This window comes from Camponotus vicinus, unplaced genomic scaffold (assembly GCF_025532165.1).
Source record: "Camponotus vicinus isolate PSW18456_S1 unplaced genomic scaffold, iyCamVici1.0 SCAF_13, whole genome shotgun sequence".
NCBI lineage: Eukaryota > Metazoa > Arthropoda > Insecta > Hymenoptera > Formicidae > Camponotus > Camponotus vicinus.
In genome coordinates, this window is record NW_028141949.1 from 3,392,177 (window position 1) to 3,824,353 (window position 432,177).

Genomic DNA, 432,177 nt, shown 5'->3' on the forward strand with positions numbered 1-432,177 from the left:
AGATTTACTTAATATAGATTTATGAATATATATTTTTTTGCAATTTTATGATTAACAAGTTTAATGGCTTAATGTTTTTGCAAACAAATGGTTGTCAAAAAGCGGTTTCGGATGCACAGTTATGAAATTAAACCACTACGACGAAAAAGCCATGGTTCTTGATACAATTGCTTATACAGCAATTGGTATTATCGACTTGCTTTTATGGTGTGCATTTCACCAAACGATTCTCATCTTTCGCCGAACATCATAAAATTCGAGGATCTTTTAAACGTGACGTGTCTCTTGAAAAGAATGTTTTCCGTAAAAAATAACGGAGTGCTACAGCTATTCTCTGTAATTTTGTTACATAATTTTTATAATTTTGTTTTAGTTTTTTTATTTTAAATTAAAATAAATTTAAAATTAAAATAATACTTGTGTTCGAATATACACAAATCTATATTTTCTGTTTTATTTTAACACGAAAAAGTTAGATAAGAAATAGTTTTAATTTATCGTGTTAAAAATTTCAAACAATCATTCTTACTTCAGATAATTTAGATAATTTATATTTCTTTTATATTAACTATCGACATTAGAAGAGTATATTATCGCCAATATTTTAGATTATAAAATATTTGTTTTATAAATATATTTGTGTGTAAAAATAAAATTAATAATTTTTTTTACATTTTTTAAATATTCTTTTATACTATTTTTGTTACGAAATAATATTGTTGAATCACATGAATCACTCAAAATTGGTCTTTTAAAATGAAAAGAAAGATAAGCAGCAGAGACAGGAAAAAGGCACCTGATTATCTGGAGACGATCGATTGTTGATTTACTTGGTTGACTTGGAAATACGGTTTACCAGCTGCCGTGGACAGAAAGATGGGCGAGAATGACGGTGGGTGAAGTGGGAGGAGAGGGGAGGGACAGCCATACCTTGGAATGGTAATGGTAATGGTAATGGTACCGGTGCAGAACGTCGGAAATGCGGATTATACGAGCGTTCGTTTCTTGCCCGATACTTTCTTCAACGTCGTCTTCGCCGACTTCGAGTTCTTCTCCGTCCGTTTACAGTTAAGGATACGATGCCGGGATGAAATTAAGCGCCGGGCTTTTGTCTCTTACGATCATTGACATTTAATATCCGAAATTGGCAATCCGCCGATACTCTCGTTAGCCAAACGATTTTGTAGTCGACCGTCATAACCCGATCAATCAGCGATGATATCAGTATTTTTCTGCTTACAATACATATTTATATTTGCCATCAAAATGACATATCGTATTTAACTCTTTTTTAAAGTATATATATATTTTTTTTATTATTGTATATAGAGATATATCGTATGTGGAAATATATTATTTATAACTTGATTATTGTATATTTTCAGTATAAATATATTAAAAGAAGATTTTTTAGGACATATAAGAATATTTTTTAAATAATTTTATTTCATTTAAAAAATTTTTTAATAACATTTAAATGAAAATATATTTTCTCTTACGTATATTATTAAAAAACCACATACTCTCCTGTAATAAAGTAAATATTATTTTTCTGTTATTTTTTTGTATTATTTTTCTAAAATATAAAAATATAATTTTATTTAAAAATATACGCGTTAATTAATAACTTTTACACTCTATTTAATAACATTTTTGATACGTTAAAATTATTATACATTAAGGTATATTACGATGGCATGCAGCATTAAAAATATTGAAAAAAATATGGAATACGATGTTAAATTAAAATTAAAACATGAATATGTATTTAGGCCTAATATAAATTCGATGCTCAAATTGAAAAATGCCTTGCATCATTTACACATCGATGCAAAGTCTTTTTATTAACACGCGTTAATAAAGACTTATTTGAAACGGTTGCTTCATTAAACAGTTATGAGAAATTTATGGGGACTTTCGCGTAGAATTTTTTTATTTAACAATATTCAATGATCTTTGCGTTCTTTCTCAAAAGAGCAAAGAACGACTTTGTTGCTTTCGATGAGTATATATGTATATATACACATTCATATGTACTTATTTTATGATCTGAATCTAAAGCAAAAATTAATGTGTGTTATTTTATTATATATACTTTTGCTTTTTTGAAATTTTAATTCTATACTCTTTCTCTCATTATCTTCCCCCCTCTCTCTCTCAATCATAGAATATATTATTTTAATATTTATAAAACACAGTTATATATGTTTAAATTTGTGTTATAATTTCTAACATTCTCGTATGTATATGAAACTAATCCTCTAAATTTTTTTATTTTAAAACATTTTCTTTGAAATATTAAAAAATGTTTAATACATATTATGTGACCAATAAACATAGGTTGTCAAAATATATAGAACGTAAAGTCAATATGTTTCTCTTTACATATACTATATTTTGATCAAGTTAGACATTTATTGCATATTATTTATATTACCATTTTAATGAAATTTCCTCGTACTGCCATTCACGACGATTTTTGTCATTTTAACATTCCTCATTCTCGAAGAAGTTTACCTTCATTCCGTGACAAGCTCGCAACGCGTGCACATAGTATACCGCTTTCTGCAATTCTCGGAAAGTATCAAATCTCAAAGCTCGTAGGCGCGCGGCAAACAGCTATATTACTGTATTTTTCAGCGGCCCTTCTCGCGTGCATGTCGGAAAATAATACTACGAGGAATTCTCATTGAGATAACGATATGGACCGTCGTGTAAGAGGGTTGTACGTGCATATATTGCGAGAGAGAGATAGGGGGAGAGAGGGGAAGAGAAAGAGAAAGAGAGGCGAGATAGAAAAGTTCCACGCGCGATTTCGCTGTATGTTTTTCTTTTTTTTCTTTTTTTTTTTCAAGTGAAACGTTCACACTCACAGTTGTACTACCCTACGCTCATCCGCGCGTAGCGAGCACGCGCCGATCGAAATTTGACGTTTGTAGCGGCGTGCGAGCTTCGGTCGGCTTCCGCGAGCGGCGTCGCCGTCGAGATCTCCCGACTCGCGTCGCGTGCGCTCAGTCGCGAGCGCGAGTTCAGTGCGATAGGACGCGTTGTCCGTCGCCGATTCGCGGCGTCGTCGTCCCAACATCTCACGTTTTCCATTTCGTTTCAGTAACGTCAAACGCAAGCGCGCGCGCATCACATCGCATCACATCACGATTCGCCGCAGATCGAGGTGTCATCCGCTCGTGATAAAGTGCCTGCGGTATCTGTGTATTGTGTTCACCAGCCACTCGAGATAAAGTGTCGCCAGACTTAACGGAGCCCAGAGTCTTTTCTCACGTGAGGGAGGAATCGAACAGCGGAGGAGAGGTGCCGTCCACCGTGTCAACCCTTCCAAACTTCTTCGAGACACGATCGATTTTCCATCATTTCTGGTGAGTACCTAGCAATTGTTGCCGTTGATTCCTCGGCGTTGTCGCCGTGTACGGACAAGAGCGCGTCTCTCACAGCTGTCACGCACTCCGCGAGAACGACTGTCGGCCTGTGGCTCTTATCGAGCCGACGTCCGTGCACGACGGCGCGACGAAATTGATTTTGAGCGCGCGCACTGCGGGCGATCCTTGATGTACTCTTTCAAGTACTCGGCCATAACGCAGGATTGTATTCGAAGAAAATGTACGCTTGAATGTGACACGAGTTCGCGACGCGATGTAAAGCATCGCGATAGAATCGTTGGCTTCTGTTTACTTCATCGTTTTACAAACGTAAATAAATCGAAGATTACTTGTAGGTTTTTTGCGATCAAATCACTTTTAATGTTAATGTATACATTCTTACTTGTACGCGTTTATCTATCTTCGTACTCGTGATAATGTTTATACACATACCTCTCTCTTTTTTTCTCTCGGACAACACGATTACAAAAATATATGTATCGAGTTCAAGAGCTTAAAGAAAAAAAACTTGAATGCAATAATATATAACAGAATAATCATTAGATTTCTGAAGGTATAATATTCTAACAAGGTAAGTCCAGCGTAAATCTTCGTAAGCCTTGTATACTTAAAGTCTAAGACATTCCCTTTATCATATCATTTATTCGAGGCTTAATATCGTAATTCAGATCGAGGATTAAACTCGGAATGTTGTTAGGATTAGAGTCTCTCCTAACCTAACCTGCTATTTATTTCGGAGAAATCGAGATTTATCACCATAAGATTACGTGCGGTACAAGCCGCTCGTTCCGCGGGATAATTCCTCGTCGTCGCGCTTACATTGTAAAACGCGAATTTCTCGGCGGTACGCTGCGTTGTGGCCGCGTTTTCTAGAAAGGCAACACACACGTGCAATGTTTTTCCCTGAACGCGCGTTCGACAACAGGTTTTCGCGCACGTAAGCGTCGCATCTCGCTTACGTAACGCGCGTCGAAGGTTGCTTGATCGCGCAGTGATTCCCGGGGGAGTATCCTTACATTCTCACCCCTGTCGAGAATATCTCGCCGACCTAAAATTCTTCGTGAATATTTAAAGATCGCTTTTTAAAGGACGTCTTTTAGTTCTGTCTACTTTACAATGGTATTGTATTATTTTTTTATGGTCTTCCATTTCGATAAGTGACCCTTTGTAAAACTTGAATCGAATCAAAGAACAGGAAAGACCTTTCGATTCTTTTCTTCTTTTCAGCTCAATTTTTTTCTCTAAATGGCAGTGGTACTTTATTTTATTTTAATTTTAAAAATTTCTAGTTAGCAGTTGCAATTTAAATATTTAAATTTAATATTATTGATTTTTCATTGTTGATTTAATGATATAATAATGAGATTATTGATTTTACTATTTTAATGATGCGATAATGAGATAAATAGTAACAAAATTCACAAATTTCACTTTAAAATAATATTTTTAGAGAGCGATCTTTTAAATATTAATTAATAACAATTTCGATTGGATGCATTAATGGGTATTAAAAATCTTTGTATACGCGTATCAAAATTTAATGCAATATGTATTCGGTCAATTTACTGTGATTTTATTATTTTATTCGAATTAATGAGAATTTAATTTCCGGATTCTTAATTATTTTAAAATATTACGAATTGTCCAAAGCCCACTCTGTAACTTTTATAATTACGCATGCATTAAAAGTTACGGAATAGATCTCATACTTATGTAAAAAAATGCATTACAATTATAACACGCATGCGTTAAAAGTTATGGAATAGACCTGCAGATATTACTTCGCGATGTAGATATTAAAATTTTTTTTCTACTTTCTCTCTTTTAAAAATATACTTGAGAATATTCGTGATAATAAAGATAGAATTGTGTTCGATACCATTCGGGATTTTAAAAGATGTAAGGACATGAAATCTATAATATATTGATTATAGCCTTGCGACAGGCGTAATTATGATACAATCGTCTTTGGCGGTACAGGTGTTAACAAACGTGAGTAATTTGCCGCGTTTGCAGAAACGACACGAGCATCGACGCAAATAATCAATAATGACTCTTGCCTTAACAAACACATGTACATACGATGCCGTCTCTTCATGTCGCCGCGTTAAAACATTCCGCGTGAGCGTGATTTCGCCGGCGTTTTCTGTATGTTTTCTCTGTGACGGTTATTCCACGAGACACGCTGCTAATTGGCAGCGTGGAGAAAATACGATTCACGCCATTCAGTGTTTCCACGCGAAACGGATATAACGTAATCGTACACCGCAGGACTCCATTATCTCGTGTCCAAGGACGCGAATTCCTCCATTGTTTCGTGCGGTCGATGTAAATAGGATCGAGAATCCAAATATGCTTCGTCGTCGTCGTCATCATCTTCATTTTGCATGGTGTCTTTTAATGCATGAGTAAATAAGATTTCCATCTAGTATCTCGCAAAGATCTTTATTATATCGCGAACAATTAAAACGTTAACTCGTACGCATGTATTCAGAGTTATTGTATGTTGTTATGAGAAAAAGATAATGGAAAGAATCCGGGTCATTAGGGAAGAGCAAAAGTAGATCTTGTATTTCCGAGCGGTTGCTATCTCTAATTTGAATTTCTCTATTTAAAATCAATTAACTCAATTATTAAATATTTTCTATGCATGTTTTTGTGCTTATATCGAAGTTACAACATACATTTCTAATAGCCAAAAGATTATATATATATATATATATATATATATATATATATATATATATATATATAGCATTTATTGGTTTTTAATTGTTTTTGGAAATTCTCACGTATCTCAAGGGAGAGAGTGCAGTTATGAAATCACATCATATATAAAATTATCTATTTTTACATTCCTAATTCTTAAATTATCTAAAATTATCTATTTTTACATTCCTAATTCTTCATCGTTAAATTAACATATAATTTTTCAAATAATTTTTCAAATAATTTTTTTTCCACTTTTTTCATATATTTAGTTATATTTTGATCGGTACTTTTTCTCGAGTAAATTCTTTTGGAATTTTTATTATAATTTGAATAAAGTCAAATTTTTCTAACAATAAGATTTTTTTAATTATTGGTAATTTATAATAAAATTACAATTTCTTTAAATCAAACAATCATAATTTACTTTTCTGAATAGAATAAAAAAATGATAACTCGGGCCAGTGATTTCTGAGAAATAATACATAATGGTCAAAAATTTGATTTTATGAAAAAGTGTCTCAAAGATTTTAACACTATTCTTATATATACAATATTCTTTTTTGTAAATGGATATATTCAGAAATCATTTTCTATAGCTTAAAATGTTCAAAAAATTATCTATTTCTCTTTAAATAACAAAATAACATTTTAATCATTTTGCATTCTCTCACCTTGCATAATGCATTCTCTCTCCTAATTACATCTCGTCACAAGTGTTCTGAATTAGTGTCTATGAAGTGTCTATGAAGTTGCGTATTGAAGTTTGTTGTATATTTACGCAAGTACATATATATATCGTGCATACATATGACAGGTGGATATATGCCATTTGAATATATCGTGACATAAGATCGTTGATAATGTACTTGCACAAACATGCAACCCATTATCGTTGTATTGTAGGGCGACATTGTGCAAATATCTGGTGAATCATGCCGTTTCCGTCGAATTATATCTACTGATAGCCCATTAAAGGATTTTCTTTCGTCATATCCGATTATTTTATCTTTACCTTATCAATACTCATTGGAAATGACCGATTCAAGTGACCGTTATACGATTATAATTAATTTTATACTTGTTTCTTTTATATAATATTTTATTGTCACTTTATTGATTTTCTATAAATTATTTATTTATGCCGCTTCATTCTTAGTAAGAAATCTGTTGTAAAGGCTACTGTTAAACGTTATTACGCGAAGAGTTTTAACTTTCCATTTGTGTACAATTGCTATGTTTCTTCTACGAAATGATATTTTTCGCAGCACAATTCGATAAAAATTATATAGTAGCCGTATGTAGTGCAAAAAGTAAACAACATAATAACAAGATGTTTGTGTAAAGAAACTTGTTATTTGCAATACGCGGCAAGGAATAATCACGTGATAATTAATTCATAATTGACATTTATTGCGATAAAATATAAAGAAATATAAAATATATCTCGTGCACACATGAATCAGTCAGTATCAAAGCTATACATACAATATTTACAACATCGTGTTACCTTGACTTGTGATCGCGTTTAAACGCAATTTATTAATGCAGATAAGCAAAAACAAACGCGTACATTTCCTCCTCGTTTGAATTATTGAGGACGCGCAAAGCTCCGGTGAACTTTTATACTTCAATAAATCACAAAGCTTCTCGGAAAAGGATAAATCTATAGATGTTCAATAAAAACGAGATTCCTCGATATTGCCACTGACTGCATAACGAGTTCTTCATTATCTTTTTCTCCTCTTTGTATTTCTCATAGAAACACTTTTTTCCCTTCCGATAATCATACAGCTTCGTCGCGCTCCCGCAAGCAAATATTACGTACGACTAATTTCCTGAGTGGCGCGCGCCGAGTTAATGGAGTTTGGTTTTTTTTTTTAATCCGCATACGTGAAGTTCTTTGATTACGTTAGGTAAACCGGATCTTTTAATATGTTAGGAAATGATTAGCTTGTTTAGAGGTCCCAAGTGTGTCACTCGTATAAATAATAAGCTTTATGATGGTTATGTATTTAAAATATGTATTAATTATATAATATACTTCTCATTTTTATTCATATAATTATTTTATTTATTTTTATTATTAATTTTTTATTTTTTATTTATTATATATATTTTTTTAATAACATAACATTCAAGAAATTACATATTTGTTATTATTATTTATACGTATGTATCTCTAAAAAGAGAATTATAAGGAGGCGGAAATAAATTATTAATCAATTTTCGCGTAGACAAATTGATAATTTTACGCTGTCATTTTCGGAAAATACTTTATTCATACCGTAGACATAAAAAGCGTAATCCTCTTGATTTTCGGGTCACAGTTTCACATGAATATGCAAGTAAAGGGATTTTGCTAGCGGTAGATTGGCTTCTTGGCGATTGGTAATACATGCCTAACATCACATCACCGCGGGATTTAAATCTTTAATCGCTCACGGTTAACGCCCGACAGCGGTTGCGGCACATGCCGCAAGCTATTAAAGCCGCATTTAGACGACGCCGCACCGCGTCCATGAAATGCATCGTTCTCACAATACGTACCGCGCGCTTTCCACGCTACATATTCGGTTATCCTTGTCGGTATCCCACCAGAGAATCGTTCGCTACTCCCCTCCGCCTCGTTTCCACCGCCCCACACGCTTTCCTCGGTCCCAAAATCAATATAGGCGTCGCCGCCGCCGTTGACGCCGTCGACGACGACGACGACGCGATCGACGCCGTACTGGTCAGGATTCTCCATCCTTTCCGCCGCATCTCCCTTGACGAGGGACGAGAATTTCCGCTACGTCTCTAACGAACCACGACAATCGTGTTGTCAATTTCTCGAAAGTTACTGACGATAATTAGATGCTGCGGTCGTGTCGTCTCGATTTCTCCAAAGTTCCATGATTAAATTATATATCTTAATCGGAAGTCAAAATTAAGCTCATATTTCAATGTTATAGATAATTATAAATATTTTACATTTTAAAATTTTTTATAATTTTTTTTATTAAATAATATATTTGCTTTCTCTCTCTTTCAGTCTATCTTCTCTTCTCTTCTTTTCCTCCCTTCTCTCTTTACACACACATATACACAATTAAATTCAAGTTTTGACACGAGTAGTCTATAGTTGAGTTGTTGCGAATATTAAAACGTCAGTTTCTTGTCGTAAGAGAGATTCGCAGATAAACCATAGAACAATCCTATATTAATAGTCGCGTGCCCATCGATCCGCCTTTGTTATCCTTCGGGGGTTGAATCGGGTCTCTGAAGCCCCGTGCATATTCGAAAGATGTAAAAGTCGATAGTGGCCGACCCTGGGGAAGCCTATTGCATTCAATGCCCTATTCCTCCTCGCGTTCGTATATTCTATCTGATATTGGCGATAGGCTCGCGCAAGCCAAGCAAGCTTGTCGCGTACATCCCACTCGATTCGTGATTGTCGCTTTTCCACTATACCCCGTTAAAATTAATTGACCGAGTAACGGTCGTGAACGGAAATTTATCAGTCAAAATGTGAGAAATTTCTATATTCCCACGTTGCTGTTCCATCTTTACCGGTTATAGGACGTTATTATCGTTATTAATCGAGTCCACCATCTCTCGTCTCGAGATTTATCGCGCCGCTATCAATATCTCGTGGGCGTGCGTAACGATCGATATAAATATCGGACGACAACTTCATTCGTTACTTCTCTATTCTTAACACTATCGCACTTCATTGATTTATGTCAAAAGCTTTATCGGCATCAAAAGTCTATCGCCACGCGATTTTATACGACAACTCGTAAATTTCGGCCGCCGCTTCGCGCCGATTACTTATATATTTCAATGTAATTTACACTCACTTATCTTTCGAACGCGAATGATAGAATGAATGATTTAAAATCGAAAGCTTTCACATTTTTATTTTCGTTTTGAAAATTTCTCTTTCTATTCATCTGATTGAAAAACTTGATTTCGTGCATTTATAATGAGAGAACGTAGTAACTTACACCGAGGCATGTTTTGCATCGAGACATGTTTTGAATTATTTATGCGTTACACTGACGGACATTAAAATTTTGTTTATCTTGCTTTGGAAAAACATATTAACTCTATTATCATTTAAAAATTATGCAGATTCTGGTTATATAAAGTCAAAGTTTATACATAATTATACGTGATATGTACGAGTAATGACTATAATATTGCAAACATCTTTGCGGATATGTAATTAATGATATTGAATCATGTAAAAACATGACAGTCTGTCTCTCATGGCGTGTCATATAGATCGCGTTCGAGTACAGTAATGGGCTAATAACGATGCTGCGTTGATCGGTAATAATAATAATTGAGAAGAGAATGGCGTCGAGAGGCGTTCCTATGTCCAGAGTACTAAAACGAGTATCTCGATTGAAATGCCCGATTGTCATGTTGAATAACTGGTTATAATTGAAGTATTTATTTTCCGTTTAAAGAATCACAAATAAATATATTTTGAATTATTTATATAATTCAATGATCACATACTTCCTCCTAGTTATCCATATCAATAATGATAATATCGATACAGTAAAATTAAATAATTACATAATTGATTATCAATAATGATATTTATCAACCTATCACCAATGATATCAATCATAGTCGACTGTTAATAAGATGCACACATATCTGGGATAATAAAAGAATTGCACTCAAAACACAAAATACATGTTATCAATTTATTTATGTAAAGTACCACTTCAAATACCGAGATAATGTCATTGAATTTAAATTGCAAGTGAAAATATTCGTGTATACAACTTTTTCTAACATGTTTTTTTATTTATCCGTTTTGTAATCGAGATTTCGATAACAAATCAAAAATTTCCGTCGCGGAAATTGATTACCGATCGACAACATAACTTCTTGTCAGTCTTAACTTGGCAATCTTATATGGCATGTTAAATGGCAAGCATCAGTGTTCAGGATGCGATAATCGCTTAGCCTAATCGTTGCTTAAGTTAATTAACGGAGATGAGATCATCAAGGTCTTGATAGATTGCAGTCACCGTTGTTCCAGAGCTCTTGATCAAGAGTATCAGCACTATTCTTTTTAAATGAGGCATAAAATTTTACAAGGAAAATTTCTTAATTATCGATACAAATTTTAAATTTTATAAAAATAGTAATATTTTTTATAAATAATTAAATAATTTTATAAATTTTATAGATTATTTTTGTTTTGATATCGATAGTGTAGCTAAAAAATAATTACTCTTTTTATTATCTTATGAACGCAAGACGACTACGTATCGATGCCGATATTTCCAAAAGTAACCGCCATAAAGGTCAAGTTGCATTATCGTCATTTCATTGGCATTTCTTACGAGCGTTGTTTTATACAAGTCGTGTACCGGTTAACGGTTCGCTCGGAATTCGTAATACCGTCACACCCGGTATGTGCCGGGTTCGTTAGAAAAAAGTGCACAGGAGAGCCAGAGTCCGAGAGAGTAATGTCGTATACGCGTGGAGTGGCCCAAGTGCGTTCTTGCCGTTTCGGATGCATCGTCGTGTCGGGTCCACATCCGTTGCGCCGCTGCACCGCTGCAGTTCCCGGGACAAAAACCCCGTGCAGGACAATAACCCTGAATAAATCACTGCACCCGATAGCCATTCGGCGCGGGTCCTTCGCTGGTTGTTTATACCGGTGCTGCTGTCTAAACAAGATCAAAACGACCGCCGCCACTGTCTCGTCCGGCCGTTGTCAGGAATTCATCGCCCGAGGCGATGCTCTCCTCGATTATTGAAAATTTCAAAGGCGATCCAATTGTCTCGGTCGGTGAAATGACACGACTCGCAGCGACTAACAATCGAGACCCGACGCCTAATGGCATTTATGGAAAAAAAATTATACTGGGAGCCAATAATCTTCTTTACTGTGTGATTTTATATTATGCATTTTATACTATGCGTTCTGTTCTACGTGAAAATTCAAAATTATTATACATTATTGTATATATAATGCTTTGCAATGATATTTATATGATACATTAAAATTTGTTTCAGAAAAAATACATTGCTCATATTGCTTGTATATTGACAAAGAGAGAAAGAGAAATAGATTTAAATTAATTTTTTTTTGCATTATAATGTTAATTTATTTGAGTTATAAAGTTATAAGAGTGTTTTAAAAATATGTTAGCGTGAAAGTTATGTATTCTTTGCGATTTAAAATATTTACACCCATAATGTATATAGGGTGACGTTCATCTTCTCAAGCGCTGAAGATCGTAACAATTAATAAACGTTCCGGTATTCGGTTGAGACTCGCTATTGATTTATCGTTGTTGAACGCGATGGGCAATTTTCCCACCGTGCCAAAGATTTAGATGCCGTTTAAATGTAAATCTTTGCTAATCTCTACGCACTTAGCGCAGAGACTCGGTACCGGTGGAACTCGAGTTTTATAGCTAATTTTGCGAAACGTGCAGCTACTGTAAACTGCACTTTAAACAAGTTTTAAGCCGCGGTTAGGTCTCTCAACTTTTGAATCTGTGGAAAATTAAGTTTTGCAACCTACTCTCTTAAATGGAATCGGTGTAGCATCAAAAAGCAGTGAAAAATCATTCATGATCTTAATTACATATAAATATATAGTAAATAAAGTCTTACTAAACGAATTAATTATAATAGTAGTTGTTTTAATCAGTGATATTTTAAAATCTAAACATATATTTTGTATCATAATATGTATAAAATATCATTATATATATTTTTTAAGAAATATCTGAATTTGATCAAAAATCTTTCTCTATTTTGATCAAAGTCTTTTAAAAGTTTCTTTATTTTTTATAAATTTATTATATCTTATATATATATATATATATATATATATATATATATATATATATATATATATATATAGAGAGAGAGAGAGAGAGAGAGAGAGAGAAATATAATATATATAAAATTCTGAATTTTTAAATACGTGCTAGTTATAGAGATTTTATTTTAGATATATATGTATGAAGAATTTCTCTCAAAAAAATACAATCGAAAATAAATAGAAAAAATTTTAAAAGCTACATTTTACAAATATGCACTATATTATTGATTTTTCAATTAAATTTTATTATCGTAATCAGTAGGATAAGATGGAGAAGAGAAGTGTGAGTACTTTCATTGAAGATTAATGAAATTACTCACACTGATCTCTGGTAAAATCTTGTGTTACTGCTTTAATTAATTTTCACTGATTGTTTGAGAGAGTATGCATCACTTAAACCGCATTCATAATCTTTTATTATTACTGTAATTTCATGATAATTTCTTAAATTTAACACAATACGTATTTTGTGAAAATATAATATTTTGTACAAAGAAGAAATAAATTAAAAAATATAGCAATGTCTGAAAGCAACACCATTCATCAAAATACATATTTTGCATATCGATTTTTATTCGAAACATTCGGAGCTAATCTGCGATCTGTTGAGAAGAAAGCATTTGCGCAAAAATTCTCTTGCACCCATAGTGAGTACATCACCATACGTCGAGCGGACTTGTAACATTGTCCGCGTGCGTAATTGGAATATATTAATTTTTGTCGGTCGTTTGTCGAGCTATGCACACCGTTAAAATCTCTTATGTGGGTGGGACCGGTTTTAAGCTTCGTTCACACGTGAGAACTGCTGTCGCATACGAGATCGGAACTAGTTCATTTCAGCCGATCTAAATAAAAGACAAGATAACGCGTGTTAGTGCGTCATTTTTATTTTGCATAAGAAACGATCATATATGCGAAACGATATATATATATATATATATATATATATATATATATATATATATATGCATGCAAAGCCAAAGAACAATTATCTACACAATTTTTGTAAAATTCATGCAATTGTAAAGCTTTTAAATTTGAATTTATATGTTTTAAAAATGTACAAATTGTTCTATCATTTTACTCGTTATTTCCAACAATCGATTTTTCAAAATTTTAATTGTTATTCAACACAAAAAAAATCTGAGATAATCCTGGTGAAATGTGTTTCCTGAAAATTTTTAATTTTATAATTTTTAATTGTGTAGTTGTGCAATCCTCAATTTTTTTCTATTATACCTTACAAAAGCAAACGGCAATTATGTGAAATTGCTTTGAGCGCCATGTGCCCAATTTTGTACATACTATTCTTGATCCTGCGCTTGCATATGTGCTTATTTCACGCAGTCATGCGTGCACATGTGCAAATGTGTGTTTCGCGTAAAATACACATTGCGGATTATCCTCCGGCAGATTATATTAATTAAACGTAATGCTAGAAGCCACGAAAAATTAATTGTTCTTCGTCGCTATCTCAATCTTGTGTTAATAGCGCCGTTATTCCTCAATTATTTCCTTTCATCTTATTTCCTTATTGCGCGTATCTTTTTATTCTTTTATGATCAGGAACGGTAAGAGTGTAATGGAAATTTTATTTTGTATGATGATTATCTCCATCGTATTTGATCTTTCAGGTCACAGTAGCTTATAAATATTTTATATGACAGTAGCTTATAAATATCTCATATAAAAAATGAGTTTAAGTGTAAAAGTCATGTTTACAGTGAAACGTAAACATTATATATATATGTTATTTAATTTTAAATATATTTTTTTTATAAAACTATTAACGAAATGATGCTTTTGTTTGGATCGATATGGAAAAGCACTTTATATTATGCATACAAAAGACATGAACGCAAAGTTAGCATAATTTTCAACGTAATCGAACAGAGAATATTTTTTTTCCAATTTTCGTTCTATTGTCTTCCAACGGTGATGGCGGGAGTGGGGGCGGAGGGGTTATGAAGGGTGCGCGAAGCGTACAACGCGATCCTTTGGCAAGCGTTCGCGGATCCGATCATTGATTCTCCCGATTCCCATTCTGCTGTCAACCAGCGACATTCTTGTTCGTTCGCTAACCTTCGAAAACGAATCCCTTTCATGAATGGACGCCGCAGCCATCAGCAGCTTCTCCCGTGACTGTCTTCGTCTTCAACGTTTTCCTTTTTTTCCATATTGCGTATTCACTTTCATTTCGTCGATTCTCAATTTTACGCTCGACTTGGTGTCGTCGCGCATAATATATCAAAAATATAAGGGACAGGTAAATATATACGCGCGTATCGTACATAATAAGACACATGCCTCAGCAATAAAATCAATATGAAATTCATGCGGCATTTCTGGAATAAAAAAAGGGACGCGCAAGAAATCACTCGTCGGCATTAGTTAAAACGGAGTGGACGCGTCGAGAGGATTTCTTATCTTTTAGGGAAAATACGCGACAATAATGAAGCAACGGAGCGTGTCGAGAATGCGGATGTGCATTTGGGATTCGATTCGCTTGATTTATCGATCATTGCCAAATTGGCAACGCTCGTTCCTACGGTTCGTTAGGCGGTCGATCGACCATCGAAGAATCCTCGCGATCAAGATTTTCGGTGATTCGGCTCTCGGCGAACGTGAAATTGTTTGAAATTTCGCAAACGTGTAATAATATAACGTGTAATATATTTCGTTTTTTATTATAAAGTATTTTTTTATTGTAATACATTTCTTATATAAAAAAGAATATATATTATTTATCAAATGATGAAATAGTTAAAAAATTAGTAATAAATTTTTTTCTTTTGTATAATATAATAAAATTTTTTATGATTTATTATTAATTTTTTATCTTATTATTAAATATTATTTATATGTGGGATAAAAGCAAGTTTAAAGATTTGGAAAAAAATGTTTTAATATTAAACCTTGATAGTACGATGAGTTATTTTTTACACAAAAGGATGTTAGATATTTTTAGTTTCTGCGTTAAAATATATCGCGGACAATGTGCTGAGTATTGCTATATATTTGTCTCTTTAATAAGTGCATATACTATAGCGCAGTGACGTAATGGGGACGAGTTACAGCTTCCGCGGCAATGTTCCCCATAGATCCGTTTAACTTCACACCGGAAGTTGTAATAATTCCGATGATGGCACGTTCCCTCTCTCGGATGGCTGAGCGAGCAATTGCAAGATGTAAACGAGATCGTTGAAAAGCATATCGACGTACGCGCAAAAAATTGATTTACATTTTATGTAATATCTTAATAAGTTATATAATTAATTGTTGATTTTCGCCAGTAAGAGAAAACTTCCGGTCAGTCGGGGATTACAAAAAAATTGGCTCGTTACTTGATTCATCGCTCTAGTTTTTGCTTGTCGACGTCGGTAAAAAGATTTTTCAACCTGATTTAAAGGCTCTCTTTTATCCCGAGTGGTCGCACGAGGTGCGAGCGAGGTGTCGAGCGAGAATCACGTACTCCGATAAGTGGCGGATGTTAGATATAGCTAGAGTCTCTATCATGATCAATGATTTTATATATGTCGGTCCGCATTCTCACCGCACTTGAGAGTTAAATATGCCATTTGTGATACCGATCCTTAATAAATCGCATACATCCGACATGCATTAAATATTACAGACCTGTTTATCAGTGTTAATACGATTGTTGAACTTAAATTAAAATTTAAACGCCGAAATTAACGAAGCGAAAAATAAACCAGAATAATATTATCATTACTTTACTTTCCTCCATAAAGCAAAGAGAGAAAGAAAATTTTCTATAAATCTTACAAAATACATTATCTGATTGATTCGAGTCTGCAAATCTTCGTGAGTGCTTTACTTGTGCGCGGAGAGATAAAAATTTTCGAATCGTGATGAGGAAGCTGCGAAAGTACATGCACTTCTCTAGATATTGATTGACCGGGAGGGAGAGCTTCGAATCAGCGAGCAAGCTGTAAAACGCGTTGTGACGAGAGCACTTAAGGAGTTGAGGGAAGAATGGAACGAAGGACTGTTTGGACAAGAAGTAAGAACGTTGATAAAAACGTAACGCTTCATTGGAAGTACTTACTTTTGACGTGGAGTAGAAACTTGTGTAATAAATGTAATATAGGTCGTGTTATCGATTATCCGTCCAACATCTATTAATAGACACCTTGCAGAATAGGGCGCGATAGCTATCGATCGCAGCGCACGATAAAAGTTTGCCCCATTTCTTCATCCGCCACATATATCCCTCCCGTATGTGACGCTTAGCTCTGACATTAATCTAATTTAATTTGATTTTCGATATAACTTTTCTACTTATAGCGTTCTAGGTTTTTTTTTATTTCTAATCCATTCGCGTATTTCCCAATCTCTTGAGATTTGAAATTCAAATTTTACATAAAATTCTCTTCTACGGATTTAATTTAAATTGATTCTCATCGAGTTTAAAATATTTCGTTTTATTTATAATGTTTTGAAAATTGATCGTTTCTCTCCAGGCGATATCTATTCGCGTGTATGTTTTACCGCGTTTATGCAAGGGCCAGTGACACTCGCCGCAAGTTCTCGTGCACGCGCAAACGGGTTGTATCGCTCATCGTCCACTTTGCCGGAGCGAAATGCACCGGGCAGATGCGTCAAACGCGTGTACGCATCCGCCCGTCCGTTCCGTCATTATACTATCAGACGATGCAATTGCCAATTGGTAGTGCCGGGAGCGAATTTTCTCGTCGCGCGTCCCTTCAGCGCGCTCTCCGCTCCAGCGTCAGCGTTTTTTTCGAAACGTCGATCTGGTCTGACGCCTTTCGGAGAGTGACAAGGAGAGGAACTCGTTCCTCTTGAATATGATAAAAGGGGTGGATGACCGTTTTTTTTGTCGCTATACTTGTGACCGCACAAGGCGACTTATCACGTACCAATCTGTATATTTTATGCGTAAAATTAATGCTAATATCTCGTGTTAACATTTCCATTTGAAAGCATACGATTTGCGCGCGTACAAACATCCGATTTTATTATTTCCAGCTATAATAGATGCGCAATGATTTTTTCTACGTGTCGAGGGATTTTCTGAATAAAAATCGTCCAAACTATAGTCTTTAAAAGAATCGTCCAAACTATAGTCTTTAAAAGAATAAAAGTCTAATTTAACAAAAATAAAACTTGAAACCCTATGAAACGCGGGATGTATTTTTAAAGCACGTCGTTTATATCGCGTACCGAATCGTTTCAATTCCAGACGTCATCCGTCATTCTTTGTCATCGCGCAGACGTTCGTGAACGAGTTATGTAACGCCGTCGCGTCGTCTATTTATTGTTTGATCTTCAGCAGCGGTGCTAACTCGTTGGGTCGTTGCTATCGACAGTCGTCTTTACTCGAGCTTCGTTTCGCCGATGTGACGCACGTCAAACGGAGCAACGCACGCGCGCACGCACGCACTCATGCACGCATGCACGCGTGCGTGCTGATGTTTACGCTCGTAGATACAGGCGACTCCACGTGCGCGCCGATGTATATACAATGTTGGGAATCGAGACCTCCCTCCCGAAGACGCGCGGGAATGCGACCGAGGGAATAGAAGATGGGGTGCGAGCACTAGGGGGTGAGCTTTGAGTCGCGTTAAACGTGTCGAGGGGAATGGCAACATCGATCCGACAGAAAATTAAGGGCGCGCGTGCATGCAATGGCGACAAAGGAAAAACACGGCATTCGCGTTCTTGTCTCAAAGGCCAATCAAAATTATATGTCACCATCTCAGTAATTACACATCAAGTAAATCAATATACTCGAATCGATGCAGATAGAGTAATTTCTAAGTAATTTATAGAATAATTTATTTTATTTAATAAAAAACTATGACTTATTTAAATAAATTTAAAAAATACTTGACGAGATCGAATTATCGATTGCTTGATTTGCAACACGTCTCGCAGAGATTTTCAGGTTTTAAATTTTCTTGTGGATAATTTGAAATAAATTCTTCAAAGATATATATTCTAACGCGATCAGAGAAAATTCCGCAGACACGAGTTGTCTGTCTGCATGACTAGCGAAATTATGATGACCGCCGCGCAACACGCCTCTGCGGAAAGGATGTGATCAAATGGTTTGCCTCTCTCGCGGTACAGGAAATTGGATCTGACAGTCCCTGAAAGCTCGTTTGGTCTTTCACCGGGTTTGTTTCGATGGTAACGGCAAAGCAAATTACATTTAAACCGCGCATCCGTCTTTTCCACGTCGCGCTTACTCGCGTAATCCCCGTTTAATCCCTTCCCCCCCCGATCGAAATGCGCTTCTTTGCGGTTACTATCGAAAAGTAATCGACCTATTACTTGGGGCCGGTAAATGCACGTGGTTCGCATAACGGCATGGATTCTGCGATCCATTCAGAAGAAGATCATGGTCGATGCGAGAAGGATCGGAGTCTCCGCGAAAGGAAGAAAGAATGCACCGCGTCATAATTATTGTCTCTCGCGTTACATGCACGAGGAATAACGACAGCTGCACGAATCCTTCCGGCGATCCGTTCCCTCGATCGCGTGATCCTCGACGACGTATTCATTCGCACTTGCGGCTCATCCGCAAACGCGTTTATCCCTTTCTTTTTTCCCTTAAATGGAGGCAAATGGAAGGGAAAGCTTCGCAAATTGCGTCGAGAAAAATGCTGAAATATTCGAGAAACGATGAGCGAGATATATTACTATCGTTATTACGTACTATCCGAGGATGTTACGTGCGAGGGGAAAGAGTAAACGCGTGTTTTATCACGACGTCGCTTTGCAAGCGTACACTTGGCGCATCGTAACTGCAAATTAATACCGTTCGCGGTACGATCCGAGCGATTCCGCGTGCCGAGTTTCGCGCTAATTATAAGCGAAGCCGTGCAAGTTCACGGTAACGTAACGCGAGAAGGTTACTGTTACTTTTCCCGGTCTCTCTTCTACGCGCCTGTCTCCCTCTCCCTTCATCCGGTGTCTCTGTCCTCTTCCCCCTTTCGATGAAACGCGGCTCAAAGATAGAGGCTGCGGAAAAAGAAGCAGAGGAAAACGACCGAGGAGAAAAGAGTTGGCCCTCTCTCGAACTGACTCGGGATCGTTTCTCGCGATACTCTCTCGTACACATAACAGCAATTCTCTCTTCATCCTTTTCTCTCCCGTTGCCTCTCTTCCCTCCTCATCGTCTCCCTGAACTTCTCGCTGAAACAGAGAGAAGAACAGCAGCAGCGGCGGCGGTAGAAACATCGACTCTTCTGGGTTGCAGGAGTTGCGGTACTGGTCTAAGGGAATTACCGTTAGAAGAGCTGCACTCGCCTTGCGTACTTCCTAGACTCCATGTTACACATATATACCTGCGCCTCTCTATGCCCCTTCTACACGGCCGGAGTCTCCGTGTGTGTATCGACGTACATACACACACGTATACACATGCCTAGATGCACGAACAAACTTACAGGTGTGCGACTACATGCGCGTATAATATCGTGTATAATGTATGCGCCGATATACGTAGTGCTTCCAGTTCCCGGCTGGGACGGTTCGCTTTTGCCAATGGAACTGGTAGCCGATACGGATGAAACCGTCGAACGCGAACATTCGGTCCATTCGGACACCCGATCGTCTTGCTATTCATCGTAGAATTTCAAGAGCGTCGTGGGACTGAAACTTGCCGGCGTTTCTGTGTCAAATCCGCGGACACGAGCCGAGAATCCGCGCTCTGCGGACAGAGTTCAGCGAACTGCATCGCGCGCGATATTGTTGCGAGAAAGGTATATTACGCTGTTCGCGGCAGCGATGGAGAGAACACACAGTAGCCGTAATATTCGCGCACGTGATTCCGAACAATAATTATAGAGACGTAATTATCGGGAGATACACACTCGAAGAGGCGAATATGAAAAGGAAATGATGCCATATTATTTCCTTTTTATGTTTAATCTATTTTTTTTTTATTATTAGAACGCAATGTTGTTCGCAAATTTATGAGTCACAAGACTATCTCTGATAAACTTACTTTCGTAATTCTCAGCGTTATCGCGAATCTCAAACGGATACGGGTTTGCGAGCCATCCGTTCATTCAGCTATTGTTGAACGAAGTCCCGATGTGGGAAGGAGATAGAAGATGCCGGGGAAAGGAAATATGGAGCAAACGGTCGCTCATTCGCGGGAAATGGTATGCGAGAGATTAATAATCGCGCGGGCACGCGAGAACAGAGGTAAAATAAAAAGTTATCGCGATGTGTTCGCTACTTTGTTACACGTCTGCCTGGAGAGTCAGTTTCCACTTCTTTTTCTTCTTCCCTCTCTCCCTGCGTCCCTGAACCTCACACTTGGCCACTCGGTCATTGTTCGGCTCACAATGAACCGTTTCGATATATACCCCACACGTGCGCTTAAGTGCCCACACATATATGGTCGGTGCACTTTCCTTGTAGATGTGCATGTGCGCGCGCGCGCGCCTTCGAGACGGAGACAGACTTATGTGCGCGCCTTTATACATTACCTTCTGTCGGTCGGCGCCTTAATTAGTACCATGGCTCTTATATGCGACCAGTCGAAATCGACGTGACCTACCGCGAGACGCTATGACATTGTTGTAGAGGAGAGATACTGAAGATTGAAAAAAATTGTGATACTTCGTCTCGCCAGAAATCGACATAAAAGAAGAAGATTAAGAAACGATCTGCCGTTATCTGTCGCGCATTATCCGTTCGTGCCGGCCACACGGAAACGCATCGCGGTCTCGTTAATTCGCGGCTTGATTATAGAATTAATAGCTCGCTCTCTACCGGTGGAATTAGTATCGTGAGTCTACAATCGAGATCTTCTTTCTTTCTCTCTCTTTCTCTCTCTCGATGCAGCGAAGTTATCTTTAATAATGAGTTATTGCATTTTAATGATCTCAAGTAAAATATTTTTGCTTATATTTTGATCTTGAATTGTGAAAGTAATCCTCGATTTACACGAAAAACATTAAAATTGTGCCCTTTGCATAAAATGTAATTTTATTTAAATTGCTAATGTTATTCTTAATTTAAATACTATTTGTCGAACAGAGAGAGAGAGAGAGACAGTTATTTTTATATTATGTAATAATACTGTATTATGTAATAATTACTTTTATTATTTTCCAGTTATTGCTTTTATAGATGATGGACGTATTAATTAAAATTAATTTGCTCCAATTTATTCAATTATTTGTACAGGAACTGTGAGGACTCACGTTCGATATAGTTGTCAATTGTGTTTAGTTGAGAATCAAAACGCAGACCAAAAATCTTGACCTCTTTAATAAAGAGCAAATGGAATCGATAAATCGAGGCAAGCAATGGCTGTAATTTCTTCCACGCGATAACGGCAATAATACTTGAGCTCATTTACCGTAATTTACAGTACATACTCTCAACACGTTTCAATATTTATATTATTTCTTATGTTAAAATTGGAGCGAAGTTTGTGAGCTCGTTTAAAATTGGAAACAATTTATAATACAGATTGTTTACATTGTTATGAAATTATGTTAATAAGAAATATATAACATTTAATAGGACATTGCTGTTGAATAATTTATTTTGTTCGAGAAAATTAAACTCGAGATTTTAATTATCGTACTTGATTACTAGATTTAATTCAGAGGAAGGAAGCTTATGGAAAATAATTGATTAAAAATTTAAAATTAGAATTACAACTTTTTCAAGGCACATAACTGAATTTAAACACTCGTCAGAAATTGAAGATTCGATTACAGTTAAGACGCATGCAGAGCCATACAAATTATCGAGGTTATCAAACATTCTGTAAATTTATACTCATCTTGCTATTTTCATTCGTCTCAAGCCAACCGTGAACCGCACATCAAATTAGCGTACTACTAATGTCCGACCGTTATGTTAACGTAACGAATCGCGAGCGTATTCAGGGAAATACCTTGGTCGACCCTGACATAACGGAAACATACATCAAGGATATCCTCTTGGCCATCGTAGCATTTTGTTGATAAAGCACGAAAAGACACTCGTAAATGGAACGCGCACTCGTAGATTATGCGCAACGTGAGATTAACGAGAGAACGTATGCGAGAGTGAATTATTCGCGCGTCGATTTCGCAATATCCGATATTAATTAACGAGCATTAAGCGAGTCGATTTCGAGCTGTTCTCCCACCGTTCCACACGAGCTGGAATGCTTTTCAGCGAACGTTACCGCGGTCGCTTTGCCCGATCAGCGAAATCGTCATTATGCTCATACATATTGAACCATAAGCCGCATGGACGCGAGCCGGATTAATTAGCGTGCACCGCTAATTATCGCCGTTACGGAACGTTCAACGGCCGTGAAAGTGTTTGGGCGATCGTGCCGGATTTCTTTACTGCGCTGAAAAAGAGCGTCGCTTTAACGTCGCGTGCGCATCCGCGATCGCGATCGCACTCTTATTAGAGTGGAAGAGAATGTGAAATTACGGTTGAACTCGGTCTTAATTGTCTTCATCGTAATCTACATCTATAATCAAGATCGAAAAATTGCCACTCCGAAAGATATCTCCATCCCCTGCGCATCTGAAATTATAATTAAACTGTATTTAAAGAGACTGCGATTCCAGTCGCAGATTATAAGTATTTACGTGAAAGAAAAATTGCTATTTCGAGAGGTATCGAGCGGAAGACGTGAAATTGTAATTAAAATTGTAATTAGATAACGCAATCGCTTTTGATAAATTCGAACGATTATTCTCTTCGGAAGATCTATCTCTCTTTCAAGCGATTTTCCACCATGCGCTTTTTTTCCACCTGCCCTTTTAGGGATCAGGTGTTAAGGTGTCAAACGCTCGCTGTGGATTCCTACGATGCGAAACGGGACTCGTAATGATCACATAGCATCGCGAAACTTTGCTCGGCCACGTGCTCGTTAGGGGCTACATCCCGCGTACCTTAGATGCGCGTGTTACACGCGCGAACATCACATCCTTATTACACGAACATCATAACTGAAAATGGATATACGCTTATTCGTCTAACGCGTATATACGCCGGCATCTGTGAACGCTTGTAAGTCGGTGGCTGACCACGAGGGCACACCACTCGTTTGTAATTACGTGTACATTCTATAATTCATGCGCGGTACCAGAGAACGTTCGTTGCCACACGACTCCTTAACTCTCTTTCAAAGGTATACGAGACATCTTAGTTCGGATGTTATTTAATTATCGGTAATATCCTCTCTTAATTAGTGGTTGCAAGGTTCACGATATAATCACAGTAGTCTGATCAAGTTTAATCAATATTCCTATAAATTAGCTTCTCCCAGTGTATTAAATTATTTTATTATATATCTTTAATTATATTATATTCGCTTTATATAATTATTAAATATATACAATTTTATGCAGATTACGAAATTAAATGAAAATAAATATAATTTCTTTGGTCGAAAAATTAATTTAAATACAATTTTAAATCATTTTTGGGGAAAGAAGAAATATTAATTCTCTATTCTAAAATTAATTTTTTACAAACTTAATATTTTAATTACAAAATTATTAATAATTATAAATGCTACAAAATTATATCCAAAAACCAATCGATTTTAGATTGATACAAAAGCTTTGTAGCTTGTCTAAATTATATTCCTTAATTTCTAAATTTATTTTTTATTCTCTTTCCCTTCATCAATGTACTTTAACATATTTTAACGTATTCCAATCGAAGTAATCCAACATCGAGTACAATTGCATCGATTGCCATTCTCTGCCTTGGCATACCTTAATTCAGTCTGACTTATCTCGTCTATAATTCTGTAATCCAAATTCTCGAGGCATACACTCGCGGCACGGAACTCTGAGAACGCGCGAGCACGTAACGAAATCTCGTGCGAATTTATGCACGTCCGGAGAGAGCGGGCAGAGGAGCGGAGCGAAAACACGACGGTTGTGTATATAAATTTACGCATGACGCGCGCGCGCGTCGTATGCGTGCATCGTGTGCGTGCATTACGTGTGCATCCACCGGTTGGTGGATGCCACGCCCCTGGTTACAGGACCCTCGTAACCTACCCGGGGTTGCGACGGTCTAGTACGGTTATCATCGCGTAACGCGCGCGCGCGCACACACACACACGCACACGCACATACACTCGCAATAAAGCCTCCGTAACACATGGCTGCGACCGACCACGGAACGATGGAGATCGAGCCGCGTATATCGTTTGTAATTAGCGTCCGGAACACATCGAGCGAGCGCGACATATGCGTGTGTGCGCGCGTATTAAACGCGCATGTAGCATAATGCGGTAATATCTGTGCCCTTCGGCGCAATTAAGCGATCGTGCGGTTCGATTCTCACGACTGCCTTCCCTCTTTCGCGCGATATTCGATCGGCGGAAACGAAATGTCGAGCGAAATGATTCTTGAAATCCTACTTTTAATTTCTGACCGAGTGTCGATTATTACCAAGGAAAGGTTCCAACCTTCGGTTTGCGGAATTCGCGGGTATTCGTGAAAGAGGACGATATACAACGCTCTCTCAAAGAGACTGCGGGTAATTTCGACGTTTTTGTCTTGAAGATTTATCGGGGTATAATTTTTGCTTTTCTGCTTCTTTTTTCATTAGCATAATGACGCGTAATTTCCTGTTTTGTTCGCGCATATTTTAAAAAAATCCTCTCAACGATGATCCTTGAATAACAGAAGACTCGAAGAAACTCTTATCGATTTTCTGGGAATGTCGAATCGTAAAATATACTTTTCTCCGACCTTTCCGTATGGATTATATTTATGAATAATTTTATTGTATCTAAACCTTGGCCGTGCTATACTAAGTATTTGAAACGCAAACATTTTCTCCCGTCTTCGTTTCCTTTCTTCCTCTCGATCCCCCTCTGTTAATCTACAAACGTGCTTACGCTCGCTTCTACGAGGACGAATATCGCGTTGCCGGTTTTGTTCTCGCTTCCTCTCGTTTATTCTATCGCTGCTCGTGTTCTTTTTCTATCCGCGGTGGTATGTAAAGGCCAATTTACATGGTCTTTTTACGGTACCGTTCCATTGTATTCGTACTTTACACAGATATTATCGACTTTCGCGATATCTTTCGAACACAAATTAATACACATGTTATCGTAAAATCATGAAAATTTTAATCTGCTATTATAAAATTTATGTAATGATTTTTAATTCGGAGAAACGTAAAATATCACATACATATAGATTATTAAGATAAAAAATTGGAGTTACTTTACGAGTCGTACATAAATTATTCTTATAAGAATTATTCTTAACTATATCCGCTGATTCGAACGTCCGTTCTAAATGTGCCTTAAGAGAGACACGTTGTCGCATTACTCTTATCGGATTGCTGACGACGCTGACGACGCTCGCAACAATGTTGACCGTTGCGACTTGAAACCAAAGACGATCTCGAAACGCGACTCAACGCGAACGAAAACTGCATACGTCTTGCCGCCTCTCAGTTCGTCTTCTCGTTTCGAGTGAAGTGGTTCGTTCCTTTGGTTCGCACAAAGCGAACTCTCGCATTGATAATTGCGACTGGCGCATCCTTTATCTCGTGAATTAACGCGCGATACGATATTATTGTCTCTTCAAAGAGAGAGATCTCAGGTATCCGTTATTTCTATTCAGTTGAAGTAATTTCATTATCGAATCTAAAGTCGAGATCGTAAAATTACTGATTAGATTTTTCTCCTTCTTAATTAATCGTCGACAGGCTTCGTTCCTAACGATCACCTGAGCAGCTGAAGTGACAAGAAAGTGTCAATTCCATAGTTTCCACATCCCTACAGGTGTCGTGTCTCCTGTCGTCATGCTTATTATCAGACGAACATCGTCGTTGCTGCAATCAATCTAATTTAAAATGAAAAGGAATCATTCGTCACGATGACTGGAGCGTGGCATATTTGCGTGGTTCTTTGGAAATACGTGGAGGCATTGTTAGAAAATATTCTATGTCGGTAAAATCTTACAAGTCACACAATTAAGATTTTTTTACAAATTAATTAATTAAGGTAAAAAGAATATAAATTAATAATATATATTTATTTATATCTAGAATCGGTAACTATACCTTTCTTTCATTTCTGTGCGTTTTTAATAATTATTTATTATGTTTTCTCTTGTTCTTTTTAAATTTGCTCATTTAATCTTTTTCATTTAATTGCTCGCGGAATGTTAATCATCTTGTACAAATCTTTACCAATCTTTACACTAATAATACTTTGGATATCCTCACTCTTTTACTTCGTCATGCTATCATTGGAAAAATTAGCTCTGATCTTGGGATCTTGCATGACTCTTGAAACTAACGAAGCAACGTAGAATAATTACTTGTCGGAATTCATCAACTAGAGCGGTTTATCTCCAGTCGAGTGATAATTACGCGTTCATAAATAATCATACTTTTATTTATACGTTATTAAAATTTTGATGTACATAGATACATGACAAAAACATAGCTAGTTTACTGTTTTACTGAAAGTAACATCTATAACATTCTTTTCGCGTGAGAGATTTAAGAGTATAAAATGTGTTTTTCTCTTTGAAAAACATCGCAATCGATATTACGATCGACATTATTATACGAAGAAGCGATAGAGGGGGTGGTCTCGGAGTAAATTGTCTATGCACATTGTATCTAAAAGATAATACGCGCGCGCTCAGCCATATTTAATGGCGATAACGGCTTCGCTAACTATCGATCCGGTGATTCTACTTCCTTCGGTTCTACTTCGGATAAACGCGGTGAAATGATCCATAGATCGAATCGCAGTATCGGTAGTCTCCACTTCCATGTTCTGAAATCTTCCAAATTAATTGTTTGTAAAACTTACATACTGGTTGTGAACTTATTAGTCTTATGTTTGTCCAATTCGAATTCAAAAATGATATTTCGTTGCCTGCATATAATTTTTAATACTTAATAATACACATGATTATACAATAAATTTAAATTAAATTTTGTTATTGGAAAATATTCTCTAACGAGTCTTTTAATATAATTTAATTATAATTATTAATGAAAATAATGATGAAATTTATAGCAAGTATCTTACATGTTTACATATATTAAATATTTTACACAAATAACGCGGGCATGCATCAATATTCTCTTTCCTCGCTTATTGTCGCAAGGTGAACGGACGAGATGGCTTCTAAAAAGCTGGATCGAGCTTGTTCGTGATTGAATGTCGGATTGTAAGAAACGATTGTATTGTGAATCGCGCGGCGCGATGGTACTGAAGAAAAATATCAGGATGAAAAGCCGAGAAGCGGAACAATGTCATTTATAAATCATTCGAGAGCACGGTCCTTTTCGCCGAGATTGTTTCGCGTCTCTTGGGGATTTTACCAACTTCCATAGGTTTTACTCTCCGTCTCGCAACTCTCGCCAAGTAACCTTTCTTTATTACACTTTAATCTAGTTTTTGGAGCGATCTTTTAAAGATAAATATAAATCATTGTTGTTAATATCGCTTTTAACACACAAGTGACATAGGTTAACACGAATACGTTCCAAGTTCACTCGTGTATTCACATGACAAACATCAAGTCAGTTTTATAAGATATACAAGTAAGGTACGGACTGGTATTTCTTGTAAAAAGTAAACATCTTTTTTCTTTGACAAAGTTCCCAGAAATGCATAATTTTTCAGTATCTCAATTTTTAATATACCAATACAGTGAACTTACAATTAGTTTCTTTATTTTTTGTGTAAGTTATTCTTGTGTAAAAATTTTGGCAATTGTGTTACAATTAAAAATTTTACATTTTTATAATGCAATACTTTAAAGATATCTTGAAAACATTGCATTTACGGAAAAATTGTGCAAAAAATACTTATTTTTTTTTACAAGGAACATGATAGTACGACTATATTCTTTGAGACATCCTGTAAATTTTTTTCTCATGTACGCGAGCAATGTATACGGGCGATATTTTTATGACGGCTATGTCGGTGTGTTCCGTGCTCGATAGGAGATGGTCTTATCTCCGCGTATATATGCGATTTGTTGTGTCAGGAAGGAAATTGCATCACGCACGTGTGCATCTGCGGCGCGAGAGACGCGACAAATTTCAAAGGCTGTCATTGCTGCGGAAGATCGCATCGTAAAAAAAAAAATGCGGATTTTCGCAACGTGAGTTGCGCAAGCTGCCTTCAGCAGTAATAATAAAAACGCGGTAAATTATGATCGACTTTTGTCGCGTCGGTTTTTCGGAGAGGAACTCTTCTCGTGTTGTGTTTTCCGTCGATATATAAGAGATTTCCACTCTTTCTTAATTTATGACCGTCAAGTGGCACGTTACTTTTAACGAGGGCGAAGCCACGAGTCGCTTTTAGAACACTAGACTTTTGACACTCGAGCTATTTTAATATTCTTTTACGATCGCTTACAAATTTCCTCGCATCTACGAAATTGCATCTTTGAATCGCATACGCATGATTTCCACCGAAAAGAAAGTGATTCCGTCATCGAACGCGACTCCACAACGACGTAACGTTTTCCTTTCTTCTGGCCGGAAAGGAAAGAGAGAAGGTCGATTACTATTTTATGAAAATTCACTCTTACATCGCTTCTACCTGTCAGATAATAATCATCCCAAGTTTTTGTTGCGTGTCGTGAAAGAAACCTCTTCGAGGCTTCCCTCCTTCTATCTTTTTCAGTTTTCACCGACGCGACATACGAAATTCTCTTAAGCGCATACAAATGACCTCGCCCCTATGAATATTCATGCTCCCCGCGGACGCGCGGACCTACTGATGCTGTGAAATAATTACTTTGTCTACAGCGCGTCGGGCCTTTATCTGTCGACGTGATCGCAATGCAAGTTCCGTTGACGCGAATTCTTAACGCACGTTCATCTTTGTATGTCCGAGGACTGTAAAATATTGGAATGGCTAGTTGTAGGAAGCGAGAACGTAACGTAACGTTCTCACGAAAGCCGAGTCAGATCTCATAGATATATTATTTTCCATTCTATTGCATCGTTCAGTGCCGTCGATATCCCGAGTCTCATGTAGATAAGATACTATCGTATTCCTTGTAAAAAAATAAGCATCCTTTTCCTTTGGTAAAATTTCCAGAAATGCATCATCTCCGAGATCTTTTATTTTTTGAGTACATCAATGCATACTTGCTGTTTCTTGATTCTCTTTATATAAGTGATTCTAAAAAATTTATGGTAATTCTGTTATAATTAAGACTAATATATTTATATTTTTATATAATGAGATGCTTGAGGAAATTTTATTCCACATAAAACAAGTTTCTTTGTGGTAATGAAATGTGTTTTATTATTAAAATGTAGACTTAATAATATTAGACTTAAACTAATTATTAAATGTTTATATGAAAAATAAAAAAACAGCAAATATATATAAATACATAAAATACATATTAGCATATTAAAAAACGAGATATTTCATAAACGATGCGTTTTCTGAAATTCTGTCAAAGGGAAAAAAATATAAAATTTACTTTTTTATAAAAAATATATGTGTCTAGTACCTATCTTTATTTATTTAGAACATCCTGTATTTCTCGTTCGAAATTATTTAAATATCATAAACGATATTAAACCGCTCTATCACATCCAAATTAAATTTTAAATCGGATAATCTTAAGATGTCATATATAAATACAATAAAGATTTCTCGTTCGCTTGAATACTCTTTCACTGTCACGATAGGTATACATCAAGCATGACGATTCCATGTCGATCGAACGATGCAAGTTCGCGCGTACGTGTGTTTGCATACCAGGCCAGACAACGGCTGCGCTTATTACCGTAGATTGCATACGTTACCTCTTGTTGCATCTTACATGGTAGTGCATACATCGACACGCGTACATGGAGTTATCTAAGGGCACCGCGATACGACTGCGCGGGAATCTAATTAGTTGCACTTTCGAATTCCATCGATTATACATTTTCCCGTAGCCCAGCTCGAATCGTTCGCTCGCGTTACGTAGCCTTGTAACGTTTTTCTTTTGCATACGTTTTGTTCCATCGACGGTAAATGGCGAGTGACGAGCGGAGATTGATCGCCGTCGTAAAAATCGAAGGCGAAGTTCAACCGGTCACATTCGATTATAAGTTGGAATTTTATTCGCGTGTCAACGGTTACATAAAGCAAGGTAAAAGTACCGCGTATTGAGTTTTCACATCACGTAGAACTTTGATAAATAACTCGCGTAGGTGTCTACCGTGCTGCCTGTCCGTTTGAATTTATCCCCAAGTTTTTCGAGGACATCGTTTCGCCCACGCCACCTTTTTTTCCCCTTTTTTTACGCCTCTCGAAAGTTTCTCGCATTAAACAAATTTGTTCATCTCCCTCTCCTTCTGCCCCTTCGCACTGCGATTAAGTCTCGCTCCGCTCTTGTTCAGAGGAACTCGTATCGTCACGTGTATCATTTGATTCTATTTTGCTTTCTCCCTTTTTGTACTCCGGTTTCATCTCGTGTCGGCGTTGCGTCTCACTTTTATCACACTTTTATCATTAGCTTGTCTTATCGCTAACGATTTCTCGCCATCAAGCGTTGCACTAACAATCCCTTGCGATTCTAAGGCGCGTTTAAATATTCTTTGCTCTTATCTGTTACCTTCGCTCCTTTCTTGTTAAATTTCTCTCCGAACGACATTTACGCAAAACTTCCGCTTTCTACCTTTTCTCTCCACGCTACGTATTTCCTGTTTTTTCTTTCTCGCTATTTTCCTCTCGATACAAATTGACCAAAGCAACTTTATCTGTAATTTCGTAGAATGCTCTAAAAGAGAAAGGCATTTTTAGGAAATGGCTGTCGATTGACACTTTGTTTTTTTTTTTCTTTTCATTATCTCGGACGAGGGGACATCTTCGAAGCTGCGGAAGGTGCGTCCCAGATGTGCGTCCCCCACGTTTCCTCGCTGCGAAATATTTTTTTTTTCGACGTAGGAATCACCACGACGGCGCATATCACCCGTTTTATCGCGATCCAGGAACGTGCGGAGGTTTCCCCTCTCTCGAGGAGAATCCTTCGTTTCTTCGACGTTTCTGATCTGGTGTGATGTGCCGTAGTGGTTTTTCCTGCATCGTCTATCCGTCATTCGTCACGATACGAGAGAAGAAATTTCCCGCGTCCAAGATTGCGATATCATAAAGATGTTAGCGGCGGCAATGCATCGCTTCAAGATAGCCATTAAGAAATATTGAAAGGCGTCTTTAAAGCGTTAGTTAATAATCCATTCTGCATTCGAGGAATAAAGCTTAGCATAGAGCGTCGTAAGCGAGATGAAGCGATAAGTTACATCATATATTTTCTGTTCGTGTCAATATAGTTATATACTCGTATGAATAACACGTATTCATTGTATTAATTCTCGATGGAATAATATTTTCCTACTCGTACAATATAACTTTTAATTTTTAATAGAGAACTGTATTTTACATGATTTACTCTCGGCACAATTATTTATACTAATTAATTTTCTTCATTTTTCTAATAATTATACCGATATAATATTTTTGTTAATAATATTATTCAGAGAATAATATGTTATATAGTAATATATATATGCGGCTTATAACATGTTTATCTTTTGCGGGAATAAAAAATGTAAAATCCGACACTGTACACATGTGTATAAATGATTGTAATAACCTTATCGGCCGTGACCGACTTACATACGAGGTGATTTTGATTAAATCGCTCGGGTCCCCAGCAGACTTAAATAAACTTGTTCCAAGCGTGGAATCCGCTTATGTCTTATTTCGTCCCCGGTTTCGTCCCCGCGTCCCTCGTTTATTTCTCGGAGATACCATTACGCGTGCGACGGCTCGCGTGACTTCCGGCGCGTGTACCCGATCGTGTAATCCATGAAAGATAATTAACACGCCCGTTACGTCTTCTTTCTCTCTCTCTCCCTTTCTCTCCCTTCCGATTTGCGCCGTCAAAGAAGCGCGGAGCGCACGTTCGGTCCGTTTGGTGCGTAATAAATGATCACGCGGAACACCATGAGGCATGCTTTTCCGATATAGTAGCCCTTCGCCGACGCAAGCGTGCTTTAATAACGCAATATCGTTCCTCGGAATTTTTCGATTATCATCGTGAGGTGGGACGAGTTTATTAATGGCACGGTTGCGAAACGAATTATTTTTTTTTTTTACTTATTGTTGATTGATGACGAGAATTAGAACAAAAAATACGCATATGTGTCATATTTTATTTATCGATGTATTGCGTGTCTCTTTTGAAAAAATGTGTTGAAAAAAAAAGAGAAGAAACGAATGAGCGAAATGTATACTTTATTTATTCCGCTTTTATCTTCCGCGGATTGAATGAATTTGTTCTAAAAGTGTAAATTGTGTGTGTTTTAACATATTTTTTAGGATCAATGAATTATCAATTTATTTTTATTAATTATTAATTTATTTTTTAGAATCGTTTATTATAATATTGTACAAGTAATCAAATAAATCACATTTGACAAAAAGCATCGTGATGAAGGTAAATTACCTCGGATTGGAGGAAATCGACATCCTGCATTAAAACCGAATTAATTCCAAGAACGGATATGCCAGATATTCGTCCTCGAGGGTTGAAACGTCTAATTATTTTCACGCGCAGCCGCAAAAAACAGTCCATATCTCCGATTGCCACGGAAACGTATATTTTATCGATGAAAGTCGATTATTATGACTGCGTTTATTCTATCTAAAGCAAGTCGATCAACATTAGATACGCTTCGAGATTCGTAATTATTAACGCGTTGACGGATAAATGAACTGTATCATTTAGTACGCGTCGTTTAACTTTTATTGCGGAAAATTTGTTACGCGATAAATACTCGATGATATGCATCAGACTTTCTTTTTAAAAGTCCATCTTAACATTTTTAATTAAGAAAATAATAATTAATAAGCAATATGATAATAGATACATAATATTCATAAGTAAAAAATACGATAATTTTAATTAATTTAATTATTGTAATATAAAATTATCATACATTTATACATTTTATTATTAAAATTATTGACGATTATTGTTAATTATTAATATTTATTTAAATTATCAATATCAATATAACAATATTATTAATAACAATATTTTATTAATAATAATTATAATATTAATTATATTAATTTATTAATTATATTAATTATATTAATTATATTATTTTATTAGAATTTTATTTGTCATATAAATGTATTCAGAGATCAAAATTATCTTTGAAATATACATATATCAATATATCGTGTAAACAAACGAAAAGTACACATTTCCGGTCGCATTTATCCGTACTTTTTTCTTTTCGTTCCGCGAGTAACACACGTGTGGAGGAAGGAAAAAAGTGAGATTCCGGTGAGTCTGCTCGTGCAGGAATATACACACAGGGTGACTCGGTGATTTACGATCGGTGATTTCTCATGCTCGGCCTCCTCTCTCGCGTCCTGTCGATCCGTCCGATAGATTCGAGTCCGGAACAAGGGAGAGTATTCGATAGATCGAGGCGCGATTAACGCGACGGCGAAGTCAATTTCGATCCGCGAGAGAGTATCCAGACTGATTGCAAAAATCTTCATTGCGCGCGCACGCGCACGCACGAATGTATCCTCCTTGTATATGTAATGTCGGAGTATCTTATTTCATTACACATCATGTTCGGTATTGAATTATCTCTCGAACAATCGCGCATATATCATGTGGCCGAATGTAGGTGTTGTCGAATAATATGCAATAATCTCATGGAGGATATACAATTTTTCCCAATATTAAAATTCCAATGTAAAAATTCCCAATACACGCGGCCATTTACATTATACAATTTTGAATTTTATACATCTACTCAAGATTACGTTTAACGTGAGACGTTGGTGCGCGTATAAAGATCGGAGATTATTGTCCATATTTGGCGTTAGACACGTAATAAGAATATAGATCGAAGAATTTGTTAGTAAAATATATGTAAATATCGGCGATGTCTGCGTACACCGGTGTATAAGCGGGAGCAAAAGATTTTACGATACGGATTTGCAACATGTCGCACTAGCTAGCAAACGACGAGCTTCGTTTTACGGATAAACGTACATACGTTGCGATCGCGTCGACAACAGCATCGGGAAACCGGGGCCATCGTACGCGTTAAAAGTAGCATTTCGATCGGTCGTTACAAGAGGACGATTTTCACTCGCGTACGTGGCCAGAGCCGACTATCGCACGACGTGAAAATCGGCGCGATGTTGTCGGCATGGCCGTAAAACTTTAATCGCCCAAGTGCATCCTTCCATTTGACGAAAGTCAAACACTTTTATTTACCGGCCAATTCGCCGGTTTTTACGCTCGTCTGAGGAAGCTGCAAACCTTGTGACCTCGTTAGAGAGCGAATTTCTCTCCGTGTTTCAGGTCTCGGGGCTCTTTCGATCGAAAAGTAACACCGGCAATTTCGTTTTTCTTATTATTATTAAAGATCGGCAAGATCGCGCTCCTGTGTCGATCGACCATCGACGAAACCGTTTTGACGATATCATAAAGACGACAACGTACGACGGCGGCTTCCAGGCTACCTTTAGTTTACTTCTCCGAGATGAGACTTTTCTCCTGTTCCACGCTCATTACGCGAAATTGGCTTGTTTGTAAGCCAATCGCATAGGTGGTGGTGTGCGATGGGTCGACACGTTTGGCAGAAAAACGTAGCGAGTTGCGAATTACGCCAATTAGCCGAGTCTGGTGCGAGCAAAAAGTTTCTCAGCGTGTTTTGTCGAGTTATTATTTCGTAATTTATGCGCGTTTATTCGCCAACCACGAGAGTGTCGACGAAATACTTGCGTCTCTTATTATTTCGATTCAATATAGTATACGAATAAACGATATTTATTCTCTCTTTTTAAAATTGCATAAGTTCCCTAAAGTAATTATCGTAAAGATGAAGAAAAATTCTCGCATTATGTGCGAGATCGCAGCATTAATAAAACATGTAAGCCGTATTGCATTTCGAAAGAGACAAAACGCGATACGTCCATTATTGTGTGTCTCGTTATCTGCAGGTATAGTATTCTTAACTATAGTTGTGCTACATTGCGAAGATAAGAATTGGCTCTTTTTGCCCGTCTTTCTGGGTTACCGGTTGTTTGTTATTGCTCGCGGTTGGCGATAGTTGTTGGAGCGCCGAGAGCGATTTACTAAGCTACTTGGCAACACGCGACTAGAAAGTTGCTCGCCTAACATATAAATCGAGCATTGTTCGTATAACTGCCTGTCCGCCCGCCCGCCGCGCCTTTTTTCCCTCTAATTGCATTCGAATTCCATATTCAAGAGAGAGAGAAAGGAAGAGAGAGAATACTTAGATGCGATACATTTAGCGCGATAGATCGCTCGAGCGTGTGGAATACGTTGTAATACGCGAACGTGAACTTGCAAAGTTACAAATTGTGCGCGTGCACTGTTCCATTCGCGATTTAGCGTGCGATCGGTCGTGCATTATACAGCGCGGCTGTTATAGACAAGTCGCACTTTCGACAAACAATTTGCGCAAATGGAAATTCGCTGGCACGATAGATTTTTCAATTGCATTTTGCGCTGCATAAAATTGAGAGAGAGAGAGAGAGGGGTGAAATATTCGTCATTTAATCCCCATCGAGAGATAAAAGCGTGAGATAAAAACGGCAGGACTAAAACTTGAGCAGCAACGCACTCGGTATCGTGCATATCAGAATGTAATTTAAACTTTTAATCGTATCGCGTTTTAACTTTGAAATTGCATGCGTATGAATATTCGAGAGTCGACAAACTCTCGTAGAAATTAAACGAGAAATAATTATTTCTAATTGTCCATATGTACTTTCGTTTTTTAGCCAAGTGGAAAGTGAAAATGAACGATATGAAAACAAGAAATTAGCTTTAATCTCCATTCTTGAACACTGAGTAACGCTGAGAGTTAATTGGCTCGCGATAAAATTTTAGGAGCGAAAAGAGAAAAAAGAATTATAGTCGCGTTTGTGAGAGTCGTGTCTTCCGTATCGATTTGTATTGCTAAATCGCAGAGCGAATACATGCAGAGCGATAATAATGGTCCACGTCGGCAGGATGAATATAGAGAAGCGAGAGATCTGATTTCTCCCTCTTCGATTCGATATGAGAGAGAGAGGGAGAGACAGAAAGAGAGGCGAAAAGGAAAGGCAAGAGAACGGGAGATATGTAGAAGATGAAACGGGCACGTAAAGACTTTTGCCCTGCCTAAGGGGCTGGGATATAAAAGACAGAGTCATATTAGAGACTGATGGACGGACGGTGGAGTTATTAATTCTGCCTTTAATGAATTCCCGTGTCGTTTCGCGCATTTAGCCCCTGGTCTTAAATGGCGTCAGGTCCTTTAAATGCTAATCCGACTGGATCCAATACCGATTAATTGCCCTCGCTTATACCGATTCCGCGTGATTTTTTCGCAACGCCAGCTCTCGCTTTTCGTCGATTTACCTGTCTCTCTCGCTCTCGCTCACCTTAATTGAATCTCTCTCAATTATATTTATTTCGGAAAGCAAGCTGTACGCTTTCGCCTCGATGTATGCGTTAATTATTACGCACACGTCTGCGATCGCGATTATATTGTCGTCTTGAAATAGCTCACGATTTAAATAAGATCGATGAATGAGAGACCGTGACTGATCGTTGCTTTGAAAAAAAAAATAATAATAATAAAGAAAAAAAAACCGGTATTACGTAGAAATTCGTTTTCATCGTCGTGTCGATAAATGGCATTACGCAGAAATGGCGTATATAATCGCGGAATGCTGCGTCTGTTGCACGCTGCTGTGTGCTTCGTAAGACCGATTAATCGCCACAGAAACGCACGCGCGCCCGTCATTACGAGCATTTAATTATTAATCGATCGCGCGCAAAGCTGCCGGCATGACTCGCGCTTATTCAGCGCTTATTGTAGCCGATACATTTGTCGGTTAATAATATTATACGAAGAATATCTCGAGAATTATCTGTCTTGCGAGAAATATCAATTCAATTTATTCAAACATACACATTGAAACGTGCGATCGTAATATATTAATACGCCTCGCTGTAAAGATATAAAAATTTACATTTTTCAATTTAAATATTCAATGTGTGAGATCGCAAAATAAATAGTGATAATTTCGAGTTTGAGTTAGAGACAACAAAATTAATCTAAATATATCTAACGGTTCTAAGTATCTCGGGAAGCTGATGTACGTCACGGGAGTAAATTATTTCAGAATATCGGAGAGCCTTGCGAACGGGTTCTCGATCACCCCGTGTGACAGACAGACGCAGGAGAAACAAATACGCGCGTCCGGTAGACGCAATGAAACGCGCATCAATATCTCGATAACCGACAGCTGGGATTTTCCAGGGCGGTTAATCGCCCGGGCTTACATCTTCGTTAGGTCCGCTTTATCATCCGCGGGCTTGATTAAGATTCTTTATCAAGCAACGTCATTACTCCGTTTACTAGATCGGCGGTCGAAGAAAACGGCCTCGCACGGTGTGTATTTAGCGCGGAATATAAATTACCTTATCGGCGTCGCCCTCCCCCCCCCCCTCTACCCCCTTTAACTTTGAATAAACAGGCGCGTACACATGCGAGAGCGCATTCAGCGATACGCGAGCAACTTGTTATCTCGCGAATAGGATGAGCGCGAGCTCCGAGGATCCGTGACCGTGATCCCGTGGCGATTATCCGTAGGATCCACCGTGGATATCTCTCGTAGCGAGACGTAGAGAGGAAGAGGAGAGAACATCGATCGTAGATCACCGGATCACCTGCGTTCGCGGTCATTAGGCTAATGCGAGGTTATATGGGCTCCTCGGTGCTTATTTCCGCCTAATCAATCGTCACCGCTGACGTCATCCGCGCCGATGCAGCAGCACTTGGCTTCTTTTTGCCGCCGCATCACATACGAACGCGATGAATCGATTTATTTCTGCATACCGACGATTTGTCATGCGCGGCTAGCTAAATATCGGCGCACCTCACGGCGTGTACGCTTGTGTACTCGAAGAGTGATTATTTTTAAACCTGCAATTAAGTACAATGTGCGAGGATATTATTATAATTTATACATGGTGCGTTTATATTTGAAAAATATATGTCGACACAATTTTGGCGAGTAGCTCTTTAAAATTGTTTCCGATAGATTTAATCGTTAGAATTAAATATTAAACGAATTTTATCGTGCATATAAAAAAATTTGTATTTTTAATTTATCAATTTTATTGTTATTATCAATTTTATTGTTATCAATTTTATTGTTATTTATATCTTTCTTGTACTGTAAATTATCAGATACAGCAATCCGCTGATTTACATGGATATTTATTTGCAAAATGACAACTTGAGCTATTATGTCGTTGTTCGTAGCTAATCGGCGGAAGCACAATGCAGGACGTTAGGGATGCACGAAATAGGAAGACTTCTTGGTCGTTAAGGCCGCACGAGGAAGAGAGAGTCTACCATTATCCGTCCGTTCCTTCCTCGAGTGTGTGTATGGCCAGAAAGAATACCAATGCACTCTTCTAATGAATGTCGATTCACTGCGAAGATATTAAAGATACGCATACATGCGCGGTCCTCTCGATATGGCTTCGATCCGAAAGTCAATAGCGTAAGTAAAAGCCTGGAAATTAATCTAGAAATCTTGTTTGTACTTTCAATTATCGCTAAAAACTGCGAAAATTATTGATATCGAAAGTAGAGGTTGATCGCAGTTTAAATAAAATTTAATTTGTTTTCCAAATAAAAAAGAGTAATCGTTTTTTTATAATTTTTTTGACGCTAAATACGATTCTGATTTTCAAATTTTTTTATCGCATCATAATTTTGCGATTAAAGTTCCAAAAAGCAGTAATAATTTTATTTTATTATGTTGTAGCTAAATAAAATGTAGACATAAATTTTTATCATGTAAATTTTTGCAAAAATTTGACCACCTTAACTTGACATGTTTATTTCACCATTTTTAATTTGTCAATATTTTCCACGTTAGATTTGTATTTGACAATTTGAAAAATTCTCAAGTTTGGATGAACATAATAGAAAATTATTCGGTGGATTTAATTCGTAACTTTTCCTTTGGCAATAATCCTTATATTTAGTATAATGACTATTTTATTGATCGTAATCGACATGTTTTTTTTTAGGCTTGAAAACCTTAATAACATATTTAACTGTGATTGCAATAAAATTTCAACACATATCATAACTATTACATCATAAATCCATTCTTACAACTTTAACCACAAATTACTCAAAATGATGATGTGATGAAGCAATTTCAAAATCGTATTTAGCATTAAAAATTGTCATTTCTTTTCTTGTATTTTTTTTGTTGAATTTTTTTTATCACGTTATAATATGAACAGTATAATTGACTCATAAAGATGCCAAATTACATTTCTTTATGAGAGTTCTGAAATCTCAGAAAATCATGGTAATTATCGCAATAATTCAATTTCAAAAGATATATTCTTATCTTTCTTTTTATCAGCCTACGGAGATATGAAGATGTAAGTTAATTTACACACATTAAGCCGACCATTATTCGGGGTAGAAGTTTTCCTCCGTCTCTCTACGCCATTGACCCTGAAAGAGCCGCGCGCGTGTCAAAGGAAGCTCCCGTGTGCAAAGTATACACGCAGGGTGCGCCAAACGGTACCGCAGGAATTCGCGGAATTCCAAGGTTCTTGCGCAGGCCGCGGCGATGCCGCGACGGCGGTATCGATCGATTGATCGATCGATCGAACCAACGAACGAACAAACGAACCTCTCGCAAATTTCCCAATTACGCGACGTGGAAGCGTCGCTCGCGTTCGGGGAAAAGCACTGAGTGCACAACCGGAAATACGTGGCATACTCGTCAGCGTTGAGATTTATACGCTCCCTCTGACATGTCTGACATTCGTCGCGCCCAAGTTTTTAACGCGCTTTTTATATGCGACGAGAGCTTTGCATCTCTACTTATACTTCTATGAAAAAGCATTTTACTGTAAAACTTTTTTTTTAATTAACTTATATTTTTTATCTTTTTAAAAAGCAATTTTTTAGCTCTCCATTTATTGCCTATTTTGCCTGAAACGTTTGCGTTGAAATAAATCTATTAATAAATTAAAAGTTAAAATCGCTTTTGCCGATACGCTTTATTTACTCTGCATAAATGTTTCGATCAAACTTGCTTTGAGGCAGAATTAATTAATTTCACTAATGTTTCATTTTCAACTGTATTACTTTGTCACTGTAGCAGACTTAAAATTAAGGGAGGATAAAAAGCGGTACGCCTTCTGGCGAAGTTTCACTTTGCGCGATTAACATATAGGCGGTTCGTACGTACATTTGCAATTCGCATCGACAAACTCGAGCATCTAATAAACAAATCATACGTGTATTCAATGAGACATTACATACTTAATAACAAGGTCTTTATTTATGCGATATCGATGCCTACAATTGAATACGATCTTTCTATAGGACAAAAGAAATTTATGAGCGTGAGTAGTCAAATTTTGGCAGTGTGGGAAGAAACGAGGAGGAATACAGATGGATTATTCCAAATCGTATATGTGCACAGGATCCTGTTCGGATGACGTTCGTCCACCGGGCGTCGCCGTCTTTTCGAAGGCTAAAACTCGCTCCTTACTTGAGGCTGAGCTTGTATTACGTAAAAGTGCGAGCGGCATCATGCGAGATTTCGTCGGCATAAAGTAGCGCGCATACCCGACTTTATAACGCTGTTCTCTCCGAGTGTCGATCCCCTCTCCCCCCGTCATCGTTCTCACTCTCTTTCTCCGCGCCGGCTCTGCCTCTCGTTGAATCTCGATGAACAAAGTGTGCGATGTAACCCACTCAAACTTTACGTGCCGCATAAAGTGTGGGCAGAGCGATCCGATAGCCTACACATTCTATCAACGATTGATACGCGAGATCAGAAATCGATTTGCGTCGAACCGATTTAAATCCTTTGCTTCAGCCGTATCTTATTAAGCAACACGCGTAATATAAGTTTCTCGTGTAGACATTATTTTATTATGTAATAATGACATAATAATTTACATTATTTACATTTCGAGTTTCGGGAAAAAGATAATCTTTTTAATATACGTATCACAATAATTTTCAAATTTAATTTTTCAATTTGCTAAATTATATTTCTGACAGGAGAGAATTAATTTATTAATAATGTGTTTAACAGAATACAATTTGATAGGACGATTTTCGAGAAACATATCATCGATTTTTATAACAAGCATTAAGACTGTTAATTTCTGGAAATTCCAATTTTCGACATTTTTGATAAAAAGATATATATATATCTATATATCTGTTTGTCTCTCTCTTATTGTTAAATATCGAATCCGGATGGAGGGATTTAAAACAAGTACATTTTTGATTGTAAGATAATTGATTATTATTGGTACGCATTAAAGCGCAATGTCAAACAGATTCAAAATAGCATACTACGACAATAAATCGAGATAGTTTCTCTTACGTTAAAGTGTAGCTAAAGTATAGCTCCGACTTGTAAAGATAACGACGATAAAGTAGTACGCTTCGGGCGATGGTTTCTCGTTATAATCTCATCGATCAGCGTGAAATCGAGGAGAAATCTGCGATATTTTACGGGGAGGATCCGCAAAACCGACGAGACCCGTCGAGAGAATTAGGAGATTGCGTGCAAAACGCGCGCGTAAGCGCGTGGGATCCTCGTAAAATAGACGGTAAGAGAAGAAGAAAGGTTTCTCTCTCCGCCCCTCCCTCCCTCTCTCTCTTGCATCTCCCTCTCGGAAATGGTCCCGCGAACCTTTTCTCTCTTTCCCCGCCGCTATTGTCTCTCGCGCGAGAGAATCCGTGATTTAGCGTTCCCATAAAAGAAACGTCCCGCGCACTAATCTACGCGTTGTTTTTTTCCGCGACGCCCGTTAACATTTCGAGAACCTGTTTGCAAAAAACCTCGCCGGCGGCCCACGAGGCGAGAATCCATCAGACTATAATTACGTCTCCCATTTATCAATCAGTTGTGCGTTTGCATCTCGCGCATTACACAACTATGGATGTCAAAAGAGTACGATATTATTTTACGCCCTACTCCGTTATCCTCGATATCCCCGTGAAAGTGATAAATTTTTGAGCCGTTCCTTTTAAATATACTCTTTATTGCGATCGCAAGACTTTCCGTCTCGGACACAATAGGACAATGAACTTAACGCGGCGAGATAAGATTCCGCTGACGTCAGATGAGGGAAAACACCTATAACCAATAATACGCGCGATCGTGTTGGCGCAATCGCGATGAAATATCGGAAGACATTACGAAAGACCGCGGCAGCTTGTTTACTCGAGGTATACCCGAGATGAATCTTCGCGGAAGACGCTCCGACGCGCGCGCAAAAGTGTTATTCGCGCCTTTCCTGCCGCGATCGCAGGAATTTCCGTCTTCCTGCCGCCTTGTACGCGACGCGGATTAATTAAAATTACGAGAAGCAATTAGCGGCCGTTACGTGTCGACGTATTATTCGGTGAAAGTGTTGAGAACCTCGATGGACTATCGCGCCAACGGTCGGCTTCATTAATCTCGCGCACTCGAGCTATTTTCTTTTTCTCTCTCATCTCCTTCTCTATCCATCTCGGCCGGCTTATCTCGCGCGGATCTATCTTCCGATACGCGCACGCGTAATAATGCGGATGCGAACTGTGAAACTATCGACAGATATCGTAAACGCCTCTCTTGCTCTCCGCGCTCCCCCCTCTCCCCCTGTGCCACGGGATGCGCCGCTGAAACGCCGTGTATAAATTATTAATAGATGAAAATATCGCGCGCGAGTCAAAGTCAAAGGTGTTCGACGGGGTAATGAGTTGCGCGTTTGCGATTAACATAGAGAACGTTCGTGTTATAAAGGCAATAATAATATTAATTAATTATCTCGCGCCACGTAACTGTTCATTAATTGTTCCGTGTTGAACAAAGGATTTTATTTATTAAACGATTGGAAGCTTTAGCGCAACGATAATAAATAGACGTACAATATAACGTTTACTTTTTACAAACTGAGATTGAGAAAATTGGAATTATTTCCGCAAATTTTGAGAAAAAGTGGAGCTGCATTAAAGTATTTGATATTTTTATTATTTCCGAGAAATCTCTATGCTTAAAAAATTTATGGAAAATTATTATACTTCTCGAAACGTACCTCTTAATTTACGATGCCAACCAGACGACCTTCTTTGTTTAAGCTCGTTGCGGGCTGACGGCAAACTGCACCATCGTTAACTTGGAAATCGTATATTATACTTAATATCGCATTATAATATTACCATTCGCGATTTAAATGGCGGTCTCTGCGCACTCAACAACAGGTTAAAATTATCAGCGAAATAATGTGACCGGTCCCCTTTCACAATTCAACTCGAAATTTACAAGACATGTCGCGATTATCGTTCATTCCGTTTACGAATGACTTATGAGACGCGGTGAATTTTCTGTTTCCGGGCCGGAATGAAATTTTAATATTAAATTTTGTCAACATCTCTGCGACTTGGAAGGTTCATTTCGATTTTGCGCAGCCATAATAAATCCTGTTCGGGAATCCGGCGAATTTTTACGGAAAAATCGATGCTCGCGGTTTGATCTTACAATCAGTTTCGAAGCATCGTCTCTTCGAAGAAGTAGATGTTTCGATCTTGACGACGCACGCATACGCATTGCGCGATAATCTCGCGATAATTAGGATACTTGTGGGAACCTCTTCATTAAAAGCGTATTAAAAGACGCACCTTTGGAAACGCGTTGCAGCACCGGAACCGGTCTCGAAGCCGCGCAATTTCTCCGGATTAAGGGGAAATAGCGCGCGCTTGTACTCCTATTTATAGCCAGTTCCGAGCCGCAGCGACGCGCGCACCCCCGTGTTTTTCCTTCGTGGCCTTCCGATGCATGTGTGGAGGCGCCTTTAAAAGGACACGTACGAGAGACCCGCGATGCGGTGCAACGGCGTAGAAAGAACTTTGCGAGGAGGCGAAAACTACACGAGATGCGTAAAATCCGGGCCGTTGTAAAACGAGTCGAGATTATTCTCGCGCGTCCCATCTCTCGTTTTGCCATCGAGACGACATTTATATGTCGCGGCTGTTACACTTTGAGGCCTCGCTTTTCTGAGATTTCAAAAGGCAATTTCGATAAGTATACGCATTAATCAGAGACGGAGAGAGAGGCTAATCATCAGCTGATCTCGCAAACTGCGAAACGCGCGATGAGAGATATCATCGTACGAGTAGGGACGACGGTGAGAGGCACCACATATAAACAATTTTCCCATGAGAATTACAGGGAACACCGGCTCTCTCATTTCATGCGCTTCGTCTTTCGATCTGTATAATCGCGGCGGAATCTCTCGCGTTGCCGATCGAAGGACGATCCGCGTACGGACAGAACACGGGTAGTCATTACGCCCGTGTACACGATAACTAGATGATTAATTTATTATCGCCTTGCTACTGGGTTCACCCAGTTACCCGATGCGCCCGATAGGTCAGTGCGAGGGCCGCGCTCGGCTGGGGAAAGTATCGATTTTGCATCGCACGAGCAACGCGGTTGCACGCTCCAACGTCTCTATTCGCTCGCTCTTGTAAGCAACGCGCGCTCGCTTGCGAACGTTATTGTACATCGTACGTATATAATAGCCGATCAGATTAAGCCCCTCTCCCCGCGCGCGCGGATAAGCATGCCCGCGTTTTACACGCTACCGTCGTTGTCGTTGTACGTAGTCGTAGTCGTTGTCGTTGTCGTTTATCGTCAAAGATGCGCGATGTACCGTGATGATGAACGACGCGGGGTTGCAAGTTTATATTATCTAGTTATCGTTCTGCTCAGCGCTATTACGATATTAAAATATTTAGAAGACTATGTGAGGAATATTGTATTTATATTATATTATATGTATTATATTATATGTATAACATATGAAAAATAAATCACGCGAGAGAGAGAACAGCGTCCTCGATATTGAATATATTATAATCTAGGTCAAAATTCGCTTGTGCAATAACGACGTTTAATGCCACGATGCCAATTATTGTCCCGCATGTCATTCATTAATTATTGAAACACTTGCGAGGGATTATTGACTCGTTATATTAACTGCAACAGAGAATTTCACGAACGGTCATTATCCGTGGCGAAATTATTTCGACAGAGTTTTAATAAAGATGTCATGTCGAGCGACGCGTTATCGTAAACTCTGTAAGCGGATTGATGCACTCACCGGTCGTGCGTGTATGCTAATTTAAAATTGAAGTTATTATACGAGAGAGAAACCTTCGCCTTATATGTACGTACGAAAGAGACTATTGTCATGCGGCGCGCACTCGTATCTGGCACCGCAATAATAACAACGGCGATAATAACGATTTGCATGCGCGTCGGGAATAACGGGTACTCTCTGCGGACCCACATTGCACATCCGAATGCATCTGCGAGAAAGGGCCAACCCCTCATTGTGTCCCCGCAATAAAGACTAGGAATATATGTCGGAATGTATGTCAGAAATATATATCTTGTCCTTTTTTAAAACGCGAGGAATAATCGTCCACCATTTTTCAAAATAAAGTTTTCTCTCCACGTGAGTTATACGATTGTAATTTTTTAATTTTTCGTACAACTTAATTCTGTGAATTTTTTAGACCATTTTTATTCTTCAACTTTTCGTCTTTATAAATTTTTTTTAATATTCCTCGTTGAAGTCTCTCCAAATAAGTAGAATCAACAATTTTTTACCGTCGTAATAAAATCTTTTTTTTTTCATTATACAGGCGAAAGATGATTCGGAAGAATTTCACGAGGCATGAAAAGTATCGATTCTCAAAATATGCTCTGGCATTTCTTCGCCAAGTGTGTTCTCCGTTGCGTGCGCGTTTAATTCTATCGCGAGAAAGCGAGTCCGTAGATTCCCATAAGTATCGTTAGCCGTAATCCAAGACTACCCACGACAAAAAGGTATGCGATACGAAAAACTTGACACTCGGTGTGCGTGTCTCTAAGGCGTTCTTATCTTCTTATCACCCGATGCTATTATAAACGTCGCCCATCCCGCGCTCTCGCGGCTCTTTATCTCCCTTTGATTTTATAACGTTACGTCTCGCGCGCGTTTAGTTTACTGCTCTTAAAAGTCCACCACGATAATGATCGTATCGTGTAACGCGCGTACTCGGGCGAACTAAATCGTAATTTCCTCGAGGATGTCTCTTTGTCACCCATCTCCAGCGTGATATAACTTTCGCTCTTCTAAGTACGTTAATTTCGAGAGAAGATGGTAAAAATCCTGGATCGCGAAATCCGCCGTGCAAAGTGTTCCAAGAGACTGATTGTTTAACGATCGTGCGAATGGAAGTCTAAATTAGTACGTGTCGAAAGAAATAATGAAGCGGAATTGACAAGTGCATCGGGAAGGAGGATATCGAGTATTGTTCACATTCCATTGTGTTTCGGAGAAGAAATTGTTTAATGATATGAATATACATTCACGCGATATATTATGGTAACGTATTTTATGGCAAGCTCCGATTGGTTTATTTCCTTGTCGAGCGATAAGAAAATCAATTTGCCGCGGCCAAATTATAGCGTGCTAATTCGCGACTGCGAAGGCCGCGATAGAGGCCGTGTGCAAGCCTGCGGACTTGAGATTTTCGAGACTGAAAATAGAAATAAACGACGTTAATTCCGGTCGCTCGCATACGGGATGCTAGACTCTTTCCTACGAGAGAACTACGATTTCCTGCACGATTCCGGAACACGGTTCCCGGAAAAAAGTCGGCGACTAGATCTCGTTCGACACGCACCGCGGCCTATAAAGAAAGACGAGAGATTTTGAAAACGCAAGAGAAATAACGTTCCCTCTTTCGTACGTGACCCTTTCTATGTAATAATTGTGTAATATTATTCAATTAATAATAATTTATTAATAATTATTAATTATAATAATTTATTAGGTATTACTAATTATAATAATTTATTAATATCTTATTAGCTCTCTCTCTATTAGTATTATACATATATAAATAATAGATTTATTAATATCAGAGAGATTACTTATTAATATCTCTTCTGACAAACCTCAGGTAGGAGGTATCGTTGTTAATTAAAATAAATCTCTTTTTAACAAATATGTTGGGATATTAATATTTTAAGATTAATATCGTAAAAACTGTATCTCTTTTACCTTACGTTTGTAAAACGAGAAAAATTTTCCGAGATACGTGTTTCATATTCTTTTCGAAATACATTGAAATCTGGATTCCGTCCGGATCTCATTCGACCCTCTTTACGATTTTTCCTTTTATCCCTCTCCCTCCCCTTTGTCAACTGGCGAGTGCAACGCGCTCCTTGAATTGCGCTTTATTTATGCGATTCTCAATGACCTCGAGGTTGAGATAATCTCGCGGGAAGGCACGCTGCGAGACCATTTCCCGACGAGAACATCTATACGACTCGGCAAGGAAGGAAGGGGGGGAGAATAGCGTAGAGTCTCGAATCCGCGGGGAATCGTCGTCTCTCCGCGTCGCGCGGAGGTCAACGTCGTCCTTTCTGCGATTTTATTGACGTAGGCGAGGCGCGGAGTAGACGCGTTTCCCTCGTGATGAGGAATTCCAGTTTCACGTTCTCACCGTCAAAAATTTATACATATTTATGACGTTTCTCTCTCTCCTCTTTCTTTCGTTTTTTTTTCCTTTTCGCTCGCGACGATCGCCTCGGTGCCTTATGCCGGAAGCGTATCGCGCCGATAGATGTAACGGTGAATTAGCACGGCTGTGAAAGAGATTTTTCTCTCTTCTCGTTGCAGATGCTGCGGTCGGCGGATCACCTTCTTCTGCATCCGAGCGGCGAGATCGCGCTCCGATTATGGTGAGTAAATTCCCCTCCTGCCTCTTTAACGCTAGCTCTTGCGAGATAAATTATTTATGACGCGCGCTGCGCGCGTCGTCGATGATAGCATTCATTCCATTTATCATAAGGATCGATCGTTTTTCTGCGACGACGAAAACGTAACGGTGGAATCGCCAATTCGTGTTTTCTTCGCGCGCGTTGATTTTAGTCTCTTGCAAATTTATTATCGAATACATTTGTAAATTTAAACTCGGTTTTTAAGCTGAATATATCAGCGCGTGTTGGAAAGATTTGCACACAATCGAGTCTAAGAAAGTGAAAAATAACGTTACACAAATTTATTTCTAATTTTATTCAATTTTGTACGAAAAAAATATGTAATCTTGGGAAAAAGAATGAGCCTGTTTCTCGGACTTTCTCTCAGATTATTCTTCCTCTACTCGACTTTGAGTTTGTTTTCATTTTTATGAAAGATATAACGTAGCGTGTGAAATTGCGCGAGAGGCTCATCGACGATCGATATATGATGGAAATCGCATCTCATAGTTATTACAGAGTATCGCCACCCACCTAGAACCGGTCCGACACGCGTTTATCCGACATGCGTGCCCTGGTGTCTCTTTGTAACAGATGGTAACGCAACTGTTTCTGTCTTTCGCGCCAGAAACTAGGACAGCCCACGGTTATGTTATATCATTGCCTCGGATTACGCGATTGCTTGTTAACGCGCGTTCGCATTGAACACACCTTCACCCACACGAGAAACTGTTCAATATTAATTATGGCCCGCGCGCGCGCGGGCGTGCGTTATGCACGCAATCGTGCGTAATTTTGCGTCTAATATGCTACTACATCCACTCCATTAGCCGACTTGTGTAAATTAGGGCCGTCCACATCGGATTGCGAATTACAATCGGAGAAATTTTGCCGTATCTACGCGAAATGACAATTTATCGCGCGGTTGAGGGTAACCGCTGCCGCTAAATGTAAATGCGGAGAATGTCGACGGAGAGATACCCGCAAACAGCTCGTTCTACTCGTTCGGAGGGTGACTGATCTCGATTTTACCGTTACTACTTGGCTAGAGAGAGAGAAGGGGGGGGGGGAGATTACTCGCGGCCGCGTCGCTCTAATCTTCCGGTACGCTAATTAGTCCTCTTGCCGCGAAGGGCGTGGATAACTCCTTTATAGAGAATAACGACGTAAATGACTAGCCGCCTTTCATAATTCTCTTCTCCGCGTCTTTCTTTCTCTCCCTTTTTTTTAAAGATATTGCGTAAAGACGAACTAGAGTTTCGTGTAAATTAAGTTTAAAGGAGTTTACAGGTGAACGATGCACGTACACGTTGGCGTATTTTTTAATTTTTACCGAGTTAACTCGATATTCTACGTAACGTTGTTGGTTTAAAAGGCAAACGTTATGCGAATATATCGAGCAACGTTTCATAGGATCATAACCGCCGCTTTATCGCGCGATTATCCTCCCTGCTGACATGAGAAACGTTTTAATGGGGAGTAAACGCTTCGACGCGGATGGGACATAAGCGTGTTATTTTCCGACTTTTTCGCGATATACATTACTAGCCTCTTAAACACGAGAGACCGCTCGATTGCGTATGTAGCCGATCGGAACTCGTTTGTACATTGTATGTACCTAGTGCCTACACGCAAGTGGATACTGCGTACATAAAAAAAATATGTATGTAAATGGAAATGTGTTTATGGAAAGGTATACGTCGCGATTCTTCGAAGAGCATTACACACGCTTCCGCGGTTAATGTATCGATTATCCTTCCGGCCATCCGGCTTTTATCGAGAAATTAAGATTAAGCCTCTCCTCTGTACCATCCGCATATATTTTGCCTATGAAAAATGCCGCTTCGTGATAAAGAGTGATATGCCCACCAAGTATGGTCGACGAGCGTGTAATCGTGAAAAGCGGCCGCGTTCCACAGTGAAATATTAAGCATTACGCGGCACTCACGTGAGTGGAAAGCACGCGAACGTAACTCGTACACGGCCTGTCTCGAGAAGGAACAGTACCACGACGTCGGTATAAGGGTACGTTCACCTCCTTCCGCTCTCGCGTTCCGAGGCACGTGTTTAAGATCACGCGCCGGATTCTATTAAGCCGGTCAATCATTACCGCTTGTTGATTGCAATGATTGCTTTTCGGTCGACAGGGCCTCTTCCAGAGACCCCGTTCCGCCAGGCAGCGTTACGAAAATTATAGTTTATATCGCGGCGTTTATTAATTAGAAGGATTAAAGATTTAACCCTCTTAGCTCGCGCGAAACATCTTTGAAATCCAACGGTAATTTGTGAACCGTTCAATTATGCGATATAATTGCATGTTTTTCCTTATAAATTGCAAATTAAATAGCAAGAATATTTTGCTATATAAGAATAGAAGGAATTTGAACTAGGGCAGGTTTTTAAAGCTTTAAATAAATTGTAAATAAGCTCAATATCAATGATTATAATTATAAATATCAATTATTTACTAATTATTTTAATAGAATAGATTATAAAAATATTTTATTAATAATGGATTGTTAAAACCAAGTATGATTTATATATATTTATGTTGACACTAATTTTTAAATATAACACACAATCAGTGAATTTCATTATACATATGTACATTTATATTGATTGTTTTAATGATAGTTGAATTAATAATTATATTTCATCATTTTCATATTTTTATTATTTAAAGTAAATAACCTAAAATTTTTTATGATTTATTATTTAGTTACATTTACATATTAAAGAATTTTAAGGTTCATTGTGAATTTTTTTAATTCTTTGATATTAAAATTAAAAACTATATAAGCTGAAAACTGTCAGATTACTTTTGTATTTCCATGGGTTAGAAATATTAAATTTTGCATTCGAGATTATCCGAGAGTTCAATGGTGCGAGATTCTAATCGTCGTCAACACGCCGCCGCGATGCGTAGAATAAGAGATCGCGGATGATAAACGCATGCGTGTTTCCACGCGGACACGCGCGCGCATATTAACGATATGCGCATTCTCTCGCGGCTGAGTCAGACAAATGGAATTTCGTGACACGCGATATCGAACCGCGGCGGTTTATTAACACCCAGGGGACCCAGGTGAGGTCTCCTTGTAACGTACGCCGCCGCCGAGAGGTCTCTTCGGCGTTTCAAATGCACGCATCCATGCGTGGAAAGGTGCACGCCAGAGCTCGGAGCGACAAGGAACGACGGAGAGACGATTCATTTTCCGCGATGCCGATGGTCGGCGGCTGCGTGTGCTCTACATGAATATCGGAGCGGAAAGAAATCCGAGAAGCAGGCACGTGGAATATGATTGAGCTCGTAGTCGCGTATAGATTTGATAAATTTAATAACCGTTTCCGTCTCGTGCCGCAAACGAGAAGAATGATAGAGGTAATTCTGGGATGATCGCGACAATAGGAATAATGATGAATATGAAATTACATCGCTTGTGAAAAATGATAACGATTCATATAATATTCATTATTTTAAAAAAATCGATTACTTATTCCATTGGAGAATATCGTAGAATTAATTTCGGTTTTATAATTATTGAAATATTACAAAGCGTTACAATCTCTGCAGTAATAGCCGTCTAACATTTTGTAAACTTGAGAAGACATTACGATTTTATGTGTTTTATAATTTTCCTCTCCTTTCAAAAGTACATTAAACTCGCATAAAACGAATAAAATCACGCACATTGCTTTACTAATTCTCTGAATTTAAAACACGCGATTAGTGATGACAGACTGCTCACGAAGTAAACACATCACAGAAAACAGCTTTCATAATTTCGACTAATCAATTTTTTAAAGAATGTTATTTCAATTCTATTTTTTCATGTTAATTTTTTTTCGATAGTCATTAATTTTTCATTGAATTCGATGCATTTGTAAATATCTAATTGTTTTAAAGTTATCTTTCGCCTTACAAGTGTGATGGCTAAATATTAAAGATCTACCATACGTGTGCGTGAAAAATCGGAGTTGATATTGAAATATTTTGCGAGCAAAGTATATCGGATCTAACAATAGCGCTCGGAGGAATCCGAGATATAAAAAAAAAAGCGAAATACTATAGAAAGAGAGAGAATTCCCACCAGTGGCCGTGACAGGGACGTGCTTCGTGCACGACTTCAATCTGCTGCCGTTGGGCTGCCCCAGGAACATTCTGTCGTGACCTGTCAGGTTTGCATGCCGATGTTCTCGCTTCTGGCAAGAGCCGTAACGTTGTATAACATAGTATCGGGTGCACACCAAGATCTCTCGCGCGTCATTTTAAATGTCATTATTAAATGAAAATTCTACACGGAACCTCTTTGATCATATTTTATATCAATTGTAAAATAATTATAATTATGAATTTATAAAGAGAAACAAATTAACATGTAGAGTTAATTATAATTAATTTTAAAAAAGAATATTATAAAATATACGTTTCTCTGGCAGTGTCTATTAATAATATTAAATTAATCTTTGTGCATCTCTGTATTTTTTGCAAAAATGTTTGTAATGGCACAAAGTCAAGTTTTTATTTTCAATTTTTAATTTTTGTATAAAGATATCTTTTTGAAAATGGGCAAAATTTTAAAAATTACTCGCGAGTGACGAGATGAGAGAAAAGAGGAATACGAACAGACAGAGTGAAAGAGGGATGAAATAAGGGGGGGGAGGGAATGGAGAGAAAAAAACGGGAGGGCGATGCGGGGGGCATGTCCGCCGCCGGCGTCGTGGCGTGTATCGCATTTAATTAGCCACCATATGCTGCAATTAATTAAGAATTTCTCGCGTTATTGATGGTTTCACCTGGGGTGTCCATTAGTCGCTCCAACGACGCGCCGCCGCTGCACCGTTCGCCGTTTTCGAACCGAGAGCCTACATTCGTCCGTTTGCGCAGCCATGCGCATCCTGCGCGCACGCTTTTCCACTAATCTATCCCCAGGATGATATACGAGCCCGGCCGTAACGCCGGCAATTAACGTTTTCGCCCTCCGCACGCTTTTGTTCTCCGATAACGATTCTTTTCCCAGGAGGATATTTTTATTAAATCGCGAGAGAGAGCCAAAGAATGTAACAAATACACGTCTAGCTAGGAATTACGTTAATCATTATGTCCTTTATTACGCTAATTATCGCGCCTAATTGTTACACATCGCACATCGTAGAAATCTTCCTTCACTTTCACCGATGTAGAAATTGATGGGAAAGAAATGCGCCGACACTCTTGCGAGAAAGCTTCTCAAAATTCAATTTCTTTCAATGAAATAAAATGCGCGAATACGTCACAATAAGACACATATAATAAGGACATGATATATGATGCAATTGGTAAAATTATGGGAGAGAGTAAAAGAATCCTTGGTATAGAAAATTTTAATCATCTGCCGAAACCTTTCAGTTCGTCGGTTCTCGCGCTTCCTTTTCAAAATATAACACAAGAGCGACGTGCTTCCGACAATAACTTCCTACAATATTGCGAAAAACTGAATAAACACACAGGTGTAACGCGTGAAAACAAACTTTTTCAGCGATATGTGCCTGCTCGCGATATTCGTAGAATATTATCTCACTTTCGAAGCGGATTTTCAAAGCGGTTATTAATTTATTCCGTTAAATATTTCGTAATAATTATATGCAGAATATTATAGCGATTCCGGCGCGAATAATTTATTCTCGTTTCGCAATGTTTAATAAGGAGGCGAAAAAGATACATTAGAGCGAAACGCGCATAATGTTCAAATATATTAAAAAGTAAAACGCGCACACGTATTGTATGCACGCCGAGCGATCTCACGTCGAGCAGATTTCCGTTCTCTCGATACGGAAGACTTTCATCCGTTGTTTCATCGGCTCACGATTCTTCAACGAGTATTTTTATTTCGTAATCCCGGATAATCTATTATTGCCGAGAAAGCGAGACGCGTTATAAATGGGCGCGCGTTACAATTTCGATACCTTTCGTCCGGATTTCCGTCCCGCCGGCTTCCTCCTTCTCACGTTTGAATGCCGCTACTTTTTTCGACACTTCTGGGGAAGCGCTGCCACGGAAACGTTGCATCTCTCGCGGCCTGAAACCGGCGGCGCGCGGGGGGGACGGCGCTTTTGTTTGTATGCATTCCGCGCGTTGCAATACGTGACATAATCGGCACGACACGCGTGCACAATGGATGCCATTATTCGCGAACAATAGGACGGAGGGGATGCTCGCGACTGGAAAATCGCGTGTCCACCGGTCAGTCGTGGTCCTGATACTTGACAGTTTGTTAAATCCGATTCGAGAGAAGAATCATCCCATCGGGATATCTATGAATTCTTCGACGGATAATGATGGATAATAGGATGAGTCTCTCGGATATAAAATTATGACAAATAATTTCTCTCTTGCTCTTTACACTTAAATTGAGGCAATTTTTGACATTCAATTTGTATCGTCCTTGCATATAATTTAACTAATGATATTTTTATATCGTGTATTATATTTGAATTTATTTAGATTATTAATTATCTTCAGAAAAAATATTCAGATTAACGAAATTAGATTTATTCGTGTATAAATAAAAAACCTGTATTCAAATGCTTTTCCGCTCTTTTTCGAGATATGATTCCACTGACCTAGATACCGATAAAAGCTTCTTTGCCTGAGCTTTGCTTAAGATCCAAGGTAAATCGATATACGTAAGATTTTCCAGCAAACAATTTGGCGCAATTGCACTGAAATCCACGCTCCTTGCGAGATATCGATTCATCTTTTGATATGTGGAAAGTGGGTCAGATATTGGAAGTTGGTTCGCCGATGCAATATGTGCTCGCGCGTTATAAATCGATCGCTTTACTTTCGCTAAACATCGACGAGGTAAATAGTCTATGGAAAAGGAAAAGAGCGGTCCTTACACCTTCGTGAATCGATCCCCTTGATTGCACCGATCGGCTTCTCTCGTGCGTCGCTGTCGGATCAACCTGAGGCGACCGTCGAGCATAGTCGTTTGAAATAGATGACTGCGCTCTCGAGTAAGAGGACGAGAGAGAGAGAGAGAGAGAGAGAGAGAGAGAGAGAGAGAGAGAGAGAGAAAGAAAGAAAGAGAGAAGGCAAGAGAGGAGAGAGGAAAAGGAAAGGACCAACCTGAAGCGATCGTAGGGCCGAGGCGGAATGATAGAGCGAGAGAAAGAGAAAAAGAGAGAAATACGCGAGGCTGTGGCGTGACACGTCGTGATCGGTAGAAAGAATCTCGTCCTGCAACCCGGAAACGCCGTGACTAACAACTCGGTATCACGAAGGTGGAAGGAAAAGCCTGGAGACCCGTTCGTTCGCGGGGTAGTCGTGATGGTGGTGGTGCGTATCTCTCCTCTCCTGGGGTCCAGGGGGGTCATCAACCATCGGCCGTCATGGCGGGCCGGGGGATCGCGCATTATTATGACCACATCTAATTGAAACTCTACGGCTCTCGGCTTGAACTCGACTACGGCTCGCTCGGCAACTCTCCAGCGCGTATTAAGGCGGGAAGAATAAACTCATTAATAAATCTCGCGGCATCGAGGTGTTCTTAATGAGAATACAGTTTGGATCGGCCGAACTCCAGGTGGATCGGACAAGTCTCGATTTCATTTCTCGTCCTATCGAATGACCTTGACGTCGCTTTCTTTATTCGACGCGGCGACGTAAAGTGATCTTAATAATCGAAACATTATAAAACGAAGGAATGAGACATCGTCAGAATAAAAATGCCGCAATTAAAATGTCTTTAATAAGAAATGTATTAGCGAAAAGATTATAAAAAGATGCGAACTCGCCTGTAACTTAATATTTTTTCAAATTTCTAATTTAAATACTTCCGAAAAGTTTAAAGTTTGTAATAATATTGACACGCGATCTAGTAGTAGAAACGAATATTAGAATTCAAATTCAAATATGTACGATATATACATATTTTATTTCTATTAATTACATTTATATGATGAATGCGTATCGCGAGAAGCTAATTTAGTGATCTCGATTAAATAGTTTCAGATTAAATTAAAAATCATCAACTATGCAAGAAATTATCTTCTAAAAATATAAATTCGTTTGATCTAAGACGTTCGAGATATTCTTCCAGTTAGATAATAGTTCAATTTTACCATATTTTCTTCATCGTGCTATTTCAAAATGTAACTCGAATACGTCAGTTGTGTATTAGAAAGATGTAACGTTATTACGATTTCCATTTTTGCACGTAAAATTGGCGCCACTTTTACCATCTTGCCAATAAAATTGAAAAAATAAGATTATGATTATAAAATTAGAACAAAAATTTTATAAGATCTCGACATATCTTTTCGTGACATAAATATTACATCTTTCAATAACGTCAGTCGCCGAATAATTATGATCGATTTTGCTTTTTTTCTAGGAAACCTAACAAAGTTAATCGCGACGACGTTTCACGCGAGCAGAAAATTAAGTCTATCGATCACGTATATTGCGGCCGTGCACTAAAATCCGACACGACAAGTAGTGTGTCCCCCTCTGTCCTAAGTCAGGATCTATCCTTTACGGTGCGTTGAGCACAAAGATACACGCTGTCCGAAAAAGGTTTGCCGCTCCTTAATTTTTTGCTCTTGCCAATCCCATACTTAATCTTCTTTTTTTTCTACATGTCCGAGATTTCTCCGTTACATCTCTGTCAAATAGATATATACGCAGTTATTAATAATAATTGATTATGATTGCTGATAGTGCTCGTCATAATGATGATATTGTAAGAAGTCTGACGCCCAAGCGCGTAAAAAAGTCAGATTTTTTTCGAATTCTTGCGTAATCGAATGCGATACGACCTGTCTCGCGACAACAGGATTAGCTCCTTCGTCAACGCTCAGGATTTACGAATCTCTCGCGTCCCCCCAGCATCCAGAATCCATCAGCTCGACGAAAAGCCGTTTTGCCATTCGCGCACTCGGAACATGGGGGAGAAGCTCGTCCTGCGCGTAAATGGAATGCCACGAAATTTATATGACGGAGACGAGTTCACGACGGGTTAATAATAATATGGCCTGGCACCCCTTACGTCTGTCTGCCTCTTTCTTCGTATTTTCTCACTCCGTGTCATCTCCCTCGTCCTCGGTAGGATCAATAGTCTGGTCCGTCCGAACAGGGCCGTCCGTAAAGAGCGCGTTGTCGGGCGACGAGAACACAGTTTCCAATCTTCATCTGTCTGCTCTATCTCCCCTGTCTTTCTGACATCTTAACGCCTTGAAATAAGAACGATCGATGTTCTGTTCTCTTGCATCTTGGAAGGAGAAACCGGGAAAGATTGCCGAGAGAGTTCTCTACAACGGCGTGCGATTTAACCTACTTTTTCGAGAACTTGAGAAAATTAATCTAGATTTAATTTCCTCGACTTTAAAACTAATTTTCTCCCAAGTTTTCGAAAAAGTCAGTTGGAACGGTATTGTAATTAATGCTTCAAATTTTTTATGTTTGACATGTACTTTCCTTCCTTTGACACATCGATTATCCTAATTCCAAAGTGTCGTATATAAATATGAATGCATTTTTTAGAATACTTTTTTTATTCAAAATCGAGTAGTACACATATATTCGTTTTTTAAAAATTAAGTTTTTAAACGTATAATTATTCTTGTATACCCGACATCGAGAACTATGCTCAATAAATTTGCGACTCTAAGAGAAGCAGGTGACTCGTGTGCACGGACCATCGGAGAGCCACAGTATTACATATCGCGCAGAACAATCCAAAGGTGAACGGCTGAGATTGAACCCGGGTCGCTGAGAGCCAGTGCACTTGCCAGATACTCTTACCGGATCATGCGAGCCCACTATGCATTAATCCATTTTATGCTAATTCATTACATGTTCTTGTGTAATTTGCAATATTTTCGCTGTCCATCTTATTAGGAGAAAAGCTCATTTCGTATCAGCTCGATCGTCGCGCCTATCTGCACACCGCGATGACTGTTAATTAGTAACGCGGAAACGAGCTACTGAGTTAAATGTAATTGCATCAAGCGCTTCATGCGTGGAAATATAATGCCCGTGCTCTTATTTCACATGTGCGCGTTTTTATACCAACGCACGTATACGTGAATACTTGGCTAATAGCTAACTTGTATTAAGGAAATTCGGTGCACAATATCGCGAAGACCATGTATGGTATCAGACATGGTAGCAATTAACCGTACGTATATGCAATCTTACGTGATTGAAAAAATTTTTTTCTTCTAAATTATAAAAGAGAATTAAGGAATCTTTCGTTGCACGTTACTTTCGATAATCGTTGTATTAAAAAAACTGTTAAAAAATATTTATTAATAATCTTTAAATTTAAAAAGTAAAATTAAAATAATGTGCGAGGAATAAAATAATAATATATAATAAACAGTACAAATATAATTTCTGTACACAAAATATGTATAATATTTAGATTTTACGGAGTAAAATTTACATCGTTGCTTCTACTTTTGTTTATTCTACTCCGTTTGCGTTCGTGAAACATTTATTTAAATAAATTCTTTTATAAAAATACGAGAAAGAAAAAAAATTCTTAATATTCCATAACGAAGAGACTCGTCTCTTGTTCGCTTCTATTTCTGCAGAGTTCGTTTCGCTAAGCATTTTTTCAGTCATGACTGTACAGTTTTGCCACATCCGTCGTAATATTACCACCGAGACGCGACTGCAGAAATAGGATCGCGTTCAGCCCCCGAACTTCCGTCGCGCCGACACGCTTCCGGCTTCTCTGTCGCAGTAACTCCAGCGGCTGGTGGGAAAGGCGCGGTCCGTTTCGCTCATATACATACAAGATGTCGTCTGAAAGATAAATGGTAGAGCTGTGTTTTTATGTAAAAAACTTTGAGCAATCATAGTTTCAACTAGTAATTATAAAAATGGATTTTAATTACTTACGTTATCTCGATCTTTATTAATATGTTTTGAAAAAGATGTATCGCACGAGGAGAAATCGAGAAAAAAAAGATGCCTCTCGAAATTGCTCGAGAGAGCTTCACGAGCAATTTACTTTCTTTTTTCTTAAGTCGAGTATATTGGCAATAAAGCCCTTTCCATCAAAAATCGTCCATTCTGCATCGATTCCGTTACCGCCACTTACCGTCCTTCTCAATCATCTTACGATCATCGTACGGCGGCGGTCTTTCTTTTTCCCTATCTTGGGCCGAACGTTCGTGAAGGAAACTCGATACCACGAAGCCCGCGTCTCGGGGACTCGAGTGCAATGATACGGAAGATCGACCGAAGAGAGTAGGATGAGACCATCTCTTTCTGTCGGCGGTGGTCTCATGCCAAGCGAAGTTGCCGGGCATGTGACACACTATTGGAGTGCACGTATATATATGTATATCGGCCACCTCGTTTCTCTCTTTTTTTTTAAAATTTTTCCGTGGGGTTATAATTGTTTTCTGAAGTTTAACGAACTGTGCAGGGTTGCCAAAGGGGCGTGCATACATTTACGAGATCATTGTTAACATTGTGTGAATTTTCGAGAGGATAATTTATGCAGAAACTTCTCTCTCCGCATACGGTAAAATTTACACTCGAGAAAAATTCACTAATTCCGAAATTAATGGAAATATGCGAAGGAAATTAATTTGTTTTAATTCTAATAATTTTTTCATTGAAGAGCGAAGATTAAATAATTATATTCTTTATTACATTTTATTGCTCTGTTAAAAATTGTCATTTTTATTTTATTATTATAGAGATTATAGAGAATCATTAGAAAAGCGCTGTATGCATTTTGATTGAAATATTTTTGAATTGAGATATTTTTGATATTTTTGTACGATAAAATAGCAAAGTGCAGAGATCTCAGGGGAAAAGCGTTTTGACGAAGAGCGGTACGATGCGCGGATGAAAGAGATGAAGGATCAAAGTGAGATTGGTCGAAAACCGCGAAATAAAACCATCACGATCAAACGAGACCCATCGAATAGGCCGAAAAAGGGGAGAGCGAACGAGTGAAAAAGGTTGTGAAAACGCGCGCGCACGAGGAGAACTGACAGGATAAGGTGGCGAAGAAGGATGAGATTCTGGATGGCGGTCCAACAGGATGGAGGAAGGACCGCTCGTTCCTGTATAAGTGGGTCTATAACGTCGGACGCGATGCAAAAAGTGGTGTAGCTGATACCTTATTTTTTCCTTTTATCCCGGTCACGACATAAATGCGAAATTAAAATCTTAGCGAGGCGATGAACATCAATTTATCACGAGGATCGCAGCGTATCCTTCGCGAGGCTCGCGCGTTCGCATTTTTTGCACGCTCACATTGTGCGTGTTGCGCTCTTTCATCGCTATGATGGATCGACCGGGCGATGAGGCGACGACACTTAAAATTTCTGGCCAAACCACTCTCCCCTTCTCGCATGCTTGGCTCCTCTGAATCTCAAGGTCGATTCAACGAGATCCTGCGGTCTCGCGCCTATCAATGGAATCGATAGCCGTTACCTCTTTGGTCGGGCTTACATTGCATCAATATAAGCTCTGGATTAGCAAGGCATGGTTGTGTGAACAAATATCTTAATAATTTATTTATTCATTCCAGGCATTTATTTATTCCAGGTTTTGTATTAAAATTTAAATAATTCCATGAATTTTATAAAAAAATTAAATCTTATGAGGAAACACGAATATGACTCAATGTTTGAATAAAAAATGTCACACCGCATTTTTCTATTTCAACGTTTTATTTATGAATTATTCTAATCGCCTTATTGATATTAATGGATATAAAAATCGAAAATCGATTTGCTCTTTTTTTAGAACGAGATTATATTTCAGGATGCGAATACGCAATATGTCTGCGTCTTTTTTCCGTCCTTTTTTCTAATTTGAACTTTTTTTAGCTTTTCGCCATATGGGTAAGGTAGTTAGGATGACTCCAATAACGAGATGGTGTTATCCCCGAGATTCGGCCGGCTAGGTCAGACGGGGTCGCAGTTCCATTGTATCGGCGAACGCTTCTAACTCGGTGCACTGAACTCAGGGCCGTATCGATACTCGGGACATGTTGTCGGGGATTCTTTCCTGATCAATGTAGACAATTAATTGTTATCTCTAATGCAAATACTTTAGATATATTTTATCTGACAATAATCAACGTTAGATGATTTTATTTTGTCGTGTGTAAAACGAGAGAATTGACGATACACCAAAAAGCCTCTTGTTCGATTAATCGTGAAAGAGGGTGATTCGATCCGAGCGATAAGTCAGCTGCGACGTCCTTGTCGAACATAAATTTACTCTCGTTCGGCCGGCGGTTCGGCCTATTTCGTGCAATTTTTTTTCCAGGGCTACCTTTTTCGATCTGTAGAGCGAAACGTAACGTGTGTGCGGTGGCAGCCCCGGTAACGGTCGATACATACCTGATCGAAGCGGAGGAACGGGATGTAACGACGATGGGGCGACGCTGCAACGGCAGCAGCGGCGACCGCAACCAGCGTTTCTTTCGCTTCTCCCTCTCTTTCTCTCTCTTTCTCTCCCTGCCTCTCTTTCTTTCTCTCCTATCTCTTTATCTTTCTCTCTGGCCTCTCCTCAGCGTCTCCCTGCGATGCGCGCAGCATCGAGAGTGGCTGTATCGGGCACCCCCCCCGCTGCCACACTGACTCTGATATACTCGCGAGATATCCGGGCAAGATTTAGTGCATCCTTTTGCTAGCTGCCCCGCAGAAAATCTTGGCCGGGAATCTCCCTTACAACCGATCGAAATGTTTCTCCTGTCCTTGAAATGAATACCACGGGTGGGAAAACAAGGTGAGCACCGAGCAAACGATAGAGGCAAACCTCCCCCTCCCCGCCTTTCTTACCATTGCCTCGTTGCTACGCTTCTCTTCCATTTAGTCTTGTTTTCCTCTCTTGGTCGTCGTCGCGGCCGCGCAGCCGTTCCGAGGACGCGCCAGGACATTGTTCCTCTTATCGGCTCGTGCAGCATCCTCCGAAACCTCCATCCAATCTTACCTGATCCTTTAAACGTGTCACGCGAACCTTATTAGGAAGCGGTGAACAAGACTCGATTAAAAATGTAAAACACGATTATATTTTGACGATATCATCGTATGTACAATTAAACTTTTGCCTAAGGATAATGATGCAACTCTTTCATTTGAATTGTAATTAATTAATCTGTGAGTTTTAAAGTTCTTTCAGACATTTTTCAATTCTGTAATCAAAGCTACACATAAATGTATTCGAGAGGAGTCGAGAAATCAAATCCTGTCGTGCATTTCATATTAATCTCATTTAACAAGACGTCTCGCTCGTTCCTCCAGTTTCTTGCGATCCATTCGAGTCGCGTGTAAAAACAAAGAGAGAGAGAGAGGAAGAGAGAGGAAAGAGAGGAGAGGATGATCGGAGGTAGACAAGAGTTAGAGAGAAATTTCGGTTTTTCATCGCAAGTAGAACCACCTGCCAGTGCGAATCTCCGCATAAATTCTCGGCTCTCTGGCCAATAAATCGCGCGCAGGTCCTTCTTCTCGGTTGTAAGACGTCGCGATGCTGGCTCGGCATTGCTAGTGTTATATCCCGGCTCTCCGCCGGAACTTGTGTTTTCTCTCTTTCGTCGTCTCTCTCCTTCCGTTCGTTACCCGTCCTCTTCTCTTCCAAGACACCAACGGTGCCAGACGTCGGTCCCATCCCTGCGTTTTGTTTTTCACGAAAGTACGTGGTCGCCTTTTCCTGTCACGTTCTCGCTTCCCCTCGTTCCCCTCAGTCTCCTTTCGCGCGCGCGCTCCATCCTTTCCTTCTCCTAAAATAATCAACCGAGCTGGTGAATCCCGGAAATGAAATTGCGTCGGAGCACATGGGTTGTTCCGTCCGAGAAGACATCGAGAAAAATTTATTTCATATTGTAACAAATTGTACGAAACGCATTTGTAACATAATTATGTTTTTGTCGATTTTTAAAGACTCGGGCATATAAAATTGTGATGAAAGCACACGCGAAAGATTGTGTATAACGTTAGATTAATTCTCTTTTTCAAGAACCTAACACAATCTGAATGTAAGAAAATTCAATTTAAATTAATTTTTAAATTTATATTTAATTAAAAAAATTTTTAAACACTGAGAAATTATATATCTCTCGGGAAATTATAATAATTCTAATAATTACAAAATTATAATTAGTAATATTGCATCGCTAAAAATTATTGCTCTTATGAATTGAATCCCTATTTTGTATATTATTTAAAAACGAGCGAAAAGTAAGGCAAATGTGATTTTGCAAATGTTTCCATTAGGGATGCATCTCAATGATACAAATCGAAAATCATTTTTCCTGCATACGGTGCTTTAATCTCCCCGGAGAACTATATCGGATTGTATGAGTTTAAAGTTTCGAAGACAGCCCGTTGTTTCTTTATCCCGTCGGTGCATCGACAGCACGGGGGACCGGGTTCGGTCTTTTCTTTTTCTCACGTCGCCGAATCGCGCGATTCTTTTTTGCCTGGCGCGTCTGCGCTCGTCAAGCCGCGAGAAGCCGCCTTTTTCATTTTGGCGCCCGCTAGCTATGGTTTTAAATGCAAATTTCGAGTCTGCCGGACGCGATCGGCGAGCGTTGACCATCCGAGGATTTTGCTGGGCTCGGATTTGCGTAAGAATAGCGCAGACGGACGGCCAGATCGAATGATTCGCATGGTTGCATGGGCTCGCTCCTGTAAATGAATCCTGGTTGCAATTACGAGATGCGTACTCGAAAGGCGCGTAATGACGATCGCACTTAACAATGAGCATTCGCATCTCTCATCGGCGTTACAATATAAGCGATACGCGATTCCCTCAATTATTTTTATGCGTCTCTCTCTTTCTTAGTTAGTTACGGATTATTCGAATGCATTAAAATACGTGATATTTCATATATACAAGGTCGAGTGTTTCAATTTCAATCAAAGTACAAGGTCAACGTAATTTTGTGGCATTCACGAAACTGAATTAAATTTCTCTTATTAGAAGAATTTATTAATCAAGCGCATATATGTACATATGGTTGAGTAATGACGAGTTTTTTAAATAATATTTAAGCATATTATCTAAATCCGGTCGTTGACCGACGCGTGCGCGCTATCGTCTCACCTTCGTACAATATATCACGTTCGCGAAGAGGGTGTCCCGGTGAGCCATCACAACACCCGTTACAAGTATTATAAAGAATCACGGCGAGCCGACATCACGGGGTGGTCCCGATACGCGGCTGTTTGTGCCCGGGTCCGAAAAGGGCCGCGCCATTATAATGATGTGGAGAAAAAAAAACAAGAGGTGGACTGGGGTGAGTACTAAAAAAAGAGCAAGACGTAGGAGAGAGAGAGAGAAGTTAGTGGAGAGAGGAGAGAGGCGAGGAGGAGGCGGACGAGAGCGAGAGTGAGTGTTTGTGCGTGTCGTGTAAAATAGAAAGGCTGGGAGTTCGGCAAAAGACGAGAGGAAAGCGAAAGAAAAAAAGAGAAAGAGAAAGGGAGAGAAAGAGAGGCAGAGCGGGAGGAACCGGAGGAGCGAGGAGATAAAAGGAGGACGAAGACCGGACTGAAAGCGAGCCGCTGACACCGCGAAATGATGAATGCATTTGGGAAAGGAGCCGCATAAATCCCCGAGAATAATGCCGCGATCCGAACTAGCGCATTTTGTTCGAACTTAGCCTTGAATCTATGCGGACCTTGATAAGAAAATTGTTGCTCGCGGATCCGAAAATAATCGGTCTTTTTTAAAAACATTGTTATTTGTGAATTATTAATTTACTAGCGTAATAAAATATTTAGAGAGATTTCAGGAAAAGTCTACTTGTAATATATCAATTTAAATTAAGTACCTATATTTTAAAAATGCACTATTAATCTTCTGAGATATCATTTTATATACTAGATATAATAATCTAGAGCGAAAGTATTTAAATTGAATTCTGCAGATTAAACTGAAAAGCTCTTTATCATTTTTTTATTGAAGCTACAATTATATGACGAATTAAAAGTGTTAAAAAGAAAGTGTTTCTGAAATTGGTAATTTTTATTAGAAAGTTTTGAAGTTATATATAAAATGTAACTTTCTTATTCTTTTTTTCATACTATGTCTTGATGTTTTCACATACAATATATAAAGTTTCTCATGTCAAACGTTGAAACAATGGGAAAAAAGTTACGACATTTCACATATAACTTCAAAACTTCTGGTGAAAATTTAATTACAGATTTTAAGAACATAAATACAACATTCTTGCTGACATTTTTAACTCGTTATATCGCGATAGCTTGAATAAAAAATGATAAGAATCTTTTTACTTTGATCTCCAGAATTGAAATACTTCTTCCCCGCATGAATGTTACATCGTGTATATGGAAGCTTTCGTGGAGCTTCCATAAAGAATTTTTAAAAATTATTATCCCTTTTTATTAAAACATTTTTCAGCAAGAGACAAATTCGCCGACTAGTATACTTGATGCAATGCAGCAGTCTCGCCGACGGATAGAGCCGTTCGAGAACCTACCTAGGCTGATCGATCTGCCTAAATGAGCGAGAGAGCGAAATGTACGTTCGCTCGGCTGGATGTATTTCGTTTGCCGGTGGTCAAGGCGGGCGCGGGCGAGACACGCTCGTCGAGGCGTGGGAAGCGACGGCGAAAGGTTATGGCTATCGCGGAAATATTTCACCGTCTTAAGAGAGCCGGTCTCTCCCGCGCCGCTCGATCTCTCGTCGGATCGCGCGCGCCGGGTATTTATCGTAATAGGTAGCCGCTCTCTCGCTCGTCGCGTAATGTAGCCGGAACGGCGGGATAATAAAGTAGCGCGAACGATGGTGAGTCGGAAGGAGGAAAGGGTGAGTATTTTCGAGGGCTACTCTCCGAAAAACGCGGCCCACATCTGTCTAACGGAGATCGCCTCGAGAGAACTTAATGCACGTAACGGCTCGTAAGCGATGTATAAATTTAGAATAATATATATATTATCTGTTATACCTTAGAATATATATTTGGCGGAAAAGTTATACAATAATTAATATAATTTTTTAAATCTTGGCATTTATGTGTATATAAGAGTTGGCGCTGTCTGTCAAATGATATTTTTAAAGAAATATTAATAAAAATCGTTTGAAGAACGCTTTTAGACGAAGAAATGCACTCATAGAACGGAGACGACGAGCGTCTTTGGAAGCCAAGACGGCAGAGAACGGATGCCCGACATTTAAAATGATCCTTATTCCTTGGTTAAGGATAGTCGGGCAGGCTTTGGGCGGCTGCCAAGTACGTGATAGGAATAAGGTCGAAGCTCCCTCGACTTTTGTGCTTGCGCCTCTGTTCACCGTTGCCAAAAACTCGCTAACAATTGAAGCGTTTCGAAAAGTTCCGCTAATTTCGCGACACAATCAATTTCAAAGAAAGGGTTTAAATGAGCGCGAGAATCTCGATCGTCGTGATATGTAAATTACACAGATTTTTCTTCGACAGAATCCGTATCTTTCCGCGCATAGATAGACAGAATTTCTAGCTATCTGTGCAAATGCTCGAACAGTTTGTACGTTCGTTGCGTTTAATGATGCGGATTCGTAGCACGAATGACGCAATGCGCGCAGTCTCGACCTAGACACGTGGGCGCGTGACTTAATAGAACTGTCTCATAGTCTCATTGAGGAAATTGCGCTTGAAGTTACCAAGTTGAGAGTGCCCTAAAATAGCGAGATTTATTATATCCTAAACTTCACACTTTCAATATTAAATGTAAATCGAGAGATATCAATGCATAATAAATTAATAGAAATAGAGAAATAGAAAAAAAAAACACATGGCCTTTTCATGCACATTTTTCGACATAATATACATATAAACAAGTTTATATTTAATTTTTTATTAACGCTAATAGAAAAACTAACAATGTATTAAAATATATATTAAATTTCCGAGGATCTCTTATGAGAGGAAAGATTTGATTTCTTCAGGGAAAAGGCTCGTGTTTCTGTGGAGTTTTGCCGCAATGAATCCCGCGCGTTTTGCGCGAGACTCGGAAAAGAGACGCACAGAAAACAAATGGAATTGCATACATGGCGCGAGCGAAGGCTTATTGCGTAAAATGAATCACAAGTGGTCAGGCAAGCTCGCGCGCGAACGTGCAACCGGTCAAAGGAACCCCCCGATTCTATTGCGAGTCCCGACCGGTTGACGATGGAATTTCTGTACGGTCGTTGCGTTCTGCCTTTTTGTTCGTACCGCGCCTTGTCGCTTTTGCCGATTGTGTTTCTAATTTTCTATTTTCCACGCGATTTTCTCGTGGTTTGCACGCGTTCTATAATTTAGATAAAAACTCTGATCGATGTCAGAATTATTATCCAAGTGCGAGTTTTTCAAAAGACGCAAGAAGTAGAAAACTATTCAAATATATCAATGGAACGAGATATCGATTGATACAAAATATTTATTCGCATTTCAATCTCATACACAGTTATTTTACATAAAATTTATATGTATGGCAAATTTTATTGCTCGAAAATTGCTTAAAAATCATGGATTGAGCATTACGCGCCATAGAAAATATTGGAGATGACGTGTAACTTCTTACCTTACAGATCCCTGCAAACTGAAATATCTTACATGTCAGACTTACTCTATAGGCGGACTGCGAATATATTTTCCACTTTGGTTAAATTGAATTTTAAGCGAGGCGAGGTAACTTTGCCAGACGTCGGGACGGCTAGGACGAGGAGCGAAATATGAGGGCATTCGTGAGGATATTTCCTCGAGATTCCACGTTGTGCTCTGGAACTTCGGTGAGAGAAAGTGCCGCGCCCCCTCCGGGAACGTCGATCCGAGTTCCTCGGATCGGGGGCCTCGAATTGCCTCGAAGTCGATTCTCGGCCGATGTGTGACGCAACATCTTACATTGTTCGTGTCGCAAGAGAGCGCACTTTTGGCCGGTAACTGTTGTAAATCTCGATTTGCACGCCCATCTCGCGGGGGATTCGTCTTAACGACAAATAGCAAAGAAGCTTCTCGATCGCGATTTAACGATCACTCGGCCCGAGATTTATCGTATATCCGTAATTGGCGATTGCAAATACTAACTGTTAAAAGGTTGAAGTATTTTCTGTTTTTGAGCGTGATTTATTTCAAGTACTTGAAATAATGTTTCTAGATTCTTGTATAGGTTTCGATATATTTATAATTATCCTTTTATCAAAATGATAAAAGCTACTTGAATCAGACCTAACGACGTTTATCTAAATTTAGCTACTTAAATCTGATATATAAGTCTCTCTGATTTCTTTTACGTCCGTTCGCAAAAGGACTCTGTATCGACGTCGTAAATTTCTCCGATTTCGTTTGCAATAGCGCTATTATTGATAGTTGACCGGAATACGGCTACCTAAATCGGGGCCCCAGCTGTCTCTCTCGCCACTTCGGTGGAAGCACGGACCCCGCATCTGGCTGATTTAAAGCGGCCATAATTTATCAATTTAGTGAGGCATTTTTCACCCGACGGTCCGTCTGTCCGGTCTTCATACGTACCACCATGATAGGACGAGTGGCGCGCATAAGGCGATATACCATATATACCGGACGTGCCTCCCCGTTGCGCGCGAGGTAGGCAGCACAGAGCGAGATATTTACAGTCCCCGCTTATACCCACATCCACACAACGCGGTTTTGCTCCCCTCCTCCCCCTGCCCCTCCTTCCCTACCTTCCTTTCCGCTTTAAACACCCACGCACGAATACATGGCGAGGAGATACAGGGACGGGTGTAAACGTTACCGCACCGAGCTGCTGCCGCAGCTGCTCCACCTTTCTTCACCGGAGAGGGTACCCGGAGGATTTCGTGATTCAGATTTTCCTCCGGGACACGATAGATACACGGCGACGACGGCAGATAGTCGAGAATGTATATGCGCGCGGAAAGTGCAAACGTTTGCATCATCGTCTAGAGTAGACAACGGATATTGGAATAACTGACGGAGATATATATTAACGCTGAAAGGGCCGGTAGACAGACCGTATATATATTGCAATGGTCCTCTTAAGACCCGTTTACATAAATCGCTATTCGCGAAACGGCAGATACAGGATGACATGTCATCGTACGCAAACGTAAATCAGCGACAAGCTGAATTAATTTCAACTTTTCGCGTTTGCGGCGATTGCGTTGACCATAGAACTGCAATGATTTTGAATTGTCAATGATTACTTAAGTAATCTATCAGTGCCAGGTTATCTTCCTTCCAAATAAGAGATTTAAAAAATTGTTTTTAATATAAATATATTTAATATAAATATATTTAATAAATATATTTAATAAAATATAATTAATATATATAATAATATATAATTAATATATTTAATAAAAATATATTTATTACAACTAATTATGTAGCGGTTTTATTTATTTTTTTTATATAATTAAATAAATTAAAGCTTAGGTCTTTTGGAAAGTCGTATAATTGAGTAATAAATATAATGTATAAAATATACGTTTTCCCCGAAAAGAAATAAAGTAGCTGATTTTTTTATAGCTTTCTTATTTATGCGAGCAAAAAAAGAAGATATGACGTGAAAAAGCGCGGAATCAACTTGACCGTAAATTGAACGACGCTTCGACCTTCCCCGCGTGTCAATTGACGGGACAGTATCGCGATCCGAGTTTCCAGGATTATCATTGAAAGGGTCTCACCGGCACGTACACCGGACACCACCTCCGCATACGGAGGTTGTTAACGACTCCTCACGGGCCTCGCGGCAGATAAAGGGGCGGAGTTGTAGGTGGAAAAGTGTAGGTAGGTAGGTAGATAGGTAGCCGCGCGGTAGGTGACTAAACACACTCTCTAAACTTAGATGGTACGACCTTCCTGTCTCACGGTTGACTTCCTGGCTCTTTCTTTCCCGCGAAGCAAACGTAGACTTGGGCCGAGACGGCGAAGAATCGTGAGATTATTTATTCGTTTAAACAGATGCAAATGACAGAGGTGAAAAGCCTCGCGTAACGGTAGAATGCAATCATCGATATTTACAAGTAATGAACGGCAATTATGTCGAAATGCGCCGAAATGCGTTATCAAATAACAGATGTTATATTAATGTATTATTTTTATACAATGTAAATATTATTTTTCGTTATATTATTTATTAAAATATAGTGTAAATTATCACGTTTTTATTAAGCGATATTATTGATGAAGTGTCAAATGATACAAATAGTATTTTAATATTGTTTACTTTTTTATTCATCGCATTAATATTAATAATTCTTTTGGCACGTATATGATGGGAAAAGATCGAAAAGTTTAACGATACAGTCAAAAGGGTTCTATATTCGCTGACAAGCGGAGATGCTGAGAGAGTATAGAGGTTGCGATAGAAACATTGCGATCAATCGATCAAACGTCAAATATATGTCGGAAAGCTGTCTTTCATCTATACCTAAACCTCAAGTCTACGGAGCCTCACGTCTCACCTATCTACCTACCTACCCTTTTAAATTAATGGACCGACGATGCTCGGAAAGCGGAAATAGGTCAACTTTGGATGACCTTTCGAACTCTCTTCCTATATTAATTTCTAAAGACTGCAAAGAGTTGAGCATGTATGTGTACATGTATTTTCATTCTCTCTCGATACCATATCTTGCGATAATGAAAAAAATATTTTCAGTAGTCAGAGAAGAATATAATTTCTTACAAAAATTACATTTTACGTTTTTCTTAAAAAAATTGCATGTACATAATTATACAACATATTTTTAGATCTCTTTTATGTAAGGTTTTTTTTACCCAGGGGAAATTATTATCAGATAACTCGCGTCAAACAAAATGTTTCTACTTTTTAATTATACACCTAACCATAAAGAATCTCAGTTTGCAATTTCTCAACATTCAACTGATAGATTATAAAAAAATGCTTCGTTCCTGAACTTTCTATCCCCATGTCGAGCTACAATTAAATTTATAATGTGAAGTGTCGATGAAAATGGGGAGAAGGGATGGCCGTTCTCGATATTAAATTGTTCCGGTTTAACGTCGAGAGGGACGACCGATAAAATTCACGAAAGGGGAACGTCACATCCTCCGCAAATTAAAAGCCAGATAGAAGAGACAGAAAGAGAGAGAGCGGCCTCGCTGTCGATTTGGAATGGAGGTCAAACGACGAGCGAACTAAATTGAAGTTGATCTAATCTTTGTAAACCTTGTGCTTGTTAGTTTTTTCATTCCCTTCTGTTGCGGCGAAAGAAATCATCGATCACAGAATCTGCATTCGCGCGACGATGTTTCAAAAGTAACGTCACGTGAAATCTCTGTGAAACCATTTTTCCATGAAAGATCCGATTTGCTACCTCAAAATCTTAGCTATTAACAAGCTTAATGGCCATTTAATGTGTTTATTGATAGATTATTATATTGATAAATTGATAAATGGTTATAAATTAAACAGTTATATATAATGTATATATTTATATTTATAAATGATATTATTCATTTATATTTATTATAAATTATATCATTCAGTGGAATATTTATATTACAAATTCGTATTTTATTTATTAATTGCAATTACGTAATAGTCGTGATAATCGGAAATCACAACTCAATTATGTTTTTTCCCATGATAATTGTACATATCTCATAAACGATGAAAGCACGTTTCATCGTACACAATTATCAGATAACAATTATCGCGCGATTACGCGACAGTCACGCGTGAATCATGTCCTCATATCCTTGTGGCACTTGTGGCGGTCGCAATCGCGAGGAAAACAACAGTCGGACGCGCCTCCCCTTCTTATCCTTATCGGACAAAACGTTATCGCAGCGCTTTGACGGCGCGATTGAGTCGCGATAAATCACTGGACGTCTATCGACGACAATTCTCCTTCCCTTCTTTTCTTTTTTTTTTCTTCTTTTATGTCCGCGAACGATTCATTACTCTCGGCTTCCATAGGGATGTTGCGAGGACTTTTAAGGCGGCGGCGATCCGTCTTGCAACCGTCCCTCGGAAAATGAAATCGCGGCCAGGAAAGGCCGCTATTACCGTTCCTAATGAGAATCGTTATGTTGTAAAACGACCTCGTCGAAAGTTTTCATCTGGCTGGACTTTGAAAGCACAGCATCCTGTTCCTCGTTCGCAACGCGAGCGTTTATTTATACGCGTCGCGATACGCAACAATGTGGTGGGTGTGTACCGATATGGCGATGAAAGTATCGATCGAGTTGTCTTAAAACAACAATGTGAAATACCCTACGCCATTTTCGGTATATTTGCGAGAACGAAAGGTCGACCAATCTCCCTCTATTATTCCTCATCCTCCGTTCACGAAATTATCGATATATCGAGAATATCGAAGGTATCATGTCGTAGTACTTGTCATCCTTCTATATTTATATTTTTATTTTATATATTAGAGAATATATAAAATATATATAAAGGAAATAAAATATATAACAGGATGTATAGATTTATTATTGTTTTATATCGCGATCAGTTTATAGTAATTTCAATCGAGCAATAAATCTGTAAGAGATATATAACGTAAAATAAATATTTAAAACGAATAAACAATAAGTATTTTACGTGGTATAATTTAATTTATACCGTTATATCAACGTCACGCTTTGTAATCATGTCTCAACCATGTTTAATAAGGAACATAATTTATATGCACCCTCTTTCCTTTCGTCTATATCCTCTCTATCGGTATTGATATTCGATGTCCCGGTTTTGTGACTTTAAGGGCCCAACCTTCACGACCGAGATGTATTTATACTACATCATTGGCATGTCCTTCAAGGCGTTCGTGTCCTCCTCTTGACCTTCCACCCTCGATATCCCATTCCCGAAAGCGACTAATCGTTCCCACTCGTGACTCCTGATATGTATTCGCGTTCGCAGACAACGCTGGCACCGTCACTACCACCAGCACGAATGGCGGAAACAACAACGAGCGAGGGTGGTGTCCGACCCTCTCGGTGGCCGCCAAGGCGGGGTAACGAGAGGAAGGAGGGGGCAGAGAGAGCACTCGGTCGATCTCTCGTCGTTGCCAGGCGACCAACATCCACCACCAGGCTCTCTCCCTCTCTCTCCTTCTCTTTCTCTCTCACCCTCGCGACTAACCCTGGAGCGTAACTCCTGAAAACCGGCACCGGCGCCGTGGCGCCATCTACGCCACCCTCGCGGGGGACTTTACCCCTCTTGGGGAGATGCCCCCTCGCGATGCACCCCGCGACGCTCGGTCCCGCACTCGGAGGCGCCGCCGGTCGTCGTACGTTTCGCTTTCGTCGAGCGTTGTCCTATCGCGATGGTGCGTTCGGCGGTTGGCGGAGAGTGGCGGTGAATCCCGGCGGTGAGAAGCACCCTCCCTGCCGAGGATCTCGTCCCGGCGACGACGCTCGCGAGACGGCACCCCCGGACGGTAGTACGCGGCGAGCGATATCGGGGGTCGAATCGGCGTCGCCATATTGCCGAGACACGACTCCCCCGGAGCGCGTTTACGCGGCGCGTTGACGCTACGATACGCGTTGGTGATATGGTGGTGGATGCTTCGCACGTCCCGGGGTTGTTTTTTCGACAATGGCCGCCGGTGGCGAGATCGCGCGATAGCTCCGGCGCCGCGAAGGATCGCTCTCTCTCGCTCTCTCGCTCGCTCGTTGTGCTCGTGGCTGCGAGGGTCGTTGAACCAGGGGTAAGTCGCCAGACGTATCGGTATCGACACGTGCTTTCGCAGAATTTCGTGTAGTCAGATTCGCAATTTTAAATTTAACTACAGACTTGAGACGATCAAGTGTTGCGGATCTATCTTTCTAGTACTTGGAATGTTAAAAAAAGATGTAAAGATTTTCACTTCTTTCGGTATGCCACTTGGGATGTGTATTATGATTGTGATTAGTGATTTATTGAACATTTTATTTATTTAAATATACAAGATTTTTTGAAAATATTTGCAAAGTATTTTTGTTGAAAAATATTTACACTATATATAATTATTTTTGTAAATTTTAGTGGATGTTTCATTTGATTTCTCAGTAATGTACAATAATGAGAAAATGGACTTATTCTTTTCAATGATGTAGTCATTTTTGAATAATTTTATCGTTATCATTTTATGTAGCGACGATAAAAGTCAGATAGGAAATAATGATTGCTCTTATCTTGATAACACTGTTTAAATCATACTTGATTATATTTGATGCAATGATATGCGAATATTTTTGCGATATAAATCAATACTCCACATTATTCGAAACGCTTTATGATAAAACCGCTTCATGAAAAAATAGTAACGTGTGTAGGATGGACATATATACGTGTAACAACAACATGTGGGATTTCTCTCGCGTGGGTTAATAATAAAAGAATCGAAAGCTCAATAATGTTGGTGTCTCTCACTTCGATGTCATGTTTTTAACTTTAATTTATGCAACCTTTTAAGCTCGACATTGCCGTTCTCTTAACCTTTCGACCGCCCAATAAATAATGAAATTATTTCCCGCTATTTCTGTCCTTATCTACTTGCACCATCATGTTTCTCCCTAATGCATCGTCATCTTCCAGACACTGATAACAAGCAATGGCCTTCGACATTTTTAGCAATTAGTCAACTTTGCAGAAAAATGTCTGGTAGAATCTTAAAGATAAAACAAGGGCGCGTATATTTACTTTAGATAAATTACGAGATGCGTACATCGATCAATTAATACTGACATACTTTGGAACTAATACATCCATATTTCTTAATTATTTTTTAATTCCTTTTAATTTTTTACTCTCGACTATACTTTTATCTATATATTTTTATAAATAATTATTCTCATTGAAACTTTTGTCATAAATAATTATATAATAATGAGAATCTTTACAAGATTTAACACGAGTCTGTTTTGTAGCAAAGCATATTAAAATGTAAAATACTATCAATCTTCAAGTCAACGAAAACAAATATAAATCGAAAGTATTACTCATGTAATCCCCGTTGTGTCAAATTTCCGCGATTTCCTGACGTGAGTACGTGAATAAATTGCGGCGACGAAACTTCCCGTCTGGGCATACTGGAACGAGAAAGGCTATTTGTACCGACGAATTCCCGCGAGGGCGGGCGTTTTTCAGTCGAGGGAGCGAAGGGGAGAAGAAAGAGAGAGGGCTGTGTGTTCGGGGTCTTTCAGTTTCGCGAGGAAGAGGAAGGCATAGCTCGAGTCTCTCTTTCTCTCTCTCTTTTTTTTTATCGCGCCACACATTCTTCTCTCTTCCGCGATTCTATTACTCGCGAATGCAACGCGATTCGTTATGCGCCCACGGGCCGATCGTGTCCGACAAACTTCTCTTCGATATCATTGCATTATCTTATTGCCGCCCCCGCAGACCTCGCGAGGATATTATCCTTATGCTCGACTATTGAAAATTCTCTGCGAACTTCGTACGAGTTATAATAAGCAAGATCTCGTTGAGAAAACTTTTTCGATCTTAAAGTTCTATATTTGGATTTTCGTTTATCATAAAATGACGTTTTTATTGGCAGCGAGACTTTCAACTTCACATTTATTCTTATACGATTAGAGTTCTTTGCAATAAATTTATCGAAATTGAATTTCAAAACTAATTTCGATAAAAAAGTTAATTCTAATTATGTAGAGATTGATTTCTATCTCTTTTTACGCTTTATTTCTTCGGTAGAAATAATTTCTCTGCGATTATTGAAATTCTGACCGAGCTCGGGTCTGTAATAAAAACGAGTGTTTTATTCCGCGGAATATTATTTATGTATGCTTTATTTTGCTCGTGTATATGATCTTATATAAATTTCTTCGGGTACCAATAACGAGGGAATCGTCGAATAAGTGGTGGGTGTCGAAACTGCCCGTACGCGCGAATTACTGTCCGCAGGAAATATCCTTTATTGCGGCAGCAAAGGGGACGATCAGGAAAGTTTTCAGAAGAAACAATATCGTGATCGATCGGAAGTGCGAGATATATGTAACATCATGTTGATATCATATATAAACTTGATATACTTATCCCCGACATCAACGTTTCATGATTACTTATAGACACAGATGTGTCTCTAATCCTTTACGTTATATAAATATAATTACAAGTAAAATATAAAACATGCATGAAAAAAGCTCGAAATGCTAATTTTTCGTTTGATAAAATTGAAACCGTAGAATTAAAAAGGTGAGCCATTCTATTGGTTAAATTAATAATATCGAGATCGAAATGTCTCTTATTGTTTTTTCTTCTTAGCATATGGTAGATATAATATTTTTCATTTCCTATTATTTTATTAAATACGATCTTTGCATAAATCAGATTCAGCATTTTTCGAATGGCCACGTATTAAATTCGAGCATGTGCTTTCAATGATTTACGAGATAATATCATCCAAATCGAGCGACGATGGTGATGTCATAAACGGCGAACATGTCAAAAAAAAATCTCGAAGCTTTATTCGAAGATAAAATTTAGGCATCACGGCAAACGATCTTCGCGGAGATTATTAATGTCGCGATAAACGCGTAATGGGACACGACAGACTCACGAGTTGCAAGAAACAAAGATATAACGAGACTATTGTGTGCTAGACGGAGACGATTAGCGAGACAACCCGTGCATGTGGTTAGGCGAATGCTTATAATAGTGTCTTTCGCGTGAGAAGATAACCGGAACTATAACTGTGCAGTTGTCATGTGCACGACATGCGAGCGGATGAACTCTGACATAAGAGCCTCTCTCGCTTATTATTAAAGATAGTAATTTATTAGAGAGAGAAATTGGGATAATTATCAAATTACGTTTAATTACGTAATAATTTTATGTATAATTTTATTGTATATATGTACATATATGTAAGAGTACGAACGTATAAAAACATATTTTTATAAAAATATTCATTTAATGAAGCTAGCCTCAATATTAATAAAACAATGGTAGTTTCACAAACAACCATCAGAAGAAAATTATAACAATTATGATGATTGTGTTTAAATAAATATGTACTGAAATTCCGCTATAAACAACATGTTCTTTAAAAAACCACACAAATCTCCGAAATATTCTCATCTAAAAGCACTTTGTTTCATCAATTTTACATCCCCTTTAAAATCAACTTTATTCATTTTTCTCTACTCTAACAATTGACGTAAAATGATAGTTTCAAAAGAGTGTCTCGCTCTGTGTGTATAGTATATATCATATAAACATATACACTTTTAACTGTTTCAATATTTATAGATGTCATCGTGATTTCCATTTATTCGACGTTGTTATGTCGCGATATATTGTGAATTTCACGTTTTTAGTATATCTCATCACCTCCGGAGGCACGATAACATTGCAAGAGTCGGCTGCGCCGGTCACTATTTTTGCGCGCTGGATCGGGAGATGAGATATTAATTTCGCCGGCATATTTCACGTGTCCGCGCGCGCGGCACGATTGCTCGACGATTCGCCACCGCGGGGCAAGATTAAAATTGGGATTAATCAAGCGAGATTACCGGCGACGGCCGCCGGCCTGCCCGGTGCTTTTCCCGCGGAATCGGGCGCGATAAAGGGATAAGAGCTGCAAAGGGAGGCGCGATTGTCGAGTTATACTATTTGGCGCGATTCACTTTCCGCGGCGTCGTAGCGTATATGTGTTGAAAAATAACCCTCGTCGTCGTGCACCTCTCTCTCTCTCTCCCCCTCCCTCTCTCTCGCTCTCTCTCTTTCCGCTCCAAGGTCTCCGCCGTTCTCTTTATGCGAGCGCGAGCGCGCATAATGTGGCCGAGCTGCGCTCGCGGAGCAACGCGGAGAGAGAGGGAGGAAGATGCTCTCGAAAAAGTGCAGCAACAAAGTTGCGCGGTGCGCACACCCACGTCCGCGAGATCCAGAATGTCAGGGTCGTACCTTAACCCCGCGTTGTCCTTCGCTGCCTTCGTGTGTACCCATCCTCTTTTTCCCCTCCCTTTTTTGTCGCAGGGTTATATTTCCACCGCGGTGCAGTTCCCGGATTTTTTAAAATTGTTAATTCCCCCTCTCTCCGTCTCTCTCTCCCTCTCTCGTTGCTGCCTCTCCTCTCTTCTCGGGATCACCGTTAAGCACGACACACTGTTAACCGCCGTGCGAATTAAGGTACGGTCACTTGAAAGCAAACCCGTAAACCGACGCCCACGCAGTCGGTACCTGTTATATACGCACTTATACGTTCCCAGGGACGGAGCCAAGAGCGGATCAAAGTTTGATATCTTTGTGCGTGTAAATTTTGCCGAAATCTCGTTTCGAAACGCTATAATTGCTTGTGTTGATGTGAAATGAGGAAAGTAAGAGCGAATGTGTCATCTCTAAAAAGTCCCGATATTTAAATTCCAAGAACAAAAGAACTTAATTCGAATCGTCCTTTCATGTTCTCATGATTTCTCACACTCATGTCGCGTGCGAGAAAAACAAGAATTTGTAATTTATTGCGTTGCAATTAAGTTAAATGCCGTCGTTGATTTCACATGTGCGCCACGTAGGAGACCGTGTACACGAACATTGTTGATATATAACATTCATTTTCAAGAAACATCAAGGATGCTGTACGACATTATTTCACCGTTGGCAATAAATTAAAATAATTAAAGTAAGATTAAAGTAAGATTCCATTAATTCCCTTATAAAGGATCATTTTCTGAAAAGCACAAAATGATCCTCTTGCACGATCGATGGTAATCGATACGGCCCTGGACATACAAGTACAGGGTGGCCAGACAGAAAAATCCGAAAGGCTCTCTTGCACCGATGAGTGCCACGAATAAGGGCCACATAAAGACGGGTCATAAAACTATGATTTACGTCTTGTCATTGATGCGTTTGCTGTCCGTCCGTCGGTCAGTCCATCCGCGTCCACTACGCGTTCATCTATACTGCATCCATAAGCCCACCCTCCCTCCCCTCCTCGGTTCATCATCGTCTCTCTTCGCGTTCCCTCTTATTATCTTTCTTATAGCCTCCCTTCTTGTTCTTCTTCTATTTCTTCTTCTTCTTCTGTATCGTCCTCCTCTTCTCTACCGGTTTCGCCGGATAGCCCCATCGGGCCGGCGATGATCGATTCGTCACTTGGAAAAAGTAGCAAATGTGTGTGTGCTTGTGTGTGTATATATGTGTCGCAACTATTATAATCTACTGTGAAATATCGCATGCGTAACTTGCAAACAATGCGATGAAAACTGTGAAAACTGCATCACGCGCTGCATCCCTTTTCTCTCCGTTGATTGGGTAATTAAATAACATTTAATAATAATACGAATTTACGTAAAATAACAAAAATATAGTTATACATAACTTTTCCAAATTTTTAAATTATATATATCATGGAAAAGAATACTATACATGAGAATAGTATATATAAAAAAAATTTATTTCGCGGTAAATTTTCTCTGAAATTTCTACGAAAACTTGAGAAAGGATGAAAAAATATCGAAACGTGTGGAATGAATTTATGACTTAATAGTTAAAATCTCGCGTTGATTTGACGGATGCGACCTTCGGATTTCTTTCCAGCGCATTGTCCTCGAAACATAAGTTATATACACACGTGTACAGTGTGGTCAGTGGGTTATTTAAAGTTTTAACGTAGTCCGCGGACTCCCCCGACAAGACGGTTACGTTTAATGGCGTCTGCGGTTTCCATCAAACTTCTCCTCACATAGCACCTAACGTCTCGCACTTGTACCCTCCAGAATTCCATCTTTCCTCCTTCCATTCGTTTCCATGGAATCCTTTTACTCCAATTTTCTCCCTCGCTTATGCATAAAGAAACATTCGTAAGATATATATAATCTCGTTCTGAGGAATCTGTAAAATCATTTTCTCGCAACGAAATGTACACACTTTAAATCGCGCAAATCCTTTGAATCAAATAAGTATATCAAGAGAGAGAGAAGAAGAAGAAGAAAAATAAATAATGAAATTCTATTCTTATAAATAATTTTAATTAAATTTTTTTACCATAATCTTTCAGTTTTATTTTTTAAAGTATTTAATAATAGACGAGCAATTTTATTCAAGAGAAAACTTTACATTCGCCGAGGAAAAATGAAGAAATGGAGCAATTTCTCAGACACCCTGTGTATGTCGGTGTATCGTAAAGTTCCCATGTCACTCCATTACCGAAGATGACGCAAGTACTGCGCCTTAATCGCAGGATTACACGGTTCACGGTGCAAAAGCTCCGTGTGTAGGACAACGCGAGTTGCGAAATAAAAGTCGGCGACGACGACTTTCGTCGGGTTGAAGACTTTCGAGTGAAAGCGATCACGCGCGCGGCGCTTGTTAAGACGTCAGTTATCGTCGGTGATTAATCCGACAGGTTGGAGGAGGAATTATAAAACGGCGAAACGCGCGTTATCGCATGGCGGTGAACGCGCTTGGCCTGCTCGTCCGCTACGCGACGAGACGTATATCATGCCAGACCACTGCCTGTACATCACGATGATGAGGAAGGACAGAAGTCCATTTATCAGAGGCTCGTTCATGGAAATCTTTCCGAACGATGATGATTCGAAAGGATACTCCGAGATTATCAAACATCGTTCATCTTGTCTTTCGAGAGCTTATGGATATCATAGATTCTTCAGATTCGGAGGCTCTCGAGCCTGCAGTTTAAGAGCGCCGAATGTAACGCACGATGGATACACAATTGGGAGTTAATTAATTAATTGAAACGCTTAATTATTAATTATATTTAAATATTATATTAATTATATTAATATTATAAATATTATATTAATTAATTTAAACGCATGTCATTATAATAGACGCGGCTTGAAAATGCATAGCAGGAATCTTTGGAGGACAGATTTTTCTTTTTCTTCCTCGTAATGTTGCTTTATAACTATATATATCCAGAATCAAGATACTTTTAAAAATATTGTCAGGATATAGATTTTTTTAACAGAAGAAGAGAGTATCACGTTTTATTATATTCAATGTACATATTACAATACTCACAGCGTATACATTATTCTATCATATAAATTGTTTCTGTAATAAATTTCTACATTTATTCTCTTATTTAAATATCGGAATATAATTGATACGTGCATAGATTAACTTTACGCAGGTAAAGGCGAGATTAATTCTCTCAGCACGTATTTTTCTCATTCTCAGCGTTACAGAGACACGAGAAGGGAGAAGGGGAGGCGGGGAGTGTTACGTCCTGTACGGAGGGCCCGGCCCTGCGCACGTACGTCGAGTCGCGAAGGTGAGCGCGCGGTTAATTTGCATAATCAATTCAAAACGATGAGTCTCGCGCCTCGAACGGATCGGTCATTCTTTTCCCCACGGCCCCCGGTATGGAAGAAAAGTCATTCCTGGCGTTATATAAATTACGGTCGTCTCTCTACCCGAGCGAGGCGCGCTCTTGTACGATTGTCGGGACGTACGCTTGTTGCGGTAGCGAGCGGGGCTCTTAAAACTTCGCTCCTCGATTCGGATCTCCGATTACGCATCGCGAAACAAGAAAAGAGAAGAAGAAGGAATAAATAAATGAAAATGCGAAGAAAAAAATAGACGAGTGACAGGGAGGAAGGGAAAACCGCGCGAGGCGCATAAAACGCCTTTTACGAGCGTTAAAAATCGCCAGCACGGCGTCTCGGCGCCGTTTCTTTATTTCCATTGCGGTAATCCTGTCCGTCCTTTACCGTTATATTTCGTCGTGGTCATAAACAGCGAATCCTTCGCCGTTTTAATTTCCTCTCCTCGAGTCTTTTTTCCCCGATCGAAGCGCATTATCTTCTTTTCTCGCGCGACCATCGTCGTGTCTTTTGCATACAGTACGTTTACGGCACTTACACGCTCGTTAACAAATCCATATTTCTGCCGGAAGACAATCCCGAAAGATGATTATTTATTTATCTCCTTCCGCCGTCGCGATTGCGTCGGAAAAGAAATTTTATTTTTTTGCGGGTCGCTCGAAAGAATTCGACGATGCGAGGATCGTGGGAATAAATGAGAATAAAAAATGATTGACGATTAAATCGTTTTGGTTTTGACCGCTCGGCGTCTTTTGAAGAAGCAAAAAGTTGAACGGTGAAAAAAATTCGAGGTCCCTCGATTACATCAACTAAGAAATCGGAAGACGATAAAATATCGCGTCATCAGATTTTTCTGCCAACTTCCACAAACTGATGATTGCATAACTTTTTAACACTTTGTCGACTTCGAAAAGGTCTTAACGCGATAATGAAAGTGTAAAAGAACATGTAAATTTCTAGGAACTGATTACATAATCTTTTAGCATTTGGACGAGATGGGAGTAAATTAAAAAAAATATATATTTTCTCTAGGTGTTAACATTTTGTTAAAAATTCTTATTTATTTATTAAATTATTAAAATGCTATTTATTTCTCTCTTTTCTCTAGTAAAAAAATGCTGAATTATTTAAACATTTATCAATGATTGCAACGCGGCCTCTCGTTTCAGATGTGAGCTACTGAAGGTGGAATCCTCAGGAACCGCGAGGAACTCCTCGCAATGGAGGCGGGACCAAAGCAGCAGCAGCAGCAGCAGCAGCAGTCGCCGCAGCAGCAACAGTCCCAGCAGCAGTCGCCTCAACAACAACAGCAGCAAAACTCACCCGGCAGCGCGACTCAGGCAACCATCGGTCCTCAGGGTGGCTCGACGCCGCAGGCCCAGCAAAATGCGGAGGACGCGCTCGCAGCGGCGGAAAACACCCCCGTCAACGAGGGTATGCTCCTCGCTCGAATCCACGTGCCCGAACTCTACGTCAGCAAGTGTCTGCAGTTCCCGAAGGATCAGCTAGTCTGGGACGTGAAGCAGCAATGTCTGGCGTCCTTGCCCAAGGTACGAGCGACGACGGTTCCTCGTACAAGTAACGGAGGAACTGTTCTCGTCGATATACTCTGAATATATCCCGAGGGAAACAGCCTTGAAAATAGCCTGTTGAGCTTGGTGGGAAGGGTTTACCATCGACGTGCTCTTAACGACGATCGAACGATTCACTCCCAGACTAAAATTTATCTCCCGGCTGCTCGATAGCGCGTAAGACAGACGGACGGACGGACGGATAGACAGGCAGGTTGCGCGCACGTTGGAAGAGATGAGGGGGAGAAATTGAAAACGGAACGCATTATTCTCTTTCGCGGCAATAAATCCCGCGCGCCGCGTACCTTCACCCGCGTGTTATTTCTGGCCGGACGATCCTTACGTCGGAAATTTATGAAGCCCGTGGCGGATTCTCGTTTTGCCGTCTCCATCGTGGACGTGCGCTCGCGCCGGAGTCCTTCGCACGATAATTACACGTATTTCGTTGAGAAATTCTCCCGCGATCGAAAGCGCGCCGGTAAATGTAATTCGTAACCCCGATTTAGCGCGAGTTGTGTGGCGCGCGTGAGAGAGAAAGAAGGAGAAAAAGATTCCGCAAAGCGGAGTCGGGGTCTCTCTCGTACATACTCTCGCGCGTTCCCTCGAGCCGGCCGCGTTTCGTTGAGAAATTCGCCCGCGATCTCTCGGAGGAGAGCGAGCGTGGTATAATATAATTCGTACCTGCGCCACCCGGGGCGATTTGTTCCCGCTGGAAATTGCGGTCGCGTGTATATTTCACCGAGGATCGCCGAGTATCGATTAATCGCCGATTACGGTCGAACCCCATCGGATCTGTCATTTATCACCGTGCATCCGCTTCTCGCGCACGCGCACCGACCACGTCGGACCCCAAGGACTCTATCAGGCTTTTTTCGAAGGACGCTCCCTCCGCCCGTCCTCTTTCTCTCTTTCTCTCTCTCTCCTTCTCTCCTTTTCTCTGTCTCTCTCTTTCTCTCTCTATCTCTGACTCTCCGCTCCTCTCCTCCCATTCGCCCGTCCTCTTCGTCGTCGCGAAACCGCTCATAGTTCCTCGGGCGGCAAAAAGTACAACGCACAATGTTGCGCACTGAGAGCGGAGTTAGCAGCGCGCTTTACATGCCGATTTCGCTAGATTGCAGACAGCGCGAAATTAAGAGCCGCCAGAGCGAGTAATGACGAATTCTCGAGGCGAGGAGAGAGCGAGATTCCAGTCTCTCTTCTGCTGCTTTCTGCTGGCGAATCGTCCCACGGGACCGCCGAGAGTCACGAGTATACGCCGGATTCAAAGACGATAATCGGACCGAGCCTTTCCTCTTCTTTTCCTTTTTATTTTAAAATATCGAAGCTTTTTCTTTGTAATAAGACGGCTATCGGAACATGCTCCATTGATCCACACACGATGCAATCAAGCGCTATATTTTATACATATATATGAAAAATTAACGTAAAATAATTGTATTTTTTTAAATTTAATTAATCAATTTTAAAGTCGTGCGATTTATATTTAGATTGTTTCTCGTATTTCTCTTAAAAAGTAGGTTACATCATCGTTGCAGTAAACTCTCCAACTGTAATTTTACTTTTCCATTGATTACTGAATTTTCTTTTATTCGACTTCAAAGAAATTTCGTTCGGTTCGGTCGACAATATTGCACGATCCGATAGCCATCGCCTTTGAATCTCGAGTACTCGCTTTCGTCGTGCTCTCATTCGACTCTCGAGAACTTTAACGACCGCACAAGAGCACGTGTTAGATGCACTTTGTTGCCGAGGCGTGCCGAGAATGGACACGCACACAGTGTTCTTGTTTAGAGCGAAATAGAGACTAGAATATCGATAATATGTGTGTGGCTTTTCGCTTTCTGTGAAGCCGTCACGCTCTGTCTTCCATCCTCCTTCTCTCTCTTTCCTTCTCTTCCTCCCTCTTTCTTTCTCTTTCTCTTCTGCTCTCTGTCACGCAAGAATTTTCACGCGTGTCTTTCTGCCCCACATGCTTGCCTTCCGGGACACAGGAGGTACAGCACAGAAACCCCGATATATGTCCCCGTTTAAATCCTCTTTCGCCAAAAACGAACCAGCTGCTCATTCAATATTTTCGTTTCTTTTTCCGCTTCACTATGTTTTTTTCTAGTTTCCCTCGTAGAGTTGGATTGTCGACTCTGCGAATTATTTCTTTATTTCTCTCATGTTCCGCCAAATTGATTTATAGATTTCTTTGTAACAGCAAAAGTATGTGTATATCATCCACGATCTTGGTATCAGATACGTGTGAAGAAAATTTAAAATGATTTAAAACCGCGATACTCTAGTGTACGGTCCATCGATTGGATTATACGTGAGGGTTACGTGTTTTTGTTTGTATGAAAATATAAAAAGGTAAAACGTGTACTCTGATACCAGTTCGATCTAGTGTTTTATTCTCTTTTTTTTCTTTGATTTCTATCCAATATTTTGTACTTTTAGTTATATTTACTCGTCAAATATTTATGGTTTGCACTCAGAATGAATTCGATGATCATTTTTAAACATTTATGCAAATAATTAAATACTAGCGCGATATATACGAGATATTCTGTTATAAATTATTGTAAATTAAAAAAAATTAATATGTCAAATAATTGCTCCTCCAATTCATCCTGAGACGACATCTCATATATGATATGTATCTGCATTCGTATTATTCATACATTTATTATACATGTGTATAGAGATTTATATACATATATTTTTGTCTCGCGTAATCGCCGATAACCGTGTATCTTCTGACCTGTGGTGTTGTTGTTGTTGTTGTTTTTGCTTTTGCCTCACCCTGCACGGGGGCGAAATACACTCCACACCCGCCACCAACCACCACCAACCGCCACACCTGTGCCGCTACTATCGTCTCGTGTGTTGTGTGGGGCCCTATCTACGAACGCGCGTACACCTCCCCTTCGTACGAATACCGCAAATACCGCGCGCAAAAAAAAACGCGCCTCTCCCGGGCCCTCCACCACCCTCCACATCTTCGGTTCGTGTTACGGATAAACCACACCGCTTCTCCACCCCTTCCGAGCGCCTCGCAGGTGGCCACTTGGTACAGGGTACGTCTTCACTATTACTAATAGCATGCGACCACGCCTTTCGTTCCTCGTCGATCGGTCGTTCTCCCTCCCCCTTTTGTATTTGTCGTTTTGCGTCCATTTGCATAGCGACGAGAGACGATCCAGCTACGATTCTAAAAGGAATGACGGCCGGAGTGTTTTTTTTTCTATGATACATTTGTCACTGTTAACGTACAGTGTATTTTTTCAGCTTTAATAGTCACGTGTAAGATTTCTATATAGAACGGATTTAATTAATAGCGGTATTTAATTTCTACATGTAAATTATCAATTTTTCTCAGCGACATGTTGATATTGTTTTACAAATCGAATTGTATTTTTTCATACACATATGTGACGTCGCTTTATTAACTTTTGATTCAGTGACTTTGCAGAGAAAGTTGCTGTCACGTTGCACATTTGTTATACAATCTGGTTATGGTAGTAGAGTTACGTAAAGTGATTTTTTTTTATGCATTTTGCTAACAAGCCACAGTTACGTAGCAACGGTTAATCAACAATTTTTCCCTGTCTGTTTCTTTTTTTCGTATAATAATTCACTGAATATTTATAAACTAAATAACAAAACAAGCACTCGGCCCGTTTGAAGTTGAAGGATTGTTGGGGAAATGGAAATATGTATTGAATTTTACAGCCTCTTATGTCATTCCTCGCAACTCGTAGATCTCTCTCGTAGCGAATATATTACGATTTATTTGTAATACAGAATGGGGAGACTGGCGGCGCATAGTTTTAGATTTCCTCGTTGTACGCGATATATCTCGGCGAAGTATCGACTAGCATGCATGTACATAGTTCGTCGAGGCACATTAGCAACGTAATTGTCCTTAAATATTGATTTCTGCAATGATAATAGTTGGTAGTTCTGCACGATATATTAGCATGTGATTGTGTTGCTTTGATGATATATAGAACGCAATTGAAGTTAAATGTTAGATATCGAGCGGACGCGAGAGAAGACAAAACTGCGATAGAAATTGTGAGTTTGATTTATAAACTGGTATACATGTGTATTTTGCAAAATTTCTCTTTGCGATTTTTCGCGATCCATTTCTCGGTGTCTTTTTTTATTCGATTTCTGAATGCACGTGTCAAGATTTGACTGAAAACTTCGATCGAGAAACAATCGTGATGGATGAACGTACGCTCGATCTGTGACTTAAATCGTGCAGCTAAGCACCGTTGGATGCAAGACCCGCAATTTTTAATATTTTTTATGACTCGGGCTTACTAAACCCGTATTTTCGACGATTTAGGTGAAATATCGGAGATTGCGGGTTACGTTACTTGCGACATTTATAACCGTTCGACTCGTAAATCACGTCTGTGATTCACTCGAGTGTGACATTTCAGTAAGAGCTTTGCCAGCGAAGATACATCTACTTGTGCCAATAGAGCGTAAGAAAAGATGAATTTTGACGTGTCGTGACTTGAGTCGAGAAATTTTTCTCACACTTTCGATCTCAATTTCCAACCCGACTTTGATACTTGAAACAGTAATATTACTTTTGTTCGAAAGTATTTAACTTATAATTTCGCTGGAAGTTTTTCTTTTAAACTTCTAAGAAAAATTGTACACTGTTTATTTGAGATACCAAATAAAGAGAGGAGGATTCCCATTATAAATTAAATTTATCAAAATCCTTAAATGTAAAAAAAATTGAGATGGAAAATGGGAGGAAAGTTTTAATCTGGACGAATATCCGTAGCCGAAAATACGCGCTTTTCGGCAGACGCGGCGTTACGTCACGCGTTTTGCATCATAATGCGCGATTGATGTAACGCGAAAGCTCGAAAGGACATCCGCGATTCTCTCACCGGGCGAGTGTCCTCGATCGAGGTCGTCCGCCACGAACCTCCTCCGGCGAGAGAGCATCCCGAGGATCACCGCTCGCTAATGTTGCCGCTGTGTCTCTCTCGGACTTGCTGCACATGGTGACTTTCGTTTTCGCCGGGAGGTTAACAAAACCGTTGAACTCACATCGATTGCCGCGTTGCCTTCCGCAGAGAATGCCTCTCGAGCGCATAATTCCGAGAAAATGCACTTGGGTACTCGAATCTATTCATGTTATCTTTCTTAAAATGAGAAATATTCCAGACACAAGATTTTTAACTTTCTTTGAAGAGTCTACATTTGTTCTGTTTAAATAGCGTACATATAATATAAAATTCTTCCTTTGTAAGGTGGACAAAAATTGCACTTTCTTCAATTTCTTCCCATCATTTTCATAGTTTACGTTCTGCGAAAGAAATGCGTAGGATCTTTTTTACATCTTTCGCGATTCTATGAAAGTAATATCCCAGAGGCCTTGTATTCACGAGTTATATAAGAGAATCTCTCTCTCTCTCTCTTTATTTCTCGAAATTATCTCCAATGAAAGTGTCGATATGTCTAGGTGATGTGCCGCGTGCCTTTTAAATTTCAAAGCGAGACAATCGGCCAGGGAATTTATTATCCTCTTTATTGTCAGACATTCTAAATACACCGTGTGCTGTTAACCGACTCGTTATTCTTTTCGTGTATATCGCTTTCGATCACCTTGGCCTAAGGAGCTTATTCTCGCGTTAAAATTCTTCCACCTTTACCTTTTTCTTCTTCCCTTCGGTTCACTCGCGTCTTACGAGTATCCTCTCGCTTTTGCCGATCGAGAATAGGATACGGAAACCCTTAACATGCCGAGACTCGTCTAAAAGGAACAGTTGTTCATAATACAAACAGAATAAACATAATTTATATTCGATGTGTAGATGCAGTGAATTGCTAATAATTTAATAAGAAAAATATTTCTATTTATTCATTAAAGTTCATATCACGCGTAACTCTATTATTCTACATGATTGATCATCCTTTTTCCACGCTTAATTGTTTCCGACATTTAAATAATTTTTCTCGTAAATCCAATGATGCAAGGGTTCACGAAGCTAGTTTATATTTCAATGTAATGTAACGTTGATGATATATACGTTACTTGGATCTTACGTCCTAAGCTATCAATGTACCCCGCGATAAAATCTTATTATTAAGCGACGATAGTTAGCTCCTGGAAGCAATTGCCTCGAGATCGCGATCGGCCGATTTGCTTATCGCCGCAAATGTGCACGATCCGCGGCGATATCACTGTACCGGAACAGACCGAATATTACCGGCGCGGCGATAGTATATCGTTGCGCATATCCGGCAGGAGGATCTCGGCGCGGATAAATTCAGTCCGGCCAGCGCCAGAGGATCCGTGGCAGGAGATCGAGAAGGCAGGACTTCGTAGGCGTAGACGCGATCACCGTGATCCACGATTGTGTGAACCAGGATCATCCTTTACTTCCGATAGGATCACGTCCCCCCCCTCTCTCCTCTTCCGTTCTCCTCTCTTTCTTTATCTCCCTCGCGGCGGCTTCGGGCTATCTGCGCGTCGTCACTTTGCAACGCATATTTTTCTCGCGCCTGCACCGTGTAATAATGTTCCCTTTACGTTTATCGGAAGATAATTCGCGTACTGGGGAACGTTGCTAAATTGTAATATACGCGGGATAAAAATTTCTCGAAATATAAAATCAGGAGGGGAATTGTTTGATGGTGTTTATGTAAATATTTTGGCACGTCAAAATTTATTTTCGACATCAATCTTCAGATTATTTGACTGTTGAACGATAATATTGAGCGAGAAAATGGCACATAAAATTATGATATTCGTTTTCGTTTATAGATTAATTTCAAATTAGATCTCTATTAGAAAAAAGAAGATCGATTTAATATTGCATCTTGTTTCTTAAAATATCGTGGAATGTTGATGATAAAGGTCTTTATACGCACGCTTTCGACGATAAACGAGGATATTATAGAATGCTCGGGAATGGCGATAGAACCATTAGATCGATTTTTTAACGACCGGTATAGTTGTCCTCGTATGTCCATGGATTATTATCGAACGTGTATTTCACATACAAGTTCAAACCGCAGCACGTGGGCGGATTACGTTCGCATACGTATCGCGAATAAAATGACATGACGCGGAAATGAATGGTCTCACGTTCAAAAGATGCCGATGTACGTACAATATATGTCTGACGGGAGAACGTAGGATCCTACTGTCAAGATCGACAAATCTCACATCCAGCTCCGCACGTCGGATACGGAACAAACACGCGCGCGAGTCGTTGAACGAGTACATAAGCTACGTCGATCTATTTATATATCGATCGTATACCGTGAACTGGTCCGAGAATAGATCGAATGGAGATCGATGGCCAGGTTCCTGCAGCATGCGGGACAACCTCGTCGAGGACAACCACGTCGCAACGGACGCGGAGAGCGGTATGCGTTTTTTTTTGCGCGGGTGACCGAATGGAGATCGATAGTCGTGTTTTTGCATAATGCGAGACGCGCATGTTTGTAAAAATGACTAAATGGAGATCGATGCTCGATCAATTTCCGCGAGGCAACTTCGAACTCGCTTAACTCGAATGCGATGAAAATGGACGGTTGTATCTTTACGGTCGATGAACGTGCGTCTTTTCGAAAACGGTTTTAAAATTTATTCAACGATGTTATATTCTTAGCTATCGTACAATTAGGGTAGAGAGAAAATCTTGTTTTTTTATTTTTATGTAATACAATAATAAGTCTTAGATGGATTATATATACGTGAAAGAATATTAACGAAAATAAATAATGCAATGGAAAAATCTATTTAATTAAATAATTAAAATACATGTATCGATATATATACGAAAAAGACATATAACAGGAATAAAGAAATATATACACAATTTACGCTGAAGAATACGAAATTATCGAAATTGTGAAATAAATAAGAGATAGGAGAGAGGAAGAAAATTAAGGGAGATTTTGCTCTCGAGTAAAGAGTTTGGGAAAGAAGCGCGATTTTCGGATGGACGGATAGAACAAACCGGAGTCAATTACGCGACCGATCGAGACTTCCTCGGGTCGAGAAACCGGATGTGCGAGCAGGTAAGGGGAGAAGGACGGGAATATCCGCGGGGACACGCAAACTTCCTCGAAAATTGTTGGCCACGTTTCAGCCCTTCGGCCAGCCTGTCGCTGGAATAAGCCGGTGGAATCCGAAATGTCGTTGCTGCTCATTTCGCGAAATCACTAGCTCGTTCCTGGCGGGCAAATCCTCTTCTCGAGGATACGATATGCGATTCGCGCGCATCGGATCGGACGCGAGACTCGATCGCGCCAGCGGCGCGAATCGTCCTCATCCCTGATGAAACATTTTTGCCGCTCATTCAATTTAGCGACGAGTATTTACCACTCCCGCTGGAAGAGCGCCGATAGCGACTTGCTTAAAGAGGAAAGAAACGGCGCGTACTTATATATTAAATATTTATTAAATATACATTTTGCCTGATGACAACCTTGCTGGCGAAATAATCTTGGAGAACTTTCATTTTAATTAACATGTATGATAATGTATGATTCACCTAAACGACTTTTTCTTAATAAAAGACAAAGAGAGTTTAATGTCTTTTTCTACATTCTTGTTAAAATATATATAAAATAAAAATTAGCAAATTCTCTAAATATATTTTAAGCATGCTTTGCTTGATTAATGCGAAATAAAACGAGCAGAGATCTGTATCACAGATTCTTCTCTGTCACAGATTTAAACGAAATCTCTTGTTATGTCAAAAAGATTTCTTCTTCAGAGCGAACGATTAGCGTTTACGTTAAAAAATACGCGCAGCTTTTTTCAATGCTATTTTTCATTCGTAGCAGTAGGTACGTCCAAAGTCGCGTTCTTTGACAGAAAAAAGAGGAAAGAGTGAAAAAGTTTCGCGTCCATCGTATCGTTCTGTATATAACGTCGCTTCTCTCAGTCTCGACGCAATCTAACCGTGCGGCTGTAGTTGGTAACTGCAGCAGCCTTTTACCCGGGGCTCCTCGAGTGCAATCTCGTATTCATGAATTCCTTGTACGTACACCTCCCCTACGTTCCTTCTTCACCTACGTCTCCACCTCCGCCTCCGTCCTTTCCTTCCCGTCCCGCCGCGTTGCCCGGTTTCCCGTCCCCTCTGTGTGTACGGTGTGTGCACGGAGAATATATCTCGCATCGAGTGCGCGGAGAACGGTAAAGAAATCGCGCGACGTCAATCGGGATACGCGATTATCGAAAATGCAAAGTATAGGGGCTCTTATGCCATTTCGCCCCCTACCCGCCTCCTCGCCCCTCGGCGAATCGTTATTCGCATTGCTTATAGACGCAACATCGCAAAATCGAACTCGTGTATCGCCCTCCTGACTAAAATAGCTCTGGTATTTTCCTCTCCGCCTCTGTTTTTTCACAATATGCAGACGCGATGCGTTTATTTACCGACGCGTAATTATTTTTCCGATACGAAGTAACAGATAGTTTAGTGACTAAAATTGAAATTCGAGAGGGAAATTTTAGAAGATAAAAGATTTGCTTCTGAAAATAAAATAAAACCCATCTTTACGTGGAGTTAAAGTTTGTTATTTAGTTGTATTTTCGGAAAGTTAGTTTGCCGAAAGCTTCTTTACCGTTTGTAAACTTGATCCATCATATTTTAATTAAATAAAGATTAATTACATGTTAAAGATTCCATCATTCATATTACATTTTGTTAATCTTTTGTTTGGCAAAGGATAATCTACACAAGTTTTGGACGATGGTAATTAATTAACAATAAAGATTTTCTTTTAATTAAATTTTAACATCGAGCTAATCGATATAAACATCTTTTATAATTATATCATTTGAAGTTATATATAATATTGTATTATTTTCTCGTTGCACTTTCATTTTGATTATGTGAATTAACTTATGATACTGATATCCAGTTGTATCATATTTTATTTGCTATCTCTCTCGTATAAGGATGACGCATCACGCAATTCCGATATTTCTGCGAGGTGAAATATTGATTTTAGTCTATTTTTATATTGTATGAGATTAAATTGACTGCAAACGCGTATAGAACAACAAGCTTGTGAGAGCATAATTATCATGTGAAACCGAAAAGAAGCTTGTTCAAGTTGAATACATCAATGTTATTTTCCCCTATAAATACTTATTACTATGAATTAGATTAATGATTAATTTGCATTGTACTCGAGACAATTTAAAAAACTCGCATATATACATATTAATATTTCAATTATTACCACAATGAAAGAAAAGAGAAATAACGAATAGTATCTCTCTCTCTACCTGCAATTCAAGAAAGCTTAAAATCAATATCAATAACTTTTATATAACTTTTATTTGATGTCACAGTTTTCAGATCACGATGATACACTTTGAAATTCTTTGAAATTCAATTACTTCGAAACCATGATTCGCGCACATAAATATGTTGCGTGATCGAAGGCTCCGTTGCAAGATTGATCCGTTGCGTCGCATCAGACTTCTATCGAGACAAATACTTGGTCGCTATAAATAGTCGATACAAATGCGATTCTCCGGATGCCGCAGCGACATCGAGTTGTATTACAGAAATAAATCTTCTGTCGTCAGACCTCGTTCCTCAGCACTCTCCCCTCGCCCTCTCCTCTTCGTTCTAAGTCGCGACAAGAGTCGTTACTCGTCATAAACTTGCCATAATTAATTACAGCGAAGAGCGATCGATACGTTGCGCTTATATGTTTTCCGTACCGTTATCTCGTATCGTTCCGTTGAAAAAAAAATAATCAAAGGAATTCCAAGGCGGATGACTTTGCGTTAACAAATTGCTTCTTCGATAAGAACGTACGTCGCGCGGTTTTCGTCTTTATTGTACATGAGGCGGTACATTATACAGAAGAGGAATGTTAAATTTTTTAATCATCTTTATGCTTTATCGCATTCTTATTCTAATTGAAAATTTTATTTCTCATCGATAAAGAGCATATTTTAGTTGTCTATGTAATAATCTTGCTTTAATCAAGTTTGTAGAATTTACATTTCATATAAGTCTACATGCAACATACGACTTCATTTGCATTTTCATCTTTGAAAGGTTGCGCGAGATAAATTCGCGATACGATTTTTGTGGAACAATGTAGGTGAACCTGTCGTGTTCCACTACGAGTAACGAACTTTCCGTTAATTGGCAAAAATTCTCTGCCAAACGTTTCGCGCCGGCTGCCAATATCCGCCAATTTACGAGTCGCCCGGACTCTGACTTTCCGCATTCAGAGGAGACCAGGAGCGTGAAGAGAGCGACTCTCGCGCGCAGTTTGCCGGTGTAATTTCCAGTTCGATTAGCCGACACCTCGTCGCGTACCGTGTAACGCGCGCGCGTTTCCAAGTTGTAGGAATTGCCGCTAACGACGTAGTTAACGGTTGATTAAAATCGGGATCCATCCATTTCCGCGGAGGCGACGGGAGAATTTCGGTCCCTTTACCAGCCGGGAGCACGGAAACGCACCCGCGGCACGAAACGAGTCCGATAATCGCTCTATAATTCAATCTGAATCGCGCCGAATCGAGTAGCTACACGGTGCTACAAAAAAGGTTATCGTACGTGGCAATTTGTCGGGATCTTTATTTCTCTTTTGCCCCGTTACTACCTGTACAAAAGGTCCAATTAAGATTAAGAAACAGGAATCTTTTGTTCTTCGCGTGTATGAATGTCTAAAATTTCACTCACGAATATTCGTCATTTACGAAGCGGTAATTACGTTTTTTGTTCTCTCTTGATGAAAATGAATCGGTGAAAATGTCACTGATTAAAGCGGTTGAGAAGATTTCACAGAAAATCAGGAGTATTTTAGTAAACATTTACACTTTATTCTTCACTGATTACTCTTCTGTCTTTAATCTCACTAATTTAGTAACAATATTTCACTAAAAATTACTAATAATTATACATATTTGCAGGATGCTTTCAGAGATTTTTCCATTTATTTTAGATTGTTATTTTTTTAGAAGAAATACACACATATTTAGAATGAAATATATATAACTAGTATTCAAAATTTCGAATTATACATATATGTTATACTTATTTACCCTTAAAATATGATGATAAATCCAGAAACAAAATATGTCGCTATAAATTTCATATATAATATCCATTTTAAAATATCACTGATTGAAACAGCCACTATCACTGACTGATATTTCTTTTCTTCATTCTTTCAATAAAATTTCAATCGTAATATATTGATTCCATCCCAGAGAGTGTCTTCATTTTCATGCAGAAAAGGACAGTTATATTTGCGAGAAAGGAGAATGGGTACTTTCGCATATTTTATTCATGCACCGCTTGAATAATCATTTCGCGATTAATTTGTCCCGCTGTTACGCAACGCGATAACGTTATGACTTGCTGAAAGTGTAATTTGCTTAATAAAACATGCCTCATAGTCGGTGCTAGTGATCGAAATATCGTCGTCGCCACGTGGAGCCTCGTCGGAATTGATTGCCAATTACCGGTGGAACGACGTTGACTCGATTCTGCGATCTAGAAAATTGAGTTACTTGACGAAATTTGATTCGACGACGAATATGGCGGCGGTCTCGAGACGAAAATGCGATGTTGTGTTAATCAAGCCGGATAGATATATTTTTCCCGTTTTCCTCTTTACGCCGTGATACACGAACGAGAAGTCGAACGCGTTATCTTAAACGGATTAAAAAATCATTCTCGGAACGACGAAGTTGCCGTCGTAACTCGAAGCTAACGAACGCTAATTATCGAGCGTTTGATGAATTAATGAATACGATAAAGTATAAAAGTACATCACGTCGTAAGGATTTTTTTTAGAGTCTCTACTCGAACCAGCGAAAGTGTGCGGCTGATTGACTGCGTCTCAAAGTGCTTATATAGAACCATTAATGACACATGTATATCATAATTAATATATATAATAGTCATCATGTACCAATATTATTATTATTACCATTAATTGTGTAAATAATCTGATTTTTTACATTTATTCAACTCTTGCTATTCTTAAATTATATGATTGACGTAATTATATTTATTGGTTTAAAATGTTTATTCATTAATAAATACTAAAGGATTATTTTTCTATTATGATCAAGAATTAAAAAATTAAAGAGATCTAAATTGCAAATAATGCATTGTAAATTGCATATCATATGGCAAAAAGCATAATATGATTATTTTATTAAAGATTTCAGCGCTAGGATTAATTTACCGCTCAAATAATAAAGGAATGATTTTTAGTAGTTAAGAAAAATTAAAGCACTTTTTTTTATGTCGTGATTCACTGAAAGAACGGTGCTAATCCCCGTTAAGCGCCTATAATAGCAGTCGATGACGAAACCGGAACCAGTTTTAATAACCAGTTTGACGTGAAAGAAAAAGCAACGAACTTAAGAATCAATAAAGGACCTAAAGGATCCTTCTTGTCGGCACTTGGATCTTCCCGGAAGAATAGATCTTCCCTTTTCGCCTCTTCCGTTCACTCTCGCAGTCGAACGAGTTGCTCGTTTCTTCGTCTTCTTCATTTTCCGGTAATAAATCCGGTAATAAATCGAATCGATGTATCGAAAGCTCTTTATATATCATCATAGTTCTTACTGGTTTCTCTCGATTGAACAATGAAATATTTCATTTATTCGACTTTTCCAAGTCAAAGTTTCAAGTTTATTAGATATGTATTTTGAAAATTATGTGTATATGGGAAAATAAACTTTTTTACAATTCTGTTAATATTTTTAAACAGTGCTTTTCGTCGTTATATAACGAATTAGCATACAAAGTTATGCACATTATTCAGTTTTCGACTAGGAACACTTAAAGAACGCTCTATAAAATTCCTTTATGAAATGGATCGTAAAAGTGTGTGTATGTTAATGCGTTTTCAAGGTAGAAACGATCAACCAAGATATTCAATTAAGAGCCCAGATAATGCGTTACATCGCTAATCGTTAAGAAATCCCTTGTTATATTTTCTCGAAGGAGAACGGGGAAAGGGGAAGACGGTAAATCATTTATCTTATCGAGATTAGTCATTAACCTTTGTTCAATCATGAAGTCCATGTGACTTATGCGTTCGGTATCGCGGAATCTTGATGACACCGATGATAATGGTGTGAGTCAGCTTGATGGATGCGGGGGAGAAGAAACGCTTGAATAAACTTAGATAAATATTTACGCTTCGCAAAAAATCCTTGTATTGTCGTACATCGTAATGTTATTTTGCCGTTAAACGATAATCTTATCGCGCATTGTTAGTTCGATCGGCGATCTTAATAGTCAACGGTTATATCAAGTTTTCCGTTTAGATCCGAGATAATTTATATCGAAATATTATGTCCAAAACTATGGCTATATATTTTAAAATAAATCAATCGATTCCAATGATACAATCCATGAGATTATCACCGGTTTAGAAATATCTGATCGATCATACGTCGATCTTTCTTAATCGAGACGTGGCGGTTCGAAGGTTTATTCGAGTCTTTAGGAGGAGCAAGGTTTACTCCAAGTACTTTTGTGGCGCATATAAACGACATAAGCCAACAGACGCGAGTCCAAAGAACCGCCGTTAAACTTTCGATGGCTGCTTTTTTCGATGCACCTCGGTAATTTGATTTCGTATTCCGCTACGGCGATCCTGCCCTTTTCCCTTTCTCTTTGTCTCTTCGGAGCGTAAATCGAAATTTTATGGGTCGTATTCTTCTCGTTTAACGCCGATGCTATGTCCAATACGACGTCTGATTCCATCTCGCCTTTGTGCCGGTCATCCACCCTCTCCTGTCCACTGTCCCTCTGTCTATCTTTGCCTCCGTCTTTCGCCGCCTACCGCTTTTTTGCGCCATACGTGCGCGATCGTAAGTCGTCGTGTTGTCGTCGCGTCGTACGAACCAGAGATTAGTGAAAAGCACGGTAAAGTCTCTACTAGCTGGATCAATTTATCAGACATTTTTATCGTCTAAATTACAATTTAATTTTATAAGAAATAGAGATAATAAAAACAAAGAAGGAAAGAGAAGTTGGCTAACTAAATTTTCAGACCGAACGCCTTTTAATTTTTTTTCTCGGGGAAACATAAGATACTTTTCTCTGAAACAGGATGTATCTCGAACTCGATCGTTCGGTTTTATCTTACTTTCCCGCGATTCTCGTGATTAGAGTTTCCGCAAACACGTTTGATTAAGAATGTCGCGAGAGGGGCAAAATTCGCGTGGAATCGACGACGAGACAATGACGATCGGCCGCACGATGATGCTGCGCGGCGCCGAGCGAGGACGAAAACTCGTTTCGTGCTTCGTTGCGAAGGTTAAAACCGTAACGCTCCTATCCGCCTTGCTCGTATGCGAGCGCGGGCGCTGGCCGGACCGAGCTTAAACATCGGCGTGGCCGGTCCCCCCTCGCCAGACCGCAATTACATCCCATAAAGCACGATTGAGACACGGTTCGGCCATTATTCTCCCATATACAGGGCCGTACAAAAGGTTCTCGCCGTTTAACGCGGCGACCCTCTTCTCGGTCGCAGCATGAAAAGCGGAAAAATGCGCCCGTGCTTTTATCGAATGCATTTTCGCGGACGCTCGATAAGTTTTCCGCAAAGATTTGTAAGAGCTACGTGAAACAGTTATATCTCTGAGGTCGAAGAATCTGGAGAAAGAGCTTATATGTCTCTTGTCAGAAATTTATGGTGAAAAGAATCTCGGAAAAATCTGCTTGAAGGAAATGCAAGAGAGATTGCGGGGGAATTTATTCGACGGAATGAGAATCGAGTCCTCGAGACTTACGCCCTTCGAAGGAACCGAAGGATTCTTTATGACTCGCGAAAAAGGTTACGAGCGAGGCAAGATGATAATGGTAATCAATTCTACTCGATTCTACTTTAATCGTTGATCATTGACTTTTTCCACGCTCTCGGTCCCTATACGACCTTGCCTCTCGTCCGTTCCCCTGGTAATCGAAGAAACTCGAAGCACGTTTCGCTATGGTGCGATTATGCCGCCTCTTGGGACTTTATGAAGCAATTACCGCGGCACTAATTAGAGTAGGAGCGCCGGTTTGGCAGGACTGCTTCATTTTTGTCCGGGATGACGTGAGTGACGGGGACGAGCGAGATCAGAGAATGAACATCTTTCAGTAAATTTTCTTTCGGTTTTACCGCGCGAAATTATGGTTTCGTCTTACTCAATTTATGTCGATTAGAGAAGTTATGGTTAGAGGATTATACTCGTGATCTCGATAAATCAAAGGGGAAGGCGCGATCCTCGGTTTCTACAAAAATCAAGCGTTTCTTTTGATTTAATTTATTTGCCTCGTGCTATTCTTTCATATGCGAATACAACGTTATGTTTCATAATCATTGTGAGAAATAGGATATTTTTTTTCGAAAAAAGCAATTTTATTCCAACATAGATGAAAATAGAAGAAACTAATTTATCCTATAAAAGCGAGTAGATGGACGCTCGTTAAAATAGATGAACTTCGCTGACGCAAGGCCTCTTCATTTCCATCTCTTTATTCATATGCGTTGCAAATCTCAATTTTAACGACACGCGACGAAGCTTTGCATAACGAAGAAAACCACTAGCGAGCGTGTCACGGACATGTCATTGAATCGGCTTAGCGAACGAGGAGCGAAATGAGGACGTTATATCACTCGTAAATACGAGCCTTGAGAAAAGCGCGCCGAATGCGGTCAGACGAAACCTTTAAAAGCGACGGAAGTACCAACCGCCTTTTATAATCTGTCCTAGAATGCCCTAGAAATCCCGTTGCGCCGCTTATCCTAGACACAAACATACATTATCCACTTAAAATTTCAAACAAGCGTGTATGTGTTTACGGAATAAATGCGTATAAATGATAGATTACATTTTTAGATATATATCTTTCGATAATATAGTTTTTCATTCGTAAAACCGCTTACCGAAGGCACTTTTAGATCGATGTTTTTTGTGACGTAAGAAAAAAACGTTGAGGCACATCTGCCGCTAAACGTTCACGTCCGTTTTCGACGACATGTCAGCTGTTTTCTTTTTTTTCGCGGCTTTCCCATGGTCGACCGCATCTTTCCGCCCATCGATATAAGACGAGATACGGAGACCCACAATTTTTTTCTCTTTTTTTCCTTGTACGAAGCCTTTAATTTGGCACGTGTTGCACTCTTGGCTATTGTTGCCATGATTGTCGGGTTGGCGCGGCTGTCTTCTTTCGCATCGTCGCCGATCTTTCGCATGGCATAAGCGGAGTATATGGTGATAATGCGCGGTTCTCGAGTGTACTTGGCACGCGTTGTTACTCCTCGCCGTCGCTCTTTTTGCCTATCTCGAGTCGTTACCCGCTAAATATTATAATATCGCGAGAGAGAGAGTGCTCTCCGCCGGTGCCGTCGATCGTCGCGAATATTGTTAACGCAATCGGGAATTGATTTTCCTCGGTCCTCGTTTGGTATTCATAGACAAAGTGTAGTTCGTTTATTATTCGTACTGCCTATGAATACCAAAGACATTGATCTAACAACAGCAATTTGTAGAAAAGATCCAAAATGATTCGCAGTCTTCAGATGCTATTAAAAGATCTCAATGTTTTTAGAAAAAATATTTCTTTAAAGTAGGTACATATTAAATATGTATAAATTTATATATATATATAAAATTAATATGTGTGTATATATATATCTAAAATTATTTTTTATGATCTTGTATGATTATTTAAAAAAAATGTATATATATGTAATTATTTTATATAATTATTAAAAAAAGAAAAAATTATGCACTACAGGATTAAATAGAATGGTAAGTTTAATATTATTAATTCTCGCAAAATCCAAATAAATTTCAAGCTCATTAATAGCGTCTTTATCTTAATTTACGTTTCGTGAAGCAAAGATTAGCGACGTTAATTATATTAACATTTTGCGTCATGTGCATATTATGAGTGCGCGACGTGTAATATAAGTATTATGCAATTGTATCAAGTCCCTCCAATTATCAAATATGAGCATGACGATAATTGGAAAAGAATGGCTTTTCCTTGCGAATCGACTTAGAAATCCTAGGCTTGAAGCTTACTCCGGAACGATCCCCGATACAGCGTGCGTTATTGTTGCATGTATCGTACGGAAAAGTGGAGGTGGCGGGTCGCTTTGATCCTTTTTCGCGCGATTCACCCTTGCTTTAATATTAAAATTTCATGCCTTGCAGGAGCTGAAGGAGAGCTTCAATTACGGCCTCTTCTGTCCGCCGGTGAATGGAAAAGCCGGGAAATTCCTGGACGAGGAACGCCGCCTCGGCGATTATCCATTCAATGGACCTGTCGGGTACTTGGAGGTATGGAAAGACGCTCTTCTTATTTTCCTTATTTCTGTAAAGTCCTTTCAATCCTCACAATCGGAATCATTTTCACATTCGATCATGCTAATTTCGTTCGTTATTATAACAATACAGGGATGTTTATTCCATTCGCACGGCTATATTGTCGGTTTTAACGCATGGCAAAGGCTTCCCGTTTTAGTAGCGGAAGGGTTAAGTAGCTTCCTCGCGTGTACATTAAAGCTGTCAGCAGACCCACTTTACGCCTGATAGGATTTAGTTACGTCATACGTTTCTGAGTTATTCAATTATATTTCTCAGTTGAATAGAGAAGATGTTATATTGTACAGAAGATGCTATTTGTCATTTAATTGTCAAAAATATTACAAATAATATTTTAGAAAGAATATGAAAACAATACTTTTACAGTATTTTTTACTTATTTCTTTTTTTAAGAAGCAAAGACACTTCCATAAATGATACTGGCAATTTCCTACGACAATATATTATTGGCTTTGACAGAATTTTATTCAATATTACGCGCGCGCGATGTTTTCAGGAAGATGTATGTAGCAGTTCTCTTCTTTATGTTATCTTCAATTTCGAGTCGAAACGATATACGTAACGCAACGAGAAGAGAAGGTCGCGGTAGTACGTATTACGTAATTAATCATCGCGATGATCCTCGCTATCCCTACTGCACATAAATCACTCCGTAGTGTAGCGAATCGCGCATCTCGGGTCGCGCGATGACTGTTAAAACGGGGATTCGCGAAAAACAAATAATTCGGTCCCGGGTTAACGAGATCTGGATCCTGTCCCGCGGTTTTCTTGCGTAACCAGTGATAGTTCTCATCGCCCATCCACCTCGTCGCCTTCGTCTTTCTCCTTCTTTTCTTCTTCTTCTTCTTCTTCTTCCTCGGCCGGTCTCCCGATCCCGGTTGGTTCCACCCTGCCAGCTGCACGTCTCCGCTTCGTTGCGGGAGATTCACTTTCAGGGACGGCTGACTCATACACAGCTTCTTTGAATCGTCTTTAAGCCGCATTCACCTCGCACGAGTTACAAATTATATGGGGCTCCGTCGACGAAAAACTTGCGTTTAACAAACGCCTGTCAGCGGGATCCCTCGTCGGACAATGGGGCCTCGTGGTTTTGAAAACTCTGCGGAGAGATGTGTCGCAAAAGCCTGAGCACACATAATATCCTCCTTACGAGACTTTTATTCTCTTCGCAAACATAGAGACGGGGACATAGAGACGGTTTCTTATGGGATATCACGTTTCGCAAATTTGCTTGTTATTAATATCGGCATTTCTGAAATGACAAGGTATGATATAATTTAATAAAATAATCAATGATAACAAACTTCTTGTAATATATAAATATTTTATAACACGACTCTCTTTTAATATTACATGGCAACCTGATTAAATTAAGTAAGGCATTTAAAGTTGAGAATTAAATATATGTAAATGTAGAGTATAGTAGAAAAACAGGTTCTTTAAAGATATAAGCTGAGCGAAAACTAAGATTATATTTTATTTTAGTTTTCCTTATTTATAATACGCGATGGGAATAAAATTATTCGGAGAAGATTTCTTTACCGAGTAAACGAGAACGATATCCAATAAGAGGCTACTCATACATTAAGACGCGCCGGGACATTATTATCGGGGATGAATACGAAATGAACTTCGCGTCTAAATCGCTGGTATTTCGCCGGTAATATCAGGCTTCTGCCAACAAAGCTTTCTTATTACAATAATCGAATCCCCCTTCCCTGTCAATCTCAGACCCGCTTTCGTCACGAAAGCGCCGTAGTCGGACGAGGTCGATTTCAGGGTCGCTTCGATTCAGTTTCTTTGATCACCTGACGAGCCATTCATTTTGCACGAGTTACGTATCGTCGAACAATCCGGGACAGGAGGCGAGACGAACCACTTTGGCGAATACGAGAATACATGAATGAAAAGTGAAAATTGACAGTTGCCTGTCGGCGATGGCTGTCAGTCGCGAGAGCGCGCGGTGGAGAATAATTAATTGTCAAACACGCTCGTCGCGATCCATTCAAGATCAGCGTTATGCGTAATCCCCCGTTTTCATCCAGCTGAGAGATAGAATTCGCTCGATACAAAAGAAGAGAAAAGACTTGCGTTGAAGCTTCCCTGTAATTGTTTTTTTTTTATCTACTCCATATATATTGACATTCCGTCGTTTCTCTTTAAAGGGTAAACAAGAATCTTTGTGATAAAATTTAATAACGCCCTCGCGTTTTCCCAATTTTCATTTTTCACCCGCAAAATTCGCTCGATAACCCTCTTCCTTCGTATAAGCAACACCGTTAGATCGTGTTCGCAACGCGATAAAGCCTAATCTGATGATGGCAGCGCGATGCACTTAAGCATCCAGCATTATCGTGCGCATCGGCATAGTAGTCTTTATATCGCGCTATTATTATTTATTGCTTGTAACGCGGCCACGCGGTCATCTTGGAAAAGAAATCGCGCGACGGGACGTAATTCCTTCCGCGACATCTTTTTTACAGTGCAATTCCAACGAAAGAGAGTCCGCGGTTAAATGGAAGCTGAAAATTTAGCCTTCAACTTGTAGCTTGTATATAAATTAAATTAAATATTAAATTGAAATTTTCATGGATATTTCACAGAGGAGAGAAAATCTCGGGAAATTAAACGTCAGAAACGCGAATAAATAAAAAGAGAATCGTGCTTCATTATTAATTTCCGGATATAGCTTTTGTCTAATAAAAATTTTATTACAATCTGCGAAAGATGTATAATATAAGAAAGATGGGGGGAGATGAGAGGATGGCTTCAGATTGAATTTTCGATGAAAGAAAAAGCGGAGGGTAGTCGGATTCAATTTCCTGAAGGCGGAGCCTCTTCAGTGCTTTACGCATCTTATGTCACGTCCGGTTTATTGCGTATTCATCGATAACGGAGAAATGCGCGTGACGAACGTATTCGTGTGCAGTAGATTATAAGAAACGGCAATTATATAGCCGTCGAGGTGAGACGATCTCCGTCGATGAGATATACTTAACGATAACGATAGCCACGCTTGGCGCTCTCTCGCGATGTATTTGCATAAGTACTGTACGGAGCTACTGCAAATCTATACCGCGACAAATTGCACGCGACGATCAGAGTCGGAGCTAAATATCTCTGTGGATATATCTTACTTCGCCGCATAATTTATGATTTTATTCAAGCCGCTACATCGCCGTATAATATGGAAATAATTAGCTCGCCGAAGGATGAATTTCATGCTTTTACATGATGGAAAGCGAAGCGCCGTTCTGTAATAATAATCGTAACGACGCGTCTCGAGAGTACACAAGTGTCATTATTCTCAAATAAATTCCAGCTCAAATATAAGAGGCGGGTGTACAAGATGCTGCATTTGGATGAGAAACAGCTCAAGGCTATGCATACCAGGACGAATTTGCGGAGGTTACTGGATTATGTGCAGAGCAGTCAGGTCGAGAAGATCGCGAAGATGTGCAGCAAGGGATTGGATCCTAACTTCCACTGTCAGGAAACGGGAGGTAATTCGCGTACGCAATTGCAGCTGCATGAAAATTGCTAAAACAACCCAACTCGTATAGTCGCGCAGCGTGATTTTCATCAACTGCCGACTCATTCTAAAATATTTAAAACAATTAATTTATTTTAAATAATTCAATTTTAAATATTCAATTTTAAAAATTCAATTTTTTTTATTTTAAAATAAATTTGTGTAATCATTTTATCGCACGGGAGTTGGTAACATTTTACGAATCCCAAAGTTTGGTATATTTTCAATATACAAAAATAATATAAATTACAAAAGAGCAATATTTTTTTTGTCTCTTGATGCTGAAGAAAAATATTGCGAATTTATTTTCGCGGTTATGAAAATAAAAAAATTTTTTTTATTCTCTTTTCAGAGACGCCGTTGACATTGGCAACTACCTTGAAAAAACCGTCGAAAGTTATAATTGCGTTAGTCAATGGAGGCGCTTTATTGGACTATCGAACGAAGGAGGGTCTAACGGCGATGCATCGTGCCGTCGAACGAAACAGTCTGGAAGCGGTGAAAACTCTATTGGAGTTGGGCGCCAGCCCGAACTACAAGGATACGAAGGGCCTGACGCCGCTCTACTATAGCGTTATTCACAAGACCGATCCGATGCTCTGCGAGACGTTGCTTCACGATCACGCGACAATAGGAGCGCAGGACCTCCAGGGCTGGCAGGAAGTTCATCAGGTTCTTATTTGTTTTTTTCACAGATTTTCTGTGTTATAGAAATAATGAAAAATTAAGAAAAATTAAGAGTATAAAAAAATCATGTCGCGAATATTTTTATAAAGCATGAATCTCTTGATGAAAAAAAGACTTGGTCTTCATTTCCTTATTTTTTAATGAAAGTTAAACAACCAGTATATATTTTTTAATTCTATTTTAAAAATATCAGAATTCGTATATATTTTCTTTCTAAACTCGTTATTTCTTGATAAAGCGAAATTTTGCTATTTCATTCACAAATTCCCTCATAAAAAAATATTCGAATGTTTGGATTAATTGCGAAGAATGCAATTGAACGATACGTTGAATGATTTCTGCGACTAATATCCGCCTACTCGCGTCGTATGCCCGCAGGCGTGTCGCAACAATCTCGTACAGCATCTGGACCACCTGCTTTTCTACGGCGCTGACATGAATGCGCGCAACGCGTCCGGTAACACGCCGTTGCACGTGTGCGCGGTGAATAACACGGACGCCTCGTGCATACGTCAGCTACTCTTCAGGGGCGCGCAGAAGGACGCGCTCAACTATGCGAACCAAACGCCGTACCAAGTCGCCGTGATCGCCGGCAACATGGAACTCGCCGAAGTCATCAAGAACTATCAACCGGAGGAAGTCGGTGAGTTATGAACGTCGCACGAAATGTCAAAAATCATAAAACTCGCGGACTTCGCGATGAGGAAGGGGGGAAGAGATGGGGAGAGGAACGCGGGGGCGCGAGGATCCGGGCGCAGGAAACTCGCTTGGAGAGGCATGATGTTGCAAGAATAAACGACAGACGTTGACGATCTTCTTCCTCTCGTTTCCCTCCCCCTCGCGCCCCCCGTTTCTGCGTTCTTGCTTCTCTCTCCGGACATTGTTCCGTCGCTCTCGACGACCCTTGCTCGCGCAACGATGATAACGCGGCGCCGGTCGATCGGTCCTTCCGGGATCACGAATGGGACGAACGGGCTCGGAAGACGGATAACCGTAATCTCATTACTCTCGTCGAGGTTTCTCCATATTCATTCGCCACACCCGCGACGGCTGATCAACGTGACTGTCCGATTCTAATCCTCTATTTGCGAACGTGTCTGCTGTTTATTAAATAAGTTAAAGATCGCTAATCAGACGGAAGGACATCAAGATTCAGCGGCAAAGGTTTCGCGATCTTTCTCGTATAATATTCTGATATAAAAATCGAGAAATCAAAGTTGAAATAACTTATCGAGAGCTTTTAATAATCGCTGTTTATCGGCGATATCTCGTCCCATATTCCGAGTCTAATATCTACGATATCTCATTTGGTATCGTTTGTTAAATAAAAAAATCGCACGTGGCCGCGATGGTGTGTGACGTAACAAAGTTAACAGAGTTTATCTCTGATAACGAACGAGATCGTGGCTTAGAAATTACGATGTAGGCATTTTATATTGCATGATTGTAGAGCCGAGCATGGCATGAGCATGTTGCACGCTGTTCTTCTCGTATATAATATAGAAGTAGACGTTAGATAGGTAGCTCCTTTCTCGTACGTAGTTACTTATAGAGGGTACCTCTCTGGAATTGTGTATATATAACTCAAGATGGGTTGTGAGTGTGACGTACGTATGTCAATGTACCTATCTATCTACTTGTGTCTGTACTGTGCGAGTAACGTAAAGGAATTTTACAATCATGTCATGGGAATTTTTGGTGGTGATGGTCGTGTATATGACGTCGAGTACATTTGTGATACCGAGGAGAAGTAAGGACACTACCTCTTGATAGATTGTGCTTTCCAGTAACTAATGGTACTGTATCTTTGATTCACTGTCGAATGGATCAGTGCTGCCAGATTCGCGTTACAAGATGTCATCGAGTCTCGATTTCTCGAATAAATAAATTTCAGACTTAAAAATTCATTGTATATAAATAAAATTTCAATTTCAAAAAATTAAAAGTCACATATGGACTTGCCTCTGATTTCTATATCTTCTTTTTATTTATAATTGCGCGTTAAAAATAAGTTGACTTTTGACAGAAGAAAGTTCTTGCTTATTAATAAGTGAAAAATATCTTCACGCGACATTGATATTTATTCTCTGGCAGTATTGAATTTGTGCAAGAATGTCTTGACTAGTAAAATGTTTGGTAGTTCGAGATACGTTGTGAATCCACGTGGCCTCACGGATCGTCGGAGTCTGTGGAGGCTGAGGGAGAATCCGAAGAAACACATGTTCCGACGATCTAGTGACGGCGACGTCGATCGTTTGTGCACATGACGTATTCCGACGAGACTTACCCGTATAATCTCGAGCACATTGTATCGCACAAAACGGATACAACGGAACGAGGATGAAGTCGTTATCCTTGCGTGTGTGGCTTTCTACCGCTTTTCCGTCTGTACAGAATGTCCCGGAATTGGCGAAACTGCACACCTAGCGCGTTATTTCCGGTGAAAAATTTCATTTCACGTTCCCTTAACAAACTTCCAAATTTCAAATATACACGTGACATTTCTGACAATTGAATCACGAAAATTAAAATCCCATTCGAACAAAATTGCCACCTCGAATTAAACTTTGAATTAAACAATAATGTTTATCGATATTTATTTTCAACTCCAAATCTCACAACGGATAACGCCGTACATCCGCTTTCCGTCGATTCTGAGACGACCTGTACACGCCGGCACGATAAAACGACGAGAGCAATACCTGGTTGTTCGGGGTTACCCGGGGAGAGAGAGCCAATAATCATCATCGTGAAGTAACATTGTGCGCGCGCGCGTGCCTGCGTGCGTGCGTGCTTGTGTGCAACACAGCGACCGCTTGTAAATCCGCTTTGCAAAAATCCCGCACGACGATCTTTCGTGACACCGGAAGATCGATCGTGGAGAACGGAGCTCCGAGAGAGAGCCCGAACGTAAAACTCTTCGCTTCAGCAAACATAATGTACACGATGTGTAACCACGCGACTAACACACCCGCGCGTTCGATAGAAGGCGGATAATAATGACGATCGATAATAAACGGTCGTCGTGATACTTAACACGCGCAACGCCAATTAAGTGATTTGTTCGATATCCGTTTCAATCACGAAAACATTGTCCCGGTGTTCCACCACGCGACACTTACATGTGTAATCATTTTTAACCCTAGACAGTACAAGCGGTATCCGATGTGACCTTTTTCTGCGAAATTATTATTAGATTTCAAAACAAGAATTTAATCAATTATACTTAAAATCTTTTTTTTTTTACTGAAATGAAAAAATTTGATTGAATTATTATTACATTTCAAATGTAAATTTTATTTTAAATTATTTTAATATATCTTTAAAATTTTTTTTCAAAGTGAATTATATGCACACTGTTTAGGGTTCAGTATAAATTGCGATCAGACTATTGCATTTTGATTTTAACGAGCAAGCTCGACACAATTTTACGTTTCATCTTTGAAGAGTCGCGTCGACGTTCGTCTGAGAAGACAACGAATAGTCTCTTTCTCTCTCTTTATTTCTTTCTCTTTCTTTCTCTCTCTCTCTCTCTCTCTCTTTCTCTCTTGTAAGGCTAAGTAATCCTTTCTTTACTTAACCTTGCAACCCTTGCGATTTTCCAGTACCGTTTAAAGGGCCGCCACGTTACAACCCGAAGCGGCGCTCGGTGGCCTTCGGTGGCACTTCCACAATGATGACGACCAGCTGCTCAGCGAGTAATCTGGGCACCCTCACCAGGATACCGTCCACCGAACAACACGCGGCGGCGTCGTCTAGCGCCGGTGGTGGTACCGCTGGTGGTACTCTCACCAGAACCATCTCTGTGGAACAGTACTCGAGTATAACGCGAGTACCGTCCGCCGAGCAATACGCTACCGCCGCGAGCCTGAATCGAGTACCGTCCACGGAGCAACCGTACTCTCCGCCTCCACCGTCATCCGGCACGCTTGTCCGGGTTGCGTCCGAGGAAAAATACGCGTCGCCGTCCGGCATCGTGTTGAGCAGAGCCTCGTCTAGCGAACGATACGACGCCACTCTGATCAGAATACCATCCTCCGAGCAGTACCCGACTGTTAGTACGCTGACCAGAGTACCGTCCACGGAGCAATACCCGACCGCCGCGGCGGGCATGAGCAGAGTACCGTCCACGGAACAGTATCCCTCCACCGGTGGAATCGCGATCGTTGGTCAATCGACCGAATCGATCCATCACGGAAGCCTCGGCAGAGTACCGTCCGTAGAGTCGAGCAGAAACGACTTACCGAACCGAATACCGTCCGAACAGAACAGCCACCGACTAACGTCGGAGTACCAGAGTCCAAATCCCTTGAGAGAGCCTAACGCGAGGTAAGCATTAGATGAAGAATCGCGCGTGCGTCGCCGATCACTGGATCACTGTGGCAAAATAAAATAAAATGAAACGACGCCTCGAGTTATGTCATCACGAGCGATGACAATTGACGCGGTACGTTCGCGATTGCCGATGCTTCACTCTGATCAGAATCTGACCATCGCATTTGTTGGATAACTAATAAAAAATACACGTGCCACCACGTGTCTTGGTTAGCGTTTTGATCAGCGCGAAGCACCGATCGCCGATGTACCCTAAAAGTTGTACGCACCGTTTCAAGATTGCCGAGTGGCGCGGAGAATTATACAAACTTGAGAATGGAGGGTCTGACGAGGCTGCAAGAGCACCGGCTCGAACTGCAGCACCGCCTCGATATGCACAGAACGCAGATGGAGATGCCGCCGTCACCGTCGCCCAGCAGCAGGAGCTTAGCGCCTTTCAGCTCGGCCAGTTCGAGCTTGTCCGAAGGCAGCAATCAACCGTCCGGCGAGGATTCGGCCAGCATCGTCACAGGTACACTAATTCTTTTCTCTTTCTATCCCCTTCAATTTCCCTCACTGTTCGATGGTAAGGAAAGTCTGTTCCTTGATGATTCACAAGCTGCAGAAATCAACTCAAATATGCGTAGATACTCTGGATACTCTCTGAGAGGTAATCGAATCAACTACCCTCAAAGGTATGAGGAAGCGGACCTCTGAGCGAAAGTTTGTCGCGTGTGAAGCAATTAAACAATTATTAAATGCAACATCATCATGTGTATATGTAGTACCATCACCACCAAAAACCGACGGCGCGCAAAGGTGGTCGAACGACACGATGAGAGTTAGTCGGACGTTGGCTTTGATGGTTCGTGCATGCTTCCGTTTTGATGTCCCCGAGGATATTAGAGATCCCGAATTTAGTGGCTCCTCTTCACGTGCGAGCTGAGTGAAGTCTTCTCGCTCGAGAAGAGGGACACGCTGCGCTTAACATTCATTAGAGGCCGCCTCTTACGATGTGACAAATACAATGCGGCTGGCAATGTTTAGAACTCTTATTGCCGTCGTAGAGCATATTTTAGGCGAATCAAATTGAATTAATTTTTTTTTCTTCTTTTTTTTGAGGCCAAGAGTGCGCTAAAGTTTTTATTTAGCGTTATGAGGTAGCTATTCTTCCTCTCTCTTTTTCTTTCTCTGTCTTTTCTAAGAGATTTCGATCTCTTGCATGACATTTATTGCTCGGTAAGGCGATGCGGATCCATGAGGCATCATCATGTTGAGTATATCCGACCGTTGTCGATTTTTAGACAAGAGCCTCGGTGACACAGCATCCGACGTAATCAGCGACAGTTCCGGGGTAGGAACCTCGCAGTCCGACACGACCAATTCATTATCCATTCCCGGTACGACGGTTGTCTGCGTGGAGAGCTACAACAGCGGAATCACCGGCCATCTGACTATCAATCAAGGAGACATCCTTGAAGGTACACCAGGCAATTCAACAAATGTATTCCTCTCTCTTCTTCTTTCTCGTCTAACTTCGTTGACTTTGATTTGACAGCGACGAGCGATGTTTTGTGATTTTCCATGTGTTTTCCGTAATTATCCTCGTGTTCTGTGATTTGGAATGACAACCATCTCACTCTATCTCTCTCGATTTCTGTTTTGTAGGTAACGTCCAGAAATATTATTCTGATAGCAAGCGTGTTTTTGTTTCTTTATTTTTAACAGTCACCGGTGCTACCGATTGCGGCCTCCTAGAAGGGGTCCTACGTGGACAAGGTACTGGTCTATTCCCCGCGCATTGCGTTCAGGAAGTCAGGCTGCGTCACACAAACATACCTCTAGGCCCGCAGCCCGCCAGAGACGGACGAAATCGTGTTCTAGGTCGCAGGGAGTCGCAGCATAAATACTTTGCTACCGCGCCTAGACTAAAGAAGCCGTAAGTTCAACGCTCGATAACATTCTTATTCTACGTATACCACGATATCCAATATCGTTCTTTGTATTTTTAGCGTCACGTCGGAACCTCGCACTGTTGTTCTTCACCGTTCGAGAAAAGGCTTCGGGTTCGTGTTGCGCGGCGCTAAAGCCACTTCGCCGTTGATGGAGCTAACACCGTCTGCCAGGTATCCGGCGCTACAATATCTGGACGATGTCGATCAAGGAGGTGTGGCCGATCTAGCGGGTCTCCGAAAAGGAGATTTTCTTATTCAAGTAAGATTATTCGCGGATATTGATTTAATCTTAAATAAGAATTATCTAAACAAAAATTATATCTGATATATTGTTTATTTAAGTAAAGTGATAACCAAAATTCAACCCCGATAAATCATTGAAAAAAAAATTAAAAAATATATTTATATGTTATCTTTACACTTATTATAGCTCCTTTTAATTTTGTAAATCTAATAAGCTTAATAATTTTATATAATAACATTTTATATTGTTTAGGATAATTCGCGAAATAATTCTTTTATGAATATTTCAGATTAATGGCGAGGACGTGACGACGGCCTCCCATGAACACGTAGTCGACTTGATCAGAAAATCGGGAGAGTTGGTGCGAATGACAGTGGTTTCGCCGGTGATTAGTCTTCCGAATTCTCAATCTGCGGCCGCGTTGCCAACTAGTCAACCTATCCAGAGACAGTATGCGACTTTACCGCGTAAAGGTAACAACAATGTAGTGATCGGTGGTACGCTCGGTAGATCTCCGGCTCCCGCACCACCACGAAGAGATCCGAAGACGACACTGAGTGTAGGTCGGGCGAGGGCGCGATCGATGGTCGCGGGATTAGGTAATAAATTAAAGTCCGTTTTCTTGTGTACGAGATTACGGAGAATGAATATCCACCATACATTCGTGTTTCTCTTGCAGAAGGAGGTGGCGAAAGGGACGATCGCGATGAAATCGCATCGACTGGTGCAAAGTCGAGCAGCGCGGAATCGATTCATATGCCGCAGCAGCCCTCAACTGGATCGAATACCGGTCAAAATACCCCGGTGCAACCGAGAACGGCCAGCATTCGATCGCGTCCAACGTCCAGCAGGATTACCGCTGCGGAACTCGAAGTAACTATCTTTCGCCCCTCGCGGGCCGTATGCGCGTTGCAACGTGCTCCCTCTATCTCTCTCTTGCTCGATCACACTGAATCTATTCGTGCGCTCGTTGTCTCCGAATTGAATGGCATTTTGTGCACGAGACGAAACCGAGGCTTTAGCTTCGTCCTTTAATTTATCTTCCAGGAACTATTTCAGCGGCAGCAGGGTAGCGCCGGTGGTCAGTACAGCTCGTCCATGATGAGCTCATCTCACTTTCAGACTACTGGTCAGTCAACCAAGTCGCATCCGTCGTCGCCCGCCAAGACCGGCAGGGTGTACGCGAGCGTAGCGGAAATGAAGCGCAAGGGCAAAGTAAGGATGACTCGCCACACTCTCAAAGTTACAAAGAGCGCTCGCGTTTCTCTTTTTAACATTTTTCTTATATGTTGATAATAAGCCCCCTTGATGAGAGCTGCCCTAGTGGATGTTCTTAATGGACGTTAACATGTTTGTTCATCTCATCCAGTAGTTTGATTGAATTCTCCGACGTCCCTTTAGACAACTACTTTTTGATGATTCCCTAATCTCTAAATAGATAATTTCTCTTTTCTCTACTCATTTTTCTCGTATGGTATCCACGTCGAATAGTAATTTATTAATATGCCGATTAAGGACCCTTAAAAAAAATGTCTACCAGTGTTTGAAAGAGTCGTCCGGCGTTCGGTGAATCCTCTTCTCTTCTCTCTGGGCAATGGTAATGGTGGTTCTTTTCTTTTGCATGTATGTTATAGTTTGCGCGCAAGCCGGTGCGAGTGCACAGCAAGGGACGGTCCTGGTGCGGGCGAGATGACGAGGACCACTACTTATATTACTGATCCAAAATACTTTGTTTCTAGCTCGTCCGTGGCTTGCATGATTTCAGGTGACTAAGCCATTTGCTAAATGAAAAAGAAATCTGACGTCCGCGAGGGCGTTAGGTGCCACCTACGTGCTTCGTGTTCACGCCTCAAGTATGAATAACCAGTTGCGCATTTGCATTTTAATCAAGTTTTGCGATTTCCTTCAGTTCCTTATGTCGCTCTTCGGGATTGGTTCTATAAGCATGGAAGACTGACGATACGTCATTATCTTACTACGTGTTCTTCGCAGCATACGACAGTATTAACACTTAGATAACTTTTCGCAAGCAAGCAATGGTAATGGTAGTAGTGGGTTAGTGTTAGTTACGGTAGTTTGGAGTTCACGCTTAGCAGGAGTATGCTTCATTCTCATATCACATTTCTCCAATATTCCTTTCTGTGCCTTTCTGTATTATTCTATCCTTTGTCCTTTCATTGATCCAGTTGTAAATTGCAATTCCTTAAACGAAAAAAAATTACGCTCCAAATTTTTTCGAATTATCAAGGCGATGACGCCGATCATTCGCGAGTCGCAGCCTATACGAACCACTTATCCTTCCATTTACAGTCGCAATCAAAAGTGCGCTTCTTTGGCGGCTTGGGCGGAGGTTCCGATCTCCACAGAGACTTCCATAGCACGCCGGATCTCAACGTGCAGGTGCAGCCCTCGTCCCTTCTGGCGCCCAAGTGCCACAGAAGCCAGGAAGATGTGAATGCCTTGAGCGGTAGAAACGGACTTCCACCGCCGAATCATCCGCCACCACCTCCGCCGGTCGGACAAGTCGTCAAAGTGAATGTTGGCGCCAACGTGCCAGATGTCGTTACTCCAGCCTCGGTTTACGACAACATGGCGCACATCCAGCAAGTCAAAGGTAAGAAACAAGGTACAACAACCATCTTGCTTATAGCTTCACTTTCCTATGTCAAAGTGATTAATCGTAACAAATTAACTTAACATATTTGTATAATAATCCTTATTGCATGAAGACAAATATTGATATATTTGTTCTCATAGAACTCGCGGCGGCCACGGTCGAAGGTGGTTACGGAGTGATGTCGAGCTTCCGACCCTCTAATAGTGCAAAGTTATACGCCTCGCCGGAAGATATGAAGACTGTCGGTTATCGTTCGCGTAGTCTACCGGCTAACCGCCCGCATCTTAGGAAATCTCACAGTCTACGCAATCCGCCGAACAGCTCAATGTTCAAGTCAACTGGTAGTCAGCAAGCACTGAATAACAATGTTGGTAACATGAACAGCAATGGGAATGGTAACAATCAGTATGCACAACCGCTGAAGACTACCAGGAGTCACAGCACGGCCGGTATCCGCGAGCGGAAGAAGAAAACTGTTATCTTGAATGCTAGCTCATCCGTCACGAATCTCTCATCGATTGCGTCCGGCGCGAACGGAACGACCGTGCCGGCTAACTCGGCGCCACCAATTCCCGAGCCAGATTACAGTCTGTCAGAGTCGGAAAATGATGAAGGCGAGGACGACGAGACGGATGAGGATGGTGAGTCGGAGATTGCGAAGGAACTCGAGAAAGCGGCGGCGCGGGAAAAGCTGGAGGCGACGCGAGAAACATCCGGTAATTCCAACACGTCCGGCTCAAGCTCGTCGGGCAGCGGCTCGTTGCCACATTCGTTCAGCGTCGAGGAGATCCAGAAGGTGCGCACGCAGCTCAAGTCATCCAAGAGCCACCCGAATGACTTTCTTCTACAGACGCAGCAGTCGCTCGTCGAGGACGGCGACAACAGCTCGAGCGGCGTTAGTTCGGATCAGGACGTGCCAGTGGGTCCGCCGATGGGCTTCGACGATACCGCCGTGAGGAATCTGGCCAATCAGGAGAACAATCAGCACTTGGGAGGCACGGCTCTACTAACCGGTGTCAATCCGATTGACAAGGAGAGCAATCAGACCAAACGACCGGGCTATGGCGGCAGCGGTTTATTGACCAGGCACGCGGTCAGTCTAGCACAGTTGCCACCGCCGATTGAGGCAGATGCCGAGGAGCAGAACAACGATTTGTTTGTACCACCGCCGCCGGAATTCAACGCTGGTCCATCTGCCGGCGGCCAGGATCAGGAGGTGATGGTATTTGCACCGCCGCCGCAATTCTGCGATAACAAGCAACATCAACAGCAGCAACAACAGCAGACCGCTTCGCAGAATCGGGTTAAGATAATCGGCGCGATTCCCAAGGTTGGCGGAAATCAGGTGAAGGCGTCAGGCGGAAGGGCGTTGCCGTAAGAGAAGAATCCGCCATAGATTATAGCACGGATGTCTTCGCGTATGTCTTTGCTGCGAGAATAGAAGAGAGTTTGCAACGTAATCGGTAGATCGCGATTTTAAAGTCAATATATTTAGAGGTTTTTCTGCCTTTTCGGTAGTGTAATCGCCGCGCGACGAGCATATTAAACTTGAACTATATCGCTGAAAAGCGATGGATAGTCCATGCGGGCGTGCTGTCATATATAAAAGCGTGGTCGGTTTGGACGACTTTTTGCCAAGAGTAAATTCGTATTCTAATCGAGCGTCTAGAAGTCGTAGGATATAAACGCGAGGAGATAATCGCGAGCGCATTTTTACCAAGTAAGTTTACGAGTGTGAGCATACGTCCGATTGCACTGCAATGAAGGATTGGTTTGTCGCATACGATCGATCAAAATCGTTTAATTGTCCTGTTTGTGGGCGAAGATCCAACAGATCCGAAATCCGATTCGCTATATCATAGAAAAAGAGAAAGAAATATCTAAGGGCAGAAAAGAGCGAAAATCCGCACATTGAAGAAGAAAAGAAAAGGACGACCAAGTCAGAAAAAAGGGAAATGCGTGTACGCGTGCATGAATCGTGACGCGTGAATGTGCGATGCATATCGATTTGTTTTTCATGTTTCTATCGAACTACGAGGTATGTTTTAATACTTTTACACATGACACTCTTTGTCTCTCCGAACGCGGATAACAAGGAATATAGATGGAGACAAGTTTTTTGCAAATCGCTCTTGAACCAATTTTAAGCAAAAGTATATCGCGACAGTCTCGCTCACTCTCGATCCACCGGCGAAAACTGATATGGCCGGCCCATGATGGATCGATATAACGATAATGCATAAATCACATAATTGATTAGTTGTTAATATCGAACACGCGCGGGTTTTTTTTAGTTTCGACTAGCATTTTCTCTCATGTCTAAGACACTGCTCAAACGCCTAATCACAAACTCTACTCGCGAAGTCATTAGAGATTCTGACTAGTTTGTAATTGCAAATGTTATTATTATTATTAATATTAGTATTATTATTATATTATTATATTAATATTATTATATATTAGCATCGTTATATTGTAATCATACGGCGACTATGGCGTTTCACTAACGAGCCCCTCTCGATAAAACATAGTCGCATCATGCGCAGAGATGCGCAGCACTATACTTCGTTATACTATCGCACCATCACTATTCCAGCCTGTGTAAAGTAAAACCCCATACTCCTTCCATTCGTGTCAGAAACTTCCCTTGAGCCAGGAGACTTTGAATCCTTTTTTTGCATCTGTGCGTTTTTTCTCGAACTAGTTCGAGGATCGAGTTTGTGGGCGGAAAACTGGCGGAATTTTATTCGACGACTCGAATCAAATTCTCGAATTCTCGTGCAAGTTCGTGAATCGAAATCTTCCGTTTGCGAATTAATCGACCTCTTGATGTACATACGCGTTACGACTCGCAACGCTATTCGCAGATGCAACTGCGACTCGTCGCGAGTTTGTAGGGTCTTGCGGCTCTTGGGGTGACAGTGCTACATATTGTATATATATATATTATATATTGAGTAATGCGCGTTGTGTATCCTCGAGTATCTCTATAATTACAAGTGATCATCACATTACGTTTCATCGCATTTTCGCTATGTTAGATCTATAAGCGATCGAATACCTTCCTTCCCCCCTTCCCTTTTCTCCCGGATCATTTCTATGCGCCTTTGCGAACCTTGAGAAAAAGAGAGAAAAGAAAACTCGCGCTTCATGCGAGCGCACGTGAGTCGCCGCGTGGTTTTTGGAAAAAGCCGAATTGTATGGTTTCAAATGTTCCTCCAATAATATTTTATTTCGTCGTCGTCTTTTGATACAAACGCCAACAGGACTCGACACAGCGTAAGAGTATTGAGTATATACTCTTGGATATTCTTTGAATATTTGGTGATTTCAATGTGTGATGATTTGAATATTTATTAACCCCCTATGCATGAAGATATGTTTCATATGTATCATTTATATTTATAAACGATTTATGTAAAAAATGCAAGAGAGAAATATCCAAACAAAATTAAAAAGTAGGGAAGTTATAAATATATGCCTAGCGTGCCCAGTTCATTCATCTCGCATATTTAGTTTTCAGAAATTCTGTTTTTTAATAAGTGATAGTAATCCGTGACTGATTTATTAAAGTTGTATTTTTTAATAAATCGTTAAAAAATATTTAAATTAATAACTTCCATAAACTACTTATCCAGGAATAAATAATGTAATATCCGGTAATGAAAAAAAAAACTGAAATATCGTAAAATATTCAATGAATATCCATTAATTGTATATACATCTGGATATATGCTATTGCGAGATTATCAACACTCGCAGATTGGTGCGAAAAAAAGCAGTACACGTGTGTATCACGACGCACTCGGCGCGATACAGCGAAGATCAACGGAGAGGATTGATCGAGAGGCGAGGCTTTACTTTTCTTTGCCGTGCACCGAATGCGCGCGCGATGCACGGTTCACGGCCGAGATATTATTATATAATTACGACATTCCTGCCAAAAGTAATATATATAGAGAGTAGTCTTATATATTATATATATATAAATATATAATATATCAAAATTTACGAAGAAACAGAGAAGAGTTAATATTGCGTACGTCTCTCTTGCGTGAGAGGACATTTACTTTCTAATCTATAGTTCCAATTCTCCACCCCCTTTCCCTCCTTTCTTTCTCCGGTGTACCCTCGTTTTTTTTTCCGCGTCGTACGATCGATCGTCGTGTCGAAATAGATCGCATCGTTGCGATGTCATCCCGACGAAGAGTCCGGAAATTGTCGCATGACGTACCCAATTTTTGTTAAAATCTGTCAGTAAAGTATTTATATATGTATAGTATATGTATATATATACAGACTTTCTGTTTTCCGCATGAACGGGAATTAATCGGTCACGGAAAATTCAAGACAAGAAAGAAAAACACGCGGCTTTGAAATTTCATGATTTCTAATAAGTCCACCGAATTAATCGATTCCTTCGAAAATCTGCGTGCGGGGTAGTTCCCGTTCACGATTAATTTTCATCCCTCGCGGGAAACGTGGCACGTATACAGAGTGTACCGAAAAAGACGTATATTTCTTCTCCCTCCATTTTCCAAGGTCCTCATTCGCGATTTTCTCTCGGTTATGATTTTATTCGAATTATTCATCTGTTGTAAATTTTTATGTTGAATGTTGAGTATCGTAGAATAATGAGTGATCGAGTGCGAACGAACGAGAAATTCACGTCGTCTTTACATCTCGATTCACTTGAAGGCATTTTGAGTATTCGTTTGGCTCGATGATTAAATCTTCCGTTGGAATCAGTTTTCGAGAAAGAATCGAGTGCGCCAATTTGACAGGGAGAAATAAAGGACTTGTTATGCGTTCTTCGAGACACCCTGTACACCGCGCCTCGATGAGAGTGCTAAGAAGAGCCATCGAGAACCGTGATTCGATGATCGTATACCGCGACCGACTGAACTTTTCGGAACCTCTCTTCATTATTTCCGACCACTCTCCTGATTATCTTGATTCTTCATCCATCCACCCTCTCCCTGCCTTCCTCGTCTCTCCCCTCGTCATTCTTCATATTTAGTTATCACTATCATTAATCTTATTATCAGGCAATTATACTATTAGTATTTTGTATTATAAGTATTGTATTGTAAATTGCAAAAGTACGTGCAATGTTTCGACGATGAATAATAATCGATCATGTTCAATTAATGCGGCTGAAATTTAATCTTTCTCTTTACCTTCGCTCCTTTGCGTTAGAAAATAATGTATATAATTTCATACATATATATATTTATCCTTACTTTTTTCTCTTCTTTTTTTACAAAAATGTTGAATACTTATTACAAATGAGATCCAATCCATTTTTCTATCTCCAAATCGCCAAAAGTCTTAAAACTTATAATGTTAACGCCGCAAATAAATTATCTTGCAACTTATAATTAAATCGCAAATAAGTTTTATGGGTCCAAACAGGATATATAATAGCAACATGAATATTACCTCATTTATGCGAAGATTATATATATATCTGGCACTCTTTTTTTTTTCCTTTAAAATATCTAGAGAACAGAAGGTATTAAAAAGTAAAAGAACAACGAAGTACGATATCGTAACCGTGAAATTATTATTATTTTCTTACAATATCTATCTCTTTAATGTTCTGTTCTTGAGCTATAAACCGTCATTCGTGTTTGTGTACATGAAAGTATCCAAAAAGACAAAGCACTGTTCGACGCTCAGATATTCCTCTCTCGTTCACCTCTCATTTTCACTCGGGCTTCGAAAAAAATTTCCGCTCCCGCGCTCCTCTCTCTCTCTCTCTCTCTTATTATTAGCTCTATTACTCGGCTTTATCTTCTTTCTTTTTCTCGTAGAACCACTATGTGGATTATAATGAACACCGGCGGTGCTTTCAACGATCGGTCGATCCACACAATGAACGCTTGTGGTTGTCTTTTCTTTTATTATTATTTGGCAGTGCGAAACAACCGTGCTAATTATCACGTTTTTCTCTTCGCTACGCGATGTCGAGTCTTGTCGATATGAGAAAAGCATATCAAGCCTGCGTATCGATTTCGACGAGGCGGCGAGAGAAATCATACGAGATCCGTTTCCGGGGCAGATTCCAGACTGACAATGAGAATATTTCACACGATTATTTGCGGTCGATTCTCGCCGCTTCGTCCACGTAGCGAGAGAAAAAAATCGCATCCTTCTTCTCAAGACTTCAAGAATCTATAGGGCTCTCGAGATAATTGGAAATTAGATCGACAAGAGTCGACTCACCAGCTTTTCATCGTCCCGCGCGTATTCGTCGAGTTTCTCTCTCTCTTTCTCTCTCTCTCACTCTTTCACACACACACTTTTCTCTTTTTCTACACGCTATAAACCATATTAGTTTAAACTATGCAATATATTTTTCTACTTTTATACATGTACAAGCACTTTTCTAACCGAAGCGATCTCGCGAGGCCTTAATTATATTAATTAATTAAAAAAAGAGTTCGATATATCATAATAAGCACAATGAGAATGATTATCTCTAAAGATATTAGATATTAGGTATCTTTAGTAGCTTTCGTTATACGCTATCAAAAGAAAATAAAAAAAAAACATATAAATATGTATAATTAAACAAAATTGATGCACTTTGAATAATGATAATTGAAATGTGCAGCGAAAGTTTATCAAAATTTCTTGGGAATAACTAACGTGTAGAAAGACATTGATAATACTGATAATATAAACAAAATCACGATATTTCGTTAAGAGAATTTTACAAGCGGCCTTCGTCGCGATCGCTCGACTCCCTCTCTTTCTCGCGTCACGCTTTTACATAGAATTTATAATAAATGCAAACACTATATCTGTAATAAGCTATACTTATGCACATATCTCGGGGAGTCTTTGTGTATGTCGCGTTACATTCAATTATTTACAATTCCAAGACAATTCGGAGACTCGGCTGGAGAGAGAAACCCGTGGAAAATTATATTTTCGCTGGGTTCACTCAAAATAATATCCAACGCGACCGTTTCCATTTAGCTGATTTTTTTCTGTTTATACATTTACAAGCCTTGTAATTTTTCAATCGACAAACTACATCCTCGAAACCGACGATCGGGATCGACGAAACTGGCAAGTCGTTCCGAGACCGAGCCTTTGCACGTTTGTAAAGTGTAAATCTTATTCATTCTCTCGTTTATCAACGCCGTGTGAGATCCTCAAATTTGTATATGTGTATGTTTGTAGAAATATCCGTTCTCTCTCTTTCTCTCGATCTATCCAAGATGCTTCGAAATCCCACGCGAAAGTGTATGCGGAGCTTTCATTCGCTCTTATGCGAGTATTATTGATTAATTGTACAATGCATTTACGAATATCTTTGTGTAATCAATATTTTGTATTTTTTTTTAATTTCTTACGACAAATATATAAACGAAATTTGAATTTATTGTGCAAAACGATACAATCAATGTCGTTGAAACGTTTCAATTTTAATTTTTGCCGTTTTTGGCGAGATACTTGTATGATTACATATTATAAGTTTTCGTGTGGATCTATTGGAGAAAGAGACATGAGATATACTTCTTTGTGAAAAAGGTACTTTCTGTATATGACGTTAATACGATTATATTAGTGAAATGTAGAGTGAAATTGCGATCAAGTGGATTAAAGAGAATCTCACAGGTGAAATTTTTTTTCATATTTCAATCGTCTCTGCGCGTTTTCTCCTAATTTTTGCAAAAATACGTTGCCCGTATCTCTCCCTGTCTCTCTTGCATTCTTTCTTACACATATATATTCACATCATTCTTTCTCTTTCTCTTCCTCTCTAGCGCTCTCATCACTTCTTTGTTAATTACGGCTAATGATTTTTTTCTCTCTCTCTCTCATGTTCTCCCACGCACCGTCAAAAAGAAGATGTAAGTCTATCGGCGTACATATATTTAGCGTGTGCATGTATACATGTATGTGTGTTCAGTAAAGTTCTTTTCAAAATCGCGATAAGAAGAAAAAAGGAATGGGTGTCCACGTATTTCGCTTCGCTATATTTTTTTTCATTCTCCTTTATATGTATATAACGCTAATACAAACTTAATTATATCTTACCGAACACTTTATAGCGTTTCTAAACGTACGTCCATATTATTTAGTGCATTGCGTGGATTAAGATTTAATTCTATAAAAAAAACGCACGAGCATACATATAAAAAACAGAACCAGAAATCATAGAAACGAGACGATTTCCGTTTCGAGTCAGACTTTGTGCACTAGAAAAATGTATACAAATCGTTTATACGTTGCTTTTATACTCCCCTCCCTTATTTCGTTTTCAGCCTTCCGTCTCTTTTTCACATTATTATTATTATTATTATTATTCTTATTTAAAGAGGATCTATATCGATAATTTAGAATTATCAGCAGGCCGATGTGAAGAATGATGATAAATACACGAGACGTTACATTTACGCGTGTATGACTGAGCCACACACATATATTTTCTTTGAATATTTTTCACATGTTTACATAGAAAGTAATTTGTTCGCTGCAGACTTTCAAGCGCGCCAAAATCGCGACAAACGAGACCGCCATGTGTGTTGAAGCATTAAAAAAAAATCTTTCAATTAAATGCAGTCGGTTCGTTTTTCTTGGCAATGAAACAACGCGTATAAATCTTAATTATGATTAATTACAAATGAAAAATACAATAACATACAATACTTAAAATGTCGGAATTAGATTCGCCAATCGTATAATTATACAATGCAAGCGACCTATACAAACGTATTTATTCGCAACTCTCGAATAAACTTATCATATAAGATCATACCGAAGCTCGTCGAAAAATGAATCGTGAAACTTAATTCCATTTTTTTTTGTACCTTTCCGTGACTTTTGTATTGCCGATTCGTTCAAAGTTAATTTTATACATTGCGAGAAATAATTAATCATAATTGGAAGGAAATGTCTCTCTCTCTCTCTCTTTACGATTTGTTGCGATTCTTCCATTTCGTGAGATCAAGCACGATCGAGTAGCCGAAAGCTCCTTTCTGTCATCTCACCTTTACGCTTATAAGGAATATTACCAAAAAATTAAAAAAAATGCACCTTACTTAACAACTAATGGAACCTCCCTGCTCAGTTCTTTTTCTCTCTTTAATAAACTACATCTAAAAACTCGCGCGTATAAACTAAAAAAGAGTTTTGAAACATGCACGATCGATATAATTAATTGTATTTTTCAATTATAATCGTAAATATGTCTTTAAAGAAAACAAGGATTCTTTCTATATCGATAGAAAATAGCATATGTCTAAAAAGTGGCGGACAAGTTTCCACTTGCGTAAAAAATTGGTCCCTTACTCGATCGATATTAATTTCGACTGATAGCGACAATTCGTTTTACACGAGCAGAGAAAACTTGTGACAAAAAATTGAAAAAGGTGAGAGAACAGAAATAACGATCGGGACAATGATCGCGCCACGAAAGAATAAAAATAGGCGATGAACATGATTGAATGAGATGCGAGAAAATATAAGACAAAGATACAAGAAGCAAGATGTAAATATAAGAATGCAATTAATTCTCAACACATAGATATGATGTAGATAAAGTACACCGTAAAAAGATACAAGGATACATCGTTTAAATGCTTCAAATATTGTTCGGACATTTAAGAAATTTCTTTGGACTGTTCTGTCATTTACATCGTATCTCGTGTTTTAAGATGCATCAATACTATTATATTTAATTTTGCTTCTCAAATCTTATTTTTATATCTCATCGTGTCTCAGTCCGATAATGTCAATCACATAAAATGCATGATTATTTCTCACGAGACCTCATATGGCATTGTCTCGGTGAAAAAAATCGGATCGGTTTAAAAATGCGAACAGAATTCGTATGTATATTTGTCTCTTGTCCTGTTCTATATGTCCCGCTGGCAGTGCTCGAAAAAATTTGGCAGTTATGCGATACGTGAGCTCTCGGGGATTACCGCTGGTCTTAAAGAGAAAATTTAAAAGAATCTGTAAAAGAATATTAAATTTTCCAAAATATTAAAAATGAATGAATCGAATTAGAACGAAGCGCAAATTTAGGAGATATGAATTATTAATCTTTCTAAATCTATACGAATTAACGAATACAATATATAGATGAGAAAAATAAATTTTAGCTTGTAATTAGATTTTTCAAAATTAGTCTACCTACTAAATTATTTTATGATGAATTTTTTTTTGAAAACGATGATATATGCCCGAAGGATATAAATCTGGAAAATGAACAGTGGCTAGCGACTAGGCCGTGGGTGTGTAAGTATATATAAGAGAAAAGGACCGCGATGAACGAGTTTGTTAGAAGCACGACGCAACGAACGTGCGACAGAGAGAGATTCTACGTTAGTAGAGGCGCGTCGTTAAGAACAACGGAGCTGGCAGTGCGTGAATTTTGGCAGTGACGCGTTTTTTCTTTTGCATTTTCCGGTGTCGATCTTTCGATTCCCTCAAAAAGGAAGGAGCGATCCTCGATGTCGTCCTCGGAGGGAAGATTAGCCGAAGATCAGCCAAAGATCAGCGGATATAGAGAGATTATACCGTTTTTTTTCTCTTTAGATAATTGTCGAGTACTCGCCAAGTACGACGAGCCGCGTGACTTGCGAGTACAGGATTCGCATAGTGTAATATACCGTTTCATTACGATAATTTCAACTAAGTATTTACATTTACAACACACGCATTCGCGACGCGCAGCTCGGAAAAATTAATCGTAAATCCATTAAAACACGTGCCTCGCGGAGTGAACGCAACAACGACGCTGTTCTCGAAACAGCTGTCTTACGATGCATTGTCCACTCACGCGCGTCAGCTAGAGATCTATTCGGTTATACACTTATACAATCATACCTTTTTTTAATAATAGTAAGAATAATTATATAATCGATTAATTACCGTAGAGCTCTTAATTACAATCGTATTGGCAGTGTTTCTTAGCTGGTGTGTATGTAATGACGTACCGTCTGTCTGTGTGTGCCTCATGCGGTCTCCATTTCTCTCAGTCGCTCGATTATTCTCACTCATATATTTTGTCTCTTTCATTCTATCCATGTTTTTGTATCAATCTTTCACTCTCATTCAACACACACACGACACGATACATATCCGTCTCCTTAATTTAACGAGCCTAATTTACATCAATCTTTATTCGCTACACATTCGCTACATATTCGCGCGCGGACGTTGCTTCGCTTCACGATGGTGCGAGAAACAGTTGCAGTCACGAAAAGAATTGCTTCTTTCTCGCAATTGCGACGGCTAACTACGCGAATCGCGAACACGATGCAAGTCGCATTCTTTGTTCATGTTCCCTTCCACATTCTTTTCTTAACAGCTCCATGGGAAATGTAACACAGCCTTCGTAATTTACCCTTTTGAGGATAACAGCTCAATTGCGATCGCGCTGCATGTTTAGCTACTTTCGTCTCTCTTCATTAGATTGGCAGTAGATTGATAAAAATCTCGCGAGAATAAACTTTTGAGTCGCGACGAGCGTATGCCAACATGCCGCGCGAGACTCAGCAGAAAGATAAAAATAACGCGACGATGTAGTACATGAAAAATCGAACACGTCTCGGGTGCAGAAACGAGGCAAGCTCGACATCCTCTTTGCGAGAACTCGCTTGCCTCAAAACCCTGAGAAATAACTACCTCTTTTCCTAAATTTTTTAGTTTTGTACATCGCGTCCCGTTTCTAGGAAGAAGAGTAATTCTCGAGAAAAATCTCGGTGGCGTAAGTGTCGTCCGATTATTCCGCAATCTTTCAACTTCATGCCGAGCTTTCAAGCTTGAAGACTGTCAGCCCCATTCAGGGAAAAAACGGCGGGTTCGAAGCAATATCATTCAGTCTCTCTCTCTCTTTCTCTCTTTCATTCTCTCATTTTTTCATTCATACTATCGCATTCTCATCTAACAGCCTAAGCCTCCTTCGCGATTTTTTCTCGTTCCTCGATACAATCTTCTGTGTCACAAGCTTCACGCTGTCCACGATCCTCTTCTCCGTATCTTCCTCTCATGTCCTTCTTCATATCATTGTACGACGACAGCCGACGCGAGTTTCTACCGAGTTGTAAATCGAAGTAGAAGTAGCTTCTTTTTTTTTCTCGAGGCATCGTAAAGGTACTATCAGTTCTCGGAAATACCAAGGGGCCAATGTTAGATATTAATTGAATCCTAAGGCCACCAGAGTGATTATCTCCTTATAAATTGTAACTACCGCTTAAACATTTTGTCTGTGCACTCCCTCGGTTTCCTTTGGCAAAACCAAATTACAAGAACTTCTCCTTTACTGCTTCCTTTCTTTATTTTTCGCTTTTTTGTCTTTGACTATCGATACTACCATTTCTACCGCACATCCTTGGGATCTTGATCGGCGATAGAAAACGGTACAAAACGTATCCACGATGAGGCACTTTTGAGGCCCAGACTTGGCACTTCCGAGGCCGACGAACTTCGAAATATGCGAGGTACTTGTGATCATAGAATTTATCGCATTAATTAGATGTATCCTTCAATGAACGATGACGAAGAGTATGCTCGTTACAATAACCTCGTTAAAGCAATGGCTCTCGTCTGACTCAAACAGGGGACGGATGATCATATCCCTCTTTGTCTCCTTCCTCTAGTTGTATTATATCCTCCTTTTTTCTTATCGCTAGTTACACTGTACGCTATCCGATTCATTCTGAACTTATTATCTTTCACGTGACTTTCTCCTTTCTTCGCTTCTTATCTTCTAATCGATCTGGATTCGCAGAATTGGTCGTTCTCCTAGATTAGATATCTTCTAAACGTGCGCTCCGCTTCTCGATACATTCGGGTATTTTCAGGTCGCATTGGCGGCGGCCTTCGTCTTCACCGACCAGGAAGAGCTTACATTGTGTCCTGCTCGTGTCAATCAGCAGCACTCTGTTCTTCCTCTCTGGTTCAAGTGTAAGCGCTCAGGTTAGGTCAGTTCTGGTATCCGGTCGATTGGCCGACATTATCACGAATTTTTCACTGGTTTCCGACGTTGCTTCACTCGCGTCGTCGGTGGCGCGTGAGCACTTACCGCTGGATAGAGAGCCAAACTCACCTCTTCCGAATGACTGGTGGCCACCTTGCGAATATCTACATGCTTCGTGCTTTGTACTTCGGATTCTAGTACCCATTCGTCCGGTTCTCTGTAGAAAAAACACATGAAAACGAGGAAATTAATAAGTCACATGGCACGCAATTAAAGTTTTTAATTATTATTAGATTGCGAGGAACTTACATATCTTGGGGATGCCATCGCAGCAGTACTTTTGTCTTTCCGTCCGACTCAACTCTCCTCGCTAAAACCTGGAAGAGAAATTTTTCTTAAAGCGAATCTTAATCGACAAATTTAACTGTGCATTGCAATGGTTACATTCGCAACTTACTTGACTAGTTAGTGCCATCGAGTTTCCTGGCGTTTCAGCTAGTCGCCCCTGCGTTCTCGATGCCGCTAGTTCCTGTAGTCTATGCTGAAGACCTTCCATCACTCCCGAGTCAAAATAATCAAAAAATCTCGCTGTAAAAACATTATGATATTCAACAATGTGCATCAAACATTTTTCACACTATCAATTTTCTTGCAGTATATTTATTACTTTAAAAAGAATAACTAAAACTCGCGAAAATAGTGCTGATGTTAATATTCCAAGCGAGTTTAAAAAATTAGAATGTTTATGTGTATTGAAGAGATATTATAAAGTGACACATACCAGACCAAGGTTGTCGCCTATATCTAAGCTTCTTGCCATTCCTCCTAACGAGTTTGCCGCCATTCTCGCAACTGCGTCTTCCGTTGCTACTACTTGTTTCCGGTTGATTAAAGTGACCATTTACGTGCCTCTCGAGTGCGGTCTACAAAAATAAATGTATATTTTATCTCTGAAAATCTATCTCCCCGAACGAAAATCGACATCGCACGAAGAGACTGCGTGCTTACCTGAGAACTGAATCTGCAACCACAACCGTCGACGATACATCGGAAGGGTTTATTGCCACCGTGAGACAAAACGTGTCTCTCTAGCCATCGGCGGGAACAGGAGGTTCTTCCTTGCACCTTACAACCCTGCCACTGGCAAACGAAATTATCACCACCGGTTTGCGTGTTGATGTGCGCAGCCTGTAAAAGATAATGAATACAGAATTGTGAAGTAAATTGTAAATTTACCAGACATAAATTTACCTGTAAATGTTCCAGAAGACCGCCCACAGATTCGAAGCTGACTTCGCACTTATCCCAGCGGCAGATCCCGCTGTCGGTAGCCTGCGGTCTATCCTTCTCAGGTGCTTGCGCCGGAAACCGAATAGTAGTGGGTGCCGAGAGGATGGGAGACAATGACGGTTTCGATTCGCTGCTTCGGGAATCTTCCTCATCCACGTCGTCTTCGTCGACCGGCGTTGGTTGTGCGCCCTTGTCCTTGATGTCTTCCTTCGTTGGTGAGGATAGCCTCGAAATAGGTGAATCGCGACCGCCCTGTGACCTTAACGCACCTAAGATACCATTACAGCTGCTCGTCAAGTTGTTGTTCTCGTTTACGTGCGGTTTCGACAGGATGCAACCTTTGAAGTCCAGTGGCATAGGTTCCCCTAGTAGCGACGGGGCAGCGGTAGCAGGTGGAGAGCTGCATTTGGCCGTGTTGATACTCGCATCCGAAGTTAACCTGTTTCAAAAAGAAGAAACTAGCCATTGATCTGAAAATAGACCTACTTACCATTGTTCCCCTATTCCAAAAATGTTCCTTTTAAAAATATTAAAACCTCACTCTTGTGGTGAATTAGTATTAGTATAAATTCCAGCTGTACACACATCAATAATAAAAGGCCTGGAGAATAATATCCTTGGGATGTGCAAGATTATGTGTGCACCGTGCATTTCTCATAGAATCTTAAGATATCAAAGGGGGACTGTATCAGAAAAACAAAATTTCGACAAGATACACAGAAAAAAATAAGTGTCAAATCAAAACTTATATACTTAAACTAACGCGTTCATTGTTTCGTATATTCGCAACAATTTATAATCTTCTTAGAAGAATTTAATAATTTTAAATTTCAACAATATTATAGTCTTATTTTAATATTGTAATTGTCACTTCAAGAATATATAATTGTTTAATTCTACTTTAAGAAAATTATAATCCTTGATTTAAAAATGTTATCTAACATTATTTCTTTTCCATTCAGAAAATTAAATCTTAAATCATAAGAATATATTTTTCTTGATCGAACTATATAAAATGGCTTCATTCAAATAAACAATTATTCAAGCAATTATATTTTTCTTTAATTAACGCAATATAATCTCATTTCAAGATTTCCATGTTAAAACTAAATATATTTTCAAAATAAGAATGTCCTTTTTTTCTGTGTAATGTGCGACATATTTTCTTGACAGAAATATAAGCGCACCTTAAGATAAAATAATCCAAACTTCTTAGTCAATGTATGCGTCTAATAGCGAACGAATTAGTGCAGCACTTTGGCGAACATTTTGAAAATTGGAAGTCTGTAATAACTGTACCTAAGGGATGAGATCTTGGACAGATTCTTTAGTACGTCGTTCGAGATTGGCAAACTTGGCAGCGGCTTCGGCAGTTTTTTGTCCAATTTACTATTGGCCCTCGGCGCGACAACCAGCGGCGGCTTTTTCGCGGTCGCCGACGGCGATAACGTTCTCATTTCCCAGTCGTTAGTCGAGGTGCCGCGATTAGATGATATGGCATTGCCCAGATATTTAGCAAGGCCACCCTTGTTCCTCTGCACCGTAGGTGGCCTCCGAAATTCCGATGAACTCTTCGCTACTAGCACTGACATCTCGCTCGTTTTCTTGACCTGTCAACAAAAATGTGATTGTGATGATAACAATGAAACCATTATTTTCTATTTTTACCATTTAAAGTATTATCTTAAAGTTAAATCAAGGATAATTAAATAATAAATTGTTTACGTCTTCCCGTGAAAAAGCAATTAAGGTAATAACGTTCATATTAATTTCGCAATAATGTTTATATTAAAAGAATAATGAAAGAAAGAAACAAATATGGATTAATGTTAAATAAGAATTTCATGATAACAAGCAATATTCATTAGGCAAATGTTTATATTTGACGTGTTCAATATTCCCTGGTAAACATTTCGGTAATATTGAAAATAACTTTGTTTTTGCTGAACCAAACTCTGTATTGTTTGGATCGCAACATTGAAATAGTCTATCAGTTAGAACAAAACAATTCGATTATTCGATTAAGCAGACTGTAAAAATTTAAAAGATTGTTTATCTAGATTTTTATTTGCGTCTCTTTACTTGTTTCTTTCGTAATAATAACATAATTAATAATCTCCCCTTCTTTGCTCCGTCTATAATATTAATTTTACCTTTGTTTATCTTTTTTTACTACAAATAAGTGAGACACACATTTATAATGTTTAAATATACGATGTAAATTATCGAGTATATGTCACGTTAAATTGTCGATCGACGAGACAGCAGGTTCCGCGAATTAATATCTGATAAGAAAAGGCCATTTCTGCATAGGCGGATTTTAAAAAAAGAAGTTAATTCAATATCTGATAAATGTGAGTTTGCCGATAAGACAAATCTGTACTTGAAGTGTCTGCGCGAAGTAAATAATGATATCTTCAATACTTCCGTTGATTTTTATCGAGAAAACACTTTCTTCTCCTTGAGAATTTCCTTTGCTTTAGTATGCAATTGATTTTTACAAATTAAATTACGAGTTAAATGTCATCAATGTGCAATTGATATTACGCAAATTTATAATATTCAATTTAAACAATTGCGCAAATTAAAATCCTCCGCTTTAAATTAAATGAAGAACAAGCTTTTATTCACAATTGTATATCCTTTCAAGAATTAACTTCTGAAAGATCCTATAGTTTCACAACTCTAGATGGATATCATTATGTTCGAGTGAGCGATCGACTATTATAGATACCCAACTCTCACAAATCGTTCAAGCCAAGTATTCCTTCCAAAACTCATATATTTTTTTCGGAACACAAAAGAAATCGGGCACCTGTAGCGTTTTCGGCAATTTATTTCTTACAGAAAGCGTCTTCAAACTGCAGAACCAAGAAATTTATCCCTGACATCCTCATTATTTCTCCCTAATATACTTTTATTACTTTCCAACATATTTACTTCTTGACATATACATATGAGCCTCTTAAATCAACTTGATTTTTTGTAAACCACGTAATATAATTTTAATACCAGATCAAGTGTAATTAATGCTCTAATATTAACATTAACAAGTTAAAAAAAAAATTGACGTTTGAGAAGCTCATATCTCGAAGTGAAAATGTGCCAACCTTCGGCTGCTGCGGCTTGATCTGCGTCTTAAAGTACTCCGTAATCTTGCCCTGGGACTCGTGATGATGTTGGCCGGCCTTTCCGTTCGCCTTGACGGCACCCCTGGAGGTGGGATCGGCGGCACCGGAGCGCGGAAGGGCGCCAGCCTCGGGCTCGCCCCTCAGCCTCTTGTACGCGGTGGTGGAGCAGGCGGTCGCCGCCAACGGCGGGGTCCAGGGCCACTGGGGCCTGGTGTTGATTTGCGACGACGGCGCCAGCTTGGGCAGGGTCGGCAGCAACGGACTGGCGGACGTGCCGCGTAACGCGGCTACCCCTTCGTCGCTGCTGGTGCTGCACGGCGAGCCCGGTTCCGTGATATCGCTGGTGCCGCTGCTGCTGCATTCCCCGCAAGATACTGCGACGCCACTGCAACACGCAAACATGCGTCGAATCAGTTTAGTTTAAGCGTAAACGGAAGAAGACTAAAATTCGATTCGCAAATTTTTGCGCTTCTCTCTTGCTCAATTTTTGACCTCTCTTGGAGAGCCCCCCCAAGGAGGATTCATCCCCTTCCCAAGGAGGAATTTCCATTTAATCTATATGTTGTTATTTTGCATTTATATTTTTATCTTATTTTTATTAAATTATATCTTGTTATCCTTATATTTTATATCAAGATATTATCTTTTATTATAAGAGAAAAAAGCTGTCTCATTTCTGTCACATTATATCCTTTTAATAATAAATCTTTTCTCAATTAATTTACATACTGGTCGATGAAGAAAATGAGATACCGAATATTAAAAGCGTATAATTAATAAATCTAACAAAGATATTTTAAAAATGCCGAGAAGAAAAATATTGCCTTTTAATCTATCAGACAATTAATGATTTTGAATTATTAGTAGTTTGTAATAAAACTATATTACACGAGCAATTTGATATAAAATGCGGCAAAAATTTCCTCAACGCGATACCTTCTACCGCACAATGTAAGAAGAGATCGTTCCCCGAGATGGTTGTTGCATTTTTGAACGCGTGATCGTTACGTCGGCAAAAATTACAAAACGGCGGTACAATTTATCCGAATAAGAGTACGGCTCGTCGGCCCTCGCCACGTTCCGGTAGCACCTTTCTTCCCCTCCCAGCCAGGTACAAGCGAAACGAGTCCGGCGGTCGGTCGACAGCGGCTTCGTGGCGACCGCGAAGCGCCACGAAGGGAACCGGTTGGGGACGACGAGCGGCGACGACGGCGGCGGCGGCCACGAGGAAATTGCAAGCTTACCAAGTAATGACGTTACCACCAACGCAAACCTAATTACAGGCCCAGACATTGCCAATTGGCCTGGCCCCGTCGTTTCGGGTTCCATGGCTTTTAGTATCGCGGTACGACGACCCGTTTCGGTAATTTCCAGGCAAATCGAGGCGCGGGGAAATCTACAGACGGTGAAAAACACGAGACGTGCGAAGACGCGAGTTTATTATCGAATTTGCTAATAGCGATCTAATTTCGAGATATTCGAACGGAAGAAGCAAAAGCCACTTCTCTGCTTGTACTTGAACAAAAAGTTATTATCAAAGATATAGTTCATATTTTTATGAATTATTAAAAAGAATATTTCGTAAAATTTCACTTTCAAATGTATCTAGTTTTACGAGAAATAAATTCTTGAAAAATCTCCAGAAATCTAAAATGACAAGAGTAAAAATAAAAAAATGTCCTTTTTTATCTTGCAATTAGATTATTTATTGAATTATTATGTGTATGCATTTAGAATGCCATTTTCCTATTTCAATCTATTCTACAATTTTTTATCTTAATTTTACTATTACAAATATATTAAATTTTCACAAAAAAATCTGTATTTAACTAAATATTTAACCAGATGATGAAAAATGTACTATTTTTTATTCATTAAACTCTCTCTTATAATCTTTTAAATAATGACTTTTGTTATTTTAATATAAAAAAATATGTAATTGATATTTGCTACTATAAAAAAATACCACTGGAATAAAGAAAAGAGAATTTTCAATTTCAATTTCATAAAATAAATAAATTTTAATTTCAATCAAGATCACCTCTCATTAAATTTTTCGATTTTCTACACTCGATTTGCTTTTACTACGTCAAACTCATTCAATGTAAATAGCACAAGAGTCACGAGACGGTCACGTTTGTCGCTGAATGTGAATGAAAAATACGCGGATCGATAGCAACATGACAAACCGTTACGAACCAATCTTTCGCATTATCGTAGGTCCTCGAAAAAGCGTGCAAAAAAAAATCTCGTACCTCTCATATTCGCTCCTCGTTCGATCGCGAACGAAAAAAGTTTCGTTCCGCGCAAAAAAAAGATCCCTCCGCATTCGCGTTTCGTCGCGTATATCAGCGGCCGTAAATTATCCGGTCGGCTGTAAAGTGGCCGCGAAAGAGCGAAGGAAAAAAAAACAACAACAACGTCCCCCGTCTCCGCCCGCGCTCGCGTCTCCGGATAAGGCCGGTGCGATCTTCCTCTCCCGTTCGCGGATATTTCGGGACGTTGGTCGCGCGTGGTGCGCGCGAACCACGACGACGTCACACCCGAGAGAAAGAGAGACACTGACCTTTCCATCCACGTTACGATAGCGCTCGCGCGACGTTTACGCAACGCGTAACCGTAGTTAGTTAGTCAGTCAGCCTCGGTGGCAAGTGGCAGAAAGACGCGCGTGCCGCGCCGTTTTATTGACTCATCGTCATTCCACGTCCATCGAATCATCCTTTCCAATTTCGAGTCATTCACGAATTCGATCGGCACGAATACTCTCTCCTTTTCGCACGACTAAATTTTTCCTTCATGAATTATCGAGAGGCGCTTGAGAATAAAATTGTCGTGTTTTTTTTATCTCGGAACGCTTAGACATGATAGCATTGTTGATGGAATTATAATTGCCCTAAACATAGTATAGTACTAAGTATAGTACTGATGAAACAATTTCATATCTCCATTTTTCTCAAAATAGAATTTTTTCACACGAACTCTTCTCTTTCTCTTTGTCCAGCTGATTTTAATTTACATATAAAAGCGACATAAATATGAAAATTATCGCTCTTTGCACGAAATACCTACGTTAGAACAATTATGAGATTAGATCGGTTGGTGAAGAGAGACGTCGGAAATAACGACATGATTTGTCGAGGGGACGAAAGAGGAGTTTCGGACGATGACAGTCGCGGCAGAGTTGCATAACTGACCTACACTCACGACAAGCACGCGTGCAGAGCAGTTCGCGGATCCCGTCCCTTTCGTCCGAAAGTTGCGAAAGTACGGAAGAGCTGGTTATTATTACGGCAGCGTGCCAACTCGTCCACCCACTCGGGGGACAAGAAGTTTGCGAGAGTCGAACAAAGCGGAGGTAAAGTATAGCGCGATTTCCAGAGAGCGACACGAATTTATGTTCGCGAACTGCCAACTGACGTTCTTTCTCAATTTTTTCACCGTGTCGCCGAAAGTTTATTCGTAATAACGCGAGCAAGTTCTAAAAATAATTCCCTCCTAAGAAGGGAGAATCGTAAATTGCTTTGTTAATGAAAGTTTGTTATGAAATCGCGCTTTCTATCGAACATAAATTTGATAACGCGCGTTTCTTAAATAAATTCGTCTTTTCTTATGTCAAGCATATTGATAATTAATATAATTATAATTAATACAATTATAATTAATATAATAATATTTGATATAACAAGACATAGTCGTGACAATTGGACTGATAAGTTTCTGACAAATACGTTTCTCTGGTGACACTATCCGCGAAGAAATAATGCGTGTTTTTCGGAGCAAGATATGAGGAACAATAAGCATTAATTTAATTCGTCGTTGCTGAGAAGAAGATATATTTTTATGAAACCGATTTCGCAGCAGCAGCGACTGCGCTTCCATCGGATTTCGGCGACCGTGTGCAAAAATCGAGAGGACCCACGGCGGTGTTAATGTACACGCTCATACATTATACATCCGCATGTTAATTGCATAACGCTCGACGTAATGACTGAAATAAATGATATTTATGACGCGCGATTTTATCGCGCACGGCTTTCGCGTAACTGACCTACGTCCATTTCGCCGATCCTTGGCCACGGTCATGCGAATAAATGTGCGAAGGTGCGTGCGCACGCGCGCGCGATGGCAGGCACGCGGAATTCCGCCCTTTCCGCTGGAAATTCGCTGGAAAGGGACGATGATAACGGGTGGGAGAAGCGAAACTGTCGACCTGCCTATCGTCGCTCGACTCCGTCGATTTCGTCTCGCTGGGGTCCGGTATAGGTCGCGGGAAATTGAGTGGACAAACCATTCCAAGACACTTCAAGGACCACGAAGGATCATCACGGAAGTTTAAGCCTCGATAAATCTTAGTGAAGCGTAGGCCGCATAATTGAATGGCAGGTACCTCTAAAGATGTTTATTTATTCGGAAGCAGGAGATTTAAAAGTGTGAATTTGATTAATCAATAATATATTAATTGTAGATTATTTTACAATCATAATTGTTGCAATAATAATATAAAAATATTAAATATTATTTTACGTGTAATGAATTTTATTATAGTTTTAGTGTAATGAATTTTATTATATTTATGTCAAAAGCTTAATTTGAAAAAATTTACATCTATTTAGAATTGATATCATTATTATATAAATCTATATAAAAATGTCATCATTATTGCGTGCTGCATATTCTATAAAAACAAATATGCGAATATCGCTGACATGCATCTTTGTATACACTTGTTCTATTTTTTGACATGTCCAATTTTTATAGATTAATATTTCTAAATAAATATGATTGAAAATAAATACGAAGAAATATAGGTTTTTCTTATGTTAGTTATAATAAAATAAGAGAATCGAAGAGGGAAAGAGAAAGAAATAATAGATATTAAATTTTTCATACTCGATAAACGTTGCTTAATCAGATCACTATCTTTTAATTTAATCGATTTTCGCTGCCGTTAAAAATTTATCGAATTTTTAATTTTATCCCTACTTATTTATATATCAAGTACTAAAAGAAGAGTAGATACTTTCCCGGGGCAGGAAGTATAAATCGTGCCGGCACTCAAGGTACAACGGCCGACGAAAAGGTTTTTCGCCGCGCCACACATAATTAGACTCCAACCGGTAATCGTCGAGAGTTTACATAATGTATTAGCGCCGGGTTGGCGATGCGGCTGGCTCGTACGTGCGAGTTGGCGAATTAACGTGACTTAAGCTGTAATATGCTCGAAAAAGCGGCGAACGAAAATAGTCACACGTGCGATCATCAGCATCGCGAGCGTTATGCACACATGTGTGTATATATGTGTGTGTGTGTGTGTGTGTGTGTGTGTGTATGTGTGTGAAAGCTGTTGGAATCCGTGGAGTCACGGACGCGTCGAGATGAATGAAATGCAATTTACCGCAAATGCATACACATCAGCGGCCGGTGACACACTTTGTACGACATTGTGTAACGTATTAATTAGAAACGTTGTTTCAATATCATTACATTTCCTTAAATGGAATGGTATATCGGTGTATTATCATTAATAAGCAGCGATTTCGATTATAACATTGCAAGCAGTGAAATCTCATTAAGAAGAATTAAGAGGAAATTAAAAAGTTAATGATAATGGCTCGTTCAAACAGTAATATTTTAAAATATAGCTTATAATGTTATAGAGATATAAATATTATAATAGATAAATATTTTATATATATATGAAACAATTTCATATAACAATATATTTTGTTAAAAGATATCTGAGTTTGTTATTGAAAGAGAATTCAAAATACGATTAAAATGTACATATCACGTATTAAAAATCTATTTGATAATTATACATCACATTTTATTATTCCTTTTTATTATCCCATAAATATTGTTTATTTCTCGTAATTTTATTTATTATAAATCTTGTATAGGATATATTTGTCTACTCAAATATCTTGTAAGAAAATTCCTTTATTTTTCAGGTATTTTTGTTCAAAATTTCAGGTAAAGAAAATATTTTAAGGATTTTCTAATGGACTTTCTAAAATAAATTTGTTCATTGTATGAGTTTTCTAATATTTTTCATACAAAATAAAACACAAAGCCACTTATATTTCAAGTGACAAATTTGCAAGTGTACTAAAAAGAAAAACTGAGCGACTTAAGATTGATATTTTTTACTTGCATAATATTTTCATTTTTTATCACTAAAAATTATAATAATGAATATTGCATATTCAATATTTAAGAGAGATATTGTGAATATATATAAACAAAAATAAATATTTATAATATTTTAAACACAATACATTATTCATTGATAAATTACCGACTGCTTACAATATAAAAGAACTGCTTAACTATCAAAGAGAGAATTTTTTAAAATTCTTCGAGTCTCAATAAAATTCTCTAATTTTCTGTGTACAAAAAAGATTCCTGAGAATTTCTGGTTTTCCGTGTCTTTTTCACGGAGTAAACACCCTATTGTAGTTTTCTCGACGCTGTAGTTTGTCTTTCAGCGAAAATTGACATGTCCTCGAGCTCGAAGGTAAATCTTTCCCTCGTTTTTATCCCTCCAGAAGGAAATCCATACGAAGCACGTTGAAATTCGAGCCTCATTCCGGGCTCCGAATCCCTTTCTCGGTTGCTTCGCGTTTCTTTTCCTCCTCTCCCGGTGACAATAGATCACACAGAACTCAGTCCAATATATATATCGCTGACCCTTGACACCCTCCCCCTGCTTGTGTGACGGCTAACAAAATCACCCTCGTGCGGAAGATGACTGATTGGCAGCCCCTCCGGATCGAATGCGACTTTTACTACCCCGCTTCTCCTCGGGAAGCTGTCCTTTCATCTCGCGGCCCTTCGCCTTTCTCCGCGTGCGTTTAATACGCGAACATAGGGGAGAGCAAACGCGCGCAACGACATATATTTTCATCAAAAAAAAAAAAAAAAAAAGATCGCTCGGTAAAACGCCACAATAAAATCCTGCGGTAAAATCTCCCAACCTTTGTACCTTGAATGTCCTAATGTCGCCAGCACTTAATTTAATGATAGCTTCTTATAGTGATAGTGCTTAGCTTTCTCTTTTCCCATTTTTCGATGCAAGCAATTTCGTCCTTCGCAGTATGATCGTTTAGAAGTTTTTTTTTCCACAATATGGAAACAGACCGCCCCTTTTTTCACCGAAAAGAAAGTGTTGTTCCGGAATAAAAGACATAAAAGGAACGATAAATATTAAGAAATAAAAAAGAAAATATAAAGTGAATATTTTGGAAAAGATAATATTGCAGATACTTTTATTTGTGTGAAAAATATGCAGAGGATATATTTAATATTTTTTTTAATGATATATATAATAAAATATTCCGTATTAAAATATTTATTTTAATTATTAATGAAAAAAATAATATTGAGAAAATGGTATTTGTGGCGCTTCTTAAACGAGATCCCTCTAACTTATCGAGACACCATCCCCAAAACAAACCACGAAGATGAACCGGCGCGTATAAAGTAAAATCTCACGCGAGACACGGTCGAGGAGACGGCGGCGAAAGAGACAGTAACTCAGAAGACACAGGAGACTCACTTTCGGCGAATAACCGTTACGTCGATCGCACACCGTTCGCACATAACACACATCACGCACACATACACGCCCACGCATACGCGTGCACGTCGACGAAGAGCGGTGGGCGTATACGCAGGGTGTCCCAGAAGTTGCTTTTCTCGTTATCTCTACAAGAATATTACTTGTCACAAAACATCGATGACTAAAGTCGCGATCGAAAATTAAAGAGGAGAATTATTTTTATAATTAATAAATTAGATACAAAAAGAATAAATTATTAAGTGATGAATATTCGATTGTGTTGATTTGATCTTCAATAACATCCATTATAACAAGATTTTTATCTTCCTGAATTTACTTGTCATCGCAATTTTTATAAATTATACATAAATTACCTATAAATTACACGTTGCATAATGCAGATGTAAGAATGCTGATGCGCCCGCGAAGCGAGTTTATTCGCGGATCACCGTGTATATCCGAGGTCGCTGTACATTACGAGAGACACATGGACTCTCGGAGTACGGGCTGTAACCTGTTATAACGGATGGAGACACGTTTCTTAGAAGATGTCTACGTGCCCACGCGATTTCGCGTCTTCTCTCGGAAGTCTATACGATGCATAAGGTGCCGTGCATTTAATCTTATGAATCTTCATAGAATCATATACTGTGATTTGACCCTAATGCAAAAAAGTAACTAAAATAACTTTTAATTCCAATTATATCTATCTCGCAATTTTATGCATTTTAATTTACCTTGAATTAAATCTAAATTACTCATTTGCAACTATTGGAAAGTTTTATTCTAGGACCATGTACGTCAGGAAGAGCGACGGAGTGTAAAGTTACAAACGCTTTCGGGAAGTTGCAAATGTATCATTGGCACTTTTGGGACTTCCTGTCCTCCCGTGGCTACATCCATGCCGTTTCCAATTTCCATCGCTTTCCGATTTGGCGATCGCGACTGTTTCACCGGAATCTCGTGTCGGAATTCGCGTGGGCGGAGTTTCCGTAATTTCGCGAGCGTCTATCGCGTGATCCAACATCGTTAAGAAGCCCGATTTGAATATCCTTGGAAAAGGATGAGGAAAACAGCAGGGGTGTCGAAACGACCTCGAGAAGCTTTTTCGTTTAAGCGTTTAATCGTCGTTCCTTTTATATCGATCTATAGTTGCTTTCTTCCATTTCTTCCTATTTTCGGAAAATATTTATATTTGTTTTTCTGTCGTTTTTTATTTCTGTGCAGAGATCAAATCGAATAAGTTCTCTGCGCGAATAAATTTTCTAGTCATTTGTCGGATTGATTGCTTCCATTAGATGCGAGATGATTATTAATCGATCTTATGTACTTGTGCGATTTTAATTCGCGAACGACAAAGTTGCAATCATCGTGTAGATGATGTTTTACACGTGCATCATGCAATGATGCTGGATACATTGCGTAAGAGATTATCTGTAATCTGGGATTCACGTAATAATCTGCGAGCGTGTTGAAAATATCCATAATTACACAGCATTATTTATACAGTTAATACACACGCGACGTGAAATATAACTAGATATAATAGAAGAGACTCGAGGCTCTATATATTCCATTTTCCTGCCGATTCGTAAAAATGCAGATTGCTGCATTTATCGAAGCATTGCAGCCACACGCGTCGCTTGACGATCATATTTACACGAGGCAAGCGTAACGAATCTTCATGGCAAATGTTATGGCTGCAGCAGTCGTGCCGTTGGCGCGATAAAGTGAAGTTTCGCAAAGACTATAATCGCGCCACGTAATTTAAGAGAAGAGAAAGAGTGAGAGAGATCTCGCGATGTGCTCGCAAATTATCGCGCCAACAGTTACCAATCTATAAAACGCGATGTCGATACTTTAGAACGTGAGCCATAAATATTTCAGAAATGAGCGTTCTAGGGACATGACCCATCGAAGGGAAGAATAAGAGCGTCTACGTCAACGTACGCACGTGAGCGTGTGCATAAGACAGGATAATGCATAACGAAAAGTCCGAGAAAGTTGTGCGATCGACGTGCGAAAATGTGCGCGAGAGAATCGAGAAACTTTGATGGGGGAAAGTATCGTGAACGAAAGGGATGCACTTGCGAAAAAAGAAGTAAACGGAAAAAAAATTGTGAGACCAAAGAAAATTTTCTGAAGTGATTTATCGCATTGTTAACGAAAAATATTATATTCCCCGCAATTTTCTTTCAAGTTATATCTTAATTATTTTGCTGTAACATAATTTTCCATTATGATTATCGATTATAAAAGAGATGTCTACACGCGTTTTAAATAATAAATACTGATTAGATGTATATCGGATATTGATTAACGGTGCAAATAAGCGAAGTTAAACGTGTAGCCCGATAATAAAGTATAAATATTTATATCGTACAAATTACACGTCGTGCACAAATCTTTTCTTCATATTCTAAATATGTACGTTGTACATAAGTTAAGAGCAATCGCTTTTTTCATGAAGAAAAAAAAGGATATCTTAAGGACGCGCCACGATTAAGTATTCATCGCGTTAATTACGCTTCAGCTCATTTATCCACGTTGCTTGCAAACCGCCTCGATTTTTACGAAGAGCATATAACATCGTAGAATAAAATATACTGAGAAAAAGAGAGAGAGAGAAAGGGGAAAAAAGAAAAAAAGCATGCAGGTGCGCGAGCTCGAGGGAAAGCAAAGGAAATCTACCCCTTTCGAGCTTGAGGCAGAAATTATGCTCTTCGCTCTTCCCTCACCCGGGAAAAAGAAGAATATCGCTTAAAAATTGACCTCGCTGTCGAGGTCGGGGTTTCCCCCGAGTCTTCGTGAAGTATACTGTCCATAATTAATGCCACGCGAATGCGTTATATAGTGGTACGTTTACTAAAGTTATCCCCCTTGCGAATACATTGCGAGAATATGCGGTTGAGAAAAAATCATGTCATCTCAGTCAGAATGTAATAATCTCTTTGCATTATTCACGTGTAAATAAATGTGTAAAATATGACCGAATATCGGTCGTGATGAGACACAAAATTGCGGGTCTTTGTACATATTTTAAGTAAATTTTAGAAATTGTAGAAAAACCGTTAAATTTCCTTTTTGTCTCCGCTGAGTTTTAAAAATATATATCGAGAATTAAGTAGATATATTTGGTGGTAAAGTAACAGCGTGTATCACCGCGGTTAGACAGATGACTATCGAATTTTGGAAGCACTCCAGCATTGAAACTCCAGTGTTCATCGGTGAAAAATCGAACTGCAGGGCCAATTCCGAGTACGACCCCTCCTTTCGTGAAGCGCTTGTCACTTTGTGCTGCTGACTCGTTTATTCTCGTCCTGTTCGGGCTTTATCTCTCTCCTTCCGTTATCCCTAGTAGCCTGCCAAACCCTGCGGTGCATTTCGGTACGACACACTAACCTTGTCTCGAATTCGACGCACTCGGACGCGGAGGGAGAAACGAAGAGAGGGATAGGTGAACAACGGAACGCGAGAGAGGAGACTGCTCTCTCTTTCTCTCTCTCTTTTTCTTTCTTCTCGTCGGTGTCATTACTCCGAGGTCGGACTTCCCTTCGGGCCTCTCGTCCTCGTCCCTCTGAAACTTTCGTGCAAGTTCATTATCGAGACGAGGAGGAACCTTGCCCGAGGCTCGCACGCGTCCACTTGGCCGTTTCGAGCCGGTCAGGTGAGAAAGAAAGGTAAAAAGTGCGTTGATAGCGTACGTTCGATACGCCAAAATATCGAAAAACGATTTTACAGAATTTTGCGGCAACCTGAATCGAGTCTAATTTACTTAATACGACGTTTTAAATGTAAAATCGCATTGAAAGCATATTAAATCTCGCAAATGACGAGCTATTCCATTGTCCATGCTCCAAATGTAACGTGAAATACGGGAATAAAATTGTAAACGGTAAAGGGAGTAATTGAGTGAGATGTTTAATGACCTAAATAAATCATTTGCATTTACTCATTATCGATGAGATTTTCGCCAAGAATTAATTATCTCTATATTTGTTAAGAATTTATAAAATAAAATGAATAAGCTATCCTCGCATGTATGTACTTGTATAAATATTTAGAAGTATAGTAATCAATTTTATTATACAATCGTAATTTTATATCATACCCGCTTTTCGCATATCATCTTTGAATCTTTGAATTATGCGATATTTGCAATGCATGCATAATGTATTCGTCAGTGTCGTAACAACTGCATAATCGATGGAAGAGTAATTAGTCTATGATATAAAAAGGGTAGTAATATATCGAGCTAAGAGAATAACTAATCCAAGATGCGGGCGATATTTATGGTATCGATACCTCTATGTATCGCTAGGTGTCATTTTTTTTATTTCGGATTATGCACGCAGCTGTCCAGAAGTATCCCATATAGGATTCAGACAAGAATCCCAACTGGATTACACGAGATAACGTTTGACGTGTAATTTCGTGAACAATTTCGAAAGATAAAACGCGACCGTCGTAATACGTCGTCGTTCTGTGTACGTGATTCGAATTTGGAATTACACCGAGATCTAGAGAAGATCGTAGAGAGATACTATAGTCCCCCGCGAAAGAATCCCCGAATATCTTAAACGCTATCCCGTCGCACGATACTTGACGTTGCTAGTTCTCGAAAGTAGAACTCGAAATCGAGTACGAGTTTCGCGAGTCACCGCAAGGAACGGCGTTATTTTTCACACGAAAAAGCGAAGGAAAAAAAGAGCGAAAGAGAGAGGAGAAAAGAGAAAACCAGACGACGCGCGTTTGCGATAATCGTGCAACAAAAGTCGAAGTACGAGAATGCAAATATGTTGCGCGCCGTTAGGTCTTAAACTTAAGGGAAAGCCGATAAAATCATGATAAAGTTTCCGTGCCGAGTAATTTTTATGATCTTTGACCTGGGTTTGGATATATGCTCGCGCGATGCAAACTGCACTTACGCAGCGATTATAATAAATAGCGTGCTATAAATAACTTTAGCTACTTGTATTTCTCTAATATATAAATATACATATTTATGAAATTTTTATAACACTATTCATATTTTCCGTTCTTTAATTGCGGTTCTTGCGTAATTTCAATTTAATTATCGAGATATTTAATGTCGAAAATTATGAATAATGCCTTTTTATCTTATCACAGAATACAGTATTGGAGAATCTTTATATCTACAATTGGAATTAACCATTTCATAGATTTGCCGCTTGATCTCTTGAACGAATTTTACTAAACATTTGAAATTTACATGCAGTTATATATTTGCTGATTTTCCTCTAAAATAAAATGTCGAAGTTGCTAGGAAAGACGTCCCTGTATTGAAACTAATGTTAATGGAAATTGAAAAAGATCGGACCAGGCAGGAACAGCTGCACTCTCTTAAGACGAACGAACGAACGAACGAATGGCAGGCAGAGCACAACCGAAGGAGGGGGTGGCTTTATTGGTTTAGGGTAGCTGGAAAAGCCGGGGCATGGCAGCATTTCAATTCCTCGCAACGTGGTTCTTCTAAATTGTAAACCGGTAGGTTGGTAGGTAGGTAGACAATGATGGCTCTCGTCGACCATTATGATCGATACGGTAGCAAACGCATGTTACACCGCGACAGACGGCGACGGTCGTAATCTCTCGTCAACCTTCTATTGTCGAATACCGGCTTGACTTTATCCGAATTTTAATTGCCATCTTTCTCCGTCTATTTTTATACTACTTTATTATTATCGAGATTATTTCGATTATTTTCGAGAAAATATCATTTTTTTGGGAAGAAGATATTTAAATTTTCACTTAAAATATCTTCCCACGTTTCTCTAAAATTAATTTTAGAGAAATTAATATATAGCTCATTCTATATCAAATTAATTTTGTTAATTGCCGAAGATATCGGTGAAAGTATATATATTTCAATAATACAAAATGCCTCGAACGTTGGATCGTATATACTTATTTCGTGTAAAATAAAATGTGAAGTCGCTTACTTTTGCACCATGCCACATACGATTCGAAGGAGACGAGTTTTCGGGCTTTGTACACCCTTTACGGCATGCAATCGATCGATGAAATAACTTGCGACGACCTTTCGAAACGGCTCACCCTCCTCGGAAACAGCTGGCTCCCGTCATCCATCAATGCAGGACGAAAAACGTGGAAAAGCTCGCGGAAAAGCGATATTCGTAGGGCCCCCGAATTTCACTCTGCTTCTTCGTCGACGTACAAAACTCTCGAGGCAGTAAATTCCTGTCTCGATATCGCCTCCTATTCCTCGAAACTTTTAATATACACAACATAAGACCTTTCACCGGTGATTTCGATTATCAACAACAATCACGAACGCACCTTCGCTATTCCGGCGCCACGGACACGACTTAATCACACGTGCCATCAGCACGATCACTAATCACAGCGAGGTAATCACGTTGAAATTAATTTCCAACGCAGGGACACAATCACTCGTAGCTTTCTCCGCGTTAAAAGCTTTGAAGATTCACTCGTACACTATGAAGTAACTTTCGAGGAGGAAACCTTGCACACACGGAATGCATTTAACGTAAAACGCGGTAACGCGCGTCCCGCTAGGATCGAAGCCAGTTCGAACGCTATAAAGGGGCCGTAGAAAAGAGAGGAAGAGGGATCGCGTAGACTCGCGCGTGCTGTGCTATATCTATCCCGTGGCCCGGCGCGGAGAAGACTGGAATGGAAACCGAATTGTGTAGGGATCTCAACATGGTGCATACGTGCCGGGGTGAGAGAGAGAGACAGAGAGACAGAGAGAGAGAAAGCGAAGAGTTTAGGCAACGAGAAGGGACGGGGAAAAGGGAGTTATTCGACAGGGATGGCGATGACCGGGAGGGTCGGTTTATCCTGCCGGAGATCCTATAGGATGGGATAGCTCCCTTCCCTTCCCTTTCCCCTCCCGGCGCGTCGCGTCGCGTCGTCGATCGACGCACGATCCGGTTCGCGTTGAGTCACCGTGTATGCACGCACGCACAGTTGAGTTCAGGTAGAAAAGTACGCGCGAACGAACTCGTCTCCCAACCTCAGCCTCATTAGAGATGTGCGTTTGGGTGCGAGAATGCGCGCCACTGCACGTGGGCTATTCATTTATGAGGGAGAATGTCTCGCGCTAATTTATATTTGATGACATAATAATTCGATGGAATTGTAACTTCTCGCTATCTGATACTTTGCATGTATTTTTCATGTGTAATAAAGAATTGAAAAATAAAATATCGATAAGATGATTTGCACACGATAATTAATTATTTATATATTTTGTTTCGAGAAAATTAATAGCGATTTTACGTTAATGTATAAAAGAATGAAATGAAAAATATTAAATCCACGAGCCTGACATTTTTTTACCTTAATATTTTAAAACTATAGCGGTCTCGAACAAGCCACAAATTACATAAGGAAAAATAATGAAATTTTATTGTTGCTTGAACTTTCAATTTGTGTTTATGGAGCGTTCATTTCGGAAACATCTTACGTTATTATTTTAGAACACCCAGTGCATGATGTAGCGATACGGAAGCGCGGAATTGTGACCCTATATAAGCGTCAGAGACGATCGTATTCCGAGTATTCTAACAATCAGGCAGAAGGAAAAGGACAGTTTAAAGGAGAAACAAGGGGGAAGAAACGATAAGGGAGGAGAGAGGAGGAACGAGTTTGTAACGTGCGAAAAAAACGGACAGGCAAAAAAAGCAAACGGACAGATAGAAAAATACAAGGGAAAGGGATAGAAAGAGGAGAAGGAATAAACGAAAAAAAAAAAAAAAGAAATTAATTTCCCTTAAATTTCCGTGAAGAAATAATGAAATAACCGACGGCTTGTATGTGTGCACGTGTAAATACATGGATAAATGCGTCGCAAGGGGGGCACTTGCATCCAATTTGGTAGGAGTGCGGTGTAACAAGCTTTGCGGAAGTACGACTCGAAGTAAGACTCGGAGACGAAGTACACAAGCGGTATCGTAGTACACGACTTGTAACAAGTGACATATTGCCGCGCGCACACAACAAACGCGACACGGATAGATGGTACACGCGCGCGCGACACGCACGTGCACAGAGACGTTTGATGCGACCGACGCCCGCTCGTTTCGCTACTCGTGACGTAACGCAAGGGCGTTTCCGTCCTGTTATGGTCACTTCCGTTCCGAGAGACGGCCGCTCGCCCTTTTTCCTCACCTCTCTCTTTTTTTCTCTCCTATAATTATCGCCCGCGCGCACGTCCTTCGGAAATTGTGATGCCAAGGTACGGGTCAATTAACGACGGCAAAGGGGGGAGGGATAAAAGGCAACTCGAGCACGTGATGTAAAGGCCGGACAAGATTTATACGTCTGTGCCTCGCCGTACTTGGAAATATTCATTTCGGAGTTGGAGTGAATTACGAAAATGTAAATATCAATCACACACAATTAGATGTATTTTAAATTTGCTGCAAATGTAATTACTTTTTTCTGATAAAACGCGATATATTTATTTCATACAAAAATCTTTAATTCTAATCTATTTATTAGTTTTTTAGCGCGTCTTTCATGTCGATATAGTTTCATTTTCAAGCTGTAGAGAACGTTTTCTTCGTATCGTGTGTGACGATATGAATGAGATAAGGAAGGAGCGACACGCGTAAAGGCGGCACAAGAAAGGAACGAGGAGAGCGCCTTACGGGAACGACACAGAGGAGAATCGCACGATGAACGGACGTAACGAGACAGGAAATCACACCGATGTAACTGGAGATGCCGCGAAAGCGACATAAAGTGACACACGAGACACGCGAAGTATCGCGAAGTGGCACAGCATTGATACTAAACAATGCGTGACGTGATGCGCGACGCAGAAACAACACGAGGAGAGAGACGGCGCGGCAAGGATAGCAGAACGACACAAAATATATCGCGCAGCAAATAGCGTGAGTGACACGAGAGTGACGCGAGGTGATATGAGGATGACATAAAACGTGGCTTATTTTACGCATACGCGATACACGCATAATCGTTAGCGTAACAGTGGTAAAGAAGCAAAATTTTTTAAGCGTCCGCACGTAATTATATATATAATTATATATATCTGTATTAGCGAAAATATATCACTGATTAAAGCGATCAGATTTCACCGAAGATTAGTGAGTATCTTCATTGAAAACACTTTGCTCTTCCATCTCATATGTTTCATTGATAACACTTCCTGTACAGCTGATATTTAAATTCAGAATCATACATATTACATTTTTTTATTTTTAAAATAAACTCAAATATAAAAATGAATAAGAATCTTGATTAAATACTTGAATATTTTATTAATATATCGTTATTAATTTATCTCATGTGAGTGTATAATATAAAATAAAATATATAAAATATCACTATCACTGACTGATTTTTTTATAGTAATATTCCCTTTAAAAAAATAAAAAGAATAATAAATATAATAAATACTAGCTCACCTTAAATTTATCAGATTAAAAATATTTAATCGTAATTAAATTAGGCTCTTTCAGGAACTTTGTTCCTCCGTAGCGGATAATATATTCTTCTAATCATTTGCTTTCATCTCCTCGGTAATATATTTTCGCAATAATGACGATCGATATTCGCGATTGACGATCGATGACATTTGTCGACTGGCGAATTGCGAAAGCAAGAATGAAACGAACGAAAGATCCGACGGTGAATCGACGAGGACACGCGTGACTGCAGGCACGCATTAAGTCCACAGTGACGATTTGCATACGGCGTGTTATTTGCATAAGCCGCTCGCGGAACATAACACACAAGCAAATCGAACAATCGCGCCACCGCTCTTGCATAATATTTGCATAGACGATCGCCGTCGCCCGGATCGACGGGAGAATTCGTCCCGCTCTGAAACGATGCGCGCTTATCGGAAAGTGCGTGGCTTTGTAATAAAGGGGGAAGGAGATCGACGATACTAATTCGCGTACATGACATACGATTCTATCTTTTTCCCGCAGGAAGTTTGCAAAAAAAAGTATACAGGAATGAGAGTTTTAATTCCCCGCATGTATAGCGAGTTCAGGAAACGTTGCGTGTACACATGCATCCATAGATCGTTAGATCCATAGATCCGCATTTTGATACGCGTATGAGAATACCTTAGATTGCGTGGGATTCATGGGTACTCGGATACCTCACAGATTAACTGTTTTGTATTTTTATAAAATTATCTTCCCTCTCCCTCGCGTTTTGAAATTACATATTATTAGGAGAGTACTTATTAAATTTTGTTATTTACAGTTTCTTTCTTTCGATTTTAATTTCAATACTATTTATAATGTAATTAGAATTCGTAATAGATCCGCAAATTTTGATACGCGTACGAGTTTCTTAGATTGCGTGGGATACCTCACAGATTAACCGACTCGTATTTATATAAAATTATCTTCCCTCTTCCTCACGTTCTGAGATTACATATTATTAAGAGAGTACTTATTAAATTCGTTATTTACGATTTCGTTCTTTCGACCTTAATTCTACCGCCATTCGTAATATAATTATTTTCCAGAAATAATCTTCCAGGCATTTCGCAATTTAAACGTGCGAAACTTATCTAATATTCATCGAGACCTAAATTAACCAGAAGCTCGCTTTTATCAGTACACGAATCCGGATCAGGTCGATGAAGCGCATTCCGATTACGGAGATCGTTAACGATGCCTTTGTGTCGCGTAACGATGAAATATTTTGTCAGGGCGTTCTCTCTCAATTTTCCGCGGTCCGAGCGTTTGATTTACAAATCAAACGATAATTCGCTCGTACTCCTGAGTTTGTCTCGTCAGAAGAGGGACACAAAAGGGAGCTAAAAGCCCGGGGGAGGCTGCCACCCCCATATACCGCAACTTACCCGCCGGTAAATCCCCTTTGTATTCTCACGTCGGGTCGGGTTCGTCGGGAAACGATATCGACGGACCGTTTTAAGCGCGAAGAGTCCTTACTCTCTTTCTCTCTCTCTCGATGTGTGCAAAACAAACGTGCTAATCGCCGAAATTCGACGATACCGTGGGCGACAATGTCGAGTCGCGATGCTTCTTCCGTTTATAATCGCGTTAACGCAACCTTGCAATTATTTTCGAGACTCTCGACGATTAATTTTTGCTGTTCACAGTCGAAAAAAATAATTATAATTGATTACAAATTCGAATTAAATTTCTAATTGCGAAAAAACGTTTGCAAAAAATGAGAGACGTTCATACGCGTTTAAATCGTGCTCTCTGTGTTGCATGATTAATTATCAATTACGCAAATTATCCGTGGCCATTAATAGCTTCAGCAAATCGATGAAGGGCGCGAAAAATTACGAAGCGACGATTATTTATGGCGCGATTGATGATCGATAATTACGGAATAAATATTTCCAAGACGAGATTAATAATTGCCAGCGCGATCGATCGATTATCCGATTCGTCTATTTCAAAGTGTCACTTTGCGCGTCTGATTTCTCCGGTATTATAAAACTTTCCAACGATTCAACCCGAGCGTATCGCTCGAGTCGAAGAGGAAGTCACTCACCGTAGCGTGCAAACAGTTACATCCGGTCTGCGCGTGTATCGTCTGAAAAAAAAAGGAGTGCGTAACGCACGCGAATGTCAGCTCACCCGCGGATTGTCCCTTTGCTGCGGAGAGAATCATCCCCCTAATTAATCCCTATTTAGGCAATCGGTTTGTTTAAGGACGGTCTCGCGAGGGACTGGCATGGAAATTATTCCGGTCACGAAAGTGGCTATGTCGTGTATGTTGATCGCGGTCGGGAATTTGCCGCATGCCGGGAGGAAATCATTTCGTTCGGCAAACAAGAGAGAGACAGAAGGAGAGAGGGGGAGAGAGAAAGAGATTGTAGAGAAGTGAGGGACAGCATGTAGATGAAGATGGAAAATAGAAACTCTCTTCGTCTCCAGTTATGTCACACATCTTGCTACACCTTGCTACGTCTGAAAAATAAATTAATCTCTCAATAAGGAAGTTATTTAGATTTTGATTTAACTTTGTTGAAAGAGATGTAGCGCAATCTGTAATTTTCAACCATTCCCATTTCTTGATGTTTTTTTTTGTAAAAAATTAACTTTTGAAACTTGTTCATTATTGAGTAATGATAAGTATTTCTCTGTCTTTCTTCTTATAATCCTGAATTTAATCACGACCCTATTGCACCAGTAATACATCGACATTTTTTAAGCGCAGTGGGCTTAATTCTTAGGGAGCTTAGATTCTCCTCTCGGCTTTTTATCGTCCCTATCAACCCCTTTATCGTCGTTCTTATCGTCTCGATGTGGCCTTTATCTCTGACCCTAGACGAGTCGCGAGAGGAAGAAGGCTGCTGCTAGTGATGCTGATTAAAATTTCAGAAGAGCGACTCGGTCGGTCGGAGGGCTAAGCTTCGAGGAAGAAAGACCAAAAGGGTCAAAAGGAAGGCCTGGTGCGCGAACTAAGTAATTAGAGCCTCCACTTCTGTTGTAGTTTTCGACTTTTCAGGAAAGGGCGGCAGCTTATTCCCGAACAATTCCATTTATTTCGGAAGAAAAAAGTTGAAAAAGTGAATTTTCTATCCCCGACACAGTCTTTTATTTAGAATTATTGAACTGTTTTCACCAATCGCTTTTGTTGTCTCTCAGAGTTTTAAAATCAACGGGGGCTCGAAAGGGCCAACCCAATGTCCAGCCGATTCTACGAGATTATAAAAAAACGAGACACAACCGTAACAAACGTCCTAATAATACTAAACATTGTTACGCTATCTATATCTGCTTGCCAAAGTATGGCCAACAAAGCTTGAGCCAAGGCACAAAGGCTGTTTGTCGATTCTCGGGATGTTTAAGTCTGTTTAAGTCTGTTCGCGCAAGCATGCAGGCGAGACAAGTTTTAAAGCGTAACCGGCTTAGAAGTTTAGAAAACGCGACGATGGACACGTCTCGCGTCCAAGAAGACTTTGATTCGACTAACGAGAATTTTTACTTCGAATTGTTACATCGTTCATTAGCGAGGGAAAAGAATCTTACGGATAAAGACTCGTTTATTCGAAATTAAACTGTTAATCACCGGCGATGGATGGCGCTTATACAGGATACCGATGCAAACTAGGAGTCGGAAAAACACGAGTAAAACGTTGGAAGATTAAGGAGGAGTCGATAAGTGCCTTTCCTCTCGAGAGCCGGAACATCTCATTCAGTCTCGTTTGGCAGGTTTGGTAGCGAAAAAGAAGAAATACTCGCGCGCACGCGTGTATTTATCGGGAAATGCCGTTTCTCGAGAGCAGGACCGGGTCGACGCCCACATTACACGCGTACACGCACACGCAGAACTATGAACGTGCAAGCATCTCGCCCACCCGCGCCATCGACTTCTCCGCCAGACACCGGAGAACGGAGACAATGAATCCTAAAGTTATGCGCTGAGATCTCGTGCAGCCAAGTCGCCGCTGCCGTTTGCAGCGAAAGCTTGGCTGGCTGGACTGGTGCATCGTCACGTAATGCTTATAAAGCGATTCTCGGTTACGAGACCTCCACGCGGCGCTAAGGCACCTATCGAGAGTACTGCATCACTTGAAAGTGCATTTATCTTGGAACAGAAAAGATCGAGAGTATCATTATTCTTTTCTGCTTGTTTTTTAACCTTGTTTCTTCTTTTCATAAAAGTGGCTTTTAAACTGAGTGTCGGAAATTTCAAAGAGGATTTATAAATAGATTTAAAGATGGAAAGATTTAAAAAGACTTTAAGCTTAACAAAAAAATCAAAGGATTTCAAGATTTCCAAAATCTGTAAATACATATATACCTGCCTTTCTTTTAAATCCTAGAAATATAATTCTGAAGATTTAAGAAGCGAATGTTGCGATACTTCACGTTCTAAGGATTCAGAATTTCGTTAAAGGATCTAAACGACCATCGCAGCTTTAAAAAAGTCCAATCATGAAGATGGAGAATCCGCGATCAGAGACACACTATATAATTTCGATTAACCGTTGCTTCTGGCTATCAAGTCCCTCCAATTACTACGCATAATCGACACTCGGACTTCCACGGGCAGTAAGAATGAATATACTGTTTGATACACTAATGTCTCGTCCGAATACCAGTGTTCATAATGAGGATACGCGTACTCGGTAAATCTGCTCGGGACGATAATAAGCTACGAGAGACGTGAGGGGCAAAGAGAAAGAGAGAGAAAGAAAGAGAGAGAAAGACGCTGGAATATCTCGGCGTTCGCCGGTCATAGACATAACTCAGGCGGTAGCTTTAAATGATTACGACACCAGTACACGTTAGTAAAGTGGCGCTCTTAATGCGAACAATCGCGCGCGAGTTTTCGCAATCACGTCAAAAGGAAGGGTCGTGCGCAAATATGCGAGATCGTGGAAAAGTGCATCGCGCGCGAAACAATGGGAAGGCACAACGAGCGTTAGAAAAGAAATACATACCACAGACGATCTTATCGATGCAATAAAATTCGCCACGATTCCGCGTTATTATGCCCTGTTTGTTCCGAAAGAGTGAATCGCGCTTGGAAACTGTTCCGTACACGTTTGTCAAAACGAGATCTCTTGCATGTATTTGTACATTATTACATAATTAGTAATTAGCGATATTATTGCGTATGCGTGGACCGGAAAATAGGCTCTTGGTTACAGAGTTACGATGCAGGTGCGGAGGATTCCGGCCGTGAGACCGACAGGAAACCCGGACGAGGCATCTCGACACGCTTCGTCGAGGAGCCGCGTGTTAAGTGAACCGACTCGCGTTTTAACTCTCTCGTGCCGCGAAAATCCGACCGCGTAGATTAAAAAATATTTCCTCTCATAGAGAAAATTACCATCTTGTAACTTCCTCCGTAAAAATAAATGAAATTGTGAAATAATCAAATCTCGCGGTCTCGTAAGCTTTTGTTGACTTTCCGTTTTACCGTACAATTTTTTGCAATCGCGATTTTTCTCTCAATCTTAAACGAGACTTACTTCGATATTTTTTCAGCCGAGCGATCGATATCGAGAAGACATTCGGCGCGTAACGAAAACGAGGAGAAAGAGGCGAGGAAGAACCGGACCCACGGAGGGATTTATACGTTGTGTCGCGTGTGCGAATGCACTCGCTGACCTGGGTTAACGGCCCGTCAAGGGCTACAATGCAACATTGTGTTTCGCCCCGCGTCACCGGACGGGAGCGACGCACACGTCGTGTTTGTTCCACTCTCCTCTCCGCGGACGGAGAAACAGGTCCTCCCGGCTTCCTCTCACTTGCAACGAGCGGCGAGCGCGCGCTTCTTTTCGCTGCCCGTCCCGTTTCCTTTTTCACCACGTCCGACACGAGGCGCCCTCGTTGAACGAGTTTTCTTAAGACGAGTTTGCGAACGAAAGGGACAAGTATGGATTTGTCGTACTCCCATTTTGCGAACTTTCGATGTACTTAAAGAATCGCTCCAAGATCCATAAAAGAATCCTTCAACAGGCGAGGATCGAGAGATATCGAGGACAAAATTTTATCGTTTAATATTTATAGATTAGCGATGTTTCGGTTCTGCCGCGTATAGTATTTATCATAGTTGCATTTTACGTCGAAAAAATAATGGTATGCTATATTTTTGTAACCGTAAACCATGGCGGATATCAGCTCTTTTTCTCTCCCCCTCTACGGGGAATTTTTCAATTAAAATATTCCGACGGCTTTGTCTCTAAAATGTTTGCTAAAAAAATGTTGATCCTTGCCGTTAACGACACGCGCTTTCGACTGGAAAAAAAAACGCTCGTGCGGGGCGTGGAACGCGTGGAGCAATTTTATTAAATGTCCCGTGAAGAACAACGGGAGTCGTCGCGATGCCGACGACGCATTTTCAGGAGGTCGCGTTAATAATCGCGCGACAATTAACGCGCGAACTTTAACGCGCTCCTTGGAAAATATGGAAGTCATTCGTTTCCGCCGGCGACTCGTAAATTCGACGCGTGCTTCTCCGAGCAAGAGAAGTTAACGCGTTACCGGCGACAACGGAATTCCCGTATCCGTCCCTTGGACGATGTTACCGCCAGAAGCAAAGCAATATACTGTAACAATATAAAATGGAAAAAATTTACACGCGATAGTCCAGATAACACGGATTTATTAATACAAAATTAATTTCTTTTTTAATCAAACTACATTAATACACGTCTTATTCATTTATGAGCCTCTTTCAAAAGCCAAACTCGTTGTATAAATTTTATATTATATATAAAATTATATATATATATATATATATATATATATATATATATATATATATTAATTTTTTATAATACAATAATAATATTTTTAAAATATAATATTATATATATATTTAAAAAAATTTCTTGAACCATCTAAACTAATCGCATCTAAAAAATGATAAAGAAATAATATCAAAATTAAAGCTATTTTGGAAAATTTTGAATTAAAATTTAAATTAAAAAGAAATTTATATATCTATATATTTAATTAGAAACTCACTCTGCCGAGGCATTTAAAGTCGACGATAAAAAAATCGACGATTCTGCCGACGCATATGTAAAAAGAGTCAATTCCAGATTCGTTGAGGAAATTATGATTAATGCGATTGCAACCTCCTCTCCCGCGGTCACAATAACTCGTTTTACTCGCTTGCTTTACATGGAAGTAAGAATCTCGCGGCGAAGAACCGCACGCTCGCTTGCTCGCGAGTCGCGGCGCGAATCGTGACACAATGTGAAACGAGCTTGTCCCTGGCCCATATAACGTAGGTAAGCTCCATCCGCGATTGCGTAACCGGCCGCGGCCGATAGTGGAACGCGCGACTCGCGACCGCGGCGCGTTTTCCAGCCGCGTACTTTGCGAATGCAATTGCGCGGCAGAGAAGATTAAGGAACGAAAAAGGAGACGCTGAAATTTTCTGTTCGCTCCGCGCTATCAGGCCGAAAGAGCATGGAATCCGAGTGTCGGCCAGCGGACTCGTGGAACCAATGATGACCGTTCCCTTGTTAAGAACTGCCAAGTGCCAACCTGTTACTTTAAGTTAATGGTCATTTCATGTTCTATTCGCGCGCGTAATATTTCCTTGCATCTCTGCTATTTGTCATCATTGATCATCGCCGTTCCAAGATATCAACTCTCTCTCTATCTTCCACTCCCTCTTTCTTCCTCTCGTTATGGTGTAGGTTGGAATGCTAAACGGCACGAAGGATAGGATCCATGATATATAAGGTGCTTCTACAAAGTATTCCATGAATATTCGCATGTGCGATATAAAATAAATAAGTGTTATCGCTCGTGATTTAAATAGCAAAGGTTTCTCCCTCTGATATTTGCTCCTGACGCCGGTTTTACGTCGTAAATGATGTAAATAGAAAGTTCACGCTTGGTACTCGAAGCTTTATGATATTATTTACAACGCGATCGTCTATATATATTTGGCTCTCATCATCGTTAAATGCTAACCAGATCGTAGATTCAACTACGCTCTCAAACGTATCGGTGAAACGACGATTCGCAGAATTATCATACTCGATGGAGAAATTTTACAACGGATTAGGATCGTGAAATTCGCGAGTTACTTCGTTTGGACGAGAGCCACGACGACGAGCCAAGACGAGCGAGATGTTAAAACTCCAAAAGCGTAGACTTGGTCCTTAAACATTAAAGACCAATATAATTATTAAATACTTTGTTCGACTCTCTCGAAATGAAACGTTTGAAATGTGCAATTTTATTCAATGTAAAAAGCGACATAAAATTCTCGGAGAGAAGATCATCGTTCATACAAAACAATTAATACATCGCCGTAAAAGTAACTAATTGTATAAACACTCGCGCATGAAAATGAGGCGATACAAAATGTAATGAATCGACGTTGTTTAATTTACTTGCGACATAAGAGATTTCTTAATCGACGAAAGACACGTTTCGACACCTGCAGCACCTGTCTCGACCTTCCTCAATAAATCAGAATGCATTGGTTTGCTCTCGCGATTATCGTGCCGAGACCCGATAAGCGTATCATCGACGATGAGGCAATCTCGTGTGTGAGTCACTATATTTCCACTCGTCCATTCGTCCCCACCATCTCGTAATCTAATAACACGTTCTCAATTTCGCTGTCATAATCGCAATTTTCTTGCATCACGATGCAGCCTCATCTTCGATTAGAGAATCTAAAGGAATCTTCTTTATACCGCGAGTCATTATGTAGTAATCACAATACGTGTGAGTCATTTTCGCGTAATTATATACATTATTATAACATGTGGAATGTGATGATTATTATGAGATAAAATCTTTTAATGGCAGCTTAACGGGATATTTTATATCGGTTGATATTGATTTTATATTTAAGAATATATTCGATTATAAAAATTACAAGAACGATATAACAATATATATTGTTATCGTTTATTTAAATTTCACAAGCATACATTCTTAAAATATTATAAATGTATATATTAATATATATGTCATTTTATAAATATACATGTAAATAATATATTAAGAAAACACATATATGTATATTATATATCGTTAAAATTCCGTTTATTAGCGAACGCATCTATATTCCATTTAAACATATGATCGTTAAGCACGTGTCAGCGCATGGATGGAATTGCTTCCGCGCTAATTCTCGTCGACCGTAAATAGCGATTGATCGTTTTTGCTCGGATTTTCATCTTGCACCGTGCGTGCGACGTAGGATAATTCACGGCGACGCAACGCGTAACCACGACCGCAGCCGACAAATTACATAACTCTTTTAATTCCGTTACTTAGAGGAGGCTGGACGCGCGTGAAGAAACGTATGAGACGATCGATCATTTCGATCTCTCCATCGCGGCAGATGCAATTTTTCGAACAGACGAAAAATTTGACGCCCACCTCGCGTCAGTTTCATCTCTCGATCGCGATTCACGCATCTTCAAGTATATTGTTGTTTGCGAGCGTTTCTCCCTCGTCTTCCTTTCGTCTTTTCTAGAGAGTTAATAGCGGAGGAATTTCCAGCCTGCCGATGCGTGCAGGTGTGAACGAATAGTGGGAAACGCCGTAACTTTAACAAGGTGTAGCCCTCTCCTTCATTCTTGCACTTAACCCTTGGTAATATTACGGTTCAAGTCGCTCGACGCTCTGATTGGCATAACAGTAAAGTCATTTCCGAAGATCGCATTATGTGATGGAGAATGTGATGACTCTGACATCTGATATTGCATAAAAGTAGAATATACAATATAAATGCATCAGTATAAGTCTCTGCAGAGATAAAAAGTAATAATTAAATAAAAAGGAAAGTGTAAAAAAATGTGTAAAATATTAAAATTTATTTTCTCATAATTTTTAAACGAGTTATAAATTTCTGATGACGTGGGTAATTTAAGAGGAAGACTCGAGTTTAATCAGATTGCTCTAGCACACGCATTTCATGCTTTGTGACACGCATTTTTCCTTGTAGGTACCATGTGAGATAATATCTGAATACATCAAAATTACAATACGTGATTATGAATTAAGATATCGCATCATCTTTTAATGCGGCACTTTTAATGATATATCGTGACATCCTTCTCGATGCGTATATAATCCGCAAATAATTCTTACATCTCATGCTCATTTGAATCATCGCGATCCGGATCTTTTTGTAATTTGCGCAAAATTACCGCAAGATGACATATATCCTTTTGCCAAGTCATGGAAATCGGTTTCCGTTTGACTCCTCTTTCGTGATATGAAACGCGATTAAAACTGTTTTATATAATTCGCACTCATGTTAATTAAGAGTGACGCATCTTTTATTCATCACGCACAATGCGATTAATTTACTGTCCGACATTTAGCATATAAATTTGCTTTAAACCGAAAAAAATCTAATTTGTCTACTTAATTTGATCTCTCTCTCTCTCATAATTAGAATTAAATAATTAAAATTTCAATTTAAATCTCGAGAGATATCTCTCCAATGTCGGAAATTAAATTGTTGGGAAATGTCTTTTTCAGTCTTTTCCGAGGACTTCGCAACTACTAATCTGTGGAACCGCGCGACCATATCAATGATCATTTCTGCATCATTAACATTCACGGAAGTGATGTCCTGGCCGCACGGATACAAGGCGCGAAGGTACACGAGGTGGATGCCCGTTATGTGACCACTTTCGATTTAATTCAAGTCCAAGGCGAGACAGTTGCGTCGCACTGTTCACGGAGACAAGTTGTCCCGTGAATGTCTATAGCGCCGATCGAATATTAAGTCGCATCGTCTTTTTCCCCTCTCGCTCTCATGCGGTTATCGACCTTCGAAATGCACGTAGGTCGGATATCGCATCGGCAGTAGCACGCGAGGTAACAAAACACATCAGAATTCCCCTTATTTGCATACTCACAGAGCACGGAGAGAAGAATACTTTTTTATACATGCCTGTCTCTCCGTTATCTATATTTTATTCAGTTTAACACGGGTGTGTGATCTATTATGAGAAGATTAATTAGTTTTTCATGCGATTATACATGCGATTGTATTTGTTCAATATTAAGTATACGTTGAAAAGGAACAATGAATATTCTACAAAATATAGTGGAAATTACTTGGCATAAAATTATCATTTCTTATAACTGAATTAATAACTAATATTTTATTTGAAAACTTAGTTGCGTGTGTTGTATAATATACTATTCGAATTTATAATACATGTATGCAGTATCATTATTGCAACACTTGCAATAAAGTATCAATGTTTCTAAAGTACACTTATCAGGTGGACAGTAGCCTTACTAAAATATTAATACGACGTACAGTGTCATTTAACATCTGTATCTAATATCCAGTTTCACCAACAATGGATAAATTATTCGCGTTAAAGCCGGGTTCGGGTTAAAGTCTATACAATTTCTTTTTTTTCCGCTGTAATCAGTCCGAGGAGAAAAATTTATAAATAATATTTATACATTTGTTTGATAAAGAAATACTGAAACATACTACACATATAATTATATTTAAAAAAATATTAAATTTCTTTAACGAAACTCTGCGAAACTGAAAATAATGAGAAATTTTCGCGAGAGAGCGCAAAGTTTGGAGTAAAAAAACGCCGCGGCTCGATACGAGGCTTCGTACATGTATAAATTGCGTTTCCAGCCGACTGGAGGAAAGTAGAAACCACGAGAGGAGAACGAGGGAGGTCCAACTTCTCGTGGCGGAGGTTTAGCCCGCTCTAAGTAGAAGTCTGGACACCATCGCACGGCCACGACGGAAGGTCAACGCACTTCGGCCAAGGACACATTCTAGACCCACACACAGGGGCCTCCCTCGTAACGAAGCACTGCCTCGGCGCACACATACACGGCGCTACTATGCGGCTCGCACACATCGATAGACCCCGTAATGCGCGCTATGTTGCACCTATGCACCGCGCGCATTCGCCTGCGTGTTTGTGTGTGCAGCGCGTGCGCGAGAGGACTGCCGTGATACATTTGGTGGCTAAAGCGGATATCGTGCGATGATGTATACTTTTTTTCCGATATCGTCGCTGTTCTTTTTGTGCTTCGATGTCTGTTTTATCAAGTTTTTAGTTTACATAGATATTTCTTTGACGTCCGATGTAAATCGACCTGCCATAATTCTTAGCTTTCGTCTTCCTTTTCGCCCCTATATGTAATATTGCGTTATTATTTCATTCGGAGAAAAATTGCTAGTAAATATTAATCAGCACAGCAACAGCAGTATTATTCTTTTTACATTTATGTTATTTTCATTACGTGATAATTATTATTATTATTAAAAAGATATTAATCTTAATTATAATCTTATTATTAAGATTAATAAAGTAAATAATTATTAAGGTATAATTATTAATTTTTTAATTATACATATAATTATACACTATTAACTTTAATAATCTTAATAAAGTTTTGTTGTCAGCATTCCATTATTAAAATTGCTTAAATTTTAAATTCAATATTCTTTACTTTTAAATTGTACGGGACTGTAAACAAAATTGTATTCTTTTATCTTATTTTTTACGCTCGTCAAAAATACATAGATCAGCTTCGAGTTTAATCGAAAAAACGCTATCGGGATTCACGAGATGAAGCGATAAGAAGCAGATACGCACGAATTTTCGTTTGCAAATAAGGATCAATTGAATTCCGACGGGTCACATGAATCGTAATAAAAGCAACGCCACTTTTATAGAGTACTGTTCTTGCGCCTTATAGCGCGACATTTAGTGCTAATAAATCTGCACTCCATAAGAACATTATAGACGTATCGCTCTATGATATTACGGCAGCGCCTACACAAAGAATATGAGCGTTGTTACTTGACGAGAGAGAGAAGGGAGAAGGGAAGAGAGAAAGAGATACGCGTTACGTCGCGATATACACACATAATATATATATATATATATATATATATATATATATATATATATATATATATATAGTGTGCATCAACGAATGCTCCACCGACGCAGATACATCGCGAGAGCCCGGAAAATTTGCACGCTCGCGTAAACCTTGGTAAGCGCGTTTCCTCCTTTTTCGCGTCGCACGGAAGGCGCATAAATCGCGTTACGCTCATTTAGAAAATGCACGCGAGACGATACGCGGATTTTCCCAGCGTATCGGCGAAACGCTTTTTCCAGCACACGTGTGATACCCCGCCCTTCCTCTCTCCCTCTCCTCCCTCCCGCGCCGACCGCGAGGACAAAGTCGGCACCAAACCGTGCTCCTCTGTCTCGATGCTGATATGAATAATGTATCGCGCAGGGTCGCGGCAGATGTGAGAGAAGGAAAGAAAGGACGAAAGAGGAAATTAGAGTTGGATACGCACAGGATTATGAAAAGAGGCGATGATATACGGCCGTGCGAGGAGGATGAGAGAGCTCTCGAGAGGGAAGAGACGGTCGTGGAAAAAAAAATTCGTAAAATACAAATCCTTGCATCTTCGCGCATCTCAAAAATATTTCAGAGAGAGAAATACCGCTTTTCTTATATTTTTTATATTTTTATCACTAAAGATATCGCGTAATTAAAGAAGATCAAAGATTGCTGCAGATTAAATTTTTGCATCAACTATTAGTCGCGTTAGGCGAATTATAACACGACGATAACATTTTATTATTCGGTTGCGAATAATAATATCTCGATGTTATAGCTGCCACTGCTGGGAGTGGCCAGAATTTTATACGCTATTCTTATTCAGCGCATTGGTCTAAAAAAAATACATGACAATACGCGAAGTCCTCTCAAATGCAAATTCCAGTCGCGCTTATCGCCACGATGCATAATTTACTTGTCCTCTTCGTAATAGAAATTTATCGATTTACTGAAACGAACGCGTAGATATGTATACGATCGTTGAATTCGATCCGCGGGCGAGAAGATGCATGTTAATGGGCGACGGAAGCCGCTAAAATTAACGAGATAATGTAACGACATAAATATCCGCTCCACCCGGTGGCGAGTCGCACGCGCATTCGCGAAAAGCGCGTAAATAGCCTTCCCGATCGGATGCATCCAACGGGCCCTAACGAAGAGGCGCGTCCCGTGTAATTAGTAATTACGGCGTGCCTGCGAGCGAGCAAACTGGTTGCGATCGATCGATCGATATCACCGAGCCACGGCGATCCGCCACTTCGCAGATAGGACGCTTAAATTTAATAAGACATTGATATATATTTTCATTCGTTGGCCAATGACATCGGTACACGATACCGTGGATACTTTGCAGAATTAATGCTGCTCGCGATTATCGAGAGTAATTAACAATAATGACTAATAACAGCGAGAATGATAATATCATGAGATTTTATCAAAAATTAATGTAAACAATTTCATCTAATTATATTAATAAATAGTCACTAATGATGACAGGTATATTTTTTACTTTTAAAAATTATATCCTGTCACGCGAATCACTGACGACAAAAAAATTAAACATTAAAATTTATACATGTATTTAATCTTATACATGCTCTCTTTTTTCTCAATATTACATTTAAAAAAAAAAGTACTAAATAATGTCAATAAGAGCAGCGATATATTACGGTAATATACGATCGCAATATCGTGAGCATCTCCAGATCGCGGCGGGCATGTCGAACGCGCATCTCGGGACAAGGGACCGGCTATCGCGCAAGAACCGCATCTAATCTCGCCCTGAAAGCGACCCTGAGAGCGAGAAGCTGAAGGCTCTCCCGCTATCGGTGCGAGGAACGCTATCAGGCGGGAATAACACGCGGGAGTTCGCTTCGTCGGATAAATTCCTGCAATGTGTCGTAACAGCGGATCGACGTCATCGACCGGAGAGATCTCTCTCTATCTCTTTCTATCTCTCTCTCTCTCTCGTTATTCCTGAGGGACTAATTTGTACGTGCGCGAGGTAATATATAGTGTATATATACAGGGTGTGGCGAGAAAAACTAACAAGCTCGCGTTCACCATATTACCTGGCGAACGATTTGTCACTGTCAAAGAAGGAGATTACGTAAAATATAGAAATATAGAAATGCAGAGAGAAAGAACAGTACTTTAGCGATAATTTATATTATTGCAGCATGATAATTTATATGTTCCATATTATGCAATATTTATTCGAATGAATGTACTTTTTGAAAGCTGAATTTCGCTGCGTTTGGTAAATCAAAGTTCAACTTTGAAACACTACAAAGTTAACGAGATACTTAATATTATTTCGTGAAAGAAATATCTTATGCATAAGTCCATTTAACATGAATGTTATCAAAGTATTTATATTAAATAAAAAAAGAAAAGGTATCGAAGAATAGCATTCAAATTTTTTTTCAAAAGTGCAGTTTCCTGCCACCGTTCGTTCCGCTACTTTAGAACACCCCTTAGTATCTAAATGTGCGAGTGTATATACGTGCGTGCACGCACGGCCGGTCACCCTTGGCGTGGCCAACGTGAGCAATATGTGCCCGGGTGTGGGTGTCATCGCCGATGTTATCGGTCAACTCCGATCCCTCTTGTCCCTCTCTCTCTCTCTTTCTCGTCGAAAGAGAGGAAAATCTACACAGAGAGCTTTACGGAATGTTTCATAAGCGTCAGATTTTTCCAGCGAAAATCTGATCAACTTTTCTCATAATTAAGTTAAAACACGACTCAGCGGAGACTAAGACTCTTAATTAGCAACTTGTTTCCTCTTAACCACTTTTACTACTATCATCTCTTCCCACAATTGCCGAGTTCTCGGCGTTTATTTAGCAATTTTGATAATCAAGCAAATTGAAATTCTCTCAAAGCAAGATCCGCGACGAACTGATTAATTGGAAGTTTATTTCTGTTATATTTTCCCATTCGTCAAATTTAGTGCTTCGAAAAGTTTTTTCCCACATTAACGTTTTATGAATTATTTAAGTTGATATTTTCGCAGAAAGAAAATTAATAAAGAATCCGTTAAAGGTCCTCCATTAGAATAGTGCGTAATAGCCTTATGAAACACCTTGTATACTCGAGGCAAGAGTCGAGAAGGCGAGGAGAGACCAGCTGAAGCGGTCCGCGACTAGCTAGCCGGAGCTAGCTCGAGCAACATAGAGGCTCACTTCGTCGCCATGGTTCTTTAACCCGCGAACGCGCGTATGTATGTGTGTGTGCGTGCGTCCAGGTGATCCCGTCGTGACCCCCGTGTTGATCCATAGTGACGTTGACTAAGGTTAAGAAGCGAAATTGTGCGCGCTCGCGAGCGAACGAAAGAGGAGACCGTCCGTCGAAAAATCTCAAATACCGTTCAACGACTTGTCAGAGAATAATTACAGTGCGTGATTGATAGTTGGGAAAAATAGCACGGATTCGTTGTAGAAGTTTAAGATCGATTACGAATGTAAGCGATCCAGGAGCTAAGTGAAACGACGCTGTTTAGACTACCTCTTTAAGAACTTGGAAATATTAAAGCTGAGAAAATTACGTCTAAATTAATTTTCTCGAGAGTTCTTTCAAAAGTAGATTAACTAGAGAGTAATTGGGTTAAGTAGGTTAATTAAATTAGTGTCGCACTCAACTATTTCGACTGCGATATCTGTGATAATGCGATTGTCGATATCTTTCTTCTCCACAAACAGAAACGAATTAGAGTGAAATAAATTCTTAAAAAAAAAAAAAATATCGAATATCGTTAATAAAATATCGAATGGCGCGGACAGTTGAGAGTTTTGATCGAAATTATCGCGATCCAATGCTCCAAAACTTTCCTATTATCGTCGAATAAAAATAGATTGGTGCAATTCCTGCCGTTGTCGCGGTAAAGTAACTTCGTCTCGGAAAAAGGAGCGACCATTGTTGCATCGAAAGTGCATTCGCGATGCTCGGCGACCAGAAAATGGGAGAAGAGAGCGTGGGTGAACACGCATACTCCGGATACTCCGATAGTTTCCAGCGGAACGAAAAACGCGCACGCGTATCGCATATCGCCTTTCCCGTCGAATTGCATAGTTTCGCAACGTAAATTTACAAGTTAATGATCGTGAGTTTACATAACGGTGGAACCCACGCGATACCACGTGGCCAATGTTTCTTGCGTTCGCGAACAATATGTAATTAGATACGATCGCGTTACAAGCGTGTGTTTTCTGCAATACGATATGTTAAGACGCGCGTACAAGTGAATAAAAAAAATTCTATAAATTGCATTTTCTCCTATTAATAATGAACATGAAAAGCAGAACTTAGTTTCTAAACTATCAATATCCATATTAAATCTCATGACATGTAATAATCCTGGGCACTCTCCAGGATAATTAATCTCATTCCATGACTTGAAAACAGAAGAAAATGTGTATTTAGAGGTAGAACAATCATCTCTATATCGCTAACAATGAGTTGCAAAATCTTTGACGCAATCTTCGTATTCGTGGCTTGAAAAAAATCGAGACAACCTAAATGTGCTACCGAAAAAACGATCGCTTCTCCTCGACATCGGGACGCACCGGTGCACAAACGAGACGACACGGGCCGCAAAATTCCACCGATGGAATCGCGCACGGTGGCTTCCGTCGACTCTGCTCTATCGAGGATCGACCGCAGGAATCTAGTGTGAAAAGCATACGCTGAGAGTTCCTTGAGCCGGCCGCGTGTACGCGCAGGAAGAGGAACAGGGACGATGGAAAGAAAGGGAGAGAGAGAAAGAGAGAAGGATGGATAGACTAGTAGTCAGGTCCATCCTGGGTTCGAAGTCCGGCGTGGTCTCGGTATTGGAGCGCGCGCACCGTCTCTCTCCTCTCTCTCTTTCTTTCCCCTTCGTTCCTTCGTCGCTCTCTCTCTCCCTCTCTGTCGTCCCACAGTCGTCCTCGTCTTCTTCTTCTTCTTCGTCGTCGTTGCCGGGGTAATTGCACCCTACCAAGGCCGACAGCTGATGCAGCCACTACCATGGCGCGGGCACGATGTGCCTACGACCATTTACAGGACGCGTGTAGCGTGTAAGGGACACGGGTGGTTGTGCGATGGTGGTTGTAACGATGGCGATGGTGATCGTAGGTGTGCGAGAGAGGGCTCTTTGTGTTTACGCGCGTTTGCCGGGTCTACGTTCAGGTAGAAAACGACGTAAGCCGCACCACGTCGACAGCAAGACGGAAAGAAGGGAACTCTCCTCTCCTCTATGCCCGGTCCGCGATGCGGTAAACATAGATCCGCCATCTTTAAACACCCCGCGATATTCGCTGCCACAGGCGGCGGCGGCGGAATCGACGGGCGAGCCCTAAATATTTAATCGCGACGGAGACCCCGACGTCTGCCGACCTGTAAACTGCCGGAGTTTCCTCGTACTAGGCAGGGATTGGAGTCGATGCAAGTTTCAGATTTCGATGGACCGAGGACACGCGAAAGAATTCTCTCTCTCCCTTTCTCAATTTTAGGTATTCAGGACGAGAGTGACGTATTTTCGCGCAAAATTTATCTCTCCCTATTTCTGCTACGTCAAAAATCGAACTTTTGCGAGAAAAGAAGTATCGCAGTCTTTACCTTTTTTTATTTCCACGCGAATATTTCAGTCGCGTTAGAATCTCGAATAATTATAATTAAGGGCAAAAAGAAACTGGGAGATATTGCATCCTAATTTCGGTAATCTTAGCCGCTTACGCGGACGCGCCTGTTGTCGTAAGACTTTCTACTAACCGATAAGAGCTATTTATAGCATTATCGAGAGCATCGTGTAACCAGTACAATAATCAAGCGTAGAAAGGTGCGACCGGTTACGTCGCGAATTGTCAATCGGACTCCTCGGTTACAATGGACTGCTGGCTTGACTGTGCGAACAACCGGAGGATGCAGCGATTGCAATCCGATATTAAAGCAAGGGATACGCCTGTTATAAACTATGCGCGGCACGCACGCACAATACGCACAACGATATCACTAAATAACGAATACGTTAAATACAATCCTACGTTGATGAAAACCTTTCGATAGAATTGTAATATTCGACTATTTAATTATAAATGAGCGAATATTGCACATAAAACGAGCAAATAATACCATATAATAATGATAATAAAAGCGGTGAAATTTACAATCAAGTTTTGTCACGTTTATTTCAATATCGATCGCAATTATGACGAATGTTAATATGCAATAATTTAGGATATTAATAAATATCTATAAAATGTAATTGTAAATATTACATCTCTTTCTCGTTTTGCGTGCAAAACATAATAATTAGAATTTTAACAAAAAGATAATAAAGTCGGTTTACTAGCGCATGATTTCTACCGCATCTTAGACGCTCTTTCCAATTTTGTAAAAGAAGAACGCGACATGGAACGAGGGAACACGTTTGCGCAGAATCTGCGAGCGAGTGTTATCGACTCGGTGTTGAAACCCGCGAAGAAGATAGAGATAGAGAGAAAGAGAGAGAGAAAGAGAAATTGTAAAAAGTAAGAAGTAAAATAGCAATGAAAAATAATTTTGAAAAATAGAATCAGTCGATTGCGATCACATACCAGGAAAAAAAGTCTAAATTCAAATGAATCATACATAAAAAATTATGTGTAAGATTAGATAACATTTTTGAAATATATACTACTTTAAGAATTTCTTATGTATCTTTTCAACTCATTATTATTGATAGCTGCTAAATTACTAGTTATTATAATTTTTGTTTGTTTATCAATTGTCTACTATCTTGTGGAAAAATTCCCTAATTTCCCAAATACTTTCTGCAATTTTCTGGTTTTCCAAATAATTTTATTCAAAATTCCAAGTAAAGAGAATATTTTCAAAATTTTTTAGCGCAACTTCATAAAATAATTTTTTCATTGTATGTGTTTTTTAATGTTTTTCATTCATATGAAAAAAAAAACACACAAAACCTGTTAAGTTTGAAGTAATAGATTTGTAAATGTACTGAAAAAAAAAACAAACTTTCGTAAGATAAATATTCTTCATTTGCATTTCATTAACATTTTCAGTTTTTTATTAATAAGATTGTAACAAAAAGTATGCACTGTATATTCAATATTTTGTTAAAACATTGAATATATAAAAATAAGAACAAATAAATATTTATAATATATTTTAAATAAATAATTCACACTTGGCTTGCCGATTGTTTATAATATAAGAGTAAAATTATCAAAAAGAATTTTTAAAAGAATTTTCCGAGTCTTTCAATAAAATTTCACAAGAATTGCCTGAAGAGGGATTTTTCTTGTACCTGGGAAAATCCATGAGAATTCCAGGTTTTCCATGTTTTTCCATGGAGTAAGCATCCTATTTAATGACCATAGAGATATCTGTGTCTGTTTTATCTTATTTTGTGTGTGTGTAAGATATATATACTTTTCTCAATATTGACAGAAATATCAATTTTTTTACACAAACTTTTGTCATACAACGTCAAGGATTTCATTATTTCTTTTTTCTTTCTATTTCTTCTTTTACAACCAATATGCATCTGACCGACCGAATGCGTTTTCTTTCGATCCAATTTTACGGATATCTACTGCGTTAGCGAGCTTGTTATTAGGCGTGCCCGAGGCATCGCAGATGCTCAACACGACTCTGAAAACAGCTGTCCATCGAGAACCGAAGAAGCAAGTTTGGCTCTTTTCTATTTACGAAAACGAGAACCGTAAAATATCATGACAAATCACAGAGACGATCCCCACATCCGGATTAGTCGAATTCGAATACATGAACATGGGCAGATATCGGGAAGCGCGAAGAGAGGCAATAAAAGAATCTTGGAAAATTCTTGAGCCGATTGCAGCGATTAATCTCACTTATGAAACACGTCAGAGAACATATCAAGATATATTCGAGAAAAAGAAATAAAAAGTAAGCGGAATAAATTACATCGCATACAGACGGAATGCTTATAGGATACGAGAATTCCAAGTGGCAAGAACGTCCATTGATAGTGATACAATAAAAGAGAAAATATAATATGAGACGTCTATATAGGGGGGAAAGATGGGAAAAAGTTTGAGAACATCGAAAGATGGGACAAAAAGAACGAGTTAACAGCGGGAAAGAAAAAAGGAGGGCACATACAGAGATAAACTCCAAGACAAAAGGGACAAAAGACACACAAAGACACAAGAGAGGGACAAACAAAGCGGAAACGGGAAAGAAGGAAGCACAAAAGAGCGAGGAGAAGAAAAGAAATCAGCGATAATATGCCCACGCGAATAAGACGCGCGACCTACATTTCGTCGAGACAGGTGAGCCGTGCTTTTAAAAACGTAAAGAAAGAGAGAGAGAGAAAGAGAGAATGGCAAAATGCTGGTCATGTGTATGTGTGTGTAGTACATGACCGAAACACGCGTACGCGCCGGTGAATTTAATTAAAGCACGATATCTCTCGCAAGTCGCACTGGGTTGGCCCAGGTAAGTGCCCGCCACTTCCGTGGATGTGTACATGTTGATGTGTGTCTGTAAATCGTATTGTCTAATGTTGTATTGTGTAAGTATCGTTTTTCTTTACTTTTTCTATCTTTACTCTAAGGTCTTCAATAAAGATTATCTATATTAAATAAAGTTATCAATATTATTATCACAAAATTATCTTTGTGAGATTATTCCAAGATTTAAAGAACAAAAAATTTTTCGTGGTTCAAGCTAAAACATACATACATACATAAAACTCCTTTTTCCTCTTAGATAATATTTTTTAAATATTTAAAAATAAAATAATAAATCGAGCTTTTCAAGTTTCAAGTTGTAATTCGTTTAACTCTATAAAAATCCATACACACACAACTTTGTAAAATAAGTTATCTTCAAACTTTTACCGGTATCTAGATTTAACGATCGAACGATTATAACCGTAACATAAGCGATATATAATAAAATTTGGTGAAAGTTAAATTTCAATAATGAAATTTTTTTTCCTAGCATTATTTTACGACGCGCGAAACTTTTTTTCTCGAGCGAAAGAGACTTTAGGAAAATAAAAGTAAACACAGGCATAACTTTTCTAATTTTATCAAAAAGTTGGTATCTCTGAGGGTCAGGAATTCTACGCCACTGTTTGCGCGTCTCTCCTTCTATCTCGCGGAACTCTGTGCGCGCACATCGCGATATGCAACGACGCTTACGCAACGGAACCGCAACGATCGCGCACAGGCACGGGAAAGTCCGCGATAAATTCGCATGCCAGACGCCCGGCGTCCATTCGATATCGCGCAAAAGTTTCCATTCCCACGTATCAGTCATTATCACGATTTTTCAAAATTTTACAAGAGAAATAGAAAAGAATAGCCAGTCGGAGAAAACAACTTGAAAAGAGGAAAATTAAAATATCGGGCATTTTATTTCAAGTATTTGACGTTTGAGAAATGCGGAAATGAAGAAAATGAGAAACGTCTAGTTCCCTAAATATTATACTTTTACTTGGAAACAGACTGCACGTCCAAATTGCACGTCGCGAGATTGTAATTCCGCGTCTTTGAATACAAATCTCTCATTAGCTAAATTATTCATTCATTGTTCTTTCGATGAAACGGTAGATCGACGTTCAAACGAGAGTGTCGGAAAGGAAGGAGCGAGAAGTATAATTAAAAGAGATTCCCGCTTCCTCCGCATCGCGGCAACGAACGTCGGTGCAACGAACACGCAACGAGCAGTTGTAACAATGATTAACGCAATGATTAACATATCATGCTAATACCGAGATGCTGATGATGATCATCATCATCATGAAAATCATCATGGATGGATAAGAGGGAAACGCAATTACGCGATCGTCGGCAAATAAATTATCCATCGCGCAAGAATTTCATTCGTGCGTTAACCGTACTCTCTTGACACTTTATTAATCACTACGTACTTACTCAGCTTTTCGCTTCATGACGTTTACCTCACCGTCATTATCCAGCGTGGTGATCGGGACTCGTGATACTCTCGCCGCTATTTATCCGAGCCGGCAAAAGTCACGCGAATTCTCCGATAATTAAACGAGCGAGCTTTAAAGATCGACTAACGAGCTGCCGCGGAGGCGGCCGCGTCCCACGTGGGCCATCGCGAAGGGCGAGACAGTTTTATTTCTGTCCTATATACATGGCCCCCATGCACGGCCCGACGAGCGACGAAGGTTCACGATAACGCTCTAAAAAGGTTCAGATAGCTCTCCCGCGGGGGGACTTCGGCCACGCTCTATCGGGTAACGTAAACTTACCGACGAAATTTCTCGCCTTTAATGAAGGGAAAGCCAGGCCCCGAGCCAAGTTCCGGGGACGAAAGGCGTTGCCAGGCATTGGGTAAATAAACTCTATTCTTATCAGTGGTGTTGTTTATAATTCTTCAGAAATAATTACGAATCATCACAGAAAAACCTTTGAATGCGTATCTATATTTATACAACGCATTTTCGATTTATTTAATATTGTATAAAGCGTGTGAAAAAAAGAATTCTCTTATATCTTGTTCTAACATCGCGTACTTGTTGAAGTAGTTTAAAACTTGCGAATATAAAATTCCGATTTACCGAGTTTTATTACATGACGATAGCCAGGCAGACTATGATGTTACGTTACGTTATGGATTCGGATCGAGGAAAAAAAAATGCGATGCGCGATATTGGCGGCTTCGCGCGAAAGAATTTATTAGCAATTATCTACGGGGCCTATCTTAATGGCTGTCGCCGTAACAACGATTGTTGCAGCTACGATTGAGATAATTACATCGGTACCCGCATCGGTAAAGCCGCCGTCACGGCGCGTTGCGAAAGAAGGCAGGGTGAAAGAGAAAGAGACGTCGCGAAAGAGAGAGAGAGAGAAATCGGTCGGTCGTATCGACGAGATCGCGCGGGACAGATAACGATATTAGCGATGCCATTACCGTCGTTCGTCGTGTGCCGACAGTTTGTACGCGATACAACGAGCTGCCGTGACAGCTTGTACGATCGCTCCCGTGCTCCTTTTCGTGTAGTTGCGAATTTAACACTAGAAGAATGTCCTGCCGCGCAGGCTACTGTGATGTGTCAAATTGCGAGATTGTTGGAAAATTTTGTCAACGGAAGAACCTGACATTCTCTATTATGTGCTTGTGAAATTTTTGTCTTTATATAAAAAGAAACTTATTTTTTTAAATAATGTTTTATAATAATATTGCTCTTGTTGAATCTAAAAATCATCATTGGGAAAAAAACCTAGCAATAATTGTAAATTAACGTTATATATTACTGAGCATTATTTGATAAAAAAATGTGTAATATGCTGACAAAATGATTAGTTTGATATTGCTAGAAGTCGAAACACTACTGAAATAACTAGTCACGAATTCGTGAGATAAATAGAGAGATAGAGCGAGCGATTTAACTTAACAAGGTACGAACACGGAGCGAGCGATATGTTATTCAGAATGCAATTACGGATGTTGCGGCTATCGCGAGTGGAGAGAAAAGACAATTATAATTTCAAACGTATCAATACGCTTTTCTCCACAGATGATGGATAGCGACGCGGTTTATTTTCCATTAAGAGTTGCAGAAATATTTTCTTGCCGAGCTAGTAACTACTGGTTCCGTAACCGCTGCGTGGATTTCATAACTTACATCAAGTTTATTGGTGCAATAAAGGCGCTTGAAAAATGACTTTGATTACTCGTGTGCACGGTTAAGTATTTATCGTGTTTAACGCGCGCTTGAACATTCGATTCTTCTCTTACGAGCCTGCATTTACGAAGTTTGCACCGATATAAATCAATTTCCATTGTAACACAAGGCCTCGCGCTTGCTTAAATTGCGAAAACAATAATTCGAACGTAAATAACCTTGCAGAAAATTCCTGACAGAATTAAACATTTTCATATTAGAATAAATATAAAATAATTATAAAATTCTAAATTATGTGTAGTTGTGAAAAAAAGCATCTCTATTATGTACTTTATATTTGCAATTATGTTCCACGATATAAATTATGTTTAATGACTCTCTAATAATAATGGCTAATCGATATCAAACTCGTATCGCCTCTCGATGCCGATCCTTTTTCTCCGACAATCGGTGCAATCTCCGAGACACGCGTTCTGGCAACTCTCTCGCAATCTCGAACAATCAATCACGGCGAGATCGTGAGTCTCGATAAATTGAGCGATACTAATTTGGCATACGCGAGGTTCGCGGAGAATCAAGAGACCTTCTTTCTCCTTTTACCCCCTCGCGAAACTCCAAGATCGGCGACTCGGGATCGCCTGATCGGAGCCTCGCGAAGGATTCGAGGCCTTAAGGCCGATTCATCGGATGGATAACCGTGCGTAACTCTCGTCGAATCTCAGAGGAAACGGTAGTCGGAGGATTTACAACGAGAGGGAAGAGCATGCCCGGCGGCCATCGCAAGCGAACGATCTACGGTAACGATAATCGTCCCAGACACCGTTAAGAACGTTCCTTAGGAAACGATGTTCTCTCGCGTAAATACAATGGACCGCTGCGAGCTTTACCTCCGACTGCGAATAAAGGAAGCGAAAATATTCTGTCGAATTTTGGGCCTGGTGTTCCCGAGGAGCGTGTTGTATATCTCAATATTTGAAGAATTCGAAACTCTTGCTGTTTTCACCACTAAAAGAGACGAATCAACTGAAAAGAATTTATGAAAATTTATTTCTCTTCTTGTGCTTGTATATTTATAATTTATAATTTCTTTTTGTTGCCCCGTATTATCCTCTATACGTTTTACACGTCACGAAGAATAACTAAACATTCGTAAAAGCTGACGTATAAATTTCCTTTCGGTTGAAAATTTTACAGAAAAAAATATCAATTTTCTTTGAATGATGTTTCAACTTTGTCTTTTCTAAGTTTAAATTCTTCCTCGGGACGGAACTTTTCTAAATGGAAAAAATGCCGAGGCCGCGGAACAACCTTTAGATGGAAAGCGAATAGAAATATCTGGAATCGATGCCAAGCGATCCGTCTGTCCGTCCGTGCGTACATAGTGCCTGACAATCGCTCTATGATCGAACACTTCCGTCATTCTGTCTGTCCATGAGTCACACGTGTCCGTCGCACACATAGGTAATGCATACCTGGATAACGCGATTCACAACGCGCGGCATGCTTAATCGATCACGCTCGCGTTGTCGAGCCAAGTCGAATCATGTTCGAAATGCAGATGCCACGATGCAGGCCGTGCACTCCTTCCCCTCTCCTCCTTCACCGTCTCTCGCTTATCTAACCATTTCTTACCTAAAACAAAGAAAAGGATCGATCGATGAGTTACAGTTCACATTTAATAAAATAATTACATGCTTATTAATTATAAGTAATGAACCATATTAGTGTTCAAATTACATCTTTTTTTTATATTATAATTATATATAATTTTATAGATAAAATATGTAATTTTTTTGTGAATATATCTCATGAATTTTATATAAAATTATATATTTTTTGTGCACCAATACAATTGTTTTATATATCTAGTTTATATATTTTTTTGAAGAAAGACGAGTCAATCTCCTCCTCCTCTTGCTTCGTTCAATGTATGAACACAAAGAATGATCGCACTATACTTCGAACTTCTTTCTCATCATCTAAGAATTCGCGGTCGCATATCGTCGTGCCCTTTTATCGCTCTCTCCCCCTCCTTCTCTATCCTCGCGATAATGTAATCGGACGTATATCGCCGTACTTATGCAGCCAACGCTCTTGTGTGCGGAGAGAATTGGAAAATTGCGTAGCGCTTGACTGGAGATACGCTGCGCGCACCTAGGAAGCTCGGGACATTACACTTCCTGGCACTTACTGAAATTAAGGTTGCGAAACTTGCAGCTTGAGAGATCGGAGTAAATCGACGTCGTTCGCGTCGCCTCTTCCGACGACAGTTTTCAGCGTCTTTCTTTTTTCGCAGGAACTTAACATTTTTATTCGATGCGAATTGAGAAAAAGAGAAAAAAATTCGCAATCTTCGACTTGGAAACTTCGCATCGCGCGAAATCGAAGCCCCCGATTTCCCTTCGAGATAGTTGCCTTCATTTTTTACATACAATCGATATCGATCCGCGATAACAAACATCTTTTAACCAATTCTAGCGAGATTGATATATCAACCGACACAAAGTTACTTTATCGTAGTATACTGTCATCATAGTAAACATATTAAACAAGGTTTAATTATTCGTTATCGCACACATGTTTGCTTATTATCTCGCATAGCTGCACTGAGATGGAAGCACCATTAATCTTGGTCACGTTCATTCCTCCGATACTGGATTCTCATACGTCCATTGTACACACTCCGAGCGAGCGTATGTTTATTATTGTAAAAATTATGATGGCTCTCAAAATTAAAAAAATATATATCAATAAGCTAAATAAAAATTTAAATGATAAATTCAATTTAACACAAAAACGTTATAGTTCTCGAATCGAGTAAGTTTGGGTTTAATCTTCATCATGAGCTTCGACACACTATATACTTCCACCTTTACAACGGAAAGATTAAAACGAGGACATCAGTTCCGTGCAGTCTGATCGATCAAAGACTCCGATCTAATCTCATCATAGATTTATCGACGACAATCGAGGCGCAGCGTAAATCGGACGTGACAGCAAACAGCGATTGCGACAATGAAAAACGTAAAAACGCAGACACGACGGTTGTGCGGGATCGCCGACTACCAGCCTTGGCTCGAAAATGCACTTTCCACTAGTCGTCCAAGGCGGCATTGTTTCTAATAAAGGTCGCGTCCTATTCCTTTCCCCCTCACCCTCCCCTTCCCTCCCCGTCCTTCCTCCTCTGTTTTACGCGCGTTTTATTTCTCTCTTTCTCTCTCGCTCTCATCTTTCACGAGTATCGTGCCACGCGATAATCGTCATCTAACTCAATGTCAGCTGCTTCCAGGTTGACGATATACGCGGCGTGTGCGAGAGAACGAAACGAGACGTTCCCTCTCGCTTTTCCTCTTCCCGTCATGCCAATGCGGCCGCGTGTTCCATCTCCGTCGAGCGCACCGCAGCCTTTGTGCAACGACTCGCGCATTCACTCTAGCCTTGTGCCTAATGACACGTCGACACAGAGGGAGAACGTTTCTTCTCACAGGCTCGATGCAACGCCGAATCGCCGTTCTCGCGCTCTCTCGTAAAACGGAGTGTGTAGATACCATGTCGATGCTACAAAACCCTCATTTAAGTGACTATTTTCAAACCGCAAATATTACCCTCAATCTTTCTCTCCCTCTCTTTCTCTCTTTAACAATTAGATTGTACATTAAAAGTATTATAATTTGTTTATTGTTTTATTATATTTGTTTATTGTATCATTATATTTGTCTATTGTATAATTATATAAAGATATGAAATTTCCATAACATTAATCAATGATTTTACGAAATTTATTTTAGAAAAGATTTCTAATTTAAATTTTCTAAATTAATAGGTTTTTAGAGATCAGATTTGAGTTTTATTCATGTTTTTATTGATTTCAATATAAATGTTTTAGCAATGCATTGTGCAATTCAAGGATCCGCGTAATATCACATCCATAACATTGCACTGTCGTAATTGTAATTTCTTGTGTTATGAAATAAACAAGATTTTATCTGTTTTGATACAATTTGAAAGCTTTTATATTCAGCTAGAAGGCTTATATAAAAATATACTTTTGAAATCTTATAGAATTAATCTTATAGAATTAATCATTACAATTGTCGAATTGACTCTTTCCTACTTTTACTATATAAATATCTGCATAAACTAAAATAACTAAATCAATAAATCTTTAAGTTTCGTTAGTTTGATCTAATATTATCCTTCCTCTTCACCTTCTAGCTGAAGTATTATGTATCGCTATAATTTATAGTTTGGAGAAAGTGAGCGACGTAAGATTATTCGCGGATTCGACGGCTGGTTATCGGCGGCGATACGGTGTTCCTTATGTCAGAAGAACCGAGAAGCCGAGGATCGCGATCGTGTAATATCACCGTGACGTGCACCGGTGTCTCCGATTAAACTTCTGCACTCATCCAAGGTCATTTTTACATAATACTTCGGAGCGTGCGCTCGCTACGATCGCGCCTTCGGAAGGTGCAAACGCGTTTGCATAACGCGAGGACCTTGGACGGAGGCATTGTTTCGTTGTGGAATATTAACGGAAAGCCGAGAGAGACGATACGAGAAAGAGAAAAAAAAAACACGTGCATGCAAAGAAAAATAGCGCTTTGCACGTTCGTGATTGCGAAGTTCGAGTCGATATCCCGACGATTATGTTTTATTTGAGCAGCCGCGCACACGATAGACTCTTGGGATGATAACCGAGTTTCGTAATAAGAATTTGTAAATATCCCGAATTTCTTCCTACATAAAATTCTTGATCTGGAGTCGATATCTCTTGGAAATCAAAATGTCAGTTTTTCTAAACTAAATACGTAAGTATTAATTTTAAACTTAGAAATCGTCATAAATTTTTTGAAATTAAATAATAATAAGATACACATTTTTATTAGATATAATATATAATTTTCATCTTTATTTAATTTCAAAAAATTTTTATTGTTTAAACAAATTTTTATATTTCATATTTAATCGCATAAAATTATAAAAAATTAAGTCACAAACAAAGAATTTTCTATCAAATCTCTAGCAGAAACAATAAAGATGCACTACATTATCCAAAAGATAATGAACAGTGATATAAGTTTACGAGCCTCTTGGAGAATTTCCGACGACACGGAATGAAGCGTGCGAGATTTCGTGCGTCTCGCGTGTCAACTGGGAAAACAAAAGTACCGGAAGTAGGGCTGTGTCGTTTCACGCAAAATTAAGGGCAGAAAGATTGGTAAATTATGCAGAGCGTCGGCAAAGTCCCAATCCGAGAAATCGCCCCGAAGAGAGGAAGCACTCGCCGTCAATTGTGAGGAGAAAAACGCGCCCAAAGGAAAGAGACAAGTAGCTCGTCCGCTTTTTCCCTCCGCTATCTTCTTTTTCGCTTGTCTTCTCCTTATTCCCGTATATCTCCTTAGCTTTTCCCCTCCGAACATAAATATGTAAATACGACTGTGGACGACTCGCCGAGGCGTTAGGGATACGTCGCGCACGTCGCGGAATAATTTATGATAATTTTCTGGACACTAATTCCTCGGAAAGCTGCAACAACGAGTCGCAACGAAGAGAAGAGGAGGGGAAAAATTTTCAGAGGATAAAGGACACAGAGTAGAAACATTACCGAGGGTTTCGCCTAATTTAACGACGCTTTTCTCATGTAAATACTCGAAGAAGGGAAAGGAAGTTGCGAGAAATAGGCATTATTGCGCCTGGCGATGAGAGAAAAAGAAAGATAAATAGAACGAATTCTTCTCCTTTCTTATATTTTAGACATTACATTTGCTCCGATGACGATAGTCGTGACTATTAGAATAATAAATCAGAGCTTATTTTAATTTATTCTAAATATATTATTAATAAAGTATTAATTTTTTTATGTATTAAGCTATATATCGATTATAAATTCCACTATTAGATTATTGACGGTTAATAATATACGCGGAAAGTATTTTATGCTGAAAATATATACAAGAGATATTATTTATACTATAAAATATAATAAAATTGTTATTTTAAATATCGCGATTATTATTAAACTATTATTTGAAATATTAAATTATTACTTTAAATATGTGAGATTTATCCTAGAAATATATACCTATTTATCGCGAGGCAGGAAAGAGGATTGACAGTCCGCGCTGCTAGCTTCTTGTCTTCCCTCGTGCGTGCACGCATCATGCTACGCGCGTAACAGTAAAACGTCGGTGCGTGACGAACGGCCGACAGGATGGCGGACGGCCAGAAAGCAAACATCCGAAAGAGTGCCTTCCGATCGGAAATGCCTAAAATGAGCGTCGTCGCGAATCGAAATGATGCTAACGGTAAATCGCTCCTCGAGGTCGAAATAATGCGACGTATTGATCCTACGAAGCAGATATCGAAACCTGCATAATTTCGGGGTCCGGATTTTCATATCGCAAACAACTGACTCGTAAAACAATCAAAATAATCTCTATCTTGTCCCTCTCGCAATACCAGAAATATCTTCAAGATTTAAAGAGAAATTATTGTCGAATTTTACAGCAAAAATAATTACGATATCTGGTTATACATCCTTCTATCTCATTTGCATTCAGCTTGTCGCAATTAAAATCATCGATGATACATTTTTGGGAGAGTCTTTTCATTGAAAAATGATCATCGAATTTTATAAACAAAAGTAATTACGACATCTCGTCGCTGTAGCCACATCCTTCTGTATTCATTTGCATTCAATTTGTCGCAATTATGTCATTCAACGATCGTTCACGTCATTTCTCGAATGCTTGCCTTTCCGTCATATCGAAGCAATTACATTGCTGTAAGCGAATTAATTGAACCGGATCGAGTAACCGATACACGGATTACACGGTTGTACACGCGCCGGACTACGATCGACCTCGCGCAATATTATTATACGACACACGATAGCGCTGCGTCACACGATACCACCGGATTAGAATATCGTGATATCTCTTTGGGTACACGCGCATTTCGTACGTGTCTAATACGGTACGTCTCGAGATGAGGTCGCGATCGCCGGGCGCTTACATCGGCTCTTGCCCGTACCGGAAACGCGTCAGCCCACGCAACGAGGGTGTGGCTTTCCGCCGCATCATCCGAAGGGACGCGATACGTACCCAGGCGCACGTGCAATTTTTTTACACGACTCGTAATTCAGAGTGAAAGATCTGCGCTCGTGTAATAATTACGCAATATGCACTTAAAATGCGATTGCATATATCTCTATCATTAATTTATTTGTTTAACGTCAAACTACTTGACAGAGAAGGTTAAAGAATTTGTAATTCTAATAAAAATGAAAAAAAAACTTACGATTAAAGAGTAATCTTATCATTAATTATTTCTACCTCGTAATATTTTCTTATAATTAAATACATAACAAATTCTTATAATTAAGTAATTTCAAGATATTCTATTGACATTTAATAGATTCAAATATTTTTACGTGGATGAGGCGGTAGTTACTAGAGTAGTTTTCGTGAATATTCAAAACGATAATAAAGAGACACGCACCGCACGATCGTCCGAAACAGAAATGGCGAGGCATTTTGGCGAATATTACGAAGGAATTGACGAGGGCGAGCGGTTTTCGGATGGACTGTAAATGCGGCGAAAGGGTTTAATCGCTATCGGCCATTCGTAGCCGATAATTGCAAGCGTCAGCGGCCGAAACCACCTGTTACTTACGACAAGTTGCAAGTTATGCCGCGCGCACTCATACGTCGGAAGTAGCCGCTTGCGATAATCATCGTTCTCCTCAACGAGATCAATTTAATTTCTCATTAAAATAAAAGAAAAAAAAACAGCATCTCGCGCAAATAAAAATTTTATTTTAATTTCTTTCAATCATTATGATCCCGCTTAATATCTATAAAAAAATGTGATAATTGAAATAATTATACCTATAAAAATCAGCAATTTTCATTCCCGTAGAAATATGATGTAGAAAATATTGTTTTCTTGTTTAATGAGCCAACTGAATTTCCACAAACAACAACATATTTTTATTACACTTAATTGCTTTATATTGTGTCTATTATTTATCACGAAAAATATGCACGTGATCGCACTCGTCGAGACGTCGCGAGTGTCTGGGAAAAAAAATTGCGACGCCATACGAGAAAGGAAGAGAGAGACTATTTCGTGCGTTCCGAAAAACAAAAAGCGGAAGGTACAAGAACCTCGCGAGAGGAGGGGTTCGAAAAGAGGCCTCTTAGCGTCTCGCTTCCGCGCCTACCAGCCGCCAAGAAGAAGAAATCCCTCTTATAACGCCTCGGGGACAGAGGGACGGAGAGGAGGGTTACATTTCTCCCCCTGTTCCCCCCTTTGCGGGCCCTACAGTCGCCACCTTTCCCGTCGAGAACCCTACCGTCCCTGGCCTGATCGATACGTCTAGCACACCTTCCCCTGTCTCTCTCTCTCTTTCTCCCCCTTCCGCCCCATCCTGTCCCCCTCCTCCTCCTCCCTCGTCTGCCCATCCACCCACATACCTATCTCATTCTCTCGCGTTCTCCTCCTCTCGCTCGATCGCTCTCACCTTCCTCTCTTTCGTGTTCCCTTCGCGTCCCCGACTCCTCTCTCGGTCCGTTTCTACATCGTCTCCTCTACACAGCGTCCTAATCTCGCATCCGCGCACGCGCGCTTAGACTCGCGGCCCCGCTTCGCCCAATACGACTTTCATTAACCCCATGCCAAGGTGTCTTTTGTAAACGAAAATACCGACGAAAGTATTTCGTGTCCGTCTAACCGGTGCATCAAACTTTTCTTTAAAAAAACCTCACAGTAAACTTTGATCGACCGACACAAATTTTGTGTAAAAATATGACATATAAAGTACATTTTTATTGTTATAACGAAATGAGATTTTGAGAATATAATTATTTTTAGATGAGAACGCGGAATCTTGATCTCGCGAGAGTTAAAAGTTCTCGAATTATTATCGATAACGATGACCGGCAGTTGATCCCCGGATTACACAGCAATATTTTTACTACGTTGCTTACTTGATATAAAACGTAAATATTACTGCTAATCTGTAATACGTAATGCGCGATAATTGTCTTTTTTTTGCAGACGCACACGCGTGTAATATAACGGGTGTGCGCTGGCGTCGCGACCCGGCGGAATCACTGCCACCGGGAAGAGGGTCGGCGTCGGTTATTGCGGGCGGCGGGGTACGTTTCATGGGGTGTAACGGTTGAAGAGGGATGTGCGCGATGTACTTAGGGGCCGCCCGTCCGTTCCTCTTCTTCTAGATCTTATCTAAACCGACAGCTTCCTGTCGTGTTTCGTATCGTGCGCGAGCACGCACGTACGCGGACACGCAATAAGATATCAAACGCAGATCGGATGCATGGTCGTCGAACTGTCGTCCCAGAGAACGAGATGCTATCCTAATCCGTGATCACACTTTCTCCCTGTATCGCGCTAGCAAGTTTGTAGATTAATCCCGATAAAGCCCGCGCGTAAATTTTAATCAGACGAATAATACCCGAGCTTTATAGGTGAGATTGTCGTTTATGGCTTTACGGAAGAAAGAGGGAAGGAAAGTGGTTTTTTTTAGAATATAATTATTGTCATAAAAATATCCAACAACTCTCGCGTACATTTCCTCTATGAAACAATGTTATTCTACGTCTTGAAAGTAAAAATACACGAGTTTTTTATAGGTCTAATTAAATAGGAATAATTTCTCCTCCTTTGGAGAACTTATTTCGTTTGTTTACGCTGCTCGCACATCTTACTTAATTGCAAACCTTTGCAATTAATCGAGCGTTGATGCGAGTGATGGGACGATAAATAAATGCCGACAAATATTCCACTTATTTCGCGCTCGCCTTCAGCGTTAATGAAGCTATTTATCGTGCAACGAGCCGATTAAATAACGTCTCGTGGATCGACATCGTCATCGCCGGCACGATTATCAGCATTTCGTCGTCCCGTGACACTTCCTCCAGCTGTTCCACTCGCCGCAGATCCGCCACGATATTACACGGATCGTACGATCGGGGAACGATAATCGCAAGCGAGCGGCCAAAGGAGCAGCTGCCCGCGACATTACATCGGAATCGCAATTGTAGCCCGCGCTGGAATAATGACTAACCGGTGTACAAACATTGTTGGCCCGATCATTTTCCATAGGTATCGCGAGAGGCTTTATACTGGTATCATTTTTCCACACACGTTGCATCCATGTTGAGTATTAAATCCCGCTGATAAAAGCAAGAGGGTAACAAGCTGCACTTTCACACGCGACGCTATACGATATATCGACAAATGAGCTAATAAAGTTTGTGTTCCGAGGTAGAAAAATATTTCCGTGTCACATTAGCATAGGGGGATAATCGTAGATATTAACATATCACGTCGAGCATGGCTCGTCGTTGCGAAATATTTATCGTAAAGTTATATATTTATTGGATAAGGCGATAACTATATGCATGTAATGCGCGATTATTATTTTAGATGATACGATTATAATGTAATGCTGGACATTCGATGGACGTTTAGCAAGTTGAAAATTGAATTTTTTTATAGAAAAATTTTCGTTAAAGGTCTTCAAAGAAAATATTGGAATGTTAAATGATAGCGAATTGAGATACCGTGTTAACGACGAAACGCTCGTACCAGAGTGCAACATGCGAACGAGAGAGTCCTCGTGCGATTCGACGGCTGCTGCACGTGTCCGCCCTTACAAAACCTGTCCCAGAAATTACGTCGCCGACACATGGCACGGAGAAGATAATGCTTTGCGCGCGCGTGTCTCGTGAAAAGAATATCGTCATTTTGGAATCGCAAAAAAATGGGAGCGAGGAATAATTTTCGCGTGAAACGACTCTCCCCTGAAGGACGAAAGCACGAGTGATCGAATATTCTGACGAATATACTTTGACGGCGTAATCACACACAATTACATCCTATGTTAGGTTTTTGGGAACATGTTAAAAATGTCAGTCTGAAGTGACATCAATTAACTGTTGAAATAACGCTATCAGCAAATATAAAACGTTGATATACATCAATGTTCAAAAACAATATATTTCAATATGTTATATATCATATGTTACATATCACATCATATATTATAAAAAAGAAAAATAATTATTATTTGTTAGATGATAATTATCTTCTCAAATTATATTTCGATAGCGTCAAATTTAATTTATACACGTTAATATATTTTTCGCACTTTGATTTCGGTATAAGAATCATATCAAAGGGAAGAGAAGACTCACACAAGAGGGGGAGAAAGAAAAAGTGATCGGGTGATTTTGTCGAGAGAAAAAAAGGTAATGCAAGATGAAAGAGACAGAGAAAGAGAGGAGGAAAAAAGAGGAGAAAGAGAGAGAAGAGGCTGCTAGGGGATAGAATTGCGACTGTACCCTCGAAATTAAAATAATTCGCATGAGAGCAGGAGAGAGCGAAAGAGCGAAAGAGGAAGGGCGGGCGGGTCTTCCCCCTCGCGCAACAAGAACGCGTGGGAAATCTCAGCTTGTTAATCCCCCGGCATCACCGTAATGGAAGTGCATCAAGGTACAGTAACAATCATCGGCGCCTCGATTCCCGAAACGATGATTGGTAATCAATGTCCGACGAGAATTGAATTGTTGTTAATAATAGCGGAGGTTCCTCTCGTTCGACTAAACTAGCAACTATTGTGAAGCATGAATGAGTTATACTTCCTTATTAGAAAAGTAGTGACAATACAGCGTGATTCTGAAATTATCGTCGACCCTTATAACTTATGAATCTACGAATTAACAACTGAACCAAAATGTCAGCGATAACGATGTAAATTTTATGATGAAACTTCTTTGTGAATAGATGGAACTCACGAAAAAGGCGAAGCTCATCATTCATATATTCAAACGTCTCACGTAAAATGAATGATAATCTTGATTTGGCTTTATTTAGATACAATGCCATGTAGATAAGCATCAAACGACATCTTTCATTTTTTAGCTATTTATATATCTACAGAATGTACATCTATTCTCATAATTAGTGAATTTAACTGTGACATTCCTCGACAAATTTTGGTATATTTTTTCTTAGCAAAAATATTAGGAAAAATAAGGCGTTTTTCTAGATTTATAAATCGGAAAATATATATTTGTATGAAAATTTTGTGAAAATATTTTCATCTTGATGTTTCAGCTAAAAAAATTCCGAAAAATTAGAGAAAATCTACCATTAAAATAAAAGCTGTAATTTATACGAATATTACATATATCACACACACAGTCATTACGTTTCATTATCAATTAATATTCTTCGACAAAGTCATTATTAATCGCGCTTATCTAAAAACATATCTAAAAACAATCATCAATAATTTTACTCAAGTCGATCGTATTTTTATTGCACATTTTATTTCATGTTTTATAATTATATGTGAATAAATCCGATAATGAATCTATACATAAATAATTATGTAAAGTCTACTCGTATAGATTGCGGCAAACTTTTGTTGCGTGAAAAATAACTCGCTATCAATAACTCCGCGGAAGAAACGGCAGTAGTTATTAATAACATCAATCGATGAAATTACATAACGCGATTGATTCTGTATAGCACTTCTCGGCGATTAAAGGGGACAGCTGCGAACATGTGTTACAGAAAAAACAAGAATGGCAAAACACGAAGCTTTCATAAACGGCACGTGCGAGAAACAAAAAAAAAACATGAAACGCGTGGGACAAAACGTCAACACTGCATCTTAAACAATCTTTTGTCGCAAGTCTCTGCATTCAATTTTTTAGAATATATCACGCAGGACGTTGCTTTCTCTTTGTATAATATGCGGAGAGAGATTCCGAAAATTTGTTATTGTTACATTTCATGTAAATGTAAAATATCAATGATAATAATAATATATCTGTAGCTATCTTAATAATATTTTTATATTAGCTATTTTAATATAGTCTTAAAATATTTTCTCAACAAATCCCAATATGGTTTGCAAAAATAAATTTGATAAAAAAGCGAACCGTTAAAAACCTAACAATACAATTTGAAAGAAAATATCGTCGAAACAAGCCTTAGGTAATCGGTAGTCATGTTTATCTAACCAAGCAATTCCTTTGATGAAACGACCTACTACTGCGTAGTCAAGGATGCAAGATAAATATTAGAAACTGCCGACTTGTGCTTGGTTTGACGCAAGCATTCTAATCGTCAAGATAGGAAAATACGCAGGAAAATTCTTATTTCCGATGACACGTGAAGATTGATATCTGTGTAGATTTTCGTGCAACGTCAACACACGTGTATTTTCCCAAGGATCATTGGAAAATTTGCAATAGGGGCAGGAGAATTTCTTACAATCGTAAATTACACAATGAATCACGCTAATGTACTGATCTAATGAATACCAGGTACTTCTTCAGCAAAAAAGATTGATATAATTTTAGACGCTGATAAAAAGAAGTTTTTTTCGCTTTAAATGAATATACATAATCATGAATAATTAATACACGCATATCATTTGATTGTAAGCAGGTGTACAATGTGTGCTATAAATATGCCAGGAAATACATGCGGAAACTGTGAATGAATCATTATCATAGCACTTTCCTTCGCTAAGGAATAATCTTACCATTGACATAATAGCGCTGACATTTTCCCATTGTAGATAATGGAATACAAACTTCTCAACTATACTTTATGATCGTTATAAATCGTAATATGCGATATTTGCGTGATAAAATAGTCATAAAAGTCATAAGTTTAATATGATAAAACTCTTTAAATAGCTAAATATATTAGCATTTCAAATTGTATTTAAATAACGCTTTCGAAGCCATATACATATATACTCTTGAAAATAAACGCTTGGGAAAAATTATATCGAATAAATTTAGTTTTATCAGAAAGACAAAGAATAAATTTACGATCTCTTATTCTTTAAATATAATATAAATTTAAATATTCTTTAAATAAATTTAATGTATAAATAAATCTCTTAAGTTTTATCTATATCTTTCGATCTTTATAAATTGTACAAAATGCACTTTTAATACGTAACGCGCGACTCTCGTCTAAAACAACGTTGATTCTTTTAGGTCAACTCATAGAAATATCGATCAACAGTTTTTGCGGTTCTGCCACGTTACTTTTACACGAACGCGGGTTAAAAGCTTTCGTCACTCTGTCCACGAAGCAAGCTGCTCAGGAAGAGCAGCCCCGACATTGTCGATGCAAGTGCCCTCGCGCGCGCGCGAGCACCCACACATACGCGTAGGAAGACCATATGCGCGTGAATAAAGCGGGCGCCCACCCGTGTCCGTGTATTCCATGCATAGCCAATCGGCAGTCATTAAATTAGCCACCCCCTGCGGTGACGTCGTCTCCCCTCGGCCACACATCATTTTCCTCGCAGCATCGCCCCCAAAGCCGCCTTCTTTCTCGTCCGCGCGTGTGTGTGTGTGTGTGTGTATGTGTGCTCCCCTTTCTCTCTCTTCTTCGTTCATTCTGCAACGCTGCAGATCCCACTGACAAATCCCTCCCTTGTGCTACTCCCCTGCCTACAACCCTTTTGTCACGAATCTCTGGGGACGGCCGAGATGCACCAGGCGATACTCCCGATTCATCCTAGAGCGCCCTGCAGCGCTCCGCGTGCTCGCTATCCGAAATGGCAACCATAAAAGTAGACATCCCTTCGTGGCTTATAAGGTACATAATTGCAATTACAAATGCATTTCGCTTAATAATAAATATTTCTTTCCATTGCTTTTTCTTCAATAATTTCTGCTTTAAGCTCGCTTTAAACGATTAATAAGGTCTTATTTTAATCAATATTGTAAAATCTTGTTTCGAATGTTTGACATGTATATTTTAACATATTTTTCCTCGAACAATATTATAATAAATATTCTTTGATAAATGTATATAAAATTGTTTTCCATAAAATTAGAGCTTTTGCGAAAGGAATAGAAAAGAATAGAAGAAGGCGATATTTAACTCTATCAATATTCGATCGTAGAAATACACGAGCGATACCACGGTAATCGGAAGGGGAGCTTCTCATGTGCGTTTACGCACGTCACGTATGACTCATATAGCGTATTCTACACGAAAGAGGGGAGGGGACCGACCGCTCCTTCCCCTTCAAATCCATCGCCTCTGGACCGAATCTCATGGTGCAACTAACGATGAGTGACGATAGCCAGGCAACGATTCGAAATCCCATTTGGGATGTCCTGCGGCGCTCTCGTGTGAGCTCTGAGACAGGGAAAAAATCATGAACTGAAAGAAAAATCTTTACTCTGCGAGCTACTACATCCTACGGATATACGAATTCTGCGGATGGGAGAAAATTCGGAAAAATAATATTATCGTATTAAAACATAAAGAGAATTTGGAAAGATTTTTTTATCGAATTACTCAATTCAATTATTAATCTCTCTCATAATCTCAGAGAGAACGTCTCAAATCTTGATGATAATATATGTATTCCAAGATAAGGATATCTTTTCAAAGAAATACATATATTACATGTAATCAATTTTTAGATACGTACAATTTAAAGTCTAGTTTTGTCAGGTTTAGATATAATAAAATGTAATGTAATAGAAATCGTGACGAAACTATGAGATTCTTAATAAATCTTTCAAGAAGAAAGAAGCGAAAGTAGGATGAGCGAGGAAATATTGCAACCGGCGCAGCCACAAATTCGCTCGAATGTGCTTACTCGCCGCACGTCGCTCGCCATAAGACACCGAATTATGCGCGGTCATTTTTTTTTGGGGCCTTGCGTGACGCCCGCAGGATACAGCCTCGCAATAGCGCCGCCTCAGGACGAGCGCATACATATAACTCACGCCGAAATTCGACGCGATGCAGGTATCGTCCTTTCGGAAATCATCTGGCGCGAGTTGCGACATACGGAATTATGAAGGTGCGCGCACAACGAGAGACGAGGAACTAGGCAAGAAGAGAAAGGGGAGGGGCAAGAAGGCTGAAATGAACGAGAATGGAAGGGACCAGTTTGCAAGGTGCGGCGCGAGACCAGGTGTCGGTTTAATATCACGGTGTTTCTTCTTTCTCTCTCTCCTGCGCTCGCCTACTCGCCATTACCTGCAATTTGATTGTCGGTGATCTCACTTTCGACGCGAACAAGCAGTCGTTACTCTTCGTCGGAAGAACGCGAGCGTTAATAAAAGATAACATCACGACTTCGACACTGAACGCGATCCCGTTGCAGCCCGTCGAAGACCGATAAGATATACAAGCCGTTTGATACATTGTGGGATAGAAATGTGAAGTATTATAATCACAGGCATTTTATAATCCCACCTTATATTCTTAGACAAGTATATCAAAATTTCTTGTCCAGCTTCGCGAAAAGTTGATGGGAATTCAATACGAAAATTGACAAATATTAAAGGAAATAATCATACTTTTATACATATACTATATTTTTATATATTTTAAAATACTCTTTCGCAACGCTCAACGTGAACAGATAACTTAATTCGTTCCGACTGCGATAAAGATATCTAAAAAGCGTGACTTTGTTAGTAGCAAACGGGACAAAGCTGCTCAAGCAACTTGGCGATGGTCGACTTTGATATTGCACGACGACGGTAAAACGAGGGCCGGCGAGAACTTTTGCATTCGGCTGTACCTATGTCGAGGTCCATATCGAACGGCCTATATCGATTAGTTGTGTCCAAAGGCCAGCCTCCTAGGGCAGAACACTTTTCAGGGCGAGGGTGCCCCTTTTCTCTCCTGCACGTTCGCTCCGTTCGCCTTGCACAAGAGCGATAAAGCGAGAAGGTGAAGAGGGAATGAGAAGAAGAAGCGGGGACAAGGGTGCCGAGATATCGCACACACATCCCGGGTTCGATGGATCGTTCTAGTGTGACGTAATTTTTTATGCTTCCCGCACACGATCTTGGACATCAAATGCTCTCTCGTCTGTTTTTAACGTTAAATCGATGCTCGAACCACCGTGCGAGACGTACTAGCGCATGGCCGAAACGAATATTAACGATCATTAAAATAAAAAGTTCAAAGTTAAAATTATGGTGATATTTTTTACATTTTTTGTTAGTTTGTTTTTATTTTTTATCATCAAATATTTTGCATCGTATCTCTATTATTTTCTGATACATGATTGATATGTTTTATATGATTCATTTTAAAATAAACTCCTTTCTCGAATTTTTTAGCCGAAATATTAAATTCAATGCATAATAATTTTGCAAAATTCACAATTGTCGCAAATTAATTATTCGTTATTTATTTTATTGATTTTAATTACTTTCTACATGAAATAACAATGTGATATTAATTATATTCGGGAAATATTACGACACATACGGTACAATAAATATTTGCGAATTTCCACACGCAGAAATAATGATTATTATATTGGAACACGCGGCCAACAAATTCGTAAGATCATCACGTTCCTCAGCGGCACGCGGTTTATTAAATTCCTGCGGAAACAGAGTTTGAGATAAAAGAGGAGAGACGTTTAACGTAATCGTAGTTACAAGAGAATTATAATCAACATGAAATAAACCAAAAGAAATATAAAGTCAAAATTCGCCGATTAATTTCTCCGATAAGGATAATTTCTTATATTACTTCAATTGCTTACACAATCTTGCAATAATACAAATAATATTTGTTATAAAACATGCTATATGAAAAATATATTCGTCGATTAAAAATGGAATAAATTTACTTTCGCGACTAATTAACACAATCTAAAATTTTTTATACACACTTTAAATGTTAACTCACAATTATACATCTTAACGCAAGCATAAAACTCGCGTCGTCGGTCACGATAACCGGAACGAGTTTAGATGTTACGCAAGTAAGAAATTCCTTGCGTTTTCATGACTCTCGAGAAACGATAGATTTTCCTTGGCGCTTTGCATCAAGATGAATAACTGACAAGCAAATTCGCGCTGTCGTCCATCCGCCGCTTCCGTCACTCGATCTTTCGCCGGATGCTGCGTTCTCGTGAAAATCGACCAACTGACACGATCAACGAAAGATAATAATTCGTAAAAGAACCGACAGTCTCTGCGGTCGAAAAAGCGGATATTGCGAGTACACGTTGCGAGAAAATGTTTGGAGTACTCACGTCGAATTGCTCACATGGACGACAGGTGTTTTCTTCTTCTTGTCAAAATGAAGCGCACAAAGAGGAAATGGAAGATTGTGGTTTTACGCAAACATGTTATTTTAAATAAGTATGTAGCATTTCTGACCCATTTATCGGAATTAATAAAGGTACTATAATTCGAAAATAAATTAAGTTAAAAAAAGAATCTAAATTCAAAGAATACAAGAATTTTGAAGAGATAAATTAGTCATACAAATTTATATACAAGAAAGAAAAGTGAGAAAGCTTCTATTAAATGCATCGCTCGTATTTCTTTGCTCGAACGACAGTGAGAAAAAAAAATAGTCATTATGACAGAGAAAAGATGGCATACCTGTGAGATGAAACTAGGTACTTCGCGACACGAAACTTTAATGTCACATACACGAACAAAAACAGAGAACATGTACACAACGTCCACGCACACACGCATACACACGCATGCACATGCATGCACGCATAAAGAGAGGTAAAAACACATACGCGCGTGACGATAATTTAGTCCTGACGAGCCGCAGGCACGAATTGAGATAAGTGCGTTCGATAAGGAGCACTCGTACGCCGAAAAGAACGCCGAGACTACCTCACGAAACGACGAGGTCATGGCGCGGCGGCGGGAAAAAGGCGAGAATTTTTTTTTACGATGTGTGTGCCGTTGATAACGAATTTGTCAAGGGAGACGACCGCGCGCGCATCCGCCGCCATTTGTGACTCGAGAAAAAAGCCGCGCCCGGCGACGTATCGCCGCGAGCGCGTATCGATACGCACAAACGAACACGTTCCTCGCACGAACTTTTCAAAACACGCACGCACGCACGCACGCAGTTCGGCTTGTTTGTCCAAATCCAAGTTCAATCACCCAAGAACGATGCATCGACTTTGGCATTATCGGTCCCTTTTGCTTTTCTCCTCGCATTCTTCGCACATTTTGTCTCTTTTTTCATCATAATTATCTTTCTATATAGAATTCTTCGACATTGCGTAGAGCCATCAAGAATCTTTTCCTTTGTATGTGTGTGTATATGTGTACAAAGGTTCAAAGTATCATACTTTATTTTTTTCTTGGAGTAAATAATATTGAAATAATCTTGTTATGAGTAATATTTTGAAATAATTAGGTATTTCCTCCTGAGATAAAAGATATATAAATCAAAATATTTTCCAAGAGTGGAAAAAACAAGATTAAAATATCGATTATGAATCGGGATAAAAGCAATGAATAATTAATGGACTTTATAATTGCAGCAGTTTATTTACACGCGAATATCATATGATACCACACGAAGGAGAAACAGATTTCAATGTTTTCAATCAAATTTAAAATAGATCGATTCAATTCTACTTATCAAGTGTAAAAAAAACGATGACGCTTATTTACGATAATTTGTAGCAGTAAAATTGTATGATCGAAATGAGAGCCGATTGGTCTCAACTATTATCGAATCAACGTACAAATTCGAGCAAAATCATGTCTTGGTGCAATCATAACGAATGATACATTACACTGTGAAATGACGGTTTAAGGACGGAACGACTCTCGAGCAGCAACCCTCTCGCTGCGTTCGTCAGTGTATACGGGTATTTAAAGTATCCTTCCTGATGCCGGAGCCGCCGAAGGAATATACGACCGCGGAGGAAAGCAAAAGGACTCGCGCGACGAAAGGGGCGGGTCTAAATGACGAAACCAGTTTTAGGGAGCGTAAGAGTGGTAGTGTCGTGGAACCTGATCCGGTGCGATCCACTGGTGATATCCTTTTGGTATATGAACCATCACCATGAGTTACCGAACCGCAACACTTAAACCGCCCAAGTATATTGCACGAGAGAGGCACAAAGTAAAGAATGAGGGAGGCACAAAGTAAAAAACGAGAGAGGCAAGGAGAAACTTAGTAGGAGAGAAAAGGAGAAGAGAGAAAGAAGTACAGAAAGAGAGAGGGACGTCAGATTTATTACATCTTATGACAAAATCCCTTTAGACACGCGATACTAATAATACGTATAAATTTGTCTTGAGAAAAGATAATTGTAATAAAAAGTGCAAATGCTGGCTGTTCTGTGCAAGAAGAAGAAGAAATGAAAGAGAGAGAGAAGATGGAAAGAGCGAGAACGTGAAAAAGATTTCAAAACGGAAACGGAAGACAGAGGAAGAGGGAAGGTGATTAAAAGCCACAAGTGCATTATCCTTGGTACACATTATGCGCGCCCTCACACGCGGAAGATAATTCTTTACGACTATTCTGGCCTTGGTGTTATTATCTCATCTCGCCTACGCACGATGCCGCAACGCGATAATAACATTATCGCGAGAATAATTACTGTTCGATTAATTTGTGCTCACGAACCAACAAAACTCGACAAAATTGAGTTTGGATTCTCCTTTTATAAATCTTATAAATGTATTTTTTCGATGACTCGAATTAGTTTTATATAAAAAATGTCTTATTTTTTTCCTTTAATTAAAGGAATTAAAAGCTTACTTTTTCAATATAAAAATAGTTTGCACCTTCAATTTTAATATTATATATAATATTTAAATTTCCATAAATATTATATTCTATACATGACGTAAGTCTGTTTTAAAGAATTAAATATTTGTTTAAAAAAAGTGAGCCTAGGACAAAGCGTTGAATGTGCGATTTCGTTTACGTTCGTGAGGGATTCTTCTTCGAATCACCATCGCTCGGAAGACTCGTCTCCCGCGCGCTCGAAGGAGCCGAGTCCTGTCGGCGGACTTAAGGTCCGGAGAGCGGGTTTGCGCGGCAGGACGATCCCCGCTTTCCCCCCCGCGATCCCGGCGGATCCTTTTTGCAATTAAAAAACCGGATGAACGGGTTCCAGTCACGGACATTCCGCAAATTCTGACCGCGAAATCGAGCGTAGAGAGGTCGGACCGGATGGAGTCGACGCGGAGGCTCTCGCTCGGAGAATAAATAGCGGTGTTAGGAGCCCCCTTTCCCTCCCTTCCGCTCTCTTATCCCATCCTGCGTATCCCTCATCTGATCCTCCCACCATTTTTGCGAGTCCTCTCGCTCCTTCGTCCTGCCATTCCCGGCTCGCGAGAAGCGAACGTTACAAACTTCTCCTCGAGGGCGTCCGCAGTCTCCATCTATGAGCACTTCGGTTTGGATTATCGGGACATTTTCGACGACCTAGCATCGACGAGAGGCGAGGGAAGGGAAGGGAAGATCGAAGGGGCAGAGACCGTGGATGGCAACGCGTGCGGGAAAAATGGGGGAGCGATATCGGATTATTCCGCGAGGAAAATATCCGCGCTTCGGATGACTGTGGGCAACTTTCGGAGAGATAGCTGAAATACGAGAGAGCGATCGAAGGGGAGAAATTTTCGTAACGATGTCGAGCGTAAAACTTAAAGAGCCGGAGCGGTGATTTGCCGCTGCATTTATAGGAGCGCTCTTGAACATTACGGCTCCGCTATACAGACTACATATCGAGCACCGAATGCGCGATAAACATCGAACGGCTAATGGTATTACCTTATAATGTTCACGGTACTCTCTCCTGACTCGTGTCTCATTTACAAAAAGAAAAACCGAGCGATCTGTATCGTGATCTCTCGACACGATGGAGCAAAAGAGATACAATTACATGCATCATTTTTAAACCTCTATCTTTCTCGTGCAGAGACTTTCAAAACAAACGTCAGCGATATAAAGTTTCCACTACGATTCCATCTATATTTCTACATGTCTGTGCGCATTTGATGCGCATCGCGGTCAGCGCAACGAGCCCGAGGCGCATCTGCGCGCGAGGGAGCTCGTGAAACGCAGAGACGGAGAGAGAGAGAGAGAGAGAGAGAGAGAGAGAGAGAGAGAGAGAGAGGAGAGGGGGAAGGGGAGGAAAGACGACGGGAGGATACGGTTAATTAGATCGGAGATTTCAGCCGACATTCCCGAAGCGAGAGGCCGGCCGGATCCCTTTGTCTAGTTAGCAGCAACACGGTCCGCAAAGCATTCACCTACATTTTTCCATCGGAGCACAGTGCGCGCGCGAGCTGCATTTATGCTGCCGCGTCTCTCTGCTCTCGTTTCCGATTGTTGTTACGCAACGATCGCGCAACGTCGATCTATCGCTTGAGAGCTCGCTCGAGAAAGGATTTTATAATCGCGATCCGGTGTTTGGATGATCGATGCGATCGTAAAATCGCAATCGTCCATTTAAATCTCCCATTGAAATATCGTACTTTTTCACTATTTCTTAACATTAGTTTTACATTTAAATATAATTATTTAAAAGGGAGAGAATATATATATTTGAAAATATCAAAATTCCTTTTATATTAAAAGGAAATTATATAATTTCATGAATACATTTTGAGGGCACAAGTAGTTTTGTCACATAATTTCGCAATTCTCTCTCTCTCTCTCTCTTATTTTCCTTCTTTAAAAGAAAATCAATTAGGTCGAAATAAGAAATAAAACATCAAGAAATCGAGCTCGAATTGAGATACAAAGCGAGATTCCTGGAGAATCGGATGGCAGCGCGCTTAGCTGAAAGCGCGGCGAGGATTTCCTTTGTCCGTTGCTATTTCTAGCCGCTCTAAAGCTTACGGATTCCACCTTATTCGCGCGCATTTAATCATGACGGGAGGGAATAATGGGACGCGTGGGCGTGCAAGCGCGAGCGCGATGCATAATCCGCGACGTCCATCGTAAGCGTTTCCGCGGGAGCGGTGAAAGTTCAATTCCCTCGATCGCGGGACGCAAAGTGTGTTCATCTCATTCCTAGAGAGTGAAATCGCTCTCGCAATTCTCTCGTGCGGAGCTACATATATACCGGGTCACTCCCGGGTGCTGAGAGGAGTGATATACCGCGCATGGGCGCCGCACTCGTGCCCATTTATCCTCCAGGATAGTCAATAAGTGAAGCGCCGCTGTCTTCCGGAATGAGACTTTATGACGCGACCTTGTCGATGGCATCGCGTTTCTAATAAACTTGGTCAATTGCGCGGAAATGTTTTCAGCTTTTAGTAGATACGCGAGGAAAGAGAATTTACTGACGCAGCACATTTTATTTAGCTATCGTTATCGCATGAACGCGATAAAATTTACTTGTCAAAGAATAGTAACGTCAATAATTTTGTTTAATCCGCGAAAAATTGTTTCACTGTAAAATATATTTATTGGCAGTAGAATATTTTGCTCCAACAGAAAACTTGTTTTTACGAACGTCGTTGAAACGAACGAAATTTATTCATTACAATTTTTCCATGTTGCCAATAAAGTGAATTCTGTTGTAATATTGAATAATTAATTATATCAATAAAGTTTGATTACTTTCACATGAAATATGCAGTACTAGTTTTGTTGCAATAGCAAAATTTTTTTCCGCGTAATATAATGTAGTTGATATCAGATTGATCACTATCATTAATCAGTAATGTAATATAGATGCTAGAAATATCGGAGAAAGCTTGCTCAAATTTATTATATAAAATTTATATGATATAAATAAAATTTATATGATTATTAATTTAAAGGATACACTTGAATATACCGTTTAAAGATAAAGATCTACGTAAAATATTCTTCTCTTCATAATTCCTCAATAAATTTGTGGATATTTCTGTCAGAATTTACATATCCATGGAAAAATCTTGTCGGCGCCCATGCTGCACATATATACGTATATACGCAAGAGAAGTAGGCGCGCGAGATTAAAGCTAGAGGCGAGCTTGAGGCGGATGACGTCCGTGAAAGAGAGTCGGTTGCGAAAACGAGCGTCTTGCAAAATGCACGCGGGCCTAGGCCTAGGTTGCAGCTGGTATAACGCGATATTACGTACGTACGTACAGATACCCCGTACATGTAAAACACATTAATCGTGACGTACGAGGCGAGATAGAGATCTAGAGGCGAGTCGTTCTACACACACACAATTCCGACAGAGACAGAGAGGGAAAGAGAGACGGAAAATTGCAACGGTCCAAGAAGTTTTCCTTCTCATTCCTTCGACTATCCGACGAGTCATTGCAAAATGTTCTACTAACAAAATCACGTTGTTGGAGGCAGTCGGATTCCGTATCGATGATAATGACCGCATATTGTACGTCATAAGATTTAGCGATTTCGATTTAAATGCGATCACCCACGTCTCATCTTACATTTAACATTGATATTTAATGTTAAAATAATAAGCATAAATGAAAGAGAGTCATATAATACCATGTTTTAGAACCGAAGTATAAAAACAAGTGAAAAAATATAGAAATAATCTATATTTTTATACAAATTAAATATCTATACAAATAATTATTATAATTTTCTTATAATTTCCCACATCAATCAACTCTCTGAAATTATCATTAAAGGCGAAAAATATTAAGTGAAAGAAAAGTTGTCAATAGAAATATATGTGAATAAAATATGATTAATTACTCTCGCATTCCCGCGTGACATTTCGACAGAATTTATATAGCGGAATCACATCAGTTTCCTGTTCGTGACTACTACTCGTCTCTTCCCCTTCTTCCTAGATTACAGTTACGTTCGCATAAACGAAGGAAAGAGACTCGATTAACGGGTCAACGTCATCAATTGATGCAGAATCGCGCCTCCGTTCGTGCAATCATAGGATGCTTCGAGGATCGGCAGCAATTTCCACGTCTGCGTTTCCGCCCAGGTCCGCGATGCAGCTACACGAGTAGAGAGCTCGAGCGCGACTGCACTAGTTCTCTGTTCTGTTGGTCGAGATCCCAGAGAACGCTACTTCACGCCCACGCGCATGCACGCACACGCAATCCATAGTCCATCGAGTGCGCACACACACACATATATATGTATATACGGGGGGGGGGGTACATATATACACGTATATACAATATATATATATATATATATATATATATATATATATATATATATATATATATATAGTATGCGGGTGCACCCTGATGCAGAAAGTGACCTTTCGCGTATACGAGGTTGGGAGAGGCGGCTGTATACACTTCGGATACTATATACGCTTTGGCGTGTTTGCGCCTTGTCACAATTAATCACTACCCACGTGGCCGCCACCCAAGCGAAGGCTTTTCTAGCGAGGTCTTTCCGGCGACACCGCGAAAGCGCGTTTTGTCGTAAACGTCGATGTTCCCCGTCGCAGGATGAAAGGCAGACAGCTCGACCGCTGGCGAAAACAAAATAGTTTCTTACTGAACGTACGCCAACGAAACATGTTTTCGTGGAACCCGTTTCCCTTTCTAGTGTATATGTAATATAAATCTCCACGCAACAGTTTCGAAAATGTAGTGTAATGTAATTAATGATGTAATTCAAACAAACATTAATTTTTCTCCAAAAGGATAATCATTTCTCGTAGTTTTTTTTACGTTTGAATTCGATTCCGGCTTCAAAATTGTTCCATCGCAATTTCGAAAAGTTTGCGAAAAAAAATTGCAAGTTTTCTTGTAATCAAACTGGAGTACGTTATTACAATTTTCAGGCTTATAAAAAAAGAATGACCGCAAAAACAGGCCTAAAATCGCCCGTTTCGTGGACATCGAAGTTTGAGTCGATTTTGGCGGTAAATAATTGTACATCATGGAACATCAATCCTCTGAAAATTTCGGATTGAGCATACGTTTTATTACTGAGATATGAGGGGTTTAATTGGTCACTATACATCAATGAAGGGTATGCTATTTTATCCGTTCAACACAAAATACCTCGAGGTTATTTCTCATATCAAAAAATGTTTCAGATAAGATTTGTTTATCTGTTAGAAGACTAATTTATTGTGACCTCAAATCGACGTTTAAGTCAAAATTGTGATAACCTTAAAGTGTCTTGTGTTGAACGTGTAAAATGGCGTATCCTTCATTTGTGAATAATACCAACTTCAACTCTTCATATCTCAGCAATAAAAGGTATGCTCAATTCGAAATTTTTAGGGGATGAATGTTTGATGATATACAATCATTTACCACCAATATCAAAACTCAAGGTCCACGAAACGGGCGATTTTTGCGGTCATTCTGTATCAACAGTCATAGTCCTAACAATGTGCTTTTGATTGTAATAATTGTATTAAGAGATTATGTTTTCTATAAACGCGTAATCAATAATTATTTATTACGTTAAATATTATCAATTATATTTTATATCTTCTTGTCGATTTAATATAGTTTCGAATTTTATAAAATTTATTCTCTCTTATAATTTCTAAAATAAAGTTACTTTTTTCTAGAGAAATATTATACCCTATATATCCTATTTTATCCTATCCTGCATGCATGTGTGTATAAAAAAAATTAATTTGATTAAAATAAAATATATATATATGAATACATATATACTCTATACCATGTACTATAATAATATTAATTCGAATGTACGATAAATGATAGGAACACCCGCAAATGGCACTCAACATCGTAATTATAAAAGCTTTTCCTCTTCCTTTCGCGTTTGCCACAATTGCAATTAATAGCAGAGCGGCGCGGACACGCACGACGCACACACGGTCCGCCGGCACTTCCGGCCGGCGCTAAGTCGCCTTAATTGCAATTAATGCGCGATCATTTTAATTAGATGGAGACAAGAGAGACGATCCTCTCGTCTGCATCGCGCGAGGGGCAGGCAGGAAGGGAGGCAGGAAGAGGGGGTGAGCCGCGAGTAGAAAATGAACCCTTAATTGGGACCCGGAGGGGTGCGATCGCGTTTCGTCGTCGTAAAGGGTGGGACGCCCGCGGCGGGAAGGGGAGGGAGGGGGAAGAAGAGGGACACCCGTTATAAGCCCGGGACCGAGGAACTTGTTGCTGGCGCAGATGGGGAGGGTCCGCAAAACGGCAGTAAGCACGGCGGCTTAGGTTCGCGTATTGATCCAACAACACAACTGATGCATATACATGCATCGTTGCTGCGCCGGGTATCGCCAGCAACGCGCATCCATCCGTCCGTCTGTCCGTTCGTCCATCCATCTATCGCAGCGTATCCGTCATGAAGAGAGCCGAAATTTTTTTCTCCATCGAGCCCGTGCCGCCGAATCGTCGTTTATCGTCGACGGAGAAAAAAAGAGAGCAGTTTGACGCGCGGTTTTAACGATTTTAACAAAAATAATGTCGAGCAAACGAATTAATCGAATATACATCGGGTCGTTAACGAAATGAAACTTTCAATGTTCTTTGGATTATGACTGCAAATGTATCTCCCCCTAGTATATATTTTTTATTGATGGCGAGAGAAAAAAATTCTTAATTCTATTTTTATTAACTTTTTTGTAGATTGCATAAGACGTGTGTTATTCTCTTGATGTATTGTCGATTATCTCAGCAAAACCGTTTTTCTCGATGGTTAATTACAAGGATAAATATTGTTTGTATCTCGGATCTCGAAATACGTATAATTGGAAACGAGTTAATTTTATCCGTATCGCAAAGAACACGAAAATCTCGTTCTTACCGAGGCAAACATTTGAGACAAACACTAGACTTGGTCTCTCGAGACGCAATACTGATTTATTGTGCTCTCTCAAAAGTCTCTGTAAATAAATCCTGCAATGCCGCCGCCCTAGGTATCCTCAACAGGATGTTTGTTTGCCCGCGAATCAAAAACCGTATACGAAGGGTATTTAAATTCGACTCTGTTACTTTAACCTTCCGGAATATATGCACATGAAAATTGCGGTGGGGAGAGAGCCGCCGTTGTCTGTTCGGAAATCGAAGTTACTTCTAGTAGGAAAAACGATGACGAGAGCGAACCACGCGTACATCAAGAGGAAAATCAATACGCGAGGCGCACGCGAGGCGTGTTGTACATTTACGTTACAAAATCGTCGCGTAAGTTTGCTCTGCAAACTGTGATTTAAAGTTTAAACGTCGCTTCTTTCTCTCTCTCTTTCTCTCATGCGCTCCGCTTAACTCGAAACTACTTAAACGGTGGTTCGCTTACGAAGCCAATAATAAACGGCGCTGCAGTTTTCTGCTGGAGTTGGCCGCGAGTGAGATGACTATGAATCTCGTATGATATTGTAAACAAAAGTATATGCAATAATAAAAAATATTTTAATAAAGTATTTATTCCCGTAAAATATATTTTAATATTTTCTAAAGAGGTTTCTCAGTTAATAAAATTTTTTAATTCAATAGCATCAAGCGCATTTTGCAAATATTATATGCAATGCTTTCTTTCTCAATGTATTAAAAAAATATTGAATTTGCACGAGTCTAATCGAGCTTGCCAAAAGTACGCGTGTAATCTCAATAGCATACAAAATATTTGTAGCGTTCGTAACGAATGTATCGCGCTTAACATTTCGGCTCTTTACGGCGCGCGCATTCGAGGCAAAGAACGCGAGAACGTCGTCGCACGGCCGTGGCCGTGAAAGTGAAATTCGTGAATGGAACGAGCGGAACAACCCGGGCGGCGAAGTGAAGGTAAAGGTTGCTCTGCCGATTCGGTCCCGCTTACGCATCGCACGTCCTCTGTTCTCTCTCTCTCTCTCTCTCTCTCTTTTTCTCTCATGATTCGTTCATCGGTCATCGCCTCCTTCGCGCGAAAGTGGATCCGAAAGAGATATGTGTGTATACATTCGATATCCGTCAAACGTAAGGAAACATGTCTAATTTTATACTACATCGAAATAACGTGGATAAAGTAGAGATTGTCGTCGTGAAATTTCTTCCATTCTCTAGCGGAAGATACGACAAATATTGCCTTGACGCTAAATTTGCATGAAAATATACCTGACATGTCCAATTCTATTATAGCGACAGATGATGACTGTGCGCGAGGTGTCATTTTTTCACTCTCCGATTCTACGTCGAAATCACCGACTGTCACCGAACGTCGGAATTTTTGCCTGGCTTTAGCCGCGCTTCACGACGTCTCGCGTGGGCGAATAAAAATAGGCGAGTCTCGAACGCGGTGCATAAGATGACGGAGCTTGGGAGGAGAGGAGGAGGAGGAGGTGGACACGTCGCGCGGAGGCGGCGTTGAGGTTTCTCGCGAGCGAACGTTGCCTGCGGTCTTCGCGAGGAATGTCGTAATCGTCGATTAGAAAGCTTAGGAACATTAGTTCCATTTTCTCGGCCGCCGCATCGTTAAGTCATAATACGCGAGAGAGACGCGGATTACGGCTGTACATAAGCGGAAAATTAGGCTGACAGACTTTCCGTCGTAACGCGAGGATATGTGGCTGACCCATGAACCGAGAAGCGAGAAAGCCATTTCTACGAATTTTCAAACGGAAATTTATACGAATCCATTATTATTTCACGCAAGGCGAGAGAAAAAAAACTGCGTGTTATCTGAAAATTTTATAACATATCATGAAAATAACACATCGAGGTATTATTTATTCGAGTATCGTTCATCATCCGCAGAGAGAAGATGTAGAAAAAGTACAAGGTATAATGACATTAAAATGTTTTATGGCTCAATTATTATGAATCACCGGACACGTATTACTTCACATTGATACTCTACATTAATTATCCGACATGACGATGAGTAACGAGATTGCGAAAGCAAGGTTTCACGCAACATCGTGGTTTACGTTGTGCGCCGGGAGTTACGAAAAAAGGCAGGCCAAATCGCATCGCGAAGCGGATCGTAAAAACGACACACGCGTGCGCGAAGCGAAGAAGGTATAAATTAGCGACCGGTCGTATACACTCGCGGGGCTAAAATACGGCATAAAAGGCGTTTATGCAGTCGCGTTGCCGTCGAAAGCTCGCGGCACGTGCTGGGTTAAGCAGATGGCGGTAAAATGATTATGCGAATTATGGCTGCGCAACGTCGTCGGCTACATCGTCCGCTTTTCAATTTCGGTTTCTACGTTTGCGGCGTGTTAATTAATGACGCTTATTACCGTCGATGTGTTTATAAGCTTTAACGGATTCACGGAGCGATAGGTCAACTTATTTGAAATGATCTCTGGCACGTAAGCGCCCGAGAAGTGGATCGAAGGTCTAATAATCACGAGCCTTAAATAACGCGATACGAGGAAAACAGGAAAATTGAAATAAAAACATGCAAAAGGAAAAAAATCGATTTGACCCCGTTGCGTGATGATTAACATATTATTGATTATCGATTTATCATCCTGTATAAATAGCTCGATCATACGTTATTAATTATTACTTCTGGAAATAAGGAATTGATCAAATTCTGGAAATAAAGAATTCTCACAGATGTTCAAAGTCATACGAGTTCTTTCTCGCGGTTACCTAATATGTAATTTTCTTCCTACAAAAAGCTATTTATTTAAGGAAGCAGGCTCTGCAGTTGCGACATCAAATGGCTAAACTATCTACTTTATCCTTTTATTCCGTTTCTCTATCGGGGTTAACGTATCCGTATATTCTTTTTTCCATTTTCTTTTTCATGTATTTGATTAGATTTTAATCGGCGCTTTTTGCTGAGTAAACTTTTTTGAACTTTAATTATGGCTCGATTAAAGTCGATTCGTTTGACTTTCATTATTGGACAAAAATAATAATTTGTTTAAACCAAGCTATGAAATCATAATTTATTTATTTCTGATTAAAAAAAGATTAAATAATAATAATAATCAGTAATTTTCGCAAAAAAAAGATGTATAAGGATCGAAAAATATGATTTTATAAGAGAAAGTACTTTAAAAAGATTTTAACATCATCTTTTATATTTTTTTATTTTTTTAAAGATTTAGATAGTATAATTAGATATTTTTTATATTATAAAAAATCATTTTGTATAGTTCAAAATGTATAAAAGTCAACTATTTCAAAAAATACAAAACGATTTCAATATTTTAGTCATTTTTAAACGCACATTTTTCGCTATCTTAAGAAGGCTTCTTTAAACTTTACTCTCCGTTCATTTTGTTATGTCTAGACGAGAAACGCGTCATGAACAAGATCAACTAATAAATTAAAAAAATATTTCGATGCAAAAGGTATTTGTGCTCTTAAGGGTTATAAAACTTGAAAGATGCCTCGCAATTTCGAGAAATTCGAGATGAAACAGCCTGTATAGGAATAGGGAGAGACTGCAATCGGTTCCTTGTCGCTCGTCGGACGAGGATACGCGTGAAGCCGAGAACGACGGCGTAATCGACGGTGCGTAAACCCGGCAGAGGAACCGACCGACCGACCGACCGACCGACCGCGCGCGGACGTGGACTCTTCTAAAAATAATACCCGCTCGAAAACGAGAGAACGCGAACGCTGCTCCGTCGCCGACCAAACATTGCCGAGTAAACGAACGAACGAACGAACGACGGAACTTTGTCGTGACCCTTTCGAACTTGCGGATAGATTCAGGGACGAATTTATTATGCGAATTATTTCCCTCGGGTCAAAGTATTAACAGCGTGCGTTTTTTAACTGCACTTTATTACGCTCGCTGCATGCAAAATGAAGTCGATGTGTATATATTTGAACGTTTATTGGGGAAAGATAAATGTTGCTATAGGATATAATGCGTGGAAAGTGTAGACTTTTACGTGTTTTTAGTTTTTCTTTGAGTGTAGAAGTTTAAAGACACAAAAATTATATTTTTTTTCATGGCACATTCAATCGGGAATAAGAGAAAAAGGATGTACGCATGAGAAGAACAAAGGAAAGAAGAGAAAGAAGAGAGAAATCTGTTTATTGTAAGGGAAAAGATGCGAGTAAATACGCTATAGGAATGCAAAATACGGGCAACACTTGACTCGACCGCTATTTTAAATGCAAATACTATGTCGACTGTTTATCTCAATGAACTTGATTATTAATCGGCATATATATTTATGTAAAAATAAGATAAAAACGTGCGGCTGAGATAACTCACTGAGATAAATCGCGAGAGTAAAATTTTAATTTTCTTCGATCTTTCTGGATGAATATGAATTACATTCTCATAATCTTGAACTGAAAGCACGCAATACGTAAAGTGATGCTTGCAAATAAATCGTAAATTAATCGCAAATAATTAAAATAAAAAAATCTCTAACAAATTAACGAGATGAATAATATTTATCTTCCGGCTCGTTGAAATTTCTCAGTCGACCTATAGAAACATTTATCTCTCTAAAGAATTTTTTAAACTGTTTCACAATTTCTTTCTTATTCTAATATACTCCACATTATAGGAAACTTCCAGATGTATAATAATGAATAAAAGATGAAAGATATAAGGAAATAAAATTAAACTCGCAAATTCTTTCACAGTAATCTGTATCCTATTGTCGCACAAAGTTGTAATAAAACATCGTACAACGAATTACGAGAGATCACGCGAAAATTATGTCTCTCATACAAGAGTGTCGTCGACGTCAACGTGAGAATTGGGCGGAAACTCGTCGCACCGGAAAACGTTACCGAGCCATCCGTCAACGCGCACAATAATGCGGTTATTCGGGGAGGGGGAGGGGAGGTGGAGACTTTCTATGTAGACACACGACGGTCGAGAGTTTAGTGTACCACGGCAAAGCACCGTTAGAACACTAAACTTTTATTGCGACCCGTTTTCCCTCGCGTATCGGCATCGCTTTAGGAACCCGCGAGACCCCAACAACAAAGCGGCGGTTAATCGGTAAAAATCTCGAGAAAGAAAGAAAGAAGGTCGCCTACCGATAAAATCATGCGAGATGTTTGAACGCGAAAAGGAAACGTGAATGTTAAACCCTTTGTGGAGCGATGTAAGTTCGAGGAAACGTCCCACATGTTTGTTCATCGCTTATTTAAAGTCGTTTTAGGAATCATATGGTGGTCTTTTTATTTAATAAACATACGAAAATGAACGATGCGGTATAAGATGAAAGTGCACTCATATTTGTACGAATAATCAATATATATTAAATATGTATATTAAATTCATAAACAAATTAATCTTCATTATATATTAAATTCAATTATTTAATTATATCATATTTTATATTTATTATATTTAATTTAATTATATTTAATAAATAAAATATAATAAAAATATGAAATTCAGTGCGCATATAATCGATAATGACGACACGAACATTTCGGAGTAAAAAAAGTCAATCATTCCGTGACTGTCGGAAACGGAGAAAGGAAACATCTGATGTAAGATTAGCGTCCTACTCGTCATTGATTACTTTCGCTCTAAGAAAAACCGATGCTAGATTCCATGCATATTTGCGTTTCGGATACGACCACACGTCCGTTGATATCACCTCGTGCAACGGATAATAATTTCGAGTCGCGGAGAACGCTCGTAAAATTACATCGCGACAAACGTGAGAACCTGACGATTATCATCAAGCGCGTCGTGTTCGTTAAAAAAGTCCGCTTTGTTTATAAATAGCGATTCGCGAATTTACGCTAATCAGCGGGACTTTACTGCATTGCAAAAGCGCGCGCCTACTGTTTATAGTTAGCGACGCGTTAATCAGCGGGCGTCTGAAAACAGTGGGCGACGCGCTCGATATAAGCGCGCGATGCACCAAAATAATCAGTCGTTCGGCCGAAAGGAGGGAAGAGTCGAAGGGGAGGAGACGGTGAGGGAGAGAAAGAGAAAGAGGTAGATAGCAGGCATCTACGAACCTATAAACACACGACGGCCCGGCACAGAGAGGTCGAGAGAAAGAGAAAGAGGGAGAGAGAGAGAGAAAGAGAGAGAAAGAGAGATCGAATGCGGACGGACGGACGGATGGACGGACGGACGGCCAACAGCGGCAGACACGGTCGTCGGTCGCGTAACCGCGGTACAACGACCCCCGCGCGAGTCCTCTCTCCTCTCTACTCTCGTCCGAGCGTCGCGCTAATTACGACGCTCTCCTTCGACGATCGGGAAGCGAATAGAGCGAGACCGATTTCGAAAGCGAGTCGACGACGATGCTTCTGGCCTCGGGCGAGAGTAACGCGAGAAGACGCTCGTCTCGCGCGATACGCGATACGAGAAACAAAGTGATTCGAACGCGTCGTCATTTGTTGTAGCGCGGCGCGCGATATTAGGTTTCACCAGGTACATTATCGTCCCGATATGGAGATGCGACGAGACGTTCCTAGTTCCGGAAAATAAATTATTCATTCGCGCGCGATCGGTATTCGATTCGAGATCGCGCAGATTCGTACGCTCTCGATTCGCGAGAATCTATTAGACCTATCGCGCTCTCTCTCTCTCTCTCTCTCTCTCTCTCGCTCCACGTCCGCTCCTCTCTTCTCACCATCGTCTCGCTCACTCACCTGTCAGAGCTCTCGGAGCTGTCGTATCGATCGGCGCACCGCTTCTTGCCGCAGGGCCCTACGAGGGTGTCCTCGGCCATCCTAACCTGTCCCTTGAACGGGCTGCCCTGGTGCCTGGCGACCGCGCCGTTGTCCGTCTTCGTAGCCGCGGCAGCGTCCTCGCCGACCACTCGCGTCTCTTGCTCCGCCATCGGTTTCGCCTCCCTCGTCGTCGTCGCGACTACGGCGACGCTCGCTCTCCTCCTGCCGCCGTCGCGATCCTCGCGGTCGTTCACTTCCGGCGCACCGTCCGCGCTCGAGCGTCGCGGCGACGACGACGACGAGTCGGTCGCCCCGTCGGCGCCCTCGACACCGACGCGCATCGCCGCGTTATTATTATTACCACCGGTCATGATTAGCGCGACACCACCAGCACCACTTTTACTACCACTAATATTATTTCTCCTGCCAGCACTATCACCGTCGCAGTCACTATCGACGCCGCCGCTGCCGTCGTAATAATCGTCGTCGTCGTCGTCGCCGTCCCCGTCGTCGTCCTCGTCGTCGTCGTCGTCCTCGGACACGACGCTACGGACTACCTCGATCCTAACATCGTCGCGACGATACAGACCGACACTGCCACTGCCGCCGCCGTCGTCGCTGCCACTGCCGTCGACGCCGACGCCGATGCCGACGCCACCGCTGCCGCTGCCGCTCTTCTCGTCGTCACTCGCGGCTGTCCCAGTCGCGTCGACGCACGACGACGAATCGTCACCACCACCGCCACTACTACTAATACTATTACCACCACTGTCGTGGTTGCTGCCGACGCGATCGCTATCGTTGTCGCGATGATTGGTAAGGTGATGGCGATGGGGATTAAAGTGGTGATGATGATGATGATGATGATAATGATGAGGAGATGGTGGCGGTGGATGATGGTAAGAATGACGAGGTGAATGATGCTGATGATGACGGTGATGGACGCGGCGATCGTGGGGCGAACGATAATGATCGTCGATCGAAGACGCGTCCTCGTGGCCGCGCTTCGCGGACGAAGCGTCCTGACCCGGAGTCGGAGTCGTCGCGATCGGCGTGGTGGCGTCCGCGCGTTTGTGCCGCTCCCTCGTCACGCGAGAATCACCGTCCCCCAGTTCGCTCGCCGCCGCCACCGCCGCGGTCGCGGTCGCGTCCTCCGCCGCGGACGGACCGTCGTCTGCCATCTTGTAAACGAACGCGCACTACTACTGTACTATGGATCCTGTCGTGTCCGGCAGTGGCCGTTATGGCACGCACGGGCCGCGCCACCGCTAAAAGCCAATGTCGCGCTGCTCCACGCTACTACGGTCCGGCAGCGCACACGGCTCTCGGCTTGGCTCGGCTCGGCTCGCGAACGCGAGCCCCTTCTATTCCCACTCCGCGTTGACGCGTGAAACGGCACCGCCACCTCTCGCCGACGGTCTGGCACTGCTAGGTACCGCGGCCGGCCGCCGCTCGCCGCTCGCCGCCCCACCGACGCCGGAGACGGCCGAGCATGCGCGGAGACGGCCGAACGCGAGCGAAGGCGGCCGAGCGCCCGAAGATGGCCGAGCGCGCCCGAAGGTGGCCGAATGCGCGCGCGCGCGTCTGCGACCGAGTAGACGTGTGTCCTCGGAAATTTGTTTCGCGTCGTCAAAGGTCGTGACGCGCTACGCTGTAATGTGCGCGTATTTGTCGCGATTTCGTGTGTTTAACATTGTGTATTCACTGGCGATTATGGAATTACGATGTACGATGGCTCCGATCTGCGGACAGCTTGCAGAGCGACTGATGCAGGTCCGACAACATTTGGCGGTAAGTACCGCAAACATATTTGCCGTGAAATTCAAATTCCCTTCTTCGAAGTAAATGGATCGTTCGATTATTATTAATTCGACATATAATTACCGCGGTTAATTCATCGCTTCGATATTTCGTAGCTCTGCGATAGATTTTAAATCTCTTTTTCCTATTATTTGAAAGTAAATCTCGGCTCAAATTGACAAAAATTGTAACTTCTGTTTCATTCATTCAAGAGCGATAAACTCGGTTTTTTTTCATTTTTGTAGTATACGATTACAAAACATAAGAGATTTTGTTTATGTTGTAATAGATGAAAAACCAATGTTTATGTTATCGAAAATACTTTATTTTAATAATACTGCAAAAAAATGACTTACTTACGGGCATCATAACAAATTGTGTATATTGTGGAATGTTGAATCGAAAATGACAATAGTCACATTGTGCATACATTCAAAAGATCATAAATATATTTATGTGTAATACTGAGATGAAATATGAATATTAAATTCACGCAAAATAAAAAATTGAATACAAAGTTTAAATATATAGTTATGTAAACAGATCTTAATTAGATTTTAATTTATATTTATAACTTTTTTTACGTAAACTTGAAATTATTCCTCTTTATAAATTTTCAAAGGCAATGTTCCAAACTTTGTAATTTTTTAAAAAGAGGTTTAATCAGATATATCGAATAAGAATCGAATACATTTTCATTAATAGCACCTTCATAGTTTTTCTTATGTTTCTCATTCGTTAAGGGTCGTCTACAATGGCCGTGGCATAAGGTTGTAAGGCCGTAGTCGTAAGAAATTGACCAATCCCAGTTGAAGTTCAGGAGAATAATCAACTGTGATTGGTCAATTTCTTACGACTACGGCCTTACAACCTTATGCTACGGCCATTGTAGACGACCCTTTAGAGACGTATTATGGAAGTATTCTCTCTACGTATATCAGTATACTTACTTAATTATAGTCAAAATTAATTATATGTTTTTGCTATATACATTTTTTATACTAAAAGATACGAGATTTTTCGTTTTTCACTTATAAATATTATGAAATATTATGAAACTTTCCTTGTTTGTTTTGGTTTTGTTGTTTATACGAATAGTTTTCGCACAATAATGTTTACATATGTATATGTATATATGTATATATTCATTAAAAACACTTCTGTTACGTGATACATATATACATCCATTTGAAACTTTCTTTTATCAATTTGATAAATTCGAAACTTAAGACTGATCTCGCGAGAATTACAATTGATTTCTATACATGAATAATAATTTATATCGCCAGCACTTTGCTCTGAATAATGACAACACAATTATAGATTCTTTTCACGAAATATTATTTCAATATGTGTGTATATTGAAAACACGTAAAAAAATCTATCACTTGTGCGGTGATGTATTATCGCGTTACTCTATCCAATTTTTTATTTGGATATCTAGGCTTATTTAGGCCAGTCATGAAAATATGGATGTAAAAAAAAAAAACATTTTTTCTAAAATTGTTCGTCACGTTCGCCCATGCCGCGTCGCGACGTGTCCGCTAATTCCGTCAGCAAAAGAGTCTCCGCATCGGGAGAACTTTTCGATTGGCTAAATGTACCGATATGCCCACTAACACTTCGAGTGAGCTTTCGTTTACGTCTCTCTTTCTTTCTCTCGGTTTTCAATTTTGTAAATTCGTTCCCGGAGCTGTCGCTGGAACACGAGGAGCTTGCGGTACTGGGTACATCATCGTTTATCCCGCTACCGGGACTCGCCGGTTCATAGGTGATGCTTGATCGTGCCGATTGCATGGATTCTTGTGTTCTGAAAAATTTTATAAGACCATTATAAAATATTCCCTGAAATTATATTATAATTGCAATATTTAAATAAAATTTATTCTCAAGTATACACACACAGATATGTATTCAAGTTTCTTTAGAAATTTAATTTTATGAAGAGAAACATATTTTAATTAAAAATCCAATATATATTTTTAATAAAGTGTCATTTTTTAATCTATATTTGTCACATATAGGAATTCATTCGTGGAATTTCTCAATACATATATTTATAAATATCATTGAAAAATCAAATATCACTTGTATCACATATCTGTTGTTAAGTTACCAACCTTAGAACTCTTGATTTTTCGCGCACGGTTCCCGATTCCGCGCTACTGGTTGCTGCTCGTGCAGGTGCGCTCCTGGAGAATACTTCGCGGCTACGAAATTGTGCTGGTCCAGGCACGTCGACAGGCTCGCTCGGTGGTGGTGGGCCTTGTGCGAATATACTTTGTACATGAGGCCTATTATCGTTCGATTGACGTAACGATGTGAGCGTCATTTGCTCGTCTACCTCCTCGATGACGCCTATCTTCATGGAACCTCCTGCACCACTCGCAGCTGCAATCATTTCCATTGTAATCTATCTTGATCTCACAATTTCGAATCATCATCATTTTAATTTGACATTAAATAAGAGACATACCAGTTGGTCGTAGTTGCAAGGAAGCTGCCGAACATGAGTTCGTAATCTTTGGAGTTTTAGTACCACTTGCGGTACTTCCGTCCGGTCTGTCTTCCTTACTAAAGAATCTCTTAAGTACACTGGTAACGCTGTTTATTCTCGTGAGTGAGCCACCCAGGCTAGGAATTGAACCGCCGCTAAGGTTGCGCTCTCGATTACTCACTCTACTGGCACTTCTAATGGAAAATTAACAAAGCTTAGAATCGTAAATACTCAGTTGCTATTACATCTCACCATATTTTAAAAAAATCTGATTTTAATGTATTATTCCTCATTCAAAATAAATTATTGACTTTCTAATATATTCTTACGCTATATTAATTCATCGCGAATATATTGATAAAAGTTACCTTACTAATCTCTCAGTGCTCTCTGTACCGTTTCTAATTTCGCATTAAAAATAATGATGACGCGTCAGTAAACATATTTCTTTTTTAAATTTGAATAAATATTATTGAAGGAACTGAACAATTACCGGGAAAATTTTCCGCCCACGGTGAAATGTATCCCCGACGCGGCGTCATCGCCTATGTCGGAGTGGAATTTGTGATCATCCGGCGCTAGATCCTCGATTTTAACCGATGATGGTTGCAGTTCTTGTTGCGCGGCGGACAATTGTATACCGGCTGTCGAGTGTTGAGGATGTTCCTCGCGGAAGGGTTGCGCCGCAGCGGTATATGGGAGCTCCATGGGGAATATTTCGTCCCAATATTGATCGCGTATAAGTTCTGGATGATCGTGATGCATCTCGTCGACGATCAAATAGCTTACCTTAAAAGCGAACGAATAATAACGTCATCAAATATCGATATTTCGTTAAAAAAGTAATGTTTCCTCCACACATACATTTAATTGTAGTAAGTAAACGCACGAAAATTTATTATATAATTGTAAATTTAGATAAATTATTATCAATTTTGAAAAAGAAAAAAGAGAGAGAGCAACTCTTACTTGCAAATTGCGGTCGATTAACCAATTTACTTCAAAATCGTCATCGTCCTCGCCAAACGGATTGATCAGCGTTTCAGCGACCTTTAGCCAGCCCATGTAAAAAAAGAATTGTAATGTTGTGAATACCGGAAAATACTGGTCGATGACCGAGTTTGACGTTTGAATCCATTGACGACCCATTACGCTGGTTAAGAAGTAAGTGTATACAGCTAGTGTGACGACCTGCGTGACGAAAAGAATAAAATAAGATTTAAAACTCTGAGACATAAGCTTACAATAAATCTTACACACACATACGTTTTTCTTAAATATGTATTTATTTTCTGAATGATGTATCTACGAATCGCTTTTTTCGTTAATTTTTATTGACTTTAGAAGAATTTATAGTTACCTGAGTATAGACTAACGGGACACTGATTGTATCGTAATGTAAAATAGTGCCGCACTTTCCGCGAAATTTGTTGAGCTCGTCGATGAGAGTCTTGACTGCGAAATCATCGCGTATTCGACCTTCCTTTCGAGCGCGGGTCACGATACTCGCGGCCCAGACTATCGGCAGCCAATGCTTGCTTGGCTTTGGAAATTTCGCATTCAGACTCTGGAATATCGTTAATTCGTTGTCCAGTAATAGGCCGCAGTCCACGAAATGCTCCAAGGTAGGAAATCTTTTCTTTACTCGCGGCGCGACATTTGTTAGGACCACAGTCAGACAGGCGCACACGTACCTAGAATAATAGGATTTATGTATTTCTTAATAGAATTATCTTATCTCATCTCTTATTTTATCTCTTAATAGAATTTGTGCGAAATCATTTTATAATTATTTTACAATCAGAAAAAAATGCATTTCTTAGCTTCTATTTTTTTAAATTTTATTTAAAACGTGATGAAAAATGTATAGTTACTTACATAAGATATTTAATTGATTCATAATAAATTAAATATATATTATGAAAGAAAATTATATATAAAAGATTGATCGTGTTTTATCGTTTAGAAGAAAAGGAAACAATATTATACTATTTTTCTTTTCTCTGACATTATTTCTTCCAACTCTTTATACAACTTTATAACAACTTTACATTATGCTTTATACCTAAGGATCGTACGCCGCATTAAACGACCGCGTTCGTCGTTTCCATGTATAGTGGCTGATACAAAGACCGCAATAGAATCGGGCCATGGTATCGCTAAGTATTGATTCCACCATCTAGTCATCACGATAGTAACATAGAAACCCAAGATAAACGAAACTGGTATTAGATCGCTAAACTCATTGCAGTATGCCACCACAAATTCGAATGTTTTCTTCTGGTCCTCGTTTAATAACAATCGGTAGATACCGGATAGCGAATAGTAGGTGATGAGGAAAACCGATAGGTCGAGCCAGACAAGCTTGTAAATACTCGCTCGCCATCTGAAACAAATTGCATAGCTCGTAAATGAGAAGCGAACATCTGTCATGCGAAAGAGATACGACTTGAGATGATCTTTCATGCCAAGAAATCGTATCTCTGTTTGGCGAATAGACAAAAGTCCTAATGAAAATCTAGCTTTACGATTTGTAACAAAACAGTTAAAACTTTTCATTTTAAAACCGTTGCACCTAATATATACAACTGATGTTATCACGTAACTCGTTATCGAACCGAAAGTCAATAATTCTGCTTACGAGTAGAGACCGTATCTTAGTTTCTTTCTACGAATGCCGGCATCACCGGTTGAAGGCAAATCCGGTTTGAAGTAGTGTGTCAACGTTGGATGACGAAGAGTGTCGTATTTTTATGCAAACACACACGTCAAAAACGTGTCGTCATCCGTTATTTGGGAATACTTCAATATAATTTACGGTGAATATTATTCTCGAGAACGCAGCTCGCTTGTCTGAACATCATTGTGAATGGCATTTACTAAATCTACAACTACGTCATTTTTACGTAAAAAATGTTGAATGTTGAATGATTAACGCGGACGAAAAATTAAAAGGAGAAAAAAAGTTTTATCATATTTTTTTGCAATTGCATTAATTCGCATTGCAATTCTATGTGGAAAACGAGGATGAAAAGATAACGGAACATGTGGGTGGAAAATAATATAAATATAGAAATTGTAAACAGTTGCACAATATATATATAAAATTAACATAGGTTGAATATTAATAGAATACTTTTTAATATCGTGTAGAATTTTTATTCAAATATATAGACAAGCAATTTTTTTTTTAAATATATATTTTTAATAATAAAATAAAAAATCAATCTATAAATCTATAAATATCATCTACATCTATATGAAATAAAAAAAAGATTAATATATATTCTGAATAGTAAAATAAAAAATCAATCAAAAGTTGCAAAAGATATTGAAATAGAACGTTTTATATAACATATGCACGTGCATGCCAAGTTTCGATAAATTGTCTAAAGTAAAAATTTTTTTATTTATACTTGTCTATATATTTAAATAAAAATTTTACACAACGATAAAAAGATATCCCGTTTTCCAATTTGCCATATTCTTATAACTTTAATAATAATATCGCATAGACGTAAAAGTAATAAAATAGAAATATTATAAATTTAGCATGAAAAGAGATTAATCTCAGATATATAGATAATAAATAATAATTTTCCAATAGTTTGAATAACAAAAATTCCAAGAAAAAATTCATCAAAATTTTCGTTCTTGATAAACGACAAATTACCAAATTTTAATAATTATAATTAACTTCATTCAAAATGATTTTATGAATGCCAGAGAATGAAATTTATCATCTCACCTGAGAAGCAATTTGGGAAAGCAACCGAGCCCTCTGCAAGTGGCTACTTCGGCTGTATAGCTGACCGTCATCTTTCACTTGCTGCGTCTTGTCACGTGATTCTCTATCTCTCTCTGACTCAACTTCTCGTATTATATTCGCGTTTTTGCCCACAAGCAACTCGTAACATCTCCGAGAAGCATCGGGAGATGTCAAAATGATAACCGAGCGCGATTATTCGCGTGATCGAGGACGGCGTCAACTTCTCTTTGGCATCATCATTCGCTTCCTTGATACAATCGAGCCCGCGAACCACCATCGGTAAGAGATCGCCAAGGTCATCGTTGACACACGATTGATTCGTCTCTGACGCGATTATGTAAGTTATAGAACATAAGACAAACTCGTTAGCTTTAATATACGCATTTTTCACTTTTGACGTGAATCGATGTTGTCAATAGAACTATTGTTTAAATTTGTTTTCTCACTTCTTCGTTAATATAAATATGTTCGTCTTGTGTAAATATCGTCGTCAATGATGCGAGATGGATTTGGTATAATTTAAACTCTTCGTCACACTAAATTTTATCACGTGTTATTATCGGTGTCTTTTATCATATGTTATCGAGTTTTGGCAAAGTCATAAATTCACGCACTGTATGAATTTACACACGTTATTTATATAAGAATTTATTACTTTAGAGAGATAATCGAAAGATTCTGGATTTTATTGGTTTTCTCCGTTATTTTCGTTATCTCTTTGAAAGATTTATAATTCTAAAATTATATAATTTTTGTTTCCCACAAATATCACGTTATTCAGGAATGTTTTTCGTTTGCTCCGGATATCTTTTGATATTTTATCATTTTATTTTATCTACTTTCTAATTTGCAATCTTCCTTTTTTGTCAAGAATCGTGCATTTTGAACAATCTTTTCGTTACAATTGTTGTTTTCACAGATACACTTTGAAAGTTTTCTCACGGATAAACATTAGATTTGAAACGGTGAATCTAAAACAGGAACTTGATTTGTTTGAGGCTCTTTGATAGATCATGTAACATCAAAGGTCGTCTACATCAAGGACACTGCTTTCATGATGAATATCAAAAGATGTATTCACAAATGTTGAGCTGCTCATTTTCCTAATTATAGGATAGATGCAACTGATACCAATCACGTGCAGATAGTCCGTTCCTTTAATCTTCTTGACAAGAATTTCCAATCTGTAAAAAATCGATGAATTAAAAGAGACATAAAAAGATATAAAATACATTATTCGAATTAAATTATAAAACTCAATTTCTGATTTTCTTTCGGAAAGATTTAGTCAATTTTTAAATATTGAATTTTCTTTTCGTTCGTTCTCATAAAAGGGAATATTTATTACAATCAATCTTTCTAAAAGAGAAAAAAATGAAATGTTAAATCATATAAGTAAATCTTTTATTAATTGATACTAGAAATAATGAGCAAAATTTTTAAAGAATTTTTAAAAATCCAAATCGGTTGATAATTGATTACATCGCTACAGTTACTGCGTGACTGGAAAGGATCAATACGTGGTTGTGTAGAAGGTTAATCAGTAAAGAAGAAGAGGATGTGGCCTTAACCTTTAATTTTCAATCCTTCCTTTTAATCGCTCAAGATTTTAATTCCTGAATGAGAATTTATTCGCGTAATTAATTACTTTTCCTTAATCCCTTTAATCTACAGTTCCCGAAGCATATTTCATATTCTATCGTATTTCTGTTCATCGCTATGAATCGTTATAATTCGAAAGACACGTTATCACGAGTATGTGCGCTATGTGTGTCGATTGGCGCATCGCGTCGACGAAACCGTTAGTCACGATTAATCCTCAAAAATATCGCGAGTTTCCCAATGACGTCATTACTGTAACTAGATACCGAAAGCATTACGGTGATCATACACCTACGTGTAATTTCATTATCACATTAGATTAAAAATGGAACAATACACTGACCGGATCGATATTTAAAACTCATAAAAATATTTGACGTGGCATTATGTATAGTATGCATACATATTAATTAATGTATGATTAATAGCACTAACAGAATACTTGCAAAAAAATTTTTTTAGATTAAACTCCAAGCTTTCGGCCCACAAAAAATGCGATCGCGTGTTATCGGATATGTAAATGACAAAATAAAGAAAAATAAAAATTACAATGTGCCATATAACCGATGGTTTATTTTCGAGCCAATGTATATCGGTTCTCATTTCAAAAGGAATGGAGAGGTATCTTATTGCGTGCTATTTAATAAGTTAATTAACCATACAATTACCCTTTAAGCATTTTTAGTTCCGCAATTTACAACGTTTCCGCGAAATAAAATATTAAGTTGGGAAAAAATTGGAGCATGCGTCGTATGACACTGCTGCAAATCAGCTGTTGTCCAATTTTCAACCTTGGACCTCGCGTGCATTGTAACTAGACAGATGCAATCGTAAAATTTATAATTTATTATTCGCCTAGTCAGCACGCCGTTGTATATCTTTACGACAGATTATGAGTAATAATCATGTGATTGTAAATTATATATCGAATGTTTTAAATATTTTTTTTAAGTTTGCTAAGGGAAGAGATGTAGAATCATGGAAAGTCGATAGCGGTTTCCAGCACATCAACACAGCGAATTTCAATCACGGAACAAAGAAAGATAAGCGTTAGACGAACAGATAGAACGTTTGGCGTTGATTTTTCGTTGATCCTTGCACTTACCTCTTGGATTCGATTAATTCGCGTTCGCGAATACGCGGGAAGTGTTAATTTATTAAACGAACACGTGTGTATCTCGGATCGACCACGCATCTGCCAAGGAACTTTTACGTTTCACGCCGTTGCACGAGCGATTACCGCCTGGCCAACCAGTACTGAGGAGACAGTACGCCAGCATGCCAACGGCATTCCGTGTTCTCTCCACCTTCACCCTCTCCGATCCATCCCCTCCAACGTCCTGACGTTTCCGCATATGTCAGTGGTGCTCACAGTCGGATCCGCTCGTGTTCGGCTGTTACTTATTTTAAACAAGTACGCTTCGGATGCTCACGCGTTTTTACCGCTATTTGTTCCATTAATTTTTTAACGTTCACATCGAAACAAGAATCGCTCATTTTGCAAGCAATTAAGTATATATAAAAATGGTGAATAAAAAAAAGAATCTGTATATAATTTTTAAAAAGGATAAATCTTGTTTTATTTAATACGTTGGCTGTCATGAGCATCACCGGTGATGCTAAAAAATAATATCTAATAAAAATAGTTCACTTAGGTACCATGAGCATCACTTGTGTTGCACAGTAGTTACTCTATTCAATAGAAGGAGGCCATGAGCATTACCTGTGACCTCACTAGTTTTTTACCAAGAAATATTTGTTTATGTATCTTTTATGTCCAAAGAATAATAAAAGTTTAGTTTCGTTACATTTGTTTGTTCATTTCCATCGTGGCACACGGGGAATGCCTTGTTGAATCTTATGGTGGCAGCCAACGTGTTAAATAATTGATATTTTTAAAAATGGATGATCAATTTTTAACTACATACTATATCTCATAATATCTTTATTAATAAGACCATGTAAAATAATATCGCTTTTATAACGTTTTTCTTTGATTAAAAATTCACGCTATTTTATTTTGTCGAAATAAGCAATTGTAAATAGTATTTACATTATCGACATCATCGTGACATCATTAAGGTCTTTCTGAGAATCAAAAGAAAAGAAATAAACGGTAAAAAAGCGTGAGCATCCAAGCACAAATTTACACTTTATAGGCGCTATTCGTTTATAAATGCAATTAACAATATAGCGCAGCTTTACCGCTATCGTTTATAAATGATTTCACGGACTAAAGTGATTCATGAAGAAAGTTAATTCCACAATTAATTGTATCCATAACTTTTACATATATAATTATATCTTCTCGGCTTTTATTTTCTTTTATAAAAAAAAAAATATTGCTAAAAATATGTACATCAAGAAAGCAATACATATATGTAAAGAATCTCTCTTTTTCGATTTGGTTTCTAGTGCATCAGTTACATTATATGAGTTATACGAGATCTATTGATTTAATGTTTACGTAGGACGATTGGGTAAAAAGGCAATTGGCTGACAGAAACAGATGCAAATAACGAAGAAAGAGTTGATTCGTTTTCTTTTAATTCCGCAACACATTCTCCTTACATTGGTAAACGCATACAACGATAATCCGATCATTATCAAAATACTATGAGATAGCACGTGCAACGTGTTATCGATATAACATTTAATATGCATTATCCAAATTAAAAGCTCTAAATCGATATCTCACAATATTTTCTCTCAGATATTGATAGTAACATAACAATAGATATAACAAAGCACGTGTATAACGTCATATTATATTATAATTTATCTGAGGCGTTCCATCGATCGCGCGTGCGAATCAACCGGAAATAGGAAATAACTTGACGCAATCACGATTCTTTGCGTCCGCGCCTGCTTCCTACTGTTCGCTTTACGGTGTAACGCGTAACATCTAATGATAATTTAGCTACAAACTTGTTTAAAAAATAAATCGGTTTGATAAAATATCTATCAGCGGGTGAACCGCGCCTCTCGCGAAACACACACTGTGTATATACATATATACTTAGCACTCTTTTTTTATATAACACTTTGTACATTTATTCTCTGAAGGTATATGTATATATAAATAAAACGCTCGATATATCCATCTTTGTATCTCCGTTCGTTGGTCTTCCGCTTGAAAATAGAATACACGCGGATATACGTTCGAGTGAAGTTTCACTGGAAAAAAAATACAAATAAAATACTTGAAATAATAAGTATAAGAGATTTTCGCTCGAATTCGGCTTGCCTGATACAATTGTAACGCACAGTCTTGGTCCCTAGAAGTCACAGCCATTAAATGCAACGAACAATCTGAGATTTAAGGCCACTCGATTTTTAATTCAGTCGCGATAACTCGAACTCGAGAATGGCAATGAAAATATTAGCGTTATCGCGATAACGAGAACGCGCGGCGAACGCGTCACAAAGTTTCGACGCTTCTTAATAATCTATATTGCACGATTAGATAGCTACGAGCGCGAATTTTCACGCTCGGCTGCACCAACCACGATTAACTAACTTTCCTTTCGCTACATCATTACGTAGCTACAACCACGATCTGTAGAGAATCATGAACCAGAAATAGTTAATCACAGAGGTGGTCAGTGCGAACGACTTTCAAAGAAGGTCAGAAAAAATTCCTCTTAACCGATGAACACGCTTTCGAAAAGGATCGCGGCGGTAAAGAGCCCGCGTACTTTTCCTTCCTTCACGACGATCGACTTTCCGAATTAATGAGATAGGCACGCTTCATTTCAATCCGATTGTGCCTGTCACGCAACGATAGTCGTGAGAGCGCTGCTTTTGCTTCTGTAGCTGTCGGGTCTGCAATAAATAATGAATTATACATTTGGAAAAACGAATATTGCGGAACCTGTGTTTAGAGTAATTAGATAGCACGAAGTAATCGACATATATATACCTGATGGTAGCATGTTGCGAGGAACGTGACCATCCAGCAATAAAGTTAATTTCGCCTCTTTGACTGCTGATACGCTGCCGACGAATTTGATTACCGCCTTTTGCGGCAATTTGCTGCGAGACGACTTGTATAGCGTCTGGTGCAATGGTGGATTGTATCGCCTTATAGACTAACCTTCGATCATTAAGGAAACAAAGAATGCCATTGTATAATTATACCGATATAAGACCAATTATATGGAATTGTAAACGCGCGCAGAGAGCTTAAAGTATACAAAATAAAAATCAAAGCAAAGATGATAAAACTGCAAGCTCATCTTTACAGTCTTGAATTAATTACTTAAATTAAACACTTACACAATTATTGCATAGTCTTAATTTAATTATAAAGCGAGCATACCTAGGCATTAGTGCGAGGACAGACGTAAGTACTACAGTGAACCAGTACGTATGACGCGTAACGACTTCTTCCATTACCCAGAAGGATCCGGGTAAACCCATACAATTAACGCAGACGGCATTATAAAAAAGGCAAAATCCAAAGAATATGCCCAAGGAACCCAAGATGGCACCAATGTGAATTATAGTCTGAAATAGACAACGTGATTATTGACGAAAACAACATCTTCATTTCTTCTTTATTTGTATTACTTACCCAAGATTTAATTTCTATGGCAGCATGAAGCAGCATGACAACGATGCACGCTGTCATAATAGTCGTCCCAAATTCCCATATATCGATCATCGAATCATGATAAACCTGAAAGAATGATGAAATGACGAAAATCTTTGTACGCAATGATCAATCGAGTTTCTTTATATATTGTACTAACCTCTTTGGTAGTAAAGAAAATAATGAGACTTTGGTAAAGAGCATCGCCGATTGTGAGCCAAAACGAGTGCGGCTGATAAACTAGTCCCAGACGTCCTCTTGTGTACAATTCCGGTGCTGAAAGTAACACTCGAGGCGCGGCGATTCGATCATAAATGCCCAAAGCTAGAGGTGGCAGCGAAGTGAACAGCAAGTTGTATAGCATTAAATATATTTGATCTATCATTACGGCACCGGAGAAACCGCAATATAACTGTAAAAAAAAGAGATATATATTTGAAAAACATACACATAAATTTTCTAGCTATAGTTATTTTACGCAGAAAACAGTGTTTTATTTATTTTTATACATTTTTTCTTTAATAATTATTTCTCTTCTTCGCGATGCTCACCTGAAACCAGAACACGAGGAAGACGAAAGTTGCATTCTTGTAAAAGAAATACAAAATCATTCTGGCGAGACGGTCATAACACCAGTGCCCATGCAGAAGGAGGAGCCGGCTGAGTATGGAGAATCGTGAAATCGCGAAATCCGCCGCCATCACTGCCTGCGTACCTTCTTGCCCCGAGATACCGACGCCCACATCGGCGGTCTGTATCATACTAACATCATTTGCGCCGTCGCCGATCGCTAACGTTCTCATTCCCAATTGTTTTTTAACGATGCGAACTATATATGCCTATAATATAGAATTAATCATGCTTTAGTACTTCTTATACTGTATTGATTAACCACTAGATTGCAATTATAAGAACTAGATTACAGTTGAAGAACTTGTTTAAAGAATTTGTCTCGAGTTTATTGACAATCTTGTTTCGTTATTATCGGATAATATTCTTGCCTTTTGCAACGGTGTGGCGCGGCAGGCTAAGACGCTGGAACACGTTTTCGTGAGTTCGAGGAACGGTCCAGTCAAACCTGATCGTGGATCCAGGATCACGGTCAACGTCTTACCGTCCACGACGAGCGCGCGTTGCCGTGGCCACGTACTGCCGATTCTATGGGCATCTCTCTCGGTGGAATCGCGATTCGGATACATGCCGACTGGATCCGCGATCATGCCTGGTTGCTGCGAATGACCATTGTTTGCACTCTCTTTGCACGCCGACTCCAGATAGCCGCGTATGAGCGTCTCAGCGACGGATTTCGATCTCGCCTGCAACTGCAGTAGCTGCATAGCCGGCGAGAAGAGTCGCGCCGAGTACGCCACGTTCACCGCAGTCTCCGGCTTATCTCCTGAAACCGCAAAAGCGAACATTTATACATATATCACATAATCGCTTTGACATTTCTGCGCGTTAATTACGCACAAGAATGTAGTTTCGAAAGACGTCTATTTTATCATAATTTTATACATAATTTTTTTATCTCCTAATCTTTATATAATATTGTTTATGTAATATAATGTATAGACGGAAAGTTAACTACGAGCAAATCCATTTACGATTTGATGTGAACCACCATCACATATTTCTCTATGATGATTATGTATTAAAAATAACGCACGTGCGTCAATGTTAAACCGGTTTGCGTGCGCGCTCACCCGCATATGAGACTTTTCACGAACCTGTCAGAACCCACACGACGATTCCGGCGGCGACTAGAGCGGCCATTGTCTCGGGCACGCCAACTTGCAACTTGTCCTCGATACCGGTCGCTCCCAGCAGCGTTAAGTGCGACTCCAACGTCGCGTACGAATCGCGTATACGACGTTCACGGTTCTCCGTCGCCAGTTCCGCCTCATCGTGCTTTTCTCGCCATATCTCATATTCCTGCGATGTCAATATCCTCCTTGCCATCACCAGGGTACGCAACCCTTGACGCGCGTACGACTGCAGATATTGTCGAATACTTGCCGAGGAGACGGTGTTCTCGTCATTCGGCGACAACGCTGGTAATATCGTCGTGTCGGCACCCTTGCTGTATAACACTATCTCGCCGGTATGAGGATGCCTGAGTAGCACCGACATACATTTCCTATTCGAATCAAATGGTAGTACCTGCAAGCGGTTGAGGAATAATCAGTTAACACTCGTTCTCGAGTGATTTTCATCTGCTCAATCACAATCACCTACGTGAAGTATTTCGAACGCGACCGTTGATTTGTCTGGAAAAGAAACGATTGCACTGCGAGGCGTTCGTTTCACTAGCTTGACGTCGTAAGCACGTGCCGCGTGTACCAGCGCCAACTCGTCAGGACTTTCCGCTTCGTAGATCGCTAGACTTTGTAATAATTCATCGCTGTTTTTTGCGTCTGGACTACGTCTCTTTTGGCCATCTGGCGAAAGTTTTCGTCCCAATAAACCGATCCCTAGACTCGGTATCGATGTTACATTTAGCAATTTTGGCCTGAAAAAGAAATTGTTCTGTTAAATATTTTCATATTTTATGTGGGTACTCATATTTTATGTATATTGAACATTATACCAACCTGGAAAGTTTAAACGGAAATTTCGACGTGTCATCAAACGTATTTGTCGTGCTGATTACAGGTGATACTGGAGATAAGATGCGGGGATTTCTGCTGTTCGGAGATATCGGTATCGGCGGGGAATTAACGGTCGGAAATGAATTAGTATCCTCTGTTATTCTGCAAAATATCAGCATTAAGCTAATAGAAAACGTGATAAAAATGTGATAACAACTGATTTGATTTGTCCATTAAAAATTTGTCGTGTTTGATTAATCATTTTTTTTTCTTTTATAGAGTAATAAATGTACTTTTGTATTTCTTTTATTTCTTAATTAAAATTTTAATTCTTATTTCTAACGAGTGCTAACCTTGCAGAGCGAGTTCCATTTTTTTGAGGTTCCTCGATGACTCCGCTAGAGTTCATGTTATCGTGATGCGGTTGAGAATTTACAACAACCGTGTTGCACGTGGCCAAAACAATAAGAAATTCTTGTAAACGGTGTCGAAATGTACTTATGAGGAGGTCCTCTTTAAGCCGCGAGCACGGAAGCAGATTCTCATTGTCGCCTATGTGCGAATAATCCTGGCCGCTTACCACGCATCGCCTGAACAGCATTTTGTTTTCCGTGAGAGTGCCAGTCTTGTCGGAAAAAACATATTGCACCTGCAATTCAACGGCAGGATAATTTCAAGTAATTTCCAAATATGTTGCATGCATTACTTTCAAAAGATCTTTCGATAAGATAAAGTTTTTGTCTGAGAAAACAAATGCAAAGAAATACAGAGAAGATTACAAAATATATGACGTGACGATGACGGATATTAATTTAAATTAATTAAATAAAAAGATTGAATTAAATAAAAAGATAATTTTTAAATTAGAAATACAAATGAGAAAGAACAATTTTCATAATATCGATTATATGATATATACATTTGTATAAAATATTCTTCCTCGCGCGCGCAGATTCATTTAATATAAATTACCGCACTCACTTGGCCTAATTCCTCCGTGATATTCAGCGCGCGGCATTCCGCCTTACGACCGGTTTCCGTGTCGTGGAGGGCCGGGTCGTGGCCGATATGATACACCTGTCCCACCTTGGCCATCTCGATCGTCACGTACAGACTCAGCGGTATCATCACTTGAAATATTATAACGAAGGTCAGGAAGGTCAGTATACTCTCGTAGACTGGCTCCTGCACCACCGGTAGAAACGGCACCATCGTCAAGCCCGTGTACGTGGACAACCAAAAACGGCAACCGAACGCACCGATCACGCATAGCACCAACAATATCACTACGCACCATTTCACGTCCCTGTTCATCTGCTTCTCCAGACGAGAACGCTGAAATCGTATCATGAAAAAATTTAAATCTGAGCATTAGAGGTTTCTCGTGTTATCTTTCTATGCGATCTATTTATTTAAAGAGCAAATTGCGAAATTATGTAGCAAGATTATCTATTTTTAGGTTTCTTTTTCTTGACAATCGTATTTAATATGCATATCTGAATAATTTCGTTTATTTTCTTTCGCGTATGTTTGACTTTTGACATTTGATGCTTTTCGTTGAATAAGCTTTCTCTGATTTTAATTATAGTTGAATAAAGTCATTTTTTTTACGATCTTATTTGTTCATAACTTTTAGTTACAATTTTTTTAAATTGAACGATTAAATCGTAGTTTATTTATTTTTCTGATCAGATGAAAAAAATTGGATCAGTAGTTAAAAAAAAAAAAACATTATATATATATATATATATATATATATATATATATATATAAATATTTTTTTTTTAAACTAGTGTGATCCAATTTTTTTATATACATATACATACATACATAAAATAAAATGTACAATATATATATGTATGTGTGTGTGTGTAAAATATACATTTTATTATACATTTTTTTTTAGACATATTCTCCTAAAAACCATTTTATGTAGTTCAAAAGATATTCAAGAAAAATTATTTATTTTTTCTTATATAAAATAAAAAAATTGTAATTATTTTCGAATGTGTTCACTCTTTTAATTATTTCAATTATTAATTTAATTGTCTTCTTAAATTTTTTTTTTTACCTTGTATCTGGGTCCACCGTTGTTCAGCAATGCTTTAGTCTCATGACCAGCGTATATGACTATACCCTCGACGAAGTCGGTGTTCTTTAAAACACATTCCCTGAGCAAAAGATTTTCCGTGGACACGGGTACTCTGCCACCGTTCGGGTGCACTACGGCGCCATGAAACCTAACAGACGCATTTAGTGAGATCACTTTTAATTTGATTAATTACTGGTTTACAAACGTTATCACGGTAATAAATACCGTCGATAAGCATTTTTGGGATGAATCATAAAAAAAACAAAACTTTATATTGAAGGAAACATCAATTACAGACATGTTAAGGAATATTTGCTTTTTTTATCTGAGCTCTTTGAAAATTTATAAAAATAATTGGAATCTAAGAGATTGATTTTTTGTTGTTGTGAACATGACAAATTATCGCATACATGTATTTACCTATATATTCTAGTACTTGGCTGATCGACTTCAACCACCGACCGGAACTTGGAAGGCTGGAAAGTATCCTGCAGATCGAGGAAACCCCTGATAACCTGACGCTGCTTCAGATTCGTTTCACCATCAAGGTTGCACGTATCGAGATAAGCTAATCCCTGAGGATCGCTGCTTCTCAGAAGCAAAAGATCGGCCGGTACCAGTTCGTTGTTCGAGAGGTGAACCAGGTCACCCACCTTGACATCCTTCCACGTCACCTTCATGTATCTGTCGCCTTCGCTACAATGAAATCACGAGAGAAATCTCTCGTCAAGAAACTAAGGCACTACTTTTGAGCGTTACTTAAGCAATCACATCGAAAAAGGTAGTTATACTTTCGTAATCGTGCAAAATAATTGGAAAGTTTACGCGATAAATGGATTACTTCATCCGCGCGATGCTTCTTAATTTCACATCTCAAACTCTATAATTATGTAAATTGCATAACTTTGTAGTAAGAATTTAATTAAGAGCGCGATGATTAAGACTACTGCAAATATTTATTTAACATAGCGTAGTTTATCTTAGCTTAATAAACTTAAACTATTACGTGTGTGAATATTACGCGATACTTCATAGTTTTCAGTAAATTAATCAAGTAACTCCGACGCGCACGCACATGTGTCGCTACACTATTATTAAAATCTATTGTTAGGATCAGGAAAGGACTAAATCAATTTATACTTTCTCCTTTCGTACAAAGGAAAAAATATCCGGCGAATAAAATTGTAGAATCTTAACGGATTGACATAAGACAATCGACAAATCCTCGCGTTGCATAAAAGAACTCGTAAGGCTACCCTGCTGTCGTCAGTGTCGCAAAAGTGGACATCATACAGAGTTTTGTACAGCGAGGAATGCAAATATTTATCAAGACCGAAACGAGCGCAACGAAACGCATGTGTTCATTAATAAACATTTGAAGTCTACGTATATGTGTCGGAACAGATTTCACTTGATCATAAATAGCAAGTGATAAAATTGATCTCGCTTTTGATCATAAATAGCACGATGAAAAATTAATAAGTCGATAAGATGTTACTCTTTCAAGTATTCTTTTAAATCAGTTATTAGCTTTAATATTACACAATGTGCAAAAAATATTCGATATCTCGCAAAAGATTTAGAAAACATTTAAGACGTCTTTCTAATAATAACTAAAGATTAATACGCGATATGTTGATACGCGGAACGAAATCGAGTTGCAGGAATCGCCCGTGAGAACTCGGATTCTCTATTACGTGATTCTTTATTACTCTCTCGGCTGTAAGCGGTGGCGGATCGCGACAGGCATCTTTAAGGCGCGACCTTGACTTGCTAATTCAAGTGTTCAGAAGATAGATTCATCTCGTTCGCGTGCGCTCTCCGAGCTGCTAATGATGAAATCGGCGATTGGCGATATATTTCCTTTCAATTACAAGCGCACGGCATCTCTCAAGGTTGCTCGTCCTTGAACGTCACGTCCGCACCCGTTTGATCGGAGCGAAATTAAGACGATCGAGATATCGGAGGTGAACGCGTGGGTGAATTCGAAAGGATGGCAAACAGCCGTTTGCCGTTTGACATTTGAAGACGAACGGAATGAATGAGAGCTAGTTATTGCTTATTTCGCATTCATTTCGGGAATACTGTAGTGTCACAAGGTCGTCTCATCGGCGAGACGAAATGATACAAATATCAATTCTTTTGTTCGTCTCGGAGGATAATACAAAGTAAGAAACGCGTCATGCTTGCTTTTGTATCGTTCACTCTTTTTGAATTTAAAACAACATTTAAAACACGTGAATCGCCGTAAAATGTGTGCATTATGCATCGCATATCGTGCCGTGAGTATCATCGCGATTAGGTGTGGCTTTTGTCGCAGATTCGTATCGCTGTCCCGCGAGAGATTCGCGGCACGTAGCGCGGATACACGAGTTAATTATGCAATTATATACGCAATATTTACGGATGACATTATAATGATTGCTGTACGATATTTTCATACATATATGATACAAATGAAACAAGACTGAAAACAAGACTAGAAATTTAATGATTCTTCCAAGATCATTTATCCGCAAATGTAACATTGCAAGAAACATTAGCTACTTAACATCGACCGATGAAAATGGCAGGTTTTTTATGCATACACGGTATATTACATAAATTCTTTATCATGTATTAGCACGCTGTATTAAAGTGGAACAATTAATTAATGATGATTATTTGTTGTTTATTAACTTTTGAACGTTTTTTTCTCGAACATGTCAGAACATCAAAGGCAACCATATATACCGCGGCAGTACGTATTTGCTATCGCTCCAACCGCATAATAATTTCAGTATAAGTTTTCAACCGCATAGCAAGAGATAACGAGTCAAGGATAGTAAGTTTACTAAGCACGTTGTATGAAGTTATTTAGTCTTATCATAATTCGCGTAACTTTTGTAACTTCTAAGTGGAACTTCTCAATGTTTCGATCTCTTGATATTATCCCTTTTTGATATTCTAAGTGACCTTGGTTGCGCCTCTATAATATCGTCAAGAAACAACGGAATATTTATAAAGTGTTTATCGTACATTTTCATTCCTTAGTTGGTATATTTATTGATTTATTGGTATCTAATATTCTCATTTAAAGACAAGTTAAAAATATCTGTAAATTAAAATATTACTAAAGCATGCTTACAAAAATAAATTTGAAAAGAAAAATTGTTTAACGATAATTCTAAAAAGGAGGAAAACTTAGGAAGTGGACAAATATAATAAAGATTAAAGTGCTATCTGAAATAGTGTCTCGATATTTTTACGCGAGGAAGATTCATTCGAATTTGATGTATATCATCAAAAACTTATACATCTTATGATAAGTGCAATAGAGAAGATTACTTGGCTAAGACACGTTATTCGAGCAATTATAATTACTCCTTTTATGCAGAATAATTTAGAAAGAGAAAACCTACGGAATATACATATAACGAAACGGCCTTTGCATATGGATTTGTTAGTCGCTCACCGATATTTCCAGGGCTTCCAACGTATTTCGTAGAAGTAAACAAAGATAGAATATGCACAAGCGGATGTACACATACACTGTAAACGTTTACACTCGTTTACATCGCGCTGTTCTCTCACATGACATAAGACGATGACGTCATCACTCGACTTAACGGCACTCCAAAAATTCCGCAAGAGAGAAAGAAGTAGACCGGGGAGAAAACTTCTCAGTTTTCACTGATGTAAATTTATCCGGATAATTTGCCGAGCCCCGTCCCGAAAATTCCCGCGTTATGTTGTAATATGAGAATATTACACAAGAGAGGACACTGCGATTGGCGAACGATATTTGAAAGTTGTTTGCGTTGCGAAAGATGATATATTTGTTTCGCGCCGATGATTTCGGAGAAAGAAGCTTCTAAAGTGGAATTTTGAGTAGGCTTCAAATTTTAGCTTTTTACGCGATAGAATTTGCGCTCGGAGACCCGTCTTGACAAAGAAATTGATTCGACGAAGGCCAATAGCTGCCTCGCGCAATCGGTGTCAAATAGACAAGGCAAGTGTAATGATTAGCAAACTCGTGCGACGCCTCCAATATTTATTCCGATCGAAGTTTTTTTTCTATTTAGCTTGCAATTCTAGCCGCGTCCTAGATCCGTTCGAATGAGTCATCGTTAATTAGATTGCACGTTTATAAACTGAAATAGATTTTTTATTATCAATTTTTATCGAGCCATTATATAAATAATTTCTAATACCGAGACGGATTGAAATAAATTTATTCTCATTTCGTTAAAATGATTCGATTTATTTTTCGACTTGACGGCTGTGAAAATGTTGACATTTCAGGCGTGGACGAGACGCGTAATAGCGATGAAAAATATGTCACGATAATTTAACAAGCGGAATCGACAGATTGTGAGGCACGCGTCGTAAGACGAGATAAAAAGGGGGTAATGGTAACAAATGCGAATGTCAAGGTCTTCAGCGCACGAGACGGATTGCAATCGACCTGTGGCCGCGAGTACAAGAGGAAGGTAGAAAGCGAGAGAAAGAGAGAGAGGAAGAGCTGAATCGTTCACACACCATTATGCGGATATATTGCGTTTAGAAAACGATAGGCGCGAGCGATTAGCGACTCGGAGAGTCTTGTCGACAACGTAATTTTGAATCGATCGTCCTTTCCCGACTGATCGTGAAAACACGCGAGTGCACCGGTAGTACGTCACACATACTGTCCGCAACATGTCAAAGATCCTGTCGATCGTTCCACAACATATCACGATTACTTGCCATATCTAATACGATATTTCAATGTATAATTCTCTTATATTGTTAATAATTCATCATTATTATTAATTTACAGCTTAATGATAGCGTTGAATATGTATGTGAAATATTATCTCATGTTTTAATAATTAGAAATGTATAGATTTTATCATTATGACGATAATATAATATTCTTTATTAATTTTAATTTTAACAATAACAAGCTGAAATCAAGATTATCGTGAAAGAACGATCTTGATGGAATCTCTCGCGAGCGTAATCGGTACAGATATTAAATTAAAATTGAAAGAGAATCGACGTCTCCAGGGGACACGAAGGGACACGACGAAGGACAAGGTCACTCGCGTAATCTTTCCCGAAGCGATACGCTGCAGGATTGCCAGGTCATCGATCAACTTTCCAATTACATTGCATTATGAACGAAGAGTCGTGACGACCAAAATTGCTGACGTTTGCACGATCGAAAGAACTAGCGAACGATCAGACAGATCGACTGTAAATTCGATTACATATATACGAGACATCAAGGGATCAATCAACTGTCAATTTACGTGAATTTATGAATAGGATACTTCAAAAATATCACAAAATATAGAGAGAAAAGTTACTTTCTTCCATTGTTTCAAGAATCCAATTCATTACTGACATTATTTAATGCCAATGCACATAATTGATAAATTTTTAAAAATTACATGTTCTTTTCTGCTATTTCACGAGCATCTTTTTAAATAGTTGAAATGCAGGTTAAAACAACACAGCTCGAAACATAATTATTTATTAGTTTATGGAACTGTTTTTAAAACTGTTTGGAAAACAATTTTAAATTAAATAGACTTTTTCGAATTTTACGTTATTAGACCCGCTTGTTATCTCGAAGATAGTTGTAAGTCGCGAGAGAACTTTTTTCGGAGTTCATTCAACCCTCGTTCAATCCACCTTCTCCTTGTTGCGCTGCAATCAAAACCACGTGGCGTGTGTACATACGCGTTTATCAGCGCACGCGTCGAATTGTATCTACGGTTCGATCGCGCGCATGGATGAGTATACATGCAACCTCTTCGAGCGAGTTTGCTGACCATTTCGGATGCACGAACGACGAAAATAAATGTATTGATGCCGTCCATTAAGCGGCTGTTAGATTGTTGACGACGTTACGAGCGCATCAATTAAGGCTGACGTTACGAGCGTAAACAATGCTGGTGATCGCGACGCATCAACGACAATCTAGAACGTCATGTCGCAGGGTATTCTTGCGGGAAAAGAACGGTATACGCGCCGGACACTTTCCTCTCCGTGTTTGTGCACGCAGACCGTTCGTTCGCGTTCGTATGTGACCCACATATCTGGAATTGTCGGTCTTATTGGAATCGATCTATCGGATTCCGTTGCCGCAAGGATTCTAACTGAAGGGACGGCTTGCGCGCTACTAAAACTAGCAAGTAAACGAGCAAGGTCGATACTGGTTGAAAAGTTAAATATGTCTCTTCAATTTTTCATACATGAGAGAAAGGGAGAGAGAAAAATCTATCGTGCATTTATTTTGTTATTAGAAAGAAAATTAAAACTGTCAAAACTTAATCAATTTTTCATGCTTTTTTGTCACATAGAGAATTATTAAAAAGCTTCAGAGATGCTTTGAATGTGGCATAGATTTAAGGCACAATTAGAGGCCCTTTAAAGAATTCTCTTAATACTATTGTGTTTATGGTAGCCTATTTATACACTAGGATTAAGATTGTGCATTAAAAACATTATTCAAAATTTGAAATATTTATTTCAAGTTATATGTCACACTAGAAAAAAGGATTCCCTATATTTATAGTGTTATAGTAATTACATTTCACTATTAATGTTTTCATCAAACTTTCCCACAACAACGGAAGCATTATTCTTAAGCGTTTTATCACATTCGATCGCTAACGTTTCTTTTACTCGGCTTCCACGTACAATTTGCAGAAAAAGACGCGCAACATTGCATTAACTCTTTTTACGATAGTCATAAAACTTGCATTATCTCTAGGCTGTGTTTTTGCGCAGGTCAAGAAGGAGAAGAGAGGACAGAGAAAAAAGAAACTGATTGTACTCGAACGATCTCCATGCTTTACGCTACATCGTGACGGATGCAACGTCGCACTTTGTTCGTCGACTCACCTAACGTAGACGCGGCAGGTGGAATTATTCACACGCCGGTCACTGGCGAGACGCCGGCGATCTTCGAAGAAGTCCTTAAGCGCTGTAACCCCCAGAACGAACAAGACGGGGATCATAGCGACTTCCTTGCCAAAAGCATTTATGGCCGGCACCCAATTGAGTAGAACGATAAAGATGAAATATAGATTAGCCACACGATGAAACTGCTCCAGCAGGTTACGAGGTAGGAAGCTCAGCGCCGTATACTTTGTTGTGCGTACCCTGAAACGTGTATTACATCGTGAGACATGCGAGATGATTGTTCCGTTTGAGTTATTTCGTATACATCATTCTTGTCCTTACCTGTTATCCGTCCTATACCCATTGGGATGCTGACTCTTCGGTGTTTTCGGGGAGACTAAATGATTCGGCACTATTGTCCTTAGACGAGGCTCTTCCGGCAATGAACCGAAACAATAGGCCCATAGTCTTCTCCACCAGGGGGGCGCGACGCTACGTCTTATCGTATAGATAGACTCCGATCTGCGAACAATCGCGCCATAGTTTGCATTTTTAATATTCTGTTATACATGAAATATCACATCTTTAGAGGAAAAAATTCTGAATTGAATTTATACGAAAAACTCATGTTCTCATTGAAACAATAATTTGAATAAATAATAATTGAATAAATCAGTATTTCATGACAAGCGATCTCGGAGTATGTTAATATTATTGATATAAAGATATAAATTATTAATAATTTTAATAAATAATCATTTAGCTAGAATATTAGCGTCTCTTAGACATTATCTGCTACTTATGTACTGTTATTCGATTCTATTCACGATCAACTTTATCGTTCAAGGAACATGATAAATTGCATCTCATATGTCATTTCGTACCTGGACGCCTGGCGGGAATGACCGCGAAAGGAAGGCATCCTGCCGGCAGTAGGCGGTCTGCCCTCCTCCCTGTGGCCCGGCGGCAAGATGAAATCCGTTCTGGAGCCGACGCGGTGATGTCCCGTTACGGCCGACTGGCCTTGCGTCACGTCCGCCACCTGACCCTGGCTGAAGGCTCTCTGGTGACCCGGCTTCTTCAGCGCCGATGGTCGACCCGCGGACGTGGCGCTTCCCACCGTCGTCAGCGGACCCAGAAAAGACCCGTAGGTCTGCCGTCCGGTCGTGCAATCCGCCAGGACACCACCATGGCTCGCCGATCTCGCGTGCGTTTTCGGCAGAGGTCTTCTTCTGCTCGGCGAGGTGACTTCCTCTACGGCGTCCTCGTCCTCGTCGCCGTTGCTCATCTTCGTCGGCGTGGATGTTATCGTCGTCGTGGTGCTGGTTGTCATCGTCGTGCTCATCGTCGTGCTCATGGTTGGACCGCCACCGTGAGGGAAAGACGACAGTGGTGGCTGAAGGGGCGCCGTCGATGCCGACGATGACGACGATGTTGCGCGGCTGGGGCGGCCTGTACCCGGGAACACATAAAGGGATCCCTGTTTCTCGATCTCCTCGCTGGCTGCTTCCTGCGCGTCGTCCTCGGACATGCTGGCACATCTGCGTATATACATACACGGTGGAGAAAAAATATTCTAAACGTAATACGTGAAACAGTAAGTGCAAACTCTACTGCAAAATAAACTCCACGGATAAAGATCGGTTGATTCTTAGCGATGATATGTGCATACTAAACTTCCATTACGTTTTTATTATATTAATTACTTTAATATAGATTTAATGAAGAAATTTAATTGCTTGTTTTTTATTATTCAATTATATTAATTAAAATATATATATAAAATTCTTTACTTCACATGTGCTTTACATATTCATTTTACAATTTATAAAAAAATATGTACATGTGTGTGTTTTTGTAATCCATACTATATACGATATAAAATTATTACATCTTTAAAGATGTACTTTTTGTGAATTATTAACATCAAGATATTTTCAAACTGAGACTTTAGCTTTTAAGTATTTTGAAATATTTTGAAATATTTAATTTCAATGTCTTTCTGTCACATACATGTGATTTCTGGATTCTAGTTTGACCGAATTTTGATAAATAATCTTATCTTTGATATCAAAGTTTCTAAGTCTATTTGATGTCGTTAAAGAATAATAGTTCTTCAATTGGTGTAATCAACTGTATGGTTCAACCCACGATGTAATATTCTGCCGTACACATTAGCCGCAACTATAGCTGAAATTTCTGGAATCGACAAGACACTGGGTATTCAATCTTCTTCGATCGCACTGGGTGCGAATTATCGCGCTCTCGTTCCGATAATATGTTTCCAATTCGTTCCAAATATAACTGTTTGAAATTCAAAATTCGACCGTTCGTATATTATTCTTTTCGACAGACGTTTACTTATCCTCGCGACTGACGAATCATTCGCACATATCCGGAATAACAATATACTGCATTGTCACGTATTTCTTTTACAGAAGACGTAAATATAATCGCGAATTTGACGCAATCGTCCAATTTCCTTAAATTACGCGGCATGAAATTAAGTAAGTCGATGCAAATTTAAAAATTGACATTTGACAAAAAAATTAAAGATAGTATATCAAGCTGTTAACTTACTTTTTATATATTAGTATTTGCTTTCTATTAGAATATTATTTCTATATTTTTTTATATATAATATAAATTTACTTTTAAATTTTCCATCTGTGCAAATATTTACGCGTTAGTCGCTTTTTTTTTAATAAATGTGCAAAACTGGCACATTGCAGTATCTGTTGCGAAATATAATATATTATTCTTTGCAGAACTCATATATCATAATCAAATGTCATGTATCATATGTCATGCATTCGTCACACAAACCTGTGTTAATAATTATTTAACCAAATCGATTTTATCGGACAGTTGTTATGATTCTTCTACAATCTATCCTTTATAAATTACGTTTATTCTTCATTGATTCTCCGCCTGATTTATTAGTAATGCGATATGATAAAATAATATTTGATTTCGTCAATTGACAATTATGTGAAAAACACTCTTATCTGATAGTTTCACATAATCAAAAATAAGTATGAGTATATTTTACTCTTACATAATGTGGAAATTTGAACCTAGACTTGTGGAGACTTACCATTCTAGAGATTACGTATTTTACACTCTTATCGGATAAAGAAAGATACGAGATTTCTCGATATAGTTACAAATTATAGAGAATACAATACATTTAGATATGTTTGCTAATCGCAATTTCAACACCGGATATTCTGTGTAGATAACTAAAATAGATTATTTCTGCGAAAAGTGTGTAATAGCCATGGTTATTCAACGCATTGAAAAAGAATCCTTTACTCAAAGTGCTAATATTTTATAACATTCAGAAATATAGGGTCAGGAAATGTACATGCAATCGAGAAAAGTGATTCCTCCTGCAAAGATAATATAAGAAAAAGTAGAATAAAATGATTTCATATTAGGCTTTTTTTCGAGAAAATTGACTTTGAGACATTAATAATATATTTATATTTTTGTAAGGTTGAATTACCTCTAATGACATTATGATATAATGATATTATTCGAATTTGCTTCTCGACACAATATTATTATTAATACATAAATAATAAATAATAAAACCATTTAATAAAATTCCATTTAATAAAATAATTTAAAATAATGCAAGTCACTCTGTGTATAAAGATGTTACATGTAAAAACTGTCAAGATAAACTTTATTTCTTAATAGAAAGAATGTTGTATCTTTATGCATATTTTAACAGACACCGTTGAAATAAATTCAATAATGCAAGGTCATTGGAGTCTAATTATTATTCAGATTAAAGAAACATAAATTAATTTAAAAAATAAATTAATTTTATAAATTTTTAAAGTAAATTTTCTCGAAAGAAAAATCTTCCAAATAAATTTTATTTTACATTTTCGACTTATTTTTGTACAAGGAATCAGTTTTTTTCAAGTATTATGTCTTCCGACTCTAATATTATTTTCAGAATATTATCTTGAAATTAAAATATGACATCAATGATTAATTTTAAATGTTTTCACCCAAAAGTGATAAAAATTCAATATCCTCTTAAATATAGATCTAAAAGAAAGTAAGTCAGCTACGTCCTATATAGATATAAAAAAAATGTACATTACCAAGAGACCGAAACACCGCTTATCGTTAATTTACGCGACTGATACAAAAAACATGCCCTTCATCCAATATATCTGCCGATAATACTGATAAGCGATCGATACTGCGATTTCCGACAGAGAGAATGGAATTCATTTTTCTTTCTGATTTCTTGTTGACGTTAATAACCTCGAATAACTCCATATCGCGGATAATTGCACAACGATACAAAAATAATATTGGATTAATGCGATCGATGAGTTTTTAACGTACATATCGAGCTGGCTTCAATTCACGTAGAAATTGTTTATTTTGTTCTTGAACAGTTTGCGTCTAGTCACTGCGTGCGTGTATGTATGTGTGATCTTTATAGCGATCAGATCTTATCTTCTAAACTCAAACGAGAAACCGTTAATTTCTCCTTTTACAACAATAATTTGTTCATAAAGGTAATCATTTTAGACGATTAAGCAAAAAAGTTGAAACTTTCTAAATTAAAAATAAATTACGCAGGATTGTGCGACCTTGCAGAACTAGAGATTATAATTTCAAGAAAATAACTTTTATTACTTGATTTTTCTTTTCTTAACGACATCCATTTTTGTTATTTTTACGAAGATTTAATTCGCTCGAGCGATACCTGATTCGATCTCAAAGTCGCACGAGACGCGAATACGTGTCACGGTTTACTGACGTTGTGTGCGTGGGCGTACACACGTGCGCACACGCGTCAATGAGCACGCCCGATCGCGTGTGCGTGCGGCTGCGATGGACGAGATTCCGGTGTACGACGATCGATGTACGGGCGCCCTTCTCTTCGCGAATCGCTATCGGTCGAATGTAAACGAACGGAGTGTGTATATCAAGGGTAGAAAAAATCGAGCGGTTAAATTGGGTCACCTGTTTACTCACGAGCGCTTTCTTTAACGCGCTTCATCATCGCTATCATTACGACGATTGCAGATGCGCCTGAAGAAAATTATGATATCGCTTCGTCGATTATCGAGACTCGCCCTTTTGAATTTTTTATCCGAGATTACTTGCCGCTAAAATCACCATATCATCGTGAATACGTCGCTCAAAGCTTTTCAAAGCGTCTAAATCTTTTCGAGAGGCTGACTCAGCACTTTTTTATATCCGCCCGAGATGAAAGATGCCGTAATCGACAGAATTTTTTAGACGATCTAGATTTTTCTGATAACATAAATTTTTCCTCGAAGAAACAAAGCCTTCCCCTTTGAAAAAAAATTCAAAGAATTTAGCTAAAGTTTTAAATAATCTGTAAATTGCGATCTCAAAGACGGCTCATTGATTTGTTTATTTTTTTCGATTTTGTTATCGCAATATATTTGATTGATGAAATTTATTCCTCGCCTTTCTTCGGTTAACGTATTAAGAATGATGTGTGTGTTTTTCGATCAGCACTGAAATAAACGGATGTGTATGATATAATCCCTTTCTTATGGAAAACGTAACGGAAATTATATAAGATTTCTGAAACACCTCTCGTGACGCGTGAAAGTAATGTATTTCATTAAAATCGCGTTATTTTTTAATGTAAAATGTCGCAGCTGCTGCGGAAATTGCTCGACGAATTATATAGTATCACCTGAAATAGTTCTAAAACTAATAATTTTACTACTAATAATAAACTAAATATAATAAATAACTAATATAATAAATAACTAAAACTAATAATTTTCACAAGAAAAAGGGGAAAATATATAATTTCAATTAATAATCTATAAAGTTTAAAGTTCTATAAAAAAATAAAATATAATAAAATATAAAGAACTTTGAAAAAGTAGCTATGCAGTTATAATTCTTACATTCTTCTATCGTATTAATTTCGTCCAAATAAATGTTTATTTAAAGTTAGACACATTTTTATTATATTAAGGCATGCATCAATGTTCAATATGACTCAGATATTGCAATCTTTTCGACACACGTTTCAATCAGCCTACTGATAGCGAGCGGCTGCGATAAACGTACAAGTACCAGATGATGTCGAATTTGCGTGCACGCAATGTGAGTAAATTATGAATAAGACATGACACATCTCTCTATCTTTCTCTTTCTCTATTTCTCTCTTGTTCTCTTGAAATCTACCGAAATCCCAATGGAATACAGCATCGACCGAAATTAAACGTAATGTTACTCGTGTGCACTATTTCGCCCCGGCAGAACGAAATAAATCGACGAAACGTCGCCTCTTGGGAAAATAATAAGGTTGATATTTCTACCCGAAACGCAAATATCGCAAAAAGGAATGCAAAGTTAAACCTCTGACATTCTGCAATAGCAGGAGAAATGAAGAGCGCAGTTTCACTTATCATAGCGTTATAATCGCATATCGTGCGTATCGTTGACTTTTTTATTAAATTATATATTTTATTACGGCAGCATAAAATATACCATTTTATATTTTATTTTATTTTATTATTGAATACATATGTGTGTGTTATATCATGCATTTCGAATTATATGGCACGTCTTAAAATTAAGATATTTTTTAGAGGAATATATCTCGTGAGTATGAAATAGAATTATTTCGACCACCGGTAGTCAATTTAGGCGAAACGGTGACTTTTCGCTGACAGTCGGAGGGCAATTTTATGCGGTTGCATTCAGTTGCGAATTAACCGTTACTTTGCGACGGTGCAAGCTGTGTTTTTCCCCCTGACTCGTTATCTTTTTAATCGATTTAACGCGAATGCTTTTAAATTGAATTGGATTTAAAGGGCATTAGTCCGATTATCGCTCAAATCCTCGTGCTCTTCCCGTTCCGAAATTAAATATCACTTGACGTGACCTCGGTTAATCGAATCTTTCTCCGACACGCAATTCTCATAAAAACTTTTTCATTTTTTTACCTGATCTATAAATCCCATTCGATCAAATTTGATTTTTTTTCTCGTTGACAAAAGTTTAATCGCGACTCTTCCAAATTTATATCAGGATCATCCCGCCTCTTCGACTTCTTCCATTTCCCGTTTTGAGGAAATTACGCGTCGCTCGTGAATAAAAAATCGACGATTTTATTACGCAGCCAACTTTCCCGAAGAAAGACGTCGCTCCGAGGAAGGAAAAAGTTGGCGCGTTTGCGCCCGCGATCACAATGCGGAAGAGAGGCGAGAGAGAAGAGAAAGAGAGAGAGAGAGGAGGGGAACAAAATAGAAGAACAAACCCACATTTTTCCTGGCTCCCAACGTGGTCCACGTGGCCTCGTTTGAAACGGATGGCGTCTCCTCCGAAACTCGTCGCGTCGAGCTTACATCTCCGTCGCGCGTCGAAAAAGTCGGCGATCCCTGTCGGCGAGGAAACCGATAACGAGGACGAGTCACGAACGGGAGGTAACTCGCGGCGCGAGGATCATCAATCCGGGATCTCTTCTCCGTGGAAGGAAAACGCGCGAGCACATCGAGTACGTTACGCGATCGCGTCTTCGGGTCGCGACTGCGCCGCGTTGTTTCCCTCTATGTTTGGCCCGCTTTCAAAATTCGCGCATCACCGGGTATGTCTCGCTACGAGCGCGAGGGTTTCGCAAGCGCGTTATCTTAATCGCGGGCGATTCGATCGCGGCTGGTGATAAGAACACGTCGCCAGACGGTCGCTCCGCTTCACCCGATAGGCCGACAACGCGACACAGCTTATCGCCGTACACGTACTGACACACGCCGCGCAACGTTGCGAGTTGGTGAGACGAATCCCCCGCGCATGCGTAGCAACGCAAACGCTAGCAGACGCTGTTATACCTAACACTAAGTCATATATATATTTCGTACGTCATTAGGGTTCTCCGGAAAAAAAGTAAAAAATATTAAATTTGTATATTAATATATATTTGTGTAATATCTAATATGTAACATTTAATATATATTACATATTGTTAGGATAAATTATAACAAAAAGTATTTTTAATATTTATACGGCCTCGTCAAAAGATCGTAGATCTTAATTAATCTTAGCACGAATCTGTTAAAGCCGATCAGGTGTTTAATGACGTAATACGCGCATGTGCAAGTCTCGTCGGAAATTTTTTTCCCCTGCGGTGATTCGAAATTGGCGCTCTCTGGTGGTGAATAAGTGCGAGCAATAAAGAAAAAGTCCCTATGATGCGACGAAGCGCGAAATGTTACTAGGAAAGGCGCGTTTACAAGAAATGATAGTTGATTTGGATTGGTTGGAGCTGACGAACGGTATGTCATTCATTACGTTGAAATATGTTTTTTGATCGATTGTCATCCATTAAATTATATGATTCCATGTATAACATTATTAATTTAGTTTGGAAATTAATAATTAATATAAATTTTGGACAATTTTGTTGAACTTTACTTTTTTGTAACAATTGTTAGCTAGTTGATTAATCATTTTGTTAATTAATTATAAAATTGCATATATGTTTTTATCATATCAATCAATAAGTAATGGGATAAACATTATAAATCTTTCGGGGACACGGGATAAAAACTATGAAATTTTTCTTTTCATGCATATTAAATGGAGCAAGACACACTGACTGTCAAATATTTAGCTTTCTTTTCAGCTGAATTTTTTGCTTTGTCCTTTCTTTCTCTCGAACTTCTAAATATATACCTGTCTCATTTTATTTCGTTTCATTTCAGCTAAAAAGAGCAATTTTTTACGTCACGTATAGTGCGCTGCATCCAACTTTAATGCCAGTTCGCAACGCGTCGGCGGGACGCGGCCTAGGGGAAAAGTGACGTCAGCGCCATCGCTGCCACCGCCTGACCGCCACTGTCACCACCGTCGTCGCCACCGTCGCCGCTGCCACCGTCGTCGTCGCCGTCGTCGACACCGAGTAGCGAAAGAGAAAGAGCTGGTCTTCCTTCCTTCCATCGCGCCGTATTGTATCGTGTCCGGCTTGTGTCGCGTCGTTCGATATCGCGTACGAATCGCGCACCGCGAATCTTCTCCAATTCCTCGCTCGCAGGAGGATCGCGACGCGCGATAGACAGACGAGAAGAGGAAGAAACGCGTACGTGTAAGACACTCGCACTCGCTCTCCTACCTTCGATCTCTCTCTTCTTCGAATCCGGCTCCTCTAAACCCGGACCGCGAACATGAATGAGGAATACGACGCGATCGTGCTCGGCACCGGCCTCAAGGAGTGCATCCTCTCGGGCATGCTCTCCGTCAGCGGTAAACGAGTGCTGCACATCGACCGCAACAAGTATTACGGTGGCGAATCGGCCTCCATCACGCCCCTCGAGGACCTGTTCGGGTAAGTGCTCGATGGTTTGCCCTCCGTTTCCCTCCTCTTTCCCATCCCCGTGTCACCTTCCCGCCTCTCCGACGAGAACAGGCAATGCGAGGGATCTGGAAACACTCGAGGGACACCTATAGGGCGTCGCAAACGTTCACGAGCGTTTTCTTTAAGCATTTATGTCATATCAGTTCCTCCTCCTCCTCCTCCTCTCGCGATACAGGCGGGAAATCGTCGACAGCTGGACGTGATTACGGATATTGATAACACGATACGGAATTTCCTGCCTTTTTACTCCGATTGAAATCTCTCGCCGGCCGATTATCTCCGCGAGCAGAGAGAAAAATGACAGCAAGAGGTGAGGAAGAGAGAGAGAGAGAGAGAGAGAGAAAGAGAGAGAAGCGGAAGATACGTTCCGCGGGGAACGCACCGAATCGTCGGAACTACGTCGTTTACGGCGGGGGTAAAGGGGTAAGGAGGGGGGAGGGTATCGATTCTCGAGCCCGCATTCCCGCGGCGCGCGCGAATCAACACCGCAAAACGCTCTTCTCGTTTCGCGATTGATCGATGTCGAAATGCTCGATGTACAGGTAACGTTTCTCTCTCTCCCTCTCCCTCTCCTCCTGAATTTTATTTTCTGTGTAAATCGTGCGTCAGAATTATGATTAGAATACAGTATAATTATTCAGTTTTAAAAACGCATGATTTTTAGCATCGTTTTGATACTAATCGTTATCATGTTATAATGTTATTTGTTTAATAATAATGTTATATGAATAATATTATAAAGAATATTTCGAGCATTCTGATGTCGCTTAAAAGGTTTTTGTTTGTCTCGCATTTTCTCTGTATTTATTTTATAAAATGAAGAGAGAGAAAACTGTGACTTACGTTATAAATATTAAATACAAAAAAGGAAATAAATAAAAACCAAAACATGATAATTAGGCTATCAAACGAATATATAGTATATTATATGAAAGTTTTTATATCTTAAAAGTATCCATCCTCAAACACAGAAATATTGTAAAAGAATCGATACATAATCGCGTTATAATAACTGTCACAGATAAAAACGAATCAAAATACATTATGATAAAATATTAAATTTAGGAAACAAAAAGGAAATGGAAGAGACGAAAGCTCGAATTAACAGATTTACTTATATGATGTTACAATACATTCTGAAGCACAAAAACGGACACTGTATTTCATTCTAAGTATAGCGAGTATCACTGCGAGCACCCGACACTAATTGTGAATTCCGGTCGTTGCTACCGGTCGAAAGTACATAGCGGAAAGTTCGGTATCGTCAGCTTCGCAACGGTTACACTTGAGTATAAAGAGAGAGTGCGAGAGCGGGGACGGGAAGAAGAGACGGTGTCCGCCCTGCGCGCAAGAGAGAGAGAGAGAGAGAGAGAGAGAGAGAGAGAGAGAGAGAGAGAGAGCTTACTGGATCGAATGTGGCGAATCGTCATCATCGTGATGGAATTTTGCCCTACGCTAAATCTTGGATTCATCGCAATATATTTCATCTACGAAGATTCTATGAAGATATTAAATTTTATTTCAATATATTTTTATATTTTTAATTTTTATACATCGCAGTCCCGTTTCATCTTAGCTCTGTTCTTAGCTATATATTTTTTTTTTATCACCAAAAGCGCGAGCATATTTTTACTTATTTTTCCAATATTATTTCGAATACAAAAGATAGCGTGAATACAAAGAGGAAAACTATATAAGGCTCTTTGCGACCTATATATTTCTTACAGTTGTTATATTTAGTTTTATTCGCACATTTAATATTTATTTTTGTTTCCTTTTTAAATTTCCATTTTCTTATCTTTCTTTTTCTACACATTTTATTTCTTTTCTTTTTCGAGATTTCTAATTCTTTTTTTTATATTTTATTATTTCTCTTTTCTCTCAAGTAAAATTCTCACACCTTTCGCAAACATAACGACCTCGTTAACCTTATTCGTTGACATTTTATTATGGAAAAATTCCCAACAAATGATAGCATTATAGTAGCATATTGACATGATTTAATATATTTCAATATATACATAGATCTCTACAAACTCTACCCATCGATTTGCTATGTCGTTATTGGTGCAAGAAATATTTTTCCGTAATTATCATTATATATATCTAACTCGATACAAAATATTCAATTTCCTTCGACATCAGTCACCGAGTTTAATTTAGTTTCGTAGCAAAAGCTACGCTCGATATTAATTATTTTAATAGATAATGATTTTACTGCGCGAATGTTTGTGAGAATTTTAAATATAAAATTTAATTTAATTATTAATAAATATTGTTTTCTTCTGTGTCGCGATAAAGATTAAACATATTTTATAGATATAATTACACGAGATGCATACGCCACATTATCATGCGTAAAAAACAGAGAAGAGAGAGATAACGTTCGTTGTATTTTTTCATCGTGGCATTTCTTCATTCGGTCGTCTCGTGATAATCGTATAAAAAAGTACATTATAAAAAGATCAAGTGTCGAGAGTTCACGATTATAATCTTCTCTCTCTCTCCCTCCCCCCTTCTCTTTCTCTCTCTCTTTCTAAAATCTTCTTTCCTCTTTTCTGTTTCTCTCACCGCGACCGTTTCATTGTATAGCAATTGCATTCTGTTAAAAAGGTGCAATGTTACCTGAAAAACACGGATATCCTGTTGCCAGCATTTGATATATCCGTTACATTCTTTTGTACAGCAACGCGCGCGGGCATGAAAGTCCGAGGAGAAGGAGGAAGAAGCTTTATTCCGAATGCAGATGGAAAGCGGAACGACGACCGTTTCGAAGAGATTGCACGTAATTATGTGCTTTGCGGAAAAACGCACGTCGCGACACGCGAATCCCGGTAGCTTTCCGTTTCGCGATTACAAATGCAAATTTGATGAATCTGGACAAGTGGAAAAAGTAATTAGCTTCAATTTAAAATGTAAATAAACACGTATAATACAAATATTTTTTTACATATTTCTTTACGCGCGCGTAGAATAATCTCTTTCTTAACATATATAAGTACATTATATTTCTTGATATATACGAAAATTTGCATAATTTTAAATGTTTTTTGTATAATATAAATATAAAGTTATTTATATAAAACTAAAATAAATCTAGACACAAGTAATATAAAAAAATTGCGTAATTTTGTATAATAAATATAAAATTAACTAAAAAATATGTACATAAAATTAAAACAAATCTAGATATACAGAAGTAAAAAAAGCAATGGATTGCGTAAAGAGAATAATTGATTATACGAGATATCCTCTACATCGTTCACACACACACACACACACACACAAAATTGCGCAATTGCGTTTATGTTATACTCAATGTACTTCTCTACGGATTCGCGCTTTGCGTCATTGGTACAGAGAAAGTAATAACGAACAGCGATCCCCCCTATCTCCAATAAATCATCATCGTGCAGCTAATTCACCCATACCTATCGCGTTATCAATTGCTGTCCTTGATGCTCGCGTCACCTTCGCGATATCGCTCAATCATCATTTAATGACAAGTTGTTCAACTGGTTGAATGCAACGGATGCAGATTTGTGAATAACATTTATGCCGTACCTTATTGCTTCGTACAACAGAGAGCAACCTCATGCAAAAATAATTCTTATTCTGAACGAAGATAAAGTCTACGGAAACGGAAGCGTTCGATATGAACGTTTAATTACGATTGATAAGATTGATAAGAATCGACTAATTAGTGCCGTGATCGAGATCCCTTTATTAATTTTTGTCATCTAATTTTTTTTGTAACAAATTCGCATAAGTTAATTAACAGGTAAACGAGACATTTAAAAGGCTAATTATCGCGTAAAAGGCAATTAAATTTCATTTTTCTCTACCAAACTTTATTGTACATTATGTTATTGAAAATATTATAATATACTCAACAGATAAATTTATAACATAAATAAAAATTAATTATCGTTTGACCGCGTTTTGTATTATTGCGTTTTTGTATTATTACTCATAATGATGTTTATATTGTTTAGAAAATTCAAGGCCCCGTCGCCGGATGAGAGTTATGGTCGTGGCCGGGACTGGAATGTCGATTTGATTCCTAAGTTTCTAATGGCAAATGGTCTTCTCGTCAAGCTACTCATTCACACGGGTGTGACGCGTTATCTGGAATTCAAATCGGTGGAGGGTTCATATGTGTACAAATCGGGCAAGATCTCCAAAGTACCGATTGATCAGCAGGAGGCTCTGTCCAGTGACCTGATGGGTCTATTCGAGAAGCGGCGATTCCGCAGCTTCCTCATGTGGGTGCAGAATATGCAGGAGGATGATCCGAAAACGTGGGACGGCTTCGATCCCTTCAACAACAATATGAGCGCGCTCTACAACAAATTCAGCCTCGACAAAAACACGCAGGACTTTACTGGACACGCGTTAGCGTTGTATAGGTAATAGTTAATCGAGACTCACTTGAGAGAGAATAAGTTGTAAGATTGAAAAAACCCATGAAATAAACGCATTCCTTTCCATTGTCTTTCGAGGATGCTTTATAAGAATACAAATCCAAATCTATAAAATATATATCTATCAAAAAATATTTATTTTCTAATCAGGGATGATGACTATATAAGCCAAACCGCGATACTCACCATCAGGAGGATCAAATTATACAGTGACAGTCTAGCACGATACGGGAAATCGCCGTATCTCTATCCGATGTATGGTCTGGGCGAACTTCCTCAGGGATTCGCACGACTTAGCGCCATTTATGGCGGTACATACATGTTGGACAAGCCGATCGATGAAATCGTCATAAAGGATGGCAAGGTGAGTATTTTCTTACGTTTGCCACATCACCGTGACTAAACTTAATCGCTAAAGTCGGTCATTATCTTTTCCAGGTGGTTGGCGTCCGTTCCGGCGATGAGACAGCTCAATGTAAACAAGTTTTTTGTGATCCTACGTACGTACCCGATCGTGTGAAAAAGGTCGGTCAGGTGATAAGATGTATATGTCTCATGGATCATCCGATTCCGAGCACGTACGATGCGCTATCCACGCAAATCATCATTCCTCAGAAGCAGGTAATTGAACATTATACATTTACACATTTCCTGCTTTAAGTTTTCAAGAATTATAATTATATTCTGATATAATCGTTTTCTTCATTTCAAAGAGTTCTATAATAATCTATTTTAAATTTATAAAACATTGTTATAGAACTCTTTAAAATAAAGGAAAAGATTAATTAAAATACTTTGCAAATCATTTATTCGTATAGATATGATTTTTATTATTGTAATATTTGTAAGAATTTTCTATTTGTCTTATATTCTTCAAACGCTTTTTTTTCCACAGGTCGGTCGTAATTCCGACATTTACGTGTCTCTTGTGTCGCATACTCATCAAGTAGCAGCGAAGGGCTGGTTTATCGCTATGGTCTCGACCACGGTGGAGACAAAGAATCCAGAGGCTGAGATTAAACCCGGTCTGGATTTGCTCGGTCCAATTAAACAGAAGTTTATTAGCATTTCCGACTACATGGTGCCGGTGGACGATGGTCTCAACAGTCAAATATTCATATCTACCAGCTATGATGCGACCACACATTTCGAAACGACCTGTTTAGATGTGCTCGATATATTTAAGCGTGCTACCGGTGAGGAATTCGACTTCAACAAGGTCAAGCACGAGCTCGGCGACGAGGATCAGTAACCGTAATTATGGAGTGCGCGCGTGCATTTTACACCATATTACATCATGGAAAAATCGAAGCGTTCAGTGAATTCGTGTATTTGAGTAAACAAGAAATCATTACTCGATGGTTGCCGATTGCGTCGGCATGCGACAGTGTCTCAAGGCAGATATCACAAAACAGATGTCACGTTTGCGAGCAGACCTGTGCCTAATTATGTAGATTCTCTTTGATAGAGGATGAAAAATGAAGGTAAAGTTGGCTAAATTCTTTCTCTTTCTCTTTGTCTCTATTCTACTTCGTCCTAATCTCATCCCCTGCTATTCCACGAGCTCTTCAAGAAAATCCTGTTCGAAAGCGACACGAATTCTCTATTATATGTACATGGAAGAACACACACTCTCGGACTATATTTCTACGACTTCAATAAAAAATACCGGATTATAAAGTTAGATCTCCTCTTGTAAATTTATATTTTACATGAAATTTGAATCCGATCTGCCAATAAACGTTCGAACAGAAGATAATAAAAAAAAGACAAAGATAATCTCGAGACGTCCGTGTCACTGCGTGTATACAATATATATGTACCATATTTTAATGTATTGAAATATAGATAAAAGATCCATCGGCAGATTACACTGTACAAAAAGGAATTTAGGTACATCACATAAGAAATATAATATGCCGTTAAGTTGATAATTGATTAATGATAACAAACAATATAAGTACCATATCTGTCTAGATTAGAATTCCTATAGATATAGATGAAAATTTCGGAAATTGTGTGAATCTGGGAAAGTTTATGTTGTCTGAATGTTAATTATCTGTAGGTTGTCTAAGTTGCATTTATTAAACAAAGTGATTGAGTAATGATTTAGTTTTATACGAATCGTCGAGAATCGCGGACATAGGTGTTCTATTGATGACTCTATTGCTTGTCGATTGTCTAGTAAAATTAGAAATAATATGCAGTTATAATGCATTATATTTCAATATTTATATATATATATATATATATATATATATATATATATATATAATTATGTTTCATCTTCTATATTTGTTTATTCTATTGAAGAGATATTCATTTAAGAAACAAATCAATTAGGTATCTTCAACGTTCGAAAAACAAAATTAGGGATAGGAAAGTCGCATATTCGTATACACTTGAGACAAAATCGATGGAGAATGGAAAAAAATATCGATATCGAAACGTTGGAATGAAGGAACGTTGGAAGAGGAGGATATCCAAACTCTCCGGAGCGGCCAAGCATTTCACATTATATATAGATATTATTATAGATCTATATAGTATATATTATAAAAAAAGATATGTATACATATATATAAATATGAGAAAGTGGAGTCGTTGAAATATTGTTGTTTCGTGTGAGCTTGAGATCCGGATTATTTCTTTTGCATAATAAAAAAAATATGGGAGTATCTAGTAATATTATTATCATGTCGTTACCTGATAAAAAGAATGCAAATACTCGCATATGTTTACCGAATAAATGAATGGCGAATTAATGGTGAAGGAGAAAGAAGAAAAGGATCGACTGTTTTCCTAAATTCACCCTTTTGCTTGCACTCTCGCATGGGTTACTATAATGATACACGCAATTTCGCACGAAAATCTAATGGAAAGAATGGAGAGGTATACTCATATAACGAACATTTATCTTGACCGCAGCAGATATCTTTCACAATTATCCATCAACTTGTAACACACGAGAGCAGAATAGAATAAATGATATTGTATTAATCATGTACTTTTTGCAATTTGTCGACCAATCTCGCAAAAAATCGGAGAGAATGTGAAGAACTTATAATAGTAGTCGCATTTTTATATAAAATTTTAATGTTATTTTTACATCATGTTGCGCACAATTTCAAAACGTAAAGATTATTATCTCGGCATCCTAAGACAATGAGATTGTTGTGAACAACTGGCGAAGAGAATGTCTCGCCAGGAAGTTGCTTGATTGCCAACAATTTACCTTCCGAAAGATCGAATACTTTAAGGATACCATCTGTACATACTACAAACATACGTCCATTTTCGCACCAAGGAGTCGCAAAAATAGGCGAAGGCAATTGTAACGTATATTTTAATTTTGGTTCATTTCTTTCAGTCTTCCTTGGCATCTTCAAACAATATACATGTTTGTTATGGCTAGCCAAAATAACATACTCGTTGTTTGTAGATTCGACATTCCATATCACGGGATACGAAAACACATTGCCGTGTATCATATATCGCCACATCTGTAATAACAAAAATTTTATTATAACACGTCGAGAATGATGAATGTCGAACGACAGAGAAAAGTGACGGATAGTTGTCTACCTGACAATCGGTTTCGATATCGAAACAACACAATGCTCCAGCCACGGAACAAAATAAAACGTATCCGGTTCGAAGAACAACGGGTGCGACGAAAATTGGATCCTGCAATTTACGTTTCCACGAAATCTGTCCGGAAGATTGCTGCAAGGCCACGCATGAACCATCCAGTGTCCCGAAAAGAACCGAAGTTGATTCTCGATGCAAACAACCGGTAGCACAGATTCCACCTTCGCTCGCTTCAGTTTTCCATATTTGAGTACCATTCTAATATATATTTAATTATATATATATATATATATATATATATAATGTTAATAATAGCTTCAAGATACTAGTACTGACTTAACATTAAACCGTTTACCTCGATTGAAAGACAGTATACGTAGTGGTCATAAGAACCCGCAAATATTTTGTTCCCTTGTGTACACGTTATCGCTGTACATTTCACCATATCTTGCGTTTGAAATTTCCAAATTACTTCGCCAGTTTTTAAATGGATACAGTATATATACCCATCGTAACAACCTATCAATGACTTGTTAATTAATAGTTCTTAAATTGTATTATATTGTATTAATATCAAGCGATATATTTACCTACAATGCCATGAAATTCCGTCAGGACTAAAACAGAAGCTTCTATTCTATTTGGTAATTTTACCTCGTACGGTTTATTGTTAGTTTCTAGCAAATCAACAGTACATATAACACCGAAGTGTGAGCCGACTGTTGCGTACAATTCTGTCCTAAAAATTAATGAACGCGTGAGAAAAAGAGACGAAATATCTTTTCACAATATTTTCTTTTTCAGAATTATCCTTACTTAGAATAACAGTATACTATTGGTGAGGCATCGACACACTTTTGCAAATTATATGTCGCTAATAATTTAATATTTTCTTCTTGTGAGAGAGTAGTACTTTCTTCTTGCATTAATATATTATTGTAAGTTTTTCCTCTACATTTATACCACTGACAGAAATTTTTTTTATTTAATGATGAAGTATTATTCGACGATGATTGTCTTGTTAAGAATTCTTTTGCATTACACTTCTGGGAAGATTTGTCATCAAAAGAAATGTCGACGCGCCGACTGACATTCTTGCTGCAGCCTTGTTCAATTAAAGTATCTCTAATATAATTGATGCATTCGTTGCACGTAACGTCCTTTAGTAACATACCAATTAATTCAGGAAATTCCGCGTTAAAAACTTCAACAATAGCGCTTAAGATTTGAAGTGCTGCTATTGACGTACCACCTGACGTTAAAAAACCGGTGCCTTTAGAGTTTACATGATTGTTCCACAAGTTTGTAAATATTTCGCCTGCATCATCAGCACGCAAATCTTTAATAATTTCTGTTTCAGATTCTTGGCATATTTTTTTTAATGATGCGTGACAAATTTTTCCACTAGTAGTAAAATTAAAATCATTTGTCATAATTATTTTATCAGGTTTATAGATCGCTGGTAATATTTTTAAATGCGATATTATGTCTTCTTTCAACTTAGGAAATTCTTCTTTGGGTTCTGTAATAGATACACACAGATATAATTTGTGACTTTTTGCGTTCCAAAATGTGGCACAAATTCGTATGAAATTTAATTCCGTCGCGACTTTCTCAAGTTCCTGTAAATTCACTTTATTTCCAAATCTCTTTATGATATTATTTCGTCTTCCTTTATAAAATATTCTACCCTGATCATCTGTCTAAAAAGAAAAAAAAACCAATATAAATTTGAGTTTCTTTTTTTATTGAAAATATTTAATTTGAAGAAAATTAAAATATATTTTGTCAAAAAAACTTACTGAGACTATATCGCCAGTATTACGAAAAATTGGTTTAATTAAATTTAAATTTTCGTCCATTTCATTTCCAATGATACAAATTCTATTGATACTTCCTATATTGAAAACAAAGAAAATAATTTATATTAAAATTAAATTACACAAATATATGTTTTATATATGTTATTTCATATATAATTGTAACGTTAAAAAATTGAAAAACTGACCGATGTAAAGAGTGCCTTCACCTCTAGTTATCACTTCATTATCTTCATTTCTAATTTGAAATATAATTTCAGATAATGGTTCACCTAAATAAGATTCATCTGTACTGTTGTCTTTGGTGATTTCATTAATACTGGACCAACACGATATTTCGGTTATACCATAGATATTAAATAATCGTGTCATATTCTGCAGATGACTAGCTTTTAAAATTAATTTCATACTAGGAAACGGTTCTCCACCTAAGAGAAGAACTCTTAACTGAGAATCTTTGTCCAAGATTGTTGTCTTCAAACGTTCAGTGGACCATTTGTGAAAAAAAAGCGATGGAGTAATTTGAAGAAGAGTTACATGGCTATGGAATATTTCTTCTAAGAGTCTGAAAAATATTTTTGGTTGTATATATATATTGTAAACTTTATCTTATTTTTTTTAACATTTTTCAAATCTGTTATATAATAATTATTCACCTGTTAGCTTCACTTTTTAATGATTTTGAGACCATGAACAGAGTTGCAGCACAAAAAAAGCTTAGAAAAATTTCAACAATACTAGGGTCAAAGGTAAAATTTGTTAATTGTGCAATTTTATCAGAGTTTGTTACATTAAGGATTCTCCTCAAATCCATAATATTAGGCAATATACAAGAATGAGGTACTTTAACAATTTTTGGGATCCCAGTTGAGCCTGAAGTTGCAATTGCATATGCAAAGCGATACCATTTTCTGTTAATATTTTTTTCTTGAACATTTCTTAATTTTGTTAAATATATTGATTGCCCATGAATATCAAATTGATATACGATATCTCTATTAGATGTCACATATTTCGTAAAAATATAGTTTACATGTAAAAAGGTAAGCATCTGTTTATATGTCAACGGATCTTCAGGTATATTGAGAAAAGCATGTCCACTATCAAGAATTCTGCCAAGAAATGAAGGGATTTGTAGTAAATATTTATATATTATAAATACAGATAATCATAATCTTATATATTATATATACAATATTATGATATATATAATATATATACAATAGAGTAGTGAATTGAATATTTAGAGGAACAATTATATATATCTTACCCAAGCATTAAAGAAGGAACACAATATTCTAAAATATCCAAGTTAATACCAATAAATTCAGGATGCTGTATACATTTCAAACAATTTGCAACTACTTCTTTCATCGCTTGCAATTCATTGTAACTTATAGTCTTAACTTCCTTTAAATCGTGGTATTCTATAGCAGCTTTATTAAGATGAAGCCAATTACATGTATTATGTAAGGCTTGTGGATCTGGTTTGTTGTCATTTTGCAATTTTAATTTTTTAGTATCGTTAACTAAAAACATGAAAGATAAATCAAAATATATATTTGCATTTGGAAATTCGTGTTGCTTTTTGTAAAACAATTATAACAATTGATTAATATTAATGTTAATCGATGTGTACTCACTTGTATAACTCATTGTACATGTAAAGTACACACATATCCACTGGTATTACATTAAAAGTATATAATATTCTTTTTAAAATTAAGCGTATTATTGAAATTCACATAAAATTAATTTTTTTAAATAAGTATAAAATGAGACGTTAAATATTTATTCGAGTAAGTCTCGTTGCCGCTAATGTTTTGATATAAAGGTTAGGAAATGTGGGTTCTCAACTTATAATTTTGCAAGTACATTCATATTTGCGCATCAAAAATATATGTAAGAATAATAAAAATAATTAATTTTATGCTATAGAACTTCATTATTAATCAGCAAAATAATCTTATGCATTTGTAATTAAATTTTTTAATTACTGAATTTAAAGAAGTTATTTTTTTTTAAGGGAAGGATTTGAAGAATGCAAAATACGAGAAATTTTTAAAATTTTTCACTTAATATATTGTTAAATTGTGTGTATACAATTTTCTTAAATAAACATTTATATTTTATGCTAAAAATATAAAGCAACTTAACACATAAAAGTGTACTTATATCATTCTATACTGATATCGAAAGATTTTGTATTCTTCTAGAATTTAAAAATTAAAGTATATAGATAGGGATATATCTCTGACACAATAATTCATAATTATTCTATATTTATTTTTAATGGAAAATAAATAATGGATCTAGTGATAGAATAGGAAGTGGTCACAATTTTAGTATTTTTACCACAATTAGTCGACTATTTTTTTTTTAAATCTTACTCTCACTGGAGAAAAATTTATTAAAACAACAGAGTTACTAAATTCTAAAGTTCAGTAATGCAATGACCAATTGTTCAACATTCAGAGATATTTTTCCATTTTATTTCTCTTCACACCATTCGTTCTCCTTGCGCACCTGCTCTTCCTCCGAAGCAGTGAAATCATTCTTGATATTGAATGTTTTACGTATCTCCTCAGGTGTTTTGCCTTTGATCATATTAGCGACGGTTTTGCATGTGACATCTAACAGACCCTTGATATCGAGATAATTAGCTGCCAGAATCAATTCAAAGAGAGTACCTTGATCAACCTATGAAACACATATTCATGTTTGAATCATTAAAGAAAATTTAACTCTTATCATAATGTGATTTCGTTACTAATATTATTACTTCTTAATAAGTCTAGACTTTGTTTAGATTCGCCAAATGATACTTACTTTCAGAAAATCAGCATCCCATGAACTGATGTCATCAGTACGCTTTTCTTTGTTCTCATCATCTTCTGGTGGTGGAGGGTCGTCCTTGTGATACGTAGCCCATTGTATAACCTTCCTGAGGATTGCGGAATTAACATTTGGTAACGGCACAACCTCTTCCTCATCTTCATCCATACCAAGATCCTCTAACATGGTTTTGATGGTGACCGAACATTTTGCGATCTCGACATCAACCTCGAACACCTCACCGTCAGAGCTCTGCAGCTTTATGTTAGGCATCTGCATATATGAAAACATGGGAATTATATTACTATATAAAACTAGGTAATATAAATCAAGCTGATTCATATTATCTTATCTTCTATGGTGTTTTTTCAAGATAGCATCCTAAGCATTTTAAGTAAAACTTCATATTTCCTTTCATGAAATAACTAATGATAATTTAAATAATTAAACAGAAAGTGTCATTTCAAGTTGAATGATAGTCTAAATTCTAGATGTATAAGAAAAAGAAAATAATAATCCCCAATTTATAGGATCTGTTTATCTAGATTTAATTGATTCTATTTTATTTTACAATATGAAGCACGTGATGAGAATAAAAAAAAAACACAAATAACCGATAAAGGATTTTTCTTATTATACATACAAAGCGATGTATATACACACATTTCGCTCCCTCTCTCTCCCTTAATCTAATATAACATAATCTACATAACAACATAATCATAAAATTCTAACCTAACATAATTTTACGACCAATAAAAGTATTTGATTGTGCACAATAACAGAATGTTTGCAAACTTGGAAAAAATTTACTTCTCATATATATCTCAAAATTTTTCTAAGTGGCAAAAAAAGAGGAAAACAAGTTTATGAAAAATTTAATTTCGAGATTTTTCAAAATTTTTCATAGTAACCAAAAGATAGATGCTGTACTAAAAGGCACATGGCACATTTTCAGAATATTCTGGAAAGCATTCAATTACTACGCAACAGCAAATAGAATTTTACTTGGTTATAATTGCAATTTAATCTTTTTGGGCGTTTATTTATACATTGTTGTTCAACTCAATCGTACGTGTACCATGTTAATTTATGTATGCGTGTATGCTATTTTTATTCTTTACGTTATCTCGTTCTATTGTTCATACTACAAATAGTCGCACAAAGAGCTTTTTTTCGATACGGACGAACTATTATCGGTCGCCTGGATTATTTAAATTAATTAGAAAATGTGATAATTACCTTTTTAATGGCAAAATAGAAATCGTCGATTCAAGCGTCGCTCTTTACCTTGTAGACTCTCGCTCTTTTCTTTCGACTCTCCACGTTCTTGCTGCTCGCCTTGAATGATCCTCCTGCTCTTACTCTTCGACAACTATCTCCACTCGGCACCTAATTCAAAATGATAGTCAGCTACCTACGTGCTATGTGTTGTCCTCCGAATTTTGTCTATTCGTTGAGAACAAGAAGAGAAAGCAAAGGGTGAGGGAGAGGGAGAGGGAGAGTCTTTTGAGAGTTTCGATGCGTCACCTGGAACTTTCAGTTCGAACTTTCTAATCAATTTACTGTTCGACAGAGTCGGTAGGATCACTGTTTCGAGGTATATTCGTGCTGCATCAAGAGAACGATCGATTGGGGATGATGACAGATGGTGCCACAAGGCAGTTTTTTTGTTGCAAAATTCAAGCAGTGCAGCATCGACATGATCATAATGGAAGCTTCACGAAGAGGATTTTGTGTGTTATGTACTCAAGAATATAATGTAGCAAAAGGTATGATTATAAAGTATGATATTCACTGTTTTTTAGTAAAACATTTACTATCATAGAAAATTTTTTTCAATTTTCTATTATGTAAAATTTTTATATATTTTATTTTATATTATAATTTTTATATAAATTTTTCTCTTTTTCCGTTTCTTCTATTATTTCATATTTTATCAAGAAAATTAGTTTTATTACAATATTATGGAATATTCATGTAATGTTCATGAAACGAAGAGACATGTATATATGTGTATAAAATGATTTTTGTATCAAAGAGCTAAACTAAACATAAAATGGCTGTTTTGTATGCGTTCAGTATCTCGTAGATAGGCAGCCGTATTTTGGTCGCGTATTCTGTTTTTAAAAGGGCGCTCAACAAGTTTCCCGTGATTTCCGAAGGTTCGCAAAGACAAATTGTTTATCCAGTCAAAAAGATAAATAACACATATGTTAAAACCAATGCCACGTTTGTTGTTTGTTATTGTTATACAGCTTTCAAAGTATTAAACGAGCCGAGTAAGTTGAACCACACTCGTATTTACAATCTCTTTCTTGGGACGATATATCTGATTACGCGATTGGTTGTTGACAAAAATTTCGCGTCGAAGAAAGCGCAAATAGAATTAAATTAAAACTAAATCAATCGCATAAAAGTTAGTAAATTAAAGCACAAGTTTTATTCCTCGGCTTCCCTAAAGAGGATGAATGATATGTAGTAAGATTAGAGATGTAAATGGGGATTTATCGGAATCGGAGAAATTTATTAAATGAATTTTTAATTATGTAACATGAATCGCAGGAAACTTGCATTTACTGATGTACGTGGAAATCCAATATTTTTCTCCTCCTTTCAATTTTAATTTTCAACCTAATACTTTTGATACTTTAAGCAGTCAAATACACCTCTTTTAAAATTATTTAACTTATAATTTTGTCAAAATCTCCTTTTTTAAATTTTTAAGTGGGGAACTCTTCGTTTATTACTTATTTAAGATAAATAATAAAGAGAACTCAATTTCTATAAATTAAATCTATTAAAATTCTTTAGAATTTATAAACATGAGAAAACTGAAATTGAAAATAGGAGTAAATCTTGATTCGCGGATAGTGCGCCGCAGAGATGATCATACTAGAAATGATATTATTTTAGTAAAGGATCAGCCTGACATATATATAACAGTCCCCGATCTCATATTCTTAAGAAAGCGTGGAACATGTAAATAAAGAAAAATTATTTTAGGCATTTGACAGAAGAAACTAAAATACATAATTATAGTTTACTCTGATAATATTCTTTGATAATATTTATTTTCTACATTCTTCGAAATTGCTTTAATTAAAAATTGTAACATGAACCAATATTATACATTTTTCAAGCAAAACCAATCAAGACCAATTTTTTGTTTCTCGGGTAAGTCACTGTCCTTTGTCGCGCTCGCGATCGCATTGTAATAATGTTTTTCGATCCCCCTTCCTTGGTAAATAGATAATGGAGCCGAGAAAGTATCAAACGTGACAGCGCGATTTTTAGAGGCCGTAGAATTACGCACAAACTCGACTCCAGGAATCTATAAAGTTCACGATGGCGGGCGCCAGCACCCACGCGAAAACACACATATACACGCGTGTAGCTAAGTTTGCGAATGCGGATAGATTAACCCTCCGGTCCCGCTCTATTAAAAAAGAAAAAAAAAGGTTTCTCTCTTCTCAATCTTAACTTTTGTTCGACTAATAGAAATAAGAAGAACACTGAGAAAGGAAAATTCTTTGTGTTGGACATGACGATACAGATTCGTTTCAAGATTGCAAAAAATGTAGAATAAAAGCGAAAATTAATGAAATGGACGAAGCAAACGTGAATGAGATATGGATAAATAATTACAAAAAAGTTTTCCTCAACAATCACTTTGATGTTTACATATACTAATGGATAGAATCCTTATAATCGCACTTTAAATATATTGCGAACTTCTAGTTTTTGAGATATATCATTTCAAAAAATGTGTGTTCTATTTTTTAAAGTTAAAAAATGACATTTTAAATTATTCATTATAATATATATGAAAATCAAAGTGATCACTGAGATATCACTTTTACACAATATTTATCAAAATACGTTATATATATAGGAATTTTTTCAGTTTCTTTGTAGAAAAATTTATTAATCTTTACGAAATTAACTCGATGAATTATCATGTGAATAAACTATTCGAATACTTATTTAATGACTGCTGACTGAATTTACTTAATGAGTTCTGATTAATTATCGTGAATTGGTTTATAATATAAGGCATAAATTTCATCTGTCACTCGTCTTCAATGAGTCTTTTATTTTACATTAATATATCTCTTGTTTTACACGATTTTTTATTTTCGGAAAGATTTTTTGATTCCGAAAAAAGTGAAAAATGCAACTAATGAAGAGATTGATAAGAAAGAAATCGATAGAAAATTAAAAGTTTTTAACTCCTTCGTCAAAGTGTGTTAAAAATGTGGGTAAACTGTTTCGCAAATTTATAAAATAATGCTGCATATTCTAGTTTTCGAAGATATTACATAAGAATCTGTTATATGTTAAATTGGTATAGTAATTTTTCAAATACAATTTCGTCCATAACGTTAGATGTCATTTATACTAATATAGCTCATGCCCAACAAGTCATCAAAACACTGACGTAGTACGGCTATTAAATACTAAGGGACAATTGAGACGATTCAAGAGAACTAACGACCTACCGACTTGTTCCAATAAAGAACCAAAGAATATAAAATATACATGTCATGCTAAGTGAATATGAATTAAGAATAGTGCATGTTTATCGCAGAGATGACAAGCATACTGAATCTCGTACACCTTCAAAGGAAAATCATAAAACGGTCATGCATGACTGGCTTGATTGTAGCATGCCTGCTGGCATACTTAAAAAAAAAAAAAATTTACACTAAAAGGATTAAAAACAAAGAGAAGCTCACTCGATCAACTCAGAATTCGTGTTACGCGAATTCGTGGAATTACAAAAATCTCAGTTGACAATGATAAGTTAGATTGCAGAGGACAAATTGAACTAAAAATACGCGATGTGTATTATCATTGTTTGATTAGCAACTACATAGATAATTGCGTAAACGTTTTAAATTGGCTGCTAGATCTCGAGAAAGAGTGACTTTTGCGGAAAGCATTATAGTATTAATATTACATAACGCGTAACATGAATCTCTCTTGTTTAATTATCAATTAAAGAAGCTGTGAAGATTTGAGAAATGTCGCGATTCGCACGTCATATAGATTATCGATGGTTATATATTTATTGATCATCGAGCTTTTTAGATTGATTCATTAATTCTGTCATTGTATGTACACTGCGATTATTTTTATTTGAAACAATGAAGTTTCGATTTTCTCGTGGGAGGAACTTTTAGTAAAAAAAATTGCATATCGCGTTTGACGCGATTTTCAGGAGGAATTAAAATTAATATTTTAAAAAATTTTTAAATACATTATATCAATTTGAAAGAAATAAGTAAATGAGCATATACAGCTTTAATTAATGACTTTAATTAAGCGTTAAATGTTTCTTTTTATATCCAAATTAAGTTAATATATTTTTTTTAATTATTTAAGAATAAATATGTCATTCGCGTTACTCATTTAAACGAACGAAATTTTCGAATAAAATTATACGAATAAAAATATGTGTACATCTAAATTCTAAATAGAGATTTAAATATCTTTTTTTCATTGTAATTTTATATCAGACATCATTTAGTCGATTTTCAATAATATTTACCACAAGATATAAGTAGACAAGATTTAAGCATTAAGTCAAACAATCTTTAATATCAAGAAAAAGATTTATTTTTGGGATTGGTGCGAATAACATCAGCAATATGTTGGAGCCATGCGACTAATTAAATCTTTTAAAAGCGTTTTGAAGGCTTCGAGGCTCCTTCTTTTGTGGAAAAGTAATATTCATTTTGCGTCTTTCGTTGAGCGATGTCTCAATTTTCTTCGCAAACAATAAATCATGGCGACGAACAGCATCTTTTGATAACTGTACGTGTCCAAAAAAATCTAATGCAGGAATTTAGCATAGAAATTATAAAGTAGACATGTAAGTTTTGTAATTTCTATTAAATGGAAGGAAAGAGAGAAAAAGATAAACAAGTTAATTTCTCTTGAAGAGAATTCTTCGTGCATCAAGCGTATATCTATATGAAAGATATTTGCGAAAGTTTGGAAACAAAAAATCATGCGATATTTCCCGAATGCACTTATCTATCGACATTTCGAAACAATCTTATTATTGCGTTCTAATAATATCGAATCGAAATTGTGCTACTATTTTCAACTTCAATTTTCTCAAGTTTCTCACAGATTCTAGAAGATTTCGAAAGGTTTAATTTATACAGGATAATTTATTAAATGCACAGCAATATTTTAGAAAGTAAATGTACACATTAAACAAAAAAATGTTATTTGAATATATCACATGTATCATGGTTTTTGAGTTATGACAGATTAAAGAGAATGCTCAAAATGTGATTTGTGTTTCAACTTATGTTATAGTACTTTATATAATATTTAGTCCCTTAACTAATTGGAAAACATATCAAACATTGTTCGAATTATTTCGAATCCATATCTTTTCTTGCAAATGAACTTTATTAATTTATATAATATATACAATAGATTTTTTAAATGATCGCTAAAATAAAAGTCTAATAGGATTACATCAGTAGATTACGGCCATGCTATTCATTTCGCTTTATTCATTAATCTAAAGAGAGTAGGATTGCAACAAATGAGTATCCTCAGGCATTTTCTTTAATCCTTTATGACTCAGAAATTATGACCTATGTTCAAATAACATTTCTTACCCGTTTAGTGTGTACATTCACTCCCTGAAGTATTGCCGCACATTTATGAATCACCTCGCATAAAAATTAAATTTTTACTTTGTATCTCAAATAACAAAGTAAACTCTTTGTTTACTGTCTTCTTAGACATTTAAAACAGGAGATCAATAAAACTATACGTTAACAAGTCTTTAAAAAGTTTGATTTGACTGCTTAAAGTGTCAAAGTTGACGTTAAATTGAAAATTAAGAAAATAGGTGTAAAATTTTAACTTGGTGAAATTTATAGGAAAATAAAATATGATAAAACATTGATAAAAATAATCGAGTGTACAAAAGATATCCATTTATTTTACGTAAAAAAGATATACAATTTAATTTAAACTAGTTATTTCCATTTGCATTTATAAAATAGAGAAAAGTTATTAAAAGAATTTACCAAAAAATTGATCAAGAATTTAATAAAAAATTTTAAAAAATGAAGAATTAAAATAAATTTATAATTTATATAATAATTCTTTACAATATATAATACTTTAAATATACGATTTAATTTTACAGTTACATCAACGGTGTACATTTATGAAACGATCTATCTCAAAATGCAATTAGTTTGACGTGCATACGATAAAAATAAGCTGAACGTGGCCGAGTAATATTGTAAAGTGCTAGAATTTCTCTTTGAATGCAAGCTTTCTCAATAATTATGATAAAAATTGTTCAAACGATATTTCAGTAATCAGATCGCAAGCGTTAATTTCTAAAATGCCTGCCGGCGATTGTAGCAAATCGAGAAAAGGATATAAATGCTTTGAGAAGTTGTATTCATCATTATAAAGATAAACGTGTCTATGTAACGATCTCAATATGATGAATACTGAATTATACAAGCTTTCGACATTAGGAACGAAGGCGCCGCAAAGTCTATCTCCCATCTCCGGTTGTCGTGGAGGTTGTCGTGGACACAATTCACTATCGGTATTCGATCTGTATCTATATTAATTCGTAATAATAAGATATTAAAAAACGAGAAATAATAGCATAAAATTTAAAGGATAAAAATGGATTAATAATTGCATTTATTTATGCAACGTAATTAATTAAGTTAGCTTGTTGATAACTAAATTAACTTTCCAAACCAAGATTTTTGTCCTACTTTTCATCTCAGTTTTTAATCTTACATTTACTTTGATATTTTAAAAAGGCAGATTATCCTTTTTAAAACTATATAATTTTAAAAGCTCTTTTTTAAATCTCTAACAATAAGTGGAAAACTGTTCGTTTATTATCTGTTTGAGGCACAAAGTATAAGAATTTAATTTCTGTATTAAACTTTTCTAAAAATTATAAATTCATGTGAGAAAACTTAAAATTGAAAATTTGAGTTTTTACTGTATCAGTTAATAATTATATTAAACATTTATAATGAGGATATTGTAAAATATTTCCCATTATTTTTCTTAGTAATACTTTTTTTATAAAATAAATATAATGTATTATATTTTTTATAAATATACATAATATATTATATAATTATTAAAAATATATGTATATATGATATATGTATATATGATATATGTGTTGAATTAATTAAAATATACCGCGATTTTAGAATATTAACGTGCGGATATTGTGTGTGTGTATGTGTTGAAAACATGTAATTTAAAATTATTCTACTCATCAAAGAAAAACTTCAATAATAGAAGAAGCGATAAAAGTTTGGATAGGAATATTTTGACAATCTGACCTACAATCAATATCGTTTTTATGCTTCATTTTATCTTATCTTTTTTGACAACATAATGTCTTTATAAAAGGTATATCCAAAATATTCCAGAACTTCCGGTAAATATAACTTATATATATAACGCGTGTTTTTCCAGAATTGCATTGTCCTTCGAGTAGTTTCGCACGTTCATGCATCCTACATACCACTTGTCAGAATATACATTTATCTATACTATTTCTTATTCCGATACGAAACAATGTATATAGACAAACTGTGAAATAAATCGATTTTGCATTGACACTTACCAAGTTTCGTATGCTCTTTTTAATACGAGCATCGCGAATTAATCGATCCTCGCGATTGAACGAACTTTTCAAACGTATCAAACTTTCGAGGCCATTATGATTCTTTTCGAGGGCAGCCAAGAATAATCAAAACATTATTATCGAGAGATTACAATTCATTGTTGAAATTTCCGAATATTCTTATTTCACTAGGATGAAGACACGTTTTCACAATAGAAAATTTTCATGAAATTCTAAGCTCTTAAAATATCAATGATAAAAATGGTAAAAATTAAAGAAGAAGCGAGCACGCTTTTCCTTTGGATTTCTCGCATACATTGTGAAATCAACGTTTACTTGTATATATACATGCGTATAAATCTTACAAGCAATGGTGAAAAATTTTCTGAAGAATTGTGATAAGAATCACCTTTGATACTTCAGCCGATCAATATCTCGGGGTATATTGTTGCTACATGCGTAGGAGTATATCATTCGTAGTATTTTTAGTTAATTACATTAACGTATTATGATGCGTGTAGCTTTCGTACATGAAATGTACAGTTTCTTAAATAGATCGATCTTAAATAGATCGATATTGATCTTGTCTTCAATGATGCTTGTCCTCAATTTCATATTTACATCTTGGCATTAGTACGAGATCAGTTTGATTCCGATAAACAAGAGATATCGTTTATTTTGAAATTAAATTGAATGGAATGGAATTGAAAATAATTACATTTTCTAATATTTTCTCTTTCGAGAATAGAGAAAATAAATAAACATAAAGTTATAAAGATGTTATGTATAGAAAAGAAGTATAAAATAAAAATTATGTAAAAGAAGTGATTCTAAAGAAATCTTTTAAAAATCCACGTTTTTTCCTATTATTTATAAAATATATACATTTTAGTTCTTTTTACTTTATAAAATATTAAAAATATTTATATTTTATAAAGTAACATTAAAAGGATATAAAGAATTAAAATTTTATAGTAGTAAAAAATAACTTAACAGCAAAAGTATTTCTATTAAAAGTTTTTTGAGTATATGAAGGATATACACATGGAGTGTTCGGCAATAATCATATCATGTCTCGTGTGCACATAAAGCGAATTAAACCAAGTAGTAGTGCACGATTTTCGCAATAATTAACAAGAAATTAATTTAAAAATAATTGGTCGATCCCACGAATATAAGCACATGGCGAGAGAGACATCCTACTGTTATACGGTTGCTAAGCGCGATACATAATTAAATGCTTAATCCCAATGCTTCATCATATGCCTAACAACTGCGTAATAATGAGCTATCTTTTCTCCTCGTGCATTTATATTCGTGCGGCGATTTTTAAAATTAATTTACTAATTATTGCGAAAATCGCGCAAAACTAAAAAACTTTCCTTCCGATTTAACCCGTCCTATTTGCAAAAAGAAGTGATACGGTTATTACTGAACATTTTATATAAATTTTTAAATATTAAAAATTTATAAATATTTACAAACGAAGGGAAAAAAGTTGTAGAGAGACAAGAGATTTTTTGAAATGAGATAAAATAGTTTCTTTTACTTTATATTAAAGGACTTAAAATTATGAATGACTTAAAATTATGAATGAAATCATTGCTATTTTTAGCCGTATTTTCAACACATTCTAATCGTAAGAATCGAAAATGTCAAAGTCACAAAAGTGCAATGTATATGTTACTTTTCTCGAAAATAAATTACGTAATAACAATAAATTATAAAAATCTAGTGCACTTAAGTTTTCGATAGATAATCGCGGATCTGAACAAACAAATATCGCAAAAATATATATACCGTCGCTTATAATACGAAGAATGCATGATGAAAATTGTCTTGTATCCTATGAGATTATTATTTACGAGCAGTTTGCACCAAAGTACCTCCGCCTTCGCAACTGCAACAGTCTCATCTCTATTTCTTGGCCGCAACTTTTCATTCAGTTTCGTACGAACAAAATTCATCCCCTCTTTTCTTCTTCTCTCTCTCTCTTTCTCTCTTTCTCTCTCTCATATTTTCTGGGTGGAGATTGCGGTGGACGATGACGTAATAAGGATACGAGGCTAGGATACGCACTCTCTGACGAGTAGAGGAGGAACGCGTTCATCCACCGGCGACGGTGGTGGTGGATGCGTGGCGCCCACCAGAGAGAGCCGATCCGTTCTTGCTTTTGCACAACGAACGAAGAACGAAGAGGGGTAGAGGGGACAAGGGGATGAGAGAGCGGTATAAATGTAGCCCGCGCAAGTTCCACCAATCATTCGCCCTCTGACCTCGAAACTCTTGAAGCTCTTTCGCCTCTCTTCAACTATTTGGCGGCACCCGAAAAACGTACCCTGCTGTCAGTCGTACGTACGCCACCACCACTTTGAGCACCGTCCCTCGTGACGCGACTCGCGCCTCGTAAAGAAGAGGAAGAAGCGGTACCAAACGACAGAACAGACGCGGGACCAAGTGCTATCAAGTGGTTACACAACGAGGGACAAGTAAAACGAAAAGTTCCCTCATCAACAAGATGACGATCGTGAGTATCATTCACTTTTCTTCATCTATTTTGTCTTATATCTTTATTTTTCACACATTTCTTTCTTTCTCAACAATGTGAATCACGAGTGAATACACAGTTTGCAAACTTGCATTAAGATTTGAGATCTGAGATCAGGATTTGAGGTTTATGTCTTGCGAAAATTTTTAGCACGTTATCGTCCATTGCGAATGCAGTTATTATTTTTATTTTTTTTTTTGTTAATAGTAAAGAATAATTTATAAAATGTGAAATTGAGGAAATCACAGAAAATATATCTCACATCTCTCGGAAACGAAAAAGGAAAGATTTTAATGCAATGTTTGTTATTTAAAAAACAGGATATGAAAGGATGATTTATTTATATATCTGCATATTCCAAAAATCCCCAATGTATTTTTTAAAGTATCGCAATTAATAACTATTCCATTCGCGCATTAATTGTAATCTTTGATCGCTTGAATGGTAACTATTATAGCTGTTATTATAACAAGATATAAAAACGTAAAAAAGAAATACATGTAATAATAAAAAAAAATATTAACAAATTTTGCACACGTGTGACGTAAAAATAATTAGCAGTGAATTAATGAAAACAATCGCGAGAATAACAATCAACAATCAAATGCAGCAAAAACATTAGATTTTTATAGCGCGACATGTTTATAAAAAATTAATCAATTCTCATTTTATAGCGCTATATGTTTATGAAAAATTAATCGATTCTCATTTTATAGCGCTACATGTTTATGAAAAATTAATCGGTCGCATTAAACTGGACGTAAATTATACGTTTGTTCGCGCGTTTTAATTCTTTCGTTCACCAGTTTTAGTTTTTACATCCGGAAGAGTGTAATCAAAACCGGAGGCGGGAAAGTGCTTTCCTCATTTTCCGCTGATGCACCGCTACAATCGTGTACAACAGCAACATATATACGTTCTCATGAAATTTTCGAATTACCGTTCTCCGAAAGTCCAATCTGATGTTGACGAGTAAATCGATTGGTGCTCCGAATTACTTTTGCGAGAGAAAATATTTCTCGTAGATAAAATTGTTTTCGCTTTTCAAACTCGAGTAAATTTCTTGTAATGACGTATTATTTGTTTGAATATTTATTAACGTAATGGAGAATATGATATGTTGAAATGTTTTTCCATTGTGCACTTTTAACACTTGTTAGACTTGTTAGACGTCCATAAATCATCAAAATATGTTGTGATAGAAAAACATTTTTACATGTATCATCTTTTCAAATTAAATGCATTTTCGACTTATTTCGGTTTAAATATTTCTTTACGTTGCATACATTTGTAACCCGAAAGAGAGGTATGGACATTAAAATTTTATCACAAAACTCTTGATACCTTTTTTGAGAATTGTATTACGTCAAAGGGAGAACTTGACATGAAATAGATGTTGATTGGGCGAGACTCTGACAATATACGTCAACTGCGTTCGCAGAAACAGTTTTTCGAATAGGCTACGCGCTTGATGTCATCGTTACTCTAGCAATGCGTCCCGTGATATCCGAAATGTCACATTCGATGGACCGTCGCAAATCTGTTAAAACTCGGTTAAAAACTATGTATCATCGGTCAATATACATAGTAAAAGAAAGAAAATGAAAAGTATTATTTGTAATTGTAGTTGAGAAATTTTTGAAAAATATGTAACAAAAATGTGTGTCTACAGAGTGTTTCATAATATGTGAGACCCATTTCAGGAATGCATTTAGCACTTAAAAACAATAAAAAAGCTTACACATATATCTCTATATCCGATTTGATCTTGTTTTCGATATATCTACATATATATTATAGCAAGTTTTATATTTTACCGTTCTCGATCTGCTTATTTTCACAAAAAGTGCTCAAAATGATCCTTTTAAATATTTTAAATGATCCCTGTAAATGGTTTAACATTGTTAGCACTAATCTTCTAATTCACTCGAATTTTTTAAGTGTTCTTTGTACTGCTGGAAGTTTACTTTTCAAGTATTTTTTGTACTTGTTCAATTCCCTGGCGAAGTATTTCAATATTGTCAAATTGGAAACTGCTGAAACCTTGTTCAATTCTCTGGCGAAATATTTCAATATTGTCAATGAACTATAGATAATAGGTTATATATATAAATTGTTTTACATAACACTATTATATATCATTTTCTAAAAAACTGTTAGCCAGATATTTTTTTTTAAATTTCATCAGAAAGCTTCTTTATACTAAACTTCTAAAGAGCTTCTTTATACTTGTATAAACAAAATTTTAAACCTATCATAAGGGAGACAAAAGAACAGCAATTATAAAATTTAATTAAATGGGGCAATGATTAAATTCTTATACACTTTTTAAAATCTTATTAATTTCTTTTACTGTGTGTGTGTATAAAAGCATTTTTAATAATAACGCATACATTGACAATTATATAGATTTGAAGTATAAGTATAAACGCGATATTTATTTTATTATTACATAACTAAATGTTTAGAAATTAACAGAAATTATTTTAAACATTTATTGAAATAAATAAATTAATTGCATTTATAATACGATAATTTTTGGGTAAAACAAAATTACTGCAAGTGTTACTTTAAATCTTCTTTATTATATGTCGATGCTGTTAATTGTCGTTATTATTAATGCTATTAATAATGCTTTTAATAAAGAAATATACAAATTTTATTAATAAGTTCTTCAAGAACGTGTAAGAATTTAAATGCTGCATTAAAGTGTTATATAACATATAGTGAAGTGAATGAACATATGCATATATACAAGTATATTAGAAATTTACATCATATATTATATTAAATTAATAATTGAAAAGTAATTCATCTCTAATGGTGAAATTCGAGAAAGAAATCGATTTTGAATATTTATTCATTAAATTAGTCATTTATTCATAATGTTGTGTAAGAGACAATCATTAATTTTCGAACATTTTGCAACAGATCCAATGTATTTATCGCAAAATCTCCGACTTTTCGTTTATATTTCTTGGCCGCTTTAGAATATCAGAATGACGCGAGTTAGTTTTGCAAGTTAATATCGCGTGTGTATATATTCCCGACCGGAACGAACCATATCAAAGGGCAAATGTAACCGTTGCGGAGATGCTGGAGACATTATGTCTAGTCCGAGTAGTCGCCAGAGAGTGCATAAAGTTTCTTTACTCGCTGCCAGTTAGCGGACATGTATATGTATACACAGCGACCGTGAACGGGACATTTTACGAGAAGTGCTTTCGTTATTTTCTCTCGATAATATATTAAGTATTCTTTTACGAGAATAACTCTTCGGATTCATCAATCTTCTTTAATCGTAAAATATTTCCTCCGCGATACATTAGTGGTCGAAATTATATCCCGATTATATTATTATAGATACCAGCACGATAAAAGGCACGATAGATAATACAATAAATGAATCTGATCTTACGTGATCTTATTTCACGTGATGTAATACTACTCAATGTTTTATCTTGGCCATGAAAAAACAGAGAAATCTTAAGAGATGTTACTTAAGAAAATACAATGATAATTCGACTGACCGACTTTTAAGGGGAAAACAATCTCGGATCGAAGCGATATAAGAGGCCACCAGCCAAAGAAATCGTCTTCTCTCGAAATAGTCTTATCACGTCGCCTGTATAAAGCTCGATAATAATCCGCGGGATTACGATGAAAATGATCCCGTCGACAATAGATTCGCGCGAATAACTCTTTATCGCCACCCGCACTCGATAATTAATGAATTAGGGATTGCGAGAGATAAAAAACTCTGCTTGCGCGACTCTGATCGCGTCATCGAGGTAACGAGAAAAATGAATCGACGGATGGGAAGATCGGCAACGATCGAAGATACAGCGGAAGCGACCAGAAGCGTAGGAGGAGGTGATGCTTTTTGTATGCCACCAGACAAAGAGACGCCACGATGTCCCATATCCGAGACGAGCGTCAATTCCTCCTCGCTGCCCTCCTTCACCCCTACCGTGGGGTATTTCGCACCCTGTCGCTCATCTTGTCTTGCTTCTCCGCATGCCTTATTCCCTTTTATTCTTTATTCTCTTTGGATTTCGCTCTCTTTTTTCCCCTTTCTTCCGTTATATGCTGTCTGTTCTTGTTTCGCCTCGTTTCCCTCGATGGCGCCTTCACGCGCTCGAAATCGTGTACCATTAACTCACCAATGAAATCGAGCAAACGAGCGAATCTATCGCGCGATTACGCGGATGAATCGAGTCGCGATCGTTTATCAGCGTTGAAAGAAAGTCAATGTCTTACTTCCTCCAAGAGGTAGCTTTGAACGTTGCGAAAACTTCACGAATTATGAACGCAAAAACATGCGTGGGCATGGAACGATTTTATCGCGTTGACTCTTTCCTCTCTTCCCCTTACATGCATCAGAATGCAAAATGCTAGATGAATCGTACACATTCTTTGACAAAGATAGAGTTATGCAAATGCAGATCCTGTTTTCTTTTCTCTTCTTTTCCTGTTCTCCATTTTCTCAAATATCAAAGATATAAAGCTAGATTCAGGATATAGTTGATTGAATTTTCGATATTTTAAAGTAAATATGTAGGTTGTGGGGAAAGAATCTTAGACATCGATTCTTTGTAGCCAATTTTCGGTTAAACAAAATGTCAACAGAAATCATCATTTGTCGTGATTTTTCAATCCTTTGCATGAAATTTTCTGAAGGGAAAAGAATATATCGAATTCAATCTTTCTTTCTTTTGTTCTTTATTTTCCTTCACATTTTTATCTCCAGCATAAAATTGGCTTTAAATTTGTCAAAGAATCTTTTTCTAAAAATCCTTTTCAGTGGAGACACTTTGTATTATATAGTAATTTTATCTCTCTCTTTCTCTCTGTCTCTCCCTCTTTGTCTACATATATATATTAGAAAATTATATTTTATATTATGTATATTATTATAAAAATATATGTTATATTTATCACATAAAAATATATATATACATATTTTTTATTTTTTTATGATAATATAATCATCATTCGCGTAACGTAATTTACATAGACAGATTATAAACACATCGTATACAGTGCAATTGTTACAAGAACAATTACATCATGCGGGAAGTACTAATCCGTTATCGTTTGGAATACGTCACGAGCAAATGTCTACGAAACGATTAAATTCACTTAAGGAAGGAAATGTTATTTTCACAGACGAAATACACGAAGAGAAATTATTTCTCTTGAACTGGGAGAAAGAGAAAGAGAGAGAAATAAACTGTTATTGCGAAGATGAGCATAATAGTCTCATAAATTATACCGAATTGCGACGAAATAATATCGAGTGATATAACGTGCATCGCAAAAAGAATGTAATTGATCTTATATACCGTAAAAAAGTGTCTTGATGTAACGTTATTGTAAAACGCGGCATTTAATATGCGGATAAGTCTCCCGTTCCCAAAATTGTATCTCATTTCCGCGTACATGACACTTCGCTTTACAAATCCACTTTTACGGATCGTTTGTACTCGACCATTAGCATACGCAAACAATGGATAATATTCCTCCGAAAACAAGTGCGATCCACCGACTTCGGCAAATTGATATTGCTCCGCAAAGAAACAATAAAAAGAGGGTGAACGAAAAAGTACCGCGTGAAAAAAAACGTCCTATGTATACATCTATTCGATAATGAAATCTACAGAAATGAATCTACAGAAAAATGCCCTAATAAAATATACATAATTGTCGAAATTAACAATTACAATTAACAGTTTACAACAATTATTTAGTGCAAATTTACTCGTAAATGAAAAATCAGCCAGTCGGATGTCAATGTATTTTGAGATATCATTGAACTATTAAAGATTGTTTCTTTTTTCCATATGCCGTAAAATATTAATAATAACATTATTGAATGCACGAAAAAGCAAAGCATACAAAGTATCAGAATTATTCCTTTTATGTCTATTGTATCTAATTATTATAATCTAAAAAAGTAGAGATAAAAATAATTATAAACAGTTTGCATATTAGATACAATATCAATCGAAATGAGAAACAATATAAAGAAAAGCAGCTGGCTGAAGGATGAGAAAGAAAAGCGGATTTCGAGATAGCGAATTAAAATATTCAGCTGCTATAAAGAAATATATAGAGAAATGCTTTGTGAGATTCATCATCATATGCTTCTTAAATTCATTATAAAAATATATACATTATTGTGTATGTATCTACAATTTGCTCGAGTTCTACATGTAAACTGTATTACAGCGTTTATGTAATATACCTGATCAGAGAGACCACCTTTTGGTGATATTTAATTAAATGACTACGCATTATATACTTAATTTATTGCTATTTAATTAAATGGACGAATATGTAAAGAACTGAATTAACATCACGCTTTTTTAGGTACTACTCATTACATGATTATCGCATACATTATTAATATCACGTTGGAAAATAAGGATAAAATGTTGTATTGTTATTATCATAATAATATAATCATCAGTCAATATCCCGTATTTGAGTCTTTTTGTATTGCTTATACATATACATATTTAATCAATTTTTATTTAATTAAAATATAATCAACATAATCAAATAAATTGATGATGATAAATCGTGAAAATATATAAAAGTTGATAATTAACGTTTATTTAAATTAAAGCGGAATTATTATATTTTTTTAAGGTAATAACAACGATATCGCAATCGGTTGACGTAAATATGTATTTTCATGTGCTGTTACCGCATGTAATTATATCGCAGAAGTTATTATTAGTTTACGATCGTATTTCAACCTATTCGATAATTATAATTATGGTTTTGGTCGAATATCGAAATATAAATTATTCCCCGACCAAAAAGATATCCATGTATCGTATGTTTGTTGTAATCTTTGATAAAAAACAAATGCCACACAAAATCCTACGCTACTTTTCGCAAGATTGTAAAATATCTCACAAATGAAGCAAACAAGCTTGCGGTATCAAATTTGTGATGTTTTTCAAAAATGAGAATATGTCCCGCAACTGGATTAACAAGGATGAGTGGTCAACGACTTGACATTGTGTCATACAAACGAAGAAGAATGCGAAGAAGAATGTTAACTTGATTAGGAACTTCATATGACGTTGTTTAACAATTAACACGGACCGAAATGTCGCGAATATCGTGATCATGTCTCGGGGTAGTTCGTATCTATCTTCGCGTTTACACACATGTACTTGTACGTTTCAATATACCCAGCGTTTCATATCATCCCTTGACAAGCATTATTTTCCAATTACGATGACAACACGTCTACGATACTTCGAATACAATAATTAGGTGATTCGTGTTGCTTTTCTGAATAATTCTAATGTATTGAGAATAAAATGTAGGTACATGAAATTAATCAATTCTAATTTATGTATTTTATAAATACTTATATGATTCAATCAATTATTTTATTCTTTTAAACGTTTTTCTAATATAAATGCTTCTTGCAAAACGTAATAATTGATTATTAAATTATTTTATAATTTTCATATGTCCCTCACAGTATTTTTAATAATAAAGTATATATTTTATATATAATTTTTATAATATGTTATTTATTATACATAATTATTATAATATTATAATATTATAATATTATATGTTATTTATTATACATAATTATTATAATATTATAATATTATATGTTATTTATTATACATAATTATTATAATATTATATAAATATATCTTTATAATTAATTTATTATGTATACGATTAATATACGATTTTCTTAGATGAAAGAATAGTTTTTGATATTTCAGGTATATCACGTAATCGACTCGATCGTTGAGTTACATAAACGCGATCAAACGCGCAGAAATCCATTTGCAGTATTTCCGCAATTACGATAGCCGCCAATTAAAATCAGCTGTGTGCGGCAATTATTGTCGATCTGCTTGGCCGCTAGCGCTGTCTATTCCAATTAGATGAGCTCTTTGATAAATTTTGTATTAATACATGACTCTCTTTCGAGTAGAGCAATATTTCTACATGTATCAGAATACGAAGAAAGCAATGAAAAACTTGTGTATCATTTTTAAACATATCACTCTATAAGAAAAATACTGAAATATACAAGAATGTAATAAATTTTTAAGCTTCATTTTAGGCTTCGTGGGGATCTTTTATGAGTTAAAAATATTTTTCGTATAATCTTCTCAGACCTTTCCATATTGTATTGCACAGTCTTCTTTGACTGTGTATCAAATCCTCTTTCGTCACAAAATAAATCATATTATACTTTTTTATATTACATGTCTTATGTTAATTAATTTTGATTTACAGGACAAATTTTTTATACGTATAATTTTATAAAATAATAATTATTTTCAAATATATATGTGTGCAAAATGTGTGTGTATAGTTTAAATACCCTGAGGTATGAAGTACATTGTTCGTTATGTCAAAATCATATAGTATATTCTCTATTAGGTACACAGCCGTAGGAAAGGTACCCGGAAGCAGTTTACATTAAGAATTATCTCGCTTATCAGGATATTGCTAAATCACTAGATTAGAACGAAATTTCTCATGCGATAACAATCGACTGAAAACTTTCAAATACGCCTCGTATTATATCTTATGCCTACGTAAAGATATATATAATGCTATTTATCGATTACAATTAATTTGCATATCGAGTGTATGAGAGTAATCCGTGTGTAAAAATTGTAATTTGATTATAAGGTCACCTTATTTATTAATTGATAGAGCAAGAAATTCAATTGTATATATTCAAATGCAATAACATTTTTTTTTCTTTTTCGCGTTTCCTATGATTCCTTATAATAGCATCTTTTATATAATTAATCCATATATTTTTATATAATAAAATATAATTGTTAGATCATCTTTTTTCACTGTTTCAATAAGTTTTCATGGAAAAAGAATAGCGTATATAAAATAGGAGCAAAAAATTTAAAAAATATTAGATGCAACATCCATTACTTTCATCTTTATATAGTCAAAGATTTATGCATTTTAACCCCCACAGTTTGAAACATTTTTAGCATTCTTCTGATTATTTATCTACAGTCTATGTTACACACTTGCATACGATTTCGAATGAATTTACAAACAGATTTGTTTAATAAAGTAACTTAGTAAAAGTAACATAGTAAATCTTTTCGATTCAAATAGAGCGTAACAAAATTATGAAACAGAATTATGAATTACGAATTATTTTTCGTGAATAAATGGTTTAAAACAGTGATGCAACATTTAGATAGTTTGACGATGATTTGATTAGAATTTATGTGCTCCTTACATTAAAAAGATGTAAATTATTCATCGTGCCGAAGAGCTATTATTTCTCTCTTTTTCAAATTACTTGGTGACAAAAAAAATATATTTTTGCAATAGAGTACGCATTTTTGTATAAATGTACGTCAATTCAAAGCTCGGAAGAAATGTTTGCGCTCGAGAAATTCCATTGTCAGATTCGGATAAGTTCACGAGAGGAAATTAATATGAGAGAGCCGTTCGCGCAAGATGCATTGGTTCACTGTATAAAAACCGAATATCGGGGAATAATATGAGACAGCGAGATTTTTGCGGCGAGATTTTTTTTTAGGAAAGAAGGATGAGGGGGAAATCTCATTCTCGTATTTTATTCCGTAAAAACGCTCTTAAGCCTCTTTACAACATGTGCGCTACGTGATCAGTGCGTTCAACTTCGCTCAATCATGTTGAAGATCCACAATAGCGTGGACTCGGGACCGATAGAAAATAGATGTATTAAAATAAATAAACGATAACTATCGCATAAAAGCTTCAAATGAACGTCTCTTCATGAGCAATACTTGGAAGAAAGACAATTTTTATCACATCGCGTCGCACCTAGAATCTCGATTTCTCTTTCCAAGTATCATTAGTCTGGTAGGTCTGTAATTCATCGAAAAATGTGAGAAGAGCAAAAATAGATGCGCGCGAAAGAAAAGAACAATGACTTTTTACAACATCGTATATCGCGAATATTATTCTTAAAATAGAAACAACTTTTTTAATATAACAAATAACAATAATGAAATATAATTTAATATATTTTTGTTCTAAATATATACGTAACATCTTTGACAGTTTTTAATGTAACAATCTGATTTGTTTAAAATTAAAAAAAATTAAAAAAATTTGTTTCCTCATAATCATAAATCAAATGCTCGAATCTTTAAAATTTTGATGTCTTACGAATTTTTATTTTTAAATTTCATTAGATTTTTCTAACACAGAGAAGGATTAAATTATTTTTTCTTTTTTATATAATTTCATATTTTTATATTAATATATATTCATATTAGGATAGAAATTTTTGTTACAAGAGAGATTCAAGAACTCTGTGTCTCTCTTTCTTCCCTTCTTTTTCTCTCTCTTTCTCTTTCTCTCCTTCTTTGTTATAAAAGAGGCTTAAAGTTATAATTGGTATAATTAGAAATCATTAAAAAATGGAACTATGGACTGAGATAGTTTCATCCACCAACTTTACAATTAAAATTCGTCCATTGTTCTGTTACATAAACGCGGATTAAAATCGCCCACGTTCGCACTATCGTCATATTAAGCGTATTGATATCGTTTGAATATGATATCGCATACAAATATTAGATGGTATTTATACCTCGCCATTATATTAGATAAACGAAACTCAAAATTAGACAGCTTTGTTCGTCATGTGGAACGCAAACGCGATATCCTTCGAAATTCACATACCGACCTTTCCCCTTTGTTTGTAAACGATCGTGAAAAATCATACGGAGACGCGGATAATACGCGAGTTTCCGCAAATTGGCCGACATGTATGAGGAGTTGCCGTCGTTTTTTCCCGCATCGGCAAATAAATAGCGACTGGAATATCGAGATCTTGCCGATCGTGGTACCAAATGAGATGACCTTTCGTTAGGACGAGTGCTATCCACGTTGGACGCTCGAGTAAAGATAAGAATATCGCCGCACATCTCGAAACATGAGGTCGCCAATATTTCATCACGATGTTCTTTTCGTGCACTTTTGATCCTTTTCACAACTTCCTTCGTACATTGACAGTGCGTCAATTTAATGTTAATTTTGATCTAGTTAAAATCGGCTTAGTCCTGATTGCTGCACTTTGCGTGGTAAGCTTATTAGGAGCACATTAATTAAAATTTCATCGACAACTTTGCGCAAATTCCTCTTTCGACTCTCTCGATTATCTTTACGTACTGACGCAGACATTCATCTCAATGGATAAGGATTAATAATGTAAAAATTATTAATAAACGAAAGAGAATTGAAGAGAAAGGGAGAAAGAACAACTTGAGAGTGAAATTGATTTTTTTTTACGAGTGTAACTTTTATATATAATTACGTGAAATTATATTAATCTCTTACTTTCCGCGTTTCAGACGTTTGTACAACGATGCATAATCATCTTCACCATTGTCGTGTGCTACTATCAGTCTTGGGTCAGCGCAGTGAACTGCGAGTAAGCTTTGCATTTTCATTTGTCTTTTTTTATGTTGCTGGGAAAATGGCATAGAATAAAATGGGATTGTGTTATTATAGGAGAAATCCGTATGAGCCTTCTTGTCGAGGTTCACAGATAAGGAAACGCTTGATACCATTGCCGATTATGCGTACTATAAACTGCGATGAGACTGATTGCAGCAAGCTTCCTAGGATGAAGTTTTTGATCGCAGTTCTCGATGACGTAAGTAAAAGCATTTAGTTATCGAGATATATCAAGTAATATAACGACCAGAACAGTTCTCAGGAAGTTTAATTTAATCGTTTCCCTGATTTAATTGATACATTTTGCTAATATTAGTCATGTTTTCAGTAAAAAATATAAAAATATAATTAAAAATATATTTATGCACGAAAGAGAAAGAAAATAAATATTTTATTTCAATTATTATTAAAACTGTAAATGATTAGATAAAAAAGTCGTGACACTTTAGAATTAGTTTTACCAAATTAAAAAATGGAAATTAAATAATTATTTAGTTATATAAATTTCTCACCTTTGTTCCTTTATTAAAAAAAATTAGTCCAATGATCCTCTTATTTATTTTATATCAATAATTCTATTTAATTTCCATTTTTTAATTTAGTAAAACTGATTCTAAAGTGTTACGACTTTTTCATCTAATCTTTTACAGTTTTAATAATAATTGAAATAAAATATTTATTTTATATGAATTCCAATCAATTCCAATCAATTAATAAGAAGAATAATAAATTAATGAATAAAATTTTTTGAATAAAAATTAAATTATTAAAATTTGGATTTTCATACATACTCAAGATCAATATAAACATAATGGATTTTTCATTTGTTTCAGAATTCCAGGGATGCCTATCCAGCTGAACCTTTGCCTCTTCATTCGAAGAAGAAGTTGGTGCGGGTTGATCCACAGGATGTATATATGGACTATTGACTCGGCAATCACGGAATTATGTCGACTCTGCAAAGAGATAACCGACCGATTGACTACTTTCCAAACAAATCACTTTCGTCTGTTTAATTACCTTTTATTACATTATCCGGCCTAATTACACCGTGTGTTTTTTCTCATTCTACTTCCCGATAGATCTTTTTGTCTCTTTATCCTCACCTTCTTGCAAATTTAACGAAACGAAAAAAAAAAATAAATGAAAATGTGCGCGTGCACGCATGTTGTTAGCACCTTGACTTCTGGATAATAAACACTTGACTAGCACAACGGAAAAAGAAAGGTCAATTTACTATCTCAATCTTGTAAAATCAACACGCACGAAACGATTACATCGAATGATTTTTAATCATCTTTCAGCATTCTGTTTTATATATTTTTAAATATTGTATATAATTTTAAATATAGAAATATTAACATTTTAGAATTTAAATATACATATATTGAACATTCTAATTTGTACAGAAATTAATTGCGAAAGTGTTTATATTTACTTCTCATTAATTTTTTATTCTTATAATATATTTTAGCTCGTCTTGTACACATCTATGGATAGTTTAGAAAAATGTTATTCCTCGAATTATTTGTATACCTTTCCGAGATTGTTGTTTTGCAAATATACAATCTCGCGTTAAAATAATCAATTTTTCTTGGATTCATATTACATGCTCATGCATAAGATCGTCACGCGATCGGCAAATCAAGTTCTTGTACATAAAGAAGAAAACGATGTAAAACAATTTATGTATGATGTTCGAGAATTTCGCCGACGTTTCAAATAAAATATATGTACATACTTGATATGAAAAAAAGACTCCTTACATATTATAATTATATTATATACTTTCAGCAACAACTAATCACGTGTATTAATCGTATCGTACAATAAACTTTAATTATGTCATCGATACGTTCATTGTTTTAGAGATTTTGGGAAAGTGAGGTCTGCGATATATATATCCCGTTGTTGTACATGTGTCATTATTATTTACATAAGTTATTGTATTATTCTTTTTTATTACTTTATTTCCACAACAAATCTGCAAATATTAAATGAATTAATTAAATAGAAAACCACTGTATGCAAGATTTTATGAGTTCTTACGAAGAGATCTCTGAAAAATTAAAAGTTGATTCTAAAATTACCGAAATAAAAAATTACTTTTTGCGAAATTTAGAATTTATTTGTATGAATTATGTCAAGATTTATCGATTTTAATTTTGTTTTTCTCGCCATTTCTGCTACTCATGAACCACTTGATATCATGGATGGAAACGTATAACAAAATTATAATCCAAGATGGACGCGCGATTGCCTCAAACTTTGTGTTTCGCACGCGAGATGTCACGTAAGAGAGGACAAAATGAAAACAAATACGCTCGTCTACATCACCAAGCTTTCGTGGTGCACGTTGCTCGAGATCGCTGTGTACCTTGGTGTACCCAAACCTCAAACCTTTGAATGAAAAGAGAAATACTGGTTTTATGTGTACAAAAGTGTTCAAAAAACCGAATAAGACAAGATCGGTTGACGGCACGTTAAACACCTCAATAAAAGAAAAAAAATAGTGAAAAGAGAAATTGGTTCTATAAAAGCTCTTTCGCGACGTTGACATGAGAGAGAATCCATCACGAATTATCTAATCGTTCGCCAACTAGCTTTTCATGATGAGTGTGTTGACGCAGAGGCTGAACCGTTTACGGTGTACGTATTCGGTGCTGTTGAGATTATATGACAAGGGTAACTACGTTCAGCAGCTGATCGACGCATCGGAGCGTGGAGTCAGTAATCATTTGACGTGCACGTCATACATATATCACGTGGCGCGCAAACCACATCAACGTCGAGAATTCGCGGTGCTCTCCGCCGATCAGCAGGTCGATCGTCAACGGACCCCCAATGATGGCAGCGAAAAAACTAAGCCTCAAAAAAAGACGGAAAATGAATATGCTCACAGTTTCTTTCTTAATTCGGTCAATTACTCGATGACTGTGATGAAGCCGATCAGAACGTACGCTCATGTCTCGAACGAAGTGGCTCTGGGACTTTTGAAGCAGAATTGGAGTCTGATGACGAGCGAAGAGATATTGTCAGCCATTAAGAAACTATCCTATAACATTTGTTGTAACAAAGAAGATTGTATCAGTCCGATCGAATACATAAATGCTTTCAATGCATTGGATATAGGGAAATTGAATGATAATGATCTTATGGCAATAATGCGGTACCTGGTACCATTTCAGATTTTTCTAAATCATGGTTTCTACAACAAATTTTGCGAACGTTTGAACAAAGAGTGCGCGAAACGCTTTCTGCAGCTAAACATCAATGAAATGCTGTTACTTTGCGATGTGATGTATCAGATAATGCGCAACAACAAATCTGAATATATATGGTACTGTATGAGAAAATTAGGTAATAAACCTCAAAAGCTCACTTCTAAACAACTGGTGCAGGTCTTATTTTTTCTGAATTTATGTCGGAAGACACCTATAAACATGTATGAGCTTGAATATCAATTGGAGCGATGCATAAACGAGTTGTCGATCAATGAGCTGGCGATAGCAGCGTTAGGTTTTTTCAAAACCGGCACGCGAATTAGAAATACCATTTTTCTAGAAGAAATCATGAAAAAAACCATTGCTGAATTAGATGTTATAGACAGCGTCAGTATTGGTGGAATCATAAAATTGATACGGTAAAATAATATTAAATATTTACTAACTTATAGACATTGGTTTTACTTATAATGTTTTACTATGTCTTATTTTCAGATATAGTATACAGCTCCAGACAATTCCTACGTTTCAGAAATTGCTGAAGCTTCTGACACAGCATATACCACGTTTTACACTGATGTCTCTGACACACATCGCGCACGCAGCAGCGAAAGTCGCGTTATATGATGAGGATCTCATAAATGAAATAATCAAAAGGTAAAATCTATTCTTGTATATTATCATAAATTGAAGATTCTGTGTATATTATCATAAATTAAAGAAGATGATAAGCAATACATATGATTCATATATTCTCAGGTTCAATAATGAAATAGAAACTGCAAGACTAAAGGATATCGAGAGATTAATTTTTTCACTCTCTACTTTTAATATTGATCCGAACAACAGTATCTATTCAAACGTGATAGAAGAACTCAGGGCTACCTGGGACTCGAATCGAGCTAGTGAGATATCAGAGTAAGCATTATAGCAGTGATATGATTTCTAAAAAAAAAAGAAAAATAGATTTTTGTATATATTGAAGTTAAATTTCCTCTTTATATCTTTCTCTTAGATAAAAAATTGTTTTTTCAAATATATTTATAATATTTTTTTACAACAGGCATCCACAAGTAGCTTCATGTATTCTAGGATATCTGGCTATATTAAATATATACCCCACAGATTTAATTGAACGTGTTATGGCGCCCAAATATCTTCATAAGATGTGTAACGGCAATTACACTTATCTCTCACGTGAATATTCTGTACTAGATTACAGTCTCCGGCTGGAAGTACCTGAATACAACGGACTATTTCTTAAGTCTTCTTTATGTAGCTTTCTAGACAAGGTATGCAAAGAAACCGATTCTACAATCACATTCTATTGTCGCATAAATTCGAGTAAATAACACATTAATGAATCTATTTATAGAAATATTTCAAGGAATATTCTTATGTGGCGGAATCGAGTCGGAGGAATCGGCTTTCTACGGATGTGCTTCAAACATGTCAGGTATTTATATTATCATATAATGGATAATCCCTTTTCTTTATATATTACTCTTACAGCTAATTTCATTTCATAGGAGTTGTTTAATACTACATCGGATATATCGGTTATCCGATTATTGCCGCACTACGCAACGCCGGATATCGTCTTCTGTTTAGATGAACAGAATCAGCTCGTACCATCGGAAAAATACCTATCACAGTTTCTCTCGAGTGAGATTATACGCGTGAATGAGAAAGCTTCGGAGAACGTCAGATGGATTGCTCTTGTCATGGCTCCTCATGGACTTTTAATAAGAAATAATAATTTACCCATCGGACTTTTAGCTGCAAAACTAAGACAGCTGCCCATAATTGGATATACGCCTATTATGGTAAGTTTTATAGAAGATGCAATGAATGTATCTATTTGATTAAAACAAATGCGAAAGTTTGAAGCACATATATATGAAACTTTATAATTTAACTTGGTTTCATGTTAAAATTTGATGTTGAAGTTTCATTAAATTTTTCCATAATTTTTGGTGGAAATTCCACTTATAATTTAAATGAGTCTCTGTAACTTTGTCATGTTTATGGATCAAAATTATGTTGATGAATTAAGACACTTAATAAAAAAATTTTCTCTTACAGATATCATACATTCTTTGGGAGAAATGTACATCACCACAGGAAAAGTGTGATTATATAAAAGAACTTGTATTTAGGAATAACGCATCAAAATTGTCCAACAAATAATATCGTGCAAGATTTCATTACTATATATTTAATTTAATTAATAAATTATATATTTTAATTTGTGAAGCTATTAAAAAAATACAGGTCAGTTTTTCATCTTTTTATTTATGTTTCTATATAATCATGTCAAAATAGTTGTATATATTTGAATAATCATTATTACAATCTTTTCTCAATTTGTCATTATGTATGCAATTAGAGAAAAGATAATTACATATTTAACTGTTTTATAAAATTTTGGAATATATATACGTCATTGGCTACGGTCGGGGAGACGCTTTGGATGTTTTGATTGACCAATCAGGTTAAAGAGATCTTTACTCCTTTTATCCTGAATGGTCAATCAAACGCTTCAAAGCATCCAGAGTTCCCGACCGCAACCATAGCATAAATATTTTAATTATAAAAAGGTATATAATTATATAACCTTTGTGTGAATATATTAGGAAGATATATATAATATAAAGAAAGAGTAAAAGTTGGAAATATAATTTTTATCAATAAGATGTTACAACTTCTTATTGTAAATATTATATTACATTATTTTCTAATATTTACAGATATATAGGCAAATATGAATTTTATGTAGCACATAATTTGATTGTTTTGGAACAAATATATTTTTTAATACATCAGATTCAAGAGGTATAGGAAATATGAAATATGAAAATACTGAAGCCGGTTTCAAAAATAATTGTACATAAGTTTCTTTGTGTATTCGACAGTGATAAACAATGTCGCAGTTGCTGGTATTGTCCTTATTAAAGTCGGTGTCAATCCGTTGTATAATGAACCGATGCCTTCTTGCCGCACGATATCTTTGAAGACTATCAAGGCGGGTGATTTCAAGTTTTGCACCTAATTAAAATAAAAGATAGGGATCTTTTTTGTACTAGATTCAGCATTATTATGGCATGCTACTGTTATATATGTGCTTTTTCAGCGATAAAGACAAACCTGTATTCTGCTCTTAACCACATCAGCGGGAAATATCGCTAGCCAGAGCATCGCGCCACCCACCGCGCCAGCTACCATTGTTTTCTGCCAGCCGATGTCGTCCCGCTTCTGACCCTTCGTCGTCAACAACTCCCTCGTGGCCTCATAACCGCCGAAAAAGAAGAAATAGCCCGGCATCTCTCGAGCTATCGTCGATGATAGACCTGTAAACAGGCCTCTTACACCTTGCTCTCTAAAAATCTGTCTTGTCAGATTCCACGGTCCTATATGAGGTCTCTAAGAAACGAATAACGATAATGTCATTCAAAATTACCATCCATAAATTCACAATTAAAAACTATCATCATTGGACACTACCGTGGATTTGTTTGCGGCTGTTTGCATCTGCTCGACTTCCTTCATTGCCTGCAACTTGCATTTTATCAACTCAGTCGGGCATAGCGTCAACGAGGAAAAAAACGCGGCAAAGAAGCCGGCACAAGCATTGCTGAAGGAACTCAACTCTTTTACGTTCTGTGCATCTGCAAAAGAGAATTAATTTGCTTAAAAACAGTGATTATATATATTTATATATAAAAGTGAGTGATATATAGCTTTGTTTGTCAAAAATTTTTTCGCTTTATGGAATAGTGAATCAATGTGGTTTATGATTTACCTAATAAATAAGCAATCGCCTTCTGACAGCCACCGTATGCTGCGAATAATACCGAATTTTCGGCAACGTTGGCAGCTATCGCCGGAATTGTTCCGGCATACAAACCCCTCGCGATACCGTCTGTCCTTAATGTACGCAGAAAGCAATCTGCCATACCCTTATATATGGCTGGAAATGTCTGCATTTTTACCTTTACCGTATCCAGCGGTTGGCCTACATAGACGAGCGCTACGCCGCCTGTAAATATTAAATAATATAATATTACCTAATTTACAAAAACGTATAGGATATCTCATGTGTGTGTCATGATATTAATAAAAAATAATTCTAAAATTAATTTCAACCAACAAGTATAAATACTTGATAAAAAGATGTCAAACATTAAAATCAGATCTAAAAATAAATTATAATATATTTTGCTATAAACTTGTAACTTTTGCTGTACATTTAATATACAATGCTATAACTCGTATATAAACGATATATAAACGGTAAATCGACAAAAACGTGTAATATATTTTTTCAACAAATTCTTGTAACATAAAAACATGACGCGTTAATTTTATTGATTATTAGATTAATGTTTATCAGTTGATTACACTTATGGAAGATAACTTTACAAGATTGAGGTAATCTCTCTCGCGAAATATTATCTTTTCTTATCACATATGCATCATATATACATGTATATACATGTATAAAATTTCAATTAAAAATTACTGCATTTAATATTACTTATATATATACATGTACACATATAATTTATGTATAAAAATTAATATCTGATATATAATTACTATTATTATACATATATAAAAAAATTATAACAATTTTATTATATTATTTTGTGTGTAAGATAGTACAATAAAATTTTGTTATAATTGTTTTATATTCAATATGATATATATATATATATATATATATATATATATATATATATATATATATATATATATAAAGTAATAAATACAATAAGATAATTGAAATTTTATACTTAAAATATAAATTGCAAGTAAATTGCAGATGTTTGCAATATAATAATAGTAATAATAATAAACATTTGCGATAATACAATAATACTACAATAATAATAATAATAAACAAATAATAATTTATGTTTTACATTTGTAAATATAATATTAAATATAATTATAGAAGTGTGTGTGTATGTGTGTGATTAAAATATGACAAACAATATTATTTACGAGAATAATCGCGCTTGCTATTTTCAAATATCTTTATTCTTCAGAATTTTTTATTTTTATGCTTTGCAATTCTATATAGATCGCTTTAATAAAAACCGTTCCGATTTTCTTTTTCGTGTAAAAAAATCTCGACGCATCTCATGAATTCGGACAATTTCCGCTGCATACTCGTATCGGCGCATGTGACTTACGCCTTTATTCGTATACCCTATACCCCATAACACATGGTTGCTCATGTAAGTGTGTAAACAGGATACCGCATATAAAAACGCGCGATTATACTGGACATTACCAAGCGAGCCGGCCAGGAAATCGATCATGCCATCTTTGATGTTTCCCATGGCGCGATTATTCTTCTGCGGCACGTGGGGTATTTCCACGTTGATCGCCCCGGCGACACTTTCCGTCGTCATCGTAACATTCGCTCTTACTTAAAAAAAAAAATAATAACAATTCTCTGACGCAATTACACGTGTATGTTCAAACAAGCGTGCGGTCAGTCAGTCCTCGCCGCGTGCACAACAGGCGATACTACAATCGTGCATTTCGTAAGACAGTCAGACAGTGTGTATCTGAAAAGGAGTCGCTATCACGCGTGGTCAGTTTGTGCATGTGTGTGTCGCTCACATCGTGTCGATGAGCAGGTTCGGCTCGAGAAGTCCTCGGGCCCTTCGTAATCCCTGAAAAAAGAGGAGTTTTATCTTCTCCATACATGTATATTGCTTTGTCTTATACTTGAGGAAAGAATTCATTCTTTAGATTAAGTTTGTATATACATTGTATATAATTATAATCCCGAAAGAAAATTGTTCATATAACATATTAAACTGCGACGAAAAAATTGTTAAGACATTTAAGCGCGTTACTGATGTAAATGAAATGTATATGATGAAAAATTATCATCATTACGTATGACGCGGATCGCGAAATCCGCTGATGATGCAGATCCCGATCGCAGTTGCTAAGTTACGGGAGGACGCCGGAGGATGATCCCCACGACGGGGTCGTCATGGAAACGCAGTGCCGCATCCTGGTCGCGCGTAAGTCACTAGGAGACGTCTTTCCCCGGCCGTTTCTAGACTCGACGGATTTCCGCAGCCGCGCAATTCCTCGTCCGATCGCCATAATCGTATCATCGTAATTATACACTCGGGGCACTGTCGACTGTCCGCAGGACAGTATCCGCATGCTAGGCACGACGAGACGTTGCGACGTCGCGAGAAATTATCAAGGCAGCCACCAGTCGCGGCGGCAGCGCCTGGCGAGTTTCCGGGCGAGGGACATATGCTCGGAACACGCGAATCACGTCAGGCACGACGTGCGCGACGACATTGTGCTGCGACATTCCAAAACATGAATTCGCCTCGCGGTGGCCGCGATTGATACTCTTCGTCAGCCGTTGTCGTTTCTCTCTTTCTCTCTTACTCCTTCGCGAGAGTAAGACGCCGCGACAAGGGGGTAGAAGCGAGGGCTCGGGAACGCGTCGCCGGGGACGCTGACCGTTGTCGTCGTCGCCGTCGTTCGTTGTCGTCGAATCGCGAGAGGGCACGTACGAGAGAGAAAGAGAAGAAGCGTCGCACGAGAGAACGCACATTGCGTACGCACGCAGGCCTGTAAAAGCGAGGAGGAAAGTGTACATGTACGCTGCGGGTCGCGTCGCGTCGCGTCGCGTCGCACCCGTGCCCCGTCGAGCCACCGGAGATTATCCTCCCGTACGGATAATATATCCTGCCATGGTAGCCGCCGCGAGCGCGTCTCGGCAGCGACGCGAGAGGCACGTCGCTGCGCCGCTCTAGCTCTTTAAGGGCCCGACCGACTGCAAGATGCGAGAGGTGTGTTCTCGGGAGAGCATCCTCGCGGTAAGTAACTCGCGGCGGCGACATCAACGTCGACGTCGAATCGGTACCTCCTGTTTCGCCCTCTCTTCGACTCGCTCACGCAGCCCGACTCTTCTTCGTCCCCCGCCATTAAACCCAGTCGCTTACGACGACATTCCCGAAAGCCCCGAGGATTACGGAGGCGTGACACCCGGGTCGTCTTCTGGACCGCGGGCGAGAGAGGACCGTTACGTCGACGCGCATCTATAGATCGTGTTCCGGTCGATACGGAGGCGCCCGACGTGGTTCGTCCCGTCCGTGGCGCTGACTTCCGAGAGGGAGGCTGGCTCCCGCGGATGGCACCGACGCTCCGCCGATCGCGAAGCGACGCCGCCGCGTCCCACGGGATCCCGTTCCGGGAGATGGTCGCGGGCGAATCCCCGATGGCAAATCTGGGTGCCTAGATCACGCACGACGCGCGATCGCGACCTCTCTCTCTTTCTTTCTCTCTCTCTCCCTCCCTTTTCTTGACAAGTGGCTCGTTTCTGGGCTTGGTTTGTTCTCGGGTTCGGCGTCGCGAGGATATCTCTCCTCCTGGTGGTGACATTATCGAGGGAAGCCATGTGAATGCGAAGATAGTGTCACGGGGATAGAATTGAACACACGTGTGCTAGGATTTAGTGAGATAGCTTGCCATGTTTGGCATTCCAATAACAGCTGAGAAGGTTACATTAACGGAATAAGTGCGATGTTACAGAGCAATGTGGAATAATATTTCACCGTGAAACGTCGTTAGATTTCACTTTATTATTTTCTTTGTCGGCCGGGTAGAATAATCGATTAAAACTTGGACCATGTGTTCAGTATAGTGTAGTATTCGGATTATACGTTTTGTTGCATTCACAAGGGTCTACAACAGGCTTGATTCAGGTTTGAATATAATGACATTTTTTTCAATACAATTGTTCCATTTAATTGATCGGGCAAGTTATATGCGGAACAATAGTAATGTATTATACATCGCCAAGCCTATTCAATAGGGTTGATTGTTTTGCAATTGTATAACAGAAATACTTTAACCTTTGATATGCATGAACTTAAGAATGCATCGACTCAAATTCACTTTAAAAAATCAGTTTATTTATAACTAATTATAAAAAAAAAGAATGACTTTTCTCACACAATTATTTCGTATTCCAGTGAAAGTCAGTGTCGCAGAATGGTGGTGGATTGCCTGTCGATTCAGGCCTCAGCAACTGCAGTAAGGAAGCAGGAGCGAAGGTTAGGTGGCACGGTTGGTGCAAAGATGCAACCAAACAGTGGCGGTGGAGGATGTGGAATGACACCAAAAGAGCTCTCTGATAATGATGATTTGGCCACGTCTCTTGTGTTAGATCCCTACTTAGGATTTACTACCCATAAAATGAATATCAGGTATTATTGGAATCATATTCCTTTTTGCTTTTTCCAATTGATATATACATTCACATGTTCTAGCCTAACGATTCATTTACTAAAATGTTATCTTTTCACAATAGATATAGACCATTAAAGGCAAATAAAGATGAACTCCGTAAAATTATCTGCGAATTTATCCAAAGTCAAAATTATGAGAAAACATATAAAAAATTAATGGGTGGAGACTGGGGTGCACGACTTCCCCATACAAAATCTAAGCAACAGCAAATCAATTTGGAAAACCACGTAAGTTAAATATGATAATAATGCTGTTACAATTTTAAACTCAGTTATAAGGAATTTATATTGTTGTTTCATATATAAAAATAATATATAAATTAAATTAATATATAAATTGTATAATAATAGTTATTTTCTTTTATAGATCAAGAGATATTTACGAGTTTTTGACAAGGATTCCGGATTTGCGATAGAACCCTGCTACAGATATAGCCTAGAAGGACAAAAGGGTGCCAAGATATGTGCCACCCGAAAATGGATGAAACATGAAAAAATTTCCTGCCTCGTTGGTTGCATAGCGGAGCTTAGTGAAAAGGTTTGAATAGTACATAAAATGGAATAATATATAAAAAGATTTGAATAATATAGAAAAGATTTGATCAAATAATTTCTTTTTCTTTAATCTTTATTTAAATTTCCCTTTATTTTTATTTAACATTGTACACTTTTTAGGAGGAAGCTGCATTATTGCATCCTGGAAAAAATGACTTCTCTGTGATGTTTAGTTGTCGAAAGAACTGTGCCCAATTATGGTTGGGCCCTGCTGCTTATATAAATCATGACTGTAGGGCAAATTGCAAGGTTGGTAACTGAAATATCTTATAAAATTTGAAATGATTGAGAGAGGAATTATTATGCGAAAATATATTAATTTCACAACAATATTGTACAGTTTGTACCGACGGGAAGGGACACAGCGTGCGTCAAGGTGTTGCGCGATATTGAGGTGGGCGAAGAGATCACGTGTTTCTATGGAGAGGATTTTTTCGGTGATGGTAATTGTTACTGTGAATGTGAGACTTGTGAGAGGCGAGGAAAAGGCGCTTTCGCGAATCAGAAGCCAGGCGAGGAATTGTCATCTGGTAAAATTTAATATGATACTTATCAAAAGAATGCGTTATTATTGTCAGCTTTTTATTTAGATCGATTATTATAATATATAGGCTATCGTCTGAGAGAAACGGATAATCGAATCAATCGGACCAAACATCGACAGCAACCATTGAACAGGAACAAACAGCAAGCTGATACCGCTCTTACCGAGCGAAATGCAGTTTTAGTTGGAAATGCAGCGATCGCGCCACAGTCTCTGAGTATGAAGGAATTGCGACGTAAAGGACTCACCAAGTACGATGCCGAGTTGCTGATTGCGCAGGGCTGTCATTTCTCTGATATCAATCAGCAACAACCGGCTATCAACAACGGCGAGAACGTGCTGCAGACTCGACCGCATCCTTCCGCGGTCACGACTTCTGTCACGAGGAGTCTCCGTAACAAACAACTGTACAAATTCGATGGTAGTACTGATGACGGGAGTACTCTCAAGAATACTCAGTCACTCAGAACGTCTAGGTAATCTTTTACTGCTTTGATACGATTAAATGTTTGTTATATATTTAATATATAATTACAATATATAATTAATATAATGTATATAATTTTATTTTCATAGGCTTCACAAGAGGACGGAATCAAAGAAAGGAAAGATTAGTATGAAATCTGTATCGGTCTGTCTCGGCAATTCTGTTGCGAAAGATGCTGAAGTGCCGAGTATCAGTCATCGAAAAGAAGATTCAGATAGAGTACCCGAAGAGACTCTGTATTCGCGATTAGAAAAGCATCTCGTCACAGAGCTAGATCGCGATTTTTATGTAGAAGATTCACGACAGCGTGTCGAAACAGAGGAATCCTCGACCGAAGGCGCCTGTCCATTACGACTGACAAAAGTGGAGGATGAGTCCAATGTTGGCGACGACTTGATAGACGAGCGAGGAATACCGAATCTTACCGCGGAAGTCGAACCTGATACAGTAAATAATATTAATTCTTCCAGTTACAAAAAGGGACATTATAGTACAAACGCCTGTGATTCAATCCGATTAAATTCCATGTCTCAGACCGATATGCAACAGCGTTTACATACCGCAGAATCGATTCCCGACGATACGAATTGTCGCTCGAGAGACTACCGTCGTTCTTCGTCGCCTGTGCGGGATAAGGAAGGCGAAAATAATCCTTGCAACACTGAGAATTGCCTCAATAAACTTTCCAAATCTCGCAGCAAACGATTCTCCTCGATAGACGAGAGTGATCGCAAGGCGCTGAACGAAGACTCGTCTTGCGAGAACGAGGATTCACCACCGTCAATGGAAGAAAAGAAAGCTCTGCGACAGCCCGATTTCCGGGATAATGATGTCTTGTACGAATCAAGTTCTCGATCGGATGACGAATGTTGCGATATAAACTCGGCGAAGGTAATCGTGGTGCAAAAATATGCTATGGAGAAAGATATGGAGAGTGAAGACTGTGAAAGTCCGATTGCTGTTGATGCGACGACAGATCGGAATCGCACAGACAGTGTCGAATTTTGTGGACTGAATTCTGAAGAAGTTATAGAAATGAAAAGTAGTATTAGAAACGTTTTAAAGTGTTATAGTAGTACGGTTCCGAGCCAGGAAGAAGAGGAAGAGGAGGAAGAAGAAGAAGAGGAAGAGGAAGAAGAGAACGTCATGATGAAAAGTGATGCGTATATCGCAAATGTTGAGACTGACATCAGATCCGAAGTAACGACATTACATACAATTGAGGTAGACTCTAGAGTGCATATTAGAGAAGAAAATAATGTGGCGGACTTTAATAATGTACAGACTGGCACGGATTATGACAACGATCTAACGAGCCATAGGAATTTGCAGGACAATCATGATCCCTCGTCGATAAAGAGATCGATGTTCAGGCGAAAAGATTACGCGTTGGAAGTCGCGTCCTCGAAATCATCTCGCAAGTCGCAGAAGAAACTCTCGAGCACCAAGTCCAAATTTGGAGCATGGACGGAAGACGCTCACGATGTAGATGCGAAGAATCACAGTAAAACGGGAAAGAGTAAAAACAAATCGACCAAGAGCCAGAGGAGGGATCGACAAAGATCGGCAACTACCGAGATAGGGGAAGCGGATGATGATTCGGGCATCCAAGGTGATATTTACGAATTTAGCGAGAAGGAAAGTAATTTGGAAGACATTGGATTACTTTCTATAATAAGACGCGGCAAACACGAATCTCGCCATGCGTCCTCCTCCACGTCGCCTGTGTCGGAGATGCAGTGTAACGATGAGTATAGTAAAGCCGAACCGCCGGTGTTGGTCCCGGAGGAACCATGGCCTCCGATCGATTCGACGGCCCGGAGCGAGCACGGTGCAGATTCCAATAACGGTGGTCAATCGGAAGAAAACTGTGATGAAGAGAGCTTAGAGAGGTAAATTACACTGATACAAATTGATTACATTGATGTATTTTTTTTCATCGTATAAAAATTTTAGTTCTATCTATTCTATTTGAATCAATTTCCATACTACGTATATGCTTTGAACATATATGAAATCGATAAAAAACTTAGAAAAATATTCTTTTAGATTAACAGCCTACGAAAACAATGGTAGTACGCGAAAATCAAGCTCGATCCCATCCTCCGAGTGTCAATGGCAAACGAGCAATTCGAGCGATTGTCGAGTTTGGCCCGTCACACCGGAGAAGCCCAGCCGTGGTCTCAAGCTGACACTGCGCATGAAGCGATCGTGTCCTCTTCTGGAGGATAATATCGAGTCCGGCACCAGTGGCATGAGCGAAGATAGCTACGAGCCTGAATACGAGGTATTGCGCGTCGAGGGATTGGAGAGGCGTAAACGCCGGAAAAAGCACAAGAGCAGGGACCGTGAAAGACGACACAAAAAATCACGCGAGTTGAACCTCGATCCGCCACCGCCGCCAATGAAGAGATTACGTTTGATCCTCGGCAACGAGACACGCACTATCGATCTAACGCACTCTTAACAGCTATAATTCCTCCTTCCCCCGTTCCTTCGAACCCCCTCCTTTTCCTCCCGCCTCCCTCCGTCACGACGCGCGTGTAATATCAATTTCGCACATTAACGACAAACTATCTTTTAAAATATAATTAAAAAAGGGAGATCACACACACAGACACATACACACATACCACTTTAGAAAATTTTAGGCCTTCTCGTTCTACGACACGCGACAGCGAGTTCATATCGAATTTGAAGGTACTTTTCTCACGATTAAACTTGGTTTAGAAATAGAATAGCATTACTGCATTTTCTTCCTATCTCTCATTCTCTCTCTTTATCTCTCTCTTATAGTCCTTGTTATTTAAATCTTCTAGCAATGTATGTCTTATTCTGGTAACAACGAATCTCTGAAGGCCTATCGAGATGTCGTAAACGGGAAAACTCGTAGGTGGGAGAATTTTTAGATCGCACACGTACATGTTTTTTCCTAGAATTAAATGCATACGAATCAAGGAAGAAAAAGTATGTGAATACTTACCCAAGCGTCGTACAGTGTCATAAAGATTAATGAAGCGTTCTATAATAAATTAAACGGATAATTCTATTTAATAATTCGATTGGCTTATTACTCTTTTCAAAATTTCTTACCTTTGAACAATGTCGAATCAATATAATCTCCGGGAAAAGAATCCCTTTCTTTTCACATTCTTTTCTAGCTGCTTAAAACAAACTACTATATATGAAATAAATTATATCAAGATCTCATATTTTGCGAGATAAACATAATCAGATTAAATCTTACAAACTATATATCATTGAAATCGTTTCGGAAAGTAGTCCACCGTTATTATATTCTTGCTACTTTCCACCTACATATGTGGTACACTCCGGAACGGAGAGAAAGAACGAAGGAGGAGGATTCCTATACTTATACTATGTATAATAATAATTATCTAACTGATTAAAAAATTTAGCTAAATATTAGTTAGTTACTATTATTGTAATCGCTATTCTCGAATGAAGGGTTAAATATCATGAAAAACCTTGTAAATATTGCTTATACATATAATGATACATACATATATATATAAGTTTATTACCGTATTCTCTGTTATTTCGGTGTATATTACAATGTCTTTCGATGCGAGTCGATACATCACAGGCAGACGTCGCATTGCATATACCATTGTATACGGAATACACCGTTAACACACGATGCTGTAGTAGTAACGAAGTATTATAAGAGAGAGGATTTTACTCGGCAACGCGTTTTCGTTATATTACACGCCGTTAAAATCCGAATGTCCATATATATACTGCAGACGAGGCCCCTTCGGGGACAAAAAATGTTTGCCTTTGTGCATAAGATCACCATCTGTTCCACGTCGCTTTTGTTCGCAGGTGAAAAATGATACGCGAAGAGGGGCAGAAGCAAAACTTAGAAGCGGTACTCAAAAATTTTTTCGATTTTTAGATTGGAAAGAGTGCAATTTTTATTTTCTGCATATCAAATCAAAGGATTATTGGATATTTTTAAATCGATATCAAGAAAAACATGCGGAATTTAATTAGTTTTGCTTCTAATCGAAAAGGAAGTAATATCATTATTTCAAAAATTTCAATAAAAAAGATCAATATTTAGTAAATAGTGATTAAAATCGATCTCCGACGTATATTTAATAAAATTATCATATAATGGTATTACTTTATTTCCGATCGTGATACATATTTAATTTCTTATATTGTCAGAGAGCATCTATGATAGAAGAATGCCGAAATATTCAAAAAATTAGATATAATATCGTATAAGTTTCGAAGAAGTTTCGTTTTCCGACTAAAAGTCGTTATTTTGGTCGCGACGTTTATTCATTGTACACGCTGAGATTTAGTTAAAATTCTGACATTAATTGACGAATGGGCCGTTACTCATGTCCACTGCTAATTGTTTTTTTTTAATACTGCAAGTAATGAATAACAGAAAAGAATTACTCGCTATATATATATATATATATATATATATATATATATATATATATATATATATATATATATACATACATATATATTTGGCGAGCTATGCGCAGAATCGCGACGAACATTTTGTATCGCATATGTACGTAGCAATAAAATACGTACTGCGCTAATTTAAGTACAGTAAGATAGTATAGTTCATAAACATTGTCTATGTTATAATTCATTGACTTTCTTTTTTTTGTTTCGTGGAAGCATTCAAAGTGCAATATTAAGGGAGGGGGAAAAGACACGTAAGCTTGGAGAAAAAGATTTGTATAGTGATTATTTATTGTAAGCTCTCTTAACGATAATACACATTAGTCGTATAAATATAACGAAATCGCGCGAGAATGTTGGAATAATTAATTTAAATTAAATTTTTTTTTAATTTTTATTTGTTAATATGCTTAAGTTAATTCTGAATGAACAATCGTTCATGCTGAATTGAACTTGAAATGCAAAAAAAGAGAGTTGTACATTTGTGATTACCGTATATGCAGAGTCCTATTTTAAATCTGTCCTAGAAAAATATTTGAAAAACTAATTAACATTGGAAAAGTTTAGGACGACAGTCATTTCGAAGGGAACATTTTTTGGCAATTTTGTTTCCAATTAAAAATGTTTTCGAAATATGAAAGCTACTTTATTTTTTTTTAAGTGGAATAATATGATTTTTCTTTTATATATATGATTATTCTGCATATAAAAATTATTAATATAGAATTATTGAAACGTTTCTATAATTTTACTCGAAATTCCTCCAACATTATTTACTTTTCCAGATATTTCGCTGTGACATTTAAAATGAGGACACTGTATATATTATTCATGTATAAATATATTAGAAAGAAGATGTAAAAATTTTATTTCATTTTTTCATATGTCTCAGATATATCTCAAAAAAAAAATAAAATAAAATATAGATATATGTATAAGTTCACTAAATCGTGAGTTTCTTAAAATTGACATTTTAAAAACATTAAAATCGATTGTACCGATAACTGATTAATAATTTTCTATTAAAAATTGCTCATCTCTCTCTCTAAATTTAACGGTAATATGTGAAAAAAATATATAAATTTAGTATATTAAATTTAACAATATATAATAATCAACAACTGATAACAATATTAATTATTAATGAAATATTGGTCAATCGATTAATTAGTAATTAGCAAATGATCGATCATAATTATAGTAATCAAACCGGTTTATCCGACGTGATTAGAAAGAAACATAATGTACGTATCTTAATCCTTTGATTCTTGATTAAAACTCCTAAAAAATTGAATTATATTTGTACCATACATATGGGTTTTTAACGTTAAAATTTAACGACTTTCGATTAATGCATGCTGTTTTTAATATTTATACTTACTTGAGAATGAAAGGGTTAGAGATACGAGTATCATTTATACAAATATATGTAATTATAATTATTTATATATAATAAGTACAATATCCGACCCGACATGACACGAGGAGCATTGCTGCTCGCCGGCGCAGCTTTACCGTATAATCGCATTAACGTTAATGATCCTTTGTCAACGTGACCGTAGCGGCCCATTTCGAGATGTTCGCTATGAAGTGTGAAGGAAGAAAGATCATTCGATATTCTTCCCCCTTTTATTTTGCGATGCGTATGCCAACGATTGTTTAAGAAGTCGATTAAGATTCGCGAAGCACTTTTTAGATAGGGAAGAGAAAGAAGCGACGAGAGATAAGAAAGGAGAGAATGATGTCTCGGATATAATAAGAAGAAAATTATGTTCGAAGCACACAGGAGGAGGAGGAGACGCTCGTTTACTTTCTTTTTAATCTGTCGTACGATACTTTTTCCCTCTTTGTTATCGGCAGAATTTTTGTCTCACTGCCATTAGGAGAACGATGTTACACATTTCGATTAAGCGTTCGTGAGAGTGTAAAGAGAGAATCGTCGTAATCGCACCCACCCATCCCTGCGCGAGATGCTGTAAACGATCATTGTTATAGGTGAATTTCGTCAAGTTCAACGTCGCGCGACGAAGGGGACGATCTTTTTTTGCATGTCTGTCCTCTCGCCGGAACCGCCAAAGCATAGCAGGAAAAAAGAAAGAAGATGAATTGTCTGTAGAAGAGAGAACCTCGCGCGCGACGTACATTGTAATTATATATTACTTTCTTTGTTGAGCGAAAAATACATAGAAATGTACATTGTCATTATTATTTTCTACGAATTAAGGAATCATAATAAATGAATCGCATAAACGTAATACGCCATACTGATATAGCTCCTTTGGCTCCAAGGATAATGCGAGAAAAAAGCCCTAGCTTTTTTTATATTAGCTTTCTGATCGATTGAAAATCACGGGTAATTCTTTTACGTAGATTGAAGAATGGAAACGAAAGAATAAAGTTAAAGAAATTGAAATTAATCTTAAGAAAATTATTTTCGCTCGGTTGAATATTCAATTTATAACATCGGAGCGAGAAAGAAAGGAAAGAGATTTTAATATTTTTAATTAAGTATGTCGAGTATATACGATATTAGAGAGGAAACTTTACATATCTTTTTTTTCCTTAACTGTAAAAATATTTTTTAATTTTGACGCGGAAAATAGATGAATGATAGAAATAATAAAAATGGAGAGAGATGAAAAAAAGAATTCAGCGAAGCCAATTTTTAATCTCTAAGATTGGAATATTGCAACTTTGCAAGTGATCGAACTACTAATAGCTACTGACAGCTATTCATTCACGTGTTCGTTGAGTGTTTTTTTTTTATTTTTGCGAGTCGCATATCTCTTGATTTTATTTCGCTCATCTGCGATCGGTTCAAGTCGACGGTTTCCCCGGCATACATATAAATATATAGTCGAACACAGTAGATTATATAAATAAAACAGTCCCTCGTGCTGGTAAAACTTGAGCTTTATCTTTTCTTCGACAGAATAGTTTTAAGAATAGAATAAGGTTCTCGACGGGTATAAACGTTAATTGTAGAAGAGACTCATTCTTTCGTGCGTGCAACAAAAACTTACATTATCGTTGTCAAAATGCATTTTCGAGAGCAGTTTCTGTGAAAAATAAAAATAGTTCTTTGAGATAAATATGCTTGTGCAATTAATTTCAGTGACGATTTGTTACATTTTACTGTTAACTGTTGCTATGAAAATATGTAAAACTTGCTATGAAAATCTTCAGAGAACGTTGCAAAATTTATGCTCACACAGATTTTCGTTTTTTAATATCAAGAGCTTTGATCTTTTTTCTTAATAATTCTTTTTCATAATCTTGAATCTAATGGGATATTTTCAGCGCGGATCTAGATTTATTGAATATATATTTTAATAGATTCTAAATATTTCATATGTTTTGTATTAAAATAAAATTATTTTCATATGCCTTCATCATCTATAATGTGAAAATAAATTTAACTTATAAAAGGAAAATAAATTGGGATATTTTCAGCGCGGATTCTAGATTTATTGAAGGTATATTTTAATAGATTCTAAATATTTCATATACGTTTTGTATTAAAATAATATTATTTTCATATGCTTTCATCATCTATAATGTGAAAATAAATTTAAGACTTATAAAAGGGAGATAAATTAGGATATTTTCAGCGCGGATTCTAGGTTTATTAAAGATATATTTTAATAGATTTTAAATATTTCATATATGTTTTGTATTAAAATAAAATTATTTTCATATGCTTTCATCATCTATAATGCAAAAATAAATTTAAGACTTATAAAAGAACACTTATTTTGGGGGGATTGTTACATATTATATTGTTCCTCGAGATTTATGTCCTGCATTTTATTTTCACTTATCAATAAGTTTTAATTACGCACGATTAATTCTTTTACAGATGCTCTTCCGGCGATTATTCCGCGCAAAATTAGACTCGATCAATCGAGTCATCGATAAGTTTGACGGCACTTACACGATGTTTGCCTCGCCTGTTTATCGCCGCGTTTTATTAGTGGACTCGATTAGAAAAGTAATAAATAATGTTTACCCAAGGGAATACTAACAATGTACCGTCATCCGCTAAAATACACGCTTACACATACAGCTTTCCGGAAAGCCGATACATCAGTTCGACCAACTTTCCTTCTCCATTATTGCACGGTCCGAGCATTATAGCGAGGAGCCGACAGAACGTTCGCAGGAATTGACTGCTCATCAGATAGAAAATATCCCGTGTATGCATTCCACTCGTGCATTCTACGTTCCGGAATTTTAACGCCGCAACTTACGACTTCTCTCGCGGCCAATCAAATGGGAACGCGATACACGCATCGCCCATGTAAATAGCGATTGCGTGTGTAACGATCGTGTCGGCAACGCTTACCCAGAAATGTCATAAATGTCATGAACGCTGATGCATAAAACGTTTCTGATATTTGTATAACGCTGTATAATTATCCAATATCGTTCGGCTCTTGCGTAAGAGGCAAATCCTTTCGAGATGAAAGCGACACCGATTCATATCTATTTAAGTTCTTCGGAGTCGGAGCTTATCTTACTCCGTGTCCGAGTTCCTTTAAGTTTTTCGATTTAATTTTTTTTAAAGATTTTAAAGATTGTTTCGAGAAACAATATCACAGATGCAGATTCTTGTCACAAACAGAGAAGGAATGTTTCAATCTTCTCACGAGTCATTAGTTGGAATTCTCGGACCACGCGGTTGACATTTTTTTTTCTCGCATTTATATTATATTTACATTACATATTTCTACATTTCGCTCCGAGAGAAAATAAAAATAGAACTTTTATTTTTATTTTCTTTTTTCTCGCATTTCTTTATTGCCTTTTATAGGATTGAAATGAAAATTACGAGGCCGTGAAGGAAGAGGCTCGAGCGACGCGAGACGTCTCTCGATATACGGCGTGTAACTTTGTTGGATAATATTAAATCGCCGGCGTCTATTATTGCGTGACGGCCGCATGCGAATGCCGTTGCGTCGACACGCGTATCTGCCTACATGGGTGTGACCTATATGGTTTTCCATTATGTGCGGCACGTTTGTGTACACGGATAGACGACGACGCGGGCCCTCGAAGAAAACCTGGTTCCGTGCGACAAGTGTTTCTCCGGACGGCGTTCAAGGACGATATCCGTCAGCCGATCGGATATATTTAGGGAGGATAGATCGGATCTGCGGATAGCTCGGATAGGTCGGATACCGGGGCGGTTTTCCGGAACAATTTGCAAATTCTCATTGCATTGAATCGTCCAACTCGAAGTTGAAGAACAGCGCTCTATTTACCATTGAAATATCGATAAATTCATCCCCGAGAATACGCTGTACATATTCTCCAATTGTTGCGTTGATAAATCAAATTGACAGTTAATCGAGATAAAACGTCACCGTGTAGAGACTGCTCGGCTAACGTAGGCGTAAAATATCGATATTTTTACGTTCGAGTTAGACATTATGAGAGAGAGAGAAACATTAAAAGTAATGTCACAGTAATTACTTTCACAGTGATTTTAATTAACCGTATAAATATTTTTCTTTTCATTGTCGCAGACGATGCTTTAGATAATTTGCAATTTTAATTTCAACTAATATACTCTCATTTTTTAAATCAACATTATTATCTATAATCAACACTATTATTATATCAATTACATTTGTTTCTAAATGTAATGGATTAGAATTATTATTATTAATTAGTATATTAGTATATTAAATTAATTAGTATATATTATTATTAATTAATTAGAATTATTATTAATTAGAATTAGTATTAGAGTCAAAAGAATTAGTTGTAATTTTAAATTTTTATTTTTGGTTAATTTTTTTTCAATGGATCAGTTTATCAGTGAATATCGATGTGTGTGTGTGAACATTTTATTTCAAGTGATTCTTATATTTCTTATTATTTTGCGTGACCATCATACTACTCCAATGTTTTTTTACATAATATATTCTTCCGTCTCAATGACTTTATATAATATCAAGAAGAGTGTGTGTGACACACACCTTTTCGAACAACACCGACGCACTCTGTAAACTGATATTTCTTACGGCGTAATTTTGTGATCGATCGTACATCCTATAAAAATATGCATCCCTTCGTATACATGGTAACGTAACAGGACAACGATAAGAGTATAACATTACGCGACACATGCTTCGCTACATATTATTTTAATTTTCTCAAAACATACTGTATGTGTCTTTCACAAGCAACTATCATTTAATATAATTTTATTTGTCAACATAATTTTATTTCATATACGAGTTCAAATATTGGCTACGGTAATAATGTTGCTGACTTAGACTTGTCAAAACTATGGTGTGCTGTTTGAATAGAAAATATTGCACAATTTTTATTGTTAATTTGATATTATATTATAGAATTATCATATAAACTTATATTTCGTGTAGTATTTTTTAATTAACCGTTTATCTTTTGTCGATTAATATTTATAGATAATATGAAGCTGAATGCAAAGACAAGTATTAAAGGAATACGACTCTATTTTTAATTGTTTTTTTATCTTGGAATTATTTGTTTATTCACATTTGTATTCACACATATGTGATCTGAAAATCTTTTATTTTTCAAAAATTCTCTTTTGAGAAGTCGTTAAATAAGTTAGTGTACAAAGATGCTTTGCATATTTCAGCTCTGTTGTCTTTTTTATAAATATTTTTATTACTGTGCATCGCAGTCTTTCTCGAATATTATTAATAAAACCTGAATATCGTTTGACATTTAAATAATTAATGACAATTAAAACAAGATGAAACAATTCTTTTTTTTTACTTTACATCAAATTATTCTATTTTATTGTAACTTGCAGATAAATTATTCAAAACATTTATACGAGCGCGATGATTATTTTCTTCAAAAATTTTTATTTAACGCCTGGATAAGTGTACTTCTTTAAATTATAAAAAGATTAGACACAAAGCATTGGCGTGTGAGATGAGAACAAAGCGGTACTTATCTGATCTTCGATCTCTTACTTGGCAAATAAATTCTGCTCTCGTGTAAGCGACGGAATTTGCACCCTTAAAATGGGTCAGACCCGAACAAGCCAAGATGCGCAAAAAAGCGCAAAGTACTATCTTCGAATTTTATTCTTTTCCTACAACGAAATTCACCATGCCTTTGCCATGCTTTATATAAGTCTTTGTATAAACTTTGTATAAACTTTGTATAAAACAACAATTGCATTTTGAGAAACGCAAAGTATATATGCACATAAACAAATAAAATTTAAATATTTTTATTCTTATATTTTTCTTTTATATATATATGTAAATATAGAAGTAAAAATATATAGAACATATACATTATATTACATAATAATTTATGCTTACACTTTTCTTTTTATATACATAAATATAGAAAAGAAAAATATCTAAGTCTCATATATTACATCATGATAATTATATATGCACGTATACAAAAAATTGTACATATATTATAATATATATCTTGTGCATCTTACATCTTTGCCAAAATTTGTGTATCGATGTGTATTTATATCAATTTTGTGTGTATTAATCTTGTATTAATTTTCTTTATCTCTTTTGGAGAATTTCGATAATCGCAGTCTTGTAAAGGGCAAAAGGGCGTCCAAAGGTGTTGCTCGACAAAGAGCGAAACTCGTTCTCTGCTAAATCATCTGTGCCCTACGACCTCCGGAAAGTAAACTCGGTGCGCGTGATCGCTAAAGTAGGTCGGTTGAAATGGGTCGAAAATAAATTTTTCCGCTGACTATCGCGTCGTTTCGCCAAGGAAATGTTTTTCCTTATGCGCGTGATCCATCGACTCGCGTACGTATCTTGTCAATTTTCCTCTTATCTCGCTACCCCCGTTCATTCGATTTCGCTCACGAGTGAATTCGCGAGATAATTATAATCGACATTCTTGCGCAGACCTTTCGGTGTAATGCCTTAAATTTCTCTTCAAAAAAAGGTTAATTGCTTGTTTCTCTCCTTTCATTATAACAGATATTAAATTCATTTAAATAAATTGCGCGTAAATGCAACAATGCTTTGCCAATATAATGAAGTTAATTAATGAGAGAATCAGCATTTTCAAGAAAGAATCTGTTTCAATTATATAATTATGTAATTTGAATTAAGTTGCATAACGTTGTAGTTATGTAATCTATTTCGTCGATTTCATATTATATATCGTATATTCGTAGGTACTAGTTGGCATTTTTATTTTTTTTTTTAGGTCAAGATTTGGACAGTCAAATTCCTTTACTAATCCCAATATTTTTGATTTTATAAGTATATTAAATAGATAACAAAAATCTCTGGATAGATGGGAAAGTGAGAAAACTCAGATTGCAGCCGATTTACTACGCTGCGTCTGACTATGACTATCATACGCCACTGGCATTCTACAAAACTCCTTACTACTTATTGTCTGACTCCAACTAGCAGAAACTACTAACTAATGACATAAAAAGGAGATTAAGCACAAATATAAAAAAAGCACAAGTGAATGATTTATATCGAATTTTCTATTTTCCGGAGAATAATTATTTTCTTCTAAATTTAGATGTGCAAAAAGAAGTAAACATATACACACACAGTGGTTTTCATTCAGGCCGCTTTAAATCCGCCACTATTCTGCTCGAGGATTGGCGATGCTCTCACCACCGCCACCCTCGTCGGCCCCTCGTTGTAGCGCTTACACGCGCTCGCGTCGTTCCACGGCGTCTCGCTCGGGACGGGTGCGGGGGTGGGGCGTCGCGACGCCAGGCGTCGCTGGCGTCGAGCCGGCGGCATATCGTCCGAGTGTGGAGAACGTGTGCCGTGTCGTCGTCGTCCGGCCTGTGCGTCGTGCGTTCGCGGAAAAAGAGAGATAGAAAGTAAGAAAAAAACATATTATCCACCTGGCCGCACCGCTGCCCGGAAGTCGCTCTCCGAGTCGGATCGAGAGGCACCCTCGCCGGCGCGCGCCACCGAAGGGAAACGTGTGTACGCGGGGCGAGACCCCAACGCGCGGTGGAATGCGCGTATATATAGGAAAAGGGAGCACTGGCCGTGCGGTTGCTCGAGCGAGACAGAGAGCGGTGCAGTGACATCGGGGTTGTCCGCGAAGGGAGGCGAGGTCGAGGAGGGCGAGAAGCTCGGAAGCTCGCGAGGAAAGGAGATTCGAAGAGAGGAACGAGATCTTCGCGTCGCGTTCTCGTTGTCGTTAAGGGCCAGACGCGCGAGAGCTTAAGAAAGAGAAGGAAACCGGGATTGATCCGATTCGATGATATAAACGTCGTCTGGCAGTCGTCGTCGTCATCGTTCGACAATCCTATGCTTCTCTCCTCTCGATCATCCTCCTATCGTTTGAGAGCGCGCCGAGCGAGGAGTTTCGTCGCCGAGAATTCTGCACCGAGGAAGTCGGATACGTCGAAGGGAAGGGTGGTGTGTTTCTCGTGGACGCCGTATATGTGAGGAAGCGTGTACACGCGTACACGCACGCACGCACGCACGCGTCGCATCCGTCTCTCCGCGAAAGTCTCGCGCTCGCGCCCTCACGTCGACGCGCGCGTGTGTATGTGCGTATATATAAATATAATAGAACGCACCTAGATATCTATTTATAAGTTTACACGAGGCGAGAGAGGCCGCGCCGCGAGAGGAAGGAGAGGACGCGAATAGGAGAGACGGAGATAGGATAGGAGCGAGAAGAGGAACGAAAGGAGAGATCCGAGAAAGAGAGAGAGAGAGGGAGCGGGAGCTACGTAAAAGAAGAGCGAAAAGGAGCGGTGGTGGTGGTGGTGGTGGTGGCGGAACGTGTGCGCCCGCGCGCGCGCGCGCTCGGTTTTCCCCACGTCTTCCGTCATAGTTGTGTGCCGGTCGTGGTTGGTGGTGGTGATCTCGTAGTATTGTGGGTGCCTTCTCGTGCCGTGCTGTGCGTCCGGGAAGAAGAAGCGGGCGGCCGCGATATAGCGTCCCACGAGGGAGGAGGTGTCGCGAGGGGGTGACATACGCGTACGTGCGCATCGCGTCGTGTGTGCGCGCGCGGGGAAGCGGGCGGCGGGAAGGCGCTCTTCGCAGAAGAAGAGGGTGCGTTGCGCCCTGCGTAAACCTCGGGAGTGGAGCCGGGCCGAGGCCGACGCGACCGGGAGGCGGAGGAGGCGGAGGACGGGGGGGAGGAGGTGGAGGAAGGAAGGAAAGGGCGACTCGGCAGCGGTAGTGAGCGGATCTCGAGCGAGGCCGCGCGCGAGTGCGTGAACGCGCGGATATGACGAGCGGATACGCCCGGCGGCTCACGTGATACGCAACGCAATCCGCTGTTGTGCTCCGCCGTCGAGGAAGAGATATGTGGTAAGTGTGCTTTCCCTTCCCGACCTACCCTTTTCCTTCCTTATCTTTTCCGAGTGGAGTGATCGACGGTAAGGTTGACAGTTGGGATCCTCCTCGAGGATCGACGGGGAGACTCTTGTGGCGCCAAAAATTGACGGATGTCGATGCGGGTTCGTTTTATCGCTAAAAATTCCTGAATATCGTTTAGATCGTCCGAGGAGACGTGCGACTTGAAGATCACGCTCGGAAAATTCGCTAACGGTTATATCTAGTGTTGAAAAGGAAGATCTTTCTAGAATAGTGAGGGTGTCGACGGGTTTGTAAGGAAATCCAAAATGATTTTCAAAATCAGTGTGTCACGTTATCGGCATGTTTATCCAATCTTTTTCGTTAGTGAAGAGGTGGTTCGTCTTCTGGTGATGTTTAGAGATCGCGGTGAGGATCCTCTTGATTCATCGATCACATCCGCTCGATTCTTAAACCGTTCAGAGGAAATTGGTGAGATTATATAAGACGACTGTATCCCGTCATCGCGTCTAATATTCTGCGAGGTCGTTTAACTTGGCGCGCGGGTCTTTACATAAAATAGGTCGGTGATCTCCGAATTTCAACGTCGACTCTTTTTGACAAATTCCATTTCGCGTCAAATAATTATCGAACTCTATTGATTGACAATAAATGAAAGCACAATGTAAGCAAAAAAATAAACTAAAATCATTCATATTTAAAAAAATGATAATATAAATACAATATTTTTGTATGCATCTCAAATCTATATCAGTTACGTTTTCGTATCTGAAACAAAGATGATTTTATAAATATAAATATAAATTGAAAATGAAGTACAAAAAATAGATACTAATAGAAAGATCATGATACATCGAGTCGTGCGATCATTAACTGGCCGACAAAATATTAGTAGAGACAATCCGAAGCGAAAACAGGTCTAGATATACAAGAATCGCTTCGCAGACAGCGGATGTTTTAAGCAAACGCAGCCGTATTAATAAACAGTACGGCAAAAAAAGCGCCCTAAAAGTTTCGGCCTCGTTTCGAAGTTTCGCGCGCCGGTTTTACAATAGACGTTTACAGTCGATCAGTGCAAATTACATTTACATCGAGATATGCTTTTTAACTAGATTTTGTCGAGCTAGGCGCTCGCTGGCGCCAGCGAGACGATTGCTGTCCCCGTTGCGGATTCGATTAATTCAAGTAAAAGAATCTTAATCAATCGTACAATGAAAATTTTGCAACGATATGGGCACCGATGATATTCGTTTCTATTGTACTATTTTCGCATGCGTGAGATGAATTTGCGAAAACTAAAAAGAAATATATTCTAATTGCGAGACGCGTTTTAGATTATGTATAATTGTTAGATTATACGGACGGCTGTTGAATAAAAGAAACCAAATCATATCAAGATCGAGAAACGAGGTTTTTCTCTAATTTTCCCTAATAAAAAAGAGAAAATGACATAATATTCAAAGTGATAAGAATAATTTACGATGCAGACTTTTACTTATTTAAAAAATCAAAGAAATTTTAATAAAGAAAAAATATAAAAAAAACGTTTTATAAATGTTAAATATAAATATGTTATATAATTTATGCGAAAATAATTGTGTTCAATCCAATAGTAACATAGAGTGTCTAATTATTATTACGTAAACTTTTCGCAGCAATAAAGCACTTTTGAAGCGCAAAAAATTCGCCGTTTTGAACTTTAAACGTCGATGTTGATTGTGAGAAAGTCGTCAAAATATCTTCAACTTTAAATGATTCATACTGGCGCACAATACCTTTTATACAAAAGCCATCTGCATTTATAGCCACTGTGTTAAGCCGCGCTGGACCAGCGCGCAAGGACAGCATAATAAAGTAAGATCAGATATAATAAAGCTGTCCGCGCCGAGACAATTTGAAAGAAACTGAACGGCGTTGTTGTTACGCCGTTTAACGCGATTATTAAAAAGAATAAGGTTTTTTTCTGTCACTGAAAAAAAAACGACTCACTTGCGCGTTTAATCTCCTGGCGGGAAGTGCATCAAAGTGGATTAATATATTTCATTAAATTGGTAGGTGTCTTCGAGGTCTCAAGACAAATTGGCGAATGTCATTACGCTATCTCTCTATCAAATGCGATAATTCAATTCTTACAGATATGCGAGGATCTGACGGAATCCCGTCGTTTTCTATTCAATCCTTCCAATAGTGATCGATGGCGATAGATAGACCCGTATCTCATAAATACGGGATACGAAATTCCTCAAACTATATTGCACTTCTCGCGTAGAATGTCTTTAGAAACCTCATATGCAATGATAAATCGATAATACACTATGCTGTTTTAGCCTTTTTTGATTGTCAGATAATATTGATGCATACTAAGTTATCATACGTGGCGCTTGGCGAGATATTAAATTTTTAAAAAGATATATCTCTTCGTAAGAGACACATATTATACGTAATAAAAATCTATGCACAGATAATATTTCAACAAATTTTTTTATAAATAATAAGAATATAAATATTAAATGAAAAATTCAATAATTAAATAATTAATTAACAATCTGAATAGAAAATTCTTGCGTAAAATATTTCTAATTTTTATTTTTTAAATTTCGGAGAAAAGATTGAAAAATATATTATCATTATTCCCTTCGATGGAAAAATCAGTATTAGTATTCATAAATTAATTAACATTCGATTCTCTTTCCGTCTCTTTGAATTAATGTAGAAAAAAAGCGAAACATCCCCCTTTGCGCCAATTCGCGACGAGCTGGCCGATGATGGTAGCGCTTATTTTGCGCTCTAATGACAAATACATTTACTCGGCTTGCTATGACGACACGTGTCGCCGAGAGAGAGGTACGCGCGCTATCAATATGCGGTTTGTTCGAGCTACTACTACTATGTCCGATGCCAACAGTGCTTCTTTACATACTCGACGAGCATCGCGCGATACATTTTACCCAGTACATACAAACTGCGTTTTGATTCATCGACTAAACTCCGTTCTGCCAGTATAGCTGTATCCGTTTTCCGATTAGCGATGCGGCGAAACGGACAAGAGAAAACTCGGTCGCCTTCCCTCCCTCCCTCTTTCTCTCTCTCTATTCCTTTCTTTATCTCTATCGTGGAAATGAATTCGCATAATCACTAGGTTGCAAAAACAGCGACGAAGTTTAGCCGCGAATTTCTTGGCACGTAGACCCCGCAGCTTTGGACGTCAGATAGCCAAGTCAAAACTCAATTTAATGAATTTCAAGTAAATCTTAAAAACTCCCTCTCGATTAATTTTAAGTAAATTAAGAATATATTTTGGAAAAATGAGAGCATGCGAAAGGAGAAGTTACGAGACTGCGGATCTAATGATGGCGAGATTATTTAAAGAGAGGGTTCGTTCGCTCAAGGAAAATGGATCGCTTTTAAAGCTCTGTTTCGTCTAGCTATTTAACGTAGATCTTACCGAGCTATTCGTGTACATGTGTTATGTATACGCATCTATAGATCTATAGATCTACTAAATAACTGTGAGTCAAAATATGTCGATAATCTAGTAACTAGATATACGCCTGTTTAATGGCCATCGTTAGGCAAATTTAGTTTCGACGTCAATCAACTGAGTCGTGGATTCGTAGATCGAGATTGGATTGCCATATCAACCGCATCGTTTTACTAATTTAATCAAAAATCTCTCCATCATTCGATTTTTTATATTTCATAACTTTTTATTTCTCTTGGTAACAAAAATTATATTAATATATAAAAAAATGACATTCGTCGCTAAATGTCGATTGAATTAAAGAAGAACTGATTCGCATATTATAATAATCGTCTTATGAGAATAGTATTACAAATTATAATCTTTCTTTATAGTTAATACAATAAGATCTATCGTTGTGAGCATGATTTCATGCTCAAAGCTTCGCTATTTCATCGACTGATTATAATAAATTATCAACGCGTCGTGTCTCGCATCCAAAATTCTCGGTGTCATATTCGCGGGACGAAACGAGATCAGTTGACTTCGGGAATCGCATACGGCGCCAGCGAAATGCACATGTTATGCATGTAGATCGCGTTCTTGCATGCATAACATTGTTACGGCAGCGAAATCATTTCCTCGATTTTTATGTTTCTCTCTCTCTCTTTTTCTGTATCAAACAGAATATTTTCCACGAGATTACATGTTGTCCGCGTATAAATTTGCGACAGTGCGAAGCGCCGATTGAGAAACTGCGAAGATTGATGTATTGTTTAATATTCATATTATGGAAAAACGCAAATTGGCATATTTTAAGAGGTGTAACGCGAAAATAATTTCATTTTACCGGCGCGGCAAGTAGAGAAGGAGAGAGGCATCAATTTTTCGTTGCGCGACAAAAATGCAGATTTTCCGCTTGCACGAGAACTAGTTGTGTAAATGCGTTGCGCGACACGCGGCCGGAGTTGGGAGCTTTTTTTGAATAATGGAAATTTATCGTCGTGGCTGACAACAGGAATCGCTGAAAAAAACGCCGACATAACGTTCGCGTAAAAAGGCGTAATATTTTCATACGGCGGTAGCATGTAAGGTGGACACGCGACGATAGAATTTTTACGTTCCTGTTCCTCGACAGATTAATCGCACGGCCAGTATGACGCAATAATACATAAAATAATTAGTAAAAAATATTCAATTAGATTCATTAGAAATGAAAAATCGTGTAATATTAATTATCGCACAATATAGCACTAAGCACTAGTTATAATATATCGAAATTTGTTTACTTGAAATAACAATTTACGAATCCAACGTCTATTTCGTTATCAATTAATATTTCATGAATTGCTGCAATTACAATTCAAATTATAATCACATCCCATGCATTTAACTTTGTTTTATTTCTCCAGAGTTGAAAGAGAGAGGAAGAGAGAGAGCGAGAATGAGAAAAGAAAAGAAGAGAAAAATAAAATTGGTGCGTTTGTGAGTTCGCGAAAAATCATTATATTAGATTTTAATTGAATTAGATTAGATGGTAAGAAAATGGCGTACAAGATTAATGATGGGACTTATACTGATCCGACCCGAGATGCGCAGATCGTATCTAAAAGAATTGTTCCCTTATCGTGGTGGTAACTTCAATACCGCGCGCGCGCACGTTAAGCTCAATCTCTGCGTGATTTAAGAGAGAGGAAGCGCAGTTATACACTAAGAGATCTTTTTTATAATAGTCCGTCTAATTACACGATTAAGCGTCGGTTTTTTTATAATAGCCCGTCTAATCACACGATTAAGCATCGTCGGTATTTCTTAACTCCGTGAGTCCGGCACGAGTGAAATCTCGGAAAATATGATATAATCTGTACGGAGATGGGACGTTTAACATAATCCTTCGACTGATCCGCAATATTGCCGACCCTTTTGAGCCGTTATCGTACGAATAGCGGCTAAAAATCCGAGAAATTTAATGCAGCAATTAAATTTATAATACAGAGATTATAAATTCCTGTCCTCTCCTCTTAGCTGATGCGTCTTGTCGAGCCATTCATTTTTAGTTTAGTTACCATCATGCAAACTCGGAAACGATATATATATATATATATGTAAATCTGTTGCAAAATATTTGTCAGATATTTAAAATACACATGAATTTCTAATATAATCAATTTCAATTTTTTTCATGAGAATTTACTTTCTTGATGAGAATTACTTTTTTTAATTTTTTTTTAAAATATGTTTCTTGCTTTTTCTTCAGAATTTTAATACAAAGCGATTTTTCTGCATACTTTTCCGAAAGTAAATTAGTTTTAAATTCTTAAAAACACATCAATAATAACGTAATTCAAAGATTTAAAATTTCAATGTGTAATTTAAAATTTCAATGCGAATTTATAATAAAAATTGAAATTACATGAATTTTTAAGAGTTCCGTTTCTCTTTATTTTTAATGCCACTTTCTGTCGTCAAGCGAGTCTAATACCAGTCGAATTTCGATGCGGACAAAGATCGAAGTCTCGCTTTTACAGACATTTCTTGTCTTTCACCTGAGGCTGCCTGCCTCGGCTAATCAAATAGGAAATAGTATTTCCTTTTCTCTGTCAGCACGATCTGCTGCCTCGGGATCGACGGTATTTTCACCTCGGAAATATCGATCGAATTTGGCGAGAGGAAGCTCTCACGGAAGAAGTGGCTCTATTCCGGAGAATCGCCGGTGGGCGATGATGGAATTCGAAAGAAGAATATATAGCGACTAATTTTATGAGAAATCGAAAAATGGAGAAAAATCTTAATATTTAAATTTGAGTATAATCTGCATTGTTTATATGTATAATATCAATTATATAATTTTTATTTTCGCGTTTTATTAATAAAGTATTTAACAAAAGGAAGAGAAAAAGAGAAAAGCATGCTAGAAAGTTATATATTAATATGATATATTTTTTTATTAATATATCATATATTTTTATAATATATTTTTTTATAATGGCGATTCTTACACGATGAAATTGAACACAAAAAATTGACTTTCGATAAATGTTTGAGTCCAAACTTGAAGAAACCCAAATTTGAAGGATCGCTTTTAAATTGCTTAGAACTTGAAAAACTTCAAAGATTCCCTTGAATCGACAAAAGACATCGAAGTAGGATTCGCCGGAAAAGTCCGATGAGTCCGGTGAATGAAAAAATTATAGAATTTCAGTTTTTGCTGTCTCATACTTTGTAGAATAAATTGCATAGAACTGTATAGAATAAATTGGCAAAATAAAAGTGACCAATATATAACAGTAAAATATATTTATGCAAAAAGGTACTTTTGTTTTAATTATTAAATCATATTTATCTGTAGTTTAAAAAGACAAAATCAAAATAATAATAAAATCTTTAATTCAATATGTGAAATACAGTGTTAAGATGAAAACTTTGAAGATATAAATATTATTATATTTTATATTAAAATTTTTAGTTTAATGAGAAAAGTGTAATAGTAACAATTAAAAATTTTTACCAATATTTCTGGTTTATCATTCAATATCTTGTAACAAAAAACAAATTTATTTCTTTAAAACTTATTTATATCTTCAAAAGCTATGAATATATTTTAGTTATATGAATATATATTTTAATATTATATATTAATCAATTTTATAATTTTTGTCAATTTATTTGTTACATTAATTCCTAATCTATTACGGATTTTATTTTGGATAAAGCTTAAATTAGAAAACACTCTCTCAATTGGATATCGATAAAAAGATTTTCTTTTTATTTTAACGTTTTTAATAGAAGAGATTCAATTTTGCCAGTTTTTTCCTAGAAAATACTGGTTTTTATGCTGACATGGATTTTATTCAAAAAAATGTGGAATTCTGCCAACCTTGGGCTATATAGTCGGAGAAAACTTCATTACGTTAAATACGTAAAGACAGCCGTGCGTCAATTTGCGAAGAAAACGCTATTTTCCTAGCGACGAGAAACAGAGGCGGTTGTGCTATGTCTAAAAAGAAATGTTAGGAGTCCTTATGCGCATTCGGTGGTGAGATCTCTCTTGACCTTTTTTTCCTCCGAAATGATCTTTCCTGCGTAACTTGTAAGTTATTTTTTGAAATTGCTTTGAGTATAGAGAAGCCACATTTTTGTGTTTGGAAACAATATGACAAAACTTCGTTTCTTGATCCTGAAGGACATGACGTACAAAGTAGGTCGACGCTTCAGAAGGTTGAAAACCGTTGTCAGGACCGTGACTGCAAAGCTGCCGTTCTTTGCACTTTTTCGAATTTACTCTCGCTCTCTACATATACACTATTTCTCTTGAATATAACTGACGTAAATTAAAAATCGAAATATAACTCGAAGGAATAATTTAATCATAGTAGGAGGAAAACTCGAAAAATGAAATGAAACTAACTGCGTCGACAGTTTCAGCTAGACTTGGCTGACTCGGCGATGAATAAATGGGAATAATGGGAAAATCAGACAGAACCGACAATTCGAATGGTCGATAGCGAGGAGATAGGCTTTCCAGGCAAGTCCACGAGCTATTCCGATAATGCGCGTCGTCTGTGAACTTTCGGGAGTTCCGCTCGAGGTGGCAATGGGAGGATCGATTGTCTTGAGAGAAAGAAAACACATTGCGCGTAGTACACTTTGATCGTTTCGATAAAAACGACAGCCACTAAGAGAAATGAATCTTTTTGATAGAAGAAGCACAGAGACCGTGTGCTCTCTAAAAAATTCAAGCATATGATAAATTTTCATGCCAGTGCATAACTGCTGTATATTATTAGATTTTTCTTGTTTTCCCGCTTTAAAAAATTTTCCCTTTGAAACATAATTAAGATGGAATAAAAAAATATCGCTTCCGATAACAGATTGGTAAGTGGACTTTTCTTTTCGACGGATTGGATAGAGTTGCTCAAAAATAAGCGGCGAGGTATGTGCGCAGAGAATATATTTGCGCGAAGGCGATTCGGTTCCGGGCCAACATTATGAGAATGAGTCGGCTGCCAAAATACAGTTTACAGTTACATTCGCTACAAAGTACAACGGCAAATATAACGTCGCTTTCCGCCGACGCGAGCTAGTGCACCGAATGCACTTCGCGCCCGACTTATCGGCGATCGAACGAAATGCTACAAACTTATGGCAATCGAGCTGCGGTTCCTTCAACCGCGCGACTAAGTACGTTCGTGCCTTCCGCTTGGGCGAACGCGCGATTTCCGCTTTTACCCGCGAGGCCGAAGAATCCCGCGATCGGCATCGATCTGAGTAAACGCGATAGCGAATTATTCGCGCTTAAATGCGCGTTAAATCACGCCTCGCTATGTCGCAGAGATTCTCCTCAAGAATTTCTCTTCGATTTAATAATCGATGCTCGTTGGAAATATAAATTGGACTAAATATATGCTGCTTTTTTTCAGAGACGAGGAACACACATGTCGGTTTAACCTATATTTTCATCAAATTTTAATCTTAAAATGTATGCATTAAAAATGAATCAAACATATATAAAATAATGTATACAATACAATTAAATATAAATGTATACAATTAAAATAGATAAATGGACATAAAACAAAATAATCGATTATGTAAATTTAAATCCGTTTAATGAATATGGAACAAGCGATATATATAAATTTGTAATTACTTAAAAAATGAACATTGTCGCAAAACTCTCGTTGTGTTTGAAAGGCTCTCAAAGCATATAACTTACTTTGAGTAATATTAAACTCTACAATCGCGTAAATTATTTCAATCTTATCTCATCGCCTTGTGATTTATTTAGCATCATCCCCGTTCCAGAGATTTTCTAGGTCTCGTTCATAATCATTTCCCACGCAAACTCAATCACTCATCTACATGTCGTCACATGCGTTTCCCTTAGAAAGGTGAAACGCCCATTTCTTAAGGTATCGCAGGCTAGATCGTCCCAAATGATTTCAACTTCGTGACCCAGAGTTCGAACTATTTTTAGATCGTGCCTCCCACTCGGTTTTATACGTGCACATAGGCGATCCCCCTTTGCCATCGGCATCCTGTTATTTCACCCGTTCATGACAAACACTGTGTCGCTTTTTATAGATATTTTTCTCAGAAGCAGCTTTAGATTCTTTTTTTTTATTCATCCTTTCAGATCTTATTTGTTTACTAAGACGGATCATTTGCATTAATTATTTACTCAGAAACTATTTTCAACTATTTTATATATGCTTCGCATATCTTATTTATATATAAAAGACTGATATGTATGTATGTTTGTATAAGATTATCAATAATTATAAATGAATAATTATATAATTATTATTTAATATTAATATAATTAAGATACTTATTATCTCAGTTAAAATCACACGATTGATCACACAGCTGTGTGTTAAAAAAATGATTTAAAAAAAAATTATACATAATTCACCTATAAATAATACTAAACATTTTTAAAAAACCGCACATGCGTTTATGTTATAAAGAAGAAAATATCTCCATCTATAGCAGATGATTGATTGCTAAAGAATTAAGATGACGATCTAGCAATTTCTCACAAACGGTGAAATAAATTTCCTCTTCTCACATTGCAAAAAGGAGCATGTCGTCAAATATTTAGTTATTTATGTATGCGAGATATATCAGCATGACATATTATCACTTGGGATAAACGTCATCGATAAACGGAAATCTTTGAATGAGTTTTCCGATAAAGAACGATGAGGGGAATATATGTATGTACGCATCTATAATATATATACATACATATTATTTGCCATAATGGGAATAATATATAACGATCTCTATGGTGCAAGGAACGGCGTGTCGTTATTTATAATTCATAATTACTGTACACTTTTGCTTTGTTTGTTTAAATAAAATGCAAATGTCACATCGTGTTCTACATCGTGCTTCGATGACGAGAAAATAAAATTGAAGCGAAATTAATGGCGGCTTTTTACCATAGTTCTCCATCATATGATTCAGTGTATATGGGATTATTATTATTATTACATGTTCCCCTTGATTTATATTTATTATTAGCAACTACTCGAAACTCTCAAGGGGATTTTATAATATAATTCTAAAGTAATTTCCATATTCTCTTAATGCATATAATTATCTGAGAGAGAATATTAATATATACATATACAATTATATACGTATATACATATACAATTCTTTAAGAGAGAATAATAATATTTATTTTTATATTCTTTCTAGATAATTAATTTACAGCAGTCAAATAAAATATTGTAAAAATGCCATCACGGATAAATTAAAATTACTTCAAAACAATTAAATATAAGATTAAATGTAAATCAAAGTACTACATCATTACATGCATTTATTCAAAATGCTATTGATCCGTAATCGCAACATCAAAGTGGCAAAGAGCGATAGTTATGAGGGGGAGAAAGCGAATTAAAATATGAATTATATTTTGAGCGATAAATAAGGAAGAGAAAAAGAGAAAGAAAACGGCTTGATGATCTTGACGAATGTCCGGACATGAAATGTCGGGGTAAAAATATCCTCGGAAGAATGCCGCTTCGACAAAACTTCCAAACGCGATACAGCGATGGGAGTGCGCAATTATATATGCGCTATATCGAGCGATACTCGGCCGCAATTGACAGCGTCTTGTTAAAGCGATTTCATCCGGAACATATTATTCGTGGATGCAAAACGATCGATACGGTCGCTACCGCCTCCGTGAAATTTTTTCGTCACAGGACAGAAAAATTTCACACCATATAAACTGCATTTTTCTCTTCTATAATAAGTAGCTTCTTTTATCGTCGATTTATTTGTCATTATTAAATTATTCCGTACGTATACGAATCATTGAGAAAATATATAATAAAAATACATATTTAATAAAAATACATACACACACACACATACAAGAAAGAGAATAATTATTTTCTAAATTTTTATTTTTTAAACACGATTTTATAATTGTTTTATTAATTTACAATTTTGAGAAGCTTGTGGTTAAAATATTAGCATATGGGCTATTTTATTGTTATTTATCGTTAAATAGGATTTACTGCGGAAAAGTTGTGAATTAAAGCATCGAAAATATACGAAATATTTTTTAATATGTTTATTTAGTCCTATTAAAAAATAACGAAATTAATGTATCAAAATTTAAAAACACATTGTTGCAAAAATTTATGTACATATTTATATGATTTATCAATTTTGACTTTAGATCCATACTTTGTGATCTAAAAATTCTTAAATTTAAATAAATTGAAAATTATTTTCTAGAACTTCAATGATTTAATCCATAGTTCTTTTCCATAGATCTCATATTTAATCATGGATATTTTATTATATCCATAATTGAAAAATCAAATTCTTTTTAAAAACTACAAGTTCTAACAAAATATACGTTTCAATAAATTTTTCCAATATGTAACACACATAACTAACATGATATAAAATACATTAAAATAGCTTTTTTCTGCAACTTTAAATTATTCAAAATTGCGATGTCATGGAGCAATTTGGAATCATTCAATGTCAATACTACGGTAAATAATAACTCTTTTTTACTTGTTAAAAAAAAGTTATTATTTGTTGAACTGCGTAATTATTTTCAAACAAATATAGCTAACACTTGTGAAATAAATAAATCACGTGAAAAGTATCAATCATATTCTCAAAATATAAATAAAATATTCATAAATAATAATAACTTGATTATAATTTAAATATTTAAATAGTCTAAAACCTATTGAATTATTATCGATAAATAGTGATCATATACTAAGGCTATTTATTAAGAACGTCGCAGGTTCTTTAACAAAATTCAATTCTTTTTGCAAAACGCTTTTTATTTTTATCATAATCGTAATGTCAAAAATTAACGTAATGTTAATAATCTCTAAATCAGAAATTACCTCTAAATTAGAAATTGTCGCGCACATCTACCATAAGTTCGGAATCTGTAAGCGTGGTCGTAATCTTCGAAGAATTGCAGTGGATTTGTATCTTCGATCGTGTCACCAAATCGCGTGAGACATGCAAATCGAGTCTTTCCCTCCCGCTGCGCTTGAGGGAAAAAGGGAGAAAGAAAAGGTGAAATGCATTCGCGAGAATTTACGCGCCTCGACATATGGAACGGTTTCGAAACTGTTCGCGATTTTCAGTGAATCATTTATTCGCACGGCCGAGGATTCACGCTGTATAATTCAGCAAATGCCGAAGCGTGCAGAAGCGACTCGAACCGAAATGCTATACAGATATACGTCACATACACATACGCGTACATAAGTCGCGGATGATAGGATTAATGGACAATGTCGAGCTGCGGTCGTGATCTTTCTGATAAACGAAGGTGGTATTAAGGGAATAACGGGACGAAATCTCGGGATCAATCATGGTTAAATGCCACGAACCCGGATGGCAAGTATCACGCTGTTTCTGAATACTTGCTTCGTCGCACTCTGGACGTGAATTATGTATTAGATTTAATTGTCACGTATATAAGATCTATATCATATCCACTAACATGGAAAAAACAGAATATATGCTAATTTATCTGATATATTAAATTATGCGAGAGAAATTTATCTTTATCTTCCTAATTTAAATTAATATAAACACAAGTAATTTTTCATCGATATGTATTTTGCTGCGAAAAATGGGATACGGAAAAAATAGAAGAAAAAATTCAAAACTTTATCTATTACATACACACAAGTAATCTTAAGCCTTTAAAATATATCATGCTTAATGTAATTGTATGTAGGATTAATTTGACATAGTTTTAATTTGGCACTTTACGTGCTTAATTTACATATTTATGATTCGCCTTGCTGCACGAATAAAATATTATAAAATACTACATGTACACATTACTACAAATCCATCGAATTAAAACAAGATAAATTAAATATTAATAATAAATGAAATTAAATCTCGTATAAAACGCAACATTAAAAATTTTTAATTATAAAATTAATGAAAATGATCTCTATATATCTCATTGTTATCTATAAATTTACGATATAGGGGCGCCCATTGCACTCTATTTCATCATTCTGAATCATAAGGTCCTCTCGATACACATTTTCGCAGAATTGTAAATAATTAATAAATAAAATCCTCCTTTTTCTTTTTTCCAGTCACCCTCAGAAAATATCTTAAATAATTTAAATTATATTAATTAACATATGTTTTTTCTCTTGTAAAATCAAGGAACTGTGTTACGAGATTGTTCTCGAGAATATTGTTTCGCAGACAAAGAACAAAAGTTGAGGGGAACTGCGAAATATTTTGCACAAAGTGTACATGATTCGTTGCCGAGTATATTTGAGGTCCGAATGCGATCGTATCGTACGAGAAGGCCACAGTAGAGACGATTAAAACACAGACAAGTTTACAAGTGTCGCGCCACCAAACACAGCGACGTGAGAGAAACTCGCCCGTAGGTAGAGCTTTCTAGTATTTAGGCTCACTAAATATAGCACAACTCGGCTATAAATCCCAGGGCTCCCTAGTCTCTCTCGCAGCCGACGTTTTCTTCGAACAAATGCTCGGCAATGACGATTATTTCGTATACCATTGTATTGATAGATAAAATCTGATAGATTTCTACATATAACTGCAAAAATCACGAGATTTTTTTGGAAAAATGGAAGGTCTATGGAATGAGAAGAACTGAATGAATCAGTTTAATACAATGATGATAAAATTTCATGTATATAAAATAATATTTTTATAAAATAAAATAAACAAGAGCGATGAAATTATTTTGTATCCAAGTTATTTTACATTAACATGTATTTTAGTAAAGACAATAACTTTTTTATTTTGTCAGATAAGCTATATTATGTTTAAATTTTTGGCTATGCATATGTATCTTTATATGTATAGATACAAATATAATGTATTTTTAGTTATATGAATTTGTATTAATTTTTCAATATCATATGGGATTATTTTCTATCTTTGTAACTTTATTCATTAAAAATATGATTTTTAAAATTTGAAAAATTTTAAGCGAACGCGTAGAATGGTTAAGTCTTCAAAAATATAGTCATCTATTGCAGAATTATCCTATCGTTAGAGAATCGATTTCAAGTGAAATACCTTTTGCGGATTAGCAATGTGAATTTACAAATTTAAAGAATCGACCGATTGATCACGTCGACCTTAAAATAGGATTTCGTAAACTCTGTCTGCGCGACAAGAAAATTGTTCGAAAAGCCGACACGCTCGTTAAATCGCGAAGAATTTGTCCGCGTAACAGTAATCTCCATGAACAATTTATTGTACGCGATAGTAGGATTACGGGGTCGGGAAAGCATCGACCGCTCATACTGTAACACGAACGTTTCAACAGATTTCTATCGCGAGTAATTGTCATGTTACCACGTACGATCTACGCGCAATTTACATGCGGCTTTGGCCCCTTCCGGGTCTTGGAACGGGCGGAATAAATGTACCAGTGTGCTCGATAATTTTTCACTCTTCTGGTAATTTCGCTTAACTTATAATAACTCACATCTTCCTTCGCATCTTCGTTAACGTGAAATTTAAAGTTTATTGCAATACTAGGAAAAAGGATGATCTCATCGTTAATATAAAATATTAATTACGTAAAAATAAAAAAGGAATAATTCATATTTTCTATATTGCTTAAAAGATAAAAACTGGCAATATTAGAATTAGTATAAAGATTTATTATGAAAAGTCAAAAAACTAATTAGTCTTAATATTATATGAATGGCATAATAAATTTTCGATCGCTTCAAATGTTTCTCGCAAAATTGAGAGAAACAGACGAGCCAACTCTCAGGAGGGAAAACACTACAGTTGATAGGTAGCGCCGGGATAGAAAAGCTACCCCCAAATTGTTGTGTCGAGTTCTTTTCATTCGGTAGCCTTGTTATTTTTTTATTGCACCCATGGTACAATCGAATAGCTGTGCTCTATGCATTATCCTTCCCAAATTGAGGAGGAGGACAAGGCTGCGCGACTCTCGCTGCATTGTATACATTGCTTTTCTCGGTGGATTTGTATCGTCAAAGGTATAATTGCATCGTTTCGAGACTGGAATATCCTCGAATTGTGTCTGGAATATCTCGTTTTTCGCATAAAAGGCGTAGGCGCGGAATCGACTTTACGTGCGCTATTTTCTTCTCTATATCATTATATACGTGGATAATCTACCTTTTCTCTCAGCAGCATATCTTCATACGCGTTTCGTTTAAATAATATTCGATATCAAAAATAAACCTTGGAGATATCAAATTTATTTATTATTCCCCGTAAAATCTGTTCGCTTAATTAGAGAAGTTACAATACACGAAAAATGATTGTAACATTTATATATTAGCAGGTTCAAAATAATGAAATGAATTATGGAACAATTCACCCTTCTCTCGCTGTGATTTGCAATTTAAATATGAAAATTATATCCATATTACTTTCAAATATATCAGCTGAAAATTGTATGTGACATTTTCGGAAATATGATATTTATCTACGTGTTTCGAGAATACGTATTTTCGCGAGAGTGCACATCAATTCGCGCTCATGAATGCATCGCGGCGTTGGCTTATGAATAATTACAATTTATAGAGTACTCATCGTGATGCGCACTTGCTCGACCGTTAGGGCCGAAAGGGCTCTCACTCTCACTCTCTCCCTCTCTCTCCCTCTCTCTGTCTCTTTCTCTCTCATGAACCTCGACCTTTCAACCGCAGGTCACGGAGGGAGCTTCGTAGCAGCCCAGTGCCGTAGCATGCCGGCGAGCTGCAGCGCGTGGTGGGGCGCCTCTGAGACACCGCGTCGATCGGCGTCGATCGCCTCCATCTGCTTGGCCGGGCAGCAATCGCTGGTTCGTCGCCGCAGGAGAAGAAGAAGAAGACGTGATCGTCGTCGTAGCACAGGAAGCACGGAGCTCGACACCAGCGACCGATGAGCGCGGGGGGGGATGGGGGCTCGGCGTTGGGCCCACCTGCCCGGCTGCCGGGGGCCCAGCCGACTGCCGCGACCCCCTCCACCGCGACCCCCCCCATTGTCGGCCAGCAGTCAATCGTCGGTGGTGTCGGTGGCGTCCCGGATGCTGTACAGTTACCGAATGCGCATCAATCGCCACCGCCGCCCCCGCAGTCGCAGACGGGCCCCGCCGGAGCCGCCGGCGCTGCCTCCAAGTCGGCAGCCCAGAAGAGGCCCGTCAGACGGGGTGGCAAGCCGCCACCCGACAGGCCCGTCCGGGCGCTCTTCTGCCTGGCCCTCACGAACCCTCTTAGGAAGATGTGCATCAGCGTCGTGGAGTGGAAGTATCCTTTGCGAGCGAGATTAAAGAGATAACAACCGTGAGACGCGGGACAAAATTAAAGATTAAATTTTAGCGAACCGATGTTTACGCATCTGACTTTAATAATCGCGCGTTAATCGCTTTTCCAGGTTGATCCTAATTCGAGTTCGCATTCGACGATAATATTGGGGTTAATATTGATGACGGTTTTCGTCAACGGAAAGGATTAACGCTTGAATAACCACCCTTATATTTTCCTTAATTCGCTCGATTTTCATCAACGTCACTTCGTAGACCCTTTGAATGGCTCATCCTTATGACGATATTTGCGAACTGCGTCGCTTTGGCCGTTTACACGCCGTATCCCTATGGCGATTCTAATCTGACCAATCAGTACTTGGTGAGTATTCGACACATTTTTGATTATTGTTTTTATTTTCTAGAGTATTTGCGGAAATTTAGTTTTATTTTTGTTAAACTTTTTTGTTAAATAAAATTATTATTTTTATCATCGAGGGACTCCACCTAAATAAAGCTAGAAATTGATGTGTCTAGCGTGTATTATTTTATAACGCAATCTATATAAATAAAAATAGAAACTTCGAAAGAGGCTAAAAATAATCGCGGGCAAACGGCAATCATTCCGTTGTGAAAGGCGTCGCCGGGAATCCTTTTGGGCGATTTTACCGAATGCGAAATAAAGTAATTTTACCAGTCATAATATATATATATATATATATATATATATATATATATATATATGTATTGTATGTATGTGTATATGTATGTCTAAATCGATGAGTGACCCTCTGCAACAATAAGAGAGTGGCGATCCCGTTCAACGAACCACGTGAACCTCTATCGAGTTATCGATTCCGAGACGGCACTGGCGGGGTTGGTGGCATGAAACTTATTCGAGCTGAAAGTTCAATAATTGTTCAATCTTGCTCGAGATCAGCGTGCATGGCACCCCGGGCGCTATAATTGGAAGGCGCAGTTTCACATGTAGGCCGCTGTAGGCCGCGAGGATTAATCGAGGATACCCTTTTCTTTTCTTTCCCTTTCCCCGTCGGGGATGACTTCAAAAGTCATTCATAGTTATCAATGTCGAAGGCCACTCGAGCTCATTCATAGATAAGACATTCGGCTCGCATCAGAACTTGCGGAATCACGTATGCACAAAACAGCTCCCAACGATTCGAAATTGAGTTTTACGTCGTATTATGCATGTACTAAAGTGGGGTTGTGTCTCACCAAAGGGTGCGATTTTGTTTTGCGTCACTCAAAGGACATGCTTTGCGCACTAATTAATCGAGAGAAAACTTGGTTGAGATCGGGCTAATCGAGAAATTCGCGGAAAGCTATTCGTGTAAACGCGAAGGGAAAGCTGTATAAATCTGTTAATTTAACTTCTCTCTTATCGAGAAAATAAATATAGTTTATAAATGTACAGGAAGATAGTGAGAAACGTCATAAATTAAAAGTAAATAATGAACGGTACATGTATATAAGTAATAGTGTAAATAAAACTTGTAAAAAATTCTAAACTAAATAATTAGTAAAGTAAATGTGCAAAAAGAGATGCAAATCTTGTAAAATGACTTAGAAAACAGGCAGATTTTTCTTTTTTGTAGGAATCGTTATTTGTAATCAGCTACACTTATAAAATTTGAGGTAAAAATTAAATATGTTACTAATTTATTTCTTGTGTTTTCTTTTTCTGCCAGTGTCTGTGCGTCACTCTTTAAGTATTTACTCTCTGAGCATCCTTTTTCTGAGAAATGGGAAACGAGGAATAACACCTCCGGGAGAAATTCGCGAATTCAGTCGCAAACTCCAAAAAGTCGCAAATCTTAAGATCAATCTTTCTAAGTCTTCTTTAAAAACTTCGAACTTTTTCATTCCCTGCCCGATTCTTAATCGAGATAAAACTCCGACATAAAACTCTGATATCTTTTACCACCGCAAGATTATGAAACTATATAAAAAATTCACAAGACAACACGTCGTTTTATATATTATATATATGAACATTTCTATGAATATCTGTTAATTTTTAAAGACAAACATTTGTTAGTTTTAAGATAACAAAAAATATTTTATTTTATTTTATTTTGAATATAAAGAAATTATGCTCACAGAAAGAAGTAATACTCATTGTGAGTATTTAAATATAAAATTATCTTTTCTCATTAATATATACACATATATAAAATATGCATATATATTTTATATATAATATATAATATATTAATATATTAATGCATTAATATATTAATACATTAAAAATTTTTTAATAGTAAAAGTTTGACAATCAAATATTGCGTTTATAAAATAGTATCAATCTAATAAAGTGTCTTTCAAATTCCATATAAATGCTATAACTAGTGTTTGCGCAAATATGTGGCGTAAATCGAACAATTTAATCTTTCACATAGCATTAAATATTCGTTAGAACCGAACACGATCTGACGTTTAATATCATAGTGGCGAATTTATTATTCGGTAGGCACGTTTGTGTAATATCTACGGTCCTGGCCTTACCACCTGCTCTTTCCGTATTTCGTCCACGTGGTGGGCAATGTGTTAATCCTTATACGACTAAATAAAAAAAATTGTACGTGATAAAAATGCACAACAATACATTTTCTAGTAAGAGAGATATCGATCTAATAATGGAATGAGTGTGTGTTAATGAGAAGATCGACAATTAATAAACAAGTGTGAGATGAAAAATAATTTATCGTATGAATATTAATATGTACTTCATTTTTACCTCACTCGCGGATAATCACTGAATTATTCTCGAATTTTTATAAAAAACTTTTACAACAAAAGAATAAGAAAATACTTTTTAATCTGGAAAAATATTAAAGTAATAATTTTATCGAAGGCAAATCCTAAAAATCTTGCTATGAATTTATCCAAAGTGCCAAACGATATTCGAATCTCTTTTAAAAAAAGGAATAAATTTGTATTAGAAGAAATAATAAAATATTGAAAAGAAGAGCGAATGAACGAGAGAGAAAGAGAGAGAGAGTGAGAAACAATACGATCCGTCAAAAGTTTGGGAACTTTCTGCCCTCACAACTTTGCGTCCTCAAAGTCACGTAATGGTGTCCACGTGTCATGCATCGGCGAGCAATACGAACGATATAATGTGCGCTCGAGCTTATTTCAGCGAACCTTTGATAATCGATCGATTTCGGAAATTAAACGCAATGGATGTCGCGCAGAGAGAGAGAGAGAGATAAAGAGAATCCGTGTCCTCTCTCTATGGTCGTATATCCGCACCTTTCAGCTTCCCCTTTAACGTCCACCATGCCCTGTATATCTTCTCTCTTCGTACGGCGGCTTTTTTCCCCACCTTTGATATGTAGCAAGCGAGCGCTCTCTCTTCGACCTTATTTTTAACCCTCCGCTTCTTCCTTTTGTTTCGCCTGTTTTTCTCACCAAGGCCTACACCGTTTTTCTTTCCCTCCTCCCTCTCTTCTCCGTAACCGTAACCGTGCTATGCGTCGATTAATCCTTTTGCGCGATGGTCGGCGATGTTGCTGGTATACTACTGCCTATGAGTCACGCTAATAAGGGGTGGTCGACGTCGAAAAATTAATCTTAAATTCACGTTTTCCAAGACACATCTTTGCTCTTGCATTATTGAAATGTATTTATGATTATAAATGAAACTGTTAAATTCTTAAGAATTGTGGTCATTTTTTATTTCATAAATGTATTCTTGTATTGAAAATTATATCAAATTTTTTTGCTACGTTGCAATCGTGAAGTTATTAATTTTTATCACTCGTATATATATAATTTTGACTTGTCATTTGCAAAATATATAGTATGATAAAAGTTCTAGAGTTATTTAGTTTTGCGGCTGACATAGTAAGTAATTAATTTCTTGATAATGAGTTGATCAAAGTTTCGAAATTTGAAGAGTACCTTCTGCTAAAGTCTTCGCTCTCTTAAACTAACCGTGGCGGAGTAAAATTAAAGAGATATTAAAACGAAAAAAAAAGAAATAGCAACAGGTTATATAATTCATACCAAGGAGAAAAAAAGGCGCGAGTTCACACAAGTCCTATATAAAAAATATCGGCGCGCCGTTGACACCCTCTTCTGTATAAACGGCGATCACGTTCTCGTCGTAACTCGTCGTAATCCAACTGCAACGCGACGCTCGTGCTTTAAATGTTTAACGTCCGCGTACGTGCGGCCGCGAAAAACATTGTCTTTTCGAGCTTGTTTTTAATTGCAATTCACTGTAATTTGTTGCCGTCGCTTTCAATTATCCTCGTTTAACGAACGTGTTTCGCGGTCAAATTGCGGCAATACGTCTTATCGCTCAATAGTTATCAATCGTAGTCTCTTTAATATTAAGAAACCTCTCTTGTTTGTAACCTTTACTTTGAATGCTCTTTTAGAGATGATAGATCAACGCTAATATACATTTTCTTACTTCTCATGGCAATTTTCCTATGGTATGTTGCAGGAGAAGATAGAATACATTTTTCTTGTGATTTTTACGGTGGAGTGCGTGATGAAGATCATAGCTTACGGCTTCGTCGCCCATCCAGGAGCTTATCTCCGCAACGGTTGGAACTTGCTGGATTTTACGATAGTCGTGATTGGGTGAGTATAATTTAATAAATTTCTATCTTTATTTAATATTTTGTCCATAAATATAGATATATAGTCGATCTTACTTCATCAAAAAAATCGAAAGGAATTTACTGTAGCTTTTATTCTGATAGAAAATTAAATTAGCAGATAAAATATTTTTATGTATTACTTTTACAAATTCAGTACATTGTAAATTGAATTCGATATAATTGAATTAAATCAATATTAGGATTAAATACATTAACGAATTTCTTTTCCAATATATCTTCATTTATTAATATGTTTTTAAAAGAACCTTAGCTTTCCTGAGTTTGTTTATTTTTCATTTCTTAAATATTCATTTCCTTTGAATTTTCTAATGAAAAGTCAATTAGAAATTTGAGCATTTATGACATCACACTCGGTGTTTGTTTTTTAATAAACTCGTTTTCCTTCAAATTCGATGAGTGAAAGTCAATAAAGATATATGAGTCATCTAACAACTTGTATCAATTACAAGTTAATTGGATCAATATCGGTGTAATCGATAGTGCGTGGCGATCATATACACTTTGCCGTTGGGTAGTTTGCATCTGGTAGTGTTTTCTCGCACACAATAACGATAACGTCCATCAAAATTCACGAACAGCAACGACAAGTCGCATAACTCGATTACTCCGGAATACTCGTTTGGCGATAAATATTGAACATTAATATTAAACCTGGAACAAATTACTTTCGCAACTCAATGAATTAAAAAATTCAGATATAATAATTATATATAAATATTATATAAAAAGAGTATATAAAATAAAAAATGTATAAAATAATTTCATATTATGAGGATGAGAGGGCAAAAAATTATCGACGATTGTTTCGTACAACAGTATCATCAAAAAGCTCTTCCCAACAAGTTTTAATATTTATAAGAGTTGAAGAGACGAGTCTTATAAATACTAAAGCGATTTCGAAAACTTCGCCCTCTTATTGTGTACTGATTATACAGGAAGCACCTGAACAAAGTTACTCTCTTCGAAGTTATCAGAACAATTTCATGTTTTCGCGTATATGCATTAAAAAGCCAGCGAATGTAAATTAAAAAAGTGAACAGAAAAATTGTAAAAGTTTGCGATTAATTTTGTAAAAACGCACGCGGGCACCTCCGAAGCTGCAAAGTTGATAAAATTGATTCGAGAGTGATCCAGGCCGAGTGATCCGTGGTTATTTCGCGGAGCTTAAATGAGTGGAACTGGCGGTGCCCGAACACGCCGAAAGCGAGAACAGGGCCGGAAGGAAGGAAGGAAGGAAGAAGGGAAATCGGAAAATTTTCTCCGTCGCGATGGGTGCGACGAAACATCGTACTCGAATATTACACACGCGAAGGCGGGTTAGTGAATTAATTAGCGATATAATCCGGGCGTACTCGACCGATTGGCTGACATAATGTCGCGACTCATGCGTGTAAATTAAATCCGGTCGGGTACAACAGCGATCGGGGATTGAAAATTCATGAGCTGTTCAAGTCTCGATAATGCCCCCAATAGGTCTGTCCTCCACCTCTCCACCTCTTTACAGTGGTCGGGCGCCGATCGAACTTCCATCGTAATTAATATCTCGGTGAATTGCTTCTACACGCGGAGAATTTGTACTAGCGACTATTACAGCTCGTATCTTGGCGTTGAAATAATTTCCGAAATTTTACGAAAAATGTGAGCTTTTATCTCGGGAATCATAAAAGATGCGACATCGCATATTTTCAATATTTCGTGAAAATATCCTGATTCGCTTTCTTTCAGAAATTTCGCGGATAAAAGGAGTATTAAAAATCATTAATCGTGATTACAACACTGTGCAAACGGTATCCCGATATATAATCCATCCGCGCCAGAGTCCCGATACACGACCCCTATATGCATTTATTACTATCACGATATATCGCGTACGCGCTATGTATACATACCGTAAATAATGGTACCTATTTACGCGATCGCATCGATTTTTACAGAGTAAAGAGACGAGAGGCGAGAGAAGCAGCACAAACACACGCGCGCGCGTTATATAAAACTCCAATGAGGAGTTGACAAGCAGAGCATGTCGAAACCAACCCCTCCTCGCGCTGTTTCCTCCGGTTAATGATCCGCGATTGCCGCGTCGCGAATTTATTTATTTCGCGTGGAGGATTGTTCGCGAAAATCTATCCCGGATTATATGGCGTTTCGTATCGACAAGTAAACCATGTACCTATTTTCCGGAGCGCACACGCTTCGCGTATAACCGACGTGACGGTGCTTCCTCTACCGCCTGATAACTTTATCGCTCTTGGTTAACGACACGGCGAATCGATCCGTCTTAATGTCCCGCGGGAGAGAACATGCACATCCACATCTTTCTCTTTCTCTTTCTTCCTCCGAGTCGACCATTATGGCAAGAGCCATTATTCAAATGATATGCAGCCTAATGCGCGAGGAAAATGCAGTCGTCGACAACATTTGAAATTGTCTCATCGGGCGAGATCGTTTCCTTCCGGTCGGCGGATTCATTTAGTTCAGTTCGTCTACGATAATGTCATAAACTTCGTGGTCCGTTAAATGTTTGCGAATAAGATAATTTAAAGACGTGATGTTGAAAAGAAAAATCAATCGGTACCAGACTATAATTTCGGGGAACGGTACTTTTTTCGAAAAAGAAATCGTGATATCTCTCGTTTATTTAGGGGAGAGCTTCCTTTCCCTCCTTTTACGCCTCATAAACGTTTTCATAAATGCCACCATGCGGCGTTTATAATACTATTAGCCTTGGCACAGAAAGCTCTTTTCTTCAGGGACAAATTATCTTCTGGGAAAATGACTTTCAACCTATATTATGAAGTCTTCATTTTATCATCAAGTCGTTAATCCTTACTTGTCTGCTGCATAGAAAAATTTTTTGCGTTCCTCTTTGTAGAATGATAAGTACGGTGCTGATGATGCTCATGAAGGAGGGTTTCGACGTCAAGGCCTTAAGGGCGTTTCGTGTTCTACGTCCTCTGAGGCTGGTTTCCGGTGTTCCAAGTAAGACTTTTCACTCAAACTATCGATTTTATCGCCAATAATATATCGCGAATAATATATCGCAAACAAATTAAACCAAATAAATTCAATTTGGAATTTATGAAATGTTAAAATAATCATGATTGTTTTGCTGAAATGTATTATTTAGCTGTTTAAAGAATTAATAATAAATATGTCAATTTTGTTGTGAATAAACATCAAAGAATTAAATTATAATTTATAATTGAGATGTCAAAATAATTATAATTGTTTTACCAAAGTATATTACTTAATTGTTTATAAAATTAATAAATAATTAATGTGTGTGTGAGATAAAAAGAGAAAAAGAAAAACATGCACGCATAATTAATGATAGAGATAAATTGATTCGTCATTTGCGTAGGTCTTCAGGTGGTCCTAAACTCTATTTTGAGGGCGATGGTACCACTTTTGCACATTGCTTTATTAGTTCTCTTCGTCATCATCATTTATGCCATCATCGGCCTCGAGCTGTTCTCCGGAAAGTTGCACAAAACATGCAGGCACAACATAACTGGTAAGTGCACGTTTCAGGATTGCTACGTGTCCTGATAAAAATTTAACGGATAACGTACTTGGCAACGGCAACTCTCATGAACGTATCGCGAATCGATGTTTGCGCAGATACTCCCAAATTTATTAAATTTTGAGTTCCGAGTCTTTCTCTGACTCAGAAATTCATTTTTCTGATAAGAAGCTTCAGTTAAGGAATTCAATTTGGATATTATCTTAATATTATTTTATAATTAATTTATTCGCACTAATTTATATCATTAAAACTTAATATTTCCAAAAAGGTAAATCTAAACTCTTTATTAATGTTAATTTGAATTTAAATATATATATATATATGTGTGTGTGTGTGTGTGTGTGTGTAAAAAATGTACGTATATAATATTATATATACATTCTATATAGTGCATGCAACATGTATCAAGGGCATTATTTCTTAATCGTGAAAAAAAATTCGTACATTGTCGCGTTTAAAAAATTGCTCGCTCATGTAATTTGTAGCGAATCCTAAAAAGAAAACATGGGATCGAAATTATATATCGAGGATTCCGAATGTTAGTCTTAATACACCCATGAGAAATTTGTCTTCACCCGTCATAAAGAATTAATGAGAAGTTGGAAAACAAAAAATAGTACTGGTTGGATCTGTTAGATTATTTAGGAATCGCGTAGACCTTGGTAAGTATCACTCCCGTGGGATTCGACGAAAAAATCGGATACGTCGGGGCCGAGGAATGGCAAGAGATGAGGGAGAGGAGATTTGGCGAGGGACCCTGAGGGGAACACCCGGCTTAGCCTCCTAACACACTTTACGTCGGGACGGCTATTTTAGATATGATTCAGCCGCGAGACGCGGACGTGAAACTAACGTCTAATTATTATTAGCGTGAGGGACGCACGACTTGCGTGCCGCACGGCAAACAGCTGATTCACGGGAATGCGTAAAATAGCGGATGGACGGGCCCGGGCGATACAAAAAGATGTGTCAAGATGCGACGAGGAAGAGAGAGAAAGAGACAAAACGAAAATTCGCGCAAATTCACGTTCTTTCCGATCAAATTATTTTTTCTTTTTTAACTTTTTTCGCTTATCTGTGTACAGTAAATAAAATTAATTTATATTAATGATTATTAATTAATATATTGTAGTTATATTTTTATATTTTATCGTTCTCATGTAAATATGCAGCATAAAGGATCTTTAAATGATCAATTAGAATAATTACTTTCACTAATTAAAAAAAAAGGTAATTAAAATTTATATTTTAATTACCTTTTTATTACACGTTAGCTATTTCTCTGTCCTATATTTATGTTATGTTATTTATACGAAAATCAATTAGACATTCATTATTTTAATTTGATAAGAGATCCAGATACCATTTGCCATGTTGACGGAGTTAGCTCAAGTGTATTTAAAGTTTAACGAAGCAACGGGCTTAATGAAGCTTCTTTAATTGATCTGCCGGAGAAGCGCGAGACAGAAAGATCGATAAATCGCGTTAGTGAAGGAGAAAAAGTGCTAGTCTGGAGCTACGTATAGCATAGATACACGTATAGAAAATACGCAAACATTTTAACGGTATATTACACGTTCAACGCGTTGCTCGAGAACCAATTAGAAGTTTTTAGCGCCACGCGTTTATACGGACGCCAATCTTATTATGGATCCGCAGCCGCCGTTTATTCTGTCGGGATTAAAAATTCGATTCCCCTTTGTATCGCAGACGAGATAATGGACAATCCGATACCTTGCGGCGAGATGGGCTTCCAGTGCTCTAACGTCGGATCCGACTACTACTGTAGCAAACAGTTCTGGGAGGGTCCCAACTACGGCATCACGAATTTCGACAACTTCGGACTGGCCATGCTCACGGTCTTCCAATGCGTCACCCTCGAAGGCTGGACGGACGTACTTTATAATGTAAAATCTCTCACATCTTGTCAAACGAAATTTTCACGAAGACTCACGTTATACTTGAAGAAGTCTATATATCTTGAATCTTGTAAAAAATATTTTCTAAGAATGATTCCGATCGAATCCTCCAGATATTTTTGTTAATAATTTCAGGTAAAATTACAGAATTTTTAGACGCCAGTTTTTTATTCTGTGCACTTTTTAATGTTTTCTACTCACACAATCAAGAAGAAAAAATAGAGTCACTTAAGTTTCAAATGTTAGATTTGAAAAAGTACTGAAAAAAATTGAATGGCTTTCATAAGATAAGTATTTTTCACTTGCATATTTTCATTTTTTCAAGAATTATAATTATGTATCACATTATCGGAAGCTGTTTTGTTGTACTGATTATTAATTTGTCGATCATTTGATATAAAAGCGAAATTATGACGGAAATTATTTAAAAAATTCTTTGAATTTTCCTAATAAAATTCCATAAAAATTATTTGATTTTTTAAAATAAAATCCCTAAAAATTCTACATTCTCTAAATTTTTCCAAGAATAAAGACCGTATTAGAAGTAATTAATAATTAATATGTATATACAATATTGATGATTAAATTATTATACGAAAATTTATTATGTATTGTTTAGATTTGCATTATTAATTATTATTAATATTATCACACATATTAATAATTATCATTATTATATTTATACGATTAGCAGAGTATACTAATCTTATATAATCTTATATACTAATCTTATATAATCTTATATACTAATCTTATATAAATCAAGATTAATCAATCATCGAAGACCAGTTCAAAATATTTTATCAAGATTTATCAAGATTTCATCATTTTATAATTGCATTTGATTTAGATCGAGGATGCGATGGGGAGCTCGTGGCAATGGATATATTTCATCTCGATGGTCATCCTCGGAGCTTTCTTCGTGATGAATCTAATTCTCGGTGTGTTGTCCGGGTAAGTGTTGGGAAAAGTTTTCCGATTTTTATCGCTATAAATAAGTTTTGAGAAGAGAACGCGCAGTTTTTACTTCATTCACTATAAAATACTGAGAATGTTAAATCTCAATATTATACGCGTTTCATCTAAACGTGAACACGCAGATGTAACGATATCAATCTCGATCTTTTCGAAGGATAAAATCCAGTTGATCGGCTTGCGATATCTATCCTCGTGGAGTTTTACAATTCTCGATGAGGGGACAGGATAAAAATATCTTTTTCTTAGGTTCATACACATGTACAATATACACGCACACACTCCATTGCATATCGGTAAAGGATACGCGGCTAATCGAGGCATGAAAACAGTATCGATGATAAGCGCGATTTAACTTCTTTCCCTTTTTACGTTTTATCCATCGCTTACCGCAACGCGCGCAAACACTGTCATTATCGGAAACATCGCAACACACATGTTCGAGATACGTTTCATGTAAACTATTCGAAAATTATCCAGTCGTCAAAATGTCAATGGGATATTTTAAGTGTGCTTGCTTCCTCGAGAAGCAATAAACAAGCAATTAAAATTTTCCTTGATGTGTGAATAGAATCTTATGTGCTAAAATTCATGTCGAAAATTTTTAATCAGAATACGCTCTCATCAAGAGAAGCGTTTCTTCTCCTCGAATTAGATCCCTAGATTGCTGCTTTTCTATTTTTTCTTTTTTTTTATAAAAAGGGGAGATTATAAGCGGGGATCTCTTTTCACGATTTCTCGATATACGCGTGGATGCATCTACAAAGTCATACTCGTTTGTCGAACGAGAGATTGAACAAGCGCAGACAAATAGAGGGAGAGATCTCCCCCTTTCTTTCTTTTCGCTTTTCACGCCCGTCTCGATTTCCGTTTCATCGCCTTTGAATGTTTCAATTACGCGCCTGCCGCATACCTGTAATCACAACGCGATGCGATGTCCCGTTTTTGGTGCAGTGAATTCTCCAAGGAGAGAGAAAAAGCGAAGGCGCGTGGCGACTTTCACAAGCTCAGGGAGAAACAGCAGATCGAGGATGATCTCAGGGGTTACCTCGACTGGATAACGCAAGCCGAGGACATCGAGCCGGAGATTGACGAATCGAAGCAAGACGGAAAAAGTACGTATTCTGAATAAAAAAAATATATGTTTTAGATAAATATGATATAAATATAATAAATATATAAATATATAGAATAATAATATTATATATATTTTTTACATTAAAAATTTTTATATGTTGAAAATAATTGGAAGCAAATATTTTAATAGTTAAATAATTTTCATTACATTACATGTCTAATATATCGGAAACAATTATAAACATTTATATAAAATAATTGTTAGAAATTTATATATAATTTTCCGATGTATAGCGCATCAGTATTTATGCAACTAAATTTACACAATATTTAGGTAAATGCAAGTATATAATCTAAAGCAGTATATAATCTAAATTCGGGAAGTTTTGTTCATTAAACTAAATTCCATGAAATGAAATAACTTTCTCTCCCTAGTTATATAATATGCTAATTAATCGACGGAGTTTGATATTTTATAGCCAAGCAACAAAACGAAATAGAGAGCACGGATCAATTGGAGGGCGATGAGGAAGGTATCCAACAAGAGTCCGTGTGGAAAAAGAAGAAACGAGACCTAGAGAGGTAATCGATTTTCAAGACTTTCTATACTCTTAAGAAATTACATGTTAAGAAATAGTATCTAAAGTTCGCGATGGAGTCGTCGTCGTAAATATTTGGGGATCCTGTGTGCGTATTAGATTTGAGAAAACTCCTTCTCCGAAATACCGTCGCAAAATTCGCGTATATATACACGAATGTCTCAATGGAGATCAAAGCATCATTTATCCGAACAAGTTCGAAGAAGTTTGCTAAGCGCTCGTATACACGCGAACGAGTGGGCGAAAGCGCAAACTTTAGACTTACAACCGCGTATTGTGATGCGAATTTGCAGAGTGAACAGGCGGATGCGAAGAGCCTGCCGAAAGGCAGTCAAGTCCCAGGTCTTCTATTGGCTCATCATAGTTCTGGTTTTCTTGAATACTGGTGTTCTCGCTACAGAACATTACGATCAGCCCCACTGGTTGGACGAGTTTCAAGGTAAATACCGCCTCTTGCTGCTTGCTTAGCGGAAATAAAGTCGACTTACAAGCGTATGTTTGCCTTTAATTATAAATCCGTCCCGGCGTCTCTGATAATGCATTTCGTAACGTGAGCTTCTTTCGTCTGCCATCAGAAATCACGAACATGTTCTTCATTGTGCTCTTCTCCATGGAGATGATGTTAAAGATGTACAGTTTAGGTTTTCAGGTGAGCAATCTCTTGTGGTATAAAAAATATAGCGTAAAGTTTATAAATATTAATGTTACATTATTATTCAATTTGGATTTTTATTATTTACATATCAATAATGTATAATTATTAACAAAGATAAAGCGTTACTTTATCCTTTTTTCTCTCGTTTAATAGAAAAACGCATAATTTTTTTTTTTAATATTTTGAACGTTCTTAATCTTGGCTATTATCATTTATTTCACAGGGTTATTTCGTCTCGTTGTTTAATCGTTTCGATTGCTTCGTCGTGATCGGCTCGATTACCGAAATGATACTTACAAACACACGTGTAATGCCGCCTCTTGGCATTTCCGTGCTTCGTTGCGTCCGGTTGCTCAGGGTATTCAAAGTAACAAAGTGAGTACTTCTTTTCGAGACGTAATTTATATTTAATGTAAAAAAAATTCTTGCAAAATTAAGTCGCAACGATATTTGAAATAACGATACAAGAATACTCCAACAGACGCAAAGAGCTCTGATATTCGGGATATATAAGATGCATTGTTGTTCTCTCTTTGCAGATATTGGAGATCACTATCGAATTTAGTGGCCTCTCTACTGAACTCGATACAATCGATTGCCTCGCTGCTGCTCTTGCTTTTTCTTTTCATCGTCATCTTCGCTCTTCTGGGCATGCAGGTAGATTTTAATGTGAAAACGTAGCGACGCGAAAACACATATACGCACGCTTCACTTATTCCTTCAATGTTTATTCTTTGAATAGGTCTTCGGTGGAAAATTCAATTTCAGCGAGATGGAGGAAAAAACGCGTCACAATTTCGACAGCTTTTGGCAGAGTCTGCTTACCGTGTTTCAGGTACTCGATCATTCCGTAAAGAAATAAGCGCGGAATTTTAGAAAATTGTGCTCGCGATATTAAATCGCTTTATTCATCGCGAATATACAATCGATCTTGCTGCCTATTTTCGGATTACTACATTTTTCCTCTATTTTCTTACGCTTTTAAAAATAAAATGGAATACATTTGATTTCTGCATCCTAGATATTAACCGGCGAGGACTGGAACGCTGTGATGTACGTCGGTATTCAAGCTTATGGCGGCGTGGCCAGTATCGGCGTACTCGCCTGCGTTTATTTTATTATCCTCTTCATATGCGGCAACTGTATCCTTTATCAAAAAGAGATGAATTCATTCGATGAGTAATCGTCACTTCTTTTTCTCGCGCATTTTAAATTAAAAGTCACGTTCGACTCAGTAATATCGATCCGGCCTGATTTAATAAATTTTAATCGATCCTTGACGAAGATAGCAATGCAGATATCCTCTTGAACGTGTTCTTGGCTATCGCCGTCGACAATCTCGCTGATGCCGAGTCTCTAACTGCCATCGAAAAGGAGGCCGAGGAGGAGGTGAGTTTCAACACAGTACATACATAATACATAATGTATTAGATTGTCAATAATTTTGCAGACGTATTGCGAATCCAATATAGAGTCGATAATGCTTCGTTACATTTATTTAAGCATCGACATTTCATATTGAAAAACTCATTTCTTTTTTATTTTATCAAAATTAAAAAAAGAGCTCTTATTAATAAAAATCGTATCCTTAAAAAAGTGATAATTCTTGCGATTATTATATATATATATATTGAAGTATATATTCTCTTTATACAGCAATTTATTTGTCCAAAAATCATAACTTTTCAATCCCTCGGTGAAATTAATGAATAATATTAAAATATATAATTATTAATATATGCTATTCCTTCATGTAAAAAAATATCGAAGCAATAAATTCATGCATATGCATGTCGCTTGTCTGAAAGATTTCAAAATTACACAACTCTCTCGAACGAGCTGTTTTTTCCGGATTTCCATAAACGATCAGGCTAATTCTCCGCCTGATGTCTCAAGAGAAGCGATGTCTTTTATGTCGCGTGAAGCATTTGCGAATAATGAATATCACGAGACACATTATGGACAATGCGAGTCCGCTCGAATGAGTCTAAAGGCATGACGACGACAGAATGACGCCTATCATGGTAAATGAGCGTCGCGTTTAACAGCGTTTGTACAGGGTGATAAAAAGAATGCCGCTTCAATTTTCTTCTATTGTACGATGTTGTTCGACGACGGCACGTGCGAAACTATCAAACTTATCGAGATTCTATTCTACAAAATTTATCGACTCGATAACATTAATTCGGCCAATGAATTAATATAATTTTCCTCGTGCGAAAAAAACCGCCTTAATATTACCTAGAATAAAAAATATAATGTCTTCTAGAATCCCATTAATCTTTAATGGTAGATTATTTCATCAATCACTCGCATCGATTGTATTCTAAAGTAGAATTTTTTAATTACAAGTTACCTGAAATTATAATCCTTCTTGAAAAAAATTCTTTTCAAAGCAAAAGATTAATTCTTCAAAATCGTTAAAGAATGTCGCAGACTAGAATTATAATAGATTTTGTAGTATTTTTTATAAATGCTAAACAATATTGATTTAAATAAATATGTAGATATAAAACTGACCAAATTACTTGAAGTGTTACATTGAAATATCCGGAGACGGTATACGACTTCTTTAATCAAATGTATTGCAATTTACGCGACGCAAGCAATACAATTTTACTCGTAAGGTAATTTAAAACCGCGACGACAGAGTTCAAAAGCTGATTAATCATACTTCTAACAGCGAACAACATTGATGAAAAACTGTTGAATGCGCAGTGGAAATTCTACGCCGCTGTAGAGCGTACGTTTCTTCAACGTATAACATACTTCTCGTTGCATTGATAAAAAATTCGTTGTACATTTTCTTGCTTTATCCAATATCCAATTTCTGTATTCAATATTTTCAAAAAATTTCCGCGCATATTGAATATATATTATATTTATACTTTTAATATTATCTTTTCTCATATTTATTTATACGTATACACACATAAATTATAATATATGTATAAATTTTTATTTATAATATATGCATATATATATTTTCCTTCCTTTTAATAATAAACATAAAAGTTATATGATAACAAATCAATATTTGAATCGAATATGCAGCATATTCCACGCTGTTATTTACCAACAGCAATCTAACAAGTAGTAAAAAAAATATATAATTTTCTCTTACAATGCAAGCTGCACCTCACTATACTTTTAAGTCATGAGATCACGGTAATAAAAAAATTTACTGCTCCCTATTGAATTAAACTTTTTATTACGAGTGTTTATATCACGTTCGTCTTACGGCTTTTTACGGGGATGGAAAAAAGAATTCTCATGTTTTTCTCTATGTATACAAATGGATATGTTTGTATCTTATAGATATGCAAAAATGTTAATAAAATATGATTAATTTGTAAATTCGACAAGTGACGCTACGATAATAATCATAAATCAAATATTTGTATATGGATTTGTATATGAATTTATGTTCTTATTTACGTTATATCAGCTTGTAGCAAAAGCTTTTTGCATAATAATGATATTAATCTCGTCAGAGTATCTATAATGTTGACTATAGAATTTCATTAGTTTATTAAATAGATATTCTCTAATATTATTCAACAAAATTATAATTATTTAGCAAAAATACTTTATAATCCAATTCTTTATTTAAATTTTTAATATATTTCACAGATATTTTTTCTGTCAGATATTAATAAATTTTACATTATGAAAAATATATGTACCCCTGCAATATGTCTTGTAAAAAGGATATTCTAATGAATACAAGTAAAATAATAATTGAAATCAAGTTAAATTTTATTGGCTAAATTTAATATAGTCCGACTCTTGTCCGTATTTTACTACTAGATGACGTCCAATATTACGAATTTATCAATTAATTCATAAATTAATTAATAAGTAAACAAATTAATTGTTTGTTACAAAATTGTTTGTGTAATAAGAAATTTTTTATTAAAAATTGAAATTTAAAAAGATTTCAATTTTTATTTTAATTTAATAAACGCTTATCTCTGAAGTTGCGAAAATACGTTGTTGTACTTTATCGGAATACTCTTTGCACAAGATCATTGTTACTGATTGCTTTTCGACCGAACCACTTGACAGATAATCCCCCTTTTCTATTTTTTAGGCAGAGAAAAATAAATCTCGTAGCGGTTCACCGGCAAGGGACGAAGTCAGCGGCGAGGCAGGCGATGATGGTGACGAGGGGACCGGTGGGGAGGATGAGGGCGCCGGCACGGATCTCGAACAAGATCCTAACGAGACAATGGAGGACTACGAGGCCGCACTCGATACCGAAACGTAAGCCCTTTTCTCGCATAACGCAGCGTAAGTTGTAATACAGCAGCGTACGTTATTACATCGACAAGAGATTAGAGGGCAGCTATTACACACCCCTCTTTTTTCTCTTTCCTTATGCAACGCTATTATAGTTGGTAATGCATGGCAAGATCCGCAAAAGTCGACAATCACGATTCAAGGAATAATAAGTCACGCTACTTCGTAATTCATTATTGCTGTGCCTTTTTATCAACGATTTTTAGGTTCTCGGATTATAAGAACTTATTGAAAAATTTGTTGAACAATTTAATGAAATTTAATAATGAAGTTTTAATTATTAAGATATTAATCAGTATTAATAAGTATCTTGTCATGTAATCACATATTTTTGTAAAGATAATTGAAGATTTCTATCCTTTTTTTTTATAAAGACATTAATACCTCGATAATTATTCATCACTAAGTTCATTCATCACTATCACAAATTTTTCATTAAATATTTAAATAAATTTTTTAATAAATACATATATATAAATATGTATAATTATTTCTTTCTATATTCTATAGATTTCAAATAAAATTTAAAAAATGCCACGGCCAAATTCCTAAAGATATCAATTTCAAGAAAGTTTAGAACATTGATTTCTATATAACTAATTACAGATCGGAGAAAAGCGACGATATGAATACGCACAAAGTGCGACTCAACGTTGAGTCTGATGAAGAAGTGGAGGAAGATGAAGAGAAAGAAGGTGATGATCAGGAGGAAATGCAAGGTGCTTTCATTATCTTAATTTTCCTCAACATTTGTTTCAGAAATTAATAATGAAAAGAAAACTGAGTGATATTTTTCGATTAATCTAATAATTTTAGATAAGATAGAATATTCTAATATAGAAATGCTAAACCGAATGAAATAAAATATAGTCTTGTAAATTTATGTAAAAAGGAAATCAAATTCTCTTTTAGATGACGGGCAAGAAACATCAGCTAGACCGCGAAGAATGTCTGAGTATAACATGGCAGCCAAAAAGGAACCGATACCAGCCGGTTCGGCATTCTTCATTTTTTCAAGCACCAATAGGTATACAGAAGTTACCTGAAGATTTTTTCAATAACAAAGATAAAAATGAAAGCTAATTCGATATCAAATAATTTTTTTCAAGTGTCTTTCTTTCAAGAAGTTCACTTCGTGTCTCTTTTCGTTCATTTCGCAGGTTTCGCATCTTCTGCCATTGGTTCTGCAATCACAGTAACTTCAGCAATGTGATACTGGTCTGCATTATGATTTCCTCAGCCATGTTGGCCGCCGAAGATCCGCTGAAAGCCTCGGCGGAAAGAAATCTAGTATTTAAATTACGTTGAAAAATGAATCGATGTTTGATTTTTTTTTAATAACCGTTATTTCGAAACTTTGAAATTATCAAGAAATTATCAATATAAAATGTCTGTGAAATAAATGTTACATACATACATACATACATTCGTTTGGTATGTTACAGATATTGAATTACTTTGACTACTTTTTCACTACTGTCTTCACGATCGAAATCTGCCTCAAAATGATCTCATATGGCTTCATCATCCATGAGGGCGCGTTTTGCCGATCAGCTTTTAATCTGCTCGATCTTCTCGTCGTTTGCGCTTCTCTCGTTTCCATGTCTGTCAGGTACATATCTATATGTTTTCTTCACTACTTTCTCTCTTTTCTCTTCACATTAGATATTAATATTTTTAATCCAGTTTTGCATAAGAAATATAAGAATGTAAAAAATGTAAAAAAGCTACTTTTTAATTATTTACACAATTATAATTATAATTATTTGTTGAATTTTTAATAAGAGACACATATATATATAATTTTATATCTATTTATATTTATAATTATGCAACTTTTCATATCATAGTATTATATAAAAGTTATGTGAATTGTAAATGAAAATTAGAATTTTTCGTGAAAAAAAGTTTGATTATTTGAAAGATAAAGCTCGCTCTAGATAATTTCTTTCGTTATGTTTATTTTATATTGATTTAATTATTTATCTTATATATTTATGTATATGTTTGCAGCACTGGCGCATTCTCTTTCATCAAGGTGCTCCGAGTACTTCGTGTCTTGAGACCGCTACGTGCCATCAATCGCGCCAAGGGATTAAAGGTATCTCTTTCATTTGTCTCACCTATCCGCAAGTCCGCTAAAACCGGCCCGATTCACACAGCATACGCGTCCTTACAGTAGAACGTAATAGTAACGCCAAGGGCATAATATACCGTAATGTCCACAGCCAGCTAAATTAAAGAGTACGCTCCCGTTAGTCCGACCGTGATTGCCATGCGAAGTCGCGATTATTCAATACAAATGGTGGAAGAGCGCCGAGCTGACTTTGGAAAAATCGCGCAAACGAGTTATTTCCGTTCCCACGCGAGGATCGCGCGACAATTTTTATTTTTTATATACGAGATACAAATGTTATTTATCATTAATTTCTTTTCTAACCGATTAACAAAAGTCTCCGTAGCAAATGGATATTAAAAAGACGTACAGTTCTTTCATTTAGAACATTGAAATAATCTCGAATTCCTAATTAAAGAAATTTAACTTGAGAAATCCAGATTTTGATGCGCTCTCTACGACAGCAATACTTTCCGCGACTTCCTCGAGAGAGCTACTCGAACTCGTCGACAACAATATACGCGCTAAGAAGCGTTTAACGCGATAATTTTCCATCTCTCCATCTCAGCGAAGGGCGAATATATATTGTGAATTAATGTTATGAACCCAGCACGTAGTACAGTGCGTCATCGTAGCGGTAAAGACTATCGGAAACATAGTCCTCGTCACCAGCCTCCTGCAGTTCGTGTTCGCCGTCATTGGCGTACAGCTCTTCAAGGTAGGATTATCGGGCCCCAATACACCGACACGGCCCCAAAAAAGCTCTCCTCCGAACCTCTTGTAGTATACACTAGAGTGGCATATAATGTTTTATCAATTGATACTCTTTCCCCCGCTCTTCCCTCGACCCTCGCCTTCATGCTCCATCTTCTAAAAAAATCTCAGCCCTAAAAACTCCCATCCCTTCTATCTCTCTCTTTCTCTCTCAAGACTAGACTTGAACATTTATTCATCCGTTTGTCCACATATTTTTTAATGCAATCTCAGCCAAAAAACTATATAATTCACCATCACCATATATTCACCACTACTACTATTACAACTACCTACTACTTAAGTACGCCTTTGCTCAATCTCGGCAGCTTCTTCGACGATTATTTTCCACTCTGTTGCGAAATACGCAATCGGATTCGTAATCAATTAACGTCTGTTTCCGCGAGCATTATCCATCTAAGCTGTAGTGATCTTGAAAGAGCACGATTAAGCCTCTCTGTTTTTCGAGAAAACATACGCGTTCAAAAGCTTTTCGCTTTACAATTAAATAAAATAATTATGTGTTCTCTGCGCACCGGATTTTTATCACGCGCACGATTTTTATTCACCGTTTTGCACACTTTTATACACGTTTGTGTGAATATATAACTCGGGTAAGTTTCATCAATGATCGTTGCAGAAAGCTATCGTAAAAAATCCCAGTTGGCGACAATATCGATACGGATCGATAAATCGCGCGCGATTCCGCGTCAAGTTACGGAATTAACGAACCTATGGTCCAATTAAAGAGAACGTTTCGATTCGACATACATCGATCGATGCGCGCGACAACGACACGTGGGAAAATAATCGTCGGAGTGGCGCGAGCACGAGGCGAATGTTGTTTTCTCTGACAGATGCACCTCTGGGTATCCTCCCCCTTGGAAACAAGCTATTTTTTGGCGTGTAACTTACTCATTAATTGGATTTCTTGTCTCGATACTCTCCTCTCACTGGGGCCACGATTGCGTTTTTTTGTGTTCCCCTCTGTATAAGATTGTAACATCAGCGCCCCGTTTATCGAAGGCCAACTTGATTGTTCGTCTTTATTGTCCCGTTTTTTTATATTGACGTAGCTCATTCAATAATAAACCGATGTTGAATTGTTCAATCACGTCATTGATGTATGTATAACTTGATAGTCCCTTTATTATTATATTTTGTTTGTATATAATATATTTATAAATATCTAGAAATACCGTAATAAAATTAATGTATTATATATTTGTTTAAATAGCGAGAAGAAAAAAAGAATAGATTTTTATCAATTGAAAGATTCATCAGATGATGAAATAAAGAGAGATAATATAAATTACATGTCGTGTAAATAAATTTATATATTTATTGCTTATTTTGTTACGTCAAAGCCGGGGGGCCAAGTATTTATTTAAAACTTGAGAAAAATGATACGAGGATGAAATTTAATTGAAATTTATTTGAAATTCTCGCTCAACCAAAATTGTCTACACGTTATAAAACCATTTATGTTTCAATACACTTGAAAATATATAATGTGTCTTCGGTTTAGTATGAAAACAATTCTTTAGTGACAGTTTCCGATAATTTAATTATGAGAAATATGATCTGTTTCTCTAGATGTATAGCATGACTCTATAATCCGTGATAGAGACACATTAACAAATATGCATGTCGTTTTAAATATTAAATAAAAGATTCCCAGAAAATGCAGAAGTTACATTACTTTGATATTGTTTGTTGATAGCATCAAAACAAAAGGAAAATGCTGTTGTTTGCTGATTTCGCGTGAAAAACTGCAAAAAACACACAAACATTATTCCCGCTAGACTATAGAAATAAAAAAATAGCTCGTGAAATATTATATTGCATAGTGATTTTTACGTACATTTCTGTGTACGATTTTATTCAGAATTATTGCAAAGGGACAGAACAATTTTGTCTCACACACACAACACACAACACACACACACACACACATACATACACACATTGATATATGATACGATTTTCACCGCGAAAATTTCTTTCATGCGAGCTTCAATATATTGTTTCGATATATCCGATTTCTTTCAGAACCAAATTGAATTATAATTGTTTGCTAGATATATTCTAAAACGTAATGGAAAAATAATTAGAACATAACAATAAAATTCATATATATCATATACGGTCCATCATTAAAATCTGTAAAAAAAATTTGTAAAAAGGAAGTAAAGTTGAGTGAGGTAATTAAAATCTTTGGATAGGATAATACAATGACTTGTTTAATGATAAAAAAATGTTTAGTGATTGCAATCTTTAAATATTTTTCGAATTGTAATAACTACTTGCACGTCTATTTTGACAGTTTTGGTATAATTATATTATTTTTCCCCATATAAAAAAATTACGCAACATTATCTTATTTATCCAATGGTCTCGATTACTCCATTTGATCTTATTGTAGTAGATTGTCCCACATCGATGTAATATAGTATTATATGAACGTATACATAGTGAATGACCGAGGGGCGACAGCTCAAAAGCAGATCGGAGATAGTCGAGTGTAAACAAAAAAAAGCGGCTTTACGCAAAGCCTAACATGCCTTTGCTCTTTCGGCTTTCGTTTTTTGTTGCCATCAGCTGGACACATCTACGATATATCCTTTTTTATATACATATATATATATATATATATCTTCTTTTGCTATTACGAAACTTTTTACTACTCGAGACTTGATAAATTACATTGCTGTACAATGACACGAAAATAATCACATTAACACACATAAATTCACATACATTCACATGTACACGTATATTTATAGTGCATAAAAAAATGTTCAAGCTTTAATATTTTTGTGAATTTAAAATTCGCCATTTCAATTTAAATCTCAAACATGTCGTCAAATCGATATCTTTTGATGATTTTCTTTAATTCTGGAGAAGAGAGAAAAATCATACATAAACTCACACGATAGTCACATTTTGTACGATTTTTTTCCTTTTTTCAAAATTCAAAAGAGCGTCTTCAAAGGATTTCATGAGGTGGATAAGATTCAAGTTGAAACGAATTTTTATTTTATAAATCATTAAAAAAAATTTCCAGGAGTGTTTTCTAAGAAATGAGAATACGGCGCTGAAAGAGATATATATTGATGTTCAAAGAGACAAACTTCAATTTGTAAATAAGATTTCAGATTAGCCAATTATCTTTTATGTTGTCATTTCGGGAACTCTTTGATTACACTCTTTGATCGCAATTTTTGTTTAAGAAATAGAAGAGATACATATTGATGTTCAAAGAGACAAACTTCAATTTGTAAATAAGATTTCAGATTAGCTAATTATCTTTTATGTCGTCATTTTGGAAACTCTTTGATTACACTCTTTGGACTTTAATTTTGTTTAAGAAATTTACTGATGTCTTAAAAATATATAAACAAAATAAAAAGTAAATTTAATTACTTGATTATATATTGAGATGCACAGTAATTTTTTTTATGCACTATAAATAGTCGGGGCAGATCGATACATGAGCCGAAAAAAAATCGCGCAAGGTTATCGAATTAATAAAAAATACATATATATATAATGTAACTTGAAATATTTTTTACTTTCCTCTAAAATGTATGTACTTACATAGAATTCTATGTAGTATGGTCCTAATAGTATTTAGACCACTACATAACGTATATTCTTCGATATTTTTTTGTGGAAACGAAGGAACCCCTTCGTCTATAAAAATACACACAGTTGCTCTCATGATTATTTAAAGATATCCTTCGATATACGGCTCGAGCGACCTCCCCCAACAAACATACCTGATATATATACTTCGTAGACACGTATACATCCACAGATTTATATCTTTCAAGTCAAGGATGTATTAATTTCTTCAACTTTTATCTTTTAACACGCACACACTTCTATCCATCCAGCAAAAAAAAAAGAAAATAAAAAAAATAAGACTCATGCAGCCTTCGTGATTTTAAGATTGAGTAGTAGAGGATATTTGAAAATTGCATGCTTGTGCCGGCTGAGCGTTGCTGAGTGGTGTGCCGCTATATTAACACGAGAGCGAAAGGTGAAGGAAAAGAAGAAAAGGGCATTATTTTTTTTTTCATAAGCTCCACTCGCCGCGGGACTCTGTCGCCGAATAACCGAAAGGGGAAAAGATCACGAAAGAAGGTCCCACGCGCGCACAGACCCATAATTGCTGCAAAAGGAAGCACCACGGCAATTCTTTTCCGTTCGTTTTCATAGGCTTAGAAATTATCGATCTCGATCGTTCGATTTTATTTCGTGAACTCGGTTTAATGTTAAATGCGAAAATCGGTATGAAACTATTGCATTGAAGATTGAAATTGAAAATTAAAGATTCAAATTTAAGGCTAATTAAAAAGGCTAATTAAAAGGAGCAGAGAACTCTTTGTCCTGATCAAATTCTTCAATCTTCAATCTTAATCTACGATGCATAGAATCTGATATCAATTTGAGATATTACTAAAGTGAACGAAGTTTGCACATCTAAATATTGATGATATTCATATGGTCTTTAATTATTATGCTATCGAGTTGTACAAATAGAAGCAAACAAATCAAAATTGAAAAGTTATTTAACAGAACTTTCATGATTCAGAGGCAATCGAGATCGATAAAAGAAGATTCATATAAAGTTTCATAAACTTATTAGACGAGTTAGATGAATCAATATCGATTAGATTAAATTAGGCGTTACAAACCTCAAATTTATTTCGATTAGCTCTATATCGCGAATGAACGATGATCGTTTTGCGATCACGTTAATCCTTTATCGAACTTGTCATCCTCTTGCGAAGCCTCACAAGTATCATTAATTTTCCAATCTAGAAAGCTTCTTAAACACTCGCGGACAAGAGTATCAAGTGTTTCGTAAGAGATATTAAAGTTCTTCGCTCGATAAAGGATATAACGAGATATTTCGCCAGCAACATATTGACATAGAAAGGTGATATTCGCGAAACTGATCGAAAATATCGAAATGTGAAATTCATTTAATAGTACAATAGGGGAAGAGATATAGAATAATTTACACACACACACATACACACACACACACACACACACACATAAAAAGAAGATGGTAGAATAGTTGACATTCTCTAGACTATATTTATATTAGCTTGTTTTGATTAATCTTAGGCAGAGACAAGTCGTTTGGCCCGACAACATTATATCTATCTTACCTATCTCTATCCACTTATCTATATATATCTCTCTCTCTTTCTTTCTCTATCTATATATCTATATATACATATATATATTTCTCTCTCTCTCTCTCTCTCTCTCTCTCTCTTTTTCTCTCTTTAACTGTATATATATATATCGCTCGTAGTTTCATGTGTATCGATCGCCCTACCATATCCCCCTCTCATACGCGCACACACAATACACATACGCACACATACACACACATACGCATACACACATATACACACACACGTACACACACACATCTATGCGACATATTCGGTGTCACAGAAATAACTAAGCGCAAGCTAGTTTCGTGATTGCCTGGTTTCAAATTTTCGATCGACAGGGTGCGAGAGGATGAAGATGCGTGGCTCTCTTTCAAAATGCGCGCAGCAATCACAATGTAATTGTTGCAGGTGTGATAAAGATGATAAAGGCATTGCGCGGGATAATAAATGCACTTTTGGGGCGACGTCAGTTGAGCTTGAGGTGGAATTTTTAATTTCGAGAATTCGCGAAGCTTTCTGCAACGGGACATCGCGAGAAAAGCGAGCAGGTTTATTCTCGAGAAAAATTTTTAGCATCTTTTTTTACATAGGTTTAAATCTTGCATGTGTAAAAAAATATATAATACTTGAAGTAACGAGTAAAATAGAAAGATATTTATGGTAAAATGAAATTTCACATCGCGGGATATATTTTTCTGTCAGATGCACGAAAAAGAATTTAATCGTAATTGATCGATGAAATATAAATACGACGATTTATGATATCCGTTATTGGAGTTACTTCTTCGTAAGAATTTTTCAGATCGTTTCAATTCCAGCTTGCAATTTTCGAGATCTGCACGACATATATATATATTTGAAGTGATAACAGCTTCGAACGCGATATCTGCCAATTTTATCGAGAAGCGACTCCCGAATGAGCGATATCCCACACGATTCACAGATGTAACCAATTTATCGAACACGCTCGTGGTCGCGCATGTAAAATCGACTTTGTACGAGGAAACGTCGAAGTTTCCCGGTCCAAAAACCCCATAGGTGCATTGCTGAGAAAAAACATCGAGCACTGATGGGTCGGATGGATGGCGAGGGCTTAGTTCACGATGAAAAAAAGGGAGTAACTCCCTTCCCAAAAACGAAGAGAAAAGAGAGGGCAAATCGAAAAAAGAGAGAGCTTTGAAAAATCTCGAATCGAGAGCGATTTTCACGAGAGAAATAGAGAGAAGCTGCGCAATTTTCAAAGGTATCGGACGAATCGGACGAATCGTGTATCGCCGCGGTAAATGAAATTTGTAAAATACAACAGAGACAGCACGAGAGAGGATAATCGAGCTAGCGAGCTAAAACGTTAAAGGAGCGACTAAGAAGCGCGAACGAGACGACGAGAGATTAATTAGAAAGGAGAGAAAAATTTGAATCGCGGCGAGGACTTCCACCACTCGAAGCCCCCCCCCCCCCGCTGTCCTAATAATTTTCCCCTCGCCAATCCCCTGGAGTAATACCTGGTCACCCGAAATTAATGCTACTCTATTTTTTTTGTTTTCTCTCACTCTCTCACCACCCCACGTGTTTCCCGCTGTGCTCGCTCGCTCCTGCTCGTCCGCAACTGAAAACGCTACGTGAAAAAAGTACGTAGTGAAGTGTGTGATTGTCGCCATTAAAACGATCGGCAACATTATGTTGGTCACCTATCTCCTACAGTTCATGTTCGCTGTTATCGGGGTACAGCTGTTTAAGGTAAAGAGACATCCAGCCACATCCACTTAGAAAAGCTTACTAAGCGAACAAGAAACTGCGTTACCACTTTGTCTTTGTGCCTCCCCCATCTTTCTTTTTCCTGTAAATATTTTCTTTCTACCATCTCTCCTTGTGCTTACGTTCATTTTCGTTGTTCGATTACAACGAAATGGAAAATGTCCGGCAAAATATTTTCAGCGATCAAATTTTTCTAAGCGAAATACGGAGAGAGATGGAAAGTGGTGTAATGAGATAACGAATTATTGTATAATTAGATTTGTAAGATATTAAATATTCAAATCTTCATGATAATAAGTAAAAGATTCAAGAGATAGAGTAATTAATTCATGAAAATAAAAATAAAAATACAAATAAATTTTTAAAAATTAATTAATTTCTAAAAACTAAAATCAAATTTAACATCAAATTTGTATGTATATATAAGCCTGATCATAAAATTTTATTCGGTATTAATAACATTATAAATTTTATGATCAAAATAAAATTATATAATATTACTCGATAAAATTAGGAGAGGAGGGAAAAAGGAAAACTCGCTATTGAATAATATAATTAAATAATAATAGAAAATTACATTTCTTTATATATAATTACTCCGTATTTCGCAAAATTGCTATTTTTTTCATCACATTTCTTCCTTCGCAAAATTTCAGATTTAGGCAAACAATTTTGTAGATTTATTATATTTTCTTTACTTTTCTCATAATTAAAAAAGTTATCGATTATAGAGAAAATATGCAGACATTTCCAAAATATTCATAAAGCTAAGCTTTGCCTAAGTTTGTATTTCAAGTTCTTCCTCTCTTTTTCTCTATTTTGTTCTTTTTATTTTTCATCTTAAATCGTACAAGGGGATGTCAGCAGCAAGATGCAACGTTTTACGATGTCAAAGTGAACATGTTGCAAAGCTTCTACGCAAAATACCGTAACGTGGCGAACGACTATCACACGTCCAATATCCAACGAAAGCAATTTTCTTCATATAAAGTTCTTTTCATTGCGAAAAATTACTGGATATTATTCGATTATCTGGGCGATATCATTGCGCCATCGATTATTAATTATGTGAGTCTAACACGATAGACCGAAACGATGATGGATTACCCTGGAAATACATACATATACGATCTCGTTGCTGCCGGTATCTCTTTCTTTGTACGTCTCCCTCTTTTATGGCAACACCCTCGAGCACGGTAACGTTGTTATTAACAGTATAACGCTTCTGACTAAGAAAAACCAGGCGAGATTGTCGTTTAATTATCGTTTATTAATCGTCGACGTGCAAACTATGTATTGTATATATATAAATATACATATATTTATATTTTTGTATATAACATTATATATATATATATATTTATTCTCGTCTCTCTCACACAACCAACGATACGCATACCGTATAGCCATATCGTATCTCCCTTTAAAGATAGACACCCCTTAACCAGGCATGCAATTTCGCTGTATGTGAGAATGAAGCTTTAATCGTAGTGCATGCTGGCCGTCCACGTGCACCGAAACCACGAGTTACACGTGAATACGTGGCAAAACGAAACGAATTCTTATATAAAATATTCGGTATATATTATAAATTGACACATTAGAGGAAATCATAATAAAGAAATAAAAGTTTAACATTAATAAGAAAGTTAATAAAGATTAACAAATTTTCGCAATTATATATTAACGATTACAAATATTAATTTATTTAAAACCTACAATATTGAGATAAACAATATTAGTGTTTTTCTCTTTAATACATATATATTCATAAATTATTTTCGTCAGAGATTGTATCGATATACGAATAATTTCCATCTCTTTAAAATCAAAACGCATATTATTTTTTTTTATATCAACTCAATCGTTTCGTTTTGTCACGGCTAGACACCAGTTCTCCAACTCACAAGATCTCACGAGGAAACTGTAGAAGACTGTACACTTGAAAATTTAGGGTTTAGATAAAAAAATTAGCAGCCGTTATAGAGAAAGATCACGCAGATGTTCGTAAGACAGCATTATGTTTCACAGCCGCAAAGTATGAAATAGAGTTAAAGTTACTCGCACGCGGGTCCGGTCGGGACCCGTGATGTGCTATTAGAGTTAGTTTCCCTTATGTTAAAGCTGCGACAAAAGTTTCAACATTTACTCTATGTACATTACACGGCGCGAGACTTTTCGCCGAGTTCGACTTCGTATTCATACACACACCGGAAGTAGAATGCGGTGTATAGACAATGTATAACCACCCCGCATCGCAACGTTTTAAAATCAATATTGCTTCGCGCTTCGCGAAATTGTATTCTATTGAAATTCCGAGCCTCTGACGCGACGAGACGATACGAATGAAATACGTCGTTTCTTCGCTTTTCCCAAATAATGCTCATTAAAGCCGGCTTACATGATGATGCAACCGTTAACGCGAAGATGATATTTAACAAGAATGTCAGATATATCTCGTGGTTACGGTTCGTTTGCATTTACGACGCGTTGCATGGAATCTAAATATATTCTTTTGTTCTTCTTTTCAAATGTTATAAATGCGCGAACGGTTGTTGCGTTTCGATATGAGGCGAGGCTAAAATTAAATCGCAGGATTTTCCTATCTATTTTGATTGCGAATGTGCGCAAATAATTATATTTGTAAATGTGATCATTTAATTCACGTGAATTATTTTAGGAAAATATTATTTTGACAGAGTCAAAATGAATCAACCGACAAGAATAAAATTATGTAAGAATCGTGTTTAGTAAATCAAGTAAAGTCCAATCAATCTGACTAAATTGTTTGATAAAATAAGTGCGGGAAAAATATCCGTTAGAATGCAATTTGGTGACGTTTGGTAAATCAAGCGGAATAAAAGTGTAATATCTTTACGATCCAATAAAAGTCGAACGTGACTTTTTTTTTTAGGAAGATGATAAATTTGATATAAAATTGATTGAGCGTTAGATCGTCGACGGGATATTTACGCGTCTCATGTGTCGAAATTAATTAGCATATATTTGTAATAATTATTATGGAAGATCAACTTTTGTCGTTAAAATTATGCACGTATCAAAAATGTTCTTGCCGCGAAAATGAGAATCGAATGGATTAAATCGAGTTATCAGAATGTAACGATACATTCAACGAGAGATAAAACGCTTTTTAATATGCCAATAATGAAGTAAAGCCGGGATAGACGGTCATAAAAGGGGACTACTCACCTCATTAAGGTTTCTTTAATAATCTTTAACAAGAGAGAAGGTAATACTGCGGAGGTTAATTAGACTCGTCGACATATTCTCAACACACTTGGCAATATTCCATGAATACTTTAATGTCTTTCACATTATGACCATCTATCCCGACATTTGCGGTCCCAATATTTATGGCCATCTATCCCAGAATGATCCCACAAGCCGCAGGCACGTTCATTTTTACGTACAGATATTATTTTTCCTCAATATATATAAACAAAAAAATTTTTATTTCATCAACACAATATCTGAATTAATAGATATAATGTAAAAAAAAAGCAAAAAAAAATATATACGTCGCGACGAAATAGTGCTGCTTCTGCACGAGCCGCGATACGTGCAATGCCTGTGCTTTTTTACTTGCAAGCAATTATGGATTACAAAAAATGGAAAAGAAGAGGATGGGTGGAAAAGAGAAAGGAAGAGTGGGAGGGAAGGGAGACGATCACAAAATCGTCAGCTGCGCGCTGCTGTCAGCGGGTATGGGTGGGCTGCGTTGTTGTTTCAATCTGATGTTCGTTATTTTAGCCCGCACCAGCTCGTGTTACGTAGGTGGCAATTAGTACAATTTGGCGCGTCACGATGGCCCATTGTTCGTGCTTTTTCCCCATGTCGTGTCCGAGTCTCGCCCACGCGGCTCGCGCCATGTCGACAGATAATATGGAGCGATCATGTAGACACGATGATCTCATCGGCAACATTTCATTATATCGCATAGTATGTCACAAATTGCGATTCCTTCGATCGTTCAGGTGCAATAATTGCATTCAAGATACCTCGCCGTTTCTTTCCAATTTCCCTCCTCGCGTATTATTTTTTTTAAATGAGATAACGCGTGTAATTTGATTGTACTATGCAGATTCATTTAAGATACATTCGATACTAAAATTTCTATAATTAACTATGCCATTATCTACCCTATAGCTAAAACCATATGTTCGTAATGTAATTATAACTGTGTTTTGTATCAATTAATCTTCATACACCAACGCGCTATCGCAAGTCTGCATCGATATTGCATTATATAATATTAATTAATTTATAATTATATTATTTCCATATCAATTACGTTCCACATTAAGGTCTGTAATATATTTGTTGAGAAAATACCTTTTTGAAATAAAAGATAGATAAATTTCATATCTTTAGCGCTAAAGTCCAGCTTAAAATGGATAACAAAAATGTGCAAAAATTTATTATATCAAAGGAATCTTAAAATCGAATAAAATTTATAAGCGGCAAAGGAGATTAAATCAATTTTCGCGAGTATAATAATTCGAAAGACTCGAGACTGATCTTTCTCTCGCGATTATTGCACCGTCTCATTCTGTCCACATGGGCGCAGGTTCCAAAGCGAGGGGACGGCGAAGAATTTCATTTTTTTTCACCGACACCTCTCCTCCTCAGCGTGCTTATGCACTCCAAGCCGAGCGTGTGACAGAATTACGCTTACTTTGTTCACGGATATAGTCGCGAAACTATCGAAAGATCGCACGCATCGTACCTTGTTGTACATATGTATGCACGTGCCGACGAAGAATGTTTCTTTTTTTTTTTCCTATCACGTTTTCGCCTCACATTTTAACACCCTCTCATACTTTGCTCGATCACATCTGGCTGTTGCTGCCGCTAACAATGCTCTTGCAAATATGAATGGCCGATTCACAGCTGATGTTTACAAAATCGACGCGCTGGCGATCGCTGTGTTCAATTTTACGCGACAAGTTTCTCTCCCTAAAAATACTTTGAGACTTGTAACAAAGTATATCTTTTTATTTACGCAACAATAATTAAAGAAACGTATCGCAATTACATCACATCGTAAATATGTTGAATCGATTATTTCATAAGATAATTACGTGTATATTTGGGCGCTATATTTGCACAAAAAATAATTACTTAGCTTGATGAATGGCGTTAAATTGAATTTCAGGAACGCCAGTGTGTCTCACCCGCAGCTTTAACATGTTGCGCAAAATTTAGTCCCGTTAATGGACACGTATTAATGACAAAACTGATGAACTTTTTGTGTTGTATATAGGGCAAGTTTTTCTATTGTACCGATGCATCGAAAATGACAGAGGACGAGTGCCAGTAAGTTCTCATTACGTTATAAATTAATAAATCGATTAAACAAACATGTATAATTTCGTTTAAATGTAAACATTAAGACATACGAATAAAGAAATATATTTTTTAAAAGATCAACGATCTTGTATATATCATAATAAAGTGCTCTACTGATGACGAAATTTACAGATATATTAAATGTAATAAGGAGAAAAATTGTAACACAACATTTTTACCACATATTCATGCATAATCAAGAAATTGAAACAGAAAGAGGGAATTTACTTTCAGAAAAACTGTGCAATGCATTCTCTTTTTTAGGGGTACTTATTTGGAATTCGATGACGGTAACATTAATAGACCGGTAGTGAAACAAAGAGAGTGGCTTCAGCAGCGTTTTCACTTTGACGATGTCGCCAAGGCGATGCTGACCCTCTTCACGGTCTCAACTTTCGAAGGTTGGCCATCGTAAGTACATTCGCATTATGTTCGACAAACATTCTTTTCAAGAGGCTATCTCGCGAATTAAAGACAAGATTACTTGAACGAAGTTTCCTTCGTTCTCATAACAACTTTAATGTCGACATATTGTCCTTGACAGAATTCGCTTCTTATCGTTTGGATTTTGTATTATGTATCTCTTATCCTTCATATATTATTTCAATAAATATAGATCTAGTATAATGATATTGCGAGAGAATAAATAAAGACAGACAGTTCTAGTGATATGAAATATTATCTAACATCGTCATCTGTGTCTGCTAACAGATTGTTAGAATGGTCGATCGACTCCAACCAAGAGAATCATGGACCAATTCATAACTATCGACCGATAGTGGCTGCCTATTACATTATCTACATCATCATCATCGCGTTCTTCATGGTGAACATCTTCGTCGGTTTCGTTATTGTCACCTTTCAGAACGAGGGCGAGCAAGAGTACAAAAATTGCGAGCTCGATAAAAATCAGGTGAGTATATCGCACGAATCCAATTAATAGTTAACTAGCGTTTACATCATAACGAAAGATACACATATGTATATGGTTCCGAGAATATTTTAATTTCAGTTAATCCAGTTTTTCCAGTTCTCAAACAAACGAAACGCGTTATTATATATTAAATCCACAATAATTGAAAATAAAATGTAATGCAACTTTATTAAAATTTATTAAACATTTTTATTAAACAGAAAAATAATGAAATTTTAAAAATCGTAGACAGCCAACGAGAAAAATTGCGTATTCAAATATTCTATTTTGTATTTTATCGATTTCATAAATATATTTTTTCTCATTATATTTTTAAAATATGTATCTTGGGATCATACGCGAGTCTCTCCGTCGCGGAAGGATCAATAGTTGAGTTTTTCTTGTGCAGAGAAATTGCATCGAGTTCGCGCTAAAGGCCAAGCCAGTTCGCCGATACATACCGAAGCATCGAATACAGTACAAAGTCTGGTGGTTTGTCACCTCCCAACCGTTCGAGTACACGATATTCACGCTAATTATGATCAACACCGTGACGCTTGCGATGAAGTTCTATCGGCAACCGGAAATCTACACTCACTCTCTGGACATTCTCAATATGATCTTCACCGCCGTGTTCGCCCTTGAATTTGTGTTCAAGCTGGCTGCGTTTCGATTCAAGGTGCGTACTCGCGTTCATGCACATATTTATCCTTTTATTATACACATTATACGTTCCCATTACGTTGAGGAATCTTTCATATGTATTAATTATACCAGCAACTATGCTCATGTTCTTATTAATTTGCAGAATTACTTCGGCGACGCATGGAACGTTTTTGATTTTATTATCGTCCTCGGAAGTTTCATCGATATCGTTTACTCGGAAGTTAACGTAAGTATCGCTCGACTTTGATCGAGCATCCGAGGCAATATTTGCGATTATATATTTAAGGATCCGGAAGTGAAACTGCAAGTAAACCATTTTATGATACTTGTAGCCTGGATCCAGCATTATTTCCATCAATTTCTTCAGGCTGTTTCGCGTAATGCGACTGGTCAAATTACTGAGCAGAGGGGAGGGTATCCGAACGCTTTTATGGACGTTCATCAAGTCCTTCCAAGCTTTGCCCTACGTCGCCCTTCTCATTATAATGCTCTTTTTTATTTACGCTGTGATAGGCATGCAGGTGAGCAAAACCGATAAAACGCGACATTAAAAGCGTTTAAAAAACGACGGTTCAAACGAGCTTTTTTTCTTAGGTCTTTGGAAAGATCGCGATAGACGACGACACGGCGATAAATCGTAACAATAACTTCCAGTCCTTTCCGCAAGCCGTGTTGGTCTTATTTAGATCAGCGACCGGTAAGTATTCGAGATATATTCAATGTTAATGAAGAAAAATTTTTTGAATCAACAGATCTATTAAATTCTTTCGATGAGAAATGTAATAAATCTCTCTCAAAAAAATGAGTGTAGTTATTACTGAAAAAAATAACGAGTCTTTCGAATATTTGCGAATATAGGCGAGGCCTGGCAAGAAATCATGATGGCTTGCTCGTCGCAGCCAGGCATCGTTAAATGCGATTCCCAAAGTGATGAATTCGCTAAGGCAGAGGGCTGCGGATCGGACATTGCATTTCCCTACTTCATATCTTTCTACGTGCTCTGTTCATTTCTCGTAAGTGCTCTCTAATAATTTAATTTTGTTTTATTTCAATTTTTAAAAATATCATTTCTTCGTATACTAAAAATCTAATAATTGTATTACATATATCGCGAAAAAGATCATCAATCTTTTCGTCGCCGTTATTATGGACAACTTTGACTACTTAACGAGAGATTGGTCGATCCTTGGACCGCATCATTTGGATGAGTTTATTCGCTTGTGGTCAGAATACGATCCCGACGCCAAGGGACGTATTAAACATCTCGATGTGGTAACGCTACTGAGGAAAATATCGCCACCTTTAGGTTTCGGAAAGCTGTGTCCTCATAGAGTAGCTTGTAAGGTCAGTAGAAATAAAGGGTTTATAATTACGGGTATATCTATGACAGAGCTCTATATAAAGATATCTATAATAGCGTTACAGTACCGACTCAAAAAATATTATTTTTTTATATAAAAATATGTAAATATACTATTACTTTATACATTACCATATAAAAATATTATTATTCCTATTTTCATAAATGTTATTATTAATTTTCTCTGCACGGTATCTTTATGTAACGTTATATAACATATTTATTTTACACATTATTTCTGTTGCTCGAACATTGATCTAACGAAATCGCGAGTAAAACGAAAAAATTGTCGATAAAATGATTATAATAAAATAAGAATATTACGATTATATCTCTAATCTTGAAAATTTAGAGACTCGTCTCGATGAATATGCCGTTAAACAGCGACGGTACCGTGTTGTTTAATGCTACGCTATTCGCCGTCGTGAGAACTTCGTTGAGGATTAAAACGGAAGGCAACATCGACGATGCGAACGCCGAACTCAGGGCGGTGATCAAGAAGATCTGGAAAAGAACGAGTCCGAAACTTTTGGATCAGGTTGTTCCGCCGCCCGGAGGTAAGTGAAGTTTTCGTAAAATGTTTTTTTTTTCCTCGTAAAATTGAATTCACACTTTAACTCGATTTTTCTAGTGGACGACGAGGTGACAGTCGGCAAGTTTTACGCGACCTTCCTCATCCAGGACTATTTCCGACGATTCAAAAAACGCAAAGAACAGGAAATGAAAGATGGAGACAGAGATTGTCACAACACAGTGACTCTTCAAGTGAGTCTTTAAAAAGATAACTAGAATAACTGTAGAATTCTTGAAGAGATAATTGTATAATATAATAAGATATTATTTCTCTCTCTCTCTCTCTCTCTTTGTTAAATTTAATTTTAATTTAAAAGGCCGGGTTGAGAACGTTACACGAAGCTGGTCCCGAATTGAAACGCGCAATTTCCGGTAACTTGGAGGAACTTCTTGATGACAATCCAGAACCTATGCATAGAGTAAGCTACTCTCTTAGTAATTAAATAATACTTTTAAATAATAATAGTTATATTCCATTATTAATTTATATATAAAAAAATTTCTTCTCTAATATATAAATTAAACTAGAGAATGCTTTTTCAGAGAAACCACTCACTCTTTGGTAGCGTATGGTCCAGTATGCGGAAAGGACATCACAGCTTTCACAGAGCGAGATCGCTAAAAGTTAACTCTACCACTGCGAAAGTAAATGAAATGAAAGATCTTCTAATCACAGAATTCTAATTCAGACATAATTTTGATTACATTCTAATCGAAAACTGCTTGATTACAGGCTTCCCCGACCAATTCTATAGACTTTTTACCATACGCTTCGTTAAGAAGGACCGCTATCCCGGATGCTGCTAAGAAATTTACTCATCAAATTGTGCCAAATGTAGCAGGGTGAGTATTTTCTATATTTTAATTAATACAACTTTCTGTCATTTTTTTTCTTAATAGATTAATTTTTCTTTAAATAATGTTTCTTTACATTTCTTTATATTTTTTTTACACTTTTAATGTATTTATTTATTATATATCAAGTCTATCATTTTTGTGAAATTTGTTTCTCTCCCAGAAACTTTAAAATAATCATATATATCTTTTTAAAATATAAAATAAATTTTAAGTTTATTATAACCAATAATAAAAAAACATAATAATATCAACGAATAAAAAGTTAATTTATATAATTATACATTAATTCATATAATTATATAAATTAATTTATTGTATGTATATACATATATATGACTATATATAATTTGTAAGGAAAAGTTACTCCGATTATGAATCTTATTATTTAATAAAATACATGTTAAATAAAAAAATATTATTTAATTATCTTTAAAAGTTTCTAGAGACTATCAAAAATGGCATTTAAATAAATTTAATAGAATGTATATCTTTAATTTGTTCACGTAAAAAGTTACAAATTTCTCAAATTACGGTAATTATATTAAATTAATAATCATTTAAAAGTTGATATATTTATACGTAAAAAAATTATGTCTAGTGGTCTGAGCGATGGCGCGATGAATCAAATGGGAACGAATGCGCGTCTGATGGGCGTCGAGGAAAGCATACCTCTGAGACCACTCGCTGCTTTCGGCAATCCGATACAACAGACACCTTATCAGAGCGCGTACAAAGTGGTCGAGTAAGTACAGGATACATGCGAACGATCGAAGTCGCAATCCTCTATTTTTGTTAATCTATTGTCTCTCGGTTTGATCGTAATCGACTTTAGTCTCCGTACAACAATCTCATTTTCTCTCGGTATCACGTCATAATGCATGTAAAAGGCTTATCAATTTAATTCTTTTTAATTTTTTAATTGGCTAAATATGTCGCGAAATAAATTACTTTTTTGTAAATTTAATCGAGAAAAATAGATGCACATCAAGTTTTGTTTAATTATTTTCTCCTTTTGTAAATTATTATAAATGTATGTGATAATGAGTATAAAACAATAATAAAAGAACGATAACGCATTTATATCGACGATAGGAAGCATCGGATTTTCTTAGTTGCTGAATATTCCAATTCGCGAAAAAATATTTGTTTCGTTAGGTTCTAACAAGCTTTCTTTGCACCGCGTGAGGTGATTCAAGTCACCTCTCGTTTCGCTCTTCTGTTTATTATCGTACGTTTCAGTGGATCGGGCCGTAACTATCTTCATCCCAATAGCGAATATGGTAAGACAAGTTAGGACTCTGCCATCGGTAGTTGGCTTTTCATCTTTTTTTTTTTGTTCATCAGCATTGCTTGTTTTGCATGTGTTTTTCTAATCTGAATCATATTTCCAGGATCTCGTTCATATTTTATATAATATTTTTACAAGAGACCGGGAATATGATATTCGCGTGAAGTTTAGTTTAACAGGAGCCGAGTTGCGAATTAGACGCGCGGAACGCACATACATTTCGAGATGCAAACGAAATGTGTTTGTATCTCGCAATCGTAGCGCTTACATCCAGCTGATCGCATGTTGCATTACTATTAATCATTATAATTGATGATAATGCTTGTTGAGCGCTTCCAAATGCCTCGATAAAAATCTTAAGGAAAAAGTTACAAGGAAATATCTCAAATGTCCTCGATAAAAATTCTGAATTACAAAGAAAATTTATTTATCACCAACTTACAACCATTTTAAACTCTATTTAAAATTTTAAGCATTAACATAAAAAATGAAATTTTTGTTTTTAAAGAAACTTTTGAATAATTAAATTTATCAGGAAAATTAAAATAAGTAATAAATGAAATCTGCAATAAAACAAAAAAATTTTTCTCACTTTTACAACTACTTTAAATAATTTCTACTTGAAGTTTTAAACGCATTAAGATTAAAATAAAAATTTTTATCTTTAAAGAAACTTTTGAATAATTAAATTTTTCAGAAAACTCAAAATAAGATAGATGAAGTCTGAGATGAAACATAAAACTTTTAAACATATATTAGAGAACAAGCAATATATGTATATTACTTATTATTTCTCTTTTATATTGAGATACGTCATCTTTTTCTCTTTGGCATCTCTAATTATCAATTATATATTCAATCTTCATCAGAGTAAATAAAAAATTCACAGAAGTTGAGTTTATCACTCATCTCATTTATTGCAATCTCCAACTCCTCATTAGAGTCATTTTCTATTCGAACAAAGTCTAACATTCCATTCCTGTTTTCGTCTGTAAAATTTTAAAAATGATTATCTCAAATAGTTATTTCAAAGTGGTTAGTAAACATGATGTAAATAGCGGACATATATCAAGAAATCTCTTTTGCATTACATCAAAATGAAAGAAACATTAAAAGAAATAATCACCTTTCCATTTAAGATGGTATTTTGTTGTTTGCAGTATCGGGAAAATAGTTTCCAGTTTTTCGCGTAGTAATGTAAAGTTCTTCGCGACTTTGGTGTCCACATAAAATTTGCGAATTTCAGCGTTTTGAGATACGTTTTCGTACACCTTAAATATTAATTTCGGCATTGTCGCCTCTTGTGTCATATATAAACTTCCTAAACTTATCACAAACAAAGAATGTTGTGAAATAACGAGATTTGAACTTGTTGTCGGCAACTGTCGTCGGCAACTGTCGTCGATATTTTGTTCTTTGTTTGATTCCGAATTTCGATCAGTGTTTCAAAATGTCGCGCATGTGTAATAAGCTAAAAGCGCCCAAGCCGGTGTTTCACGTGGACCACTTTCCACATAGCAACGTCATTTTTTTAAAAACACATCTATTTTTTTATATCGCTGGTAAAATCATTATTTAATTCATATCTGTGCTATATTCATAATTGAATAATTCAGAAATACGGCCATCTAGATTTATTGCATATGCAATAAATAAATTTTCTTTAATAAAATAGAAAAAAGCAATTTATTGGAAATATGTCGTATTAAATAAAATTTATTTTATCGCATATACATATAAATTCATAAGCGTCACAAAAAACGCTAGTTTACCCCTCATTCATAAGCTTCTTTCCGATAATGACATAAGGCCTATTACGTCTTAAATAAAAGAATTAAAAAATACATATATAATATTATAATGCAAGTATATGTACTTATATAATTTATAGCATTTATTTTTTAAAACGAATAACTCCAGGAGACAGAGACTCCGCTTCATTTCAGACTCTTTCGATCAGTTTATCTCGAGGCATTCGGAAGCACGTACGTTGACTTGTCACGCGTACGCATTAACGTACTAAGAGCGACCTTTATGCTTGTCTTTTCTCCCTTTTCGCCCCCGCCCTACTTCCGCGTGTGCGTGTTGCACGCTCGTGCAGTCTTCAGGATGGAATCGAGCGGCAGTTGACGCCACCCACGCCTCCGCCGCGACGGAACGCACCACCGCACTCGTCCGCCGGCACCCCGAGCATCGGCATCAGCCACATCCCCGCCGCTGCAGCGGCGGCGGCGGCGGCAGCGGTGGCAGCGGCGGCATCGGCGACCGCAGCGGAGGGCACGGCGAGCGGATCGAGCGTCGCGACGACGACGATCACCGCGTCGTGCACCACGAGCGCGAACACCTCGACCATCGCGACGAGCTCAAGCCCCGCTTCCTCGTCGAATGGGACGAACTGTTACTATACTTATGCGTCGCGGGGCTGCTGCGTCGATTGCGCGGTCTGGAGCAATCACGGTACGGGAATGCCGGTTTAGTCGCGCGAAAATCGTAGGACGTTTCCCGTCATTGTCCTCAAGGAAAGGACAATACGTCGACTAACGCAATTTAAAAAATGTATAAAGAGAATAATTATTTCTCGTAATTTTTCTGATACTGTATACTATTTCGAGATTTCCAAATTTCTCTATCACGTAACTCTATAAGTTTTGAGATATTTGTTGTTAACTCTGCAAAGAAGGTATTTTATTATTAATTATTCTGAAAATTTTATTGCAATATTAAATATATATATATATATATATATATATATATATATATTTTTTTTTTATTGGAATAAAACTTCAACATTATATACAATAGTTTTATAAAATGTTAAAACAGCGAACATTGTTTACAATTTTAATCACAAATTTTTCAATATCCTGACGGAAAAATTTACAGGAATAGTATGCAATATTAAAAAAATTACAAGGATTAATCTTCCTCATTTTTTTATTGAATTGTATAATTTAAATTCTTATCTTTTAATGAAAGTAAATTCTTTTGAATACTTTTTTAAGATAAATATTCGTAAATGAAAGAAATCATAGAAAAATTGGATAAAATTAATTGATGTAAAAAAAGGAAAAGACAAGAGAAAAATCTGGTGTACAAACTAATCGGTGCGTAAAAGTAAATAATCTACAAAATTAATAGAAGACGAATATCATGACAGAAAGTTTGCGATTTTGAATATGATTCATTCAGTGCTTTAACTCTAATTTTTTTTATGACGAGCAATTAATAATTTTTATCGACGAACATTATCAAAATCAAAATTATATTTCTACTTATATATTTCTACTTGTTTTAAAATCTATTTTTTTTTCAACACCGCGTTCGAGAAAATCTTGTCGCGTTAATAAGATTGATTTACGGACGAAAGAGATGTAGGCTTGTTTCATTGATAAATCGTCCCCGTGTCCGCTCGCACGCAGCCGTAGACGACTGTGACGACGAGGACACGTCAACGGGGAGCGGATCGAGCGATTCCGGCAGGTGGAACCCGCATTCGGAGGGCGGCGTCGTGCGAGGCACGACAGGAAAACCCCACGTCACCGTGCTGGGTAGCCGGTCGATGAAGCGCCGATCCAGGGGCCGTCGTGACCCCGCGACTGCCGGTGGCAAGTCGGCCCCAGCGAGCTTCCGGTCGCGCGACGCAACCGCCGCCGTCGCCGCCGAGGCGACGACGACGACGGGGTCCGCGACCGGGACTGCCACGTCGGGCCCCGGCACGCGAACCATCGCCAACGGCCTGAAAATGGCGCAGAACCAGGCCATCGCCGTGGCCGGCTTCCTCGCCGACGTGGACTCGCGACAATGGCGTGTTTGCGCTTCCTGCTTGTCGCACCGAGCGTCTTACCACGGCAGAGGTGATTAACGCACGCGAATTAATCCTTTGCGATCGCGCATATAGTACAGACTCTCCAGGTAGACTGCGAAAATATATCTTTTTCCCTCAACGAGATCAAGATTTTTACATAAATTGTCTTGCTGCAACACGTAGCTTTATGAGATATTTTCTTTTTTCATCAGATGCAGTCAAAATGATATATAATTTAAATTTTACAATTTATTTTATTTCATGAAAAAATTCAGGTACAAAAGAAAATAAAATGGAAAATTTAATATTGTCGCAGAATATCGTTGATCGTAAAGGATTAATATCAAGATATAATGATGCACAAACACGAGCACATTAGTTTTTTTATTGTTATACTTTTTTAGGGATTCTTCTTTCTTATTAAATTCATTTTTTCAAATTATATATTCATATATTTTAATTATTATTTCTACGATTTTCTTTGGTAATTTCTCTGTTTTCCTATAAATATATTTCTAAAAATATTTTTTACTTCGTTTAGAAATAAGTTTATTTAAAGTTACGATTAAAATTTGTTTTGATATTTAAAATTACGTTTAATCGAATGAAAACTGATGTAAAACCTAAATTTTTATTCACGAAATCAAACAGCTCGAGGTACAATCATTCTTCATTCGATTATTTTTCAATCTTTGCACCTGCATCTCTTGGCAAATGAAATTTTCCAAGAGAAATCGACAAGAATATACGAAGAGAGACGTGGGGATACGAAACAGTGTTGCTCAGGTAGTCAATCGCTGCTCGAAGCACGCGCTCTGTCAGCTTTCGAACTAACATCCTAACACGGACTTGTCACCTAACGCTTTTACTCAACCGCAACTCGATTGTACCTAATAATTTTGCGATGCTTGCAAAAAACACTCATGTGTCATTAATCGGTTTGTGTGCGCTATTCTCGCTAATTCTGTAAAATAAGCCTTGGCAAAAATGAATCGAAAGCAATAAGGAGGCAGGGCGTGATTTATTCGAGCTAACACTCTGACGCCTCTCCTCGTTCGTCAGTTTCCTGGACTGCAGAGAGTAACGGAAGCGTCGGCGCAGAGCGCCTGTCCCACAGCATGCCCGGCAGTCCCGCGGACCGGAAGCCCAACTTCGAGGTCATCGGAAGCGCGGAGAGCCTCGTCGGTCGGGTGAGTTTTACAAAATATTACAAAACAAGAAATAAATAAATAAAAAAAAAAATCATCGAAAAAACGGACCTGTTGAATTAAAACGTCTTTTTAGAATCTAAAATTATCTCTTTAATCTATTATATTTTAGCGAGATTCAATTTACTTCTTTAACTTTTATTTTAGCGAATTTTAACTTATCCTTCCTAGAAGTCAATTAAATTAATTCATTAGCGATATAATTAGTATTCGAATTAATACATAATAATAGTTAAATGATGCGAATGTATGTGTATTAATAGTTTCCCTATCTATTTCAACTTCTAATAATGTTCGTCGTCGTGCACTTTTCAGGTTCTAGTGGAGCAAGGTTTGGGCAAGTATTGCGACCCGGACTTTGTGCGATACACGTCGCGCGAGATGCAAGAGGCGTTGGATATGACGCGCGAGGAGATGGATCGAGCGGCACATCAACTGTTGCTACAGGAACGACGCGGTCAGCCCTTGTCTTACCAGTTGCAGCAAAATGTGGCGGAGCAGCAGCCGTGGAGCAGTGGCCAACAGCAGGAGCAACAACCGCAACAACAGCATCAGATCACCGGTATCGGTTATCAGCCGTTACAGGAGCAGCCGCCGAGCCAGCCCGTCTATCGTCAACTACAATCCTCCGATTATCGTCATCGCGGCAGCAATCGGAAGCAACAGCAACAACAGCGACAACCACCGTCCTAGCAGGACGAAAATTCGCTTGTAGCGACGCAAACGTCGTCCACGTAACCCGAAAACTCCTACTCCCTTCGAATGGGAGTAGTCGCCGAAGGATCGAGATCGTCGATTACGATGAAGTAACGTCGAAGCCATCAGCGGAATCTGAATCGATCGCGCGAGTTGGATGGATTCATACCGCGTGGGGTTCGATCGTCGTAATTGTTGTTGTCCCGAAGAGGACGTTTTGAACTGTTCTGAATATTTATAGTTATATTTAGATGCGGATCGAGAGATGCTACTCGAGAGACAAAAAGTCGGCTCAGTCTAAGGGGGGAAAAGGGGAAAAAGCGAGGCAAAGATGTAGCAGCTCGAGACGTTCAAGATGTTCATCCTGCGATACGCTCGGGCACCAATGAACCATGTATTTTCGTTCGAGCGAATATTTTCTAGCCAAGCGTGAGTGTTTTATCCGACACATTTTGGGTCGCCTTGATTCCTAACTTGACTCGGTATTTCTATCGAGATTCGTGCGAGTTTCGATCGAGCGAATCAAGTCGCGTTCGATCGCGCGTTTTTAGGCGCGCAGGAATATATAATAAATTCTTAGAATAATATATATTTTCGCCGCGATGCGACAGATCAAGACGATCGAGACGAATCGTTGCAGCACAGAGCTTCGTTTTTTCAACGTTGAATGATCGCGAAACTAAGTAAAGTTGACGAAGCATCTAGGGAGGACCCGGGCTCCCGAATGGAATTGAGTTTACTTCTAGGAACAGTCCTTTAGAGATTTACCATTGTTCCTGTTTAACATTAATCTCCGTTTTCGGTTCGATGTCCTGACCAAGAACGACACGACGAACGCCGCGTGCACTCAATATGGAAAATAGACGAATTAAAATAAAAGACAAAAATTTCTATAAAAATTTTTTATTTTCGACTTCTTTAATAATTATTCCGAAAGTTGATATTTATTTTAATTGTTATAAAGGATAACAAATTACAAAATCAACAGTTAATCGTAAAATTTAAAAAAAAATTCTTCTTCACAAAATACATAAAATACTTTCGTTATATCACATTTAATTAATTGGCATTAGTATTTTAAAAAGAGAGACATAAAAGAATCTCGAGTTAAAAATTTTTCCAATTTGTCTTGTGTCGTAGATTAAAAATACAATCTCACCGAGATGAATCTGATCATTTTAATTCGTCTATTTCGTTCTAGCAATCTAAAACCCTCTTTTCTAAGGCTCGTTAACCTGTTAACCCTTTATGACACTTTGTCAAACATTTACCATTACTTTATAAGAATAAACGTAAAACTTGATATGGTAACTTTCTATCACTCATTATAATTTCCCATTGGATAAATTATTTTCTACATAGCGAGCAAATTGTGATTCGCTAAAATAAACCAATTAAAGTCATAGAGGGTTAAAGGAGGGTGAAAAAGTACGAACCATGTTACGATGCGCGAGAGGCACATCGGCGGATCTAATCACTCTTATTGCTCTCATTATTAATTAGTCTCTTAACCTTGTTCTGATGATTGCCGGTTACTAGCACGATAATTACAACTCATGATTCGTACGTATATATGGATTCTAGACGAGATAACAAGTGCCTAAGTATCTATAACTTCTTTCGGACCAGAGAAAGACTTTTATCAACTTAGACAAAGTAAACGACTATTATTGCGAATTATTATTGCGCGAGGAGAGAGAGAGCTGCGAGTCGAGTGTGTTGTACACTATTGACGCGATATGTTGTGACGATATAGATATTATTCGTATTTGTAATTGTGTACATAACACCGTTTGCGCGCGTATATTTCCGCTGAGGTGCGTGAGGATGAATGGCCCATACGAGTAAACTGCGAGAGATTCGAGATTTTATATATATATAAATATGTATGTATGTATGTATGTATATTAATAATCTCGATCTACACACAAACGAGGATAAGGATATGAGAGTGTGAATGGGTAGACAAGACGTTGTGGATCTTCTCATGGAGGAACAACGCGGTGAGACTCTCGATACATGGTTTTTATTACGTCAAAATATTAGGATGCGTGGCGAAACGGTAGGAAACGCAAAAATCTAGATCGCGAATTACCGATTGTCAAGTCTCTCTTTCTCTCTCTTTCTCTTTCAACTCAAGATTACACCTATTCAAGTGTATGCTCAACAGTACAGAGAGCCTTATAAAGAAAGAGAGAAATAGAGAAAGAGGTAGCTATTTTATAGATATTCCTGACAGTTTAACAACCTCCCGTGGGGAATACGCGTCTTTCACGAAAGATTTACATTTTTTTTAATCATCAAAAATTAAGCAAAATTTTTCAATGCACATTCGGTTATCGATATCCTATTGCATTGTAAAAAATTAATAACAATGACTGAAATTTGCTAACTTTGTGAAAAACTTATATATTGAAATTAAAATCATAAAACGATGTTAAGGTGTTCGATTTCAACATATATAATTGAATATATAATAATCAGATACGTGTATATTAAATGTAATGTTATAACAATTTGATATTTATACAAAAAAATGAGATAAAAATTATGAAAGAATACAAATGAAGAAGTGACCGAGTAAATCCTTCCGAAATTGCGCGAGTCCCCATTCACGCACAAAGAGCTCACTCGCAAAGGACGCAGCCGTGGTAACAATACAAACTCAGATTTTTAAATCCACAATATATATGTAGAAACCGCGTTATCGATGTGTGTCATTCGAGTGATTTTGGAGTACGCAGAAACGTATGTGTGAGATATTGGGAAATTACGCGGAGGTGTGCATAGATACTAAACTATAACTACGTAAATGTTAACTTATATAGTCGTTGACAAATTTTTAAGCTCTCGTAAATTTTATAAGTACTCGTCAATCGGCGTGGTTCTGGAGATTTGTCGCGTAAAAAAGCTTCGACTTTTCCCGTTTGTACGCACAGTTGTCACAGGTTGTAAAAACAAAAGAAAAAAGATAAACGCAAGGAGAACATGTCTAGAACCACACAATTAGAATCTCTAATAATTAGTCAAAGAGAGACATCACGGATCTCGAATTTCGCCGATCGCGAGCAAACACATGATCGGGGCGATTGATAAATCGATTTACTATTGACACTTACTAGTTTGGAATACCTTTCAGAACCACGTTCTTCGCGGAAGCCTCTTGGCTTGTCTACGACCAATTGCGAAATTCCATTCTCTCTCGCGTATCTTTTCTTCGCGAATTCTCCTACGCACAGCCGAGTATCGTATATACTTATATTTTCTCTTAAACGTTCCCCGTTTCTTTTCAACGTCAATTATTTTGTCAATTATTTTGATGCGCGTTGTGTCTGAACACTATAAGCCAAAAAGCTCTCGCTTGCACCGACGACCGATTCGTTCGAATGGCTTTTACGAACGATCGAAGGTTTGTTGCTTCTGTCCTTCATTCATAATATTCCCTCCCTGATTGCGTTACATATTTCCCATATTTTGATGCTTTATATATTAATTTCATTTTTATTCGCTTCGTTTGTTTAGTCTTCATACTTAAGTGAAAGCGTTATTTTACGAAATATATATATATATATATATAGTACGTACACATATGTATATGCCAAATTTTAGAAGTCGGATGATACCGAAGCGCTGTAAGTGTAAAAATCACAGAGACTACGGGTCCGTAAACATGACCACAAGTAGCGGCAGAATTTTTTACGCTCTGTAAAATAACATAGATCGCCGTCTATTCTTCGTTTTCTCAGGAAGACGAAAGAAATACAAAAACCAAAAAAAATAAATAAATAAATAAATGGAGCGCCACGGTCCAGAACCACTAATATGTTTAAAAATCCGAAGTCTGTTTATATCTTATGATGTCTGAATAAAAATTGTCATAGCAATTAAAATACCGTGCAATCGATCTTTTTCGCTTATAGTCGCCATACACACGCGTGCGCTCATATTACGCATATTAGGGATATAAGAGGTCGAAATTTCCAGGGAAAGATCGTCGTTGGATTCCACAAAATAATCATCTGACAATTAAATGATGATATTAATTATTAAACACATTGATCGTCTGAAATTTTAAATGGAAGAACCAATTTTGCTTGCGAAAATATCTATTTATGTAAAGTGTAATATTAATTTTTCCATATCTTTCTAATAATGTGACATCTTTTCATCGACGGCTTTATACCGTTTTAGAACGGAATAAAATTCGCACATCGAATTGTAGATTACGTGCCAAGTTCCATTTACGATAAGCTCTTAATTAATAGATCGCGAGTAGGAATACGAGATATAATATATGAGAGATATATATACACATCGCTTTCTCTCGTATATTATATATTATAAAATTTATCGCAAATAAATAATGTCGCGTGAAAGTAGTCGTACATAGAGACCAAAATTTTTAATCTCGTGAGACTGAATAAATAAATGATCAGGGAGGATATACGGCTGAAAATAGTGTAAGTATTAAAGCCGAGAGAAAAATTATGTGCGACTGGAAAAAGTCTGATTATAGTCAATCGGAGAGATTTAAAAAGAAAGTCAATGCGAAATTTCTTATCCGTAAAATACTTTTCGCTTGCTCTAAAGTATAATGTACATATAGATATATTTATGTGTGTGTCTTTTTAAAACGCGTAGAAATTCGAGGATGAAGGATTCAGCAGGACCAATCGCGTATTTCTATTGCATCAAGATCGTTTCTTGATCCGTTTGTTGCACATAAATACATGATCCGTTCGAAATAAAATTGATATTAATAGCCGGGAATTAATATACCGTCGAAGATTAATATATATTAATTGTAATAAATAATTAATAATGATAGAATGATATATGCCGGGTATGGCATAAAAAGACGCGAATAGATTTAGTGCTACCAGAACAAAATGCACAATAATTATATTCATCTACCATATTAGATTTTAGTTAAATACACTGCGGATTCGTCAAAGGACACATTGTCGTCTTAATTATATTTCGCCGCTCGTAAATTTATAGCAGTGCGTAACGCCGTGTGTTTCCAAATATGAGTTATTATAAACTTGGAATGTTGAAGTATGGAATGAGAAAAATAGGAAATAAAATTGAACGGTGATTGAAACGACATTTCTTCACGAAATCCTTTCATGTCGCATATTATATCATTCGCGAAAATATTTTTTCTATAGCTTTCGGATAATATATGTTAGACGTCATTCATAAAATCATTCGTCATAAAAAGTGTAGAGACATCATTCACAAATTGATATGAGAGATAAAATTATAATATTTCACGAATTAAGGAGAAAGCGCGAAAAAATATTTCCTTTTTAGCAGATCAGTAAAATATGTTCTTTTTTTTAATTTGATAATACTTTTGTTCGTTCAAAATGTTCCTTCAAATGATAAGAGAATTTGTATATATAGATGTGTAATTACGATAGGTACTCACGGAACTGCAGGGATGGAATTTTATCGACGAGGATCCAACGGATGCATTTCAAAACATCGATGTTTATTTCTAAAGTTTGTCGTCCTTCTTCTTCGTTGTTCAGTAACAGTTTCTCTTTATTTTTCACTTTTACGAGCTCGACTAATTCCTGTAACAAAGATAAAAGAGCATGATATTACAGTTCGAAATTTCATCACAACATGTAATGTTTAATATTATTTCAAATATTTCTAATTTTTGTTTTTATTTTAAAAAAGATATTTTCTTGGTTGTTTATGTAATAATATGATTTAATATTATACTGTTTGTTATATATAATATTCTTTATTCAATGCTTACCTTGTATCTTCTCATGCACTCCTTTTCGTTGGTACACACGCAGCGATCTGGTCTCATTTGTTCGAGACTGGGGTCTTCTAGGCGAGAGTTATACATGTAAAGTAGTCGTCATCTGGTCGAATTTCCTCGCCCATTACCTTTTGTTTATCAGGATGATGCTTCAATATTTTTTGTTTATCTGCAATACAGCTTAGATGTATTCAAGGACAATACTGATTCAATTTAATTAAGGTTACATTTATATATTCTTCTACAGAGTATACTTTTTATACACAAACCCTTTTAATAACATTTTCCGACGCTCTGTGCCTAAGATTTTTCAAGCCTGGAATAGCATAACGATGCTTCCAATTTCTTGAATTGAGAGATCTGAGATACTCGAGATCATCTTCGAATTGATATTGAGACAGGTCATCCTCTTCATCCGATGATTCCGAAATATTCGTACGTGTGAGACTGCGATAGAATTGGGCTCGCCATGCTTGTGCAGTTGAATATAAAACTGCAGGACCTACTATGCTAGCAGTGGTTTTCTTGATCTGTAATATATTTGTTGCAGTGAGAAAGATATGAAAGAAATACTTTACATATTATTCTAACATAAAAGAAATAGAATTATATTCTCATAACATAATTAAATTTCCATAAATTTGTAAATAGATAAAAATATATATAGAAAAATCGTAAATAGATAATAATAGACATACATGATATATATGTATATATAAAGATAAATATCAATCACGGATGAATGTGTCCACAAAATTATGTAAACAAAGATCATGATCTAGAAATTTCTCGCCAGAATCAGAAATAGATTAATCAAAATCATTAAAATTTGTAAGCTCTAAAAACGCGAGCATATAAGATGCGTATTACGTAATTATATTCAATCGGTTTATATGTAAAAAATTTTCTTGTCTAATATGTAAATGAACTAGAGAATACTTTTTCGGACAAACCACTCACTCTTACCATATGGTGTTGCATGCGGAAAGGACATTACAGTTTTTATACTGCTAAAAGTTAACTCTACCGCTGCAAAGGTAAATAAATCTATTTTTAATCACAGAATTTTAACTCTGATATAATCTAGTTGATTATGTTCTAATCGAAATCTGCTCAATTACAGGCTTCCCCGACCAATTCTACATTTTTTACCATACGCTTCGTTACGAAGGGCCGCTAAGAAATTACTCACCTAGTTGTATCAAATGTAGCAGGATAAGTGTTTTCTATATTTTAATTGATACAAACTTTCTGCAAAATTTTTTCTTATAGATTTATTAATTAATTTTTCTTTAAATATTTCTTTACATTTCTTTATATTTTTTTTGCACTTTTAATATATTTATTTATTATATATCAAGTTTATCATTTTTGTGAAATTTCTGTCTTTTTCTCGCAGAATGTTCAAAATGATAGTGTACATATATATATTTTTAAAATATAAAACAAATTTTGATTTTATTTTAAAGTAAATAATAAAAACTTAATAATATCAAGGAATAAAATTAGTTTATATAATTATATAAATTAATTTATTATATATATATAAAATTTGTAAGGAAAAGTTACTTCGATCATGAATAATCATGATCTTGTTATTTAATAAAATACATGTTAAATAACAACATATTATTTAATTATCTTAAAAGTTTCTAGAGACTATCAAAAGTGGCATTTCAATAAATTTGTAGAATATATATTTTTAAATTCTTCGCGAAAAGTTTATTAAATAAAAGACTTTAAAAAAAATGTATTAGAGAACAATTATTATACATATATTATTTATTACTTCTTTTTGAAGATAGGATACATCTTTTTTCTCTTTGGCATCTCCAATTATCATTCGTATATTTAATTTTTATTTGAACCGTACTTCATTAGAACCTTTCACAATAAAAAATTCGCAGAAGTTGAGTTTCTTAGTCATCTTATTTACCGCAATCTCCAACTCCTCATCAGATTCATCTCCTACTCGAATAAATTGTACCTCTCCATCCTTATTTTCCTCTGTGAAATTTAGATGATACGAATAATTATTTCGAAGTGGTTAGTAAACATAATGTAAACATCAAGTTGACATCAAGAAATCTCTTTTATGCCTTCAAAATGAAAGAAAGATAAGAGAAATAATTACCTTGCCATAGAAGACGGTATTTGGTTACTTCTAATATTGGGAAAATAGTTCTCAGTTTTTCGCGTAGTGATATGAAATTTAGCGCAACATCGACGTCCATATAAAATTTGCGAATTTCAAAATCACCTTGAACTATCATTAGGTGCACCTTAAAGATTATTTTCGTCATTGTCGCTTCTTGTCTCGATACACTTCTTAAATTTATCACAAAGAAAGAATGTTGTGAAACAACGAGATATCTATACTTGTTGTTGCAACGAATCGTTGAAATTTGACTTTCTTTGTTTGATTTCAACCAGTGCTGCGAAATCTCGCGCATGCCTAATAATGCCTGGGATCGGCTAAGCCGTTTCACGTGAACTACTTTCCATACAACAATCGCAGCAGCGCTATTACATCCATTTTTAAAAAAATGCAAAGTATCATATATTTTTGTTAATCTATTGTCTCGTTGATCGTAATCGATTTTAGTCTCTGTACAACAATCTCATTCTTTCTCGGTATCACGTCATAATGCATGTAAGTCTTATCAATTTAATTTTTTTTAATTTTTTAATTGATTAAATATATATCGCGAAATAAATTACTTTTTTGTAAATAAAGTCAAGAAAAATAGATGCACATCAAGTTTCGTTTAATTATTTTCTCCTTTTGTAAATTATTGTAAATGCATGTAATGAGTATAAAGCAATAATAAAAGAACGATAACGTATTTATAGACGATAGAGAGCATCGGATTTTCTTAGTTGCGAATTAGCTGAATATTCCAATTCACGGAAAAATATTTGTTTCGTTAGGTTCTGACAAGCTTTTTTTGCACCGCGCGAAGTGATTCAAGTCATCTCTCGTTTCGCTCTTTTGTTTATTATCGTTCGTTTCAGTGGATCGGGTAGCCGTAACTATCTTCATCCGAATAGCGAATATGATAAGACAATAAGGACTCCGCCATCGGTAGTTGGCTTTTCATCTTTTTTTTTGTTCATCAGCATTGCTTGTTTTGCATATGTTTTTCTAATCTGAATCATCTCCAGGATTTCGTTCATATTTTACATAATATTTTCATAAGAGATCGGGAATGATATTCGCGTGAAGTTTAGTTTAACGGAAGCAGAGTTGCGAACTAGACGCGCGGGACGCACATAGCGCTTACATCCAGCTGATCGAATGTTGCATTACTATTAATCATTATAATTGATGATAATGCTTGTTGAGTGCTTCCAAATGCCCCGATAAGAATTTTAAGGAAATAATTACAAGGAAGAATCTCAAATATATCTCGATAAAAATTCTAAATTACAAAGAAAATTTATTTATCACCAACTTACAACCATGTTAAATTCTATTTAGAATTTTAAGCATTAATATAAAAAAATGAAATTTTTGTTTTTAAAGAAATTTTTGAATTAATTAAATTCATCAGGAAAATCAAAATAAGTAATAAGTGAAATTTGCAATAAAACAAAAAAATTTTTATCACTTTTACAACCACTTTAAATAATTTCTACTTGAGGTTTTAAACGCATTAAGATTAAAAATAAAATTTTTATTTGTAAAGAAACTTTAAAGAAACTTTTGAATAATTAAATTTTTTCAGAGAACTCAAAATAATATAACTGAAGTCTGAGATGAAACATAAAACTTTTAAACATATATTAGAGAACAACCAATATATATTCCGTCATCTTCTCTTTCTTTTCAATTATCAATCTTTATCAGCGTAAATACGAAATACGCAGTAGTTTTGTTTATCAATCATCTCATTTACTGCGATCTTCAACTCCTCGTTAGAGTTATTTGCTACTTTAATCTTGTCTGGATTGATTTTATTTGGCTCTATGAAATTTAGAAGATGATACGAATAGTTATTTCGAAGTGATTAGTAAACATAATAAATAGCTGACATCAAGAAATCTTCTTTGCATGACATTAAAATAGAAGAAACAGAAATAATCACCTTCCCATTCAAGATGGTATCTTGTTGTTTGCAGTATCGGAAAAATAGTTTCCAATCTTTCGCAGAGTGATGCGTAATCCTTTGCGACATTGGTATCGACATGAAATTTGCGAGTTTCCCATTTTTTAGTTACAAACTCGCGCACCTTAAATATTAAGTTCGGCATTGTCGCCTCTTGTCTCAATATACTTTTTAACTTATCACAAAGAATGTCGAGAAATAACGAGATATCTGTACTTGTTGCCGGCAACGCACGTCGAAATGTTCTTTGATTCCGAATTCCAAACAGCGTTGCGAAATCTCGTACATGCGTAATAACAAAGCCGGCGTTTCTCTCTCTCACGTGGACTACTTTCCATACAGTAGCGCCATTACATCCACTTTTAGAAACACATAGCCACATCTACTTTGTTATATCGCTGATAAAATCATTATTTGGTTCATATCCGTGCTGTGTTCATAAAAATGAATAGTTCAGAAATATGGTCATCTAAATTTATACGCAATGAAATAAAGTTTCTTTAATAAAATAGAAAAAACAATTTATTGGAAATATTGTATGTTGTATTAAACGAAATTTATTTTATCGCATATACGTATAAATTCATAAGCGTCCCACGAATAAACGCCAGCTTAGCCCCCTCACATTCTCAGGCTTCTTTTCGATAATGATATAAGGCCCATTACGCCTTAAACATGTATGTACTTCGTGACAATGAAGTATACGAGGTTCCGCGGAAAAGAATTAAAAAATACATATCTAATATTATAATGCAAGTATATGTACTTATATAATTTATAGCATTTATTTTAAAGCGAATAATGATCTCCAGAAGGCAGAGACTTCGCTTCATTTCAGATTCTTTCGATCAGTTTATTTCGAGGCATTCGGAAGCACGTGCGTTGACTTGTCAAACGCATTAACGTACTAAGAACGACATTTATGCTTTCTCCCTTATCACCCCCGCGTGTTGCACGCTCGTGCAGTTTTCAGGATGGAATCGAGCGACAGTTGACGCCACCCACGCTTCCGCTGCGACGAAACGCAGCGTCCTCCGAGTATTGGCATCGGCCACATCCGAGGGCTTGTTCAATATAAATATTCTTAACAGTTTAACAATTTCCCGTGGGGAATACGCATCTTTCACGAAAGATTTACATTTTTTTTTAATTATCGGCAAAAATTAAGCGAAATTTTTCAATGCACATTCGATTATCGATACCCTATCGTATTGTAAAAAAATTAATAACAATGACTGAAATTTGCTAACTTATGAAAAATTTATAATGTTGAAGGCGAAAAATCGAAATTAAAATAAAAAAACGACTTTAAGTTGCTCGATTTCAACATATATAATTGAATATATAATGATTAGATATAAAATACTTTTTGCTTGCTCTAAAGTGTAATGTATATAAATATATAAATATATTTATGTGTGTCTCTTCTCTTGAAATTCGAGGATGAAGGATTCAGCAGGACCAATCGCGTATTTCTATTGCATCAAGATGGTTTCTTGATCCGTTTGTTACACATAAATACATGATCCGTTCGAAATAAAATTGATATTAATAGCCGAGAATTAATATTAACATACCGTCGAAGATTAATATATATTAATTGTAATAATTAATAATGACAGAGTGATATATACCGGGGATGGCATAAAAAGACGCGAATAGATTTAGTGCTAAAAGGATAAAATGCACAATAATTATATTCATTTACCATATTAGATTTTAGTTAAATACACTATGGATTCATCGAAAGGACACATTGTCGTCTTAATTACATTTCGCCGCTCGTAAATTTATAGCAATGCGTATAACGCTATGTGTTTCAATATGAATTATTATAAACTTGGAATGTTGAAGTATGGAATGAGAAAAATAGGAAATAAAATTGAACGGTGATTGAAACGACGTTTCTTCACGAAGAAATCTCCTTTCATGTCGCGTATTGTATCATTCGCGAAAAATATTTTTTTTATAGCTCTCGGATAACATATGTTAAGATGTCATTCATAAAATCATTCTTCGTAAAAAATGTAGAGGCGTCATTCACAAATTGATATGAGAGATAAAATTATAATATTTCACGAAATAAGGAGAAAGCGCGAAAAAATATTTCCTTTTTAGCAGATCAGTAAAATATGTTCTTTTTTTTAATTTGATAATACTTTTGTTCGTTCAAAATGTTCCTTCAAAATGGCAGGAGAATTTATATATATAGATGTGTAATTAGGATAGGTACTCACGGAGACTTGCAGGGATGGAATTTTATCGACGAGGATCCAACGGACGCATTTCAAAACATCGATGTTTATTTCTAAAGTTTGTCGGGTCCTTCTTCTTTGTTGTTCAGCAGCAGTTTCTCTTTATTTTACAGTACTTACAGCATAGATCGCTCATGAAGATTCATATTGCAAAGTGGAAGCTATACACAAGAGATTCTCCCAAGTTATAAGATTTATCCACGGAAATAATAACTGGCAGCGGCACGGTTTATCAAAGGTACGTTACAAGTACAGCGCGTAGGAATTAAAATGTGTCGCAGAATTCATCCAACAAAAACATGTAAAATTTCTGTGTATGCCGTGCAGCTCACTCGTGCACGTATCGGCTGTAGCAAGGCACAGGTATACACGCGAACTGGTACTCAATGAGTAAGCTAAGGTTCTCGTCGTCCAGTCTTAAATTTCAATTATAATTCTCGGAAGGAAATCCCAATTCCCAATTCAGAAGATCCTTGTCTCGAGAAATGACTTAATCCCCGCGTCGAAATTGTTTGTTTAACTAGAGTTCAATAAGTTAGAGAAAAATTTCGAACTTAACGTGGAGTTAATATTATTTCGCCACTTGCGCTGCCTTTTTCGCTTTTACGAGTTCGACCAATTCCTGCAACAAAGGTAGAAAAGCAGGGTATTATAGATCGAAATTTCATCATAACACGTAATGTTTAATATTATTTCAAATATTTCTGTTTTTTACTTTTACTTTAAAAAAGATGTTTGTTGGTTGTTTATGAAATAATATGATTTAATGTTATACAATATTCTTTTTTCAATGCTTACCTTGTATCTTCTCATGCACTCCTTTTTCGTCCTAGTTGGTATACACGCAGCGATCTGGTCCCATCTGTCCGAGACTGTGGTAGGATAGGTTTTCAGGGCTTGTTCAAGAAGTTTTTGTTCGCCCGGTGTCCATGGCGTTGTTTCTTTTTTTGTGTCTTTAGGTTCAGGGGTGACACCGTTCGCAATTGGATGATCCAAACGTTCCGTGACGGCTGGCATTCTCTCCTCGACCGCATCCTTGCTCTTCTTTTCGGCAATGAAATTATCGAAGGCTTTTTTATTGGCTTGCTCCTTCAAACTCGATTTGCTGAAGTCGGTCGATTGCAGACTCTTGGCTTTCGCCAAGACCTCTTTGGCGTCGCGTGTAACTCCGCTGGTGGAACCGCTATGCTGATTAATGAAATTCGCGACTACCTCCCAACGTTGATTGGTCCCGGCGGGGAACAAATTGACCGCTTTTATCAAGAGTTGTAAGTCGTTCTCGCTCCAAGGTGCGGTGCAAGTTTTGGTTTGTTTCTCGGGCATATTTCTCGCATCGTTATTAATCACATTCACACGGCGTTCTGCCTCAATTCTCCGCTCCGTCTCTTCAATAATGCTTAAAAACGCGTTCCTACCGCCGGTCTGCAATTTCTTCATCGCTTCCTCCAGCTGCACTAGCTTAAACAGCTCACAAATCTTCTCCACACTTTCCATATGTCGGAGACTCTCTGCCGAATTCTGGGCAAAATAATTGTTCGCTTTGCAGAAGTCTCTGAGCGCTTTTCTTTCTTTACGCAATGCCTTTTTCTGCATCTCCCTTTCCTGTTTTAGTGCATCCTGTCTTGCCCTCTCCTCAGATTCCTTCTTTTCCTTCTCCAATCTTTCTTTTTCCGCTGCGTCTCGAGCTACTCTCTCTTCCTCTTGCTGCCTGGCTTTTGCCGCTTCCTGTTTCGCTCTCTTTGCAGCATTCTTTTTATCTTTATCTTCTTGTTGGAACTTCTTTATTCTAGGATCTATATTGTAAGCCATATCTACTAATGTCCGTATTCGCGTCATTTCTTCTTTTTTTCGTTTTGCTCTCGTGGCTTTGTTCTTCTTCTCAATCCATTTGCGCATATCCCGACTACAATTAATTTCGTCATAAATACTAATTTTATAATTTCCTGTAAAGAAAATCTTATCACTTATCATACTCACTCTTGACCACTCTCCTTATCTTCTTCATCAAGGTACGAGTATTCGCGCCAAGAATCAAAGTCATACCAAAACGAGTAGAATTCCTCTACTTTTTCTCGTTGGGTATATGGTCCGCCCAAATGTGGCACCGGCTTTTTTACGGACCATCGTGAATTCTCTTTGAATGCTTTACCTAGTACTTCGTAGAAATTGTTCCGACAATCTTTCTCATCCGGCAAATTGTCATTAAAATAAGGATCGACACTGTCATAACTTCGCCTTTTCGCTTGATTCCCGAGGGTCTCCCAGGCGCGAGTTATGCATGTAAAGTAGTCGTCATCTGGTCGGATCTCCTCGCCCATTGCCTTCCGTTTATCAGGATGATGTTTTAATATTTTTTGTTTATCTACAATACAGATTAGATATATCCAAGGACAATGTTGAATCAATTGAATTAAGGTTACATTAATATATTCTTCTACAGAGTATACTTTACATACAAGCCCTTTTAATAACATCTTCCGTCGCTCTGTGCCTAAGATTTTTCAAGCCTAGAACAGCATAATGATCCTGATCTTTCCAATCTCTTGGATCTAGAGATCTGAGATATTCGAGATCATCTTCAAATTGATATTGAGACAGATCTTCCTCTTCATCCGATGATTCCGAGATATTCGTACGTGTGAAACTGCGATAGAATTGAGCTCGCCATGCTTGTGCAGTTGAATATAAAACTACAGGACCTGCTGTACTAGCAGTGGCTTTACCTTGATCTGTAATATATTTGTCGAGAAATGAAGAAATTCTTTACATATTATTGTGACATAGTAAAAGAAATTTAACAATTATATCCCATAAATTTGTAAATAGATAAAAAGTATAGAATACATAATATATGTACATAAAGACAAATATCAATTACGAATGAACGTGTCTACAGAATTATGTGAACAAGGATCATGATCTAGAAATTCCTCGCCAGAATCAGAAATAAATTAATCAAAATCATTAAAATTTGTGAGCTAAAAGACGCGAGCACATCCGAAAGATCCGCTGCAATTCAAAATCTGTGTAACAATTCTAATCAATTCTAACCAATCCTAACCTTTCACGGCCGGTGTCGCACATTGAGGAATTACGTAGGTTCGATATCTTACCGGATATGGAATTAATAACTGCAGAATCTTCGTTGCCGGTGCCGTCCGTCATTATCGCGTGATCGTCACGGTAAATTAATCCTAAAATCACGCGCACAGAACACGCGGAGGATCACATCAATCGTCTCTATCACGCTACGTGCATCCCGAGCGCCACCACTATTCGACACGCCGGAAGCCGGAAATTTTATTGACCAACTTGAAAATATCGGTTATTCGTCTGGCGGGAAATTCGAGCTCGATCTCTTTTATGCTCTTACAATATATCTATTCAATTGTAAAACAAGTATAAAGTACATATTTGACATTGATTTTTGATACTTATGAATCTCACAGTGAAACAACAACGTTCATCATAAAATCATCATAAAAAAATGCCAGAAAGATTTCAATCAATATCATATACACAAATATGTCAATATTAAAATCATGTATATTATATGCAATGCTTAATAAATTATGCAGAACGATAGATACTTTATGAAATACCTGCAATAGTTTTTTATTTATAAAATTTATATGCTTAGATAATAAAAAAAATATAGACGAAATATTCGCACAATTCGAATCTGAGTATGCAATTAATTGCAGCACGTCTTATTATCTAATACAATATTGACTCTGATTTTCAAAATATAAAATTGGTTAAAGCATTGTGAATCATTAAAAATTTATATACTGATTATAATAATTTAGCATAGAAAAATAATATTTGAAGTATTTTAACAGAATATCAATCGCAATAATTCATTAATCCATAAAATTTTTTAATGTCTAAAATATCGAATTTATATACTATAATAAAATATTGAAACATACACACACACATACCATGCGAAAGAGAAAAAAATATGAAAGTTATTTAATATTAATTTTAAATATTGGAATAATAAATTGCATAACATTCCAAACATTTAAAATTTATTGCATTGTATATATATAACATGTTGAACATTTAAATATTATTTTTCTTAACAATGTTTTTGATTAAACAATCCTCTAATTAACAAGACATGGTCCGAATCAATATAAGTGCACATATGTAAGACAGAAGGCACATTTTTTTGTCGAACACTGGCTCGTGCAAATTTTAGCTTCTATATTAATTCTATTTTAGAAGTCTTATATTTTTACCTTACAAAAAGTTCTTAGATAGATAATTTACAAACAGATAAGGATAAAGATATAGTCATGTTCGTTAGTTTTCCTGCAAATTGTCAATTGGACGGAAACCTCAATCGCAAATAAATACAAACTTTCGAATATACTGCGATGGTTTTGGTTCAATATATTGGGAAGACAAAGAATTATAGGATGAATTTCATATCTAACTGGCATTCATATCCTATTCATTGTTCATATCGAATATAACTTTATTAATAAATTACTTATCTCTTACTTGTGTCTCTAATAATCCAATTATTTTTTTGTCGCGGCGTTAAATATAAATTATAAATAAATATACAGAGAAACAATTTTTTTTTATGTGTAACACTGCTATAGAGATATTATATACCTTTCTTAAGCCATAACTTAAGAGAAAAGATAAATTAAAATAGCGATGTTAATAAACAAATAGTCATTTGCGACTCGTCAGTCATGTCTAAAGAAAGTATCACTAAGGTATCGAAGGAAATGTACCTCAAGTGGAAACAGAATCCCAAAATGAAAACAGAAAAGCTTTATCATCAAGGATTAATGATTTATTGATTCCCAGGGGATGATAGTCGCCTCTGATAAGGATTTTGAAGTAATCGCGGCGAACATTCGATTACGCGTAATAGCAGCGCATCGATATAATCCTCCAGATCGGTGAGTCTCTTGTTCTTCTCCGTGATTTGTCCTTGCAATTGTAATGCCAGTTCTATTATATCCTACAATGTTTTGATAAAAAGACATTTATTTAACGAAAAAATTGCAATTATATTTCTATTCGATAAAATAAAATAATAAAATTTTAAATTAATTAAACTAATTCAAAAGAAATATTTTTTGTACATTGAGATATACTTACTTCTCTTGATTTTCCTTCGAACTGATTAAGAACCTCATGTGGTAGGCGACTCTTAGAATTTGCGGCATTCTTAACCGCATCCTCGCCGCCGATGATAATTCTTTCGGAAGACAGATGATGATTCTCGTCATTAGCATTAAACTTATTCTCTTTGTCTTTTTTCTTATCCTTCTTTACATGTTTCTCTTCATTGGGACTACGCGGACCATGTTTGTCGTCTTTTTTGTCTTTTAGCTTGTCCTCCTTTGTAAGCTTCTCCTTGCTCGCTGTGAGCTTCTCTCTGCTCGCGACGAGTTTTTCTCTGCTGATGAACTTCTCGTCTTTATTCTTTGGATGAAGGATCTCTCTTGGTGCCGGACTTAGTGGTTCTGGAGGATCTCTTAATCGCAATGCAGCCGGTGATGGCGAACGAATGGGTGACGCATCGCGTTTGTTATCTTGCGATTCGTCTATTACAATCTTAGGTTTGGTTTCCCATCTGATAAGCACAACACGCGTAACATTATTTTATTATTCCCATACATATCTTATTCACAAATAAATGTATTCTATATTTTTATTACATTTGTAACAATTTTATTATTGCTAAACATTTTTATTGAGTTAAACGTGTATTGTCGTTCTTTTTTATTTCTTCTATTTCTTATTTCTTTTTCGATTTTTCTCCTAACAATAAATATTACTTCACCTTTTAGGTACGCTGCTCGCCTGCTTGCCATAAAGCTTCAAGCCCCATTCGTCGTCTTTCGTTAAATTGTCGACCTTTGACAGATTCGTAGTAGACGCGCTCATGGCAAATCGTGGAGGTTTGCTTGGCGCGGCGTTAATTGGCGCCGGTGGCACATGCAACTCGCTGGAAACATTGCTCTGCGAACCATTTGGAATTCCATTGTTGCCATTATTCGAGCCCGATGTAGGTGCATTCAATGACGAGGCCGAACTCTTATGAGACAGATCGTCAAACTATAACAGAATTGAATTATCCTATTTTTAAATAGAAATTATTTCCAACAGATATACAGATAAATTTATTTCAAATTTTTCTCTCTAACTTTCAAATATTTTTCTGCTCTTCATATATGTATTTTCTTATATGTTTTTATAATCATACTTATGTTCTAAAACTAGAAATAATTAATTAACTTTTTCATGTAGAAATTAATGACAGGGTATAATTATAAATATCAAATTTGGTATAATAAAATATAATAAGGCTATAATTTGGATGCATATTAGATTCTAGATATACTAGATTCTATTTACCGTAAATTCGTCTTCGTCTTCGCTAATGACACCAGGATCAGCTTCACCCGGTTCCTGACGTGTGATTCTGAACTGGTGTTCTTCCTTCTCATCTAAATTGTTTTCATCGAGTCGATTTTTGCTTTTTCCTTTGACTTTGTTTCCAATCGACTTGGCCAGTTTCTTGAGTCCTTTACGTTTTTCGAGACTACCGATACTGAGCAAACTACCGCCGATTGATTGTGCAGCTGTAGACAACTGGCCCAAGGAACTTTTGTGACGTTCCTTTTTGCTTAGATCAGTTAGACTTCCAGCTTTCACAATAAAGCCGATCTTCACCTCGAGCTCGCCTCTTTCCTTCGTGTTCTCTTTGCCTGGTTTGCTATTAAGGGTGTACCTAATACAAGCGCATTTATTTCCTCATAATTTTATCAACAATGAATAAATAGTATATAAGCTCTTCCTTCCTCTCTTGTAAAACATATTTTACACAATTGAATAACATCAATTATTAAAGTTTTGATATATATTAATAAAATGCTTGATATATAATTGATATATATTAATCAAATAGATGATATAAAAAATTTATAAAGCGATATATATCTGAATATATTTGAAAAAAAATATATATATCTGATATATTTGAAAAAAAATAAATCTCGAAGAGTAGAATTACATAAATAGATAAAAATGAATTATAGAAAATTATATTAAGTATGAGGGAAAAAGGTTCGAATATTCAACCGTATTAAAAATATATACTGCTATACAAAGCGAATTATAGCGTTATGTGTTAATAATAGAAGGAATGCGAGCGATTAATGAGCGATATGACCGCGGCGATTTCTCTTCCCCGGGCAATTTTTTTAACAGATTTGCATAAAACGCAATTTGCAATTAACTATGCTATCGCGGACGCACCATCTGTTCTTGGGCCTCTCGTACACGTCGAAGCTCGAGAGCGGTACGCTGACGGTGCCGAGGAACTCGTCGACACCCAGGAAATTGCGATGCAGGGCAGTGAGGACGATCTCGGCGGTATTTCCTTGCGCTGGTATGAGTAGCTCGCATTCTTCGTGCCATTCCACGTCCTTGGTAGCCTTCTCCTTCACTGACGTCTGGTACTTTTCCTTACCGAGGGCGATTGTTACGAAGCAGTCGTTGGTCTCTGCAGTCACAATTCGGCGTGTCGTTTCACGTGTGGGCGACAGACGATCAAAAGGTCGAGAGTTTAATGAGATATGTGTAACGGGAATTAAAGGTCTGACCCGATAAAAAGATACGCGGAATTGTCCGTTCTTAATGTCAAAAGCTCTACCATTCTAAGAGAATTTGCTTAACATTCACTCGATAAAGGCTGCGTTCAGCAGGAAAAGCTGCTTTGCAACTGTTGTAAAATTCATGAATCTGATTGGTGTATGCTCTTAGATTCAGTCAAAATTAAGAGCATACACCAATCAGGCTCACGAATTTTACAACAGTTGCAAAGCAGCTTTTTCTGCTGAACGCAGCCAAAGACAACAGTTTTCATCTGAATTTCAACTTTTGATTTCAATTAGAAAGCTGTTTTAACGTTTACGTATTTTATTTACAATAAAAATAATTTATATGTTAAATAGATATTTAATTTTTTATTTTCACCTGTGAATGAAGTATAACTTGATCAGATAACATATTTTTAATTTATATATTTTCACAAATGCAAACTCGTCATTAACTGAAATGTACGTTCCTTCTCTAACAGTATTGCTCATTTTACGTTGCAGGTAATAAACGTTGTAATGTCACAACGTGCATTGAGGACGCCTGTCGAGAAATTATCAACCCGTCGCACACAATTATACTAATTATTAGGTCGTAAAGATAACAGACATGTATATTTTCATTGCATTAAGCAGTATAATGCACAGCTAAAATTACCAAATTCATATTAAAAAGTATATGTACTTTTCAGTTTTTTATTTCTTTTTATAAAGGTTTTATATTTTAAAATCTTAAAAATTAAATCGAAATTGCCACATATTTTGAAATCATTTTCTTGAAATTGACAAACAAGAATTACAATATCGATAAAATTCAAAAGGCTTTGTAATTCCATTCTATGTTGTAAACTTTTTCATATCGTGTCTTTGTCGATAAATAATATTCAATTTCTTTTTTTATCGAAATATATTTCTCACAAAACTCAACGTTTATTACTTAATTACTGCAGCAATCGTTGATTCAAAGTTTTGCGACAGATCATATTGCATATTTTGATTTTGCTGAGATAAAGGAATTCTATATTCGCGTTGGACGAAATTCAAGACTGGCGTAATGCGTTTGTTTATATAATGACGTAAATTCGTACATTGTTTTGCAAATACGTTTTGCTAACAGAAATCGGATGATTCATGATTTAAGATAGCCACGGAATACGGTATCGGCGCGAACACACGTGTAGATAAGTAAGAAATATGACGATGCACGCATCGATGAGTGACAGCTGGTTTATGAGAAAATTGAGAAATTTTCTTTATTGAGAAATCTTAAGATTGTCTTATTATTATACAGAGAGAGAGAACCGGTGACAGGTGGGTTGTCAAGAAATCTTAAGATTATTTTGTACAGGATGCTTCATAAAGCATCGCTTCATCGCAGCAACGTGAAGAGATTGAAAAGAGTTCTACTTATTATATAACTCAATTGATTTTCAAATATTATATTTTTTAAAAATATATTTTTTTAAATTTTTATATTTAATATTTTATTAAATTTTTATATTTTTATATTTTATTAAATTTTATATTTTTTTAAATATTATATTTGATGCGATTTTTTGTTATTCTTTTTAAAAATGAGAATGGAGAAAATTTTAATAGTTAATAATAATAGAATTAAAAATATGGTACTCACTGTGTTTTCCTTTGGTCAATAAGTCCTTGGCCCTCTGAACTGTAAATAAATGAAAAAGAATAGTTTCAACAGCTATGTAATACAAATATTTTAAGACGATATTGCTTATATACTCTATTGCGATTCATATAATATTCCTATCATCTATATTCCAAAGTACATTCTTTGCGAAATAAAATGTCGACCGGAGATTATTTTATCGCGATCTATCGGTTCACAAGTTTGATTAATATTAATCATATACGCTCACAGCTCGTAACAAACTAAATAAACTGGTATGCACATAAAAATGCATATTCAAATATTCCTTTACATGCGCTGGAATTTAAGTATTAATATCGTAAAAGGCAGCTATAAATCGTCGTGAAAATAGAGATTTTTTTATAACATTTTTTTCTCAATCGACTTTCTTCGATTCGCGCATTTACGAGAAAATCTCACGTCATAGCTTTCGCGCATAATCGCTCTCGCTTATATCAGAGTAAAAGCTACGTATGTGTATCAGTTACCGCCCCATTATACTAGTTCCCGATTTCGAGAAATCATTCTGTTATCTTTATTTTATATTATTTTTTTTAATGTTTTTTACAGCAATATTATTAAATATACGATACAAAGAGGAAAAAAGGGGGAAAGAGAGAAAGAGCGAGAGAGAGAATCAATTATATTAATTATATACATGTATAAAATAATTCTTCACAAAGTTTGTATTTTCATTGTCATTTAATAAAATTAATACGTAATGTTAAATAATTAAATGTAAAAATAATTAAATGAGATTTGCGAATTATAGATTTTTTGAGAGTTGAATTTTTTACATATAAAGAGCGCATCATAATTTTAAAATTTGTAATTAAGTGGGAAATTGCATGTTCCATTTAAGAATCAAATCATTTTGCGCAGCTTCGTGAAATATAGAATTTAAACAATGAATTCACACGGTTACGTTATTTCTAGAGATTGTTCGACAATTTCATGATGCTAAAATGTGAAGGCCAGCATCTCTCGACTTTTTTTTCATTATGCGTATATTTTATACATATATATCAAAGTTTAAAAAATAATATATTTATGTGTCATGCGAAAAATACGACGAGAGATTAAGGCAGAAAGCCGAAAGGATATTTTATTCAATCGCTCTCTCGATACTAATCTTTTGTGCAGCTTGAGTTACTATGCCGTGACACATTAACTTTATAGGCGCATCCTCATTTCCAGAATCGGGGAATCTAATATGCAAATATATTCGTAAAATGAATAAACGTTTTATGCGTTAAATAAGAAGGAGGAAGCAAAGCCTGCGTCTCACCCAATTATAATCCGTTATTTCTAACGTGAAGCGTTACTGAATAACTGTAGGAGGCATTTCCTCGTTCTCACACGCGCAACGGCGATGAACCGTAATGAATGTGTGAGATATACGACCAGGTACATATTCCCCGATTTCTCGCGCATCGAGGAGAGTCAGCGGAACCGACTCTCTCGTCGTATTCTCCTCCTCCGTCTGCTCTCGGAGTCGAGTTCGATGGATTCAAAGTCCTTACCGCGATAAAACCGCAGTCAAATACCGTTTACTTGGATAGAATAATGATTTCTCTCAACGCTTTATGCATCCCAACAACGCATCCGCGATCGTAACAACGTATCCGAGGACACGCGACGTTCGATCCATCTTTCTTGAGTCTTTTTAAAAGATTTCCCAGACTCTCACCGCGAATTTTATTCAGATAATTCGCATTAATATTTTATAACTGTTAATTTTTTTTACAAAAATTTTCTCCATTTAAAATTACTTCAAATTAAATCAAAATAATAATGCGAACGGAAGAATATAAAATTAAGAATATAAAAATATTAAGAATATAAAATTCAATCCTTATTTGAATATCATACGTCTTCGTTCAAAATCTACTCGATCTTGCAGAGATAGAAAGGGGAACATCAAGTAATCGCTAAACATGCTTTCACGTCACCTATTTTGCATCGAGATATGAGAGATAGAAATTTGTCACTCGATGATTCTTCAAGTATTGCAAGAAGAAAATTCATAAAAATATATATAATTTATTGCGCAAAATCATTATTAATTTTAATTCTTATTCTGAGGGGAATTCTCTGCATTTTTCTCTAGCATTGTTTGGATTCGCGTCCGACTTTAATCAAAAGACTCGAGCATGGAGATGTCAAACATCTGGTTCTTCCCCGCATACGATACACGTATATGTCAACGATGATTCGACCGCGATACTCTCAATCTGACAAGCCCGTTAACGCCCGAAGGTAAAAGTCGCGTGCGCGTTAATTAAGAGGACAAGTTGCCTAACACGAGCACGCGCTTTCGCGAATTATAAGCTGCACTCTCGGTAACAAGGCCTTTTATCTTGCGATCAGTTTCGCGGTGAATGGTGGAATCCAATTAAAGACTCCTTAAAATGCGTATTGAAAGTTAAAAAAAAATACACCGAGTCGTTCGGGTTTTGAATGAGTAAAATAAAAGCGAAAACAAAAGAAGGAAATAATCTCGCAAGTTTCTTCGAGGAACCAATCTGGATAGGAATAACGTATGTTTTTATCGCGACATATTATATATATAACAGACGAGTATGAATGGCAGGAAGAAATGATATTAGATAAACCATTATATTTATATCGTGTGATCGACGAGCGCGCATATTTGATATTTAATTTCACCAGATTGGAATGCACACAATGAGAATTCTGAAATTCTTTTAAATAAGATAATGAAATATTCACTAGACAAGAGTGAAATCGATATATTTTCGTGAGCTATATCCATCTATAATAAAGCGCATCTGCATAATTGCATTGCGTTTAATTACTTGTCGGAGTTAATTGAAATCATTACTAGAAACCGTTACAATTATACAAAAAAAACTAACGACGATTGTGCGTAGACTTCTTACAATAATCTCGAGAAATGAAAAAAAATACGATTGAGAGGTTAAAATCGAAATAATAAAGGTAAGTAAAAATGTATAAAATTATTCACAATTGATCTATGAAATTATCTCACATATTATCAATAATATAAAAATGTAGTAAAATTTATTAAATATGTAACAAATAATAAATATTAAATTATATTTAATTATATTTAATAATAAATTGTATTTAATTAGTCTTATTTATTTTATGTATATTTATAATATGTAGTAATTTCACCTTTGGTATTTAAAAAATTGAGAAATATTAAATAATTAATTTATAAAAAATGTTTCGAGAAATACGGTTTTTTCCGCATGATGTTTATTGCAATTATAGAAAATTATACAATACATAAAATATAAGATTTAGAAATTACACGATTTGAAATTTAGAAATTACTATGTCGCGTGATGAAATTGAGATTTATATTTAAGCACAATGTGAAAAGGGAAAATTACTCTCGAGTAATATTCTCGACTTAAATACATGTTGCACTGCGATGATTCGGTGACATATGTCAGAACAGTATCATTTACTTGTGCGCCACGCTACATCATTCTTTTTATATCTTTTCTAGTTTAAGATAACAAAGACGATAAAAGTCAATATCTCGAAATGTTTTCTCGGAATATTCTAATGACACATCCTAACATCGACACACGAGCTAAACTTTAAAATTCATTGTCTATATCATTGATAAGATTATAATCTTATAAGAGACACAAGGTTAAATCTCTTTAATTTATTTAATTTATCTATTTAATTTATTATTTATTTATTACTTACCTATTTAATTTAATTTATTATTATTTGTTATAGATTTTAGAGGATGTATTTCTTTAAAAATTCATGTAATTTTATCTGGAATGCGAGATAAAATTATCCTGTACTTTCTCATATCTTGACATCAGCAGACATGTTAAATCTTGAAATCCAATATTCCGTTATTTATAAGATTATAATCTTAAGAAGGTCGTAAAAAATTAAAATTTTTCAATGATTTCTTATTTTTATCCCTCCTATAAAGAAATCTAGAGATTATCTTTAAAAAAAAAATCACGTAATTTTTTATCTATTTAATTTTTAACACATAATTATGATTAATATTCTTGGTAAATGTCTAGTTCTATCTACGATGCATGCGTGACACGGATACGAAGTGGCATTCGCGTCCGGGGCTCGGACAGCACCGGATACATTCCTGCGCAGCGCGACGAGAGGTTTCGTTCGCCTAGTTTCCGAGCGAGGACACGTAACCTTACATATACACATCGCGCGATAATCGTGTTTACGGTACACCTCCGCGATGCATCCGCGAGCGTTCGACCATGTCTATCGAAAAAAAAGAGGGGCGTCGTTTCATGCCACTCGCGCGATATCGCTCACCCACCTGTCACTTGAACGTGCGTCGGGCTCCACATCTCGGAAGCTGGCTCGGTTACGCACGCGCGTTATCCGTTCCTTGGGACTCACTCGATTGGAATTTGCGTAGCACTTTGTCGTTGTTGTCGTCTTTGTCCGTGTGTCGCACAATATACGCAACGACAGATGATCGGGACGCGCGACGCGTCACCAACTAACGTTCACGCATCGCACGAACCAGAGACTCACGCATCGTCGACCTCCTCGCTCGCTCGCGGCCATCCGACTCCGCGCTCCAAACCGAAAATCACGTCACCAAGTGCTCGCTGCGCGCGCGCATGCGCGACGAACATGGCGCAGTGTAGACTGCGCATCGAGCGTTGCGCCAAAATTAAAAGGAGAAAGAAAAAATATTTCGGGAGCTTAATTCTCTCTCTAGGAGAAGAGAGGGGATTATAAATACAATATTGTAAGCGTACAGTTAAGCTATTCGTCCTCTATTCGATTTCTCTATCTAGAGATTTTGTCCTACTCAAGGTAAAAAGAAATAAACAGACTGCTGAAATATTACCCTCTCTTTCTAATTTTAGTACGCAAATGAAGATACACTTACTATCTATATCTATTAAGTCTATGGCGATAATTATGACCCGGTTAAAAGAATCTCTGTATATGATTACTTTCGTGACGCCAATGGCAGAAAGTAAACATTGTCACGCATAAAAGAAATGTAAACAATAGAAGTCGGTCATCACATTCCAATATTTCGAAATAACATTTGAAGATTAATTTCGAAATCTAGTATTGTGATTTTTTATTTCGCTTATATTTTATTGCTTGTGTTTTCTGGCTTCCTTTGAAAATTTATGACGAATTAAATATATAATGTGTAAGTAATTATTGACGTATACGCAATTTGACGAGAGTAATATTTTGAAAATATTTTTATTAAAATATTATCGTATATATATTCATTTATTATTTTTGAAAAATTTTAATATTTATAGATAATTTGCTAGATTTTGACGCAGTGAATGCGCTGACAATGTGATGACAGTATTCCAGTAATGAAAAATGTACCACGCATAAGACACGTGATGTATCATCGCAAAACGATGTGTGAATGCGGAGTTATTAAAACGTATACACACACACACACACACACATGTGAGTTTTAATTTCATAGCTTTGGCCTTCGTATCTGAAAGAGTTTTCCCGTTTGTTTCTTGTATATTTGATTAACCATATCCTGAATGAAATGTTAATTAACCATTCGCAACTTGAGATCTCCACCGATAAGAATTGTACTACAATTGTGAGAAACACTTTATGCGTATCTCGAATTCTGGATAGAAAGGAGATAAAAAAAAGATTAGCACAATCCTTATTATGTGATGACAAGAATAGCATTAATATGTAAAATACGCAGTTAATCGATTTCTAATTATCGTAATATTTAAAATCCAAATAATAAGTATTCAAAATCATTTTAAATTCATAGTATTCACAGTCATTTTATTTTAGAGCGATACAAAAATACCTTAAAAGATATATTTTTCACAGTTTTAAAATTCATTGAAAAATTATATAGGAAAATATGCTAGCACATATGACAAAGGAAGATATATAATTTCTGATATAAAATTTCGCGAGACTGACGTTCCAAAGAGTATTCTTCATATCTACGAGAGAAGATATCGCATGCATATGCGATTGGCGAGTCTTAAACACGAATAAGCACAACACAGGCAGTGTGATTCGTCATCGTTAAGATATGAGTGCATGTATTAAGATTGTTCGAATGCACAAAAACGATGGAGATCGATTATTCTAACGTGATTATCTGATACGCGCAGATTAAAAATGAGTTTTTGTCTCGTTAAATAGATCATTATTTAAATAATAATAATTTTTCTTAATTATAATAATTATATGATAATTTTCCAAAATATTATTTTCAAATTAACAATTGTATTGTATTGAAATAATTTTTTTTATGAAATTTAATGATAACATGTGATTGATTTTTCAGTCGTATTCCATTATAACGTCTATCTATGAAAATGCAGGTGGAGACTAGTAATATGATTCTACTACAAAGTATTATTTAGACTTCTATGTTTGTTGCGTTTGCGGAGAGAAACTATCCGGAGAAATGATTAGGATTACTTAAGCCGCGCTAAGCGGTTTTATTATGTTTTATTACGACCGAACAACTGCCCGCAAGGATTGCCGAAGAACGGAAGTGGCGAGGTGATAGCCGCGTGTACCATAATTGCCGTGCATCATCGTGCTTGCTATTTCGTAATCATTTAATAGGGACTTCAACTTGTATGGTCGGTTTATATTCGATTGACATCAACACGCCAATTTTTGTCAATAAATAGGTATTTCGCGAATCCAGAGCTACTCATTCAAATATATACAAATATATATAATTTAAATTTTATTATCTATATTATGAGAGAAATGTATTATTTTCTTTTTCAATTTTTTTTTTAATGAAAAAATATATTACAAGAATCAGATAAAAATTTATAAATATTAAAAAATTTATTTTTTAAATATAAAATGTAAAATGCAAACATAAATATTTAATTTCACCGATATATTTTTCATCAACCATGAAATACATACGTCATATATAGATGTCATGCATACATTCCTAATGATATATCTGAAGATAAATGCATACAGTTATATATCGTTAATTTTGCCGCCTATTTGTCGAACGCATTTGCTGCAAAGAATTATGTCGCGCGATGACGCGCCTTTATTAGTGCCGTCTTATCGTGGGTGGTTTGCGCGTTTTATAATCGATAGGGTGTTGCCTTTTATGCGTGATGCGCGCATTCATGTTTCCTCAAATCGTTATTGTTACGTCAGTACAACGGTTGCATCACGGTCTCGCATTACGATTATCCACGACTCGCTCGGATCACCACCAATCGTCTTGTTGCATTTTGTGGAAAGGAGGAAATTAGCGATTATCATTGATCACAAAAGTTTCTGAGCAATATTATTGGTCGTAGAGTTTTTATATTTTATATTAGTTTTATGAGGTATTGGCTAAATTAACGCGATAAAAGAACCAATTATGGCTTCCCTTCCTTTAACAAGGAATTTAGTGTCAATATCTCAATATTACATCTCTTCGTGAATTTATATTTAATTGATGTCCCAACGAGAAAAATGGTAATTTAAATGCTTATTAAGTCGTCGATAAACTATCGTGGTTTAAGATTCTTTTTCTAAAGTCATCAAGATTTTATACGCGGGATTATAATCGCTTGAGGAAACGAAATAAATTGAAATAAAAATCGAAGGTAAAGTGTTTCTACTTGCTTTATTGCAATTAAATTTGAATTATATAAACATGCAATGTGGATTGCGATGCGTAACGTAAATATATTAAGAGTTATGCACATTATATGTCATAATCAGTTAACGGTTAATGCTTACGGGAAATAGTTTGACGGTACATTGACAGGACGGTGACAGTAATGTAACATTTCGTATAGTGCGAATAGACCTTTATATTTTTACAATATTTTACTAATTATTTAATTTAACTTTTTATTCAAGTGACATTTAGAGAGAACGCGTTTTTTCTATTTATAAAAATATATAAAAAATTTAAAGTTATATATAATCTAATTATATACAAAGTTATAGGTAATAAAGAAAATGAAATGTATTTTATTAAAATTTCAAGAATTATGTTATTTTAATTTTAATTTAATTTTTATTTTTTTCTATTCTGAAAATTAAAAAGGAGCATTTTTCCTATGTGTTTCCGTCATATTTTATCGATCAATATATTCGAACGAAACATGCAGAGTTTCGCACACCTGTCACCAGGCGTCGCCGCCATACAATTTGCAGTCAACTTCACTTTCGTTCGTTAACTGTGTTCTTTTGCTCTTTCGGTTTGGTAAGTTTGTCTCGCGACAATATTTCGCGTGTATTCCTTCGACATCGTGTTCAAAAACGCGAATACATCTCGTTCCGGTCGCGATTAGCGTAAATTACGCGCAGTGTATTTATATAAGGAAAATATTTTGTACGACAAACTAAACTATGGCGCAAATCGACAATCAAGAAAACACCAACCGACCAAGAAGATATCTTAAATCTTACATCGATAATGAAATCAAAAGAAAGGAAATAACGAAGGGGAAAAACTCGATTATCGCAACGTAAGAGTAAGAAAGGGAAAAATCTCTCGGTAAGGCTCTTAATTAAAAATCCGCGGTACTCGTCGAGCGAGTCCGCCATTGCGCAGAATCGAGGGGATCCGCATTTCGGCAACGTCGGAGGTCGGCTCGGTTCGGGAATCATCGGGCAGCCGAGCGGCCGAGGCCCGCCGCTTCGGGTCTCTCCGCCGTCGTTCGCGCTCGCCGCGTCATACGTGCGCGCGCGTCCGTCTCGTGGTGTCTGTCCCCGTCGCGCTCGTCTCGGTCCGCGCGTGACTCGCGTTTCGCGCGTTCTTTGGTGCAGTGCGGTGTGTCCGATTCGACTCGCGGTGCGTCTCCCCGCATTGTTTTCTTTTTTTTTCGTATTCTTTACACTTTTTTGCTCCCTCGATTTTCGCCTCTCTCATCGAGGCTCGACGCGATGTCCTTGCTGAAGGACGATAAACCGCCGTGCGCCCGACTCTGCCACATCGTCAAGTGGGACGACTTCCCCGGCTACGGATTCAATCTGCACGCGCAGAAGGGCAAGAACGGCCAGTTCATCGGCAAAGTGGACGACGGCTCGCCGAGCCAGGCGGCCGGTCTGCGTCAGGGCGATCGGATAATCGAGGTGAACGAGATCGACATCGCGAACGAGACCCACAATCAGGTGGTCGAGCGCATCAAGGCGTTCGCCAACGTGACTAAGCTTCTGGTGGTCGACCAGGAGGCCGACGATTACTTCAGGGAGAACAACATCGTTATCAAGGGCACCATGGCCAACATCAAGGTGATCAAGACGCCGGAGAGGAATCCCAACAGCGTGGAGGATCGCTCAGATGGTAGCAACTGCTCGGTTGACGAGGTAAGAACGCTTCTCTTCTGCTTTCGCATCTTAACTTCTAGACGTACCGAGTGTATGATTTATTACGTGTCATAATTTTCAGTGATTTAAATGGCATAAATTACGCAATGTATTTTATTCTTAAAATGTTTTTAAATAGAGATCTATTATGGCGCAGTTTATTATATATCCACAAGTCCTTTATATTTTTATATGCAAATAATTGGAAAAATCTTGGTACTCTTAAAGTTAAGATGCTTTTTTTATATTGAATCATTATTATTGATAAAAGGTGGTTATATAAATAAAAGCATAGATTGTATCAATACATAAATTATGAAGTGTTAGTGCGCGCGCGTATGTGCATATTCAAATCCGTGGAATGGAGATATAACTATGCAGAAATAATATTGTAATTGCAAAAGAGAGATATCAAATAATTATCCCATTCTGCATAAAGTAATTTATTAAGACTTACAATCTAATAAAAAAAAGAGAGAGAGAGAAATATCGTTTCTCTCTCTCTCTCTCTTTCTTATCATATTTTTATTATAAAAATTTCAATATCATTTCAATATTTTTATTATATCAATTTTAATATTAATTTTAATAAGAATCTTAATATCATTTTAATATATTATAAAAACATAAATTTTATTAAGAATTTTAATATCATTTAAATACTATAAATAATCAGAATAAATTCTCTTCTGAGAGACACTATTACCTACTTTTCTATATTTCTACATGTATCGAAAATGTGTGCGTGTCAAATATATTCTGATAAATCTCTTGAAAGTGATTAGTGCACATTAAGGCGAACGTAAATGCGTTAATCGTCTTCCTCGGTTTCGAAAGTCCCGATAAACGACGCGCCCGTATCGAAAGAATCCGTGGCATTCGCGTGGAATTTATCTGATGTGAGTTGGGTCCACCTGTTGGATTCGTCGCCGCCGCCTTTGGTCGCTCTCGTGTGTTTACGTCCGTTCATGCCTAGAAAGTGTCTGGCACACGCTCGTAACGCGTGTGCAGCACTGCAATACATCGACTGTGCTGAATACATATTGACGACCTGGTCTGGAAGGCCATATGTGTGGATGATAATAAAATATAATTATTAATGTGCACACATATGTATGAGAAATACGCACGTGCTATTGATATACATATCTTAAACGTTCTATTTTTGCAAAGATACCTATGCTACAAGTAGCTACTACGCATTTAACAATACTTTGTACGTATGATGTGTGTATAATTTTATTTTAAATTGTTTTAAAAAATCTCGCCAATTTATTTTACACACATGTATTTGTTGGATATAGGGGACATATCGAGCTAATAACTGTTTGAATTGAATGCGGTCACCGTGTTTTATTTTTTACGCCGTAATATGCAATGTTCTCAGCTTTTACAACGTATTCGAACTTGCGTAAAATACAAGCAGGTGCGCGTTATTGAATGCACATGCGTCATCATACTGTAATTAGTTATTTCTCTGCAAAAGTCTTGCCGTCATTGTGCTCTTTGAGCTATTCTAATGATCGATGTATTGCAGTAAATGGAATAGAAATTCAATATATAATATACGGCACACAAAAGAGATTTGTTGCTCCAAATATGAAAATTAATTATATATAACAATTTTTTTTTAATCCATCGACACATGTATGACTTTTAGTGCCCTCCATTTATTTGATAGATTATCTATCTATAAAATTATCTTATTAAATACATGATACGTGAACAATATTATGATATATAAACCTTATCTTATCGAATTTTATTTCATATATTACACGCTTTTAATTTGGATTTATATGGGATAAACTTTATATGTGTTTGAAATATTTTCTGTTTATTTTGTACGAATTCGAATTGCATAAGGATACGATATTAATTCGTACTCGTTTAATTTTTTTTTTAGAGATCAATTGCATCGAATTGATCGTAAATTATAAATATGTATGTTTTCACACTCGTAATCTTAATTTTTTTGCCATGATTCATATACTACGTGATTTATTCGTGATTAGATGTTACGGCGATAAGAACATACGTGTTTTTATTTACATTGATTACACAGGCCCACAAAAAAAAAGTTCCCTGTGCTGGCGATCTGACTAGGCTAGTCTTATGTATTTTGGCCCGCTGAATTCGAATCTGACGTCAGAATTGCTCCATCACGTCACAGTTTTTTTTAAATCTCAAAAGAGAAAGACGAAAATTTCGTAAAAATCGACATTCTAGGGTAGTAAGACTGCGCTTCTTGAGGGAAAAGTTACCGAAATTATATTTCCATGTATTTTCTGGCATTATAAATCCAAATCCGATTTGTCATGAAAAAGTAGCAATCTTCCGTATTCCATATTTGATTTTAGTTCATTCATAAATCTTATATTGGAAAGAATTAATCTTATATTCTCCAAGTCCAAATTTTGAGAAAAATTTTTTCGAAACTTACAGCTTCTAGCTGTTGAGTTCGTATAAGATGCAGAAATTTCTTTATATAGGTCACAAACCTCTTTTCATGTCTTTAAAGCGCTAGAGATACATGAAAAAAAAGATTGTGCTATCTGGAGGTAAAAACCTATCTTAATATTTTCGCATCTTGATAAATAGAATCTGTTTGCAGTAAATTTTAGGTGTTACAACCTGAAAAAATAAAAAAAATAAAAAATGAGCACAAAAAAAAATTGAGCAACGTTTATATTCTAGGTCGGATTTGGATTTATGATGTCTGAAAATACATTAAAATATGATTTTGGTAACTTTTTCTTTAAGAAGCGCAGTCTTATTACCCTAAAATATCGATTTTTACGAAATTTTCGTCTATTTTTGAGATTTAAAAAAAACTGTGACGTGATGGAGCAATTCTGACGTCAGATTCGAATTCAGCGGGCCAAAATACATAAGACTAGCCTAGTCAGATCGCCAGCACAGGGTACTTTTTTTTTTTGTGGGCCTGTGTTATCAAATAGCGTGAACTACGCGGAACAGGAAGTGATTTAGGATTAATTGTCAAAACCGGTTTTTTGAGAAAAATATTATAACTTAAAAACGGGTACCCAAGTTATTTTCCCAATGATCGCATATCTTCTCTCGGCGATGATGTGTCTCTTTGTGCACGTCAGCTGACTAATAGGACGAGAAATCGCCATTTTTTCGTCGATGCCGCACGATTATCTCGCGTGGATTTTCTCACCGTCATGTTTCTTTCATTATTATCAGTTATATGGAAAGACACAATCATGGTCAAAAGATAAAAAATTATGTTAATTCGTATGCTATTCATAAATTTTTGCTAAAATTTAACACGAAAATTTTATTACAAATTTTTTTTTATAGATATTATTATGTAGAAAAATTTGGAGAATAATATTCTAATATAATATCACTTTAAAATAATTTTTTAAATCAGTTTTAAATAATTTTTCATTCATTATTAAATATAATAAATACAGCATTAAAAAGTATATAAAAATTTATGCGAGAGATGCATAATTTTCTTTTACGAATCATTATTTATAAAATTTTTGTCTTGATTATTATTTTATAAAGGATTATCTTTAAAGAATTATCTATCATATTTGTTATAATTCACTTGTATAATCGTTGGGCTATGCATCAGTAATATCTCTGAAATATCTCTATTAATTACGTAAAAATTAAAATGATTCATATCTTTTTGCGGTATAAGAATTATATAATTACAATAATTCATAGCATATTATTCGCGACTTGTGTTCATATTTCAATTCCATTAATGGCTGATTTAACTAGAGGTAAAGAAATTACTTCTTTGTAAATAATTTGCCGATATTTGCATCGAGCCGCCATCATCGATGCTTTTTTGCTCTGTTATCAGCGGCGATATTTTCGTTGTGTACATTGAAACATTCACTTATGACACATGAATTTGAATAAACGTTACCCAAACTAAGCTAATGATGTCTCTACATCTTGGAAACCATCTGTATTTACTCAGATCGGGAGATATAAGACAGAAATGCCAGGGAAAAAGTTCACTTGACGCCTATAAAATGCGATATCTATAAGAGAAATATTCTTATTTTTCTACGAAACGCAATTTTCCTCTATCGATCTTTTTTCCTCCAAAAGCTAATTCGAAAAGATAATAAAATAATGTTGTTGCTTTTAGATTATTATATTTTTCATATCTAGAATCATCGATAGATACCTATTGTAGAATCAAAGTAATTGATTCTGACTTGGTAGAAGGACGAATCATTGAAGGACGTGTGTACGTATCTTTATACACGATATCCTTTCTTTTAATTTCTAGGCCATTGAATCACATTTGCTGTTCACATTACAAGTTGGTCAGCATTATACTCGTTATAGTAGTGAGAATATTATTAATATTCAAGAATTTCAAGCAGTAATTAAAAATTATACCAATAAAAGGAAATTATAGTATTGATTTATATTATAATTTTAAATATTATTATAATTTTAAATATTATTATAATTTTAAATTACGAATCAATTGAGAATCATTTGCTATCGAAGCAAATATACGCTTAATATGTTCGCGACTTGTCACATTGATTTTAATTGTCAGATGAAATGATATATGCGTTCTCATGTGTCGCAAGTGCGTGCTTATTACGTGCAAGAAATGTGAACAATCCCTATCGCGTTGTGCAATATGAGATGTAATAATCGACGAGATTCATACTGTTATCTATTACTTCATGTAGAAAATGTCTCGAGAAATCTCTCGAGATATTTCCTATAGTATTAATTATAATGATATTAAATTATGTATATTAAATTATAATATTAATGGCACTTCTCTAATTTTATTATTATTTTCCAAAAACTTTTGATGCTTTTATTTCTTACGTTCCTATTTTATTACCGAAAAGACTGTATTTATGTCCCCGTATCAACTAATAATTTTTAAATATGATACTCTCTTTCTCCTCCTATATATATTATATTTCACTTTCTATGTTATCTTTATTAGTAAATATAATCTTTTTTTGTATTTATTATTTAAACACGTGTTTTAAAGCATTGTTACGAGCCAGTGTCATGCTTTCGAAGTCATAGGAGTATTTGAATGTAATCGCTGCGGGAATGAATGAAATGTGATTGAATCATGCTGAATAAGCGGAAGCTTTGCCGATTCGCACGTGCCAATGAACCGATTATGTATGACAAAAAAGATAGTCACTTAATATTTCCTGCTTCCGATCATGTGACGAGCGGTGCTAAAAACCTCGTTTTCAATTATTTTCGATCATAAATTATCATTACAATTCGAGTAGCTAAACAGAATTTTAAAAGGGAATTGACGGTAACTTCAATAATAAAATGGGATTTCATTCAACACAAAAATATTTGATATATATATATTTATTATTTTCGCAAAAAGCTTATTTTTGATGTCGCAAAAAATAAATTATTCGATAATAAAAATATATCGTCGTGAATAATTTTTATTGTTTAATTTAAAAATCGAATATCAAGATATATTGATGCGCGGATAGATAAATGTTTCTCATACTTTAAATTTAAATAATTGCAAAGTATTTTAAATAATTGCAACAGCATTAGATCATCATACCCGAATCTGGAAAGTTAAAAAAATTATAATAATGAGATCAGCATTTGGCAAATGAGATTTTACATCCGCGATGCGTCTGATATTTCAACAGTTTGGTTCGTATATAAGTGACGACGTCGTTATTAATATCCCGCTTATACACATGTGTTCATTATTGTCCAGATACAATAATTCATTTATATAGAGGCAGACACTCGTCGAGCCGCAGTTTATCCACTTCGTTTAACCCTTGAACATCGATTAAAGGGAATGTTGTCTCGACGAGAATTGGCGAAATTGCGATAAGAAGGAAGATATATAGAGAATAATAGAGAAAGTGTTGCAATGTGTGTGAGTTGATTTTTAAGCGATATCTTAAATTTTGTGAGAAATCTAATACCGCAAATTTAAGGTATTTATACGCATATTTTAGTCATTAATATTTATCAAAGATATTTCAACTCGTAAAAATCCTGTATTTAAGCTATCACTGAAATATATACAGATATGATGGCGTTATATTAAAATCCATATCATTTAAAAGCGAAATAAATAAAACAAAATTAATAAAATTAATTATAACAATAATTAATTATAACAAAATTAATTTTTCTAATGAAGCGATATAATTGTAAAACTTATATTAATTAAAACTAATTGTAATGATTCCCGTATATCTGCGTGAAAATAGGAGCAATGAAAAATTTTCGTGTAAAATTCGCTTGATAGACTTGCTTTGTCTGCTAGAATGTCTTCAGGGGACGGTATCTCCGGTTCTCGGTGATATCGTTATCGTAGCCTCCACGATTGTTACAATCTCGTCCCGACAATGGTTGTACCATGCTTTCTCTCGTATTTCTGGTAACAATCCCGCTCGACTCCGGCCAGTCGTGAAAATTGGAAGATTCAAATGCGTAGACTCGTTCATTTATTAACGATCGATCCGTGCTTAATCTTATCCGACGCTCCTATAAATCTGACACACATTCATTTTATAATCCTCGCATGCCAATTATGAGTTCCTCAGGGTCACGATATGATAAATGGTAATTCTCACTTTTAATTTTACATAGTAATTTATTAAATTAAAATCTTTTAATCATTTTCTGGAGATTAAAGATACATATAAGTTATCAAAGCAATTTTAAGTAATTTCCTCGGAAATATTATATGAATACGAATTTCTCGGAATTTATGAATATGGAGATGCGCATATCTCTTTGAACAGGAAAATAACTCTCGGTTTCATGCGAATATCATCGTCTTGCTACGCAATACAATAACAGGCAAAGCTGTGTTCAAGGAGGAAAAGGATTGCTCGAATGGAACGAATTCGCTGCAGTTATACGTGTCTTATCGTGCCACGTGGTGGGGAATGAGTCATTTTAACTTCAGGGGAACTCGCGTATAAAAAGTCGCGGTTCGACTTTTTACGAATAAATTATCATTTCGCAACAAGAATGATTAAATATAATTTCTATATCTGTATACGTATATATGAAGCATTAGAAACACAATTTAATAGTTATATAATTTAATAGTTATTTACCGTTCGGAAAAAACATGAAATGATATCATAAGATAAAATAAGATAATTTTAGATAAAAAGTTTTTCTAATTTTGCGATTTATTATTATTATTTTTTTCTTTGTATCATCCCGAGTTTTGTACATTTACTATGATGTTCATGCATAGAATTTTCAATAAATTCGAAAAAGCCTAGCGCTATCTTATAATTCTAGGAATTACAGGCGCTTAGGGAACATCTGTCTGTTTGCTTAGGCGGTTATCAGTATGAATGCACCTTGCGCCATCGTCTGCAACAATACCTTGCTCTCGGATGCGAGTCATTAGAGCGTTAATCACAGGAAGTCGTTTTTTTTTGGAGGACATCGGCGCATTTGATGGCGTTCTTAATTAATTTTCGTGAGACACGAGAATTTTGCGCGATGGATATCAAATGGGAGATGCGCGAGCGCTTTTTCTCTTCCGACTAGAAAATTTTAACCGCTCCACTCCGACGAACTTCCATTTCCGGTAATTTTCACGAGATTATATAAGTTCCGCATCCATCCGTCGTGATTGCTTGCATCACGTTCTCCTATTATGTTGAATTCATTTATTTCAAAGAAATATAATTCTCTTTAGTATTACTTTTAATTTAATGTATTTTATTCGACAAATTTAATTCAATGTATACCTTTAAAAATATAAAAATATAAAAAGATTTATAATATAACAAAAAGAGAGACAAAGAGAAAGAGAGAGAGAAAGAGTTGTCTAATAATTTATGTCTAATAATTTATTAAAAAATATATGTGATTATTTTAATAAGAAAGATATTTGTTTTAGAAAAATATTTTTTTATAATTTTGAGGATGAAAATTTTTACATAGCCAAACAAAAAGAAATAATAGCAAATTTTCAAGACATTGTTGTGATAAAGACTTGGTTACGAGATCTAATTATTCTCTATTTAGATAAAAAGTGATGAATATGTAGATTATAGGTGCTTTCATTCTTTCATGTTAACATGTTAACATACTAATTACGATAAAGGAATGCGTGGGAAGCAGATGATCGAAAGATTCTTCTGTATTATAGGCGATTGTAATAATTATGCGCATGCGATCGAAGTACTTTCAGAAATACATCAATTCTTTTATAAATAATCTATTTAAATAATATTTTGAATTTATAAATTATATATAATTAAATATAATATAATATAAAATTACATATTTTTACGTAATTTATAAATTAGATTATGCATAAATAATAATTTAACAATAATTCAAAATTCATTTACTTCTTAATTATTTTATAATGAATTTATCGCAACCAGCAAGAATTACATCGTATTCTGAGGAAATCATAATGGCAATATTTTTATCTCCATAAAAAAACTTATATTAACTTCTTTTCTACATCTTGTTTGTTGTACATTTCGAATGCCATCTTATTACAAGGATTTTTGCAAATGGCACACAAATCGATTGTGTAATAGACGATTCGAGGAAGTTGATGTACAATCGCGAATTGTACTCCCGATACAATTAATAGTCATCCTCTTGTGCTCGTTTTCCATTCCGTACAAAATAGGATGTTTCCTGCCTTTTTTGCGTAACACGACTGATATAAATGCAAAAGAGTATGACATATTTCAATATGAATACACCTAATTTCTTAGTATTATTTGTACAAACTCTTTTGTAGTATTTTCTAGTAACTCGTATTTACCTAATAAGCATTTCAATTTATATGCAATATTTATTTCTTCGTTAATTTTATTTTCTAAAAAATAAATATATTTCCTAAGAGTTAATTGATTATATAATTTAATCAGAATTTAATTAAATCTAAAATTTTATATAAGGGACAGCGGAGGAGACATTTCAAATTCCGTTATTCGATCTTATTCGATTTCCGTGTCTCGTTCTAGAACGATTTTAGAGGAAAGCGTGCCAAAATCCCGCACACGTTTCGCCTGAATACATATGCAGATAACGGGGATTCCCCTCCAAGGAAGAAACGAGTCGACAAGTATTGCACCATGTTCTCTCATAGGATAGATATAATTAAATACTTGCCTGCGTGACCCGTCGATAAGCGCATGTTTATTTCGAAGCTCGATACGCGCGTTTGCTAGTCCCGGAATGTTCCCCCCTTTAATCGACGATTTCATTCTTGCGTCAACACGCGCGTGCAACAAATTACACGTCCGTTTGGCCTAAAGAGCACAGGTGAATTTGTAGCGCACGTGAAAGTACATAAGTTATTCCTGTTCTATAATATTTTTAGACGGGAAATTCTTTTTTCCTATTTATAGGATTGTGCGTAAGTCACCGAAATACAATCATGATATATTACAAGTGTTAGAAAGTATAATTATTCGCATAAAATCTATTTGATTTTTCTCTTTAAAGCAAAGAAGGTATTTAAAAAAAAAATTTTTTTTAGAAATTCAAGATTACATGAACAAAATTTAATAATTAAATAAATTTAACAGAATATTAGAATATTATATAAATATTTTAGAATAGTATGATATCCCGAAATTATTCGGATAATTCAAAGATCGATTTTGCGTTTTATTGCACGATTAAAATTTGAATTTAAAATAAAATGCGAATACGTTTTGACTCGAGTTTACAAAAGAGAAAAATCGAGATGATCGTGAGAAGCATTCATAATCGTTGCCGTCCCATGGCACAGATTCCTGCAGTTTTTATAAGATCGTTGTATCAGAAGGAAGGCGGAATAAAAACGTTATGTGCAACATGCGCGAAATTTTTATCGAGCTATCGTGATCGTACAGTCAGTTTCTCTGCAATAACGTGCGTAAAATTCGGCCTTGTCATTAATCTTGTAAAATTCTGACTTCTCAGATTTTATTTTCAAATAAAATCGCATTAAGTGTTTCAATAATAGCATCATTTCTATATCGGATAAAATAGGATTTTATTATTGTAATAAAATTTGTCTTAAAATTTAATTTACAATAATGTATATACATAATATGCTCACATATATACACACACACGTACATATACACATCCTGTTCTATCAAGTTATTTATTAAGTTTTAACAAGACTGATTGATGCATGATGAAGCGGAATTATTATAACACATACACATACAGGATTCTACTTTATTTAGCATTCCCTATATCGGAATCTCCGTGTATTATTACATACGTATGCCTTGTTTCGTATCTAATTTCTACTTTGATTACTGTAATTACATCGTTTTAGATTATCGAGACAGTCGTCAGGGAGAAAGGAAAAAGTCCCGTTTATACACAGTTTCCTTTCGCAAATAAATGACTGCATAGTAATTCGGGATACAGAAAGCCAGTCGTACGTGAAATTCAGTATGTAGGACTGTAGCGAGATAGCCGACTAACATTATTTCGAAGGGATTTAAACAGTTCGCGCGGCTCGGGAACCGGTTCTTCTCCAACGTCGCGGTAATGGAATTCCTTTAAGTACCGTTCAGAATTGCATCAAGGATCCAAGGTCATTATAAATATCTCTCCGCGGACAGCGATCTTTATCCGCGCCAACTCGTGAGTAATAACGTGTCGTGGCGATACCTGGCCGAGGAGTCGCGATACCATCGCGAAATACTCGAGCGGAAATTCATATTTTGGTGAAGGCGGGTTGTAGCAGGCGCTTGTGAATCTCACCGTATTACACAGTGTGCATTTTTGTCGGTAGTCTGTGCGCCTTGCGTAGAAGGTTGCATGCTTACACACAAGCGAACCGTTGAGAAAAAAACCGCAATGTCATTCGACTCAGAAGAAATATCTCGTTTCGTTTTGTTTCTAACTTTTGCTTCGTAACTCGGATAGAACAAAGCTTGGTTACTACTTCTCGAATCAATGATTATGCTTATAATCGTAAGATCATTAAGAGAGTTGCGTTAAGAGTGTACAATTATAAAGATATGAAACATTCCTCTCTTTTTCTCATCAAGACTGCATTTAATTTCGCATCATTTTTATTTAACTTTAGTAATATTAAAAATAAATAGTATTAAATTGAGTATTAGATACAGGGGTACTTGAAATTATATCATCTGATAATTTCAAGAATTTTTGTACATATTATTTTTTTATGTTATTTATATTTTATTTTATTTATATTCCATATATTTTAAAAATTTGAGATAAATGCCTTTTTCTCACAATAATATATCGTTCTGTTTCCTTGTTTCAGAGCACGCAAAAGTCGATCGACTCCAACGATACGGCGCACAGCAACAGCACTGCTGTAGCACAGATGACGACCAGCAACAGCAGCGGCAACATGCGGGAAAACGGCAACGGCGACGTGAACCACGTGCATGGCACGGGTAATGGCAGCGTGGGGGATGGTGCGAACAACAGCGAGCCCCGATCCGAAGGTCTGAACCTGAAGATGAGCGTGAAGGAGCTCAGGGAGCAGCTGGCAAAGCGCAAGAAGTACGACCCGAAGAAGGAGTCAATCGGCTTCAAGGACAAATTCGACATCGTGCAGAAACTATAGATGTATCCTCTCGCTCATGTGACACATCGGTAATTCCTTTCCCTTATTCCTCTCTTTAGAGCCGCCGTCGTCATCGTCGTCGAGCGGTGATGACGACGATTCCCCTCCTTATGATATAACACGCCGTGTTATAACCGATCAAATTGTTATAATAAATACGCACGTTGTTTGCATAAGCGCGGACGCGTCAAGCGTCGATGTTGATATCGTAATATTGATATACATACTCGTATTCAGTGACAAAGAACGTTGCGGAGAATACTAGGATAAAGAAAGATAATGCTGTTTGTACTAGTGTAAATATACTGTCAATTTTTCAGTTTTACACGAAGACAAACTTGCGTGCAATCTCTGTCGCTTCCACGTCGGAAGTTACGGCAGATTTCGAATCAGTTCGACTTATTAACGTTTAAAAGGTAGAGCTATAATAAAGAGAAAGTTTTTTGTTTGACATTTCAAATTATTATTTTTTTACAACAATTATAGTTACAGAGACCTAAATATATCTATTGTTTTCTTTTTCGAAGCAAGACACAATTTAGTTTTATTAAAAAATGTTCCTGTCGTAAATATAATTGCAACACTTCCCGATATGTGATTAGCGAATAATTAAATCTCACGCTCTCGACTTGATTACCCATGGTGTCGTCACATTCGCTCCTAAGCATCGTCTCGTCCGTTAAATTCGGGAGATCCGCTTGCCGCTTCTTCCCACGACTTTCTCTGACGAGAATTTATCTTCTGATGTAGTAATCATTTTGAATGTTACGTCGATCATGCTAATCCTTTGCCAGAATTCTCAATCGCGAATAAAGAGTAACTTTGGACAAAAACCGAAAATTTATCTCGACATTCAAATTTCACCAGTCTTAACCAATAGCTTGGAGCACAAATCATAAAAAATTAACTTGATGTTCGTTGTACTAAATTATTCCAATAAATATTACAATGATACTATTCCAATAAATATTACAATAAAAGCGACTATTTGAAAAATTTTTTAAGCATTTTTAAATATTTATGCTTATTATGACATTTTTATTTCGTGGACGTTAACTTTTCTAACTATCGTAATTTATTAATTTAGTCGCTTTTCGATTAAGGCTGAAGATTGACATGATCACGTCAGGACAATAAATTGATGTCGACAAACGGAGAGTTGGACACGCGCGGAATTCCTCAATAATCTTGCGCGAAGCGTAGAAAATTCGCATGAGTCGGCCGCGAAAATGTCAATTTCAACTGCATCCGTCTGAGTCTCAGTCGTGGTGAGGCTTTAAGGATTCGCAAGGACGGACGTTCTTCGCGTGCAACGGGCGTATGAAGTCAGTCAGTCGCCCGTTGCTCATCCAAGGACGAGTGCGCTGACGTGGGGAGAAAGTACACAGATGAGTCCTCTCAATTTAATCTCCGTTATCGAATTCAAAACGCGAGTCGTTTTTACGCGCGTTGCAACATCGAGCAAGAATTGAACGTCCGCGAATCTTGTAATCTATGATACAATAAACTGTTTTGATATTTGCTCAAATTCAACTCGGTACTTAACGTGATTAATTTGAAGTACTAAGATTACATAGACAACGTAGACAATGTCACAAGAATAAACTCTTAATTAAATTGCTCATTAATGGTTGATATGATAGTCATTGATTAAATGATATCATTATAATACGACACACACATTGCATCGCGCAAGCTTTCGTACAAATAATTTGCAAAATTTAAAACATTTTTTTTTTGATTCTTTAAAATATATTTTTCGAATTTAATCGTAAAAATACTTTAATAAGATCGACGATTTTTTATTCGAGATATGATTTGTTTTCAGAAAAGATATCCAGTTCGATGATAATTGTTTAATTCTCAGTCGTGTATATTTTCCGATAAGAGAGAGTAAACATTTTCAATAAATGTTAGCGATAAATATAGTGTAATGTTAGTGACTAATCGGACAAATTAAACTCGTGGGTTATCGCGTAATTACCCCAACTTAAAGAGATTCAATTATCTCAGATGACAAAATGGGAATTCTAATATTTCTCGTGATTAGTGCCACAAAACGTTATTTAAAGATCGATTTATTTAATAGTTCATAATTGAGAGAAAAACATAATATTCTTAATAATAAGAAATTTTATTTTATTTTAGAATTAAAATTTCTCCAAAAATATGCAACTTTACAATTTAGAAAAAGGAGCTAAAGATAGATTTTCAAAAAAGTTATGCACTTTATTTACAATCGCATGATTTCTCGTTTCCCTTATTGTACACTCTCTTCGTTTCTTTATTCCCTTTTATTGTAACTTCCGGTTAACGACCGCCACGGTTACTGATTGCGATACGTCCCATGTATAAATATGTATGTTAATGTTCTTCGAGTAATTTTCATATCATTAGATTTATGCACATGCATATGCATAATACAATAGATAGGAGAGAAACGTGAAATCTATTGAAAATTCATAGGCAATTAGTATTGATATGTGTGTCGAAAGGAAAAAAGATTCAATCGCAATATCGATTTCTTAACATATAATTGGCCTCTCACACGATATATATTATAGGATGTTTGCGAAGCTACTCGTCGCAATCACTTATTTTTCTACTCTTACACGAATATTACGAGCGATACGCCGTCCTTATTAAAAATATATTTACAAATGAGAAATTAATGAGCGGATTTTTCCAATGTATACGTGTCCATTTCCAGCGCAACGAAATTAATTAAGCGCAAGCGGCGAGCGGGCGAATATTATCAGAGTGCGACGACGATAACAGAGGCTCGACAAACAAGTACTCGCGATTGAAATTTATAACTTGCGTTCGTCGCACGCGCTTCGATAAACCGGCGTTCGTTGAATGCGAAGGCGTTGCATAATCGAGCGAACGAGGAATGTCGCGTTACAATGGCAACTCGGGAGAGAAGCCGCCGCCTCTCCAGGGCGATTCCACCTTCGTCTTCCTCCGGCGCGTTTCGTCGAGAGTCGCGGAAAAGTTAGGTATTACCGTACCACGAGACTCTTGTTGCTTAAATATTACGACGACTTGTTGCGTAACATTTGTCGTCGTCGTCGTCGTCGTCATCATTATTATGCATTTATGTCGAGAACGCGCAGGCACCGCGAGATATCGTGCCTTTTTTACAAATGTGTATAAAGGCGAGCACGAAGCTTCGTTGTCTATCAAATTAATATCCTAGTAATATCGAAGTTTTTATATAATTCGCGCTTATCAAGAAGAGAAAGGAAAAGAGTTCATCGGCTATTTAAATTCAATATTCCTTGATCCTTAAATTGCCGTATAATTGACACAATTAGTATGAATTATTATACTATTTTTTATATTTCCATCTCGTAATTTTTATATTTTATAATTATATTTTCACAATTAGTGCATTCCCTTTCTCTTCTTTGATGATTGTCAAAAAAATGTTAACAGCATCGTATGGAATATAAATTAACTTTAATATAAGTTTTTGAAGAAAATTAAAATTCTATTCTAAACGATTGATATTTATTGTTGTAATTCATAAAAAACTAAATTTCTATATTAGAGTAATAAGATTTATAGTCTGTTTTCCAGACTATGAGACTCTATGCAAAAGATTATAAAAGGTTTATAATATATCTCGAAGTATTATATATATAATATATATATTAATTGTCTTAAATTTGTTGCCGTTCGTTTCACAGGCGTTAATAAGCACTTAAAATTTAACCAGTGTTAGTACTAAGTTTACGACGCGTCGTTAATGCCATGCATTATTTACCAAGGACAATACGCTTCCTACTGAAATGGCAATTTATTGTGTTACTTAAAGCTACCGTTAAGCTTGTTACGGATCTTTGGATGGAAACGAGTTCGATTCGAAAACATGAATTCTGTGTGAAATTATTATCGCTATAATTTATCAAATAGCAACCACGAATATAAGCGGCTATTAACGTTGTAAGCGCGTATCTGTTATTGTGTGCTAATTACATTTCGTACGCATAAACCGTTATGTCATTCAGCGGCTTGCTCGAGTGAAAGTTTATTAACGAGATACAATAGACACGCGCAAAGCGGAGAATTGGCGAAGCAAAATATCATGTTTATCTCGCGACGAATTGAACACATTTTTGTATTAAAAAATTTCGCAAAATAACGAGTGCGAGGTGAAAAATGACAAATGAGTTGAAAAAAATTTCGCTTCGCGAGACTTCGCCAAATGATCGTAATTAGAGATAGAAAACGATTAGTGCTCTTCTCCAGTGAACGCTAAAGGGAGAGCGATTATAACCGGATCGAATTTTACGCCAACGTGTCAGTATCTAGCGATGTGCATCGCGTTTTTAAAGCGAGAATAACGTAGGAATTTATAGCGAGATTAATTGAAAGGGAAACTACTCGTTAGAGAATGCGATAATCTATCTAATTTTATTGTCTGCGAAAACAGGATATAAAATCTGTAAACAAAATTATTCTATATTGGTAGTAGAATTTTCTCTAAAAAGAAACTACATTCTCTTATATCAAAGTCCTACAGATTTCTTCGTTACGTACATATATCCGATTAAAATTAAGAGCGGTATATCGAACAAGTACATGATTATATGCGGCAACGTGTACAATTAGAACCATTATTCTCTGACAAAATTAATCTCCGCTTAGCGTAAATGTGCGATATGTCAAAATCTCGCGGCGCATTGCTCTTATTTTAGACAGGCAGGTAGAGGAAAGCAATTTAATGTCTTAACAACGTCGCGATATAAATGCGCTTCGAATGAAAAAAGGCAACAGTGAAAGGATTTGTATCCTAAACGAAATCGCCGTTTTATCCTAACGATGTCTCGCAATACTTCCATGTATATTTAAAAGTTTTAGGCGTCGTATAGTAATCAATTTGATAATATAGACATCGATAACATGCGCTTATTTCGCGAGCGGTATTTAGCTTTTGAAGGAAATTAAAAATCTAAAAGAAAAATGCTAAAATTATTTAGAAAATTGTTTAAGAAGAATTAATTAATTATGTGTTTTAAGGAGAGGTATATCTTTCTTGCGGTAGAATTTCTGAACCATATCACCCGCAAAAATGGCATTTCGTGTGATTAAGATCAGCGAAAGAGCAAGCAATTCACTAGCGCAGTATTTAGAAGCCAGGTTTTTCGATATTGCGAAGCTCTCGTACTCGTTCGTTCCTTGAGCGCAAACGTGTTAGTCCTCGTTTTTTTCTTTTTTTTTTCCTTAATATTCTTGTTTTATCGTGAGACCTTGGAGAGCTCTAATAGTTATACCGGCTTCTGTAAATATTAATCTATCAGGATAGATGCAACGATTAAATGGCTAATAATAATTATCTGTGCAAAGAAGCTTTTTATATAAGATCGAAATAACTATAATTAATAACGGAATAATTATAATTAATAACACGAAACAAACGCGCTTTCCATAACAAAAATTTATGTTGCTTTAATAATGGTGCAATCTTTGAATATTGATAAAATATCGATGGTTAATTCATTCGGAAAAATAGATTGTTAAATTCGTAAAAATAACCACAAAATATTAATTGTTATTGTTAGTATCTTCGATATATATATCATACCTTATTTTATCCATATCAGTTATAAATGAAAATAGACATTTTTATACCGGACAGAATTGATAGAGACTTCTTTCGGATTTTAGTCAGACCTTAATTGCGATTTTTCCAATTTTAATAAAAATTTTTCGATCTAGCCGATAAGTAATCATTGCATCGAATCCTTGAAATGTATATAATCATGCGCACATTTATATATACGCACACATTAAATAAGAATCAAGTACACATGTTACGATTTTTGCACACTATGTCCAACGTTATTATGTAAGCGTTAATTTTAAATATTATGTTTGATGATAAGGTTTAGATGTATATGTTACTTATGAAATTACACGTATTTACGTACATGTGTAGAAAACGTGTACAGGTGTACAATTTACTGTCCTCACAAGCATTCAGGCTCCAAGTTTCCATCCTTTGCTTCCTGATATTTTTAGTAATTTTTAATAATTTATAATAGTAATTGTCTGACCTTAATGGAATTTTTAAAATTTGCAACATTATTTTACATGCAAATATTAATATCAATATTTTATTTCCAAACATCTTTCTTATTTCACATGTTATTCTTTTTAAAAATCTGATGAGATATAAAGTTTTTATTATCAAGATTAGGATATATTCTTTTTTGTAAGTAGATCGTGAAAAATGCATGTCTGATAAGTGGCGCCTCAATCTGGATTACTTCCACTGTTTTATCGATTAAGCGTGATTGATCATATGGCGAAAGATTATAATATTTATCATATGACATGTCTTATCGATTATTATCAGAGAGAAGAACGAGAGATGTTATGGTCCGCTTTTAGGTGATCCCCTGAAAGTGATGCATCCTCTAAACATAAAAACGTGAACATGAACTACGAAGCTAAGATCTACGAATATTTATAGTGGATAAAACATACAATTTCGGGTTGTGTTCCATGCTACGTGCACGAAATGTCGATAGCACAAATGTTCTAATGCAAAACGTTTGTATATATTAAATAAACTTCGAATATAAATAAGTTTGAGTGGTCTCTCTCTCTCTCTCTCTCTCTCTCTCTCTCTATATATATATATATATATATATATATATATATATATATATATATATATTAAGTATAATTTAGGTTGTATGCATACTGTTTTTTTAGTTTCTAATCATTTCCAATCACTATGCATTTCTATTCAATATATTCTCTTCTTCTCGAGTTCTTGGATTATTATGGTTTATTGTATTCCTTTGTGTTAACATCATAAAAATTACCATCATTTGTCATGCTTATTCCTTCCTATAGAGTCCATCGGAATACTTTCTATGAACACTTGTTCTCAGGTATAGATATTCAAATCACTTAGTTGCCCTTTTCTATTTTCTCGATTATTGTCCCTTTTTCTTTCATTTTATTTAAAAATATTAATATAATTAATATAACAAATATTTATATAATCTTGGTATCTCTCTTAGTCTTCCCCTTCGACCTGTCCGGCATAGGTGATCCTATCAGTAATTACGGTCGGTATTCATAATTCACTTTTATATTTAAGATCATACTTAAAATTATCTTAAATATAAGAAAAGTCTATATGAATATCGGCCTATGTTACCGCCGGCTCTCAGGTTCATTAGAGTACTCAAACCTCACCCGGCAAATGCCTTCGTTAAGGTGAAGATACCATCGAGGAGGAAAAATTTTTTATTTCCTTTCAATACAGAATTTGATACAAAAGTTAATGTAAAATATAATATAATTTGAAATGTAATACAAAATAATTTATAACATGGAATAATTTATTACACGAAAATGTCCAAGATATATGGAATAATTTATTACACGAAAATGACCAAAATATATGTATAATATTTTATGATATAAAATTTACTAAAAATTTTTACATAGTCCAGACAAGATTAGCGATGATTAATCTCTAAGATTATTGAAATTTTAATATATTTTCCTTAGCATTAAAGGAATATTAAAAAAATTTTAATGATCACCTAATAGCCCTAAATCCTTTTTTTTTCTTTTTTTTTCGTGGGGAAAATGCTCCTTATGCACATCCCGGCAGGACCTATTTAGCGGTCCCGCCGGGATAGTATTGGGCTCTCACATACATAAAATTTCGTATTACATAAAAGTACATAAATTTCGTATTACATAAATACATAAAATTTCGCAAAAAAATTCGTATTACTATAAAAATTATTGAGTGTTAACAATTTAATTTTCATCCTTATATAAATAAAATACCTATAAAAAAAAACACAAAAAATATTGATCCCTTAAAAATTCTTAATATTAATAATATAATTATTGAAATATTTATTAATCTGTTTTCCCTAATATTATTTAAACCTACATTTCCTGATTCTTTAAAAGATATATAATATATTAATCACCTAAATTAATCACATAATAGCTCTAACAATCCTCTACTTCTTGAAAGGAAAATTAAAAAATCTTAATGATCACCTAATAGCCCTAACAACCCTATTTCTCGATTAAGTGAAATTATTCGAGGAAAGCCTATCTCTAATCACGTATATTTTAATTATCTGCCCTAATTACATTCTCTAACCGCGTGCCCTAACCGCGTGAATAAATGTGCGACATTACGTACTATTGTACGTAAAGCTTTTCTTCAGGCCAGTTGAACTTACTTTTCGTTGATCCTGGCCACTTTCTCGCTCGATCTCTAATCAGAGATCGAAAAAGGAGATAAACACTCCTTCTTTTGCCGATTAATTACCAGCAAATGAGCGTAAATATTTCACGCTCATCGTAACGATCGCTCGATTTTACGATCGTTTGTTAAATATTTGAATATAATTTTATTTTAACTCAAATAAAGCCAAATTACTACAAATTTCTGTATATTATATTTTCTAATAAAATATAAAATTCATGTGTGTGTATAACTTTTATGATATTACGAATTATTTAATTAATTAATCATTTGGCTTTATATTAAGTTAAAGTAAAGTTTAAAAACAATATCTACAAACAAATTCTACGATGGATGAGCTATAAGAAATTAGAATAAAATAAGTGAGCGTTATAAAAATAAAGTAGCATCAAAAATTGATAAAATTGATAAAATTATTAATGCTCTTTATTTAATAAATTAGACAAAATCTTTACAAAAAAATTTTCTTTTCTTGATTCTCTTTTTTTAATTAATACTTCAATATATTTTCGCAATAGATGCAAAGCATTTCGAAAGAATTTATTAAAAGTTAATTAATTTAATCTATCCTAGCTCATCCATTTTAAGGCAACGGATTTACTACAATCTACAACCTACAATCTACATCTATATCTACAATCTCTACGAATTCGTTACCTTAAAGTTAAATAAAAGTTTTTCTCACTCACCGGCACTGATGCGCAACAGCGGAGTTATCGAAGCTACGTTGTCTGTAACATACAAATATAAAATTCATTTATAATAATGTTCACAAAATGCAATCAATATTTCAAAAAATTTTTATCGTTCGGAATTTTATATCCGATGTGTAAAATAATAAGCAGAGATAAACACGTGTGGAAAAATTTTATAAATTTTTGAAACTGTTTTTTAAATAGAAAGTTTTATATGACTTTTATAAAAATCTTTTTCTCTAATTTTCTCTTTAATTCATTTAAATAATAAGACCGAATTATTATGCGTACAATTTATACCAATTGATATACAAATAATAAATATTAAATAATAAATATTCACCATCAGGTTGCTCCGCCGATGCAAGATGCCTCTCCCAGGCCTCCTCCTCCTCTCATGTTGTTGACGCGCGATACTTTTAACGGCACTCCCGCACTCACGAGCGATATTTTTATATCGCTATTTCCGCTATCTTACGCGCGATACTAAACGGCACTCCCGCACTAATTCGGTACGATTAAAAATTTGGTCGCGCGATGTATATATTTAATATATATATACTTTCAACGACACTCCCGGTTTCGGTACGAGCGAAAATCCCATTTCATTTACAAGAATCAACTTCGAGCCAACAGGTCGGGAATGCAACGATACAACGAGCAAAGATTAGGGCCGAACCGGAAAGAAGACGAAACGATTGACGGAAATAGAGGAAAATGAAATTCACCAGCTCTTTTTCGCGCATAATTATCCTATCTCGTATCGAACCTGGACCCGCTAAGCACGATTTCAGGTGCTTCGCCCGGAACACGAAGTTTCCCGCAATGCAGGATATGGCTACACCAGGCTGGTAGACGGCAAAAGAAGAGGATACCCACATTTTTTAAATGCTAACAATCAGCAATTTAGAAAATGGGGAGGCAACCACTTTTACCGAGCGAAAATCGTGCCTAGGGGAATCCACTCGACTCCTCGACAGGGTTAACACACGCAGTGCGTGTGGCTGTAGACGAGCAAAGAAAAGGGACCCATTGACGACCATTCCGAGCAATCGATCGAGTTCTAACTAATTCGGGCCGAATCACTTGACGAAGCACGAAGCACGAGTGTACGTTGCAGAGCAACGTGTGCAAACTCGAACATCCCAGTTAATTGGCATCGGAAGCAGAGACTCGTGACAATAAATGAAATTGGGATTTTATATGAAAAAGTCCAAAAGTTCCGCGAAAACGCGACGACGCGAGAATACTACAACGCGGAAACGCGGTAACGAAGCGCTTGCCGTCCGCGGCACGTTGACGGCACCGACGACGCGATAGGGTACTTAGCTTCCCATTCAGGCGCCTTAAGATTTATCATAAATAGAAAAATTTAAGATAAACCTCAAGGCACCATCCAAGTACTAAGCCCTCCCACCGCGACAAGGTGTACCCCATGGGAGGGTTATATTATATATAATTTTATATATAATATAATACATAATTTAAATTTCATTTTGTAATATTGTATAGTAGATAAATTTAAATTCGCAAATATAAACGATAAATAAAAATATAAAGGATAAGAGAACATCTATTATATAAAGTAATGTTCAAAATAATTGATTTAAAAACTAATTATTGCGCGCAATTAATTTTTACATTTTCACTTCTAAATAGATGTATTTTAATATTATAAATTGCGTAATTACATAATAATTTATATTTCTTAAATATAAACTTTTAAAAATATGATAAATAAAAAATTTCTATTTTTTAATATATGAAGTATTTAATATAATAAATATATTAATATGAAATATTTTCTAAAATATAAGAAGTATGACTCTCTGACAGTCGTTGTTTATAACATCTTGACAACGCGCGCGGAAATGATCTTTTTCCGTCGACGTACTTCCCGCCGAAAGAATTCAACAGGTGGCGAATACATCCAGGGGGATGGGACGCGGGGACGTAACAATATAATAAATAATGAATGTGATAAATAATTAAAATATTAATGACTTACATCATATCTTATTGATCCATCCATGTCCAAGACCTCCTTTTTTTCTTTTGTTTTCTTCACTTTTTCCTCGTGGCACTCCAATCCTCGTTGCACTCATTTGAATTCCTCGTTGCACTTAAACTCATTCACAAAAAGTCCCTCGTTGTACTTGCAATTGTGTTTAGAGAAAGAATTTGATAATATATGGAACGTCTCACATCACTACTTCACTGCTCAAGAGTCACTGAGCGAATGATCGTAAGTCAGAAACATTACCGTGGTCCTGTTTATATCGCCAAGGTTGACTATGTAGAGAAAGAATTTGATAATATATGAAACGTCACTACTTCACTGCTTAAGGTTACTGTGCGAATGATCGTAAATCAAATCCTTTACCGCGATACTGTTTATATCGCCAAGGTTGACTATGTAAAGAAAGAATTTGATAATATATGGAACGTCTCACATCACTACTTCACTGCTCAAGAGTCACTGAGCGAATGATCGTAAGTCAGAAACATTACCGTGGTACTGTTTATATCGCCAATGTTGACTATGTAAAGAAAGAATTTGATAATATATGAAACGTCACTTTACTGCTCAAAGTTACTGTGCGAATGATCGTAAATCCAAAACATTACCGCGATACTGTTTATATCGCCAAGATCGACTTATACTATGTTATTGTTATAATTCGTCGTTGAAATATTCTACGAGTGATTGCCGATTAAGAAAATTTAAAGCATTGGTCGAAATTTATTTAATTCTAATAAGTATCGTTAGGGAAATTATTATAATAAGCATCAATAATCGAAAGATCATAACAAAATTAATTCTCTTATCTCCTTTTATGTATCCCCTATTTCAATTTTTAATCGCGGTAATAAAGCATTACGATTTGATAAAGATTTATCGTTTCGATACAGTTTCATGTCGTTAATTAATTTTTAATTAATTGATTTTTATTAATATTTAAAGCAAATTATGTTTTGATATTAATCGTAGTTGTGTTTAGTAAAAAAATTACAATATACGAAGCGTTTCTCACCACTACTTTATTATTCGAGAGTCACCGTGCGAATGATGATAAAGCGGTAACGTATAGCGCGCTACTGTTTATATTTTATATTGCCAAAGTCGAACGCCGTGTTATCGATAATTCCGAAATATTTTATACATTATAAAATATACACTAACGGAATATTAAATTATGGAAGTATTTCAATTTATTGATTAAAATTGATTATTTATTAAACAATTTGCCCGAACTCACCACTCCTTCCCCACTCACCGCTTCGCCGCGCACCTAGTATAAGGCTACAATCGGACGACTCTCGTTGCCTCACCCAAATTGGCCGATTATCTTTAATTAATTTTTCGTTAATTATTACTAATATTGCAAAACAGAGCACCTTCCTTCTTAATTTGAGCTAATCTATCTTCACACTTCGGGACTACAAAAAGTTATCAGACATCCTGTATACATATCTTATAGTACGTAAAATACATATTTCGGCAATGAATTTTCAATAACATATAGATAGTGATACGAATAAAATTACTATATGTTCTATATGAATAAAATTACTTCTTTAATAATACATATAGTCAAATATATTTCTTGATGAAGTATAATTTATTATTTTAGATTCGTTGAAACCGTTCAAAACGTAACGATATATCCATCAGGTAATCATAATTTTACTAATCAGGTAATAATATTTTTGATAATATTTTACGATAGTAATTTTTTTAATTAAAAAATAATATGAATAATTTATAAAAAAATTATAAATCACTTACCACGCAATTTCATTACTCCGTATGTTGCCTGTCCTATATTCCTTTCCCAATATCCTTTTTCTCCCTTGTTCGTCCTTTGTTATTTTTTTCGTGGCACTTACTCTCGAAAATACGATTAATTATAATTATGGAACGATTGTGAGATACCTTGCGGCATGCCTCATCGCAGAATAATTATACAAGAAATGCACTTTATTATATTGTAAGAGATAGAGAACACACGAGGGACGTATTCGCTCGACATTTATATCGCCAAATTCAATACTACTTGTTAAATGCTATTTTCATTGTTGACAATATATGTATATTAACACGAATTATAAGATCGAAAGATTAATGTAATTGAAGTCATGATATGTAATAATTATTTAATTATTAATTCGATAATATACAAAGTATTTTGTATCACTATCTTTGCTCGAGTGTCATTGTACGAATAATACCAAAGTCGTGGCATGTAAATATTAGCGCGTTGTTGTTTATGCCACCAAGGCCAAGATGTTATTGTCCGTTCATTATCGAAATATTTTACATTCTTTAACAAATATATGCGTGGAATATTAAAGTATAGAGAAATATTTTAGATTATATAGATTAATTACATAATTATTTATTAAAAGATTAATGTATCTTTTATGGAGCTTCTCGTTATATGTTAATTATTTAGACGATTCTACCATTCAACGTTTTAAAGTGCGCGTTTTTAATCCGAATTATATTTAAATGATTGAAAAATAGATGAAACGTCGGAAACGAATTATATTTGACTCTATATAAATATCAATAAAAAATAATTTATGCTCGTAAAAATTAATTTCATATTAATTAAATCAAAATTGCACATAAATGCCAAAGCGCGGTAGTTGGAGCGCAGGAAAAAAACAACACTTCCTTCTTATTAATTGTTGTTTATTTCGAACTAAAAAACTACAAAAATAATGAATATTTCGGATCGTCTTTGATCCTTCCTCAGCACGATTAACAATATAAAATTATATATATATATATATATATATATATATGTAACAACAACAATTAATAAGAAGGAAGTGTTGTTTTTTTCCTGTATATAGGAATATAGGAAGTGTTGTTTTTTTCCTATATATATATATATATATATATATATATATATATATATATATATATATATATATAATATTATAATATTATAATCACATAATTTTATTATAATCTTCATTGCTGCAATATTTTTTATATTTAAAATGCTCTATATTATATAATACAATGTACTTAATAATAAAGTATAACATAATTATAAAATATATTATTATTATATTATTAGTAAATTTTATAACTCTTTGCAAACTGTCTTTTTATATGTCTAATCATTATGCGTCTCTGTCCAATGCATCTTTTTCTTAGAGTCTTCGGATTGTTGAACTGTCGCACTGCCTCGTCCTAAACACTGTAGAAACGCTTCTTCTTCTTGTGATGTCCATCGGAATACTTTCTGTGGCCATTTGTTGTCTTCAGGCATTTTTAACAAATATTCAAATTGCTGAAGACTATTTTTCTTTCTTCTTTCGATTATTGTCTCTTTTGCTTCATTTTAGTCAAAAATATTAATAATTCATTTTATTCAAAAATATAATAATATAATAAATATTAATATAATAATATTAATATTAATATAATAATATAAATAAATATTATTATATATTAATTAATATGTACTAATTAATATATTAATATAATAAATAATTAATATGAATAAATAATAATTTTGGGGTCTTTCTTAGTCTGACTCTTCCCCTTCGACCTGTCCGGCATGGGTGTCCCTGCCGGTAACGACGGCCAGTATTCATAATTCACTCTTATATTTAAGATCGTCTTAAGTAAGTTGGAAAATGTTATATAACTATTTATTATATAATTTATTCTATAATTTATTTTACTAACTAAACGGAATCTTAAGAAGCAATCTAAGATACTTAAGATTATTTTAAATATAAGAATAATCTATATGAATATCGGCGTGTGTTACCGCCGACATAGCTCTTAGGTTCATTAGAGTACTCAAACCTCCTCACCTGGCAAATGCCTTCGTTAAGGTAGAGATATATCAAGGAGGAAAAATTTTTTTTATTTTTTTTCAATACAGGGTTTAATAAAAAAGTTAATGTAAAATATAATTTGAAATTTAACACAAAATTTATTACATCGAATAATTTATTACACAAAATGAAATTTAATACAAAATAATTTATTACATGGAATAATTTATTACACGAAAATGTCCAAAATATACGTATAATAAAAAATTTACTAAAAATTTTTACATAGTCCAGACGAGAATGATTAGCGATGATTAATTACGCGACATTTATTATTAATAATAGATATGCAATAATAGAATTTAATGTAACGTAATTATATGTAAATAATCGTGATCAAAAGAGTCATTAATAAAATTATTGATCATTTCTACGATTGTAGAAGAAAGTATTTGCATTACTGGCGCATTTTGCGCGGACTTATTAAAGACAATATTCAAAGACATGGAAAGAGAGACAAAACTTCGATGTATAAGTCAACGATTAAATTATAAGATAACGTTAAATTATAAGATAGTCGCGATTTAAAATTCCCGAGAAAACGCGACGATTAAATAAATCGATAATATTCGGAATATCCGATTGCGATATGTATAATTTTTATAATATAATAATCGAAGCTTCAATAGACATTATAATCGCGCGCGATATAATTATTATCACATAAATGTAAAGATATTTCGACAGACAATTTAATGTCTGTAATATTTACGAATATAGTACTCACTGTCATTTACGAATCTTTACAAGATAAATCGCGATTCGAATTCACGAGAAAACGCGACGAATAAATAAATCGATAATATGCAGAATATTTGATCGCGATACGTATAATTTTTATAATACAATAATCGAAGCGCCCTCAATAGACACGCGCGCGAAATAATTATTATCACACAAAGGCGAAGATATTTCGACAGACAATTTGAGGTCTGTAATGTTTGCGAATATATAATTCATCGACTGATTTACGTGCGAGTTTTTATAAGATAAATCGCGATAAAACGCAACGAATAAATAAATCTATAATATTTAAAATAATCGATTGCGCATAAATTTTATAATATAATTCGACGCCATTTGATACGCGGATGACATACCGGTAATATCCGATAAAAAGAGGAGCGACCTTAAAAATGGAGAACGATATTAACATCTTGTTTCTACATCAGATTTCGCAAGATCAATCTGCGAAGAAAAGTTAAGTGATCCATTGAACATCGGTAACTTCACTGTAGGAGGGAACGAATCCCGGATCTTCCGGACTATTCCCAATAGCAATGATTTCAGTTAAAAATCAACGACAATTATCCCTCGTCATTATCTTCAATTCACGAAATTGATATTCACGTCAGAAGACATGTTCTCACATTATTAAGAAATATATTTCTTTATTGAAAAATAAATGGATATAACGATTTTTTTTATAGAAATGTGATTACGAACGATTATATTTATAAATAATAAAATACACGCATCATTGGAGTTTGTGTTAAATGTGCGAACACATAATTTGGGGTACCGTTTGCGCGCGCGAGACGAATCGAACCCAATAACGGCAAGATTTAAAAAATTTCAATTCGAATAGTGTGCAAAATAAAATAAATGAAATAATTTTAAATATATAATTAATTCTAGATTAATTCTCTAGATTCTTATTCTTATAACGTTTAAATTAATAATTTTTTTTCTTTTAATCAAAATCTTACTGATATAGGGGTACCCATTCGATTCGTCTCTAAATTTTTAAGTATTCGCACATTTTATGTAACAGTCATACATAATTTCGCGTATATATGATATATCATATTAATAAAAATTATAAAAATATTTTGGATACGTTAATTTGTGCATGTATTTTATTATACATATATATAAAATGGTATATATCTAAAAACTAATATTCTAAAATGGGGATGGATGTCCAATACCTGCAAATAGTTTCTTAAAAGAAACTAAAAACTAATATTAATATCCCCAGTACCTAGAAATAATTTTTCAAATGATAATTAATTAATAATTAATAAAATATATTCGTTCGTAATCATTTTTATTCAAAAAGTTAATAAAAACTAATTATAATATGAAATTACTTGGAAAATAGAAATTTATACACAACGCTATATCCATATTTAATCTACTATTAAATATTTCTGGCATTGGACAATAATAATACCAATCCTAATAATGACAGAACATTTTTAACGAAAAAAAGAATAGATGCATTTCTCTCACATCTAAATATATATTATTTAAATTATTTCGACTTTAAAGAAGCGTATGGCGTTCGTTGTTGAATGACTACCGAAATCATTGCTGTCGGAAATTGCTAGGAAAACCTGGGATTAGTTCCATTCCTACAATAAAAATCCCCAATTTTCAACAGGGCACCGAACTAGACGTCGCGAATGGATCTTACAAGAACCGATGAGAAATAATTCTCCATAATGAAAATCATTTCGACTCCTCGGCGGTACGAGTCACGCAACTTTCATTAACGTTTATCTAACGAAAGAAACAACGATAACTCTTTTATTAATCTCGTATAAGAACACGAAAAGAACGCGGGAAAAACACGGTGTTTGCGCAACCGTAATTTATTAATTTATTTATGAATATTTTCCGATACGAATTTCGTAAATACACAAATATAACCGAAGAAACAAATTATTAAATTCATAATAATTAACTCGCGATTCTATAATATCGAAGGTGATCGTTAAATTTTGTGAAGCTAATATTTCGTAATAATCGTTGACTTATCACATCGAATCTTCACATTCTTATTCCATATTTCTTTATATTTAATTAACAATATTTAGCAATATTATTTGACGAGAGAGACAGCGATAAGATTCTTCATTAATTCAATCTAGTTTAACACCGCAAAAAGAACGCGGAAAGAGCACGGTATTTTCATAATCATAATTTATTAATTTATTTTACGATTATTTAGTTACGCGCGATATGGAATTCATAAATAGATAAATCTAACGGAAAGCATATCATTAAATTTATAATAATTTGACTCGCGATTCTATAACGAAGGCGTTCGTCAAATTTTGTAAAGCTTATATTTGATCATTAATTTAGCACCAAATTTTTACATTTTATATAAAAATTTTCCGAATTTATTAGTGACTCTTTGATATGAAAATATAAACAATTACTCTTTTATGAATATTTCAAAAATATATACTATAAAATCAAATATATTAATTTAATGAAATTACTATTATATCATCATTATACGTATACTTTCGATAATTTTCGTGTAATTTACATAAGAATGTATTTACGTAATTTACAATCGTAAATACAATTTCATATAATATAATTATAGTTATAATTGTATTTTATACACATTTATGTCAATAATTAAAAATATCAATATTAGGTTATAATTAATATACAATTATAACTATTTACAATTTACAAAACACAATTTACTAATTACAAATTACAATTTACAAAATACAATTTATGTTATCAATATCAAATAAATGTACTTGATTTATTCAAATGTTTAATAACATAAATAATTTGATATTGACAGCATTAACATTTGGACTTAATATTATAGCTATATATTAATTTACACATATATATGATATATTTTTAATTTTTAAAATAAAATATAACATGTTAAAATATATCTTGAACATTTATAATTATGCAATTTGTTTAATATTGTTGAAAGTAATTTTGATAATTTAAATTTCATTTTTAAAACATTTTTAAAAGTAAATTCAATTCGCGCATAATTAGTTAAATGAAATAAAATGAATCTTAAGACTTTACAATTTTAAATATAATTAAAAAATCACGTTGTTCGCCACTTAATAGAGAATAATGGAACGAATGATTTTACCAAAGTTCCTCTCTAATAATTTAACTATCTAACTATATCTCTAACTATCGATGTATTAGTAGAGTTTAATAAGATTTATATAATGATTTAAACAATTGCGATTAATCATTAATAAAATTATCCATCATCTTTTTAAATAGTAAAAAAATATTTACACTAGCGCAGACTATAAAAGATAATATTCAAAGACGTGGAAAGACAGACAAAGTTTCGACGTATAAGTCAACGATTAAATTATAAGATAATATTAAGATAAATCGCGATTTAAAATTCCCGAGAAAACACGACGACTAAATAAATCGAAAATATTCGGAATATCTGATTCCGATACGTATAATTTTTATAATATAACAATCGAAGCTCTCGACAGACACGAGCGCGGTATAATTATTATCACGTAAATATAAAAAATCGAAAATATTTTGACAATCATTTGAGGTCTGTAATGTTTGTGAATATACAATTCACCGACCGAATTACATCCGAATTTTTATAAGATAAATCGCGCTTTTGAATTCGTGATAAAACGCGACGAATAAATAAATCGATAATATTCAAAATACTCAATTGCAGAGGGACAGCGATAAAATTCTTTTGTTAAAACAATCTTTAAGGTAATCTTGTATAAGAACGATTAAAAATTTTATATTTGATCGCGCGATGTATATACTTAATATGTATATACTTTAAACAGCAGTCCCGGTTTCGGTACGAGCGAAAATCCCATTTCACTTATAAGAATCAGCTTCGAGTCAACAGGTCGGGAATGCAACGATACAACGAGCAAGGATTAAGCCCAAACCGGAAAGAAGACGAAACGGTTGACGGAAATAGAGGAAAATGAAGTTCACCAGCTCTTTTTCGCGCATAATTATCCTATCTCGTATCGAACCTGGACCCGCTAAGCACGATTTCAGGTGCTTCGCCCGGAACACGAAGTTTCCCGCAATGCAGGATATGGCTACACCAGGCTGGTAGACGGCAAAAGAAGAGGATACCCACATTTTTTAAATGCTAACATTCAGCAATTTAGAAAATGGGGAGGCAACCCCTTTTACCGAGCGAAAATCGTGCCTAGGGGAATCCACTCGACTCCTCGACAGGGTTAACACACGCAGTGCGTGTGGCTGTAGACGAGCAAAGAGAAGGGACCCATTGACGACTATTCCGAGCAATCGATCGAGTTCTAATCAATTCGGGCCGAATCACTTGACGAAGCACGAAGCGCGAGTATACGTTGCATAGCAACGTGTGCAAACTCGAACATCCCAGTTAATTGGCATCGGAAGTAGAGACTCGTGACAATAATGAAATTGGGATTTTTATACGAAAAGTCCAACGCGGAAGCGCGAAAACGCGACGACACGAGAATACTACAACGCGGAAACACGGTAACGAAATGCCATCGTCCGCGACACGTTGACAGCACCGACGATGGAAAGTCGACGACGCAATGTGCGTTCAATTAAATACCTGTGCCACATAAGAGCCATTGTGGGATCTTACAATAAAAATCCCCAATTTTTTTAACGGGGCACCGAACTAGACGTCGCGAATGGATCTCACAAGAACCGATGAGAAATAATTCTCCATGATGGAAATCGTTTCGACTCCTCGGGGGTACGAGTCACGCAACTTTCATTAACGTTTATCTAACGAAAGGAACAACGATAACTCTTTTATTAAAACGTCAATCTCGTCTAAGGGGGCGAAAAAAACGCGGGAAAAACACCGTAATTTTTTCGCAACCGTAATTTATTAATTTATTTATGAATTTTTTCCGATACGAAATTCGTAAATACACAAATATAAGAAGAAACAAATTATTAAATTCATAATAATTAACTCGCGATTCTATATAATAGCAAAGGTGACCGCGATACATTTTGTGAAGCTAATATTTAATCGTTGACTTATCACATCGAATCTTTACACTCTTATTCCATATTTCTTTATATTTAATTAGCGCAATGTTCAGGATATTATCTGACAAGAGGGATAGATAAAATTCTTTTGTTAAAACGGTAATCTTGTATAAGAACGCGGAAAAAGCACGGTATTTTCGCAATCATAATTTATTAATTTATTTTACGAATATGAGTATTCAGTTCCGCGCGATATGGAATTCATAAATAGATAAATCTAACGGAAAGCATATCATTAAATTATAGTTATAATTGTATTTTATACACATTTATGTCAATGATTAAAAATATCAATATTAGATTATAATTAATATACAATTATAACTATTTATAATTTACAAATTACAAATTACAATTTACAAAATACAATTTATAATGTTATCAATATCAAATAAATGGATTCGATTTATTCAAATGTTTAATAACATAAATAATTTGATATTGACAGCATTAACATTTGGACTTAATGTTATATATCATATATATGTGTAAATTATATATTTATATATTTTTAATTTCTAAATAAAATATAATATGTTAAAAAGTATCTTGAACATCTATAATTATGCAATTTGTTTAATCTTCTTGAAAATAATTTTGATAATTTAAATTTCACTTTTAAAACATTTTTAAAAATAAATTCAATTTACTTTTTTAAAAATAATTTTAATTTATTACAAAGAATTACACGAAAGTATCCAAAATATACGTATAATATAAAATTTATTAAAAATTTCTACATAGTCAAAACAAGACTGATTGGTGAACTATGCGATATTCATTATTAATAATTGATATGCAATAATAAAATTTAATAAGTTTTATGTAACGTAAATATGTATAATCGTGATCAAAAGAGTCATTAATAAAATTATTGATCGTTTTTTCGATTGTAGAAGAAAGTATTTGCATTATTGGCGCATAATACAAGATAAATAACGATTTAAAATTCGCGAGGAAACGGTAACGAATAAATAAATCGATAATAGTAGTAATATTCGATTACGATATGCATAATTTTTGTAATATGATAATCGAAACCGCCAATAGACAGCGCGCGACATAATTATTATCAAACAAATACGAAGATATTTCGAAACATTTGAGATCTATAATATTTGCGAATATAAAATTTATTGTCTGATTTATTTGCGAATTTTTAGAAGATAAATCACGATTTACAATTCGCGAGAAGACGCGACAAATAAATAAATCGACAATATTCGAAATATTTGATTGCGATATGTATAA

At 36.9% G+C, this 432,177-nt stretch overlaps 17 protein-coding genes and 4 long non-coding RNA genes across 47 annotated transcripts; 9 read left to right on the plus strand and 12 right to left on the minus strand.

Moving 5' to 3' along the window:
- Positions 1 to 3,002: 3,002 nt before the first annotated feature.
- Prosap (SH3 and multiple ankyrin repeat domains prosap) lies at positions 3,003 to 121,684 on the plus strand. Of its 9 annotated transcripts, XM_083085833.1 has the most exons (19): positions 3,003 to 3,374; positions 39,316 to 39,559; positions 48,777 to 48,838; positions 83,241 to 83,622; positions 86,685 to 86,704; positions 101,833 to 101,958; positions 105,326 to 105,506; positions 105,888 to 106,207; positions 106,601 to 106,865; positions 109,828 to 110,551; positions 110,836 to 111,068; positions 111,841 to 112,017; positions 112,265 to 112,475; positions 112,549 to 112,750; positions 113,025 to 113,334; positions 113,415 to 113,608; positions 113,783 to 113,950; positions 115,046 to 115,349; positions 115,493 to 121,684. In XM_083085833.1, exons 4-19 carry the CDS (start codon positions 83,292 to 83,294, stop codon positions 116,728 to 116,730), a joined length of 5,004 nt encoding a protein of 1,667 aa, XP_082941959.1. In that variant the 5' UTR covers positions 3,003 to 3,374; positions 39,316 to 39,559; positions 48,777 to 48,838; positions 83,241 to 83,291; the 3' UTR covers positions 116,731 to 121,684. The 9 variants fall into 9 exon arrangements, with proteins under 9 accessions (XP_082941959.1, XP_082941962.1, XP_082941965.1 ...); XM_083085836.1 differs by lacking the exon at positions 39,316 to 39,559 and having other exon boundaries at positions 83,241 to 83,621; positions 86,687 to 86,704; XM_083085839.1 differs by lacking the exons at positions 39,316 to 39,559; positions 113,783 to 113,950.
- Jing (AE binding protein 2 jing) lies at positions 120,895 to 209,953 on the minus strand. Its single transcript, XM_083085844.1, has 9 exons — positions 208,497 to 209,953; positions 132,699 to 133,104; positions 130,888 to 131,198; positions 129,550 to 130,027; positions 129,307 to 129,486; positions 129,080 to 129,221; positions 128,756 to 128,886; positions 128,608 to 128,675; positions 120,895 to 128,515 (listed from the first exon to the last, which is right to left on the minus strand). The coding sequence occupies exons 1-9, from the start codon at positions 209,696 to 209,698 to the stop codon at positions 128,338 to 128,340; spliced, it is 3,096 nt and encodes a 1,031-aa protein (XP_082941970.1). The 5' UTR covers positions 209,699 to 209,953; the 3' UTR covers positions 120,895 to 128,337.
- LOC145963710 (uncharacterized) lies at positions 208,498 to 236,132 on the plus strand. Of its 2 annotated transcripts, none has more exons than XR_014436235.1 (4): positions 208,498 to 210,308; positions 227,893 to 228,240; positions 234,222 to 234,558; positions 235,183 to 236,132. It is a non-coding gene; the product is annotated as an uncharacterized LOC145963710 (long non-coding RNA). The 2 variants fall into 2 exon arrangements; XR_014436236.1 differs by lacking the exon at positions 208,498 to 210,308 and adding an exon at positions 216,677 to 216,920.
- LOC145963707 (bestrophin-4) lies at positions 211,796 to 219,451 on the minus strand. Of its 3 annotated transcripts, none has more exons than XM_083085853.1 (10): positions 219,291 to 219,451; positions 216,563 to 217,767; positions 214,880 to 215,200; positions 214,175 to 214,508; positions 213,784 to 214,005; positions 213,308 to 213,603; positions 213,183 to 213,215; positions 212,794 to 213,008; positions 212,438 to 212,708; positions 211,796 to 212,127 (listed from the first exon to the last, which is right to left on the minus strand). In XM_083085853.1, the coding sequence occupies exons 2-10, from the start codon at positions 216,631 to 216,633 to the stop codon at positions 211,815 to 211,817; spliced, it is 2,076 nt and encodes a 691-aa protein (XP_082941979.1). In that variant the 5' UTR covers positions 216,634 to 217,767; positions 219,291 to 219,451; the 3' UTR covers positions 211,796 to 211,814. The 3 variants fall into 3 exon arrangements, with proteins under 3 accessions (XP_082941979.1, XP_082941980.1, XP_082941981.1); XM_083085854.1 differs by lacking the exon at positions 219,291 to 219,451 and adding an exon at positions 218,155 to 218,464; XM_083085855.1 differs by lacking the exon at positions 213,183 to 213,215.
- On the minus strand, positions 220,716 to 242,115 carry LOC145963704 (phospholipid-transporting ATPase VD). Its single transcript, XM_083085843.1, has 18 exons — positions 241,628 to 242,115; positions 235,220 to 235,876; positions 234,678 to 234,857; positions 234,336 to 234,596; positions 227,880 to 228,155; positions 227,439 to 227,607; positions 226,349 to 226,702; positions 225,721 to 226,016; positions 225,371 to 225,529; positions 225,015 to 225,288; positions 224,507 to 224,939; positions 223,781 to 224,175; positions 223,331 to 223,618; positions 222,940 to 223,191; positions 222,762 to 222,866; positions 222,507 to 222,694; positions 222,108 to 222,281; positions 220,716 to 222,010 (listed from the first exon to the last, which is right to left on the minus strand). Exons 2-18 carry the CDS (start codon positions 235,864 to 235,866, stop codon positions 221,959 to 221,961), a joined length of 4,503 nt encoding a protein of 1,500 aa, XP_082941969.1. The 5' UTR covers positions 235,867 to 235,876; positions 241,628 to 242,115; the 3' UTR covers positions 220,716 to 221,958.
- A 1,093-nt stretch (positions 242,116 to 243,208) lies between these two features.
- Gdi (GDP dissociation inhibitor) lies at positions 243,209 to 251,141 on the plus strand. The gene is made up of 5 exons (XM_083085856.1): positions 243,209 to 243,684; positions 247,710 to 248,123; positions 248,289 to 248,502; positions 248,577 to 248,759; positions 249,034 to 251,141. The coding sequence occupies exons 1-5, from the start codon at positions 243,524 to 243,526 to the stop codon at positions 249,388 to 249,390; spliced, it is 1,329 nt and encodes a 442-aa protein (XP_082941982.1). The 5' UTR covers positions 243,209 to 243,523; the 3' UTR covers positions 249,391 to 251,141.
- Positions 250,453 to 255,392, minus strand: Aasdh (Aminoadipate-semialdehyde dehydrogenase). Of its 7 annotated transcripts, none has more exons than XM_083085851.1 (11): positions 255,193 to 255,392; positions 254,820 to 255,078; positions 254,206 to 254,661; positions 253,960 to 254,114; positions 253,738 to 253,821; positions 253,532 to 253,626; positions 252,546 to 253,432; positions 252,320 to 252,468; positions 252,085 to 252,248; positions 251,724 to 251,987; positions 250,454 to 251,641 (listed from the first exon to the last, which is right to left on the minus strand). In XM_083085851.1, exons 1-11 carry the CDS (start codon positions 255,203 to 255,205, stop codon positions 251,249 to 251,251), a joined length of 2,919 nt encoding a protein of 972 aa, XP_082941977.1. In that variant the 5' UTR covers positions 255,206 to 255,392; the 3' UTR covers positions 250,454 to 251,248. The 7 variants fall into 7 exon arrangements, with proteins under 7 accessions (XP_082941975.1, XP_082941977.1, XP_082941974.1 ...); XM_083085848.1 differs by having other exon boundaries at positions 253,897 to 254,114; XM_083085850.1 differs by having other exon boundaries at positions 252,546 to 253,133; positions 253,269 to 253,432; positions 253,738 to 254,114.
- A 547-nt stretch (positions 255,393 to 255,939) lies between these two features.
- On the minus strand, positions 255,940 to 257,879 carry Skpa (S-phase kinase associated protein 1 SKP1-related A). Of its 3 annotated transcripts, none has more exons than XM_083087499.1 (3): positions 257,675 to 257,879; positions 256,379 to 256,657; positions 255,940 to 256,249 (listed from the first exon to the last, which is right to left on the minus strand). In XM_083087499.1, exons 2-3 carry the CDS (start codon positions 256,655 to 256,657, stop codon positions 256,040 to 256,042), a joined length of 489 nt encoding a protein of 162 aa, XP_082943625.1. In that variant the 5' UTR covers positions 257,675 to 257,879; the 3' UTR covers positions 255,940 to 256,039. The 3 variants fall into 3 exon arrangements, with proteins under 3 accessions (XP_082943625.1, XP_082943624.1, XP_082943623.1); XM_083087498.1 differs by having other exon boundaries at positions 257,627 to 257,878; XM_083087497.1 differs by lacking the exon at positions 257,675 to 257,879 and having other exon boundaries at positions 256,379 to 256,663.
- A 104-nt stretch (positions 257,880 to 257,983) lies between these two features.
- LOC145964555 (uncharacterized) lies at positions 257,984 to 281,060 on the plus strand. Its single transcript, XM_083087500.1, has 5 exons — positions 257,984 to 258,156; positions 267,072 to 267,567; positions 278,970 to 279,049; positions 279,130 to 279,274; positions 279,909 to 281,060. Exons 2-5 carry the CDS (start codon positions 267,559 to 267,561, stop codon positions 280,002 to 280,004), a joined length of 330 nt encoding a protein of 109 aa, XP_082943626.1. The 5' UTR covers positions 257,984 to 258,156; positions 267,072 to 267,558; the 3' UTR covers positions 280,005 to 281,060.
- LOC145964556 (uncharacterized) lies at positions 278,956 to 281,231 on the minus strand. The gene is made up of 6 exons (XR_014436506.1): positions 281,125 to 281,231; positions 280,817 to 281,059; positions 280,514 to 280,726; positions 280,096 to 280,280; positions 279,867 to 280,031; positions 278,956 to 279,239 (listed from the first exon to the last, which is right to left on the minus strand). It is a non-coding gene; the product is annotated as an uncharacterized LOC145964556 (long non-coding RNA).
- Positions 281,232 to 281,422: 191 nt separating this feature from the next.
- LOC145964559 (FAST kinase domain-containing protein 5, mitochondrial) lies at positions 281,423 to 286,127 on the plus strand. Of its 2 annotated transcripts, XR_014436507.1 has the most exons (9): positions 281,423 to 282,718; positions 282,795 to 282,956; positions 283,059 to 283,217; positions 283,363 to 283,591; positions 283,675 to 283,755; positions 283,829 to 284,125; positions 284,385 to 284,573; positions 285,050 to 285,134; positions 285,215 to 286,127. XR_014436507.1 is itself a non-coding variant. In XM_083087502.1 (7 exons), exons 1-7 carry the CDS (start codon positions 281,685 to 281,687, stop codon positions 284,487 to 284,489), a joined length of 2,067 nt encoding a protein of 688 aa, XP_082943628.1. In that variant the 5' UTR covers positions 281,423 to 281,684; the 3' UTR covers positions 284,490 to 284,577. The 2 variants fall into 2 exon arrangements, 1 of the variants encoding a protein (XP_082943628.1); XM_083087502.1 differs by lacking the exons at positions 285,050 to 285,134; positions 285,215 to 286,127 and having other exon boundaries at positions 284,385 to 284,577.
- LOC145964560 (mitochondrial ornithine transporter 1) lies at positions 284,597 to 289,580 on the minus strand. 3 transcript variants are annotated; one of them, XM_083087504.1, is made up of 6 exons: positions 289,213 to 289,580; positions 287,934 to 287,986; positions 286,102 to 286,338; positions 285,804 to 285,967; positions 285,447 to 285,722; positions 284,597 to 285,347 (listed from the first exon to the last, which is right to left on the minus strand). In XM_083087504.1, exons 1-6 carry the CDS (start codon positions 289,272 to 289,274, stop codon positions 285,174 to 285,176), a joined length of 966 nt encoding a protein of 321 aa, XP_082943630.1. In that variant the 5' UTR covers positions 289,275 to 289,580; the 3' UTR covers positions 284,597 to 285,173. The 3 variants fall into 3 exon arrangements, with proteins under 3 accessions (XP_082943630.1, XP_082943629.1, XP_082943632.1); XM_083087503.1 differs by lacking the exons at positions 287,934 to 287,986; positions 289,213 to 289,580 and adding an exon at positions 287,599 to 287,923 and having other exon boundaries at positions 284,608 to 285,347; XM_083087506.1 differs by lacking the exons at positions 287,934 to 287,986; positions 289,213 to 289,580 and adding an exon at positions 287,599 to 287,925 and having other exon boundaries at positions 285,191 to 285,371.
- Positions 288,421 to 298,895, plus strand: Hmt4-20 (Histone methyltransferase 4-20). The gene is made up of 9 exons (XM_083087501.1): positions 288,421 to 290,053; positions 290,324 to 290,557; positions 290,662 to 290,827; positions 290,967 to 291,137; positions 291,275 to 291,403; positions 291,495 to 291,684; positions 291,766 to 292,174; positions 292,275 to 294,077; positions 294,235 to 298,895. Exons 2-9 carry the CDS (start codon positions 290,343 to 290,345, stop codon positions 294,650 to 294,652), a joined length of 3,501 nt encoding a protein of 1,166 aa, XP_082943627.1. The 5' UTR covers positions 288,421 to 290,053; positions 290,324 to 290,342; the 3' UTR covers positions 294,653 to 298,895.
- A 6,493-nt stretch (positions 298,896 to 305,388) lies between these two features.
- On the plus strand, positions 305,389 to 371,855 carry Ca-alpha1d (Ca[2+]-channel protein alpha[[1]] subunit D). Of its 5 annotated transcripts, none has more exons than XM_083086389.1 (43): positions 305,389 to 306,941; positions 323,118 to 323,696; positions 323,969 to 324,074; positions 328,170 to 328,309; positions 331,223 to 331,329; positions 331,712 to 331,864; positions 333,587 to 333,783; positions 334,646 to 334,749; positions 335,725 to 335,885; positions 336,327 to 336,429; positions 336,740 to 336,885; positions 337,022 to 337,095; positions 337,325 to 337,476; positions 337,641 to 337,758; positions 337,844 to 337,936; positions 338,123 to 338,243; positions 338,399 to 338,490; positions 341,195 to 341,367; positions 342,010 to 342,122; positions 342,316 to 342,430; positions 342,564 to 342,693; positions 342,849 to 343,015; positions 343,417 to 343,504; positions 344,130 to 344,237; positions 356,513 to 356,565; positions 356,863 to 357,009; positions 357,310 to 357,511; positions 357,921 to 358,190; positions 358,320 to 358,403; positions 358,510 to 358,698; positions 358,772 to 358,874; positions 359,036 to 359,190; positions 359,297 to 359,521; positions 359,890 to 360,094; positions 360,169 to 360,302; positions 360,428 to 360,529; positions 360,654 to 360,755; positions 360,844 to 360,953; positions 361,567 to 361,710; positions 364,358 to 364,713; positions 365,676 to 366,110; positions 367,124 to 367,251; positions 367,585 to 371,855. In XM_083086389.1, exons 2-43 carry the CDS (start codon positions 323,332 to 323,334, stop codon positions 367,960 to 367,962), a joined length of 6,648 nt encoding a protein of 2,215 aa, XP_082942515.1. In that variant the 5' UTR covers positions 305,389 to 306,941; positions 323,118 to 323,331; the 3' UTR covers positions 367,963 to 371,855. The 5 variants fall into 5 exon arrangements, with proteins under 5 accessions (XP_082942515.1, XP_082942517.1, XP_082942516.1 ...); XM_083086391.1 differs by having other exon boundaries at positions 367,163 to 367,251; XM_083086390.1 differs by lacking the exon at positions 344,130 to 344,237 and adding an exon at positions 351,103 to 351,210.
- Positions 343,277 to 380,209, minus strand: LOC145964033 (uncharacterized). Its single transcript, XM_083086398.1, has 10 exons — positions 380,094 to 380,209; positions 375,882 to 376,029; positions 375,684 to 375,754; positions 374,017 to 374,277; positions 373,876 to 373,916; positions 373,739 to 373,812; positions 373,400 to 373,547; positions 345,975 to 346,044; positions 345,188 to 345,461; positions 343,277 to 344,309 (listed from the first exon to the last, which is right to left on the minus strand). Exons 2-5 carry the CDS (start codon positions 376,018 to 376,020, stop codon positions 373,899 to 373,901), a joined length of 489 nt encoding a protein of 162 aa, XP_082942524.1. The 5' UTR covers positions 376,021 to 376,029; positions 380,094 to 380,209; the 3' UTR covers positions 343,277 to 344,309; positions 345,188 to 345,461; positions 345,975 to 346,044; positions 373,400 to 373,547; positions 373,739 to 373,812; positions 373,876 to 373,898.
- Positions 362,672 to 363,788, minus strand: LOC145964034 (uncharacterized). The gene is made up of 2 exons (XM_083086399.1): positions 363,383 to 363,788; positions 362,672 to 363,245 (listed from the first exon to the last, which is right to left on the minus strand). The coding sequence occupies exons 1-2, from the start codon at positions 363,564 to 363,566 to the stop codon at positions 363,112 to 363,114; spliced, it is 318 nt and encodes a 105-aa protein (XP_082942525.1). The 5' UTR covers positions 363,567 to 363,788; the 3' UTR covers positions 362,672 to 363,111.
- Positions 377,176 to 378,198, minus strand: LOC145964032 (uncharacterized). The gene is made up of 2 exons (XR_014436330.1): positions 377,836 to 378,198; positions 377,176 to 377,714 (listed from the first exon to the last, which is right to left on the minus strand). It is a non-coding gene; the product is annotated as an uncharacterized LOC145964032 (long non-coding RNA).
- On the minus strand, positions 379,536 to 383,396 carry LOC145964029 (dnaJ homolog subfamily C member 2-like). Its single transcript, XM_083086395.1, has 5 exons — positions 383,225 to 383,396; positions 382,568 to 382,840; positions 382,089 to 382,473; positions 380,910 to 382,014; positions 379,536 to 380,733 (listed from the first exon to the last, which is right to left on the minus strand). The coding sequence occupies exons 1-5, from the start codon at positions 383,274 to 383,276 to the stop codon at positions 380,683 to 380,685; spliced, it is 1,866 nt and encodes a 621-aa protein (XP_082942521.1). The 5' UTR covers positions 383,277 to 383,396; the 3' UTR covers positions 379,536 to 380,682.
- Positions 383,397 to 384,128: 732 nt separating this feature from the next.
- Rip11 (Rab11 interacting protein) lies at positions 384,129 to 393,992 on the minus strand. The gene is made up of 7 exons (XM_083086396.1): positions 393,715 to 393,992; positions 389,379 to 389,417; positions 387,405 to 387,651; positions 386,502 to 386,877; positions 385,927 to 386,201; positions 385,239 to 385,716; positions 384,129 to 385,098 (listed from the first exon to the last, which is right to left on the minus strand). Exons 1-7 carry the CDS (start codon positions 393,743 to 393,745, stop codon positions 384,928 to 384,930), a joined length of 1,617 nt encoding a protein of 538 aa, XP_082942522.1. The 5' UTR covers positions 393,746 to 393,992; the 3' UTR covers positions 384,129 to 384,927.
- Positions 391,991 to 394,973, plus strand: LOC145964036 (uncharacterized). Its single transcript, XR_014436331.1, has 3 exons — positions 391,991 to 392,360; positions 393,449 to 394,575; positions 394,694 to 394,973. It is a non-coding gene; the product is annotated as an uncharacterized LOC145964036 (long non-coding RNA).
- A 3,114-nt stretch (positions 394,974 to 398,087) lies between these two features.
- On the plus strand, positions 398,088 to 416,258 carry LOC145964031 (uncharacterized). Its single transcript, XM_083086397.1, has 2 exons — positions 398,088 to 398,726; positions 410,002 to 416,258. The coding sequence occupies exons 1-2, from the start codon at positions 398,304 to 398,306 to the stop codon at positions 410,308 to 410,310; spliced, it is 732 nt and encodes a 243-aa protein (XP_082942523.1). The 5' UTR covers positions 398,088 to 398,303; the 3' UTR covers positions 410,311 to 416,258.
- Positions 416,259 to 432,177: the final 15,919 nt, after the last annotated feature.

What these genes read in the sequence shown, in the direction of transcription:
- Prosap (XM_083085833.1), top strand. Translation starts at nt 83,292, where the DNA reads ATGGAGGCGGGACCAAAGCAGCAGCAGCAGCAGCAGCAGCAGTCGCCG. An exon ending in AAGGAGATTTTCTTATTCAA is followed by an intron (nt 112,751 to 113,024) that starts GTAAGATTATTC and finishes TGAATATTTCAG; the next exon opens with ATTAATGGCGAGGACGTGAC. An exon ending in TTACCGCTGCGGAACTCGAA is followed by an intron (nt 113,609 to 113,782) that starts GTAACTATCTTT and finishes TTTATCTTCCAG; the next exon opens with GAACTATTTCAGCGGCAGCA.
- Jing (XM_083085844.1), bottom strand. Translation starts at nt 209,698, where the DNA reads ATGGCAGACGACGGTCCGTCCGCGGCGGAGGACGCGACCGCGACCGCG. An exon ending in GTCTTCTGGAACATTTACAG is followed by an intron (nt 129,487 to 129,549) that starts GTAAATTTATGT and finishes TATCTTTTACAG; the next exon opens with GCTGCGCACATCAACACGCA. An exon ending in CGATGGCATCCCCAAGATAT is followed by an intron (nt 128,516 to 128,607) that starts GTAAGTTCCTCG and finishes TTTTTTCTACAG; the next exon opens with AGAACCGGACGAATGGGTAC.
- LOC145963707 (XM_083085853.1), bottom strand. Translation starts at nt 216,633, where the DNA reads ATGACGGTCAGCTATACAGCCGAAGTAGCCACTTGCAGAGGGCTCGGT. An exon ending in TTTCCCAAATTGCTTCTCAG is followed by an intron (nt 215,201 to 216,562) that starts GTGAGATGATAA and finishes AATTTGTTTCAG; the next exon opens with ATGGCGAGCGAGTATTTACA. An exon ending in GTGGGCGGAAAATTTTCCCG is followed by an intron (nt 213,216 to 213,307) that starts GTAATTGTTCAG and finishes ATGCGAAATTAG; the next exon opens with AAACGGTACAGAGAGCACTG.
- LOC145963704 (XM_083085843.1), bottom strand. Translation starts at nt 235,866, where the DNA reads ATGTCCGAGGACGACGCGCAGGAAGCAGCCAGCGAGGAGATCGAGAAA. An exon ending in CATTCCCGCCAGGCGTCCAG is followed by an intron (nt 234,858 to 235,219) that starts GTACGAAATGAC and finishes GATTGTTCGCAG; the next exon opens with ATCGGAGTCTATCTATACGA. An exon ending in GCGCCACACCGTTGCAAAAG is followed by an intron (nt 223,619 to 223,780) that starts GCAAGAATATTA and finishes TCTATATTATAG; the next exon opens with GCATATATAGTTCGCATCGT.
- Gdi (XM_083085856.1), top strand. Translation starts at nt 243,524, where the DNA reads ATGAATGAGGAATACGACGCGATCGTGCTCGGCACCGGCCTCAAGGAG. An exon ending in CACGCGTTAGCGTTGTATAG is followed by an intron (nt 248,124 to 248,288) that starts GTAATAGTTAAT and finishes TTTTCTAATCAG; the next exon opens with GGATGATGACTATATAAGCC. An exon ending in TCGTCATAAAGGATGGCAAG is followed by an intron (nt 248,503 to 248,576) that starts GTGAGTATTTTC and finishes TATCTTTTCCAG; the next exon opens with GTGGTTGGCGTCCGTTCCGG.
- Aasdh (XM_083085845.1), bottom strand. An exon ending in TTAAAAAGTGAAGCTAACAG is followed by an intron (nt 254,115 to 254,205) that starts GTGAATAATTAT and finishes AATATTTTTCAG; the next exon opens with ACTCTTAGAAGAAATATTCC. An exon ending in ATACTGGCGATATAGTCTCA is followed by an intron (nt 253,433 to 253,531) that starts GTAAGTTTTTTT and finishes TTTTCTTTTTAG; the next exon opens with ACAGATGATCAGGGTAGAAT.
- Skpa (XM_083087497.1), bottom strand. Translation starts at nt 256,663, where the DNA reads ATGCAGATGCCTAACATAAAGCTGCAGAGCTCTGACGGTGAGGTGTTC. An exon ending in GGGATGCTGATTTTCTGAAA is followed by an intron (nt 256,250 to 256,378) that starts GTAAGTATCATT and finishes TGTGTTTCATAG; the next exon opens with GTTGATCAAGGTACTCTCTT.
- LOC145964555 (XM_083087500.1), top strand. An exon ending in GTCAGCGCAGTGAACTGCGA is followed by an intron (nt 279,050 to 279,129) that starts GTAAGCTTTGCA and finishes GTGTTATTATAG; the next exon opens with GAGAAATCCGTATGAGCCTT. An exon ending in TGATCGCAGTTCTCGATGAC is followed by an intron (nt 279,275 to 279,908) that starts GTAAGTAAAAGC and finishes CATTTGTTTCAG; the next exon opens with AATTCCAGGGATGCCTATCC.
- LOC145964559 (XM_083087502.1), top strand. Translation starts at nt 281,685, where the DNA reads ATGATGAGTGTGTTGACGCAGAGGCTGAACCGTTTACGGTGTACGTAT. An exon ending in GGAATCATAAAATTGATACG is followed by an intron (nt 282,719 to 282,794) that starts GTAAAATAATAT and finishes TCTTATTTTCAG; the next exon opens with ATATAGTATACAGCTCCAGA. An exon ending in TTGGATATACGCCTATTATG is followed by an intron (nt 284,126 to 284,384) that starts GTAAGTTTTATA and finishes TTTCTCTTACAG; the next exon opens with ATATCATACATTCTTTGGGA.
- LOC145964560 (XM_083087503.1), bottom strand. Translation starts at nt 287,719, where the DNA reads ATGACGACGGAAAGTGTCGCCGGGGCGATCAACGTGGAAATACCCCAC. An exon ending in TTTCCTGGCCGGCTCGCTTG is followed by an intron (nt 286,339 to 287,598) that starts GTAATGTCCAGT and finishes TAATATTTACAG; the next exon opens with GCGGCGTAGCGCTCGTCTAT. An exon ending in TGGTTAAGAGCAGAATACAG is followed by an intron (nt 285,348 to 285,446) that starts GTTTGTCTTTAT and finishes TATTTTAATTAG; the next exon opens with GTGCAAAACTTGAAATCACC.
- Hmt4-20 (XM_083087501.1), top strand. Translation starts at nt 290,343, where the DNA reads ATGGTGGTGGATTGCCTGTCGATTCAGGCCTCAGCAACTGCAGTAAGG. An exon ending in ACCCATAAAATGAATATCAG is followed by an intron (nt 290,558 to 290,661) that starts GTATTATTGGAA and finishes TTTTCACAATAG; the next exon opens with ATATAGACCATTAAAGGCAA. An exon ending in AGGCGAGGAATTGTCATCTG is followed by an intron (nt 291,685 to 291,765) that starts GTAAAATTTAAT and finishes TATAATATATAG; the next exon opens with GCTATCGTCTGAGAGAAACG.
- Ca-alpha1d (XM_083086389.1), top strand. Translation starts at nt 323,332, where the DNA reads ATGAGCGCGGGGGGGGATGGGGGCTCGGCGTTGGGCCCACCTGCCCGG. An exon ending in ATCAGCGTCGTGGAGTGGAA is followed by an intron (nt 323,697 to 323,968) that starts GTATCCTTTGCG and finishes GTCACTTCGTAG; the next exon opens with ACCCTTTGAATGGCTCATCC. An exon ending in AGCGTCTTACCACGGCAGAG is followed by an intron (nt 366,111 to 367,123) that starts GTGATTAACGCA and finishes CTCGTTCGTCAG; the next exon opens with TTTCCTGGACTGCAGAGAGT.
- LOC145964034 (XM_083086399.1), bottom strand. Translation starts at nt 363,566, where the DNA reads ATGACACAAGAGGCGACAATGCCGAAATTAATATTTAAGGTGTACGAA. An exon ending in ATACCATCTTAAATGGAAAG is followed by an intron (nt 363,246 to 363,382) that starts GTGATTATTTCT and finishes AAAATTTTACAG; the next exon opens with ACGAAAACAGGAATGGAATG.
- LOC145964033 (XM_083086398.1), bottom strand. Translation starts at nt 376,020, where the DNA reads ATGATAGTTCAAGGTGATTTTGAAATTCGCAAATTTTATATGGACGTC. An exon ending in ATACCGTCTTCTATGGCAAG is followed by an intron (nt 375,755 to 375,881) that starts GTAATTATTTCT and finishes TAAATTTCACAG; the next exon opens with AGGAAAATAAGGATGGAGAG. An exon ending in ATGAGGAGTTGGAGATTGCG is followed by an intron (nt 374,278 to 375,683) that starts GTAAATAAGATG and finishes AATATATTACAG; the next exon opens with ATCAAGAAAACCACTGCTAG.
- LOC145964029 (XM_083086395.1), bottom strand. Translation starts at nt 383,276, where the DNA reads ATGACGGACGGCACCGGCAACGAAGATTCTGCAGTTATTAATTCCATA. An exon ending in AGATGTTATTAAAAGGGCTT is followed by an intron (nt 382,474 to 382,567) that starts GTATGTAAAGTA and finishes TCTGTATTGTAG; the next exon opens with ATAAACAAAAAATATTAAAA. An exon ending in GATAAGGAGAGTGGTCAAGA is followed by an intron (nt 382,015 to 382,088) that starts GTGAGTATGATA and finishes AATTAATTGTAG; the next exon opens with TCGGGATATGCGCAAATGGA.
- Rip11 (XM_083086396.1), bottom strand. Translation starts at nt 393,745, where the DNA reads ATGTGGAGCCCGACGCACGTTCAAGTGACAG. An exon ending in GACGCACGTTCAAGTGACAG is followed by an intron (nt 389,418 to 393,714) that starts GTGGGTGAGCGA and finishes ATTTATTTACAG; the next exon opens with TTCAGAGGGCCAAGGACTTA. An exon ending in AAGACGAAGACGAATTTACG is followed by an intron (nt 386,202 to 386,501) that starts GTAAATAGAATC and finishes ATTCTGTTATAG; the next exon opens with TTTGACGATCTGTCTCATAA.
- LOC145964031 (XM_083086397.1), top strand. Translation starts at nt 398,304, where the DNA reads ATGTCCTTGCTGAAGGACGATAAACCGCCGTGCGCCCGACTCTGCCAC. An exon ending in GCAACTGCTCGGTTGACGAG is followed by an intron (nt 398,727 to 410,001) that starts GTAAGAACGCTT and finishes TCCTTGTTTCAG; the next exon opens with AGCACGCAAAAGTCGATCGA.